Here is a 508806-nt window from a genome sequence, read left to right on the forward strand (position 1 = left end):
GTGTGGCCTTTAGCTACCTGATTTTAACCTCTGTGGGACTCTGAGCCCCTCTGCAGAAAGATGAGGGTGAGTTGCGAAGACCACAATGACTGTAAAGTGGATTTACCTCTAGGAACTCAGTCAGTCTGGGATGGCTAATGAATTTAAAAGAAAAATAAGATGTCAGGAGTAGTGCATCGAACACTTTTAGAGAGTGTGCTTCCTTTGCAGTTCTTCATGTTTTCTGCTGGTATGGGACTCACACAGCCTAAGTATTAGAGAGAACTTGCCATTTGTGCAAAAATTATTCCAAACTGGGTTATGCCCTGTTGTCCCCTGGGGGGGGCGGTAATGGGTCTGATCTCACATATCCAGTCCCCCCCCACACCTACTCTGACCTGATTTGATGTTTTGTTTCATGGGTCACTCCCCCAGGTACTAAAGGATGACTCCATGCTCCGCTCTCAGGGGTCACTCCTGGTGGGCTCGGGGGATCCATATGGGATGGCAGGGATCCAACCTGGTTGGGCCATGTGCAAGACAAGCTTCTTACCTGCTGTTCATCCCTGCCCACCTCCACGCCCAACTGACTTGAAAAGACAGCACTGGCTTTCCAATCCTCCTTCCCCCAACCATACACCCAGTTCTAACTTCTTGTCTCCCCCACAATCCCTCCAAAACTGATTTTAGAATCAGTTGTACTTCATCCTTCATTGTAATGTCTCTGCGGATTGTTACCGTCGTCTCAATTTCCACTTTTTTTTTCAAACCACGACCCTCTGCTGGCCTGTCTTTGAACCTGATGCCAAATGAATTACTGAATTCAGGGTATCATTAACATTGCTCATCTGCCGTTTTCAAGAGCCCGGGATCGTTCTTTTGGAGTGTCAGGGGCGTTCTAATCCTAGGGTTGTAATTAGGCTTTATTTGGGACAATCCCTTCCCCTCTAGTCTCAGCTGGGGCTGGTGGTGTCTTGCACCCACGCCCAGAACTGGCCCTTTTCCAGCCTCCTGACGAAACTCCGTGCCTCGGGAAGACCGGGTTTGATCTCCACAGTGCATATGATGTTCTCGGCCCCTTTTCCAGCGCTAATGCTCTTTAGTGTCACCTTGCCTAACTGTTCCTCTCTCGTGACTTAGTTTGGGAAGGCCGGTCCCTCCTTCTGGTGGAACCTCCGCATTACTGCACAGTTGAAAGTTGAAAGGACGGTGCCCTGTTCGTTTCCAACGCCCACCCTCCCCCCTTCACACCAGAGCTAGGACCAGGGGGTCTGCCCTGCGGCTGGTCTCCAGCAGCACCGGGAATGGGCTGTGACTCTGCAGCCCTCTCCCACCGCTCAGCCCTCGGACCGACCGGGTGCAGACCCGGCGCTTCCAACCCCCGGAGCGGCCACTCAGTGGGAACCCGGTAGGTTTCGGAAACTGGCCACCAGCGCCAGGCAGGGTGGGGTAAAGGGGGGGTGGGGACCATGGCAAAGCTTCCAGGGCAGCGGGGGGATTCGTCGTCGCCCCTCGCCCGCCCCTTCTCGGCTATTGGGCCGCCTCCCCGGCGCGCCCAGTCGACGGGGCGGGGCCCACCCCCATCTCCCCTCTGCTCTCCTCCCCTATTTCCCGGGGTAGGTTCGTTTAGAGGCTGGAGGCTTGGAGGGGCTGCGGAGGGGCGTCCGATTACATCTCCGCCTTCTTCAGCCTCGGGCCGCGGAGCCGCTGGGTGTGCGGGACTGGCGATCCGGTACTCGTCGGCCGCGATGCGCCAGAGCGGGGCTGCGTGGACGCGGGCGCTGCTGCTGCAGCTGCTGCTGGCAGGACCCGGGGGCTGCCTGAGCCGTCTGGAACTCTTTCCCTTCGGCCCGGGACAAGGGGACCTGGAGCTGGAGGCTGGGGACGACCTGGTCTCCCCCGCCCTGGAGCTGAACGAGGCGCTCAACTTCTACGACAGATCCGACATCTACTCCATCTACGTGAGTGCGACTCGGGGCCGAGCTGGGGAGCGCGTGGGGGGCTGCGCCGGCTTCGGAAGGAAGGCGGGGGCGGGTGGGGGGCGCCGGCCGAGCCGGACGGACGTGGGTGTCGTGGGCGGGGACCGGCACCCGCAGCCGCGGGCGCGGACGGTCGCTCTGGGGGTCCCAGCCCGAGAGGATTCCCTCCCGGTCTCCTCTCGCCGGGCTCAGTTTACCTGCGCAGCGCACGCGGCTGGGGAGACCGTCCCGTCTGCAAACCCCGTGCGCGCCCCGCGGGTCTCGGCTTCCCAGAGCCCCGGGACCTGGGGACCCCCTGGCGGAGTTTCCTCCCCGGCCGCTGTGGGTCGCATCACCTCGGGGAGGTCGAGTCGCGTCTCGCCTTTGTCCTGAGCCTGCGGGGACCGGTCCTGGCCCGAGTAGGTCCAGGTGCGGATGCGACTTGGCTCTGGGTCCTGGAACCCAGTTGGGTGTCGTGCAGGAAGGACTGGCCAGCGCCGCGCTCGCCTGTACCCCCTGGTGTGTGTGTGTGTATGTGTGTGTGTGTGTGTGTATGTGTGTGTGTATGTGTGTGTGTGTGTTCGTGCGCGCGCGTTTGTGTGTGTGTTCGCGCGCGCGCGTTTGTGTGTGTGTTCGCGCGCGCGCGTGTGCATGTGCGTGCGTGTGTGTGTGTGTGTGTGTGTGTGTGTGTGTGTGTGTCTGCGCGCGCCCTGGGATGTGTTTTGGCAAACGAGTCTATTCTGTAGCGTAGCTAGTTTCAGTCCAGAGTTCAGGGCTGGGAAGGCAGACCGCCCCGCGATCCAATTTCCTGTCGCCGAACATTGTCACGGGGGGCGGGGGTGTGTGAGGGGGGAGAAGGGGGGCAGCGGGGCACGAGGCCAGGTGACCTTTCGCTCTCTGGAGCCTTCTCCGGAGAGAAGCCGGGCCGGACGCTGTCACTTGGAGCGGCGGAGCCGCCTTCCCGGCCGCGCACCATGTGGATTTCATATAAAGCCGGTGCATTCCAGAAGTGGGGGGACGACACAAACAGCGGCTGGAGCCTGTCGTCCCCGGGAAATGGCTGTGCTGGGCGTCTGGCCCGTGTACGTTGACTTTGGACAACTCTCACGCGGAGCCTGTCCGCTCTGCCCTGAAGACCCGGTCCTTAAGGCCTGGACCCAGGAGGGAGCGCCGTGTCGCCTGCCCTGCCCCGTTGGGCACTCTGGGGAAGCCTGTAACATCCCTTCTTAAAAAAAAAAAAAAAAAAAACCCAAAAAACTGCAGCACTGTCCTCCCGTTGTTCAGCGATATGCTCAAGCGGGCACCAGTAATGTCTCCATTGTGAGACTTGTTACTGTTTTTGGCATATGGAATACGACCGGGGGAGCTTGCCAGGCTCTGCCTTGCAGGAGGGATACTCTCGGTAGCTTGCCGGGCTCTCCAAGAGGGAGGGAGGACTCAAACTCCGATTGGCCTGGTGCAAGGCAAACGCTCTACCCTCTGTGCTATGGATTCAGCCAAACTACCTTAAAAAAAAAAAGCACCCTCCCTCTCCCATTGAAGTAGCATAGCGTTTTGACGCTCTGTTGGGTCCAGGTACACATCATTAGAAATTTATATAGACCACCTTTAGTCTCACCCTGAAATGCCCAGTTCTGTCCTTTACCAAACAGTTGACCCCATTTGTCCCAGTGACCCAAATGCTTCCCTTTTGGTGACCATTTGTTTCGCTTTACCGTCTCTGAAACATGTTTCTTTTACATGCATAAAAGAAAATCTACAGGACTGCCAAGAAAATCAACTTTGTTGAAATAGAGAACAATCTAGAGAAATAAAAATTGTAGTGTATGTGTTTCTTTTCTAGTTCTGAATTATGTTTTTGGTTTTGGAGGGCCACACCCTGGTACTCAGCAGCTTACTCCTGGCTGTATACTCGGGGATCACACCTGGCAGGGTTCAAGGAGACCATAACGGGTGCTGGGGATTGAGCCATCAGCTGTGTGCAGGGCAAGTTCTCTACTGTACTATCTCTCTGGCTCCAGAATTAATTTTTAATAGGGGGCTACACTAAGCAGTGCTGGGCTTGGGAGGGGAGTTAACTGCCAACAATTCTCCTCCCCCCATGGTCTAGCAATGCCTTGTGGGGTATGTGGTGTTGGAGGATGGAGGTGGGAAATCAACTGAGAGCTTCACACTGTGTTAATAATCTCACTAACCCCACCATGTTACTTCTAACCATATGAATAGCAAGGAGTAGCAGGGGATCCATTGGTGAATCTAGTCAGTGAACTTTCAGGATCCTGCGGACTGCAAGCAGCAGCATTTGAAGATGGCTCCTATAACTATATGAGATTGTCAGTGACTTACATTGCAACTTCATTCAGTGCTCCCTCCACCGGAAGGAAATGTTGAAAAGACAGAGGTCATGAAAAAAAATTAAAAAAAAAATTAAATCTTAGTTAACAGACCCACTGATTTCTATTTCTTTAATCCTTATGGGAATATCATTGGACCCCAAGTTAAGAACCCACATGTCAAATCTGACCTCCTCTAAGGTTATCAGCCTTGATCTCCTGGTAGCATCCACTCAGTGGTGACATCTGCCCTGATCTCCTGGTAGCACCCACTCAGTGGTGGGTCATTTCCCAGGGACCCTATTTCCTTGACCAATGAAACCAAGTCCTTGGACAGAAGTCCGCCCCCAAAACACAGTCAGGATGTCTAGAATGCACAAATATTGGCTTCCTTTGACTGGGATTTATATCGTCCCAGTTTACTAATGGAAATCCCATGGTAATTGGAAGCTCTGATAACATGGACATGTAAGTTAGTTATATTTAATATGTTAGATTTGTTTTAGAACTCAAATCTTTCAGACTATGGAAAAATAGTAAAAGGATATGATGCTTCAAAGCAGAGTGGTACCCCACCGCTTCCTGCTTTAACCCCCTCCACCCCAAGGTAGATAGCCTGTGCTTTGTTATAAATTTATAAATTTGGGAATCGTAGGTGACATTTAAATTAAATTAAGTGAAATTAACTGTACTGAGGGGCTGGAACGATAGCACAGTGGGTAAGGTGTTTGACCCGGGTTCAATTCCTCTGCTCATTTCAGAGAGCCTGGCAAGCTACCGAGAGTATCTCGCCCACATGGCAGAGCCTGGCAAGCTAACTGTGGCATATCCGATATGCCAAACACAGTAACAACAAGCCTCACAATGGAGACATTACGGTGCCTGCTTGAGCAAATCGATGAGCAAAGGGATGACAGTGATACAGTGAACTGTACCGAGAGGGTCTGTATCCCTAGAAAAGAGCTCTAAGAGAGTGATCAGCAGTCAAGGAGAAGATGAGAAGCCAGTAGCAGAGATGGGAGATGGAAGCCTATAAGGCGAGAGGAAACCAAGAGGGTAAAGAGCAAGAAGCAAAGAGTGAATAACATGTTCAGTGCTACAGGGGGCCCTAAAGGATGAGGACTCAGAATTAGCCAGGGGATTGACCACCAGTAACACAGTGGCCACCTTGGCTTTTCTCCATTTCACCTTCATAGTAAGCGCTGGCAACCGCATCTTTCTTGTCACCGAAATGGACACTTTATAGCTGTGTTCCATTCTAGTGGCCTTCTCTGCAATCCTGACATAAGAGGAAGGTAGATACCCTGACCAGGATTCAGGATCTCACCCAGTCTTTCCAGCTTTATTTATTTATTTATTTACTTACTTATTTATTTATTTATTTATTTATTTATTTATTTATTTATTTATTTTGCTTTTTGGGTCACACCCAGCGATGCCCAGGGGTTACTCCTGGCTTTGCACTCAGGAATTACTCCTGGCGATGCTTGGGGAACCATATGGGATGCCGGGGATCGAACCCGGGTCGGCCGCGTGCAAGGCAAACGCCCTACCCTCTGTGCTATCGCTCCGGCCCCTTTCCAGCTTTATTTTTATCATCACTAAACATTCACAGAAAAATAAAATACCTTACGTTAGCCCCCCTGTGCATGCTTTCACTCTAGAAGCACTTTATCTCGCTTACTTCCCAGATTCTTCCCTATTCTCCCAGAGTCAGCACTTCCTATCTGGCAAGTGTCCAGGTTCTATTGCTCTCTCAGCTCTTGTGGCTCTGTAACTCTGATGCTGCTTGATAGCAGACTCTGATAGATGCATGTCTTTTTTTATCTCTTTGCTCCTTGGGAAGCATGGAAAGAGGGAGGTCTCTTCTGTGTATTTGCATTTCTCTAGGGCTACTTCCCTTGGACATTTTCCAACTACTATAAGCCTTGGTTTGTGCGTTTGTAAAACAGAGACATTACTGCCTCTCTCTCATAGAGCTGTGAACATTGATTAAATGTAAACAGTCTTACATGTGGTATCGTGCTCCCAACTGTGCTTTCTCTTCATTGAGGACATAGATTGTGTCTTTTAAAAACAAAACAAAACAAAAACCTTTGTCCCATACTTTATTCTGGAGTCCCTTGGTACCTGTTCATGGGGGGGTGTTGGGGGGAGGGGGATCCCTAGCAGGGCTGGGAACGGGCGGGATGGGTGGGGAGGGTGTAGCTGAAGCCACTCCCAGCGATTCTCTGCCAACCAGATTGAACCAGGCTCAAAGTGAGAGTCTGAGGATGCAGAGTTGCTTGACCCCTGTGGTGCGAGGAGCACTAGGATCAATCCTGTGCTGCCGGGGGACCTCCAGGGCTACACCCAGTGATGCTTGGGGGCGAGGGAGGTAGAATAAAAGGATCCTGCTTATGTAGAACACATACCCCTAACCCACATGCTCTCTCCTCGGCCTATTGCTAGATCTTATGTAACTTTTGATAGATATTTCTGATATCAAAAACATTTACTAAAATATGCCCCTCCAGATGAACAGAGACTTTCCCCAAAGAGCTAGTAGGCACATAAAAAAAGTTCATCACCACTTGTTATGTGGGAAATGAAAATCAAAAGGACCTTGAGATGTCATCTCACACCAGGGAGCAGGGGAAACATCAAAAAAGACTGAAAACAACCCGTATTGGCAGGGAGGTTATGAAAAAGGAACCCCACTTTCACCGTTGGTGTTACTTTTCACAGTTTCCTCTGTTTTCACTGTTGCTGTTATCTGGTTCAGCCTCTGTGGAAAACAGCATGAAGAATTCTTTAAAAACCCACAATAAAACTTATTTGTGACCCTATGACCTCACTTCATGGTATCAACCCCAAATATGCAAAAACATTAATTAAAAAAGATATTTACACACCTGTCTTCATTTTAGTACTAAGTATAATAGTTAAGATATGGAAACGACCAGTAGGGAGGGAATTTTCCTTACATATAGCCGACTTGGGTTTGATTCCCTCATACCCATAATGGTCTGCCAAGCACCACCAAGAATGGTCCCTGAGCTTAGAGACAGGACTAAGACCTGAGCATCACTGGGTTTGTTCCCCCGAAGTTGTGCCACGATGGAATGCTATACAGCTGTAAAAAGGATGAAGTCCTGTAGTTTGCTGCAACTTGGATGGAAATGAAGGACAACTGGAGAATATGTAAAGTGAGATAAGTCAGGAGGAAACAAATGATCTCACTCATCTGTGAGCTTATACAGAAACAAAATAAGGGAATGCACATTTTCTAATGAATACAGACTGTTGGTCTTTGCAAAGCTCAGATTATCCAGCAGTGAGGTGGGGGGGCATGGATGAGATGAACTAGGGTGATATAAGAACAATAATGGAGATTCTTGGGCACTTTTGAATAACTTTGTTCATTAAAAGCTTGAAAGTTAACATTACTGTAACCATTTTACTTAGATGACAGAAACAAAACAAACAAAACAACCCCTCCCCCCAACCCAACCTTCTTGAGATAATGGGAGAGAGAAGTGGACACTATGGTGTGATATTGTGACATTGTGTGCATGTAATCCAGTAATTAATGGTATTGTAATCATAGTACTTAAAATGGACTGAAGCAATAGCACAGCAATAGCACATTTGCCTTGCATGTGGCCGACCCAGGTTTGATTCCTCTGTCCCTCTCGGAGTGTCCAGCAAGCTACCCAGAGTATCTTGCCCGCACGGCAGAGCCTGGCAAGCTACCCGTGGCATATTCGATATGCCAAAAACAGTAACAATAAGTCTTACAATGGAGACATTACTGGTGTCCGCTTGAGCAAATCAATGAACAACGGGACAGCAGTGCTACAGTGCAGTGCTGCAGTGCCTAAAATAAAAATTTAAAAATTCCTCTCAGGGACCAGAGAGATACTACAGTGGGTAAGGTGCTTGCCTTGCACGCAGCTGTCTTAGGTTTGATCCTTGGCATCCCATATGGTACCCCAAGCACTGCCAGGAGTGATTCCTGAGCACAGAGCAAGGAGTAACTGCTGAGTATGAGCCCCAAATGAGTAAATAAATACATAAATAAAATAAAAGGATCAGAGAATGCTGAAGTCAAGAAAAGCAACAATTCTTGAAATTATCCTTGAACATAGACTTGTGACATTCTCTGCCATAGTTAGTTCCTCCTGTTCCATTCGAGCAACACTTGTGCCCTGAGAACCCGTCCACAGCAGTCCTTCCACAGTGAGATAGGCCAGCCTCAGCTGTCTGTTCTTGTCCAGCACATTTATCTGGTTTCGTTGAATTGTGAGCATGGGAGTATAGTTTATTCTGCCTTTCGTTTGCTGTGATTGACGGGCTGGAGCGATAGCACAGCAGGTAGGGCGTTTGCCTTGCATGTGGCCGACCTGGGTTTGATTCCTAGTGTCCCATATTCGATTCCTAGTGTCCCTGAGCACCTCCAGGAGTAATTTCTGAGTGCATAATCCAGGAGTAACCCCTGTGCAATGCCAGGTGTGTCCCAAAAAGCATTTGCTGTGATTGAGAATTTAGCACTTCACATTAGGACCCGCATTTATCTATCAGTGTAGAATATTTTTTCTATCCCTCCTGGTAGCTTCATTGCTGTCGTCTCCTGGTCATAAACTTTCCCCCTTGCCTTGCCTGTGGTTTGAACTCTTGCTGCCAGAGCATCAACCCTAGCATTCATGCACAGGGCATTCCTTGGTTCTGATGAATTACATTTTCAGCAGCAGTTCTTGGAGCCTCTCAGTGGCTTTTCAGCCTTGGCCTTTTCGGCTTTTTCTTTATTGTATTTCTTGGCATTTCCATTAGATTCTTTCATTGTAAGCTTCAAGCGATAGAGGCATTTCTTCCGATTTGATATCAGACCATATCTTAACAGAAGACAGTCTTGTGCGCTGAGAGGGCCCTGGAAGTCCCATCCTTGTCCTGAGCCAGCCTGGCTGCCAGAGATTGTGCCTCACTCCTCTTGACATCACTCTCCAAGCTGCTCACTCAGTGTCTTGGCTGATCAGATGTTTCTGAAGCTCCTGACTAAACCCAGAGTCACTTCCCTGCTCATTTGAACGAACAAGTGGGAACTTAAGCCCAGTGCAACTTAAGTAAGGGGCTGGCATCACTCAGAGAGCACACTGGCTGCTCGTTTGTCCAAACACATTTTGTGGTCAAGCAGTGACCCTGGCTAAATCACAGAATACTTACTGCAGTATTAGTGCCCAATGAAGATTAAAATGAAATCAATGAATCATGTTGATTAGCTTTTAATTAAGATCAGATTTTGCCTTATTTCTCAACCTCTTGTTATTCCGGGTCCTTGGATATTTTAGTATTCTTGATTGAGTGACCAGGAGTTAAATAGCTCCACTGACTATATCAGGTCACTGGATATAATTTCTTGTTTTGGGACAGGAGTCTCCCAGCAGTGCTAAGGAGGTCCAGAGGCCCGGTCTAGCAATTCTTAACCAACTGGGCAGGAGGTTCAGTGTGAGGGCCTGACGAGGCGGTGCTGCTCAGGCTTTGCTCTGCCAGAGACCACTTAGACCACTCTGCCCTAATGGTATTCTGGGACTTCTCAGCCATATCCATCACCAGTGCTCAAGGAGCCACGTAGTACCAGATATTGAGCTGGGGTCAGCTGCATGCAAGGCAGGCACCTTAAGTTTCTACTATCCAGTGCCAGGATATTATTTCTTATAAAAATGCAACTGACCATGATTCATCCCCTGGCATCCCATATTCTCCCCCAAGCCTGCCAGGAGTAAGCCCTAGGCACCCCTGGGTGTGCCTCTCCCCCCCCACTAGACAAAACAAATAAAAGATGATAATGCAAATTACTTTTATTTAGGAACTGTGAGAAAGAACTGTGAAGTAAAAGAAAGGAGTCCAGACCCCATGTTTAGATGCTGGCAGCACCCCCACCCCAAGTGGTGTGCACCCTATGAAGTCAGGGGGAAAGTCTTATGCAGACTAAAGCTTGGGTGTCTAGGGTTAGAACGCAATGTGACTGACTTCGGAAAGATTCCCATTTTCTTCAACAAACAGAATGGGAGAGGAAGAAGGATAGAGAGTTGGTCAAGTACTGCATTAACTGGTGAAGAGCCATACTGGAACCAGATGGCATGTCCCATTTTGCTGCACTAGCCCTGCCAGGAGTAATCCCTGAGCGCTGCCAGGTGTGTCACCTCAAAAATAAAATAAAAATTTTGCTGCTTCCTGGGTTAGGACATTTAGAAGGCACACTTGGCTCTTAAAAAAGACGTTTAGAGGGGACAGTACAGAGGGGACTCATTGGGTGTTGGGGATGGGATCCAATCCAGGAATCTGTCATTGATTCTGATAAAGGACATTTGGGGTGCAGAGTAGATGAGAAAGAGAATTCCGAGGCTGGACAGTTGCTGGTAGGGTCCAGTTGAGAGACACAGGTGGTGGACAAGGGCTGTGTGATCCAAACATCTTTGGTAGGTGGCAAATGGAGGTTTGCACGTGTGGGAGGAAGCCCAGACAGGAGACAGGTTGGGGCCCATGTTAGAGAGAGAAAGAAACCGACGGATGGAGCTAAGGAACTTGTTGAAGTTCATTCGGCCATGTCAGAGTCGGGCCTTGACCAGGGGATTGCCCCATAGCTGGAAGCCTGCTTCATGAGCGGAGGGGAGAAGGCAGATGGAATAGAGAAGGGATCACTAAGAAATTGATGGCTGGAGGAACCAGTTGGGATGGAAGATGCATGCCGAAAGTAGATAATGGACCAAACATGATGATCTCTCAGTGTCTGTGTTGCAAGCTACAAGACCCAAAAGTAGAGAGAGAGTATGGGGAATATTGTCTGCCATAGAGGCAGGGGGAGGGTGGGAAGGGGGGGTATACCCGGGATATTGGTGGTGGGGAATGTGCAGTGGTGGAGGGATGGGTATTTGATCATTGTGAGATTATAACCCAAACATGAAAGCTTGTAACTATCTCATGGTGATTCAATAAAATTTAAAAAAAATTTAAAAAAGAGTTGGGCCTTGAAATTGGGTTGTCTGACTCCTGATTCTGTAGTCTTAGGTCATGCACTTTCTGCCCTCCATTCATTTATTCATCTGACAGTACCTCATTGGCTCCTGTGTAGATTTTGGGTTGGGTGTGCAGGACACCGTAATGATGAATGACATCACACATGGGATCCCTGCTCTCTGGAGCTCTCCGCTACATCACACTGCCCCATTATAGCATACCAGTCACTCTTCCTGTCACCACACATGCTGTGTGTCATCACTCCCACAGTGTATCACCACTCACCACTGTATGCCAGCACTCATACTTCATGATACCACACACCCTGCATGGCACCTCTGGCCCTGTGTTACACCGCTCACCATTGCATAGCACTATTCACCACTGTATGATACTACTCACACAATTCAACACCAATCACACTTTGTGTCACCAATCACCACCGCGTGTCGTATTTAGCATGGCATCCTTTGTGGGGAAAGTTTGTTTTTAATCCCTAGAGAGCAGATTTTTGAACTTTGTCCTTTTCTTTTTTTTTTTTTTTTTTTTTTTGCTTTTTGGGTCACACCCAGTGATGCTCAGGGGTTACTCCTGGCTTTGCACTCAGGAATTACTCCTGGCAGTGCTTGGGGGACCATATGGGATGCCGGGGATCGAACCCAGGTCGGCCACGTGCAAGGCAAACGCCCTACCCGCTGTGCTATCGCTCCGGCCCCTGAACTTTGTCCTTAAGTGATTGAAAAAAAATTTTTTTTAACCATCAGTGTTTTCAAATGCACACAAAAAGGGGGAGAAAAGTAGTTTCAGGAATACCCAGAGACATATTAACTAAATGTAATAGCACTTTCCATATTTGTTTCAACAACCTTACAAGTCTTTGTGACATGACCTCGCTTAGATTAACTGTTTATTATACATTTCTAAAACCAAAGAGTGTTTCTGTACATAATCAGCATAGTATGAAAGCATGTACAAAATCAGTAGTAATTTGCTATGATCAGTGTATGTCTGGCTCATATTAAAATTCCCGTATAGTTAAGCTACTCAGACTGGGATCCAAAGGATCCGCCATTACTTAGAGCATGTCTTTTTCACTGTGTCACTGTATCACTGTCATCCCGTTGTTCATCGATTTGCTCGAGCAGGCACCAGCAGCATCCCCATTGTGAGACTTGTTATTGTTTTTGGCATATCGAATATGCCACAGGTAGCTTTCCAGGCTCTGCCATGCGGGCGAGATACTCTTGGTAGCTTGCTGGGCTCTCCGAGAGGGGCTGAGGAATCAAACCCGGGTCAGCCATGTGCAAGGTGAACGCCCTACCCACTGTACTATTAGTTTATTTTAATTCTGAGTGCTTCTCCCCTCCCCCCTTTTTGATTCAGGGACTTATTTCAAAGTCCTGGCCTGTTTCTTTGTAATGTAGGTTAACTCGTTACTCCAGCTCAATTTTCCTGGAAGCTAGCAATTTAGAAAAAATTCTGGTTAAAGACAATTTCTTTACAGGGACATGTGAATTTTTTTAAGTTAATTTTGGGACCAGTTATACAAAGTCAATGGTTAATAAACTCTTATAAAACAGCAAAGGGGAAATTTCCTTTCTCCTGACCTCCAGCCTTTTAGTTTTCTCCCCAGAACAATCAGGGATCTGGATTCCTTTGCTTCTTGCTGAGAGAGTCTCTGATACACACACACACACACACACATACACAGACACAGACACACACATATGTATAATTGTCTGATTCCCCTTTCTTTTATACATGTTCTTGACTTTTCAAATAACAGCTTTATTGAGATAAAGTTCACATGCCACGAAACACATCCCTTTAAAGAGTGCCATCAGTGCTTTTTAGTGTTTACACAAGCTGTGTAACCATCTCCACTATCTAAAGCTGGAATATTTTGAAATCCCTTTAAACAAAACCCCATTTCCGTTCACAGTCACTCTCCTCCCCCCTCAGCTCTGTTCCTGTGAATCCCACCCTGGCGATCACTTACCTATTCACTTCTTCTCAGATTTGCCTGTTCTGGACTTTTCTCATAAATGTCAGACAAAATGTGATCTTTTGTGCCCACCTCTTTCGCTTAGAATACCATTTTCACACGCCCTCCATGCTGCAGTGAGTCTCGGCACTTCATTCTTTCATAGCTGAAGAATATTCCTTTGTTTTGTCTATTCATAAGTTAATGGCCATGCAGGTTATTTCTGTGTTTTGGCTGTTGTGAGTAGTGCATCTGTGAAAGTGCACATGCATTTGTTTTGCGGTGACATCTGCTTTCAATTTTCATAAAAACTCATACCTAGGAGTGGAATTTCTGCATGTGGTACCACTGTGTTAAACATTTTGAAAAACTATCCAACTGCCTACTCAACATTTTATATTTCTACCAGCAATATTTGAGGGTTCTGATTTCTCTGCATTCTGTTGACACATCTTATTGACCACACTATTTCACCTTGGCCAACCTGGTATGTGTGTGAAGTGATATCTAATTGGTGTTTATCATTTGTATTTTCCTGATGACCAATGATGCTAAATGTCTTTTATGAGTCTATTAGCTCTTTGTTGGTCTTCTTTGGAGAAATCCTTGTTCTCATGCTCTGCTCAATTTTAAATGTATTGTTCATATTTTTATTGTTGAGCAGGTATACCAGTACTAAACAAAGATACTTCATGGATGAAGCTGTCCATGCCACGTTATATAATATTTGGACACAGGGTTGTTGGATATTACTCTGCTAGTAATTGCCCTTGTCTTAAGAAAATGATAACTAGCTGTGTCTGTCAAATCATATTTCCCCCCACATAGCAGCAAGCAAGCTATGAGGCACCTGTCCCCTCTCCCACCAACCTTTCACCTAATTTTAGCATCCACTGGTGACCTTTGCCTGAATCAATTGGTGGTATAAGGGTTGCCAAGTGGTATTTAATTTTGTTTCGCTGTTTGACTGTTTCTCTGGTTCTTTCTACAGTGATTAGCTGGCATCTTCTGTAGAAAACAGCTTTCTTTCATCATCTGGGGCCTTGGGGTTGCATTGACATGGTTTATTAGTAAATGAATGCTTAATTCCTGATGTTATTATTATCTTATAATTTCAAATGAAGGAATTGGTGTTCGGATTCAGGGCTTGTGATACCCAGAATGAAGGGAGGACTGCTGTGCCAGCTAGTACAGGTAAACTGACGTCCATATCCAAGGTATTGACAAGAGCATGCTTCTCCCCAGAGGGTTTGGACAAAGCACTTCTCCCTTTTCTTCCCTGATCTTAATCTTCTCACCTGGAATGCTTTTTTTCCAGTAGATACACCCTAAGTTAAAATTTAAAGACCTCCTTTCTCCTAACCGTTTTTAATTGTTGGGAGATAATCTCAGGTAGAACTTTACTGAAGCACCATTTGCGTAAGGGATCCAATGCCCTTTGTTAGACGTTAACTGCAGTCCTTGGGGATGCTGATTCCACCTCTTTTCTATCAGCTCTTGCTTGTCCCTTGCTTTTATCAGCTAATCCTTTTGTTTCTAAATCAGGGTAGACCCCTATCTCTGGCTCTGTGGGGTTAAGGGGAAAATTAACCCCTTAATTTTTAGTTTGGACTTTAAAAAGTTCTGTTCTGCTAGAGGATATCATGCTGAGTCAAGTAAGTGAGAATGAAAGGGACAGATACAAGATGATCTCTCTTATTTTGGGGACTTAAAGATACACAGCAAAGCAGCAACCAAGATCTAAAGGCAACAAAAGGGGGAACTGGCACACGCAATTGAGTTGGCGCGCAGCAGAGAGGAAGGGTAGATGAGAGGGAGGGGAGGGATGTGGGTATACTGATCATGAGTGTGGTGTCGGAATAATGTCCATGAGAAACCATTATTTATAGTATTGTAAACCAAAAATAAATAAGTAGATGGAACTTTAAAAAGAAAAATAGTTTTGTTCTGATCCTTCTGGTGCATCATCTTAGGCAATTCATACAAATGAAAACACATTTTATTCTCTTAGATGAGATCATAGTGTTGTCTACTTAACAGAATTTAATGAGATAATTGGAGTTAAAAGACGCTCTGTAAACTGTGAAGTACTGAAACCAGCAAAAAAAAAAAAAAAAAGGATTAATGAGAGCTGGACTCAAAATTAAAACCAGCAGGGCAGGGTCTGTTGAGAATGGAAAGAATGATCTTTTCCCCCTTATCTTGCCCTTCCTTAAAAGGCGATGCAAGGAAAGCAGTAGGTAGGCAGAACCCTTAGCCTGGGACACTAGGTTTACAGAACAGATAGCACTGGAAAATCCAGGCATCGAAGATTACAAGACCAAGACCCCACCTTAGTACCCACCCTCTACAATGGGTCCTTTCTGAACACAGGTGCCCCTTCTCTTTCCCCATGCAATCTGCTACCTGAAATGATGGTTTTCTGGGATGTGAGTCCGAATTCCTCCAATAGCCTATTGGCTTGTTGCTGAGAAAACAGTTGCTTTACCATCCACCTTCTCTCTTGATGAATGGACCCAGGGGAGCGGCAGTTGAACTGGACCTTTGCAATTAGAGTTTTGTGCAAGTGTGCAAAGCTCCAGGTCTCATTGCCTAGTCCAGGCTGAAATCACTCTTCTCCCCCTTTTTTTCTTTTTTTTGCTTTTTGGGTCACCTGGCAATGCACAGGGGTTATTCCTGGCTTTGCACTCAGAAATTACTCCTGGTGGTGCTCATGGGACCACATGGGATGCTGGGAATCGAACCCGGATCGGCCCCGTGCAAGGCAAACGCCCTACCCGCTGTGCTATTGCTCCAGCCCCCACTCTTCACCTTAATTGGATCCTGGATTCAGTAACTTCCCGTACATCTTTATCAGGTTTCTTTCAGGCACTTCAGTTTTAACTTTTTTTCTAGCTGCCCAGCCTCTATCTACATGAAGCATTGCCCTTTGTCTGAACTTCTTTAAACCAGGCAGCCAGATAAAGAGAGAGCACAGGTGTGGCCTCCAGGGGCTGCCCATCTTGTTCCATCATTTGCTACGCTGTGATATGAAGCTAAGTGAAATCTCCTGCCATTTCTCTCATTTCCCATGTATAAAAAGAGGGATGGTTGTATTAATTTTCTTTTTGGTGCAGTGTTAATAAAGAGCCTCAAAGGATTCTGTGTTGCCTTTTCACTTTTTTCCCTTCTTTCTTTCTTTCTTTCTTTCTTTCTTTCTTTCTTTCTTTCTTTCTTTCTTTCTTTCTTTCTTTCTTTCTTTCTTTCTTTCTTTCTTTCTTTTTTTTTTTTTTTTGCTTTTTTTGGGTCACACCAAGCGATGCACAGGGGCTACTCCTGGCTGTGCACTCAGGAATTACTCCTGGCGGTGCTCAGGGGACCATATGGGATGCTGGGAATCGAACCTCCATGGGCCGCATGTAAAGCCTACCCGCTCCAGCCCCGCCTTTCCATTCTTAATATTTAATTGTTTCTTCCCACCCACGGAGATTTGCTTTTGCCATTCCCTACCATTTTATTGTTTTCTCACAACAGCTATTTGCATTATTTAAATGGCCCGGTTTGTTTCTCATTTGGGTCTACCTCAAGTATTCTTTCCCACATCTGTTTTAAGAAATATTTCCCTCACCCCGGCTAGCCCTGTACCCCACGTAGGCTGCCATGGGGACTGTTGGGCTCTTTGACGTTTGAAAAGATGGTTCTGGTTGCCTCTCTTCAGCTGCCTTTGGAGAAGAGGGATCCAACATGCAATTTTAATTTGCTGCAATTCTGCTTTTAGACTCTTCCTTGTGAATCAACTGTCTGTGACTTTCCTGGAAGAAAGACTTTTAAAGATGGGGAGAGCTTTCTCATCCCGGCTTGGAGTTCTCTCCCTCCTCTCCTCAGAAGTTAACTGGGTTGAAACGATCCTGCTAAGTGGCTCCAGCTGTTAGTCACGTGGTCCTTGGCATTTTTCACCCTGGGGTGTTTTATAATATAACGGACATGTTTGGCTCTTTCAACAAAAGGCTGTGTTGGGGGTGGGGGAGGTGTGAGGGGATAGCCTTATTCTGTGAAGTGGCCTTAAGTTGTGCTTGCAACACACTTGAGTGAATTTAACTTTGCTAACGGGACTTCTTATGCTCCTGTGGGAAACTGTATCAGTGTATCAGTGTAATGCTTCCTTAGATCAATGTGCTGAAAGAAGTTATATTTGAAATAACGAAGTGATGCATCGCTTATTCTCTTAAGAACTTCAGCTAAGCGATATTTGGTTGGTTAGTTACCTTAAAAACAGTGAAATGAAGTTCCTGCTTTTTTTTCCCCCAAGCTCTCCATAGTTCAGACAGGATTTCTCAGGCGTCTGTTCAGTTCACAAGGGTTTTGTGCTGTGATGTGGAGCTAAGAATGTACTGGTACTTAGGGCAGGGACATGAGGCTGTCAGGTGCTAATTGCAGAGAGTGAGGGGACAGACAGCGGGAAGCCCTTCTTGGGAGCTAGGAGAGTTTCACAAGGAGCAGAGGAACTTTGCCAGTGACAAGCCATGTAAGGGTATGGGACCACAGATTCAGTGTCAGCACTGAGTGGGGCTAGGTAAAATGTAAGCAAGTAAAAGTTGTTTCCTCCACTCTTGTATTTCTAGCCCAGCCTTCTGTTCACCAATGCTTTATACCTAAGCTAAAATGCGGTCCCCAAATCCATATATATATATATATATATATATATATATGTATGTATATATATAATTTCTAAATTAGCAGAGAAGTGATGAACAGAAAATAATACTGGTGACAGCTATTTAATACTTAAGTTTAATAATGGTTTCTTTCTAACTCGTACCATGCTGAGTGTGCCCAAACTCTGGAGCTTTAGATTAACGTTAATGACTGAATCTGCTTTGCCAGCACCTTCTCTGTTCAAAAACACAGTCTAGAGCCATCCCCCGCCCCCACCCCCACCCCCCCCTGCCATAAACGCTCTGGAGCTGCTCACTCAATTTGGGGCGGTGGGGGTGGGGCTGGGGGCGATTCAAGGGCTGAGGGAGTTGACTTGGGGAAGGGAGGAATATGTTCCTCCATGGTTTGCTGGTACTGAGACTATCTAGAACTTTTGGGGGCAGCACGGGATGATGGAAGGCATGTGATTCAGATCTCTGAGCTAGGGCCCTGGCTCAGATGGGTTTGTTTTCTTAAGCAAATTCCAGACATTTTATTTCATTTTAAGTATTTCAGAATGGCTCTCTAAAAACACGATTATTTTCTGTTCCCCCCTTCCTTTTGTTGCTGTTGTTGCTATGACAGCATACCTTTGGTTGTGATGTGTAGGAGATTTCACACTCTGGTGCTACCAGGGATCCCCTATAGTGCTGGGATCACACTCAGTCTCATGCCTCAAGGCAGATGTTGGACCACTGAGTTATCCTAGACCCCTGATCTTCTTGCCTTCTCTTCCTTCGTTCGTTCATTCATTTGTTTGTTCCTTCCTTTTTTCTTTCCTTCCTTTTTTCTTTCCTTCCTTCCTTCCTTCCTTCCTTCCTTCCTTCCTTCCTTCCTTCCTTCCTTCCTTCCTTCCTTCCTTCTTTCCTTCTTTCCTTCCTTCCTCCCTTCTCACCCAGCGATGATCAGGAGTTACTCCTGGCTCTGTGCTCAGAGATCATTCTTGGTGGGGTTTGGGGGACCGTATATGGTACTGATGATAGAACCTAGGGTTGACTGCATGTAAAGCAAAACCTTACTTACTCTACTTTCTCTGTGGCTCTGGCTGTTTCTTTACTTAAAAAAGCAACATCACCATACCTAAATATTACTAACAGTTTCCTTAATGTCATCCAAATATCTAAATATATTAAGTCCTCAGTGCTATGGATAGGTTCTAGAAAACTGCAGCTTTAAGCTGCAGCTTTTGGGGTGTGGTTTGGGGCTAGGGGATGCGCCTAGTGGTGTTCAGGTATTATCTCTGGTTCTGTGCCCAAACTTACTCCTGGTGGGTCTTAAAAACTATCTGTGGTTCTAGTCATCAAACCTGGGTGAGTTTGATGCAAGGTAGCTGCCTTACCAGCTAGACTATCTCTTTGGCCCCAGGACTTCTTAAATGTCCTCTCATCTCTTTTTTCCCTTTCTCCCAGTACTTGTTAAAATACTGGTTTTGTCCTTCTGATTGTCCCATATTCTAGATTGTTTTGGTCATGCCCCTTATGGTGTCATTTAGCAGAATCCTTTGCCCCTTTGTTTTCTGAAAATTGGTAGTTATAGAGATTTGCTTGACTTCAAGTTATCAACTCGTTTATGAAGCTCTTTTACTAACTAGTGTCATACTTAAGTAAGCAAAAGCCACAGTAACACATAAAATTAAGATTTCTTGTGCACTCACCTATACGAGCTCTCTCCTCTGCTCCCCTGTCCAACCCCTGCCCCATTTCAGAGGAAGTTTGGAAGCGGAAGTGAAGTGGGTCAGGCAGCACATAAGCTTGCACATACAGCTATAGCTACAGGGCACTTGTGGTCCCTGCCCTGGATGGACTTTGTGGGGACAGCAGTCAGAAGAAGCAGACAAACAGACAAGATTATCACAGAGTATGATCCATGCAGAGAAATTATCCACTAACAGCCAGATGATTGGATCAAGAAGTTGTGGCATATGTACACAAGGGAATATTACGCAGCTCTAAGAACAATTTGCCATGACATGAATGGAACCAGAGGATATCATGCACAGTGAAGTCAGAAGGAAAGGGATAGACACAGAATGATCTCCCTTATATGTGGGAGCTAAAGATACACAGCAAGGTAGCAACAAAGGGCCAAAAACAACAATGAGAGAATTGTTGGGGTCCTTGAAAGAAAGAGCAAGTACACCGATGGTGGATGTGTTCTTGGAATTATGTTCACTAGGAACCATATTTAATAGTATTATAAACCGCAGGATTTTAGGCAATAGAAATTATTTTTTAAAACATTGGAGTTCAGGGGCTGGAGTGATAGTACAGTGAGTAGGGCGTTTGCCTTGCACATGGCAGACCTGGGTTTGAACCCCAGCATCCCATATGGTCCTCCTGAGCACCACAGGATTGATCCCTGAGTGCAGAGCCACAAGTCACCTCTGAACATTGCTGGGCATAGCTGCCCTCCTCCTAAAATCAATAAAGAAATAAACAAATAAACAAACAAATAAATACATATCAGAATTCAGGGGGTGAGGCGGGGTAAGCAGCAGGAGCCAACCTAGGAAACTTGGTATAGTGGTGCAGAGTGACATCACCGAAGGCGTCACTTCTGCTGAGTCCTGGAGAAAGGGCAGGAGCCAGTCTTGCAGATGCATGAGAAGGGCAGCGGGCGCTGGAGGTGATGGAGTTGGGAGTGTGACCTCTGTGCGAGGGGTCAGACACACAGGACATGGTAGGGAGAAAGAAAGAAATGAGCCAACTTCCAAGTTTCCTGATTTGTACACCTGGGTGAATGGTGGTGGTGGTGACACTGCTGGTGTTGGAGTGAGTCCCTCACGGGGCCCAGTTTGGCTGGCCCGGAGCCACTCTGTGTGTGCACCTTGCTTCCCACGTGATTTTTGGGTCTCTTCCCTTTACACTCCCTGCCCTTTTACTGAATTTCTCAGTAACACTTTTAAGAAACTGAGGAAAGGAACAGGCCTGTGGGAGCATCACACACTGAACAGATCTGTGAGACGGGACCCGAGATGGAAGCACGTCTTGTCTGTCAAGTCAGAAGTACTGAGCGGGGTGTCTAGGAAGAGGCAGGTTTACTGGGGAGGAGTTTTAAGTTGTTTCAGATGAAGATTCTAGACCTTCTATATCTGCCCTTTATCATCTTAGTCCATAAACATAGATACTGGGAACTGAGTGTGCAGTAAAGTTGGCCCAAAATTAAGTCCCCGAGTGAACAGGGAAATAGTACAGTGGGTAAAGCACTTCCTTTATGTGCCAACCATCCTAGTTCAAATCCTGGCATCATATACGGTCCCTTGAGCACTGCCAGGAATTTTCCAGGAATATGCAGAGAGCCAGGAGCAAGCTTTGAGCACCACAGGGCATGATCCAATATTCCTTCCCCGAAGTATATTCCTGATACTAGTACTAATACTTGGTAGCTTGCCGGGCTCTCTGAAAGGGATTAAAGAGTATCCTGCCCGCACGGCAGAGCCTGGCAAGCTACCGTGGCATATTTGATATGCCAAAAACAGTAATAACAAGTCTCACAATGGAGACATTACTGGTGCCCGCTCGGGCAAATCGATGAACAACGGGACGGCAGTCCTACTAGTATTAAGGATGGCTTTCTGGTCTTCATCCAAAGCATGTGCTTCATGATATTTGTCTAAAAACTCAATTTCTAAAACATCCGTTGTAAAAAGAGAAACATTCCTGTGCCCAGACTCAAAATAAAAGAACACTCCAGGAGTGTTTTCAGAATCAACAGACTGACTGAAATTTCACTAGCAAACTCCCTTTTCAAACGCAGTTGTCCGTATGTCATCTCCGTGTGGACCGCGTCCCACTCACAGCTGGTAATTGCCAACTCTTGTGGCTTTGAGAAAGTGAGCTGTCTCCCACGCTCCCACACACAGGTCTGTGGGGCTGTCTGCTGGGCCCTGCTGGAGGCGGGTGGGCAGCTGGGCAGAGACCCTCCCCTGCCTCCCTTCTCTCAGGACCTCTCTGCGCCTCTGTGTGCTCCAGGAAGCTGGCTCACGTGGGCTGGTGATAGGAACTCTGCTACCTAAACAGTTAACAGCCCAAGCAGTTTGGCAGAAAGGGAAAGTTCTGTTCATTTCATGCTGAACTCCCCCAAAACGTTCATTCCTTTCCCATCCCGCACCCAAATGGGTTTCACCATGTCGAACTTATCACCCAAGTTCCTGAGATGTTTTTGCAAGGGTTTATGTCTTTGGTGCCTCACTGTATTTCCTTCCCCACCCGCCCCCTCCTCTGGGAATGACATGACGTGACCAAAGGGCACAGCTGTGGGAGGAGGAGGGAGGGCAGTGAGTGAGCTGGAAACCCGCAGGCCTTCTCGTCAACTCCTGAGCAACGGGGGCCCCTCACTCTGTCGTGGTTCTCCACCCAGCAGCCCCTTACAGTGCAAACTCTGTTGTCATGTGAACATTGGATCAGGGATATTTTAAAGGTGTACATTCATGGGGGTGGAGCGACAGCACAGCATTAGGGCGTTTGCCTTGCACGCGGCTGACTCGGGTTCGATTGCTCCTCCCCTCTCGGAGAGCCCGGCAAGCTACCGAGAGTATCTCGCCCGCATGGCAGAGCCTGGCAAGGTCTCCGTGGTGATTTAGATATGCCAAAAACAGTAACAACAAGTCTCTGATGGAGACATTACTGGTGCCCGCTTGAGCAAATCGATGAGCAACAGGATAACAGTGACAGTGATGATGATGATGATTATTATTATTACTGTTATTGTATAGTTATGATACTGTCAAAGTTTATGGTACCACTATACAAAATTGCTATACCCCCCCCCCCCCCCAACCACCACCACCACACCAAAGTGTCCGTGACCCTCTACCGTTGTCCTTAGTCCCTTCAAGTCTGGTTTTCTTCCCTCCTTCCCCCTGCCCTGTTTGGTCATTGTATTTTGTGTTCCAAAGCCAAAGGTTTGTCATTGTTCAGTTAAGTGCAGAGACTTGAAGTGGAGACACTCTGGGGTGGGTTTGTGTCCTCACAGCGTGGTGCACCAACAACAAAGAGACTGAGTGGGTCCATGTGTCAGGCTTAGGTTGGCTTTGCAGAAGGCCCACGGGCACCTGTCCATCAAGGAGCTCTTTGTCCCTTTCTCTCTTTCCAAGGAGTATGGATTTCAGCTGGGGAGAAAAGCCATAGTTTAAAAGAACATGAGGTATATAGTTTTCTCTCACTATGTGTTTTAGGAATATGGATTCACACTTATTCAGCTGTAAGATGCCATTGCATGTCTGCCACCAAACTACCTAGGACCTTCCTCTCCAGTGTAGTGGACGTTCTCTGTCTTTTGCTCTCCTACCCCATTCCTTCTCTGGGGATTGATTTTATTTGAGTTTTTTCATGTGTGTGTGTGGGGGGGGGGGGTGAAGGGAGGTTGAGGCCACACTTGGCAGTACTTAGGGCTAACTCCTGACCCTGTGCTCAGGAATCATAGCTGGAGGGCTCGGGGGACCATATGGGGTTCCTGGATCAAACTCAGGTTGACTGCATGCAAGACAAGTGCCCTATCCACTGTACTATTCCTCCAGTCCTAGTGATATAATTTTATACACAGTTAAAACTGCTTTTAAGGGGCTGGAGCTGATAGCACAGCAGGTAGGGCATTTGCTTTGCACGCGGCCAACCCGAGTTCAAAGCCCACCATTCCATATTGTCCCCCAAGCACTGCCAGGAGTAATTCCTGAGTGTATGAGCCAGGAGTAACCCCTGTGCATTGGTGGGTGTGACTTAAAAAAAAAATTAAAAAATAAAACTGCTTTCAAGAAGGCTGTCCACTGATTTCAGAGAGCTAACTTTGGAGTTGGGTAGACTCTGGGTAGACATCCCAATGTTATTACTGATTGGCATTTTTCTCAGCAGAAAAATGTGATAATAGTGATTATCACATTATATGGGGTTCTTCAGAGACCTAGCTATTCATGAGATACCTGGTACATGGCAAATGTTCAATATGTGCTGATATTATTTGGTGATATCCCTTTATTGAAAATAATGATAACTTAGTGCACAATTCACATTTACATCTTGACCCATGTTTACTGTTTCCTTATTGTATTATCTGTTGGAGTTCCTCCCCTTGACCTTCTGGACTGTGAGTGCCTTGAAAGCAGATATTGCAAATGATGTCTCTTTTGTTCTTGTAGCACAATCTTGGTAGGTTGTGGTCAGTTATCTTCTGAGTAAATCAATAATTACTTAGGTCTGAGGAATGCTTTGTAAGCTACAAACCATGGAACACCCTGAGACTCAAAGTTGAAGACTCTTACCCAGGGCTTAGTACCTGATATATATCAGAGTCAAGGTTTGGATTCTCCCCCTTTCTCCTGCCTTTGAAAAGAATGCTGGGGCTTTTGCTTTAAAAATCACAGCATCTGTAGGTGGCAGGGACAACATTCTTGAGTAAAGGCTATGTCCCCCTGAGGGAAAAGTGGTTTTTTTTTTGTTTGTTTGTTTTTTTGCTTTTTGGGTCACACCCGGTGATGCTCAGGTGTTACTCCTAGCTCAGCACTCAGGAATTACTCCTGGTGGTGCTCAGGGTACCATATGGGATGCTGGGAATCAAACCTGGGTCGGCCGCGTGCAAGGCAAACGCCCTATCTGCTGTGCTATCTCTCTAGCTCCCGGGAGAAGTTATTTTTGCACTCCTTTTAACTACACTGATTTTTCTGTAGGTCACTACAAATGGAATCATTGCTATGAGTGAACCTCCAATGGAAGAAACCCATCCTGGACTCTTCCCCCCAACATTTGGTATAGTGGCACCATTTCTGGCCGACTTGGACACGACTGATGGAATCGGGAAGGTTTATTATCGAGAAGACTCATCTGCCCCTGCCCTTGAGCTGGCAGCTGACTGCATCCAGAGAGGGTTCCCAGATGTCTCCTTCATTCCCAACAGTGTGGTGGTTGTCACTTGGGACTCTGTGGCCCCCTACCAAGGGTCAAGCAAGAACCCTGCCCAAGAGGATAAGGTAAGCTCCAACAAGGATCAGTATAAGTCGTTTAAGTGGCTGGTATTATGGTTTGGGATACCCTGCAGTACATCAGGTATATAGATTTGATAAAGACCCCCCCATATATAAAAGATATCCAAATCAAAGGTCACTACAAATGGCATCATTGCTATGAGTGAACCTCCAATGGAAGAAACCCATCGTGGACTAGGTCTTGAAAATCAGAACCTTTCAAAGATAGTGAGAATTTATACATCTTTGTGTAGTGAGGTTTGGGTATAAAGAAAATCAGTTGCTGAGAATTGCTATAGGGTGAGCAGAAGATTGACGAATCATAATTTCAAGCTGTCCTTACTTGAGGAGGGAGTAGAAGGAGGTAGTTTCTAGGTATAGCGACAAGTTCTTAACATGATAAGATAGAACAACAGTCCTATGGGATCTGAAGCAGTGCAGATGAGGCTCCCGGGCCTGCTAGGGAGATGAGAATCACTTGCTTATGTGAGTGGTTCAGAACGTAAGTGTACCCCTAATTAATGGCTGGGTATCTGTGGACTCGGGTCAAGAAAGATTGCAAAGATATGGAGATATCTAAAAAAATAGGTATGGAACTCTATGTGATGCTCATAGTTCACATATGGAACTATTTGATGCAGCGATGCCACGTCTTGGCATCTGTCCCCCAAATACAAAAATATTCATTTGAAAGGATAATATGCACACCTGTGCTCATTGCATCACTTAACACAGTAGCCAAGAACCCAAATTCCCAAGTATGGGCCAAGAAGTTGTGGTACATACGCACAATGGAATACTATGCAGCTATAAGAAAGGGAAGAACTATGCAATTTCTTGAGAATTGACATGGACGGAACTAGAGAATATTATGCTCAGTGAAGTTAGCCGGAAGGAAAGGGATTGATACACAATAATCTCTCTCATATGTGGTACTTAAATACACATAGCAAAGTAACAAAACAGGGTCCAAAGTAACACAATGAGAGAACTGATCCGCACAGTTGAGTTTGGGGAGTGGAGAGGGGTGTCAAAAGGGAGGCCATTGGGATTCTTGGGGACAGAGGTGAGTGCACTGGTGATAAGTGTGGCATTGGGATGATGTATCACTTGTATCACTTGTCATCCCATTGATCTTCGATTTGCTCGAGCGGGCGCCAGTAAAGTCTCCATTTGTCCCTGTCACGTGCTAGTGTAGCCCAATGATATCTGCCCAATGATATTCCAGGAACAGGAATTGTTTTACAATTTACAATTAAAAATTTATAATTTAAAATTTAAAAAAATCACTGACAATATTGTAAATCACAGAACCTCAATTTATTTTTTTTTAAAGTTAGAAAGAAAATAAAAGGCTACAAAGGTGTAAACCTACCCTTGAAGGAAAGGAAAGGAAAGAAACTTTCTAACACTGATGTGACTGTTTAGAAAAGGCTTCTGTAGAAAAATAATTTTATTCATTGACTGTAGAGCTAGTACAGTAGGTCAGGTGTTTGCCTTGCACCTGGCCAACGTGGGCTCGATCCCCAGAATCCCATATGGTTTCCCCAAGCACAGCCATCTGTAATTCCAGATGCAGAGCCAGGAACAATCTCTGAGCATCACCAGGTGTAGCCTCAAACAACAACAACAAAAAGATAATAATTTCCTTAATTCATTCTCCCCATTATTTATTTTATAGAGGCCACTCCCAGTGCTCAGGGGAACTGGGGGACACTCCTGGTGATTCTTGGTCTGGCTATGCTATGCAGGTCCAGTTAAGTGTTTGATCTGGCAATGCTCAGGTATCACTAGGGCGTGGGGGGAGAGGTATGCTCAGGAGGATGTGCGGTGCTTGGAGTAGAAGTCAGGGCTCCAGGTACTAGAGAGATAGTATAGCGAGTAGAACACTTGTCTTGCATGTGACTGATTTAGGTTCAATCCCCTGCACTGCTTGTATTCCTTTGAGCACTGCCAGGAGTGATCCCTGAGCAAGAAACCAGGGTAAGCGCCCAGAAAAACCAAAATGAAAATTAAAAGAAGAAATCGGGGCCTTGGGCATGCTCAGCCTATGCTGTCCCACCGAGGTTGGCCCCTATTGAATTTTTATACAATTATGGGATAGAACAGATTGAACTTGAAAGCTCCACAACCGCTGTTGTGGTAGTTTCTAAAGTGAATTACCAGAGAGTAACAGTCCTTAAAAAAAGTCCTAGAGTTCTGGAAGCTCCAGAAGTCAAGTCCATATCCCGAAGCTGCCATCCAGTTAAAAAAGGCTACTCCAGCTGTACCTTCCCGATAAAAATACTGAACTCCCTAAACTAACACAATGACCACCTAGTACTGTATTGCAAACCATAATGCATAAAAGGAGAGCGAGAGTGAAAGAAGAAAAGTGCCTGTCATAGAGGCAGGCTCAGGGGAGAGTGGGTGGTGGTGGGAGGAAAGCTGGAGACGTTGGTGGTGGGAAATGTGCACTGGTGGAGGGATAGATATTGGAACATTGGATGACTGAAACCCAATCATGAACAGTTTTGTAATGTTCTATCTCATGGTGATTAAATTAGAAAAAAAAAAAGAAAAAAAGAAAGTAAGTCCTGGAGAAAAAGGCCTTTCTGGCCTGATTAGTTTGGGAAATTCTGAAACTAGACATTTCTCTTGAGAACTCAAGTTGCAAAGTCCTGCAATAAAGAAAACTTAATTTGAATTAATTTAGTAGACTCCAAATCATAGCCTGTCATCCTCCCCACAGAAAACACATTCTAACACATTGGTTAACTGGAAAAGTCCATGTTGACACCACCCTAGAGATGTTTAACTGGAGCAGGCCTGGAATATTTGACTCTTGTTACCAAGGTACTTCTTTTAAAGTTAGGTGACAATATTGTCATCTCTAGACTTCTTAGATGTAATCTGGTGAATAACATGTTTTGAGATCTGTCGCCATGTTCTGGAGTAACTGAATTTTAACCCACCTTTTACAGAGAAACACATTCCAGGCTGTTCTGGCCTCCTCGGATTCCAGATCCTATGCCATTTTCCTTTACCCTGAAGACGGTCTGCAGTTCTCTACAACATTCTCCAAGAAGGACAAGAGCCAAGTTCCTGCTGTGGTTGCCTTCAGCCAGGGCTTAGTGGGATTCCTATGGAAGAGCAATGGCGTTCACAATATCTTTGCTAATGACCGAGAGTCAATCAGAAATTTGGCCAAGTATGTTTCATTTTTTTCTTCAGTAATTTCTCCCTTTAATAGAAACATCATTTTATTATTTTATGAAGGTATAACAGTAGGGGCATTGTAGAATATTATCTAAAAATGTTCCTTTGGATTTAAATGCTGTACCGTTTTTATATTATTAATTACTTTACTTTTATTTTTTTATTTTTTTTCATAAACATTTTATTTTATTTTTTTTCTCCCCACCCCTCAAAAGTCATAAACATTTTAAATCGAATGTTTTAACTCCTAGGCATGGACTGAAAGCTATTCATGATACCAACTATTAAAAATACATTAAGTTGACGTTTTAGTATATGTGCTGCCAAAGCAAGCACATACTGGAGCGATAATTACTTTACTTTTAGAATGAAGTTATCTTATTTCTGAAATAATTATCCCACCTCTAGCAGTTTCTGCTTTCTATGAGAATACGGTTAGAGGGGTCAGAGCATTAGTACAGGGATTAAGGAGCTAGTGGTGCACACCATAGGCAACCCAGGTTCCATCCCCGACACCGCATACAGTTCCCAGATCACCGCCAGGGGTGACTTCTGAGCAGGAGCCAGGAGTAAGCCCTTAGTATGGCCAGGTGTGGTCTAAAGACCCAAATTAAGTAAATGAATAAATGACATCATATATTAAATAAAAATGAACTTAGAAATAAAAGTTACTCAAGGTCTGGGATGGAATGCAGTGATAGGATGCATGTTTGCATTTATAAGGCTCTGGGATTGCTCTCCACTACTACTACTACTACTGCTACTACTACTACTACTACTACTACTACACACACACACACACACACACAAGTGATTCAAGCATCTATTCGTCTGTGAACCCAAGGCTGAAAATACATTTTCCCTGCCACCAACTCCTAATAATAAAATCAGAGCTGTCCTGGATTGTTATTCAGAATTTGGCAAAAAAAGGGCAAACTCAGACTGGGTTTCTTAAAACTAAAATTTTTTCTCTCCCATTACTCTTCAAAAAATAAATAAAAGAGAGTCCAGAGCAATAATACAGTGGCTAGGGCACTTACTTGCATGTGGCCAGCCCTGCTTTGGTCCCTGTCACCCTATATGGCTCCCTGAGCACCACCAGGAATAATTCCTGATGGCAGAGCCAGGAGTAACCCCAGAGCATTGCCAGGTGTGGAAGCCTTCCCCCTCAAATGTAAACAAATGAATACCAGCTCGTAATTTTATTGCCATATGTACTGATCAGAGTGGAAAAAACCCTCACGTATAAAATTCCATGTTTCCATATTATAAATACCCGTTTATAGCCAGTTTCCATTCACTCACATCATGTCACTCATCTGGAGTGAAAAGAAATGAATCATTATGTAGCAATCTCCTTATACAGATGCAGTTGATTTTAAAAAAATTTTTTTGGGTACATACATAGTGCCAGGAGTCAAACCCTGGGCCTCACATGTGCAAAGCAAGTGCTCTAATGCTGTGTTCCATCACCAGCCCTAATAAATTATAACCTCAAATATAATAAATTAATAACCTCACACTTAACCGAAAGAACATGAATAATAGCCAAAAAAAATCTGGATGTGATAAAACTTTTAGTATTATTGCCTTTGCTCTTAACATAATTTATTTCATTAAAAATTTATATCATTTCATTTTGTACAGAGGTTGGGTTGAACAATTGACTTGCAAAATTCCTAAAACGTGTGTGTGTGTGTCTGTGTCTGTGTATTGGGGAGAACCATATCCAGCAGCCGTCAGTCAGTACTTAATACTGGCTCAGTGCTAAGGGTCATTTCTGGTCATCTTCAGGGGACCATATGCAGTGCTTTGAATCAAACAGGGTTAGATGCATGCAAGGCATTTGCTTTACCATTGTATTATCTATTCAGCACTGCTTTCCCCTTCCCAATTCTTGAAATTAACTACCAGCTCCATAAATTAATGCAAACTCCCACGCCTCTGCCTTTACATGAATTCTAGATGTGCAGATTGATTCAGCAGCCTTTTTTTGCAGGACCTAAATTCTTTCGTCACCCTTTCATTCACCATTTTGTTACTGGTTTTGTTCCGTGTTTTAGCTTTCCTGATATTTTGACCCTTTGACCCTTTGACACATAAAGATGAAACCCAGACCTGTTCTGTAGCTATCAGAATTGGAATTTCTAATAAATTAAGTCTGAAACATTTTCCTTCTTCACTCTTCTGACTAGTATATGGACTTTCCCCCACCTGCCCCCATACTCACCAATTCTCACAGTCTCCTAATGTCAACTCGGTGTCCTACTGTAGCACTGTAACACTGTCATCCCGTTTTTCATCGATTTGCTCGAGCGGGCGCCAATAACGTCTCCATTGTGAGACTTGTTGTTACTGTTTTTGGCATATTGAATATGCCACAGATAGCTTGCCAGGCTCTGCTGTGCGAGTGGGATACTCTTGGTACCTGGGCTTTCTGAGAGGGATGGAGGAATCAAACCCAGGTTGGCCGCGAGCAAGGCAAACGCTCTACTTTCTATGCTATCGCTCCAGTCCCTACAGCTCAGTGAAATTCTGACATAAGTGCCAGGAGTCAGCCTAGATACTACAGATAGGAAAGGGTGCAGTTCCACAAGATGCCCCACTGCTGATGCACTTTGCAAGTACCTGGTTGCCACCTGTACTTCTGATCAAGTGGCTATAAACTGGGGTTTATTCCCTGTTGATGTTTGATTAACTTGCTGGAGTGGCTCCAGAAAGCACTTTACTTACCAGCTTACTATGAAGGCTACCACACAGGAATAGTCAAATAAAAGAAATGGATACATAGACAAGGTATGGGATGGAGAGAGGGTGGGGAGTTTCCACATTCTCCCGGCTTACACTTCCCCTCCTACCACCAACTCAATAACTCTACCAAGTCTCCTATTGATCTCTTTATTTATTATTATAATACAAGCATGACTGAATAAATCATGGCCATAGATGATTAACATAGTCTCTTACCCCTTTCTTCTCCCCAGCGATTGGGGATTTGGGGTGGGGAGAACTGCAAATTCTAACCCTGAAAATGCCCTTCTAGTGGCCATCCCTTATCTTAAAGCTGCTTAGGGTCCCCCCGGTATCATTCATCTCATTCAGCTACAAAAACAAATAAACAAAACTCCTACCACTTAAGAGAGAAGGATTTTAGGAGCATGTGTCAGGAGCCAGGGACAATGACCACATATAAAGGATGCTTGAACTGCAAAAGGTTTAACTGCTTACATCCACGTGGATGCAGATATTGTCTAACCTGGGGCTTCCTTCACAAGTTCAGCTAACAGCTAACAGAGGTTGATCAAATCAGAGGCCAGAAATGAGGACTGACTCTAAGGAACTTGTAGTCTGTGGAGTTTCAGTATTTATTGGCCGTCGTCCTGAAGCCACACCCCTCACTGGCAGCAGAGGGATGACTGGAGTTAAGTTTTGGGGTAGGCAGAAATTTCAAGCAGATTTTTTAACTATGTGGAGAGGTAGCCATGCCCCTAACCCTCATTGCTATGCAAGGGTCAGTTGTGTACATTTCTTGCTGTATCATACCATGCAAAGAGAGAAATACTGGAGAAAGAGTCTAACAGAAAACAAGCGACTGTTTCCAGTAGAGAGCTCAGGGCATGAGACCAACAAGGAGTAAGAGAAGTTGCTTTTTAAGACATGGCAGTTTCCCTAGAGAGCTCCTCAAATAAACCTCTGCTGGTTTTGTGCCCACTTGGATGCAGCCTCGCCATTTGGAATTAGTTGCCCTGAATGATCTCAGAGCTCTGATGCCCAGACACAAAGCCATGCTCTCCCTCACCCTCCAGTCCTGGCTGCAGGCAGCATGGGGTGGCAGAGTTCAGATCGTCACAGGTCTGCAAGGACCCTTCTGCTTGGGGCTGTTCATGGCTTGTTGGCCTAGTTCCGAGATATCTGTCCTTTCCTTTAGGAGCAGCAACTCTGGGAAGCAAGGCATTTGGGTGTTTGAGATTGGGAGCCCCAACACAGCCAGCGGCGTGGTGCCTGCAGACTTGAACCTGGGTCTGTACGATGGAGAAGAGTATGAAGATGATGATTATGACCTTGTGACACGCCAGGATGTGGAAGATCTAGGGACTACGGCCTTCCCCTATGCATCTGCCGGAAGGGGAGACGGTGGTCCATACAAGTCAACTAGAGTCCTCTCCCCGCACCACCTGGCTACTGTGAGACCCCCAGGACACCGCACAGAGAGGAATGCATCTGTCGAGTTGCCAGTGGAGAGCTTCCCCCAGCAGCATCCACAGGTCATTGATGTGGATGAAGTGGAGGAGACAGGAGTCGGTAAGGCTGTTTAACTAGCAAGGCTCTATTCCACAGGTTCTTGGGTTTCTCTCCAGGCAAACTATTGAGGACATGGTCTGGGGGTTAATGGTGGTTGGTGAGGATGAAAATTTGGGAGTCAGAGGTGGAACTGCACCGCCTTCAAGCATGGGTGGTGGATAGAGCTGATGGCTTCAAAGGCTCCATGTGATCTTGGGGATCAGGACTGTGTTTATGGAATCTCTGGAGGGATTATTGTCTTTCAAGTTTTCTCTTACTCCTTTTGTCTACTTTACAGAGAAAAAGCAGTTTCAAATGATTTTGAAAGTCAGATTTTCTTATTTGTGACTTCTGGGACCAGAAATAATATTCGCCCACCTGAAAAAACATTTTAGAAGTTCCTTTGGCTATTTACGCAGCTTATCTTTGACATTTATTTCCTCTTGGTTTTGGAAAGAGAATGGTTGATTCTTTTCGCTCCAAGGGCTCGTCAGTCTCAGAGTTAGTTTGTGAAGACTTAAAAACTATGAAATAAGTAGACCCTTTTTTAAAAGTTAGTTTTTAAAATGTAATATCTTCTATTTTTTTGCTACGTTCTGAGGGAAAACAATTGAAACTCAGCATGCTTTGCTTTTGTCTTGGATGAGATGTTCAAACTGTGGTGTTTATTTTTGGCTCTGCAGGGTGACATTAAGTTTTATAGAAATGAGCTGGTCTAAACTTTTTTTTTCCCGCCTTTTGGGTCACACCTGGTGTTACACAGAGGTTACTCTTGGCTTTGCACTCAGGAATTACTTCTGGCGGTTCTCGGGGAACCATATGGGATGTTGGGAATTGAACCCAGGTCAGCCGCATGCAAGGCAGATGCCCTACCCACTGTGCTATCAGCTCCAGTCCCTGGCCTAAACCTTTAAGTGATATTTTCTATGCCTCTTTACTCTTTGTGCTATGAAGTTATAGGACACTAAGGAAAAAATTCTTCTCCATTTACAGTATTTGCTCATTTCTACTTGTCTTATAGCAATAGTCGTTTTGTTCTTATTGTTTCCAGACATGGAGAAGATGTGGGGAATGTGGGAATGTGCTGCTTATTTTCTGAGGCACTGAAATGGGTGTGTTATCCTTCAGTGGTATGATGAAGACATGGGTTTGTGTCTTGGAGCACCCTCTATAATTCTGCACCCTGAATTTTTCTGGGGTGATGGAAAAAGCACTCTGTTTTCATTACTAGATTTCAGTGTGGCCTTCCTCAGATCTTTGGTTGCTGAGGTGAGTTTTGAGGCCCATTCTAGATTCCTCCTATCTAGAAATGTCCATTTGTGAAGACATCACTATGAAATGAGATCCAATAGCACTGTAGCACTGTCATTCCATTGTTCATTGATTTCTCGAGTGGGCACCAGTAACATCTCCATGGTGAGACTTGTTACTGTTTGGGTTATATATTCTTGACTATTAACTGTCTTGAGATGAGTCCTAAATGTGACCGAAGGCTTATTTCCTATCCCTGTGTCTCAGTCACTTCTCCGTTTTTGTTAGGAAGGGCAGCCTTGATAGCCATTTGAATATTGCTGTTTGAATGGTAACCCACAGACACATAGGCTCTCTTGGACCCTGGGAGCCAAATCCTACAGCTGGAATGGAGGGCCAACAGGATGCTAGGTCTTCAGAGCCCAAGTTCTTTCTTTCTTTCTTTCTTTCTTTCTTTCTTTCTTTCTTTCTTTCTTTCTTTCTTTCTTTCTTTCTTTCTTTCTTTCTTTCTTTCTTTCTTTCTTTCTTTCTTTCTTTCTTTCTCTCTCTCTCTCTCTCCCTCCCTCCCTTCTTTCTTTCTTCATTTCTTCCTTCCTTTCTTTCTTTTATAATGTAGGAGCACTGCTATATATTCAGTCATTGATTAAGGTGATTGAATTGGGCATGAACTCCATAAGCCCAAGTGCTTTCTGCTTAAACACTATTTATACATATTATAAATTCCCTTCAGAGCTCTATAAGACAGTAAATCTAGCACTATAGAATAAACCAATTGACCTGAAGTTTCACTTTACTTGTATCTTTACTTGTAATGATCAACTGTAAATTGGATCATTGTCTTCCCTAAAACTTTGTTCCCTTTTAGCATTTGAACTTCATTCCAAATTAATGTGTTTCAGATTTGTTTGTTTGGGGGCCACATCAGGTGATGCTCAGGGATTACTCCTGGCTCTGTGCTCAGGGATTACTTCTGGTGGTGCTCAAGGCACCATATGGGTTGCTGGGATCGAATCCTGGTTGACAGTGTGCAGGCAAATGCCCTACCTACTATATTATCTCTCTGGGCCCCTGTTTAGGATTTTAAGAGTAATGAGCCAATGAGGATAAATTTTAAAATAGGGAGAAATTCTTTTTGTGTCTGGGCAAAGGCTTTTAGATCAGGAATGACTGAGGAGCTATTTCTAATCATATTTTTTAAATACAAGTGCTTTGTGTTACCCTTGAAGTGAAAAGATTGGGGAGAAAAGACTTTAAAAAAATTTTAAGATGACTAAAGCAGCAAGTTTTATTTGATATCTGACCACAGTAAAAAAATAGTTTAAAAATGTGTTTATATTTTATGGTTCTCCCTCCTCCTTGATGTAAAACTGATCCTTCTGTATGACACTAGATGAACACCCCGATTAAGATTGATATTAAGGGTCCTAAAGAGATAGTACAATGGGTAATGTGCTTGTGTTGCACAGAGCCAATCCAGGTTTGATCCCCAAGCACCACCAGGAGTTTGCCTGAGTGCAGAGGCAGGAGTAAGTCCTCAGTACTGCCAGGTGTGGCCACCCCTCACCTCAAAAAGAGTGATACTAAGGTTGATTGATGATAGTGTCCTAACATTGGTGCAGTGAGATGGAGTGTGTGGGATTGGTGTGTTTTTATTTGCATGATCAGGGGTGGTTTAGGGGCATGTTAATCAGTGCTCAGGTATCACTCCTGGCACGGCTTTGGGAAATATATGTGGTGATGGAATCAAACCTGGGTCTGCCGCATGCAAGGTGCATTGTTCAGACCCACCCTTGTTTTTTAATGACACTCGTGATTTCTCAAACTGCACTTACACCTTCTGCCTTGGAGGTTTGAATCATGAAGCCACCATAGGGCGGAAACCATAGCTACAGCCATGAGTCCTATCCCTGAGTTGCTGGAGCAGATGCATAGGCATGGGAGTGTACACTGTTCCCTTGTCCTGGCCAAGGCTTACTTGTATGTTGTGTTTTCTTTGCACAGTTTTCAGCTACAACACGGATTCCCGCCAGACATGCGCCAACAATCGACACCAATGCTCGGTGCATTCGGAATGCAGGGACTTCAGCACAGGCTTCTGTTGCAGCTGCGTGTCTGGCTACATTGGCAATGGCCGGCAGTGTGTCGCAGAAGGTACTTGGTTTTCCTGGATTCCGTGGGTGGTGGGAGAAACGGAAACAGTGTGGGTTTGGGAGCTTGTTTCGAAAGGGTTGTAGCTAGATTGCTTTGTGGCCTAGCTCTGCAAAGCTCTGTGGCAGGGGAGTGCCGTTTGCCGTCTCAGCAGCCCTTCTTTCTCCTGTGGCACGAAGGGATGTTGCCCTTTACTCTGAAAAGGGGGCGATCTCTTTCTTTCCCGCGCCGTTTCTCCATCTCTGAAATGACTGTCATCAGGAACTCGTCTTCACAACAGCCACGAGCAGGGAAGCACTGCAGCGGGGGCCGAGAACGAGGAATGCCAGTGAACTGTATGTGGTGATGGAATCAAATCACTCAGTTTCTCTCCAACCTGGTGTTTGGCTTTGCTCACAGACAAAACTTGCCCTTCTCTTTGCTGTACCCCATCAGGGTCTCATTGGACTGGTCTAGATGAAAACCTGCAGGAGCAAAGCCTGTTCCATTCACTCTTACCCTGGGGGTTTCCTTTCCTTAAGTCCTGGTTAATCACAGCCTGTTGATGGCTGAGCATCAGGGGGGCGCCAAAGTTCATTTTGACTGAGAGTCTTTTATGGGGCTGACTTCAGGATGAATTCAGAACTGTGTGTAGCCTGTAAAAGACCAGTCAGTCCCCTTGCACTCAGATAGAAGGATTTCAGCAGGGGGGTTAGGTAACAATGGGTTCTGAGTGAGGCTCCGGGGCCTCGGGCCATCCACGACAATGAGAACAAGTATACTCTTCCACACTGGACATTTGTCCCTTCAGATGTCAAGTCACCTCTCTTGCCACGGGTCACCGGTCCCCTGATGTGCTTAATGAGGAACTCCGGTTGCTTTTCAAAATTTGAGCAAATAAAACCCAGCTCGGGTGCCGTTTGTTTTTGATTCCCTGCCATTGCCCCATTTAAATCACTTATTTAAATTTTCTATTAAAAACATATTTTTTTTTTCTGGGTCACAGTTAGATCAAGTGAATTCTGTGAATGTTACCTTCTGCGGTGAAAGAAAGTTTGAGTACTGTTCATATTACTTGGGGAGGATGTTTTTAACTTCTAAAATGTGTGTTCGATTTCCTTCCAAACCCTTCCACCCCAGGGGCGGTGTGCCTCTGCTGCTTTGTTTTAGACTTGGCTTCTCGTACTTTTCCCACCCCGGGAGAGGGTCCAAATCTACAGGGAAAGCTTATTCTTACCCAGCAACCTCCTTTGCTCTCTCCAGACCTAATAGCAGAGCTGGCTGTGCTGAGTAGTTCGCAGCTGGCGGCAGGTTCGGATAAGACAAACTACTGGGTCACATATTTTGATATTGTATCCACTCCGGGTAATTGTTTTGTGGGTTAAATATTTGCTGGATTCTTGCAACTTTTGAGACATTTGTCTAGCTCCAGCTTTGGTGAGAAACCATTGGTTCGGTTTCCTTCGCTTGGCTGGCTTGCTTGTCTCTGTACTCGTTCTTGGGATCATTTTTTTTCCTCCTTCGTCTTCTAGCCTGACAGCAGACCCCAGAGGGATGGATGACATGGTTGGTGTGTAGAAATACTTGGGATGTTGAGTATGTCTTGGCTTCTTAGTGATCCTGTTTAGCAGCTTGCGTCTTGGGAACATAACCAGAGTGTCTAAGAGAGATCACCAGACTTTACGGAGAACTTAGCACATATAGAAACCCAAGCAGGGAGAGAGTGAGAGTTCTGACGTTATTAGCTAGAGTCTAGAAAGAGAGATAAACTATATACAATCAATACCTGGGAGAATTTATTTATTTAATTTGCTTTTTGGGTCACACCCGGCGATGCACAGGGGTTACTCCTGGCTCATGCACTCAGGAATTACTCCTGGCAGTGCTTGGAGGGCCATATGGAATGCTGGGAATTGAACCCAGGTCGGCTACATGCAAGGCAAAACCCCTACCCACTTTGCTATTGCCCAGACCCATCTGGGAGAATTTTTAATTTGTCTTTTTCACAGCCTATTATTTATATCTTTCTTCTTTTTTTTTAAAAAAAAAGACTATAACACTTTTTTTTTTTTTGCTTTTTTGGGTCACACCTGGTGATGCACGGGGTTACTCCTGGCTTTGCACTCAGGAATCACCCCTGGCGTTGCTCAGGGGACCATATGGGACCCCTCACAACACATTCTTTTAAAGTTTATCATTTGGTGGTTTGCAGTATATTCACTGTTAACCTGTGGGTTTTAGAAGGCTCTAAGTTTAGAAGGTTTATAGAATTTTCTCTAAGTTTAGAATGTTCTTAGAGGTTTAGAAGGAAACCTGTGTCTGCTTAAAGTCTGTCTCAATCCCGCTTCTGTCCTATTATCCACAAATCTACTTTCTATCACTATGGGTTTTGAATTCTGCTCTTTATACTGCAAGAAATCATACAATATGTGACTTGATGTGTTTGATTTCTTTCACTTAGACAATGTTTTTTAAGATTCATCCATATTTTCCACATATTGGGAAATTTCATTCTTTTCTTTAAGTTAATTAATATTTAGCTGCATGGATATCCTGTATTCTGTTTATGTTTCACTTTATGGTCATTTGGGTTACTGTCCTGTAGCACTGTTACACTGCTGACCTGTTGTTCATCGATTTGCTCAAGCGGGCACCAGTAACGTCTCCATTGTGAGACTTGTTTTCACTGTTTTTGCCATATCAAATATGCCAGGGGTAGCTTGCTAGCTCTGCCATGTGGGCTACATACTCTTGGTATCTTGCCGGGCTCTCTCAGAGGGACAGAGGAATCAGACCCAGGGCAGCCATGTGCAAAGCAAACGCCCTACCCGCTGTGCTATCACTCCAGCACATTTTATAAATAATACTCTTAGGGATATTTGTGTATAAGGTTTCGTGTACACACATGCTTTTTGTTCCCTTGGTTATATATCTTAAGGTTGGAATTGTTGGGTCATAGAGAAACCTTCAGTTTTCTTTATATGAATATAAGAACAACTTCATTTCTTTAGGTCCCATTTTTCCTGATTAAACATATGTGAGTTCAAATATTTACATGTTATAGAACTATCCAGTATAGAAAATGAAATTTCACTATGTTATGCTGAGTCAGCTACACATTTAGATAGCATAGATTAGCATAGTTCACATTTATTAATAATGAAAACTTTGGAACAAAAATTATATTATGCCAAAGATAGACTTAAGATAGATCTAGAATTTCCTCTTTCCCTGTCTTTTTTTTTTCCGCTTTTTTTGGGGGGGAATCACACCCAGCGATGCACAGGGGTTACTCCTGGCTCATGCCGTCAGGAATTACTCCTGGCGGTGCTAGGGGACCATATGGGATGCTGGAAATTGAACCCAGGTAGGCTGCGTGCAAGGCAAATGCCCTACCTGCTGTGCTATGGCTCCAGCCCCTTACCCTGTCTTAATTGGAACAATCCACAGCAGACACTGTCCACAATTTGGTTTTGTCTTGGAGGGCTTGTTTTGTGGTCTCTCAAGTCTGTTTTCTGCCTTGCTCACATCTGTTCTTAGTTGGGCAGAATAAAGCTCTGGGGTACAGACGGGCAGTTTTAATCCTGGTAATAAGACTACATTTGAGTCAGAGGTGCTTATTAAGTTGTGTTACTAGACTAGACAAATAAATAACCCAGATTCCCAGAGCATCCAATTTAGCCCTGGATGTTCCATTGAAAAGATTCATTCTGTCCATTATACTCTCAGGAGAGATCTGTTTTATATGGCCGCTGAGTTCTAGACCACTCACGAAGGAGCTCCTCTGAGATGATTTTATTTAGCCCTGGATTCCTCCATCACAAGGGGCTTCCTTTGAAGCCACTTCCATGACACCCTTTGACAACCAGCATGGAAGAGAGGCAGGCCACTGGGACTTGTAAAACTCACAGTCATGGGTACCGTCTTCTTGGTAACATTTACTTCTGCTTATCCCAAAGGAGTTTGCCATCTCTGTGCTGTAGCTACAGGTCCTACATACATTACTCTTTTGTTTTTTGGCTTTTTTGTGTCACACCTGGCGATGCACAGGGGTTACTCCTGGCTCTGCACTCAGGAATTACCCCTGGCGGTGCTCAGGGGGACCATATGGGATGCTGGGAATCAAACCCTGGTCGGCCGCGTGCAAGGCAAACACCCTACCCGCTGTGCTATCGCTCCAGCCCCTACATTACTCTCTTTTTAAAGGCTGACTTTGTCCTTTGTTTCTCACTTAGGTTCCCCCCAGCGAGTTAACGGCAAGGTGAAAGGACGGATCTTTGTGGGGAACAACCAGGTGCCCGTGTTCTTTGAGAATACTGACCTGCATTCCTACGTAGTGATGAACCAGGGACGTTCCTACACAGCCATCAGTACTATTCCCGAGACCGTGGGGTATTCTCTGCTTCCTCTGGCCCCTGTTGGCGGCATCATTGGGTGGATGTTTGCAGTGGAGCAGGAGGGATTCAAGAACGGGTTCAGCATCACAGGTAACTTATATATAAAACAGTGAAACTAATGTGAGATATTCCTTTGGTGGTGGTGGTGATGTTGGTGGCGGTGGTGGGGTGTTGTAGGCAAAAATCTGCTACCCTTTTTTTCCCAGCCCAACCCCTGAGCCCACCCATCATAGATTCTGGTTGGGGGCCAAGAGCAGCGTCTCTTCCTGTGCACGGCTCTGTTGGGCCCCATGGGTACCAATCCTATTTCCACCAACCAAACACTGTGTCTGCAGCCGTGGTGGAAGCCCTCTCATCCCCGCCCCCCAGCCCACATTCAAACATGGCTCTGTGAGCCTAGGTGGCCACCAGGGCAGTTCCCTTGACAGCCAAAGTGACGGCCGACCTTGCTTTCCAGGGGGTGAGTTCACCCGCCAGGCTGAGGTGACCTTCGTGGGGCACCCAGGCAAGCTGGTCATCAAGCAGCGGTTCAGCGGCATTGACGAGCATGGACACCTGACCATCGACACGGAGCTGGAGGGCCGAGTGCCTCAGATTCCCTTCGGCTCCTCTGTGCACATTGAGCCCTACACGGAACTCTACCACTACTCCCGCGGGGGTAAGCAGCAGCTGCCTCAGGGCAGCCTGACTCTGGCTATGGCCTTGGGCTGGTGCAGTACCTTGAACTTCGCAAAAGGAAATGCACATGGTGTTACGTTACTTATAATGTAACATTATTACAGAATCGGACTGGAGTGGTAGCACAGTGGGTAGGGCATTTGCCTTGCACGAGGCTGACCTGGGTTCGATTCTGCTGACCTTCTTAGAGAGCCCGGCAAGCTACTGAGAGTATCCCACCCATACAGCAGAGCCTGGCAAGCTCCCCGTGGCATATTCAATATGCCAAAAACAGTAACAAGAAGTCTCACAATGGAAACGTTACTGGTGCCCGCTCGAGCAAATTAATGAACAACGGGATGACAGTGCTACAGTTCTATTACAAAATAACTTTTCCCCCTTAATCATAGGTATGACATATTCAGTGTAGAGACTTTAGTTCCAAATGGACAACAAGAATCGCTTAGCTGTCGTGAAACTGGGACATCATTATTGTTAAATTCAAAATGTATGTCCTTTCAGCCTTTTCCCCCATGTGTGTATATGAATGTTCCAACCTACATATGCTACCCCAACAAAAGCATCTCAACATGTTGACGTTTTAAAATAAAGGGCTACAATTTTATCTTAAGTTCTGGAATGTAATGCACAGTATGGAATTTAAATTTGTATATCATTTAAAAACCCTTCAGTTTAATTTCAGACTTACAGATAAGTTTAAAATAGTACAACTTCTATATGTCATTTAGCCAACTTCACCAGTTGCTAACATTTTCCCCTTTCACTCTAGCATTCACTCGCTTTCTCTCACCTGTTTCAACTTACTTTGAGAGTAAGTTGTAATCATCATGATACTTCACCTCCTAAGTACTCGATGTGTTTTTCCAAAAAGAACATTCTCTTTCATGGTGGTGGTACAATGATCAACATTAGTTCATTTAACATAAATGCCACACTATTAATTTTCCAGATGTTATTTTTATCTAAACAGAATTATAATCTTATCGCAGGATTATATCTTCACCTTTCTAATTAACATTAAATCATGAATTTATTTTGGGGCCACGTCCAAGTCACTCCGGTGGTTCACAAGGAACTGTGTAGTACTGGGACCCGAACCCAGGGCTCCTGCATTCGAAGAGCATGTGAATCAAGTGCTCCAGCCCTCTGAGCCATCTCCCCAGCCTAAATCAGGAATCGTTTATAGTTTCATTAGCTAGGCTTTAGAAACACTGAAATTAATCAGTATTCTTCTCTTAGATGACTCTTAAACCATTGTGTTTACTAAAGCTAAGGTGATTTCAGATTTTCCCTTCTCATGAGTTGCAAGACCATCCTCCTTGTAAATCAGAAAGACCCAATTCCTAGAAATTAGAAGGCTAGAGGCGAACAATAGGAGCTTTCTCAAAAGCTCGTTTGAAATTGCCATCCAGAGAGATCGTACCAATTACAAGGCTTTGTGCCTTGATTGGCTCTCCTGGCAACGACAAGAGTGTATTAAGCAGGAGGTGGGACTCGCAGCGAGGTCCCAGCCCACAGCAGCCTGCGACCAGATGGCGTTTCTGGCAGCCCAGCACGTGGGAGCAGGACAAGAGGCAGCTTACACTAATCTTTTATTTATCCTCTGGCTTTTATTATGAGTCACAGCAAAGCGCACACATACAAAAAGTCTTTTATACTTTGTTTTTTTCATATAGGAAGTTGAGAATTTCATCGGGAAGGGGAAAAAGCAGGGCTCTCTTCTGAGTGGGGGGGGGGCTCTGTCTTGTCTCTCTCTTGGGGTTTACCCAGCACTTCAGTAATTTTTCAGAAACTGACCACTGAAAGCCATTTAATGTTTCATTCCTTAATATCATCGGGTTATACCTAGGAACTGGTGTTTACTAAATCTTAGGTGAGACCAACTATACATAGCAGTTGGTATTCTGCTTGTCTTGCTGGCAAATGCTCCATCAGTGATAGATTATTATGATTATTATTATTAGTTTTGCTTTTTGGGTCACACCCGGTGATGCACAGGGGTGACTCCTAGCTCTGCACTCAGGAATTACTCCTGCTGGAGCTCAGGGGACCATATGGGATGCTGGGAATCAAACCTGGGTCGGTCACATACAAGGCAAACGCCCCATCCATTGTGCTATCTCTTCAGCCCCAGAGGTAGATTTTTTTATATTGTTTTTTTGTTTGTTTTTTGGGCCCAGTAGTCTTCAGGGCTTACTCCTGGCTCTGCACTCAGGGATCATTCCTAGCAGACTCAGAGGACCATGTGGGATGCTAGGGATTGACCCTCCTGGGTCAGCCATGTGCAAGGCAAGCACAACCCATGCAAGTCAAGCAGTACCCACTGTAGGCCATTCTCTCTGGCCCCATGAATGACAGTTTTTTAATAACCATAGTATGAGCCTACTACACAACAGAAACTTTATGTATAGCTCATTCTCACACCAACCCATGTAGTAAAAGAAACTGAGGCTAAGGACTTAGAAACTGGCCTGCGATCACACATCTAATGAGGGATAGTGTGAGGAGTGAATTCAAGTGTATCTCCTTCCAAGCAAATGCTCTTTTCTTGAACCTTAATCTCTGCACTGGTGTTTGCAAGATAGGAATGTGTAGAGAAGCACTTGGTAAGAATAGGCAATAAATACCACTAATGCTAATAAAAGTGTGGGAAGTCTAACAGAAGTCAATGACCTTTGTCACATACTCCACCTGATCTTGCCTCTGGCAGAATTTCGGGATTTGGGGGTGGTCACTGTTGATAAACCCATGAGCAAATCATCTGCATCCTAAAGAGCTCTTCTGTCTCCCTTCTTTCCTCCTGCATCAAAGTGATCACATCTTCCTCCACCCGGGAGTATACAGTGACAGAGCCCGAGAGGGGTGGAGCTACCTCTTCAAATATCTACACGTACCAGTGGCGCCAGACCATCACCTTCCAGGAGTGTCCCCACGATGTCTCCCGGCCAGCCCTGCCCAGCACGCAACAGCTCTCAGTGGACAGCGTCTTCGTCCTGTATAACCAGGAGGAGAAGATCTTGCGCTATGCTCTGAGCAACTCCATTGGTTCTGTGAGGGGTAAGAGAGGCGGCTTGGGGTCGGCATCACGTGTGCCTCTCTCTGAGCCTTTTGCCATGTATTCTCTTCCGTTTCTTCAGTATTGTGGAGGAAGGAGCCAGAGGATTGAAAATTCCTCTTAGTCCCTTATGCTGTGTGATTGGTTGGATGGCAAACCTTCACCTGAGGGCAAGCAATCTGGGGGCAAAGGTGGATGGAAAACCTTTTTTCTTTGGGGGGGGATGTTGTCTAAACTCCAGGAGCTTTTTCCTGCTGAGCTTTTTGCTTGGAGTTGGGACTTCTTCCTGTGGGAAGAGAGAGGGCGGAGATGTGGAGGGATGGGTTGGGGGTGGGGGATGTGGTACGAGGGAGCAGGAGAGGAGACAGAGAGTGTGAACCACTACGTTGCTGCCATCTACCTCTGTAGCTGCTGCTTTAAGCTACTTCCGAGGCCTCTTCAGTTTGAGCCACTTTGAGTGTTTACCTGGTGGGATTCAACACTTTGTTTTCTCAGCAACCATTGCCCTTACTTTGGCCTTTCTTCCATTGGCTTCTGTTATTTCCTCTATTGAGGCCTGGAAGTAGGGTTTTCCGGTGGTGTGAGGTGAATATGTGAGTTTCTTTAAAATAAAGAATGGCACAGCCAGTAGGGTGTTTGCCTTGCAAGCGGCCAACCTGGGGTTGATTCCCAGAATCCCAAATGGTCCCCCGAGCACCACCAGGATTAATTTCTGAGTGCAAAGCCAGGAGTAACCCTTGTGCATGGTCGAGTGTGACCCCAAAAGCAAAATAATAATAATAATAATAATAATAATATCTCAGGGAAAGGACAAAGTGAGACGTTACTGAGCCCACCTGAGAAATCAGTGATTAACGGGATATTGTGTGAATAATAATAATAATAATAATAATAATAAAATCAAGAACGGTGACAATGATGATTTGGGCCATTTGGAGTTCTGTGTGGAAACTCCGTTCAAAAGGCCGACCTCAGTTAGTGAGTGATATACAGCTTCGACATACCTGTGATACCCAATAGCTCTACAGCTCTGGTGTGTGGTAAAAATGCTAAAATGTCTCCTGTTTTCTGTTCCAAAAAGCCATATCATCTATTGAGATAAACTATTAAAATAACCTGTTGAGCTTAGAACAGATGCATCAACTAGCCTGGGCAGAGCATTTAAAATACCCCAACACTCACAGGGAAAGAAGCGTGAGTTGGAAGCCTGAGGAAATCTGATGTACTGGGCAGAGTCAGATAGGGTACTCACCACAGTCTCTCTCGCCCTAGGCGTCGTCCCTCCTGTGTGGTAGGATGTGGCCTGTGGGGAGCAGGGCACGACATAGCCCGGAGCCAGGTATCACATCCCCACATCACGAAGCTTTGGGGTTCTCTCAGTGTGTTGTTTTTTCACCTGTGCTTGGTTTCCCTTCTAGACCTAGAGAAAAAGGCCACTTTTGCAGGTGCTCAAACTTGTCCTTGCTTATCTCCAAAAAGTAGGAACATGAGGTTTTTGTCCTTTAGCAGCTGTAGATCCAAACCATAGAGTTTAGCTCATATTTTAACTCGAAAGGCCAGAGAGTTCTTTACCGATTATCTCTTTTTTTTTACGTTTTGTGTCACACCCGGTAATGCTCAGGGGTCTACTGGGGATCGAACCCGGGTCACCCACATGCAAGGCAAACGCCCTACCTCCTGCACTATCTTTCCGCCCCCCTTTTTTTTCTTTTTTGCGTCAGACCCTTTTTCTTTTTTTGCGTCAGACCCCGCTATGCACCGGGGTTACTCCTGCCTCTGCACTCAGGAATTACTCCTGGTGGTGCTCAGCAGACCATATGGGATGCTGAGAATCAAACCCTGGTCGACTGCATGCAAGGCAAAAGCCCTACCCACTGTACTATCGCTCCAGCCCCTCTTTTCCTGAATCTTACCTGCCTTGACATCAAGCCAGGATCCATACCCGGCACACAGATCTGTGCTCTGTTGACCTCCTGGGTGTTTCCAAGCCCTGATGGAAATGTTGGATGTGGAAAACCTGTGAGTTTTGGTGTCATTAGCTGCAGAATAACTGAAAGAGAGGAGTTGCTTAGAAGCGCTTTGCAGAGGAGCAACTGGGTCATGGGGTCTCCATGAACTCTCCTTCCTGTCTTCTCTGTCTTTTATGTTTTTTTTTCTTTTTGGGTCACAGCAAGTGATGCACAGGGGTCACTCCTGGCTCTGCACCCAGGAATCACCCCTGGCAGTGCTCGGGGGCCATATGGGATGCTGGGAATCGAACCCGGGTCGGCCCCGCATGCAAGGCAAACGCCCTACCCGCTGTGCTATCGCTCCAGCCCCACCTTTCTGTCTTCTCTAGCCCTGACTCCACATGCCTCACACACAGTCTCCCCAATTCTGTCTTCTCTCACCATCCTCCCGATCTGCCTCGTCCCTGTCCTCTCTTCTCTTTCCCTTCTCTCACCTCCTTTTCCCTGTTCTCCCTTCCCTCTTTCTCCCTCCTTCTTCCAGAGATGGTCATTGAAATGTCAGTGAGCAAGACCAAGGGTTGTTTCCAGGAAAGCAGTGAAAGCTAAACAATGCAAAACTGTGAGAGTTATATCATTAAATTTCTACACACTTCTAGTAACACCCAATCCTTTTTCATGTACATAAAAGGAATCGCAGTTGGATTTTACATGATCATTTAAATGACTTTGAAGATTTGGTGAACCGACACATTTTCATTTCATTGTTCATCGTTTTTCTCAAGATGAAGGTGAAATCTGTTCTTTTTCAGGGTGGAGTTTTCCAACTCGAGACTCCTGAAATCCATCCACATGAATAACATTAGTTCATTCACTGACCTTGGCTGTTTGCATTTCTTACAGACACAATTTGAGCAGATTCAAAAGTCATATTCTTCATGTATAGATGTTTAGGGAGGAAATTCTCTTATACTAATCCTCTAATACTAAATATTAGTACATGATAGCATTTAAAAAAAATAAAAATAAAAAGAAAGAAAGTCATTCTTCAGGTGCTCTTCCAACCAACCTGGACATTATCAACAATGTGTCGGTAGAATATGGAAGGGAGTTAGAATTGAGAAATTGTAACAAGAGCCTTGAAAGGAGAGTTGGAAAGTGAAAATACCTGTTTCTGGAGTCTCTTAGGGGTAGAGATGGAGAAAGAAGAAAGGGGACCAGCTTTTTGGCCGAGGACTACAGGTTGCTGGTTTTCCCCGTGTCCTTGGTGGTAGAAATTGTGATGGTGGGCAGAGGGATGCTTGGGAAAAGGAGGGATCCAGAATCTGCGGACTGAGGTAAGAGCAGTGCCAGGAACATTAGCTTCAGCTAGAGCTTCCTGAACATTCCTTTGCTCATGTTTTTTGTCAGAGGGGTGCACCATGTCCCAAATCATTCAGAAACAAAACTTGACCCCCAGGTTCTAGTTGACAGGAGAAACAGCAAATGCACTGTGTCAGGGGGGTGGGGTGTGTACGTGTGTAGGGGGGGGCGAGGGGCTTATATGTCCTAGGAATCAGCCTCTGGTGCTCCATGCTGTGCTGTGCCTCACCAACCACTCTCCCCACTTTTTTCTTTCTTTTTGGGTCACACCTGGCGATGCACAGGGGTGACTCCTGGCTCTGCACTCAGGAATTACTCCTGGCGGTGCTCGGGGAATCATATGGGATGCTGGGAATCTAACCCGGATCGGTCGCATGCATGGCAAATGCCCTACCTGCTGTGCTATCGCTCTAGCCGCGCTCTCCCCACTTAAGCTCTGCCTTGTGTCCTCTGGCCACAATCCCACCTTCTTGCTCAAGAGCTTGTTTTGGAAACAAATCATCTCTACTTTCTTGAGAAAGCCTGGACACCATTCTTTGGAAGCATTAGGTTCCCACTGTCTTTCCTCCCAGGGGCATATTTTTTCATTTCTCTGATCCTTGAGAGTGCCTTTGTGGTGGTGGGGGGGGGGGAGAGAGAGAGAGACAGACAGAGACAGAGACAGAGACAGAGACAGAGAGACAGAGAGAGAGAGAGAGAGAGAGAGAGAAGAGAGAGAGAGAGAACAGAGGGTAAGGCTTGCTTGCGGCATGACCCTGATGGGAATCCCAGCACCGAAGACGGGTCTAGGAAAATCACTCTTGATACTGGGTGTGCATTCATAGAGCACACTTCTTTGACACAATAAAGGTTTTGTGCTTTGATGACTCCCCTTTTTTTAACTTTGTGAATAACGGTGTTTTATTTATTAATTTTTAAAAAAATTTTATTGAATCACCGTGAGATAGTTACAAGCTTTCATGTTTGGGTTACAATCTCACAATGATCAAACACCCATCCCTCCACCAGTGCATATTCCCCACCACCAATATCCCGGGTATACACCCCCCTTCCCACCCTCCCCCTGCCTCTATGGCAGACAATATTCCCCATACTCTCTCTCTACTTTTGGGCCTTTATGGCTTGCAACACAGACTCTGAAAGGTCATCAGGTTTGGTCCATTATCTGCTTTCAGCCTGCATCTCCCATCCCAACTGGTTCCTCCAGCCATCATTTTCTTAGTGATCCCTTCTTTATTCCATCTGCCTTCTCCTCTCCGCTCATGAAGCAGTCTTCCAGCTATGGGACAATCCCCCTGGCCCTTGTATCTACTGTACTTGGGTGTCAGCTTCATGTGATGTTATTTTATACTCCACAAATAAGTGCAGTGATGACCCTTTCTTATGAGCATGTTCCTGTCATTAAAATGTTTCCAAAATAAATGAGGCACAGTGGTGGTGAAAGCCAGTAGTAAACACCTTAGGCTTTTCTGACAGCCCAGCTCTGGTCATAAGATCTCAGTTCTGCCATTACCATGCAAGGTACCCCCAGAGCTTCTGCCAGGGAAAATGCTTTCCAGAGAAACTGTTGACAGGAGCAGACATGGGTCAGCAGGCATGCCCTGAGTGCAGTAGGAATGGACTGATATCCTATTGCAGACCACCCGCCATTCTCCTGGTTGTCAGCAGCTTTTCCTTCCTACAGATGTTGGAATACTCATCAGCTTCCATTGTTTCTCCTTCCAGATGGCTCCCCGGATGCCCTTCAGAATCCTTGCTACATCGGCACTCACAGATGCGACACCAATGCAGCCTGTCGGCCGGGCCCCGGGACACAGTTCAACTGTGAATGTTCCATCGGCTTTCGGGGAGATGGCCAGACTTGTTACGGTACAGCCTCCAATTCTGACTGCAGTCGGGGTAGGAGAGGGGGTTCTCGGGCTCAGAGGAAGCAGATCTGCCGCGTGAGTGCTCAGGGAGGAAAGGAAGCACTGGAGAGATCTGTCCTGTTGGGTTAGGCATGCCCTCCTGATTGCGGAACCCCCTGGTGTTCCCTAAAAACACTGAGGTACTTCTCCTTTCTTTCAGCCCATCCAATGCACCGACTCAAGGTGATAGAGTCAACTGTCTAAGGCCGAATTACTCTGTACTTTAAGAACACACAGGTTTACTGGCGCATTAGTATCAGGGTTGCTTATAATTCTCACGATATGTCTGTAAACTGTGAATGGGAGGAAACCCAGGCACTGTTTGTTTTGGGGGCATCACAAATACCAGCTCACTGAGTTCAACACCTTTTAATGAGATATTCTCTTAATTCTGTCTTCTACAAATTATTTCCAAGGGCAGGGGTGTGGTTCAAGTGGTAGAGCCTCTTGCCTTGCATATGTCAGGTGCTATGTTCAATGCCATGGCACCACATGGCCACCGCAACATGAAGAATGGACAGTGGTTGCTGAGCACTACCAGGCATGGCCCTTATAAAAAATTATTTTAGAGGCCGAAGAGAGCTCAGTGGGCTGGAGCCCAGCCTTTGCATGCAGGAGACTCCGTTTCAATCTCTAGCACTGTGTGGTCTCCCATGAATTGCTGGAAGTGAGTCCTGAGCACTCCCGAGTATGGCCCCAAATCAGTATAGATAGATACATACATACATACATATACACACATACATAAATATAATAAAATTAATATGTGTTTAATGGTAGTAAAATACTTTTAAGGACTGGAGCGATAGCACAGAGGCTAGGGCGTTTGCCTTGCACGTGGCTGACCTGGGCTTGATTCCTCTGTCCCTCTTGGAGAGCCCAGCAAGCTACTGAGAGCATCTTGCCCGCACAGCAGAGGTTGGTAAGCTTCCCATGGCATATTTGATATGCCAAAAACAGTAACAAGTCTCATAATGGAGACGTTACTGGTGCCCACTTGAGCAAATATCGATGAGCAAAATACTTTTAATAGAAAATACAGCATCCTCCCATTTTAAGCGTCTAAGTACTTTAGTATATCATACTGTTAATCATCACCAGCATCTATCTCCAGAAGTCTTTTCATTGTGCAAAACTGAAACTCCACACCCAATAAACACAACTTTGTCTTCTTGCTGACTCGACAGCCACCATTCTACATGCTGTCTCTGAATTTGACTTCTGGCACCTCATGTAGGCGGGATCATATAGCATTTGTTCTTTTATGCCTGGGTTATTTTAGTTAGTATCATGTCCTCTAGGTTTATTCATGCTGTAATGTGTACCACAATTTCTTTCCTTATAATACCTAGTGATGTTCTGTACATAGATTTTTTTTCTGTCTGGACTGTGTAAGTGTAAATAATTCTGCTGTGAATATGGGTGTACAGGAACCTGCTTACAGGCTTGTGTTCAGCTCTTTGGGGTGTATTCTGGTAGCATAATGACTAGGTCATGGGCTAATTTTAGGATTGAATTTATGAGGAGCTACTCTACCATTTTCCAAAGCAGCTGCAACCAGTATGTACCTACCTACAATGTACAAGGTCTGCAATTTCTCTACAACCTCACCAATATTTGTTATTTTGGTTCTGGGTCATTTTGTTTGTTTTATTTTTTTTTTGTAGTGGAGAGTGGGGGTAGACAATGAATTAGCCTCCTGGTGGGTAGGAGATTCATTCCCATATTTGTAGATGAGAAAATTGAGATTCAGTAAAGTGAGCCTATGATACAATATAGGAGCTCAATTTCAGTCCGCTTCCAAGTATCCAGCTGACTCCTGGATCAATGAAGAGTGCACAGAATGTCAGGTATTTCAACCAGTGGTTGTTTAAGTAGCAGCTGTAACCTAAGTGTGCAGCAGTGAGCTCACTAACAAGCACAACAAGTGCTGGAAGTAGCCCCCCAGTGAAAGGCCTGATATGCACATATGGATTTGACCCAAAGGGTGAGCGGTACTACCCTTGTATGACTGAGATAATAGGAATGTGGTGAGTGAGTCCAGCAGCTTCGGAATTTGGGAACAGTGCCTCCAACCTGGAATCCCATGCCTCCTGCTAATAACTGATTTAGTGTGCTGATTTTTAACAGGAAGATTAACCAATACAACTGCTGGGTATTGCTCTCTTTGCTTCAGAGTAAAGCTCTACTTGGTACTTCTGAACTAACAGGGTAGGAACTTGAGCTTGCAAAAACAGGTTGTGATTGTTTAGCCAACTTGCTGATAATGTTGGCTACGTGGTAGGTTCCGATCTGAAATTCCCTATCCTTGTAATGTTCCACTGGGAAGGGGACATAGTTTCTGTTCACCTCTGATCACATTACCAGTGGGGGCGGGGAGAGGCACACCTAGTGGGACTCAGGGACTATTCTCAGTGTGGCTTTCAGGGTTTAGCGGACCATGTGCTATGGACCAGACCTAGGGATCCGCATTGGACTGCATGCACTCCAGTGCTTTGAGCCATCTTCCTGACCCCTGTATTTCCCAACAGTCTTAAGTGGCTTGATTTGGCTCCTGCCGGTTTGAAGCAGCATGATACTGTGTGTGTCTGAGCCCTCCCAGGACCCTGAAGAGGGTGATGAGACATCTTTGTTTCTTCAGTGAAAAAAAGACTTGCTGACTTGCTGTAGTCCTGTTACAAATTCATAAGCCAACTCAATATTAGTCAAGCATGGAGCTATCCCAGCCACTTGCTTCTGAGCCTGAGATCTCTGGCTAATTTCACTCTTGGGTTCTCTCTTCACTTCACAAGGCATGACAAGCCATGCTGTCTGTCTTTTATTATCAAAGTAAATTGTTTTATTATCTGATCTCAGCTAGAAGATGGGTGACCGTGCACAGACTTGTTTTTGTCCTGAGTGAGTCCTCATTCAGGCAGATTGGAGCCCCATGGGATGTGGGTATGTTCCCAGGCAGGCTAGTTTTTTGTTTCTGGGTCATGAGGATGATCTTCAGAGGATATGCATCAAGACATTTGGCTGTGAATAGAAAATTGCAATAAGCAGATCACTGAATGTATGTCTGGGTTTGACCTGGAAAGAGAGAACGAGAATGCATCTGTGATAATCTGGTATTAGTAGCACCGATATAATAGATGATATCCAGAATAAAGCTGGGGTTGGAGAGAGATAGCACAATGATTCACCAAATTGACTTGGAGGTTTCTAGTTGAATCACAGGGCTGTTTGCCTGGTAGGATGGTTTCTACATATTTCTCAATGGGAGTCTATAAAGATAGCTTTGCCTAATGGCTCCTCGAGTACTTTGAGCACATGCACGTCATTGAACAAATCAGTCATGAAACTCTTCTCAGAAAACCTGACCTTTACAGGGGGGCAAATTGGAGAAACTTAAGAGTTGTTGAAAATAATAAAAAGTAGCCACTCTTCAAAAAGAAGTCAGCAAGGACGCAGTGATAACAGAACTCATGCAGCATTTTCCCATTGGATTAGAAATTGGCTTAAGTGAAGAATCTCTTCACAGACAAGAGGTTGACCAGATATTGAGTAAGAATAAACATCTTTAAGCAGATATTGTGATATTTACAAGATGTATCGTTTCGTTTGTTCTTTATTTCCACTAAAGAAAGGATTAAAGAATTAAAGTACTCGTCTCCACTTATAAAAGAGAGGATTGAAATTCAATGTTTTTTTTTTTTTTTAAAAAAAGAATCTCTAAACTGGAGTGAAGCATTCATGGAGAAGTTGCTAGTCTTGCTCTAAAGCTAAAAACCATACATCTTGGGTGAAATGTTTAAACCTGCAGGGAGGAGAAAGTTGTTCTCAGGACCTCTTCCTTCCCTGGGGCCCCAGATCCTGTTTGCCAATATCCTTGTTTTCCAGACAGGACCTGAGGGGCACAAAGCCTTCTAATAACCCTAAGAAAAATTTCAAAACACATAGCTTCCGAGTCTGTAGATCCTCCAATTGAAAATGGAGCTTGGTAAAGTTCCTCTGATGACTTTGTTCTGTCCCTTTGATTGAAAATGTTGTTCTGGGCACTTTGGCACTAAGCTGTGGAGCTTGCAGTCTGAAAAGTGTGTTCACACGTCGCTGATGAGAGTATCCTCTCAGGATTGTCTTGCAGAGACAAGAAAAGGCCTTTTTCTTCAAGGCTGTTGGAGCAGCAGCTGGTAGATGAAAGTCCACTACTTGCTGGATGTCCCTCTACCCCTATTCTGTCTTCAGTTCACAGGAGAAGCTGCTTAGGGAGGGGTTTATTCTGTAATGTTTCAGCTAGGCTGGAGCAGTTCCCCAGATAACATCTTCTGCCTTATACATTTTATAGAAATATGGGTTGCAGTATTTTTCATAGAAATATGGGCTGCAGTATATATTTTTAAAAGCTGAATAACTTCTGGCTCAAGTTTTTGCCAGGATAATATGTCAAACTATACCCCAAAATGCATTTCTGGTGCAGTGTCGTAAATAAACCAGCAACACAACACATTCGTCTCACCAATGATGAGATTGCAAGTGGACATATGAGGCTTGTCTCTCAAGTGTGAAAGAATCAATGTGTGTGTGTGTGTGTTGTGTGTGTGTGTGTGTGTCTGGGAGATGGGGGTGAATATTAAGAGTGAGAGGGGAGTTGGGTGATCTTAGCAATAATGAAATCTTCTTTGCATACATCTCGGACTCAGTGGACACCAATCCCAGGTTATTTTGGTTTTTCCTTTGAGTCAGTCAGCCTTCCTGCCACATATTGGTCCCTGGTGCCTGGTGGCCACCTGAGGCTCATGTTCTAGAATGTGTCTCCATAGTAAGATGATTATAATAATTATAATAATAATAACTATCTCTTTCGAACATGGTAGTGCTTCTCAGGACTATATCTATTTTTTGTAATCCACGGCAATAAAACCCTTTAAGATGAATATTAGCTTATTTATCAGCAGGAAACTAAAACTAAGACTGAGAGAAAAGAAACTGATTCAACCTAAGACCACACACGCTGCTGCTAACTAAAAATAGGATTTATTTAAACCTAACTGTTGTCCGCTCTGAAGCACGTGTTTTCATTGCCCATCACCCTAGGGATTGGCTATAGTAATGCAATATGAAAGGGCACCACCCTATGGGTACTTTTACAATATGAATATATAATTAGGGCTTCCTTTTCAGTTCGTTAAGCTCTTAACAATTCAAGAAATTAAATTAAAATGCTTCAGCTTTTGTTTGTAGCTACAACTGGAGAAAGACAGGATTTTTAAGAATTAGTATATGTTTATTTATTTGGGGGCCTCACCTCCAAGGCCTTCCTCCAGGGTCTGTGCTCAGGGATCACTCCTAGTGGGACTCAGGGGACTTTATGTGGCGCCAGGGATCAAACCAGGGTTGACTTAGTGCAAGGTAAACACATTACCCCCTGCACTACCCCCTGACCCCCCCCAAGCAATAGTATATTTAAATTTGCTCTGTTTTTCCGAATCAGAACACTTGTCTGCAAAGCTTTAACATGTTTTTGCTAATCGATGTTAATGGGACTCAGCAGCTAGCTCCAGGAGAGGTGGAAACATACTCTTCCTTTTTTTTTTTTTTTTTGCTTTTTGGGTCACACCTGGCGATGCACAGGGGTTGCTCCTGGCTCTGCACTCAGGAATTACCCCTGGCAGTGCTCAGGGGACCATATGGGATGCTGGGAATCGAACCCGGGTCAGCCGCATGCAAGGCAAACAAACGCCCTACCCGCTGTGCTATTGCTCCAGCCCCATACTCTTCCTTTAAAGTTATGTACAGAATGTACCCCCTTCTACACCCTTCCCCCCTAAAAAATATGACTTAACAGTACTTGGGAATATAGAAAAATTGCTCTAAGATTGTTCTGGTCAAAGGCAAATGCCTTCCCTTTTATGCTCTTTAGCAATGTTGGAGACGTTCTTGAAGCTTTGCCTTTTATTTTTTTTAACCCTCCTGTAGATATCGACGAATGCTCTGAGCAGCCCTCGGTGTGTGGGAATCATGCAGTCTGCAATAACTTCCCTGGAACCTTCCGTTGCGAGTGTGTTGAGGGCTATCAGCTGTCAGACACGGGAACGTGCACAGGTAAGTTTTGTAGTAGTGCTTCATTTGGTTATTCCTATGGATTATGGGAGTGAGCCTGCAGGACAGATCTTATGGCCCTGGCTGTTCAGTGAGATGGAAGGTGGCAGTTTCTGGAGTTGGGAAGGGCAGTTTCCAAAGATAAATCAGACTTTATTTCTTCCCAGCAACTACCTGAAGCATCACATATAAAGGAATAAGCAGGATGCTTGTCTCTACTAGCAATAGTTTCACCTCACCTACTATAACCTTTTGCCTTTAGTTCCCTACTTTTAAAAACTCCTTAACTATTTTATTACCCCTTGAATAGTCATTAAAACAATTAGACTTGTTTCTCCTTCTAATTAGTGGCGTTGGCCTTGATCTTGAAGGATCTCATCCTTCAGTTGAATTCTTCCTGATTTACATCTCAAGTTCCCTTTGGCACTGCTCTGTTCAGGAGTTTCGATTTTATGAGCCACAGGTAGTAACTTATGTCTTTGCTTTATCAAAGTAAGAGATGAAGCTGTGAATTAGGCTCATTATACTTAAGGTAATGAAGATTTGGCTAATGATATTCCTGGGCCAACCATAAAGAGCCAGATTATTTCCATTCTTTTTTCCTTTTGTTGTTGTTTATTTATTTATTTATTTTTGAGAGGGGCAGGGTTGTACCATACCCAGTTGCTCACAGGGGCTTTTTCTGGCTTTATGCTCAGGAGTGACCCCTGGTGGTGTTCAAGAGTCTATATGTGGTGCCAGGGACTTGAACCAGGATTATGTCCAAAGCAAGTGCCTTATTTCCTCCATTTTTCTACTATTCCCAACTGTTTCTAAACCTGTTGGTTCTAAGAATTTTAAATTCAATTTTAAGTTTCCTGATTTGGGGGGCCTTTGGAACTTGACACTTCTTCCCAGTTTGAAGCAGATTCCTATTTGACTGCTTTGCTGAACTCACTTTTTGCCCCCGCCTTGCTACTATTTACTAAACCCTAGGTTGTTTTCTGTTTGTTGTCTTGCAGCTCAGATGAGGCTGCCGTGGTCCCAGGGTGAGGGCGGGAAGGAACAGGCAGTTCTCATATTTTGAGTGTGACCCAAACATCTGTGAATTCAGAGAGGCCCATCCCTTCTGCAGAGTTGAAACTTAAGCTCTCCTAAAGTTAATCATTTTTCTTCTTACTAGTAGAAAACAACAATTTCTGTGTAATTAGCCTGCCTTTCTTTGCTTTTCGAGCGGATTCAAAAGGTTGTTTTTATTGGCCACACCAATAAAAAATATTTGCATTCTGCATTTGGACTCAAATTGGGGTCAGTGCATTTGCATCTGACACAAACTGGGGTAGTGGAACTTTTAAGCCTTGGGTGGGACAGCTGTATTGCAGTAAGGATGTCCTGGCTCTCTGGATGCCGCCATTTCTGACAGCCACACTCAGCCAAGGGGCCAGGAGAGGGTGCAAAACTGCTGGTGTGCAAAGACCTACTCCCGGACAGTTATACTCTTTGGAAGGCGCTCAGCGTCTCTGGCTCTGAGTTCCTTGTCTGTAACATGCAATTAGATAGGGTCCTGGGTTCGTGATGTTCCTTGGGGGGTCCTTGGAACTGCCTATGTTTCAAGGAAGTCGTGGGTAGACTGGTATCTTCTGACCCCAAACTCCACTCTCTCCTCCTCCTCCTCCTCCTCCTCCTCCTCCTCCTCCTCCTCCTCCTCCTCCTCCTCCTCCTCCTCCTCCTCCTCCTCCTCCTCCTCCTCCTCCTCCTCCTCCTCCTCCTCCTCCTCCTCCTCCTCCACTCTCTCCTCCTCCTCCTCCTCCTCCTCCTCCTCCTCCTCCTCCTCCTCCTCCTCCTCCTCCTCCTCCTCCTCCTCCTCCTCCTCCTCCTCCTCCTCCTCCTCCTCCTCCTCCTCCTCCTCCTCCTCCTCCTCCTCCTCCTCCTCCTCCTCCTCCTCCTCCTCCTCCACCCCCACTAACCTCACTGGTGTTGACTATGTTGACTGTGTTGCAGATCAATCCCAGGACTGCATGTACTGTATTAACTGAACCCCATCCCTGGCCTTTTTTATTTGTTATCTACCAAATTCTGAGTAAAGTTTTGTTTGCATAGAGGATCCTGTTGTTCAGAAGTGAGTGTGAAGCTCACCCACAAATCATCATGTGCCACTGAGGCCTGGCAGCATGAGGTTTCCAGGTGCTGCTGCCCAAAGACCTTTTGTTCTTCCATCTTGCTTGGTTCTTCAACCCTTTTGTTTTTTGTGGGGAGGGGGCTGCACCCTGACAGCTGACTCAGTGCCCAGGGATCGCTCCTGACAGCGCTGAAGATTGAAATGGGGTTAGTGGCGTGCAAGGCAAGCGCCTTAACCCTTGTCCTATCTCTCCAGTTTTCCTTCTGCCCTTTTTTCTCACTTCCCTTGGCTTGTCCTGGCCTCAAGCAACTCCTTCTTGCTCCCTCATGACATCCAGCCCCATCACTGTGCTCAGCTCATTGTGGGTCAGGGTCCTACTCCAGGGTTCTTCTCTCAGAGGTGCAGGAACAAGAATAGTGAAACCTCAACTTACTATTCAATTCTACTTATTTTTTCCATTCCCAGTTTGAACCCAGTTATCTCTCCTTTCTAAAATGTTCCCCCAGGCTGGGGAAATAGATAGCTCAGGGGCATGTATGTGACGCTGAACTCTGGTACCCCATATTCTAACCCTCCCCAGCATCACTGAAGGTGACCAGGCAGCACCGCACCGCTGAACCCAGGTACTGCACCATTCTGCCCAGTTCGTGGAGTACTGCCTGGGCAACCCTGGGGACCCCTGAGCACTGCTTGGGAAGCCCCCAGTTAAAGCACTGTAGCACTGTAGCGCTATCGTCCCGTTGTTCATCGATTTGCTCGAGCGAGCACCAGTAACGTCTCCATTGTGAGACTTATTTGTTACTGTTTTTGGCATATCGAATACACCACGGATAACTTGCCAGGCTCTGCCATGAGGGCGGGATACTCTCGGTAGCTTGCCGGGCTCTCCAGGAGGGACAGAGGAATCGAACCCGGGTAGGCCATGCGCAAGGCAAATGCCCTACCTGCTGTGCTATCGCTCCAGCCCCCCCCCAAATAAACAAAATTAAATTTAAAAACAGAGAAAATGATCACTCCATTCCATCCCACAGTTTACCACTATATGAGCTTGCAGGTTGGAGTCACGGGGACTTACCCTGTGCACACAGGGGCCTGGGAGGGAATCGCAGCTGCTCACCGGCCCTCTCTGAGTCTCCCCCGGAGGTGTGTAAGGGCAGTGGTTTCTCTCTCATAGGGATGGAGTCAGTGTCTGTCCTGGTTTTAAACTTGCTCTTTGAAAAGGGCCCGATGAGATAGTACGGTGGGTAGGCCACTTGCTTTGCATGCTCAGTCCCTGCCACCCCATATGTTTCCCTGTGCATTGTCAGGAGTGATCCCTGAGCACAAGCCAGGAGTAAGAGCTGAAAATCACAGCCAGAAATGGCCCAAACTCCCCCCACACCCCCCCATCCCAAAATCACAAGGCCATTGGATGAGAATTGGAGAAAGTCTGCTGCAGTGGCTAGGTGGAACTTGAAGAAATTTTCCCTGCATTGAAGGGAGATGGACGTCCGCTAAGCAATGTTATGTGTGCTGAAAAAATGAAACTGGTTTCTTTAACCAGTCATTTGTTTTGGGGCACTCCTTTGGTACATTTACACAATGGAATACTATGCAGCTGTTATAAAAGATGAAGTCATGAAATTTGCATATAAGTGGATCAACATGAAAAGTATCATGTTAAGCGAAATGAGTCAGAAAGAGAGAGACAGACATAGAAAGATCGCACTCATCTGTGGAATATAAAATAACAGAGTGGGAGACTAACACCCAAGAGTAGTAGAGATAAGGACCAGGAGGTCTGCCCCACATCTTGGAAGCTGGCCTCACATGCTGGGGGAAAAAACATCTCAGATAGCCTCTACCAAATAGAGGATGTTGGGAGGACCCATTCGGGTTGGAAGATTCGAGCTGAAAGTAGACTATAGACCGAACATGATGGCCACTCAATACCTCTATTGCAAACTACAATACCCAAAAGGAGAGAGAACAAAAGGGATTGTCCTGCCACAGAGGCAGGGTGGGGTGGTGGGGGATGGGGTGGGGGTGGTGAGAGGGATACTGGGATCATTGGTGGAGGTGAATGGGCACTGGTGGAGGGATGGGTAAACAATCACTGTATGAGTGAAATGCAAACACAAAATTTCATAAGTTTGTAACTGTACATCACAGTGATTCTCTAATAAAAAATTTTAAAAATTAAAAAATTAAAAAAATTTAAAAAGAAGCAGAAAAAAAAAAAGTGAAACTGGCTGAACTAAATTGTCCAGAATTGCAAGCGAAGATTTAGAGTCTGTAAGAAGAAAGCCACTTTGGCATGATAAATGGTCTTACTTTAATGGAAAATATGATTTAGAAAAATTAAATGACAAGCTGCCTTTTTCTCTCAGTGCTTGAGCTATCACAGAGAGTAGGGCATCTGCCTTGAGCAGCCAACCTGGATTTGGTCCCCTGCACCCCATATTGTTGCCTGAACCTTGCCAGGAGTAAACCCTGATCATGGCCAGGTGTTGCTCCCCCAAAACCAAAAGAACCCCAAACTAACAAAAAATGCACTGAGCACTGCGGGATCACATTTGTTTGTGGACTGGGCAGGAGACTTTGAGGCTCTGTTTATAGAAGGAGTGAAAGGAGACTGGAGCAGACCGTTTGCACATGGATTCCTTTTCTTTTTTAATTGTTTAAACATTTCTTTAACTGAATCCCCATGAGCAACACTTAGAAAGCTTTCATATTTGAGTTTCAGTCATACAATGATCGAACACCCATCCCTCCACCAGTGCACATTTTCCACCACCAGTGTCCCCGCCTCTATGGCAGACAATTTCCTTCTTTCTCTCTAATTTTTGGGCATTATGATTTGCAATACAGATATTCAGAGGCCATCATGTTTGGTTCCTTATCCACTTTCGTCACATATCTCCCATCCCGATTGATCCCTCCAACCACCATTGATTTAGTGATCCCTTCTTTATTCCAGCTGCCTTCTCCCCCAACTCATGAGGAAGGCTTCCAACTATGGAGCAGTATTCCTGCCTCTTGTCTCTACTGTCCTTGGGTGTTAGTTTTATAATTTGTTATTTTATATGCCACAAATGAGTGCAGTCCTTCTGTGTCTGTCTCTCTCTTTCTGACTCATTTCACCTAGCATGATATTCTTCATGACCATCTGCTTATAAGCAAATTTCACGACTTCATCTTTCCTAATAGCTGCATAGTATTCCATTGTACACATGGATTCCTTAATGGCTATAAAGGACCCAGACATTTCATATAAGAGCTGGAGAATGAAAAGTGAAGGAAATTTCATTGCCTGCTTGTTGTGTCTGAATATATTTTCATTCCCATTTTGCTTTCTTTTTTGTCCCAATTCTTTAAGCATATCCCATTCACGTTTTGGAAGCAGAAGGAGCTGGCAGGAAGAAGGACCCTAGAGAAAAAAAGAATGTTGGGAATAACAGGGAGTTAGAAGAGAGGAGTGGACCACAGAAATACAAGTGTGTGTTTGGACTGAGCAGGCATCATTGTGGTGACTGTTTTCTAGATAGAACTTTGCCCCACTGTAGCCATTGAAACATAGCTGCCCTTTGACTCACAAGATCTGATCTATCTAACAGGTCCAGGAGGACCCCAGATTTCGTAATATTAATTCATATTCATTTTATTTAGAGTTGGGACTTCCCCAACTATGCTCAGAGGGCCCCAGTACCACTCTTGGACCTGAGGATGCCTCATTGCTTGCACCCAGCTGTACTGGGGGCCACCAGGTCCACTGTAGCAGTACTCACAGCCACTCCAGGGCTACACCCAGCTGTGGTCAGAGGTCTGTATGGTGCCAGAAATCAAACTCCAGTCCTTGCCAGGAGAAAGAGTACAGGGTTTTAGGCATTTGTCTTGCGTTTGGCCACTATGATTTAACCCCATTGCTTTGCATAGGGTCCCCAGAGCACTGCCAGGAATGACCCCTGAGCCAGAGCCAGGAGTAATCCCAGAGAATTGCTGGGTATGGCCCCAACCCCGCCGCCTTTCCCCTCCATGAAAAACCCAAGCTCCAATCCCTGCATATGTATATACCCCGATCCCTGGATTATCTCCCTAGACCTTAATGGTTTTACCCTTACCCTTGATCTAAGCCAATGAAAGTTTGACTTCCATTCTCCAGTAGTTTTCTCTCTTTTAGCAGAGACCTGTTTTTTTTTTTCAAATTTTATTTTGTTTTGTTTTTTCTTTTTGAGCTACACACAGCAGTGCTCAGGAGTAACTCCTGGCTTTGTGTTCAGGGATCCCACCTGGTGGGCTCAGGGAATGATACGGGGATTGAACCTGGGTCAACTTCGTGAAAAACTCACTGTACTACTTCCCTTGCCCTATGGCAGAGACCTTTATATCTTCCTCATTCCTTGTCCCCCTGATAGTGTTGAGAGCTGGAGCTTTCTCCCTCTCCCTCTCAATCGTTGAGACAGATAAACTGGAATTAGTGTTGGGAAGACTCACTAAGGAAAAAGATTGAGAATCTTAGCCTCTGGAATCATCTAAACACTATCTTGGCCCCACTGCGAGACAGCAAGGACTGGGCTCTGTCCTGAGTCTCAGAGCTTTACCATCAGAAGCCAAATGATGCCAAAGAAACCAGAAAGTACCCGATCCAGCTGTTGAAGTGACCCCTAAACTCTGACCTTGGTTTCTATCTTGAGGCCGCAACACTATTGACTGATCCTTGTGTCACTCACCTACTTCCCAATCCCTTCTCCTATGAGATTTAACAGCAGATCTCTTTAGAAAGTGAGTCTCCTCTGTTGAACCTTCTTGTGCTTGGGATACTGACTTACTCCGGCTCTGCTTAGGAAGAGTCTGTGTCTCTGAGAAGTTACATGAATGACCAGAACCTTCGTGGGTGACACCTGTATATCAGGTTCAAACCCAGAAGTTCCTGCTCCAAAGACCCCCGAGTCTTTCTTCCATGCCTAACTCACTGCCTGGGAAAAATCTATTCCTCCTACCATGGTAGAAAATGGCTTTGACCTTGGCCTTTGAAGTGAACATTGTACCTACCCAGCAGTCACGCTTAAAGACAGGAAGCAGAAGTATCAGTTCCTTAGCTCTTAGCACACCACAACAGAGTTGCCATAGGAAGTGTCTTACACCTCCAAGGGGGTCCAAACTAATGGGAAATTGGGTGATGGACACCTGGTGTGAGACGGAGACCTGGAGTAGGACTGAGCTTGAGAGCCAAGTTATAGGACCAACCACAGTGTCAATCTGTGACAACTCCTCAGAGGCAGAATTCTGTGGGAGATACAGAAGAAGCTACCAGCCCAGGAGAGAGCAGGGGAGAGGCCTGAGAGGTCTGGCCACAGTGGTCCAGGTATAGTCCCCTCCCTGCCCACTAAACTCGCCTGCTATGTAGAGGAGGTTGGAAGGGCATGGGGGCCACTCGGGTACTTCCTTTCAAACACTGTGTGTCATTCTTTTGTTTGAAGCTATTGAGCACCAACGCCCCATCGACTACTGCACGGCTGGCCTCCACGACTGTGACATTCCGCAGCGGGCCCAGTGTATCTACACGCAAGGCTCCTCCTACTCCTGCGCCTGTCTGCCGGGCTTCACTGGGGATGGCCGAGCCTGCCAAGGTGCGTGATGAAGCTTCCGTTCGTCTCTCTGTTACCTATAAACGTTCCCTTGGTGGCTCTTATCATCGGTCAGCTACCAGCTCACCAGAATTGACTCAGTTCTGTTGGGCAAGGGGGCTGCTTTCTCTATCTCCGATGGTTTGAACGTAGATTTCCTTTGCGAGGCTGCCTCATTGGATGGAGGAGGGTACTTGGCTTTCTCCTCCTGAGCTTATTCTGAGTGGCTTGTGCCTTCAGACAATGTACACCTGCGCTTTTTCTAGGAAGTAGATTTGCCTTTGATGAAATGATAGTCTGCACACAGGGAGCCTAAAATACAGCCTTTTATTTAATAAGTAGTGTATAGTTATTCACCTGGCCTGCTCTAACACTCTGCTCCCCCCAAAAGTCAATAAATTAAATATATTCATTAGTGAATGTATGATTATTCATTGTTATCAATTTATTATAAATGTACAACTATTGAATAATAATTATTCAATAAATGGAATAAATGATGTACTTAGAATAAGTCATTTCATAGACCCCCTTCAGATCTGAGATGAGCCAGAGTACTCTTAAGATAATTTTAGATAAGATAACTGGGAATCCATTGCTCTGGTTCTCCAAATTACAAAATTACTCACCATTATAGCAGAGTATTTTTGAAAAGTTAGAGCTCTCCAAAGATGGATAATAAGTTCTAAGTTATGTCCCCTTCAAGCTTACATGTAAATTTTCTCTTGTCTCTGAGGTTTTTCTGTCAAGCTGCTAATCTGTCTCCAAACTCAATTTTTGAAGTCCTTAATTTACGATGGGAAGGATCATTTTATAATGCAAAACAGATTCTCTCTTCTTTTTTCCTTTTGCAAGCCTGATTTTTCTGTTAAGTCCGCGCCAGATATCTTTAGTAAATGCCCTTGATAATGATCGGGGTGTCAGTGTTTGATGTTTTGTGAGTTCCAGATCTCAGGGTCCACCACAGAAAGTCAATCCCACAAAGTTGCACAAGAGGCTTAGGTGGTTGCGTAACTCTGAGGTCCGGAAGAAGTCTCATTGTCCTGGGACCCGGTGGCTGTTTTGCAGATGTGGATGAATGCCAGTTGAGCCGGTGTCACCCGGATGCCTTCTGCTACAACACTCCGGGCTCCTTCATGTGCCAGTGCAAACCTGGCTACCAGGGAGATGGCTTCCGCTGCGTGCCTGGAGGTAAGGCATGGGGCCATGGGCCTTGCTCTCTCTGTGGCTACAGAGTGAGTATGTGTTTTGGGATCAGAGATAAGGTGGGGGTGTGGAAGGCTTCACAGAGAGTCCTGAGGACCATGGAGATAAGAGAGTAGAGCACCAGTAGCGGCACAGAGCCAGATAGATTGTGCAGACAACTCCACAGGGACCATGATGACACTGGGACACTGGTCTGTCCGGGGGTCTCCAAGGAAACAGAACCCACAGACCATAGATAAAGAGAGTTATTATTTGGACTTGGCTCACATCATTATAATGGCAGGCAAGTCTGCAGGTGGCAAGCTGGAGGCCAGGAGAATGAGTACTTTTGTTTTGAGTCTGAAGGTCAGGAAAAAGCAAATGTTCCTGTTCATAGGTTTTCCGGAAAGAAGAATTCTCTTACTTGAAAAAGAATCACCTCTTAGCTCTAAGCCAAGATTGGATAATGTTCCGTTTAAGTCAAGCAATCGGCTTTATTCCGTCTGTGGAGTTAAAAGTCAGTCTCATCGGTATCATGCACTTGCCGCTCTGTGAATGGAGCTAGAGGGCGTCACACCGGCGAAGGCTGAGGAGAGGGACAGAGTCAGAAAGATCGCTCTCAAATGTGGGCTAGAAAGATAAATAGTAGGGGAATGGCATGAGAGCTGGTCCACAGAACTGCGCTTACCTGGGCATGGCTGAAGGGAAGTGGGTGGAGTCTCTGGTGGAGATTGTGCTGTTGGGATATGGTATGCACGAAACTATCATTAACGGTATTATATATCACAATGCCTCAATAAAAATGGGGAGGAAATCCAATTAAAAAGCTTATCTCATTTAAAAATAAACTCGTTGAAATGTTCAGAATATTATTTGACCAAATATTTGGCTACCCAGTGGCTCAATTTGATGCATAAACTCAATTATCACAGGATTCTGTGTCCCAGGGAGGTAAAGCTTGGGTAGGGGTGAATGGGCAGGGCTGGAGGGGGTGGTACGAGTGGGACTCTACAGAGTTGTCTGAATTACCTGCTGTCCGTGGACTTTTCCTGAGTTGCCCCTGACCTGAGACTTGGAAATCTTGTAGATCGTGAGGATTATCATTATTAAAGTTCTGCTTCGGGCTGGAGCGATAGCTCAGCAGTAGGGTGTTCGCCTTTCACGCGGTCGACCCGGGTTCGATTCCTCCATCCCTCTCGGAGAGCCCGGCAAGCTACCAAGAATATCGTGCCTGCACAGCAGAGCCTGGCAGGCTACTCGGTGGTGTATTGGATATGCCAAAAACAGTAACAAGTCTCGCAATGGGGACATTACTGGTGCCCGCTCGAGCAAATCGATGAGCAATGGGATCACAGTGACAGTGACAGTGAAAGTTCTGCCTCAGACCCTGAAGTGGAGTCTCTCAACACATGCTCTGGAATGGGCGGCAGGGACTGGCGGCCACTGATGTAGAACCGAATATGAACTGAAACCCTTCCGTGTCCCAGTTGCAATTATTGGGCACGAGGGGGCACTCCTGGCGACCCACTCCTGTCAGTTGTCAGTGCTCAGGATTTATTTCTGTTCGTGTGCTCAAGGATCATCCTGGCACATCCCGAATCATCAGAGATCATCCCCTGCTCAGGGTGGGGGGATCATACCTGGGTCAGAGGCATGCAAGGCCAAGAGCCTTAACCCCGTCCTGTTGTTGCCAACTTTCCTTTTTGAAAGTTTTTTTTAGGGTCTGGAATGATAATACTTGGGGGTAGGGTGTTTGCCTTGCATGCAACTGTCCTGGGTTCGATCCCCGGCATCTCATAGGGGCACCTGAGCACTGTCAGGAATAATTCCTGAGTACAGAAACAGGAGTAACCCCTGAGCATTGCTGAGTGTGGCCCAAAATGCCAAAAATAAATAATTTTCTTTTAAAAAATGGCTTTTTTAAATAAAGAAACTTTTTTTCTAGACACTGAGATTTACAGAGTTATTAGCAATAGGATTTCAGGGATACAGGGCTGCCAAGTACTAATTTACCTCCCTTTATACAACGGGTGCTGAAACTTAAAATATAAAGGCATAACCCATAGGAAGTAAAATTGAGAGGTAAAACTGAGAACCTGCCAGGTGGTTTTCCAGATTCAACCCTCTAAACCACGTAGTTTTCTGTTCTGAGATCAAGAAGATCTGTGTTTACTGGCTGCTACTGCTGCAAACCACATATATCTGGGCCACCAGAAACATCTTCATGAAAGTGGAAATTGCTGTTTCACCACTTTGTTTTGTTTTTGTTTTTTGGAGAGGTGCTCCCAAGCAGTGCTCAAGAGGCCGGGCCCCACAGGTGATTTATAGTGAACTGAGCTGGCAGTTCTGTGCCGGAGCCTGAAGACGTGATGCTGCTTGGGCCCTGCTGTGTTGGAAATACACAGGTAGCCTGGTGGTGCTGGGCACCCCAGAGCTGTGCCTGTCCTTGTGGTGCTGGAACTGTAACCTGGGTTGGCCACAGGCATGTACCCAAATTGCTATGTTAGCTTCTCCTCCTCTCCCTCCTTCCTCCTCCTCCTCCTCTTCTTTCTTCTTTTCCTTCCTCCTCCTTCTCCTCTTCCTTCTTCTTCTTTTTCTCATTCTCCTCCTCCTTCTCCTTATTACCTTCCTCTCCACCTACTCGTTCTTTCCTCTTCTCCTCCTTCCTCTCCTCCTCTTTCTTCTTCCTCTTCTCCTCCTCTTACTCTTCTTTTCGTCATTCTCCTCCTCCTCCTTCTTCTCCTTCTCCTTCCTTCCTATCCCTTCTCTCCTCTTCTTTCCTGTCCTTCCTCTCTTCCTCTCTTTCTTCTTCTATTTTCCTTCTCCTTTTCCTCCTCCTCCTCCTCTTCTTCCTTCTTCCTCCTCTTCCCCCTTTTGCTATCTATGATATCTTGAGGGTATCTATGCATCCCATCCCCCTTTGAATTCTGTGGAATATAAGACTTGTGGCATAGATGGCCAGTGTTAGAGTTGTGGAAGAGATAAATGAATGTGCCAATTTCCACACTTGCCAATAATACAAACAACCAAAAAAGAATTTGATTATCTGCACTCTCAGAGCTGGTTGTGACTGCTTTTTAAATAGCACCCAGGGGTTGGAGTGAGAGCACAGCGGGTAGGGAATTTGCCTTGCACGTGGCTGACTTGGATTCAATTCCCAGCATCCTATATGGTCCCCTGGGCACTGCAGGAGTATTTACTGAGTGCAGAGCCAGGAGTAATCCCTGAGCATTGCCAGTTGTGACCCAAAAAGAAAAAAAAAAGGGCCCAATTAGCAGGAGGGAAAATCTGAGATTTAAGTCATCATTTTGATATAATAGTCTAGATTGTTTTCTTCTCCTTAGACTGTGGGTCAAAAACTATGGTTTGGAGGCCAAAAATGGGCCCCCATCATTTTTGTAAATAAAGTTTTATTGGAACATAGCCATGTTTGTTAGATTGTGATTTTTAAGTTCATGTCTTATAGTCTATGACTGCTTTCATTTCAAGAGCAGAGGCTAGTAGTTTCACCGAGACTGGAAAATGTACCTGATGTAAGATGCTGGCTACCTGAGCCTTGACCAAGAAGTTTGATGACTCCACTTTAGCTGAATCCAGTCAGGGTCACCTAGTTTATGTATTAGTCCTATTTATTTTTTAAGTCAACATCTAAGGGCTGGAGAGACAGTACAGGAGTCTTAAGGCACTTACTTGCCTTGCATGCCAACAACCCTGCTTGTATCCCCATTCCCAGTGCCACATTTGGTCCCTGATCACTTCCAGGTGTGGCCCAAAAGCACACAGCAAATGACCCCCTCCCCCCAAAAAATCAACATCTAATTCTCTACTCAAAAGAAAGTGTACATTAGAAATATATGAGAATGTTCATTGAGCATTTAGAACAAAATCTAAATCAGACTATCAGGAAGAGTGGACAAATGACTTTTGGTATAATTCACATCATGAAATAATATACAGTAGTAACATGAATAAACTGAGTTTATAAATAAACCTCAAATATATGCTGTCACTATATCACTGTCATTCTGTTGCTCATTGATTTGCTCGAGTGAGTGCCAGTAATATCTTCATTCGTCTTTGTCACATTCAGGGTCAGGGGAATGAAGCCCATTATTGTTACTGTTTTGTGCGTATCAAATACGCCACAGGTAGCTTGCAAGCCTCTACCATGCGAGATTTTGCATTACTCTCTTCTGGGAGCTTTTTTTTATAGTCTCTGGATCTTGGCCGTTGATGAGATTACATGGCGCTGGGGGGAAGTTTGTGTGTGTGTGGCTGCCAAGCTACTGGAAAACTGGGGATCTGGGTGGAGGAGGCCCAGTCCCAATCCGAGCAGGCTTGGAAATCTCAGCCACGGGTCCCACATACCTGGATTCCTCTGCCAGTTTCTTCTTGGGTGAGGCTCGTCCAAGCGTGTGGAGAGTGGCCTTGAGCATGGCTATGACTGAGTTCTGGAGGTTTTTGGCTGCTGGGGCTCTGCTTGGGGCAGGGAGGGAAACTCAACCCGCCCCACTCAGGGGGCCCAGGTGAAGCAGCCTGGTGCGGAGGCAGGAGATTCTGTGAGATATATACTAAGTAAAATAAAGTTTAGAAGTATATATGCTGTTTGATATATGGAAAATGTAACCCTGTATGAGAATAAACCTATGTATATTATAAAATGCATGCATGGGAGTGAGCAACAAACATCAGGATACAGATGACTACTGGCAGGGCCCAGCGACGCTCAGGGCTAGAGCTCGTGCCTGGCACCCAAGGCCGTTCCACACACTGCGATCCCCAGCAGTGTGGCCCCAGTGTGGCACTACCACCACAAAAGGGAATTTGGCAATGAGGGGCTTAAGGCATGCAGATGTTTACTTCTGTGATAGGGGAGAGGGAATGAGGTTTAGAGAGAGCTACGTGAGGTATTTCTAACTCTACCCCCCACCCCCAGTTGGAATAGAAATACAGAGGTTTTTCATCATTTGTGAAAAATTCTAAGGTTTTTGGAACGAAAATATTGGATGAAATACTAACAAGAAAAAGAAATACGTAGTGTCTTTCCTTCTGGACTCCTATTGCTAGAATCAGCACCGATTTTGTATCTACCCTTTACAGAGGGAACTAATTTGAAAATTAAATTGACTTCAAGGGTGAGTGAGTGAAGGCCACAGTTACTGCAGTATCTACTGATAACATGCGAACAGTTGAAATTATAAGTTGGCCTCCACCCTCCTTCATTCTCTTCCATGTGTATGTGTGGATTGTGAAATCAGTTCTGTGAATTGCTCTGAGCGTTTATTCACAAATGTGATAGACCAGTTGTTTTCAATAGCCAGTTCTCACTCTGTTGCTGATTTGCAGGGCTGAAAAGGTTGAAAGCCACTGGGAAAACAAAAGCAAGAATCAAAACAAAGTTAGAGCATGCAAGGTGTATGGAGTAACTATTGTTCCATGAAACAGTGCTGTATATGCTCGGAAAGGAGTTTGGATGAGTATGAGTGCTTTATACTTTGATTTATTGAGTGAAATAAGTATCTCAGCCTGCAAAGAAGCTGTGATATTGCTTATCTCTCACACACACACAAAACCCGAACCTATTAAAGATGGTACAAGGGAAAGGTGCTTTATTTGCACAAGGGAGACCCAGGTGTGATCCCTAACACCGGGCTTGTTGGTTTTTTTCATGTTAATATTTTTAGTTATATGATGCACTTTTTCAATTTGTTATTTCAGAGGGCTTTTTTATTTCAAGAAAAATTAATTTCGTTCTATTTTTGGTATGTATTCACTTTTTGTGCTTTGGAAAAGATTTCTGTTTTATGCAATGAATCTTTGATTCCAGTATTATTTCACCTGTCCTCTAAAATTTGTTTTCTTTCCTTTAGCTTTTTTTTTAAATGAAAGTAGACTTTATTTTTTATTTTTCAAAATATTTTGGTCACATGAAAGCTCACAAGTTTGTAACTGTAACTCATGGTGATTCACTAATAAAAAAAAAAGAAGCAAAAAAAAATATTTTGGTCACATCCAACAATGCTCATGGGTTACTCCTGGCTCTGTGCTCAGGAATTACCTCTGACCATATAGGATGCTGGGATTTGAACCCAGTGCATATGCTTGCAAGGCAAATGCCTTACCCACTGTACTATCACTCTAATCCCCTTCTTTTCTTTGGCTCTTGTCTTTCAATATTTTCTCTCCTATACCCTCTGTTTCTATTAAAACCTAATCTGTTCTATTTATTGACTTTCGTGTTCTTCCTGGCTTAGTCTTCATCTCTGAAATATTTTTTCTTTTACTTTGTCTCAGTTCCTGAGTTCTGTCTTCTGATTTGTAGACAATCTGCTCTTTCATGGTTTGTATTTCTTTTTCTTACTGTTGTTCTTACTTTTGATAAACATTGAGAAATGATTAGCATGTTCTCATTGCAATTTTTCACTAAAATTTCTTTATTGGAGTATAGGTCACATGTTTAAAATAGTATTAACATTTGTAAAATTAGCTGAGAGAGCCCAATAGTTTGAGCACACATGTAACATGGGGAAGGCCTGGGTTCAGTCTCTGGTGTCATATGGTCCCCTAAGCACTACCGAAGGTAACCCCACTAAACGAAGAATAAAATAACAAGAAATATTCTATCCCTGGGTTCTTGGGTGGTTTTCATATTTTAGCCACTGTAAATAATGCTGTTTATTTGCACCAGGATGTATATAACTTCTTGTGTTGATGTTTTCAAATTATTTGGATAGACACCCACCCAAAAAGTGGGATTGCTGGGTCATATAGCAGCTCTCCCTTATCTTGTAAGCTCCAAAGCATTTGTCAGTGTGATTACAACAATTTCCATTAACACCAACAGTATAGAAGTATGCCTTTTTCTTCACACACTCTCCAACTATAACGGATACAGTTTCTTATGATATAGCCAGTCTCATGAATGTGAGCAGACACTTCTTGAGTATACAAATACACTCAATTTGTATTTCCTTGATAATCAGTGATATGGATTTTTTGTTTTTGGAACCCTCTTTATGTCCTCATGGAGTTGTGTCTATTCAAATTGTTTGCTCCTTAAAAATGGAATTGCTTATATATAGGGGCAGGAGCCTCCCAAGCAGTGCTCAAGAAGTCTGGGGCCCCCCACTAGCAATTATTATCCATACAGACCACAAATTCAGTACAAAAGCCTGAGGATAATGAGGTGCCAAGAGTATTCGGACCATCCTGGCTGTCGTGGGAGCCTCCAGAACTGTATGTAGTGCTCCAGCCTGTATGTAGTGCTGAGGATTAAAACCAGGTTGGGTGCATGCTAAGGGGTGCATGTTAAACCCCTAAACTGGATGTGAATTGCTAACCACAGGTAAACATCACCAGGTTAATAAAACCTAAGTTGGTTATTATTAATTGCTTATCAGCTATGATGTGCAAATATCTTCCTATCTTGTAGGTTGTCTTTTGTTCCGTCTTTGTTGTATTCTTGTTATCTTCTGCTTTGCAAAAACTTTTTAGGTTGATGTAGCCCCAGTTGTTGAGGTTTACTTCCATTTCCCTTGTTGCTGGGGTCAGGTCTGGTGTCATGGAATGATTCACTAATATGATCTTCTATGTTTTGGATGGTTTGGGATCTTACAACGGAAACAAAATGATTTAAAAAGCTTACACTCATAAGGAGAGAGTAGATGCCAGGAGATGTCCCCAAGGATATGTGGGTGAGTAAAAGTCCAAGATGCTGTTTCACAGGATGAGATATGAGACAGCGCTTCATCTGGAGATTCATTTCTTTTTCCTGCTGTCTTCGCATTATTCTGCCTTCTCCTCCCCTTTTCTGCTTTTCAAACTCATATTCCTTCAAGAAGCTTTCTCCTTCTGTAAGGGTGCTGTAAAATACTGGACACAACTAGAGGAGAGTTCCTAAGTAGCTAAATTTTCTCATCATCATTGTTATTGGTGGTGGCATTCTGAGTTAATCCCTGAGAGCATAAGGATAAAGAATGTATGAGATTGACATTGTCTGCTTGTGAATTCCCATTCTTGCAAATGTGGCAGTTCTTGGACTTCCAAGAGTCCACTTGGCAACTACTGCAATAAATCTTCAAGTCAGCAAGTTGAAGCTGGAGAAAACCAGGCATGACTCACTGTGCCCCTGTTGGCTCTTCCTAGAGTGTATGTGCATGGAAGTTTCTCTTGGAGCACACCACAGGAACAGAGTCCCTCAGACTGATTCCTTCACCCTCAGGGCCACAATGGTGATTTATTCGAATTAACTGAGAAGGCCAGTTAAGTAAGAGACTGGAATGCAAATCAGAAGCCAAACACCAAAAATGCGTTTCTGTCTTTCTTCTCTCTCTGCTTCATTTTTCTTTCATTCTCTTTATCCCCAGCCTCGAGAAAAGTCAACCCAGGTCTCCCATTTCCCAGAGAGGTATTGAGTTTTGACTACTTCCTGCTCCGAGCAGATCAAACTGGAGGCCATTTTGCTTGAGTTATCTAATTATCCATAAATAAGATCAAAATCTGTTTCTCCATCTTATTCCCACCCCAATGACGAGACTTGAGGGGAAAATTCTTCTTGCAGGCCTGCTGACAGACTGAGAAGCCATCCCAGAAAGCCCCCGATACCAGGACTTTCATGAGCAAGCTCTGAGTCCTGCTTCCTGAGGCACAAATGATGGCCCCCTCTTTTATCTTTGAGTTCAAGATAGTACGTCTAAGTTCCATGTCAATTATATATATATATGCATAGATATGTATATTTGTATATGTCACTTGAGATTTTGTATGTTGGCTATATAGCCCATCAACACAAAACTCTATGAGCCACATACATTGGAGCAATTCCTATTCATTTAGAAGTTTGGTTTGGTAGGTTGTCCATAGAACATCATCCTTATTTTCTAGGTGGAAGGCAGCACCACGAATAGACACTGTTATAAGGAAAATAATTCAGTGGGTACAGATACTTTCCTTCTGTGTTAAGTTAGTGTGGGTCCATCATTGCTGTCATAGCCTCTTTATTGTGTATGGGTCATTCTGAGCTCCAGGCATATAGGGCTGAAGGATGTGGGGCTGGGCTGAAATCCAAAGATCCAACTTCTAGCATAATCTAAGCCACTGGCTTAGTGGCCTAGGGGAGCCTTTGAAACAAACAGCTTCTGGCTCGTTCGCTGTAAAAAGCATAGTTACGTATTGTATAAGATTCTAATGGGCATTAAAAGTAATGTGTGTGTGAATGGGACAGCTTATATGGAAACCCTGTGAGAGAGTAAAGAAATAAATTCCACATGGAGAAGGAAGAAAAACAGCTTCGGGGGTTGGAGAGATGGTAGAGAGATTAAGGCATTTGTCTTTTCCATGTGGTCCACTCAGCCCCACGGGAGTAACCCTTAGCCCAGAATAAGAATTAAGCACTGAGTGCTGTGGAGGTGGCCCCAAACTACTACCACCCCAAACAGAAAACAAACCCAACAGCTTTGGTATTCTCAACGTGATGGCATGTTAGTGTCTTTCTTCGGCTCTTCTACATCAAGTATGTTTTGTTTTGTTTTATATTAGCCTCTGGGACAGAAGAAAATAATAGTTGCCCTTGCCAGATTCAACAAACACTTTTCTGGCATGCTAATTGCTTATAGTCAAGGGAGAAGCCATGCTAAGCAGGCTAACATGAGAACTGGCAACACAGATAAAAGTACTTTAAACATTTATTGGCAACACATGTTACTGAGATAGCTTTTATTTAGTCACAAATGAATATCTGAATATGAAACTTAAAGTTCTTTCTCTACACCTTGCCTTAACATATTCCACTTATTTCTGTAGCACAGTGGGTAAGGCGTTTGCCTGGCATGAGGCCGACCTGGGTTTCCATCCCTCTCGAAAAGCCTGGCAAGCTACCTGTGGCATATTGGATATGCCAAAAACAATAACACCAAGTCTCACAATAGAGACATTACTGGTGCCCACTCGAGCAAATCGATGAACAATGGGACAACAGTGCTACAGTGCTACAACACTGAGATTAGTTCTTCTTTTTTTTTGAAAGGGGGTGGGGGTGGTGGTCACACCCAGCAGTGTGATCACCTAGGTTTACTCCTAGATCTGCACTCAGGAATTTCTCCAGCGTTGCTCAGGGTGCTAGAGATCGAACCTGCATGGGCCGGGTGCGGGGCAAGCACCCTACCCACTGCACTACTGCTCTGGCTCCAACTAAGATTACTTCTTGCTGTGTACCCCTTTTCTATAGTCAAGGGAGTTACAACTTTTTTTTCTTTTTGGGTCACACCTGGCGATGCAAAGGGGTTACTCCTGGTTCTGTACTCAGGAATTACTCCTGGCGGTGCTTAGGGGACCATATGGGATGCTGGGAATCGAACCCGGGTTGGCCGAGTGCAAGGCAAATGCCCTACCAACTGTGCTATCGCTCCAGCTCCAAGGGAGTTACAACTTAATCAGCTTTGTTGATGTGCCCGAGATAACCAAAAATGATGGAGCCAATAATCAAGACCACTTTGAGACACAAAATTCTATAAAATCATTATTGTATATTCTGTTTTGAATATAGTAGTATTATTAGACATCAGTATGTTGAGTAGCACATGTTCATATTCATATTCTCACTGACCTAACTAGTAATGCCCTACAACTGGGGTTGGCTACGGTTCCCACAGGCCAAATCTGGCCCATTAGGCTGTTTTAGTAAATGAGGTTTTACTGGAACACTCATTCATTTCTGTATTAAACTTGGCTTCTTTCATGCCACATCTGCAGAGTGGAATAGTTGTGACAGAGACCATATGGCCCAACACAGCCAAACATACATGTTCCCTGCCTGACAGGAAGAGTAGTTGAAACAGGTGTAGGGAAGATACAGTCTAATAGCTAAGATACAGTCTTTCTAATTGCTAAGATACAGTCTAATTCCTAATTGCTAAGATACAGTCTTTCAGTGAAGGTCAGGTGGAACCCTGAGCCTGTACAGAGACTCTCTGCTCTGTATCTGTTGTGTCTTGGGATCTTCTGTCAAGACACTCAAGGAATTGTAACTGTGTTCCCTTCTCTTGTTGTCTCCTCTCCACACCAGAAGGTCCTTGCAGGGCAGACCCTGTGGGTTATTCGCATAATCACCTAAGCACATGCACTCTACCCCAGTAGGTGCTTACTGAGTCAGGATTGAGGCGATGTAGCCACTTACTAGCCTCAGTGCCCAAGGTTGGGGAGACAGACGAGGACACATGGCTGGCAAGCAATGCAGAGCAAATCCTGAGTTTCCCAGAAGCTCGTGGATGGGCACTGCGCCTATCCCTGGAAAGGCTTCCTGAAGAAACTCAATCCTGAACAGGGCTTAGAAGAATTAACTGGACTTGGCATCAGTACAGCAAATGCCAGTTTGACTGAAATACTGTTCGCCACACCCAGAGTTGTTCTGCCAGTGGATGGGCATTGCTCGGTGTGGCACATACAGCAGAGATGATGCCTCCACTAGCCTGCCCCTGTGGTGGGTAGCTGCCACTCTGCACATTGGGAGCTGGCCTCAGCTTTTTACAGGCATTCCTGGAGAGAGCAGCATCTCTCGGCCTGAGGCTCTGAGTTGCTCAGAGAAGAGGGAAACGTGGAGTGCTGGCAAATGGTCCCTGTACTCTTTGATTCACAAAGCTTTGAACTTGACTCTGTGTAGGTTATCAAGAAGTTGAGATCACAGATTTTTTTTCTTTTTGGGTCACACCTGGCAATGCACAGGGGTTACTCCTGGCTCATGGACTCAGGAATTAACTCCTGGCGGTGCTCAGGGGACCAGATGGGATGCTGGGAATCAACCCGGGAAGGTCATGTGCAAGGCAAACGCCCTACTGTGCTATCGCTCCAGGCCCGAGATCACAGATTCAAAAAATAAATAAATAACTTTCTAGGGCCAGGATATGACTCAAGCAGTAGAACACACAGTTCTTTGAGTGCGACCCTGATAGCATCCCTGATACCTCTTCCCCTCACCCAAATGCACCGGCAGATGTGGCCTGCAAAACAAATTTTTTTTATTTTTAAATTTTTATTTTGTCACCATGTGGAAAGTTACAAAGTTCTCAGGTTTATGTCTCAGTTATACAATATTCAAACACCATCCCTTGACCAGTGCCCATATTCCACCACCAAAATCCCCAGTATACCCCCCACCCCCACCCCCACCCCCAACTATATAACTGATGAATTTCACTTCATTTTCTCTTTACCTTGATTACGTTCCATATTTCAACACAAAACTCACTGCTGTTGTTGGAATTTCCCCCCAAGAAAGACAGCCCTACTAAGGAAGCATTTGATAATTAGTTGTCCATTAAAAGATTGTATGTTTTCAGTTTTTAGAAAAGGTCTAAAAATGTCTTTAAAAAATTATTTTCGGATGTGTCCCAGTCCCGCATCCCGGAGCCATGTTAGTTGCTGCTCAGTGTCGCCAGGGCTCCATCTGGAGAAGGTGTGGTGGCTGCACCTCCTCCGTCTGGATCCCCGGTGTTGCTGGCCCAGTTTCGGGTCCAGAGCATTCTCCGGCCGCGTTGCTCACCAGAACGCCTGGCTTCTTCCCAAAACAAATTTTTAAAGACATTTTTTAGAAAAGTTTCAGTGGTGTACACCAGTGGATGAATGGGTAATGGGTGAACAAAACATGAAGCCAAATGGTAGAATATTATTCAACCATACAAAAAGGATGAAGTATGACTGCCCATTACAGCAGGACTTTGAGGACATTCTCTGAGCGGAGAGCTAGTACAAGGATTAAGGCACTTGGCTTGCATACGGCTGACCCCCGTTTGATGTCTGGCACCAAATATGGTCTCTGAGCGCTGCTGGGCGTGGCCCCAATTCCCTCCTCAGCCATACACACACATACAAAATAAGAAAGAAAATATTCTTCTGATTTAAAAAAAACAGAAAGAGAAGGTCGCATAGTCTGCAAGTCTATTTATATGAAATGCCCATAAGAGGTATGTCCTTGGAGACAGAACACAGATCAGTGGTTACCAGGGCTGGGAGGAAGGGAGGAAACAGAGAGCTGAGTGCTTCCTTCTGAGGTGGGAAAATGCATGGGAAATGACAGAGGTGGTGGTTAGACAGCGTTGCAGAGACAATACAACAGGCTGCTAAACTTCATTTTGAAATGGTGAATGTTCTGTTGGATGTATCTCTCTGCTTTTTGCAGGGCTTATGGGGGAGGGTTTGGGGCCACACACAAGAGGTACGCCAGGGCTGTTTCTGGCTCTGAGCTCAGGAGTGACCCTGGAAGTGCTTTGGGGTCTCCTTTGCAGTGCCAGGTATCTGCCAGGGTCTGCTGCATGCAAAGCAAGTGCTGTATCTCCTGTACTTGCTTTCTAGCCCTCTATTAAAAAACAAATATCCCTAAAAACAGTTGCTTAGGAGAAAACAGGAAATATAAACCATCTTGGCAATGAACTAAGAATAATAAAAATAAGAAATCAAAACCATGATGATGACCAGGTGACTTGATGCCTTTGAATTGAGTGCAGGGGTTGGTAAGCCACAACCATGAAGAAGGACATTGGTCAACTGACTGTCTCCTTTTCTTGTCTCCCTGTAGAAGCAGAGAAGACCCGCTGCCAGCAGGAGCGAGAGCACATCCTGGGCGCGGCTGGACGGGGTGACTCCCAGCGGCCCCTGCCACCTGGCCTGTTTGTCCCCGAGTGCGATGAGCATGGACAATATGTGCCCACCCAGTGCCACGGCAGCACTGGCTACTGCTGGTGTGTTGATCGAGACGGCCGGGAGGTGGAGGGCACCAGGACCAGGCCCGGGACCAGGCCTCCCTGTAAGTCTGAGCAAGCCCTTTGGGGGTTTAAGATTCAATAGGGCTGTCTCTGCACCCACCCGCGTAGTGGGAAGTCGCTATGCTGGGAGTTGAGTGCGCTGTCTGAGCCCCCCCCTGTGCTTAGTGGCTCTGGACAGAGATATGTGCCTCAGCGTCAGCTTCAGCAGCCTTAGCTCGAGGGCTGAGCAGAATAGTAAGCTCTAGGATGACATTGCCAGAAAGTACCGCGATCGAGTCCAGTCAGTCAATGACCTTGATCAATAGAGAATCCAGTGACTCTTAACGCTCAGTTTAACAATCCTAAATGATCCTGCCGGCCATTATCCCAAATCAGCTCACAGGCGGGTGACTGCTCACGGCTCCGTTTACTCATCCAGTCAGCATTAGTTGAGGGGCTGCAGCTCCAGGCAGTGCGGGGCATTTCCAGAGAAGTCACACAGCTGGTCCCCGGGGGCCTCCAAAGCCAGGTAAACAGGTGCTTTGCAGGGGGCGGGGCTGCGCTGACAGAGGATGGTGGGAGCCACAGAGGAGGCTCCGCCAGGAACATTTTCAGAGCAGCAGCATGTGAGGCCAGCTTGGAGCAGGGTCTGAGATGGTAGCCCCAGGGAAGAGTTGCTGGTGCACGCCATCATCGTGGGCAGGAGGAAAGAATCTGAGGGGTGCCCAGGGAAGGGTTCCCCACGGAGGACCCTGGATGCAGTGGGCTTCATGCAAGGAAAGGGTTTCATGCAAGCACTGCTTGGACCGGGTTTTAGTTTTAGGAATATCACTGACTGAACAGAGGAGGCTGAGATAGAGCAGTGAGAGGCGCTGATTGGGGCGGCGGGGGGTATGTGGGGGGATTCGGGGTGTGTCACAGAGGCTCAAGCTGATCCAAGTGGAAAAGGCCAGTCCAGGTTGCCTAGTGGTGAGTTTGGGGGGGGGAGGGTGCTAGAGGCCATCAACTCAGCTTGCTTGATTCTGACTGATAGATCGCTGCCAGGGTCTAATGGACAGGCAGACCTGAGAAAGATCTGGAAATGACCCTTCGGGGACTCAGTTCGGCTCTCACTTGAGAGGGCGGCCCAGGACGGTCCCCAAGTCATCCATACAGCCAGCTGAGGGGGTAGGGGGTGGTCCCTCACACACAGCGCTGGACACCTGCTCTCCCTCCCAGAACCTTCTGTTATCGAGTGGGCCTGTCAGGAGTTGCAGGGCAAGGCTGGACGGGAGAGAGGATCAACCCCTGATTCCTGTTTGCCTCTTGGGAGCCCAGAGTGGGGCGGTTCTGGCAGGCGGGGCCTGATGCCTGTGAGCTGGGCCTCCGACAGTGTTTCCAATGCTGCTGGCCCGGCCCAAAGCAAAGGCCCCCAAAGCAGTGATTTCTTTTAAGGAGAAAGTTCAGCCTCCCCCCACCCCAGGACCTGACCTCTGATGTTCAGCTCAGGGCCTGTATTCTCTCCGGCACAATGGACCCATGATCAGGAGCCTTCTGCTCTCTGCGCTTTCACATATAAAACAGTTATGTGATTGTGCATTTGATGGTGCCCGGAGGGTGATGTGACCAGTGTGGTTGTGTGTGTGTGTGTGAGGTGTGTGTGTGTGTCTGTGGTGTGTGTGTCTGTGTGTCTGTGTGCTTATGTGTATGGGTTCTTCCTTCTTGTGCTTTGTTCATTCCTGCTGCACACAGGCATTGCTCATTGACATCTCCTGCCCCACAGGTCTGAGTACAGTAGCTCCCCCGATTCACCCCGGACCCCCGGTTCCTACTGCTGTGATCCCCCTGCCACCCGGAACCCACTTGCTCTTCGCCCAGACGGGGAAGATAGAGCACCTGCCCCTGGAGGGAAACACTATGAAGAAGACGGAAGCCAGGACGCTGCTCCACGCCCCGGTGCGTGCTGCTTACCGTGCTGGGGACCTGCTGTGACCTGCTGGGGGTGGGGACCGGGACCTGACCCCTGACCCAGAGACACCTTCCTTCTCTGGGCTCATATCACAGGGATGGATTCCTACTCTGCCTCTGTGATTCAAGAGGTCGGAACAGAACTGGGGGAGCTTTTCAGAGACCAGACATGGGCTCCCACAGCAGCTGGCTTTGACTTTTGCCTTCTCGCTCAGAGAATGCCACTCTAGAATTCTTGCACTTCTTGGTTGTTTTCATTTTGGGGCTGCATCTGGAGGTTTATCTTGGTGCTGTGCTTGGTGGTCACTCCCAGAGACCGTGTAGTTTAGGGATCGACCTGGACTTCCCATGTGCAAAGCACACGCCAGCCCATTGACCTACCTTCTCAACTCTGACTTCCTTGCATTTAAAAAATTTATTTATTTATTTATTTATTTATTTATTTATTTATTTTTGCTTTTTGGTTCATACTTAGCAATGCACAGGGGTTACTCTGGGCTCATGCACCCAGGAATTACTCCTGGCAGTGCTCAGAAACCATAAGGGATGCTGGGAATCGAACCCAGGTCGGCCACGTGCAAGGCAAACGCCCTATCCACTGTACTATCGCTCCAGCCCGATGTACAATATTTTTAATGTATTTATGCTTACAAGAGTGTGCCCTTCTTCAGCCCACCTCACACCAAGTCCCCTGCCATGGTTTGCTCAGTTCTGTAGGTTTAAAATGCCATTTAAAAATACAAAAGGTGGGGCTGGAGCAATAGCACAGCGGGTAGGGCGTTTGCCTTGCACGCGGCTGACCCGGGTTCGATTCCCAGCATCCCATATGGTCCCCTGAGCACCGCCAGGAGTAATTCCTGAGTGCATGAGCCAGGAGTAACCACTGTGCATCGCCGGGTGTGACCCAAAAAGCAAAAAAAAAAAAAAATACAAAAGGTGAGGGGCTGGAGTAATAGCACAGCGGGTAGGGCGTTTGCGTTGCACACGGCAAGGGATGATGATTGGAGGAATCGTTCAGGATGGGAGATGTGTGCTGAAAGTAGATAAAGGACCAAACGTGATAACCTCTCAGCATCTGTATTGCAAACCATAATGCCCAAAAGTAGAGAGAGTATGGGGGAAATTGTTTGCCATGGATTCAGGGGGAGGGTTAGAGAGGGGGGCGTATACTGGGGATATTGGTGGTGGAGAATGTGCACTGGTGGAGGGATGGGTGTTTGATCATTGTAAGATTGAAACTGAAACATGAAAGCTTGTAACTATCTAATGGTGATTCAATAAAAAGGAAAGGAAGGAAGGAAGAAAGAAAGAAAGAAAGAAAGAAAGAAAGAAAGAAAGAAAGAAAGAAAGAAAGAAAGAAAGAAAGAAAGAAAGAAAGAAAGAAAGAAAGAAAGAAAGAGAAAGAGAGAAAGAAAGAAAGAGAGAAAGAAAGAAAGAAAGAAAGAAAGAAAGAAAGAAAGAAAGAAAGAAAGAAAGAAAGAAAGAAAGAAAGAAAGAAAGAGAGAAAGAAAAAGAAAGAAAGAGAGAGAGAAAGAAAGAAAGAAAGAAAGAAAGAAAGAAAGAAAGAAAGAAAGAAAGAAAGAAAGAAAGAAAGAAAGAAAGAAAGAAAGAGAGAAAGAAAAAGAAAGAAAGAAAGAGAGAAAAGGTGGAGCTGGAGTAGTCCAGAAGTTAAGGTGCTTGCCTTGCGTGCAGCTGAATCCAGCACCACATATGGTTCCCTGAGCCGCGCCAGGAGTGATTCCTGAGTGCAGAGCCAGTAGTAAGTCCTGAACACAGCTGCTTTGTTTTTGTTTTGGGGTCACATGTTTTGTTTCAGGTTTACTCCTGGCTCTGCACTCAGGGATCATTCCTAGCAGTGCTAGGGGACCACATAGGGTGCCAGGCTTACCCACGGTGCCATCTCTCTGGACCCCTTTAAAATATGTGAGTCTTGCCGACGTTTTTCATTTGTATTTGGGCTCGACTGGAACTTTTCCTATTTCAAGTTTAGCATTTCCTAAGATTTAATACTCCCGAAGGACTTGTGATTGTAGACCAACCCTGGGGCCCTTCTTCTGAACCTAGCTGGGTGAGACCCCAAAATCCAAAAACAAACAAAAATGAAAATTCAAGATACATACTGATAGAATATATACATAGAACTCAAAACACATATACATATATAAAAAATATTTTTTACCTGAAATACATATCATAACTCAATAGATAGATAACATTTTTAAGGGACAAAAACATGAAAATACTGTTTAAAAAATGAAATATAAACACCTATAAGCTAGACAAGGTCTCCACCGTATTAGTCACTCTAATGCTGGTGGCTGGCCACCTCTCACCACTGCTCTGCATTTCTAGGATAAAGTCATCATTGCTCTGGCCTTTGACTGTGTAGACAAGATGGTTTACTGGACCGACATCAGTGAGCCTTCCATTGGGAGAGCCAGTCTGCATGGTGGAGAGCCAACCACGATCATTCGACAAGGTAGGCAGCAAGTATTGACCTCCCTTTGATGTTTGCGAATTGCAGCGCAGAGGCCCGTGGGAGAGAGTGGAAGTGGAATGTGTACGGTCTCTTACAGGGTAAGGCAGTGAGAGAATCTGGCCCATGACCTCAAACTAGCCTTCTAGTTCTTCAAGTTTCAAGTACTCCTCGTCAAATCGGGAGCACCCCCAGCTGGGACTTATTGCTTGCCTAAGCAGAATAAAATTAAAACAGGGTCCATGCCCTTTCTCCGAAAGCTTATATAGCCAGTCATAACAAACAGCAAAGGGCAAAAAAAAAAAAAATCCAGTGTGGCTATATATCTCCTGCCAAGCCTAGAGCCTATTCTCAGCGTGTCTGCCCAATGGAGGCACCGTTAAGATTTTCCCCAAAGCTGTTGAGTCATAAAGTTGGGGTGGGGGGGTCACAAAGATGGTCTCAAATACAATTTCTTTTTTTTTTCTTTTTGGGTCACACCCGGCAATGCTCAGGGGTTACTCCTGGCTTTGCACTCAGGAATTACTCCTGGCGGTGCTCGGGAAACCATATGGGATGCTGGGAATCGAACCCGGGTCAGCCGCGTGCAAGGCAAACGCCCTACCCACTGTGCTATCTCTCCAGCCCCTCAAATACAATTTCTTAATAGTTGGATCTATTCCCAAAATGGTTATCACATTAATGGGTTATTACTTCAGCCTGTAACATTGGGGGTGAAGGATGGGGATGTTTTCTCTGCCTCACCACCATCCCGCCCACACTCGCTCACATTGTTTCGCCAGAGGAATTGCCACACCACATCTGTGACGGGCATTCCTGTATTTTGTTCTTGCATTTCTCTCGGTAAAGTACATTGGAGTTGGCACAATCTACCCCTCAATATTTAACCTCAATTCTTTAACTTCAGTTGCCAAATTCAATCAGAGTTTCCATGTGGTATTTTTCATTGTCTGCATTCTATGCATCTTCAGCATTTAATGTGGTCATGATTCACCCAGGTTAAAGAGCATTTGTGAGAACGCAAGGACTATGAGAATCCCCCTGTACTGAAAAGGTCAATTATTACTAACTTGTTGCTAAATCAATGACTCATCCACTGACTTGGGAATAATTTTTCCCAGAAGACATCGTCATGCCAGCGATATCTGCTCTGTACAATCATTCTTACTTCTTCTGCGTAACATTTAAATCAGATGGACCCCTTTAAAATATGTGAGCCTCGCCGACATTTTTCATTCGTATTTGGGCTTGACTGGAACTTTTCCTATTTCAAGTTTAGCATTTCCTAAGATTTAATACTCCCGAAGGACTTGTGATTGTAGACCAACCCTGGGGCCCTTTCCCCCTTCTTCTGTGTCTGGAGAGATAGTAAAGCATGTGAGGTGCTTGCTGTGCAGATGACTGACTGAGGTCCAGTATCTGGCACCCCATATGGTCCCCCAAACCCAGCAGGAGTGAGTTCTGAGTGCAGAGTCAGGAGAAAACCATGAGCACAGCTGGGTGTGTGCCCCACCCTGTCCCCCTCACCAAAACAAAAACAAAACAAAACAGTTGATGCATTAGGGATCGCTGTGAGATTGAGTTGAAGATATTAGACTTTGGGGCCAGAGATCCCTGGCATAGCACAGCTCCCAGTATTGGCAGAAGAGGCTTGAGTCCCTGGGTGTGACCTTTATAAAACATTTTTTTTTAAATAAAGACATTTGGCTTTGGATGTAAACCCCGAACTTTTCTGGAAGCAGACACATTAAAATAGAGTTGGCTCCTTTTTATGCTTTGATATGTAATGATTAGAAGTTTCAAATGCCTTTTGCATCTCATCTATTTAAAATTGTATTATAATATCTCTGAGTTGACCTTAAAAAACCCAGTGCCAGAGGATCTCATTATTTGTTATTTCCTGCTGTTTCTGAAGCTGATAGTCATGCAAGAAAGCTTCAAGTGCAGTAAGAAACAGTTGAAGCAAAAGCCCGCTGTATAAAACAGAATTAAAAGACAAGTCACTGGAAATTCTTTATTTTATTTAATTTTATTTTAAAAGGGGTGGGCGGAATTTAAAAGAAAAGAGCCATGCATGGCACATGATGCAATATCCCCAAGGGTGAAAGGGGCATAGGATGGGGCTGATGGGGGGAGTTCTCTTCTACTTTGTCCTTTTTTTCATAGTTTATCTCTTGAATCCTGCATCTGAATCCTTCGCTTTCTTTTCTAAAAGTCTTCCAGACCTTGCATTGGACTCTGGAGCTCATTCAGAAGTATTTCCGGGGGCTGGAGAGGTAGCTCAGTGGGACAACAAATGCCTGGTTCAATGGGGCCCTTCCAGGGACCCTCGAGAGTCCTGTAAGGACTCCCAGAACAGCCTTTCCACGGTTTCTGGGTGTGTCTCGGCAGCTCTGTCTCTCACACAGGATGTGCTCATTCCAAATAGATCCCAGAAGAATTTATTCTGGCTTTGTCTGAAAGTCTGAGAATATCTTTGGTGTCAGCCTTGCTACCTTTTTTACCTAGAGGTGGGGGATATTTGGAAACTCTATAAATCCTACTTTTGGTTTGAACCATAAAGACTTTGTCAAGGGCTATTTTTAATTTTTAATTAGCTTAGGGAGGGGAGGAGAAGAGTAGCCTGCCCAAGGATTTTAATGCTTCTGGCATCTGCAATCACCCCTACCCCTCTCCCCGCCCACCCCATCATGTTAGGAGAGTGAAGGCAGAGACTAAGGGACTAAGGGTCTATGTATGGTGGCTGTGCAGAGTGGGCATGATTTTCTCACTCCCCAGATCCCTCGGGGAGGGGGAGGGGTGGCTCTATCTTTGGTCTTTCTCCCTTTTTGCCTGTATTTCCACCCAAATGAAATGACCTTCTGTCCTCTAGGGTCGTTTTGGGGATTTTTTGTTTGATTTTTCTTTTGGTTTGGGGGGCCACACCCAGCTGTGCTCAGGGAGCACTCCTGGTGGTGCTCAGGTGACCAATGCCAGGGATTAATCCAGCATTACCACGTGTGAAGCAGATGACTTACCCCTGCATTATCTCTCCAGCCCAAAGGGTTACTTTTCTTTTGATTATATAGGCAGGAAGTCACTGCAATTTTGAACACTGATTCAGTTAAGTGGCACTTAGACGTTCGCATTGTAGTCAGCTCACCCTGTTTCAACCCTTTGTTTGAATCAGTAAAGGGCTGAAGAGCTATTTCAGTGGGCTAGAGTCCATGCTTTGCATGTAAGAACCCCAGGTTCAATCCTGGCATCACCTGACCCCTCAACACCACAGGGACCTCTCCTCAAGCACCAAACCAATCATCACCACCCCATCACCCCAAACAAAGACAATAATAGAGACTCCTGGGAGTGTTAATTTTTTTTTTTTTTTTTTTTTTTTTGCTTTTTGGGTCACACCCAGCGATGCACAGGGGTTACTCCTGGCTCTGCACTCAGGAATTACCCTTGGCGGTGCTCAGGGGACCATATAGGATGCTGGGATTGGCCGAGTGCAAGGCAAATGCCCTACCCACTGTGCTATCGCTCCAACCCCTGGGAGTGTCAATTTGAAATCATTAAACACTCTTCTAATGCATCCCTGTTACTTATAGAAAAGCAAAGAATGCTGTTATTCTTTTTACTATATTATTTCTCTGAAATAACCATTTCACAAGTATTTAACAAATAGTGGTAGATCTTGTTTTCATTCCCTGTCTTAAAAATCTTCATGTGCTCTCCTTTGTGGGATAAGCTCTGAGTTTGTTAACCTAGAAATCTTGACATCATTGCTGGCCATTCCTCCAGAGTGTCCACCCATACAAACTATACACAGTTCACCTCAAGCCATTGCTGCTCTTCCTTTATGCAATGTGCTGATTCTCGTCCGTGGAAATCATGTGGATTGTGATTGGCTGTCGGCTCCCCAAGAAGCAGGATACCATAGTTTGAGCATCATTATGGTCCTGGTTCCCAAAGGAACCTGAGATGTCCGAAAGGACATCTCAAGGTAGATGTCCACCAAGGGAATGGATGAATGAGTGGCACTTTTAAACATGTTTAACATTTTTAACATTTCTCACTTTGAGGATTACTTATAATCCTCACTTTGAGGATTACTTATAAAAAGCATTTCATATTAATTTTCTATGGTGACTTTGAAATAGATTGATCGTTTGTAAGGGCTACTTATAAACAATAATCATTTCACATTAATTTCAGAAAAAACATCTTTGCCGGCTTTAAAAAGATCTAACGTGCTCTTCGTTTACTTCTAGATCTTGGAAGCCCTGAAGGTATTGCCATAGACCATCTCGGCCGCAACATCTTCTGGACAGACTCTAACCTGGACCGAATAGAAGTGGCAAAGCTGGATGGTTCCCAGCGCCGGATCCTCTTTGAGACTGGCCTGGTGAATCCCAGGGGCATTGTGACGGACTCTGTAGGAGGGTAATTTTGTGTGACTGTGATATGTGCATCTATTCTACTTGCTTCTTCGAACAAAATACTCTGTTCGACTTCACCTCCAGCACTGCTCTCCTGAAAGGCCTGAGTATAGGACCATGAGTTGATCTTGGTTTATAGATACCCTGGTGAAATGCCAAGGCATTCATTACGGCCTTTGGTGGTCATGGACTTCATACTGTATTTTGCTTTCAGATCTTTTACCCAGAAACTGGTAAGTTAATAGGTCTGTACTTGAGTCTTACCAGGTGGGTTGATGATAGATCATCACTCATTGTCTTATTAACCCCAAAGAATATCTAGGTAACATAAAACGGCCCAGAGGGTGTCCAAAATGACACAAATATGTGCCTGAAGGATCAGGGCCAACCCAGCATGACCATCATGGAGTCATCTTCCTGTGGAATTTGTCAGCCAGTCATGCATCGCTCTCTTCCTGCAGCCTTATATACCAGGCTCTTGACTCCTTGACACTTTGATTCCTTCCTTTTGAGAACACATTTCTTCTGGCAATGGGGGTGGGCAGGTCGTCCACCCACCCAAGGGCAATGCTCAGAGAGCTCAGAGGCCACTCTGAGTGATAAACAGCCCACTGAGCCAGATGGTTAAGTGCTCAAGGATTACAAAGCCCACACCAGCAGTGCTGGGGTGAGGGAAAGGGATGGGAAGTGGTGCCAGGGTCAAACTCTGGACTTTGCAAAGAGCTTTAAGCTCTTTTCCTGGCCTCTGAAGGCCATTTCTCTTATGGCCACTTGATCCACTCCTCACACACGGTCTAGCCATGGCCTCTTCGACACCTCTGTGCCTTGCCCCTGCAGGCTAACAGCATGTGGGGATTCCTCTGGTTTGTGTTAGTCATGGTCTGTGAGTTATGATGTCTTACTATATTAAGCTTCTTTGAGATATGTGACTTCCATTTAAGGAAAGTAAATTCATTAGTAATAGCAGAACGAAATTCAAGTGAAGAACCACATCCCAGTGTCTTTGCAAAGGAAGATGTAGTTTATCACCTCCTTCTTAATCATTTGTTATTACCTCATTTGTTAGTGTCTTCCTCCTTAATTCTCCTCCAGTGTTTGTTGTAGTTTTGGTGCATACCCATGTGCTCATTGTTGACTCTTGACTCTGTGCTTAGCGATCACTCCTGGTGACGGTACTTGGGGACCATAAGAAGTACCTGGGATGGAACCGGGTGTTTTTTATCTCCCCCCATCCCCACACACACTTCATTTAAACACCATGATTTACAAAGTTGTTCATAATAATTTCTTACAGGCATTCAATAATAACCAATCCTACCACCACTGTCACCTTTCCTTCACCATTGTCTCTATTTTCCCAACCACCCCTCAAACCTGCCCCTGTAGCACACCCACAGTAATTTATTCTGTATTGCTTGTTACCCCTAAATGTCTAACAGAATTGGTGGTGGAGAATGGGCACTGGTGGAGGGAAGGATACTCGATCATTGTATGACTGAAACATAATCATGAAAGTTTGTAAGTGTGCAACTGTATCTCATGGTGATTGAATTTTAAAAAAAATTCCCATAGAAGAAAATTTGTGAAAATTATTGTTTCTCACCATGGGGACATTAAGTCTTTTATTTCTTTTTAAATTATTATTTAAAAAATTATTAACTTGGGGACAGGGAGTTAGTACAGGGGTTAGGGCACATACCTTGCATATTGCTGGCACCAGTTGAACCTGTTCACCCCATGGACCCTTAAGCATCAGTGGAGAACCTCAAGCACTTGTAGGGTGGCCCAGGTAACCCCAGACCCCTCACTACCTTTGCAGCATTACATCCTCAGGCCCTCGAATTTAACTGCTGTCTTGATTGGCTAAGTATTGCTAGGAGTTGCTGAGGCCCCTCTGAGCACCACCTGCAAGCCCTTCCTCCCCCACCCCTTCCGCCCCAATAGCATTTCCTTATGCATATTGATTATTTCTCCTTTACTGTCTCTTCCTGTAGGAACCTTTATTGGACAGATTGGAACAGAGATAGCCCCAAAATCGAAACTTCCTATATGGACGGTACGAACCGGAGGATTCTTGTGCAAGATGACCTGGGCTTGCCCAACGGACTGACCTTTGATGCCTTTTCATCTCAGCTCTGCTGGGTGGATGCAGGTGAGCTGCTCCAGGCTTGGAACTCTGGGTTGTTTTCATTTTTACCCAGCCACTGTGGCTCCCCACTGTCATCCTGCCCAGAGGATCAGTTCTGGAGAAGAAGGCCTAAGATTACTATGTTTTGTTTTATCTCTTACCATCACAAGAATAGCTGCACATGGCCTAACCACGGCACTTTGCTTTCTGTGTGGCCAACTGAGGTTCGATTCCTGGCACCGCCCTGCCAGGAGTGGTCCCTGACCACAACCCCAAAGTAGCTCTACGTCTTTGCTGTGAAATGAATTCCTCCTCTAGACTTGATGCTCTCTGGGGAGAGTTCCCAACTTCTTAATCTTCTCAGTCTTTTCTCTAGGTTAGCAAACCCCAGGACTTGGGCCAAACCCAGTCCCCATTTTTTTGGTATAACCTGAGTGCTCAAAATATTTTTGATGTCTTAAATTTTGTTTCAGTGCTGTGGGGGCCATTCTCAGAGTAGCTGGGCTCAGGGGCCAACACGCGCACATGTGTCAGTCAATGTCTGAGACTGAACCCAGGGCCTCACCCACGGTAGGCATAGACTATATCACTTGAGCCAAATCTCCAGCCTTGGTTTTCACACTTTTGAAATATTGTATCACTGTCATACTATTGTTCAACTTGAGCGGGCACCAGTAACATCTCTATTACAGCCCTGAGAATTTAGCAGCCTCCTTTACTCATCTTTACCAATGATTGGAGGCTTTTTCAGGGTCAGGGGAATGAGACCTATCGTTACTGTTTTGGGCATATCAAATTCACCACAGGTAGCTTGCCAGGCTCTGCCATGTGGGCGAGATACTCTTGGTAGATTGACGGGCTCTTTGAGAGGTATGTATATATCTTTTACTGTATTGGGGATATGAATATGCCACGGGGAGCATGCCAGGCTCTCCCATACTGGCAATAGACTCTCGGTAGCTTGTCAGGTTCTCCAAGAGGAAGAACTAGGCTATTAGATGTCGCACAGCCACATTGCGGCCGCACACTTTAGGGAGCTTGGTTGTATGGTCTCTGGATGTTGGCTGTTGATGGGATTATACGGCAACAGGGACAATTTCTTGGTTGACTGCCCAGCTACTGGAAAATGGGGGATCTGGGTAGAGGAGGCCCAGTTCCAATCTGAGCAGCCTCGGAGATCACTTTGACATATAACAGTATAAAATTATGACGTACTAGTACCTATGTATTGGACTTAGTTTTTTGGCCCACAAAGCCTAAAATAATTACCACCTGACCCTTAAAGAAAAAAAAAATCTTATGACCCTCTTTATGTCTGTCTATATCCTGGTATCTGTTAAGCTTTTTACATTGCTGTAGCTTTTGCTTGACTCCAAGGCCTTAGACAGAACTTAAAGTCAAGGAAGATAAAGTAATATAGTCCAGATAGTGTCCCTCTGTATCAGCAGACTTGGGGTATCTTTTGACAAGGAGTGCACAGGGTGCTCAATCAGGGAGGAGCATCAACCATCTGTAACTGATTCAGTTACAGACTCTTACATGTGAGGTGCTATGGGGGAGTCAGGGACTGCATCATGCAGTGAGGAGCACAAGAGAAGTGTGCAGTTACATGACAACACAGACATTAATCCTCAGAATACAAGCATACACATGTGACTGTGCACAGCTGCTCAGGCTGGGGCACAGTTATGCAGTCCTTAAGAGCTCTGACTTCAGGGAGAGGTACTGGGTGGAGGGATTGGAATAGTTGCTGGCTGGTGGCACAGTTCCTTGAAGTCCCCAGCTTCTCCAGGAATATGGGCTTGGGGACAACAGGTATGTTGTCTCAGCTCCAGCTTACAACTCTTTATTAGAACGAGCTGTGGGTGCCCGAGGCGAGAAGGGTGTGGCCAGTGAGAAGCAAGAGAGAATGGAGAGACAGCTTTTCTGTATTCAAGAGCAGTCTTGTGGGCTCTCTGGGATTGGCCATTGTGACACTGAATTTCTCTCACCCTTGCCCTCATTACTTTCCTTTTTTTCTTTTCACACAAAGGGTCCATTTCTTGTATGAACAATGAACGACTTGTTTTTGCTCCATGTAGGCACCAACCGGGCTGAATGCCTGAAGCCCGGTCAGCACAGCAGACGCAGGGTTCTTGAAGGGCTCCAGTATCCTTTCGCCGTGACGGGCTTCGGGAAGAATCTCTATTACACAGACTGGAAGACGTACGTCAGCTGCTGCGTGCAAGGCTGGGGGTCGCCTCCTCTGTTTCTGGGAAGCCAAGCTCTTCCTAGCTGGCCTATGGCTTGACCAGCCAGCCGGCAGAAACCCTCCCTTCGCTTCTCTCTTCTGGTTGTCAGGGGAGAGATGTGGAGGGTGGAGAAGAGGAGCCAAGGCTCTTTGTGTCCCAGCAAGTCTTGTTTGTCACCGCGATACTCTGAAATTTGGCAGGTTTCTTGAACTCCCTGGGCATGTCTGTCCCTTCTCCAGGAGCTGGCGCAGAGTCACCTGGTGACTGGGCTCCAAGACCCTATTTCATTACTGTTCTTCAGTTGTGACAGTCCCACAACTCCTTCCTGCAAAAAGGAGGGGTTCAATCAAAAACGCTACTGAGAGCATCTGTGCAACAAGCTGATTTCTCAGTTTGAAATGTAGAATGGGAGGGGAGTTACTTACTCCTTGTTCTTTTCTAAGACACCAAAGAACTGATTAATCTAAGATACCGAGCCCAAAAGGAGAAAGGAAGGTCTAAAAATAAGACCAGACTTTTCATTTATGTCCTCAGTTTCCCCCAGACTTTTACAGGAACTGCGCTGTAGAGACATCAAATGTATTTTGACCTTCTAACCTTTGGTGTTCTGCAGGAATTCTGTGGTTGCTGTAGATCTTGCTATTTCTAAAGAGATGGATACCTTCCACCCCCACAAGCAGACCCGGCTATATGGCATCACGACTGCCCTGTCTCAGTGTCCCCAAGGTAACTCACTACACTTTGTTAGTTTAAGAATCAGGACATCCTGGACCCAAAGCGATAGGACAGTGGTTACAGCATTTCCATTGTAATGTGACTGATCCGGGTTTGGTCCCTGGCACCCCATATGGCCCCAGATCCCAGGCGGGAGTGGCCTCTGATACTAGTATTGGGGTTGATTTGGGAGAATTGTACAATGAAATTTGATCATGGCTGATTGTAAAGCTGGGCTATGAATAACTTTGTAAATTACAATACCTCAATTTAAAAATTTTTTTTAAAAAAAGAATTGGCACATCCTGAGGTTCAGGGCTCATGCTCAGGATGCCTTATTACAGCCTCTGGTGGTCCTGATTGCATGGCAGGTGAGACATAGGCGCTTCATGATTTTTGTGGGTGAGCTAGATAAATCCATAGAAAATAATAGAGAATGAAGGGAAAGGTGGACAAAAATGAAAAAAAAGATTGACTTGTGCACTGATCTAGATGTACAGAGATCCATGTTAGGATCTCTGCCGTCCTGTCTTTATGCTTGGCTTAACAGAAATAACAATAAAAATTATAGTAAACACTTAGGTGGCACTTACCTTATGCTAAGGGTTACATAATGAACTTGCTTAGCCTTCTGAATGCTTAGTATTTATTAGGTCACATAGTCTTCTTAGAAACTTTGTAAGATTTTAGAAATAAGAACACATTAGGGGCTGGAAAGAGTACAGCAGGTAGGGCACTTGCCTTGCAGGCGGCTGACTTGAGTTCAATCTCTGGCACACATATGGTCCCCAGAGCCCTACCAGGAGTGGTCCCTGAATGCAGAGCCGGGAGTAAGCCCTGAGTACATCTGGGTATGACACAAAAACCAAACTAAATAAAGACACTGAAGCTTCTGGCTCCTGTCCTGTAGCCGAAGGGGCAGCACCAGTAGGACGCCTAGCAGCCTGCCTCTGGGGTCTGTGCTATTTCCTCCTCCATCATGGCCCCAGCCATGCTTTTCGTCTTAGCTTCCAAGCTGTCCTTCGGTCAAATATCAAGTTAAGTGGCAAGTTAGATGGAGACTACTTCGTATTCTGAAGTTCCAACTCCATATTATATTGAGTTGATATTTGTGTAGCCCCCCCAAGCCAAGAATCAGTGTTTTTGCCCATCTGGTAAGTCCTCATACAAGTATGAAAAAACGGCCAATAGTCAGATGAGCTGAGTACTTTCCTGTTTTCCTTAGAAACTCCATGGAGCTTGGTGTCATGGAAAGCTGAAAGTGAGCTCGTCAGAGGGGTCACTCAATTTGTTGGCTATTGCATGGCTCTGGGTGGTTGTTGATTGTGGGTGAGCAGTCTGTGGAGCTGATTTCTCCTTTTTTCAGGTCACAACTACTGCTCTGTGAACAATGGCGGCTGCACCCATCTCTGCTTGGCCACCCCAGGAAGCAGGACATGCCGCTGCCCTGACAACACGCTGGGAGTCGACTGTATTGAGCGGAAGTGAAGACAAGTGCCTGGTTCCCTCTCCATGTATTTTCACTGCAGTGCCCTACTTGAAAGGGTTCTGACTAAAAGCAGTCTGTTCCGGTGGCTGAGTGGCCACCAGGTTCAGGTTCAACCCAGTTTGAACACCAACAATGTTCCCCTCACTGTTCCCCAAAGCATATTTTATGAACTTCTGAAATGGGAAAGCCTCTATCCCTACAAAAGACAAAAACTCCCTAATGCAGCCTTCAGACAATCTTATACCACCTAGAGTAAGGATTATATGCCCTATGTGAGTACTCTGGCACCTTTGTTCAACCTTAGCAACCCAGTGGTGAGCAGAACCTCCCCTAAGCCTGAGCCGCCCCCTTCCTCGTGGCCTCATGAGCTCAGCTTCACTCTGAATCACCCTGCGAGCTCCTCAGCTACCAACCAGGGACACCAACGCGAGCCTGTGAATAAAGGAGGGATTAACCCTCCCATAATTTTTCTCTTGGTGCTCTGATTTCTTCCTATATATTTCTAGCTTTAGCCCCCAGCTTCTATACCACCTGTATCCTGCCCAAGGCTTTCATAAAATGAGTGTGCTTTGCTTTTTTGACCAGAACCATCCTAATCTAGAAATACATGAGAATTTGATGGATGAAAATGAGCCGTCTTTCCCAGAGAAGTTGTTGACATTCCATTAGTCGCATCGGTTAAATCAAAGGACTGTCTAGTGTTTGGAATTTGATGATGTAGAATCAGATGTTTGAAGACCCGGATTCTTTGATGTGCCTTAAACTATCCAAAGATTACTGAATTATTCCTCTCTTTTCAAAGCAACTAAATCCCAGCTTCTGATCTCTTGGGCCCCACTTCTGGCACTGATGTGTAGCCTCCTCACAGAAATGCATTAAAGGCATAGCTGGGGGTGGTACCAGTGATAAGAGCCCTCCCCCACAACCCCTCGTCAGGCCTTCACTCAGAAGGGCCAGTCTACAATCCACCATGAGCTCACCTCTCCTTTGTTTCCTCCTCTATCCATGGCCCTTGCTCTCTGTATTCTCATCCAAAGATATAGTTCACAAGGGCCAAATTGAATGTTTATACTAGTGTGCCAGACCCTTCATGGTTCGTTGGTATAATTAAAGTACCCATTGCCACACTTCATGTTTATGTTTCTATGTTTGTCTAGAAAACATCTCAGGACTGTATGAGTAGTTAGTGTTACCACTTTTTATTAGTTGCTTCCCGGAGCCCTAAGGCAATAGAAACCATTGGTTTGGAAGCTGAGCACAAGGTGTTTGGTTTTGTAAAATTTTGGGTAAGGAAGTAGAAAATATTCAGTAAAAGGTATTTTTAGCAACAAAGAAATTGCTAAAAAGCAAATATGTAAGCCCAAGAGGAAAGGGAAGAGGAGGATTTCATAAGACCAATATGGAAAACCCTTAGATAAGTCCAAAGATAGAATGGAACATTTTGCCAAAAAACAGTTATGTTTAAGGATGTAAGCACATGAAAGAATTTGGCTGTTTCTCTTTAGGGAAAAGATCTTTCTCCTTATCTCTTTTACACCACACACACACACACACACACACACACACACACACACACAAACACCCTTGAATAATTAGAGGCTATTTAAGAGGTGGATATATATATATCCCCAGGAATCACAGAATTGGGGGAACACATCATTTTTATATAGACAAATCTCATAAATAAGTTTCACTTTTCTTTTTTCTATTTACCAACCTGTATCAATCCCTCTATATCAAATGTTCATCATAATTTTGTTTAATTTTTAACTATTCATTTTATTACATTAATTCTAAAGTGTTCTAATGGTAAACTCTTAAGCTGTGGAAACCATTAAAGGTGCTTATTAACTGTTCCCCCAGATTTATATACATTTTGGATGAATATTGAGTTTACAGCTATATAAATAATAATGCACAAAATAAAAAAAATACCTTCTTTTGTTGAAAATCTTTGTATGAATGAAGAGATTTGATGTCAGGAGACAGATCCATCCTGGAAAGTATGGATCAATAGTATGCAAAACCTCGAATATCCTTAGTATTATAAGGGATGATTTGTTTCTATTTATTCTAGGAGCCTAAGAGATAGTACAGAAAGTGAGGCACTTTCCTGACTTGGGTTAGGTTTAATCCCCAACACCACATATGCTTCTTCATGCCCTGCAAGGAGTGAGCCTAGAGCACAAAGTCACAAGTAAGCTTAACTTCAAGAGACTGGAGTGATAGCACAGCCGGTAGGGCATTTGCCTTGCACGCAGCTGACCTGGGTTCAATTCCCAGCATCCTATATGCTCCCCCGAGCACCATCAGGGGTAATTCCTGAGTGCAGAGCCAGGAGTAACCCCTGAGCATCGCTGGGTGTGACCCAAAAAAATTTAAAAAAGGAAGTAAGCTTAACTACAGCCTAATGGTATATTGCTGGTTTTGATCCCCCAAAACAAAACCAAACAAACAAAATAATTATCATTACAAGGGTGAAGGCCTGCATGTGGCTGACTCCAGCTTGATCCTGGCACCACGTGGTACTCTAGAGATTCCCTGGGCACTGACAGGATGACCCAGCTAATCCCTGGCGCTATAGGTACCACATCCTCTGACCCTCATATTGAACCACCAGCCCAGCTGACTGAGTATCTCAGAGAGAGGCCCCAGGACCTCCAAATCCCACTAAAATTAATTTTATTGTTGCTCCCATACCTTTGAGACCATTTTTTTTCTTTTTTTAAAAAAATTTATTTATTTTTAATTAGTGAATCACCGTGAGGGTACTACAGTTACAGATTTATACACTTTTGTGCTTATGCTTCCCTCATACAAAGTTCGGGAACCCATCCCTTCACCAGTGCCCATTCTCCACCACCAGTAAACCCAGCATCCCTCCCACCCTCCCCAATCCCATCTCCCCCCACCCCACCCTGCCACTGTGGCAGGAGACCATTTTTTTGTTGTTGTTCAAAAGAAAATTGTGTTTCAGCTGCAGAAAATGCTCTACTGATTCTGTCCCGAAGATGAACAGAACAAACTCAATACTGGCTATGGGGTGAGTCCCAGGGTTTGTCCTAAACGGCAGTGAGCGGTGCAGTGCTGCTGGCCCCTGGGGAGGATAATAATGGATTGTTCAAGGGAGTTCGGAAGGAACTCAGAAGTTGCAGGAATGAGAGACTCCTGCTGTGGTTATAGAAAAGTTACAGTTGTTGCCTAACTGAAATGATGCCACCAGTGGCACAGCCGGTTGAAATCAATTAAGCCTGTGAATTGTGAGTTCTTTGAAGGGGACTGAAATAGCTTTTGAATAAGTGCAGCTTCCAGTGTTTCATTTTGGTCTTTTTTTTTTCTTTTTGGGTCATACTCCGTGCTGCTCAGCGATTATTTCTGGCTCTGCACTCAGGAATTACTCCTGGCAGTGCTCAGGGGACCATATGGGATGCTGGGGATCGAACTTGGGTGGGCTGCCTGCAAGGCAAACACCCTTCGCATTATACTATCACCCTGGTCCCTTATTCTAGTCTTAAAATCCAGTTACCTTAAGGGGAGTTCAGGGAAGATGGTAGAATTGGAAACCCTAGGAAATCACCTGCCAGAAGAATTGCTGAAGACATCGAAGAGATGGTACAGCTGCTTGGGCACTTGCCTTGCACACGACTGACCCAGGTTTGATCCCTGGGACCCCATATTGTGCCTAGAACCCTGCTAGGAGTGGTCCTTGAGAATAGAGCCAATAGTAAACCCTGAGCATTGCCAGTGTGGCCCCCCAAAACCTATTGCAGTAACTTTTTTTTAATGAATCATCGTAATCATCGTGAGGTACAGTTACAGACTTACAAACTTTCATGCTTACATTTCAGTCATTCAGTGATCAAGTACCCATCCCTCCACCAGTGCCCATTCTCACCACCAATGTTCCGAGTATCCCTCCCACCACCCCCACCTCTCCCACCCCCTGCCTCTGTGGCAGGTGCATTTCCTTTTACTCTCTCTCCCTTTGGTGTTACGGTTTGCAATACAGGCATTAAGTGGCCATCATGTTCAGTCTATAGTCTACCTTCAGCACACTTGCTCCCCTCCAAGCATCCTTTACTTGGTGGTTGGTGGTTCCTTCTCTATCTGAGCTGCCTTTTCCCCCAGCATGTGAGGCCAGCCTCCAAGCTGTGGAGCAATCCTCCTGGTCCTTATCTCTACTATCCTTGGGTGTTAGTCTCCCATTCTGTTACTTTATATTCCACAAATAAGTATTGCAGTAATTTAATAAATACAAAAGAAACTTGAAGCTTCTTGGGTGAACTACTTGGAACTCTGGGTTAGTGCAGAGGTTCCCCAACTTTTTCAGAAAAAAAATTACTCAGTGCCTCTCCAGAAATCTATTTAGCCAACAAACAGGTTGATCTTACACCCTCTTGGTTGTTCCAGCACCCCCTGAAAGTAACTACCATTCAATTTGGAAAACACTAGTCCCTTAAAACAGCTGCAGCACCTAGCAAAGAGGACAGGAGAGAGAGGGTAGTAGGTTTTGGTGCATTTCAGCTTGTACTTAGTAACTATCAGCATCCAGCCCTGCACCATGCAGGGGCGTCTGTCTGAACTCCTATGCTTGCTAGAACCACCATAGGTAATAAGAACCTTCTTCTCCAAAATTTGGGGTTGTCAAGATGATGTCACTCATCTGTTGTAAGAATAGAGGAATAGATAGTATTGATGTTGACAAACCCTTGGTCTTGGATCACAGACAGATTACTAACTGAGGGTGAGGAAGGTGGAAGAGGATGATACACTAAGAGTAACATAAAGACACTGTGGAGGGTCCTGGGCATTTGGGTGGTGGTGAGATTAGGTAGAGACCATCGAAACCATACACGTTAACACTATTGTAAACATGTGGACTAAACTATAATAATTTTATTTACTTAAAGAAAAAACAAGTTTATAAATTCTTATTACTAGTTGCCAATCTCTAGGGGGTCTAGCACATGGCGGAAATCTTTTAATATTGGATTTGGTAAATGATTTTTTTTTTCTTTCTGGGTCAGACCCAGCGATGCACAGGGCTTACTCCTGGCTCTGCACTCAGGAATTACTCCTCGAGGTGCTCAGGGGACCATATGGGATGCTGGGCATCAAACCTGGGTCGGCTGCGTACAAGGCAAATGCCCTACCCGCTGTGCTATAGCTCCAGTCCCGGTAAATGATTTCTTGGGGATGACATTAAAAACATAAAAAATAGAAAAATTAGTCTTCATCAAAATTCAAAACGTTTGGGTGCTGGGGAAGTAGCTCACGGGGTTGGAACAGAAGTTCTGTCCGCAGGCAGGAGCCCTGGGTGCAACTCTGCACACTGCAAGTTCTGCTGAGCACTGCTGGGTGAGTCCAAAACCAAACAGAATGATGAACCTTTGTACACCAAAGGTCACTCGCAGGAGAGTGAAAAGACCAAGGGCTCCTGGGAGGGGAGAAAAATATCTAAGAGAAAACATGAATTTTGCAAAAATATATATCTTTAGGGCTTACTGGAGCAAGCTTGTTTGAAGAAGGTAAGTCCAGGGGGGAGGAGGTGGGGGAGGAGGAGAGAGCTGGAGCCCCTGGGCCAGGATTTCCAGCTGAGCTGCTCCCTGAGGCACTGGTAGCGAGCGCCCCTTTCTTCTGCAGCCAAGAGTGGGGCGTGGCTTAAAGCTGCAGTCCAAAAGAACAGGGTCTTTTCTACAGATAATTTCATCCACATGGTGCCTCTGTTAAAACTAAGAGATGGAAGACTCGAAGACTGTCTTCCTAGTTGCTTGAAGCGTACGTGGGAATCTGTGAACCCACATGACAGCCAACAGTTTCCCAGATGATAAGTTCTAGTGTGGGATGACTCTGAGCAAAGGCAGTTCCAAAGGAAACCACTAGAGGGCAGAAAAAGCCTCTCAATATCTGCTTGGGGGGACTGAGAAGAGATCAAAACGCCCCTATATTTTTCCCCAAAAGCAAACTGGGTTTTCCCATCTTGCAAATTATTACACGTGGATGGAACTGGAGGATATGTTAAGCGAAGTAAGTCAGAGAAAGACAAATCCTGGATGATTTTTAATATATAGGAAGAACAAGGATAGACAGTATCAAATGCTGACAGACCCTTGGCTTTTGATTGCAAAATAGATGGCCAAACACTGAGGGGAGAGGGCAAGGCAGAGGCAGACTAGGAGTGGCAGAGGACAGTGGCAGGCGATCTTGTGCGCTTTGGTGATGGCGAAAGTGCAATAATTTTATACATCAAAGACAAAATTAACACTATGATAGCCGTGCGATCTAAACATTAAAATGAAAAGTTGAAAATCAACTTTCTAAATAATGAAAAATTTTCTAAATTTAAAATCTAGAGCTTCCCAGAAGTATTCAAGCCTGTTCATGCTCATGCAGGTTTTCCTCCAAATAACCCATCACTTTTTCTCTCAAAGTCATCACTCTCTCAATGAGTAGTTAGGGACACGATGGTGCTGCATTCAGAGCATTGTGGTTTGCATTATGAGGAACCAGACTCCTCGTGTATTTAGAGGAGGGCAGCGGATTCCAGAAAGCACAGGCTTTCTACTAGAGGGCTGAGCCTTCAGTAAGTGTGGATCTGGTTGCTTGGTAGATGCTAACCCCCTGTGATGCTAAATGATTGGTTCAGATCGGAAGGACTTCAGGAGATGAGAGAAGGGAGATGGCTAAGTAGACATCTTGGGGTTGAGAAGCTTTCATTTGCCAAACTTCAGTGGGAAATGAGATTCCTTTTCAAGAATCTTGTTCCCCTTATGCAAGTCAGAAAAGAGACTTGGCTGAGTCCCAGAGACTGTACATCTGTAAACCCTAGAGTACAAATCCAGGTCTGGTTTACTCCATAGTCCATTTAGATGCATCCTCCCAATTCCCTTTTCATAAAATGTTTTGTGAAGAAATGTATGTTCATATCCAACTATATAAAATATTTTATATTAAGATGTTCCACACATTCAGCACTCACAAAATTAGAAAGCAAAGATGCAAAATATCACCAGAAACCTTGTCAACAGCTGTCCTCTCATTTATCCCACGACTCTGACCCAAGAAATGTCAACATCCACATGCAGCATCATGTTTACATATATCATAGAGAATAGGAAAAAACCTGCTAAATGTAATTTCAGGATTTTGTTTTCCATTTAAATAAACGTGCATCTGAATAGCACCTTCAATAACTGCATTGTGCTGTAGGCTATGAATAAATAATAAAATCACTAACTTTCTTATTGAAAACACTTAAAATATTCTGCTGTGGCAAATCATGCCTCATAAGCACCTATGCACTTATACTAAAGTAATCTCATTCATTCCTCCAGGACAAATTCCAATTCACCGTTATTCAATGCGCCAAGGCTTTTGATAGATTCAGCTCAACCACTCTCCTAAAAGGCTGTAGCGATTTATATGCCCATCAGCTTCTGAGAGCCCGAGTGCCCATTCGCTGTAATAATAACTTTGGGAGAGCTCATCCTTTTTTTCTTTTCCATTTTTGCCTATCAGAGAGACAAACATGGAGTGGTGATTATTCAGATTTACATTTTTGAGGCTGGAGAGACAGTGCAGTGGGTTAGGCGCTTGCTGTGTATCCACAGACCTGAGTTCAATCTCGGGCACCATCAGGTTAGGAGTGATCCCTAACAGAACCAGGCACAGAACCAGGAGTAATCCAGGCACAGAACCAGGAGTAATCACCGAGCACAGTCAGGTATGCCCCCCCCCAAACTTCCCCCAATACTGCATTATTCTAACTCAATCAAACTTTTAAAATATCTACTCACCATTTTAATTTACTTTTATAACTTTTTATGGGCTGGAGCGATAGTGCAGCGGGTAGGGCTTACATGCGGCTGACCCCGGTTCGATTCCTACACCCCTCTTGGAGAGCCCGGCAAGCTATCCAGAGTATTCCGCCTGCACGGCAGAGCCTGGCAAGCTACCAGTGGCATATTCAATATGCCAAAAACAGTAACAACAAGTCTCACAATGGAGACATTACTGGTGCCCGCTCAAGCAAATCGATGAACAATGGGACGACAGTGCTATAGTGACAGTGATCACTTTTTAAATCATTTTAAAATCATACACCCAGGGTGAGGCTGGCAGGGAGGGGTGGAGGGCATGTAGTTCTGGGGATAAAATGCAGGTCAAATTGCACACCCCAACCCCTAATATTGCCTCCCAGGCTCTAGATGCCATAACGTTGTAAAGTTAGTAGTCTTTTGTCATAGAGACTGCAAAGAACATAAACCAGGGTCTTGGGGGCGTCTGTTTTTGGTTCTTTCACAAAAACAACTTCTTGTGGTTTTTGTTTTTGAGCCACAATCAGTGATGCTCTGGGATCACTCCTGGTTCTGCACTCAGGGGTCACTCCTAGTGGTGCTCAGGGGACAATACAGGGTGCCAGGGATGCAACCTGGGTCATCTGTGTGCAAAGTGACCACCCTGCCCATCCGGCCCTTCATGTTCTATGGGACCCGTCCCTGTTTATCCAGCTACACTCCAGGTTTCCGCAGAGAAGCCGAGAATTAGAGGCAACCCAGGCTTTCCATGGCAGACAATCTTTCCCCTGATGACCCCAACACCAGTGACTTCCATCCCACATATTTCTCCAACAGTGCTGCTGACATCCCCTCGATTGAGAACTAAGACCTACGTTCCCTCCTTTGTTTCTAGGGGGCTGGGTCAGGGTGCTGCCACCACAGAGGGACCCCCCAGTGTAATTTCTGAAGTAAAGCTGTGCAAGATGAGAGCGTTTCTGGGCTGGAGTGATAGTCCAGTGGGTAGGGCACTTGCCTTGCTTACCACCTCCCTGGGATCAATCTCTGACATTCCTGTGGTTTCCTGAGCACCACCAGGAGTGAACCCTGAGCACAAAATGGGTGTGGCACCCAGAACAAGGCAAGAAAAAGAAAAAACAAGACAGTTTCTACAGGTTTCTCTTGGGATTCTCTCTCAAGAAACCCAGTCGCCAAGATGTGATGTTTAGGTCATATGCAAACGCCACATGGATGTGTCTGGTCTCAGCCCCTCAGCAGACATCAACCACCTCCCTGGGGGTAAGGAGACCATTCAGATGACTCCAGCCAAGAGCAGCCTGACAGCAAACCCGATTTGCACAGCTGGAGTGATCCTTGTCAACTCCCAGGACTGGGACACAATAAGAGAATGAGGTTGTAGCTTCCAGTCCTGTAGCCAGACACACTCATTACACAGCCATGGGAACTGGCATTGGCTGGGGACAATGGCCGTCGGAAGCCAGGAAGCCATGCACCTATCTGGCTCTCCTTGGCTTTGACTTTACAGCTGTGAACAGATAATGCAGGCAGGACCCCCTTTGCAGAGCAGTACATCCCACCTGGGAAACACAGAGTCGCTATTCTAGAACCATCTATAGACCACACTCGGTCACTCACCTGTGGAGAAACCACTTTTTTAAAAATTAAGTTTTATTAAAAGCACCTGTGATTTATAAAGTCGTTCATCATACAGCTGTTTTAAGCATTTAGTGTTCCAAATCCACAAGTGTGACTTTCCCTCCACCAATATCCCCAGTTTCCCTCCCAATCCCAAACTTCCCCTTTTTGGCACATTACAAATTTATTTTATATTGCCTATTCCAACAGAACTTTAAGAATTGTCAAATAGAATGATCTGAAAATAAATCAGTAAGGGCCAATTAGTGATTCCTATATGATTTTGACCTACGTCACTGTCACTGTCATCCCGTTGCTCATCGATTTGCTCGAGTGGGCACTCGTAATGTCTCCATTGTGAGACTTGTTGTTACTGTGTTTGGCATAGTGAATACGCCACGGGTAACTTGCCAGGCTCTGCCATGCAGGCGGGATACTCTCGGTAGCTTGCTGAGCTCTCTGAGAGGGCGGAGGAATCGAACCCAGGTCGGCTGCATGCAAGGCAAACGCCCTACCCACTATCACTCCAGTCACCCCCCTTGCACTTTATATAAACACTGTGGTTTTCAGAGTTGTTCATGACAGAGAAACCACTTTGATTCCATTCACTCAATGGAAAAAAAAACTGGAGGAGAAAAAAATGATTGTGTGGTTTGTCCCCAGTCAGTGAAATATTTTAGCCAATGACCAAATTTGCAAGTGCCATGTATCTTGGATGGGGCTGAGTCCTGCTGGGAAAGAACCTGATTTGAGCAGAAAGCACCTTGGCAGCCATGAGATATGACAAGGATCCTTTCAGAGAGAAATTTCAGAAGCCATTTGTGAAGCTTGCCGTAGCATCAATTGGCATGGTTAGCGCTCAGTGGGATTCAGACTTGAGTAAAAGCAGGTGAGCATTGGTTGGCCAATCCTTCCTTTGGCCAGCCCAAGAGTAGGCTTCTGTGGGTCCTCAAGCTCCTTGCTCCCCGAGAGTCTCCAAGCATTTGTTTTGTGTCACTAGAAGTGGGAAGGACGAGTCTATAAATCCTGGGTCTGTGCACTGCAGGCAAGTTCCTTCCCCTTTTTGAATCACCCTTTATTGTTTTCCGAATTTTTGCCAGGTTTCTGGCTGGCCAAGTGTCACAGGGAGTGGTACCCCAATATTAGCTGCAAATGTGGAGAGTCCCAGGCCAGGAATCTCCACATTCTAGAGCTTACTCTGGGCTCAGCTTCTCCCTGAGAATGAAGCAGTTCCTGCCGTTTTCAGTCAGACTCTTGGCAGATCCCCACAATGGCCCTCCACAATGCCATTCCTTGTTGGTGCCCCAACTGTGAGTACAGTAAGGTGACAATGTACAGTAAGGGGACAATCCATTTATATTTGAGGAGGGGAGGGACATCTACATCTGATGGAATTTGAATAGGGATTGAGATGGATCTGACAATCAGTTTGAAGAGAATGACCCTCTTTTTTTTGTTTGTTTGGCTTTTTGGTTGACAGTGATGCTCAGGGGTTACACCCAGCTTGGCACTCAGGAAGTACTCCTGGCAGTGTTTGGGGGTCTATATGGAATGCCAGGGATCGAGCCAGGCTTGGCCACGTGCAAGGCAAATGCCCTACCTCCAGCAGGTAGGGCATTTGCCCTACCTAAGAATGATCCCTAAGAATGACCCTCTTATTAACAGTGAAGCTTCTGATCTATCAGTATGGAAATCTCTCTATTTACTTAAGGAGAGATACAATTCCCAAGCATCAATTATACTGTGGTCTTTGGCCTAAATCTGTAAAATTTGCATTAGACTGAGCCTGGAGGGAAAGAAATCTACCAAACCAAGAGGGCTAGCATGCTGAAATTCCAAGCTTGATGTCTAAAGCTGTTTCCACTTCACACAGTTGATTAAAGTGAATTATGGACTCCTAACACAACATAGTCTTACATGTTTCATTTCAATAGTCAACTTAAAAGTGATAGGGGAGGGGCTGGAGCGATAGCACAGCGGGTAGGGCGTTTGCCTTGCACACGGCCGACCTGGGTTCGATTCCCAGCATCCCATATGGTCCCCCAGCACTGTCAGGAATAATTCCTGAGTGCAGAGCCAGGAGTAACCCCTGTGCACTTTTGGGTGTGAGCTAAAAAGCAAAAGAACAAGTGATAGGGGAGGGGATGGAGCTGGAGAAGATAGTACATCAGGTGGGGTGCTTACCTTGCACACAGTCAACCCAGGATGGATCCCCAGCAACCCATATGGTCCCTGAGCACATCAGAAGTGATCACTGAGTGCAGAGCCAGGAGTAATCCCTGAGCATCACCAGGTGTGGCACAAACAAGCAAAGCAGAAAGAGAGAGAGAGTGAGAGAGAGAGAGAGAGAGAATAGGGCAAGAAAGATTATTCACAGCAGGTAAGGTATTTGTCTTGTACACAACACATTTGGGTTTGATTACTGATCCTGAATACGGTCCCCTTGTTATCTTCCAAATTTGTTTCCACTATTATACTGAAGTTCTTTGTTACAATCTCACAGGCTCACAAGCATGCCCATCTATGCACAGAAACTGTAGCACTGCACTGTAGCACTGTCGTCCTGTTGGTCATCGATTTGTTTGAGTGGGCACCAGTAACGTCTCCATTATGAGACTTGTTACTGTTTTTGGCATATCAAATATGCCATGGGTAGCTTGCCAGGCTCTGCCATGCAGGCAGGATACTCTTGGTAACTTCCCAGGCTCTCCGAGAGGGATGGAAGAATCGAACCTGGGTCGGCCGCATGCAAGGCAAATGTCCTACCCACTGTGCTATCGCTCCAGCCCTCTCAGAGAACCTGGCAAGCTACCGAGAGTTTCCTGCCTACATGGGAGAGCCTCGCCAACTCTCCATCTCATTTTCATATGCCAAAACCAGTAACAATGATGTCTCATTCTCCTGATCCTGAAAGAGCCTCCAATGTGGCACCGTTGGGAAGGACATGTAAAGAGAGGCTTAGGGCTAGGACGAATGGAGACATTACTGAGACCGCTCGAGAAATTCGACAATCAATGAGAGGACGACGATGATGATGATGATGATGATGTTACAATCTGCTATAAAATTATAAAATTTAAGAAAGCATCACCCACATACTGTTGGACCAAGGGAGGGTTAAAAAAGTTTGTAAATGTCAGACTTCAAAAATTTCAGAGCAATCATCTGTGCTGAGTGTGTAAATTCCTCAGATACCTTGCAGTGACTCCCTAACCGAACCTGGGATTCACAGCCATCTGTGCTAATGAGGGTGACAAAGAGCATGCCCTGGCCCTGAGCTATGTAAAGAGATGACTTGCTCCTATGTGAGGTATGGCTGTAACTGAAGTTAAGCCTTATTAATGCATGTCTGTAAACTATATCGGGCTTTAAACATAAAGGTAAAACCAGTAGTTAATCTTGCATGATTTTCTTTTCTTTTTTTTTTTCATTTTGGGTCACACCCAGCTATGCTCAGGGGTTACTCCTGGCTCTACATTCAGGAATTACTCCTGGCAGTGCTTGGGGGACCATATGGGATGCCAGGGATTGAATTCGGGTTGGCCTCATCTAGGGCAAATGTCCTACCTGCTGTACTATCGCTCCGGCCCCAATCTTGCATGGTTTTAAGTGACACTTCGGAATGTAGTTTCAGGGTGCAAATGCAACCTCAGTTTTTGAATAATTTGTTAGATGGGTTAGAGTCCCACAACCCATCACAATCCTCGGCCCCATTGGGATAAAATAAGCTTTTGTCCTTTCCCCCTTCTGTGCCTCAGCCCTCTCACTGAGTAATGAGAACTCGGGCATAACACCCTGAGCACCTCAGTGAAGGATCCCTGAACACAGAGTCAGAAGTAAGCCCTGAGCACCAATCAGTGGTGAACCCCCCAAAGAATATAACCCCCTTCCAAAGAAAAAGAGGCTAGAAAGATGAAGAATTGGTAGAAACAAAAGGGAGACAGGGTGATCTATTGTCACTGTCACTGTCACTGTCATCCGTTGCTCATCGATTGGCTCGAGCGAGTACCAGTAGCGTTTCCATTGTGAGACTTGTTGTTACTGTTTTTGGCATATAGACTACGCCACGGGTAGCTTGCCAGGCTCTGTCGTGTGGGCGGGATACTCTCGGTAGCTTGCCAGGCTCTCTGAGAGGGGCGGAAGAATCGAACCCGGGTCAGCTGCGTGTAAGGCAAACGCCCTAGTCGCTGTGCTATCGCTCCAGCCTCTATTATACTATGAAAAAATGTCTAAAGTGCAGAGATAAGAATACAGAAATCATGGACCTTTGCATCCTGTAACTTAGGGCTTTGTAGAGCCAAAGACACATGAGTATTTGCACTTCTTCTTTTTTTTTTTTTGAGTATTTACAGTAGGAAGAAAAGATATTCTTCATAGTGGTCCTTGCTGGGGAGAGAGACCATGGTGGGTTATTCTTTTGTTCTCCCCCATCCTCTACAGCCGAGAGAAGGTTTCCACTGTAAGCACTGTTACCTTTATGATGGGAAGAATTTCTAGTTGAGAGTGAGGTGATGGGGAAAGAGTTCCCCATACTGCCCATTGCAGAACCTTGAAAGCGGGAAGTTTGCACAGGTCACTGACCACCCTTCAGAGCCGCTTTCGCCCAGGGCTGCTGTGGGCCTTGCAGCAATTCCTGTTGCGGAGTGAAGGCACCCAGTGAAAATGACAAAGAGGAAACTGTGGCCGTGACCGAGAGAGCAGAGCAGGGCAGAGGGGTGGGGTGGGGGGCAGTTTCACATGACCTTTGCCCTCTGATCCTGAAAAGCTTCTGGGCACCCCTGCCAAAGGCCCAGAAGCATAAGGGGTGCTCCCTGGCACTGCGTGAGGGACCCCTGGAGACCATGGAATTGCTGAGACCTTCATTCTAATTCCCCTGCTCCGCTCTGTCATTGTCCTCCCCCCTGCACTCTTCTTCACCCCTGCTGCACCCATTCTTGCCCCATTGGAGTGCTTCTCACATTGCTCGGAAATGACATACTTCTCTGTTAGCTCCCCAAAATAGTCTGTGGGTATTTTGAAGGCAATCCTTGCTGCCTAGACATATGCGGGGTACAGGATAGAGCACTGCACTGTAGCACTGTCGTCCCATTGTTCATCAGTTCGCTTGAGCGGGCAACAGTAACGTCTCCATGGTGAGACTTGTTACTGTTTCTGGCATATCGAATGCGCCACGGGTAGCTTGCCAGGCTCTGCCATGCAGGTGGGATATTCTCGGGAGCTTGCTGGGCTCTCCGAGAGGAGGAATCGAACCCGGGTCGACTGGGTAAGGCAAACGCCCTACCCGCTGTGCTATCGCTGCAGCCCACATGATAGAGCTTCCTGAAATACTGGTTATTCGGAGGAATGAACAGATAGAGTGAATACAATGTTTCACTTCCAAATGTGGTGTTCCTACAACTCTACATCTCATTGCCTGGATAGGGTCCTGGATATCAATGCTAGATACACCATTTTCTGTGTTTATTTGACTTCCCCTGAAGACAAATGAGAACCAAAGATCAAGCCATGTCGCGCGCCGCTTCGACCAGTGAAGAAACACGCAACTCGGAGATCCTTCTGGCTGCAATTTATTCAGGAACTTTCTCATGCATTAGGGAAGAAACGGGAACGAGGGGGAACGAGGAGGAGGAAAGAGGGACGCATGAGGGGGAACCGACTAGCTAGGTGACTTCCCCCCTTATCTACCTCTCCCTGCTTGTTTGCCCTCAAGTGTCTGCAGCTGATAAACTAGCCATAACTTGTGAGCGTGACAAGACATCCTGATTCCCCATCAGGTGTTGTTCACAAAGCATGGTGCAACCAACAAGAAACAGGTGTTCACGAAGCACGGTCCCATGGAGGCTCTCCACAAAGCCACAGATGGAAAATTAAAAAAAAAAACAAAACTGCTGACAAATATACAATACACAAAGAAATCTTAAAACTCAATAGTAAGAAAACAATTGGTCAAGTTTTTTGTTTTCTTAAAGGTAGAGTCCAGAGAGATAGTATAATGTGTAAAATAGTTGCCTTGCTTGTAGCTGCCCCAGGTTCAATCCCAGGGATGCCCTGAGTTTCACCAGGAGTGATCCCTGAGCACCAAGCCAGGACTAAGCCCTAAGAATCACTTGGTGTGACCCCAAAACAAAACAAATATATTTTCTTTTTAAAAAAAGTAAAAAATCTGAGAAAGAACGAACAAAGACATGCAAATGGCCAGTAGGATATGGAAAGGTGCTCAACATGGAATATAATCAGGGAATTATAACTCAAATGGCAAGACACCATTGCATTTCTTTTGGAATGCTCCAAACCCAGAACCCTGATAACACCAAAGGCTGCCCAAAGTGGGCCCAATCAAAGCTTATCTTCTTCGCTATTGTGAGAATGCACATGGTACAAACACTTTGGAAGACAGTTTGGTGGTTTTTTTTTTTTTTACAAAATGAAACATACTTTTGTCTTATGTATAAGGCAGAAGTTATTCTCCTTGCTTTGGGAACTGGAAACTTATGTCCACCTAAAAACCTACATACAGGTTCATAAACAATTTATTGATTGATAATTGCTAGATCTCGGAGGTAACTCAGAGACTCTTAAGTAAGCAACAGAGGAATAAATCATGACTCAGGCACACAAAGAAATATTTATTCAGTGCTAAAATAAAAAGATGAACTATCCTCTCATGAAAAAAGACAGGGAGGAATCTTAAATGCATGTGACTAAGGAAAGACTCTAGTGTTTAATTTCCACCATGACATACTGGATATTGTATGATGTTATGGAAAGGAAAACAATGGAAACAATAAAAATATCCATGGTTTTTGGAGGGAGAAGGGAGATGAATGGGTGGAGCATGAAGGGTCTTTAGAGTTGTGTAAAGCTCTGTCATCATAGGTGTGTCTCGCTGCATCTGGACAAAACTTATTAAATGGACCAACAATGAACTCTAATGAAAAATATTGACTTTAGCTTTTGGTTTCGTTTTTTCAATATTGCCTCATCCTTGTAAAAATATATCAGACAAATGGAAGATGTTAGTAATTGGGGAAATGGGTATGGCTGTGGGTGTGAGTGGGAATTGGGAGACCAGATCTTTTCTGCTCGTGTTTTTCTATAAACTTAAAAAAAAAGTACACTGAAAAAAGAGCCCCAGAGAGAGCACAGCCCTTACGATTCATGATGAGCTGTGGTAGCCCCAGTCATGAACATTAACCTGTACCAATATAGGGTCTCAGAGCACTGGGGTTTCCACTCTAGGAGAGGCACAGAAGTGCAGGGAACAATCTGCAAGGATGGAACTGCTGCCTACCATGTCCAGTCTGTCTGTTCAGGTCGGCTCTGAGTTCAGCTTGCTCCAAGGCAAGCAACAGGAATGGCATGGACTGAGCAATCCCACTTGAAGTGCAGGTTACAGCTATGTCACTGTCACTGTCACTGTCACTGTCATCCCGTTGTTCATCGTTTGCTCGAGTGAGCACCAGTAACATTTCCATTTTGAGACATGTTGTTACTGTTTTTGGCATATTGAATACGCCACGGGTAGCTTGCCAGGCTCTGGATGCAGGCAAGATACTCTCAGTAGCTTGCCAGGCTCTCCAAGAGGGATGGAGGAATCAAACCCAGGTTGGCCGTGTGCAAGGCAAACACCCTTACCACTGTGATATTGCTCCAGCCCAGGTTATAGCTATAAACAGCATAAACTGTTTATAGCACTCTCAATTTCCCAAGGGGACAGAGGTCACCTTTGTTTTTCTCTGGGGACTTCCTGTCACACTCTCAGCGAGATACCCCCTGGAACAAGGAAGGAGCCAGTACCTGCTCATTACACTCAGTTGTGTCCTGCAGAGCTAAATGCAGGGACAATTTACTTTGGGCAGTGGGACAGAGCTGGGGAAGCAGGAATTGTTGTCTTTTGAAAATAACCATTGGTATTTAAAACTGTACACAGGAGAAGTGGTTTGGTGGTGTTACCGGGCTTACCTTGTATGTGGGCAGTCCTGGGTTCAATCCCTGCTACACCCAAACACAGACAACAGGAAATAAAAGAAACTAAACAAGCAAAAAAGTAAAACGTGGCTTCTAGTCTCAATGCAACAAAGAACAAACTATGTGACACAACAAATGTTTATTGTTTTAGGGTGAATAAATTTTAAAATATTAATGAAATTTGGGGGAATTAACAAAATTTCCACGATTCTTCTGAAATGTTAAAAAACAACTAAAATAAAATACAAAACTTAAAGGTTTTAAGGACTGGATGTTAAGGTGCTGTATGCTAATAAGACATGGGCCTTTGTGGGTCCAGAGGGGCCCGAGGCCAGATATGCCACAGCAGCCCTGACAAATCCTCACAGACTTTGAGCAGCATAAATGATAGACATGTGTCTCTCTCACTTCGGTCTGAAGTCTGAGTTTAAGGTGATGCAGATGTTCCTTCTGAGGGTGGTGCAGGAAGACACTTCGCCCCCTCTCTTCCTGAGTGGGTCTGACCTGCTCTCTGTGTGTGTGGGCTCGTGTCCAAGTGTCCCCCTTTTATAGATACAGACGCCTATCATCTGGGGTTAGGACCCACCTGATTATCTCACGTCAACTTGATCACTTCTGTACAAACCTTATTTCACTCACCTGGAAAATGTGCTAACTGATGCTGCGTGTGGAGGGTCAGTGTAGAGCTCTGTTTGGAAAGAGCCAGGTGTGCTGAAGGCATTTCATCAGAGATACCCACCCTGAAGTTCAGACTTCCTGCTCAGTGCCTGTTTAGGAGCTTTAAACCCCAGAGATCTTCCAGCTCAGGGACTCCCAAACTTTAGCATGTACCAGAGCTCCCTAAAGAGTGTATTCAAACACAGGTGTCTGGGTGCCTCCCCCACAGCCTCTGATTTAGTGCGTCCGGGTAGGGCTTGAAATGTGTTTCTAACAAGTCGCAGGTCCTGCTGTGTTGGCCCGAGGTCCTCACTTTGAGAACCACTAAGCTGACTCCAACTTCGGGAATATAGAGATGGGAACCCTGAAGGCTCGAGGTTTGCCTCTTGTTCATAGTCCCAGAGTCTAGACTCCCAGCTCCCGGCCATGACCAAGAGTAAGAAGCAGCAGACAAGGCCAGGCCCCCAGGGAGTGGGAGAATGCAGGGGGCAGACTCCAGGCAGAGGGTCTCACATGGGACCAGGGATCTGGAGAAAGGAATGACTGTGAGTGAGCAAAGCTCCACCACTGTTTGGGAAAGAGAACTACCTCCCCGCGGGTCTAGCCCCAACTGCCCCAGTGTCTGGCCTCAGAAAGTGTGTGAGAAAGTCTAAAGGCAATAAGTATGCGTGTATGTGTATGTATGTGCGTGCGTGCATGCATGTGTTTGTGTATGTGCGTGAGTGTGTGCATGTGTGTGTGTGTGAGAGAGAGAGACAGACAGAGAGAGAGAGAGAGAGAATTTGTATGAGTGGTTGTATTTGTCTGCTCAGACTACCATAACAAAGTACTAAAGTAGGCGGTAGACAAGAAAGGGTCCCCATGGCAATAGAATTCCTAGAAAGTAATAAAACCAATAGCCTGTGGCTGCCAAGATCCCACCTGTGAGCTCAGGCTTGATGATAAGACTCCTAGCACCAACAGACTCAGAGGAGGTGGGATTCCCCCACCCCCACCCCCACCCCCACCTTCCTCTTCCCTCTGAGAGAAGCTCCAACAGCAACAAAGGCCAGGAAAGGAATTTCAAAGACCTCTCCCAACTCTAACCCCTTGGCAACCACCCTAGCAACAGACTCTTATCTCAGTGGAAGCCCCATGTGGGGCAGCTTGGGAAAAACCCTGCAAAAGCCATTTTGAGCAAAGGAACGATGCACATATTCTGCCCAAGCCCATGTGCTGCTTGTGCCCATGTGGCCAAGCACATGTGGTGTCCGATCACATGTGTTGCCCCCATCTCTTCTTCTGAGGTGTGTACGGGGGCTCTCTCTGTCTTTGGAGAAGCCCACATTCTCTCTTGAAGGGATTACTCATTCTCCCTTTGCTCTCCCTCCTTCACGTTCCTAAAAGCCTGCAAATAAACTCTGTTTTTACTTCACGGCTTGTCTGCTCCTGAAATTTTCCTCTGTGAGATAGGGCAAAGACCTGGAAACCCTGGGTAAGGCCTAGGACTGGCTCTCCTTTCCTGCAAAGAGCAATTCCTAGCTCCATCCTGAGTTTGCGGCTCCTGGAGAAATCGGTGGTAGGGATTAACTGAGCAGATCAGGTGTGTCTTGATGGCACCCCATGAGGCTGGCGGAACACTGGCCTTGCAGGGGTTCATCTGAAGATTTTATTAGTCCTAGCCTTCCCAGCTGGTCCAGGGGTGGCAGAGGCGGATTGGGAGAAAGTGACCATCTCTCTCCGATCCTCCCATAAATCACCTGTGGGGTCCATTGACTTTAGTACCTTGATTAACTTCAAAACACAAACTGATTTTCTCACAGATGGGAGGCTGGAAATCTGAGATGATATTGTTGCAGACACCTCTGAGATTGCAGTGACCACCTCTGGCTGTTTTGTTTCAGCCTCTTTCTGTGTGTTTGTGTCTGAATCCATTCAAAGTGGAAAAGAGCCCCCTCTTAGCCTCAATGTTCCTAAGGACCTCTTTTAAAGCCGAATTGCCACATATAATCACATCCTGAGGTGCGGAGGGTTTAGAAATTCAATCTGTCAATACTAAAGGGATGCAATTCAGTCTCTGATAGTGTGTTTGTGTGAGCTTGTGCCTAGCAAAATCTGGCAGTCCAGAGGATGTGCAGGCCAGCCTCTGCCCTGCAAGAGTCCTGGCACAACATGTCAGTGGTGGGAACAGACCATCCCTTCCTGTCTCCCCGCCCTTTGGGGTCCTGGCTATCACGTCCACAAACTGCCTCTGGGTGCCATTTAAGCAGGTCGACAGCCTTGATCCCAAGACTCACAACTGAATATCAGACTGGATTAGCTCACTACGGAGATGTCTCTGGACCCCAATCATTTACAATTTTAGAATTCCAGGAGCACGTGGCCACTTTTAAAGCTGTACGACATCTCATGATATTCATAATATGCAACACAAAATAAATTATCTGACATCTGCCTGTGGTAGGGAGGCTTGAGTGGTGGTGGGAAAATTCAAAATAATGGTGGTGGGAAGGGGTAATGGTGGAGGCATTGGTGCTGAAATATTGAATGTAATGAATTAATCTAAAAAAATCTTATAAACATCAAATTTTATAAACATTTTGTGAACAATCTTATAAAAATAAAATTTGAAAAAAAAAAAAGAGTCCTGGCATATAAAACAAGCTGACTTTCATATGTTCACCAGCACCACACAGCTGAACAGAGAGGGGAAGAACTTTCTTTTTCAGAGTTTAAGATGTGGGTTGCCCAGAGGAAGAAGCCAACACCAGAGTTGACACCAGGTGCTTTCTCCACTCCCCACAGCCTTCGGGGAATACCAGCTTACAGACTGTGCAACAGGCAGGCAATTCTCAACAGAGGGGAAGCAGTTGCCTTTGAAAGGCATGTAGCAATCTTTGACAACCTGGTTGAGCAAGGAAAGGCATGCTGTGAACCAGAAATCATTATCACTGGAGCAGGGACTTTTTTATGTGTGAAGAAATGTAAATCAAAAGAGAAAAACATGAGATGTTTGATTGGCTTTGTCTGCAGCGCTACCTGGGGCCCGGGTATCCTCATGTCGTGGAGTAGGGGGCTAGAATGCAGAGGGGCTGATGACTCACACACATAGAGAAAAGGGTTTTTGCTCCTCCATCACACACACACACACACACACACACTCTCTCTCTCTCTCTCTCTCTCTCTCTCTCTCTCACTCTCTCACTTTCTCTCTCTCTCTCTCTCTCTCTCTCTCTCTCTCACACACACACACACACACACACACACACATCATCCCACCCCCAAAATCTCGAAAAATTGGGGCTGGAGCGATAGCACAGCAGGTAGGGCATTTGCCCTGCATGTGGCTGGCCCAGGTTCATTTCCCAGTATCCCATATGGTCCCCCAAGCACTGCCAGTAATAATTCCTGAGTGCAGAGCTAGGAGTAGCCCCTGAGCATTGCTGGGTGTGACCCAAAAAAGAAAACAAAAACCAAACAAACAAACAAACAAACAAAAACCTCTGCAAATTTACCTTCTCTGTACTCTGTTTTAATGCCCACTGTCCTGTTTCAGCCTGAGAAAAGCCTGAAGAACTTTGACTAAAGAATCATGTCACAGGTTAACATGACTCTTGCTTTTAAAAATTTTTTATTAGAGAATCACTGTGATGTACAGTTACAAACTTATGAACTTTTGAGCTTTCGAGCATTTCACTCATACAGTGGTCATTTACCCATCCCTCCACCAGTGCCAGTTCACCTCCACCAATGATCCCAGTATCTCTCTCACCACCCCCACCCCATCCCCCACCACCCCACCCTGCCTCTGCGGCAGGGCATTCCCTTTTGTTCTCTCTCCTTTAGGGTGTTGTAGTTTGCAATAGAGGTATTGAGTGGCCTTCATGTTCGATCTATAGTCTACTTTCAGCTAGCATCTTCCAACCCGAATGGGTCCTCCCAAAATCCTCTACTTAGTATTCCCTTCTCTATCTGAGCTGCCTTTTCCCCCAGCATGTGAGGCCAGTTTCCAAGATGTGGGGCAAACCTCCTGGTCCTTATTTCTACTACTCTTGGGTGTTAGTCTCCCACTCTGTTATTTTATATTCCACAGATGAGTGCAATCTTTCTATGTCTGTCTCTCTCTTTCTGACTCATTTCACTTAACATGACACATGACTTATTAGTTCTCAGGATTCAAAACAAAATCCCCAAAGTCATGCAATGCTCAGCCCCTCTTCAAGCAATGCCCTTCTCCAGAGCATGTGATACCCATCCTCCCAGCCCGTCTCCCTGGCGTCAGGCACCCAGGCAAAGTTGGAGAAACTTGGCTGTCAGCCAGCGACCTCAGTGCCTGTCTTGCTGTCAGCCTCCTCGCTGGACTCTGCTCAGCCCTCCCTCTAGCACTCACATCCTCCAGAGGGCTTTGAGGTCCCATTTTCTTTGCATTTTTAAAACAAGGAAAAAAATTCCTTAAGGAAAAAGATTCCCATAAAATAACAGAATAGGAGTCTAACACCCATGAATAGTAGAAATAAGGACCAGGAGGTTTGCTCCATGGCCTGGAAGCTGGCCTCACATGCTGGGGGAAAAGGCAGCTCAGATAGAGAAGGGATCACCAAGTAAAGTGTAGTGGGAGAACCCGCTCGGGATGGGAGATGCGTGCTGAAAGTAGAGTATAGATTGAACACGATGGCCACTCAGTATCTCTATTGCAAACCACAACACCCAAAAGGAGAGAGAGAACAAAAGGGAATGCCCTGCCACAGAGGCGGGGTGGAGTGGGAAGGGATGGGACTGGGGAGTGGGAGGGATACTGGGGTCATCGGTGGTGAGAATGGGCACTGGTGGAGGGATGGGTTCTCGAGCATTGTGTGACCGAAACACAAGCACGAAAATATGTAAGTCTGTAACTGTACCCTCATAGTGATTCGCTAATAAAAAAAAAAGAAAAAGAAAAAGATTCCCTCTACTTATTGCAGCTTGTTCAAACAGTTCAGTTTGTGGGCTTCGAGTCGGATGCGGCAATAGCTAAGTCTGGGCCTTACAAAAGGGGTATTTTCCATTAGGAATGGATGATTACCCAATAGACAGTGCTTCATAGTAACCGAACAAAGATTCACTGACACAACCTCAACTGTTGGCTCTTTGGGGGCAGCAAGACAATGACTTTGCTCTTGGGTGCCAGGGGCACAAAAGACAGAGCCCAGGGACACAGGCTCTTTTTGATTCCTCTTTCCTTCCCTTTCTGTTGCTGCTGCTGTGGTGAGCGGGATTGCACAGTGTGTATCAGAGACCACACACTTTATTGTGGACTGGGACCCTAGTGGCCATGCTCCTGAATTGAGTTTGTCACATCTGGGGTGCTGCTGGGGACCAAATGTCCAGCCTTGGGCTGGAGATACAGTTCAAAGAGCCCTAGATTGGGTCCTCAGTATCACATGGCCCTCATAGCACTCCTGGGAATGACTCCCAAGCACTGGGCTGGGAGTAGCCCTTAAGCATTGCTGGATGTGTCCCCCAAACAAACAAAAAAATTAAAAATCCTCTTCAGGAGGGTGGAAAGATAATACAGGGGTTGGGGTGCTTAACTTGCATGAGATGACCTGGACCTAATCCCCGGCACCCCAGTTCCTGTGTCCTCTAGGAGTAATCTTTAACCTTGGAGGGTTAAATAAACAAACAAATAAACAAACAAAAACTCTTGACCTCAAATTTGCTCTGCATGGAGCTATTCCTACCTCTCTACCCAGGGACTTTCTCTAGACTGGGTTCAGGGGGCCATTCTTGATGTTACTTGACTTGGCTGTGTGGCTCTCACAGTACTTAGGCTAGGGATCCTGGGGCTACCAGGGATACCCCAACAGTGCTCATGGCTACCAAGACTACACCTAGTAGTAATGTAGTAGCAGGAGATTGAACGTGGGGCCCTCATATATGCAAGGCATGTGTGAGTTCAAAAACTGTGGGTGTGCGATGTGCGTGTTCAGTGGCCCAGAACCGCCTCCCCAGGCTGGTCAGTAGTGACAGACGAATGAAGGAATGGGGAATAGAGGAACAGGGCCCTAGGTTTATTTCCTCCTTACATCTCTCTTACAGCATAGTTATACGGAAATTGTGAAAGGTGTAGGTACACATAGATGGACTTGAACTTTATCATAACAATAATCAGATGTAAAGTCCCTCCTGCAGGGGAAGTTATTCTAGGAGATTAATTCAGCGACATCTGGAGCTTCAGCACTCTAGATTACTAGGAGATCCACTCAAGGGCAGGATTCCATCTAAGGGTGTATTCCTTTTTCCTTTCCTTAGCTAGTAATCCATTTAAACAATCATATTAAATGTACTTCTTGCTAATATTTATGGGCTGGAGTGATAGCGCAGCGGGTAGGGCATTTGCCTTGCACACGGCTGACCTGGGTTTGATTCATCCGTCCATCTCAGAGAGCCCGGCAAGCTACCAAGAGTATCCCGCCCTCATGGCAGAGCCTGGCAAGCTACCCATGGCATATTCAATATGCCAAAAAAACAGTAACAACAAGTCTCACAATGGAGACGTTATTTGTGCCCACTCGAGCAAATCGATGAGCAACAGGATGACAGTGCTACTAATATTTCTAGTCATTTTCTATGTACACAGTAAGAAATATATTGAACTTAAAGATTGACTCTTCCTGGGGATATCTTGCTATATATTCCGGACTACAATCCTCAGGCCAGGTTAGTCTTTCCTAACCCCAGCATGGTCCTTATTCAATTACTTCTTTTTGGGTCATGATAGAGTTTGTTCCATGACCATGCTCTTAAATTGATATACTTCTTATGGAGCTTAGCCTGTCCCTTTTATGATTCCAGGGTAGCTTATGGCTTGCCCTTGCTCCATCCAAGACCCCTGACAGGACCCTCTTTTTGGAAGTAAGGGCAACCGAGGCTTAAATCAAGTAAATATGATGGATACCCAGGAGTAAATATTATTTGAAGTCAATTAACTTCCATGTTACAAAAACATAGAATTAACTGTTTTTCTGTATCTATATGAAAAGCAGATCGCTCTAAAGTAAACCATGCAAAGGACATAAAAGAAAGAGAAAAGCAATATCAGATTATTAGTGCCTGATGGAATTGGGTATGCCTGAGGAGCATTGTGGTGGGAGTAACTCAATAAATCTATGGTCCCTGCAGGAGCAGTAAGGACAAACCAACATTATGCAATAGCATGTAAAACTCTTTGAGACATCTCCTACACAGGGATTTTAAATTTGAATTGGAAAGTAAGTACTGAAATTGGCCACTAATAAAGGGTTTCGGGAAGTTCTGGCTTGCAGGAATGTCAGAGGGTGAACACAAGGCCATAGACTGAAATGCAGCTGGGCAGTAAGTACAGGGCCCAGCGCTCATCAAACACTTCTTGACTGAAGTTCAAAAGGAATGAAAGGAAAGATCCACAGGGAGGAAACTGTTTTCCAGGCAGGAAAGGGAGTGCTGGAAAGATGCTTAAGTGCAGAAGTGCTGGAGAGATGCTAATCCTGGCTGCCTTCTGGAGAGAGTTGTGGAATGTCTACTAGGGCCTTTGAGAATAGCTTTTAGTCAGGATATAATCATTCTGATTAACGTTACTTATTAAGCACTTACTGTATGCCAGGCACTGAGAGGCAGGTAAGTCATTTCAAGAGTTTTGCTTTTCCACCTCTATGTTATATTCCAAAAGCCATAATTGCAATTCTAGATATAAATAGAATCAAAAGGATATTTTGAGATAGATGTGTAGAACGTGATTTTGCTCCTAACTTCATTGACAGATCCTTGACATACAAATTGTGAAAGTTTAAGGTGCACAGCACATTGATTTTGAGGAATTTTTTAATTAATAGTAATAATATTGTTTTCATATTTTATATGCAATCATAGCATCTTACAAGACCCCCAATCTGTCATCTGCAGCCCAGAGGCTCCCGGGAAGTTGGCGGGGTAGTTCTAATCAAAATTTGAAGTAGCCAAGAGGCAGAGTTTCTGAGGTCCCAGACCAGAAGATGAAGAAAGAGACAGCTGGAGAAGAAAGAATTCATTGTTCCTCCACCATTTTTGTTCTACTCAGACCCTCAAAGGATCTGCCCCTTACTGTGGCCAGGTGGATCTTTCTAAATGTGGTCTATACAGACTTCAGAATGGCTCACCTACTCCAGTGTCTATCCAGCCCTTAGTCCTGTCAAATTAACACATAAAATGAATCACAGTAAGACATCAGGAAAATAAGTAGAAAGGAAATGGAAAATTATAAGTCATTGATTGCATTGAGGTGATAATAGTTTGGCTAAATTGGTGCTTATCTTCCGGTCTATGTTACTTTATTTTGGCTTTTAACACCAAAATCATTTTCTAAGGATAGTTTGTGGTATGTATTTCCCTTTCTCCTCCTTTGTTGTAATGTTGCAATATTCAGGGCTTGACACTTGGCTGCCAAGTTCACATGCTTGGCTGCTGTGCTGGCTAGGGCTTCACGAATTGGTTGCTGTGCTCCTTGGGGGTCGCACGATTGGTTTCAGTGTTCATACTCACTTGGTTTTGTTGTGCCAGAGAATACACACTTACAGTGCAGAGGATCCCAAAATGCAACGCTGCTGGGAAGGTACTGGACATTGTTTTGGTTTTTTGGTGGGGTGTTGTTGGTGCGTGTCAGGAGGTTATGTACAGTCACCTACCGTCCTCCGTGATATTGGGTGGTTTACCTTTTTAGACACTGGAACTCATTTCAAAGGTGGCCTTGTTTATGTGTAAAGAAGAAAGTGAAGCCACTCTGTTGCAGAAATTCCCACCAAAAGCCAGTGAAAAACCAAGCAGCATACCTTGAGGATGGAAAAACACTGTTATATTGTGCTCACTGACCCAGCCGAGCTTGTGTTCCAGAACGAGGCTCAGAACAAAGGCGAGAGCCCCATTTTACAGAATATCTAATGGGGGTTGGGGCATTTGCAGGCAGCTGGCAGAAGAGGACAGAAGCAGGAATTCCAGAGCATATTCCTTTGCAAAGCGAGGTCAGTACCACCTCAAGAACATAAGCACATTTGACCTACATTCCCAGGCTCCCAAGGTTACAAAACAAACCAAGGACCGCCTCAAGGACATCCTGAATGTACTCAACAGTTATCTTACGTGTCCCAGTCTCAGCTGCCACTTGGTATCTCCTGCTCTCTGGTGTTAGCCCGCTTGAAGTGAGCCTGTTTGAAATGTGGGCAGAGGGCTCTTTTCCTCATCACTGTGAACCAACATGCCTACTCCTCCTTCTCTTCTTTCCACAGTAAATTTAAAGGAAAGGGAAAACTCCCAGATGGTTTCTTGCAATACAAACTTCCAATACTTAAGTACCTCCTTGGCTTCAGGATTTTTGACCGGTTGAATGACTCTAGGTCTGTGAACCTCTTTCTTAGGTCTAGACAGACCATGTCTGTGACTGTTTGGCCTCCTGGTTAAAACCTAGGCTCACTAAATAGTCTCTAGAAGCGGTTTCCGCAAAATTTCTCAAGGAAACTAAAGTCAGGGTTTGGTTTCCACTTTGATTGAGTAACTTCCTTCCTGGGAACTCACCCTCTTCACAAAACTTCTCTTTTGACACAGGCAGTCCAATCGCATACAAGGTTGTGACTGCACTTTTGGCATAAATATGTAAATGTCTCGGCAGAAGGAAGCCTGGCCCATGGTTACTCACTCTGGTGGGAATGCTTTTGTGAATGTGATTGTCCACCTTAAATGAGAATCAAGGGTCAGGACTGGGTTGAGGGCACAGCTTAAGCAACAAGAAACAAATCTAACAAACAAGTATCTGTTAGATTTAAACTAAATTTTGCACATCAAGTCCCAGAGGACTTCTCACGTGGAGTCACCTAAAGTCCGTTACCTGAAACCTCCCTTCCACATTTTTGTCTTCTCTGCAGAACACGGAACTCTCCTTTCCCCAACTTCCCACCGCTCCATGCAACTCAGTTCCCTAGATAAGAACCCTCTGTCTAGCTGAGCTCTGAGAAGCAGCAATTCCAATTTGCTAAGTTGCTTGCCTCAAAGTCACTGGCATTCCCAGGTTCACGTTCCTCTGACCTGTTCTTAGTTGTGTCTGGACTAGTTTTGATTGACTGATGGGCTATAGGCACAGTTTTCAGATTTTCCAACACTTCTCTCTTTTTTTGTGGACACCTTGACTTAAACTTTCTCACTACTATGTGATGATCTTCCCTTCCACCACATTTTGACTTCTAGATTACTCTATGTGTAAATATGCATATATTTAGATAATACATATTGTATAAATCCAGAAATAGCTTCCAACTTCAGTCTTTTCTCTCCTTAAAAGGAACTCTGTGGTAATAGTCCGTTGAGCCTGTCTGTTTGTAAGCTGTGGAGTTCCTGTTCTCTCCAGAGGGGCGGCTCCCACAGGGTTTCTGGATCTGCCAAGCCCTTGCAAGAATAGAGGTGGGTACTGTGGCCAGGTGGATGTTGTGCTGTTACACATATCTATGAGGCATTCAGACCCAGAGAGATGGGACCCGATCATGAATGAGAACCTGGTTATTTATGAGCCACTTACCTTCTTCCATGGAAGAGGCTGTTCAGGCTATAAATCTTTCTTACACAACCCAGAAGCAGTTAGAGCTCTAAATTCTCATGATTTCCTCTTCCCAGGGAATGCCCCTCCTATTCTATGAGGGTTTTGCATAGATGATTTTCCTCTATCAAATAAGCTTTCACTTGGCCAGCATCTCAGCTTTCGGCCCCAGGTAACAGCAGTAAAGAGTGTAGCTCTTGGCAACAGCCTTCCTAGGCCTAAACCCCAGCTCTTCAACATATAGACCCTGAGATCTTATATGACTTAAGACTCTTAATCTCCCCGGACCTGCATGTCATATGTGAAATGGGAATGATGATACTTACCGGATAGGATGCTGAAAGGATCAAATGAGTTAGGAGGAATAAAATCTCCACAGGTGTAAGCATCACTTTCCTTACCCTAGGTCTCCTTACCCCAACATTAATTAGAACAGAGTAGGATGTGGTAGGGACTCTCAAGCAGTGCTCATGGGATTCGGAGGACACTTCCAATGATACTCAACCAACCAGGTGAATGCTAAGATATGTAAATGTGATGCTGTCTGGGCCCAGATATGCTGGGGCTAGAGGGCAACCCCAACGGTGTTGCGAGGTCTGCTATGTTCCCTCCAGCAGCTCTTAGAGGCTTCCAGCTGGGTTCTATACAGCCATACTAGGGGAGCATGTGGTACTGGGATGAAACTCAAGTCCCAGTTTCTCACAACTTAGTTATCTTCCCAACCACTAGACAGATTTTAATTTATTTTAATTTGGGGGGTTCACACTGGCACTGCTCAGGGCTTACTCCTGACTCTGCACTCAGGATTACTCCTTATAGGGCTCAGGGACCATATGGGGTGCTGAGATCAAACCCAGGTCAGCTTCATGCAAGGCAATGCCCTACCAACTGTACTATCTCTCTGACCCTAGAGCAGATTTTTTTTAAATTTATTTATTTATTTATTTTATTAGTGAATCACCATGAGATAAAGTTACAGACTTACAAGTTTTCATGCTTACGTTTCAGTCATACAATGATCGAATACCCATCCCTCCACCAGTGCCCATTTTTCACCACCAATGGTCCCAGCATCCCTCCCACCACCCCCACCCTGTCCTCTTCACCCAGCCCCACCTCTGTGGTAGGGCATTCCCTTTTGTAGTGCAGATTTTAAAATTTCTAATTTGGAAAAATTTTGAGCTTTACAGAAAAGTAGGAAGGACAATGAACTCCATATATCTTTCAAATCCAGGGGTTATTCATATTTCCCCACATTTGCTTTGTCTTTTTTCTCTTTATCATGAATAGGAGTTTTGCTTTGTTTTGTTTCTGGGACACGCTTTAGCTCAGAGCTCAGGGCTTACTCCAGGCTCTGTGCTCAGAGATCACTCCTAGAGGTGTTGGAAGAACTATAGCAATGCCAGGGATCAAATCAAAGGAGACCACTTGTAAGCAAGTGATTTACTCCTGTACGATCTCTCCAACCTCTATTACTGTTAATTTTGCTAAATCATTTGAGGATCTTGTTGTTGTGTTTTGCCCTTTGCATCCAAGAACAAGGACATTCTCTTACAGAATCACAATACGATGATCAGAATCAGTAGGCTTATCATTAATACAAAATATGATCTACTATGAAATATATATTCAAATTTTTCCAACAGACCCAATAAATGTCTTTTATTGGAAGACATCTGTTGGAAGAAATTATATTTCCCTGTTCCCGAATCCAACCCCAGCATCCCGCATTGCGTTCAGGTGCCAATTCACATCCGTCTCCCCTTCTGGCCTTGTCTTACACGTCAGCACACAGCATTTGTAGAATGCTCTTCCTTGGAGGTTGTCTAATTTATTTCTTGTAGTTAGGTTCACTTTATGCATTTTGGCAGAAATACTACATAAGTGAGATCTTCATAGTCATTATGCCAAAGAAATATAAAGCCAGTTTTAATCAGTGAGAGAGACCATGCGACTATAAATATCCTGTTTCTTTCTTATTTTCACCAGAGAGATTTCTAGAACAGACAAGAAGGCCATGTATTCCATGACATAAGTTCGCACCTGACCGGACTCTTTCTCTTGTTGCATGCCCCTCTCTGCATGTCCTTCTGCCTGGCTTAGAGAACAGGGTCTGCCCTCCCTTCCCACCCATACCTGTTACCAGAGATTTTGCACAGAGCCAGCTTTCCACACTTGCTGATCAGAAATGAAGAAAACTATAGGATCTCAGGTTTTGGTCCTTTTCTTAGGAATAAGCACCTCTACCATGAGCCTCTTCACAATGATTCTGCTTATCAATTGAGGGGAGACTTCAAAGAACACAGATTGTTCTTTGAAGTCTATGGGGGATTCAGTTTTAAAAACTGAATTGTACTATGTGTGTAAATGAAATGAAAGAAGAGAGGGCCTGGGAAGGGTAAGGCACTTGCTTGGCATACAGCCTACCAAGGTTTGATCTCTGGCACCCCATATGATGATCCAAGCTCCATCAGGAGTGATTCCTGAACACAGAACCGGGAGTAATTCCTGAGCACAGCTGAGTGTGGCCAAAAACAAAAGAGAGAGGGAGAGAGAAACAGAGAGAGACAAAGACATAGATAGAGACAGAAAGAGAAAGGGGGAAAGAAGAATAATGAAGACAGTAATCAAGAGACAAGGAGAGGGAAAGGGACAAAAAGAAGAATGAAGGAGAGAAGGAAGGAAAAGAGTAGGATAAACGGGAGGAGGATAGATGGAAGACAAGGAAATAAAAGTGAAAGAGGGAGGAAAAGGAAGAGAATGTAAATATGAATACACTTCCCATCTGAGCAACTCGGCTCCCTATGGTGTTTATGGTAATAGGATAGCAGTTCATGTAGGTGTTTCTCTCACCAGAGAAAGAGATAAGAAAATGTGGTGCATGCACATTCATTAATTTTTTCCCAACAAATATAAATTAAGAACCTATTGTTTGCACTTTCTAATTGTTAAGAAAACAGCTCTGACTAACTCAGTCCCTCCCTAGTGAAGCTTACATTTAAGCAATGCTAACACGTCATGAACAAATATCACCTGCCTGCTTACCCACGCACATAAACATATTTACACACATGTACCTGCATGCATCATGGGTGTAGTTTGAGGGCATGGATGGACCACTACATGAACTTCCAGTAGTAATAAACTCAATTTACTTTCATATCACTAGACCCTCAAAACATAATCCATTGAAAGAAGGTGTAGAAGAAAACCAATGACACAGTTCCATTTTAAAACTGTAAGACACATGCACAAATGATGCTATATGCGTACAAGAACGAATGTGTATACATGCAGAGATAAAGATATGTAGGTAGCTGTGTGCACATCCAGGTATACACCTATCTCTAAGAACATATAAGTAAATGTGTTACTGCTTAAACAGAATGGAAGCTTGTAAAATAAAACACAGGATGAGCTTTGTCTGGGTAGAAAATAAAGTGTCAGAAACTGAGTAGTAAGATTATTTCAATGGAATGCACCAAGAACCAAGAAGGATGAAGAAGCCACATTCTTCATCCTGATGGTATGAAATGAATGCACTGTTCTCTGCACAGCATTTGCTGGCACTAGATGTCCAGGAGCCTCTGTGCTTCTGAATGAGTACAACCTGCAGCCCAGCCATTTCAGAGAAGCAAGTAATGGGGTTGAGTGTGGTACAGGAGGAGGTGGGCCAGCATGAAGACAGCCCCTCCCAGCCTGCAGCCACCTTCCCTTAATCACACAGATCTGGTTTACATTTGAGCTCTTCCATCTATAATGAACACAGGACATTTGCACAAGTTCCTTACCCTCCTTCTCTCCCTGAATCTCTCTTCTTTAATCTCCTGGAGCTCAATTTCTCTCTCTGTGAAGTGAGAATGGTAACAGCCATCACTTCCAAGCGTGGTTGTAAGTAGCCTATGCTCATACAGCCTTGTAAGTAGCCAGTGCTCATACAACCTTCTTGCAGGACCTGGAGCACAGTGCATTCTTATGAATACTTTGTTGTTAGCTCCCCTAAAAAATACTACCAGACTAACCTAGTCCAAGGACACCTCCCTGCATGTATGGAACAATTGTTTTTCTATGGGCAAGGTACTGATAACCTCTACCAAATGATGTTTCTTCCACCTTTAGGACACAGCAAATCTGACCCTTCCTGGTCAAATCCCAGCCTCAGAGGCTAGAGGTCACTCAAGAACAGACTCCACTGGGCATGTTCCCAGGAGAAGAAAAACCCACATTGCTCTATTGATCGTCTCTCCGGGAAACTACTGAATTGATTGCTCATGTTTATTTTCCAATGCACTATGCTCTCAGGACAATTTAATTTGTCTAGAAACTTGGGACTTAATCACTTAGTGACTGAGCCAAAGCAACAGGAAAAGGGGTATATGTGAGTGTATGTGTGTGTATACATGTATGCATACAGTTAAAATAAGCACCTATTTATTCTAGTGTCTGCCGATTTTCCATCTACAGTTTCTATTTTATGGCACCTGCACTCAACTTTTAGCCCATGCTGAGCAGGTTGGCTGAGTTTATATATGACATTATAGGATATTTTTGACAGGAATTATAAGCACCATTTTGAAATCTATAGTTATCAGATAGCACCAGGCTGTGGCATGGCAATAATTATAGGACAATCCTGAGTTTCAGGAGGACACAGGGTGGAGCAGTAACTTGTGGCTGAGATTACAGAGTTGTCAAGGCTCCACCTCCTGCGTGGTGGGGTGCAGAGGAGAGAATGATGGTGGAGAGGGCAGGAATGGAGCTTGCAGTGGGAGTCAGCCTGCCCCCGCCCCCCTCTGCAGTGTAAACAAGTGTTACACTTGTGCTTGACGGCTCAAAGGTCTGCAGAAGATGCTAGACATTCTGCATTCCTCCTGGTCAGGGTCTGTGCCTAATTCATCTTTTTTCTCCCAGAAGTTGGCACTCAAATTAGCTCTTCAGTAAATGTTTGCAAAATAGTACCTAGGATTGAGGGAGTAAAGCTTAAAACAAAAGTGTTTCTGACATCTTTGGTGGATAAAATAGCAGATCTTTGGAAAAGAAATAGTGTCTTACTGCCATCTTGCTGCTTTTGATACTTCCCCTCACTTCCCCCTCCCCCCAGTTTCTAGACCCTACGTAGCTCTGTTCAGAGTTTACTCTTGATTCAGGGATCACTTCTGGCTCAAGAGGCCATAAGGGATGCTGGGGATTGAATCCAGTCAGCCTCGTTTAAACCAAACACCCCACCCGCTATATTATTGCTCCAGTCCTACTTTTTTTTCCCCATTTGGAAGGCAAACACAGAGGATCTTATTCACAGGACCGTTTAAGCCAGATCAGCAATTTCTGGGTGCAAACAGTGTAGACTTTTTCATCTGCAAAATGCTTCTGCCTGCCAAAGAAGTTACCTGCAATCTGGACCGCGGGCTTCACATGAGAACAAGGAGAGGGAGAGGAATCAGCTGGTCAGGGAGCCCACAGAGTCTGCTCACTTTCTCTCTTTCTTTTTTTTTAACTTTTTTTTTACTGTTTTTGTTATTTGGGGTTCACCCCTGGAGGTGCTAAGGGCTTCCTCCTGGCTCTGTGCTCAGAGATCATTGCCAGCAGGGAGCAGGATGGAATGCTGTCCCCATAAGCAGATGGTTTGGTCACTGTCACTGTCATCCCGTTGCTCATCAATTTGCTCTAGCGGGTGCCAGCCACGTCTCCATGGTGAGACTTGTTGCGACTGGGTTTGGCATATCGAATACGCCACTGGGAGCTTGCCAGTCTCTCCGAGAGGGGTGGAGGAATCGAACCCAGGTCGGCCGCATGCAAGGCCAACGCCCTGCCTGCTGTGCTATGGCTCCAGCCCTCACTTTCTCTCTTTCCACCAGGGTTCCCGTCTTTCCTTCCTAGACTCACTGAGCTTCAAGAAACATAAGACACTTTTTTTTCTCTCTGGCATTTTGCATCTGATTTTCCAAATCATTTCTTAGCTTTTTGAACATCCAAGTAGCTGTAGATAAACAACAATCCAGTTTAAGCTGATGGGAATCTTTTGAAGCTAGAGGGTTAAGCTTCTGGTAAACTTTTCAAACTCAGTTTGATGTTGACTCCCTTATGCAGTTGACTGTGAATCTCTGTCTCTCTGTCTCCGTCTCTCTCTCTCTCTTTTAGAATGAGAGCTTGTCTTGACAATCATATATGACTACAAATACATTGTTCTGTTGTTCTGGAGTTTGCTTAAGCACGTTGAGTCTTTAAGGTGAAAGAGCAAGGTGATTTGATTTACAACAGCAGATCAGGCGGGGTTAGGCAATCGCCTGAAGTTACTGGTGGAGGGCACAGATACAGGAGCACCTTTATTTTAGGTAGATTTCTGGTGGCTCAGAAAAAGGGTGGAACAGAAAGAGAATGGAGTTTCCCAGTCAATTGCATCACAACAATACTGCAAGGTGGGAGTCTGCATCCTGAGGATCATGGGACTTCAAGTCCCTATTGCTAGGAATCTTTGTGGTTAATTCATTGTGTTTTAGTTCCATATAGATATTTACTAAGTGTTGGATATTAACCCTAAGTGTTTTAGGCTTCATCAGTGAATTGCCCTTTTTTCTCCTCCCAGAGAATCTTACCGTGCTTTTGTGAACATCCTTAATCTCCTGAGTTTATCTTTAACCTTTCATTTGTGTTACACCTCATTGCCATGGTTCCCCAAATTAGGGCTGATTATGTATAAATCAAACTTTCTGGTAACTCTGGTCTTCGTATTTATAGTGAACTACTTGCTTTTCTATTTACCCCAGCCGTTTCATACCACATACAATCATTTACCATAGAGCAATGTTCTTCGCTTAAATGCAGAAAGACCATTAATATTATGCTACTAATATTTGGGAGTTTATTGACCCTGAAATACATATACTCCTGGGCATCCATCACTCGTCTCTCCACCAATGTACATTTCCCACCACTAATTTTCCCAGTTACCCTCACATGCCCCTAACCCCTGCAAGCCAGCCTGTATGGCAGGCAATTCCGCCCTCTCTCTCTATCTCCTTTTGGGCATTATGGTTTGCAATACAGGTATGGAGAGGTTGTCATGTTTGTTCCTTCACCTACGTTCGGCACACAGTTCTTATCCAGAGTGGTCATTTCTAACTATCATTGTCCTAGTGGTCCCATCTCTATCCCAACTGCCTTCTCCCCTGGCACTTAAGGACCAATAAATTGCTGTATATAATCATGGAGACATTAAGTTCCTATATGAGAGTTTACTAACATGTTGTTACAAGTTAAGCCTCTGTGCTTATGTTTTGTTAATCAAGATTGGTTGCCTTCTCCAATTTGGTGTGCTACTTACTGGTTTATCAGTGTTGTAGAGTTTGAAATGTCAAGGAGTTCAGTATTTTTACCAGGAAGGTACAACTGGAGTTGATTTTTTAACTTAACTGTAGCTTTGGGGTGTAGATGTGACTGCCAGGCATCTGGAAGTACAGGAAAGTTGAGGGAGGTAGCCCATTCCATCTCTGAGAAAGTCTGGAGATTTCAGTTACAAATCCCTCATATCTGAATTTTCAGCAGGCTGGTTTCCTGGCAAGGTCCCTCTCGAGATAATGGAGTCTCTTGCTGGGCAATTCTGGATTGTGGGAGCAAGCAGCTGCCAGAGGCTCTGTTTGGGCAGACACTAGTCTAATCTGACTCTTCCAGGGTGCTCAGATGTGTCAGTGTTGTAATCTTCTGACCTTGTTTCTTTCCTCTGATATCCCTGTCCCTAGATGAACCCCTAGTCTTGTTCTTCGAACCACCTCTGCCCACCATTTACATTATTTTCACTAGAGCTCCCTTGAAGTATCTGGGGACTCACAAAGATCCATATGGCCCCTGGTTGATAAACTATGATCTATCTGAACAGTTAAGACCCTGGTCTCGTCCCAAGGCACCTAGGTTCAAATACTGGCTTTATGCTGTCCTTTTCAGTAACTTTGGACAAATTACTTAATGCACCTAAGCCTCAAGTACCTCAGTTATAAGATGAGAATGTGGCCCACTTATAGTTCTAAGGATTAATCAAGTTAATGTATGTGACTCTCTTAGGATAATGCCACAACAATCACTCTGAAAAGCAAATGAATAAAAAAAACCTTTGTAATATTATTTACAAAATGGAGATAATAATGCCTCCTTTGCGGGAAAGTTATGCAGGAGATAAGAAGAGCTAATATTAATAACCCACCACCCTGAAGCACTCAGCCATGCTCACATCCTGCCCTCCTGAGGCTGGTGCACATGGAACACTGACAGGAGCTTGTCCAGAGTGGAGGAAAACAGGAAGCAGAAATTGTGGGGAGAACATGTGGAGCACATGGAGCGGCAGTACCCATTGTGACCTCCATCTGAGGAGGCATCCACTTGTTCTTTCTAGCTGGGCATCTCAGTGGAATTCTGGTGCCAAATTGGATTCTCTCTCAGATCAATCTTTGAAGGGTGGTGAAAAGGGAGCCCATGGAGACCTCAGGTCTGTGCTTCTGACCATCTCCTGGCTGAAATCAGAAGTTCCCAAGATCAGTCCCCCATGTTTGATGAGTTTGCTAGAGTATCTTGCAGAATTCAGAGGTCTGATTTACTTGCTAGATCGCTGATGAATTACTGAAATTCAGGAATAGCCCATTGGAAGAGATGCATAAAGTGAGGTACAGGCAAAGGAGCAGAGTCTCTGTGCCCTCTCCTGGGGCACCAATCTCCCAGCACCTACAAGGGTTCACCATTGCAGAATGTGTGCACAGTTTCCACATTCTTTTTTTTCTAGACATTTTTGAGGTACTGTTAACATAAAATAACAAATGGACTGAATAATTACTGATAAGGTGGGAGGTAGCGGAAAGATGGAGTGTCGGGTGAACTTGTTCATTTAGTTAGTCCCTCTAAATCTCACACACAAAAAAGGAATTTGGTCTAAATAGATAATGGGATGGCTGGGGGTAGGAGGCAAAAGCAGGTCAAAAGAAGCCCCCAATCAGACTCTCTCTCTTTACACACTAACTTATGCAAGACAGACGGCAGAATCAGGCAGGGCTTGCACATCGAGATAGAAGGCAAAGTGAGGTAAGGTTCAGGGACCCAGAGAGTCAGCAAGAACAGGCAGGAGTCTTATGCTCAGATAGATGGCAGGATAGCAGGGATCTCACCCAGACACATGTGGCCATTTGTGGAGACTTATGGAAAGCCAAAACAATGGGGAACTGCTAATGTCCAGTCTGAGAGAGGCAGTGCACAGGGCACAGGGATCTCATCCATGTACACGTGGCCATGACTGGAGACTTAAGCGAAGCCAAGATGTTGGGGGATTGCAGGAATACAGTTGTAAAGAGGCCAAGATTTCAGAGTAGGAAAGTGTACACTGAATAGATAATGGTATAGGGACAAAATGTATGATGTGGTAAACTGGATTGGGCATCAAGGGATGGGACAGGGTGAGTGACATCGTACATGAAAAAAAAGAGAGAGACCTTGAAATTGGGACAAGACCTGAACCAGTCTACTTAAATTGTACAAATCGAACTCTAACTTCTAAACCTTCTGAATTTTGTACGCAAATATTTCATACAATTTTCAAGAACCCATTAGCACACACACAAAAAGACTTTAACATTGCTGATGCTATATCCATATGAGTTATTAACCCTACTCCGTGGGAAAGAACCCTTTATTTAATTCATGCAAAGACCTAACAGATGCTGTATGCTCTTGTTACAATATGTGATTTCTCTAATCCAGGCATGTTAGCCTAGTGCAGAAGGTGGACTGTGAAAATACCTTGATCGTTATTTTAGTGACACAATCCTCCTGAAGTGTATGTAAAACTGAGTTATAGTTCTGTCAGTGGAGAGCTTTAAGATTACATGGAATTCAAAAATCCTTTTGGTGGTTTTTCAATGATACTTTCAGCTGCCAATTAAGTCTTGTCTGAGAGAAGGGACTAGAAGGTCATGTCCCTGACAGGCCCAGTTGGCAGTTGTCTAACTGCTCAGTTTCTGTTTCTTTACTGAGATAAAAACAAAATTTCTGAACCATGTGACTTGACAAATCTAGGAGGAGGAACCTGAGATCTGTACTCAAGCAATTTCAATCCTTGGTCACTGGTGGACATGGGTGAGCCCATGTTTTCCCATCCAAGTAAACTGGAAACTGGATGGAGAAAAATTAATTTATTACATCTTGAGTATATCATCTACCCCTCAAATAAAGTTACTGACTAAAGTTGTCTTCAAGCTATCATAAATGTTGTCAGTCTTTTACAAAAGTAAAAGATATGTATATAAACACTTGTTAATAACATACCTACATATCTATATATGCACACACATACACAACACATATGGAGAGAAGGAAAGAAAGCAAGACAGAAAAGAAGAGCAAAGGAAGAAAGAGAGAAAGAAAGAACGAAAAAAAAGAAAAAAGAAAGAAAGAAAGAAAGAAAGAAAGAAGGAAGGAAGGAAGGAAGGAAGGAAGGAAGGAAGGAAGGAAGGAAGGAAGGAGGAAGGAAGGAAAGAAAGGAAGGAAGAAATAAAGAAGGAAGGAAGGAAGGAAGGAAAGAAAGAAAGGAAAAAAGAAAGAAAGAAAGAAAGAAAGAAAGAAAGAAAGAAAGAAAGAAAGAAAGAAAGAAAGAAAGAAAGAAAGAAAGAAGGAAGGAGGAAGGAAGGAAAGAAAGGAAGGAAGAAAGAAGGAAGGAAGGAAGGAAAGAAAGAAAGAAAGGAAAAAAGAAAGAAAGAAAGAAAGAAGAAAGAAAGAAAGGAAGGAAGGAAGAAAGAAAGAAAGAAAGAAAGAAAGAAAGAAAGAAAGAAAGAAAGAAAGAAAGAAAGAAAGAAAGAAAGGAATAAAGAAAGAGAAGAAAGAAAGAAAGGAAGGAAGGAAGAAAGAAAGAAAGAAAGAAAGAAAGAAAGAAAGAAAGAAAGAAAGAAAGAAAGAAAGAAAGAAAGAAAGAAAGAAAGGAAGAAAGGAAGGAAGGAAAGAAAGAAAGGAAAAAAGAAAGAAAGAAAGAAAGAAAGAAAGAAAGAAAGAAAGAAAGAAAGAAAGAAAGAAAGAAAGAAAGAAAGAAAGGAAGAAAGAAAGAAAAAGAAGGAAGGAAGAAAGAAAGACAAGAAAGAAAGAAAGAAAGAAAGAAAGAAAGAAAGAAAGAAAGAAAGAAAGAAAGAAAGAAAGAAAGAAAGAAAGAAAGAAAGAAAGAAAGAAAGGAATAAAGAAAGAGAAGAAAGAAAGAAAGAAAGAAAGAAAGAAAGAAAGAAAGAAAGGAAGGAAGGAAGGAAGGAAGGAAGGAAGGAAGGAAGGAAGGAAGGAAGGAAGGAAGGAAGGAAGAAAAATGAACAAGAAAAAAAGAGTGATAAAAAAGACCAAAGTGCAATTCTGAACTATAGCCTAACTTTAGGCGAACTTCAAGACTTCTGATTATCTTTAATTTTTTGCCTCCAGATGGGGGAGAGAACAGAACTGTTTACTTGGCTTCTGAAATTTAACTGTAAAATGTATTTCTGCTTGAAATCTAGTCTCAAGAGAAAGTGCTAACGACAATGTTCTTGTCAAGGGAGCAGACTAAGGGGTCGGGAGGAACCTGGGGACATAGGTGGAGGGAAGTCAATGCTGGCAGTGGGATTGGTATTAGAACATTGTATGCCTGAAAACCAACTATAGTTACATAAACCGTGGTGCCTCAATGAAAAAAATCTTAAAAATAGGGGGGAAAAAGAGTTACAACATTACAGCATGAATCCAATTACCGAGTTGCCATTCTTCTTACCTGCCAGCAATTCTGTACATGACAGAAAGGAAATAGACCTATCAAAACAGACAGAGGAGAGCTGATCTCTGGCACACAGTGATTTGGAAGCCCTAGAAAAGTCCTGACAGAGGTGAGCTGCGCCCCTCCTGCCAGGAACTATTTGTACTGTGGCTGCAGTGTTTGCTCCCCTGTATAAGTGATTTGCTCCCCTTTAAATGATAGCCAAACTGTGATCTTTGTCTGGGAGTTGATAAAAGAACTCCTCTAATTGAATTGTTAGACATGGGCTTTGGGGATGTTTGCTTGTCTTTTGGTCTGATTTATCTGGATCATTTTCTCCATAATCCCAGGGTGTTTTTAGCAGTGAGAATGAAAGACTTGACTTTGACCCGCCTCTCATGGATCTTGTCTGGGCTGTTTCACCCAGGACAGGCTTCACGTATTCCAACACCAATCCCACCACCATTACAACTTCCCTCCACCATTGTCTCAAATTTTCCCAATCAACCCTCAAGCCTGCCACCATGACAGGCCCTCAATAATTTATTTTATATTGCTTGTTATCAATAATTTTCTAAGAGAATGACGAAAAAAATGTTTCCTTAGAAGAAAGTTAGTGAAAATTATTGTCTCTCACCATGGAGCCATTAAGTCCTTCTATAAGAGGTTTACTAAGATGTTGTTACAAGTTAAGCCTTCTGTGTTTGTGTTTTGTTAACTGAGATTGATTACCTTCTCAGTTACTTACATCCCATCCAATCTGGTATGCTACTACTAATTTATCAGTGTTATAGAGTTTGAGAAATACAGGGAGATGGAGGGGGCAGGGGGATAGCCCTTCCCCAACTCCTTGAAAGCCTGGAGATTTCAGTCTCAAAACCTGCACACCTGAATTTTTTTCAGAGGATTAATTTCTGGGTGAGGCAGTGGAGTTCAGCTTTGAACATGGCAGCTATTTGTGGAGTGCTGGAGTTTTAGGCTGCTGGGGTTCTGTTTGAGCAAGCACCGGGCTGACCTGCACCTCCAGTGTGCCCTGGACAACTCAGCCATGCATGAGGTGTCAGAAAGAATCCTCTGCAACTTGTTGATCTCTTTCAAATTGACTTATGAGCTTCTAGATCATAGCTGGTAAAAACTTACATGGCTCCAGAGATGGTTTGCGGGCATGACTGCTGAGGTCCCAGAAGTACAGGGAGATGGAAGGAGGTAACCCATCACAGACACCATAAAAACATGAAGATTTCAGTCACAAAATCTGCATACCTGAATTTTTCAGTGGAGGAAAATCCACTTTCATGTTAACAGTCTTGCTTTACTTCTGGCTTTAATCAGCTTACCATCCCTTGGTTCCAGAGAACCTTTCACATGATCTGCCCTGACTTGACCTGGCTTTCATTTGACCTGGGCCTGAAGTTGGAGCCTGGCTTCCCTCATTTGATGTCTAAATGTTAATTCAGAGATCACAGACTTCCCTTAGCCTCTTGTTTTTTTCCCACTGTGCTGACTTTTGTGTAAATTCTCTGCCACTCCAGCCTGGACTGCCAGAGGCAAACCTTAGCAGTCCCAGCCCTCAGGGATCTGTGAGGGAATTTTATTCATACATAGAGAGGATTTTGTACCTTTTTTAAAAAAGTTTTTTACATTGAGTCAAAAATATATTTCCTTCTAAAGCCTACACTTTCTCTGTTGCATGTACTAGATTTCTAATTATTGAGTCAACAAGTTGGTTAATTAAAAAAAATAAGTTTCCCAAAATTAAGCATGTCTATGATAGGAGAGGATATTAAATACTACTTTCTCTGAGTAAAACATCAATTTATATGTTTAGTTTTTGCTCAGGCATCCCTAACCAACCAGCTCCCCTCAGACTTCCTTGTGAATCCTCTTCACCAGACCATCTCCAAACTCCCAATCTCTCAGTTTTCTTACATGCATCATTGTCAGATGCATCTGCGTAGGGTTCTCAGTGAGATTTCTCTAATCCTATGATCCCTCCCAGGTATCCTTGAGGACTGACAGTCATTTTGTGGTGACAAAAGTATTCCTTAAAATCTTTGTTCTCTGGGTTCTGCTTTCCTACCCCTCATATTACACGTCATGCTCTACACTTTCCTCAGCTCAGGTTATATTTGTCTTGAGTATGTTCTGGGTAAATATGCTGCAATTAGTCTCCTGAACAGAAATGCTGCCACCTACAGTGATGCTTTCCTTTCTGGGACCATTGCTCCTAGTATCTGTGGAGTTCTCCATGTTCTCTCCTGGTCTCTATCTCTCATGATATTCCTAGAACTTTGCTTACAGCGATACCAGAGGGTATTTGGGGAGTATTGCCATTCTGATGTTACTCCTCCTGATCCATGAGCAGGGGATGTGTCTCCCTAGTGTCCTCTCTTATTTCATAGTGTCCTCTCTTATTTCTTGAAGTAGTGTTTTGTAATTTTCTTTGTATGGGTTCTTTACCTCTTTAGTTAAGCTGATTCTGAGGTACTTAATTTTCTGAGGCACTATTGTGAACGGGATTTTTAAAAAATATCTCTTTCTTCTCTTTTATTATTAATATATAGGAAAGCCATGAACTTTTGGCTGTTGATTTTTTTAGCCTGCCACTTTCCTATACAAACCTATTGTTTCTAGGAGATTTTTTTGTAGTCTTTAGGATTTTCTAAGTATAGTATCATATTTCCCATGGAACCCAGGTAATGCGGAATTTTGTGCCCTTAGACTCTGGGCTCGACAGGTCACGGCTCAACCAGAGATTCTCTGACTGCTTCCCCCAGTCTCTGGCGACCAGGGCCCCCTCCTGCTGGTGCCAGGTAATCTCCTCATCGGCTACCGTCCAGAACTCACGGCTGCTTCTCCCAGAAGGAAGCATAAAATGAGGCCCCCATAACCATGCCACCAGATTCTGTGCCAGGCTTTTTTCACTCGGGGTTCCCCAGAGAGGGGTAAGTGAGAGCTCTCCCCACCCCAAGGGACCCAGCCCTGGCAGCTGACCTCCAAAACCCAACTGCCGCCACACTCCGGGCCACTTTCCACATGCTCTGGTCGAGCCTCACATATGAGTGAACTTATTCCTGGAGGGTGCGGCCACAAAAGCGGCCATGCAACACTCCCTACTCATTTTCCATAATTACCACACCATATTTGATGGGATTCAGACAGTAGGCAACAAATCACAGAGGAATATATATATATATGTATATATGTGTATATACACATATAAACACACACACACACACACACACACACACACACACATATATATGTGCCTGATTGGGAATACTTGTAAAGGTGATTACAGGCCACCCCAAAAGCCTCCATCCCTCTCGGAGAGCCTGGAAAGCTACCGAGAGTATCCCGCCCGCACAGCAGAGCCTGGCAAGCTACCCATGGCATACTCGATATGCCAAAAATAGTAACAATGAGGGTCCACATTACCCTGACCCTGAAAGAGCCCCAGTGTCCCATCAGGCTACACTAGCATGTGACAGGGACTAATGAAGATGTTACTAGCACCCGCTTAAGCAAATCCATGAACAACAGGATGACAGTGATATAGTGATACAGTATCATATTGTCCTCAAATAGTGTCCTTGGAATCTTTTTCTTGCCTAACTGCTATGGCAAGCTGGACTGGAGCAATAGCACAGTGGGTAGGGCATTTGCCTTGCATGCAGCCGACCCAAATTCGATTCCTCTGTCCCTCCCAGAGAGCCCGGCAAGCTACTGAGAGTCTCCCGTCTGCATGGCAGAGCCTGGCAAGCTACCCATGGCGTATTCGATATGCCAAAAACAGTAACAAGTCTCACAATGGAGACGTTACTGGTGCCTGCTCAAGCAAATCAATGAACAATGGGACTACAGTGCTATGGCAAGAACTTCCACTCTTTCACCACTCTTGAATAGGAGTGGTGAAAGTGGGCAACCTTGTCTTGTCCCCGATCTTAGAGCTTTTAGTTGCTCCTTATTGAGAATAATGCTTTCCATGTTTGAAAGTGTTTCTGATTCTTCAATTTCCTGGAAAAGCTTGAAAATAATTGGGAGGATATCCTCTTTAAAGATTTGGAAGAATTCACTAGTGGGCCAGAATTTTTTTTGGGGGGGAAGACTTTTATTATTATTTTAATTTCCTCAATAGTGATAATTCTGTTCAGGTACTCCAGGTCCTCTTGGTTCAGCCTCAGGAGGCTATAGGAATCCAGGAATTTATCCATTCCCTCAAGATTTTCTTGTTTCATGGCATAAAGATTCTCAAAGTAAACTCTGATGATCCTTTGGATTTCTGTAGTTTCTGTTGTGATGTTCCCCTTTTCACTTCTGATTCTGTTTATCTGAGTTTTTTCTCTCCCTTTCTTTGTGAGTCTTGCTAGAGGCTTATCGATCTTGTTTATTTTCTCAAAGAACCAGATCTTGGTTTCATTAATCTTTTGGCTTTTTTTTTTGGGGGGGGGACTTCCATCTCATTAATTTCTGCTCTAAGTTTTATTATTTTCTTCCTCCTTTCTGGGTTGAGCTCCTTTTGTTGATAATTCTCCAAGATCTTAAGCTGTGATGTTATGTTACATATGTGGGCTCGCTCTTCCTTTCTGAGGAATGCTTAAAGAGCAATAAACATTTCTCTAAACAGTTTTTGCTGTTATTCCATAAGTTCTGGTAACTTGTGTCTTCATCCTCATTTGTTTCCAAGAATCTTTTGATTTCCTCTTTGATTTACTTTCTAAGCCACTCGTTGTTCAGTAGTAAGCTGTTTAATTTCCAGGTGTTTGATTTGATTTTCTGTTTGTGTATGTGTGATTCACTTCTATTTTCAGTTCACCATGGTCTGAGGAGATCGTTGATACAATCTCTATTTTCTTACTTTTATAGAGGTATGTTTTGTGGCCCAGAATGTGGTCCATGTTGGAGAATGTCCCATGCACACTTGAGAAAAACGTGTATTCAGCTTTTTGGAGATGAAATGTGCTGAATATATCTACTAAGCCCCTCTCTTCCATTTCTTCCCTCAGATGAAGTATGTTCTTGCTAAACTTGATTCACTGATTGAGCAGTGAGAAAGCGGTGTTGAACTCTCCAACTAGTATTGTGTTGCTATTGATGTTTTTCTTCAAGTCTATGAATAGTTGTTTTAAGTATTTTGCTGGTCCCTCATTAGTTGCATATACATTTGGTTATTTTCTGATGTACAGATCCTTTGATCAATAAGAAATGACCTTCACTGTCTCTTGTGACCATCTGCAGTCTGAAATCAATGTGGTCTGATACCAGAATGGCCACACCCACTTTTTTTAGGGAGTTGTTTGCCTGTAGAATTGTTTTTCAGCTTTCACTTTGAGTCTGTATTTGCTCTGACCATTCAGATGTGTTTCTTGCAGGCAGCAGAATGTTGGGTTCAATTTTCTGATCAATCTTGCCACTGCATGTCTTTTAATTGATTCAGTTAGCCCATTGATCTTGAGCGAGGTTGCCCTTATAGGGTTTTGTCCCATTTTTGTCCCAAAGTTTGGTGTATGTGAGGGGTTTGTTGTCTTAAAGTAGCCCATTTAGTTGTTCTTGTAACCATGGTTTTGAGTCTATGAAGTTTCTGGGTTGTTATTTGTCTGTGAAGATGTGTATTATTCCTTCTGATATGAATGAGAGTCTAGCTGGTCAAGTATTCCTGGTGAAGAATTTATTTCATTTAGTCTTATCACTACATCCCATCACTTCTTTGGGTCCTAAGAATTTCTTCAGATAAGTCGGCTGTAAATCTTAAGGATGCTTCTTTGTAGCAGTTTCTTCCTTTGATTTTGCTGCTTTCAGTATTTTATTTTTCTATGTTTTTTTAATTTATTTTATTGAATCACCAAGTGGAAAGTTACAAAGTTCTCAGGCTTATATCTCAGTTATACAATGCTCAAACACCCATCCCTTCACCAGTGCTCATATTCCACCACCAATAAAAACAAAAACAAAACAAAAACAAAAAAAAAGTATACATCCCACCCCTCACCCCCCAAACCCCGCCCCCATGCGTGAGTGATAATTTCACTTCCTTTTCTCTTTACCTTGATTACATTCCAAATTTCAACACCCAACTCACTATTGTTGTTGGAGTTTCAAAACCGACTCACTATTTTTGTTGGAATTTATCCCCCAAGAATACAGCTCTATTAACAAGGAAATATTTGATAATAAGTTTTCCACTGATGAGAATGAAGAGATAATATGTCCGCGGCCACGAGGTTTACAATTTCTGCATTATAGTAATTAAGTCCGCGGAGATTTAAGTTGGAAAATGAATCATTTCCCTTCCCGGAATAGCATGTAGCAAAAGCTTAGTTCACAGTCTTCATACATGGGTGCAAGCACTTGCTGGAACCCCAAATCCTAAAGCTGTCTCTGGTTCCTGCTCGTTCCACATCCACCGGCTAGGCAGAGGCATGGGCACTCAGGTCGAAACTCGGCCGGAGCCGAGCACCGGCCCCGGCTGGGACTGCCCCGGTATCCCGCGGCTGTTTCAAGTTCAAAGCACTTTTTTTTTTCCACGCCAAAAGTTCATACCTGCTCAAAGGACCCACAGAATGTCGGACACCACGCCTTCTCCCGGAGGGGAGAGAGACCAAGAAGGAAGGATATTTCTTCCGTTAGCCAGCGTGGGGCAAAAGCTTAGTTCACAGTCTCCATACATGGGTGCAAGCACTTGCTGGAACCCCAAATCCTAAAGCTGTCTCTGGTTCCTGCTCGTTCCACATCCAGCGGCTAGGCAGAGACATGGGCACTTGGATAGAAACTCGGCCGGAGCCGAGCACCGGCCCCGGCTGGGCCTATGTTTTTTGTCAGTGTGATTAGGATGTGTCTTGGAGTGTTTTTATTTGGATTTCTTTTAGCTGCTTCCCTTTGGGACTCCTGAATCTGGATGCATGTGCTTTTCAGCTCTGGGAATGTCTCAGCAATTATGTCTTTGACAGTTTCTTCATCAGGGTATCCTTCCTGTCTCCTTGGGACTCCAATGATTCTTATGTTATTTCTCTTGGCTTTATCACCATTTTCTCTGACATCTGTTGGTTTATTTTGAGGCTCTTTTCCATTTTCTGCTGTTGTCTGGAGACTCTCTGCTCCTCATCTTGGAGGTCACTGATTCTGTCCTCAGTAGCTGTTACTCTGCTGTTGAGGCCTTCAAATGAGTTTTTCAAATCACTTACTAGGGTTTTCAGATCTGTCATTTCTGTTTGTAATTTTGTTTGCACTTTCCTCATTTCTGCCCTCGAATCCTCTTCTATTTAATTGGCAGTGTGTTCCATTGTTTCTTTTAGCTCCCAACAGCTCCCTTCTAAGTTCCTTGTCAGAGAGGTTGAGGGGTACAGGCACCCAGATCCAAGAGACGTGAAGGGTTACAAGCAAATAGAAAAACTCCAAGGCACATTGTAATTATAATGACAAAAGTCAAAATAGAGGCAGAATATTGAAAGCAGCAAAATCAAAAAAGAAATTTGCATACAGAGAATTGCCCATAAAAAATCACAGCAGGTATATATATATTTTTTGCTTTTTGGGTCACACCTGGCGATGCACAGGGGTTACTCCTGGCTCTGCACTCAGGAATTACCTCTGGCTGTGCTCAAGGGACCATATGGGATGCTGGGATTTGAACCCGGGTCAGCCGCGTGCAAGGCAAACGCCCTACCCGCTGTGCTATCTCTCCAGCCCCACAGCAGGTATATTAAATGTGAGTCTACAAGCTAGAAGAGAATGATGGGATATAATAAAAACAAACAAAATCTTCAGTGAAATAAACACCTCATGGACCTTCAACAAGGACACTTTATCCAGCTAGGTTACCATTCAGATTTGAAGGAATGATGCAAGGCTTCATGGACAAGCAAGAGTTTAGGCAATTCATAGTCTTGAAACCAGTTTTGCAAGAAACATCAAAGGGACTTCTTTAAAAGACAAGACAAACTTCTCAACGCTCCATTAAGTATGGCAGTTGCTCATGGCTCTTAAGGTTGCCCTCTACTAGATTAAAGAAGATCTATTTATGAGGTCAATATAGTATAATATAGGCAGAAGAAAGTGGGCACTCTGATGATGGGTATAGTATTGAAATTAAGTATGCATGAAAAGTGTAATTAACAGGGGCTGTAGCAATAGTACAATGAGTAGGGCATATACTTTGCACATGACTGACCTTGGTTTGATTACAGAACCCGCAAGCATCACCAGGAGTAACACTTGAGTACAGAGCTAAAAATAAGGCCTAAGCATGGCCAGGCATGACCCCCAAGCAAAACATAATAAAAAAGTATAATGAACAGCACTGTAGGTCTCAGTATGTCAATAATAATGGTAAAAGAAAAATAAAGCTTACATTAGGGGTGAAGAAGATAGCACATGAAGCTAACTCTAGTTCAAATCCTGGCGTCCTATGTGGTTCCAGGAACACCACAAATAGTGGTCTCTTTAGAGGAGTCAGGAGTGAGCTCTGGATTTGGATTTGGAGTCATGAGTAAGCTGGATTTGGCCCCAAAATAAAACAAAAATTTCCTAAAATAAAATGCAGGTAAAAGGTGACTAGGGATGTGGCTCAGCGATAGAGCATGCCTTGTGTGTGTGAGACCCTGGATTTGAACCGTAACGCAGCATGGCCTTTCACAATCTCGCTGGGTGTGGCTCAATACAACAGGAAACTGGGGAGCAGCTGACCAGGGAGACAGCACAAGAGCAGAACAATGTCAGTCCAGTCTTTTCTCTAAAGCTAGGGAGAGATTATTGTACTCCAGCTGGTGGACCAGCTGCAGATGTTTGCTTTAAGCTCACCTTTTAAGAGGCCACTATAAATGAAGTTATTTAAATGCCCTTGGCCAACTCAGTGTTCTATAATGAACGAATTATTTTGTTGATCTTGTTTTGTTTCCTTAGATGAAAGAGAGAACTTAAGTCTCATTCATCACTGATGGGGATGTAAAATGGTGCAGATGCTTTGGAAACAAGATCTTCAGTTACTTAAACTATCAACTATATAGCCCTATAATCCCACATTTACCATAAAGTCTCACAGTTTCTCTTGGTATGTACCCTTGGTATAAGACCTAGAGAAAAGACATATGTCTAAGGAATGGTTTTGCATTCATTAACTCTAGATTTGATCCCTGGTAATTCATGTTCTTCTGAGCATTGTTGGGAATGACCCCATAAAAGCCATATGACTATATAGAAATTTGTGTATGGATGTTTATAGCAGCACTACTCATAATTGCCCAAAGGTGGAAGCCACCAATTTGTTCCTGAAACAAATACAATACAATTTTTAAAAAGTTAATTCAATTATAAAAAGGTGGGATAAAACAAAATATTAAGTGAAAGATACTAGACATATGACATTACACAGTGTCTGATTCCTTTATAGAAATGTTTAAAATGAGCAACTCTATAGGAACAGAAAGCAGATTAGGGTTGCTGTCAGAGTTTGTCAGGGTTGTTGAGGGAGAAAGAAGGGATGATAACCAAATTCCTACAGGGGATTTTTCAGGGGTGAGAAAAAACTTTTGAAGCTAGAGAGAGGTAAGGGTTGCCCAACACTGTGAAGACATTAAATGCCAGAATCACGACCTTTAAAGTGGTTAATTGTGTATTATATGAATTTCGCATCAATAAAAAAAAGATCAAATGTGTGGGAGGAGGAAGGGGAAAGAGAGAGAGGCACACACAATATTTTGATGTTGATGTGAGTTGCCTAGTTTAAAGGGTAACGTGACCTTTCTATCACTGAACTCTAACAGTATCCGCTAGCTACGGCACTCACAGATCTCCTCTGTGGGCTGCAAGCACCATCATTTCCTTTCCAGCAGCAGCAGTCTTTGACATCGAAAGTCACAAGATGTAGTAAGCAGCTGGCATTCGGTCTTGGGTTGACTGGCTAAAACCCCTTTAGCATTTTCTCAATGCAGCGTCTCCAGCTTGGAAGCTGAGCCATGCATGTTTCTTTCAGCTCAGGGGCATGCAGCCGACCACAAGAAATGTGAGCCTTTCTGAGTTATAGTCACCAGTCCACACAGAGAGCTCCGTGTACATGTAGTGGTGGGGGGGAAGGATGGATAAAGACAGGTTTAAAGAAACCTGGAGAGTGGGCTGGAGAGATCGTACAGAGGCTAAGACATTTGTCTTGCACGTGGCGGACTCAGGTTTAATTCCCAGCATCCCATATGGTTCCCTAACCACTGTCAGGAGCAATTCCTGAGAGCAGAGCTAGGTGTAACCCGTGAACATCACTGGTGTGGCCCCAAAATCAAAAAGTAATTAAAAGGTTCACTGTATCACTGTATCACTGTCATCCCGTTGTTCATCGTTTTGCTTGAGAGGGAGCCAGTAATGTCTCCATTGATCCTAGCCCTGAGATTTTAGAGGCCTCTCTTTACTCGTCCTTCCCAATGGTGCTGCATTTGAGGCTCTTTCAGGGTCAGGGGAATGAGACCCATCATTGTTACTGTTTTTTGGCATATTGAATACATTACAGGTAGCTCGCCAGGCTCTGCCGTTTGGGCAGGATACTCTTGGTAGCTTGCCAGGTTCTCTGAGAGGGAGAACTAGACAATAAGAGGTCACGTGGCTGTGAATTTAAAGGTTAAAATAAAAAATTATATAGAACGCCCTTGGCCCAGATAAATCTGGAGCTGCTGAGAGCAAAACGGACCTTCTGCTCCTAAAGACTTTGATTCCAGAGGTCTTCTAACCCATTTTGGCATCCAGAGCAGCTTCCTACAGCAATGCACTGGGACTATGAGCTGGGCTATGCAATTTCTGGCAGAATTTTCCCTGGACTTTATACAGAAATCCAAAACCGCGGTGCCGTGCGACTTAACATATCTTAATTGTCAGCAATGTGAAACGGTTCCTTTTTAGCAGGTTTGACTTTGGGGAAAAACTCCAAATAATAACAGTAAGTTTTTTGGTTGAAATATTGAAGGTAATCAAAGTAGCAGCCATTTCTCTAGACTGTGAACTAAGCCATAGCCTCACACCACCTGAGAAAAGGAAATTTCCCTCTTTCCCCGTTGTTTCCCATTTTCGGGGAGAAACGTGGTGTGGCGTCCACCATATTATGAGGCGCAGGAAAGGGGATGAGAAAAAAAAAGGAAAAGGAAAAAAAAAGAGTTATGTACTTGGAGCAGTGGGACTACATATCTCTTCATTCTAAGCAATGGAAAACTAATTATCAAATGCTTCCTTGGTAGTAGGGCTGTCTTTCTTGGGGGGAAACTCCAACAACAATAGTGAGTTTTGTGTTGAAATATGGAATGTAATCAAGGTAAAGAAAAAATGAAATGAAATTCATCAGTTACGCAGTTGGGGGTGGGGGAGCGGGGGCGGGAGGTATACTGGGGTTTTTGGTGGTGGAATATGGGCACTGGTGAAAGGATGGGTATTTAAATATTGTATAACTGAGACATAAGCCTGAGAACTTTGTGACTTTCCACATGGTGATTCACTGTCACTGTCATCCCGTTGCTCATCGATTTGTTTGAGCGGGCACCAGTAACATCTCTCAATGAGAGGCTTATTGTTACTATTTTTGGCATATCCAATATGCACGGGTAGCTTGCCAGGCTCTGCTGCTCGGGCTCGATACTCTCGGTAGCTTGCCGGGCTCTCCGAGAGGGGTGGAGGAATTGAACACGGGTCAGCCGCGTGAAAGGTGAATGCCCAACCGCTGTGCTATCGCTAGAGACCCAGTGATTAAAGCTGTCCAGAGAAGACATACTGGTTGATCATAAAGCAGCGTTTTTCAATTGGAGGCCACATAGATATTACAAGGAGTCCACAAGTGAAAATCACCAAAATAGAGGAACACGGTAAGAAAGTAGAGGACAACCAGTAGAAGATGGGCTACAGAGGAAGAAACAAGGTCAGAAGGAGGCATGGTGGGGAAAAGGCTGCAATACTGGTCTAGAGAAAGCAATGGGAGCGATTCAACATAGGACCTTATTGCTGCGCTCTGCAGCCTTCAGCTACTGGGGTACCCTTCAGACAGGTCTGGAAAAAGGGCTCTGGAAAGACTGACCAGGTCATAAGCCAGTTCAGGAGAGAACAGAGTTTAAAAGTCTTAGTTCACAGGTCAGATGTTCATGGGCTTCCTACAACGGCTGATCTTGGCTGCCCATCTGGATTCACCCCTCCGGGACCACTCTGCTGGGGGTTGGTTCTATGGATGGACTTTCCCCACTAATACCCGACATTGCCTTTAACTAAGGACTATCTGACTATCTGTACAGACCGGGGCTGCTGCTGCTGAATTCCAGCAAGGAATTATTTGAAAGAAACCATTGGAACTTTGAGCATAGCTTTGCCATTATCAAAGTGAGGATTTTGCGGTGAGTTTCCTGTCAAATGAGGAAGTTTCTGCAGCTGAGCAGTTGAATGCACTTGGTTGACCACCACCACCAGGCTCTGCCATCATCTCCATTACAGTCAGTCAGCTACCTCCAGCAGGCTAGGAAACTTGCTCTCGAGCCAGTCTACTGATCCCTGTTGTAGTATCTTCTTTAATGAAAGAGCAGGGAATGATTCTTAAAGGGACAATAGCTATAGGGCCCTCTAGAAGTCCTTACTGCATAGAAACTGCTCTAATGTAAAACTCTTAGTTCCCCTTGACCCTAATTATTCTTGCTATCTATTTTTTCTTCCCTTTTTCTTTTCTTCTTCTTCCGGTTGTTATTTTGGTTTGGGGACCACAAACCAGTGGTGCTCAGGGCTTATTCCTCACTGTATACTCAGGGTTCACTCCTGAGTATACAGTGAGGAATTGTGTTGGAGCTTGGGGGACCACATGGAGTGCCAGGGGTGGTGGCGGTGGGGGATCAAACCCAAACTGGCTGCATGCAAAACAAACACCTTTATCCATTGTACTATCTCTCTGGTATTCATTTCTTATTTAGATATTTTGAAAAGTAATTTTGCTATTTTCAAGTCAAGCCTTTCAAAAAAGCATCATATTTTATTAAATTTAAATTAAGCATGTTTAGGGACAAAATACAAGGACTGAAGTACTTTCCTTACATGCGGCAGACAACCTGGTTTGATCTGGGTCCAGTCAGGGGCAAGCATCTAGCAGGCCCAGAGTACTGCCAGTTGTGGCTAACCATTACCCATCTTCACAAAATTACATTTTTCATTTATTTGCATTTAAAAATAAATTAAAACAAGTCAGTATTTTTTCAAATGTTGCACGAGTGCTGTGAGGCTAGAGTCCTGACCCACTTTTGTCCCCCTGATGGTCATCTTGCCTGAAATATCCTCGGCCCCACCAGTGACAGAATCTGTGCCAGGCCGTGTCTCCAGGGCAGCCGGTTTCCGCCTCCTGATCACATGGCAGGGCAACTCATGCCTCTTAATCAGAGCATCAGATGATTCTGTTGCTGTGGCTGTGCTTTTTATTTTTACAAAGCGTCTCCCCAGGGAGGCCCCGCTCTGTACTTCTGGGCCTTTCCTTGGCTCTGCTCCAACAACTTGACTAACTTCCTCTGCCATAGGCACTTTATGTCCAGACTTCTCACGAGAGCCTCCTTATCAGAGCCAGGACCTCTTTCAGAGCGCTCTATGGATGGAGAACTGGTGCATTTGGGTGTTGTGAACCAAGAACTCTTAAATAAAAGAGCCAAGGTTGACAGGAATTCCATCTCTTCCCCATCTGAGTGGCTGTGTGACTTTCTGCAAGTTGTCTGGCTTGTCGAACTTCTCTGACTTTTCTTCTAGATTTTATGAAACAGGAATTATGAACAGGATGCGCAGAAGTAACTGAATTCAGGACCGAAGTAGGAAAGAGGAAATCAGCTTCCAACCCTGAAGCATGATTGTTTGGGGTTCTCAACAGCTCCTAGGTGACCAGGGTCCCAGCTGTCAGTCATCTGAGACTCTATCTGCCTCTTGGGGTTCTGGAGAGACTAAAATGGAAAATGTAGGAACAGTGCCTGACACATGGTAGGCACTAAAAAATAATTTACTGACTCTAACTTAAATTAAAACACTATCTGCCTCAGGCTCTTGAAAAGGTCAAATTAACAATATGCATGAAAATACACTCCAAATGTCATAATTTATGTTTTTTCATACATAGATATATGATTTATGAAAAATTTTACCAATTTTTCTTTTCTCAGACCTCTTATTTTTATTATTTAAATTAAAAAAATCTTATAAAGTAGTTCACAATACTTGATTACATTTAATATTCAAACACCAATCCCACCACCATTACACCTTCCCACCACCATATTTCAGGTGTTTCCATCCCAAACTCCAATCCATGCGCAGAGCAGAACCAAAATAATATAATTAGTGTTGTTTGTTATGCAAAACTGCTGAAAATGCTACAAAAAAAAGTATCCTTAGAGGAAAGAGTGTGAAGATTGTTGTATTAAATCCTGGGGCCATTAAACCCTTCTATAAGAGATCACTAACATGTTATTAAAGATTGAGTCTTGGGGCTAGAGCGATAGCATAGTGAGGAGGGCATTTACCTTTCATGCGACCGACCTGAGTTCAATCCCCGGCATCCCATACAGTCCCCCAAGCACTGCTGGTAGTAATTCCTGAGTGCAGAGCCAGGAGTAACCCCTGAGCATTGCAGGGTGTGACCGAAGTAGCAAAAACAACAACAACAAAAATTGAGCCTTGTGTGCTTTTTATATATGTATCTGTAAAGAAAAAAAAAAGAACATATGTTTTCCTCTAAGATTGGTTGTCTCTTACTTTGAGCCCTATTAAATGTGGTGTGATAATCATGGAGTGTGGGTAGGGTGTGTGGCTTTGAAATATTGTACGGCCGTATTTGCAGCCGCGCAATCCGGGAATAGATTCACTCGTGGGTGAGGCTTGACCCAAGTGTGGAGAGCAGCCATGAGCATGGCGGGGGCTGAGTTCTGGAGGTTTTTGGCTGCTGGGACTGGGTCTCCTGGGGTAGAGAGGGGTCTCACCTGCCTCCCTCTGGGACACCCCAAGTGAAACAGCCTGGCATGGGGTCCGGCGGCACGGTTATAGCAAGTGTCAGGTTATGCTCCCTTCCAGGAGAGCAGGACATGCGATCTAGACAGTGGCCAATGACAAGATTATCCGGCACCAGCCAGAGGTGGCCTGTGGTCTCAGACCTTTCAAATTTTACACAGAAAACAGGGCAAGAAAACAATGAAACAAGGCAAAACTTGCCAGGCTAAAGCTTTTTTTTTTTTATTGATTCACCGTGAGGTACAGTAACAAAACTTTCATCTTTGAGCTTTGATCATACAGTCATCAAACACCCATCCCTTCACCAGTGCACGTTTTCCAACACCAAAATCCCCATTATTCCCCCCACCCCCAATTGCACACCTCCCCCTGCCTGTGTGGCAGACAATTTGCATAATACTCCCTTTCTCTACTTCAGTTACCTTCGATATTTCGAGACCAGTCCCACCACCCCTCATACCTACCAAAAATGCAATGCTAGACAATGTGTTTTGTATTGCTTGTTATGGATACAATATAATGTTGTGCAGCTGCGAGAGAATTCTAGGAATTCCAAAATTTTAATAATTGGGGTCTGAAGAAATCGCTGCGGCAAGTTGCTCAGGTCCGAGATTTGTTTGTGTGTCTCTGGATTGTGGCCATATGGGAGCTTAAATAGACAGTGGCGGGATGTGGCATTATCTCGGAGTCCCATCAGAGCAGGGGGAAGGAGAAGGACCCACTCCTCCCCTGTCCCGAGGTGCTTGAGATTCTGTCACTCGTACCTGGAGCTTCTCTCTGACTTCTAGAAAATAGCGGCCACCAGAGCTCCTAGAGGGCAGGTGGAGGGACAGCCACCCCGTCTGGAGCGGCCCAGAGGAAAAGAATGCTAGAGTCTTAGCCCCCTAACCCCCCCTAACCATCTCTCAGTCCCTGTTGAAGCATTTGAAAGTAAGATACAGAAATCACACTTTACACCAAAGTATTTTAACATGTTCTTATATCTCACAAGAATAAAGTTGTTGGGGGCTGGAGTGATAGTACAGTGGGTAGGATGATTGCCTTGCACGTGGCTGACCCGGGTTCGATTCCCAGCATCCCATATGGTCCCCCGAGCACCGCCAGGGGTAATTCCTGAGTGCAGTGACCCCTGTGCATCGCCGGGTATGACCCAAAAAGAAAAAGAAAAAGCATAAAGTTATTCTCCTATGTAGGTATTATTATTAAGGTGTCAGCATATATATGTGTGTGTATATTATAATATCATCTAGCTTATAGTCAAAATGTAATTTTCCCAATTATTTCCTCATTCTCCCTTACAGCTATATTTTATATTTTTAATTATTTTTTTTCTTTTTGGGTCAGACCTGGCGTTGCACAGGGGTTACTCCTGGTTCATGCACTCAGGAATTACCCCTGGCGGTGCTCGGGGGACCATATGGGATGCTGGGAATCGAACCCAGGTAGGCTGCGTGCAAGGCAAACGCCCTACCTGCTATGCTATCGCTCCAGCCCCACAGCTATTTTTTATGCCAGTACACAATTCCAGATTTTGTTTTGGTTTTTTGTTTGTTTTTTTGTTTTTGCTTTGTTTTTGGATCACACCCAGCAGTGCTCAGGAATTGCTCCTGGCTCTGTACTCAGGGATCATCCCTGGCAGGATCTGGGAACCATATGGGATGCCAGGGATCAAATCTGGAACTGCTGCATGCAAGGCAAGTGTCCTACCCTCTGTACAACCACTCTGGCCCGAAGATACAAGATTTTACTTGTTTGCTATGTGTCTTTAGTTCGCTTTAATGTAGAACCACGGGGACAGTGTTGAAGTCCTCAGTTGTAGATAGTTATGAACCACTTGATGTGTGGCTAGTTCAAACTGATTTATTACAGATTTAGAGGTATGCAAGCATACACATATTCACACACACATAGACACACACACCTACCTTGCTAGTAATTATTTAACTTGATTGTATATTGAAGTGATTGTGCATTAAATGTATTGGGCTAAAATACATTTTTCAAACTAATTTCCATGTCCCTTTATATTTTAATCTGACTACTTAAATTTTTTAATTGTATGCATGGTATGCTTATATTTTTAATAAACAGTACAGCTCTAGAACATTATCTACTGACTTTTTTTTTCACAATATGGAAAACTTTAAAAAAACCTAACGTTGGGGCTGGAGCGATAGCACAGCAGAAGGAGTGTTTACCTTGCACGTGGCCAACCTGGGTTCAATTCCCAGTATCCCATATGGTCCCCTGAGCACCGACAGGGGTAATTCCTGAGTGTCGAACCAGGAGTAACCCCTGTGCATCGCCAGGTGTGACCCCCCCCAAAAAATCCCCAACACAATTATATTTTTAAATGTCTTATAATTGAAAAAATTTTTTAAATTTTGGATCACACTTGGTGATGCTTAGGGTTACTCCTGGCTCTGCACTCAGGAATCACTCCTGGTGGTGCTCAGTGGACCATATGGAATGCTGGAAATTCAACCCCAGATCAGGCTCATGCAAGGCAAGAACCTTACCTACTATACTATAGTCCTGAATTTGTCTATTTATTTTTTAGTGGACTCTAGTTAAATCTATGTGACAACAATACAACTTGGATGATGTTAGTGTTTCACCAAGTTACTACATCAGAGGCTCCCAGTATCAGTTTGTTGCACAGTGTGTGTGTGGTGGTGGAGAGCGCGCAGAGGGGAAGGGGATTCAAAGTCTGATTGTTTTGTTGAAGTGGCATCTGCCAGTTACCACCAAGTTAAAGGTCACTCTTGCCTATTGGAGTCTATAAATAACCTCAGAGATGTTGCTTTGAGATCATGTGAATATCCTGCTCCTATAAGCTTTGAGCCAATCGTTTTAGCACCTAGTGATGCACTTAGCCTCTAAACATCAGAGGTGTCTCAACTTTTCACTTTAACTCATTGACTTGACTAATTTCCTTTCTGTTTCCATTATGTGATGCAATGTGAACAATTTATCACTTTCTAAATCTCACTGTATTACTTGGTGCATAGCGTTCCATTACATCAAATCTATAATATGTGTTTCTTATTGATGATTATTTAAGTTAACTTCTCTCTTTTTCTATTAAAATATAAATTCCATGAGTATAACCTTGCACTCTATATATTCATTCTCTTCTTTGAGATCTACTAAAGTGATATTGCTGTATATATTTAGTTAATTTTTGACACATGTAATCAGATTTATCTCTAGAGATATTGTGCAGTTTGCCATTTCAGTGAGTCAATTCTCATTCTTTCAACTGAAAAGAAGTAATACCAATAGAATTTGACAAATAAAAATATTTTTATTTTCTTATACATACAGAACTCCAGATTAAAGGTGCAGTGCATTCTCTTTTCTAGTCAATCTCACTTTTCACTTTTTAAGAGTGATGCTGGTTGTAGCCAATAAAATGGACCTGGTGTTCAAAATTTGAAAAACCCTCACTTAAAAACTTTTATTCCATTCTGAAGTTGGAACTTGGTGATTACCTGATCCCATGCTGACTTCTTTTAGGGAAGGAGAATTGCTGACTGCCAACTCACCTTTACAGGGTAGCAGAATAAACCTTCCCACACATTCTCACTTTGAGCATCATGCAGCTTCCATGTCTCTAACACCCCAGTGACAACTACCTCTTTTTCTTCTTCTTTATCTAAGTGGCAGTGAGATTTTAACAGAGATTTCAGCAATATTGTGTAGTGTAGGCTCTGCTAAGTGACCTGCCTATCTATGGTCTTGCAGGCCGGGGGCAGTGAGTTTGATGCCTTTCACCACCCCACATGCAGTTAGCAGGATCCCCATGACACTGCCATTTGGGATCTCAGCACCACAAAAAATCTCTGGTGTACCTGCAAGCAGGTGTCTGCAGGATCACCGCTAATGTGTTTAGCCCCCAGCAAGCACCACAACAGAAGTCCATAAGCACTGCATAAAAATGTGTGCAACCTCTGGCCATGAGGTTATAACATGGGAAGGGAATTAAATGTACTATTTAAAAAATAAAAAACCAAGGATTCTCTCCTCTAAGATCTTTCATGAACAAAGGAAAACAAACAAACATGAAGAGAGAGAGTCTTGTTTTCCGTATATATTTTTTTGACTTCTTTTTTTTAAAATATATATTGAATTTTTATTTTTATTTTTATTATGTTTTTTTTAAACTTTTTATTAAATCGCCATGTGGAAAGTTACAAAGTTCGCAGGTTTATATGTCAGTTATACAATATTCAAACACCCATCCCTTCACCAGTGCCCATATTCCACCACCAGAAACCCCAGTATACCCCCCGCCCCCACCCCCTACCCCCTACTGTATAACTAATGAATTTCACTTCATTTTTTCGTTACCTTGATTACATTCCATAATTCAACACAAAACTCACTATAGTTGTTAGAGTTTCCAAGCAAGAGAGACGGACCTACTACATTTGATAATTAGTTTGCTTAGTTCACAGTCCAGAGAGCTGGCTGCTACATTAAAAACCTTCAATATTTCAACAAAAACTTACTGTTATTATTTGGAGTTCCCCCCCCCCCCAAGTCAGACCTGTTCAAAAGGAATCGTTTCACATTGCTGACAATTATAAATGTTAAGTAGCGCGGACGCAGCTGCGTCCGCGCGGTTTTGGATTTCTGTATAAAGTCCAGGGAAAAATTATTTCCTCCATTAGCCGGCGTGGGGCAAAAGCTTAGTTCACAGTCTCCATACATGGGTGCAAGCATTTGCTGGAACCCCAATTCCAAAAGCTGTCTCTGGTTCCCGCTCATTCCACATCCACCGGCTCTGCAGAGACATGGGCACCCGGGCCGAAAACCTGGCCGGCCGGAGCCGAGCCCCTGTTTTCCGTATATTAAACACAGCTCCTTGTCCTTGATTCCTTAAATCCTGTTCAGAGACTCATGGCATCCTCATCACCAAGTCTAGTATCTTGAGTTCCTGTAGGATCCATTTTGGTCTGAACACTTCGAACCTTGTTTTCCTATCTTTGGAAAGGTGCCAGCATCTTGTTGGATACATAGCAGACATTCCATTAATGAAACAGAAACAGCTAAATAAATAAAATGTGTAATTATTTCCTGGGCAACACTAATGTAAACTGGAGGATAGTTTTTCCTTGGATCATCAATTTTCCTTCTGGGATGCATGAGAGCTTATGTACAAAATCTCCTGGTGAGAACTGGGGAGATGGCTCAGAGGATTGGAACATGTGCTTCACATGTAGAAACTCCAGGTTTGATCCCTAGTACTACACACCCCTGAGCAGAGCAGGAGTGACTTCTGAACACCAAGCAGGTAGTGTCCCCTCAGCATTGACAGGGTGGCCCAAAAACAAACAAAAAGAAAGGGGAGATTACAATAAAACAAAACAAAATCTCGAGGCTGGAGGTATAGGACAGCAGATAAGGTATTTGTTTTGCACATGACAGACCCAAATTTGATCAGGGGACCTCATTTAGTCCCCTGAGCCCACCAGGAGAGATTCCTGAGCACAGAACCAGGAATACGCTATGAACACTGCTGGGTGTGACCCAAAGCAAACAAAAACCAAAATAAATTAGAACCAACATCTCATGGTCAATGTGTCTTTAGTGAGGGCAGGCGTCCAGTTATAGTGGACTCCCTCTTTCTTATCCATGGGCTCTGCATCTTTGATGCAAAGAATTTCAGTTTGATATACAGAGTTTATAGTTAGATCTATGACAATTATATCTTTGTCAGCAGGAAGGGCACAGTGGTTGGGCCACACTCGACATCGGTTCTGATCTCAGAGATCATTCCTGGCAGAGCTCGGGAAACCCTAGGCAGGTGGTGCTGGGGATCAAACACTGGTCAGCCACATGCAAAGTAAAGGCATTAACCCACTGTACTCTCTCCAGTTATGTTTTTAAGTTGTCTAGAAGTATTATAAGCAATCTCAAAATGACAAGTATAGATAAAGATGTGTATAGGTTGTATGAAAATACTGTTCCATTTAATTAATTAATTTATTTTGGTTTGGGGCCACACTTGGCAGTGCTTATGGTTTGTACTTCTGGCTTAGCACTCAAGAATTACTCCTGGTGGTGCTCAGGGAACCATATGTGATGCTGGAGATCAAACCCAGGTCGGCCTCATGCAAGGGAAACACCCTACTCACTGAACTATCAGTCTGGTCCCTACTGTGCCGTTTTAATAGGGGACACAGGAAGACATGAACTCTGGAAGCTGGAACCAATCCCCTGTGAATGCTAAAGGATGGCCCTATTTAGGGAAAACAGGAAGTCGCTAAAATATTGAGAGGAAGAAAAAGAAGAGTTGAGTGTTTGTGTGAAGAACTGATACAAAGAGCAAAAGTCTGTGAAACTTTGATAAGCAAATGTAAAGGGACCTTTAAAGTCCAGGGGTCGGAACAAAGCAGTGACAGGCCTCCCTCACATTGTCTGAGAAACTTGAGCTGTTGCTGTTGTATGACTGTGTGCAGGGAGATTTCAATGGACATTTGTAAGATATGACACTGGAAAGTGAACCAATGGCAAGAACAGATAAAGAAAAGAAGAAATGCAAACCAACCCGGAAGAAGTACAACTTTTAGCTTCTGGCTGATTCTAGTCACCAAGGCCATGTTAATAAAGGATGCCATCATTAAGTTGATCAGTGAACAATCTGGTTCTAAGGGTAGATTTTCTGGAAGCAATTTCCCATGGTCCATTTTGCCACATGGGCTGAAAAGCAATTTTGCCATTAGAGAGAATGTTAAGAACAAAACATTAAAGACAGGCATTCTGAAAGACACAAAGAAAACCATGAAAACAATAATAAACTTAAAAAGATAAAAGTCAAAATATTCAAGTGTGAATATATTGCAAAAATTCTCCCAAATATGTAATATATTCACACAAATATATATGAGTATCTTAGAGGTAATTTTCTCTTTATGGGTTGTACCTATTTAATTTATTCATTCTATCATATATTTTTCAGGGATTTCACAAGCAGAGCTCAAGGGTTTAGAGGCCACTCTTGGCAACACATGTTCAACTAATCTGGATAGTTCAACCTGCAGGCCCAGTGATGAAATACAGTTTGGATCCAGAGGTTCTCAGGAGCAACCAGGACAATACCCAGTAGTGTTGGGGCGTAGGGATTCAAGTAGTGCCAGAATGCACCCCTGATCCCTGAGCTATTGCTACAATTCTATATTATACATTTAAAAAATGTTTTCAGTTATCAAACTTACTGGAAGTGTGAAACCAATGTGTAAAGCCAGCTGGTGTGCGAGAACACTTGAAGATGGAATCAGCAGTGGTATGCAAAGAGTTGATTTCTTATTTAATCAATGAAGACACCAAACCATACTGTCAACCAGTTCTTTTCTCTTTCACGGGAAAATTGCCAAACATTCTCTATGGAAATGCTTGCCTATGGGAGGATTGTGGCAACACCACTGAACACAATGTTGTCTCCATGGCTTCTTTTCTCTGTGTGATTTGATCACAGCAACAGGCCAGGAATCCACAAATGAAAAAAAAAAAAAAGAATAACTTTCCTAAGTGCTCTTCCTGTGAGAAGCGGTTTTTTCTTAAGTGTCTCATCTAAGGTTTACAGCAAATCTACAAGGTAAATATTGCTATCTCTATCATAAACAGAAAGAGCCTAATATGTCCATCATGCAGCTAACTTGCTCAAAGTCACACAGCAGATACACACTGGTTCTGCAAAGTGCACTCAGTCAGGCCTCTCACTGTGCCTGCACTGTGGCACACTGAGAATCTCACTGCTTCGTAGATGGATTAAAGAACCTTCGCTTTCTGAACCCAAAACGCACCCTAGCCAGGCCTCCTAAACTTTTTCCATTCATCACCCTTTTTGTCAGAGAAATGCAATATGAGCTAGAGCTGCCGCATCCATTACACGGTGCATTTCGAGTTAGTATTTGGCCGCGGGATGGTTAAAGAATCTTTATCAATGTCAACGTTTTCACAATTTTCTCCTCTTTACTGTTCAGTTACACAACCACATAGAGAGTTGTGATCCACACACAAGATGACAGACTCTTTTGCAGTAACTCATCTAGAAATGCTCCCTGGCCCCCACCCGGCACAACCCCCCACCCTTCCTGCCCCCACCTCCCGCTACCCAGATTGGTGATGTGAAGTTTCCAGTGACCTAAAAAAATAGTTGGGTGTTGAAGAGCCACATATTCAAAGTTGTGGGTAGTAGTCAACCTAAGACATCTCCTCCAAGGTGACTAATATGTTTCTTGAGGGCTGCTCCATTAAGCTACGGAGCCCCTGCAGTGACTAAGCCATCAGGATCTCAAGTTCCTTTCTAATGGCAGTGCTGCATCCCACCAAATTCTATTAAATCAGCACTTGAGTGTGCAGCTGAGGAGAAATTGTCTCTGGTTTTGAAAACTAGGCTAAGAGAGACAGCTACCGCTAAAATAATTAACAGGATGTGGCTTCTAAATAAAAATACAAATGAAGAAAAAGTAAAAGATAAATTCTGCCAAGTAATGCAAATTAGAATAAAACTAAGGCATTGATGAATTGCCTTGGTTCATCAATGTCTCCTTGGGTCCTGAACCTGCCTCCCCCAATTCCTTCTCATCTATTCGTGAACCTTTCAGGCTCACTTTAAGGGGTTCCTCACAACCTCAGCTGGGAAGTGGGGGTGTGGGGACAGATCAAGCCCAGCCTCTACTTCTAGTTAGTTTGCGTTGCTAAAAGTACCAAGGAAACAGGCAGAGTCAAATTAAGGTAGCAAGTCAGGAAAAAGGGGGAAAGATATTGTCATTTAGTCCATACTTGCACTGGCTTTACTTTGATTTGTAATAATACTGTAGCACTGAACTGTTGTCCTGATGTTCATCGATTTGCTTGAGCGGGCACCAGTAACGTCTCCATTGATACTTGTTGTTACTGTTTTTAGCATATTGAATATGCCACAGGTAGCTTGCCAGGCTCTGCCATGCGGGCGGGATACTCTTGGTAGCTTGCTGGGCTCTTTGACAGGGACGGAGAAATTGAACCTGGGTCGGCCACATGGATACTTGAACAAATTTTCTTTTTTCTTTTTCTTCATTTGTACTCCTGCTCCATGCTCAGAAGTCACTCCTGACAGTGCTCAGGGAACTGTGTGGTGGCAAAGATAGAACCCATGCCTCCTGCAGGCACATTAAGCCATTGGACTATCTCCCAGAACCTCGTTGAGAATGTCATTTCATTCTCAGTCGAAATGACATTGCATAGAAATAACATGATAGAAATTTTCTGTGCATTAATGAAAATATTAAGCTTTTCACGAAAAGACCAATTCACTTCACCATACAAGAGTTTTCTGTGCCTCTATTTCCCCACTTTTAGAACCAACCCCATCTGAAATCTTGCCTGATTTTGACATCTTATAACTATGATCCAAAAAAGTACTTATCTAGATAGCAGTACCTAAATCACTTAATAACTTACTTTCACTTATAAATGGCAGGTGTCAGAGGTGTGTGGCAAGTGCTATTATTAAGAATCTTGAAGTTGGGACTGGAGAGATAGCTCAATGGTTCGAGTACGTGTTTTGCACGCAAGGGACCTGGGTTCTGTGGTTTCATGGTCTGCTGAACACTATCAGAAGTGACCCCAGAGCACAAAGCCCGGAAAGCCCTAGAACACTACAGATTGCACCCCCCCAAAAAAGAACAAACAGTAAAAGATCTTGACATCAAAACTGCTTTAACTGTTGAAATGAAAGTACAAAAGTTATTTGTATTCTAATTATTATCTATGTAATCTTTTCCAATCAAAATATTGGCTTTTCTCTTAATATCTGAGCATTTAAAGATTCCAGGATAAACTAAAGCTCTTTATCATGATTGAGTTCTTCAAAATCTGTCCCTCTTCCCTGTTTACTTTATTTCTCAACCTCTCAGCCACCCCCTTCTCTGACTCAACTCTCTACACATCAAGGTGTCTGTCACTTGATGGGCCTAGGGGATCCCTTTTTTAGTTCAATCGCAGGAAAGGTTTGCATACAAAACTCAAAATGCTTTTTATGTTGTTGTTTGTTTGGGGGCCACTCCTGGCTGTGCTCAGGGCTTACTCGTGGCTCTGTGCTCAGGGATCACTCCTGAAGGGTGAGGGGACCAGGGTTGGTACCAGGGATCTAACCCAGGTCAGCTGAGTTGCAAAGCAAGCATTCTACTCATTGTACTATCCTTCTCTGGCCCCAAACTTATTTGCTAAAGAAGTTAGAGTTTATTGTACAGTTCTAGTAGATGGGCCCAGGTACCTCCCCAATGTCCAGGTCTCTCCTTTACCCTGTGTACGACGCCACTAATCCTGTCCCTCAATGCCCAGACAGAATATGACACCCTGAGTCCTGTCCCTCACCATCTGCTTGCCTCCAGTGTATGGTGGCAGGGTCTTATCCCTGCTCTATTCTCTGCCCAGTTCCTAGTTTAGGAACTAGTTCCTAAACTAGTTCCTAGGTTCCTAGTCCAAAATCTGCAGCTGGAGTCCTGTCACCTGTGTCCGCTTGCTGGGGCTTGCTGCTCTGTAACCTGTCATGGGTATCTCTAAGATTGTACCCAGCAACTCCATGTCACCCTGGTTTTCCTTTGTGTGAAGTCAAGCCTGCCTGACTCGTGGCTTCCATTTATCTGCTGCTATCTCTTATCCCCAGCTGTTTCATTATCTGTTCTGATTCCACACCTTTCAGTGGGAAAGATTTATAATGAACAATTAACAGATTCACCTGGCACTCCACCTTCCCACTCAACTGTATTATCTTTGTCCTGAAAGCCCCCTCCCCATCTTACCTCCTTTTCCCCTCATCTGACTGAATGGCTCATGTTTCTATCTCAGTTAACCTATCATTTCCTCCTGGAATCTTGTCCCTCATAATCCCCCCCCACACACACAATTTGGGTGCCCCTCTGGAGTGTTCCCACAGAAAATCAGTGTGGTTTTCATGTTGTTACTATAGTCAAGAGCTTTCTCTGTCTTTTACTGTAAATCCTTGAGAACCAAGACCAAAGACCATTTTACCCTCAATGCTCTTTTCCAACATGTGGCCCTGGTGTCTGGGACTTTAGGAGATGCTTGATACATATTCATGATTGAATGCTCTCATATCCATATGATTTTTTTAATTTAGTGACTGTGTAGAACGTATTTATCTATTATCTCTGTGTATTCTCTGCCACTTGCCTAGAACAACCAAAGTGAGTCATCATTTCTCCCACCCCATTTCACGCCTACTCTGCATCTGGAAGGCAGTTTTCTCCCTACCTCTCACACACTCTGAGCCAAGCCTCACTCCTACCATGTGGGAATTTGCATGTTACATCGAGGAATTGACCTTTATTCCACAAAAAGGATGAGTCAGTGGAAACTTGTTTTAGGACCAGAGGAGGGTGCAGCTTCAGTTCTAAACCAAGACGGATTAACTGGATTAGCAAAGTGGACTACCGCAAGAAAACTGTGAGAGCATCAAGGAGATTGAGGAGGGAACCAGGACAACTCAGCTACTGGGGAAAGGGATGTAGAGGAAAATCCAGTTGTAACTGAGAGGGAGAACTTAGCAATTCCTTAGACACGGAGACGTAGAGACAGAGGCACAAGGTGATTTTGGGTCCAGAAAGTGAGAATGTAGATGGTATCTATGAAGATGAGAATTGACAGAAGGGAATGTATGAGGCATTTTATTTAGTAATTTTAGGGAGTCAGTCCAGTACAGTCCTGAACTGGAGTGATAGCACAGTGGGTAAGGCATTTGCCTTGCATGCGGCTGACTCGGGTTTGATTCCTCCATCCGTCTCGGAGAGCCCGGCAAGCTACCGAGAGTATCCTGCCCGCACAGCAGAGCCTGGCAAGCTACCCGTGGCATATTCGATATGCCAAAAACAGTAACAACAAGTCTCACAGTGGAAACGTTACTGGTGCCCGCTTGAGCAAATCGATGAACAATGGGACGATAGTGCTACAGTGCAGTGCAATTTTAGGGAGAAGAAAGTGTGTATGGATCTGCTAACAAAATACACACACTGGAAAGTTCAATTATTCAATTAAGAATTACAGATTACATGTATTAAGTTATGTGACAGTTGCCTTACAAAATTAATGCTTACTGCAACACTAAGAGGTATCACTGTATCACTGTCATCCCATTGTTCATCGATTTACTCGAGCAGGTGCCAGCAATGTCTGCATTTGTTCCAGCCCTGAGATTTTATCAGCCTCTCCTTACTCATCTTTCCCAACAATTGAAAACGATTGAAGGCTCTTTCAGGGTCAGGGTAATGAGACCTGCTACTGCTGGTTTTTGTGTGGTGTGTGTGTGTGTGTGTATGTGTGTGTGTGTGTATTATCCTCTAAGATGATGTGGCTGTGCAGTCCAGGAATATGTTCATTCATGCGTGAGGCTTGGCCTGAGCATGTGGAAAGCGGCCTAGAGCATGGTGTCTGTTGGGTAGTGGAGGTCAGCTGCCAGGGCTGGGTCCCTTGGGGCGGGGAGGGCTCTCACCTGTCCCCCTCTGGGGCGCCCTGAGTGAAAACAGCCAGGAGTGGAGTCCGGAGGCATGATTATGGGGGCCTCATTTTATGCTCCCTTCTGGGAGAAGCAGCCATGAGGTCTGGAGGGTGGCCAATGAGGAGATTATCTGGCACCAGCAGGAGGTGGCTTAGGGGTGTGACCCCGGGTCACTGGAGACTGGAGGAAGCAGGCAGAGGATCTCTGCTCCCGGTTCCTGTTGAGCCCATAGTCCAAGATCACAAAGTTCCGCATTACCTGGGTTCCATGGGACTTCGCTCATGCATGAGGCTCGGCCTGACAGGATGAGGTATATTTGATTATTCTCCACTATTTTATCAAAAGAAGACTTGGTTTTGTTTTGGAATTGCATCTGAGATATTCAGGGAATATTCCTAACACATTGCTCAGGGATCACATCTGGGAACCACATGATGCTATGGATTGAACCTAGGCTTCCGGTGTACAACATATGTGCTCAAGCCCTTTGAGCCATCTTTCTGATCCTGAGGAAACTGAGTCTTAAAACACTGCTGCACCTTCACACAGCAGATCTTTTTTTTTTCTTTTAATAATTTTTTTTGTTAATGGGCCATATCAAGCGATAGGGTTCCTCAGGGGTTACTCTTGGCTCAGTACACAGGAATTACTCCTGATGGTGCTCAGGGGACCATATGGAAGGCTGGGGATTGAATCCAGGTTGACTGCATGCAAGGCAAGCACCTTACTTGCTGTACTATCTTTCTGCCCCTCTTTTAATGACTATTGTTTGGTTTGGAGAACCTCACTCAGCAGTGCTTAGGACTCACTCCTGAATCTGTGCTCAGGACGGGGTTCCTGGGCCCATATGTGATACTGGGGATGGAACTTAAGTTGTCGGCGTGCAAGGCAAATGCCTATCTGCTGTTCTATCTCTCTGGCCCCCACACAGCTCTTCTAGGGGAAATGATAGCACACACACTGGACTCAAGGACCCCCACACTTTCACTGTGGAAATTGACACCTGAAGTCTCTACAGAGACTCAGCACTGTCTGTAAACTTCAGGACAGGTGGCATAATGATGATAATCAAGGGAGTTAACATGTAGAGGCAAGAGCAGGGAACCAACAATGCAAATGAGAACTAAGAGTGAGCAGAAAAGGGGGAAAAGCATAGAGAGGCTGCAATGAAGGAGCAATAGCTTGAGGGTAAAGCATTACAGAGTAAGGTTCTAAAAATTTGGTCAAGAAAAGAGTAATGTGCTTTAAGAAAAGAATCAAGTGCTTTATAGAGAGGTCAAGAAAGAAAGATACTTTAATATGATGGGCTTGTTTATTACTTGTTTATTATTCAACATTAATAATCAGTATCGGTTCCTGAGCATTCCCAGACATCTCCAAGATAGAAAACAGAAGTCAAGGAAGCAATTAGGGTGACATCAGCATCATTTATAGAGTTGTATCTGGAGCAGCACAGAAAGACAGAGGAATATTCATGATAAGCTTCCAGGATGCAAAGATGCAACACTGAGAAACATCAAGCATTGCTAGTGCTTGAAACCAGGACATTTTCCCCTCAAAGCTAAAGCCCTAAGAATTGCTCTAGGTGAACACACTGGTATCTAGTCTGAATACATAATCTGAGACAGCCTTGAGCCTACTGTTCTGGGGCCCCAAGGATCATTTTGCTAAAGATCGGAATCTTGTTTCCAGCTCTCCTTTCTGTACCCAGTACGGGATAGCAGGCTAGTATCACTGTTTCCACAATTAGCTAGAACTATTTTATTCAGAACTATTCAAATGACACTTTATGTGACAGAATTCACAAACTCAGCCCTCTCCCCCTTTAGATTTTACTAATAGGGAAGCAATTGCTCTGCTTGATGAGCAGAAGTTTCAAAAACTCAGGGGAATTTAAGATGTGTTCTGCTTACACTGGCCCCTTTAGAAGAGGCCCCTTCCTCTCCTGTGACTAAATAATAAATGAACTGTCATTCAAGCTGCTAAGCCTGAATTTCCAGCAGGGGGTTAATGGCTTCAGAGAGTGTGTGCTGGAGAAGAGGGCTAGGACCTATTGGTCGTTTGAGAAACATGAGGGTGGTCAGACTAAAGAAATATCAAGAACATCAACATTGGGGTCAAAGAGGTAGTATAGCAAGTAAGGCATGTGGCCAACCAGGTAAGGCATGTCTTGCATGTGGCTAACCAGGCTCTCTCCCCAGCATCCCATATGATCCCTGGAGCTCTGCCAGGAGTGATTCCTGAGCACAGAGCCAGGAACAATCTCTGAGCAGTGCCAGTTGTGGACCAAAAACATTTTAAAAAAATCAACCTCACGCCTTTTTTTTTGCAACTAAATAAATCCTGATGTAATCCTAATGTGTGGCACTGGACACGTTGTAACTGAAAAAAACTGTATTACTTTCCAGTGCTGATATAACAACATATCACAAATCTAGTGACTTAAGGAAACACTAATTTACTCTAATGCAATTCTAGATCTAGTTCAAAATAGCCTAGGCTTAGAATCCCAAACTAAATGGTGATTTCCTTTGGGAGACTCACTGGAGGAAACTTTTTTTCCCTTGCCTTTTGCAAAATCTAAAGGCTCCCTGTTCTACTTGGCTTGTGGCTCATGGCTCGTGGCTTCCTCTCAATGACCCCTTCTCTTATTACCTTATCATATCCCCACCACTATCGTTACCCTTCTTGGTTCCCACCTTTCAAGAGATTATGTGTAATTACGTAGGACTCATGCAGTTATCCAAAGAGAATCTCCCATTGCAAAATGCCTAATTTAAAAACAGTAGCAAAGTGCCTTTTGACAATATATGATATCATATGATCGCATATTTACAAGTTCTTAAGATTAGAGTGTGGTTATCTTGTCATCATGCCATCCAAAAACCTTGTGATACTCATTAATATTTCTGGAGGTAATAATTTCCATCAAATAGAGCTTAGATATAGTTGCCTAAAAGAAAATATTCTTGGCCCCTCAAAACTAGGTTGGGTGCCCTCCCATCTGGATTCACCTCTCTGTCCTAATAGCACTCTTTTATAATTTTTGATCACGATTTAGCTGGCACATTAGTATATCAACTCTGAGAAGTAGGGACTATGCCCAGTTCCTTTTTTTTTTGATCTCCTCTCTTCAACACAGCGTAGCAATATGGTAGCATGTAGCACTGTAGCACTGTCTTCCTGTTGTTCATCATGCAGGCACCAATAATGTCTCCACTGTGAGACTTGTTGTTACTGTTTTTGGCATATTGAATACGCCACCGGTAGCTTGCCTGGCTCTGCCATGCGGACGGGATACTCTCAGTAGCTTGCCGGGCTCTCTGAAAGGGACCAAAGAATCAAACCCGGGTCAGCTGCATGCAAGGTAAACACCCTAACTGCCGTGCTATTGCTCCAGTCCAGCAATATGGTAGTTGCAAATAAATATTGTCATGAGAATCAAGTGTGACCAAACAGTACTCCCAGTGGTTCCTAGCTCAAATAAGCATTCCATAGAGGGTGGGTGTTTTTGCTAATATACATTATACCTAAGCTAATGGGAGATTTTCTGTGGATGACTAGTAAAATGTCTCTGTTACTAACAGGGTTGTTCCTTTTAAGTTAGGGACAAAGAACTTTTGGGAGGAAATAGAGCCAATATCAATATTCATTTTTTTCTAAGTTTATTTTAATGCTGTTCTCACACATTTGCTAAAGAAGGTGCTAGTTGACTTCCAAGAGGTCAAGTGGAACAGGGACAGATGAGAAGGAAAATACTCACTAACTCTGTTTTTTGACACCAACAGCGCAGACTAGAAATGAAACCTGTGTCGCTCTTTACCCTTTAGATACTGTGAGTTGCTGGCCTCTGTCTCTTCTCCCCACAGGCCATACTTGTTTTTTTCCTCTAGTCTGTACACCTAGTGTGGTGGTGGATGAGAAGAATAGCAGGTCTAATAAAAAGCTTTAGGCGGGTGGTGGTGCTAAATTCTCAGCTTCTTGGACTTGCTGTCTGACCTGATACAAGTCTTCTATAAGACACTATTCTTCCAATTCTTGCCTCTCTAAAATCCATGACTCACCTCACAGATGCCAAGAAATTCAAAGACTTCATGTTCCCATCATTAGAAAAAAGTGAAAGAAAAAAACTCCTGATGTTAGCATATCTATTGAACTATTATTAGACCAAAGCTAAAGTCAAAGTAAGAGCAAACTTTGAATTTATTTCAAAGCGCAGAGCAGGGGATCTAGTCCAGAAATTTAAAGGTGGACGCTGTTTAGAGAGAGCCTGTCTGTCCAACTTGGATTCCGATTTTCAAACATCTCCAGCTGTAGGGAGCCTGGTTCCCCTACAGATATACACAATAGTACTGGATCCATCAGTATTCATTGCAAAACACCCAGAATCTGATTAGAATGCCAACCACATTAAATCAAACACTAATCCTGTAGTCTATTTCAGGGCTTTAAGGGGGAACAAGAGGGACTAGAGCCATAGTATAGTAGGTAGGGCATTTGTCTTACTGGTGGCCGACTTGGGTTCAATCCCCAGTGTCCCATATGGTCCCCTGAGCATCACCAGGACTAACCCCTGAGCATCACTGGCTGGCCCAAAAAGTAAATAAATATAGATACAGATATACAAAGAGGGACAAGAAAACTCACTTTGCCATCCATAGTAGGCATTATTAGTGTGGACCTGGTAATCCAATGCTCAGTCTGGGTGATGCAATGCAGTCTCAAGACCAGCAGTGCTGGTAGGCATGTGCTCCAGCCCTTTGAATGTCTCTCTGGGTATACACTGATGATACACAGCTTTAACAAGTTCCCAGGTGCTCCTGACTATACTTTCAGAAAAAAATGGTCCAGTATTCTACAGAGAGCACCTGAGAGGACCACGCTGGAGAGAGGTATATGGGAACATTGGCAAGTAACCAGCCTTTCGTCATAGAATGATTTAATATCACTCAAGAGGGAGAGAAGCCCCTGACAGTGGGGTTAAAAGGTGAATTGTGTCTCTGTCCTCTACATGTGTGGAGAAGTCAAGCCAAGGGAAGACAGACAACGCTTGTATATGTTTTATGGGACAGCATATGATCCCTGACGACTTGAATGAGCAGTTTCAAGAGAGAGGAAGATGACAGAGCCAAGTGGAGTAGGCTGAAGGCAGACAGCTAGGTAAGGATGCATACAGTTTCTGGGAGGGGTAGAGAAGCAACAGCGGGTACCAGAGCCAAAGGACCATGTAGCTCAAAGATGGAGCCCAGACAATAATGTCCATGCTCAGAAACTGGAGAAAGGGAAAACTGAGGGAAAGTCTGTGAAAAAACTGGAAGCTTCTCAGGGCCTATGATTCAGGGTAGCAAGAAGGAAGACTGAGAGTAATAGGTCAAGAGGTTATTGGATTTCTATTCATTTATTGTATTCTCAATAACTGAACAGAATTTAAACAAAAAAAAGATGTTAAAACAAATAAACAGAAAAACAACAGCTTGCAACTGAATAATTGCAGGTAAACTCTAGAGTGGAAAATGTGTGCTTGCTGCAGAGAAGAACAGCAGTGGAGACATGTAGATTGTGTTGTTTGCAATTGTGAAATGGCCATGCAAGAGCAGAGATGCTAAGAGCTTGGTTTGCCAAACTCCATGGATAGCAGGCACAGAGGCAGGCACCGCCCCGCCCCCGCCCCCGCCCATCCCCTGCCAGCTATGATTCCAGATGACTCAGGGAGCTGTCCCTGCTGTTTTCTCTCGTCCAGCTCAGCTGATGGGGAAAAGCCAGACCATGAGGCATTTTGAAGATAACTCAAAACCTCTCCTGCTTAATTTGCTGGAGTAAATAGAGACCCTGTGTCCTTTGTTCTCCCTCATACCTAAGGTTGAGGAGTCAATTCTGGGAGCTCAGTGGTAGCAAGGGATGCACTTTCTTTACAGCCTCACCAAATCTATTTCTTGTCTTCTTGGTAATAGCCATTCGGACTGATATCTGACTGTATTTTCGGATTTCACTTCCCTGATGATTTGTAGTGTTCCAAGCACCTTCCCGCCACCATTATTTTGAATTTTCTCACCACCACCCAAGCCTGCCCCAATAGCAGGCCCTAAATAATTTATTTTGTATTGCTTGTCATGAATAATTCACTAAAAATGATTGAAAAAAAAGTTTCCTTAGAATAAAGTGTGTGAAAATAGTTGCATCTCACCCTGGAGCCATTAAGCTCTTGTCTAAGAGATTACTAACATGTTGTTACGGGTTGAGACTTGTGTGCTAATGCTTTTTTTTTTATGAGATCAGTTGCATTCTACTTTACACCCATCCAATGTGGTGTGCTACTCCTGAAACATCGGTGGAGTATAATATGAAATTTTGTGGCCAGACACTCCAGAAATTCTACAATATTAAATAGAGGGATACAGTTGGAGGTAAATTTTTTAACTGGATGGTGACTTTGGGGTCTGGAGGCATCTCTGCTGCTTGTTGATCTCTTCCAAGATGTATTTGTAAGTCTCTGGATCATGATGGTATCAGAGGTAGTTCATGGGTGTGAGTGCCAGGCTCTCAGAAGAACAGGGGAAATTTGATGAAGACTGCATTTGGGCGGTATGGATATTTTAATAAAATTAATTCTTACAATTCTTGAGCATGGAATATCTTTCCATTCATATGGACTCTCTTCAACTTATTCCACCAGTGTTTTATAGTTTTCAGTGCATAGTTCTTTGACCACCTTGGTTAAATTTATTCCTAGGTATTTTACATTATTTTTATGCAATTGTTAGTTAATTTTTCCTTTCCTTATCCTCTTTCTCCTTCTTCTACTTCTCCTTCTTTCTTCTTCCATCTCCTTCTTCTTGTCTCCCAATCAGTGTTCACAGAGACTTGGTGGGTCACTCTTAGTGATACATCCAGAATTTTCTGTTCAGTACTAGTTCCCAATAATGCCATGCTGGTCAGGTCCAGTGATGCTTAAGGCCCTCTAGCCTGCACCAATTGGTACTGTAGGATTGGGGATTAAACTGGAAGGCTCTGGGCCAGAGAGTTAATTCAGCTGGTAGGGTGCTTGCTTTGCATACATCCAACCACATTGGATCCCCAGCAGCCCATATAGTCCCCCAAGCCTGCCAGGTGTGATCCCTAAACACAGAGCCAGGGGTAAGCCCTGACACCACTGGGTGTGTCCCCAAACCCAAAAATAAGTAAATTAATTAATAAACCGGAAGAATCTGTGCATGCAAGGGAAATACCCCTGACTACTAAGTTAACTCCCCAGCCAAATAGGTTATTTTAAAAACACTCTAGTAGTTTATTTTTTTTTAATCAGTGTATAGAAAGGCTGCAAATTTTATACATTTATTTTGTATCTTACAATATTGCTGAATTTATTTATGAATGCTAACAACATATTGATAAAGTTTTAAGGTTATTATGTATAAAATCATATGCAAATAGAGGTAGCTTTATTTCTTCTTTTCCAATCTGGATTTCTTTTAATTTTTTATCTTTAATCCTTAATCGCCAAAAGTACGGCTTTAACTTCAAAACTGTGTTAAATAAAACTAACAAGAGTGTGGTTCCTTATCACATGAAAAGCTTCACAGTGAATAATATTTTAGTGCACTTTTTTAAAAGTCAAATTGAAGAAGGATGGCCTTTGGGTAGCGCATACTTTTGTAAAGAGCATTTTAATTTGTAATTTAAAACAGAACTCTGATTTCTGTTTAGTTCCAGGCACCACTTATAGTCTCTTGAGGCAGCCAGAGGTGACCCCTGAGCACCGAGCCAGGAGTAAGTCTCAAGCACTTTGTGACACAAAATCCCCCAAATAAACCATGATACCCAAAATAAACATTGTAAAATTTTTGCACAATTCCACTGATAAAGTTTGTGTTCCCAGTGTTCTGTATTTTTTCCATTGAATGCTATTAGATTATTACCCATATCTGCATCTAACTTTAGAAAATACACAAAACATTTGTACAGAAAATTCCACTGAAGTAGCTTCTGATCAAGTGAGTCTCAAATTTATTTGCACAAAAAGGCAGCACAATTGAGCTACCAAACAACAAATTTTACACATAAGTATTTTATAATAGTATTCAACCTTAGGAGTCAGGAAGGTAGAATGAATCTCTCAGCTTTGCTTTGTTTCTAGGTATAAAATAGCTATTAAACATGTGAGAGATTTATTTGTGTGTTTCCTAATATGCTTTTACTTAAACAAGGAATATTTATAGGAATCATGTGCATTAGAGCTACAGCACCCTGCTATATTCAGCAACATTAGTTCAGTTTGAACACTAGTTCTTAAAAGGAGAAAACTGAAGTTGGGTCCATGGAGAAGGCTCAAACGACTAATGTGTATGCTTTTCATGTCGGGAACCCAGGTTAGATTCCAGCACTACCTGGTCCCTCAGGAACCTCTGGGTATTACTCCTGAACAGCAACCCAGAAATAGTCCCCATTCTGCCTTTTTGGATGTGGCACTAAAACAAAAACAAACAAACAAAAGAAACAAAATTAAGTTATGATAAAGCTGACTGGAATTGGAATCTAGACATCACTAAAAAGCTATTTCTCTCTTTAGTGAGCATTCAGGTATACCAAAAATAATAACAAACAAAACTGTGACTATCCTTTTATTGGTCTCTAAATCAAAGATGGGAGAAATCAAAGGAAGAGTATTCATCTGATTTAGGAAGATCAATCCATTCTGGCAGCTTCCTTCACACCCCTTTATACGCACACAAGGAATTGTCCCCCACTTAGGATGGCACTCTCTATCGCCTGACCTTGGCCACGTCACTTTCATGTGCATGAATTTGGTCATCTCAGAAAATGGGGGAGGATTGCGTAAATGGGCTCGTGAGGAATGACAAAAATCAATACAGCACATAGTAAGTACTTACAAAATGAGAGCTGTCATCAGCTGTTAGAGATTAGTTAGCCAGACCAAGGGGAGATCTAATGGAAATGGAAACAAGATTGACAAACAGAGAAAACTGTAACTGCATCTACCTTTCTCTCCCTCGAGCTGAGAACTAATGTTGGAATTTCGCTGGACCTCATTCTGGGTCCAGTGCTCATGGAGGATGGTGGGGTGTATGTGTGCCTCCTGTCGCTAAAGTTCCGTCCCTGATTTCTGAACTTCATTCTCATATGTTCCTCAGAGCATCTCAGATTACAAACCTGATAGATTTTTTTTCTCTATCCCCACCCCTTTCCAGAACACCAAATTTTGTTTCAAAGTATTCTTTCTGTTAGTTGAATTCTATCATAACAGCATCATCCGAGCAGTTGAATTTTTCCTCTCAGCAACCTTTCAGACAACGTGTCTCACACTTAATCACTAACCAAGTCCCACTAACTTTACATCTTAAAAATTCTTGAACCTGTTTCTGATCTCTGTCTCTATTACTGTTGCTCATATTTCATCAGTTTTCTTGTTTCCAAATATCTCCCCTCAGGGACCAGCGTGTAGTACAAAGTTTAAGGCACTTCCCTTGATATGGTCAACCCTGTTTGATCCCTGGTATCACATATTGGCTGACTGCATGAGCACTGAGGCAAGGGTCACTCCTGAGCACAGAGCCAGGAGTAGCCCCTGAGCACCATGACTATGTCCCAAACCACCTCCCAACCTTTTCCCTAAATATATATCCTCCTCCTACTTTCCCATTAAAATTTTCAATGATCTCTTCCTACTCTATTGTCCAAGCTCCTAGCCATGACTTCCAGGTCTCTGTCTAACTGGGCTCAAGTCCTTTCCTGGCATATTATTCAGCATTTTCTGACCTGCACCTTATCATCTAACAATGCTAAACTTTTGACAACATTCCCATTCACAGAAATTTTTTTTTAGTTCCTTGTCTGGGCTCATATAGTTTCTAATGCTGTGACACCTCCCTTCCCTTTACTTGGCTTGGATTTGGTGGCATGTTCTCTGGGAAGCCCGTGGACATCCTCTCTCTTAAACTGGGCTTAGATATCCTGACCCTGTGAAACTTTTATGTAACAAGTGCAATTATGAATTTATCATAATTTTATACTTCCTGCCCTGGCCTCTGAGCTCCTTGCAGTTAGAAAATGCTGGATCTTACTCATCTTTGTATTCTGAATGCTCAGTATAGTCCTGGGCATTTAATAAAGCTATCTCAAACAATGGCTATCTCTTGACTCAGTGTTTATTGAACCCATACTTGAGACCAAGTAACATTTGCAGAAACAGTATTAAGCTGAGAATAGAATTCCTTAAGGTATGAGAAAGAGTGTAGGGACATGAGGGTTGTGGTCACATGAAACCCTGAACAAAAAGCAAAAAGTAGCAGAAAATTCATTTCAGAGTTGCAGAATGTGAGGCAGAAAACAGGAAGTATGGGGTGGGGGAGGGGAGAGGTGAAAATGTTTTTGAGAGTCAGGTTTTGGTCAGAGAGAACTGCCACATGGGCAGATCACAGAGATTTGATAGTTCACTTGCATGTGGCAGTGCTGTGGTTTATAAGGCAAAACTAGGGGGAAATTATTATCAAGATAGCTTGTGTTTTATGAGCAATGCTTATAAGGTAAACATGGGGATATAGCAATGAACCAAAAGAAGGTCTTGTCTCATTGAGTTTATATCTTTGGTGATGGGAAATGTACACCAGTGAAGGAAGGGACTGGTGTTGGAACACTGTATGTCTGTAACCCAATCATGAACAGTTTTGTGACTGTATCTCACAGTGATTCGATTTAAAAAAGAATGTCTTGTCTCATTGAGTTTTCCAAGTGGTGGAGAGAGAAAATACCCAAGTAAGCTGAAAGTATGTATAATTACATAGGATAATAAGAACTGTGATGGGACTAAACAGGATGCTGTGAGAGAAAATAGCAGGGAGGATAGGGAAGGGCTCTTTGAGGATGTGGTTTTCAAGCTATAGTGGGTGAAGATAGGGAGCAGAGGAGAGCAGTTCAGGAAACAGGTCTGGGGTTTTGGTTTTTCATAAGGAACTAAAAGAGGCCAGTGTAGCTGTGAAAAGATAGCTGAGGAAAAGCAAGCTCTGACCTCATTTGCTAAGGAGAAAGCAACAGAACTTCCTTAACTACCTAGAAGAATGAAAATTGGTGGGGAAAGAGGGAAAGTGGGCAAATGTTCAATTGCCCCCAAAGATAATTTTAGTAAAAGGTTAATTTCATGGGAGAGATGGGAAGGCAGGAAGGCAGAATGAACATTATCTTTGAAGTCATGTGTATATATAAACTCTTGAGAAAACTAACCTATGGAGAAAGCAGAATTGGTTTACTGAGCTTTGTAACAGTTTTCTTAAACTTCCCTTTCTCTTTCCCAAAGTATTCTGCATTCACTAAGCTACTGAAAGATGATTTTTTTGTTTGTTTGTTTTTTATTATTTTTTAAAATTTTTTATTGAATCGCCATGTGGAAAGTTTCAAAGCTTTCAGGCTTAAGTCTCAGTTACACAATGCTCAAACAACCATCCCTTAACCAGTGCACATATTCCACGACCAAGAACCACAGTAAACCTCCCCCCACCCCCCACCTCCTCAGCCCCCCACCCTGCCTGTGTAGCTGATCAATTTCACTTTATTTTCTCTTTACTTTGATTACATTCAATATTTAGTGAGTTTTTTGTTGAAAGATGATTTTTAAAGACCTTGTGGTCTTACTCATAGTCAGCTTTACTAGGTCTGTCCCATGTATACAAGTATGCATGCTATTGATGACCTTATATTGATTCTCTTATCAAACTACCTCTTGCTTGTTTGAGATTTATCCAGTTCCTACAAAACCTAGAGACATAAAAGCTGATTTCTTTAGTGTCCCCGCAGCAGAATTATCCAGAATTAGGATTTTTATCAGAAATAAACTTTCCGTCAGAGAAACCTTCCTATACGGTAGGTGCATATTGATTATAGAGCATCTGGTCTACCTTTATGATTTACTTTTACCTTGTCATATGATCCCTTCCACTAGCCTTGAATCACCCAGGACCCTGTCCTATTTTTTAGCTCAGGATATACACCCTTATTTTCCTCACTGGAATTGGAATCCACATCTGCGTTATTTCATATTTATATGCATATATACACATATATGTATACACATATATAATTACATTTTCCACCTACTGTTTCTCTTATGTTAATCTGATTGCTCTTCCTGGGCCAGAAGAACTGAAGGAGTAGAGGAAAATTTCTTCTTCACACCAATAGAACTCTCAATCTGACTGCCTCTTCAGTCCTGCTTGAAATGGCATATCAAACTTCTAAACACCTGGTAAAGATAAAAGAGAATAATAGCATTCATTTGGGGCAAGGGAAAGGGGGTTTCATCTTCCACTGTGGGAATGTGCACTGCTTAAGTCTTTCTAGAATAAAATACAGAATCTTGGAGGCAGAGAAATAGTACAATGGGGAGGGTGCTTGCCTTGCATTTTGATGCCTTGCATCAACCAAGTTTGATATAATCCCCTGAGCCCACCAGGTGTAATTCCTGAGTGCGTAGTTGGAGTAAGCCCTGTGCATTGCCAATTGTGATCCCCAAAACAAACAAAACAGAATCTAGAATGTCAGAACCTGTCCTTCTAGAATCAGTGTTTCCCAACTGGGTAATACCTGGAATGATTTAGGGTGGATGGTAGTATCCTTGGGCCCAATTGGGGAACACTTTCTGTTCATTCACTTGTCGTACATGTGTGGGGTACTGGATTTGATTCCTAGTTACCACACGATCTGTCAAGCCATCAGGAGCAACTTCTGAACACAGAGCCTAAAGTTGCTCATGAAAATCACTGGATATGACCCCAAACTTTTCCAAAATGTGTGTGTGTAAAAGTTCTGTATTCAAATATTGAATTTTTGTGTCTGAAGTCGGGATTTTTGTTCTTTTACTATAATTTTAGAATCCAATTTTTCTAAACTAAAAATACTAATCTGGGGTCAGAATGATAGGACAGCAAGTAGGATTTTTTTTTATCCATTGAGGTTTATATTTATTTATTTATTTTTGGTAGGTTATTTATATATTTATTTATTTTTATTAATGAATCACCGTGGGGGTACAGATACAGATTTACATATTCTCGTGCTTGTGTTTCAGTCATACACAGCTTGAGCATCCATACCTTCACCAGTGCCCATCCTCCACTGATGACCCCATAGCAAGTAGGATTTTTACTTTCTGTGAGGCCAGCTCATTTTGGTCCCTGGCACTTGATATGGTCCCCCAAGGACTGCCAGTAGTAATTCTTGAGTGCAGAGCCAAGAGTAACCCTTGAGTATTTCCAGGTGAAGTCCACAAAATAAACAAAAACATTAGCTTTTCTATTTACTCTTTTAGTTTGGAGCTATACTTGGAAGTGCTCACGAAACCAACATCAAATCCAGGTCTCCAGCATATAAAGTGTGTCCTCAACCCATTAAACAATCTCTCTGGCCCAAAATGTTAATATTTCTCAAAGAACAGCAGACTTACTGAAAAAGCCATGCATGCTCTGCTCCCATTTTGATGAGTGATCACACACTAAATTCACCCATGCAAACAACAAATAGATCAAGAAAGAATATTCCTAGCCTCCTAGAAGCCTCCTTTGTCAAATCATATAAAACCTATTATATTGCACATGAGATTTTCATTCCACATTATTTTATGTCAATCTTCCATGTGGTTTCATTAGAGTAAATTAATCATTTAAAAACCTTAGAATTCTTTAAAGAAACTTTGGTACATCTACACAATTGAATACTATGCAGCTGTTAGGAAAGATAAAGTCATGAAATTTGCTTATAAGTGGATGATCATGGAGGGTATCATGCTAAGTGAAAAAGAGGGACAGACATAGAATGACTGTACTTATTTGTGTAATATAAAATGACATAATATGAGACTGACACTCAATAACAGTAGAGACAAGGGCCAGGAATATTGCTTCATGGTTGGAAGCCTGTCTCATGAGCCGGGGGAGAAGGCAGCTGGAATAGGTAAGGGATCACGAAGTCAATGATGGTTGGAGGAATCTTTTGGGATGGGAGATGTGTGCTGAGAGTAGACAAAGGACCAAACATGATAGCCTCTTGGTATCTATATTGCAAACCAATATAGATAAACCAATGCTCAGAAGTAGAGAGCGAATATGGAGGAAATTGTCTGCCATAGAAGCAGGGGGAGGGTTAGGATGAGGGTAGGGGGATATTGGGGACATTGATGGTGGAAATGTGCACTGGTGGAGGGATGGGTGATCGATCATTGTATGATTGAAACTCAAACATGAAAGCTTTGTAGCTGTATCTCATGGTGATTCAATTTAAAATACCCTTAAAATTCTAATAATATCTTGTCTGTTATAAGTTTGAGACACTAGAATTTATAATCATGAACAGTTTTGTGACTTAATAAAGCCTGGGTATATATTTTGAACATTATAATTATCTTCATTTACTTGACAAAGTGCTCACTGGGTAATTTTTTTCCCTGTTCCACTTTGCACACATCTAGTAGATGACAAATTCAGAACAGGCTCATATTTAAATCCATCATCTTCTTTGCATAGCTTTATAGGGTTAAAAGTAAAGGTAATAATAATAGCCAAAAGTAGAGAGAGAGTAAGAGGGAAATTGTCTTCCATATAGGCAGGGGTGGGGTGGGGGCCCAGGGAGAGGGATACTGGGGACATTGGTGGTGGAAAAATGTACACTGGTGGGGGATGGGTGTCCAATCATTGTATGACTGAAACTCAATCATGAAAGCTTTGTAACTGTAGCTCATGGTGATTAATTAAAATAAAAAAAGAAAATAAAAGTAAAGGTAGCAAAGACTTAAATGAAATTAATTTCTCACTTCAGTTCTTTAGGCATTGAGACAATTGGGAAAGTTGTTTAAGTTTCTTCTTAAAAAGTACTTCATAGTAGAACACACAGATTCTCATGATTTGGAAGGTGAATAGTCCACCTATTTCAACCCCAACAGTCAACCTATTTCAATATTAAACACAGCAAAATTTCTCAAGTAACAATCATAGTGCTTGCATTATGTATGTAACATAGTATATGTATGTTTGCCATATGAATTTTGTTTTTCTTCCATTTTGCAAAATTTTTTACAAAATTCAATTTTCTTCACCATTTTTATGAGTCATATTAATCCACATCAGTATAGACATCTCGGCTAATACTTAGATGATAAAATTGAGTTCCCCCTATCAGATAGCCACAGTAGGTCTGGGGTAGGACTCGAGTCTAGGGTTCATAGTCCAGGGCTCCTTAGGCCAGATGCCATTGCACAGGGTGAGAACCTTTCCTCTTTTTACTTGGAAACATAAACAATATAATGGTCCTGAATGCTGATCAAACCTAGTCTCATTTTTAAAATGTGAAACTCAATAGTCAGAATCTGTAAACAAGTGAGAGTGCCCAAGAATAGATTATGCCCAAGAAAATAAATTATGATATATCTACACAATGGAATACTATGCAGCCATTAGGAAGAATGAAATAATGAAATTTGCTATAAATGGATAGACGTGGAGACTATCATTCTGAGTAAAATGAGTCAGAAGGAGAGGGACAAATATAGGTTGACTGAATTCATTTGTGGAAGATATATATATGTGTATATATGTGTGTGTATATATAAACATATACATATTTATACAAATCATAGAAGTAAATATATGTGTATGCCCCTCGGAGAGCCCGGTAAGCTACCAAGAGTATCTGGACTGCACGCAGAACCTGGAAAGCTTCCCGTGGCATATTTAATATGCCAAGAACAGCAACAATAACAGGTCTCATTTCCCTGACCCTCAGAGAGCCTCCAATCGCTGGGAAAGTAAGGAGAGCTGCTAAAATCTCAGAGCTTTGGGCTGGAATGATAGCACAGCGGGTAGGGCGTTTGCCTTGCACGCGGCTGACCCGGGTTCGATTCCCAGCATCCCATATGGTCCCCTGAGCACCACCAGGAGTAATTTCTGAGTGCAAAGCCAGGAGTAACCCCTGTGCATTGCCAGCTGTGACCCCAAAAGCAAAAGAAAAAAAGAAAATCTCAGGGCTGGGACAAATGGAGACACCCGCTCAAGAAAATTGATGAACAACGGGATGACATTGATACAGTGATATATATATGTACATGTATATATATATATATGTGTGTGTATATGTATATATATATATATCGTATGAGCCTAATATCCAAGATCCAAAGCCAGGGTAAACAAGGACCAGATGGAGGACTGGTCAATGGTTAGAAGCTTGTCACAAGAGTGTGGTGGGGGGTTGAAGGGCAGTTAGGATAGAGAAGGAACCAACATGACAATAATAAATGGAATTGATCATTTTGGAGAGGAACTGTGTGTTGAAAGTGGGTAAAGAGATATACCTAATAAAACTTTCATTATTTGTTTTGTAAACCAGAAGGTCCAGAGAGAGAAAGAGAGAGACAGAGAGAGAGAGAGAGAGAGAGAGAGAGAGAGAGAGAGAGAGAGAGAGAGAGAGAGAAGTAAAGGGGGAGGGGTCAGGAGGAAAACTGGGACCACTGGTGGTGAGAAATGTGCACTGGTGAAGGACAGGTATTGAAATATTATATGACTGAGACCAAATCATGAACAACTTTTTAACTGTGTATCTCACTGTGAGTCAATAAAAAAGAATTTTTTAATTAGAAAAGGATGAAACTATCCCAAATGAAACTGAGTAAATTCAAAATCAAAACCCAGTAAGCTCAGGGGCTGGGGCCACTCAGGGATTGGAGGTGCATGCTTTGCACACAGGTGAACCTTAGTTTGAGCCCTGGAACCATCTGGCTCTGAAGCACAATGGTGTGGCCTGTGGCTCCAGTACTTTTGGCCCAGGTAGCACCCAAGTAGCCCTTCCTAGTAGCCAGTGGGAATGGCTTCCTCCAGCCCCTGAACACAACTTAGGAGGCCATCCTCAAATCCTTACCAAAAGAAAACAAAAAGGGCAGGTTCTAGAGAGATAGTACAGCAAGTAGGGTGCTTGCCTTGCACACGGCCAACCTGGCCACCCCATTTAATCCCCTAAACCCTCCAGAAGTGATCCCTGAGCACAGAGCCAAGAGTAAGCTCTGAGCACTGCCCAGTTCGGCCCAAACAACAGAAAAGCAGTCTCTTTGGAGCAAAGCGGTTATCCTTATCATGTCCTTCTCCCCAACTCCTAAGATATGAATAGGTTGAAACCTTATCCTGAAACCTTTGTTTAGATTTTCAGATCAAGAGAACATGCCTCAGAAACAGTCTAAGACCCCTTGCCTTGCACAAAGCCAACCTGGGATCCCTGGGATCCCATATGGTCCCCATAAACCACCAGGAACGATTTCTTAACACAAAGTCAGGAAATACCTCTGAGCATTGTTGGGTGTCCCCCTGCCAAAAAGAAAAAAAACCCAAAAACATAAAACAACCCAGGAGAAAACTGATTGAGTGTTCTGATACCCACCAGCGTGCAAAACAATCCTTCTAAAAAGGTGCTTCCCTGTTCTTTTTCTTTTTTTTTGCATTTTTTTCTTTTGGGGTCACACCCAGCAATGCACAGGGGTTACTCCTGGCTCTTGCACTCAGGAATTACTCCTGGCAGTGCTTGAAGGACCATATGGGATGCTGGGAATCGAACTCGGGTTGGCCTAGTGCAAGACAAACGCCCTACCCGCTGTGCTATCGCTCCAGCCACCCACCCCCCCTGTTCTTTTTCTTAATCCTTGTCACTGAAAACTTTGAGGACAGGGGTCTACCAACTTCCAAGCATTGGCTTGTTACCAATAAGGCTCTTCCTCCTCCCCACCACTGTCTCTCCATTGAGCAACAGAGCAATGAAACCTAGGAAGTTATGAAAGGAGAATTGCACGACAATTTAATGAACGAAAAGATCACATTGTGTTATAAACCCCATGATGAGGAGCCAGAGAGATAGGTAGCACAGGGGTTAAAGCACATGCCATGTGTATGGCCAACCCCATTTCATTCCCAGGCATCCCATTGTCCTCAGGCATTACTGTGAGTGGCCCTTCAAGGCTGAGCACTTCTGAGGTGGCCCTGATAATCCAGACACTGCAGGACTAATTGGTACCATATCCTCAGGCTCCTTGTGTGGCCTCCAGTCTGGTTGTCTAAGAATCACACAGGGAGGCACCCCAACCTCCCCAACCTCCCCAACCTTCCAACACCTCTTTAATCCTTTGAACTAGAATATTTTTTTTTTGCTTTTTGGGTCACACCCAGCAATGCTCAGGGGTTACTCCTGGCTCTGCACTCAGGAACCACTCCTGGTGTTGCTCAGGGGACCATATGGGATGCTGGGAATTGAACCTGGGTTGGCTGTGTGCAAGGCAAATGCCCTACCTGCTGTGCTATCGCTCCAGCCCCCTTTGAACTAGAAATTAAAAAAAATATATCCATCATGATCCCCTTTAAAAACATTGTCATTCTAGGGTATAAAACAAAAATATAAAACAAATTTATCCATGAAGTACACATCTTAGTAATTCAAAAGAAAATTAGGTGAGCCTGTAAAGAAGACAAGAATATATCACCTCGACTATTTACTGAAGCACTAAAACAAGTTTCCTTGTCTCACTGAAATGAGGTGACAATAGAGGTTAGTCCGAACTTCTCTCCTTTCACAATCGTACTTCCCGTCCTGAAGTTGCTCACTTTTTCATGTTAATATTAGAAAGCCCCCACAAGCATGTGATTCACATGTGCTGTCATTCTATCTCTGAATCCAGCACTGGATACCCTGTGCATGAGAGAACTAAGAGATCATTTTCCTGAAAAAAAATGAGTTCTGCATTCCCCTATTTATTTTTGAGTTATCAAAAAACAGGGAGTTTCTTTTTTTTCCTAACAAGTGAATAATATCTGAATGGCGAAGGACCACAGATAAGCCTCTTTATTTAACTGGAGACTTTACACAGGCATTTCTCTCTGTCTCTGTCTCTTCTCTCTCTCTCTCTCTCTCTCTCTCTCTCTCTCTCTCTCTCTTTTTCTCTGGTTGTAACTTCCACATCCTTAACCAGGTCACTGATGTCCTGAAGTTGGGAGAGAAGGTGGGAGGGAAGGAATGAGAAATGGAGGGAGGGAGGGAGAAAGGAAGGAAGGGAGGAAGGGAGAGAGAGAGGGAGGGAGGCAGGCATGCAGGCAGGTAGGCCAAAATGGAGTTATTCATATCAGGTTGCACCAAGACTAGTCTCACCTGCTGTCTGACTATAAAAGACTTCCATTTTGTATGACCTCATACAATACCTTTCTATTTGCTAGGTAAGTCATTTCAGTCATAAAACTATTTAATAAAACCAGATAGATTTTTACCCATTAACTTGGTTGTAATTTTGGCTGTGCTTCGTTTGGAACCATACCCAGCAGAGCTCAGGGCCTTCCTCCTGACAATGCTGAGGGACCAAAAGCCATGCCAGGGATCAAACCTGAGTCAGTTGCATGCAGGTGCTTGACCCCCTCTACTACTTCTAGGCCCTGACTTCATTGACTTTTTGTTACCTAAGAACCGTTACCTTTTTATAACTAGATCTTGCAGAGTAAAAGTCTTTAAATAGAATCAGGTCTCTGAGATGTTCTAATGACTTTTAGATACAAGATAATCCTTTATTTTAGGATTAATATAAGAAATACTTGAGAGCTTGGCCACCCCCTACCACCTTATTCCTGTGCAGTTTTGTAGGATTAACTGTGGTCTTGGTACACAGATTGAGTTTTGAATAAATGGAGGGCCTTCTGGGTACTCAGAAGTCTCTCCCTTACCACAGCTGGTCTGAGTATTCTTTCCTACCAAAAAATGGCTAAGCCTTGAAACTTTGATGACATGAACTATAACAGAGATTGACGACAGAGGGCTTCACTTGTTTCCAGGTATGGACAAATTCAATATCCAGTGTCCAGGAAAGGTTGAGGGTGTAGGGGAGTATGTGATTCCCTCCCCCTCCTGCCTCTTGGAATTCTACTGGAGAGGATCAAGTAACTAAATTAACAGCAGACAGATTAGTAGGAGAAAATTATTTTACATATATGAGGAATCTACATGGGTTTGGATTCTCAAACGGGTAGGATAAAATAGAGCCTACATCCTGAACTTTAAAAAATGGGGGTGAGGGAAGGACCAGTCCTGGTGATGTGAGGTGAGAGGAGGATGACTCACTTGAGGAGAGAGTGACTCAGAGAACAAAGACCAGATTATCTGTAATTAGATTTTGGCCCTGTCATATAGATAGGCTTTTCTGATAAAATGGGTTATTTCGGGTAAAAATCCTAATTTTGAGTAACACCCAAGTTTTTGTTTTTCTAGATAGGTAATGGAGTGGTGAAACTTAATCTCTAACACTTAATAATAGAGAAAGTGCAGCTTAATTTTGTTTATCAATCTTCCCCTGGTTTTTGCTCCTTTCCTGGAATCTCTCAGTACTAACCATCCCCTCTCCCTAGCTGGTCCCCAACATCTGGGTTTTCAGCACAAGTTATTATGGACGTTTGGGTGAGTTATCAGCCATGCAAGTAACTTTTCTGAGTCAGGTTTTTTTTTTTTTTATGAGTCTTTCTCATGGTCACAGGAGGTAGATGTGCTAGTATTAAAGTTCTTTGTGGATTTTCTCTTTCGGCAATCTGTCTGAGGATTATTTGATTACTTGCCAGTCACTAAGAACTAAGATATGAAAGGGAAGTGTCTCCGTTTTCCCCACAAAAGCAACAGAAACTGTGCTTAATAGGTAGTTGTTCTTATTAATTAATCTATATATACCTGGACGGCTCCTGGATGAACAGGCCTGAAGCAGGAACACTATAAGGATTAAGAAAAGAAACAGGAGCTGAAGAGAGAAGGTAGAGTGGGTAGAGAGCTCTTGACTTGCACGCGGTTGACCCAGATTCAGTTCCCGGCATCCCATATGGTCTCCCTGAGCCCCAGTAAAAGTAATTTCTGAGCGTGGCGATGGTTGGGTTCTGGAAGTTTTTGGCTGTCGGGGCTGGGTCCCTTGAGGGAGGGCTCTCACCTGCCCCCCTCTGAGGCGTCCAGATTGAAACAGCCTGGCACAAAGTCTGGTGGCATGGCTATGGCGGGCATCATGTTATGTTCTCTTCCAGGAGAAAAAGCCCTGTGATCTGGATGGTGGCTGAAGACGAGATTATCTGGTGCTGGCAGGAGGTGGCTTATGGCTGTAACCCCCTGGTCGCCGGAGACTGGGGGAAGTGGGCAGAGAATGGGACTCCGCTGCTGGGTCCCATTGAGCCCAGGGTCCAAGGTCACACAGTTCTGCATTACCTGGGTTTTGACCCCAACAGGCTCTGGCCGAGCCTCATGCATGAGTGAACATATTCCCGGACCACCAGGTGCATTCGAGGCCATGAAACACATCATGAGACATTCCCTACCCATGCTGCATAAGTACCACACCATATTTGATGGGGTTCAGATAGTAGGCAAAAAATCATAGAGGGGAAATATGTATATATATGCATATATACATATTTTTATATATACATATATACGAAAGTTCACACACTCAACCTTTAAGAACATGTTAGTGATATCCTAAAGTATGTTTTAATGTCCCCTGCCAAAATAGAACAATCTTCATACTGCTTCCTATATGAATATTTTTTGTAAGGATTTTCAGAGGTTCTTCATAACAGACAATACAAAATATATTATTTCGGTTGTGCTTTGAGACAGGGCTTGGGGCTTGGGATAGAAACATCCAAAATTTGGTGGTGGGAAGGTGCAATGGTGATGGGACTGGTATTTGAATATTAAACGTAATCAAATATTATGAACTACCTTATAAACTAAAAAAATAAATTAAGATTTATTTTTAAATTAAAAAAATCAGTAATTCCTGAGTGCGGAGCCATGCACCGGTCTGATCCTCTGCACACTATCCATCCTAGCACTGCTGGAATGGGTCCTTGTGGCCCCCAAAAGCATGGGGCCTGAGCACTGGACCATCCAGCCTAGTTGGCTGAATATCGCCAGGAGTATCCTCTACGTTCTGAGTAATGCCTGGGAGCCCCAAGAATAAAGATTAGCCAGAATCAGGAGCATCTTCAGAAATAGCCTTTTAATGGAGAAACTCTTACTCTTAGAGCAGGGCAAACATCTAGGGCCTCGCTCTCTTCATCTTGTGAGACCTCCACCGCTCTTCTCTGTGCCCCAGACTCTGATCCTACTTACTGCCTATGGATATAGACCTTCAGTCTGCCCTGTTTACACTAGAATTTTCAGGCATGTACATTTGCAATAGTATATAATTAAATTTATTCATTTTCTTTTATAATTCTGGCAAAATTTGTCTCCTTGTCTAATCTCAGAAGAGCTCAGAAAGATAAGGGAATTTTCCATCTCAGCTCCTGCAACTCAGAATCACATTTACTGGAAATAATCTTCCTATGGGAGAAACCTGCCTATAGGTAGAGTAAACATCTAATTACAGAACATCTGGTCTCTATCAAATGAATGACCTATTTCCTCATTAGGTGATTCACTGGGCCGTCACCTTGAGAGCCTAGACCCTGGGCTCCTATCCAATCCTTTATTCCAATTTTTCCCCACTGTCTGAAATTCACATTGATGTGAATTCTCCGTAGACATAGAACTAATTTCCCCCTACTAATCTATTTGGGGAAGTGAGGCAAAATCAGCAATGCTCAGGGGTTCATCCTGGCTCTGCATTTAGGAATCACTCCTGGTGGTGCTCAGGGAACCACCTAGGATGCTGAGGATTGAACCCAGGTGAGCTATTGTGCAAGGCAAGCATGCTACCTGTTGTACTGTCTCTCTGGCCCCTCACTCCTACTAATCTTAATATTAATTTGATTGCTTAACCAGTCTGAGAGGAACCCTGAGGAATAGGTGGAAATGGCCCCTCATCCTCTATTACATAACTATTTGTTACTAGTTTGTAAAACATACCACTGGTTTTGTCATTATTTATTTCTATTATATCTGCAATAATGGAGTCCTCTGAACTCAACCACACACAAGCAGGATTAAAATGTGCAAATGTGTTTAATATGAAAGGAAGAAATAATGGGCAGGAAAGCAAGCTGACTGGCTAGGCAACCCAGCAGCTTCTGTCCTGGGGCCAGTGGAGGAGAAGCATGGTTCAGAATTGAGGAGCTACACTTTTCAGTGCAAAGGTTTAGAAGGGTTGAGATTATGAAATAATAACATGGGAGTTTCTGCTGGGTGCCAAAGACAGATTGCCCCAGCATATATATACCCGAGTGGCAGGCTAATTATTTTGAATTGAAAACAAAAAATCAAGATAGAAAATTCAAGAATGATGGGAATAATAGGAAGCTTATCATGGTAGGGGGATGGCAATTAGGGCAAGGAAGAAACAACTACAACAATGGACAAGGGAAAGCTGGGAGGTAGTAGGGAAACTGGGGACACTTGTGCAGGAAAGTGGACACTGGTGAAGGAATTGGTGTTGTAACATTGTAACCTGCAAATTAATCAAGAATAACTTTGTAGTTCACAGCGATTCAATAAAAATTAGAAAAGAAAAAAAAAGAAAATTCCAAGAACGATTGCTTTTGCCTGAGTTCTAGAAATAGAAATACATCTTCGTTGGCTGGGAGATGAGAGCGTGTTAGAGGTTTATCACACCAGACAAGGCTTTATGAAATCTGCTTTTGATGCATATATATATACAGATAAATGCTTCAAAATGTCTTTTTCTTTGAATTGCAAAGTTCTTTCTTTTGTTTTTCCCTTCCAAATGCATTGTCCCCATTCTAGATCTTATACAACTAACTGGAATGAGTTATTTTGTAGACTTCCTGATGGGTAAATAATTTAAGTGTCTTCGCTTGCAAATCTCAATGCCTGTTAAATTGTGTTTTTTTAAACTGTAAGACCATAGAAGATTAAAGGAAAATTATTTTATTTCCCCAAAACTCTTAGCACAGAGCTGAGTGGCCTGGATATTTGGGGAAAGATGTGAAAAAAGAACTCTCTGTACAATTCTTTCTGAACGCATGTATAGTGTAGAGGCCTGGAAGAACTTTTCATATCCAGGGTTGAAACTGGAAATTCCACTGTACTTACTAACTGGAGCACAGTAGGGACAATGCCCACAGTCTCTGAACTGTGACATTTGGTATATTTACAATGTTATGCAACCATAATGACTATCCATTTCTCTGACGTTTTCATCTTCTCAAACAGAAACTGTGTTGGCCATTTATATGTCTTCTATGGAAAAAGGTCTATTCAGCTTAGATAGATTAGAATAGATTAGATCTGGGGGAGCCAGATCTGTTTTTTCTTCATGGTTTTTTTTGTTTATTTATTTAATTTAATGAACAATTTTAATTCACATTTATTAAAAAACATGCTTTACAAAGTTATTCATAATACAAATGCTTCTGGCATATAATGTTCCAACACTAATCCTGCCACTAGTGTGACCATCCCTCCAGCAGTATCCCTCTCACCCCCAGTCTGCCCCCCCACCCCTTAGCAGGCACATATAATACATTTATTTCATATTGCTTAATCCAATAAAACTTACTGGAATGGAAAATGCAATTATCAGAAGAAAATCAATAAAAGTCAACAAATGATGATTGATTGTGATATGATTTTAACTTATGTAAGTAAATAAATGAAAATCATTTAACACAATATAATATAATAATGCCTACTCTCATGTACATAGATAGGTTTTCAAGTCTGGGACTTAAATATATATTTCATTAACTTTTCTTTTGTGCTTCAGTCTCATTATGGCAACAATCCTATCTTTCCTATCATTAATAAAACTATTTTTAAAAATTCTTAGTATGTTCCAGAGTTAACATAAAATAGTTAAAGACCGCAACTGTAAAATATAGTAAGAGTAAAGAGAAATAAGATTTAGGGGAAATATGAAAGGGCCTATGAAACTATAAAGTGTTTTATCCTAAGAAAGGGAATATTAAAAGACTAATATGACAGAATATTTAATGTAAGTGACACATTCACTCATTACTGAAAATGTATAAAATTTCTTAGTAAGCTAGGAATAAACATATCTTCCTTAATCTAGAGGCAAGGAACCATAAGCACCATGAGTGAGTGCCGTACTTATTGCCATGTGTGGAAAAGTTTCTTTTGTCCTTTAAAGAAGCTTCACTAACACTTCTTATAAAACTGGTTTCAAAGTATGATCTTCTAAGTTTTGTCTGTTCTTGAAATTTGTTTTATCATTCATTCAAATCTAAATGATAATATAGCTGGACAGAGTGCTCCTGGTGAGGTGTTCATTTCATTAAGTATTTGTACCTTTAAAAATTTATTTTGTTTTGTATTTATTTGTGGGACTTGGGGGAGCCAGATCTGGTGGTGCTCAGGAGTTACTTCTGACTCATGCTTGGAAGTCACCCGTGGTGATATCCAGGGGACCGTGTTTAGGGGGATAGAACCCAAACCTCTGGCACACAAAGCACATACTTCAGTCCTCTAACGTACCCCTTTGCCTCCACCTCTTCTCTTTTCATTTTAATGACATTTTTATCCTGCACCGCAGAAGTCTTTTAGTTTAATGAATGCCACTTATTTTTGTTTCAGTTTTCTTTGACATTGGAGCCAAATCACATGTTACCTCTGAGTTCAGTATCATGGAGTGTTTTGCCTATGTTTTTAATAGATTTTCAATAGATTGAAGACTTTGCCTATAAGTCTTCAATGTATTTTGAGCTAACTGTTGTGCAAGATGTGAGAAAGTGGTCAAATACCATTTACTTTTAGAAGAGGAAATGCTAAAAACAATTAGGGGGTTAGGGATGCAGAGATATAGTACAGAGAATAAGGTGCTTGCTTTGCACGTGGTCAACCCCAATTCAATCTCTAGTGCTGCTTATGTTCCACTGAGCATCACCATTGGTCTGACTTATAGCATCCATCCCCTACTTCTTTTTATGTTGGTTTTCTGGGATGAAGACCAAAATCAGAGTTCAGTTATAATAACAGCTCATTTAGACAACTTGACAGAGATCCTGTTTACTTAGACTTTATTAATTTTCAATCTTAAGTTACTCGATTTTATATTATATCTGCATTAGAGTTCCATTTCATGCCCATTTAGAAATAGGCAGTGTATACATTCTAAATAAGTGAAAGTAATTCCACACATTTAGGAAATTAACTCCTCCATGCTAGGAGTCCCACTAGGTGCATTATAGTCATAGGATCATAAAAATTCACAGACCTTTTGAGTTGAAACTGTCTTAAAGAGAATATAGCTGACTATTTGTGTTGCCCTACATTTCTTGTTTATCTAGCAAAGAAAGCAAAGGCTATATAAGAGCGCTATGAGGGGATAATCCAGAATGTAAATTGGGTGTCTTGGACTCTGCATCAATTTTTTAATTAAATTGCCATCACTCTGTACACTAGAGGAATGTTTAACATAATGGCATCAACCCATAAAAAGCTTTCAAATGAGTCATTTGTATCCTATTCATTAGTAAGAGTCTCTATTTCATTATCAGGCCAATATATATTTTACACCCAAAAACTTTCAAGAAAAAAAAGTAGTGCAATACATCAGTATGTAGGGGGTAACCAGGCAATGGTAAGATTAAATGAAGCAGGAAAAGTTGAGATGAATGTAAGTAATAATTAGAAAGGCAAATTTTCACGGGTAATCAAAATACTTTAGGGCATTATGTGTGTGTGTATTATAAAGTGAACTAGACCCTAAAAATATTCCAAGGCAAAAGGACCTTTTTCCACTAAAAGTATGTACATTGACTTCATTTTCTTTTTCTTTTTTTTTTTAACTTTTTGGGTCACACCCGGTGATGCACAGGGGTTACTCCTGGCTCTGCACTCAGGAATCACCCCTGGCAGTGCTCAGGGGACCATATGGGATGCTGGGATTCGAACCTGGGTCGGCCGCGTGCAAGGCAAACGCCTTACCCACTGTTCTATATCTCCAGCCCCTGACTTCATTTTCTATAGTGTTCAGTCCTTTTACTTGTAAAGATAAAGAAATTTTATTTCCTTTGACCCTTACAAATCTGTTGAGTTTATGTCACTGGGTTAAGCTTTAGCTGACACAAGGACAGTAAAGGCTGAAACTCACTAGTATCTTTTCACTAGTATGCCTGAGGATGTTACAGATATGATCTGAAGAGTAACAGTCATTATAGGAAAGGATTACAGTTGTGGTTTATTGCTACAATATTTGTTGAAGACCTAACACAGACATGGTGTATCATATCTAAGAATACATTTATAATTATTTGTTTTTTAACTAATTAGACTATACAAGCACTTTAGTGTTCAGCCAGGTGTGAGAATTGTGAACCATAATGTAGCCATGATATTTACTATAAGCACCTCGTTTAAAAGTCATTGGGCCAGACCCACAAAGATGTTATAATATAAATTTCTTTAGTTACAGTATGTGCTCATCATATAATATGATTAGTATTAATTTCTAGGTATAGCAATAACCCTGAGAATTCAGAGTAAATGCTTGTATATTAATTATTTAACAAAATTTATTTAACATCTAAAATGGTGCATACAAATTGCACACATGCACAACAGTTTCTCAAGAATATGGAATTAGAAATAAAACAGGAATGGTGCCATCATTTATAAGCAGTATAGCACTGGCTAAGTCTCATTCCTTACTTGTAAAGTAAGAATAAGATAGCAACGTGGTGGAATTGTTGTGCAAGTTAAATATAATAATGTTTATAAAACATAAACTCGGGATTTCGCTGAAATGCTCAATGAAAGATGCTACTTTTATACAAATGTGTTTGTGCACATGGTTAGTTAATAAAAATGAATATTAATTCATAAATCCATAACCAGCATAGAATTAAAAGAGATGAGTTTATTTTTAAAAATTAAAAAGGAAATAGCAGCTGATCAGAAAAGGAAAGAGGTAGATCTAAGCACAAAAGCACTACAACAATGAATTGATTGAAATTTACAAGTAGACAGTGGTAGTCTACTGTCTACTCAGGGCTCATCTGGTGTTCAGTTCTATGTTCTCCAAGGACAGCAGAATTCTCAAATCAAGAATTATCCTCAGAGACAAACTTGGCTCCTCCCCCTCTGCTGGAGAATCTGGAAGCTATGACTCATAGGAGCCACCACAAAATCATTAACTGGAAATGCTTGCTGCAGACACACTGCAAAGGAATTGAAATTGATTTGCCAAATTCTCCATGTGACCCAAATTTGGCCCCCTTCCAAAGAGTAAGAGGGAGAAAAGGCTGCTCACCTTCTTGGCAACACGATAATTCCTCACTCTATCACTGAATTGAAAATGCAGCAAAGTGCTTACTAGACACCACTTCCAGTGATGATTTGGCTTTGATGAGAGTTGCAGAGTGCCAAAGCATTTGGTGCATTGCCTCTTTCAGTTGTTTGTCCGTTCTTCTGGGGGGGAAATGGTATTCTGAGGCTCTTGTGGTGTCTGAAGTTATTACCTTCACCATCTGCCTCTGCATTTTCCTCTGGTGGTGTCAGAGATAGAATGCAGTAGGATTTGCCTTTTGGACTGAAGGGAATTTCAGGCTGCTATACTCAACTGGGTATGTTCCTGTGACACCAGGAGAATGATTCTGCTCTAAGTTGATTGAACAGAAGCCAGAAGCCAACTACAAACAAGCAACCCAGCTTGCTTAACAGCATGGAGGAGACAAACTTGACTGCGGCTAACACAGAGTAGATGGTTGCTAATTAGCCTTCAGTGATGCTGCCTGCAGCCTGACTACCAACAGTCCTGTTTCACTGGAAGAAGGCCATCACTATGCAGGTATGTTAAAGTGATTTTTGAAACTATCCAGTTCCAACAAACTGTGGGTAGCTTTGGTGGGCGGGTAGAATACAAGCTGAAAGCTATAAAACGATTGAGAAAGATTCCTTAGGAGGGGATTCTACAGAGTACTTTCTTGGAGACTGGCCAAATACTGATCGGAGAAGCAGCAGGAAGGTATTCTTCTGGAATGGGCTGAGCCAAAACCGTCCCTGAAGAGATTTCAGGTCTTAGTTTTTGGGTACAATGAGATATGGGGTATGAACAAACTGAAACACGGCAAAGTTATGAGTTCATTGTTATTGGGTGCATTGAGGCTGATACGAGAGGATTATTAGAAAAGTGGATGTATCTCAGCATATCCCAGATGGAGTCATTCTTACTCTCCCACCTTACAGTACTTAGCCTTCTCTAAGTCTTTGGCATCTATTATATCATGGAATTATGTAATCTCAATTGCCTTCTTATACTTGGAGACTAGAGATTGGTTGGGATGAAAAGGAAGATAGCACATACCTAAAGCCTGGAGTGAGGGATTATAAAGGAATGAATAAGAAACTCCATGACTAGGGGCTGGAGAGATAGCACAGCGGGTAGGGCGTTTGCCTTGCACACGGCCGACCCGGGTTCAAACCCCAGCATCCCATATGGTCCCCTGAGCACAGCCAGGGGTAATTCCTGAGTGCAGAGCCAAGAGTAACCCCTGTGCATCGCCAGGTGTGACCCAAAAAGCAAAAAAAAAAAAAAGACTTTGGAAGAGATCCAAAGGAATGCTAGGAGGAATGCCAGAGTACTGATGAAACTGGAAAAAAGTTGAGGATCATATGGAAATCATGAATTCAGAAATCAGAGGTAAGAACAAGCTCATGTAGGATTGAAACTGGGAGAGGTTTTGCATAATTGTTGAGACTTAGAGACCATGTTGATGGGTCAGTCCTGGCTGAGAGGATCAGGAATAGATGAAAATTCATCTGCTCAGAAGCCAAGGCAGTAGTCTGGGAGCTAGGCTCCATTACCTGAACATTTTCACACCCCAGGTCCTATATGCTCCTAAGTAGCCCTATGCAAGTCCATATCCTCTCAGCCGTGGGCTTTTATTATTTCTCCTGAACTGCTGTGAGAATTTCTTTACCAGAATCCTGGCTCTAGCCTCTTTCCCTCCAATCCTTTTCTCATATTCCCGGTATTATCTTTCTAAAATGTCAACTTGGTCGTGTTTCCGAGTTTTGAGAGATCCAGTGTGTCCCTTATTGCAGAATAAAGAAAACCCAAGAGCTTGTCTGGCATGCCACAGACTTCAAGGTTAGTTTCCACTGCCATTTTGGCTTTTTCTCTCTAACTTACCTGGAAGTACTCAGTCATCTGCATCTATGGTCAACCTGTATTATTGAATGTTTTTTTTAAATATGATCTTACTTCTTGGCATATTTGCCCCAGCAAAAAATAGTTTTTTCTTTTATTCTGACCAACAAACTTTTTGTTATCTATGACAAAGTTTTCTTGTCTGAGACACCTTTTCCATTTCCTATTTTGTCTATTCATTAGTCATTGGAGAGTTGGATTGCTTCTACCATTCTGATTGTTGTGAATAAAACATTACAAATATTTGTTTGAATCCATGTTTTTAGTTTGGGGTAGAAGTGCATATTTAGAAGCAGAATTGCTGGATTATATGGCAATTACAACTCCTGTTCTTTTCCCTCAAAGGTATTGTGCAAGTTAAGTGTGAATCTTCAGTATAGTAATGCAGTGACATGTAAATTTACTTTGGATGATGTTAACAGTTAAAGAATATAAAAGCTCTGCAAAGAATATTTGAATTTACTACAGTAAAAGTAGATTTACTATAAAGAAGTCACACACCATTTGAAATATGATAGTGGTAATAACATCTGAACTCTAAGATTAGACCGGAAAAAATATTCTATTGAAATTATTTCAAGGAGTCCAGTGTGTAAAATTTATAATTATTTATTATTTTATTATATTTTGTGAGAATCTAAAGTCAGGAAATGCAATTTTTCCACACCTGCCCATTGCTAACAGTAAGTCACTAATTCTCCAGGCCCATCAGTAAATTTTACCATCAGTAAAGCAGAAACTGTCTCCATACATTAATGAGAAAAGAGCAATCTAGATGAAAGCATTCTTGCAATTAAATTGTTCTGAATTATCATGACTAACAGCCCATGCAAAACAGAGACATTTTCAACATATTTGGGAGGCAATGCATGGACATCTATTTTAAAGGGTCTCTCTCTCAAAAGAAGCTAAATGAAGTTCTTTAAATAATAAAGTACAGGGGCTGGAGCAATAGCACAGCTATTGGTGACCCAAATTCTTGATTGATACTTTTAATGCCTAGGACAGATACCAGTACTATTGAGCAGCAATAGCAGAAGTTGGACTAAAATCATTGTCTTTATTTCAGGTTGTTGGCATCTGGTTCATAGGTATCTGTTTCTTGAGGTAATGGGGAGGGAAGGTGCCCTGGCAAGTCTTTTCTAGAAATGACAGCATTCAGGAGAAGCTGAGCCTAGTGATGACTTGTACATTGGCTACAAAGATACTTGCTGCAAAGCTACTTTCTCATTGCCCAGGGAGGCAAAGCAATTTGGATTGTCTCCTGACCTGAATTGCTCATTCCATAAGGAGACTTTGCTCACCAGCTCCCTGGGTACTGCCTGGGGCTCTGTTGAGTGAGTCCCATTCTCACTTTATCACACTGATGCATAAGAGATGGCAGGAACCCATATCTGACTTGCATAGGACCCTGAGTTCAATCCATAGCCTCTGCCCCGTCTCTCGAGTGCAGCTGGGTGTGGTGCTGGTGAGCACTAAGGAGTTCCACATTTCCCTCCAAAGAAATGACAGAAAGGTTTTCAAAAAAGATGTGCATGGGACCAGAGAGATAGTACTGGGGTTATGGAGTTTGCCTTGCATGCACCAGAATTTGGTTGGCTCCAGGGTGCGGCCTGGAGTGGTCCCTGAGCATGCAACTTGGAGGAAGCCCTGAGCACTGCTGGGTCTAGCCCAATCCCTCTCCCTAAGACAAAAATAGGGATAGGGATAGAAATCAAGAGGTTTACATTTTTAAATATGTCCATTCTATTTTTAAATAACTTGATTATTTAAATTCATTTACATTTTAACAAAGAATTGCTTTAAAATGTCTTTTCTGGTAAAATTATTTCCTCAGCTATGTTCCAGGATATCGAAGGCTCCCCACCCTTCATCTTCACTGACAGCTCAGTGATTCATGTTCCAACATAATGTCTGCATTTGTCCCAACACGACTGTGTGTTTCAGGCTTCTTTTCCGTGTCAACTGTTTTTGAATTTTAAAGCAGTTACACATTTTGTCTTCAACAAGATGGCACATCTGGGTTGCATCTGTTCCACTGTCTAGCCCTTCGTGTGCAGAATAGCTTCCTTGAAAAGACAAAACTTGTCCCCAAGTCAGCGGTTTACCAAATTAATTTTGTGTTCCTAAGGATTCTCAGTAGCAATCTAATGTAAGAATAAGCTGGAGAGGGAAAAGGATTTTTGATTGAGTTCAAGGCTCCAGATCCCATATATCTGATGAAGTGAGTGACCTCCCTCATCCGTGGCTGGTGTAAACTCTAGGTCCCTCCGTGTGGCACAGTGGCTCCACTTGCTTCCTTGCTTCTCTTGTGGGACCACAGGGCTATATGGATACTGGGACTATGCTGTCTTATGGGTCCTGGAGACATTTTAATAAAAATGAAGCTCTTTATTTTATGTTTTCCCCTTACCTTCCTTTTATATTTTTTTTTGGGGGGGAAGTTGCCATTAAGATAATCAGGGGTGCGCACCAGGCTGTTTCACTTGGACAGCCCCAGAGTGGGGCAGGTGAGAGCCCTCCCTGGCCTGGTAGCCGAAAACCTCCACAACCTAACCACTGCCATGCTCAAGGCCACTCTCCACATGCTCAAGTGAACCTATTCCTGGCTGGACCGCACGGCCACAAATGCAGCCGTGCAACACATCATAAGTCACTCCCTACCCAAGCAAAAGGGACTACCCTGCCACAGAGGTTGGTCAGGGTGGAGGGGACGGAGTGGGGGTGGTGAGAGGGATGCTGGGACCATTGGTGGTGGAAAATGGGCACTGGTGGAGGGATGGGTACTTAATCATTGTATGACTAAAACACAAACACAAAAGGTTGTAAGCCTGTAACTGTACCTCATGGTGATTCACTAATTAAAAAATGACACTCTCTACCCAATCTCCAAGAGTACCACACCACATTTGATGGGGCTCAGATAGTAGGCAACAATCATAGAGGGAGATGTATAGATGCATATATATATATATATATATATGAAAGTTCACATCATTCAACCTTTAACAACATGTTAGTGGTATCCTAAAGAAGGTCTTAATGGCCCCTGCCAAAATAGGACAATCTTCACACTGTTTCCTCTATGGATACTTTTTTGTAGGATTTTCAGCAGTTTTTCATAACAAGCAATACAGAATATATTATTTAGGTTGTGCTTAGGGACAGGGATTGTGGCTTGGGATGGAAAAATCCCAAATTTGGTAGTTGTAATGGTGGTGGGATAGGTGTTTGAATATTAAATGTAATCAAATACTGTGAACTACTTTATAAAATAAAAATTAAAAAAGAATATGATCAGGGGTTGCACATAAGCACGACCGTGGGATCAGGGGTTCACGCCTGTGTTTGAGTGTTTCCATACTCTGCCCTTGTGCTCTGTAGCCATGGTGCTCAAGTCCTTTGTGGTTGTAGCATTCCCAGAGGTCACTCTGCAGTTCACACACATGCTTTCTGGCATACTCCAGTCTGAGGTTCTCTCACACCTTTTAGTCGTGGTATTTGTCAGGAATTGCATACACCTGCTTAGGCACAAAAAGTGGCACATAGTCAGAGCATTTGGGAGTTATAGACAGAAGTTCTAGGCATTTATAGCTACATTTTAGACATCAGAGCTGCAGAAACTGCACTTGGCCTGTGCAAGTGGCACCACGGGTCAAATTCATGGTCTAATGCTTGCAAGGTAGATGCTATTTGTCACAGAACCATCTCTGTCTCCTGATCCAGGCCTTTTGGGTTTTAATCTCAAATTCCTTTGAAATATTATAGCTTAGAAATAACTAGGATACTGCTAGAGAGCACATACGGGTGCCAGATACCTTACTCTAGGTACAGTCACCCACTTTCTGCCACCCAAAGGTCATCATTAGATAAACTAGAATATCAGAGAATCTGAGTCATCCTTAAAAATCCCCCCACCTGAATTCAGGGGTAAACATAGTTTAGGCAGGGCCAAGAGATAGCTCAATGGGTTGAGTACATGCTTTGATTATAGGAAACTCAGGCTTCATCTGCAGCTCTGCATGATTCCCCTGAACATTGTGGGTAGTCAGCCCAAAATACTAACAGATATGCCTTCACCCCATCATCAAAAAAAAAACCCTTCACTATACTTAAGGCAGAGACTATACAGAGAGTCTCTTGCCCGAATGCCTGGCTGTCTTCCCTGGGGCCCCTCGGAGGGGATGGGCTCCAGCTTCCCTCCCCACACTGAGCAGAGATACTGGCAGCCTAAGACCTCCGGAACCTAGCCACAGCCATGCTCAAGGCCCCTCTCCACACGTTCGGACAAGCCTCACACATGAAGGTACCGGCAGAGGTGTGTGTAATCCCATCAATGGCCAACATCCAGAGACTTAAAAGCAAGCTCCCAGAAGATATCTCATAACCTACTTCTCCCTCTGGGAGAAACTAGCAAGCTACTGAGAGTTTCCTGCCCACATGGGACAGCCTAGCAAGCTTCCCATGGTGTATTCATATGCTAAAACCAGTAACAAGCTGGATCTCATTCCCCTGACACTGAAAGAGCCTCCAATGCAGCATTGTTGGGAAGACCAAGTGGAGAGAGGCTTCGAAAAATCTCAGGGATAGGACGAATGGAGAGGTTACTGAGCCCACTCGAGAAATCGATGATCAACCAGAATTTGTGATTCGTGATTCGTGATACTTAAGGCAGAATATGGGACTATACCACATTAATATCTGACTTCAAATATATGACACTTTTGTCCTTTGAAATTAGTTTACACACTGAAGACTGAAGTAGGGAAGCTTTTACAAATGCTTTTACAAATTTCTCTTTGCACAGAACAACACTTGACTAGCAAGTAGGATGGTGCCACATCATAGTGCATATATCAGAGATAAAATACTCAGCCTTAGTTTTAAATCAGAATTGAGAACACATAACTTTGAACAATGGTGATCATGTGACTAAAGGTCATAAGGAATTTTTTCAACTATTTGTAATGTTTTGTATCATTGTCTTCATAATTTATTCAGTTAATTTTGGCTAGGGGGCCACACTTGACTGTGCTCTAGAATTATTTCTGGTTCCATACTCAGGGATTACTCCTGCAGGGCACAAGGGACCATATGTGGTGCTGGGAATGGGGTCAGTCACATGCAAGACAAGTGCCCTACCAGCTGTACATCACTCTGCCCCCAAAGTATTTTATTGTTGTTTTGTTTTGCTTTTTGGGTCACACCCGGCAATGCCCAGGGGTTACTTCTGGATCTGTGCTCAGGAATTACTCCTGGTGGTGTTCGAGGGGCCTTATGGGATGCTGGGAATCAAACCCGGGTAGGCCGTGTGCAAGGCAAACGCCCTACCCACTGTGCTATTGCTCTAGCCCCTATTTTTGTTGTTTTTGGCTTCTGCAACAGACCTGTGGTGCTCAGGGCTTACTTCTGGCTCTGTGCTCAGGGATCACTTTGGCAGAGCTTGAGGGACCATATGGAGTGCTGGGAATTGAAACTGGGTCAGCCACGTGGAAGGCAAAGGCTATACTATATCTTCATAATTTATTTTTAAAAACTTATAGGACCACCAGTATTTCTGAGTGTGACATTGATACTCCCTCTCTTCCTCCCCTACCCCTGCCACTACAACTTAAAAGATCATTACACTGGCTTGGAATATTTTGTCTCTTCTAGCAGATAAAAAAATTGAAAAATTTAAGTACTAACTTATAAATACCAAAAAGTCAAGGCAGTGCTCTCTGTCCATTCAATGCAGCCATATGCTGGTGTACAACAAAAGTTAATGGAGACATTAAAGGAATAGGTTGGGATGCATCTGCAGTGATGTAGCAGCACAGCAGCTTAGAGTAATCTTTATCTTTTAGTATCTGGTTCATATTTAAAAACTACCCACTAACAGCTTTTGAGAGTCAGCATAATCAATGATTACAGTTGTGGTCACTGCCACTGTCACACCTTTGCTCATCAATTTGCTTGAGCAGGCACCAGTAATGTCTCCATAGTGAGACTTGTTGTTACTGGTTTTGGCATATTGGATACTCCACAGGTAGCTTGCCAGGCTCTGCCATGCAGGCAAGATACTATCGGTAGCTTGCCGGGCTCTCTGAGAGGGGCAGAGGAACCAAACCCAGGTCAGCCTTATGCAAAGACTCTGAGGTACAGAAAGCCCTAAAGTCCCACTGTAGATTCTCTGCCAACTGGGTGGGCAGTTGAGTGAAAGGGACTGACAGTGCTGTGCTGCTTCATCCCTGCAATGCTGGGATTACCTGGGCCACCCCTGCAGGATGTGGGGGACCATGTGGTGCCAGGGAACAAACCAGGTCAGGAGTAAGAACCCTAACTTCTATACTATCTTCCACCTTATAGTTATGATACATTTATTTGACATATAATTGGCTCAAAAGAAGATATTTATTTGCCCCACAAGAGTTTCACCTAATGTCTTCAGGTTTTTCACTAAGATACTGGACATTTTAAGCAATGGGGAAAGTGGCAGATCTGACTTTGGGGGGAAACTCCGAATAATAACAGTGAGTTTTTGTTGAAATATTGAAGGTAGTCAAAGTAGCAGCCATTTCTCTAGACTGAACTAAGCAATAGCCCCATGCCAGCCGAGAAGAGGAAATATCCCTCTTTCCCGGTTGTTTCCCATTTTTGGGGAGAAACGCGGTGTGGCGTCCACCATACTATGAGGCGCAGGAAGGGGGATGGGGGGAAAGGAAAAGGAAAAAGAAAAAAAGATTTATGTACTTGGAGCAGTGGCGCTACATAGCTCTACATTCTAAGCAATGGAAAACTAACTATTAAATGCTTCCTTGATAGTAGGGCTGTCCCTTGGGGGGAAACTCCAACAACAATAGTGAGTTTTGTGTTGAAATATGGAATGTAACCAAGGTAAAGAGAAAATGAAGTGAAATTCATCAGTTATGCAGTTGGGGGTGGGGGGAGCAGGGGCGGGAGATATACTGGGGTTTTTGGTGGTGGAATATGGGCACTGATGAAGGGATGGGTATTTGAATGTTGTATAACTGAGACATAAGCCTGAGTACTTTGTAACTGTCCACATGGTGATTCAATAAAAAAAAGTAGAGAGTGAGTATGGGGAATATTGTCTGCCATGGAGGCAGTGGGAGGGTGGGAAAGGGGGGGCATACTGGGGATATTGTTGGTGGGGAATGTGCACTGGTGGAGGGATGGGTGTTTGATCATTGTGTGACTGCAACTCAAACATGAAAGCTTGTAACTATATCTCATGCTGATTCAATTAAAAAATAGAACACAAATAAACCTTTCTAGGGATCAATCACCCCATCAACTCTTTATTGCAGTAAATTTGTCAAGCACATTAGCTGTAGTGTCATTATGATCAATAAATGTTTTACTTTCAATTACTAAAGAATAGGAAGGGCAGTTTCAGAGTTGAAGATTGTTTTTTGAATAACATTAATTGTGAAAAACTCACACATTGATCACATTTTAAAAAAATGTCCTAATCTAGAGGCACTAAAAACATTAAAGAAAGTTTGGCTCTCTGAAGCTAACTATGCGTAAAAGTCTCCTAACTAGAATCTGCCAAATCTCCTTTGTTCCCATATGTGGACTGAAATGTTCCTCCTTAGTGTGTGACCGTAGATCTCTGCAAGATATTATCCTAAGTTTCATCGTTGGCCACTTATTAGTCTGTCTGATGTCCCCAACAGTTTCAGAATGTCTGCCTCTGTATTCACAAGCCTCAAATATTGCAAGTAAATAGAAAATTCTCCAACACTGAATGAAGGCTGAAAATAATGAATCAATGTACCAATCTTATTTAGATCCTGTGTGTGTAGTATTGGATAGAATTACATTTTTTAAGAAGTCCCAAACTGGGGTGTGTATAGAAAAAGTGTGTCTATTAAGAATCATATTATATAGTGCAGTTCTTTTGTTTCTTGTTTTGAATAGGTTATGAAAAACATATATATCTTTACATAGTCTTTATCTTGAACCTTTTTGGCCTTTTCAACTCTGGCCTTGTACAAATCAAGCAATCTATTCTGTGAAACTACTATAACTTAAACTCTTTGTTTTCTAGTTTTCTGAATAAGTTGCCATGAAATATAGAGGCTTCTTGTGATTTTTAATCTTCTCTGATCCCCTAGTAAATAGGAATGACTAGGAAGTAAGCAGTTCAATTGATAACAGTTCTTAACTTCCATCCACTTCTTAGCCTTTTGTGAAGGACAGACAGTTCATTCTTCCAAAATAAATAGTACATGCAGGTTATAACTTAAACTTGTTAATCACGGGAATATACGGAAGATTAGGACAGACAAATATCAACTATTAAAATTAGAAATAACAAGTAAATCCCTTAGTTAAGAACCATGCTTCTTATAATAAATACAAAGGTCCACTTTTTTTTCAGTGGTGCTGACAATTTAATATACATCTATGTGCATCTGCCTATATCCATATATTTATATGTAACTTATATATCTATGTTTTGGGATTGGAGCCATAGCACAGTGGGTATGGCATTTTCCTTGCATGTGGCTGACCCGGGTTCGATTCCTCCGTCCCTCTCAGAGAGCCTGGCAAGCTACTGAGAGTATCCCGCCCACATGGCAGAGCCTGGCAAGCTACCTGTGGAATATTTGATATGCCAAAAATAGTAACAAGTCTCACAATGGAGACGTTACTGGTGCCCGCTCGAGCAATCGATGAACAAAAGGACGACAATGCTACGGTGCTATATCTATGTTTATATATACTTATCCCTATGTGATGTATAGTATGTATATATTAAAAATCTGTGAGCTTATGCATGAGTTGCTATCTTTATTTTTGGGATAAGTTTGCAGAAGACTTCTGTTTACAATATTCTCTTTTTTTCTTAACATTTGAAATTACTAACACAGCCTAATTTTCTGTTCTAAGCAGAAAAACAATTCAGTATTTAAAAAGATAAAGATCAGGGATGTGGCTCAGGTAGAGTGCACACCTCACATGTGTGAGGTCCTGGGTTCATCTCAGCATTTCAAACAAAACAAAACAACTAGAATTTAAAAGAAAAAACTTTGATGAGAATTAAGGACCCTGTTCCCTATTGCGTATGTAAGAAACAACAATGGAGGAACTTTTGGTTTAACACTTTAGTTTGTTGTAGAGATGATCTCATAAAATTAATTTTTTACTATTTAATATTTTAATGCAATGGTGTAATAAAAAGGTTTTGGTTTTGGTTTGGGGGTTACACCTGACTCATGGTTTATTCCTCTCTATACTCAGGAATCACTCAACATATGCAGTGCCAGATCTAATTGGGGGTTGCCTCATGCAAGATAAGCACCTTAACCTCAATATTATCTCTTCAGCCCCTTGAGTTTTAAGTATAGGTATAAATATTTAAGAAAATTTAAATCATTATCAAGGGCCAGAGATGAAGAATAGTGGGTAAGGTGCTTTGCCTTGCTTGGAGTCTACCCCAGTTCTGTCCCCAGCACCAAATATGGTCCTCCAACAAATCCCCCGACCAATGCTTAGAGTAAGCTCTAAGAACTGATGGATGTGGTCCATTCCTCCACTTTCCTTCCAACCCCAAGCATTCTATCTCCAAACAGAGTTAAATAATGTCTTAGAGCTCCAACATATGAAATTGGGGCAGGGTGATCAGTTCTATTCATAACATAGTATTGGTGATATGAGAGACACACTTAAGTGACTGGGATAGGGCAGGCAGATCCCTTCTTGAGCAGTTTTAGGAGCAGTGTCAAGGTAGACTTCATCAAAAAGGTCAAATCTAAGTAAGGACATAAAGAAGATAGAGAAGTCACCTATGTGGCTATCTGGAGAAAAAGCATTTCAGGCAGAGAAAGCAGCTTGTACCAAGGCTTAAAGGAAAAAACATTTTTGAAATATTTGGTGAATAATAAAGAAGCCAGTATGCTTGCAGAGATGGAAACGAAGATGTAACAGAATTTAAATGTCTGCATAGTCATGCAATTATTGTTCTTTTGGGGAATAAATAATGTGAAATTACACATCTGTGCATTTAAAACATTGATTTTTATCATTTTAAACTGGAATGTAATTTTTAGGGTCAAATTTATCTGGAGAGCTTCCCATTTACAAAGTTTTCAAGTATATGATATAAACATAAATAAGAGCTTAGTTTTATGTGTTTGTTACTTTTTATTCTTCTACTGCATGCACTTAATCACCATTTTTGTTTTCAATTGAAGTCTTTAAAACTAAATTTTATTTCCTATGTATATTACTATCTCTGTTCTAAGATGCTCTTGAACAAAATCAATGATTTAGTTACTCAGTTAAAAACACTTAGTGACTCAGATATATAGAGAGAATAATAATCCAAATTACATTACTTTGTCTTTTTTACAAATAAATTAAATTCTTGAGGACCATTTGAATGCCATTGTCATATAAAAACTATTTAATTCTCTTCGGTTTTGAACTAATTATGATAATCTTATCTTCTATTTAGGAGAAAGAGAAACTAGCTTGTTACTTAACATTAATGTCATGTGGTCAAAAAAGTCATTTTTAAAATTAGTGGGGAAAAGTAGATGTGTTAATAGTAGTTCTGAATACTAGGTAAAGTCATTCAAAAACCAAGTTTGGTTTCCTTTTCCTCTGTGAGTACAGGGAAATTCTCAGAATATCTTTATCATCTAGCACAGTTTATAACACGTAATAGGTTTTAATTTATAGATTTGTTCAATGAACAATGATTTATTTTCTTAGGGTATCCCTTTCCAACTTTTTAAGACTTTAGCATATTTTAACTTGTAGTTGTCCATTAATGGAGTATTTAGACTTTTAAAAGTAACACAAATTGGGCGACCTCTGCCCAAAGGTCTAAACTGTAAAAGACTGAACATCAGACAACAGTGGGGACATATTTTTAAGTGAGGCATTTCTCCTAAAAACTGCTCACCAGACAATTATTTGCTTCGCTTGTTATTGCATCAGAATGGAGTTTGAAGTATTAAAGTTGCATTTGGTGTACAGTCTTAGGAGATAGTGTCCTAAATGAATTCCTGTACAAAAATGTCTAGTGGATTGTTGTTGATTACAACTTTATTGTTTTAACAATTTCAGGTATGGAACTCAGAGCCACACTTGTGCAATGCCCATTTTCACTCCCCAGTCCCCTGGAGTTGTTTACACTATAGCAATTTCTTTCAATTGATAGATTTGCTTATCTTTTTTTTTTTTGGTAATACTTGAATCCTAGATCCACAAACCTCATAGTTCAGTTTTCTTTTCAACACCTCTAACATTCCCTGGATAGGTCTTTCAGGGACTGGGTGGTGAAGAGCAGGTTTCTCAAAATTATAAGCAGCCATCTGCAATCTATCAGCCACCTGAGGGACCTAGTGGTCAATGATGTAGCTTGCTTAAAAACAAAATTCACTTGTGTAAAAATGAATGGTTTTAGTAGCTTTGTACAAGGATGCATGAATCAGATAATATCCGATCAATCAGAAAATAGCATCCAGGAGATACACAAAGGGAGGCAGAAAGGTGGAGGAATAATGAAATTACAACACCAACAACTGAATTGGGAGACCAGAGAGATAGTACAATGGGTAGGACATTTGCCTTGCATGAAGCTGACCTTGGCTCAATTTCTGACATTTCATGTGGTACTACAAGAATCATCAGGAGTAATTCCTGAGCATTGTTGGGTGTGGCCCCTAAACAAAATCAAAATCAACCCCTGAAATGGTTGAAGTCACCTTTAGAGGATGGCAGAGTCTATTAGGCAGGTTACCCCCCTAGGGCTGGCCAAATGACTTTCGATAAACTGACTTAAGATTGCATTTCTGAGATAGGCCAAAGTGTCTCAGTAACAAGTCATTTGTAATGGGACTTCTAAGACATTTTGGTTCTCTTTGATTGATTGCCTCCTGAACAGGACTTAAGGGAGTTCCGGACTCCCAGAAAATCTCAGCAAAATGAATGGTACAGTGCAATGCTAGTACTTGTTGGGGATCCCCTAGGCCCAATACCCACCCACTCACCCCCTACACACATGCACACATACACACACTGTGTTAAGCATACTCATGGATGCTCACTGGGCCTCCCTCCAGAGCCACATTCTGCAATGCTAGGGAGGTGGTGATATAGAAGTTATGACCACAAGTCTCTGCGTTTATCCACAGTTCCCTGGTTCTTCAGTGTTTTAAAGAATTAAAATAATGAATACTGAAGATGCTCAGATGCAGAGTTGGAAAAAGGGAAAAATTGAAAAGTAGAAGAGACAGAAACTCCAGCCCTGGAGGAACTTAGTATAGACTAAGTGTGGCTCATTTTATTTTTCGCTTACAACACTATCATTAATGGTTTCTCACAGCCTAATTCCTACTGTCTTTATGTTACTTATCAAATAATAATATTTTTATAAATAATGGGAGGGTTTTATAAACCTGGCTAGTTTAGCCTTTTAGATGATATACTTGGCCATTTACCTAGGTGTTGGCAATTATCTCTTAGTTTCCTGTGAGTTTAAGGTCCTGGGCAGAATCTATGATTTTGGGAAATCGCTAAACTTCCCTTTCCAGAAAGTACCCAGGACTTTGCAGGAATGTTTCAAATGTAGGATGGGGGCAACTAAAATGGAGCTGCACAGCAGCTGGTAAAGGGAAACTGAGGCGTCCTCTTGTTTAGTGTCAAGAAGTGGGGAAGTAAGCAGAAGACAGGTTGTTCTTGCGCCTTATCCCCAGTACTATCTCTCCAACCCACTTTGTCTTATTTTTAACAAACCAAAACATAACTATTTTAGACCTGTTGTTTTATTTGTAACAAACGGAAATATCTTTCTACTTAACTCCTGGCGCCCATCCCGCGGAGGTGCTACTATTTTAAGGCCGATAACAGCCTGGGCTAAATAAACAGGTGAATTAACTCGAATACACACATTGAATTAACTCCACAACGGCTTCCTAAATTTTTGTACGTTTTCTGAATGAAGCTACAACAACCTTTGCAAAAATGGTTTTTCCAATCCTCAGGGAAAAGCTCGCGGGCTTCTCATGGGCTAATCCCCTTCCCTTCTCCAATCCCTTCCCAATATATTGCTTTTATCTTCATCTTCTGGATCCACATGTGGGAGGGGGTTAGGAGGAGAGTCTCTGCTGAATGGTGGAGGAGGATGCTGAGCACGTGTTACACGCCTTTCAGTGCTCCCTCCGCCGAAGGGGAGCAGATCGCATCTTGGCACCTGGCTTAATGGCAAGGATGCCCGGGTGCCCAGCGTACCGTGCTCAACCACCAACCCCACGGTCCTAGAGCCCCACGGTTCGGCCCGCCTCCCTCCCTCGCCGATTGGCTCGGCCGCAGCACGCGTCACGCCTGCGACGCCCGCGCTGGCTTCCCGGCGGCGGGCGGGGCTTCGGCCGGCCGCGACTGGGCGCGCGCGCATGCGCAGGGAGCGGGTCCGGCTCCGGACGCTGGGAGGGAGGAGGCGGTGATCCCGGTTTCCTGGGTTACCTGAGGGGGCGGGGGGTGGGGAGTTCTGGGCGACAACGGCGGAGCCTACGACTCGGGATTCTCCCGGTGTGGCGGCAGTGCGCGGCGGCCACCGACCAGGTAAAGGCGGCTGGTGGGGACTGACGCTTTCAAAGACGGCTTGGGCTCGGGGATCCTGTCAGTGGTCTCGGGAAAGAGGAGGGTCAGGGGTGGTGGCAGCGAGCCGCGGCGGGGGGCCGCGGGGCGCCGGGGGACTGAGCCCCGCGCGCCGGCCCGGGGCTTCCTCTCCCGCGCTCCCGGGCGCGGGCCAGTGTCCGCGCGGCGCTGGGGCCGTCGGTGACAGCCCGCGGAGGCACGGGCGGGAGCTCCGCCCGGCCCCTCCGGACCTTCGCGGCCGCCTCGCGGCCACCCGCCACCAACTTTATTTCCCGGCGCGCCAGGGGCGGAGGTCGAGCCGGCTGGCGGCGATTTGCCGCTCTTGGGTGGTCGTGACTGCCGGGCGCCGTAGCTCCCCCTCCACGTCGCCGGGCCCAGACGGCCGGTGGACGGCGGGAGTGACGGTGGCACCGCCACCTCCCTCCCCAACACCCCCCCCTCCCGCCCCGAAGGTCGCTTTTTGTGTTTTTTTTTTTTTTTTTGCGGGGAGGGACAGGGGGGGCGGTTTGCCCACCTACCGTCCCCGTGAGCCTTGGAGGTCCTAAATGTGTCTTTGGCTGTGACACCGTCCCCACCCCAGGGGGAGACACTCTACGGGCTGGGGCTTCCGAGCCATCTGCTGTCAGTCCCAGGCATCCTCGGCCGAGATGCCCTTTCGCTTCTGTTGGGATTAAGGCCGGTGGGAAACGACCCAGGAAATGACCCGGGCGCCACAGTCGGGAGGCCAGCGGGCTGTTGAGCAGCGGAGGGATTAGCTCAGGGACGCCTTAGCAGACGCTTCCCAGCCCCAGATTCTTATCGGGTTCTGCAAAACAAAACATTCTCTCTCCGCTCAGCCTACTGTACATGTCCAGGGGCTGCACTTGGTAATTGATGAGGGTTTTTTTTTTTTTTTTGGGGGGGGGGGGGTTTGGTTGTTGTTGTTTAAGCGGAATTTTTTTTTTTTTTCCAGGGAGTTGATTTCTGTGTCGGCTATGTCCAAGTTCTATTCCTTCAGACCCATGTGTCCTTACGTAATGAGTTTAGGTTGCATTTTCCAGGGGTTTGTTTGCTCGCTTGATCCGGACACCCTGAATGGGACTGCCCTCCCACCCCTATCACTATTCGTAGCTGTTCTGCTGTGTTCCTTTAAATTTCCACACCCAGAAACCTTATGCTAATAAAGATGTTGACTCTGGGTTCTTGGCTTCTAGGTGTAGTTAATGAACATGGGGTTATCTGTTTTAAAAAGTTTTGCAAGTAGCCTGTAATTTTTTTTTTCCTGTTCGCTCTTTGCAGTCATCTGAATTGTTAGGGCAGTGATTGGAGAAGAGGGAGTAATAAGGAGAAAGTTAATTATTACAGAGTTAAAATTACATGATAGCAATTTGTAAACTATTTTACAAACTATTTGTAAACTATAGATATAGATATATTTAATTAACAGCACCTGCTATATGTTAGCGAATTTTCCAAGCAGATAAATACACCCTCCATTGAGCTTCGTTCTAGTGGGGGATGGAGGGTAAAGGTCCTCAGGTAATAAAATATGTGCCGTGTCAGATACTATTAGGGGCTCTAGAGAAAAAAAGCAGTGATGAGGCAGATCGGAAATGGGGAAGAGAGGGTTGTTACTTTAACTAAAGGCTAGGGAATTCCTTCCTTAGAAGATGTCATCTGAGATCCCAAACCAGAAGGATGTAAGAGGGTAATGTGCAATCCGCTGAGGAAAGGGGGTGGAGCAAAGGGAGCAGCACTTGCAAAGCTTGAAGGCACGAGTGTATTGGGCATGTCTGTGGACAGCTGAGAGACTGACTTGCCTGTGATGATGCAAACAAAGAATAGACGAGAATTCAGGAAAGTAGGAATGGGAAATCAGATTGAATTAGGCCCTGTAAGGATTTGCTTCCGTTTTGAAAGGGGGACACATTCCTTGGGAAAAAAAGGGAATTATAATCAGATTTGCCTTTTAAAAGCGCCGCTCTGGTGACTGTCTACTCTAGAAAATAGATTTAGTGGGAAAGTCTGGGCAGGTAAGGAGCAGAAGCAGGAATACCAGCTCAACTACTCTTGCCATAATCCAGGCCAGAGATGATATAGTTTTGATCAGAACGGAAGTGAAGTGTTTGAGTTCTGAATAAATTGGAGTAGCGTCAACAAGAGACTTAAAGTATGCCAGAATTTTTGTCTTGAGCAAGTAGAGAAATGGATAGAGAAGTACAGAGATTAGGATTATGATATATTTGCTTTGTTTTGGGGTCACATTGGTTGTATACAAAGCTTAGTCCTGGCTGTGTGCTCAAACATTATTCCTGAGAGGTGTAGGGGGACCACATGGGGTGCAGGTGATCGAACTGCTGTGTGCATGGCAAACACACTAAATATGATACTATTTATCTGGCCCCAAGAGAGATTTAGTTTATGAGACAGTTTGAAGGGAGGCTAGGTACTGGCTAGGAGAAAAAATTAAACATCCTAGAGAATAGTAGCAGTACACTTTTGTGACTTTATAGTGAGCACTCTTTTTACATGGTCTTACAATTATAGGAATTTAATATTTTCTTCTATAAACTTCTCATTTTTTTAGAAGTTAAACCAAACTAGTCATTATTCTTTATTCTTTTTACCAGATGTAGTTCTTTTTATTTGCTTGCACACGGAGCATCTGTTTCAGTTGTAGATAAGGCTATGTAACCCAGAATTTCTAAGTACCTTTTTAGTTTGTTGTTCTGTTTAGCTTAAATACCTTCATTTGACTAATCTCTTTTTGAATAATACTTAGGTGCCCGGTTTAAATTCAAGTTTAAGACAATTTTTTTTTTGTAGGGGCAATATTCAGGGATATTCAGTCCTGGTGTTACTTTGAGGGGCATGTGGCATTAGGGATTACATTCATGGCTTTGCACCTGCTAGGCACGTGCTGCTACTTAGTGTATTCCCAGCTCTCAGATCAAGAGTTCTTTTAAGCCCCAGAAACCTTGTTGCTAAAGGTGGGTTCACTTTTCCATTTGTGAAATCATTATGTAAATGACTTATATGTTTATTTCATTACTAATAATGCTGGGATTAGCCTAATTCTTCTGTTTTATGAATGAAGACTTGGAATACATAGGTTTATAAGGGCCAAAAAATGTTTCCTTCTGCCCCTTGAGCTTGTTTGGCTGACTGGCCTAATAAACAAATTGACATTAATCAGATTAATAGGAGAAAAATAAACTTAATTTTGTAGTGATGAAAGCCCAAAGATGGGCGATTCAGTGGTAATTCTGGTAGTTGTGTACTTTGTTGAGCTAAGGAATAGGATAGGGGCCTGCCATTTCAAAAATGAGGGTAATGTATGTGAGGTTAAGAAGAACAGAGATTGGGTAATTAGATGTTTGCCATGTCATGTGATAGCTATTTTTAAAATACCTCTTATAGGTTTGCTTTTCAAGCCCACAGTTATCATTTGAACATGTATCTCATGCTTGTCTCTGTGTTTCTTTGCTTGCCTATTTCCACTCTGGCGAAGCCCATTTTCTCTCTTGAACATACACTTTTCCTTTTTTCCTCCCCTCACATCTTTCTAAATAAGTTTCAATAAAAGCTATCTTGCTTTGTCAAAAAAAAAAGTAAGTTATCTCTTAATAGCGTTTTAATGTATATATATATATATATATGTAAATTCAAGGAGAAGGAAAAGTTTTCCTTTAGACTATTTGAGTTCCAAATAATCCACATATGAAAGTGGTCCATGTTCTGCTTCTCCTCTGTGTTAATGGAGGTCTTTTAAATTAGATTAAGCATTATTTAGAACAGTAGAACTATTTGACCTGTAGGATGTATCAAAAATACCTCAGGCTCATAGAATTTAAATTATTTCCCTTACAATAAGAGCCCAGTAGTAAGTTAATTTTTAATCCATTTTATTTTATTTAATTTTTTATGTTTTATTAGTGAATCACCATGAGGTACAGTCACAAACATATGAACTTTCATGTTTGCATTTCAGTCATACAGTGATCATTTCCCTATCCCTCCACCAGTGCTCCTTCTCCTCCACCAGTGTTCCCAGTATCCCTCCCACTACCCCACCCCATTCCCCACCACCCCACCCTGTCTCTGAGGCAGAGCATTCCCTTTTGTTCTCTCTCCTTTTGGGTGTTATAGTTTGCAATGAGTGGCCATCATGTTCGGTCTATAGTCTACTTTCAAGCCGAATCTTTCAACCCGAATGGGTCCTCCCAACTTCTTCCACTTGGTGTTCCTTTCTCTATCTCATCTGCTTTTCCCTGAGCATGTGAGGCCAGTTTCCAAGCTGTGGGGCAGACCTTCTGGCTCTTATCTTTACTACACTTGGGTGTTAGTCTCCCATTCTGTTACTTTATATTCCACAGATGAGTGTGATCTTTCTGTCTGTCTCTCTCTTTCTGACTTATTTCACTTAACATGATACTTTTCATGTCTATCCACTTATATGCAAATTTCATGACTTCATCTTTTCTAACAGCTGCATAGTTTTCTGTTGTGTAGATGTACCAAAGTTTCTTTAACCAGTGATCAGTTTGTGGGCACTCCGGTTTTTTTCCAGATTTTGGCTATTGTAAACTGTGCTGCAATGAACATACAAATGCAGATGTCATTTCTACTATACCTTTTTGCCTCTCCGGGATATATTCCCAGGAGTGGTATTACTGGGTCAAATGGGAACTCAATTTCTAATTTTTTGAGAGTAGTTCATATGGTTTTCCAAAAGGGCTAAGGCAGTAGGCATTCCCATCAGCAGTGAAGGAGAGTCCCTTTCTCCCCACACCCGTGCCAACAGTAAGTTAATTTTTAAAATAGACTTTAAAAAATGAACATATATCCTGAAAATATTTAAAACTGTTAGATTAGAGGCTGTGCTCTGAGCTCTGTGATCAGGGGTGAACCCTGATAGTGCTTAGGGAACCAAATGTGATGTTGGGGACCAAATAGGTGTCTGTTATGTGCAAAGCAAGAGCCTGATCTCCTGTGCTGTCTCTCTGACCCCAGGAATAATTATGGATTTCAAATTTAGAATATGTATATATGACTTTTTAAAATTGCAATTTAAAATCTTTAAAAAATTATTTTAATAAATAACAAAAGTGTTATTGATAATGATTTTATACATAAAAATTCCAGCACTCTCCCAGAGTGTTCATCTCCCTCTACCATCATCCCAGTGTCTACCACTCTTCATCTCTCTTTTCTTTCCTATGGTGAGCTGCCTACTGGAAACCAGTTCTCAGTTTTGGTTTCCTTTGTGCATCTGTTGTATCTCTGCCCTATTTATTTATATCCCACATAGAAGTGAGATCATCCTATGTCTCTCCTCTCCTAACTTCACCCAGTATGATACTCTACAGATTAACCCAAGTACTGCAAATGTCATGATTTCGACTTTTCTTATAGCTGAGTAGTGTACCATTATCTATATGAACCATAGCTTTTTTTATTCAGTCATTTGCTCCTGGATGCTGTGGCTATTGTGAATAATGCTTCAATGAACAGAGAAGAATTATTCACAATATGTCTTTTCTGCATAGAGTTTTGGGATCCTTGAAATAGATGCCAAGAAGTGAGATTGCTGGGTCACATGGAAGTTCAATTCCTATATTTTTGAGAAGTGTTCATGTTATTTTCTCTAAAGGGCTGGATCTTATGCTGGACTTTATTTTCTCCCATTGGCTCATACGTGACAGTGCTCAGGGCTTACTCCTGGCTCTGTGCTTAGGAATCACCACTGGCTGGTTCAGGGGTTTGATCGGTGTTGGGGATTGAACCTGAGTTGGCTGCATGCAAAGGCAAGTGTCCTACCCACTATACTATTGCTTTGGGCCCATACTTTTTAAAGTGAAGTTCCCCAATTTACATTTATATAGATGTTCAGCTATATACATTGAATATCTAGATGCTTGATTCCTAGAATAATAATAGACCAGATTGCCAGACAGATGAATCATTATTTGTGATTAGAAAAGAAAGCACCAATTACTAAACCCCAGAACTGATTGTTTTTTTATTTCTTTTTTTTTTTAAATTTATTTATTTTTAACTAGAGAGTCACCGTGAGGGTACAGTTACAGATTTATACACTTTTGTGCTTATACTTCCCTCATACAAAGTTCGGGAACCCATCCCTTCACCAGTGCCCATTCTCCACCACCCGTAAACCCAGCGTCCCTCCCACCCTCCCCAATCCCAAAATTTCTTTTTTTTTGAGCCACATCTGGCATGCTCAGAGCTCGCCCTGGATCTCCACTCAGGGAGGTGGGGGAAGTCATGTGGTGTTGAACTGGGGTCTGCTGCATGCATGTTACCCTTATGCAAGGCAAGCTCCTTCCTCTCTGTACTATCCAATCCTGAAGAACTGTTTTCCTGAGAACAAATCATATTTCACTAATCTTCATGACCACTCTCCCAAAGAAAAAATATTAATCTATGTAAGTGTACACATTTTATAATATGCATTCCCACTTATGCACTTCACTGTCACTGTATCACTGTCATCCCGTTGCTCATTGATTTGCTTGAGTGGGCACCAGTATAACGTCTCCATTGTAAGACTTGTTGTTACTATTTTTGGCATATCGAATATGCCACGGGTAGCTTGCCAGGCTCTGCCATGTGGGGGAGATACTTTCGGTAGCTTGCTGGGCCTTCCAAGAGGGGCAGAGGAATTGAACCCGGGTCAGCCATGTGCAAGGCAAATGCCCTAAAAGGGAAAAAGGAAATTGTAGTATTGTAATTGGAAAAGGGACTCACCAGGGACAAGGGATCAAGTTACTAAATAGCGATAAATATTTAAGAAACCAATTTAGCACTTTAAATCTTGACATTACAAATGTAGAAAGAGGTGAGTCAGGTGCAGCTTCTGCAGCAGTTGTTATCTCCCCATAACAGTGCAGATAGCAAATTGTTAAGATTGAACCTGGATATTGAAAGAGAAAAATATGATGGAGAACTTACCTGGAGGGGTTTGGGGACAGGGATAATGAGAAGTCAAGGAATTGAGAATGGTAATAAGGTTTCTAATTATAGGACTGAATCCTAACTATACACTGTAACAAAAATGGCCAACCAAGATATGACCAATTAACTGTGGAGTATGAAGGGATGAAGACTTACCAAGACTATCAGTAACCTGTATGATTCATGAAAGTAAAAACTACTATAGGTGGAAAATAGGCATATGTGTTATGAAAGTCCTAAGTTTAAGAGCTTCAAGTTGGAATAGTTGTAGGTGATGATAAGAACTCCTTATATCCTTATAACTAATGGATGATAGTTGGTAACCAAGTTTAACAGTGCTAATTATAATTGCAACAATAGTGATATTATTAAAAGATACAAATTATTTAACACTGAGTGCTAGTTGCTTTTGCTTTTCGTATAAAATGAGTTTCATTGGTTATTCATACTTATATTTCAATGATACTGTGAGGTGTATAGAGATGAGGAACTAAGATTCAATGAGATTGAATAATTTTCCCAGGCATTCAGCTAGGAAATACGTGAGTCTTTTCTTAAAGCTTTTATGTCAAACTACTAAGACATGCTAGCTTTTTATAAAATAGGGACCATTAACAAAGAAAGAAGCAAAAAGGGCTCTAAGTGAGTATGTTGGGATTAGTTGTTCTTTATAAATAATGAAACCCCCAGAATGAAAAACTTGTATGGAGGAAGGACAGGAGTTATCTGACAGAGTTCTCCTGTCATTAACTACTCTAGGACAGCATACATAAACAGGAGTTGTCTGACAGAGTTTTCCTGTCATTAACAACTACTCTAGGACAGCATACATAACCCAGGATAGTTCTGGACAAATTGAGATGTTTAGTCTTACTAGTGATTAGTGATAGGCAACTGGAGGAGCTATTTCCTTGAAGAGGGGTTGTGGATATTGACAATGGATTGAGCCTTAAATTCTATTTAGCTGAGATGATTCTTTCTAGACCCATGATACTGCCTTGAAATGTTTTGGATACACCTTATTACATAAAGGTTTGGAAATTTGAAGTTCCAGGTTCATCTCTAGAAGGATATTTAGAAGCCATTAACAGAGAGGTGTTATTTGAAACCTTAGAAATGGATGCGATCACCTAAAGAGAATCCAAAGGAAGAAGTGAGGAGAGAATCTTTTGGCACACTAAGGAGCTAACAAAGAGACTTGAGACTGAGACCTTGATCAGGGCCAGAGAGATACAGCTCAGAAGGAGAGCGTCTGCTTTGCTGGCATGAAGTCATGACTTCAGTCTCTGGCACCACCCCACATGCTGAATGCAATTCTTGACAGTTTGATGGCACTGCTGTTTGTTCTGGCTGCACACCCAAGTGTGTGATCTCCAGCGCAACACAACTAAATGTGCTCAAAGCTAAATTGTGTGACCCCAGGTGAGTTCTGCCACACCAAGCATGTGAGCATTGCACTCAAATGTGTGTGACCTCTAGTCATTGCAACAAAGGGAAAGAAGGTGGTAGTAGTGGTGGCGGTGGGGAGGGGGGTAGGATATGAATGCTTTATATTTCCATATGCTTCATATTCTTAAGAGAGGTCAAATAAGATAAGAACTGGAACACATCCACTAGGTTGGATTTTGCATTTACAAAATTATTGTTGCTCTTGGCCCCAGCAGTTTCAGCAATTCGGGCAAAGGCCAGATTGCTGTGCAGAAAGAGGCGAGGTGAGAAGACGACTTCTACCTCTTTCATAGTTCAAAGAAGAGGTGTCAATAGGAATTTAAAAACATTCTTTTGAACAGTGAAGATGCAAATGGAGAAGAGGTTAAAAATTAAAAGTAAGCCAGAAGTCATACCAATTTCTCATTATAATGTCTTAATTTTGTTGTCATTGAAAGGGAGAAAGTGAGAGGAAGATTTTAAATTTAGTAAAATAAACTATTCTCTTTCCGAAGCTGGAAAGGGGGTAGGATGTATTTATTGAAAATATATACTTAATTTGGATGAAATATTACAAAGACATATCTACAATGTAAACCAATTCTAGGATTCTACTTTTTTTTCTCTACTTTTAAGCTCATGTTTTGGAATATTTTTCCCATCTTTTACCCCCCCCCCCAAGATTGTGATGTGTTTGATATTTTGTGATAATTTGTCCTTAACTGATTTTTTTAAAATTAAGGCACCTTAATTTACAAAGTTATTTATAGCTGAGTTTTAGGTGTACATTATTTAGTGTCAACTTCCCTCTGCCATTGTCTCCAGGTGCTCTCCCATTCCAAGGCACTTTGTTTATTTGGGAGGGTGCCTTTCTAGGTGGTGCTCAGGGCTTTCTCCTGGCTCTCTCTGTGCTCAAGGATCAAAACTTATGATGGGCTCGGAGGATTACCCAGATTAGCTGCATGCTCTCTCTCTCTCTCTCTCTCTCTCTCTCTCTCTCTCTCTCTCTCTCTCTCTCTCTCTCTCTCTCTCTCTCTCTCCCCTCCCTCCCTCCCTCTCCCTTTCTCTCTCTCTCTCTCTCCCTCTCTCTCTCTCTCTCTCTCTCTCTCTCTCTCTCCCTCCCCCTCCCTTTCTCTCTCTCTCTCTCTCTCTTTTGTCTTTTTGGGTCACACCCAGCAATGCACTGGGGTTACTCCTGGCTCTTCTTCACTCAGGAATTACTCCTGGTGGTGCTCTGGGGACCATAGGGGATGCTGGGAATTGAACTCAGGTTGGCTGCATGCAAGGCAAATGCTCTACCCACTGTACTATCACTCCAGTCCTATCTTTTTAAAAAGTTAATTGTGTATGTTAGAAATATTTTCTGATTAAATATAATTAAATTTTGTAGTGGTGATGTTTGATTCTTGGCTGAATTTACCTTTTTTTTTTCTTAGTAATTTATATTAGTTTACAGTAAGTAAAACTACACTACATACATGTTTTAGCATAATTTTAAATGGCAATGATAATATTTTCCTTTTTCTCTTTTCTTTAAAGTTTCCCTGATCAGGGGTCAAGGTCAGGGCTCAATCACAGAGTCTGCTTAGCATGCAAGAGTCCCTGGGTTTGATCACTCCCATCTAAATGGATATGGTCACATGATTCACTACAGTAGAATTAATTTTAGTTCTGTAGCATCACTTGTCTTTGTTCCTTTGATGTGAGATTAATAATCATAATTGCATATGTATTATTTCAGCAGTGTAATTGTATGGAGTTTGGATGAGTATGAAAACAATGGTAAAGAAGATTTCCTCTCTAATTGTAATTCTGCTGCATATTTGAAAGGACAACAAAACACATTTATCAGTTCATAAAATGCATTCATTGTTATTACTTCTGGGTACTCATTCATTGAAGTGCAAAATTCGGTGTGTGTTGGCCAATAGTTAAAGGAGGTTCTACTGGAATAACTTGTAGAACAGCTGCTTTTATCCATCAGCTTATTCTTACATAACTTTTTAAATATTTGCTTGTGTTAATTTTACCGGATCGTCAATGCATTATGGCTTAGAGTTTATTAAAGATTAAAATCATTTGCCATTTTCTGGATTTCCTCTTAGTGATGTTTCTAAAGATACTGGTGCTGATAGCTGTTCTAAATTTTTTTTTCTGTTAGCCTTCTTAAATATTTTGGAGAATAGTTCAAAAATTATAATTTTGCACTATTAAAATGTTATTTTTAATGACTTATTTGTAAAAGATCAGATTCTAATAATTTTCACAAAAGCTGATTATGCACAATTTAGAGAAACATTTATAATATGTAGTTTTAATCTTTTTTTTTTTTTGCTTATAATTTTGCACTATTAAAATGTTATTTTTAATGACTTATTTGTAAAAGATCAGATTCTAATAATTTTCACAAAAGCTGATTATGCACAATTTAGAGAAACATTTATAATATGTAGTTTTAATCTTTTTTTTTTTTTTTGCTTTTTGGGTCACACCCGACGATGTACAGGGGTCACTCCTGGCTCATGCACTCAGGAATTACCCCTGGCGGTGGATATGGGATGCTGGGATTCGAACCTGGGTCGGCTATGTGCAAGGCAAACGCCCTACCCACTGTGCTATCACTCCAGCCCATGTGTAGTTTAACTTGATCCTGATGTTTACTATATTTCTTAATGTTTATAGTCCTAAGATATTTATTTTTTAATACGTATGTATTTAAAACTGATACAACCTTCAAAAGTAGAAATCATCTAATTTTGTTTTGCTTTTTAAATTTATGTAAGGATGGGATAAAAAAAGTTAAGGTCTTTACTTAAAGACTTAAGAGAGTAGCACTGTAGGACTGTAGCACTGACATCCTGTTGTTCATCGATTTGCTCGAGCAGGCACCAGTAATATCTCCATTGTAAGACTTGTTGTTACTGTTTTTGGCATATCGAATATGTATGAGGTAAAACAAAACCGTAGTCTCTTGACTTTTATTTAGGGCTGGAGTGATAGTAAGTAGGTAGAGTGCTTGCCTTGTTTGTAGTTGACCCAGGTTGAATTCCCAGCACCCCAAATTGGTACCCCAAACCCCACCAGGATTGCAGTGAGTGCAAAGCCAAGAATAAACAGTGAGCACTGCTGGATGTAAGTCTCCCACCCTCCAAAAAAAGTCTCTTAACTTTCCATCTGTTGTTCCTCCTGCTATATCAGTAACTTCTTGAACATTTTAATGCATTTTTGATCAAGTAAACCTGTAGCCCAAAGATGCCTTATACATAGAGGAAACTAGTGTTTGGTTTTGTAATGGAAAAAAAAAACAAACCCAAACCAAAAAAAAAAAAGCACGTCTACATTTAGATCACAGTGATATATGATATCCATTGCGCTATGCGGAAAAAAAAATTGTAGGTTGAATTTGAAATGTGTTTACTCAGAGTAAATATATATTGCCTTTGTTGTTTTTGTTCTCTATTCCTCCAGTCCCTATGAATGCTGGGTATTCATCTTTATGAATGGTTAGAGAGCTGCAGGTTAAGCAGCTGAATCTCAATTTGATTTCACTATTATCTTTCTTAATGTGAAGTATTTATATTAATAAACACTTTTGTCTATGATTTACTGCCTCAACTAGTGTATTTCTTCGAAGGGAAGCAAGTTTTCATTGTAAGAATTTTGAATAAGAGGAAACTTGATTTGTCTATACTTTAGAACTTGTAAATATCTATTCAGTATTTCTAAAAGATGTTATTCAGTTCTTTACCACGTGAAAAATATGTTAAAGACTACTGACCATTATGGTGTTACAGATATTATTTTGATTTTTTTTGTTCTTAAAATAAGACTAAGCTGTGCTTTTGGTTCCTAGAAGATATAAAAACCCATCATGATGACAACACACCTTGAAGAACTCTGAAATGATACTCAGAATTATATTTAATGTCAGAAGAATAAACACTCAAGATTTAAAGCTTATTCTTTTGTCTTTAAGAAAAAAAAATTGCTAAGATATTTTGGTGTCACTTAGTTCCCCTCACTCCATGTCACCGTTTTGTATTTGTTGTGGAAAGGAGGAAAGACTCCTATAGCTGTGAAAAGAATTCCTAAAGAATTTTTTTTTTTTTTTGCTTTTTGGGTCACACTTGGCGATGCCCAGGGTTACTCCTGGCTCTACACTCAGGAATCACCTCTGGTGGTGCTCAGGGGACCATATGGGATGCTGGGAATCAAACCCGGGTGGGCCGCGTGCAAGGCAAGTGCCCTACCTGCTGTGCTATTGCTCCAGACCCAAGAATTTGAATATTAAGTGTTTAAAATTTTTTTCATAAGTTTTTTTAATGTTTTTACTTTTTTATTGAATCACTGTGAGATAGACCCTTACAAAGCTGTTCATGATTAGATTTCAGTCATACAATATCGCAACACCCATCCCTCCACCAGTGCACATTTCCCAGCATACCAGTTTCCCCAAGTTCCTTCCCATCACCCCTCATCTCCTGCCTGCCTCTATGGCAGACGCTTTTCTTTTTCTCTCCCTCTCTCCTTCTCTTTCCCTCCATCTCTCCCTCTCCCTCTCTGTTCCTCTCTCTCTCTGTCTCTGTGTGTGTGTGTCCCTCTCCTTTTGGGTATTGTGTATCAATTTGCAATATTGATACTGAAAAGTTATCAGGAATATACCTTTACCTACTTTTTAACACTCGGATCTGTCCAGCGTGATAGTTCCCTGCTGTTATTGTCATATTAGTCTCTTCTCTATCTTACCTACCCTCAGCCCCACACAGACTTCTTGTATATATATATTTTTATGTATACCATAAGTGAATACTGTCATTCTATATCTGTCTCTCTTTTTTTGACTCATTTCACTCAGCATGTCTATCCACTTATAGGCAGATTTCATTACTTCATTTTTTCTAACAGCTGCACAGTATTCCATTGTATAGATGTCCCATAGTTTCCTTATTCATTCATTTGTTATTGGGCACTCAGGTTGTTTCCAGATTCTGGATATGGTGAATAGTGCTGTAATGAACAAAGGAATGCAGATGGTGTTTGTGCTGTGTGTTTTTGGGCTCCCAAGGTGTATTCCCAGGAATGATATTGCTGGTCCAAATGAGATCTTAATTTCTAGTTTTTTAAGAAACGTCCATATTGTTTTCCAAAAAGGCTGGACCAGTTGGCATTCCCACCAACAGTGAAGGAGAGTCCCTTTCTCCTCACATCCACACTAGCACTGGTTGCTCTTGTTCTTTTAGATGTGTGCCATCTCTGTGGTGTGAGATGATATCTCATTGTTTTGATCTGCATCTCCCTAATGATTAGTGATGAAGAGCATTTTTTTTTCTTTTTGGGTCACTCTTGGCATGATCAGGGGTTACTCCTGGCTCATCTCATGTACTCAGGAATTACTCCTGGCGGTGCTTGGGGGACCATATGGGATGCTGGGAATTAAACTGGGTTGGCCAAGTGCAAGGCAAATGCCCTACCCATTATGCTATAGCTCCAGCCCCTGAAGAGCATTTTTTCATGTGTCTTTTGGCCATTCGAATTTCTTCTTTGAGAAAGTTTCTGTTCATTTCATTGCCCCATTTTCTGAGGGGATTGGATGTTTTTTTTCTTGTTCAGCCAGTGCCTTGTACATCTTATCAGAAGGATAAGGATGAATATCCTTTCCCATTCTGTAGACTGTCTTTGTATCCTGTTCACTTTTTTTTTTTGAGGTGTAAAAGCTTTTACAATTTTTTTTTTAAATCAAAATTTGCTTTCTTTCTTTTTTAAAATCTCCCGCTTTATTTTCTTTTTATTGTTGTGATACTGCGATTGCACATGCTAGGTGTTGTGGTGGCTGCCACGGGTCATCGTGCTCATGGGATAGAGAGCGGGGGTGCACTTCTGGCCATAGTTTTCACACAGTTGTGGTACTTGCCGGGAGTCACACGCTCTAGTATTACACACACTGCAGTGCTTGTGCACACTCTGCTGGGCATAATCGGAGTATAATATAGTGTAATCGGAGAGTGCAAGGGAATGTGTCTGCCCCAGAGGCAGGGGTGGGGGGCAGGGGAAATGGGAGGGGTATGGGAGGGATACTGGGAACATCGGTGGTGGAGAACAGGCACTGGTGGAGGGATAGGTACTTGATCCTTGTATGACTGAAACATAAGCATGAAAGTTTGTAAGTCTGTAACTGTAGCTCAGGTGATTCATTAAAAAATAAAAAATTAATTAAAAAATATATAATTGGACTTGAAAAGAAACAGTGTAATGTTTACAATGTGGTGAGTCCTAAATTAGAGGCATATAGAAAAGTAATTGGTGGTGATTTCTGTGCTAGCTACAACATGCTCTTAAAAATGTGAAATACATTGAAAAAGGGAAAAATGAAGGAATAAAGGGGTAGCATGAGAGATGTACTGAGAGATTAGAAAGGATAGATGGTAGAGGGAATTACACAATAATAATGAACAATTCCTTGTTCCCTAGGAACTGCAATATCATTTCTAATTTTAAGGACTATAAATGACATTTTTAGCATTTGTAGAATTGGAATTGGATGGAAGATAGACAGAATGACTAAGAGGTTAATATTGCAAATGAGAGAAAAATGGACCGAGAAAGCATTTGGGTAAGGGAGAAAGATGATACTCAATTATAATAGTAATAGCTAGTAATTATCTTTCTGCAATCTTCAGTGCTCTGTACTATGCATCTTATTTTATTTAATTTTTAATGTTTATAACAACTTTAGATGCCATTTAGAATTACATTGTGTAGATAAGAAACTAGGACAAAGGAATTCAAGTACCTAAGGTCGTAGCATTAGTGAGTAGTAGATGCAGTGATGAACCAGCAAGCTATCAGGAGGAAGAATTAACTAAGCTTCATATTATGTGCTGTTTTGTTTTCTCTTCTCAGTGAAATAACCTTTCTGCTCATGGCAGTTGCTTCTTATGGATAGAAGACATTCCCTGAAATAGGAATAAGGAAGAGCTAGCTAGTTTCTTAGAGAGAAGAGCCAATGTTTGGAGAAAATAAATTTGAATACAAAATACAGAGAAATTTCTTGTATCTAAATTCTGCCTCTAACATCTAAAAACTCTGTGATTTTGAGCAACTGTGTAACCTCACTATAGTTTCCAGAATATGACAAAGAGGGATAATGATTATATTTGGGAGATTATTATGATGATTATTACTGATTGCTGACAATAGTGCCTGGTGTGTAGTAGTCATCATTGTAGTTGTTAGCTGCATCATTATCATTATTCCATAAGAATATAGACATCTATTTGGAAATAGATGTCTATATAAAAAATTTCAGCACACTTCTGCCAGCTGGGATGTAAAGACATGAGATTATTTACCTCAGTGATCAAGTTCCTTTCAAATACAGCCTCACAGGGCTGGAACAATGGTACTGTGAGTAGGGCACTTGCCTTGTACACGGCAGACCTGGGTTCAGTCCCTCTCTCTCCATGTGGTCCCTGGGTCCCCCAGGAGTGATGATTGAGCACAGAGCCAGGAGTAGGCCCTGTGCACCACTGTGTGTGACCACTCCCTCCACAGCCTAAATGATAGTGGTCAAGTGCAGCCCCACTATTCACTACTGTCTCAGAATTTTCATTTTTTATGTTCAAGATCAAACAGGTTGCCCTATTTGTTTTAGGAAATGAACTGCTTGCTGAAGGAATTTTACATTTGAAGCATTTTGGTGTGGCTTTCTCTGAATTTCCTTTGAAGTTCTACCTTGTTGCAATCTCCTTATTTTCTATTTTTGTCATAGTAAGGATGACAGGATGATCTCTCCTTTGGGCCCGCAGTCTCCTTTTTTCCTATTTTTGTCATAGGAAGAACCAGGATGAGCTCTCCTTTGGGACAGTTACAGGTTCCAAAGGAACAGCTACAGAGTGACATCCTGAGCCTAGGAAAGTGGAGGGAAGTATGCAGTGTTGTTTATCCATTCCCTGAAATATAAAATAGTATTGTACACTTTCTGGTTTTCCTACCCCTCCCCCCAACCAGCTGTTCTTTTTCAATTTGAGTTTTCCTTATTTGAACAGCTTATATGATTGCAAACAAATTGAAAATGCTTCATTGAACCTTTGTATGTTGACTCAGCCTAAATGATTAAGAATAAAAGTAGGAATGGTACAACCAGGTTTCCCTCCCCACTGCCCCCGCTGCATTTTCTAGTTAAGAATTACTGACTTTTTCCACTCTATGAAGTCTTAATTCTCTCTTGAGCATGTATTTCTCTATCTCTCACATCTTTAAGTTAATTTCATTCAATAAAAAGTCTTGATTTCATTGAAAAAAATTATAATGTTACATTTTTAATGTGGAACATCTAGTTCAGAGCTTGGCAGCTTTATGTTCCAATTCTAGTAGAGCTGAAGGTGTTACTTATTACTGAAATAAAAGTCCTTCTAGAAGGAATAGCATTTTTTTTCAGGTGGGTTACTTTCATTGTATAAATGGAAAATGTGGAACATATGAAAAACAGATTATAGAACTTGATGTGGTGGATGTTTAGATTACATGTGGTAGTGCTTAGGGCCTACTCCTGACTCTGCTCAGGCACAATACTTGGTACCAGGGCTGGAACTAGTGTCGGCTGCATACAGGGCAAGTACTTTAAACTCTGTGATTCGCATTTCACTCTCCAGCCCTCTGACATTTCAGATTCCAAGAAGTATGTATAAAAACAAAGCCCATTTAAAAATATTTTTTAAAAGTTTTAGGGGTGAGGTGCATATGCTGCCTGAGCCCCTGTGCTGCTTGTGTCCACGTGGCCAAGTACATGTGGTCCCCAAGCACATGTATCACCCGCATCTCCTCTCTCGAGATGTGTACCTTCATGCTTTCATGTCTAATGCTGGGGTGTTTGTAGGGCTCTCTCCACCCTTGGAGAAGCCCATGTTCTCTTTTGAGCACGTTACTCTCTCTCTCTACTATCTTGTGCACCAAAAGCATAAGGTAGTAGATTAATTATTAATAATTAATAATAATTAAACACTAATAATACAGTTGTAAGCACACTGCCCAACAATAAACAACAATCAAAATATGTTAAATAATACTACACAGTTGCCTAAAAACCTCCTAATTACAACAGTTTTCTTAAAATAACCACTGGAAAGAAACAACTCTTTCAGAGTATTATATGCCAAAAAAGAGAAGGGTAGGAATCATAGGATTACTGTGAGGACTAAACAAAATTAGAGAATAATAAATATTTTACAAATTCTGTTGAATCGGACTCAGCTATGATCAGAAGCATTCTTCTTGAAAATATAGATTTGTAAAAGACAAGAAAACAAAACCAAAAAAAAAGACTTTAGAAAATCCTACTTTCATTTTCATTTTCATTCTTCCTTGAAAATTAATCATTATTAAGCAGAACATCAACAGTTCTTCAGTTTTGTGAGGAAAGGCTGCAGAGAGCTTTTTCTCCACCTGATGGCACTCTCTGTTGTAACATTTTCAGCTAGTGCTGAACAGTAAATGAACTGTAACTTTTATCAAGAATGTTTGCTGACATTTTATTTAGCACTGTCACTGTCATCATCCCATTGTTCATCAATTTGCTCGAGTGGGCATCAGTAACGTGTCCATTGTGAGACTTGTTACTGTTTTTGGCATATCAAATACGCCACGGGTAGCTTGCCAGGCTCTGCTGTTTGGGGGTGATACTCTCGGTAGCTTGCCGGGCTCTCCGAGAGGGGTGGAGGAATCAAACCCGGATCGGCGGCATACAAGGCAAACGTCCTATTTATTTTTTTAGATTAATTTAAATTAAAATCTCTAATTTACAAAGTTGTTAATTGTACAGTTGCTTCAAGCATTTGTTGTTTCAACACCACCAGTATGACCTTTTCTCCACGAATATCGCCAGTTTCACTCTCAGTCCCAAATGCCCCCTTTGGCACATAACAAATTTAGTTTATATACTTCTTCCAGTAAAACTTTAGAAATGGCAAATAGAATGGTCATAAAGTAAATCATTAAGAACCAATTTGTGATTACTATATAATTTTGACCTTTGTAAATAAGAAAGTTAAAACCATTTAATAGAATATAAGAAAATGCCTATTTTCATTTATATATATGTTTTCAATTCTGGAATCTAAAGTATATTGCATTAAATTTTATTTTATACTTGGGTGTCATTATGGTAATGTCTCACCTGTTATTAGTGTTAATATATTTTGGAGTTTACATGAATATGTAAGGCCTACATATGTAAATTTTCTCCCTGCCCTTTTATAAACACTGTGGTTTACAAAGTTGTTTTGATGATTTGTTACAAGCATTTAATATTTGAACTCCAATACCACCACCTTTATACCTTTCCTCCAACACTGACTCCCAATTTCCCCAACCACCCCTTAAGCCTGCTCCTATAGCAGCCCCTCAGTAATTTATTCCATATTGTTATCAATAACTTGCTAACAGAATTATTTAAAAAATGCTTAAGAATGTTATTGAAAATTGTTTTATCTTACCATGGAGTCATTAAGTCTTTATATGAGAGATTACTAAAATATTGTTACAGATTAAGTCTTCTGTGTTTTTGTTTTCTTAATTGAGACTAGTTTACCTTCTACCTTACATCTCATCCAATCTGGTGTGCTACTACTTACTGGTTTATCAGTGTTGTTAGAGATTGAAATGTCATGGCTGTATGTTCCAGAAAGTCCAGAATTTCTAAGGGAGTGGTATAACTGGAGTTAAATTTTTAACTGAGCAGCAGCTTTCGTATGTGGACATAACTGCCTTATGTGGACATAACATGGCTTCAGGAAGTACAGGAAGGTGGGGGAAGGTAGCCCCTCCATACTCCCTACTCGAGAAAACTTGGAGACTTCAATCACAAAACCTGCATACAAGAATTTTTAAGCAGATTAACTTCTGGGTGAGGCTGGGTCCTGAGTGTAGTTACCAAGGTGAGGGCAGCGATTTGGAGTGTGGAAGCACGCAGCTGTCAGAGCACTGTGTTGACATTTTATGATCTCAGACAATACCCATTGCAGGGACTGGAGTCATAGTACAGAAAGTGTTTGCCTTGCAGATGACCAACCTGGCTTTGATCCTGGCACCCCATATGTTTACCTGCACCTCACCAGGAGTGATCGTTGAACACTGTTGGGTTTTGCCAAAAAAAAAAAATGCCCATAGTAGCTCCAACAAATAGACATTTTATGAGAAAGAAACCGAACTTAATAGCACTCTGTAGTTAGATTCTCCTGTAACTGTTAGATTCCTCAGTCTACTACCATTGTTTTCACCACTGCTTTGGTACTATTTGACTCTTTAGAATAGATTCTGAATTAGTGAAAATAGAAGGAGTAAGTACATTAGTAAAATTAAAAAATTGAAAATGTAATAAATGGTGATTGAATAAATGAATGCATTAATTAATTAGTGAAAAAGGAACTGGATCACAGTGGTCTTGTTCTTTTTCATACTCTGCATATCTGGAGGAAAATTACTAACCTAGGGAGCTCTTCTTGCACATTTTTGAGCTTGAGATTTCATCTTTAATGGTAAATATGGTGTCAGTGATAAAAGTGACTAAAAGTCATGGTTTTCATTCTCTACTGAGTTCTCAGTGCACTAGAAAATTATTTATCTTTAGTCACTATTTTCTCTAGCTTATTTTCTTCTCATTTTGCATTTTGATATGAAACTTACTTTTATTTTCTCAGGCACTTGGACTTTCTTTCTGACCTCATTTATTGTCTCCCAAGTACCGCCGTGGGGTCACTCCTGAGCACAGGACCAGAAATAGACCCCTGAACACCACCAGGTATATGACTCAAAATTCCAAACAAAACAAATGAACCGAATAGAACGAATAAATGAAATTTCACAGCATCTGTTTTCTTTCTTCTCTGGTATTAGGGATGATTTCCAGAGACTGACAAAAATGAAATTAAGCATAATAGATGAAGAGAAATTAAGCTCAAGATTAGAGAGGAGATTGTACTAGGCTTTCTGGCTGTCTAGGTGAATTCACATCTCAGATTCAGATTCTGAGAAAATGTGTTAGTCATTGCTGAACTCTGGAAGTCATTGCGGAAATAATGATGGACTTGAAAATTTTTATATTATTGCAGACTAGTTCCTAAAGTTACTATTTTGGGGAAAATAGGGTTTTTGTCACACTTGGCTCTGCTCAAGGCTCTGTTGTTATCAGGGAGCATGACTCTTTGTCATGCTCAGGGACCATATGTGTGTGTGTGAGGGGGAATCAAACCAAGGACAGGCTGCGTGAAAGGCAAGCACCTTATCCTCAGTACTATTTCTTTAGCCTCCTGAATTTCTAAAATTATAAAAGGAATACAGACTCCATAGGCTTTAGGGAGCTTTACACAAAGGGCTCTAGCAATAATTAAAATTTAAAAAATATTTATAGAAGAAAAGATAAGAGCAATATAGTTCACAGAGGTTCTCTAAGAACAATTTATTCCATATAATTCAGGTTCCCATTTTGACTGCAATACTATTTGGAGAATGCTGAAGTTATCATATGTCTAGATTTTCATAAGTTTTTTGATGTCTATGTCATCCTTATGTTCTTGAGGACATGTTAGAGAATTAGACTATATTATAGGCAGAGTAACTGAACACCAGAACTCATTTATTATTACTTCTTGGCAGCCTGCTGGGAAATCTCTTATAAACGAGCAGTTTGTTGTTGTTTCAATTTTATATCACTTACCAGGTTTTTTAAAATCTAATCTTATTGATCATTGGTTTATAATGCTATATTATTTCAGGAGTATAGCTCTTAGACCTCTCTCTGTGTATCTTAACCATGCTTATTACCAAAGTTTCGACTTCATCACGTAATTAAAATGACCGTTTCTCCCCATTCCTTGCACCTCCCTTTCCTTCTGGTAATCACAGTGTTTCCCACAGTATAAGATTTGTTTTCCTTGTGTTTGGCGGTTTGTTGGCTTTGCTTATTTAAATTTCACATGTGAAAGAAACTGTCTGCTAATTGCCTTTGACTTCGTGATTTATTTTCCTTAGCATAGGCTCCTCAACTTCCATTCACATTCTCATAAAAGACATAACTTCATCTCTTTTATTAGTTGAGTAGTAGTCCATTGAATATATACACCATAACTTCTTTATTGTGGTGTATAATCATTTTTTTATTTTTGGGTAAAGGAACAGTTCCAACATAGCATTTTCTCTGTTCACTATTTTAAATATTTAATTCCAACCTTTTACTGTGAATTGGTCTCAGTAATCTGAGTTTTTTAATATTCACAGATAACCAGATCCTGCTTTTTAAATATAGTTTATCTTTGGATTGGTGAATTACAACCACTCATACATAGAGTGATTACTTTTCCTCAAGTTCTGATTTTGCCTGGTCTTTCTGGATAATTTTATCAGTTTCTTCACCTTTTCTTCTAAGTATCTCTGCTCCAGAATTTTTTTTTTTATGATTACCATGAGGTTTGAAACTATCTTTATATGATAGTCTTGGGGGGAGAGGGGGTGCCACTGATAGTAACTCATTATTGTTTTGGGTTTGATTCTTTTTGCTTTGTTTAAAAGTTTCTTTTGTTATAACATCTTGATTTACCAAATTGTTCATAATCAATCATAAAATGTTCCAGCCCTCATCTCACAACAATGTGACCTTCCTTCCACCAGTGTACCCGGTTTCCCACCTACTACCCAGCCTGCCCTCTTAGCAGGCACAAAAACATTTACTTCATATTGTTTGTTACAACACAAAGGCAAATAGAATTATTAAAAATTAGATCAATAAAAGTCAATTTATGATAATTCTTATATCTCACAGTGGTGTTACTGAAGTCATTGAGATTTTATTGGGCTGATTGGTGCTGGTTGAGCCTCCTGTGTTATTGTTTAGTCTCATTGAGCTTGGTGATCTTCAATGCAAATTTCCAGTCAAATTTGCTGTGTTGTGATTTTGTGCATCGTGTGAGAAAGAGATCTGAGTTCATTAATTTACAGATTATCAGCACTGTTTTTTAAATAGGTTACCCTTGATTCACTTCATACTCTACTTCCTTGTCAATGATTAGCTGTTCATATAGTTTAATTTGTCTCTGGGATTTCAATTCTGTTTTATTGTTCAGAGAGTCTTTAGCCCAGTAATGCACTGTCTTGATTACTGTGCTTTATAGTATAATTTAAAATTGGGGAAAGAGAAGCCCCTTATTTCCTTTTTCCTAAGATTGATTTAGCTATTCAAGAATTAAACTTCATATGAAGTTTTATTACTTCATAGGTATTTTTATAGGAACTGCATTGAACCTGTATAATGCTTTGGGTAAGGCTGTCATTTTGACAATGGTGATCCCTTTGATCCTTGAACACACAGAACATGTTTTTATTTCCTTGTGTTTTCATTTATTTCTCTTCATAGAGATTTACATTTTCATTGTATGGCTTTTGTTGAGCTGATTCTCAGGTACTAGATATTTTTGAGGTTTAATTGTGAATTCGTTTTTTTTTTTAAGTTTTTGTCTCTTCTATTTCATTGTTTGCATATAGAAATGCCATGGATTTCTGCATGTTAATTTTGTAGCATGCCACTTAATTGTATGAGTTAATTGTTTCTAGGAATAAATTTTTTTGTTTCTGCTTTTGTTTGTATAGTCATTGGAATTTTCTTAGTATTATGTCATCTTCAAATAGTGATCAATTGACATATTTGCTAATCTGGATGCCTCATTTATATGGCAAGAACTTCTAATATTATATTGAATAATATTGGTAAGAGTGGGCAGCCTTATCTAGTGCCTGATCTTAGAGGGAAGGCTTTCAGTTATTCACTATCAAGTAGTGAACACTATCATTTTTGTGGATTTATGGTAAATAATTTTAACTATTTTGACTATTGTGAAGAAGGATCCTCTATTTTTCATATTACTGAATTTTTCTTTTAATCATGAGTGGGTGCTGGATCTTGTCAAATGCTGTCTCTGTGTCTGTTTATATGATTAAATGGTTTTTATTTTTCTACTTATAAGATATAGTGCATTGATTGAGTTATGTATATTAAAGCACCCTTGCATCCAAAAATACATATAATCTTTTTGATTTACTACTGGATTCAGTCTGATGATATTTTGTTGAGAATCTTTGTGTCTAATTAGGGATATATGTCTGTAGTTTTCTAGTGATGTCTCTATTTGCTTTTGATAACAGGGTAATATTTGCCTCAAAGAAACTGGGAGGATTCCTGTTTCTTCGACTTTCTCGAGGAGCCTGAAAAGGTTTGAAGAACTTGCTAGTAAACCCATTTGATAGTGGGCTTTTGCTTTGGTGGAATCTTTTGATTTGAGAAAGAGTTTTACAATTTCCTTGGTAGTAATTGGTCTACTCATGATCTATATTTCCTCTTGATTCAGACTTGGAAGATTGTAGGAACTAAAAGATTTTACATTTCCCCTAAGTTCTCTAGTTTCCTTGCATAAAGATTTTCATAGTTATATCTGATGATCCTTTGTATTTCTTTTATATCTGTTGTGATATATCTCCCCTTCATTTTTTTTAAAGGTGGGGGTGGCACATTGGGGAAAAGAGCAAAGGGTGATAAGCCAGAAGGAAACTTTTATTCATAGGAAACAAACGTTTTAAGGGATTACTTCTATTTACTTTCACTTTTTACTATTTACTTTATAAATTTTAATGTTTCTTCTTCTCTGACAATCATTAGCCACTGAATCAAATCTTCCTGGAGTTAACATCTTAGTATATCTTCTAACAGATATCCACATGGCCACATGTGGTCTTCTTTGTTCATTTACTTTACATTTTGTTTTGTATAAAACCCTCTTTGAGATTCCTTGTCTACCCTATCTAAAGTAGCACTCCTGTGTACTTTGTTTTACTATTTTTTTCTCTTTTTAATTTAAAATTTTTATTTTCATAAAGTAGTACATTGTTTACATTCAACATTTCAAAACCAATCCCACCACCATTAATTTGAATTTTCCCATAGGCAGATGCTAAATAATTTATTTTGTTTTGCTTGTTATGAATAGTATGAGATGTTATGCACCACAAAAGTGGCCTAATGCTCCTGGGATTCTTTTTTTTTTTTTTGTAGTAGTATTTGGGGTCCGTAAGCATCTCTGTGGCATGCTGCTCTCTTCCGGGATTCATTTGTGAGTCTCTGAATCATGGCTGTTAATACACTGAAATGATGCTCAGAGGCAGTTTTTGGCAAGACTGCCAGGAAACCAGAAGGGCGTTGAGATGAGGGGAGGTTACCCATCTGTGACTCCATGAAACTGGAGTTTTTTGTCACTGGTCCCTCATACCTGGGTTTTTCAGCAGGTTCATTCCCATGCATGGGGCTCAGGATGAGCCTATGAACGTGGCTGTGATTGGGTCTAGAGGTTTGAGGCTTCTGGGGTTCATTTGGGGCAGGTGGAGGGACACACCTACCCCCTTCCACAGTATGCGTTAATGAAATCAGCCTAGTGTGGGGAAACATCTCTGCAGAATGCTGCTCTGTTCTGAGATCCATTTGTGAATCTCTGAATCATGGCCATTAATGCACTTAAATGGCCTGATTTTTATCTCTTTTGAGATTTATTTATGGGTCTCTGAAGCAAGGCTGATAAATGAGCTTGTGTAGCTAAGTCGGAGGTGGTTTGTGAGTGTGACTCTGACATGCGTAACTTTTGGCATTTAATTCCTGAGGAAACTTGGTCCCAAGTTGTTGGGGTCTGGCCAGAGGCACAGCAGCAGTTTTGGGATATCAGGAAGTCTGAAGACACCATCAGGCTGCTGATGCCTGACCCCACAGGAACAGGTTGACTTGCTGGGCAGCACTGTACCCCCGTTTTACTTTTTTTAAAAGGCACTTACTTTTGTGTTTCTTAGTTCTATGTTGCAGTGTTTGATTTTTGTCTTCTCCATCCTACTAGAATCTATAAGGATAGGCTGTTTGTTTTTCCTTTATACTATGTGACAAAAATAGTAGCTCCTGTATAGCAAATCTTCAATAAACATTTCTTGAATTGAATGATAGTAATGAAGTTTCTGATAATATAAATTCAGGAACTACAGTATTTTTCTGAGGGTCCAAATACCTTTAATCATAATTACCACAATTTTCATTTTAGTATTAAGAGTAGATTTCAAGAATATAAAAATTTCAGTAACATTCTTGGGAATAAATTTTATTTAGTACATTATGATGTTTAGTATGGCATTTTCATTAAAAGTTAAAAATTATAGTAATTCAGATTAAATTTTGTTCTTGTAGCCATAAAGTGCAGAAAGTAATATGACATTAATTCTTGTGAATTTATGCCCCAAAATTAAGACTAACAAATTATTAACTGTTGGTGTTTATGTTTTGGAAATAGGCAATTATATATACTGCTTTAAAGACATCTTTGATTTATTAAAAACACCCACAACTATTTCCAGACTTTTTTGATATCCAAAATAATAGAGAGTGATAGAAATTAGAACAGAGTCATAAAGCACTTGCCTTGCGTGTGTGTGACTCTGGGTTTGATCCCCAACACCACAAAACAATACCAGTAATAATATGACACAGACTTAAAGAGGGCAAGGATCATTGTACTCTCAGAATTATGATCTCAGACACAGTCAGACTATGGATACACAAGGAGGAGTTTGGAAATACAGTGATAATGAAGCCATGACAGTTAAAGGATATAGTAATGCTTCAGCTTGACCTATAAATGTCCATCAATAAGAAACATGGTTCCAGTTGTCTATCAGCTTCTATTTTTAATTACTATGCTGAGTTAACTGAAATCATTTTCACATTACAAGAGAACTGTTTCCACCTTGTAAGTTGGAGAGTGCTAGTAATTACAACTTTAATGCAGTACCATCTTTATGCTCAAAATTTTGTTGGTTAATTTCTCTTTCCATGATTTTACAATTGAAAGTTTATATGGAGGCTTTCGACTAACTCACAAGGCAGCAGAAGCAAGAATTGAGACTCCTTTCCAGGGCTGATAAGTAATTAGGTGAGCCGTATAAAGGTGTTTGTGCTCAGCCTTTGAGTAGATGACAGAGGTTGAGATGCAGCTTAGCTTTGTACCTGATATTGGGCTGCATTGGCCAGAAAGAAGTGCTTTCTCCCCACCCCCACCCCCCAAATTCACATAAAGCCCCTGTGGAGTCTAATAGTTTTATTCCATTTTCTGCCTGCTTCAAGTATACCTAGAATAGTGTATAGTACAAGGATTGTTTGCCAAACTGAAAGAAATTAAAGACTGTTCTCTTGGTATAAGCATTTTTTTTTCTTTTTGGGTCACACTCAGCGGTGCACAGGGGTTACTCCTAGCTCTGCACTCAGGAATTACTTCTGGCGGTGCTCAGGGGACCATATGGGATGCTGGGAATTGAACCCGGGTTGGCCGCATGCAAGGCAAACGCCCTACCCACTGTGCTATCACTCCAGCCCCCTGGTATAAGCATTTTGAAACAATTAAAGATTATCCCAATTAAAAAAATCTTGTGGTTCAAATTAAATCTTCATATTTGTCTTATAATTGTAAACAGCTATTATTTTTATGCTGCTTCCTGGTAAAAACTATAAAGAATGGGGAAACAGGTTACTAAGAGAAATATTGTATTGCCGCAAAATGAAATTTATTCTGAAGTATATAGAAATGCTTTCATTGCTTATACACAAAAGATTAAACACTTTTTTAAAATTCAAGGATTTGAAGTTTGGTGGTAATTTATTGTTTGGTTTGTTTGTTTTTAGTATTAGTTTATGATCTTAGTGTAGTTAGTATAGTTTGTTGTTATTTATTTACTGTTTGTATTTTCTGAATTCTTATGTCCTTTTGTTTGTTTCATGGGCCACACCTGGCTGGGCTCAGGGATCATATAGGGTACTGGGAATCAAATGTGGGTCAATAGCTTGCAATACAAGCATCCTATGTGCTATGTGATCTCTTTGACACCTATTTGACCTTTCACACTTGCAAAAGAAAAATAACTTGGCTGACCATTTGTAGATCCTAGATTCTCATGTTAAGACTAATACATATCAGGTCTGATTCTCCTTTCTTTATAATTGGTTATTTACCTGGAAGTTGGGAGAGGAGAGGTAATGAGTTATAAACAAGTTGTTTATTCAGATTAAATATATTACATGACTCCTCTCAAGATCCTATTGTTGAAGCTATTTTTAAAGTTTTAGTTGTACGGCTCACAATATGCGGTGTTCTGGGGGCCAGATAGTGCTAGGAAATCAACCTAGCATCTTGACTTTGCATATGTTCTCTTAGACCAATTCTCAGACCTCTTAGAATTATTTTTGAAATATTTTTGAGGGGATGGCGCACCCAACAATGCTCAGGGATTACTCCTGACTCTGGACTCAGGAATTACTCTTGGTGTGCTCAGGGGACCATATGGAGTGCTGGGTTTCAAACCCAGGTCAGCCTTGGCAAGGCTAGCGCCCTACCTGCTATACTATCACTCTGGCCCCTACTTTTGAGACATTTTTAAATGTTCTGTTGAGATTCAAAAAGTTATGGACCATAGTCTACTTTCAGCAGGACATCTCCCATCCCAAGTGAGCCCTCCAACCATCATTTGCTTAGTTGATAACCTCTTAATACCTGTATTGCAAACCATAACACCCAAGAGGAGAGAGTAAGAGGGAATGTGCCTGCCACAGAGGCAAGGTGTCGGAAGGGGTGGCAGTGGCGGGAGGGATACTGGGAACATTGGTGGTGGAGAATGGTTATTGGTGGAGAGATGGGTACTCGATCATTGTGTGACTGAAACATAAACACGAAAGTTTTTAAGTCTGTATCTGTATCTCGCGGTGATTCATTTAAAAAAAAGAAAAGAAAAAAATACTCAAGAAACTAAATACATAATTTCTAATCCAAAAAATAATTACAGGTTATAGTCAGTAACAATTTCTTCTGTTTATGCTCTGTTACACTACATTTGAATTTTGAGTAATGGATATAAATATATAGAACATACCATGGAGGCAAGAAAAAATTCTGCATTAAAAACAATTGTCAGCTGAAAAAGGTCACCATTTTGATTTTTTAAAAATATTAATAAAATTATAATTTTACATGAAAAAAAGTTTGCGGACTATTTCATATACGAAATATGAAGAATTGGCTATGGTATTGTATTTTTATATCAGAATACATTTGTTTAAATCATTTGTTTTTTACTATTACTATTAATATGTTTATTTTGTTTTTGTAGGTGAAGCTTTCTTTTAATGTTTGTTTCACCCCATTGATGAGTTCAAACCAAGATTCTAAATGTTACTGAAGAACTGAAAGATTGGTAAGTATTTAGTGTGATAAATACTGTAAGAATACTTATACATATAAGATTCAGTCCAAGGCTTTGTAGTTGTGTGACATTAATTTTCCCCTAAAGTAAAAACAATTAAACTTTCTATAATAGTGATGGATGTATAAGTAGTAGTTACCCATTGAATGGCACATTTCACAGTAATTGAAAGGAATGAATATGTTGAAAAGGGAAAACAAAGCTGTAAAAGGTTGTTTAATATTTTAAATATGTAAAATAGTGCTAAATGGTTTATGGTTACAAATACGAAATAATAACACATGGAAATGATAAATACCAGTTAGGGAAGGAAAGGAGGTATGGAAGGTATGGTTAAGATACAATTCTATATAGTTTACACATAAACTGACATAGAGTAATGTTAATACTTGTTATATCTTAGTATTAGCTGTAACTTCATGTTAGATAGTCTTTTCTGGATATTTGAAATATTTTTAAAATATTTAAAAAATACTACACAATTGTCTTTAAATCTTTTTTCAGAATCACTAAAAAGGGTGATATTCAGAATGACTAAATGACACTCAATTAAATTCAAAATTATCCTTAGATAAATAGGGAGAAATGGATATTCCTTACTGCACAATGCCAGTGTACCTCTGTCACCCTTATAAATATTGTTAGTGTTGACTAGTGCAGGTAGACAAAATAGTGAAAACTGTATGAATAATAAAAAGGATAGCTAGCATTAGTTATTTGTTGATAATAGGCTCTTATAACAGGATATTCTAAGAAAATATGAGTTCAGTAAGAGTGTGGATCATGACTACTGTATCAGAGAAATATTTTCTATATTCCAGTATTCTATTCTAGATAGAATATACAATGAAAACAAAATTCCATTCAGAATAGTGGCAGAAACTGAAAAACACCCTGGAAAAAAACCTGAAAAGAAATACATAAAACCTATCATTAGAGTTATTATATAATAACAACTTCCAACTTTAAAGAAATAGTAGGATAAATGTGCATGCAGCTCTGTTTGTTATTTTTAAAAACTAGAAATAGAGCCAGAGAGATAGTTCAGGATGAGGCTGATTCCAGGATATCCAGGAGTAATCCCTGAGCACAGAGCTAGGAGTAAGCCCTGATTATTGTTAGGTGTGACCGAACCCTCCCCACTCCCTACACCAAGGAATAGCATAAATAATTTGACCATGAGAGATTAGCTGCACATCAAAGCCATGAAATATATGCAATAGGTAGCATTATAGCTTTATCTATAAAATACCATGTAGCTATTAGAAAAAGGAACTGAAACAATGTCCAAAATGTCTAAATGACTATCTAAATGACTCACAGCAAGAATAGGTTATTATTAGTACCCTGTTTGTATAACTATTAAAATATACAGCCCCATAATGATGCCATCGGACTCCGCACCAGCCTGTTTTCACTCGGGGTCCCACAGAGGGGGGAGCCTGAGAGCCCTCCCTGCCCCAAGGGACCCAGCCCTGGCAGCCGACCTCCACAACCCAACTGCCACCACACTCCAGGTCACTTTCCACACGCTTGGGCTGAGCCTCATGCATGAGTGAAGTCCCATGGAATCTAGGTAATGTGGAACTTTGTCATTGTGGAATCTGGGCTCAATGAGACCCGAGAGCAGAGATCCTCTGCCTGCTCTCCCCAGTCTCTGGTAGCCCAGGGGTCACGCCCATAAGCCACCTCCTGCTGGTGCCAGATAATCTCATCGGCCACCCTCCAGAACTCATGGCTGCTTCTCCCAGAAGGGAGCATAAAATGAGGCCCCCATAACCATGCCTCTGGACTCCGCGCCAGTTGTTTTCACTCAGGGCGCCCCAGAGGGGGGTTGGGTGAGAGCCCCTGTTCCCACCCCAAGGGACCCAGCCCCAGCAGCTGACCTCCACAACCCAACCACTGCCACACTTCAGGCCGCTTTTCACACGCTCGGGCCAAGCTTCACATATGAGTGAACATATTCCTAAACCACACGGCCGCAGACACATCATAAGACACTCCCTATTCATTTTCCATAATTACCACACTATATTTGATTGGAGGCAAGATGGCACCAACACTGTCCGAACCCCTCACACTCTCCTGAACCCGGCTCACCATCTTGCCTTAGACAACGTGGCTCAGCACGCCAGGCATGGAACTCTACGTGTGATCCCTGCTGGAACTCTGTGTGTGATTCCTGATGGACATCACCAGCTGTTTTGCAAGATTCGGACAGAATGGCATCGGCAGGGCACAGAGAAACGGCAGCGGCGGCTGCAGCATCGCCACCTGCCCTGGCTGGCCCAAGTTGCAGCGCTGTTGGACGTAGAGCCGTGGCAGCAGTGCATGCAGTGGCTCATCCACTGTGGGGTGCTGTCAACCAACCACTGGGTGACCTGGAACTCAGCGCAGGTTTTCAACCTGGCACAGACCCTCCGCAATAGGGTCCTGCTCTGCCCGCTGCTCAACAACCTCTGGATGCACTCCATCAACCTCAAGAAGCTCAACCTGAGGCCGCAGATGTCCCAGGTGCTGCCCAGAGGTTGCAAGCAGGTGTATGTTTGTCAGTGTGCAGATAGCTACAACATGCCAGTCAACCAAAAACTTACATTTGATAGACTGGGAACACCTGTAAAGGCGATTAGAGGCCAACCCAAAAGCCTCCGTCCCTCTTGGAGAGCCCGGCAAGTTACCAAGTGTATCCCGCCTGCACTGCAGAGCCTGACAAGCTGCCAAAAACAGTAACAATGATGGTTCTCATTCCCCTGATCCTGTATACGCCATCAGGCTACATTAGCACCCAACAGGGACGAATGGAGACATTACTGCCGCCCGCTCAAGCAAATTTATGAACAATGGGATGACAGTGATTTAGTGACATTGATTAAAATGTACTTTTTAAATTAGTATAAACATGTATTTCTGCATGTATAGTAATGCTTTTATTAAAACTTTTCTTATAAATAAAACTAAAAGAAATAAGGAGAAAATTCTTTTTATAGTGAGAACTTTTAAGATTTACTCTTTTAATAACTTTTTTATATAACATACAGTAATGAGTAGTATTGGTTAGAATCATCATGTTGGATGTGATATCCCTACTGTTTTTTTATCTTACAATTAGAAATTGTACTTTTAGTTTTTTGTTTTTTGTTTTTTTACTTTTTGGGTCACACCTGATGATGCACAGGGGTTACTCCTGGCTCTGCACTCAGGAACCACTTCTGGTGGTGCTCAGGGGACCATATGGGATGCTGGGAATCTGACCCCGGGTTGGCGCATGCAAGGCAAATGCCCTACCCGCTCTGCTATCGCTCCAGCCCCGAAATTGTACTTTTAGATTCTTCTCCCCAGTTTTTTGTTCCTTTACTCACCCTGGCAATATCAAGTCTAATTTCTCTCTCTTTCTCTCTCTTTCTCTCTCTCTCTCTCTCTCTCTCTCTCTCTCTCTCTCTTCCCCCCCTCTCTCTCTCTGTTCCACATATAAATGAGATTTGTATTTCTTTTTCTCTGATATATTTCACTTAGAATAATGCCTTCAAAGTTCATCCATATTGCTATAAGTGGTAGAATTTCCTTGTTTTCATGGCTAAATAATATTCCATTGTGTCTCCTTTTTTTCAGTGTAGAGGACCTTTGCTTCTTAGTTAACTTAGAACTAAATATTTTTGGTTTTTTATACTATTATAAAATAAATTTATTTTTCAGAAATTTTGTGTTTAGTGTATGAAAATACTACTAATTTTTTCATATTAAATTCATTGTTCACAACTTTACTGAATTCATTGTTTAGATCAAACATTCATTGTTTTGATCTAAACACTGATTGAATCTTTAGGATTTTCCAATTCTGGTTCCTTTTATTTCTTACCTTATTGCTCTAGGTAGAACCCTCAGTACTGAGTTGAATAAGATAGGTCAAAGTGGACATCCTTAACTTGTTCCCGATTTTAGAGGAAAGGTTTTCAATCTTTTACCACTGAATAGGATATTAGCTATGAGCTTGTTACTTACATCCTTTATTATGTTGAGGTATGTTCCTAATATATACCTAATTTGCTAAGAGTTTTTACTGTGAATGGTTGTTGAATTTTGTCATTTTTTTCTATTTTTGAGATTATATGTTTCTTTTCTGCATTATGTCAGTGTGATACATCACTTTGATTCATTTGTGTTTATTGAGACATCCTGGCATTCCAAGGTTAAATCCAACTTCACTATGGTGAAGTGCTGTTGAATTTGGTGTCCTTGTGTTAAGAATTTTTGCATCCGTATTTTCTTTGGGGATATTGGCCTTTAGCTTTCCTAGCAGTGTATGTTTTTATTTGGTACCAGAATTATGCTGATATTTTACATAAAAATTGGAAGTATTCCTCTCTTTTTCCATTTTTTAAAAAGACCTTGGGAACAATGTTAGTTCTTTAAATGTTTGTTAAAAATCACGTGTAAGAGATTTGGTTTTGATCCCCAGCAGCTTAAGGACAAGAAAATTTCATAGTGAAGCTAAGGTTTGCTCATTGGGAGACTTCGGATCTGTTTTCTGAGGACTTATAATAGTCGGACTAATAATTTTTCCTCTGTTTTGTCTAGATAATCCCATATGTTGTAAATAAAGTCTTATAATTCTTTGAATTACTGTGGTGTCCATTGTAATGGTGTCCATTGTAATGTCTCCTCTTTGTTTATAATTTTTTTCATTTGAATTCTTTCTCATTTTTCATTTCTTAGTTTAGCTAAAGTTTACTTAATTTTTTCACTTCTTTTCTATTCTTTTTTACTTATTTTTGTCCTAATCTTTATTATTTTCTTTCTTCCTGAAATAACTTTGAGGTCAATTTATTATTACACTTCGGGTCACAATTGTGTTTTGTGGGAATTGCATTTGGCAATGTGAAGTGGTGTTCAAGAGCAAACACAAGACCTCATGCATGCCAAGAAGGTGCTCTGCCTCCGGCATCCCTGGGCCTCTCCTCTGGGTAATTTTATATGTCCTCATGATCATCTTTCTGCATTAGGTTTTCATTTTAAATTCTCCATTGAATCATTCAGTTCAGTTATTGTATTTTTCATCTTTAAGATTTCTGCTAATTTTTTTTAATGGTTGTTCTTAATATCTTTAGTCCAGTTTCATTTCAGTTGTGTTACATATTTGTTGGTACTATGTCTAATGTGTTTATATTTGTACCTGGTTGTTTTCTGAAAGTTTGGGCTGTTCAAGAAAGAACCAAGATCAAAACTTATAGAATAATGTCGGCGGCATCTTTGGAAGAAGATGCTAAGAACAGTAGTATTGTATTCTTAAGAAACATTTTGTAGAGGGCTGGGAAGATTGTTTAAAAACCTGGAGCACAATATCCATCTGATAAGGGATTAATATCCAGGATATACAAGACACTAGTAGAATTGTATAAGTAAAAAACCTCTAACCCTATCAAAAAATGGGGAGAAGAAGTGAGCAGAAGTTTCCTCAAAAAAAGAAATACAAATGGCAAAAAGGCACATGAAAAAATGCTCCACATTGCTACTCATCAGGGAGATGCAAATCAAAACAACAATGAGATATCATCTCACACCACAGAGACTGGCACACATTCAACCAGTGCTGGTGTGGATGTGGGGAAAAAGGGACGCTCCTTCACTGTTGGTGGGAATGCCGACTGGTCCAGCCTTTCTGGGAAACAATATGGACAGTCCTTCAAAAACTAGAAATTGAGTTTCCATATGACCCTGCAATACCACTTCTGGGAATATATCCCAAGGATGCAAAAAAGCACAGTAGAAATGACATCTGTACCTATATGTTCATTGCAGCACTGTTCACAATAGTCAAAATCTGGAAACAACCCAACTGCCCTAAAACAGATGACTGGTTAAAGAAACTTTGGTACATCTACACAATGGAATACTATGTAGCTATTAGGAGAGATGAAGTCACGAAATTTGCTTATAAATGGATAAATATGGAGAGTATCATGCTAAGTGAAATGAGTCAGAAAGAGAGGGACAGACATAGAGGGACTGCACTCATTTGTGGAGTGTAAAATAACATCACATGAGGCTGACACCCAAGGACAGTAGATACAAGGGCCAGGGGGATTGCCCCATAGCTAGAAGACTGCTTCATAAGTGGAAGGGAGAAGGCAGATGGAATAGAGAAGGGTTCACTAAGAAAATGATGGCTGGAGGAACCAGTTGGGATGGGAGGTGCATGCCAAAAGTAGATAATGGACCAAACATGATGACCTCTCAGTGTCTGTGTTGCAAGCTATAATGCCCAAAAGTAGAGAGACAGTATGGGGAATATTGTCTGCCATGGAGGCAGGGGGAGGGTGGGAAAGGGGGGGTATACCCGGGATATTGGTGGTGGGAAATGTGCACCAGTGGAGGAATGGGTGTTTGATCATTGTGAGATTGTAACCCAAACATGAAAGCTTGTTACTATCTCACGGTGATTCAATAAAATTTATATATATATATATGCATATATATATAGGGTTAAGAACCAGTAATTTAAAGTCAGTGTTTAATTAAAAACAAAAGACCAAACCATAAAGTTTTTAATGCAGGCTTTTCTAATTTTTTTTAATTTTTTGTTTTATAGCTCGGTCATGAGCACTGACAGTAACTCACTGGCACGTGAATTCCTGACTGATGTCAACCGGCTTTGCAATGCAGTGGTTCAGAGGGTGGAGGCCAGGGAGGACGAGGAGGAGGAGACACACATGGCAACCCTTGGACAATACCTGGTTCATGGCCGAGGATTTCTGTTACTTACCAAGCTAAATTCTATCATTAATCAGGTAACATTTTCTTGTCAAATATTTTATTGGTACCTAATTATAGCTATGTATATAGAAATTCTCAGTTTCAGATTTTGAGAGGCTCTGCATTACCCAACAGGGAAAATTAGTTCCATTTATGAAAAACTGCTTACTTAAAAAGTTTTCAAATGTAGAAATACCTTAGAACTATAAAAGGCCTAAACTGGTTCTTCTAAAATGGTTTTCCTTTATGCTATACTTTTTAGCCTAACATCAGTGATTGTTAGAAGAGATAAAAGATTGCAGTTGAGCAGTATTATATACTGTAATATCAAATATGTTTTTAAAAATTCAGTGTCAGTTATGTTAGGGAGCTTGCTAATTCAGGAGTAGAAGAGAACCCTTTGTGTAAACTAATAATTGCTATCCTTTAGCTTACATCATCTACTTTTTAAATATATCTGTTTTCTTGAAGTATGCTATAGCCATATGTATTTTGATTTATTGTTTATTGTTATCATATTTCCCCATGATTATTTGTACTCTTGATTATAGTTATCTGACCTGGATATTAGCATAAAAACATAGTACATACAAAACTATATGATATTGTAGAAGACATTATAGAATTTTAAGACTAACCTTAATCTCACAGATAAAAAACTGAAATCCAAAATACATTTAATAACTTAGCCAAGGTTAACTTGAAGCCTAAATGTAAATTCTATCTTTATTTCATTTTAGTTGAAAGCAAACATAAATTTATTTGGGAGGTACACAGAGGGCCCCAGGATCACTGGTGTTCCTTAGCCACTTGAGTCAGACAGACAGATTGATGCTTGCTCTGACAGTGCTGTGCTTCCTAGGCCCAAAAGTCCACACCCAGTGGTGCTCAGGAAGCCAGTAAGCCTGGGGTTTGAACTTGGGTCCCAGTGCATGCTATAATCTCCCTTATCCTGTCTTCCTGGCCCCACAAATATCTATTTGATGAAAGAAAATGTCTGCCATCTACTTTCAGGAGAATAAGTAATGTGGTCAGATAATGTTTTGGTTAACCTGAATTGAAAAGACAATATGAGTTATAAATGACACCTATTGGACATGTAAAGTATCATGCTTAGTGAAATGAATCAGAAGGAAAGGGATAGATAGATACAGAATGACTGCATTCATTTGTGGTATATTATATATATAGTAGAAGATTGATATATAGATATATATATACAGGGGTTAGGAGGACAGGGGGGCTGAGGGTAGGTAAGATAGAGAAAAAACCTCTGGGAATGATCTCGCTGGACAAGATCTGAGTGATAAGAATAGGTAAGGGATATTCTTGATAGCCGTTCAGTATCAATATTGCAAACCACGGTGCCCAAATGGAGGGAAGGGGAGAGAATGGGAGAGGGAGTGGGGGGAGAGGCAGGAGAGGAGAGAGAGAGAGAGAGAGAGAGAGAGAGAGGAAACGTGCTTGCTACAGAGGAGGGGTGGGGGATGATGGAAGAGAACCTGGTGATACTGGTGCTGGGAAACATACACTGGTGGAGAGATGGGTGTTGGAATACTGTATGACTGAAATCCAATCATGAACAACTTTGTAATGCTCTAAAAAAATTAATTGAAAAATAACAAAAATTTTAAAATAACCAAAAAAATTTGTAGACATAAAATTCTTTCCTTCTTAGTGTTATTAAGTTATTTTTGCTCTAATTTCTATCAAATATTTACATGCTTTGGAAAATAATCTTGATACATGGTTTGCAAATTTAAAAAAATAAATAAGTGACCTCTGTTTTCTCAAGCTCTATAAATCCTGATTAATTGCAATCAAAATTTCAGTATCTTTTTGTTCTAGTCTGTTTAATGAATTATACTTCAATTTTCATAGAATTTGATTTTATATACATATAGTTTATTGGTTTTAAGTGTAGTCACATTTATGTGCAACTATGACCAGTCAATTTTAGAACATTTTCATCATCTCAGATTTCTGTTTGAGGCTTTCTAGCTGCCATTCTTTATTGCACCCTTACCCCTCAGCCCTAGGCAAACTCTAATCTAATTTTAATCATTTTAATAATAGAATTTGTCAATTAATATTAATTGGGCTTATTTAATTGTTTAACCAGGAAATGAAAGTGGTCATTGAGGGGATCATTAAGAAACTCATAACAATGAATCAGAGCTGTTTAGGAGTGATGTGGAAGTGGGTGCCTTCCCAATGTGTGTGCCAAAGGACGCCTGGGGAGCCCCACTGGCAATTCTTGGCCAAGTAGGCTGGTGGTTCAGTGCAAGGGCCAAAGGATAGGGTGCTTCTTGGTTCGACCCATTATTGCCATGGATTACTCAGGCCATCCCGGCAGTACAGGGGTTCTATAAGGCTATACTGGGTGAAGCTCCGGGCCATCCACGGCTGTACATAAGACACTTGGCATATGTCCTAACTGCCATACTATCTCCTGCCCCATTTAAATTTAATTAAAAAATTAATTAAAAATTTTAATTATGGTTCTCAGTACTGTTAATGATGGTTTCTCATGCATAGTTCATACACTACACCCATCCACCAGTGTACTCACCTCCTTCTCCCAAGGACCCCATGTCTTTCAAACCCCATCAGTTCTTCAATTGTGTTGCCTTTGGCCCTATCTTGCTACCTTGCTGTGTATCATTAAATCCCACACATGAGAGAGATCATTTTGTATGAATCCCATTTCTTTTCTGACTTTACTCACCTATTTTTTAGTTCAATCCATGTTGTTGCAAGTTGCATGATTTTTTTCTTTCTTAAAGCTTCAAAGTATTCTATTGTATATATATATTCTACAACTTCTTTATCCATTCTTCTGTATTTGAGCATTTGTGTTGTTTCCATATCTTAACTGTTGTACTAAGTGTGGTGAAGAACAGGTATGCATAGATCATTTTGAATGAATTTTTGTGGGGTTTTTTTTGATAGATGCCAGAAAAGAAGTGGTATTTCTGGGTCATATGGTAGTTCTATTCCTTTTTTAAAAAAATAAATCTCCATATTACTTTCCATAGAGACTGAATCATATGACATTCCCACCAATAGTAGATGGGGGATTCCTTTCTTATTGCTGCCTTACCAGCACTGTTTCCAGACTTTTTGATATGTACCATTCTCATTGGCATGAGTTACTACCTCATTATTGTTTTGATTTTTTCCCCTAAATATGAATGATGATGAGCACTTACAAATTTAATTATCAGTCTGTGTTTCTGATGAGCAGAACACTTCTCGGGTATTCTAGGGAAGATACAACTTAAGTCCTTGTCTCCCTAATGTCTATTTGTTTCTTAATAGATATTAATTATAAAGAAATAAATACTTTTTATTGATGTATAATCTACATGTAGTAAGTGCCGAAATGTTAAGAATATAATTGGAAGTATTTTTGTATATGTATAAATCTATGTATCTACCACCCAAATTAATATATAAAACTTGCACCCTGTTAGGTCTCTCTTCAATCATTTCCTCCCTTTCTCTGCTGCAATATAACCAATATTCTTTATATATGTATGTAGATATATTTTATGCACACACGTATGTCAATATTTTTTAACTTAAAGCTATAAAAGAAATCTGTATTCTTGTCTCTTAAAGCTTCAGCTTAAATCTCTAGTACTACCTATGGCCTGTACCTGAGCTTTGGGAAGACCTCCTCAAAAAAGAAAGTGAAAGAATTATTCTCACTTTGAATTTTGATACCTGTATCAACTAGATGAGTGACTTTATTTAGTGATGTAATTGTTCTAGATCTCAATTACCTTATCATTAACTTAAATATATCTATTTGGATGACTGAAAAGATCTCTTACAACATAAAGTTTATTTCTATATAACATTTGATTATGATTTGATTCATATATCCTGATTTTTGATTCATATCTCCTTCTATATCCTAATTATGAATTAGCCCTAATTCTGATATGAGTAGAAAATTATAATGATTTATTCCCTGAACAACATACAAAAATTTAATAAGTATATACAGCATACTTGAAAAATCTTAGTATATGTAATTTCTGTGCCAGCTCACATTCTTTGACGGTGCATAAGGCTGTTGCTTATTGGTGAATAAAAAGTTCTACCAAAGGTTATATACATTTATTTTAAAAAGCTTAGTTTTTAATTCTAGTAGTTTTCTTTACATCTGTTTTTCTGTGAAAAATACTATGAATTCTTTCTGCATCTTTGTAGTATTAATACTTTTGGGGGAGAAATACTAAAGACTTTTTTTTTTTAACCAGCGATCTTACCTTCTGAGATAAATAGATTGAAAAATATGACAGAGACTAGGGAGCTCAGTGAATTGCTACTCAGGTGCACAAGGCCTTGGTTTTTGATCCTTAGCACTGCATGGCCTCGTGAGCATTGCTAGGTGTAGCCCTGGAGGTCCCTAGCACCCCTGGGAAGCCCCTCCACCAAAATAACAAAGCAACTTTCTATGATGACAAAACAATATGAAGGTCTTGGGAGTGTAAAGAAGAGGCTAATCAAGAAATGCTTTACTAGAGGGAAGTATCTCTAAATAGGGATAACCTTTGGAAGGAGGGCAAGTTTGGGCTGGCCATATGGCCCAGAGGACTTCGGTCTGCAGCCCTGACTACCCCACCTTCAGCATTCCTGGCAATAGCTTTGGTGAACCCCTCTAGCACCACGTGGCCTCCATTTAATTTTTTTTTTAAAGGAAGCATTGGACTGAGAAAACAGCAAGTGCTGTTTTCTAGAAGCTAGAGTAAGAACAAGAAAAAATAACTTTCTGTGACTACCCTGTGAATGTTTCATTCTGTCTGATCTGTTTAATAACCTAACTTTAACAAAATTGGAGTTAATCTTATGCACTGTTTTTTAAAAATACTAGATCAACTTCTATTAAACCTTTATATTTATAATATATACATATATTTTAAAGGTATATTTATTGACTAAATGATGATCCAGTACTTACATATATAAGGATTTATTTTGCAAAAATTTCCTTTTTTTTAATTGAGTCACCATGAGGTAGAATTTCCCTTTTTTGAGATGTATGCATTTAACAAAATTTTACTATTATAGATAATTAACAAAAATGCAACACATTTTTCTTTCAGTATTCTAATCTAATCTACTGGTAGAGTAGGGAGTTAGAGCAAAGGTTTTATGTGGAGTTACTGGTGAGGAGACTGGAAAACTGAAGCCATATGATGGCGAACTTTGTTAAGGAGTCTAACTGATTCTGAAAACACTGGAAAGATTTCTAAACCAGATGAAAACAATGTAATAGTGATTGGATTTGGCAAGTCATTGGTAATTGTTTCCTCAGGAAGATAACACAGACTTTAAAATTTAGTAAAAGTAACACATGATCTTCAATTATTGCATGTAGGTCTACAGATTCTGCTTATTGACATTCTAAGATTTATTTTTGCATGATTGGTCTGGCAGTAATGTTGGAGTACACATGGGATTCTGGAATTCCTGCTGCACAGAGTAGTGAGAATATGATTGCAATAGAAATTTGCAGCACAGTGGTGCTATCTGCAAAGAGCCGATAATCCAGTATTACCTTTTTACTTAGCTTATAGATAGAATAAATGATTGTGTCAGTTGATTGCTGTGATTGTAACAGACTACATTTCAAAAACATACTAGTATAAAACAGTGATTTATTTGCTCTTGATTCTGAGAGTTGGCTCTTTGGGCAGACTCCACTGGGTGGCCAACTCTGTTGCGTGTGTGCTCAGCTGGTCTCGAAATTGAATTTTCAGTCAATTGGTGGAAAACTGTTGACTGGATCTGTGGCAGGCTGACTCAGTTCTCATCCATATGTTCCCTCCTCTCCCAGTAGATTAGTTCCTGCTTCATTACATAATGATGGAAGAATTCTAAGAATATGGGAGAGAAAAGTGCAAATCACATGTGGCTTCTGCTGCATTCTATTGGTCAGAGCACAAATTTAAGGTGTGGGAACATAGATGTCATCCCACTAAAGAATGAAATTATCTGTGGCCATGTTTCTCTCCCATAGTCTCCTTTTAGTCACATTTATTAGTATTCCTCATGCCTCCCTCCCAGGAGTTTTGAACTATCAGTCCTTCATGGATCAGGTGCAAAGTACATAATACAGTCAATTAGGGATGAGTATGAGATTCAAAGAACTTGGACTGAAGCTCTTTTTGATTGAGAGACAAAGTCATCTATTCCTTCCCCCTCCCCATACATTTGCTGTGATAAGAGAGAAACAAGTTAGTTAACTTGTACTTAACAAGGAGAACAGGAGACACATACCTCCACTGATCCACTGAAAGTCAGTCAGGTATGTGCTGTGTTGTTCTCAGTTCTAAGGGCAGGGCATATGTTTTTCTTCTGGAAGAGTAATTTGTAGTTTACAGGATTCTGTGCTCTACCTCTCAGTGTTTCTTCTGTTCTGTAACAGCTCAGAACTTGCTGCTTTATCACCCTGCTTTTTTCCTAGTAAGAAGTAAGATTTGGGGGACTAGAGAGGTGGTACAGCAGTTAGTGAGCTTGCCTTGCACCTGACCAACCCATGTTTGATCCTCAACACTGCTATGGTCTCCCAAGTACCGCCTAGAGTGATCCCTGAGCAAAGAGCCAGGAGTCAGTCCTGAACACTTCCAGGTGTAGCCCAATCCTCTCGACCCCCCACATCCCCAGTATAAATATTGAATGGGCAGTGATGTGATTTCTGTAGATAGGATAGGAGAGCACTAGCCTGGAATGGATCTATTAAGAACTTTTCACTTAGAAATGAAATAACATCCTATTCCTCTGAATACTGCAATTGGAGTGTGTTTGTAGAATCTTAGATAAAACTTGCATCAAAACAAGTCTGCACACATCCTAAAAAACAAAAGCAACCAGTGTTGGCGTGGATATGGGAAGAAAGGGATTCTCCTTCACTGCTGCTGGGAACGCCGACTGGTACAGCCCTTTTGGAAAACAATATGGTCGATTCTCAAAAAATTAGAAATTGAGCTCCCATTTGACCCAGCAATACCACTCCTGGGAATATATCCCAGAGAGGCAAAAAGGTATAGTAGAAATGACATCTGCCTTTCTATGTTCATTGCAGCACTGTTTACAATAGCCACAATCTAGAAAAAACCAGAGTGCCCAAAAACAGATGATTGTTAAAGAAACTTTGGTACATCTACACAATAGAATACTACGCAGCTGTCAGAAAAGATGAAATCATGAAATTTGCATATAAGTGGATCAACATGGAAAGTATCATGTTAAGTGAAATGAGTCAGAAAGAAAGAGACAGACAGAGAAAGATTGCACTCATATGTGGAATATAAAGTAGCAGAGAGGTACAAGCTTGCAATGATGCAATTTCTGGCAGAAATTTCTCTGGACTTAGTTACTAAAATACTAAAATACAGAAATTCAAAACCATGCAGCTTCTATTGCAGCCGCTCGACCTCATATCTCTTCATTTTCAGCAATGGAAAACAAATGATCAAATGCTTCCTTTTCAGCAGGTCCGACTTTGGGGGGAGAAACTCCAAACAATAATAATGAGTTTTTTGTTGAAATATTGAATGTAATCAAAGTAAAGTGAAAGTAAAGTGAAATTTATCAGTTACACTGGGGAGGTGGAGGGTGGGGGGAGGTATAATGTAATTCTTGGTGGTGGAATATGTGCACTGGTGAAGGGATGGGTATTCGAGCATTGTATAACTGAGACTTAAACCTGAAAGCTTTGTAACTTTCCACATAGTGATTCAATAAAAGAATAAATTAAAAAAAGATAAAATCATCTAACAGAAAAAAAAACAAGTATTTCATCAGACAACGCTTAGTTGGCAAATAACAGTGAATTAAACTTCAATGGAAGAAGTGGAAAAACAAGTCTATATAAATTGAACCAAAGAATATGTATAATGGGCAAAAGGCACATGAAAAAGTCCTCTACATCTCTAATCATCAGGGATATGCAAATCAAAAACAATTATGAGATATCAAAAAAAAATTTTTTTTTTTGGTTTTTGGGTCACACCCGGCGATGCACAGGGGTTACTCCTGGCTCTTCACTCAGGAATTACCCCTGGAGGTGCTCAGGGGACCATATGGGATGCTGGGAATCGAACCCGGGTCGGCCGCGTGCAAGGCAAACGCCCTACCCGCTGTGCTATCGCTCCAGCCCCTCAAAAATTTTTTTTAAAAAATTCAAAAAAAAACAGGGCTGCAAGTGCTGATTTTCCAGGTTACCTGTTAATAGAAAAAGATTGTATGACTTATCAAAGGACAGATATGTAATGGAACTATATGATTCCTTAAAAAAGGGGTAAAGACATCCATATTACTATGTTCATTGCAGCACTATATACAATAGCCAAAATATGGAAACAATCCAAATGCGCAGTAAAAGATGACTGGATTAAGAAACTATGGGACATATGCATAATGGAATACTATTCAGCCTTAAGAAATGATAAAGTCATACAATTTGCTTCAGTGTGCATGTATCTAGAGAGTATCATATTAAGTGAACCAGTGGGAGAGGACAGACTCAGAATGATCTCTCTCTCTGGTGGGATATAAAGAAACCTCGTAGGGGAATATCACCTGGCCAGTGGTGAGGGGGAGAAGTTAGGGAAGGGAACACTAGGACCATGGGGGCGAGTGGGTAGAGAGTGCCTGCCACAGAGTCAGGCTGTGGGGTGGGAGGTAAGTTGGAGATATTGGTGCAGGGTAGTGGACACAGGTGAAAGATTTGTTGTTGGAACTATATACGCCTAAAAGTCAGTTGTAAATATCTTTTTAACTTTCCTAATTCACAATGATTTAAGAAAAAAAGAATAACGTAAAATGGGGTGTGCTGGAGAGATAATATAGGAGGCAGGATGCTTGTTTGGCCCCTGGCCAACCCCAGTTCAATAAACCTGGTGCTTTACATGATCTCCTGAACACCTTCAGGCGTCAGTCCTGAGCAGAGTCTTAAATGGCTCTTGAGCACTGCCAGATTAAAGAGAGCTGCTCCAATGATGAGTTGTGTTAGAAATTTTTATGACTGGGTATAAAATAATAATAGTTCCCCTCCTCTGTTGTATTTTTGAGCAGTGTGAACTAAGGGGTATCCTCCTCTTGGATGAAAAAAAAAAAACCTGCACTGGTTTCAGTCTCATTTTTTGAAAACTCATTCTTTCCTAAAGCTAATCCCCTTTGGGGGCAACAGGCATGAAGCTCTGAGTGGAAAAGAACACTAGTCTTGAGATGATGTGTGAAGAAAAGCCTCACAAAATTGCTAATGCAGGGGGTTCCACCTTGGCGGTAGGGAGGGAGCCATGAGCTCACTGGGAGTGAGAGAAATTGGGCCCCTGTGTCAGGCCTGGAGGTAGGATCTTGTCACATAGCAGTGATAATTTGCCAGTGTACTGTTGTAGTGAAGGGCGGTATTATAAGGACAGCATGTCTGAGGCACTTCACACACCCTGCAGTTTCTGCCAGGCTCATCAGAATGTTCTTAATTCCAGAAGGTAAAGATAAGGCAGATTAGGAGAACTTGGTAGGAATGACATACCAAAAATTAGCTTACATTTTTTAAAGGCCGATGCACATTTTGCTGTCCCCTTAAAAATCCGTTGAACTACATGCTGAATAGAACTTAGGTGTAAAAATCTAATGCACACCTAGGGGCGTGTGCATTCTCGGGCTCTCTGGGCGGCTGTCTCACCGCCCGTGTTCAGTGCCCTGGAACCACTGTGTGTGCTGTCGGTCAAGGGCAGGCGACGGAAGGAAGAAGGCCAAACTGGTTGCTCCATCAGTTTATTTCATTCTGTCTCTCTGCTTCTCTCCCGGCTCTGGATCTCTCTCAGGATCTCTGGATCTGGCCCCCAACCCACTCTTACAGCCTAGTTAAATCACCCCAGCATGAGGGGGTTGCGGTGTACACATAGGTGTGGTCACAATCGATAGGGTAAGGTTCCTTTCCCTCAGGGGATGCTTCTCCCAGGACTGATTCTCTTTCACCAGGAGGATCCACCCAAGGGCGGAGTCCCATGAGTGTGTTTCTCCTCTCCTCATCCAGCAAACATATAAGAATTCATAATATTAATCATTTTGTATGGACACAATAAGAAATGCATTAAAGCTTATAGAATTGCTCTCCTGGGGCCATCTCGATCTCAGACTACAGTGATCAGGCCAGATCAGTCTTTCCTGTCCCTAGCAGGGTCCTAGTCTCATCATTACTTTTGGATCATGACAGTTTTTGTCTATGATTAAGCTCTTAACTTATAGTTAAGAATTAGGCACTCTGGGGACTGGAGTGATAGCACAGCGGGTAGGGCGTTTGCCTTGCACACGGCTGACCCGGGTTCTAATCCCAGCATCCCATATGGTCCCCTGAGCACCACCAGGGGTAATTCCTGAGTGAAGAGCCAGGAATAACCCCTGTGCATCGTCGGGTGTGACCCAAAAACCAAAAAAAAAAAAAAAAGAAAAGAATTAGGCACTTTGGCCAGGCCCATCTCGATGCCAGGGTAGCACATAACTCACCACTTGCCCTGGGTCCGTCCTGTCCCTTGTCGGGGCCCTGCTTTTGGGGTGCTAGGAACTGAGGGCAACTGAGGCTTAAGTGGAGAAAGCAGATGCCTGGGAGGGAATAATATTCGAGGCCAATTAAGTCCCAAATTACAGAAGCATAATATTGTCTTCTCGTGTCTATACAAAAAGAACATTGCTTTAAAGTAAATTATTCAAAAGGCATAAGGGGAGGAGAAAGGCAATATTAACTTATAAGTTCAGTATCCTAGGAAGGTCTGACCTTATAAATTATCAGAGTCAGATTAAGGGAAAGCGGATTAACTGTTTTTGGGGAAGAGAGCATAGAGAAGTGATTACAGCTGAACAAAGGGATGGGGGTGACTGGGATACCTTGATGGGTGTGATTGGGGTAAGCCTAAACTCCGAGAAAAACCAGGATGAGCTCCAAGCTTGAGGCAAGGGGGGTGGGAAAGGACAAAGTAATGTCATCCTACACTTAGGCATGGGGAATGTTGTTAATTTTTAAGTAAAGCACATAGAAATGAGCCCTTTGATATAACACTCGCTTTGTTTCAAGAATTTTAAGTTATTGCTACAGATCATGTTTCTTAGAACATTTAAGTATGTTTGGGGCAGAAGGTGGCAGAAAAAAGACATGATGGTGAAGGACTAGAGTCCATCTATTGATAGAAGACTGGGAACCATATTTGGAAGTTTCCTGTCATGTTTAGAAATGAATTTGAAATCCTCCGAATGCCCTTGAAGATCACATTAGATTTCTTACTGTCTACCTCACTAACCTAAACCCTTGGGCTATAGTTCGTAACACTCCTCTCACTGGCTGTGCTCCAGCCACACTGTCTTGTGTGCTGTTCTACGAGAAAACCAAATCTATTACCACTCTAAATATACTTCTATGAGCCCTGGCCCTCTAAATCTTACTTGGATGCTTTCTTCTCATCAATATCGGCCCTGCTGGCCTGTTTTGAGTATTCTCTTTAAATTCCTTCCCTTTTATCAATCTGCAGCCCCTTCCCTGTTTAATTTACTTCCTAGCTTAGTGTTCTGATATTTTCTTATTTTCTCCATATTATTTTCAGTCTCCCTTCTTAGAAAACTTAGCTTTGTGAAGGTGTAAATATTGTTTTTCTTGTTCACTAATGAACCCAAAATACCTGGCACAAAGTAGGGGCTTCCTAAATATTGTTTGAATGGATGGAAAAAGAAGATGGGCACTTAGACATAAACTGTTAAGTTGTTTGCTGCACTGGAAGCAAATCTTAATGAAACTTAATTTCACTGAAGATTTAGAGACATCTCCCTACCTAAAAACAAAGACTAAAGTTAGTGTGTGACAGATAGAAGGAAGATGATAGGGGAATTGCAAGAACAGTGTGTGTGGTTATGGTTCTGCTTATTTCATTTTTTCTATAGGGGCTATGTCAGCAGTGCTTGAGGCCAGAGCTCTACTCAGCAGTGTGTGGCATGTAGGGATGGGGATTAAATTCAGGGCCTTGCATGTGCCAGACTTGTACTCTGCCACTTGAGCTGCTTCCCCAGTCTGCAAGGGTCTTCTGGAAAAGCACTAGTGTTCCACTTTTGAAGAGTTTTGATCCTTTTCTGTGCCCAGGGCACTAGTAGGAATAGTGTAAATGTTCCTGCTTTCTCATTCTCTCTGGCTCTTCAGGCTATAGTCATCTGACTTGCACCTTAATCACTCCATTAAAACTATTGAGGTTCCTAGTAACTCGCTACCCAATGGTGACTGCCCCCCCTCACCCCAACAATTACCCCAGCTTCCCTCCCATCCCCAAACTGAATACTTAGCAGGTGTGTTTTTAAACTTAATTCCAGTAGTAATCTGGTTGCTCCTGTTTTTCTTCCTTTTGGGGAAGCTTTTCAGTTTTCTTTGCAGACTTTTCTTCAGCGTTTGCCATCCTTCAGTCTTAAATGCTATTGCTCTCAGTGCTCTACCTTTAATATTCTGCTCTCATTATTCTGCATATTCCCTTAAGAAATTTCACAGGTCCTTGACTTCTGTCCTAGTGTATCCCAGTTCTTTTTATTTACTTCACTTCTTTTTCTTTAGCTTCTGATATCCTGCTAGTAGATCAAACTCAGTATGTTTAAAAAGTGAGTTGATCATTTTTAACTCCACTTAATACCACTCCTAAAATTTTTTGTCTTCCTGGATACATTACCAGTCACCTACTTGCCTAAAATCAGAAATCTTCAAGTTCTTTATGATATTTTCTCCTCTCTGATAAGCAGTTAGCTGCAGATCATTTTATATCTCTCTCAGATTTTTGCATATATTTCTCCTTTCCAGTTTTACTGTCAGAGTCCTCATATCATCATCATCATCATCATCATCATCATCATCATCATCATCGTCTCTCATCTGGATCATTGCTTCATTGCTTCTTTGTCTGTAACAGAGACCAAATCATTTTCTTTATACCCACTTTTGTCTGTAGAGGGATTTTTGGTCTTTCTAACAGTAATTGTAATGGTATCACCCAGGCCTCCTTCTCATGGATTTAAATAATTTGATTAGTTGTAAATTCCTTGACTATGGATGTTCCAAGTTTCTCCTCCATTCTCACTTCTACAATTCTGATAATGATTACTCCTTTTCTGAATTCCTAAGCAGAATATTTATAATGCATCTGGTACTTATTCCTACTACATACCTTTTATTGTTCTTTAATTGTTTGTATGTTTGTATTTGATGGACCAAAATGAGAGATCCGCTCCAGGGCTTATTGGACCATATCCTTCAGAAGGGTAAGACAGGGAGTGCTGTGGAAAATAGTGTGCAGTCAATAAATGTTTATGGGATTACCATAACTAATAAGCCTTACACTTTCATATTATGTAATAATAATGTCAGTTTCTCTGTTGAAAGTTATGTTCTCAGTGTTATATTTGCATGGAGACTACATATTTCTGGTAATTTTATGTTACTGGTTTGCTTATTAAATAGGGCTTAACTTTTCATTTTCATTTAGTTTGCTTTTTCATAGGTGAGGAATTCTTGCAATGTGCATGGTACAACTGCTTTTTTTTTTAATTATCAAGTATGTGCCAAATACCATCAAGTACTCTTACATTCTACTGTCACTGGAAACGTTTATAAACTGAATTTTAACTGGATTTAAAATAGATTCATTTGATTGTTAGCTTCTCAAATGCAGCCTTTTAGGATAAGGGGGGGTTAATTTAAGATACAGTATTAGGAATTAATGTTCCATCACTTCAGAAAATTAAGGCTTCTTTTGTCTCTTTATATAGACATTAACGTGTAGAGAAGAACTCCTGACTCTTCTCCTGACACTCCTTCCACTGGTATGGAAGATACCTGTTCAGGAGGGAAAGGCAGCAGGTACGTTTTGTTTCTTTGTCGTATCTCTTATGTTATCAACTTCCCACTGGGGAAAATCATATTTAAAAGTTACTTCTGCATTAATAGTTTATTCAGTTCAATTTATAACAGTACATGTAACAGTCATATTTAGATGAAAATTCTTTAGGCAAGCATGTTTTTATTCTAATAATACAAAAACTTGTATTATTCTTCACAGGGGATTAACTAAGTTCTTCATTAGATTGCTTGATGTAATGATAACTTAAAAATACCAGAATCAAAAAGAAAAAAAATACCAGAATCTAGGTGTGCAATTTTAAAATCTAGGCATAATTCTGTGTATGCAACTTAACATCTGAGAAGTGAGTAGTGAAAAGGTTTTTTGGTTCATTTGTTTTTGTTTTAAAATCACACCTGGTAGTGCCCATGGGCTGTGTCCCCACTAAGTGGTGGGGTTATTCCTAATAGTACTTGGGAGCCTATGTGGCTGCAGGAATTGAACCTGGGACTCCTGCTTTGGATAGCATGTGTTCTAACTCTGAGCTGTCTCCCGAACGCGAAGAGTGAGAAAAGCTTGAAGAAGTTGAGGTTCCTTTACCAGTACTCTAGTGTTTGCTTCAGTTTAATTTGTCTAACTTGGCTTTTTATTTTTTATTTTTTATTTTGGAAGTAAGATAGGTTTGGGAATTTTGTTTGTATTTGGGAATTTTGTTTGTGGTGTGTGTGTGTGTGTGTGTGTGTGTGTGTGTGTGTGTGTGTGTGTGTGTGTGTGTGTGTGACATCCAGTAATGCTCAGGGTTTACTCCTGGCTCTGCACTCAGAAATTGCCCCTATTGGTACTCCAGAGATCATATGTTGGTACTGGGAATCAAACTCAGGTAGTTTGCGTGCAAGACAAGTGCTGTACCCTCTGTACTATCACCCTAGCCCCTGAAGCAAGATAATTTTTATTGAACAGAAATTAGTAAAAAGATGTGAGGAGAGAGAAACAGAGGAAAGAGATCTTTAAGAGTGTGGAGAAAGCAAACAAAGCAACATAGAGACAAGAAAGTGAAATTCGTGTGCAAGGGAGAGAACAGGCTTGAGCAAGCCTAATGTGGCTTTTAAAGGACAGACTTGAAGTAATACTTTCTTTCAACTCTGGATAGAATTATTATACTTAAGTTCAATGCTGTACATATTTAAAATATTTATTTAAGATATGTTATAATATTAAGCATATGAAACAGTTTAAATATTTCAGTGGGGGGATTAAAAATCCCCCCCTTGACAATTTATGGGATATATAAGCTGCCAGATATTTAATAATTCCTTAAGATAAAATTTTCTTTTGTGGGTGGTAGTGGTTAGAGAGGTAGTAAAAAGGATAAGGCATTTATTTGCTTGCATTTAGTTGCAGTTGACCTTGGTTTTATCCCTGGTCCCCTGAGCACTACCAAGTGTTACTTAGGATTACATCAGTTCAAATCATGATCAGAGCAAGGAAGAGCCCACTGAGAACCACTGGGTATGGCCCAGCCCACCCCAAAATTCTTTTTTTTTATAATTGTACTTTAATATCATATGCATTTAAAATGTATTTCGGGGGGGGGTGCACACCCAGTGGTGCTCAGAAGCTACTCCCAGCTGTGCTCAGAGGTTATGGGGGGCGTATGCCAAGGATAAAACTTGGAGCTTCTACGTGCAAACCCAGAGCTCCAGCCCTTTGTGCTACCTCTCTGGCACAGAGTTCTCTTTTTCAGGGAGTGAGTGAAGCTCCTGTCATGTTCTCTAGGGTTTTTTTTTTTTTTTTGGTTGTTGTTGTTGGTTTCCCAATTCTCTGCTCTTATTTTCTTCTAAATTTGTAGAATTCACAAATTATTAGTCATTTCAGAAATCTAATTGGGGATTTGGAGAGATAACTGAAGAGACCGAACCTGAGCTTGGCATATATGAGGCTCTGAGTTCAATCTCTGGCCCTATATTGTCCCCTGACCACTGCCTCATGAAACCTGGTGGCCTCAAAGCACCAGCAGGGTTGGTCCCAGGTGGGGGAGGTGAGGGAGGGGGACAAAATTCTTATTATTTTTCTTTGGGGAAAGTTGTCTTTGTTGCTGGTTCTTTTGCATAGACAGACTTGTATCTTTAAAAACTTTAATTCTAAATTACAACAGTATTTTATATTTTGACTTATATTATTACAAAGTAAAACTCAATTTCATTATGTTTTTAATTATTGAGAGGATTTATTCATTCCTTACAGGAAATTATCATTGAGTGTTGACCATGTACCAGGTACCAGATTCTAGGCACCAAGAATGAAACAGTACTAGAAACTAGATTTGTATCTAGTTAGGTGCATGGCACACTCACTAAGTATTTTGAATGAGGAACTCTTTAAACCTTTGTCTTGGAGAATATATGTATCTGTTGAATGGTTTTAAGTAATTTCAGAAAGTATTCAAGCTACTAGTATATTAAGACATTAAACTAAAATAATTCTTTTTTATTTAAACTTTTTTATTGAATCACTGATAAAAACCCTTACAAAACTGTTCATGATTGGATTTCATATACTCCTCTATTTTAATTGTTAACCCTACTGGATATTTGTAAGATGGGATAAAATATAAATTCAGAACAATTTTCAGACTCCTATGTTGATGTTTGAATGCGCTATATGATTTTAAGTCATATTTACTTTCCTAACAGTGCTTTTCTTTATTGTTTTCGCAATCACTTTGTATCCTATGAACTAATACTAAATGAGAAGGGTCAGTGTAGGCAAAATCAACCCAAAGACAAAAAATTTTTAAAGAAAATCAGCCCCACCGTGTAAATATACTGAACATAGTCTCCTAAAATGAATGATGAATAAGAGTTTAAAAACCTGTTTTAAATGTTCTTTTTTTGTTTCATTAGATTTTCATCTGCCATTCTCAATTGATATAATCCTGACCAAAGAAAAGAACTCAAGTTCACAAAGATCTACTCAGGAAAAACTATATGTAGAAGGAAGTACCCAATCTGGTCAGGTTTCTACCAAAGTCCACATTTTTCGGAAAAGCAGACGGCAGCGTAAAATTACTCATCGCTATTCTATAAGAGAAGCAAGAAAGACTCAGCTTTCCACTTCAGATTCAGAAGCCAATTCAGATGAGAAAAGTATAGCAACAAATAAACATAGAAGGTCCCATGTGATACAGCATTTTGTTACACAGTCTCCTAAAGAAGACCACCTTACAACTAAACTTGACCCCTTAGCAACCAAAGAACAGACTCCTCCTGATACCATGGCTTTGGAAAATTCCAGAGAGATTCTTTCAAGACAGGAGTCAAACACAGACATTTTAAGTGAGCCAGCTGCCTTGTCTATTATCAGTCAGATGAACAACACACCTTTTGATCTATGTCACGTTTTGTTATCTTTATTAGAGAAGGTTTGTAAGTTTGACATTGCATTAAATCATAATTCTGCTCTAACCGCCAGTGTAGTGCCCACATTGACTGAATTCCTAGCAGGCTTTGGAGACTGTTGTAATCAGAGCAACAGTTTAGAGAGTCCAATAGTCCCAGGTTGGACTGAAGAGCCAGTGGCTTTGATTCAACGGATGCTTTTTCGAACAGTGTTGCATCTTATGTCAGTAGATATTAGTGCTGCAGAGATGATGCCAGAAAGTCTTAGAAAAAATTTAACGGAATTGCTTAGGGCAGCTTTAAAAATTAGAACTTGCCTAGAAAGACAGCCTGACCCTTTTGCACCACGACAAAAGAAAACACTACAGGAAGTTCAGGAAGGTTTTGTGTTTTCCAAATATCGTCATCGAGCCCTTCTTTTACCTGAGCTTCTGGAAGGAGTTTTACAGATCCTCATTTGTTGTCTGCAGAGTGCAGCTTCAAATCCCTTCTTCTTTAGTCAAGCCATGGATTTGGTTCAAGAATTCATTCAGCATCATGGTTTTAATTTATTTGAAACAGCAGTTCTTCAAATGGAATGGCTGGTGTTAAGAGATGGGGTTCCTGCTGAGGCTTCAGAACACTTGAAAGCCCTAATAAATAGTGTGATGAAAATAATGAGCACTGTCAAAAAGGTGAAATCAGAGCAGCTTCATCATTCAGTGTGTACAAGGAAAAGGCATAAACGATGTGAATATTCTCACTTTATGCATCACCACAGAGATCTCTCAGGTCTTCTGGTTTCTGCGTTTAAAAATCAGGTTTCCAAAAACCCCTTTGAAGAGACTGCAGATGGAGACGTTTATTATCCTGAGAGGTGCTGCTGTATTGCAGTGTGTGCTCACCAGTGCTTGCGCTTACTGCAGCAGGCTTCCTTGAGTAGCACTTGTGTCCAGATTCTGTCAGGTGTTAATAACATTGGCATATGCTGTTGTATGGATCCCAAATCTGTAATCATTCCTTTGCTCCATGCTTTTAAATTGCCGGCATTGAGGAATTTTCAGCAGCATATACTGAATATCCTTAACAAACTTCTTTTGGATCAATTAGGAGGAGCCGAGATACCACCAAAAGTTAAACAAGCATCTTGCAATATTTGTACTGTTGATTCTGATCAACTCACCAAATTAGAAGAGACACTGCAGGGAAACTCATGTGATGCTGAACCCTCCTCAAGTTTACCCAGCCCTTCTTACAGGTTTCAAGGGATCCTTCCCAGCAGTGTATCTGAAGACTTGCTGTGGAAGTGGAATGCCCTGGAGGCTTATCAAAACTTTGTTTTTGAAGAAGACAGATTACATAGCCTTCAAATTGCAAATCACATTTGCAATTTAATCCAGAAAGGGAATGTAGTTGTTCAATGGAAATTGTATAATTACATTTTTAATCCTGTGCTCCAAAGAGGAGTTGAGTTAGCACATCATTGTCAACATCTTAGTATCACTTCAGCTCGAACTCATGTATGTAGCCATCATAACCAGTGTTTGCCTCAGGAAGTGCTTCAGATTTATTTAAAAACTCTGCCTACCCTGCTTAAATCAAGGTTTGTATATGTGCATCATGTAGTTTTTTTTTTTATTGTATGTTTTGGAATGTATGATAAAATGTACGATTTGAACTTGCAACCCTTGTTATTCTAAGGCCTTGTCAGTAGTGTAATCATTTTACCCCGCCTTTTTTATTGTGGGGGAGGGTGTTTCAGGCCACAACTGTCAGTGTTCAGGGGCTACAAGGATTGATCCTGGGCCCCCTTCCATACCCCCCCCACACACATGGAACACACATACACATACAAAGCATGCACTTTGAGCTATCTCCCAGTCCCTACTCATTGTTTTATGTTAGAAATTAATTTTAGTTTTATGATCCAAAATGTCATTGTTCTAAAGCAGCCTTAAAAACAAACCAAAAAACCCACTGGGCAGAAAGATAGTACATCTGCTAGGTGTTTGTCTAGCACATTGCTAATCTGGGTTCTATCCCCAGCACTCTGGGTGATCCCCAACCCCTGCCAGGAGTGATCCCTGAACACTGAGCCAGGAGTAAGCCCTGAGCACACCCAGGTGTGGCCCAAAAATGTAAAGGAAAAAAGAAAACCAAAACCCACATTTATTTATTTATTTATTCTTGGGTGTTTGTAATAGAGAGTAAAGCCATTGATTTTAATTTCTGTTAAAAAAGTTTCAAATAGGGGCTGGAGCAATAGCACAGCAGGTAGGGCATTTGCCTTGCACTCGACTGACCCGGGTTGGATTCCCAGCATCCCATATGGTCCCCTGAGCACTGCCAGGAGTGATTCCTGAGTGCAGAGCCAGGAGTGACCCCTGTGCATTGCCGGGTGTGACCCAAAAAGCAAAAAAGTTTTAAATATATTTCTGAGACAAAAATGAACACAGTACATAGATATATAACATCAGGAGCAGGGTTAATTATATTAATGGACCATTATTAACCATTGAAAATAGTTTTTGCAAAGAAAAACTGTTGTCTCATTGGAACATGAAAAAATATAAGATTTTATTAATAAGATGGACAAGATTTAAAATAGCTATTTATTTATAACTATACATAAAATAATTACTGGTTGAGGCCATACAATAAAAGAATTACAAGAATCATTAAACATAAGATATTCACATGGATTACCTAAGCAGTATATATGTTATATTATACATAATATAAATATAGGTAAACAAAAAGAAAAAAATTAAAATTACTTAGAATTCCACCAATACATTTTCTAGATTTTGTGACCTACAAGTCCCCTTTATTTTCCTTTTTCAATTTTTGGCTGACACTCTGCAGTGTTCATGAGTGTGTGTTCTGTTTGGGTATTGCTCTTGCTGTAACTTGGTAGATCATGTGATAAATCCCAAACTTATACTTACAAAGCTTATACTTGGGCTCAGCCCATTGTACTTGCAAGTCTGGTTCTTCAGAATAATTTTATAAATGATATTTGCTCTAAAGATAGTCTGGTCTTTCAAGTAAATCCATGTGCCATTTAAAACACTTGCTATAAGGTCACAGATGTGGTAGAACACATACCTCACATGTATTTGACCCTGCGTTTGATCCCCAGCACTATAAAACAGCAGCAACAAAAACTTGTAATTAAGTATAACACATTATAATTTTTATAGTATTTTAAAAACCTGGATATCCTGACAGTATTCAAACAGAGCTAACTTCGATTGGAAAGTTCTATAAAACCTAGGCATATTTGTGGACCTCATTGATTTTTGCTGCACTGGTTTATATTTAAATTACTACTAAGATTCCTGATCCAGACCCTTGATTCTCGCCTGAGACTGAGCTGAAAAATCTTGATTTCCATTTTGGTTTTTTTCCTTCAGAGAATGCACATTTAACAAACAAAAATCCTGCATGCACTGTTAGGCAGATAAACGAATGTCCTTGCCTGCATCTCGGGTGTGTAACTTAAATGTAGTAGAAATAGGGGTATTTAAAATTTATATAGATTTTTTCCAATTTCAAAAAAAGAATACTCTTCCCTCAATTACTTTATTAACATTAGGATATATAAGTTTTTTTTAAATGCTATTGGAGCCAGGTATGCAGTGTTTGAAGAAGGATGTTAGCTTGATTAAAAAGTAGTTTGAGATCCTGGTCATACCTATGAACTTCAACCAGAATCACTGATAAGTTCAGTTAGGTAATATTAAATATATAGTACATGTGCCTACAAAATATTATTATGTATTAAATATTATAGGTATCTTGTGCTCGCTTCGGCAGCACATATACTAAAATTGGAACGATACAGAGAAGATTAGCATGGCCCCTGCGCAAGGATGACACGCAAATTCGTGAAGCGTTCCATATTTTTCAGATTGAGTTTTATAATCAGAAAGACCTGGATGATTTGAATTCTGACTCTGAAATGTTGACTGTCTTGAAAACTTGTACAACTTGAACAAGTTGGTTGAGCTTTCTCAGCCTTTTTTTTCCTGTGTGTTTGAAATAAGGGATAATGACACTCCCTTTCTGTGTGTTTTCTAGTATTAAACATTTTCTCCTACAAAAAAAAAATATTATAGGTATCTTTTCTAATGATGTTATATTTCTATACGTAAAATCACTCTTTTTTCTCTTTCACAGGGTGATAAGAGATTTGTTTTTAAGTTGTAATGGAGTAAATCAGATAATTGAATTAAATTACTTAGATGGTGTTCGAAGTCATTCCCTAAAAGCCTTTGAAACTCTAATAATCTGCTTAGGGGAACAACAGAAAGATTCTTCAGTTCCAGGAATTGAAGGGATAGACATTGAACAAAAGGAGTCATCATCTCTAAATGTGGGTACTTCTTTTCCTAGCCAGCAGTCTTACTCAGATTCTTCTCAGAGTCTTAGCAAATTTTATGCTGGCCTCAAGGAAGGTTATCCAAAGAAATGGAAGACCTTTAACCAGGATGTTCATATCAACATGATAAACCTATTTCTCTGTGTGGCATTCTTATGCATAAGTAAAGAAGGAGAGTGTGACAGAGAGTCAGCAAATGATTCAGAAGATACATCTGGCTATGATAGTACAGCCAGTGAGCCTTTGCATCATATACTGCCGTGTTTATCTCTTGAGAGCCTTGTCCTGCCCTCTCCCAAACACATGCACCAAGCAGCAGACATTTGGTCCATGTGTCATTGGCTCTACATGTTAAGTCCAGTTTTCCAGGAACAGTTTTATAAGCTTGGTGGTTTCCAAGTATGCCATAAATTAATATTTATGATAATACAAACATTATTCAGAAGTTATAAAGTGGAGCAGGGTACAATGGATGGAGATACAAATGTAAATGAAAATCAAGATTTAAACACAACTTTTCAATCTGAGATCACAAGAGAGAAAGATCTGTCTTTGGCCGTAAAAAGTGACTCCTTGCCAGTAGAACCAGATGGGTCTGAAAGAAGTGAGTCACTATGTATTTCTTCTGTGAATGTGGAACAAATTTCAGCTATTGAGGCGACTCCTGAGGAAGTGAAGTTATTTACAAGTCAAGAAAGTGAAACCTCATTTCAGAGCATAAGACTCTTTGAAGCTCTTCTGGCCATTTGTCTTCATAGCACCCGAACTAGTCAGCAAAAGATGGATTTGGAGATACCTAATCAGGTAATAATTTGCCCTTTACTCAGCTGCTATTTATATATTAATCTAGCAAAATGTGTGTAATATATATGCATATATTAAAGTTCTATGTAATACTATTGTTTGTTAATTATATAGGAGCGTCTCCAAATTTAGAAAAGCAAGCAACAATAGTTTACTATTAACTTTTAAAGCTCTTTGCTATTTTAAAACAACAAAAGCAAACAAAAATAGTTGTTTTGCTTTTAGGAAAGCAAATAACAGAAGTACTAGGGATGATAAAGAACAAAGAACTACGTGTTTAATGTGAGTTCAGTTCTCACCCTAAATAAATTTAACTTGGGCTGGAGAGATAGTATAATTGGGTTTAGTCTCCGGCACCACATATAGTCCCCCCGAGCCTGCCAAGAGTGAGCCCTGAGCACAGAGTAAAGTACTGAGCACATCCTGGATGTGGCCCCAAACCCCTCCATCTACCCTCCCCAAAAGCCTAATAATGATAATGAAATTGAGTTCTATTCGGAATGCAAAAGCCACATGTGGTAAAATTACTGTCTTTGAAATACGTATTTGTAGTACATGGCTGATGAATGGTAATAATCAGAGTTTAAATGTGTAGTCTTTTTGTGAGCCCTTCCCACATCCCTTTAGTGGTCTCATACTTCTGCAGGTTTAGCTGCTCAGGACTCATGTCTGCAACCATCTCTAAAGGAAGTAGCCTATTTAGAGATGGATGGGGAAGGTGCTCATAGCCGTGAATGGTGATTGTGACTCTGGAGGGTGGAACAATCTCTGTTGCTGTTTAGTCTCTAGAGCTTCCATGTAATTAGGCTAGAGTTAGACATGTATTCTGAAAGTGCATTTTTATCTGGATTTTCCTCTGACATATTCTGCTTCCTTCACACTTATACAAATTTCTCCTGAGATCACTCAATAAAAAGATTCGCCAGTTCCAGCCCTTCTAAGGAATCCTAGAAAGTGACAGATCTCTTCTGTCTTTACCAACTCACCCTTACCTGTTTTGCCAGTTAACAGGCTCTTCATACTGCAGTTCCATTCTCCATATTGCTTCCTGTCCAAAAATATATTTTTGTTTGTTTTGATTTTGTGCCACAACTGGCAATGCTCAGAAGTACTAGTCTTGGCTCTGTGCACCAGGGATCTAACCTGGTCTCCTCTGGATAAGGCACAAATTCAGTCTTTGAGCTATCTCTTTGGCTCCCAAAACACCTGATGATTCCACATTATGAGATTAAAATCTGTGCTCAATCAGACAAAACCCCATACCATCTTGCTCTCGCTTCCTTGTTTAGCCCCATTCCTGCCATCCCTTACATCCTGAGCTGATGGTTTAAGTGACGAACATTTCTTTGTTATCCCTTCTATTATACTTGTTTTCTTTTAAGTCTATTCTTAGACTTATTTTCTCCTTCCTTTTTTAGACCTGCTGTTTCCTACCTGTTATTTGTCTCATATAACTCTTCCTATGAAGCACATTTAACAGATCTCATGCACCTTCTTCCTTTTCTATTCCTAGTACTTTGTTTAAAGCACGTGTATCATCTTCATATCTTGTCTGATGTGTCTCTGTCTTACATTGTACTGGGAGAGTTCCTTATAGGAGAAATTGGTTTAATTTTATCATGTGGGCCTTTAACCATGGCAGGGTGGGAGGCAGTGGTAATAAGCATGCACTCTATCACTTAGCCATATCCCAGGTCGGTTTTATCCTTTGGGGGTGCTGGGGACTGAACCCAGAGCCTCACATGTGCAAGACAAGTACTCTACCATTGAGCCACATCCCTGGCCTAAGAAGTAAGTTTCTTATCTCCTGTTCTGGTCTTATCATCTGTCAGAGGAATATTAGGAAATAGCAGCTGTCCAATCAGGGGTGGACAGAAAGGAATAAAGGAAGAAAAAGAAAGAATTGCAACATAAGTGCTTTTCAGAGTTTCAAGGAATCTCTAGCTAGGAGTTTATAGACTCAATGGTTAATCAGAATGGAAGTTTCAGTTAATTTTTGTTCACTGCAATGCATCAAAACCAAAGATGAATAAAGCATTTCATAATTTTAAATGTTACTAATTTTGACAACAGGATATTTGTACAAGAACTGGAAACTTGCTATCACTTTATTTTATATAAAGCAAATAAATTGACTTTATATTTTATATAAAGCAAATCCTACTTCTAGAGTATTAGTAGTAGAATATTGGCTAACATTCTGCATGTATCTTAAATACATGTTAATATAAATACCATGAATTTTGTCACTGTTCCTTTTACTATTAGAGAATGTTATAACATTTTTCATCTCTCTCCTTTTTAACCATAGAATGTATCTGTGGAAAGTATATTGCTTGAAATTAGGGACCATCTATGCCAAGCAAAAGTGATTGAAACAGAATTAGCAAAGCCTCTCTTTGATGCCCTGCTTCGAGTTGCACTGGGGAATCACTCAGCAGTTTTTGAACATAGTGATGCTGTGACTGAAAAGGTATGAATAACATAGTGATGCTGTGACTGAAAAGTTATGAATAACATGCAATTGCGGTGTTTGGGTATGACTAGCAGATGCACAAGTGTGGGAAGTGGACTTAGAACACTGATGAATGTGGTTTGATTAGGTCACGATTTGGTTAGGTGAAGTTAATGGGTCATATCTTCTAAGATATGCTCATCTCAAATACAGGAAAGCATTATGACATGCTTTACACCATCTGGAAATTTACTGAGAATACTCTCAGTAATTCATAAAGACTGATTTGATATAGTATGTATAAATGATTGTCAAATAATAATTCAGAGATGATGTTGATGCAGCTATCTTACCTTGTGCAGCTAGTATTTGCAGAGCCCTTTTCACCCACTGGGATTTTAAATCACTCAATATGAAAATAACCCGTATTCATAATATAGTTATTTATGATTACATTTTATTCTCAAAGAATTTTTCAATTTTTTTCTAGACTGTGATGCTTTTTCCTTCTTTTATTTGTCCCCTGTTCTTTTCCTTTATGTAATATCTCTTTCAATTCCTTAGTCTAGCCATATGGATGACATTCTCTAATCTGCCATAATATTTCATATTAATTTTGTCATAATTTTAAGAGTTCCTGGACCAATGATTCATATTGCTGAATAAGTTGGTTAGCTGGAATATAGACCGGAGCAATAGCACAGCGGGTAGGGTGTTTGCCTTGCACGCATTCAACTCGGGTTTGGATTCCTCTGTCCCTCTCGGAGAGCCTGGCAAACTACTGAGATTATCCCGCCCACACGGCAGAGCCTAGCAAGCTACCCGTGGCATATTCAATATGCCAAAAACAATAACAAGTCTCAAAATTGAGACATTACTGGTGCCCGCTCAAGCAATTCGATGAACAACGGGACGACAGTGCTACAGTGCTACAGTTGGAATATATTTAAATTCCTACTTTATTCTACCTTTTATTGGTGTTGCTGAACTTCTTTACATGACAGTATTTTTAAGTTTTATTTTCATAAGGTTGTTCACATTAATTGATTACATTCAATATTTGAACACCAATCCCACCACCATTACACCTTCCTACCACCATTATTTTGAATTTTCTCCCCACCATTCAAGCCTCCCTGCCATGGGCAGATTCTAGATAATTTATTTTCTCTTACTTATTATGAATATCATGAGAGGTTGTGCAGCTGCAAAAGTGGCCATGCGCTCCTGGATTTCTAAATATGTAAATGATTGGGGTCCAGAGACATCTCTGTAGAGAGCTAATCCATTTGAGATTCTTTTGTGAGTCTCTGGATCAAGGCCAGTGGTTTGCTTAAATATAGCCCGCAGGCAGTTTGTGGGCATGACAGCCAGGGCCCTGAAGGGGCAGGGAGATGGGAATGGATGAACCGACTCTGCTGCCATGTGGCCTAGCATCTTCAGACCCTGTTCCCTAGTACCTGGGTTTTTCTTCTGAAAGTTTATGGCCATCTGGGGTTCATCTGGAGTGGCCTGAGAGGGGATGCCCACTCCATCTGAGGAGCCCCGGTGAAACTGGCTCGGCACAGGGTCCAGAGAAATCTCTGGCGAGCTGCTGTCTCCAGGATTCACTACTGCATCTCTGATGTGACAGTATTATTTAAAGTGAAGATAGGATAGTAGCATTTTATCAAAATAGGAAATTTTATGCATTGTTATTGCTGGTGTATAAACAATTTCACTCTGAAGTCTTAATATTAGTTCCTTTGAAAGATTTCATGCCTTCTCTGATTAATCTATGAAGCATTTTATTTATAAAATCCTATGACAAAGTTTTTCTGTGAACAGATATGTTAATATTTTTACTAGCATTATTTTATTTTTGTTTTGAATCACACTCGGCGATGAACAGGAGTTACTTCTTGCTCTGCACTCAGGAATTACTCCTGGCATGCTTGAGGGACCATGTGGGATGCTGAGAATCGAACCTGGGTCGGCCGTGTGCAAGGCAAACACCCTACCCGCTGTGCTATCACTCCAGCCCCCACATTATATTTTTGACTTTTTTTTTAATTGAATGACCATGAAATAGACAATCACAAAGCTATTCATGATTGGGTTTCAGGCATACAGTGTTCCAACACCCGTTCCTCCACCAGTGTATGTTTCCCACCACCAAATGTCCATTTTCTTTCCCATCCCCACCCCACCCCCATCTGCCTCTGTGGAAGGCATCTTTCTTCTTCCTCTCGATCACCTTTCTCTCTCTCTTTCTCTCCCCTCTCCTTCCCACCTTCCCTCCCCCCTCACCCTCCCTCCATCCATCCCTCCTTCCTCCCCTCTCTCTCTTTCTCCCTCCCTCCCTCCCTTCCCTTCCTCCCTTCCTCCCTTCCTCCCTTCCTCTCCTTTTGTGCATTATAATTTACAGCTGGGTGGCAGCTTTAGGTTGTGGATGTGACTTCCAGGACTTTTGAAGGTGCAGGAAGGTGGGGGGAGATAGCCCATCCTAACCCCGAGAGAGCCTGGAAATTTCAGTCATAAAACCCCCATACCCAAATTTTGAGCAGATTAATATCTTGGTGAGGTCTGTCCTGACACAGTGGAGTCTGGCGGGGATATGGCAGCGATTTTGAATTGTGGGAGCAAGCAGTGCCAGGGGGCTCTGCTTGGGAGGCACCAGGCTGACCTGCCACCCCCCAGTGTACCCCTTGTTCAGCCTTGCACAGGTCCGAGATTAATTGAGGCTTATGATCTTTTTCAAAATGTATTTGTGGATCTGTAAAGCAAGGCCAATGGAAGAGCTTCTATGCTGGCGCTGGAGTTGGTTCATGGGGATGACTGCCTATGCTTTCAAGAGTGTAGAGAAGTAGGGGGAGGCAGCCCATCCTGACCTCAAGAAAGCCTGGAGATTTCAGTCACATAACACATACTCGAATTTTCAGCAGGATAATATCTTGGTGAGGTTCATCTTAGGGACAGTGAAGTGGTGCCCAGGGGCATGGCAGCAATTTTGGGTTGTAGGAGCAAACTGCTCTCCGGGGGCACTGCTTGGGCTGGCACCAGGCTGACGTGCCCCCCTCCAATGTACCCTGCTTGTACAGCCTTTTGTGGGTCTGAGATTAATTGGGGCTTCTGATTTTGAGATTTTTTTTTTATGGGACTCTGATGTGTGGCTGGTATGGCTTGTATGGCTGAGCCAGAGATAGATTGTGGGTGTGGCTCCCACACACCTAATTTATGGCAGTTTAATTTCTTGGGAAACTTGTTTCTTATTTGTTGGAGTCTGACCAGAGGCACAGCAGCGATTTTGAGGTATCAGTAAACCTGAGGGCACTATCAGGCTGCTGATACACTTGCCTGGCGAGTCCAGATTGACCTGCTAACAGGGCTACGTCCCCTAGACCCCAGCAGGGACAGCAAGAGTGGACCAGGCAGGGACCAGAGCTGGGTCCAGGGCTGCAGCAGTATGTGTCTTGGGCATTCTGGGTGGGCTGCAGCCACCAGTCCAGCAGAATCTGCCCAGGGAGCGCACGCCCCTATCTTCTGTCTCCAGACAGTTGGTGTTCAGGGAGGATTTCCTCCATAATATGATGTGGGCAGCACAGACTGCCTGGGAGGAAATAGCAGCGGGGCTGCCCCACTGGAGGTGAGCAGGACCAAAGCGCTTCCTCACCTCCAGGACCTCAGCACTTGCATCCACAGTGGTGCCAAGCTGGACTGAAGAGCCCTGCTCAGACCCCTGAAAAAGCTGCCACGCCCTGAGTGCCGACGTCTGGGCCCTGCCAGCCTCACGGGCCCCACTCCAGGCTGGTACTCCGTGGTGCACATCAGCCGTGTTCCAAGGGTCACCCATGTTCACTCACAGAAATTTTGTGGCCCCACGGGCTGTTGAGCGTGCTGATTGTTACCGTCCCTCTGGTGCTCGCTGCTGCTCCTCTGCCATCATGTCTCCTGCAGCCTTAACTCTTAATATGGAAGATTCCCCTCATAGTGGTTTGCTGTTATTTCCTCATATAACTGACAGGAAATTTCTTATATTTTTCGGTAAACCTGAAAACACCTATAGCTGATTTATGAGATTCCTCTAATTTTGAGGTGTTAAATTGTCTAAGAGATTCTAGAAAATTTTGCTGTGTGAAATTCACAATTTGTGATGGTTACATTGATATTTTTTTCTTAAAGGGAACACTGAAATTTTCCTTTAAGTGATTTTTAAGAAATAAAGATTTTACTACTAAAGTAGGCAAATGTTATAACTTCTGTCTTTGAATTAAACTGACCTTATAGAATCATCAATCTGAAGAAGAATTATCATCCCAACCTGGTGATTTTTCAGAAGAGGCTGAGGATTCTCAGTGTTGTGGTTTTAAACTTTTAATTGAAGAAGAAGGTTATGAAGCAGATAGTGAAAGTGATCCTGAGGATAGTGAAACCTGGGAAGATGGTAAACTATTGCTAAAGACTTGTTGTTGGATTTGCATTTTAGATTATTAACTAGCAAAATGGTTCTTTGTATCAGTTTACAATTTTGTGTTGCCTTACAATTTTGTGCATTGCATTATCTTTATATTTGATTTCCACATAAATGTTGACTTCGTATATGCAGTTTAAAACAATCAGGTATATTTTGTCAACACAAACATTGAATGCCTAAGTATACAAGGTGGAGAAAGTGCTTATATTTATAAATCTAATGGAGAAGACAAGTATTTCAAATAAACAGTATGAAGAAAATAAAACATTTTGATGTGATAATGATTGGTTGGTCAGGTAAGACTTGTCTGAAAAGTTTATTTGTACCTGAAGCCTAAGAATAAAAGAAAAATAATTTACCCAAATATTGGCAGGAAGAGAATTTGTTGCAAGGGTAATATGTTACATAGTTTAAGTAATCTAAGAAATACAGACATCTTAGGCTAGTGAGATAGTACAAGGGTTAAGGTGCATGCCTTACATGTAGCCAACCCTGACTCAATCCCAAGTACCATATGGTCCCCTAACCATTGCCAGGTAGAGCTTTGGAGACCATTTGCCACCACTGGAGTGGCCTGGGTAATCATCTGAAACTCAAGGCCCAAATTGCACCACATGTTCTGGTCCTTGAGGCCCCAGTTACTCAAAAATTACCAGGAAGGGCTCAAGTTACTGCTTGAGAAGCAGTTCTTTCTGTCCCCCCACCCCCTTCGCCCCAAGTAAAAAGAAATAAAAATGCAGAGTGCTGTAGATTCTTAGATTACTGTAATCTAACATGTGCATATTCGTAGGGTGGAACTACATTGCATATGATGGATTCTTTGTCTCTGGCTTTAAAACTTGGGTAAAGGGCTCAGGGATAGCTCAATGGAAGAGAACAGGCATGAGGCCTCAAGTTTTGATCCTGGCACTCTTCACATGTCTAGCACAGTCCCTGAGGCTTAGAAAATATGCAATACACAGTCATGGCAACAAAAATCAAAGGTGAGGGAATACGAAAATACTCAGAATGGAAAAGATAGATGATGTGAAGCTCGGAGATTTTTAGAAAGACCAGCCCCGTCTTTTTCTCTCCTTTTTTCCCATACATAGGGGCTCCATCCAGCAGTGCGACAGTGCTGGAGGGCCATACCATATCTGGGACTGAACTCATGGCCTCACACATGCTAAGCAAGTACTTTGCCACTTTAGATACTTCCTCAGCCCCAAGGCTCCATCTTTTTGGCCTTATGACTACCCCAGTCCTGCTACTAAAGTCTGAAATTACAATATTTTGTCTTTCTCAATCTATTTTCTATTCCCTATTAAGTGAATGGGGAATCATCACCTGTAATCTGGCTTAGTTTGTTGGACACACTATAGGTGATCTTCGGGAAAAAAAAATTTTATTTAATAATGTTGGTTTTGTCATAGTACAAGCATGATTGTATAATGACAGTATCCTTCTTTCTAGCTAACTAGATCTTAAAGGATTTTGGTGTGGATAGGATGAATGTTTTTAAAAGTACACAGAAATCTTTCAAGAGCTTATAAAATTTTCCAAGATGTAGTAATCAGTGGCACTGTTTTTGCTTTTCATTTTGAAGAAGACAAAGTATAGAAATTATTCAGCTAGTAACCATCAGTAGCCATGCCTACTATTTTCACTGGGATAAGGGCAGGCAAATTAACTTTAGGTATTTTGGTATCAAAAAACTTTTTGACATTGTATTTTTTCCAGTTTTATTAAAGGAGTGTATTAGATCTATATCACATGTTTGTAAAAAATTATTTTTAATATCATTTGTAGTTTTATTAATACCAAATTGCTATGGCAGAGGTGGGGGAGTGTTGGGGTTTTAGATAATACCCAGCTGTGCTTAGTGCTTTGTGCTAGGTGATCACTGTAGAAGGTGCTCCAGGGACTTTTCTTATGGTGGTGCTCAGGGCACATTTTCTGCATTTGTTGGATGTGTGGTGCTGGGGGTTGAATTCAGGTTAGCTGTATGCAAGGCAAGCACCTTGTATCCCTGTACTATTTCTTCGGCCCATCAACATTCACTTTTAAAACTATTTTTTAAAATGTCCATAAGATTAGATGATTCAAGATCTATAGAATCAAAAGTTTTGTATCATCTTATAAATAAGATGTCACTAGATGTCCTTAATCAAGAAATAAGAATTGAAACCTTTGTATCTGAGGAATAAAAATATTCTTTTCTTTTCCCCTTTCAGGGATAGACTTAAAGCCTGAAGCAGAAGGTTTCCATTCACCAAACAGTTCAAATGACTTACTTGAAAACCTAACTCAAGGGGAAATAATATATCCTGAGATTTGTATGCTGGAATTAAATTTGCTTTCCATCAGTAAAGCTAAACTTGAGGTACTTGCCCATGTATTTGAGAGTTTTTTGAAAATCATCAAGCAGAAAGAAAAGAATATTTTTCTGCTCATGCAACAGGTAAAAAAAAAATTAGTATTTTTCCAATTATCAGACTTATGCCCCAATTTCTCATCTCCTAATTTATAACCCAACTTCCCTTAATATTATTTGACAATAGTTTTTTGTATTTTAGATATTTTACCTATAAATAGCATTATAAAAAATAATACAATGTATAAAATAGTATAAATGTTAATGTTGTCATTGCCTAATAATCAATTCTATATTTCTGAGAATGGGTAATTTTTTTAAATTGCATATAGTTATAATATATGGCTGTTATTGTTAAAAATCAGAAAATAACTTATATGAAAAATGAAAACTGTAATCTGCTTATAGTGTTCTTTCAGTGCCTTAAAATATTTTATGTGTGTACATATGTATATGTATATATATGCATATGCATATATGTATATACACATATGTGTGTGTATACACACATATGTGTATATCTTAAACTGGAATTATTGATAGAGTTTCTCTATTCTTTCTTTTATGAGCCAGGAAATTTATTATGTTTGCTTTTTGATCTTCAGGGAATTGTGAAAGGTCTTTTGAGCGGATTCTTCAGTATTTTAACACAGACTGATTCTGATTTTCAAGGTGAGTTGGAACTATTAACAAGTTGAAATTGTTTTGTTATTATGTTATAGTTAAGTGTTGATAATAATGACTGACTTTGATATAGTGTTCTTTGAGTTCAGAACTAGCTTTATGAGTCACCTCTCTTGTTCCTAAGAAAGGATTCATCCAGTATAATAAGATAGTACAGATATTTTGATTTTTATTTTATAAGTAATTTACAATATTTGATTACATTTAATATTCAAACACCAGTCCCACCACCATTATACTTTCTACCACTATATTTTGGGTGTTTCCATCCCAAATCCCAATCCCTGCCCCAAAGCAGAATTGAAATAATATTTCCCTCTAAGATTGGTTGCCTCCTACTTTGAATCCTATCATATGTGGTGCAGTACTCTTGGAGTGTGGGTAGGGTTTGTCCTATGAAGTGTCACACAGCCACAAATGCAGCTGCACAGTCCAGGAAAGGTTCACTTGTGGGTGAGGCTCAGCCGGAGCTTGTGGAGAGCTGCTGTGAGCATGGCGGAAGTTGTGTTCTGAAGGTTTTCGGCTGCTGGGACTGGGTCCCTTTGGGCAGGGAGAAGTCTCACCCCCCCGCCCCCGCGGTGCTCCAAGTAAAACAGCCTGGCGTGGGTGCAGGTGGTATGGTTATGGCGAGTGTCATGTTAAGCTCCCTCTGGGAGAGAAGGATATTCGATCTGATATCTTGATTTTTTTTTGATATCTTGATTTTTATAAAAGAGAAAATATGGGTTCCACAGGACTGAGAGTTGTTTAGGAAAAAGTGATATTGGGGAGGGGCTGGAGCAATAACACAGCGGGTAGGGCGTTTGCCTTGCACGCAGCCAACCCAGGTTTGATTCCCATCATCCCATATGGTCTCTCTGAGCACCACCAGGAGTAATTCCTGAGTGCAGAGCCAGGAATAACCCCTGTGCATCACCAGGTGTGACCCAAAAAAGCAAAAAAAAAAAGTGGCATTGGGGAATGTATAACTTAATCTAAATACTATATTATACTATATTGCTATATTGCTTTTTTAGTTATCAATGTGTGCTTTTATAGACAATTGAAAAATTTATAGTGAACATGTTATATGATTATGTTCCCTATACTAGAAACCTAATTTTTCCTATTAAGTTTGTTGATGGATTAGGGGTACATACACAAAACATTAATTGGAATTTATCTAATGTTCCTTCAAAAATCCAGGTTACATACTTTTAGCACACATAACTTAGAAGTAATGTTTTTTCTTTCTTACTGAGGCATAGATACTTATGTGTATGTATATTTATATATGTATGTCTATCTTATTACTAGTAATGTTGACTGTATTGCTTAACAAAGATGCTTTCTACCATGTTTCTTCATTGTAATACACTATTTTCTCTTTATAATTATTATAGGGAAATTCTTATAGGGAAATAAGTTGAGACTGTAAATATTCTTTTTTAATCATACTTTAACCCATTAATTTTCACATTCATTAATGGTTCTTGACTTAAGTAGTTGATAACGTGGTATTCACCAGATAGTGATTTTTCTTAAAATTTTTTTTCTTTTTAAATAACTGTTTTCTATTTTTGTCATCCCTTCTACATTTATTAATTGGGATTGTACTGTAAAAGTGCTTTCTCTTTCATTTACTTAATGTATTCTTACATTTTTACTTACTGTGCTCAGCACTTAGACCATTTTAATGTGAAGATATTTCCAGCTAAATTCAGGGAAATTTGAGTCATTATATTTTAATAAAATATTTATGGAGGTACATACTGTACTCTATAGTGCACATAATGTAAAACATACAGTTTAAAGTTTTTAAGTCATTTACCTACAGTTTTATTTTGTATAGATTGCTTTGACATTCTTAGTATAGATTTCTTTTTAGAAAGGACAGTTTGAGCTGTACAAAGAAATTGAGCAGACTACAGAGTTATCTATATCATGTCTTTATCCCAGCCAGTTACCGCTGTTGTTAACATTTAGCATTATTGTATTTGTTATAATGAACCTATATTCATATTATAAACTAAAATTCATGTTTATATTGCCTTTTTCTGTTTAAAGATTTTTGGGGCTGGAGTCATAGCACAGCAGGGCGTTTGCCTTGCATGCGGCCAACCCGGGTTTGATTCCCAGCATCCCATGTGGTTCCCTGAGCACCACCAGGGGTAATTCCTGAGTGTAGAGCCAGGAGTAACCCCTGTGCATCGCCGGGTGTGACCCAAAAAGCAAAAAAAAGATTTTGTCCAGGAAATCCCGTCACATTTATTTGTTAGATGTCCTGACACTTCTCTTGGTTGTGACAATTGTTTAAGCTTTTCTTGTTTGATGCCTTCAAAATTTTGAGGAATCTTGTTTAATTATATTTTATATGCCCCTCTGCTGAAAATTGCCAGATGTTTTTCTCACTATGACTTTGATTTTCATTTCCAAAAAAATGGTGATATTTTTTGTTGTTTGTGGTGGTTGGTTTACATTTAATTATATTGTTATTAAGCAAATATTTGGATTATTAGGGTTGTTTATGATTCATTTAAGATACCTCTTGACATCTTGATATATAAAATTTGTGAAATTACTTATCCAGTTCCTTAGTTATAAATTGGTTTCAATTTATCTTTCTTGTTTTAATTTAGGGTGCCAGAGGGTTTTGGTCGATCTTTTGGTATCTTTGATGAGTTCAAGAACATGTTCAGAAGAGCTAACCCTTCTTTTGAGAATATTTCTGGAGAAGTCTCCTTGTACAGTAAATATTCTACAATTTATTCTACAAATACTCTACAATTTATTGTTTTTTCACTGATAAAATATTTTTTAAATTATTTGGAAAATCACTGAACTGTCCTAGTTTGCCATCAGCGTACGTTATGTGTGAAATTCTCAGTAACCATTTCACTTTTGTTTTGGCCCACTAGATATATCACTGGAATTCTATTTCCTTTACCCTCTTCCACCTCCAATCATTGTGCTTTGGAAACACAAAAAAATTTGAATTACTAAAAAGAGACTAATTTTAATCATATCTATTTTGATGGTTAAATTTTTTTTAGAAAGTTATTTTCAGAAAATTATCACTTTGTTGTTGGTGTAACTTAGGGACTTTTAATTTGTTCTCTGCTGAGAAACCCATTGTTATAATGAAATCTTGACTAGAAGCATAATCAAACCAAACAGAAAACCTCAGAGTTATTTTCTTTGCAGCAAGATTGTTCCTCTGAGGTCTGGCCATTTTATTACCCCATGCCAGTACTGTGGACCCTGGGAGAGCTCTGGGGTGCACTGGCTTTAAAACATTTGAGAACTGCCTGCGTACTTATGGAATTTCTCTATTTTTTTTAGTACATTTTTCAGAGCTGTAATCAACATTAGGTGTTATTTTACATATAAGTAGGACATTGTATTCAGTAATCTCTTCTAATTTTCATTTGTTTCCTTAGTCATTGTTCTTTCCTTTACTTAAAGGCTCGTTTCCTCTCATCTTTCCATGCATTCTACATTCCAGTTGAACCAGAAACTAAAATTACAAATGAAACTTAAAAGTATATTTTTAGTGTACCAAACAGATGAAAGAAAATTTATTTTAGAGGAAAAAGAATGCAAAATAAATTAAAATGTGATTGAGCATTCAGTTTTATGATGTCTTATGAAAATATTCAGAAATTTGGAGGATTTGTAAGTGTCTGATTTTGTTCCTCACTTTTAAGTAGTTATGAAATGTAGTAGTCTTGGCAGTAAACATGTTTCTTAGGTAGATATTATTCCTGATATAGTTGTACTTAATTTTTAATACTTGAATTGACTCATAACTTCTAGGTTTGTTCAGAAATTCTAGGTTTGCACAATAAAAGCCTCCAAATCTATTAGAAATTAGAGATTATACATTTTAAGAATGAAACTATATTTATTTCATAACTGCAAACAAAAAAGGAACATTTTCATGATCTGGTAGCTAGGGAAATATTTAAATAGGAATGCTGATATCTATATGGATGTCTTTGGGTTTTTTATTTGAAACCTGAATTCAAGATTGCTGTTGATTGTAATTCTGTCTTTGGTTTTCTTTTTCTCTAGGAAATTCTTCTTCTGGGTATTCTGAAAATTGTTGAAAGTGATATTTCTGTGAGTCCTTCACAGTATCTCACCTTCCCTTTACTACATACCTCAAACTTAAGTAATGGTGTTTCATCACAAAAGTGTCCAGGGATTCTGAATAGTAAAACTCTGGGACTATTGAGAAAAGTGCGAATTTCAAGAAGCAAGAAAGAGGCTGAGATGGAAAGTTTCCCTGAGCAGCTACTTTCCTCATGGCATATAGCCCCAATCCACCTGCCTTTGCTGGGACAAAACTGCTGGCCACACCTGTCAGAAGGCTTCAGTGTTTCACTGTGGTTTAATGTGGAGTGTGCCTATGAAGCTGAGAATACTAAGGAGAAAGGAAAGAAGATGAAGAAAAGAAACAGATCATTGATTTTACGGGATAGTTTTGATGGAACAGGTAAGATGATGGCAGTAACTGACTGAATTGTATAGTACAATTTCAGACTCTCTTGGTAGAATATAATGAACTTCTAACTTAGTCTTAAATTCCCATTTGCATCTGTGGGGTTTTTTTATCGGGGAGGTATGGGTGTGGTATAGGGTGTGTGTGTGTGTGTGTGTGTGTGTGTGTGTGTGAAGCTAAGACCAGCTCACTATTTGCCATTTTTTTTCCCTGAATCCATTACTGGTTTAGGGTGGTTCTTAGTGATTGAAAAGAAAAAGATAACATAATGACATGTTTATTTTTTTGTTTTCTAAGCAGAGTCAAGCCCATATGAGTCCATCCCCATTCATTTTTTTTAATCTCTTATTTCAGGATCTCCTTCTCATGCTGTATCCAAACACAGTGCCCCTCTCAGTCTTCTCATAGTTCGTACACAGGGTATTCAAATGCATTAGCCATTTCCAATGTTACATTTCATGCTAGACCTTTCTGTAATTGAAGAATTGCTATTATTCTGCTATGAAACTACATCTTGTTTCTCCTCTGATTAGGGTAGAAACATGCTTTATGAAAAGCAGTTCATGACTATGGGAGTTAAAGCAAATAGGCTTGGGCCGGAGAGAATAGTACAGGTTTAAGGCATTTCCCTTGCATGCGACCAATCCTACTTTCATCCCAGCACCACATTTGTTCCTCCAAGTACCATCAGGAACCACCAGGAGTAAACCCTGAGCACAGATAGTTGTGACACCAAAAAAATAAAAAACCTAAGTATATAAAGCAGTCTCATTCTTCACATTCATAGATGAATAAAATGAGTTGATGAAACAAGTTTAGAGGTGATTGCTGGCCTCAAAAGCTTTCCATCCTGTAAAACTTAGCCTGCTAGAGCCTCTTGCCTCAGGACACTAGGCCTTCACTCATGTCTGCTTTCTAGGGAGGTTTTCTGTTTCTAAAAAGGAAAATTCTAAAAGATACTGTCCAGATTGCTTGGTGGGAAATACAGCCTGCTCTCTGTAGCTGGAATTCTGAATTCACTTTCCATAGATACATTTTCATAGCATACTTAATAGTTTTATGAGTTAGCTTGGGAAGCTAAACTTCCAAAATAATCTTACCAAAATGATCATAGTATTTTAGATAGCTATAGCATTTTTGTGCATTGAATTTTATAAGCAAAAAATTGGTAACTGAAACATTGATGATAATGCTACATCAAGTGCTTCTGTCATTTTTTTTCTCTTTTTGGGTCCCATGCAGCAATGCACAAGGGTTACTCCTAGCTCTGAACTCAAAATTACTCCTGTCTGTGCTCAGGGATCATATGGGGTGCCGGGGTTCAAACCCAGGCCTGCCACATGCAAGGCAAAAATGCCCCCCCTCCCCACTGTACTATTGCTCCAGCCCCTCAAGTGCTTCTGTATGTGTGTCATTTTGTTCAGCTTTTTTCCAATTTTAATGTCCAGTGTTTATTTTTAAAAATTAAAAACTTTGGGGCTGGAGCAATAGTACAGAGGGTAGGGCATTTGTCTTGCATACAGCCAACCCAGGTTTGATCCCTAGCATCCCATATGGTCCCCTGAGCACTGCTAGGAGTAATTCCTGAGTGCAGAGCCAGGAGTTACTCCTGAGCACTGCCTGTGTGACCCCAAAAGCAAAAAAATAAAAATTTAAAACTTTAAGATAAATACTGTCCTGTTTACAATTGAAGATAAGGAGCATAACCAATTTGTATAGAGATGAAAGGGACTTAATCCCATTCTGTATTTAATTCCAAAGTTTAGAGGTCACTGATAAACTATTAAATTGTTAAAAATATACTCATATTTACATCGGACATTTCCCATGAAAAAAATCTCATAAAATAATTAATATACGCAATGACCTAATTAAAGATTTTTAATTATAAAATAGATTTGCTAATTTATTAATGCTTACTAACATGGACTTTAGGGTGGTGATTTTGTATAAACAGTTAAAAAGATAATTTAAATATACATAAAGTTTTAAAGAGAGGTGCAGAAAATATTAGACATCCTTTGCCACTAAATTTCCTGTGTGTCAGTGAGTAACTTACTCAACCTCTTGCACCTCCAGTCACACTCAAAATAGGGATAGCAATATTCACTTCATAAGATTGTTATGAAAGTTAAGAACAGAAACTGAGAGAGCCATGGTGATAGTCAGTGAGTAGATCCCTTTGTATGCAGGTTGTATGCAACCAATCTGCATTTGATCTCCAGTATCCCATATGGTCCCATTGAACCCAGCCAGCAGTGAACTCTGAGCACCCCAGATGTGGCCCTAAAAGAAAAGCAAACAAACAAACAAAAACCCGAGCAAATAAGAACAGAAACAGAACTGTTCTTTGGTAGGTTCCCCATATCACTATGGGGAAGAGGGGGTGGATAAGATGGAGTGGGGGAATGATACTGGGACATTGTAGAGGGAAGCTGGTGGAAGATGCAATGTTAGAATGTTTTATACATGAAGCCCTGCTGTTACCAATATTGTAAATCATGGTGTATAAAATTTTAAAATTAAGTGAAGAAATATTTAAATATATTACTCTATAGTCCCTATATACACTCACACTTAATTTTAATAGTTTAAATTGTACAAGTTCAGATTTAATTTAACATTTTTTGACTATCAGATATTTTTATATCAGATATAAATTCTTATATAGAGAGATATATTTTTATATCAGATATAAATTCTCAACATGTGTTAGTTCTTATAACATGTTACTTCAAAACAATCAGTGGTGGGGGCTGGAGCGATAGCACAGCGGGTAGGGCGTTTGCATTTACCTTGCACTTGGTGACCTGCGTTCGATCCCCGGCATCCCATATGGTCCCCCAAACACTGCCAGGAGTAATTCCTGAGTGCAAAGCCAGGAGTAACCCTTGAGCATCGCTGGGTGTGACCCAAAAAGCAAAAAAAAACAACAACAAAAAAAAACAATCAGTAAATTTGACTTTTTTAAAGAAACTGTTGTCATTTGCTAGGGGCATTATTCTTCAAAACTGCCAATGCACATGCAATATTGCAACTAATTGTATGCATCTTCTCTAAAAGTCTGAGCTTTTGGGCATTTATTTTGATGTATTTTCATTAGCATAACTTTACATAAAGTCGTATATCATAGTAATAAGTAGCCTAATGAGACTTGTGTGTGCCTGTCGTACATGCTTAGGTTTTATGTGGTGAAAAGGGGAAGTAAGAAAGAATAATCAAGGAGGAATCCCAAAATATTTGGCAGTAACATCAGCTTGCCTTAGAGAAACATTTTAGAGTTTCGGAATCACCTAGCAGTAATATTCAAAATTCTCTCAGTAGAATTTAACAAAGATGTACATCCAACACTACAATTTTTTATTAATCTTTTTTTTATAAAACATGCTATCAATAATAAGAATAGAATGATTTTGCTAGTGTCAGGCCTATGACGATGGTAATTTTCTTTGGCCACATCCGTGATGCCAGTAACCTAATCCAATAAACAAGGATTATTATAATAGGCACAGATTTTAATAAATCACTGCAGTGATATCACCATGGTTCAAGCCAATTAGCCCATTTAGCAAATATTTTTAGACATTCAATAACTTTTAAAGAACTGTCTTTGCTGTTTTTGCTTTTTTCCACTTACCATCTAAACTTGATGTTATTTGAATTCTGTTATTTGAAATAAATCAGATTCAGACACTTCAATAAATCACTGTAAATAATTTATTGCAAGTGAATTATACTTCATATTATTTTAAATTCACTTTCCAGTCGGTTTATAGAGTTTTTTACTGATCATTCTAAAATCTTTTTGTAACAGAGAGCTGCAGACCCAGAAGTGCAGAGTGCAGAGATCCTGGGGAAAGACTTATCGATGAAGGCTGTGTTCATATGATTTCATTGGGATCCAAAGCTCTGATGATCCAAGTGTGGGCTGACCCTCCAAATGGCACTTTTATCTTTCGGTATTGATTACCCTCAACTCCTCATGAATAGATCCTGTATTTAAATAATTTCTGTAAGAGTCATTTAATGTGAAGTCTGCTTAATACAGTTATTATAACAGAAAAAGCCTATTAAAGATATATTCTGATGACAGTTATTTGGAGCACATGAGTTCTCCATCTTCCAACTTGCAATTTGTTGCCCATAAAACTCTTTTTAACCTGTGTAAGAAAAAAAGGGGGGGCAGAGTGATAGTATAGTGTATAGGGCACTTTACTTGCAGATTCCAGACCCGAGTTTGATCCCTGAAACCCCATATGGTACCCCAAGTCAGCCAATCACGAGCCCTGAGCACAGCCAGGTATGGCCTAAATCCCCCACCACTGATAAAATAAAAAGATTTTCTTAGTACTAACCTTGCATGCAGCCGACCCGGGTTTGTTTCCTCCATCCCACAGTAACAACAAGTCTCACAATGGAGACATTACTGGTGCCCACTCAAGCAAATTGATGAACAACGGGACAACAGTGTTATAGTGCTACTAACTTTGTAACACTACCTAAAAATTTATAATTAAACTCTTAAAAGTATATTAATTCCTAGTTAGAAATGTCACAACTTGGGTTAGAGAAATAGTAAAGGGTGTAAATAGTAAAGGTGCTTGCCTTGCTTAAGAGCCCATGATCTGCATGTAAGGCATTTGCCTTGCACACAGCCGAATCAGGTTCAATCCCCAGAACCTATATGGTTCGCTGAACACCACCAGGAGTTATCCCTGAATACAGAGCCAGGAATAAACCCTGAGCACAGCTGAGTGTAGCCCCAAAACAACAACAACAACAACAGAGTGCAGTGATCTTAGATGTTGCTATTATCAGACAAGTATTTTCATGCAGTTTATATACACACTAGCCATTATTCAGATTACATGCATAATAGCCATTATTTTGTAAGCTTAGGTTCTCTTGCCATCATGTCCTTTCCCCATTCTTTATTAGCTGGTACAGATACTAGTCTTCTATTTGTATTTTGTGAGTGTAGATACATGATACAGTTTTGACAAAACTGAACAATATGTTATTGGAATATAAAACTTTGTAAAGATTATAAAGACTACAGAGTACTTTATAATCACTGTTTCTCAGTCTCAGTAATCTCCAAAGACTTCTAATAAAACTGACATATATATAATGTATTAAAGTTTATATGAACCAGATATTTCTTTATAATTTCCAAAAGAGCAATGATATTTCTTTGCAAATTGAACTCTGAAAATGATTCCTCAGTTTAACTCCAATAAATGAGACTAATCTTTTTTAGTGCATGAACTGAATTGATAATATAAAATAACTAAACAGACTATAGTAGATGACAAATAACTATTGACTTTTCTAATGGTTTTTAAAGTAGAACTGATTTGGAGGTAGGGAGACAGCACAGGGATCATGAGTGCATTTTGCATATCTAGCTCCGCAGTTTCACTCCAGGACCAGAGTACCTTCAGGCCTAATATTGAACTGCCCGATCCAGTTCTGGTGGGGAGTGCCCCCCTGAATACTGCTTGGGTGTCCCATCAAAACAAATTGAACTTAAATATTTAGAATTATAATTTTATATGTATTAAATGCTAAGATCAGAATATCATGTTTTCACCCTATGCCTTTTCTCTTGTGTAGTGTGTGTATGGATTCAAATGATGATACGAAAGCTGTTTTACTAGAACAGGTTGAATCACAGGAGAATATTTTCCTTCCAAGCAAATGGCAACACTTAGTATTCACCTACTTACAGCAGCCTCAAGGAAAAAAAAATATCCAGGGGAAAATCTCCATATGGATTTCTGGACAGAGGTATAAATTGTTTTTCATAAATACTAACCTGAGTTAAAATTCCAAGTTTAAGTAGCCTGCTGTAGTGTCTTAAACAGATTATAGAAAATTGCATATATAATTTATTCTATATTAAAGTAGAAATTTATGTCAGTTGAATGTTTTTTCCTATGTATTTAACACAAATAAATTTCTCATAGAAATAATTGTTGAAGGTTAATGTATTGGTTTGAGAAAGCATGTAGAAATTGGCCATTTATATAGAATATGATTAGATTATGGGATAGAATTTATAATTTGGTACTTCAAGTCTATGTGCTATATGCAGTGAATACACGAGGAATTATTGTTATTATTATTATCATTTTTTTAATTGAATCACCATGAGATAGACCATTACAAAGCTACTCATGATTGGGTTTCAGCAGTATAATGTTCCAAAAACTATTTCTCCAGCAGTGTACAGTTACCACCACCAACGTCCCCAGTTTCCTTCCTACCACCTCCCTCCCCAGCCTGCCTCTATGGTAGGCACCATCACCATTTCTCTCCTCTTTCTCTCTCCTCTCTCTCTCTCTGTCTCTCTCTCTCTCCCTCCCTCCCCCTCTCTCTTCTTCCCCCTCCCTCTCTCCACCCTCCCTCTCTCCCTCTCTCTCTCCTTTTGTGCATTATGGCTTGCAATCAAGTACTAAGAGGTCATCATGTTTGCTCGGGGCGTTCAGTATTTTTATCAGGAATGCACAGCTGGAGTAGCTTAAAAAGAAAAACTGAGTGGCAGAATCTCACTTTGGCAGCACATATACTCAAATTGGAATGATACAGAAGAGATTAGCGTGGCCTCTGTGCAAGGATGACACACAAATTCATGAAGTGTTCCATATTTAAAAAAAGAAAAGAGAAGAGAAAACAAAACGAAACAAAACTAGGTGTGTGGATGTGACTGCCAGGGTACAGGGAGGGTAGCCCATCCAAACCCCCGAGAAAGCCTGGAAATTCCAGTCACAAAACCCATATATCCAAATTTTCAGCAGATTAATATCTTGTTGATGTCTGTCTGAAGACAGTGTAGTCCTGCTAGAGGTATGGTAGCAATTTTGGATAGTGGGAGTGAGCAGCTACCTGAGGCTCTGGGCAGGCACCAGGCAAACCTGCCCGGCTCAGATCTACCCCAGTCTGTTCAGCCTTGCGGATGGGGTGGGGGGCGGGGGGTGTTCCTGAGATTAAATACAGCTTTTGATCTCTTTTGAGATTTATTTAGCAGTCTCTGAAGAAAAGCCGATGATTGAGCTTGTGTGGCTGAGCCCGTGGTGGTTTGTGGGTGTGACTCCTACATAACGAACTTTTGGCAATTTAATACTATTCTCGGGAAACTTGGCCCTGAGTTGTTGGGGTCTGGCCAGAGGTAGAGCAGTGAATTTGCTGTCTCAAGAAGTCTGAAGGCACCATCAGGCTATTGATGCACTTGCCTCACAGGTCCAGGACTAGTGGCACTGCATCCCCTGGGCTCCAGCGGGGAACAGAGCCAGAGCTATACCATTGGCCGTCTGGACACTCTGGGTGGGCTGTCGCCACCAGTCCAGCAGAACCTTAACTGAGAAGCACACTGGGTCTACAGGCGGTTGGTGCTCAGGGAGGTTTTTCTTCATAATACTTTGCGGGCACCAAGGGCCAGTCCAGGGAAGAAATAGTGACATGGCTGCCCTGCCAGTGGCTGAGCCATGGGAGCAACGGCAGTTTTTATTCTTGGTGTGACTTCCAGGCCCAGCATGGGTGCCTGGCTGGCCACAAGTTTCTAGGGTGCCTCAGCCACCCAAGTAAGCCACACATGGCAGGCACTTTGGGTCCTGCCACAGGTCCGCGGTCTGTGCCCTGAGCCATAGCAGTGGGCACCATAGCAGTTTCACACACCAGGCTGGCCTTTTAAAGTGCCTTTTTAAAGAATTAACACATTCATTCCCACGAAATTATGGGGAGTTTCTGTGCCATCACACTCTGTAGTTCCGAGAGCTGCCACCATCCACTCATCCTGGCATCTGCCTCTGCGCCACTGCAATTCCATAAGGAATTACTTAAATGAGGTGGTTAATAAGGCCAATGTCTAATTAAATCAGGGTTTCAAATGAAATTGGATTGAGTAGAGAAAAATATAAGTCAAAATACTGGGTTATAGATAAAGATTGGGTCCTAGAAATGGTGGTGATATTAAGTGATAAGGCTATAGATTCTTATAGTATTAATTTATGATTTGTTTTGATTAGCAGAATTGTGGGTCAAGTTAATAAGGAATACTTTTTGTGCTTGCTTAATTTAACATTTAGCCCTAAGAGAGCTAGAAGGTACCTTGGATTTTTTTTTAAAAAGTTGGAAACTGGGGCTGGAGCGATAGCACAGCGGGTAGGGCGTTTGCCTTGCAGGCGGCCAATCCAGGTTCGATTCCCCAGCATCCCATATGGTTCCCCGAGCACCGCCCAGAGTAATTTCTGAGTAATTCCTGAGCCAGGAGTAACCTCTGTGCATCACCGGTGTGACACGTGCCCAAAAAACGCAAAAAAAAAAGTTAGAAAGTACTTTATTGAATAAAGAGCATGAAAAGGTGGATATTATAGAATTGGAAGCTAATGTAGGGTGAAAAGAATCAAACTTTCTTTGATTTACTTTGAATAATTAAAAAAAATGAATGGGCATAATGAAGCTGTCTACATGGAGACTTTGAAAATCATAACTAGTCTAGATTTAATTAAATGGAACATGAAGTATTACATCCTTTCTATGCTGCAAACCTTTTGCTAAGTACTTTGTAGGCCTTATGCCTGAGTCTCCTCAAAGATATCTAAGTAGATTTGGCCATAGAAATAGCATTTTAAAAATAGCATATATATGTATACATATATATCCCTAGCAGAAATTAACCTATTTTTCTTGTGTATTCATTTATCATATTTATTAAGGTATTATTATGTATTGGGCCATGCTGTATTAGATTTTGGGGGCAGCGGTAAATAAGCTGATAGTCTCTCCTTTGAACTTGCATTCTAAGTGGAAGCCAACAGCAAATAAGCATATAATTAAATGAATACATACAAATCATGATGACTAATGTGAAGGTAGCACACAAGTCTCAAGAAAAAATGTCAGGTCTATTTAGGAAAGGAATGTTGAAGCTGAGACCTGAAAAAACATTAAATTTGCCATGAGCAGGACAGAAAAGACTATGACAGGTAAAGAAAAGTGCCTGTAGGAATTCTGGGAAAACTGTGCCAGATCACTGCTCAAAGGGAGGAGAGAGGAAATAAATGCTTACAGTTTCCCATACTAGAGAAGGAAAAGGAGTTTTCGAATTAAGGATAGCTATTCTATGGTGCCTGCCACAGGAAAGAACAGGCTTTGGCAATAAATTTTTGGTTTGGTATCTTTTTGTAACTCCATGAGAATATATTAATAAAGTATTATTTCCATATTTTATCATTTCTCAGTCTAAATCTGAATAGAAGCAGTATGAACTCCATAAATTCAAGAACTTTGAGTTTTGTCATTGGAGCTGGGAGTGAGGTTGTCAGCAGAGAACCTCTTTCTCCTCCTGAACTCTGTACTCATTTCTTGAGCCCTTGACATGTACCAGACACTGTATTAAGAACTTTGCACTGATTTTCTCATTTAGTTCTCCCAGCAACAATGTGAAGTAGATATATTATTATGTCTGTCTCACTTCTGAGCAAACGATACTCAGTGATGTAAGGTAGCTTATTCAAAATCATGCCACAAGTAAGGAATAGAGCTGAAACTTGAACTAGAAAACTGAACCTAGACAAATTGGCTTTATTTTTTTTTTCTAAGTTCCCTGTGACAAGGCTAAAAGGCCAAACCTAATGTTATCCTATATCAAGGTATTAACCAATAAAAATAAGAGGAAGCCAAATCACAACAAAAATAATTTTTATAAGTTGCATTTTCATGGTATTCAAGTTTATCATTACTCATAAGTATAACCCATTCAATAGCTCCTACTGCATCTTATAAATATAAATATAAATATAAATATAATAATTGTTTTTAAAAATTATTCCTCAAACAACAAATAAAACTGACCACTCTCTTTTTCTGTCTCCTTCTTCTCAAGTAACTTTAGTTCTGTTGTCAATGTTCACTGATTTATTTTAACATGCCTTTTCATCAATTTTATTTTCTATTACACACATGGGAAAAATCAACCAGTATTTTTTTTAATTTATTTATTTTTAATTAGTGAATCACCGTGAGGGTACAGTTACAGATTTATACACTTTTGTGCTTATGCTTCCCTCATACAAAGTTCGGGAACCCATCCCTTCACCAGTGCCCATTCTCCACCACCAGTAAACCCAGCAGACAAATTGGCTTTAAAATCCTATGTTTGGGGCCGGAGCAATAGTACAACAGATAGGGCTGTCTGCCTTCCATGTGGCTAACCTAGGTTCAATCGCCGCCATCCCATATGGTCCCCTGCGCACTGCCAGGAGTAATTCCTGAGTACAGAGCTAAGGGTAACTCCTGAGCATTGCCAGGTGTGACCCAAAAAGAAAAAAAAAATCTTCTATTTTACTGCTTATATGTAGCCTTTTTCTGAATCAGACCAAGTTGGTGTCAGGTATAGAAATCATAATTATTAGACATGTTTAGAATGAGAGTTTAGGTATTTATTGTAGATGATTATAAAGTTAATAAACATAGTCATTAACACAGTCATGTTCACATACAGCTTTTTTACCCATTTTTTTAAAAAAAATTAATTTCATAAAGTTTTTCACAGTAATTGATTACACTCAATATTTCAACAGCAGTCCTACCACCATTATACCTTCCTACCACCGTTATTTCTAAATTTCTCATGACTATACAAGGCAGATGCTAAATATTTCATTTTGTATTGCTTTTTATGAATAATTGACTAAAAATGATCCAAAAAGGTTTCCTTAGAGGAAAGTGTGTTAAAATTGTATCTCATACTGGAGCCATTAAACCCCAGTATAAGAGATCAGTAACATGTTGTTAGAGTTTGAGCCTTGTGTGTTAATATATATCATGTGTGTATATATATATGTATGTATATACATATTAATAAAGATCAGTTGTCTTCTGCTTTACACTCCATCAACTGTGGTGTGCTACTCTTGGTATATCAGTGGCATAAGGTATGAGATGTCATGGCTGTGCACTCCTGGAATTCTAAAATTTTAAATAGGGTGCTAGAACTAGAGTTAAATTTTTTAACTGGATTATACCCACTTTTTTTATGTACTTTGTGTTCATTTATTGATATAAATACAGATATATCTTTTGTTGCTATTTAGTAAAGTTAATGGTTGAGACTGTTAATAGAGCAGTGAGTAAGTATCCAACTTTGCCTCTTTCTAAACTATTGGGATAACTCCTACAGATAATATATATTTCAAAGGGTCATTTTAATAATATATAATAGCACTTAAAAACAACTTAATATTATTTTGTATTGTTATTTGATAAACAGCATGTAAGCCAAGTAGGAGTCTCTGGCATATAATAATACTGATTGAATTCTTCTTCATTGATTTTACAATAGATTTTTATTTAACCTTAAGAAACTAAAAGATAATTGCCAGGTTGTTGTACTCATATGTGGTGTAGAAATAACTAAAACAAACAAACTAACAAAAAGAAAGAAAGAAAGAAAGAAAGACAGAAAGAAAGAAAGAAAGAAAGAAATTAACTCCTTATTTAAGTGAAAACGTTGGTGGTTACTAGGTGTAAGGGGATTATAGGTTGGAAGGAATAGTAAAGCATTTAGGGATATGGTCTGACAAGTGGAGCTTTGGTTTGTGTGTATTATGCATCCTGTGCACATTTATATTGGTAAAGCTGTCCTCCTGAGACTCTATAATATTTCAAACCTATGATAGATAAATTAAAATTAGGAAAGTAAACTGTAGTAAGCCATTCTGCCACTAGGTGGGAGGAGTGTTTCAGCCATTTATTTGCTCCAAGAAAGATGTACATATCTTTTCATTTAAGAAATAGTCCTATTTTTTTAAAAAAGAAAAGTCCTATTTAAATAATTACATGTAAAAATTAAATGTATCATTAAATGTGATGCTGACCAAAGTAAGAATTTCTCTCTAAGAGCTAACTTTGTTAACATATCCTGTCTTTATCTTCCTCACAAACTGTATTTAGACTTTGCAATATTTTAAATGTAGTTTAAAACATTTTAAAATAGCATGAAAGCTTAGAGAACTTCAGTTTCAACTAAATGATGAAGTCCTTTCATCATATTTGTCATGACAATGCATTTGTTAACCGTTTCTTTTTCTGTTTTATAAGGATTTCTGTATCCTTTATCCATAAGTAAATCACTGTCACTGTCATCCCATTGCTCATCGATTTGTTCGAGCGGGCACCAGTAACGTGTCTCATTGAGAGACTTATTGTTACTGCTTTTGGCATATCCAATATGCATGGGTAGCTTGCCAGGCTCTGCCGAGAGGGCTCTATACTCTCGGTAGCTTGCCAGGTAGCTCGGAGAGGGGCGGAGGACTCGAACTCGGGTCAACCGCGTGAAAGGCGAATGCCCAACCGCTGTGCTATCGCTCCAGCCCCCATAAGTAAATACAAATGCTAATTTTTTAAAAAAATAAACCTCTGTAATGACTTAACCCTGAGAAGACAAAATGCGAAAATTAGACATCCTAGTGGTTTGCCAAAACAAAACCTAAAGATGGCCATTGTTTTTCTGATTAGTCTGACATCCTCATAAAAGACATGAAATTTTTTTAATTGTTTACTAAGAAGGGATAAAATTAAAGGAAGGTAGTTGGTTTAGAGAGAGAGAGAGAGAGAAAGAGAGAGAGAGAGAGAGAGAGAGAACCCCCTGTCTTAGAGACAGGCTGTGGAAGGGGTTGTCAGGAGGAAAACTGGGACATAGGTGGTGGGAAATGTTCACTGGTGGAGGAACAAGTGTTGAAACATTTATATAACTGAAACCAAATCATGAACAACTTTTCTGTGTATCTCATTGTGATTCAATAAAATAAAACCTTTAAAAAATAAAATTTTACTTTTTTAAAAATAAAAAAGGCAAATTGTGAACAGGATTGTTTTTAAATATTACTTTCATCTCTTTCATTACTTGTGTATAGGAAAGTCATGGACTTTTGTGTATTGATTTTGTAACCTGTCTCTCTACTATACAAATCTGTTATTTCTAGGAGCGTATCGCTAGAGGCTTTAGGACTCTCTAAGTATAGTATTCATTTATCGTACAGAAAATATGTATACATATATATTAAAGACATATCCTTGGCGAGGGAAAGCAGAGGTTTAGGAGGACTTGTCAGTGGTTGGAATCAACCATAAGTGTGGGGGGGGGGCACAGGGTAGGTAAGATAGAGAAGGGACCAGGATGACAATAATAGCTGGACATGATGACACTAGATAAGTACTGAGTGTTAAAAGTAGGTAAAGGGATATACCAGATAACCTTTCAGTATCTGTTGTACTGCAAACCACAATGCCCCCCCCAAAAAAATGGGGGAAGGGGGGAGAGAGAGATAAAGAGAGAGAAAGAGAGAATGCCTGTCATAGAGGTAGGCTGGTCAGGGAGAGGTGATGGGAAGAAGCTGGGGACACTGGTTCTGGGAAATGTACACTCGTGGAGGAATGAGTGTTGGAATGGGTAGGACTAAAACCAGATTATGAACAGCTTTGTAAAGATCTATCGAACAATGATTCAGTAATAAAATCTTAAAATAAATGAGGAAAACTTAAGTGAATATGTAGGTATCTTTCCTATAGCCTAGTGTATTTCTGTTTTGCTTCTTTCTTTCTTGGCTTATTGGTCACTAGCATTTTGGATCAGGAGACAATACAGTCTGTCCTCTCCCCAATACCTGACAGTGGGTGAATCGGGAAAATTGCTCAGGCAGTTACCATTATTGTGTCTGGGAGTTAGTTCAAAGATCTAGAGCAGCTTTGCATACAGCAGGCCTGGCTTTGATCTCTGGCACTGCATGGTCCCCTAAACACCAGTAGGGGAGATTCTTATATAATATACCAGGAGTAACACCGGAGCACCACCATGGCTCAAAACAATAAAAGAAGGGGGGGAAAGCTACTATTCTTAAACATTCATGGTAATTGAAGTAATTGATTTTTTTTTAACCATAGGAAATCTGATGTTACTTTGGATTTTATGCTTCCAAGAAAAACAAGTTTGTCATCTGACAGTAATAAAACGTTTTGCATGCTTGGTCATTGTTTATCATCTCAAGAAGAAGTCTTGCAGTTGGCTGGAAAATGGAACCTGGGAAATCTGCTTCTCTTCAATGGTAAAATTTTCTTTCTTAAAGTATTTCCAGTTTTTTTTAGTTAAGTATTAAATGAAGTAAATTATTCTGGATAAAATATCAATCTATTCCTTAACTTATACTTTAGTAAGCACTATATAGTTTTGATTCCAAAACATACTTTAAAAAATGATAAGGAGCTGGGAGTCAGGTGTGGCCCCAGAGGATCACCAGATATTGCCCAAAATCTCACACACATACATAATACTTGTTAGTAATTTTATAATCTAGATTTTTTTCCAATTGAATATATTCTTAATTTAGTGTATACAGTCTATCACCAACTGTCCAAATAAAAGGAACATATATTAAATCAACTTTATTATCACTGTCACTGTCATTCCATTTCTCATCGATTTGCTCAAGTGGGCACCAGTAACATCTCCATTGTGAGACTTGTTGTTACTGTTTTTGGCATATCTAATACGCCACGGGTAGCTTGCCAGGCTCTGCTGTGGAGGTGAGGTACTCTCAGTAGCTTGATGGGTTCCGACCCAGGTCGGATGTGTGCAAGGCAAATGCCCTACCCAGTGTGCTATCGCTCCAGCCTCATCATATTATACATTGTTGTATACTATAAATATTTATGTAATACATAACTTATTATATTATATTATAAACACATAATTACGTATTATTTTATATATTTTATGTAGTGTACATATTTATGTACTTCTGTAATCCTGAAAATGCAGTATTATCACAGGCAAACTTAACATAGCTATCAATTTTATTTATAGTTTTAGTACTTTCTCTGGGCTGGAGCGATAGCACAGCAGTTGGGCTTTCGCTTTTCACTCGGCCAACCCGTGTTCGATTCCTCTGCCCCTCTCGGAGAGTCCGGCAAGCTACTAAGAGTATGGAGCCCGCACGGCAGAGCCTGGCAAGCTACCTGTGCGTATTAGATATGCCAAAAACAGTAACAATAAGTCTCTCAATGAGAGACATTACTGGTGCCCGCTCGAACAAATCGATGAGCAACGGGATGACAGTGACAGTACTTTCTCTGAAAGTACTAAATTTTAGATTAACTTGATACATAATAGCATTGGGCTGGAGCGATAGCACAGCGGGTGGAGCCTTTGCCTTGCACGCGGCCGATCCAGGTTCGATTCCTCCGTCCCTCTCGGAGAGCCCGGCAAGCTACCGAGAGTATTCGATATGCCAAAAACAGTAACAAGTCTCACAATGGAGATGTTACTGGTGCTCACTGGAGGAAATTAATGAACAATGGAGGACAGTGCTACAGTGCTACATAATAGCATTATGTACTAAATTTTAGTTAAACCTAGTACATAATAGCATTCAAGCAGTGATTATTGAATAGATGAATCAATGCATGAGTGGGCTAAACACATCATTCATTTTCCACTTAAAATTGGAATTTGTAGTGGGGCCAAAGAGATAGTACTGGGGTTGAGGCACTTTCCTTACATGTGGGTGACCCTTGTTTGATCACCAGGAGTGATCCCAACTGAAGTGACAGGAGTAAATCCTAAGCACACTGGATGTGGCAATAAAAAAATACATACATACATACATACATACATACATACATACATACATACATACATACGTACATATGTACATACATACATATATACACATATCCATACATACATACATACATACATAAATACATAAACAAACAGACAACAGAACAAAATGGAAATTGGAGGCCAGAGAGCTAATCAGCTGAATGTATCTTTTGCAAACAGAAGCCTGGGTTCTATTCCCAGCACCACATGGTTCCCTGAGAACCACAGGCACAGAGCCAGACTCCTATGCATGGAGCCAGAACAGACACTGCTGGTGTGGACCAACAAACCAACCAACAGACAAATGAAAACAAATGAAATAAAATGGAATTTGCTGATGTGGAGGTTTTTTATTAATTATTAATTTAAAAAGAATATTTCTTAAGGATAAAATTGCCCAGATTTAAAAAATATTTCAGTTATCTTTGGGGCCAGAGAAACAGTATAGCAGGCACCATATATGGTCCCCTGAGCACTGCCAGGAGTGTTCACTGAGCAGTGTAAACCCTGAGCATGACTAGGGGTCGCTCAAAACAAAAAATAAATTTTTTAGTTACCTTTATAGGCACATTAATTCATCTCCTACCTCTAATTGACAGATTACTTGCTTTTTAAACCAATTTGGAAATAAGGAGTATTAAATTTATAAGATGATGAACAGCTATAAAAAATCTGACAAAAAATGACTTGCTTTTTATGAAAAATTCTGGTTGGTATAAGTACATAACTCATTTGTTATTTGCTATTTAGGAGCTAAGATTGGAGCACAAGAAGCCTTCTATCTATATGCTTGTGGACCCAACCATACATCTATAATGCCATGCAAATATGGCAAGCCTGTGAATTACTACTCAAAATATATTAATAAAGAAATTTTGCAGTGTGAACAAATCAGAGAACTTTTTATGACCAAAAAAGATGTGGACATTGGTCTCTTAATTGTAAGTTTTCACTTTTTGTTTTATCTTTATAGTATTAGTACATAGTATATTGTTGAAAATACGATCAGCTATGAGTTAGACTTTTTAATTTCGCTTTTATATCTTCTTTCTTTAACATTTTCTTTCCTGAGATCCTTTTGGGATTTTTCCCTGGGAAAATAATTGAAAAACGCTTTGACCTCAGAATTTGTTTTCAGGGACCGGGTGTGACCCAAAAAGCAAAAAAACAAACACAAAGAAATCATATGAATATATTAAAATACATGTAATATAGAAGTACATAAATATGTAAGCTATATAAACTATATAAAATAATATAATACATAATTATGTGTTTGTAATATTATATAATAAGTTACGTATAACAAATATTTAGAGTATATACAATGTATAATATGATGGGGCTGGAGCAATAGCACAGAGGATAGGGTGTTTACCTTGCACGAGGCCGACCTGGGTTAGATTCCTCTGCCCCTCTCGGAGAGCCCAGCAAGGTACCCAGAGTATCTCGCCCCCACGGCAGAGCCTTGCAAGCTACTCAATACTGGTGTATTCGATATGCCAAAAACAGTAACAACAAGTCTCACAATGGAGACGTTACTGTTGCCTGTCGAGCAAATTGATGAGAAACGAGATGACAATGACAGTGATGCTACATGTTATTTATGAAACATGCTTCTTTTCAAGCTTATACTGAGATAATTTTCTAGTTGCAGTTACATAATGTTCACTTTTTAGTATATCAGTTATTACTAAAAATTTCATATTCAAAATAATACTAACTGCTTCAATTAGAGTCACAGATTGCTCTTTATAATTTTATTTTTACTAGAGTATGTATAATGCACCAGTAAGCTGATAAGAGTATTAAGTCTAAATTCATGGTTATTCTAAAATGATACAAGTTGGAATCATTTTCAGCTTTGATTTGGTTTGTATCATTGCCACTGCTACATGAAATGAATCTTCACCTGGTTTCTCATATTTATGTTTATTGTAGTTTCAGTCTTTTTTTAAACAAAGAAAGCTTTGTTATTATCTTTTCACTTTGAAATAACTCTTTGATTGTTGATAGCTTGCTTTATAAACTTTCAGTAACTGATGGGATTTGTGTTTCAGGAAAGTCTTTCAATTGTATATACAACTTACTGTCCTGCACAGTATACCATCTATGAACCAGTTATTAGACTTAAAGGTCTAGTGAAAACCCAGCTCTCTCAGAGACCATTCAGCTCAAAAGAAGTTCAGAGCATCATACTAGAACATCATCAGCTGAAGAATCTCCAGCCTACTGAAAGTCAAACTATCCAAGGCATTCTGCATGAGATTGGTGGAACTGGTATATTTGTTTTTCTCTTTGCTAGGGTAAGAATAATGATTATAGTGTTTATCTAAAGAGAAACTATTGTTGATGAATTTCAGTGATTCTGATTTATAAATAAATACATCAACTATATTAGACCTCTAAGGTTAAAAATCTTATTGTTTTCGATGTCATCAGGATTAAGGCACTTACTTTGCACATAGATACCCAGCACCACTGGGTGTAGCCTAACCACCCCCACTTCCCCATCCATACGTACCAGGGAAAAAGAGTCAGCCAAAACTTCTGCCTTAGATGGCTAAACTGTTTTAAGTTACAAGATTTTAGAAGTTTTATGTTACCCAGAAATGTAGTTAGAGTATCTCTGGCCTCATGTTTGAAGATTTCATAAGCAGAAGGAGAAATGTAAAAAGCTTGGCCCATTTTATAAGTACTCTATTAAAATAAGTTGTTTTAATTATCCTGTTTTATCATCTGAGGCAAGGACAATATCTTTCCTTACATAGACAAGTCAGTTAGTAAGTATATGGTGACTATTCAGGAATTGCTGGAATTCAGGATAAGGGCTGTAAATGGTCTCATTGCAATTGGAATCATCTCTGTTTCCTTGTCCATATCCTTATAATTATAATTGCTAATATTAAGTTATCAGAATTTTATCCGTAAGTGTTACTCCTGTAATATTATCCGATTTTCATTCAGTTGTTAACTGGTCTTTCTTTCATAGGAACCACTTTTGATTAATTTTACAGGAAGGAAAATAGTGCTTGTTATTACTGTTACTGTTTTTAGGCATATTTGACCAACTATTCCTTACCACAGTAAGCCCTGTTTTTGCTTTCTTCTTTCATTTATTTCTGGCATCAAATACTCAGTTGAATAGATTCCCCTCCCCCAGTGTTTTAAAGTTACAAACTCTTTGTGTAACTCCTTGTCAATATTTTGTGATTAACTTTTATAATTTTAATTTCAAATATAAGTCCATAATCTTTCCTTTGATATAGTTTTAAATATAATTTATTATTATTGTTACTATTACACAGGAATCAGGTACTAAAGAAAAAGATATTTTTCATTTTGCATACATTTCAAATCTTGCCAATAAGACTTTTTAAAGTATATTTTCACACTTAAACCTTACAAAATCTCTTAAGTATCTTCCCCTTTTTTTGGACAAAAAATAAAACTCAGTTTTCTTACAAGTTTTATAAGCATAGAATGCCTTTTTTGAGGCTAATTGCTAGGTACCATTGAACCAAATAGGCAGTCTGTAGCCTCGTAATGTACAGTGAACATCCAATTTTAAATGGTCACCCTTCTCTTGTTTCTCCTCTTCAGCCACCTATTGATACCTGTTTCCTAGGATTTTGCTCTTTTCAGACCACCATCTCTTCGTATAGGTTTCCCTAAACCAAGTAGAGAAGAGTCAGAAGTACAAGGCTCTCGTGGTGTTTATGTAGGCTCTTTCTTCTTTGGCTTTTATCATGCTAATAATATTCTTATATGGTAGTTGTCATAAAGCATTGGTGGAATTTAAATATAAGGCATAATTCATGTTTTTGTTTAAATATGTATACAATGTTACCTGCCCCCTCCTTCCCTTCTCTTGTTATAAATGAAGGGGTGATTGAGTGGGGTATGATGAAATTGGGAGTGTATACACTTGGTTGTGTTGCTCACACATTTGATTGTGTATGTGTGTGGGGGGGTGTTCCCACTTATCCTAGAGCCAAGAATAACATTGGAAGAGGGGGGGAAATCATACTTGGCAATGTGGGGTAGTGTCTGTGATCCAACTTTGGATATCAAGCATGATAAATGCTTTTTTGCCCTTGTATTCTTATCACAGAGTCAGACTTCTGGACCTGTGTATCTTGTCTTTGGACTGAACCAGAAGTTCCCAAACATACTTGGCTTGCTTCCCCCCTTTCAGGAAAAAAAAATCACACCCACTCTCCTCCCCCATGCCTACCTCCTTTAAGTAAACAGAAACCATCCCTCAGTTACACTTGAGGTTATTGCCACCCCTGATCATCCCTGCACCCCCTGGTGAGACAGTATTTCCCCACTTTGGGAAACATGGGACTTGATAATGGGCCCCTTGGAAAGCAAGAATTAGGCTTTATGCTACTTTTCTTCTCCCATAAGATGTAACATGGAGCCTATTTGTTGATTGACCAGTTACCAAAATGTTGAGGCATTCTGCTGACATTTTAAATGACTAATGAAAATAATAGTGGCTTCTGAAATTGCCAATGTTTTTGCACTTCACTGATTGCATACTTAAGACTAAAGAGCATGGAATTTCTGTCTTGTTCCATTTATAATTCTTAAATAATTGCAAAGTATGCACAATAACAAAATTTCAAATGAAATGTGTGGATTATTATTATGTAATAGTAGAAAATTCACATGCCTAATTTTTCACTCTGAAATTAGTAAAAGAATCCACTTACTTTTAGGTTGTAGAACTCAGTAACTGTGAAGAAACTCAAGCATTAGCACTACAAGTTATACTCTCGCTGATTAAATACAACCAACAGAGAATACATGAATTAGGAAATTGTAATGGACTCTCCATGATTCATCAGGTGTTGATCAAACAAAAATGCATTGTTGGTTTTCACATTTTGAAGGTATGTCCTCATAACATTTTTTTTCAGAATTTTACATGCAATAATACCTGAGTCTTCCTATATAGTTTATGTTTCAGTTATTTCTGAAGAAAATGCAAGTAAATCAGTATGTATATTTTATCAAACAAGGTATTCTTCTGTTTTTCATCATTGAAATATTTTAAATTTTTTAAGGTTCTCAAAAATTAAGAAAAAAATTAACTTTTAGATTCTTATATTTGGATAATCTTATATTTTGATGTCTCTTATTTTGTAGCTTGATGAAACATAGACACTACTGTTTATTTCAGCTCCCACAGTTATGAAGAGTCCAGTTCTTCAGACATCTGCTATGCCATTTCCATTAGACAATGCCACTATAGTTTTTAAAGCCGTATTAGCTACCATTAAGAGCCAACTTCATATATTTTAATACTTTTTCTAGCTAAAGCATTGGTACAAAGGCAAAAGTATTTTATTTTTATATAACAACCACCATGAATAACAAAGATATTTATGATTGAGTTTTCAGGTGTATACTGTTCGAACACCAATCCTTTCACCAGTGCTCACTACCCTTCACCAGTATCCTCATTTTCCCTCCCGCCCTGCAGCCTGCCTCTGTGGCAAGCACTTTTCCCCTTCCCCCTTATCTTAGTGTTCCCTTCCCTAACTTATCCTTCCCACCCCTACACCAGTGCCAAGCTTCCTACTGAAGACCAGTTCTGCTCTTCATTTCTATTGCCAGTGGGCATGATATTCCCCTATAATGTTTCTATATATCCCACAGAAGAGACAGAGATCATCCTGAGTTTGTTCCTCTCCCTCTAATTTTGACTTAACATTATACTCTCCAGATCTATCTGCATTGCAGCAAGTTGCATGAAAGTATTTTTAAGGTTGCTTGTATTAAAACAAAATGCCATGCACTATGTCCCCTTAACTCTTAGAATCAGCAAGATACTTTTATGGCTTAAATTCATGCTGTCTTTTGGAAAGTGTTTGTTTCTGATTGCAGTAACATTGATTTACAGTACCTGTAAGCTTGGGGAGTACAGCTTTACTACTTTTATTGTGTGATGCCCTATCACATGCACCACCAAAGTTCTGCTTCCAATCCACTACCATCCATCCAGTCACCATCCTATTCTTGTACAGCCTTCTTTCTTTTCTGGAAACCATGATACTTGGTTAGACTGTCTTAGGGTTTGCTATTTTCCTTTCTATTCTATATGAGTGAAATTGTACACTTTGTTTCTTTCTGGTATATTGAATTTAACATAACCCTCTCAAGATCTATCCACACTTTTACAAATGGCAAAATTTCATCATGGTCGGGGGTGGGGGCCAGCAGTGAGTATTGCGTTTTTTATATATACTATCTCTTTTTTAAAAAATCCATGTAGTCATCTTGACTATTGTGAATAGTAGTGCATTAGGAATGCATGTATCTTTTTCAAATTAGTGTTTTTACATTCTTTGGTTACATATATATAGAATTTGAATTGCTGGATTGTCTCATAGCTCTATCTTTAATTTTTAAGAATCCTCCACCTTGCTTTTTGTAGTAACTGGTTCAATTTATATTGTTCAATTTATAATTCCACCAGCTCACCAACACTTTTCTTTCCTTTTAAATGTAAACCATTAAAGCTTTAAGAGGATTCAATGAATTTAAAAATTGAAATATAGTTTATTGTACCCTATATTTCAAACTAATAATTCATTTACAAATATTTGAACATTTACCATTTTCTAGTTATTGAATTGCTTTGCAAAACAGATAATTTGTGAGATATTGAATTATTCACTAATTTGCCTTTGAATTTAATGTTCCATCTACTAAGATTAAAAGCTTAATGTTTCTGTTGGATTTTTGGACTGCTGGATTATTTATGTATTTTGTATTAATGTTAATTTTCTACAGACTCTTCTTGAAGGTTGCTGTGGTGAAGATATTATTCATATCAATCAAAATGGAGACTTCAAGTTGGATTTAGACTCTAATGCTATAATCCAAGATGTTAACCTGCTAGAGGAGCTATTGCTTGACTGGAAGATATGGAATAAAGCAGAGGCATGTACTTAATTTTTTATGGTTAAAGAACATATGACAAGTATATCCTAATAACAGTTTCTAATTGTACAGTACTAGCTATATACCCTCTATTGTACAGCATATCTCTAAAACTTTTTATCTTGCTTAACCAAAACCATACCCATTAAATCCAAAATTCCTCTTTTTCTCCTACCTCCCAGTCTCTGAAATGGCCATTCTACTTTCTTTTTACATGAATTACTTCAGATATTTTAATATAAGTTGTTCAGTATTTGTCTTTTTGTGATTGCCTTTTTTCACTAAATATTACATATTCAAAGCCTTATATTGTAGCATAAAAAAACTTTCTTAAGACTGAAAATTATCCCACTGTGTTTTTATATAACAAATTTCTTTTATCCATTTATCTGTCAGTCAATGGATAGTTAGATGTCTTCCACATTTTGGCTGTTGTGAATAATGCTACAGTGAACATGAGTGTCCAAATACACCTTTGAGATCTGGTTTTCAGTTCTTTTGAATATCTACTCAGAAGTGGGATTGCTGAACCATATCGTCCTCCCTCCCTCCCTCCCTCCCTCCCTCCCTCCCTCCCTCCCTCCCTTCCTTCCTTCCTTCCTTCCTTCCTTCTTTCCTTCCTTCCTTCCTTCCTTCCTTCCTTCTTTCCTTCCTTCCTTCCTTCCTTCCTTCCTTCCTTCCTTCCTTCCTTCCTTCCAGATCTGGTTTTGTTCTTTTGAATATCTACTCAGTTCTTTTGAATATCTACTCAGAAGTGGGATTGCTGAACCATATCGTCCTTCCTTTCTTCCTTCCTTCCTTCCAGATCTGGTTTTCAGTTCTTTTGAATATCTACTCAGAAGTGGGATTGCTGAACCATATCGTCCTTCCTTCCTTCCTTCCTTCCTTCCTTCCTTCCTTCCTTCCTTCCTTCCTTCCTTCCTTCCTTCCTTCCTTCCTTCCTTCCTTCCTTCCTTCCAGATCTGGTTTTCAGTTCTTTTGAATATCTACTCAGAAGTGGGATTGTTGAACCATATTGTCCTTCCTTCCTTCCTTCCTTCCTTCCTTCCTTCCTTCCTTCCTTCCTTCCTTCCTTCCTTCCTTCCTTCCTTCCTTCCTTCCTTCCTTCATTCCCTCCTTCCCTCACTCCCTCCTTGCTCCTTCCCTCCTTCCCTCCTTCCCTCCTCCCCTCCCTACTTCCCTACACCTGCCATGCTCAGGAATTAGTCCTGGCTTTGCATGCATCACTCCTGGAGATCTCGGTAGACTATATGGATGCCGGGGATTGATGCAAGGCAAGCACCCTACCTAATGTGCTATCACACTCCGGCCCCATCTTTTAAATTTTTTAAAGAAACTTTCATACTGTTTTCCATAAGAGCTGCAGTGATTTATATCCCATGAACAATGTCCAAGAGTTCGAATTTTTCCATATTTTCTCTAACAATTGTTGTTTTCTGGGTTTTTGACCAGTAGACTTTCTATTATATATAAGGTAATAAATCATTTTTATTTGCATTCAGTTGATGATTATTGATGATAAACATTTTTCATCTACTTGTTGTCCATTTATGTATCTTTTTGGAGAGATGTCTATTTGAGCATTTTGCCCATTTTTGTATTGAGCTATTTCACTTTTTTTGTTACTGAGTTGTTGGAATCTTTATATATTCTGTATATCTATATTTGGGTAAATTAATAGACATTCTGGACCTGGACTATATCTTTATTTGATGCACAGTTTGCAGTATTTTCTCCCTTTATAGGTTGTCCTTTTATTTTGTTGATTATTGCCTATGCTGCAGATAGACATGTACTTTTTTTTAAACTTTTTTATTGAATCACTGTGAGACTGTTACAAAAGCTGTTCATGACTGGATTTCAAGCATACAGTATTCCAACACCCATCCCTCCATCAGTGCACATTTCCCAGCACCAGTTTCCCCATATTTCCTCCCATTACCCCCCACCCTCACCCCCTGCCTGCCTCCATGCTTTTCTTCTCTCCCTCCCCCACCCCTCCTCTCTCTTACTTTCTCCTCTTTCTTTCCCCCCTCCCCTCTTTCCCTCTCTCCCTCTCCCCTCCCTTTTGGGCATTGTGATTTTTAATATTGATACTGAAAGGCTACTCATAATATCCCTTATCTACTTTTAACCCTCAGATCTTGTTCAGCGTGATCATTCCCAGCTATTATTGTCATAGCATAGACATGTACTTTTAAATATACTGCACTGCACTGTCGTCCTGTTGTTCATCAATTTGCTCAAACAGGCACCAGTAACATCTCCAACGAGAGACTTCTTGTTACTGTTACTGTTTTTGGCATATCGAATACGCCACGGGGAGCTTCCCAGGCTCTGCCGTGCAGGCAGGATATTCTCGGTAGCTTGCCAGGCTCTCCGAGAGGGACAGAGGAATTGAACCCAGGTCAGCCGCGTGCAAGGCAAACACCCTACTTGCTATGCTATCACCCCGGTCCTTTAAATATACATCTCATCATTTTTCTAGAGAGTAGAATAAACTCACTAGTTCAATGTAATGTTGATTGTAACTGGAAATTTGGAGGTTAATTTCTGTGCAAAGTGTAGAGTAACCATATCCATAACCATATCCATTCTGAGACTACAGTAGCATGACTTATGACATGACCTGATTGAGAATAACTAGAGTAGTCTCAGCCTGGAGAACAAAGGTTTCATTTGAATGGTTTGGGGTTTTGCATTTGGCATCAACTTAGAAAGGAGCCTGCTAAAAGTGTGGAGAGTTTGGTGATGAAGAAGAAAATGTTTACACTAAAGAGTTAGGGGGCCAGAGTGTCCAAGAGTCATAGAGCTATATCACAGGTATGTAGGACAAGGCTATGAAATCTTTACTTTGTCATAGTAAATGTATAAGCTAAGGAATTGTTTGATCTTTGTCTAGGTGCAATATCTTAATACATAGATGTATTGAGGTGATCTTGACAAGGACCCAGCCATGGGATGAATAAAGGACTTTTTCCTTTCTATCCTAGTTTTGAACAATCTTGGTATAGACTCAGAGAGGTATTTTAGTTCTAGATTTAGGTAGAATATAGATTTTCTATAGTGTAACAACTTTATCATCAAACTTAAACACCAATTTAAAATATGTACACTTAGAATTCTTCCAAAATTTGTTATGCCCAAATTTGGCAACAATTCCACATATTTTTTTATTGTCAGTAATGAATTGTGAAGCTTTTCTAGTCTATTATTGATAAAAAATGAAATTTTCATGAAACATACTAGAGGAAAGACCATTATTTTTCTGTTCCTTATATAGTAATTATCTTGCAAAGTATTGGTAATTTGAAGAAACAATGAAAGAATGTGCAATTATAAAACCTGGGAGATATTACAGAGTTGTATCCACTAGCTAAGTAAACTATCACTTTTTTCTAGGCTTTAAAGTATTTGTCTGTTTTTAAACTTTGTGACTTTGTATGATTTCTCATTCTGAATACTCACATTCAATATTTAAAAACCCAGATATGTGCTGGAGAGATAGTACAGCAAATAGGGCACTTGTCTTATACCTGACCAACCCAGGTTGGTTCCCTAGCATCCCATATGGTCCTCAGGATGATCACTGAACACAGAACCAAGAGTAAACTTTGAGTATTGCCGGGTGTAGCCCAAAAATCAGAATTAAAATTTAAAAAAATATAGATATATGTTGATATAAAGTGTGTTTCATGCCACAGTGAGAGAAAACAAATGAGAAACCATGTGTAAACAGGATCAGACTTGGTCAGCTCAGTTGTAGACTTAAAGACACCTACCACAAAATGACAGGTTTTTTTGGTGATATTTCAGAAAGAATGCAGATTTGGGATTGTTTTATTTAAAAACAAAATTTTGGGCTGGGAATGTAACTCATTGGTAGAGATCATGCTTCATGTGCTTAACCCTGAGTTTTATTGCCAGTGCGCGCACACGCGCGCACACACACACACACACACACACACACACACACACACACAACCACTCATTCACACATATAAAACGTTACCTTTAAATTCAAAACTGAGGGGCTGGAGCGATAGCACAGTGGGTAGGGCATTTGCCTTGCACGCGGCTGACCCAGGGTTCAATTCCCAGCATCCCATATGGTCCCCGGAGCACTGCCAGGGGTGGTTCCTGAGTGCAGAGCCAGGAGTAACCCCTGTGTATTGCCGGGTGTGACCCAAAAAGCAAAAAAAAAAAAAAATTCAAAACTGATACTCAAAATTGTTGCAAATAGTTGTGTGGGATTAAAGTGAGATTTGGAAGATGCGAACTGAAAGTAGACTATAGACCAAACATGAAGGCCACTCAATGCCTCTATTACAAACTGCAACACCCAAAAGGAGAGAGAACAAAAGGGAATGCCCTGCCACAGAGACAGGGTGGGGTGGGGGTGGTGAGAGGGATACTGGGATACTTGGTGGAGGTGAATGGGCACTGTTATGAGTGAAATGCAAACACAAAAGTTCATAAGTTTATAACTGTACATCACAGTGATTCTCTAATAAAAATTTTTTTAAAAAATTAGAAAGGATTTTCTAATTTTCTTTCTAAGTTTAGAAAAATTTATTATTTGAGTTTGGCTTTTGTTGGTGGTGGGTCACTGTTTAATGGGCATAAAAATAGCAAGACCTGATATTTTGTATATCTTTTAAAAAGCAAGTAGAGTGTTTTTCAGTAACTGTGTGCTAATTAGTGTTTCTTTTTTCAGCCTGGTGTTTGGGAAACTCTGCTAGCAGCTCTCGAAGTCCTCATCAGAGCAGATCACCAGCTGCAGATGTATAATATTAAGCAGTTATTGAAAGCTCGTGTGGTTCATCACTTTCTGCTGACTTGTCAGGTTTTACAGGTATTTTTTAAGTCACTCTTAAAGATACTTCTATTTAATAACCGAATACTATCGATTCACAGTTTTTGTAAGATTTTTCTCTTTTCCACCTTCCCTACTCTCCAGAAGACTTTCAACAAATACAAAAGGCATTTTTAAACTTCTATCTCTGTTAGCTTGATCTTCACAGTCAGTATTCCTAACTCATCTACAAAATTTGGATTGCTAAATTTCTGAGATGCTTTTCTATGTTAGGATACGTAAATAATTTTATTAATAATAATGTCTCTTCTTCAGCATCAGTAGTTATGAAATTTTAATCTTTCTGTATTCATTAACACAAATATGTATTTGCTAACATTATGTGTACTAGAATTGACATTGAAAATATATCAGAGGGGTTGGAGTATTAGCACAGCAGGTAGGGTGTTCGCTTTACATGTGGCAGACCTGGGTTCGATTCCCAGCATACTATATGGTCTCCTGAGCACTGCCAGGAGTAATTCTTGAGTGCAGAGCCAGGAGTAGCCCCTGTGCATCGCTGGTTGTGACCCAAAAGGTAAAAAAAGAAAAGAAAATATATCAGAAAGGTTATATTAAAAAGTCTCACTAATGCCACCAGTTTTATTAAAGTGCTTGTGTTGTGACATGTCTTCTAAATTTTTTTTATCTGCCTTGACAGATGTCCTTTTATCAGTTTCAGTGGCTATTGGATTATTTCTCAACTTTGTTTTCTCAGTATCTGAGTCATCTAGGTCATTTGGTCAGGAATATTTTCTTTGATTTTAATGCTGTTGTTCAGTGGTACTAATGACTTCTCATTGAACTTGTCATGTAAGAAGAGTGTGAGATTGGGCTACAACACCAGCCTCATACTCTATCACTGTGGCCTTCCTGACTTTTATTGTTTTTCTTAATCAAGTGAATATTTGTCTTATCTCAGAACACATAGTATTCTTTCTGACTGAGAGGTTACTGATCCTGTTCTTTTCATCTGGTCAACTCCTTTTTATTCTACTTTCCTGGTCTTTTTATGTGAGTGGGCTATTTTCTCTCATAATCTCTTTTACCCTTGCTGTCACTTTTCACAAACATAATTTTGTTAATTTTATGTTGTTCTGAGGTTATGGTTCATTTTCCTTTGTAAAACCTTCTGAAATCAGGGATAAGGTTCTTTTGATCACAAGGTAGCCCCAATATGCGTTTGCACCCAGAAAACCATTGTTTGAATAACTGAGTTCTAAACAAACAAAAACATGCTTCCTTTCTTAGCCCCGGTGATAAATATAAAATGTGATATCTCAGATCACTTCAAAACAAAATTTTTTATGCATCATTAATGGGCGGGTGATAGCACAGCGGGTAGGGCATTTGCCTTGCACATGGCCGACCCGGATTCGATTCCTCCATCCCTCTGGGAGAGCCCGGCAAGCTACCAAGAGTATCCCACCTGCACGGCAGAGCCTGGCAAGCTACCCGTGGTGTATTCAATATGCCAAAAACAGTAACAACAAGTCTCACAATGCAGACGTTACTGGTGCCCACTCGAGCAAATCGAGGAGCAATGGGATGACAGTGATACAGTGAATGGGCAGGTTTTCCTCTAAGTCAATTTCTTTTTATATTTTGAAACTGGTTGACTACTTTTTAGTGAGTACATAAGACATTTTGAATGTGTTCTTCACTTTTTACGTCTCAGAAAAATAACACTGTAAATTGGGCATTTCAGTATATAATCACATCTATATAATTTACTTAAATGCTGGAATGATCGAAGCAGAATTTCTTTTTCCTAAAGAAGTATATTTCTTTACCTTCTTCATTAAAATAACCCGTTTAGGGCTATAAATATAAATAGTACAGGGACTAAAGCATTTGCCTTGCGTGTCGCCAACCACTGTTCAATCCCGGGCTCTGTAAGGGTCTCAAAGCACCACACAGAGCAGCTCCTGAGCAGTACCAACAACTCACCCCCCAAGAAGACCCCACATAGTTTCTATTTATCAAATTAACAGTTTAGAAATAGCTTATGTTAGGAAGTGTAAGAAATATATAGAAAAACCCACTTAGTGATTTTTTCCACTTACCTATTTCCATGTTTAAGAAAAATTAATAAATTGGCAGTATATTGAATGTGAGGCAGTTTTATTATTCATTAGTGCAATGATAGAAACATAAAATAAAATATTAAAAATAGCTTAAAAGTAGAAAGTATTAAGAAGAGACTTAAAAAAGGGTTAAAGAATTAAAAATTAAAGAATTATAAAAGAATTAAAGAATTAAATGAAAGAATTAAAGAACTTAAAAAGAATAGGGTTTAAAAAATATTGTTGTCCTTGTTGCTTTTAAGCCACATGCAGCAATGCTTAGCAGTTTTTCCTGCCTCTGTGCCCAGGAATTACTCTTGTATGTGCTCAGGGACCATCTGGGATACTGGGCATTGAACCCAGGTTGGCTGCATGTGGGACAAGTGCACTATGCACTATACTATATCACCAGCCCCTAAAGAGAATTGTGAAATCTTTGCAAACGGAATTTGTGCTTTCTTTCATAATCTTACAAACTTGATGTTAAACTCAGTGTTCTGAGGTTATCAGACTAAACTGGTGTGAAGTTATCTTCTAGATTTCAGTTTTCTGATTTAACAGTGCCCAAGAGTAAATGAAGGGCATGGAGATATATCTATGTCTAGGCACGCTGAAGGGACATGAGAAAATTTTATTTAGGATGCAGCTGCTACCATTGGGGAGGAAGAATTGAAGAATATAAATTATCTAAGTTTGTCTTCATAATAATTTCTTGACATTCTGCCAAATCTCATTAATCCAGGCAGTTGAAAGCAGCATGCAATGAGCTCAAGGTCTGAGAAAACTTAGTTTTTTCTATGTGGATTTAGTGGACCATGTAACCACCTCAAGTGTAACTTCTAATGAGTAATAAAAACTTTGTACAGGAGCTACGAGAAAAAGAACTTTGGAAAAACACCATACTAATGTTACCAGTTTTATTTTTAGAAATTTCCCTCTGATATAGTAGTAACTATAGTAGTAGTAGAGAAGGACATGTAATAATTGTATTAATAGCTAACATTTATACGGAGTTATTATATGTGAGGCACTCTTTGAAGTATTGTCATTTCATCCTTATAATAACTGTATGGTATAACTTTTGTCCCCTATTATAGATAAAAGAAGCCAAATCATGAAGATGTTAAGTAACTTGTCTAAGTTCATGCAGTTGATGAGTGGAAGAACCAGAATGCAAACCTAGACTTCAGAACCGATGCTTATGAATACTATAGTAGAGTTTTACCTCAACTCATTAAGATAATGGGCTAGAATTGTCACCATCTGTTTGAATTTTTAATACCAGAATCGATTCAATTGAGAATAGCAACTTAATTTAATGTTACGTGTGGTCAGACTAGAGTAGTAAGCCAGTTCAATTTTATCTTTAGAGAAGAATCTCTTAAATAAAAAAATGCTATCTTTAAAATATAAAGTGAGTGATTTTTTTAAAAATTGTTTTTCAGGAACACAAAGAGGGGCAGCTTACATCCATGCCCCGAGAAGTTTGTAGGTCATTTGTGAAAATTATTGCAGAAGTCCTTGGATCTCCTCCAGATTTGGAGTTACTGACAATTATCTTCAATTTCCTTTTAGCAGTTCACCCTCCTACTAATACTTACGTTTGTCACAACCCCACAAACTTCTACTTTTCTTTGCATATAGGTAGGTATAATCATTTTTGGTGATATCTTGACTATTTGTTTTTTTTTCCTTCCCATTTGCTCCACATATGAACAGCAACTATGTGTTCAAAAATACCTTCAATATATGTTAGGGATGGGACAGGACTGGCAAGGAAAGAGGAAACCTATACTCTCAATTACTGTAGGAAATAGTTGGTAAGTATTAATAGATACCAAGAACTTTCAAAGGAGTGAGGGTTTCATTAGACAGTTATAGAGTAAGATTCACTAGATTAGTGATACCTGACTTGGATATTGAATAATTTAAGTAGAATTTGATAGGTAGATTAAAAAATAAGCATTTCTGCTAAAGAAAATAACTTATGGGCTGGAGCGATAGCACAGCGGGTTGCATGCAGCCAGCCCGGGTTCAATTCCCAGCATCCCATATGGCCCCCCGAGCACCGCCAGGAGTAATTCCTGAGTGCAAAGCCAGGAGTAACCCCTGAGCATTGCCGGGTGTGACCAAAAAAAGCAAAAAAAAAAAAAGAGAGAGAAGAAAGAAAGAAAGAAAGAAAGAAAGGAAGGAAGGAAGGAAGGAAGGAAGGAAGGAAGGAAGGAAGGAAGGAAGAAAGAAAGAAAGGAGCAGGAAAATGGAGGAAATTTTTAAAAAATAGTTATTTAAGTATAGGGCATTGATCTATAAGGAATAACAAACAGTACCCTAAATATATTTAGTTGTTTTCAGTCCTAAGGTCATATTAAATGAATCCTTGAATGTGAAGATTTGAACTTGTATGCTGGTTAGAGATCATCAAAGAATTTTATTTTGTTTTATTTGTATGGGGAAATAGTACATAATGTAAGTAAATTATTGCACTAGACTTCAGGGACTAGAAATCTCCTATCTTGATATAATTTCTAAGATCTAAGAATAGATGAGAAAGTATTAAGAAGGAAAAGGAAGCCAAGAATGAAACCACCAGTAATACTATGCTAGAGTATAAGATGGAAAGATGAATAAATAAAGGAGAAAGATAAAGTAACCAGAATTTTTTTAAAAACTAGGAAAAAATACTGTAGTGAAGAAACTAAGCAAGAGTGTACCTAAGAGAAATCTACATAGTACGTTTAGAAAGAAAAGCTGGTTTAAAACAATCATTTTAAGGAATATAGTAAATGAGTAAGGTGATTCAACAGCAGTAGAAACCTAAAAGAAATTGGACAGCATTACTTTATGTTAGGTTTATCACACATTTATGAACAAAGTACCAAGCAGAGGGACTGAAGAGAGAGTACTGGGATTAAAGTGCCTTGAGTGTATCAACCCAATTCAGTATCATATATAGGTTCCTGAGCATTGCTGAAATTGACCCCTCAGCATTGACAGGAATAGCCCCTGTGCACTGCCAGATATGGACAAAACCTTACCCTGGCCTTCTTGGGGCCCCGAACCCCCTAAACAGAACCAACAAAAAAGTACAAGCAAGATTCTGGGACCCAGGATGGTAACAGAAATGAACAAAATGCCTCCCTCCCTTAAGGAACTTAGTAGAGAGAGACAGACAGAACAGATACTTAGACTGTTGGAAAGGATAGTGATACAGAAGTATTTCAATTTCTGATAGTATTGAACATGATATTGGGGTAAAATATGATATTGGGGTGAGATATCACCTAGAGAAAGTGATGCCTGCTTTTGAGTCTTAGAGATTGAGTAGCAGTTGAAGGGAAAGATATTCCGATCAAAACAGTTCTATAGATGTTATGAGAAGGTGGTGTTACTGAGCAAAATGTAACAAACAGGAATCTGAAGATAAATTGTGGAGAGTCTTATGGACAAGGAGCTTGGGCTTTATCCTTAATGGTAAGGAGATGATAGAAAACTACTGGAAGTTCTAAGCAGGTTTTGACATTTGATAGAAGAATTCAGGTCACTATGAGGATTTGAGGATGTCCAGATATCTTTCACAGATACTGTTTAGAAGTCTGTGACAATCCAAGTGAGAGATGTTAAGAAGCAGAATTATAATATTGTGCTGGGAGCAAGAAGAGTTAAAGAAATTGGAAATAAATTCAGTAGAACTTAAAGACAGTTTGAATAAGGGAAGATAATTTTTAAGTGTGACTACAAATTTCTACATAAAATGAATGCATCTGCTAAATGAGCTAGATATCAAGACTGAATTTAGGGCAGAAAGAGGATTCATATTAATATTTGCTGCATTTGTGGTGCATTTAAGAAGACAGTTGAATTTTCAAATAATAAACTAAAAAGGTTAAGCTGGAAGAGTCCATTTCAGAATTATTAGCATTAAAAACAATGTATAAAATTATAAGATATTGTCATATCCTCAAGTAAGGAGTGCACTTGGAACTGAAAGAAAATTTGAATAAGAAGATGTACCCAGTAAATAGATTTACTATACGAAATTGCAGTGTGTACTCTAATCAAGTGTACATTAATTGAGTGTGCCATATTTCTTCCTCTTTGAAGTTATTTTCATAAGATACTGCATCTAATGATTTGCTTTTCAAAATTGCTATTTAAAATTTATTTTCCTATGAAACTTTTCTCTATGATTCTAGATGGCAACCTCTTTCAGGAGAAAGTACAGTCAATCATGCACCTGAGACACTCCAGCAGTGGAGGAAAGTCTGTGGCTAGCCCTGGATTTATGGTAATAAGCCCATCTGGCTTTACTGCTTCACCACCTGAAGGTAAAGATAGCAGTGGAGTCATAACCCTTCCAAAAATAGTTTTGTATTGTAATACATTCTTTACCAATATGCATCACTATCTTGAACTCTTATCATTGTCAAAAACATCTCTCACTTCTCAAACTTAAGTATCCCATTTTCAAGTAACCTCCTTGCTGATTGCTCTGTCACTATCCCAAGTTCTCCTTTGTATGTTTTTACAGCCTATTCTAGATTGTATTAGCCACTGATTTTCTTCACAGTATCTTCCATTTTCTTGTTCCATTGCCTTTTTGACATGCGTGATCTAAAAAAAAAAAGCTATAACTTTCTCAGTTTACCTAGTCTCATACTCTGAAAGCGGGTAGAGAAAGTCATTCCTGATGGGAGATGTATGCTGACAGTAGCTAAAGGACCAAACGTGATAATCTCTCAGTATCTTTATTCCAAACCATAGTGCCCAAAAGTAGAGGGAGAGTATGGGGAAAATTGTCTGCCATGGAGATAGGGGGAAGGACTGAAAGGGGGGGTATGTATACTAGGGATATTGGTGGTGGAGAATGTGCACTGGTGGAGGGATGGGTGTTTGATCATTGTATGATTGAAACTCAAACATGAAAGCTTATAACTATACCTTACGGTGACTCAATATAAAAAAGAAAAGGAATTCCTCTACTGTGATAGCATCATACACTATAATGAGCTAAATAAAAATAATAGCAAAAATTTTTTTTAAAAAGTCATTCTTGAGAATTCCTGCCATTAGCCTTTGAATTCTGCCTTATAAAACTCTTCTTTGATGTTCAAAATCAGTTTTATCTTTCCATAGCAAGTATATTCAGTTCTTTAAACTAACCATATATTCCTACTTTTAAAATTTACTTTCTTGGGGGCTGGAGCGATAGCACAGCAGGTAGGGCGTTTGCCTTGTTCACAGCTGACCCGGGTTCAATTCCCAGCATCCCATATGGTACCCTGAGCACTGCCAGGAGTAATCCTGTGCATCGTCAGGTGTGACCCAAAAAGCAAAAAAAAAAAAAAAAAAATTTTTTTTACTTATTTACTTTCTTGGGGGAGGGGGAGATGGTCAGATGGTCACTATTATTGTAGGGGCATACCCGGCTGAACCAAGAAAGGGAGCGTCGATGCTGAGGATCAAATCCAGGGCCCACACCTGCAAGGCATATGCTTCACCACTAGAGCCATCACTGCAGTTACCTAATTTGTGAGTTTCAATGGAAAAGCGCTGGCACACACATGGACTCGTGCATTCCGTGGCCAAAAACCATTCCCCTGGCCAGCCTACAGTAATGTATGAAGGACCAGGAGAACAGAGAAACAGGGCCCCAGGCTGGTCGGTAGTCAGGTTTTCTCTCTCTCTCCCCAGCATAGTCCGATATCTCCCCTTATAGCACAATCATAGTCATAGCTTTGGTTGTAGTCCCAGTCATCGTAGTTCCCTCATCCTAGTCTCCTTACTAGTCCTCAACTTTCTAGTCTTCGTCTTCTAGTTCCTATGTTCATAATAGTCCCTTCTCTCTCCTTACAGCATAGTTATATACAAATCATGAAGGGTGGGATTGAACATTGTCATTGTCATTGAACACTGTCATAACAAACAGAGGTAAAGCCACTCCCTCAGGGGAAGTTCTAGGAGATCAACTCAAGGACAAAATCTCATCTGAGGGTTCAGCACTCCAGATTACTAGGAAATCTGCTCAAGGGCGGGCTTTCATCTAAGGTGTATCTCCTTTCCTCAGCTAGTAATCCATTTAAACAATCATAGTAAATTTACTTATAATATTTCTAGTTATTTTGTATGAAAACAGTAAGAGATATATTAAGCTGAAAGATTGGTTCTTGCTAGGGACATTTCCCTATAAATCCCAGACCATAGTCTGGTTAGTATTTCCTAACTCCAGCAGGACCCTTATTCAGTTACTTCTTTTTCGGTCATGACAAAGGTTGTCCATGACTGTGCTCTTAACTTATAGTTAAGTATTATGGCGTTTGGCCTGACCCATTTCAATGCCAGGGTAGCTCACTTCTTAGGTCCATCCAGTCCCTCATTGGGACCCTGCTCTTGGGGTGCTAGGAGCTAAGGGCAACTGAGGCTTAAGTCAAGTAAATATGGATGCCCAGGAGTAAATATTATTTTGGAGTTAATTAACTCCCATGTTACATAGCTAGTATCAACTATCTTCCTGTGTCTATACAAAAAGGACATTGCTAAATCACTATCACTGTCACTGTCATCCCATTGCTCATCAATTTGCAGGAGCGGACACCAGTAATGTCTCCATTGTGAGACTTGTTGTTATTGTTTTTGGCATATCGAATACACTACGGGTAGCTTGCCAGGCTCTGCCGTGCAGGCAAGATATTCTTGGTAGCTTGCCGGGCTTTCCAAGAGGGATGGAGAAATCAAACCCGGGTCAGCCGCGTGCAAGGCGAATGCCCTACCCACTGCACATCGCTCCAGCCCAGCATTGCTACATAAACCATGCAAATGAAATAAAGGAAAGAGAAAAGCAATATAGGATTTTTAGTGCTTGATTGAGTTGGCTGAGCCTCAGGGGCATTGTTTGGGAGTAACTCAATAAACCTAAGCTTTATGTCTGTGCAGGAGGAACAAGGACAACCCAATTAGTTATCCAACACATTCACTTTTTTTTTTTTTTTGGCTGTTTGGGTCCTACCCAGCGATGCTTAGGGGTTACTCCTGGCTCTGCACTCGGATATTACTCCTGGTGGTACTCCAGGGACCATGTGGGATTCTGGGGACTGAACCGGGTCAGCCGTATGCAAGGCAAACGCCCTCCTACTGTGCTATTGCTCCAGCCTCAGATTTACTCTTTTCTAATCTCTCTTGCCCTGTTTCCCTTTGTAACTGGTTTATTTTGTTTTGTTTGGGGGCCACACCTGATGGTGTTCAGGGTTTACTCCCGACTGTACTCAGGGATCACACCGGGCAGGGTTTAAGGGATCACATTGGGTGTAGGGGACCAAACCCAGGCCAGGCAGGACCAAATCTGGGCTGGGCACTTGTGAGGGAAGGTCCCTACCCACTGCCCTGTCATTCCAGTACCCTTTGTGGTTGTTGATGTTGCGAAGACACTGACTGGCTACTGCAGTGCTTCCCCGATATTTTATCAGTGGTGCTTACAGTTGGGTACTGTGCTTGCACACTTGGCCACGTAGCTCACATGAGGATTCCCCCAAAATCACATTTCTTCCCCATGGAGCTTATACTGCTTTTCAGTTACTGTGTTCACTGGGGATCATAGCTCTTTGTTGTACTTAGACACACTTGGCCATGGTGTACCCAGGAATTGTGGTGCTAGGGAACACAGACAGTATAGCTCCAATGATAGGACACATGTATGTATTCAGTACATGTGAGACACAAGGGGGCTGAGCTTATGACCATATGTTTTCAAGACTAACTCACTAAGTTCGTGTGCTATTTCTCAGGTCCTCTATCTTTTAACAGATGCTCTCATTTCTACTACCGCAGAGGAAACACAGGTCCCTGTCTCTTGTTTGTGAACTGTTTATATATGGTGGTTTTTGTTTTTTTTTTTTTTTTGCTAACTGGCCTCTTCCATATTGAAACATAGCTTTTATTACTGATCCATCCTAGTCTTATTCTAGCTCTAGTAAAGATTACTAACCTTACTAACTTTAATAAAAATTATTATAATAGGATAGTTTAGAGAATTAGGGCTAGAGAGAACAAGATATACAGGTATTCATTTCTAGTTTTGTTTCCCAAAATGTTTAGATTATTCTCAAGCATATTTTATGGCCTCTTGTTATAAAACTTTAAGACTATGTTTTAATTAGTTTTAGTTGTATTTTTGTAATGTCTGTTTTTTAAAAAAAAGAAATCATGATACCACTATGAAACATTTTCAAATAAAATCATCCCAGCATATTTTCCAGTATTTTTGAACAGAATCTTTTGGTAGCCTTATACCTATAGCCAAAATCCAGAAATAATATGAAAATTTCCAAGTACTACAAAGCCTGTGCTCTAGAAAAGTTCTTTTAGTCCCTGTTTATACCATTCTAATGTATCTCAAATTTTAGCATTCAAAAAAATCACCTGGAAATCTTGTTAAAAAAAATCCTTGTATATTCTGATTCAGTAGATCTAGGGTAGAAGGTGAGTATGAACATTTCTTAAAATTGCTAACAGGTGCTAAATGTCTTTTCTCCTGGTCAACAAAATTATACCTTGAGCTTATGTACTATGCACTTACACTGAGGATCACTTTTCTGCTTTCATTCTATATAGATTGTCAAAAGCAGCACCTTGCAGAACTATATTTTAAAAATGTTTCTTATAACAGCAACAAGAAGTTACAGAAGTAGAAAACTGAGAAAGTGGTTTAGGTCATCTAACCTAATACTAATAGCAACAGGTATGATTGTTGTTGCTATTTATTGAGCTGACACTGTACTGTGTATCTCTCAGGTAATATCTCATTTAGTCCTTAATTAAAGCAACCTTGCATAGTAGATGCTTTAAATGCGTATTTGCAGAAACTAACATCATATAAACAGATTTACTCAAGGCCATATGATAGAACTATTACTTGAATCTAGTTTAACGTATAGTTGCAAAGTCAACATTCCGTTACATTCCTCTCTATCCTAAGCACTTGTTTCCCTGAGGTAAATTGTTTTACTTAATTTTACTACAGTATAACCAGTTTTCAGAACTCTAAATCATTGTCATCAATATTGTGTTTTGTTAAGGATATGGGAAAAGATTTACAATCCTGGAGAGGTTTTAAATAAAAATCTTTTTTTTTTTTTTTTTTTTTTTTTGCTTTTTGGGTCACACCCAGCAATGCACAGGGGTTACTCCTGGCTCTGCACTCAGAAATTACCCCTGGCTGTGCTCAGGGAACCATATGGGATGCTGGAATTCGAACCCGGGTCGGCCGCGTGCAAGGCAAACGCCCTACCCGCTGTGCTATCACTCCAGCCCCCAAAAATCATTTTTTTAAATATAGGGGGCTGGAGTGATAGTATAGCAGCCGACCTGGATTCGATTCCCAGCATTCCATATGGTCCCCTGAGCACTGCCAGTGGTAATTCCTGAGTGCATGAGCCAGGAGTAACCCCTGTGCATCATCAGGTGTGACCCAAAAAGCCAGTATATATATATACACATACATACATATACATATATATATGCACATACATATATATATATATGTATGTATAGTTGTCACATAAGAATTTTAACCATTAGTAACTAGGGACATTAACCAATTGAAGTCTTCAGTGTTACCTAATAAATGTTTAATTAGTGTATGGTAAGAACTAATAATACAGAAATGTTCCCACTTACTGGATTTTTAAGTAGTATTTTTTGGTCTGTTCCCTTTAGGAAATGATTCCTCCAGTATTATTCCACAACGGATAACTGCCAACATGCATCGTTCTAGGAGCCTACCAGCGTTTCCTACTTTACCTCTAATGCATCCACAAAAACGGACTAGAAGTTTGGGTTGTGGTGTCAACAAGTTACAAAACATTGAAGATAATTATGTTACTTCACAGACAGAGAAATGGAATCTTCTGGAAAGTTCTGAGACTCTGAAAAAAGGCAAAGATGATGCACTCATCAGTAGCTGTGAGTCTGCAAAAACTGTTTGTGAAATGGAATCTCCCTTATCAACCCACACTCCTGACAATGGTGTTCCAAAAGGAACTTTGGGATTTAAGGAGTTGGGAGCAGAACCCAGATCAGATGATGACAGTCCTGGAGATGAGCCCTGCCCACACCGACCTGATTACCTAAAAGGACTGGCCACAGTCCAGCAAAGCCATACCACTCTAGCAAGCTTAGGGCTAGCTTTTCCTTCACAGAATGGAGCGGCAGCTGTTGGCCTTTGGCCAAGTCTTGTTGATAGAAACACTGATGACTGGGAGAACTTGGCCTTTCCTCTCGGTTATGAGCCAAACTACAACCAAACTGATGCTCACAGGTATTCGTGCATTTTTTTTCTTGACACCCCTTCATCCCTCACCTTTTTCTTTTTAATACTTTTATTTGCAGTTTCTATGCATCTACAATTATCTTCATTATGTTGCTTCCTCCAATGCAAAATATATATATAATAAACATAAGGGACCTTTTATCTTAATACTAGATAATACTGAATTCCATTATATTTTATCTTATTTTGAATTACATTTTAATCAAAGGCTAAGTCATAAATTGCTCTCAGAGAAAAAACATTTTTTAAATTTCTTATGATTATTAGGGAAAACTTTTTAGTCCAGCGAAATGGTAAAATGTTTTATTTCCAAAAGAATCCAATTAAATTCTTTGTAATGAAATGTATCTTTCTGAGATGAAAAATGTTTTATCAGTCTGTTGATATAATAGATTCTCATCATATAAACCTGTTAAGCACGCAGAATGTTTGTAGTACAAGAAAATTAATTTGTTACTTAATTTTAAATAGTTCTGATAGTACAAGTGACCAATGACTACCATATTGGTCATCACAGAAATAGGTTTTTTTATGTATTGTCAAAAATAAAAATCAATGATAAAAAATGAGGAAAAAATTATAAATCACAGTTAAGAAACATTCCTCATTCTTTAAACCTTATTAACATATTGAATTTATTATTGTACTGGAGTTTGGTGGGGAGTAGGGGGACACCCAGTTGTGCTCAGGGCTTACTCCCAGCTCTGTGTTCAGTGATCATCCTGGTGGTGCTCAGAGAACGACATATGGTGCTGGGGATCGAACCCAGGTCAGTGTGTGCAGGGCAAACACCTTAAACCCTGTACAACTTCTCCAACCCACTCATCACAATTCTTAAAGAGATTATCATGTACTTTTTACTTTGAGATTATGTTCTAAGACTTACCGGTCTTTGTTTTAGTGTAATTGAAGATTGTTTAATTCCTATATGCTGTGGATTATATGAACTGTTGAGTGGAGTTATTCTCATCCTGCCTGATATTATGCTTGAAGATGTTATGGACAAGCTTATTCAAGCAGATGTACTTTTAGTCCTTGTTAATCACCCATCATCTGCTATACAACAAGGAGTTATTAAGGTAAATACAAATACTAGATGTGATGTGTAGATTCAAAAACTAAATATATGGGTAATTTAAGTTTTGAAGATAGGTTAAAGTAGACCTAGAGTTTTATTTTGTTAATTTTTTTAAAACAAAGCTAATATCCCAACCTGTATATTTTCCTAAAAAATTTTTTAAAAAATTGTGCTAGGGGTAGTGTGGTTACAATAGTATTCATGTTTATGTTTTTGATGTGCAAAGTTAGTGCATCTCCATCACCACCAAAGTGCCAGAGACCCTTTAGCACTGTCCTGATGTCACTTTTATTTCATTTCTTCTCTCCTCCCACCACTTAGTTAACCTAGTTCTGTAGTTAAAGTCTAAAGATTGTTATCACCAGATATTCTCTATTCCCTTGCTTTATTTCTTTATATACCACATATGGGTGAGAATATCCAGTATATGTACTCCCTCTAACTTCTTTTAACATGCAACCTGCTAGTTCCATAGCTGCATCCATGTTTCAGCAAAATGGTATTATTTCAGTATCTCAGCTACTGTATACAGAGCACTGTTGTAAACATAAATGTGCATATATTTCTCACATTAATGTCTTTGTGTTTTATGGTAACATGCCAGTAAATGGAATTGCTGTGTCATGTGATAGTGATATTTAATTGCTTGAGAAATTTCTATACTGTTTTAGACACTGAACCAGTTTACATTCCCAGCAGCAGTGAATGGGCATTCCTTTTACTATATCTCCACTAGCACTGTTTGTTTCTAGACTTTTTTATATAAGCCATTCTCCTTAGTGTGATACTTATTGTCATTTTGATTTGCATTTCCCTGATAGTAAGTAATGATTAGCTTTTCCCTATGCAAATTGTCCACCTCTGTCTTCTTCAATTCGTCTCCTCTCTTCATTTTGTGATGCCTTTATATGATTATTTGTTGTGGAGTTAGTGCTTTATATATCTTAGTTATTAGCCTTTGTGTTGTACAGGTATTTTTCTCCTCTACAGTTGGTGTCTTTTAGCCCAGGTTTTTTTCACTGTGCCAAAACTTCTTAGTTTGATGTAGTTCCATTTGTTTGTTTGATTTTCCTTTGCAAGTGGAATAGAATCATTGAAAAGACCTCTGAGGTCAATAATATGAAGAGTCTATCTACTTTTCTCAATGTATCGTGTGCATATACCTGAGTAGACATATATTTCAGAAAGAAAAATAGTGTCCACTGATTTGTACCTTCATAATTAGGCACAAATATTTTGTTAGTACTTTCAGACAGCTAGATTGATATGCTCAGTAAAACACTAGTTTCCCCATCACAAAGTTTTAAGATGTCCAAGAGAGAGTCCACAGTAATCAGAGATATATTTTTTCTATGAAGAGACCATTTTAAAATTCTGTTTTTATACATATGAAATTAAATAAGCACAATGCACCGATTTTTTATATATTACATGAAATTTTTATACATTTTCTAAATTGTCAATTTTTTTCTTAGCTATTAGATGCATATTTTAATAGAGCATCTAAGGAACAAAAAGATAAATTTCTGAAGAATCGTGGCTTTTCTCTGCTAGCCAACCAGTTGTATCTTCATCGGGGAACCCAGGAATTATTAGAATGCTTCATTGAAATGTTCTTTGGTCGGCGTATTGGCCTTGATGAAGAGTAAGTGGGTTCTTCTATATCATAATTAGAGATCTTTTGTCTTAAGTGTAAATTTTATTCAGTTTACTTGTAAGAAAATTATCTGGTCATTTATAGAAAAAAATCTGCTACCAATGATTTTCCAGGTGAATCGATTCTTATTTTCCATGTAGTATTCTCTCTGGTGTAAATTTTCCCTTTATATTTAATTAATTATAAACAAGTAACTGCTGCATCTAATATGTAGAAGTCATAGCTAAAATTTGGCATGTAATATTAACACAAGAAGATTAACATAGTTTTCAGCAACAAATTACCTGGGTCTTCTTTAGAGAAGCTTTTCACTTCCCTCAGTACCTCAGATTATCTGAAAGAAGAGCAGATCCCTTACCTGTTGTTGGTGGCACACTGATAATGAGATTTGGTACACTGATAATGAGATTTGACCTAGTGTGATGCTAACAAATTAGCAAAAAACTCAGAACTGATTACTCTCTTTAAGCCAAAAAATTAAAATTAAGCCATAAAATTAAACTGACTTTGATAAAGTACAGACACGTTTGTGTCTCCTTTTAGGAAATGTCTCCTATTTATTATTTTATTTAGGTCTTGGAAAATTTAATTTCAGTAATGGCAGTAATACTTTCTATTTGCATGTGTCTGTCAAGGTGGTAGGCTAGATGGGGCAAGAGGGAACTTGGGAACACTAGAGGGAAGTTGATTCTGGTGTAATTGATGCTGGAACATTGTTTATCTAAAACTCAGCTATCAATAACTTTATAATCGTGGGTCTTTAATATTTTTAACGTAATGAAATAATTGCTAATTAAAAAAATAATAATTACTAATTTCCAGTCATCTCAGAGACAGAGTTTGATCAAAAATACTGAATTTATTGCTTTGATAACCTTTTTTTACTAGCTAAATATTTCTCAGATATGTAAAAAATAATTGTTAATAGTATTGATGTTATTATTGTTTCATAATCATTTTTTATAAACTTGATGTGTAGCCCCTAAATAGAGTTGCCAGTGGACAACAAATGGGCCCATGGCCAAATTAAATTAGTTCATTAAAACCATGAAATTGGAAGCCCAATTGGCTCAGTGTTTTAAAGCACTAGCTTAGGAAGTATGATGTCAATAAGTTCAAACCCCCATCGAAAGATGGTCCAGTGATTTAAAGTGCTGACCTGGTAAGCATGAAGCCAAAAGATCAATACCTGGTGCCCATATGTGTTTCTGAGGTGATCCTGACAATTCTGCTGTTTGGAATGGTCAGTGAGAAAGGTCCTGGAAGATGGCTTAGTGGCTTATAAAGTGCCCAAGACTTGTGTGCAGCCTTAAGCTAAATTCCGAGTGCTGCTTCATTCTCCCAGGTAATCCCAACAGCACTATTGTCCAAGATTCTGGTGAGGGGCAAACGAAGACTTCAACTTGTTTCATCATATTTACGGGCAGATTTCTGATCTTAGAAATGGGGCTGAGAATGTGTGCCATATTTTTGTCTAGCTTCAAAATCAGATAAACAAAATGGTGCATGTTGCAGCAAACTCTTTTATTTCATGATTAATTTTTCTAAAGCACTTTTAACTATTATTTTATTACAGACTTGATTTGGAAGATGTGAAAAGCATGGGACTTTTCCAGAAGTGGTCTGTCATTCCTATTCTGGGACTAATAGAGACCTCTCTATACGACAACATGCTCCTGCATAATGCTCTTTTACTTCTTCTTCAAATATTAAATTCTTGTTCCAAGGTAGCAGATATGTTGTTGGATAATGGGCTACTCTGCGTGTTATGTAATACTATAGCTGCCCTGAATGGATTAGAAAAGAAGTAAGTTTAAATCATTGTTTAAAATATATCTTATAAGTACTTTGGAAAGAGAAAGCTTTATTAATAGTTTACATTAAAGCATGTGGGGTTTTTTAATGCTTTTAAAGAACTTATTTCCTATAAAATTGGTTAAATTAAATTGAATTTGTGGGTGGGGACATGTTCTCCATTACTTTCAATAAATTTTGGTTTAAAAAGACACATTTATATTACAGATACTGCTTAAGTGTCTGCATTAAGTAAAAAATAGCAATAAAAATTTAAAATACCTGATCGAAGAAAATTCAGCATAAAGGGAATGCTAATTCACTATTGAAACTGTATAAAATCCCTAAGCAGGGGGGCTGGAGTGATAGCATAGCGGGTAGGGTGTTTGCCTTGCACGCGGCCGATCCGGGTTCAAATCCCAGCATCCCATATGGTCCCCTGAGCACCGCCAGGGGTAATTTCCTGAGTGCAGAGCCAGGAGTAACCCCTGTGCATCGCCAGGTGTGACCCAAAAACCAAAAAAAAAAAAAAAAAAAAAAAAAAATCCCTAAGCAGGGAGAGACTCTCCAAACAATAATAGTGAGTTTTGTTGAAATATTGAATGCAATCAAAGTGAAAGTAAAGTGAAATTTATTAGTTACACAGGCAGGGGGGCCAAGGGTTGGGGGACTAGGGGCATGGGGGGGGCTAGGGGTGTGGGGGTGCGGGGTGGAGCTATACTGGGATTCTTGGTGGTGGAATATGTGCACTGGTGAAGGGATGGGTGTTCGAGTATTGTATAACTGAGACTTAAACCTGAAAACTTTGTAACTTCCCACATAGTGACTCAATAAAAAAAATAAAATAAAATAAAATAAAATCCCTAAGCAAGCTAGGAATAAGCATACCTTTCTTAGTCTAGTTGACAGCAATCATAAGAGCCATGAGTGAATGCCATATTCGATGCCAAGTGCTGGGAAGTTTATCTTATCTTTTAAAGAAGCTTCTTTCTTGCAAAACTTGCAAGGCTATGATCTCAGTAAGTTGTTGCCTGTTCATGAAGTTCTGTATATTCTTGCAGATATGAACAGTAATCTAGCTGGATTGAGTATTCTTGGTAACATTTTCATTTCATTGAGTTTTTGTACTATATCCTTCCATTGTCTATTAGCTTGGAGAGTCTCATTTGATAGATCTTCTATAATTCTTACAGGCTTTCCTTTGAATGTAAGTTCCTTTTCTTGATCTTGATGCTTTCAGTATTCTGTCTCTAGCTTTTGGTGGTGGTGGTGTTTTTTCCACTCTGAGCACAGTGTGCCTGGGAGTTTTCCTATCTCAGTGTATTTTTACTGGTACCCTTGAGGTCTTTTGTATTTGGTTGCCTGTATTCCTCAACTCTGAGAAATTCTTATCTATAATTTATTAACTATTGGTTCTTTTTCAAATTCCTGTTCCACTGGGAACTTATATTGTTCCTTTTGAGCTCTTCCCTTAGTTTTCGATGTACTGTTCTTTTCTTTTCATATTTTTTCCCATTTTCTGTTATTTTCTACAGGTTTCTTCCATCTTATCTTAGAACTCCTAAGTCTTTTCCTCAGCTGCTGTTATTCGACTGTTCAGACCTTACATTGAGTTTTTTTTATCACATACCATATTCTTCATTTCTATCATTTCTGCTTGTAGTATTTTCATTTCCATGCTCATACTTCCTTGTGCTTTGCTGACTACCTGTACCAGCGTTTCTTTGAGCTCATTAAACATCCTCACCACAAATAACTTTGTCTGAGAATGAAGTTATTCTTGGAGGATTTACGGAGCTGGTTGACATTGATTGAGACTTTCATGTTATTGTTCTAAGTCACTGAATTTGATGAATTTCTACACATCTACCCCACTGGGTTTGTAGTGTTTCTGCTGTGCTGCTGATGAATGTTTATACTTAGCCCCTCTGGGAAACTATGATTGATCAGGCTGGGAGTTGCTCTTTTCATTCTCTACCTGTCTTCACCCAGTGACAGGAAGTCTAAGTGTCAGCAGTATGAAATTAGATGAGTAGGGCTATTTAGAAGATGTGGAACTGGGCCTGTTGATATGGTGGATGTTGGACATGGAGACTGCCTCCGGTTCCTAAAAGGCCCAGAGATGTCAGCCAGGAGAGTAATCTCACTTGGATGGTGGGGAAACAAACAGGATCAGGAGATGTAGTGCTGAACTCATAAATATGGTGGAGTTAGACATGGTCTAATAAAGACAGTGTTCTCTTTTCTAATATAAAGAAATTAGAATTTCTAACTCAATATTCCCTTCCTTATTTGGGGGGTTTAGGAGGGGTGTCATGCCCAGTGGTACTCAGAACTTAACTCCTAGCTCTGTACTGAGGGAATCACTCCTGGGGTGCTGGTGATGGAACCCAGGTTAGCCATGTGCAAGGCCAGCAAGTCCTTTGCCAGCTAGACTATCACTCTGGCCACTAAAACACACTTTTATACTTTTATAGGCCTATTCAGATTTTCCACTTAAAATTTTCTAAATTATCTTCACATTTACTAACTTTTACATTTGTTGGATTTACCTAGTTCGTGTACATTTTAAAATGTATTAGCACAGAATTACAATATTTTTTAATTTTATGTACCTCTCTAAAAAGATGTAGCATTTGAAAGTAATTTTGCTTTATCAACATCATTGATTTACAATTTTGTGGAATTTCAGATTAGCTCCACTTCTGTGTGCAGGTGTTACCATCATCTCCACAATAAAAAATTTTAAAAAGAGATCTAAAAAATAAAATATGTAAAGTAAAGCAAATAAAAAGTGAGATCTCTCCAAAGTGGAATAGAAAAGAAATATAGTAAGAGAACAACAAATTTTCAAAGTCATCGGAACTGGAAATTTTATCTTTAGAACTGAATTTCTGTGGGATAGGGGGCTGGAACCGTTCCTGGGAACAATGTTTTAGGGAAGTGGAATCTCTGGTTTTTTCGTGCATACATCATAACATCCATGATGTGTATACAAAAAGTATGATTTAACAGTATTATAAATCCTGGTACCTCAATAAAAATAGTCAAAAATAATTTATAGATATAGCTATATGTTTATATGATACATCTAATTTTAAGTATTTAAAATGTGAAAACCAACTGAATAAATTTAACTGTCCCCAATATGTTTTCCCACAAGCATCTAGTATGATCATATAAAATCATTATTACCATAAAGAATATATAGAGAGATGTATTGTAATATCTTGTTGAAGATTGCACAGCTGGTTTGTAGAGAACTTAAGACAGAATCTGTCTCACTTCAGAAATGTATTTTGAGCTTATCGTGTTCTTTTAACATTTTGTATCTCTACCACAAATCAAAGTCTAATAAGCAAAATTATGTTGACAAATGCCTGCCCATATAATGGGTTAACAGATTTTTTAAATGTTATTTTTTTATTTGGATCCTATTATATAATTATAATATCTGAACTTTGTACCTTTGGTGCCCGTGTGTATGATGATCAATACAATATTTATTAGTATAATGTTATATGGCTAAGTACAATTTTATTGCATGTTAAAGTATTAAATATTACATATATTTTGCAGAAGAAGACAGAGTATATCTTTGGTAATCTACATCAAGAAAGCTCTCTTGGTACAAGAGATTCCTTGTACTCAACTTTGTTCCATTTTTATTGTACATATGATATTTATGATCTGTGTGCTAGACATAAAGGAACAAAAAAAAGCCATTTGAGGAAAATAATTTTAAGGAAATGTTATTTTCTCAAAACAGTTACGATTATAGGCCAGAGAGATAGTGCAGCAGGTAGGGAGATTACATTGCATGTGGCAGATCCGAGTTCAATCCTTAGCTTGTCACAAAGTCCCCAAAGACCCCCAGGATCCCTGAGCATAGAATCAGGAGTAAGCCCTGAGCACATCTCATAAAGTTGTGATCACTCCACAGTGCTTGAAATTAGTAAACAAAGTTTAAAATGAGGGACAGAAGAAACTAGTTCATATTGAATATTTTAAATGACTAATATATATTTTCATTGAATATATTTAAATATTTTTTAAGCTGTAGAATAATTTTTACAAGTAAACTTTGGGGAAGTTCCTTTATTCAAGTTCACCTTTGAGAAGACTTCTTATACTGTTCTCACTCACCCCCACAAAATTCTTCACTTTTATTGTGGGCTTGCAACCTGTGTTCCTGTAGTATTTTGTGCTAATCTCTAAAGTGTTACCCTTTACTATCACTTTCTGTGTATGTTTAATTTTTTACTGATCTGGTCCTCTGAAAGACTGAACTTCTTTGTTTTTGGATCACATCCAGCAGTGCTCAGGGCTTACTTGTGGCTGTAGGCTCCTGGAGGAGCTTGGGCTCAGGGGACCATATGGATTCCACCTGGGCGAGCCTCATGCAAGGCAAGTGCTCTACCCGCTGTACTCTCTTGAGCCCTAAGACTAAACTTTTTGACAGGAGTCAGAGCAAATCTTTTTCTTTTTCTTTTCTTCTGTCTTTTGATTGAGTTTTGTTTGGGGGCCAATACCTGGCGATTCTCAGGAGTTACTCCTGGTTTTGTACTCAGGAATCACTCTGAAGGTGCTTGGGGGACTTCATGGCATGCCAGGGATCAAATCAGACCTGCCATATGAGATACTGGGGATCAAGTCAGGGTTGACTGCATGCAAGGCAAATGCCCTATCCCCTACCCTACTATCACTCTATCCCCAAAGCAGGTCTTCTTTTAATTCTTCATATCAATTTGTATTATGTGCTGTAGATTAAATATAAATAAATACTGAATCAATGTACTAATGAAAATGTGTTAAATTTTCATTAGTACATTGGTACAACAGGAATTTAAGCTAGTTCTCTTTGACTCAAATCATTTACTTATTCTTTTTCCTTAGCATTCCTTTGAATGAATACAAATTGCTGGCTTGTGATATACAGCAGCTTTTCATAGCAGTGACAATTCATGCTTGCAGTTCCTCAGGCTCACAATATTTCAGAGTTATTGAAGACCTTGTTGTGCTGCTGGGGTATCTTCAAAATAGCAAAACCAAGAGGACACAAGGTAAAATTTAGTATTTATGAGTTTGATGGGAGTTGTATAATAGTCAAAAATATTATTTGAACTTAATCTCTTTTTTCTTAAGGACTGTTTCCAAAAGATTTATTCTTAATTTTTTAATATCTGTTGGCCTTGGAAAGATGACATTTTATTTTTTATTAGTTCTTTTAGTGAAGCAAAATACTTTTTATTTAAAAGAAATTTAGAGAAATTTGGGGCTGGAGCAATAGCATAGCGGTAGGGCATTTGCCTTTCATGCAACTGACCTGTGTTCGATTCCTCCGCCCCTCTTGGAGAGCCCGGCAAGCTACCAAGAGTATCTCGCCCCCACGGCAGAGCCTGGCAAACTACCCATGGCATATTCGATATGCCAAAAACAGTAACAATAAGTCTCACAATGAGAGACGTTATACTGGTGCCCGCTTGAACAAATCGATGTGCAGTGGGGTGACAGTGACAGTGACAGAGAAATTTGAAGAGGGAGAGAATACACACTTAAGAGAGAACACAGGCTTTTCCAAATGGGAGTAAAAACTAGGGATTGACTTTTTAAAAGAAGAAAGTTATGTGTAATTTCTCCAACCTGTCTTGATCTAGAGTTCTTTGCACACATAAAGGTTATTCTGGGCATTGTCACAAGAAAAGCCTCAGAGTCCTAATGACATTTTAAAAGGAAAAAAAAATTAGATGATGTCTAATGTCTGGTGACATATCTTTAACAGAAATTGGGGGCTAGGAAAATAGTTGAAGTGGCAGAGTACCTCCTAGCATGCATGAGGCCCTATGGGCTGGACCCTGGCACTGCATGATCCCCAAACACATTAGCTTGTGACCTTCATGGGCTCACACACTGCCAGGTTGGCCCGTGAGTTCCACCAGGCTCAAGCACTGAACTGTCAGCCTTTCCTGGCAAAGCAAAACCCAGGGTGACTTCTGGACCACCAAACATTGCTGAGGGTGTTTAAAACAATTCTATTGAAAAAGAAGAAACTTGTGATTTGAGACAGATTAAGAGATTTATATTTAAAGATAATTCCCTGGGGCTGGAGCAACAGTATAGCCAGGAAGGCATTTGCCTTGCAAAAGGCCAATCCGGGTTCTACCCTGTGTCCCATCTGGTCCCTCCAGCACCACCAAAGAGTAGTTCCTGAGTGCAGAACCAGGAGTAACCCCCAAAGCAATGCCAGGTATGACCCAAAAAATACAAATAAATAAAAAATAATTCCCTTTAGTTTATTAGTTTTCCTTAATAAAAAGTATGAAATAAGGAAGTATGGGGATTTCTAGTTAAACGTTTTACTTTAATTGATAAAAATCATGTTCTTTAAAAAGTTAAATTTGGAACAAACTTTGTAAGGACATATTGATGCTGAGTTTATTTTTTGTACCTTTCACGTTTTTAATTGGTAAATTATAAACTAATATTTGTGAAGAGGTATTTTTATTTGTACACTAATACGTGGTTCCCTTTGTGTTTATATAATGGGTAACAGAAACATTTTATAGGTCTTATGCTATCCAACAAGGTAAGCAAATTAGAAATATTTAAGAAATTTCCATCAACGTTTTTCTCCTTAAAAGTTTTATTGAGACAAAATCAGAGAATTTTCTATACTTTTGAATTAAGAATTTATTTTCAATCCAAACTCCTTACCATTTGACAGATAGGTTTAATTTGATAAATAATTGTGAACTATTACAAAGCAGCCTTTAACTTTATGTATTATAAAAACATATTAAAATTTATCCACATTTGAGTTAGCAAAGTATCTTCTTGATCTTTACCCTAAAGAAAACATAACCAGTCAAATGTGATTTCCGTTCATAATTTTGCTCCAAATTCAGCTGTTCTTCATCAGTATATGTAACTGCCAGATCCTATAGTAAACTTCCAGATAGTAATAATAATTAACAACAAAAAATAAAAAAATTGGTCCTTTTTTGTCTTTAAAAAAAGATGATCTCAGACTTTATTGCAAAACTGATGCTCTTTCATAAAGTTTCTTATACACTTCTCCAAATGTGAATTTCTGAAATTGTGTAAGAACTTACTTGAGCATCAAGTCAATAGCAATAATGTATGAGTTATCTTTATTTCAGATAGCATGTTCTAATAAACAAAGTCAGCTTATATTCATATAGTATAAGAACTATGACATATTTGGGGCATGCAAACTTTCGAGAGACTTGTCTGCTAATGTTTCAGACATAAGGCCAGAAGATTCTCTATATTAAATATTATCTATATTAAAGATATATTAAATATTCTTTATATTAAAACTTTGCTTCCTACCTAAAAAAAAAAATTAAATTTGGGCCAGAGCAATAGTACAGCAGATAAGGCACTTGCCTGGAATGCGGCTAATCCAGGGGTGATCCTCAGTACTACATACGGTCTCCCAAGCCCATCAGGATTAACCGCTGAGTGCACAGCCAGGAGTATGTCCTGAGCACAGCCTGGTGTGCCTTTCCCCCAAAATTAATCTGTCAGCTAATATTTTTCCTTTGTTTATAGTGACCATTTGGGAATTTGCTTTAAAATTGTTTATGGGGGCCAGAGAGAGAGAGAGAGAGAGATCAACGGGCTGAGTTTTGCTTTGTGTAAAGACCTGAATTTAATCCTAAGCACCACATGGTCCCCCTAGTATTGCAGGAGCAACCCCTGAGCATAGAACCAAGAGTAGCCTTGAAATACAGCTAAAAAAAAATTAGGCTGGAGATGAGACTTAAATGGTAGAGTACCAAAGCAAAGATAAACAAACTTAGAAGTTTCTGCACCTCAAAAGAAACAATGACCAGGATACATAGACATATACATACATATGAAAGGGGAAAGGATATTTGACCAATACCCTTCTAATAAGAGGTTAATATCAAGGATATACAAGGCAATGCTTGAACTCTAGAAGAAAAAAAATCCAATCCCATCAGAAAATGGGGTGATGAAATGAATAGAAACTTTCTCAAAGAAGAAATTCAAATGGCCAAAAGGCACATGAAAAAATGCTCTTCATCACTAATCATCAGGGAGGTGCAAATCAAAACAACATTGAGATATCACCTCATACCACAGAGACTGGCACACATCTAAAAGAATAAAAGCAACCAGTGTTGGTATGGATGTGGGGAGAGAGGGACTCTACTTCACTGGTGGGAATGCCGACTGGTCCAGCCTTTTTGGATATGATATGAACGGTTCTCAAAAAACTAAGAATTGAGCTCCCATTTGACCCAACTGTATGTCTTCTGGAAATACCCCCTGGGAGCCCAAAAACACACAGCAGAAATGCCATCTGCACTCCTGTTCATTGTAGCACTATTCACCATAACTAGAACCTGATGACAACCTGAGTGCCCAAGAACAGATGAATGAATAAAGAAACTATGGCACTTCTACACAATGGAATACTATGGAGCTGTCAGGAAAAATCAAGTCATGTAATTTGCCTATAAATGGATGGAGATGAAGAGTATCATGCTGAATGAAATGAGTCAAAAGGAGAGGGACAGATATAGAATGACTGCACTCATTTGTGGTTATAAAGATATATAGTAGAAGACTAACATCCCTGGCCGGGGAAAACAGGGGTTAGGAGGTCAGTGGTTGCAATCAACCACAAGTGTGTGTGGGGTGGAGGGCAGGTAAGATAGAGAAGAGACCAGTACGATAATAATAGCTAGGAATGATCACGCTGGACAAGATCTGAGTGTTATAAGTAGTAAAGGGATATTCTTGATAACCTTTCAGTGTCCATATTGCAAACCACAATGCTCAGATGGGGGTGGGGAGGGAGGGAGGGGGAGAGTGAGAGAGAGAGAGAGAGACAGAGGCAGGGGGAGAGAGAGAGAGAGACAGAGGCAGGGGGAGAGAGACAGAGAGAGAGACAGAGGCAGGGGGAGAGAGAGACAGAGAGAGAGAGACAGAGGCAGGTGGGGAGTGGGGGAAGGGGAGGGATGGGAGGGAACCTGGGGACACTGGTGCTGGGAAATGTACACTGGTAGAGGATGGGTGTTGGAATACTGTATGACTGGTTTCCAATCATGAACAGCTTTGTAAGGATCTATCTCATAATTATTCAATTAAAAAATTTTTTTAAAAAGTGGTGGAGTACCATGTGCAAGACACCAGAATTACATGACACCACCTCAGCAGCAGAGGATTTGGGCCCCCACAGTTAAAATAAAAATAGTTATAAAGAAATAATATAAAGAACCCACATTACCAAAAAATTTTAACTTGACTGATTCAATATTATTAGGGTTTATATGACATGTGACTATAAAGGTCAGTTCAGTTTTAGTTATTGATAGGGATTGCTCTAGGGCCACTTCCAGTTGTATTCAGGAGCTACTTCTGGCTCTGTCCTTAGGATTGAACCCTATCGATGCTCACAGGACCATATAAATGCCAGAAATTGAAGTAGGGTTCACTGCATTCGAGGCTCGCAGGACCATATAATTGCCAGAAATTGAAGCAGGGTTCACTGCATTCAAGGCAAGCTCTTTCATCCTGTACTATCTTCCAGCCTTTAAAAGTCAATTCAGTTAATTAATTAAAAATTTAATAACCACATAACTTGAAAACATTCTTCTGCTCTTAGATATGGCCATTGCACTACAGTTTAGAGTACTCCAGACTGCTATGGAATTTATAAGGACCACAGCAAATCATGACTCTGAAAGCTCTTCAGATTCATTCCAGTTACCTTCTGCTTCCCATCAAGCGTTAGTTCAGAAACGGAAGAGTATTGCTGGTAAGTATTGAAACAATAGTTTAATGATTGCATATTGAAGTAACTTGACTTTCCTGTATTCTGATGTCATCCCACTTGAAAAAATATTTTTTAATTTAAAAAGTTAAGCTATATTGTTTCCTTCCTATCAGAGGAAATATTCTATTGCTTTCTTTATTGCCATTCTCAAACAGATGTCTTTCTGTTATCTACCATATGCCAAGCACTGTTAATTGTTTAAAGATTCAGGAATAAGAAAAAAACCGAGATTCTCCTATACAGAGATTATATATCAGATAATAGAATAATGAAGAGTGTAGGAACAGAGACCATCAAAGTGAAATCTGATTTACATCAGGATTCAGGGTAGTCTGTAAAGAAGTGAGATTTCAATATAGATACAAAAGAAGAGAAAGGAGTTATCAAAGTAGAAAGCTAGAGGAAGAATATTACAGAATAAACAGCTTATATGAAAGTTAAAAAGAAAAGAACTAAATTTACCAGAGAATGGAAAGAAAGCCATTAAGCAGGAGTTGGAGTGATAATACAGTGGGTAGGACTTTTGCTTTGCACACGGCTGACCTGGGTTTGATCCCCAGCACCCCATATGTCCCCTGACCATACCAGGAGTGATTCCCTAAGCACAGAGCCAGGAATAAACCCTGACACCACCAGATATGCCCCACAAATTAAAAAGAAAAAAGAAAGCCATTTAGCTAGAGGCTGTAAAGGATGGCAGGACCCAGAAGTTTAGAGTTTATACTAAAGGGATGTTATTAAAGACTCTTTAAGTTTATAGTGTAACATAATCATATTTTTTAAAAATATGTTGCTAACTTTTGGGTAGAGTGGAAGAACAAGAGGTAGTGAGAAGTATAGGTGGGAAACTAATAGGCATGGCAAGAAATAATGATGGACTCGGATGTGGTTAGAATGCAGATGACATCAAAACTGACTATAACATAGTACAGATCAATAATCAGGATCAGTATTATTAGCTTTTTGTCTTTTTCTATAAAATATGCTATAACCTTTATATATATATATACACATATATATGTATAGATTGATAGATAGATTCCAGATAGAGTACTTGGTTATTGAAGCTTAGTCCCCTTTTGGTCTTCTTTCCCCTCTCCCTCCCTGTGGTGCTAGGGATAAAACTGAGTGTCTTAAGAACTTTTTTTTTAATAAGGTAGTTCACAGTTTTTTTATTATTTTTTTATTTTATAAGGTAGTTAAGAATTTTTAAACCCAGATCTTTTCTTCTACCTGTGTTTAAGTGTTTCATTTTATTTGACATTATACCCAATATCAAAAAAAAAACATGAAAAATTTGTCTATAGGGAAAAGTTATTCACTCCATAATGTTTTGCTATAGCACGTTTAGATCATGTTTAATAAAAGCTTAAATAAATGTAATGCCTAAGATACCCGCATGACTAAACTTCTTGCCCATGCATATTCTTTTATCTCCAAATGCAGTTTCCCCTCTTGAACTGCCGTCTCAGCTACACTGCTTTGGTCAGGGTAGAATATTCTATCTTTTACCGAATCTGTGATATGGCTTCCTATGGGACAAAAAATTACTTTGGAAGTCCCATTTCCTTTGCAAGAATCCCTATCTAGTTATTGCTTGCTTAGATGAAATTCACCACTTTCTTGTAGGAAAGTATACCTTACTACTTCCACAAATTCCTAGTATTTCTTGTTGACATTTCTTATTTTTGTTCCGATTTCTTTTTTGCTTCTAGATAGCTGGCTTCATTCACATCTCAGTTAATAATTTTTATTTTCTTCATTTTTTTTTTTTGGTTTTTGGGTCACACCCGGCGATGCACAGGGGTTACTCCTGGCTCTTCACTCAGGAATTACCCCTGGCGGTGCTCAGGGGACCATATGGGATGCTGGGATTAGAACCCGGGTCGGCCGCATGAAGGCAAACGCCCTACCCGCTGTGCTATCGCTCCAGCCCCTATTTTCTTCATTTTTGTCTCAAAAGTGACTCCACAAATTTTATTAACTGATTAAAATTGCTGCTCTTACCTAAAATACTATAGACTCTAAAATGCTATAAAAATGCTATCTTATAGGGTTTAAATATAAGATTTATGAAAACCTATCACAATTTTTATAAATAAATATTTATAGAGGCTATTTAAGAAAATTGATGTATGTTTTAATAATTTAAAACAAGGTTCAATTCCAATGAAGCCTTCCGTTATTCCTCACCTCCCAAGACGTCATTTCGGTTCCTATGGTCAACTTCCGATGCCTCTCTCCTTCAGTCCACTAAATCAAGACTCATTTTCCCTGTTTTCTCCTGGATCCACTACCTGTGTGGCGCCTCTTGGAGCAGGTGCAGTAATAATGCAGGAATGCCACACCTGCCTGTTCAATCTGAGGAAACATTTCTCAGGAAATACTTTTGTAGGATTGAATTCCAAATTATCCATATGCACCAATCATCTTAATTACAAATCACTGGAATTATATTCACTTTTTTGATTCCTTCACTTTTGTTTGACTGATTTCTACTATGTCACTATAAATACTTTTTTATAATTACTTTATAAAATTTAACAATGGCAATTATTCAAAAGTAGTAATGTTAGTAAAACAATGTGATTTTTAAAATATGTTGATTATTTTAAAAAAGAAGTGAAGCAATATTTGAAAACATTTTGTCAAAACATTTTTAATGACCTTTATACTTTGCTGGGTTTTGCAGAAAACTCAAATTTTGCCAAATAATCACCGTCCTATTAAGCTATGTCATTAGCTTTAACATTTTAAGTGGACTTCAGGATATTAAGTACTGTTTCACTTCTTTAATGGGAGAAATGACTAAGATTTCTTCTTAATCACTTTCTTTTTATAAATTAACTTTTATTAAAAAGTCATTAAGTTAATTTTTTGTGGTCTGATAATCAGAAAGCTTCAGTAAAAAGTTTCCTTGATTCTTGTTATTACTGGCATTTGATGTTTTAATTTATATACTTGAAGGATCTCGAAAATTTCCCCTTCCTCAAACTGACTCTCTTCTGATGAAAATGCGTTCAGTAGCAAGTGATGAACTTCATATGATGATGCAACGAAGAATGAGCCAGGAGAATCCAGTCCAGGCCACAGAAACAGAGCTTGCACAGAGATTGCAGAAGCTAACTGTATTAGCAGTTAATAGAATCATTTATCAAGGTAGGACTAGAAGATATGTATGTTTTCTCTCATATATTAAAAGAGAAATAACTGGAGGAGATTGAAGAGGGAAACTCATGAAGGGAGTGGTGTTGAAATATTTCATTTATGAAACCTATCATTAACAGTACTGTAAATGTCTCAAATAAAAACAAAATGAAGGGAAAATAACTTGAAAGAGAACTTAGTAGATTTCAAACTTGTGAAAACATTATTTAGAATAGTCTTGAATAAAAGGCGATATTTTAATGCCAAATGCTAAATATTATAATCAATATTTTGAAATAGTATAATGCAGCCAGTGTTTAATAAACTTTTCTTTGAATAATTATAGAATCATATGCAGTTGTTAGAAAACTGTTAGATATAGGCTAAGGGATAGTACAGTGGTTAGGTATATGTCTTGCATGTGGCCAACCTAGGATTTGATTCAATACCCCATATGGTCCCCCAAGCTTGCCAGGAGTGTTCTTGAGTACTGAGCCCGGAGTAGGCCCTATGCACAACTGGGTGTGGCCCAAGAAACCAAAGAAGAAAAAAAAATTTTTTTTTGGATAGCCCATGTACCAAATTAGCTTTTACACAATTTCCTCCAGTGGATTGTGCCAAATTAGAGTCCAGTATCCCTATCAGGATTTTGACATTGATATAGTCAAGTAATCTATGGGCATAAGGATTTCTTATGTTGCCTTTTTACAGCCTTGCCCACTTTTTTTCTTGGCAACCTCTAATGTTTTCATTTCTATGTTTTCATCACTTTAAGAATGTTTATATAAGTGAAATTATATAGACTTTTAGGATTGGCTTTTCTCACAGTCATTTATGATGATTAATACTGGTTGTTCCAATTCAATCAGCTTAATCAGTGGCTGAATAAATAGCAGTACTTCTGTATTAAAAAATAATAATACTAGTTGTTGCCTGTATCAATTTTTTTTTAACTACTCACCTGTTGAAAGGCTATCTGGTTGTTTTAGGGTCTTGTGGGTTTGAAGTTAATTGCTAGAAGCATTTATGTGCAAGTTTTTGTGTGAGCTTATCTTTGTTTTTCTGGGATCAAAGCCCTGTCATGATTTTTGGATTGTATGATAATCATATGTCTAGTTTTTATTAGGAAATTGCTAAAATCAAGGGAGATGTGTCGCAGAGTAGAACACATATCTTGCACATATGAGGCTCTGACTAATGCACAGACACTGCAACAAAAAAGAAGGAATGAATTTGGCAAAATTTTTGAGAGAGGCAATACAGTTTTTCATTCCCACCAGGAATGTGTAAGCAATCCAGTTTTCTACAGTACTTATATTTTTTTAACCACTGTGATAAGTGTACAATGATCTATCTAAAACTACCTTTCAGTTTCAGTTAGCTTTTCTGTTAATAAATGTAGATAAATAGGCATTTCTACTTGGAGGAACGACTAAAAACCTATGCAAAGAAATATTATCAGAAGTACCACAGAATAGGCAAAATGAAATTCTGAATGTGTTCAAATAACCTCAAAAAGAGACCACAAATATAAAATAACACAATATGAGACTGACACCCAAGGACAGTAGACACAAGAACCAGGAATATTGCTCCATAGTTGGAAGCCTGCCTCATGAGCTGAGGGAGAAAGCAGCTGGAATAGAAAAGGGATCACAGGGTTGGAGTGATAGCACAGTGGGTAGGGCGTTTGCCTTGAACACAGCCGACCTGGGTTTGAATCCCAGCATCCCATATGGTCTCTTGAGCACCACCAGGAGTAATTCCTGAGTGCAGAACCAGGAGTAATCCCTGTGCATCGCCAGGTGTATAATTATATTATTATATTATATTCGAGCAGACACCAGTAACGTCTCTCATTGTGAGACTTATTGTTACTGTGTTTGGCATATCAAATACATCACGGGTAGCTTGCCAGGCTCTGCTGTGCGGGCGCGATACTCTCGGTAGCTTGCCGGGCTCTCCGAGAGGGGCGGAGGAATTGAACCAGGTCGGCCGCGTGAAAGGCGAACGCCCTACCACTGCGCTATATTATTATTATTATATTATAATTATTATAATATTATATAATAAATTATAATAAATAATATATTATTGTAAAATTATTGTTAAAATTATTGTTATGATTAAATATTAAAATATTTGTGGTGATTATTATAAAATTTATTAGATGTGATTTATTATAATAAATATATAAATTATTATGAGATTATTATGTGTTATAATAATACAACGATTGTTCTAATTACTATATTATACTATTATATTATTATTAAGTATTCTCTCCGAACGTGTGGAGAGGGGCCTCCAGCATGGCTGTAGCTAGGTTCCGGTGGTCTTCGGCCGCTGGGAGCTCTGCTCAGGGTGGGGAGGGAAGCTGGAGCTCATCCCCTCCCAGGGGCCCCAGGGAAGACAGCCAGGCATTCGGGCTCCAGCTTCCTTCCCCACCTCGAGCAGAGCTCCCAGCGTTCGAAGACCACCGGAACCTAGCTACAGCCATGCTGGAGGTCCCTCTCCACACGTTTGGACAGGCCTCACGTTCGGACAGGCCTCATGCATGAAGGTACCGGCAGAAAACCCAGGTGTGTGTAATCCCATCAACGGCCAACATCCAGAGAGAGACTTAAAAGCAAGCTCTCAGAAGAGAGTGATGCAGAGAGTCTCTTGCCCGCACACCTGACTGGGGATATTGGTGGTAGAAAATGTGCATTAGTGGAGGGATGGGTGTTCGATCATTGTATGGCTGACACTCAAACATGAAAGCTTTATAACTGTATCTCATCGTGATTCAATAAAAAAAGAGAGAGAGACCACAGTGATTTTTATTTTTTTATTGCCCTCCCTCAAAACCACAGTGACTTAGACATACTAAAAACACATCATACTTAAGTGTTTGGTTGTTTTTGTTGATATAAACTTGTTTAATTTATATTTGGGACATCCAGTGCCTTGGCTAAACTGAAATATTGATCATTGTATGGGTTTGGGTTTTTTGTTTATTTGATTGATTTTTGGAGCACACTAGTGATGCTCAGGGCTTATTCCTGGCTCTCCATTCAAGGATCATTCTTGGAGGGGCTCAGAGGACCATATGGGGTACCAGGGATCAACTCCGGGTCAGCTGCATGCAAGACAAAGCATCTTGCTTGATGTACTACCTCTCTGGCCCCTATATATGCAGTAATGGGGTAATACATGTTATGAAATAGGACTGCGCATTCATCTAATCTAAATACTGTGGTTTTTTATGTTTGATTTGTATATGAGCCTCATGACTTTAGCAATTTTGTGGTTTAATTTCTCATTATTAGTAAATTAAATCCTAAAATTTCATGGCTTACATATGTTTAAATACCTATGCTGCTTTATTTTATTTTAGCTTGAAAGTATGAATTTACTTGAGAAAGGTAAAGGAGCAACCACTTGTTACAGTTGAAGTGAGGTGTTTATATAAGGAAAAGAAAAAGTAGCAAAAACATATCACAAGTATGGGAATTGAGGGCCCAAAGCAGAACATTGCCTATAATCCTTTAAATGAATTCAGTTCTCTAGTGTCTTGTGCTAAGACACAAATTATAGATTTATACTGTAACTGTCGTAAAAATTAAATATAATATTTTGCCAACTCAATAGAATAATATTGCCTCCTACTAGCTAGGAGTATCAGTGACTGACTAATTTTGTACTTTTTAAATCCAAAGAATTTAATCCAGATATTATTGACATTTTGACTACTCCTGAAAATGCAACTCAAAACCAGACTTCAGTTTCCCTGAATGAAGTTTCTGAAGAAAGTATGCAGCATGAGCAACCTTTGATTGTCAATCCATTTCAGAAAGAAATATTTACATATCTGGTAGAAGGATTCAAAGCTTCTATTGTAAGTAGATTGATTGCATGGAAAATGTGTATCACACTAAAGGGATGGAAGCTTTTCTCCCCTTCCCTTCATTTCCCTTTTGTTGTTACTGTAATGATTAAGGATAGCACACTTGGTTATGGTGCTCACTTGGGGGGTGTTGTTTTTTGATTTGGGGTTTTGGTTTTTTGGGTCATACCTGGCGATGTTCAGGAGTTACTCCTGGCTCTGCACTCAGGAATTACCTCTGGCAGTGCTTGGGGGAACCATTGGGATTCTGGGGATCAAAACTGGGCTGGTCGCATGCAAGGCAAATGCCCTACCCACTGCACTATTGCTCCAGCCCCTTTAGCCATTTTTTAGAGTACAATCCAGTGCTGTTAAGTACATTCCCACTATTGTATAACCATTACTATTATTCTTTTCCAGGACTTTGTCATTTTCCAAAGCTAAAACTCCGTACTATTCCCCTTTCGCAACCCCTAATTATTACTATTTTATTTTGTCTCTATGAATTTGAGTTTTTAGATACATTTGTTCATCATGCAATATTTTTCCTTTTATGTGTGTTTTATCTGATTTTTTCATGGTTTTGAACTTCATTCCTCTATCTGTTAAATCTGAAGCAGGTATTAGAATTTTGTCCCTTATTAAAGTGAAGTAGTACTACTTTATATGGGTATATGCTCCATTTGTCTGTTCATCCTTTTTAAATTTTATTTTATTGAATCACCGTGAGATAGTTACAAGCTTTCATGTTTGGGTTACAATCACACAATGATCAAACACCCATCCCTCCACCAGTGCACATTCCCCACCACCGATATCCTGGGTATACCCCTCCTTCCCCACCCTCCCCCTGCCTCCATGTCAGACAATATTCCCCATACTCTCTCTCTGCTTTTGGGCATTATGGCTTGCAACACAGACACTGAGAGGTCATCATGTTTGGTCCATTATCTACTTTCGGCATGCATCTGCCATCCCAACTGGTTCCTCCAGCCATCATTTTCTTACTGATCCCTTCTCTATTCCATTTGCCTTCTCCCCTCCACTCATGAAGAAAAAATATGGAACGCTTCACAAATTTGCATGTCATCCTTGCACAGGGGCCATGCTAATCTTCTCTGTATCATTCCAGTTTTAGTATATGTGCTGCCGAAGCAAGCACTCTGTTCATCCTTTTATAATAGTCTGGCTGTACTACTTTAGTATCCATTCATCTGTTTAAAATACCCATTTATTTCAGTGTGTGTGTCTTTTTTATTTTGATTTATGCTTTTTAAAATGATAAAATATATTCCATGAGCTTTAGGGCTATATCAAGGTTATTTTTATTGTTTAAAAGCTTGATCATAATTCATTCCTGTTTTGATTTAAGGGTTCAAGTAAGACCAGTGGGTCTAAACAGCAGTGGATCAAAATCTTGTTGCATTGTAAGGAAACTTTCCGAATGCAGCTGGGGAGACTACTAGTGCATATTTTGTCACCAGCTCACCCTTCACAAGAGAGAAAGCAAATTTTTGAAATAGTTCTTGAACCAAATCATCAGGAAATTCTACGAGATTGTCTTAGCCCTTCCCTGCCAGTAAGTATTTTGTCATTTAATAAGATTGTAAAAGCCTTTGGTAAAATACAAAAATTCTACAAATAACTAAATTGAACTGTATTTTCTGCCCAAAGTTATAAATATAATCTTCTTGACAGATCTCACGTCTGGTCTTTCATTAGATGCTCCATATCCCTCCATTTGACATATTTTTTTACTTCCCACTTCTTTTTTGTTTGCTTTTGTTTTTGTCTTGGGCCACACCCTATGGTGCACAGTGCTTACTCCTGGCTCTGTGCTCAAGAATCACTCCTGGCAGGGTTTAAGGAACCATATGGGGTTCCAGCAATTGAACCCAGGTCAGCCATGTGCAAGTCAAGTGTCTATCCACTATACTATTTCTATTCACTATCCCATATCTTTGTCTGTTTCCTTATTACTAAGTTCTTCCTAACACCTTTGAATTTTTTGTTATCTTCTAAGGATTTGTGTCCAAGGATTTAAATCTTTATCAGTTTTCAGAGGTGAATACAATAATATTTTTTACCTTTTATCTTCAGTAATATCTTTTCTTATCCAGGAAAGTATAATCAAAAGGTTGATCAGAGGATGTTAAAAAGAGATGTTAAAACAACTTTAGTGTTTAAGAACGTCATATGTTTATTTGGGTATTCAGAATAGCTATTTCTGAAAGTTTTTCAAGATGATTTTAGAATGTCACTGAATACTAAACTGAAATATTTTTAGAGACTTCAAGAACATTACCTTTAAGATACACATATGAAAATATTCTAGCCATTTACGATTTCTGTTTATTTGCCAACTCCTTGGGCTTTTTACTCGTAAAACATCTGTTCATTTTGCACTTTTGGTCAGATAGCAGCTGTCTCCTAACTAATTTAAAATGTAGAATTAAGATGAGCTTTTCTATTTTCATCATTGCATATGTTCAGCTTATGCTTGGGGAAATGGCATGATGTGATTCAGCATGTTAATTTAAATATCACCCAAAATGTAATAGTTTCCAAATCTACTTGTTGACATTTAATACTTTTCTCAGTTTAAAATGTTACCAAGCCAAGTACAGTGGCATTTGCATCAATGTAAATTGATAAAATTATTCATATTTAACTTGTCTAAATAACTTATAGTATGCAATAGAACTCATCTACAAAATAAGACTACTGATCTAATTTAATTATTTTAAATAAGTGTGAAAAGTTTTTTACTTTTTACTAAATGTATTTTTTTTATTTAAAAAAAATTTTTTTAAGCATGGAGCCAAGTTAGTTTTGTATTTGTCAGAGTTGGTACACAATCACCAGGATGAACTGACTGAAAAGGAACTAGACACAGCAGAACTGCTTATGAGTGCTCTAAAACTCTGTGGCCAAAAGTGTATACCTCCCAGAGCATCAACAAAATCAGACCTTATTAAAATGATCAAAGAGGTGAGTCAGTGAAACCATAATTGTTTCTGTGGAGATACCATTGAATACAGCTAAAGAACAAGCAAAACTTTTAAGTTACATAGTATCATTGATGATAAGTTTGAAATGCTTTTTACTCTTTTACTTCAAGAAAACAAATAGGCCTTTTTTTAAGGAATATGTTCTTTATGCTCATCTTTCTTTGTTATCAGTGGGCCAGTGAAGGAAAGAGTTTTAGTGACAAGCAAGTTGTAATATCACCTTAAGTTATGAGTTCTGTGATTAAAAAGCAAAATAGAGAAGCAGGCAGCTATGCAAACTGACTAGGGTTGGCAACTTTGGTTTCTCCACCATAATTTCTTGAACCCAAGTTGTGTAAGAACAAAAGGAATTATAATATTGAAGTTGTTTGTGTTTTATATTCTTCTTTGGGTTGGGACATTTTTCCATCTGTAGTGTTTAACTCTATGACAATGTTACATGAAAAATAATGTTTTTAATGTATATTATCTTAAATTTTTTAGGAACAAAAAAAATATGAAACAGAGGAAGGTGTGAATAAAGCCACCTGGCAGAAAACGGTTAATAATAATCAACAAAGGTAGGATTTTTGTTTGGGGGACACTTGTCGCAGTGCTCAGAGGCTATTCTCAGTGTACTGCTCGTGCTTCAGCTCCCAAGGGGGCTTATGCCAGGTACTAAACCAGGCCTCCTTCATGCAAAGCCTGCACACAGCCCTTTGAACAACCTTCCCAGCCCAACAAAAGTTGGATTTTGTGTGTATGTACTGAAAATCTTATCTTTTAGAAATCCACTAGGTTACACATGTACTTTGTTTTAAATTATAATTTTTAATGTGGATTCACTATTCCATATGAGTAACTTATGAACTGTCTTGTGTATATAGTCTCTTTCAGCGTATTGATTCAAAATCAAAGGATATATCTAAAATTGCTGCAGATATCACCCAGGCAGTGTCTCTCTCCCAAGGAATTGAGAGAAAAAAGGTGATCCAGCATATCAGAGGAATGTATAAAATAGATTTGAGTGCCAGCAGACATTGGCAGGAACTTATTCAACAACTGACACATGACAGGTAAGTGAGGTGGTAGAACATTACATGTTCGTAGACATGCTTGAATATTTCATATTTGATCTAGTACTATTTTTATTATAGAATATATAGCATCAATTTGTTTAAATATTTTATCTGATAATTTGTGATTTATCTCCAAGAATAATTCTATATAAATGATTATTTTAAATTTGGGGGTGATTTGGGAAGCAGGGAGGTAATAAGAAGTATCTCTCTTCCAATAGTAAAATTTGTATTGTAACTGAGCATTTAGCCAGGAGTAAGCCTTGAGCACTGCTAAGAGTGGCCCAGAAAACAAGAACAAAAAGATAATAGGTTATTAAAATGCACCAAAAATTATACACTAGCTGGAGCAATAGCACAGCGGGTAGGGTGTTTACCTTGCACACGGCTGACCCAGGTTCGATTTCTCTGTCCCTCTCAGAAAACCCGGCAAACTACCGAGAGTATCCTGCCCACATGGCAGAGCTCGGCAGGCTACCAGTGGTGTATTGGATATGCCAAAAACAGTAACAACAAGTCTCACAATGGAGACATTACTGGTGCCCGCTCGAGCAAATCGATGAACAACGGGATGACAGTGCTGAATTCAAATTCTAAATTAATAAAAGAATTAAACTCTAAAAGCTTCTGAAGTAAAGAAAAATTAGGTACTATCTTTTTGGTGGACCATACAGGGTGCCAGGGATCGAACCTGGGTCAGCCATATGCAGGACTAATGTCGTACCCACTGTACTATTACTTTGTGCTCAGGTTACTGCAGGCTCCGCACTCAAGAATTGCTTCTGGTGGTGCTTGGGGGGGACCATAGGGGATGCTGAGGGTTGAACCCGGGTCTGCTCCATGCAAGGCAAATGCCCTACCCACTTTACTATCACCCTGGCCCCAGATAATTTTCTAAAATCAAATGCAATAGAGAGCCTGAGAGATAGCTAAAATGACTGAGCCCCTGCAAAGCAAGATTTGCATGCAGAAGTCCTGGGTTCAGTACTTGGCCCCTGAGCACTACCATCTATCACCCCAAAAGAAAAGAAAAATAAGAAATTACAAGGAAGAAATGGATGTACTTGAATTTTAATTTCATCCAAAATATTTAATTATACAAAATTTTTTCAACAAATATATGTAAATATTTGTATTGTTTTAAAAAGTCTTACAGGATTTAAAGGTAAATATTAAGTTCCCAAAGCTTGATTGAGCAAGATATGAAATACTCCACATAAGTCAAGTAGAATCAATAAACACATTAAAAAATATTACTTACTCCTAAGGCTAATTTGTTTCTTTAAAATCTTCCATACAGGGGCTGGAGCGATAGCACAGCGAGTAGGGCATTTGCCTTGCACGCAGCTGACCAGGGTTCAATTCCCAGTATCCCATATGGTCTCCTGAGCACCACCAGGAGTAACTCCTGAGTGCATGAGCCAGAAGTAAACCCTGTACAATGCCAGATGTGACCCAAAAAGCAAAAACTAAGTAAATAAATAAGTAATAAAATAAAAATAAAATCTTCCATACAATATTTTATATCCCCCCCAAAAAAAATTTTTTTTGTTACACATTTTGTAGGTGTTAATATCCACCATTCAAGAAGTAATCCATCCTAATTCCTGGTTAGTGGTTTGATGATATTGTATATTTGACAATATATATCACAATCCTGCAGACATTTCATATCTAGCTTCAGTTTTCCCCTATTTTAGAAATTCTATTCTAAGGAGAATATTTAAAATATGGGAAGGCAATAAACATAAAGGTTTTCACTCTGTATTATTTATCAACTGAATTAATTAGCAACACTTTAATATCTAATAATAGCAGTAGGGTTAAATATATTAGTATGCATCCACTCAGTGTTGTATTAGCCAGCCATTTGAAATGATGATCGTTATGTGTTCAGTGAAAGAAGGCAAGATATAGAAATGTGGATATATAATAATTATAACTACACTTGTTAAAAACTGAAATAGTTACCAGTCTCTTGGTATGTTTAAGGTTAGGTCTTTTCTTCCCCCATCCCTTACTCTATTTCTAAATGTATTTTACATTATGGCTTGTTTATTTTTCTCACTTAAAATAATTGTTTTAAAACTTTTCAAGAAATTTGATTTATGGCTGGAGTTTCTATAGTGCCCTGGTTCAGTCCCCGTACCCACTTAGCACCTTGGGCATTGCCAGGCCTGGCTCTTCAAACTCCCTAATACTACCATTTGTGACCCCGATGACCCCACCCCTGCCCAAATAGTTTATACTATAAAACTGACCTAATTATGTTTCATTAGATAAATGACAGAAATGGGGAAAATGTTGCCTTTCTCTGCCTAATCACAAGTCTGCTAAAGCATACATCATGCTACAGCATTCATGATAGTCATGATATATGTTTTTAAAATGTAATAGAAAAAAAACTGTGACAGTTTGCCTCCATAATTGTTTTTATTTGAATAGAGAAATTTTATTTGTTGTGTATGTGATGATTTTTTTTAAACTGCAAGTACCAAAAATAATTTTTTTAAAAAAACTACAAGTGCTTAAAATTACTACTTAAAGCATTTTTTATTTTCATTTGCAGAGCAGTCTGGTATGACCCCATCTACTACCCAACGTCTTGGCAGTTAGATCCAACAGAAGGTCCAAATCGGGAAAGAAGACGTTTACAGAGATGTTACTTAACTATTCCAAATAAGTATCTCCTTAGGGATAGACAAAAGTCAGAAGGTAGTAGTGTCTTCACCATTCAACATATAGACACAGCACATGACTCTGGTCCCTAAAGAAAGATAATGTATATGCTTCTTTGCTCCCACAGATGTGGTCAAACCACCACTCTCTTATCTATTTGAAGACAAAACTCATTCTTCTTTCTCTTCCACTGTAAAAGACAAAGCAGCAAGTGAGTCAATAAGGTAAATTTTAATCCTTAAGATGTTCTTTTTTGTTGAAAGAGTTGAAGATTTTAATAGTTAATTGTAGTGCTCATGCAATAATTATTTTAGCTAATACTATAGTTTTAGGAAAGATACCAAAAAGTAGATGACGAAAGTATTAGGTTATGGGGCTGGAGACATAGTACAGCAGGTAAGGTATTTGCCTTGCACACTGCCAGCCAAAGCTCTATCCACAGATATGTGTGTGGTCCTTCCAGGGTGGTGCTTCCAAGGGTGGGCCCTGAGTGCAGAGCCAGGAGTGACCGAAAAGAAAACAAAAGAGTACTAGGTTAAATCTCTAAAATGCAAAAAAGAAAGGATGTTTCTTAAGGCTAATATTCACTGGACTTCAGTCATTATACTTCAGCCCTTGTTTGTATACAGATATTTTTGTAGTTGACTTTCCCAGGGGATTGGAGAGGGAGGATATAGAAAGTAGGCGTCATCATCAAAAGGAATATAATACAGTGATTAAAGTTTCAAACTTTGGCTCCTCTTACTACCTGATATTACCATATGATTTGGTCTATCTCAGATATACCCAAGGAACCACAGCACTGTTGAATATTGAATAGATTGGTATATCTTAACTATTGATAGCATTATAACTGTGACAGTATCGTGTCCATTTTTATAAAGAACTGATGCTCAAGAAAGATAAATTACTTGACTAAAGTATAGAGGAACTTGGATCAGAGAGATAGTACAATGGGTAAAGCACTTGCCTTGCATACAGCAGGCCCCGATTTAATCCTTGCCTATGCACATGATCCCCTAAGCATTGTTGGGATGATCCCTGAGCACAGAGCCAGGAGTAAGTCTTGAGTAGTGCCAGGTGTGCCCTTTACCCCACCCCACCAACAAAGGGAGGGAACAGTAACAAGGGGGAAAAAAAAGAAACAAAATTAGAAAAACTTCTATAACTCAATATTACATTTATTTTCCTAGAATACTAGGCTTCTTTTATGTGTTTGTACTATCAGAGGGATGAAACGATCTTTACCTTTTTCTAGAAAATATAAAAGTTGAAGTTTCTTGAAGTAATTGAATCCCTGTGTTCTACATAGAAGGGGTAGGGATTATTAGTCTTGTCTATAAAGTATCAATTTTTCTGTTCTCTACTTGAATGTTACAAAATGAGATAAAATAGATATGGTGAGATAACTGAAAGGGGTGGGCACATACTGGGTATGTGCGAGGCCCCAGGTTTGATCCCCAGTTCTGTGTGGTCCTGTATGCTTAGAGGTAGGAATAGCCTCCTAGATTTATGTGCGTAGAAACTGGTCCTGGTCCCTAAACACCACTGCCCCATGATGTTTCTAAAACGGAGTAACTCTGGTAACACTGCAAAAATATTTTATTCGATAAAATAAGTTTTGGTCAGAATATTGGGGTGGGGACAGGCATTGCACTCAGGGCTTCCCACTCCTTTGAATTACCTTCCAGACTCCTGGTCAAAACATTTAAGCACTGTAACTTTATCAATGTTTTGGCAGAGTGAATCGGAGATGTATCAGTGTTGCACCTTCTCGAGAGACAGCTGGTGAACTGTTATTAGGTAAGTTGCATTGTTAAATTACTTGACTAAAGTATAGAGGATAGTTCGTATTTGTCCTTTATTAGATAATGCTTTGATACATATTTGTCCTTTCTTAGATACAATGTGCTTTGCCTTAACATTATATATAGCGGATATGACTCAAATTAAAGAAATGACCATTTCATTTTCTAAAAAGCACATGAGTAGCTTTTTAATTTTTGTAAAAAACTTCATGAGTTTACATTTTAAGCACTTTTATGATAATTTCAATTTTTTAATGTGAAGAATAGGGATGTATTTATATGCCTACTGTTTTTGCTGGTAAGAAATCTAGTTTGAGTTTGTATTTTTCTCTAGTGTGCCTATGAGAGAAAGGCCAAGATTATTAATTCAGCCATGCTTATATACTCAACTAGGTTAAATTTGAGAGAATTTTTATTCCTCAAGAGTCAGGTATACCATCTGTCTCCAGTAGAGGACCAGTTTGTATGCTGTAGGTCAGTTGTTCTGAAACATGATCCCAGAATCAGCACCAGCACCACATGGGAGCTTCTTAGAAATGCAGATTTTCCAACACAAGCCCAGACACACAGAATGGGAAACTGTGGGTGGATCCAGCAGTCTGCATTTTGAAGCATCCTCCTGTGAGTTTGATGTAGCTGCTATTTATAGAGTCACTGCTGTGGACTAAAACTATTACTCCCAAGGTCCGAAATGCAAAGCTTCAAGCTTGCCAGGATGAGTCCCAATGACATAGAAATGACAATCCAGCCATACCAGTGCTCAAGAATGAAGAGCTCACTTAGTTGATGGAATCATGGGACAGTTCCCATTATTTGGATGTATGACACAGGAACAAATAGCATTCTGTGTAGCAGGAAGTTTGGGGAAGTACCTTTTAAAGACTATTCTGCTCTTCTGAATGGTTAAGTCAGCACAAAAATTAAGATTTTCTTTTGGGGGCTGGAGAAATAGCTAAGCCAACTGAGGGTATGCATCATATGCGAAAGGCCTGGGTTCCATCCCGCAGGCACTACTGGGAGCAAGCCCTGAGCACAAAGCCAGAAGTAGCCCTGAGCATCACCAAATGTGAACCAAACACAAATTATCTTACGCATTATTTTTATGAATTTTTATTTAAAAAATATTTTTAGATATATTTGGATTTGGGTTCACATCAGGTTGTACTCAGGGCTTACTTCTGGCAGACTTGGGAGTGCCAGGGATTGAACCCAGGTTAGTACCTTGTAAGATAAGGGCCCTACCTATCTTATAAGGGACCTATATTACAAGGGAGCCAGTTTTCTACCTTCCCTCCCAAACACAAATTTTTTTTAAATCTCTTTTTGCTACTGGAACAGTAGCACAGCAGGTAGGGTGTTTGCCTTGCATGTGGCTGACCCGGATTTGATTCCTCCGTCCCTCTCGGAGAGTCCAGCAAGCTATGGAGAGTATCCTGCCCACACGGCAGAGCCTGTAAAGCTCCCTGTGTCGTATTTGATATGCCAAAAACAGTAACAAGTCTCACAATGGAGACATTACTGGTGCCTGATTGAGCAAATTGATGAACAATGGGACAACAGTGCTACAGTGCTCTTTTTGCTACAAAAGTTACTTTATACCAGTGACTTCAGTTAATGACAAAATAAAGCAAATAAATATGCTGGTTATATAAGAATACTGGTAATAATAAATAACCAGTATTTGTTTAGAGCTGAGTTTCAGACAGTATTTTACGTATATTCTAATTCCTACAGTAGGGAGTATATGAAGGCCCCTTGGGGAAATGGTGAGGCGAAGTCGGCACTCTGGTTGCTATCAAGAATATCCTTTTACCTACTTGTAACACTCAGATCTTGTCCAGCGTGATCATTCCCAGTTATTATTATCATACTGGTCTCTTCTCTATCTTATCTGCGCTCCATCCCAAACACTTGTGGTTGATTCCAGTCATTGACCAGTCCTCCTAACCCCTGTTTTCCCGGACATGGATGTTAGTCTTCTACTATATATCTTTATATACCACAAATGAATGCAGTCATTCTATATTTGTCCCTATCCTTTTGACTCATTTCACTCAGCATGATACTCTCTATGTCCATCCATTTATAGACAAATTTCATGACTTTATTTTTCCTGACAGCTCCATAGTATTCCATTGTGTAGAAGTGCCATAGTTTCTTTACCCATTCATCTGTTCTTGGGCACTCAAGTTCACTACAGTGAACATAGGAGTGCAAATGGTGTTTCTGCTGTGATTTTTGGGCCCCCGGGGTATATTCCCAGAAGAGGTATAGCTGGGTCAAATGGAAGCTCAGTTCCTAGTTTTTTGAGAAATGTCCATATTGTTTCCAAAAAAGGCTGGACCAGTCAGCATCCCCACCAACAGTGAAGGAGAGTCCCTTTCTCCCAATATCCAAACCAGCACTTGTTGCCTTTTTCTTTTGGATATGTGCCAATCTCTGTGCACACTCTCTTTTTTTATATACAATCTTTTTATAAAGTAATTCATAATATTTCATTGCATTTAATATTCAAACACCAGTCCCACCACCATTACACCTTCCCACCACGATATTTCAGGTGTTTCCATCCCGAATTCCAATCCCAGCCCCAAAGCAGAACCGATATAATATATTCTGTATTGTTTGTTATGAAGATACAAAAAGGTATCCTTAGAGGAAAGAGGGTGAAGTTCGTGTATTTCAACCAGGGGCCACTAAACCCTTCTAGAAGAGATCACTGACATGTTGTTAGAGGTTGTGTACTTTTACATATATATATCTGTAAAAAAAATTTTTTTCCTCTAGGACTGGTTGCCTCCTACTTTAAACTCCATCAAATGTGGTGCAGTACTCTCAGAGTATGGGTAGGGTGTGTGGTATGAAGTGTCTAATTTGTATATCTGTAATTCTTTGCGGCCACGCAGTCCAGGAATAGGTTCACTTATGGGTGAGGCTTGGCCTGAGCATGTGGAGAGCAGCCATGAGCATGGCAGCGGTTGAGTTCTGGAGGTTTTCAGCTGCCGGGGCTGGGTCCCTTGGGACGGGGAGGGATTTCACCCACCCCGCTCCAAGGCGCCCCAAGTGAAACAACCTGGCATGGGGTCCATCGGTATGGTTATGGTGAGTGTCGTGTTACACTCCCTTCCAGGAAAGGAGGACATGCCATCTGGTTGGTGGCGGATGACGATGATGAGATTATCTGGCACCAGCCAGAGGTGGCTTATGGGCTTGGCCACTCTGAATTGTCAGACACAGGAGGATACAGGCAGGAGGTCTCCGTTCCCATCCCGTTGAACTCAGAGTTCTCAATCACAAAGTCCTGCATACCTGGGTTTTCCGGGGATTCACTCATGGATGAGGCTCGACTCAAGCATGTGGAGAGCGGCCGTGAGCGGACACCCTCTTTTTTATAAGGAAGTTGTGAAACAAAGAGATTAAGCAACTTGACTAAAAATTGGGACTGTTCAGGGCTGGAGCAATAGTACAGCCGGTAGGGCGTTTGCCTTGCACGAGCCGACCCGGGTTTGATTCCCAGTATCCCATATGGTTCCCTGAGCACCGCCAGGAGTGATTTCTGAGTGTAGAGCCAGGAGTCAGCCCTGAGCATCGTCGGGTGTGACCCAAAAAGCCAAAAAAAAAAAAAAATTGGGACTGTTCAAAAACATTTCATCGAATATCAGGAAGTGTTTCTGGTTTCAGAGATTTAAATTCTGACTGACACCAACAGCCCCTACTTTTAAACATATATGGTAATGGTGTACGTTTATTTTTAAAAAAACTCATACAATTATCTTATGCAGGTAAATGTGGAATGTATTTTGTAGAAGATAATGCTTCTGATGCAGTTGAAAGTTCGGTAAGTAGAGACTAAAATTTGTGTTTGTGTCATATATTGTCACTGTATATAGATTTGTCTGAATGCTAAATAATATTTGAAGGTAATTTTTAAAAGAAGTTGACTTTCTCTAATTTAGAGTCTGAGTCTCAGAGAACTATTTTGAGTCAAATTCTACAGTACTTCTGTTATTTCAGTTTATTCCAATCCTGAGTCTCAATAAATAAATACTCCTTACAGTTCCTAACTTACTAAAATTGACCAAGTACAGTTTCCTTCAAAAACAGGAAAGACCTTAAGGACTGGGCGCACAGAGAGTCTCCCCAAAACTGAAAGTCTTTCTTTTCTTTTTAGTGAAGCAAAACAGTTTTCATTGAAAGAAGCTTACATAGAAAGTTGTGAGGGGAGAAAATGATCAAGCAAGAACACAGGTTTGGAAGAGCCAGACAGTTATAATTCTTAGAGATATTTGTCCTAATTAGTCTAAACTCGACCAAAAGAGAAACGTTTCCCAGTTATTCTTCTCAATTGATGGGTACATTTGTTCACTTACTTTCAGGGGGTTAGTGGGTATATATGTCCCATCTAGGATTTAGGCTATCTGAATAAATCTTAGCTCCACATTTTGATTTACAGAACCCAAGGCCTTATCTTTGGTTCTCAAGTGAATGGTGACTTAAGTTACTTCATTTCTGAAACTGTATTTATATGCATGTGTGTGTACATAATAGATGACTGGATTGTTACAGTGTCACTTTCCCCAAAGTGCTGTTTGGTTTTGGGGGTTTTTTTGTTTGTTTTGCTAATTTCTGTATTTTCTAATTCTGTCCTGGAAGTTCTATTTTTCTTCATTGCAAACTCAGTTCTCTTAAAAAGCTATTTGCTTAGTAACAAAAATTAGTCTTAAAAGTCCATCTATTATTTGATATTCTGGAAAATGGAAAATAAGGAGATAGTTAAAACCAGTAGATTTAGAGGGGGAGGGGTCAGAGAGATAGTACAGCAGGGAAGGAATTTGCCTTGCATGTGGTCAGCCTGAATTCTATGCCCATCACAATCTATGGTCCCCTGCACCCTGCCAGGAGTGATCCCTGAGTACTGCCGCTGTTACTCCCAAGAAAACAGAGAATTAAAATACCTAGTATTAGTTCATCAGTACTAAAACGAGTGAAAATGAGTCACACTAATAATATAAGATGTTAATAAAAAGACTGAAGGCAGAAAGGCTATGCACATGGGAATTCTATACATCTGTTTAATTTTCTGCAAATCTAAAACTGCACTTAAAAAAAAATAGTCTAGCACCCAGAGAGATAGCCTTGACCTGAGCATGTGCAAAGCATGATTTGTATATTAAAGACCCAAGCTCAGTTTCCAGCATCACATGATCTCCCAGTCACTGCTGGGATTGATATCCCACCCCAAGCCCCCAGTGGGTCGTAGCTCTGTAGCAACAAAATAAAAGTCTAGGACCAGAGATGTGATTCAGCAGTCGGGTGTGTATGAAGCCCTGGGTTCAAGCCTCAGCATTGTTAATAACAATAGTAGCAGCAACTGTAGTAAATAAAAATAATCTTTTGGAGCTAAAGAGCAAGTACAGAAATAAGCCTTGCTTGTGGCTGCAGCTGTGACAATGGTTCAGATCCCATCACCGTACGTGGTCCCCCGAGCACCTTGATGTGTGGCTCCCAGGCACTTCTGGATATGGCCCAAATACCCACAAGATAATAAAATGAATAAACTTTCATTGAGATTTTTTTTCTTCCATTTATTCAGCATTTTGAAGTGTTTTCTAGTAGCAAAATTAGAGAATTTTAACTGCCATTTTCCACAAAAGGATTATTTCCAATTTCATTTTGATATCTCTTTTGATTTTTGGTTTTTGCCACACCTGGTGGTGCTTGAGAGACCAGGCGGTGTGAGGAATCGAGCCTCCCCCATGCAGAGCATACACTCCTGCCCTTTGAGCCATCGCCCCGGCCCCATGGCCCTCATTTGGACATCTTATTTGGGGAGGTCTGCCAACCTGTGCTCAAGAGCCTGGGGACTCCTCCCAGTGACTCTTGGTCAGCTGAGCCAGCTGGTCAATGCAAAGGCCCCAGGATGTGGTGTGAGGTATTACCTGGCCCACCCGGCAATGCTTGTGATGCTTGGGGCACATTGTGGTACTGAGGATCAGCCTCAAGTAAGACATGTACTCTAAGCACCAGGCTATTCTCTCTTTCAATCTAAAAATAAAATGATTGTTTATATAACTTATGTAAAGCAAATATTTATATCTGTTTTCTTTGTCTTAGAGTCCTCAGGGAGACTTGGAACCAGCATCCTTTTCCTGGACATATGAAGAAATTAAAGAAGTTCACAAGCGATGGTGGCAATTGAGAGATAATGCTGTAGAAATCTTTTTAACAAATGGTAGAACGCTCCTCCTAGCATTTGATAACACTAAGGTAGATTCAGCTTTATTAATGGAATCTTTTTTAAATGATCATAGGCCCAGTGTAAGTGTACTCATGCTGACTATATGAAAATTTAAACTTCAGTTCACTATTTCCAAAATCAAGTAAATACTGCCTTGAATCCTAAAGTAAACCATTGGTTATGTAAGGATTATTTATTGGGGCCAGAGAGGTAGTACAGCAAGCATGTCACCTGCCTTTCACAGACTGAGGGAACAGGTCCCTGGCACATACATATGGTCCATGAGCACCATCAGGGGCTGGAGCAATAGCACAGCGGGTAGGGCGTTTGTCTTGCACTCGGCTGACCTGGGTTTCATTCCCAGCATCCCATATGGTCCCCTGAGCACTGCCAGGAGTAATTCCTGAGTGCAAAGCCAGGAGTAACCCCTGTGCACTGCCGGGTGTGACCCAAAAAGCAAAAAAACAAAACAAAAAAAAAAACATGAGCACCATCAGGAGTGATTCCTGAGCACAACCAGGAGTGGCCCCAAAAAATACTTTCTAAGGGATTATTTCTGTCCTCCAAAACCATATAAAACTCATTTAATACAAAATAACTATATCTGTAAAAAATAAGCTTTTTTAAAAGTAAGCTAACTTACTTCTTCTAGTTTAAATTTAGGAGTAGATTCTAGTTTTTTTGTTTTTATTGTTTTTTGTTTGTTTGTTTTGGGTTTTTTTTTTGTTTTTTCACAAACTGTTATTGACATCCACATGCCTTCAGCATTTGTCTACTCTCCTTCATTGAAGAAACAATATCCTGGGAAAAATTGGGTACCCTTGTGACCTTCCCTCCAGTTCTCTTTTGAAATGTTGAGCTTCATAATTCATATTCTCTTTACTCTCCTTTTGTCTAACAGTCATTCCTTCCCAGTGTTGTTTGCAGAAGCTTCCTTGAAGTGTCTCAGGGTTTGTTCTTCAGATATCTTTCCTTCTCAGCCTTTCTTGTTACATTATAAGTTACCTATAGGGTCTGGAGAGATAATGCAGTGGGTATGGCTCTTGCCTTTCACACAGCCAACTCAGGTTCTACCCCCAGCACTCTACATGGTCCCCCAAACCCCACCAGGAGTGGTCCCTGAGTGCAGAGCCAGGAGTAAGCTCAGCTCCTCTGGGTCACCAAAAACCAAACCTTGAATGGTTTGGACTGGTGTTCAGCCAAAAACCAAAACTAAATAAAATAAAAGCTACCTGGCAGTAATCTGGCAGTCTGCAAATTTATAACACAGCCCAAACATCTCTCATGAGCATCACACTCAAATATATCTCTACTTAGCATCTCCAATTAGATCCTAATTGGCAACTTAAATCTAACATGTACAAACTACACTTCTAAATCTTCCCCCAGTATCTCATTTCGGTTTCTGCAGCTTAGTGAATGGCAACTCCAGCTTGTTTTTGTTTCCTAAGGCAGAACATTAGGATTATTTTAGAATCCTCTTATTTTCTCATCCCTCACTTCCCAGTAAGTTCCAGTGACTCTCGCTGATATTTATCATTCAGAAACTGGCCATTCCCACTACTGCACTCCTTGTCTACAGCACCACAATCTCTTCCTAAATCATAAAAATAGTCTCATTGGTTTCACTGTTTCCATATTTCATGCCTTTCCTCTGCTCAAAATCTCAATTAAAGCCAAAGAGTCCTCAGGATAATCTAATGCATTGAATAATCTGGTACCTTGATACTTCACTGGCCACATCTATATTTTATCCCATTGTCTCTGTTTTCCTTATTAAGTGCCTCTGGCTCTTAGCACTTCCTATCTTCTGGAGTACACTACTCAGCCCCTCCTTTTTTTTTTTTTTTCACATTCCCTGACCAAAAGTTCTCTGAGACGTTCCCTTAGGTATTTTGTTTTCGGGGTTTTTTGGTGTTTTTTTTCTTTTTGGGTCATACCCAGTGATACTCAGGGGTTACTCCTGGCTCTGCACTCAGGAATTACTCATGGCAGTACTCGGGAGACCATATGGGATGCCGGGGATCAAACCCAGGTCAGCCACGTGCAAGGCAAATGCCCTACCTGCTGTGCTATCACTCTGGCCCCACTCCCTAGGTATTTTGAATGAGAGCAGGCCTCCTCTCATACTTTCTCAAATCCCTTATCTTTTTTATTTGTTTCTGTCTTCTCTATGACTTAATAACATCCAACATTGCCTCCCTAGCAAAATGCAGTGATTTTCCTGCTTTGGTTTGGTGTTTGATTTTGGGCCATACCTAGCAATGTTCAGGGGTTACTCCTGGCTCTGCACTCAGAAATCACTCCTGAGTGATCACATCCTCTGGCACTGCTCAGGGGATCATATGGAATGCTGGGGATTGAGTTTGGATAGGGTGTATGAAAGGCAAGTGCCTTACCTGCTGTACTATCACTGCAGCCTCCTGCAGTGATTCTGTGCAGTGCTGTGGCTTTTGCTACATTGAATACTATTGAACTGTTCAATGGTACTTGAACTTCAATATTTTAGTACAGACTTACCAGTATGTATATTTATGGGGCTGAAATATTTGAGCAGATATTTGATGATTGGATGAATGGTTACTTTTTCTTGTAGAGTTTAGTGCGCAATCATATCATTTCTGTCCCAACAACCTTTACTTCAGCAATTGGCAATCTTTAGACAGGTTGAGTTACTTGGTGTGTTTTTTTAGTGTTCCAGAGCTCAGGGGTTGCTTCCTGTGGTGCTCAGAGCACCAGGTAGTACCAAGGATTGAACCCAGGCATCCAGTTTTCTGATTCCCTGGCCAAAATATAGCTTCTTAAACACTCAGTGCTTTCTTGTTTCATAACTATAGCTTTATTTTTTCATTCTTCTCATTTGCCTTTTCTTTGTTTGGGGGCCATATCCAGCAGTGTTTGGGCTTCTCTTGTCTCTGCACTCAGGAATCATTCCTGATGAGCTTGGGGATTATTTATTTTCCCAATTATAACTAATTAGTAGTGAAAATCAAATATCCTGTATTACATGGGATAAACATTACCCCAGAATTGCCAATGTAGCTATAGCACAAAGGGTGTAAAGCAGGTCTGTCTAATTCAGAAAACCATGATATATACATATATATATATATAAAACATATATATATGACAGATTGTATTTATTTAGATGGAAGCTCTTTTTTTTCCTTCATTCAAAAAATAAGTCTTAGAATCTATATATAAACAATTTGTTTATGCAAACTTCCTTAGTTTTTCATTAGTAGATTTCTCAAATGACAGAATGTACTGATTCCAACATTTGCAAAAAGTCCTGGATTTGAATCATTAATTTGAATCATTAATATTAATCATCAAACTATTAATATTATTTGAAAAGAAGGTTGTTTTTTTTAATTGATATTAGTTTGGGTCAGAGATATAGTTCAGGGATTAAAGTTCTTTCCTTGCATGCTGCTGACCCCAATTGAATCCCAAGCACCACAGATGGTGCCCCATGCACCGACAATAGGGTGCATAAAGCCCCTGAGCTTTGCAGGTGTGGCGCCCCCCTTGCCCCCCCCCACACACACAAAAGGGAAAGAAATTGATAGCAATGCCAAGATAGTATAGATTTGGGGGAGAAAATTGTCAATAATACAGTGTCAATATTACTAAAAGTAATATCTGGGTTGTTTTCTCTTTTTCTCTTCCTCTTCTAGGTTCGTGATGATGTGTATCACAATATATTAACAAATAACCTTCCTAATCTTTTGGAGTATGGCAATATTACTGCTTTGACAAATTTATGGTATACTGGCCAGATCACTAATTTTGAATATTTGACTCACTTAAACAAACATGCTGGCCGATCCTTCAATGATCTCATGCAGTATCCAGTGTTCCCCTTTATACTTGCTGACTACGTTAATGTAAGCCTTGACCTCAGTGATCCATCAGTCTACAGGTAACTAAAAATATTATCTCCTTTTGGCTTTGTATATATGTGTATTCATTTCATTAAAGTTCTCAGAATTTTTAAGAATGTATTAAAATAGAATGAATAAATATTGAGCTATTATGTCTTACTACTTCAGCTTAAAAATGGAAAGTATTTGCCAAACTCACAACTTCTTTTTTTTTCTTTTATTTAAAATAAATAACAAACATTTTTTATGCCACTCCTATGTTTTTCATTTCACATCTCTTAAGGGAAAAAGGGAGTTTGTTTTTAGGGGTTGGTGCTCGCCGTTGGTGCTTGGATTCAGGCCACTCCCGATGGTATTTGTTCTGGCAGTGCAATTTATAGTTTATAGCCATTACAGTTTTTGTGCCCTACCCCAAATCATTCCATGCATTTCACTTGGTATTTTAGTTTTTTAACAATATACAAAGTAGTTTTTGTTTGTTTCTCATATTGTTATCAATGAAAACTGAAGTTTTGTTCGATAAACTTGTATTCATGTGCTAAACTAAAAAGCAAGCCGATTTCAGTTTTTGGGAAATCAGATTCAATATATTTGTCAATTAATGAAACAACCGTGGTCACCTGAGAGATAGTACAGGAGGTAAAGCACTTGTCTTGCCTCCCTGGTTTAATCCTTGGCACCATATATTGTTCCCCTGAACACAGCTTACAATCACTCCTGAGGACAGAGCCAGGAGTATCCCCTAAGCAACCCCGTGTGTGGCTCAAATCCCCCACCCAAGAAAAATAGCAGTGATACTAGAGACACTTTTGTAAGAATTAAACATTTTATTTACTACTGGTATAAAGGATTGGAGCGATAGCACAGCAGGTAGGGCATTTGCCTTGCACTCGGCCAATCCGGGTTCGATTCCTCCATCCCTGTCGGAGAGCCCAGCAAGCTACCGAGAGTATCGCGCCCGCATGGCAGAGCCTGGCAAGCTACCCGTGACGTACTTGATATGCCAAAAACAGTAACAACAAGTCTCACAATGGAGACATTACTGGTGCCCGCTTGAACAAATCGATGAGCAACAGGATGACAGTGGTATAAATATATAACAACAATTTTTCAGAAAGGCAATTTGACATTAAAGAACCAAAGTGAAAGATAAAGCAGAACAACTATGGAAATATACAGTAAAATGTTTTGCTGTTAGTGGGTTTGCAGCCGATTTTTAGTTTATCTGTTTAACAGTAATTTCTGATTTATCAGTAAAAATATTTGTTTTTAAAAACATTCAATATTATTAAAAAATTATTTTTATATTGTCTATGAAACTTTTCACCTTGTTTATGAAGTAGGGTGCATGCTCCTTGGTGATCAGGGGCACCAGAATGGTCCCTAGCAGGCATGTAGTTCTGGGAATTGAACTCAAGAGTCTCACACCTACAATGCAGGTTCTCTATCCGATATCTGAACTACATCCACAGCCCACCTTGACTCTTTTAGCAAAAGTTTCTAGGACAAAAAACTTAAAAAAAAAAAGTCAGGGGCTGGAGCGATAGCATAGCAGGTAGGGCATTTGCCTTGCACACAACTGACCCAGGTTCGATTCCCAGCATACCGTATGGTTCCCTGAGCACCGCCAGGAGTAATTCCTGAGTGCAGAGCCAGGAGTAACTACTGTGCATTGCCAACTGTGAACCCCCCTCCCAAAAAAGATCAGTTTATTATCATTCATTTTGCGATCACTAGGCAATAAATTATATATTAACATTATAACCTTTCAGTATCTGTATTGCAAAACTAGTGCCCAAAAGGAAAGAAAGAAGGAAAGTACCTGCCATAAAGGCAGGTAGGGCGGTGAGTGAGTGGCGGGGGGTAGAGGGGGGTGGAGTGAGGAAACTGGAAATATTGGTGGTGGGAAATGTACACTGGTGAAGGGACAGGTGTTGGAACATTATATGACTGAAACCAAACCATGAAAATTTTTGTAACTATGTATCTCACTGTGATCCAATTAAAAAACTAAATCATATATTAACATTAAGTATACTTTTAAGTTAAATGCATAATTGTTGTAGCACGTACTCAGAATCTCACATTGGTTATTTTGTGCATGTTTTGTTTTGACAATTTTATCTAACTCTAATAATTACATAATGTTGCCCAGGGTAATCAAATTTCCTGTTCCAAATTTCCTGCCCTTCTCTGCCTGAGTATAGAATCTGGGAAATGATGGCAGAAGCTTCAGGAGCTTTGTAGGAATCACCTGCTAGAGAAAGCCTTTGTGTGTTTCATTTCTGAAGGAACTAGAGGAGAGGAAGGAGAGCAGCTTCTCTGCTTGTAGTCACAATTTAGGAATATGAGATGCCAGTGTGAATCTGTCCAGAAAATGTTATGCTGCACCAGTTAATGAAGTCATGAGTTTAGGTAAACTGCCCCGAGATGCCAGGTCTTACATCAATCATGTACTGTATTATGAGATGCAGTTATCTTGGCCTAACAAAAATTTCATATATTTTCTGCACCATCTCTCACAGAAACCTCTCTAAGCCTATAGCTGTCCAGTATAAAGAAAAAGAAGATCGTTATGTGGACACATACAAGGTAGCTTTGTTTTTCTTCATATTTAAAAAAAAAAACCTAGAGTTCTGATATATAAATATGAGTTTTACCTAATTTAAAATGTAAAGTATTGATTTTTCTGGTTACTACTTGTGCCTTGGTTATCAGCTGATTAGGGATCATTTTATAAATATGATTCTGTGTCAATGCCCTGTGAACACTTTGTCCAGGAAAAGAAACATATCAAGGCATAAATTAAAAGCCAGTATACTGGGGCTGGAGCAATAGCACAGCGCTGTAGGGCGTTTGCCTTGCACGCGGCCGACCCGGGTTCGATTCCCAGCATCCCATATGGTCCCCTGAGCACCGCCAGGAGTAATTCCTGAGTGCAGAGCCAGTAGTAACCCCTGTGCATCGCCAGGTGTAACCCAAAAAGCAAAAAAAAAAAAAAAAAAAGCTAATATACTTTATATTATAATACATCATCATATGTCTTATAAAAAATTACAAATGATTTCCAGGGACCTGTTACTTGTATTCCCAACTTAATTTATATGACTGTATCAGTGTATTTTTATGTGCCATAATCTGGTTTTATTCATATTTAATAAAATTTACATTTATGTATTGATAGTAATTTTTAAGGCTTTAAATTTTGAAGTAAATCCTATTTTTGTGAATTAATAGAAATTTGAAAAATCCTTTAAAAAATTCTTTAACCTCTTGTATTCTTTGTAACAATATCTTCAGTACAGCTAAAGCAGTTTTCTTATATTTCATCATCTTATTTTATGCCACTTTCTACTAGGATCTAGACCTGGGTGTAAGTCCTACAAAGAGCCCCTCACCCCAAACATCTTATAAACATCACTGTTTGATTTTTATGTAGCTGAAAATGGAGCATGCTGTGAGGATCAAGAAGTGACTCTAGAAAATATACTGTCCCCTGACTTTGTTATCAGAGCCAAAAACAGCTATGGGAGATAAGAGTAGGACAGATGGGAAATATTTGACTGTGCTTCCCACTTTATGCTGGAAGATAGGAGTGGTGGGGGAAAAAACTCTATATATTATATATGTGTTGTTTTTGGTTTGTTTGGGGGGGGCGGAATAAGGGTGGGCGTTCTTCTTGGTGATTCTCAACCAGCTGGACCAGCAGTTCAACACAAGGACCCAAGACACAAGGATGTCATACTGTTTGGGCCCTGCAGTGCCAGGATTACCCCAGCTAATCCTGGCAGTGCCCAGGGGTCTTCAGGGCTGCACCTGGTGATGTTCAGGGGATCTTGTACTAACAGTAATTGAAGAAGGTTCTGCTGTATGCTAGGCATGTGCCTTAACCCCTGTACTATCTTTCCAACCCTGTATTTCTTTTTTTCAATCTTTACACTCAGGGAGCACTCCTGGCAGAGATAAGAGAACCATATGTGGTTCCGGGGATTGATCCATCAATCCCTTACCATCATACTTGTATTCTTTTTTATCTTTATTTACCTATACTGCAAAACACTCGTAAAATATTGCATAAAAATCTGACTTTCCAATAATGTGATAGTTTTTCATTACCACATTTATACTTAGAGCATAGAACTTCTCTAAAGGATCGAGTTGCATCTTGAAACTTTTTTTGTCTTATGCTACATATTTTTGGTTGTTTTCAGCATGAGTTTGTCTTTTACATGAAAGATATGAAAGAGTTGTATAAGGGCTGGAGAGATAATACAGGAAATAAGGTGATTACCTTATATGGGGTTGACCCTGATTCAATTCTGGCACCATATATGGTTCCCTGAGCTCCATCAGGAGTGACCCCTGAGCACAAAGTCAGGAATATCCCCTGAGCACCACAGAACGGAAACCTAAGGGGATTGTCATACCCAGCAATGTTCAAGTATAACTCCTGGCTCTGCACTCAAGGATAACTCCTGGCAGGGCTTGGGGGACCATTGGGATACCAGAAATCAAACCTTGGTCAGCTCAATGCAAGGCAAATGCCCTACCCACTGTATCTCTCCAGCCCCAAAAAACTTTTTTTTTTTGCTTTTTGGGTCACACCTGGCGATGCACAGGGGCCACTCCTGGCTCTGCACTCAGGAACCACTCCTGGCGGTGCTCAGGGGACCATATGGGATGCTGGGATTCGAACCCGGGTTGGCCAAGTGCAAGACAAATGCCCTACCCGCTATGCTATCGCTCCAGCCCGAAACTCTTTTTTTTTGGCGGGGGGGTCACATCCGCAATGCACAGGGGTCACTCCTGGGTCTGCACTCAGGAATTACCTCTGGTGGTACTCAGGGGACCATAAGGGATGCTGGGAATAGAACCCAGTTCGGCCGCATGCAAGGCAAACGCCCTGCTTGCTGTGCTATCGCTCTAGCCCCCAGCCCCAAGACTAAGTTGTAGACATTTCTAGTGATTGTAGCCACTCTAGTCTGAGTATTTGATCACCTGGACATCATGAGCTGTTAGTCAAAATTATGCAAAGTAGGATGTTCCACACATGAGTTTTCTATGTGAAATGAGAGAATAAAGGGGCCCACTGTGAACTGCTCCTTGAATGATTAGACCTTAGCAGAGCATCATGGCACAGACTTTCTCAAGGTGGCTAAGGTTCAAACACAGGCAGATGGGCAAGCCATGAACAATGAACTCAAGGTGGATAAGTAAAGGCAGATTAATAAAGATAACTGGGGGGCTGGAGCGATAGTACAGCAGATAGGGCATTTGCCTTACACACAGCCGATCTAGGTTCAATTCTTGGCATCCCATATGGTCCTTCAAGCACTGCCAGGAGTAATTCCTGAGCACAGAGCCAGGAGTAACCCTGAATATTGCTGGATGTGACCCAAAAAGCCAAAATAAAATAAATAACTGGGGAGGCTCTTCCAGCTTTGCCTAAAGCACATTATCATGACTTCTCTTGATTCTGTTCCCTGCAGTACTTGGAGGAAGAGTATCGAAAAGGAGCACGGGAAGACGACCCCATGCCACCGGTACAGCCTTACCACTATGGTTCCCACTATTCAAACAGTGGCACTGTGCTTCACTTCCTGGTCAGGATGCCTCCTTTCACAAAAATGTTTCTAGCCTATCAAGGTAAGGGTTATTTCATACTATGCAAAACATCATATTGGGTCATCAGAAACTTAAACCTAACTTCGTGATTCTCACATGTGGAAAAGAATTCTATTTATGGGGCAGAGAGATAGGATAGCAGATACAGTACTTCCCTTGTACACAGCCAGCCTGGGTGTGATCTCCAGCGCCTCTTATGGTCCCCCGTGGCCACCAGGAGTGATCCCTGAGCACTGCCAGTTGTGCCTCCAGGGAGAGGGGGAAAAGGAAACAGAAATTAATTAAAACAAATTTTTTTAAATTCATCTCTTCCATAAAATTCTTTTTTGGGGGGTGCGGTTGATGCTCCCAAGCAGTGTTCAGGGGCCCAGGAGCCACTTTCTGTTGCTGTTTGGCTGACAAGGCCTGTAAGTTCAGTCTAGAGCCTGCAGATGTATTGCTGCTCAGGCTCTCTAGTCCTGGGGTCCCTAGGGCTAGGCTCGCAGGGCCTGGGAGCCTCCAGTGCCACACCAGTGATGATCAGGGGACCATGTGGGGCCCGGATTGCACCATAATTTCTGTACTAAATTTTCAACCCTCTCCCACATTATTCTCTTTAAAAACCTGTCCTTATCTAAATCATCTTGCCAATGTCAAATTTTACCTTCACATTAACGTGCCTAAACTTAAGCAAAATCATTTACTTTTTAAATATGGCACGTGGGTGGGAGAAGCAGTAGTGGCTACACAGCTTCCAGAAAACTCCGTGCTCTGAGGTGCCTTGGACAGCAGGCACCTGGCACTCTCCTGTCCTGACATCATTGTGCCCAAGAGGAAAGTCCACTGGGCCAAGGGATCAGCCATGAAGAATCCAACAGGAGATTTGTGGGGTTGTCCCCCAAAACCCTTGGTCCAAAGTAGAAATAAAGCCCCAAAAGGTGACAGGAAGAGATAAGTTTTCAGGTTAAGAAGTGCAAGGAAAGGTGGAGTCAGAGGAAAGCAGGATGTTCTGGCTATCCAAGAGACTAAGAGAGACTCACCTGCAGAGAACAGGGACACTGAAGGCCAAGACATTCAGCAGGGGAGAAGGCAGCAAAGTCTGGTTAGGAGGAATATTTTTATCAACCATTTTGTTAAATACAATGAATTTTTTTTCTTTTTGGGTCACACCCAGCGATGCACAGGGGTTACTCCTGGCTCATGCACTCAGGAATTACTCCTGGCGGTGCTCAGGGGACCATATGGGATGCTGGGAATCGAACCCAGGTGGCCACATGCAAGGCAAACATCTATCTGCTGTGCTCCAGCCCCTACAATGGTTTTTCTGTTTGTCTGTTTTCTCTTTCGAGATTTATTTATGGGTCTCTGAAACAAGGCTGGTAGAAGAGCTTACATGGTAGCACTGAACTTGGTTCATAGGAGTGACTGTAGGTGCCTCTAAGAGTATTGGGAAGTTGAGGGAGGTAGCCCAGCCCAAACCAAGAAAGACTGGAGATTTCAGTCACAGAACCCACATACCCAAATTTTCAGTAGATTCTCTCATTGAGATCTGTCTGAAGATAGTAGAGTCTAGCAGTTTGGGATTGTGGAAGCAAACTGCTGCTGGGGGCTCTGCTTGGGCAGGCAACTGTGAGTTTCCAAAGAAAAGCATGAGCAAATGAGACTTGAGTATTCAGTGGCCAAGAGCCACCTCCCCAGGCTGGTTAACAGTGATGAATGCTGAAGGGCTGGGGGAACGGAGAAACAGGACCCCAAGCTGGAAGGTAGTCAGTTTATTTCTCTCTCCTCCCAGCATAGTCTGATCTCTCCCCTACAGCACAATCATAGTTGTAGTTTTGGTTATAGTCCCAGTCACCATAGTTCCATCATCCTAGTCTCCTCCAGGGCTGGAGCGATAACACAGAGGGTAGGGCATTTGTTTTGCACACGGTCAACCTGGGTTCGATTCCTCCACGCCTCTTGGAAAGCCCGGCAAGCTACTGAGAGTATCTCGCCTGCATGGCAGAGCCTGGCAAGCTACCCGTGGCATATTCGATATGCCAAAAACAGTAACAAGAAATCTCACAATGGAGACATTACTGGTGACCGCTTGAGCAAATCGATGAGCAACGGGATGATAGTGACAGTGACAATTCACATGATAAAAAGGTTTTTATACTTTTTTAAAGTATAGGCAGTTGACTCTGTAAATATGTTCAGTTTCATAATTAGCAGGCTGCAGAGTACAAGGGTTAAGGTGCTAAGCTGCTGATCTGGTGTAATCCTTGGCACTGCATATTGTCCCCCAAGCACCACTGGGCTCGCTCCTAAGTACAGAGCCAGGAATTACCCCTAGCAACTGGAGTATGGCCCAAACACACTCCAAAAATTATTGTTGTTGTTGTTGTTGTTGTTTTAAATTACTCATCTTTGGACCCTAAAGAGGAATAAAATTTTATCATAATTTGCTCTATAATCAACAGGCACACTGCTCCCTTCACCATAGTAACTTTCTAGTTAAATAATCTTCTGTCTCAATATTAGAGTTAATAGCTTACTGTGGATAAATAAAGGTGAAATTATTTATTTGCAAATAGGAACATTCTCATCTCTCAGTTTCTAATGAGAACCATGATTTTAGCTCTGTAGTTAATCATCATGATGTCCAGAATCCTTTGTGGAATCATTATTCATTTACTCAACCCTTTTGGAACTTCTTTATATGTTTTGACTCATGTGAGCCTAAGTGGAATTAACTCTGTATATTCTTAAGTTTGTTCCTCTGTAAGTACACAAAACAAATGTTCCACATGACAGCTATTCAAATATTTGAAGATTGTTGCACTGTACCTTTTCTCCCTCTCAGTCTTATTTTTCCCAGGCTAATTGTCCTTGGTTAATTTGAGGGCTTCCTAGATGCAATGTCTTATTCCAGCTACTTAGAGGAATATTTTTTTTAAAAAAATGCTTCTGGTATGAGTATGAGCCTTTAAAACTAAAAACTAAGATTTAGACCACCTTTGTATATTCAAATTTCCAAACCCATCACTGTTTCAATTATCCCTCTGGATTTATTCTGATTTGTGAATGTGCATTCTTAAAATGGTAGTCAGAATAGAAAAGAGTATTTTAGATGTTATTTGGAGCCATTCAAGAATTGTGGCTTGACCTCCTCTTACATCAGTGCAAGAATCTATTAATGTAAGATTCCCTGTCAAATAAAAGTTCTTAAACTCAACATATAATGCTGTTACACTAGGTTGTGTTCACTGTATTTGTGATTTAAAAATAAGAACAAGGTGTCCGGAGAGATGGTACAGCACCAACCTGAGTTTGATCTTCAGCACCGGATATGATTTCCTAAGCCCCGCAAGCTGTGGCCCAAAAACAAGCTAACAAACAGACAAAAGAGCTACCTTACTTCCATTCACTTTTAACTGAGTAGTTTTAAATGATTCATGTTTATGTTTGAATTTATTTCTAGACTTCTGATCTAACTCAGGGTTTCTTAGCCTTGCTTGGTACGGTAGCCATTGTGAGCCATGTAATTCGTTGCTGTGGAGGTAGTGTCTGCTTTATAAGACATTTAGCAGCAGACCTCATGTCAATTCACTGGACAGCGGGTATGACTCAAGAAGAAAAAAAATATTCTTTATTAATACTGAGAAAGCTTAATGAAGGAGTGACTATGCAAAGTCTTATATTTATGCATAGGACATTTTGCTTAATTCCATAGAACATTTAAAAAACAGTATACTCTCTTCTGTTCCCCAGAAGAAGAAGAGTAGAAGAAAAATTTGTTTTAGCAAGAAATAACTTTTCTCCCTGATGAAGGAAAAAGTATTTCACCTATTTCAATTTTAATTTCTTATCCTTATTCATTCAAAAATCAATTATTATTAATTACCTAGGTATTAGGCAGATGATAGCCTGGAGTTTGTGCTTTGGTACAGTTTTCTGCTTGGGAGATGTCAGCTAAATGATATAAATTTACCAAATTATATACAATTAAAACAATAAAAAATTTTAATTATTTTTTCAAGAACATAAACCTTTTAATCTGTGAACAAAAGGAACATTTTTTATCTTTTTCAAGTAGTTGCGAGTACATAAATTATGAATCTTTAAAGAAAATTAGTTCTTTGTGGCTTAATTATATTATTTCTATTTCTTTATAGATCAGAGTTTTGACATTCCAGACAGAACTTTTCATTCTACAAATACGACTTGGCGCCTCTCATCCTTTGAATCCATGACTGATGTGAAGGAACTTATCCCAGAATTTTTCTATCTTCCAGAGTTCTTAGTTAACCGCGAAGGTATAGCTACTAAACCATTTCTAATTTTAATTTCTAAGGGTTTGTAGTTACTTATAATTTTTAAAAAATAAAAATAACTTTTGTAAGTCCTAACAATCTCATAAAAAAGAAAAGTGCCCTTATTAAGTATATCATTACTTCCTTGTGCCTTGAAGATTTTAAATATGTCATAGGGCTAAGTATAATTAGGAAATTATAACTTTCAACTATTAAAACTCTGTGTAAGACCCAGGGAGAGAGTACAGCAGGTAAGGTGCTTGCCTGACATGTGACTGACCCAAGTTTCATCCCATTTGTCCCATGTGGCCACTAAACCCACCATAAGGCATGATCCCAGAGTTCAGAGCCACCAGGGGTAAGCCCTGAGCACTGCTGGTTATGACCAAAAATATAGTTTTTGTAAAGATGTATTTTAATTTTATTTGAGAAATTATTCCTTTTTATCAGAGGACAGACTGTAATATGCTCATTGTGTGAAAATAAGTCAGGAATTTATTGAAAACACAATACAAACTAATCAAAAACCTTGATGATTTTATGAGACATTCCTGGTAGAAATAAAATATTTTGACCAGAATTATCTAACAACAAAAAGGGATATTAGAGAATAAAATCTAATTTTCTGTGGTACTGATGACCAACAATCTTGGACAGCTTTACCTATTTAGGGAAAGATTATTTAGCACTTTCAGAGTATTGTTGAGTGATTCTTTTGTCATTATTTCATTTCGTGGTTTTATGTAACCTATAGGAACATGTGAAATTAGGAATTGCCTCTTTACAAAAGTTGGGCAAATTACTTTAGGATTTTAGACCTCCCTAAAATTGATTGGAGAATCACTAATTCATTGTTTTGCTCAAGTGATAAATATGTCTGTGAGATATCATCACTTGCAGTTTGTGGTACCTGCATTCCAGCTTTTGACTATGAATTTAATTTAATCACAATGTAATCCACTGCTTGTTTTCTGTGTCCATAGTTCTTTATATGTAAGTTCTAATTGTCTGTATATAGCAAATAACTCCAACTTTGTGGTTCACAACAAAATTGATAGATTACTTATAACACATTTTACAGGTCAGAAATTCAGGAGCAGTCATCCAGTTTTGTGGTTTCAGCCAGGTCTCTCATGAGTTGCATTCCTGTTTCCTACTGCTGGTACCTCCAAGTTAAATGGATGTGTTGGGGACTGGCAGGCACCTTGCTCTTCTGTAGTGTTTGTCCTTTTCCAAGTGTCTTAATTTGGGCTTCCTCACAACATGGCAGTCTTCAACATCATACTTGGCATCTCACAGTTGCAAAAGCAAGTGTTCCAAGAGAGACATAAGCAGAAACTGTGCCACCTTTTCCAGTCTCACCTTGGAAGTCATTTCCATTGCTTTCCGGTGTTGAAGCAGTCAGTCACGAGTGCCTGTCTACATTCTAAAATGAGCACAGATTTTGCCACTAAATGGGGGAGTCACAACAGTCTGGAAAAGCATGCAAAATCAGCGAGGTTGCTACATAAGCATATTTGAAAAATACAGTCATTGGTCTGGGAAATGTCATCAGACTATTTCATCATTTGAGTTTATAGGTGGCACCACCACACTCCACCCTATACTCCCTGTTGCTTAGCCCTCCCCACACTCAGCTCTTAGATGCCCCCTTGTCTTTGTGAAATCTGTACCAATGTATTTCTCCTAAGGATGCCCACAGAGTTCTCTGTGCTCAGCTTGTTCACACTGCAGCTTTGGGGTGGACCCACCACGTTACTTTATATACATCTTTGATTTATGGTTCACAAATTTCAAAATACTTTCAGTATTAGTTAATTTTCGTTAAACTATTTTACAAGACCAAGAAGTAGGTAGACATCAAACTTAATTTAATATGGGGTTTCATCAGCATTAAGTAACACTTTTATTATAATTTTCAAATTTTCTGTTCATGAAAAATAGCACCCAGAAAGTTAATTTTGTTCAAAAGAAGCATTTCTCTAGGACTTTTAAACCTCCTAAAATAAACACTTCTTAATTTTTTTCATACTAGATGAATAATGAAACAAATTCTCTTTTAGGTTTTGATTTTGGTATACGTCAGAATGGTGAACGGGTTAATCATGTCAACCTACCTCCTTGGGCACGGAACGATCCTCGTCTTTTTATCCTTATTCATCGACAGGCTCTTGAGTCTGATTATGTATCCCAGAACATCTGTCAGTGGATTGACTTAGTGTTTGGATATAAGCAAAAAGGGAAAGCTTCCGTTCTAGCCATCAATGTCTTTCATCCCGCTGTGAGTGATTTGTTTTAAAATAATTTGCATTTATATAAGGTAGAACTTGAACATTTAAAAGTCAACTATTAGGTTCTTTCTTTTAAGTTTCCACATTATTGTTAAGATTTGTCAGTGACACTAAACCATTAACTAAGCATTGACATTACCTGTTTATTTTGTTTACTGAAGGAAGGTTTGGTCCAAACCTGGTTGGGACGTTCAGGGGCTGCTCAGCAGTACCCAGGAGCTTATGCAATGCCAGTGATGGAACCTGTATGCTGACATATGAAGCATGCATGCCAGTCATTTTATCTCTTTAGAAATAGCTAAAATATGGACCTGAGAGATAGTACAGTGAGTAGGGTGCTTGCTTTGCACACAGCCAACCCAGGTCCAATTCTAGCATGCCATATGGCCCTCTGAGCACCACCAAGATTGATTTCTGGAGTAATCCCTGAGCATTGCCAGGTGTGACCCAAAAATCCAAAAAATATATATATAAAAAATAACTGAAATAATATCTACTAGAGATTTCCTAAGACTAGCCTTCAGATTGGATAAGAACTTAAGGACTCAGCATACAGTAACTACTTCTTAGTTTTGTTACACTGAGGGGTAGGAAGCAAAAGGAAAAGATGCTTGTGGCAAGCTGAGGAAAACAGACGTGAACTTCCAAGGATCTCCCAGTGAATGACAGACAACACATTTATTTCCTCCAGCAACAGACATTGTCATGTATGATATTGTCCACCAAGAAAGCTCTTTAGAGACTTTATTTATGCCCAAGGTTCTTTTGGGAACTGATGATGTGGGCACCCAGTCTCACGAGACATTCTGAAATTCTAGACTCCCAGAAAGAAGCAGGTGTCAGTATAAACAATACTGTGCAAACTGTTTAGGCCCAGTGAGCCGTGCCTAGCAGGTAAGGAAACAGTGCCAGATCTCCATGTCCCAGACAGCTAGCCCGGGGCTGATACTGTGAGCAGACCTTTGCAAAGAGAGCAGCTCAGACCTGCTGTGTTAGTACTTCTCTGCATACTTTCCTCTGTACCTAGCTACTTTGAAATGACATCTTTCTCCCTTGAGATTTTTTTCTTTTTTTTTTCTTTTACTTTAGGGACCATAATTTACAGTGCCATTTAAGTGTAGGGTAGGGTTTCATGCATAAAACATTCCAGCAACATACCCCCCATCATTGAACCATTGTCAGTCCTCCCCCATCAGTTTTTCTTAGTATAAAAATAGTAGTTGTGCCTTGGTTTAAAAAATTATAAAATATAGGATCTATTATAGACAAAAGGAAGGAATTTTAAAAACTTTGAAATCACCTTTAACAGATAAAATCAAAACCTTTTTTAAAATTTTATTTACATATTTTTGCTTGGGGACCACACCCAACAGTGTTAAGGGCTCATTCCTGACCCTGTGCTCAGGGATTACTCCTAGTGACTCTCAGGAATCGACCATGGTGTTGCTCAGGGATAGAACCAGGACCGTCTGCCCCTATGGAAAGCACCTTAACCCTATACTGTCTTTCCGCTTCCACCCCATCTCTTATCCTATTTTATAATATTAATGTTACCCATTCTAAAGTTTCTCTGTATAATAAATAACCAATCCTGGTTGTTGGATGTTTAATTTAAATATGTATTAAAATTAGTTTTTCTGAAGTAAATTGCTTTATATACATTTTTATTTACTTCAGATGAAGTTCTAAAAGTAGAATTCTTTTTTTGTTTTCACTTTTATTTGGAGAGTGAGGGGCAGTGGCCACACCCAGCAGACCTGATGCTACTCCTACCTTTGTGCTCCCTGTGGTATTTAAGGGACCACGTGGTGCTGGGAAGCAAACGTGCACTTCTTACTGTGCACACATGTGCTCAAGCCTTGTAAGTTGTTTCTCTGATCCTAGAGGTAGAATTGTTGTACCACCATATATACTTCTAGATGTTTTGTTAGATCTATTGCCTTTTGGAAAACTACCTATTCAGCAAATATTTATTTTGCTAGACTCTGAGGTTGTGAGGTGAATAAGAGTCAAATAGGGAAAGTTAGTTTAGCGGGGAAGGCAATCTGCTTGGATGTTGTAGTAGAATTCAAATGAGACCCTTGAAAGGAAATTCCTTAAAGAATAAATGATGGGCTGGAGTGATAGTACAGTGGGTAGGGCATTTGCCTTGCACACGGCCACCCCAGGTTCAATTTCCAGCATCCTATATGGTTCCCTGAGCACCCCCAAGAGTAATTCCTGAGTGCATGAGCCAGGAGTAACCCCTGTGCAACACCAGGTGTGACCCAAAAAGAAAAGAAAAAAAAAGAATGAATGATATTAGTAAGTTATAAGGAGCAAGTTGTTTCATGGTATTACCTAGTGGCTACTCAAAGACAAATACAGCAGATTTATCTTTAGTTAACAATTAATCAGTGCATAAAGCACTTAGCTTTTGTGTTTTCCTAACTAAATTTAGAAGGTTGGAAGAGATGGAGAGATAGTTTAGGGATTAAGCTCATGCCTTGCATGCTTTCAACCCCAGTTCAATTACTAGCATTACTTGGTCCTCAAGTATGGCCCCATATAGCCCTGAAGTTCCCACACACATACCACAATACAGCTGGGTTGACAATCCCCAACAGCATTGCATTGTCAGGCTCTCACACTGAACTGTAGCCCTAGTTGGTTGAGAATCGTAGAATGGACCCCTGAGGCCCCAAGAGCACCACTTGGAGGTCTTCCCCTGAAAAAATTAGGTTTCAGTGTAGAGAGATAGCTTCTAGGAATGGCACATCTGCTTGATATTATGAGGCCCCGAGTTCTATCTCTGATGCCTCTTGGTCATGAATGAGGGCTGAGCATGCCATGGAAGGACCTCTGCTAAAACAAGGAATAGAGGAATGCCTTTGACTTTCATTTACTAGTAACCAGATTCAGTTAGAAAATGATATTGCAGAATATATAGAAGCACTATATTTTTCAAGTGTGTTAAATGTGTTTTTATATAAAAAGTTTTGGTTAGAGCTCAGTTTTATTTGAATTTTAGAATATATTAAGTCAGCAGCCATTTTCTCTTTATATAAGCATTATAACATGTTTTTGATATGTTGTAGAATTAGTAGTGAAGGGATTAGCATTAAAGATTATTTAGTTTATGGAGAACCATTGAAATTCTATTCAGGCACTTATAGAATGTTATATCTAGATATATTAATGAGATTTGCTATAACTTACTAAATGCTAAAACCTAAATTATAGGTGTGGGTAAGCACAAAATAATGTACGATATGTACCCAACCACTGACTGCTAGTTTTAGAAGTGAAAGTGTAAATGCATTTGATTCTCTATTTGATTCCAAGGATAACAACACCAAGAAGAAAAGTGTAATAGCATCCTTTACATTAAAGAGCTTGGAATTTCACTGTTGCTCTTTCAGATTCATTTACAATTCAACATGAACCTAAATAATACTCTCTCTTTAGTTACTACTTAGCAACAATATATCTCAATTTTATTTTGCCATTTCTTGTATCACTTTTGACAGATTATTTTTTCAATGACTCAGTGTTTTATTTATGAAGTCTTAAATGGTATTCTGTTCTTAAAATAAATTTCATAAATACACCTAAGTAGCATTAATTGTCCATGATGCGATAGCACAGCAGGTAGGGCATTTGCCTTTCATGCAGCCAACCCGGGTTTGATTCCTCCGTCCTTCTCAGAGAGCCCAGCAAGCTACCGAGAGTATCCCGCCTGCATGGCAGAGCCTGACAAGCTCCCCATGGCGTATCCAATATGCCAAAAACAGTAACAACAAGTCTAATAATGGAGATGTTACTGGTGCCCGTTCGAGCAAATCGATGAACAAAGCTACAGTGCTACAGATAATGTATTCTTATGTTTAATCCACCTATTCAGAAACACTAATTTCTCCTTTTCTGTGAGATCATTAATGATTATTAACCTTACCAAAAAAGGTTGTTAAATTGTTTCCAATTGAAATAGAGAAGTTAAACTGTTGTCCTGAAAATGAAACAAGCCGGGGGCTGGAGCAATAGCACAGCAGGTAGGGCGTTTGCCTTGCACACGGCCGACCCGGGTTCGAATCCCAGCATCCCATTTGGTCCCCTGAGCACCGCCAGGAGTAATTCCTGAATATAGAACCAGGAGTAACCCCTGTGCATCGCCAGGTGTGACCCAAAAAGCAAAAAGAAAATGAAACAAGCTTTGTTTTTCCCCTTTGATATTATTGCCAATTTTTCTTTTTCTATACCTCTCTTCCTTTTTACTCTTCAGACCTATTTTGGAATGGATGTCTCTGCGGTTGAAGACCCAGTTCAGAGGCGAGCACTGGAAACCATGATCAAAACCTACGGCCAGACCCCTCGGCAGCTGTTCCAGTCAGCACACGCAGGCCGACCTGGATCTAAGCTCAACATTGAAGGGGAGCTCCCTGCTGCTGTGGGCTTGTTAGTGCAGTTTGCTTTCAGGGAAACCCGAGAGCCAGTCAAAGAGATTACGTATCCGGTATGTCATTTGAATTTCAGTAGAGTTCAGCAAATACTGATTCAACCAAAACTAATGTCAGAGTGTCAGAGTCCCAGATAGGGACCAAGGTGTGTAACTGCCAGTGAACCCAGTTACAAGGGACAGTCTGATATATATATACTATATACTATATATATATATATATATAGTATATAGTACCTCAGGGAACTCTGTTCAGACTCTAACTTCCCCGAGGCTATTACTAAGGCCAGGACCTTTTATAAATCAGAAGTTAGCATCTGCCCAGAAATAGAGAAGTTTGGACATAGTTACACCAAGGCGCTGGCTATCCTCTTGCACCAATGGTATTGACTAGAGGTGTGAAAGTTTCAATTTACACTTAAAGGGTAAACTTACCTATTTCCTTGCCATCCCCAAATTTAAATGATAAAATGTAATGACTCATAAAATAGCAAGTAGATATCATTTGTAAATTGAAATGGAAAAATAGAGCGAGCAAGCCTTAAGAATGGAATGGATTCTAACCCTTAATTAAATTATTATATGAGACAAGAAAGATGGTACAGCAAGTGAAGCACTTGCCTTGCACATAGGTGACTCAGGGTCAGTCCCCGGGGTCCCCTGAGCTCTGCCAGGGATAATCCCAAAGCACAAAGCCAGGAGTAACCTCTGAACACAGCCAGGTGTTGCCCTAAAACAACACCCTCCCAAAAAATGTTCATCATAAAATCGACACAAGATGAGAGACCATGAGTTGTAAAATGTTAAAAAAGGGGGGAGTGGGAGGAGTTTGCAGAAGGGATGAGTCTGGGTTGGCCCCATGCAAGTCAAACACCCTGCCCACTGTACTATCTCTCCGGCCCCAGAATCCATCATTTTAACATGTCAAAAGTGCTTCTCTGAAAAGTAGCTATGTTTATATATAGCTGGCTTTTATCAAAGGTCTGAGCAGACTGTGTGCTTGCAGTAGGACTGTGGTAGCAACCTCCTCATTCCCACTTGAGCAACTTCACACTGATGGTTTCCTCAGCCAAGAATGGCCTGTCCCCAAATATAGCCCAGGTTTCACTAGGTCTCTGCTCAGAGTCTTCCCTGACCTTCACAGACCCGTCCCCATGTAGAAAATAGCAGCTCCATCATTCTCAGCTCCTCCCCTTGTTTGTTTTTCTTCATAGCACTCACCACCTGGCATACTGTCTATGTGTTTATTAGGTTCTCTGCCTCCCCTCTCATCTAGAACTCAGCACCATAGAGCTGGGACTTTCCTGTCATGCCCATCACTATCTCAGCTCCTGGAGTGATGCCTGGCATATAGTGAGCATTCACTCTTTCAAAACTTAATAGATAACTTCTCAAGTTCAACTTTGGCTTTCCTGAGTCTGTCTGTGTGACATGTGATGATTTATTTTTCTTTATATGAACCATGAAACCTTTTATATCCTACTACACTTGAACTCCTTGCCCTCCTCATTTTGTATCTTCATAAATTGCATGATCTGGATATAACTATGTGTACTTCCACTAAAATTCAAAATAATAAGAGGCCAGAGAGATACCTCAACAGGCTAAAAGTGCATGCTTTGCATGTGAGAGGTTTTGATTCGGTCCTTGGCACCCTGTGGTTCCCCAAATGGCCCTGTACTTCAGCACTGAGTCAGGAGTAGTCCCAGAGCACTGTCAGGTGTGGCCTAAAAACTAATCATTATGATTGGAACTGCATCAAAAGCATTTAAACAAGGTACTGTTCCTGTATATCCTATGATGTGGGTTAGTTGCCACTGATTTTTTTTTTGTATACTTGGAAAAACTGAAAGTTTAAACTCTACAATCCTTAGAACAAAAACTTTATTGCAAGAAATTATGATGATAAATCATAGCTGTAGTTCAGCACATATTTTCTCTCAAACATGTCTCCCAGAGTCTTATATAATTATTGGAGTCCCTAAAGTGCCATGGATTTGTTTGAAAAGTGATGTACAGGTCAGTGACACCTGTTTTATCATTAACTTGCAAAACGACATGGACATATTTTACTGAAAATAAATTGCTTAGTGTTTTCTTTTGTCAGACTTGTGTAGGACTGGAGCAATAGCACAGGAGGTAGGGTGTTTGCCTTGCATGAGGCCAACCTAGGATCGATTCCTCCGTCTCTATAAGAACCCAGCAAGCTACTAAGAGTATTCCACCTGCACGGCAGAGCCTGGCAAGCTACCCATGGCGTTTTTGATATGCCAAAAACAGTAACAAGTCCCACAATGGAGACGTTATTGGTGCCCACTCGAGCAAATCAATGAGCAACGAGATGACAGTGACAGATTTGTGTAGAATTTTTTTTTCTGAAAAGCTGAAACTAAATAGTTAAACATTTAAATGTCTAAAAAGAAGAAAGTCTACAAATGAGAGATTGGTAGAGAATAAAATAATGAAAGGGAGAATAAAAGTAGAACTCTGAGGAAAAACTCTTTGAAAAAGCATAATTTCTTTTCTTTATTTTCTTCTCTTTTGGAGGATGCTGAAGATTGAATTCTTGCCTCCCTAAGTGAAAGGAATGTGTTCTACCACTGAGCTACCTCCCCAGCCCTTGATTTTCTTCTAGATACTTATTTTTACTTGGAAAGGAGGAAACCTCCTAATCACTCTTCATGGGCAGGTGTATATGTATCATCATTGGCTTTAGAATCCTTACTTACCTTTCTGATTCTTAATGCTGTTCTTCATGCCTTTTCTGCCTTTGTTCTTTCCTGACAATTCCTTTTCTTCTCCAGTTCTTACTATGTGGGAGTCATGCTTCTCAGATCTGTTTCTTTCAGTGTGCTCCAAAGATAAACACTTTCACTTATCAAACATCTATTAAGAACCCCCTCTGTGCCGGGCATTGTGATTGACGTTAGGAATACAAAGATGAGAGTTATTCCAGTCTTCTCAGAGCTTATTATATTCTAATAATGACAGCTGTTCTACATGGAGGGACATGATTTTTAGATGCTGGATGACTTGAGATGATACCAGTCACAATCCTGTAAAAGTCAACTTTAGGTATTTCATCTCCTCTAAAAGAAATAAATGTACAGGGCCAGAAAGAGAGAGTGCAGCATGTAGGGCTCTTCCCTTGCATGCACCTGACCCAGATTTGATCTACAGCATCACATGTGGTCTCTGAGCCTACCAGGAGTGATCCCTGAGCGCAGAACCAGGAGTAAGGTCTGAGCATCACTGAGTATGGCCCAAAACCCAAAAAAATAAAAATAAATGTATATAGTAATTTTTTTCTCTGTTCAGATTTCAAGGAATTTGTAATAATGAATATACATTTTCCTGTAAGTTGATCAAGACACAAGGATAAAATTAAACAAGAAACACGCATGCCAGAGACTAAATATCAGAGAAGTAAAAAAGTATAAAAGGGTTCTTCCCATTGCATTTTTTTACTTTATTTAAAATTTAAATTAGGAGTAATTCTGTATCTGTTACCTTTTCTAAAAAAGCCTCCTTTTGACTTTTCTTGGTTTTAGAGCCCTCTGTCATGGATTAAAGGCTTGAAATGGGGAGAGTATGTTGGCTCCCCAAGTGCTCCGGTGCCTGTGGTCTGCTTCAGCCAACCCCACGGAGAAAGATTTGGTTCTCTCCAGGCTCTGCCCACCAGAGCAATCTGTGGTTTGTCCCGGAATTTCTGTCTTCTGATGACATACAGCAAAGAACAAGGTAAAGTTGAACAATGAAAATCATTTCGGGTATATCTTTCCTGAGATTTGAATATCTGAAACTTATGCATGCTATTGTACTCTATTTTTCAAGCTTCCTGAGTTCTTGGTAAAAATTCTAGTACAATTTGTGTTTTGCTTAATGAAAAGTAGAAATTAAAACAGATCATATGGAGAAGATGGGAATTAGCTACAATGCTATTTGAAATAAGAGAAGTTTGAAGAGGCTAAGAATAAATGGTTACGAGACCAGGGATGTGGCTCCAAGTCTATGAAGATATATACTTTGATACTCTTGAGTCCCTATATAGACAGATTTATTTGGCAAACAAATCTAATACCAGAAGATAGTTTTAGAATTGCAACAAACAAAAGAAGGCAGTATGATATCCATGAAAATAGATTTAAGGGACCAGAGAGATGGGATAGTAATAGAGTGCTCACCCGGCATTGGAGCTATGGGGCTCCACACCTGGCACCCCGTATGGACCCTCCCACCCCACCAGGAGTGCTTCTGAGTCAGAGCCTCAATATCACTGGGTGTGGCCCCAAAACAAAATGAAAACAGTTTTTTAAATAAATAGGAACATTATGCCTGGAAAGCAGTTGTTTTCTCTCTATGCACTCACTCACTAAAATCATTACATGGAAAAGTATTATACTGTGGAAGTCGTCTTCATATTTCTAATTGTTATCTGGATACTGAAAACCTAGAAATGTTTTCCAACCAAGGATTCCCTTACCCCTTCCAATTTAATCATTTCACTAAAAGAACTCTTCCTACTAGGCATGAACTTGGGCACACAAACATTTACCTGTTCACCTGTTCATATTGGGGGTGTGCAGATTTGCCTGAAAGCCATTATGTGGACAAGATGTACCTTGGCCTAATACCTCATCTAGCTTCACAGTATAAGAATGCTAGTGCCCGTGCCAAACATTTGTCACTTAGAGAAGTCCTTTGCTAGTGGGGCCATGCAACTTTTGTAGACTTCGAAAAGTTAATTCTGTCATGAAATAAGTTACCATCATTATGGTTAATAATTATGAGAAACTGCTTACCGTTTTTCTTAGTTTAGTGAATTCGTAAGATAAAGTAAATTTTTTGACAGTAGTCTATTCTCATTATTATGTTACAGTTGTGAGATATGTCACTAATTTGCTATTAGTGATACATAAAGTACTTTAAAATGTATTAATATTTTATCTGTAAAAGTTTAATTAGAGCTTAGGCAGCCTAAATAGTGTTCATTTGATTCTGGTACACATAGAAATTTTAATTTAAAACTTTGTATGATAATGGACAAGAGCAGTAGTACAGTAGGTACTATCAGCATGTACAGAGCTTGCCTTACACATAGCGGATCCATATTTGATCCCTGGCACCCAGTATGGTCCCCTGAACCCCACCAGAAGTGATCCCTGAACACAGAGGCAGTATACTACTGAGCACCACCAGGTGTGGTTCAAAACCAAAACCAAACAAAACTGTTTGTGTTATAGGATCTAGATGTCCATTGTCTAATGTCAACCCATTATATTGGCGCTACTCATCACATGCTTGGGATTTGTTAGAAGCTAGGGAAATGATACAATAACGGTTAACAGCTATGCTGTTAGTGGTTAGGGTACCAGATTTTGCTTCCCAGCACTAGTACTTAATAGCTATGTAACCTTGAAAAAAAATTACTCCTTAAAATCCTGGCTTTCCATGTATACAGTGGAAATAGCAATCCTCTATCTCATTAATTTATTATAAAAACCCAGGGCAAGGGACTCTGATAGTGTATCCTACCATGCTCAGCATATAATTGTTCATAGAGACCTTGAATAAATGAAATTGTGACTTATTGATGGAAGTTAAACCCTGTTTAGATCTTTGCAAAGAGCTAAGAATTGTTATATCAAATAACAGTTGGTTTTCCTTAGTTATATGTGCAAAATACAAAGTAAAAATGGTTTGAATTACTTAAGTCCAGTATAAGCCAATTACTTGAGAACTGGCTTCCTCATGATTGCCCAAGTTGCCTTTCTTGAGTATACTTGCTTGGGCTCTAATCCCTGCACCTGCATCAAAAATTCTTAGGATTGTTAATGTTAAAAAAAAGTTTCCTTGCAAACTCCATTGTAAGGTCCACTGTTCTAACAAGTAAAGTTTTTTTATTTTTTTTTCCAAAAACAGTATGGTGCTGGGCCAAAGAGATTGCACAGCGGGTAGGGTACCTTGCACACAGCTGACCCAGGTTCATTCCCAGCATCCCAAATGGCCCCCTGTGCACTGCCAAGAGTAATTCCTGAGTGCAGAGCCAGGAGTAACCTCTGAACATTGCAGGTGTCACCCAAACCAAACTTTTTTAAATTAACTCCCATACTATGAGTGAAAAAGAGTACAGTACTACCTTACCCTGTTAACAGCGAAAGAGTTAAATGAACATAAATTCGTCTATCTTATGAATAAAAATGATTTGCAATGGAGTAATACTGTTCTGCTAGATAAATTTTGGCTTTTAGCATGGTATTTCTTGATGCCTGACCAAAAAAAAAAAAAAACAGTTGAGCAGTGGCCATCTGATATTTTAATTTCTCCTTCTCTTGGAGGTGTGAGAAGCATGAATAGCACTGACATTCAGTGGTCTGCCATCCTGAGCTGGGGATATGCTGATAACATTTTAAGATTGAAAAGTAAACAGAGTGAGCCTCCAATAAACTTTATCCAAAGTTCACAACAGTATCAGGTAAACATTTTTATTAACTGTTTTCTAATAATAGCTAGGAATCATGCTCTAAGAATCTGACTTCTGCTGTTAATAATCCACTCGAACAGCTGATGGTGCTGGATGTATGCCTCCTTTGCAGTGCTAACTCCTCACTGTTGCTACCTGTATCTCCAATTTGTTTTCTACCCACTGTATTGAGAGCTTACTGCAATATACTTAGCATTAGCTACTGGCACAGTGTTTAAATAAATACTATTTTCTCCTCAGTCATTTTTGTCACAGTCATTTTCTATCACTATCGTGCCATCTTCTATGCCAAGTTTTTTCTTAAATGGGCCACATATTTAAACATTTTCGTATGATAAGGGGAGAATTGTACCTAATCAGAGTCCTTTGATTTGGTATTGACTGACAATAACAATTAAGCTTACTTTTCCAAAGTTGAGGGTTTTTTTTCCTCTTTAAAACTGGGAGAGGGGCAAGAGCGACGGTGCAGCAGGCAGGGTGTACTTGCCTTGCACACGGCTAACCTGGGTGTGATCTCCGGTATCCCATATGGTCTCCTGAGTTCTGTCAGGAATCACCCCCAAGCACAGAGTCAGAAGTAAGCCCTGAGCACCTGCCAGGTATGGCCCAAAACCCTAAGTGAATTAATTAAAATTAGAATAATAGAAAGATAATTACAGTGGGTAAGGCACTTGCTTTGCAGGTTGCCAACCCTGCTTTGATCTTCAGCACCACATATGGTCCCCTGAGCCCCACCAGGAGTAATCCTTGAGCACAGCCAGGTGTGCCCAAAAATCAAAAACACTAACAAACTAGAATAATAGTACTCAACTTCTCTTTCATAAAGCTTACTTTTTTGTAAAAAAAGTTTGAGTGTTTGTGAAAACCACTTTGTTAACTCTCTCTCTCTCTCACTCACACACACAAACACATACACACACACCAAAACTAATATGCTACCACAACTTTTTCCATAAGTAATTTTATATAAACCTTTCTTTTACTGTTTCCATGGAAGTTCTTTTCTCATTTTCTTACTTCCATTACTTGCGTAACACCTACCTCTATTCATGTGTTCTAACATTTATACCCTTTTCCTGAACACTTTAGAAATGAAATAAGCTACATTGGGAGAAAGGGGGTTGGGGGGTTTCAAAGAGAAGAAAGGGAAAAATGACTCTTTGCTTAATCTTCAATATGTCTAGAAAAAAGGTCAGTGTTTTTTAAAATCTGATTTACTGGTAAACTAACCAAATAAAGACAGTGTGGCAGAGAGTGTGCTTGGCAGAGGAGTGTGTATCTCACCTGTGTTAATACTTGGGTTCCACCTCTGTCATTGCAAAAAAAAAAAGAAAACTTTATTTTGTATATATGGATTAATTTCTTGGGACTGGAGAGCTAGTACAGGAGTAAGGATCTTGCCTTGTATGAAACTGACCCAAGCTCGATCCTTACTATTACATTTTATTCCCCAAGCACACCAAGAATAATCCCAGAGCACAGAGCCAGGAGTAAGCCCTAAGTACTGCCAGGCATGGCCCTATCCCCTCTTAAAAAATTAAGAGCTGTGATCCCCCAGATAGGTCATAGGGAACATGCCAGCAAAAGGCCATTTGACACCAAGAAAGGACAAGGATTCAGAAATCCTGATGCTAGGGTAGTCTGGCCTTGAAACAGGAGCCTGGACTAGAGGGATAAGACATCAGGTAGGGCACTTGCCTTGCATGTGACTTGTCCAGGTTCTATCCCCAGCACTGTTCATGGTCCCCTAAGGACTGGCAGGAGTCATTCCTGACCACAGATCCAGGAGTAAACCCTGAGCATCTCCAGGTATGGCAGAAACAAAAATCAAAAACAGAAAACAGGGGCCTGCTGGCCACATGAGAAGATATAATTGAGGAGCTATAGAGATAGTACAGTGGGACAGTGCTTGCCTTGCACACAGCCAACCTGGGTTCAATCTTAGGCACCCTATATAGTCCCCTGGGCCTGCCAGGAGTGATTCCTGGTTGCAGAGCCAGGAGTAACCCCTGAGCACCATTGGGTGTGGCCCCAAAACAAAACAAAAAAAGAAGATAAAATTGAGACATTTTGAGGCAGAGTGGAGAGATGACCAAGTCTGAGACCACTGACTTGTGTCTTCTTGTGAAGTGAAATGTGTCAGCTCTAGCAGAAATAGAGTTGGCAAAGGGCCACAAGAGGAGCAGAGCAGTGAACATAGGGTAGGGAGGAAGTGGTGCCGAGACAAAGACAAAGACCTATCTATCAACTGATCTGGAAGTGTGTGGGCCTTCATAGTCAGAGGCAAGGGTTTATTACCACAAGGGAATAATTCCAGATTTGCCCTCTCAAGGTTTATCTTTCCTTCTCTTAATAATTGTTAGAACTATTAAAAGCAATGCTTCTATTTATATGTACCCTAGCACCCAACCAAAACCAGAAAAATATAAAAAAATAAATATTAGGTAAATGGATAAAATACACAAAAATGTATAAAACACACTCAACCTTGGATTTAGTCTATCGTGGCTCATTTTGTGTCATAGTGGTAGAGCCCATGCCTCACATGTGTGAGACCCTAGGTCCAGTCCCCTACATAACAAAAGAGGTTTTTAAAAAAGCCTAATAATTCATTTTCTGAGGATTAAATAGCTGCATGGTAGAAATGGATTTACAGAAATACCAGTATCGGGGCTGGAGCGATAGCACAGCGGGTAGAGCATTTGCCTTGCACGTGGCTGACCCGGGTTTGATTCCCAGCATCCGATATGATCCCCCAAGCACTGCCAGGAGTAATTCCTCACTACAGAGCCAGGAGTAACCCCTGTGCATCACCAGGTGTGACCCAAAAATCAAAAAACGGAGAAAGAAAGAAATACTAGCATCATAGACAGTGCACTAACATATACTTAAATGTGGTAATAGCTTTTCCATTCTGAGAGTTATAACGTATTATATATCTTATATCATTTGTATTTTTAAATAGTTGTCAGAAAAGTCGAGTGACTCTCATCCTAATTAATAATCTATGATTTGTCCATTTTCAAAGGTAACTAGCTGTGCTTGGGTACCTGACAGTTGCCAACTGTTTACCGGGAGCAGGTGTGGCGTCATCACAGCCTACACCAACAGATTTACAAGCGGCACGGTAGGTCCTGCTTTATAATCTTTTTTTTTTTCCTGTTTTATAATCTTTAATCCACATAAACTCTTAAAATGTCAGAGAGCACAAATCAAACTCTTTAGTTTCAGGCTTATTAACATGGGGAGGGAAGCCTTTTTAAATAATTTAGAGGTCATATTTTTTTGGCATAAAGACAGGTAATATTTTATTTCTTTTTTTTTTTAATTGGACTGGAGCTATAGCACAGTGGGTAGGGTGTTGCCTTGCACGTGGCCAACCCAGGTTTGATTCCCAGCATCCCATATGATCCCCCAAGCACCGCCAGGAATAATTCCTGAGTGCAGAGCCAGGAGTAACCCCTGTGCATCGCCGGGTGTGACTCAAGAAACAACAACAAAAAAAAAAGAAATAAGGTTCTTATATATGTTAATGAAAGATTGCTGAGGAATCTGAACTTAACAGCACTGGCATAAATTGTGAAATGATATCTGGATGGCATAATATCTGGATTATCTGCCATTTTTTTCACCTTTTTACTCCCCAAAATCTAAAATATATATTAATTTTATGTCTGAATTTGTTGTAATTACTTTTTAACTTTTTATTTTGTTTTGGGGCCACACCTGACTGTCAGTATTCAAGGACTTACTCCTGGCTCTGCGCTCAATTCCTGGTGATCAGAGTCCCATATGGAGTATTGGGGAATGAAACTTCATATGCCACATGCAAGGCAAAGACAAGCACCCTACCTGCTGTACTACTTCTCCGATCCCCATCTCTTATCTTTTAAGCTCACCTTCTATTTCCTTTCTTCCTACAAATATATTTTTATGGGTTTTAATGCAGTTGCTGCTTGATACTCACACTGCCACAGACCCATATTTAAAAACTAACCATTTGGAGACTGATAGGTAGTAGAGTTAGCAGGGATACTGGCCTTATACGCGATCAACCACAGGTTAAATTCCTGGCACCTATGGTCCCTGAGCCCTGCCAGGAATGATCACTTAGCACAGAGCCAGGAGTAAGCCCTGAACACCACCAGGTGTAGCCAAATAAAAAAAAGGACAAGAAAAACCAAAAAGCTAACAATTTTTTCTTGGTTTTACCAACACTTTGAACAACCTTGTTTTGTTTTGTTTTTTTAATCACTGTGAGATACAGTTACAAAGCTTTCATGTTTGAGTTTCAGTCATACAATGGTCAAAAATCCACCCCCTCCATCGGTGTACATTTTCCACCACCAATGTCCCCAGTATCCCCCCATCCCACCCCTCCCCCTGCCTCTATGGCAGACAGTTTCTCTCTTACTTTCTCTCTACTTATGGGCATTATGGTTTGCAATACAGATAATGAGAAACAATGATGTTTGGTCCTTTATCTACCTCAGCACACATCTCCCATCCCAAGCAATCTCCCCAACCATCATTGACTTAGTGATCCCTTCTCTATTCCAGCTAGCTGCCTTCTCCCCCAGCTCATGAGGCAAGCTTCCAACTATGGAGCAGTATTCCTGGCCCTTGTCTCTACTGTCCTTGAGTCTCAGTGTCAATTTCATATTATATTATTTTATATTCCACAAATGAGTGCATTCTATGTCTGTCCCTCTCTTTCTGACTCATTTCACATAGCATGATACTCTCCATGACCATCCACTTATATGCAAATTTCATGACTGCATCTTTCCCAACAGCTGCATAGTATTCCGTTGTGTGGATGTACCAAAGTTTCTTTAACCAGTCATCTGTTCTCAGGAATTTGGGTTGTTTCCAGATTCTGGCTATAGTAAACAGTGCTGCAATGAACATACAGGAGGCGCAGATGTCATTTTTACTGTGCTTTCTTGCACCCTCTGGATATATTCCCAGAGGAGGTATGGCTGAGTCATATGGAAACTCAATTTCTTGATTTCTAAGGAATGCCCATATTGTTTTCCAAAAAGGCTAGACCAGTCGGCATTCCCACTAACAATGAAAGAGCGGTCCTTTTCCCCCACATTTGCAAGAGCACTGGCTGTTCTTGTTCTTTTTGATGTGTGCTAGTCTCTGTGGTGTGAGATGATATCTCATTGTTGTTTTGATTTGCATCTTCCCGATGATTAACAATGTGAGCATTTTTTCATGTGCCTTTTGGCCACTTATATTTCTTTTTTTTTTTTATTTTACTAACATGGTAATATATATTTTCTCTTTGATTAGGAAGGCAAAGGAACTTGAAAATGTGGCCTAAATTGTGTTTATCCAAGCATAGGCAAGATGAGTTACTGTTTCATGGGTTTAAACATGGTAGTTAATAAGCAGGATTATTTAAGCAATTTTTTTCATTCTTAATCTTAGACTTAGGCACAGAAATCCAGACCTCAATACTTGGACTTGCTTGAAATTAGGGATAGGAGGAAGACTTTTTTTTTGGTCTGTTTTTGTGTTTTTTTTTTTTTATTATTATTATTAGTTTATTTTTAATTAGAGAGTCATCGTGAGGGTACAGTTACAGATCCATACATCTTTGTGCTCATGCTTCCCCCATACAAAGTTCAATAACCCATCCCTTCACCAGTGCCCATTCTCCACCACCCGTAAACCCAACATCCCTCCCCCCCTCCCCAGACCCGTCTTCCCCCCACCCCACCCTGCCACTGTGGCAGGGAATTCCCTCTTGTTCTCTCTCTCTGATTAGGTGTTGTGGTTTGCATTTGGCCACTTATATTTCTGTTTGAGTGAACAGCCTTGTTCTTTGCTTTCCTTAGTTCCATACTCCATGTCATTTTAAATTTTAAGTAAATACAATATAGCACTGTCATCCCATTGCTCATCGATTTTCTCGAGCAGGCACCAGTAATGTCTCCATTGTGAGACTTGTTGTTACTGTTTTTGGCATATCGAATATGCCGTGGGTAGCTTGCCAGGCTCTGCCGTGTGGGCAGGATACTCTCAGTAGCTTGCCGGGCTCTCCAAGAGGGACAGAAGAATCAAATACCAATATAGTATATACATTAGGTTTCAAAAAAGGATTAATTTGTCAGAATAGGAATAATTCGGACAAAAAAAGCTTTTAAGGTAGCAAACGGTGTCATTGTAATTTGAACACATTTGCTTCTGATTTTGAAGTTATGGTAGACTTGTAAAATTTTATTACTTACCTTTCTCTACATGTCTACTTGCCTAATAGAAAGATTTTCTGCTTATTTATAAGAATCTCATTTGGAGGGGGTGCTGGAGCGATAGTACAGAGGGTACGGCATTTGCCTTGCATGCGGCCAACTGGGTTCAATTCCTAGCATCCCATATGGTCCCCTGAGCATCGCCAGGAGTAATTTCTGAGTGCAAAGCTGGGAGTAACCCCTGTGCATGGCCAGGTGTGACCCAAAAAGGAAAAAAAAAAAGATTTTCGCAAACAAATCATGAAATGAACAGTTACTACTTAAACCATCTCTAAAATTTTATTTTATTTTTTTATTTTGGGCACTGTGTTTCACAAACTAACAACTAATAGGATCTAATAACTGAACTATTCCAGTACCACACCCTTCACCCAGATGTCCACTTTCCTGCACCATTCTCCCAAGGTCCCTCCCCACCTACCCTTACTCATGCCCATGATAAGCTTCCTACTGGAGACAAGATCTCCGTTTCTGTTGCCTTTGGGCATTTGTTATTCCCCTGTTCTGTTTCTTCATATCCCACATACGAGAAAGATCATTCTGTATCTGTCCCTCTCCCTCTGACTTACTTTATTCAGCTTAACACTCTCCAGCTCCATTCATGTGGCAGCAAGTTTCATGATTTCATTTTTTCTTACAGTTTAGATACTTGGTTTTAGCATTTTTGATTCCTTGGGGTTTTATAGATATTGTTATTGCTGCTTTTTGTCAGGAGACAGCCCACCATTTGGCATCCCTTGAGACCCTACAATTGTGTGTGTGAGGTCAGCAGTACACTGTTACATTAGTTTATGTTCACTAGTTTCTGTTCTGATCTGCTGAATGTTGTGGTTCTAAAAGTATCCATGTCTTCTTCCTATGACACAACACACACACACAAACCACCACCACCACTAAGTGCTATGTGGGGTGTGACCAAATAATTATTTGAAAAAAAATTTTTTTTTCTTTTTGGATCACACCCAGCAATGCACAGGGGTTCACTCCTGGGTCGTCCCTAGTTACCCAGGATTCTCATGCTGCAATTTGCACACACTTTCCTAGATCAGCATGATAGGCCTATCTGGCCAAAAGTAAGAAGATACCTGCATTTTTTTTCTATAATTACAACAGTTCCTAAAAATATTTTCAATTATCATGACAAAGACACATGTCATAGGAGACCCACATATTTACAGATGAAAGAACACACAGGGAAAAGTTACACTTGTTTGTAATAAGGGAAATGCAACTGAAAGCAACCTTAATCACCATTTAAAACTTGGAAACTTTTCAGTTTCCAAATAAAAGGTGGATCTCAAATACTTCAGAGCTCAAGAGAGAAAAAAGGGGCACAAGCCCTTTGGGGGCAGGGAATCCCTGAGCACTGTCAGGTGTTTCTGTGTCCCACACAAATGTGGTTTCTCTGCAACAGAAAGGGCTCTATGGACATTCCTTGGCCCTGCAGGGAAGAGTACCACTCAGTGGAGCCAGAGGGGGCCCAGGACTCTAACACTCCATGGAACTCCAATGAGTGGATTGTAGTAACATATATCTGGTTACTGTTTGTTTTGGGCTTCTGTACCCTGGCTAAGCAAAAGCTATTGCTACCCAACTCAAACCAGTTACTCCAAAGAAGAACAAAATCTTGTATTGCTTGCTTGTTTGATTCTTTAAGTTATCCATTCTTATATGAATAGAACACTGGACTATAAAATAGATAATCTACAGCTAATATATTAGCATGTCTTAAAAGCGTGGTGAACAGAAAGGAAAAGTGCGGAACAACGAAAGAATAACACCACATATATATTATTTATCAACATCAGGGACACTGTGCTATTTTTATGGTCATAATAATATGTATGAGAAACAAATTCAAAATTCAGGATAGTGATTTCTCACAAGGGAGAGGAAATAGGATGTAGAACAATTCACACACTAACATTTTCTTTTTTAAAAATTAAATGAGCAAAAACATATTTTTAATGGACTGGTATTAGGATTAATTTAACTGACTGATCAGCATGTAGCAGTTTGTTATTCTTGCTACTTTTCTGTACTCTTTGAAGGAGTATCGAAACACTTCAGGACAATAAGCAGCTTAATGAAAATAGGAGTCAGACTTTGTTTGGACATCTGGCATTTGTGAGCCAACATGGACTTCGGAACATTAGCTTGTAACTTCAGATAATCAGTTCATAGCTATTGATAAGCAGTAGTGACACTAAATATTGGTGTCAGGCCTTAGAAAAGTACACTGTTAAGAACTATAAAATGCCAGAGAGATGGTTCAGGGATTGCTTGCATGCAGCCAAGTCCTGAGCCTGGTTTGGTCCCTGGCACCACGTATCCTCCAAGCACTGTCAGGAGCCAAACCCCCAAACACAAAACCAGGAGTATCCCCCAAAACAGCTGTGACCTATACTCACCTCCTTTAAAAAAATTTTTTTTTAAGTTATAAAATTAACCATATTCACTAACCCACTGCTAGTTCAAAGGAGGGGCCAGAGAGCTAATTCAAGGGCTGAACGCACTTTGCATACAGGGGGCGAATCTTAGCACTACATGGTTCCCTGAAAACAGAGTGAGTTGTAACCACTGAGCACTTCTGGGTGTGCCCACCTCCCACCCCCACTCCAAAATAAATCAGGAGCAATAAAACTTTTATGTGAAGTATTTAATTATGGCACATGATAATTTTGAAAAAAGATCAGAAACTTTTATTTACTTGGGGGTCTGGGGGCCATAACTGCTGTGCACAGGACTTATTCCTGGCCTGGTTCTGCCACAGTGCAAGGCAAGGCTTATCTTTTGTACTGTCTCTGCAGCCCCAGAAACTGTTTTAAATGTCTGGTAGTAAAGGAGGCTCAAGTAAATAATTTTTCTCATTGCAGCCCGAAGTAAGCACTTTATGCCTAAAGACTTTATGCCCTTTTATTCTAGAATTATGGCATACAAACTGCACAAAATACTGTAATATCACTAGAGATCATTTTGAGGACTTATAGAGAATGCATGTGAGAGAATGTACAAAATGGAAAATTATTTTGTGGCAATAATTTACCACTATAGAATTACCTATTTGTTGGGACAGTCTATGAGAAGCATGTAGTTAATGAAATTGGTTTTCATAACTTTTAGTTTTGCTCTTCAGAAAAAAAGTTGAACTGAATTGGATTAAAACTCGTTTGAGAAAAAATGTTTTGAGTCACTTCAGTTGATTTTATTTCTGATAAATATACAAGGATACTTCTATTTTGTTTGTGGTGTTTCTTCTTTTTTTTAGCCATCAGAGATAGAAATGGAGTCTCAGATACATCTCTATGGGCACACAGAAGAGATAACAAGCTTATTTGTTTGCAAACCCTACAGTATAATGATAAGTGTGAGCAAAGATGGAACCTGCATCATATGGGATTTAAACAGGTAAGGAAAAAGGTTTCTAACTCAAGCATAGCAGTTAGGATCTTTGCATTGTGTTCATCTCAAGGATAAAAAACAAACCTTATCTTTGTAATCTTACTGAAATCAAAATATCAGTTAGGAATATTGTTAGAAATGCCTATGGGGGAAAAAAAGAAATGCCTATGGTAGTAGATATATATCTGAAGTTTTTTAAAAAGCACAGGTAAAAGAATATAGTTATATTTAACTGTCACATGCAAATTCATGTCTTTGGATTTTCAGGTTGTGCTACGTACAGAGTCTGGCTGGTCACAAAAGCCCAGTCACAGCTGTCTCCGCCAGTGAAACTACAGGGGACATTGCCACGGTGTGTGACTCAGGTGAGCTAGCAATGAAACCAGAGAGCTGCATCAATGCATTAACTTCAGCTTTGGCTGAAGTCTCTGTGGCATAGACCAAGCTGTGATTAAATGTCTCTCAAGTACATCGTTGAATTGTTTTAGTCACCAACTTGTGCAAAAGCTAATATTTTCATAACTATTCTGATACCTAAAAGATTGCATTTTGAGCACGTGTAAGTTAAGCAGTTAGTGTTTCCTAATTACCTGCATTTCCTTAGGCTTTATTTTCCTACCATTTGCTTTTGCTTTTTGGGTGGGGGAGCACCGCACCCCCAGCTGTGCTCAGGACTTACTCCTCGTTCTGTGCTTATGAATCGTTGGCAGGATTCAGGGGACCATATGGGTGCCAGGGGTAGAAACCAGGTCAGCCACATGCAGGGCAAACATCCTACCCACTGCACTATCTCTACAGTCTCTGTGTTTGTTTTTTTTTTAACTGTTAATTTGCTACCTTCCTCATGATTAAATGAAAACCATCAGTAGATGATCGACTCTGAATATAAATCTTCTAGTTCCTGAGAGAGAACAATATAGAGTAACAATTTTTCTTAAACTTATAATTTAAGGAGTCACAATTTTTCATAAAATTTACATGACAAATTACATCTCCTACTCAGAGGTCTTGTTTTGGATTTGGTTTGATCCCCAGCACGAGGCGCCTTACTCCCCCTCCTGGGTATGGCCCTGGTATGCCGCAAGCTTTGCAGTGCCTGAGTGGCACTACATTGCAGGACCCAAATATGAACCATCTGGTCCGAGTGTCACTAAGAGTAACTCTTGGGCTTAGCAGGCCACCTTCCAAAACAATTTCATGTGTAATGTTTTTGCCATTATAATACAAAGTCATGAAAAGAATTTTTTTCTAATCATAACTAAGGGGAAATATCTTAAACACCTTTTGTAATAAATCGTGGGCAGATGACTTATGACTTTGCTAATTGTTCTTCCTTGATTTGCACATTAGCAACTTTTGGTTTTTCAAATCAAGAGGGAATCTGAGTGAATAAGATAATGGTTATTTATGTAGAGAGTTCTCTACTTTCTTGTTTTAGTAGTGTTTGTAAGTTAGAACTGATCCTAAGGGAGCTAGATCTTGTAAAGTTAATTACTTTCCTACTGCCAGTAGTGATTTATATCTTTGATATTATATCAGCTAGTCATGTGGGAACAAGAACCAAAATTACTTTTGCTGCAATTATCAGCTCACTACTAGGGCATTCAGGTGTCCCTAGGCAATGTGCCATATAGTAGAGTAATAGGTAGAACTGTTTTCCAAACAGGAACAAATAGGCTTTCTTAACTTTTTTAAGGCCCCTTGATACAAGTAGGAATTCACAAAAGGACATTTGGTCTACAGAGAACAAACTTTTTTTAAAAAATTTATTCTTTAAAAGAGTGCCAGTTTTTTTGTTTGCCCAGACTAGAGTTTATCTTTCTTTGCTTATAGGCCAGGAAGGGAAGCAAGTTACTGAATTTGGGGCCACAGAGAAATACAGCAGATAGGGTGCTTGCTTTCCATGTGACCAACCTGGGTTCAGCCTCCAGCACCACATATGATTTCTGAACATACCAGGAGTGATCTCTGAGCACAGAGCCTGGAGTAGTAAGTTCTGAGCACAGGAAAGAAAAAAGGGAGGGATGAGGAGAGAGAGAGACAGAGAGAGAGAGACAGAGAGAGAGAGAGAGAGAAGAGAGACAGAGAAACAGAGAGAGGAGGAGAGACCAGATTGATCCTACAAAAAACCTTGACCCTTGGGAAATTCCATCCAAGTAATATTAAAGTAAGTGAATGAATATACAATGGACATGTGTCGTCTTCTCAGAAAAATCTTATATTAAGACTGAAATTACACAGTTAAGCTCAATCTGCTGGATCATAGTTCCCCAGTTTTTATTATATGAAATGTGATTTTATAGTGATAATATATGAAATTGCTATAAACATTAAACTATGTAAATGTTATAATGGATTTTATATTTTTAAGTTGCTCTATTTCTGGATCAAAATACATACCACTGAACTTAGTTTCCTAACTGAAGTCATGTGTGACGTTATAAAGTTAATGTAATATTCTGAGATTCATGGTAGAGGGTGGTTCTCTTATTTAGTGTCAATGAAGAAAATTAAATGAATAGGAGAAGTAGAAGTTTTTCAGTAATACCCAACTTTCTGACTTTTACTTAATATACTAAATTATGTATTAAATCATTCTGATACTAGGTAAGGTCTAAATTTGTTGTTTTTGGTTTTGGAGCCACACCCAGCAGTGCTCAGGGCTTGCTCCTGGCTCTGTGCTCAGGGATCACTCCCATAGTGCTCAGGGGACCATAAGGAGCGCCAGGAATTGAACCTAGGTTGGCTTTGTGCAAGACAAGAAGTAAACTCCAGCCCAGGGGTCTACATTTTTGGCAGTCTTAGACAAATGAATAGTCGCTTTGTGTTAAAATAGCCCACGTTGCTGGATGATCAGCCAGCATTATTCTTTGTTTAGGTTCACACCCTACTTCAGTAAATACAGGGCCATTTTAGATTTTCATTTTTAAGCGGTACAGGGTTTGATTCATACTGAATAGTGCTTGGGAGCTACTCCAGGCTAGTGGGGATTGCTCCTGGCAGTAATGGTGGGCCCTGTAGTGCCCAGGATCCAACAGAGGTCAGCCACATGCAAGGCAAGTGCCTTAGCTTACTCCATACTGTCTGTCTGGGCCAAGATTCTTTTGTTTTTAAAAAACTAAGCAATGCAGTGTCTATTGTTAGACATTGTTGACCAACCTCTAGGTCAGTATCTTTTATAGATATGGATCCAATAATTTTATTAAGTCTTTACCCTTCATCTGATTAATTTATTTTACAGTATTTTTTCAAATATTAAGAGTAAAAAGTTATCATCTCATGTAAAAGATGAGTTCATTATTATTTGTAATTATACTTTTTTTGGTATATTGAGTGTCCCACATCGTAATACTTCTTTCTTTAGATAATCTCTCCTGATCAGTATTATACACAAGAACATTTAGATGAACACTGGACATTTAAAGAAATCTTTTGTATGTGTATAAGTGTGTAATAAAATCTGTTTAACATAAGTCTTTATGTAAACCATTTTAAAATAGATAATTCATTCTCCATGTAGTACTTTCATTACCTCTGTTTCAAAGTTTTTTTTATTATCCCAAACAACTATTACCACAACACGAAATTCCACTCTCTTCTTACAATTTCTGGTAACTTCTGTTCTGCTTTCTCTTTCTATGAGTTTGTCTGTCCTAGATATTTCATGTAAGAAGAGTGATGCAGTATTTGCCCTTTTGCATATGTGTCAGAACTCCTTGACTTTTTAAATAACTGAATAATATTCCACTATTTAGATATAACACATTTTGTTTATTCATTCTTTTGTTAATGGATATTTTGATTTTTTTCTGCCTCTTGGCTGCTGTGAATAATGCTGGAACATACTAGGTATTTTAAGATATGGTATTTGAAGGTCTTTAGTAGATGTATTTCCAGTATTTGTTTCTGTGCTATAATATGTAAATTCTTTTTGTTGCTTTGATATAGGACAGAAATTATCTACTTTTATATTTCTTCTGATAGATAATATGAAATTGAAGACTTTTTTTTAAGAGGAGAACTAATTATTAGTATAACTTTTTTCTCTTTGTAAGTTACATAAAGTACTTTATCTTGTTGCTGGGGCCACACCTGTGGTGCTTGGATGCTCAGTCTGAAGTGCTTGGGGATGCTGAGAGTAGAACCTAGAGCCTCACACATACAAAGCAAGTGTTTTATCACTCTGAGCCACATCCTTGGCCCATAAGTCTCTTCTTATAGATGGTTTCACAGTGTAGTTTCTCTTTTTGGAGATTGTTTGCCTTTCTAATCACTTTCAAATTCACATTTGGCAATTCATATGCTGAAAATTACAATTCCCAAGGACTTGTGATAAATTTATCTCATTGTTCCCAAATAAATATGCATAGTTCTCTACAATTTATAATGTAGTGGCTTCATTTATACAGTCTTCAGTCATGAGTTGCCTATTAATTTCATCATTGATTAAGTTACAGGGCAAATGTTTTCTTTTCAGAAGTAAAAATTATTTGGTTATATGAATTTTTAGATTATAGGTTTGCTTAGGTATATTATGTTTGAACACTTACAGAAATTATGAAAAATATTTAGAAAATATAATAAATATTCTTAAATTTTAAAAGAAAAACTTTATCTCTGAAACAAGCTTGGTCCTCTGGGACCTAGTGTTGAGGACGCTGAGGTACACAGACCCACACTCTAGTGACCTGCAGGGTGATTTTGGTGTTTCAGCTGGCGGAGGTAGCGACCTCAGGCTCTGGACAGTGAATGGAGACCTGGTTGGACATGTCCACTGCAGAGAGATCATTTGTTCTGTTGCTTTCTCTAACCAACCTGAGGGAATATCCATCAATGTCATTGCTGGAGGATTAGAAAATGGCATTGTAAGGTAAGAGGAGTTTTTGATTCAAGGTAACCTTTGGATATGGGTTCTTAGTTGTTCCTGCTTTATTTCTAAATTATAGGTTTAATATCATTTTAAATTTTTACACTGTTAATTTATAAAAGATTAACAATATAAAATTACAAGCTGCAGATTTGTGCCATACCTATAGCAAATCTGTCAGGACTGTCATTCCGACAGCTCAGATCATTGTTAGCATGTTTTAGCAACTAAATATTTTCAACTAAGGTATATGCGCTTTTCTAGAAATATTGTTATGTATCTAGTATGGAGATCTAGTGGAACAGCTTCTCTATGCACTGGGAAACAGAAAGTTCCTATAACTCCTGGAACTCTCTGTTGGCTCTTACTGCCGTGCCCAGGAAGCTTCCTGCAAGCTCTCCCAGACGCACCACTGGGCAAAGCACATCCTACAAGCTGTCCCAAAGTAACTGTCAGTGTGTCGTCGTGTTTCCTTCCAGGTGATTTTTAACAAAAAGACAAAATAGGTTTTTCAGTGAAGGAAATTTTAATTTGCACACTTATATTTTATAATTATATTTCCCCCCTCTAGATTATGGAGTACCTGGGACCTAAAGCCTGTGCGTGAAATTACCTTTCCTAAGTCAAATAAGCCTATTGTAAGGTAAGCTCTTTCCTCTTCCTACTCTTCAGGATTTATTTTGTGATGTACTTTTGTTAGAGGTTCAAGCACATAAGCCTGTTTGCATAAACAAACAGTTGTCAGATGTATTTGATACGTAAGTTCTCACTTTCTCTTGAAGATTATACAAACTCAGAAGCTGAGTTTGATGTATGAGGAAAACCAGGCTCTCATCTTACTTGGTTCAGCATTGGCCATGATTATTTGCTAGTGTTGCATTTTTTTCACTTTTATTTTTCAGGGAAATAAAATATGTCCAAAACATAATCAATTATTTCTATAAAGAGAACATGTTTATAAAAATTTCCTATTTCCAAATATTTAAATAATAAAATTTAAACCAGTAGAAAAAAGAAAATATGCAAACTGCGAATAAGATAGGATGTACTTATTGTTTTGATTCTGATTTTATCCTGTAGCACCTAGTTAAAATGAGTTTCACAAACTTGTCTGCTGTGTGATTAACTGTGTTTGAATTGCAATCAAAATCAGTGAATTGTAGGTGTTTTACTTGCTTCTGCTCCAGTAAAGATTTCTTTACACTAATTTCTATATGACCATCAATAAAATGTTCACAGCTAAATTATATAAAAAACTTTTTTTGAACAGCCTTACGTTTTCCTGTGATGGACACCATTTGTACACAGCCAACAGCGACGGGACTGTAATTGCCTGGTGTCGGAAAGATCAGCAGCGTCTGAAACAGCCAATGTTCTATTCCTTCCTTAGCAGCTATGCAGCAGGATGAACTAGTGAACTTCACATTCTCCAAAGCACTTTAATTCCGAAACAGATAAATTGATGTCACTAGTTTTAGGAGACTGAACCTGAAGAAATGGATGACCAAGCAGATTATTTAAATTATGCTGAGTCTATTCATCTACATATAACTTATAACTCTGCAGCATCACTATGTTCAACAGACAAGTTTTGTTCCAATTCAGGGGTAATCTGGAGGCTTGATTCAGTAAGCACTGACCAGCAAATTTGAAGCCTTGGATGGTAAATTAAAATCATATTCATAAAGTTTTTTCCCATAAGAGTATTCTAAACAAAAGACTGGAATCTCACGCCCCCGACCTTTGTTCCAAAAGGCCAGTAGAATTTAAATCAGTTAACAACTTTGTTTGTAGAAAATACTTTATAAAACTACATTTAAATTTTATACCAAGATTCTCCCCCAACACCCCAAAAAAATAATGAGGAAAGAGAATAATAAAGAATTCAGGACTTAGTAATTGCTTTCTTTGAGAAGTAAATTATTCAGTAGGTGTCTCTGCACCACACATTTTAATGGAATATCTGAATACTAAAAACAAACTGCCTTCTTAGCTCAAAGTAAAAACAGAATCCTTTAATAACCCTCAATAAAAACAAGGTATCTTTGATTTCAGATACATTTTTTCTTCACAAAAATTGCTATTGAAAATACATAACACTAGATATTAAATATCTTTTGTTGAGTCCCTAAGATTTAAAGCACAGTGATCACCTCTTTTAAAATCTGCTAAGTACAGAGTGCTGAGTACTGAACAAAATGGCAAGCCTTCCACTAAGCAAAAAATTTGGAAAAAATATTACTAATACAGTACTAATACAGTCTAGACAAGGCATAAGATTTTACAGGAAGAATTTTCTTCCTCAAAACAGAATTACAAAAACAACAAACAATGAGATACATTATGTTGTCTTAAATAGGAGATAGAATAATTTCTGAGTAGAAACGGTCTCCAACTCTTTTCTACTAGCTTACACCTGAAATGCTAGGAGCAACAGAAAAATCCAATTCTACGCCACAGCAAATTCACATGCCATAAAGACAAAATTCTTGAAAATCATGGCATAGTCCATCTCTACCATGATTTATGGCTATATTTTTACTTAGGGTGCTGCTTTATTAGCTTTGAAAACACTGTAAAAAACACTTTGAAAAGTTCAGTTATATGTTACTATGGGGTTAAAGTATGTATTCTTGCCTAAGAATAACTTGTGCAGTTGTTATGAAAACTCAATTCATATGGTGTTTACACAACTTTTGTAACCTCCAGACTTTCTAAAACATTTTGCTTAAAAATTATTTAAAACAATTCCAAAGTCTCTGCTGTCAAGATAGATACAAGAGAAAGCAAGTGGCCACATATGCTTATAACGTAAGTTGCATACACAAGTCCAGCAACACTCGGACTGCCTTGAGCTCATGGTGTGCACAAGCCAGGTTTGATTCTGAGGTTCAAGTTGCAGAGATGAGATTATTTCTATTCACGTTAAAGTGATTTGCTTTGTTTAAAAAAAAAAAAAGCAGCTATTGTCTAGCTTTCATTTTTCTACCAAGAACTTTAAATAGTCCCCTAATAGAATAGGGTTGCTACTCTGTCTTTTTTTTTTGAGGCCGAATTTCATCATCTAAGGAGAAAATATGCAAAAAATAACTAGTCTTGTTAAGAGTGCAATATTATATTTTTATGTAAAAATTAATTGGGGGATTATTTATTCAGCATGAAACGTAATATGTATATGTTTGGAACACTTCTTAATGTGCATGTAAAAAACATTTCTGTAAATTATCACAAGCTCTGTTATCTTTGTATACACTGCCACTTCAAATTGGGAATAAATTTCATAAAAATAAATGTAAAGACCTGTTCTTCATAGAGCCTAAATGTTGATGCAGGTGACTTGTGAGGAGGGGAGGTAAGGGATAGTAGCCTCCAGAATGGTCGCCCAGGAACGCGGAGGGAAGGTCAGGACTGTAAAATCTGCCGTGGCACCTGTGCCACATGGACGCCAGTCCCATGAGTCAGCTGCCAGACTGCCTGAGTTCCACTTCACCTCTACAATGCAAGACATTGTTCCCAAAACACAATTTAAGGTTTTCCCTAAGTTCCCCCAACGTCTGTGGCTGGGGTGTTGTTGAAGGGGAGAGGGAACTTCTCTAACATTCTTTTCCCTGCCTTTCTCCCTACCTTGGAGCCTCTCCTCTGAGTGGCTCTAGCCTCGATCTCAGTCTGGCACTTTTGCATCTCAAAGAGTGTTGGCCTTCTCAGTGGGTCTTTTGTTTGGTTTGAAGACAGTGACTTTTTTCTTTCCTTTATGTTTTGTTTTGTTTGGGGCCTTACACAGCACTCCAGGGATTACCTCTTATTATGTGCTCAGGGATCACTCTGGCAGTGTTCAGAGGATCATATGTGATGCCAGGGAGGAAACCCTGGTCAGCTGCATGCAAGGAAAGCACCTTCCTATGTACTGTCTCTCCAGCCCCACACAGCAACTTTTCCTAATTCACATCTCCAGAGCCTCACCTGTCTGCCTGCAACATTATGACTAGAACTCAAATTGGTGATTTTTTTAAATAATCTATATAACTCTAGCCCCTAAATAAACTTCTGTCACTAGAAAAGGAACTCTCTCGTTGTGGCTTTTGTGAGAAATTCTTTATTTTAACTTTTACTCAGCTTAAATAAGTATTAGATCTCAAAGATAAGGTAAAACCCTTCATTTCAAAGAACATCACTGGGGCGGGGTGGTAGTTCAGTGGGTAAGGCACTTGCCTTGCATGTGGCCAACCCAGATCCTATCCCTGGCATCCTGTACAGTCTCAGGAGCCCACCATGACTGATCCCTGATCACAGAGCCAGGAGTAAGCCCTGAGCCCAGGTAGTTCAAAAGCAAGGAGCACACAAACACCCCCAAAAGAGCAGGTCTATATTGAGCTTCTACTGTGCGCAAGACACTACCCTAAATGTTGATTCAGTTATCCCCTATACTCCTGGGGGCTGAGAATTGATGAGAAAGCATAACCATATCATAATACATCATGTGTAGTTTAAAATGTGAAAATGGCTATAAAAAGAATGGAAGTGTTATGAAACTGGAATGTAGAATTCACTGAGAGAATATAATAGGAAAAATTCCATTTAGACCACGGGGATCTGGAGACCTCCAGAGAAAGTTAGATTTTTGTTGAAACCTAATGGATGAAGAGAAATTTGGCAGGTGAATGTTAGTGCAAATGTGTTCCAGACAACACATTGCAAAGCCTTAAATGGAAGGTCAGTGAACAAAGACCCAATGAGGGAAACAGCTCCCACATACACCTCGAGTTCTCTGGTCTATTTGGGTATTCCAAAATGGCAGATAAATTCAAGAAGCAGCAGTCAAAGCGGCATTTTAAAGGTTCTGACGACAAAATTTTCTAAGTCTCTGTCCCAAAAAGAACCCAGGAGTGATATTTATCAGTATAAATCTGCCAGTCTAAATCTGTCCCCTGCAAGTCTCAGATTTAGTCCCCCTTTCACTGCATCCGTTAAATGCCAATTATGTGCAAACCCAGTGCTTGGGGTAGGGAGAAGAAAGGTAAGGAAGTTCTTTCCAACCCTTCAAGGTTCTGTTTCTCACTGAAGCAGCCAGGCAGATAGATAGGAAAGGGCCTCCTGTGGCATTGAATTCCTGAAGAGTAATAAAACCAATACCATGGCTGCAAAAAAGCTCAATGCAGACATAGGAACTAAGGCCTGGGAAGACCTTTTCCAGCACCAGCGCAGACCCAGGGAAGGCTGGACTCCCCCCTCCACGAGAAGCCCCAGCAGGAACAAGGCCAGAACAGGGATATCAAAGACCATTAACTGCTCTTACCTGGGTAGAAAGCCCCACCTTGGGCAGGCTGGGATAGACCCTCCACAAGCCAATTTGAACAAAGGAAGCGCACACATATACTGCCTGTGCCCGTGTGTTGCAGCCAAGGGCGTGTGGTGCCCAAGCACATGTGTCACCCACATCTCCCCTCGTGAGATGTGGACATTTGTGAGTTCACGAAGTAAATCGCGGGGGTTGCTGCTGTGACATGCATGTGCATTCAGTGGCCTAGAGCTGCCTCCCCACCTCCCCACCTCCCCCAGCCTCCCCAACAGAGAGACAGAGAGATGGGGAGACGGGACCACAGCCTGATGGTGAAAATGGCCCATTTAATGCAGAGCTGCTAGCACACTTATAGAATATCTGAGGGGGATTGAGGTAAGGACATGGGTATGATTGATCATTTACAAAAATATTTGGCAGAGGAAATTATCTTTTTTTTTTAATTTTTTATTAGTGAATCACTGTGAGATAAAGTTACAAACTTACAAATTTTCATGCTTGCATTTCAGTCATACAATGATCGAGTACCCATCCCTCCACCAGTGCCCATTTTCTACCAATGGTCCCAGCACACCTCCCACCACCCCCACCCTGTCCCCTCCACCCCACCCCACCTCTGTGGCAGGGCATTCCCTTTTGCTTTCTCTCTCTCCTTTTGAGTGTTGAACCACAACATGTTTCGTCTATAGTTTATTTTCATGTTCTGTCTATAGTCTTAGTTTCAGCCCGCATCTCCCATCCCTAGCGGGCCCTCCTAGCACCCTTTGCTTGGTGGTCCCTTTTCTATCTGAGCTGCTTTTTCCTTCAGCATGTGAGGCTGGCTGCCAAGCTGTGGAGTAATCCTCCTGGTACTTATCTCTACTATTCTTGGGTGTTCGTCTCCCATTCTGTTACTTTATATTCCATAAATGAGTGCAATCTTTCTTTTTTTTAATAGTTTATTTTTAATTAGTGAAACAACGTGAGGGTACAGTTACAGATTTATACATTTTTGTGCTCATGTTTCCCCCATACAAAGTTCGATAACCCATCCCTTCACCAGTGCCCATTCTCCACCACCAATAAACCCAGCATCCCTCCCACGCTCCCCAGCCCTGTCTCCCCCCCACCGCATATTGCCACTATGGCAGGGTATTCCCTTTTGTTCTCTCTCTCTGATTAGGTGTTGTGGTTTGCAATAAAGGTGTTGAGTGGCCATTGTGTTCAGTATCTACTCTATATTCGGCCCGCATCACCCTTCCCCCACATGACCTCTGACCACATTTTACTTGGTGTTCCCTTCTCTGAGTTGCCCAGAATGAGAGACCAGCCTCCAAGCCATGGAGACAACCTCCTGGTACTTATTTCTACTATTCTTGGGTGTTAGTCTTATAGTCTATTATTCTATATTCCACAGATGAGAGAGTGCAATCTTTGTATGTCCCTCTTTTCCTGACTTACTTCACTTAATATGATACTTTCCATGTTGATCCACCTAGATGCAAATTTCATGACTTCATGTTTTCTAATAGCTGCATAGTATTCCATTGTGTAGATGTACCAAGTGTCTTTAACCAGTCATCTGTTCTTGGGCACTCGGTTTTTTCCAGATTCTGGCTATTGTAAACAATGCTGCAATGAATATATAGGTGCATATGTCACTTTTACTATACTTTTTTGCATCTCTAGGGTATATTCCCAGAACTGGTATTGCTGGGTCAAATAGGAGCTCAATTTCTAATTTTTTGAGAAGCGTTCATACTGTTTTCCAAAAGGGCTAGAACCAGTCAGCATTCCCACAGCAATGAAGGAGAGTTTCTTTCTCCCCACATCTGTGCCAACACCAGTTACTTTTGTTCTTTTGGTTGTGGGCCAGTCTCTGTGGTATGAGATAATATCTCATTGTTGTTTTGATCGGCATCTCCCAAATGATTAGTGATGAGGAGCATTTTTTCATGTGTCTTTTAACCATTTGGATTTCTTCCTTGAGAAAGTTTCTGTTCATTTCATCACCCCATGTTCTGATCGGGTTGGCAGTTTTCTTCTTGTGGAGTTCAACCAGTGCCTTGTAAATCCTTGATATCAACCCCTTGTCAGATGGGTATTGGGTGAATATCCTTTCCTATTCTGTAGACTATCTTTATATTCTGGTCACTGTATCCTTTGAGGTGCAGAAGCTTCTCATTTTAAGGCAGTCCCATTTGTTTATCTCTGTTTCCACTTGCCTGGTCAGTGGCGAGTCATCTTTGAAGATACTGGTAGCTTCAATGTCGTGGAGGGTTTTGCTGAACTTGTCTTCAATGTACCTTACAGATTCTGGTCTGATGTTGAGGTCTTTAATCCATTTTGGTCTGACTTGTGCATGGTGTTAGGTAGAGGTCTGAGCCCATTTTTTTTGCATGTAGAAGTCCAGTGTTGCCAGCATCATTTGTTAAAGAGGCCTTCCTTGCTCCACTTCACATTTCTTGCTTCCTTATCAAAACTTAGATGATCATATGTTTGAGGGTGTGTGTAAGGATATTCAACCCTGTTCCATTGGTCTACTGCTCTGGTAGAGGAAATTGTCTTGAGGGGATCAACTCAAGAAGACACTGAGTCTCCCAGGGACATCTACATTGCTTTTGTCTTTTCCTCTATTTGTATAAGGACATCCTTGCAGTTGTTTAGAGAAACATAGTAAGAGACAAAGATCCCAACACTCAGTTCTCTGGGCTGAAAGCAAGCAAGGCTTTTACTGTAAATCCCAGACTAAGTCCTCAGGCCAGTTCAGCTTGTCCTTCCCCGTGGGGGTCCTGTCTCGTAAGTCATAACAGCTTGCATCAAGACCATGCATTTATGCTTTCTAGAATGTCCCATTTCAGTGCCAGGTAGCTTTGACACTCGCCCTGGGTCCATCCCAGTCCCACAGCAAGACCTCCCTTTTGGAGTGTTAGAAACTATGGCAACTAAAGCCTGAGTCAAATAATTATGACCAAGTATTTATGCCCTGGAGCAGATATTTTTCAGAGTCAATCAAGTCCCAAATATTAGGATCATAGCATTAATGTGTTTAACCAAAGAACACTGCTCTACAGTAAAATATAAAAAAGCTATAGGGGAAATAGAAAAGCAGGTACAATAGACAGCACTTCAAATACAAAGCAGTACAAATACAAAGTTCGGAATTACCAGAAAGTTTTGGTTTGTAAGTAATCAAGACAGTTGGGGAACTGTGACAATGAGAGGTAAAATACAAAGGAAAGGAAGGTTAAAGATTAACTAAATTAAAGAAGCTAGCAAGAGCATGTTAAGCTTCTCTGGGAGGAAGAAAGGGGCAATTCACTGGTGAAGCCTAAAACACATAGGATTGATATTCAACAGACGTTCATAGTTTCATTCCTAATGCTAATAATGCCAGTAGGATCCCCAGGTCGAGGAAAGAGGCAATAGCCTCATGAGGGGACATACCTCTTTCTGTCCACCTCTGCCACCCGGGATCGGCTAGGAATCTAGGACTGACAAGAGTCTGCTGTGAGCCTTGCTCCTTGCAGAAATGGAAAGCCAGTCCTAGTCCTTACCCAGGCCTTTGGGGCCTTTTGCCTTTCCCTCACAGAAAAGAATTTCTGGGGAAGATGAGCAATGAAGTATAAGAGGTTTTATTTGGAAGTTTTGAGGAAGGAGAGGGAGGGAAAGAAAAAATAAGAGAGAAAACACTGAAGAGAACATGGGTTTCACCAGAGTGGAGAGGGAGCCCCCGTCCACATGCCACATCCCAGTACACAACAACCTGGGGAAGGAAACACGTGCAGATCAAGGAAACCCAGAATGTGCAAAAAAAAAATTAAAAGAGTCCAAAGACACCCCCACCAAGACACATTATAATTATTACATGATAAAACAAATTGAAGGAGAACTGCAAAGTTCATGTTCAGAAAATTAGTAAGAGTATAGAGATTAAGTTGTTTGACATACTAGATTGGAACTATCGGAGTCCTGAATTATCCCTAAGACAGTCCCCTTTTACCTGTTACCCTACAGCTGTTCCCAGTTATTCAAGGTTGGGGGCAAAAGGTTTGTATGTTGTTCCCATTATCTCCCAGTTACTGTATAGCTGTATATATTTTTCAATACACTCCTCAGGATAACATTCCTTCAGATATACTGAAGCCAAAGCACTCCAAAGTTTCACAGACTTCAAGCTGTGAGCCACAAAGATGAATATAAAAAGTGTCAGCAGTTTAGGTGAAAAAAACCACAGAATAGCCACTTGGAATTGCTCAAGACTGAGGTCAGAGAGAAGCAAAAGAGGTTTTTCAGTTCAAAACAAACAGATATTTTGGTGTGTCACACAAAGGGTAACAAACACAATATTCATCAGATATTTCCCCTATTTTTGTCTAATTTCCATATGAAAAACGACATTTTCTAAGGCAAAATATTCAGGGAAATGTACATTCACTCGGGGACTTATTTTTATCCTGTATTATATGTCCTTAACAGAAAATACATCTGTTCAGAAAATATGCCTGTCACTCTGGGGACACTCAGTTGCAACTCAGCTATTGGAGAGAAATAACACAATGTGTCCTTTGAGGCCAAAATGACTGAAAGATCATTTGTGACCAGGCTACAGTATTCTTGCTCAAGTGCTGAGATTGGCTTTTTCTCTTGTGAACAAAATTAATGAGAGATGAGCTTAGGAAACAATCAGAGATAGAATCTTAAAAAAGATTGTTTTGTGGTAGTTTGGCACATCTCCAGTGTGAATTAAACTGGCCTTACCAGAATTCTGCAGACTATTAAGAAGTTATTCTCAGATTTTAATTTTGTTAAAGAGCTTTAAAATCCTATCAAATCCCTGAAGTGTTGTGCCTTGCGTGCTTGAGAGGTGAGTTTCATCCCAGCAGCACATGGACCCCTGAGCCCCCCTGGGTATGGAGGTCGTGTATAACCAGAGGCCAGCTGTCATGTCAGGTGACAGTAGCAGGTAGGAGTGACTGCAAGGGAGCTCACCCCCAAATCCTTGGATTCTAGTTTAAAGCATCAAGAAAAAAAAGAATTTTTTTCTGAGGTTTTAGAAATAATTTGTCTTATTTTTTAAGTTTTTTAATTGAATCACCATGAGGTATACAGTTAACAAAGTTGTTTGTGATTAGGTTTCAGTCCTACAGTGTCCCAACACCTTTCCCTTCACCTGTGTACATTTCCCACCACCAAAGTCCCCAGTTTCCCTCCCATCACACCCCAAGTCTGCTCTTGGCAGAAACCTCTCTCTCTCTCTTTCTCTCTCTCTCCCCTCTTTCCCTCCCTCCTTTCCTCTTTCACTTTTTCTCTTCTTTCTCTCTCCTTCTCTTCTGTCTCCCTCTCTTCATTCCTCTTTCTCTTTCTCTTCCTCTGTTTCCTGTTATGAATCATAGTTTTCAATACTGTTACAGAAAGGTTATCGTGTATATCCCTTTGCCTCCTTTCAGCACTCAGTTCTTGTCCAGAGTGATCATTCCCAACTATCATTGTCATAGTGGTTCCTTCTCTGTCCTAACTGCACTGCCTACAACTTGAGGCAAGCTGCCTACCGTGGACCAGTCTTGGGCCTCATTTCTACTGTCTTTGGGTACTATTCACATACTATCAGGGGGCTGTTTGTTTGGGGGTCACACCCAGCAATTCTCAAGGGTTACCCCTGGCTTGCTCTCAGAAATTATTCCTGAAGGTGCTCAGGGAATCATTTGGGATGTCAAGGATTGAATCTGGGTCAGCCACATTCAAGGCGAGTACCCTACCTGCTGTACTATCTCCCCAACCCCCTCATACTGTGGTGTTTTTATATCTCACAAATGAATGCAATCATTCTATGTCTGTTCCTCTCCCTCTGACTCACTTCACTCAGCATGATACTCTCCATGTAAATCCACGTACAAGCAAATTTAATATTCCATTGTGTAGATGTACCACAGTTTCTATACTCATCTGTCCTAGGGTACTTGGGTTGTTTCCAGATTCTGGCTATTGTGCATATTTTATTTTTGAATTTCTAGAATTGAACCCAGTGCCTAACTCTCCAAGGTCAATGCTGTACCACTAAGAGCTGTGTTCCTGGCTTGTATATAAACAACTATATATATATATGCTTGTTTTGTTTGGGGGCCAACCAGCAATGCTCAGGGGTTACTCCTGACTCTGCACTCAGGAATTACTCCTACTGCTTCTCAGGATACCATGTGGGATGCCAGGGATTGAACCTGAGTCACATACAAGCAAACGTCCTACTGCTGTATTATCACTTCAGACTCTAAACAATCATTTTTATACTTGTGGATAAGTATAAATAAGGGTGTTTATATAAGTATAAATAAGGGTGATTAATTTCATGTACTTTCTATAGATAATATTGTACCTTCTCAGGATACCATGTGGGATGCCAGGGATTGAACCTGGGTCACATACAAGGCAAACGTCCTACTGCTGTATTATCACTTCAGACCCTAAACAATCATTTTCATACTTGTGGATAAGTATAAATAAGGGTGTTTATATAAGTATAAATAAGGGTGATTAATTTCATGTACTTTCTATAGATAATATTGTACCTAGGAGTTTATGACAAGTAAAATCTACACGTGTGTGCTACTGAGATAGGAACTGTTTACTATAATGGTCTGGAGAACACAGCCGTGAGGGATGGTGCTGCACAGCCTACAGTCCCAAGTGAGCAAACAGGTGCCCGGCACAGCCTTCCTACCACATGCGTGTTTGCACACAGCATTCTTCAGCCCTCAGCACCGACATCTGTCCGAAGAGCCTGTTTCTACTCTGCCTCACAGATGATGTGTTTGATGCTACGCTCCTGAGTGGACCGTGCTCTTCCACTGCTTTATATTTAACTGCGGGATCCTGACTGCTATGTTCTCTTGCTTTTTAAAATTCTGATCATTGTTTTTCAAGCTATTCATTGTTGGAAAAATCTATCTCCTATGAAAAAGAATCTTGAAAACAAAAATAAAAAGTCAGAGCTGAATCTGGTAAAATATTTATTTGGTGGCTGGAGAGACAGAACAAGCTTGCCTTGCATGCAGGTAACCTGGCTTTGATCCATCCCCAGCACCGAATATGACCCCCGGCCCCCAGGGTGATCCCTGAGTGTAGTGCCAGGAGTAAGCCCTGAGCACCACGGGGTGTACCCCACCCCCAACCAGTGACTTTCAGGCAAAAACTACAACTCTAAAGGATTTTTAAATGTGTAATTTTTATTAGCAATCTGTGCAGGTAATTAGTGATTAACATTTTCAGGATTTATAGTATTATTTGGCACTAGGTAGATTAAGTGAGAGCAATAGCACAGTGGGTAGGGCGTTCACCTTGCACGCGGCCGACCTGGGTTCGATTTCTCTGCCCTTCTCCGAGAGCCCAGCAAGCTACCAAGAGTATCATGCCCACACGGCAGAGCGTAGAAAGCTACCCGTGGTGTACCCGATATGCCAAAAACAGTAACAAGTCTCACATGGAGGCATTACTGGTGCCCGCTCGAGCAAACTGATGAGCAATGGGATGACAGTGATACAGTGATGCAGATAGATGAAGTGAAACTTAGGGAAAGAAGCGAAGGCTGGCTGGCTGGGAAGGTGGAGAGGAGGCGGCACCGGTGAACAGGTGTAGACAGGATGTTTCATTTGTTTCGGTTGTTTTTGTTCTTTTGATTTGGTTTTAGAAAGAGGTGTTTGAGCCACAACCAGCAATTCTCAGGGCTTACCCCTGGCTCTATGCTCAAGGATCACGCCAGAAGGTGCTTAAGGGGACCATATGTAGTGCTGGGGATCAAACCTGGATCAGCCTTGTGCAGGGCAAGCTGTCTGCAAGGCAAGCTGCTGTGCTCCATGCTTGCTTTTAAGAACGCCATCTCTAAGTAAGCTCCACACTCCTGAATTACCTTTGCCTTTGTCTCACATCTGGGTGAGTCTCACACCCTTTCCTCAAGTGTCTTCTTTGCTCCAAAACTACCACCTTGAACTAAATTTATTTGTTGTCTCAGAAAGTCTCTTGCCTCTTTTCTTGTCCTTTTCAGCAGCTCATGGTCCTTGCATGTTTCCTCAGGAAAAATTCTTTTAAAAAACAAATTAAGACTGCCGAGATGTGATCCCGGGGGTCGCACGCATGTGCGGCCTCTCTGCAGCTGCACAAGCGTGAATCTAGACCCAGCAAAACCTCTTTCGGCGTGGGCAACTCCTCGCAGAATGTCTCCAGCCTGAGAACTAAGCCTCGGCCCCGTGCCCGCCCAGGAGGGGAAAGGTATTTCTCTCTCGCGCCTCTTTCTCTCTGGGGATGAAGGGCGCGGTGGCCGCCATATTAAGACGACCACAGATTGGGTTTTCAAGCCTGCAATCATCTAATATCTGGAAGAAATCTCCCTGGACTTCTTGTTAAAGTACAGAAATTCAAAACCGCGCGGCCGCAGGTCTGAATCTAGTGGGGTACTCCTAACAACAATAGTGAGGTTTGTGTTGAAATATTGAATGTAACCAAAGTAAACAGAATGTAAAATGAAACTTATCAGTTACAAGGTGGGGGGGGGGCAGGATGGGAGGTGTACTATGTGGGTTTTTTTTTTTTTGGTGGTGGTATATGGGCACTGGTCAAGGGATGGTTGTTTCAGCATTGTATAACTGAGACCTAAGCCCGAAAGCATTGTAATCTTCCACACGGTGATTTAATAAAATAAAATTTAAAAAAAAAAGAAAAAAGAAAAATGTAAGGGAAAAATTTGAATAGACCTATTCACAGTATGTTTTATCCTAAGAAAGAAAATATTTTTATATTGGAAAATATTATATTATAGATAATGTTTAAGTATCTGTGTTAATAAATCAAAGCTTGTAATACAAAAAAAAAACAAATTAAGGGGCTGGAGAGATAGCACAGTGGGTAGGGCGTTTGCCTTGCATGCGGCCAACCCAGGTTCAAATCCCAGCATCCCATATGGTCCCCTGAGCACCGCCAGGGGTAATTCCTTAGTGTATGAGCCAGGAGTGACCCCTGTGCATTGCCGGGTGTGACCTAAAAAGCAAAAAAAAAAAAAACTAAATTAAAACAAAATCAGGTTAATAATAATAGACGTGTGTTAAAAAAAATAGCAGGATTAAGGTGCTTGCCTCGCACTGTGGTTCATCCCAAGAATCACATATGGTCCTCCAAGCATCTCCAAGAGTGACCCCTGAGCACAGATCCAGGAGTGATCCCAGAGGACCATATGTGATCCCCCCCAAAAAAAAAACCAAGCATACAAACAATTACAGGGTTGTGTACACATGTACAATTCAGGACTTATGATAGCTCCTTAAAGATCCACTGAGAAAGACTTAATTCAGCCCCAATTTAATTCTGCAAATTCAGTTCTCACTCACAGGTGACCTGTGCCAGTAGATATCAGTCTCTCTTTCAAATTGGTCTTCCTGGTATTTTCTCTAGTACTTCTCTTAGTAAATCTTTCCCTATCAATGTTTCACCCTACGATTGATCCTGAAAAACATTCAAGAATCATGTTTAAAAGCTGAAGTATTTTGTAATTTTCCTCCTATGTGGATTGGTCATATACCTTAGCCAAATATTTAAAATTAAACAAAATAGGGGCTGGAGAAATAGTACAGTGGGTAGGGTACTTGCCTTGCATGCAGCTGACTTGGCTTTTACCCCTGACACCCCAGGTCCATCAGTGGTGACCCTTGAGTGCAAAGCTATGAGGAAGCCCTGAGAACAACCCTATGTGACTCTAAAACAAAAAAGAAAAATTCAAGAAAATAATACTTTTTTCTTGATGTCCCATCAATCTTGGGGGGTCCTTTTAAATATATAACGGAAGACTTCGATATACTAGACCCAAAGATTGATTTTTTTAAAAAGTCCTATTCTAAAGCACTCCAAATGGGCTGGCAAGGAGGTACAGGGATAAACAAAGGTGCTTTGCATGTGGCTGACCCCAGTTCAAACCCTGGCAATCCATGGTCCTCTGGGTTTCACAGGATGTAGCCTGGATACCCCAAAGCACCCCTGCTATGACTTCAGTAATCCCCAGCACCCCAGTACGGAAGCAGTATTGCATCCCCCAGCGAGCACTGAACAGTTGGCCTGGCTTGGGCCAGGCACCACTTGGGAGACACCCCACCCCACGCCAAATAAAACCCTCCATGATAGAGAAAAACTATTTTTAAAAAATGAATTATGATAGTTTATTACAGAGGTTCCTACATATCAGGATAAAGTAGAAGCTGGGGAACAGTCAATCTGAAGGTCCCAAGGACATCAATGGTTTAGCCAAACACTGAATGTAATTGGAAATCCATTGGATTTGGGCCAGGGTAGGAAGAAACCCAGACTCCAAGGGGTAAGGGAAAGGGGAGTGGGGGTTTGGGTGGGGGGACAGGCCCTGTATCAGGTTCAGGAGACAGAGTGGGGGTTTGGGTGGACATGAACCTTAGAGTCAGACCCAGGGCTCCTGTCCCATCAGCTAGGAATACTGGGGTCATATTCACACCAGAAGTAACTGGAAACTAGTATGATGACTTGCAGAAGCCCCTTGGAGAGATGGGAGCCAGTGCAGGAACACACCCCCTGACAGGAACTCTGGACCATATGTGAATCATAGCAGCAGGTCAGCCTCTCCTGGGCCATGGAAAAGCCACAGTATGAGAGGATTTCAGGGGAGCCCAGGGCTTGTAAAGATGAGGAGTGAGCTATCAGAGTTGGAGGAACTGAGAAACTGGAACATGAGAGAAAAAGTTGTTCTTCACATCAGGAGCCCCTCTGGGGTGGGGGTGAGAAACCTGATGACGCTGCCTTTCGGGAACTTAATCCCATATGTGCAAAACTCCACAGGACCATACAAAGATTTCTTAGAAAGCTGAAGAATTTCAGTCAGATGGGGCTGGAGCGATAGCACAGCAGGTAGGGTGTTTGCCTTGCACGTGGCCAACCCAGGTTTGATTCCCAGCATCCCATATGGTCCCCTGAGCACTGCCAGGAGTAATTTCTGAGTGCAGAGCCAGGAATAATTCCTGTGCATCGCCTGGTGTGACCCAAAAAGAAAAAAATTTCAACCAGAAATTCTAGAATTTCAACCTGAACACAGGTATTTTCAGTTGAATCCCAAAACAGTCCCCTTCCAATAGTTTCCTCACAGAAAATGTAGACTGATCAACGAACAAAGACTGAAAACCTTTAGCATAACTACCGAGGACAGGGAGACAGAATGGTGGTTAGGATGTGTGCTAGGTATGCACCTGACTTGGGTTCGATTCCTGGCACCACAGGGTCCCCCAGGTATTCCCAGGTACAGCCCTGGAAACCCACCAAGCACCCCTGAGTATGACCCAAGCAACATCTCATCCTCAGGCCCTTGCATTGATCTCCTGCTGGTTGGCTGAGAATCACTAGCAGAACCATGCCAGATCTCCTGAACGCAGCTTGGAGTGCTCCCTCAAAGCAAAACTAAATTTAAAACTTTTAAATGAAAAGAATTAACAAAAGCCTGGGAGCTCAAAGGGCTAGAGAGCATGCTTTGCATGCCAGCACTGCATAACCCTTAGGGCACCACCAGCTATGGTCCCCAAACAAAAAACTCATAAATTCTCAAAAAAAAAAAAAAAGACTCAAAAAAGGGATCAGACTGGCTCATCAGTAATTTAATTGACCGACTAAACAAAGTCTCCACTCCTTAGAAAACAAAGCCTGGACAAGGGCTGGAGAGAAAGTAAAGCAGGTAAGGTATTTGCTTTGGACACAACTGACCTGGACTCAGTCCTTGGCATTACATATGATCCCCCAAGCTGTGCCAGGAGTGATCCCTGGGTACAAAGCCAAGAGTAAGGCCTGAGCACCACCAAGTGTACCTCCCAAATCTGGGCCTTTCAATATGCTATTTACAATGTATTCAATTTGAACATTTCTGATTGTCAAAAGATAGGAAAATGAGACTCAAAGTGGAGAAATCTCATCTGACAGATACAGTCCAAGAAAGGAAGAAAATAATGGGACTCATGAAAAACCATATTAAAATAGCTATTCAGGTCAGTTCAATATGTTCAATGTGCTCAAGAATTTAAATAAAGTTGAAGGAGAAAGTTGGAAGATTAAAAATCTAAATAGGAATTCTATAAAGACAATAGCTAAAATGAATATTTGTCTTCACACTTAAGAAATAAAGAGTGAACTTGTTGACATAATAGCAGAAATTGTCCAAAATTAAACAGAATTAGTTTAAATGAACAGCTCTCCAAGGATTTGTGACCAAATAGCAAATGGTCTGTCATATATGTGACTGAAATCCTGGAAGAAGGTCAAGAAGGGATTCAGGAAAAGGCTTACATCAATAACAAGTGATTTTTTTTATTTGTTTAAAAATTATAAATGTATACCAATAATATCCAATAACCATCATGCATAAGGCCCAAAAAGATAATGAAAAAGACTAGAAAAATTAGGCTGCGTTTGAACCCCAGCAACCACAGGACTCTGAGAGCTGCCAAGTGTGGCCCCCAAACAAACAAAAGCTCATAATAAATGAGAGATAGGTATTAATTACATGTAGACTGTGATAAATTAAAGATTCTTATTACAAACTCTAGAACAATGAAGGGAAGAAGGATAAAAGCCAAGAGCTGAGATGAAAATGAATACTAAAGATATGCTTATTGAATCCAAAAAGAGGCAAGAAAAAAGAAATGATAAATAGGACAAACAAAAAGCAAACAAATGGTGACTAGAGTGATTGTACAGTGGGCCGATCACTTGCCTTGCACACAGCTAACCCGGGTTCCATCCCTAGCAACCGATATGTTCCCCTGAGTCCAGCCAGGAGTCATCCCTATGCACAGAGCCAGTAGTAAACCCTGAGCACTACCTGGTGTGGCCCAAAATGCAAATTTTTAAAAAATAAATGCAAGACTATAGATTTACACCTCGTTACATGATCGCTACATAAGAAAAGACCTACACACTTCGATTATTATTTTTTTAGCCTAATTTTAGTTTTTTGTTTGGGGCCACACTCAGCAGTGTTCAGGGGTTACCCCTGGCTTTGTGCTCAGGAATCACTCCTAGTAAAACTCGGGAGGGATCTTATGGGATACCAGGGAATCGAACCCAGGTCAGCTGCTTGCAAGGCAAGTGCCCTTCCCGCTGTGTTATCACTTTGCCCTACAAACTCCAATTAAAAGGCACAGTCAGGCTGACTTTGAAAAGGCAAGAAATCAACTCTACGCTATCTATCTAATCTCATGTTGAGAACAAAGATCCTGGGGTAGGCGGAGGCCAGAATGTGGCTCACAGGCAGAACGCTGCCTTCTAGGTATTAAGCCAACAGTTCAACCCCTGTGTTCAGTTCTGGATGGCCCCACATTTCTGAGCATAACTCCAGTCTTCTTTTCCCTACTCTGTTTAAACCCCATAGCTTACAACATTGTCCGTGATGATTTATTATAGGCATTCAATACTCCAACACCAATCCCACCATCACCGATGCGACTCCAGTCTTGTTCTGAGACACATTCTAGAAACAAGAGCATACCATGGCCCTCTTCTTTCTCTTTCAAATGTTCATCATCCTACCTAAGTAATCTAAATTTTAAAAGTATCGACTTCTTCTGCAATTAAGTAGGACTGATTGAGAGGGGAATAGAAAACTGTAAATTCCACCTTAACCAACCAATGAGAAGTGGGGAGGGGGATACTGAGGTAGAATTCAGAAGAAATGGAACTGGGGATGGAAGTAATGAGACCAACTTGAGGTTGTTGAATCTTTTTTTTTAATTCATTTGTTTTTATTTGTAGATATCATGAAATTTATTGATGGTTGTGCCAAGCACCATACAGTGAAAAACGTTTCTCCAAGACTTCTGGAAGTAACAAAAACAATCAGGGTTGAAAACTTGCCATCTGGTGTGGATGACCAGAAATTAAAATAATTATTTTAAATTTCCCAGAATGGAGGGGGAAGAGTTTTAAGGATTGAATGTTTTCCTGAAAAAAGTACAGCTGAGGCTGTCAAATTTTAAGTGCAGTACCTGTAAATCTTTCCCACTTTAAAAAAATAGGTCATCGAGTGAATATTTGCCATATTTGATACGGTTAAATCACTTAACCATAGTTTAATGGTAAACTTAAGTTTCTGTGACTTAAAAGGGCATTTGTAACCTGTAGGGAAAACATTTATGTGAGATGTTTGCTGGCCCCAGGTTAACCTTTCCGGAACCCTGCATATTCAAATACTTGCTTGGGCAAAGGTGCTCAATTGTCTGGGAAAACATGAATCCATGGGCATCAGCGATCTGAAAAAACAGTGGTCCTCGGATGTTTAGGCCAGAAATAGTTGCTGGTGGTGGATAAAGGCCCAGAATGTCTGTTTGGGGGGAATTTGTACTTTTGTGAGTCGGAATGGACCCCAGACCTTTACCCACGCCAGTCATGTGCCACTGCGCCACATCTCACGCTGTGGCAGATTTTAAAGAAACATTTCCTGCCAGCCAGGACTTTATGCTTTATTTTATTTGGGGGCCTCCAAAAGTGCGCAGATGGCCCGGGTGACCTTCTTGGTGTTTCTCCACCAACTGGGCCAGCGATTCGAAGCACCGAGTTTGCGGTGCTGCTCAGAAACCTCAGTGCCCGAATTGCCAGAGCACCCCTGCAGTGCTTGGAGGCCTCAAGGTCTGCACCCAGTGATGCTGGGATGGATCCGTGTTATTACCGGTCTTCTTTCCCTACCAATCTTGCTAGTATCACTTGCAGTATGTTGCTTCCCTCTTCCAAGGTTTGGTGTTGCTTTTACCAGGCGTTAGAAATGAACAGCTTTTATGCTGTTATCTCAGACCGTAGAAATCACAGCGCAGGGATTTGAAATCTCGCCAACGATTTCCCTAGAGAAACGGTTTTCCTCCGGAACACGGGGAAATTTTTGCTGCCTTCCTGATCGCTGCCTGCGGTAGAGAGAGCGGGCGCCTCGCTCCGGCCCCCCAAAAGTTGGGCTCCTCGCTGGTCCTCCCTTTCCCGTTACTTAGCAACGTCAGCGGTCACCAGGCCCTGTAAGTGGGGGCAACGCCCCGGGGATTTTTGACACGTTTTAGGCAATATTAGGCATCTCCCTCCTCACTGCCCGCTTTGGGGCGAGGAAATCTTATATATTCTCAGAAGATGGAATAGGTAGGTGGTTGGAAATTGGTCGCGCCCGGCCTGCCTCGCCCCTGCAACTAGAACGTTCTGGTCCCCAGAAGGACCAGGATGCGGGAGACTCAAGTCCCAGTGGCCGCAGGACCCTCCCCCCTCGCCCTTCCCCGCAGCGCCCTGGAGACGCGCGCTCCAGACCAACCAAGTGCGCGGCCCGGCGCGGGGCGCGGAGCCGGCGGGTGACGGAGGGGGGCCGGGGGTGCGGGAAGCCAGCGGAGCCCCGTGCGGGAGCCCCGGTGACGCACCAGTGACGTCGGCGGCGGCGGGCGGGATTTCCCGGCCCCTCCCGGGCGCCAGACGAGACCCCGCCGCGGAGTGGGCGCGACCAACCTGGAGCAAAGGAGGCGGGGGTCCCGGGGGTCCCGCGCTCTGCCTCCCGCCGGACCCCGGCCCGCCCCGGGAGCTCAGCCCCGGGGTCCCGCCCAGCCGCGAGCGAGCTGAGGACTTGGCGTCGCGCGTTACTTCACTCTTCGGGGTGTCCCCGGCGCGGCCCCTGCGCCTCCGCCCACCCCCCGCCTGGCGTTGTCTTTCCCGGGACGGGGAGGGGAGGCGCGGGCCGGGGCGGGGCCGGTGACGCGGCCCTGAGACCCCGGGGGCAGCGCCGGACACCGGGCGCGAGCCGCCACCTCCTGCCCGCCCCGAGCCGGACCCCGAGCCCGACGCAACACGACCGCCCCCCCGCCCCCACCACCTCCCCGCCTCGGCCCCGCGTCCCGTGTGCGGGGCGATGCCGCGCGCTCTGGCTGTCCCCCGCGCGGGCGGCGCCGGAGACAAAGCCCGCGCGTGAGCGGCGCCCTCTGCCCGTGCGCCCCCTCCGGGTAAGTGGGAGCCCCGCCCGGCGCCCCGGGAGGGGGGTGTGTGTGCGTGTTGGGGGGCGGAGGGAGCGACGGCACCGCTCAGGCTCCCGGAACTCGGGGCGAGCCCGAATCCAAAGGGAAAAACTCGGCCGGGAAAGTCTCTGCAGCTGGAGAGACGGATCCGGTGCGGGTACCGGTCCTGCCGCCGGGAGTGGAGACACGCGTCGCCGAGACCCGCGATTTTCGGGGTCGCTCGCCGCGAGCCCCGCCTTCCTCTGCCTGCACAGGTGGGTGTCGACAGCCTCGTCGAACCCGATCCCCCTGCCCCGGCTGTGGAGGAGACCCGCGCGCAGCTTTGGGCACAGCGCTCGGAGAGCTCGGGGTCCGAGCCCCCCACCCCACCCTGGGCTCTCCCGGGGGGCCCCGTTTCCATTTGTGCTCTTCCCCGGGCAGAGACGCCCCCCGCGGGAGAGGGCCGCGTTGGAAGGGGCAGAGTTGGGCATTTCGGGGAGGGGGATGCTGCTGGGGACAGAGGGGATTCCCTGCACCCCGGCTGCCCCGCTTGGGCGCGTTTCGGCGGTGGCGGTCGCCGACGTGGCGACGGTGGCTTATGGCGTCTGTTGGAGACGCGGGTGCTGAAACGGACAGCGCTGCGCTCGCGCCCCGCTGCGCCTGGAGCTTGGCTTTAAATTGCCGAGGATCAGTGGTCGGAGAGGGATTCTTCATTAGTAAGGGTTCGCCCCTTTCCCCCCACCCCCTGGACTTTTGGGCTTGGGTGTTAAGAAATCTCAAAATGCCGAAGTTCGATCAAGTGATAAAGTGGCCGACCGGGGCCTGCCCAGTCCCCCCTCTCCGCTGCCGCAGGTTCATTTCTATTGCTTCCTGAGACTGTAAAAGGCTGGCACGGGGCCGCGGTTTCGCTGAAAGCAAAAGGCCTCCTGGGCCGCGGCGTGGCCCCCGTTGGAACGTGTCAGCTCCGTCAACTATTCTTGAACCCAAATTGTGGATGATTCCTTTCCGAAAAGGGAGGCAGGAAAAAAATTCAGTGGCAGATGCCAAGCGAGGGACCTGGGCACGGTTGGTGGTCTCTTGATTCGGTGGAGAGATCTTTTCCTGTTGCATGCCAGGGGGCGTGGGGAATGCCACCCCACAGTGCCGTCTGGGAGGTAGGTGGGGGCCGCTGCTCTCTCCCAGCAGCTTCTGTGGGATAGCTGAGGCGGGACGTGGAAAGGGCCGGAGTCATGTTCCTCAGGCAGGCCTGGGAAACGAGACCCTGTCCATGTCAGCGATGGGGTACATTGGAGTGTGTTGTTGGCCCAGTGACCGGACCTGGTAAAAGATGGACGTGGCACTTAATTAGTACTGGGTGTACATGTAAGTACAAGGTTTATTATGATGGTTCTCGAGTTAATGAGTAGCTGCCCTGCAAGGTTTATTAGGCTGAGATGACTATTTAGGACAATAGACTTCCTGTTTGCCTCTCCACCCACACATGGCTCCAGTCTTCAGCCTCTTTAAAATACAACTGGGCAAAGGGGGCAGGTGGAAGATGGCTGGTCAGCTGAGAAATAGCCTCGCCAAGGAGCCGTTCCCAGGAGGCTCCTGACTGACTAGGCAAACGCCTTTAACATTTCTCATTGAGGGGGGTAAGCCAGAAGAAAGCTTTCCCCACACTCATTTTGCAGTTTTCAAAGCCAAATGACAGCCCCTGCAGCGCTGCCACACACACACACACACACACACACACACACACACACACACACACACACACACACCGTCAGTATATTCTTTGAGATGTCGGAGGAAAGGTGGGATCAGCTGGTCCCTAGGGAACAAGTACCCTGTGGCTCTTTCAGCAGAATTGGGTGGGGCTCTCAGTGATCGCTTGTAATGGTGCCTTCCACCAGGCCAAAGAGCAGCCAGCTCCCCCACACCAATACTGCTTCCTGAGGAAGGAAGCCAAATGGCAGGGAAAGACTGGAGTCCACAAAGCAGATCCTTTCATTGACTTAAAGCCCCGTCTCACTATGGCATCTTTCTTCGCTTGTTTCATTTTTTTGTTCCACTGAAGGGGGAAATATCTAAGAATCTAAGAATATCTAAGTGCGTTTCAGTTGATGGCCCCTTATCTGTGGAATTTTGAAGCCATGTCTTAAGATATTACTTTGTTGATCTTGTATATTATTGGCTTAAGAGTGTATATTATTATTTAATCTTTCTGATATTCTTTTTATTTTATTTTTATTTGCTCTGGACATTCTCAGACATAAAGAGACTAACTATTCAGGTAGGTAAATTATTTGGTCAGTGTTCTTAAACCAGAAATTAAAATGTGAATTTTCTCAAAATACACCAAAAACACCAACAGAAATAAGCTATTGCGATTAGACATATATCTAATAAGTAAGCCACCTTGCAGACAGCCAACCTGGTTTTGGTGCCCCGCACCCCAAATGCTTTCAACTGTTGCCATCAAGGAATTTTAACTGAAAATCATAGAAACTAATGATTGTTAGAAAATATAAACAAGGAAATCAATTAAAACCTAAAATTAGCATACTACTACTGAAAGGTTTTAACTGACTTGTTAAAACCACATCAGAATAAATCATCAAAAGTGAAAACAAATGCAAATGGAATTTCCATTTATGGAAAGAAGCAGAGGCAAGAAGGACGGCTAAGTGAAAAAGAAAATACTGCAGAGAAAACAAGGAATGCTTTAAAAAGAGATCAATTCAATAAACTAGCTGGAGCGTTCCCAAGCATTTTGTTGTTGGATAACTTTTGTTAGGTCAAATGGTAGCTCGTATGAAATTACTGCCGAGTGGAACAGGCAAAATGGCAGGTCTTGCAAAATGGGGAGCTCAGTGCAGGTGTGTTGAGGATGGAATGCTGGCGGTGGAATGGCTGTGGGTATCCTAGGGAGAAGTTGGGGGGTGGCTGTGGAGAATTGCTCATTCTGTGATCCTGAGGTTCCTCAGTGTCTGCAGGCAAGTTGCCAATGACCCCAACCTTAGTAGGTCCAGAGAAGAAGAGAAGCCCAGGCCAGCCCAGGCTCAGGCTGGTTGTACCATGCCTGTGATCGCTTCCAATTCTTACTCCATATCTACGAGAATTCTGAGTAGAAAAAGAAAAAAAAATCTTGATCTCCCGCATTTGTGCTATCCAGGAATATTGTCAGGATTTTGGGGGGCGGGGGAGGGTGGTGACACGTTGGGGGTTATTTGTTATTGTTGTTTTTGGTTTTTGGGGGTCACACCTGGCATCATGGCTTATTCCTGGCTTTGTGCTCAGGGATCACTTCTGGCAGGAATGGGGTGGGGGGTGGTAAATGTGGTATGGGTGGTAAAGGGGGTGCTGGGGACCAAACCCAGGTTCACTGCTCCTGTCCTGATGGTGACTTTTTTAGCTGACCAAAGTAAAGCACATACAAACGATGCCAGTGAGGGATGGAGAGATAGTCCAGCTGGTGGGGTACTCGCCTTGCGTGCAGCCCACTGGGGTTTGATTCTTAGCATCCCATAGGATCCTCCTGAGCACCGTTGGGAGTAATTCCTGAGTGCAGAGCTAAGAGTAACCCCTGAATATCACCGAGTATGGCCCCCAAACAAACAAACAAACAAAAAAAACACCAAAAAATCCAAATTGCGACTGTGAGATGGGCAGCAGAGCTGAACGCCCAGGCACTGCCCACACTCCTTGCCCAGGGACTGGTCTCTCTTCAGTGCCTCACACCATCTAGCCCGGGGCCACGCTCGCTTCTCTCGTGTGATCCGTGCTGTGAGGCTGAGGAAGATGATTGAGATAGGAAGGAGCACTTTCCTCGGCCCTCCGGGGCTTGAGTGACCGCTGTGTCCACGAGGAGCAAATGCCCAGCCCCGAGCAGCAGCCCGGTCTCCTCCAGCTCCACCTCTCGGCTCCGTTGCTCATCTCTGCGCCTCTGGCACTCATGTCAGTTTCGCAGCTGCAGACTCTTTCCCCTTCCCTGGCCCCTCACTAAAGGCAGAGCAGCAGAGCCAGTCGCAGTAGGAAGAAGGGAAACATTGACTCATTTTCCAAAAATTGAATGTTTCATTTTTTTCCCTTTTTTACTGGGAGAGGTGGGTGGGCCACATCTGGAGATCATTCCTAGTGGTGCTTCAGGGGGCCCTGTGCAATGCTGGGGGTCAAACCCAGGTCCATCACATGCAAGGCAACTGCCTTACCCACTGTACTATCTCCCCGGCCCTGTTTTTATTCTATTTCTGTAGGGCCCAACCCGAGGGGAGATGGTGTTGCAGTGCTGGTGACTGCATGTATTCCCTTCCCCAAGCATGCGTACAGGGCTGGGGGGGTGGGGGGCGGGCAATTGAGACAGCCCCTCCCCCTTTTAAATTGTTTCCATATTTTAACTTTTACAAACTTTCACAATTACAGAAAAAGGAGTTAACATGAAAAATACACTCACTGCTCTACTGTATCACCACCCCCCATCAGCTGTGCTCACTTCCTGCCTTGTTTCACCACCTAAATGCAGACAGTGGGGAGATGGTGGGCAAGCATGAAGACCCCAGCAGTGGTGTGTAGGCCCTTTGCATTTCTTATCACCGGGCAGGTACTGCAGAGAAGGCAGGGAATCCACAGGGTGGCCTGGCTGGTTGGTCTTTCTGGCCATCTGCCTCAGGTATTGTTCATTACCGTGGTCTTGGGACTCCTAGTTCTAGGAGAGAACAAAAATACAGTCCTGGGGAAAGCACAGTAATATGGTCCTGGGGAACTCCAGGAATGTTAAAGATGGGGCCTTGGGGACGAGGTGTGGTAGGGCCATGGGGAGAAATGGAACTGCTGGTGAGGGGAAACTGGGATCCCTCTTGCTGGCGAGGGGAAACAGAGGCTTCCTCTTTCATCGGGAAAGGTGGGGCTTAAGAATGGAGGAAAGTTCCTCACACCGCCCACACTCCAAGAGAACCACACCACATTTGATGGGGTTTAAAGTAGGAGGCAACCAATCTTAGAGGGAAATATATATATATTTTTGCTTTTTGGGTCACACCCAGCGATGCTCAAGGGTTACTCCTGGCTTTGCACTCAGGAATTACTCCTGGCGGTGCTTGGGGGACCATATAGGGTGCCGGGGATTGAACCCGGGTCTGCCTCGTGCAAGGCGAATGCCCTACCCACTGTGCTATCGCTCCAGCCCCGGGAAATATTTTTTTATAGATATATATGAACTGGAGTGATAGCACAGCGGATAGGGCATTTGCCTTGCACATGGCCGACCCGGGTTTGATTCCTCTGTCCCTCTCGAAGAGCCCGGCAAGCTACCGAGATTATCCCGCCCACACGGCAGAGCCTGGCAAGCTACCCGTGGTATGTTTGATATGCCAAAAACAGTAACAACAAGTCTCGCAATGGAGACAACTGAACAACAGAGCTACAGTATATATGTATACATATATACATATGTATATATGTGTGTGTATATATATATGCACATAAGGCTCAACCTTTACCAACATGTTAGCGATCTCTTGTAGAAGGGTGTAATGGCTCCTGGATGAAATACAACAATCTTCACACTCTTTCCTCTAAGTAAACTTTTTTGTAGCATTTTCAGCAGTTTTTTAATAACAAACAATACAAAATAAATTATTTTGGTTCTACTTTGCGGCAGGGGTTGGGGTTCAGGATGAAGACAGCCGAAATATGGTGGTGGGAAGGTGCAATGATGGTGGGATTGGTTTTCAGATATTAAATGTAATCAGATATTGTGGACTACTTTATAAAATTTTAAATTTTTTTAAAAAAGAATAGAGAAAAGGTGGCCACAGCCCTAGTACAGTGGATAAGGTGCTTGCCCTGCATGCAGCTGACCCAGGTTTGATCCTTGGCATCCCTGAGCCCCACCAGGAATAATCCCTGAGCAAACCCTGAGCATCACTGGGTGTGACCCAAAAAACGAAACAAAAAGGGAGGCAAGAAAAGGGGATGCTTATGGTGAAGGGGGGATGCAGAGTGATCCAGGGAGGTGCCTGGAGACCTCCAGCCACTCAAGTTCTAGACACTATTGGGGTGCAAAGGCAGCCAGCGGCTGATGTTGCCTCATGCAAGGACTCTGTCTTCCCCGGGGTCAGGCTCTGGAGCCAGGGTCCGAGGCCTCAAGCAGTGCAGGCCGGACCCCTGCAGGTACCCACTATCATCTTCACATGCCCCATCCAGGACGTCTGTTTTGCAGCTCAGCACGGAGCGTGCAATTCCCTGTGCTCAGAGTCAGACCCCGAATGTGCCTTGGGAAGAGTGTTTTCCCTCTTGGCAGCCCAGGACTCTCCCAGACCGAGTCACTGGAGACCTCCTGACCCGTGACCCCTCTATCTCATGGACTCGTCTTCCTGTCTTGACACGGCTGAGGTCCCATGCGTGGCAAGATGCACTCCCCTCTCTGGGGCTGTTTTACTGGCCTGGCTCTTCCCTCTTGCCCTGTCCTGCCCTGTCCCGTGCAGCCCCCCAATAACAACTGCAGGGAGTTAGGGCTGGGGGAAAAGCTTCTCTTTTGCATTCAGGTGTTTGGTGATTAGGAACTATGAATTTTATAACGGATTAGAAGGGAAGCAAAAGAGCCAGATTACCAGGAGAAAGAGTTTCTTATGCAAGCACACATCCCCAAGGATATGGGTTGAGAGTCTTACCTACCACTCGTCACATAGGGAGATGAGTTGTGGGAAAGTGGTAAAACACAAAGGTGTTGCTTCTAGGGACAGTGAAGTGTAGGAAGGTGAATGCAAGGGAAAGCTGATGAAAGATACTGCATATTGTCAGTGGTTTGTACAGGCGCATTTCTGTGCTGAATTTCTCAGCCCAGTGGAAGTAGTTGTTTTCCTCCTCCTGGCATGGAGCGGGGAGGAGGCAGCCTTTCATGAGAAAATTTTGGTGGGGAGCCACACGCAGCAGTGTTCAGGGATTACTTCTGGCTCTGTGCTCAGGGGTCACTCACAGAGGGACTTGGAGGATTCTGTGCCGCGCTGGGGATCAAACCAGAGTCAGCCTTATGCAAAGCCAGTGCCCTACCTGCGGAACTAGAGCTCCGCCCCGTGCAGGGAATTTTATGGCCTGCATCTGGTTAGAAATAGGGGGGCCAGAGCATTCCTTTGGCGTCTTCTGTCTCTTCATTGCCTTGAGCTCAAAATAATCCGGATGCGAAGGTGGAGTATTTGGTGGGTAGTGGATTAGATTCTGCCTCAAAGTTCCCAGTGAAGCCTGGAGCCTGTGTGTGCTGAGCTGTGAATGATCCTTATTTTTATTTTATTTTTTTTGTTTCTGGTCATCAGTCTTGGGGCAGGTGTTTTGTTGTTGTTGTTGTTGTGACCCATCATCACATGTAACATGACTCAGACCCAGGAAGCTCCAGGAATCTATAGTAATGTTCTCCAAGCACAGGTCCTCAGGTGAGGCTGGTCCACAGGTGGAGAAAGGTTGAAGATGCTGGTCTATAGATGCTTCTTCACCCCTCAACGCCTGCAGTCCCACATGAATAGGAAGTGGTTCAGCCCGGGAACAGGGAGCAGATTACTTAAGTGAACAAGTATCTGTTCGGTGACAGTCATATGGGGGAGAGCAAATATTAGAGCCCGGTGCAGACACAGTCAGGCGTCTAGACTCTTTAAGTGTCGGGGTGGGTGGAGGGGGCGAGGATGGAACCTGAGTGGAGAATCTAGCACTGACGCACAAGGGCAGGCACCGGAACCAGTTGAGGACTAGGTACCTAAGTTGATCTTCATCAGCCTCAACAAACCTTCCATTCTCCGGCCGAATTGTTCCTAACAGGGCCACGTGAACTACAGGCCTCTGCTCACCTAAGAGCTTCGGGTACCCGGAACCCCGAGCCGACTGACTAAGCGCCTCTCCCCTCCTCCCCGCTACAGCTTGCTCTTCAGCATCGTGCCCCTTCACGGCGTTGATCTTGTCAAGTTGTTGACTTCCTTGGTGAACCTGTCCGCACAGGACTGTCTGCGTGGAGGCAGGGGTGCCCAGAGGCACCATCCTGCCACATCTCTGCCCTTTTCGAGCTGTCTCAGGAGGTGAGCGGGGGCATGGAAATGGGGCTTCGTGGTGCAGTGGCACTGGTGTCCTCCAGACCCGCCCGTGTGCCCTCATATTCACTCCCACTCGCTGCTCACTAAGGGGTCAGACCGCCCTGAGTGCCCCAGCGTCTCCCCCGGCCCTCTCCTCGGGATGGGGTGTGTGATTGTCAGTCGTGTCCAAGCCAAGTTGACCCTGCTCCTGGACTCAGTCATATTCTGATTAAATTCATTTTCGGCATTGGCGGTCGCACCCTTCCTGGGAAGGTCACCCTTTCTCTGCCTTTTCTGAGCAGTAGTACCACAAATCATGTTCCCCTTAACTGCTGGACATGGTGGCAGGACCCAGCCTGGGCTCAATCCCCACATCCCATATGGTCCCCCGAGCACCTCCAGGAATAGTTCCTGAGTGCAGAGCCAGGAGTAGCCCTGAGCGTTGTCGGGTGTAACCCAAAAAGAAAAAAAAAGAGAGTGAGTTTGGCGCGTGGAGAGACTGGGAGTGCCACTGAGGGGGTGCCACGCAAGGTGCAGAAGTCTGGCAGGACAAGGTGGGGAGCCCTGTATGCATTTGGTGGGAAGATCAATGAAGGGGGTGGGGGCTGGGCTGGTGAGAGAGAGAGAGAAAGAAGGCTGCAGGTAGGGCACTTGCCTGGCACACAGCTGACCAGTTTGATCCCTGTATGGTCCCCCAAGCCCCACCAGGAGTAATCCCTGAGTGCAGAGCTAAGAATAAGCCCTGAACATAACTGGGTGTGGCCCAAACGCCAAAACAAACATAAAAACAACAACAACAAAAAAAAAAAACTGCACAGTAAACCAAAAAAAAAAAAAACCCAGTGGGCAGGCTTTGGAGGCCGAGTCCGAATCCTCCTGTCAGCTGCACACTCTGGAATGCAGCTCTCCCAAGTGCTGAAGTCCCTTCAAAGGGACCCTGTTGAGTCCTGCAGGCGACAGCAAGCGGCACCCCCCCCCCCCGCGCTGCCCCAGATGACTCATTCTGGGTCTGAGGACTTGCAGCTCTGCCTCCTGTTTATGATTCCTTTGTCCCCTGAGCACTCGGGGGGTTGTTCTGATGCTGCGCACCGTCTCCTGCTGCGCCCGCGTGTGGTCACGGTTGAGCCTTGGTGTGTGGTCTCGACCCCAAGGCAGTTTTGCTTTCTGTGTTTTCCATCCCAAACCTCAGCTCACCCTCGACCCACGCCTAGCTCTGGAGGCCCGAGGCAGAAGACTTGCCTGACCCCTGCATCTTGGTGGGAGGTTGCAAGGGGGTGGGTAGAGGGGTCTTGTCCCGGTTTCCTTTTTCCTGCCTGTTTCCAGAAACGCTTTTGTCAGGGCTCTCTCTCTCTCTCTCTCTCTCTCTTGCTCTCTCTGTCACACACTGTTTTCTTTCTTTTCCTCCACTCCTTTCTCTCTCTGCTCTCTCAGTTTCCCTCACTTCCCGTCTGTATTTGAAGGACACTGAGCAAAAAGCCAGCACCGGAGGCCAAATCAGTGTCCTCACAGAACATGCATTTCAGGAGCAGGTTCAGACCAAGAGGCCAGAAACTCACAAGTAATTTCAGTAAGCAAATGAATCAACAGGCACCTTAAAATCATCTCAGAGCTGGGGTGAAGGATCAGCCGGGGCATAGAAATGGTGTGTCTGTGGGGGCTGGGGGTACTGGGAAGAGGTATCAGCCACGGGCTGGACTCGGTGTTGCTCCCAGAGGCACTTCCCATACTGAACCGAGAGGAAGGTAGCTGAAAACAAAACTCTTGAGCGAACACAGAAGGTGGCGTGGAGGGAGGGCCTCTCAGTCATTCTGGACAGCACAGGGTTTGCGTTCTCCCCAGCTGCTCCTGCCACACCCCGACGTGCAGGGGAGCTGCATTTGACAGGAGTGCTCAGCAGTTGGGACTCAGACTGCTGTCCCTCCTGCGCCTGGCGGGACACAGGTCAAATGCAGAGAAGGGGCAAATGAGCGGAGGCAGAGAGCCAGAGTGGTGAGGTACTTGGGTTCCCAGCAAGTTGGCTGAGTGATAACAGCGAGCGGCACTGCTCCTCCTGTTTGGGAACACACGGCTTGGTGGCACAGTCCGGCAGAAAGATGCCCTTGGCTTCTTTAGGGGTCCCATGGTGGTTTCCAGAAACACCCGCCGTGTTTTGCCTCTTCCCTGGCCACTCTGCTAAGGAGGGTCTGGGCGAGAGCCTGGGAATTGAGCTTTTCCAAACCACTGACACGGTGATGTCCGTGGGTTCCTTCTTCCTTGGATCTGGTAACTCCCCAGCTCTGCTCCTGTGCGGAGGGCACGCCAGACTGAGTAGCCGCCTGTGAGACAGGTCTGCTCTCTAGTCCCCATAACCAGGCTTGCCTGGCGTCGGGTATGCATTGTGCTGTTTGCTGGTGCCAACGAGATTTCTGGATAGCCGAGTGAGGGCTGGCTTGGAGCCCACTCACGCCTCTGTCAAGTCTCAGGCAGGCCCGTGGAGGGGGGGATGTCTGCCAGTGGGGTGTCGGTCTGCCAGTGGGGTGCGGGTCTGCTGGTGGGGAACCGGCCATCTGTGGGATGTGTGTGTGCAGGTGGGGGCAGGCTTCTGTTGTGGGACATAGTTCTTCTGTGGGGTGCTGGACTGCCGTGGGGTGTGGTGGGTACTCTGCTTCCCAGATGCCTCAGACAGAAAGGGTGCAGGCTTGTGGGTGCCACCTGCTCTCCTTCTCCCTGGGACTGGCACGTCCTGGTCCCAGGCCTCACGCTCGACCCCTGGTGGGGCCCCTCCCTTTCCTAGAGTCCGCTGTCAATCCAAAGCTCTGGTCTCCAGAAGTTGCGCCTGATGAGGCTTTTAGAACCTATTTTGGAAATAAAAGAGCAAAATTTCCAAATTTGGTCCTGTCTTTCTGTTCCGGCTTCAGTAAGCCCAGCTCCCCTGCAGGCAAGCCGGATGCCTCTGGCTGGCTGGGGCAGTGTTAGGGCCCAACCAGACCAGAGAGAAAGCGCTGACCCCCATGCCCGGGTCCTTCTGTCTGCTCAGAGTCGTGCCCTACCCACTGTTGGTGAGGCATGCTTGTTCGCAAAGAGGAAGACCCTAGGGGCCTCCAGGGTGGGGTGAAGTGAGGTCCATAAAGAGCCCGTGGCGGGGGGGGGGGGGGGTTCTGTGTCTGCCAGTGGGGTATGGTGGGCACTCTGCTTCCCAGATGCCTCAGACAGAGAGGGTGTAGGCTTATTGGTGCCACCTATTCCCTGCTGTCCCCTGTGTGCTCCCCAGCAGGGCGGTGATAGCAGATTCCACACTGCTAGCTGCCTGGCCGTTGGGGCGGTGATGTGACCACCCCTTTTCCAACCTTCAGCTTCCTCAAGGTGGTGCCAGAGTTACCGCAAGGGTCCCTGACTCCAGAGCTGCACCAGGGCGGTGCACAGACTGAACCAGAGCATTGGGGCCTGGCGTGCTGCTAAGCTGTGAGCGTGCAGAGTCTTTGGGGTTAGTAAGACAAAAATGAACCAAAGTCTTTAGATGATGTCGAATCAATAGATATTTAAAGTACTGCCATAGGAATGGCTGCTTTTAGTTATTTATTTTGATCTCAAGAATATCTCGCCCGCACAGCAGAGCCTGGCAAGCTACCCGTGGCGTGTTTGGTATGCCAAAACCAGTAATAAGAAGTCTCATGATGGAGACGTCATTGTTGCCCGCTCGAGCAAATCGATGAGCAACGGGATGACAGTGACAGTGATACAGTGATTTTGACCTCAGACGCAGTTTTTATGCTTTAAAACCATTGGGTTCACTCCTACACTGCTGGTGGGAATGTCGACTGGTTCAGCCTTCTGGAAAACAATATGGTCGATTCTCAAAAAATTAGAAATTGAGCTTCCATTTGACCCAGCAATACCACTCCTGGGAATATACCCTGGAGAAGCAAAAAAATATAGTCAAAATGACATCTGCACCTGTATGTTTATTGCAGCACAGTTTACAATAGCCAGAATCTGGAAAAAAACCGAATGCCCGAGAACAGATGACTGGCTAAAAAAACTTTGGTACATCTACACAATGGAATACTATGCAGAGGTTGGAAAGCATGAAGTCATGAAATTTGCATGTAAGTGGATCAACATGGAATGTATCATGTTGAGTGAAATGAGTCAGAAAGAAAGAGACAGATACAGAAAGATTGCACTCATATGTGGAATATAAAGTAGCAGAGAGGTACGAGCTAGCAAAGATGCAACCTCTGGCAGAAAGTCCTCTGGACTTAGTCACTAAAATACTCAGATACAGAAATCTAGAAACTCACAGCCGCTACTATGGCCACACGACCTCATATCTCCTCATTCGCAGCAGTGGGAAACAAATTATCAAATGCTTCCTTTCCAGCAGGTCGGACTCTGGGGGGGGAAACTCCAAACAATAATAGTGAGGGTTTTTTTGTTTGTATGTAATCAAGGTAAAGAGAAAGTAAAGTGTAATTTACCAACTACACAGGTGGGGTGGGGGACCGAGGGGCAGGGTGGGGTGGGGTGGGAGGTTTACTGTGGTTCTTGGTGGTGGAATACATGCACTGGTGGAGGGATGGGTGTTTGAGCATTATGTAACTGAGACTTAAGCCTTAAAGCTTTGTAACGTTCAACATGGTGATTCAATAAAAAAATAAATTTTTAAAAAAGCAATAAATAAATAAAACCATTGGGTTCAGTAGAGGGGAGTCCGGCAAGCTACCCGTGGCGTATTGGATATGCCACACACAGTAACAATAAGTCTCACATTGAGAGACGTTACTGTGCCCACTCGAACAAATCGATGAGCAATGGGATGACAGTGACAGTCAGAACCATTGGGATCACGAGATGCTATCCGTTCCCAGGATCGGCTTCACTGACAGGGTGACGTAGCTTCCCAAAGAGCCCACACATCTGTCTGCTTTCTCGCATCACCTTCCACTGTGGCCGCTGCTCTCAGAGCAACAAGAGCCTCAGAAGCCTTGACCCCACCCAGCCTGCCTCCAGCTCCCTCCCCCAGCACAGTTCAAGGGACGGGGCTTCCCTGTGCCAGAGCAAGAGACCCTTGTGAGAACTGGCTCTTGCCCCTCAGGCGCCACGGTCCTGTGAGGACTGGTTGGTGGCCACAAAGAACTTCTGCCTCAGTGCTGCGTGGATTTGAATCTCTACAACCTCCATGGAACCCTTTCCTCGAACCAACCCTTGGCTTATTTGCTTCTCAGATTTTGTTACTGGTCTTTGCTTCCCACTTTGCTTCCAGACACCATGTTCGTGAGCTGGGCCATGGGTAGGTTGTTCCTGCTTTTTCTCGCCTTCTCTTGTTGGACTTTTCCCAGCTCTGGTGCCTCTTCACAACAACGAGTTGACTTCTGGTTAAAAGGCAAACTGCGGGCAGGAGAGATGACTCAGTGGGCTGGGGTCTATGCTTTGCATGCAGGAGACCCGGATAGAACCCCTGACACCTGATGGACTCCTCAGAACCATCGGGAGTAACCCCTGAGGGGTGGGAGCTATAGCACAGTGGGTAGGGTGTTTGCCTTGCACGTGGTCGACCGAGGTTCGATTCCCAGCATCCTATTTGGTCGCCTGCATACTGCCAGGAGTAATTCCTGAGTGCAGAGGCAGGAGTAATCCCTATGCATCGCTGGGTGTGACCCTAAAAGGAAAAAAAAAGGAGGAACCCCTGAGAAAAAAGTCAGGAGGATTCCCTAATAACACCAGGTATGGCCCTACAACAAAATTTTAAAACATAAAGGAGAAAAAGAGCCAGCCTCCCTCGCCTGCTGCCTTGCTCAGGGAGTTCCTGCTACAATCAGCAATATACTGGGGAGTTTTTATCAACTCACTCAGCGGTGCATAGGTCACGTCATCTAGCTCCATAATGGGTGGTAACATGTCTAGAGGGACAGGAAGACTCAGCAGTAGCCTGGGGTGCAATTAGGGGGTACTTTGTTTAAAGAAGATAGACTTTCAGGGGGGCACTGAGTGGTGAGGGGATTTTTTTCTTTTTTGGTCACCCCCGGTGATGCACAGGGGTTACTCCTGGCTCTGCACTCAGGAACCACTCCTGGCAGTGCTCGGGGACCATGTGGGATGCTGGGAATCGAACCCGGGTCGTCTGCATGTAAGGCAAACGCCCTACCCGCTGCGCCATCGCTCCAGCCCCTGAGTGGTGAATTTTTGCGTGTTCATTTGTTTTTGTTTTCCTGAAAGGGGGCTTTAGGTCAAATAAGTTTGGGAATCTTTGATCTAAATATTCTGTGGTCTGCAGCATTTTGAGTTCTGGGAAGACGCGGGCTGTATACCTCTGCCTCCAGCCCTGCCACTCAGCACCGCCTCTCAGCTACTGTTCACTGCAGCAGCTCCTTTGAACAGGCTGTTTATACATGAAAGAAAACCTCAAGTCAGACTGTGTTTTTTTTCCCCCCTGGAAAGCCTCCAGATTATTTTCTGGCTTATTTAATGCATCTTTTTTTCCCCCAGTGCTGCTAAAATATTCTCCTCCAGGCACAGCTCACTTGAGCAACACAAATCAGTTTTTCTGCAGAGTCGTAATAACTCCCTTGGAGAATCCCCCTTATGTCTGTGGCAAATGATCAATTGTTAATGGGAGACAGCAGCTTTTCCTCTTTTCAAGATAACTGCCTTTGAGTAGTCATTTGATTTTTAAAAAATCAAAACTGAAAGCTCCGATTGTATTTTGGGGGTGGGGGGTGGGGAATCAGACCCAGGCCACGGCTGGATCCCCAGTACCACATATGGCTCCCCTCCCAGCACTGCAGGAGCACCGAGCACCCACAGGTGTGACTTCAAAACAACGTGAAACAAAATGATCAACCCATCATGCTGTTACCTAACCTCAAAAAGTCAAGTGGCAATGTCTGATATTCTATGAATTTACTAGTCTGTTCCCCCTTAAGGTGTTTCGCTTGAATTCAGATCTTTTTTCAGGGGGTAAGAAGATGACAGATGACCCCCTGACTTTAGATGCCAAAGGGAAGACTGAACTGCTGAGGGACAGACTTTTGTTCAAGTCACAGAAGTGATGGAAATGGACATAGCATTAGAGAGAAAGCTTCGTTTCCCCCCCCCACACACTTTGTCATTCACCCTTCTTATCTGAGAAATACTTTTTCCTGGTAGTTTTTTTCTGACTTTATTTTAACTTCATGGTTTATAGAATTGTTCATTTACAGTTGTTTTGGGCATTCAGTATTCCAACCTCGATCACACCACCATTTTGGCTTTCTTCCACAATTTTCCCCAGTCCCCCCCTCAATCTCTCACCCCGCCAACCCTGTCCCCTTAGCAGGCACAAAATTATTTATTTTACATTGCTTGTTACAACAAAGGGGTAGGTGGAATTATGGAAAAAAAATAGCTCAGTAAAAGAAAATTTGTGAAACTTGTTCTCACAATGGTGTTGTTAGGGTCATTGAGGACTTACTGAGCTGTTTTGCACTAGCTGAGCCTTCTGTGCTATTGTTTTTGCTTACTGAGCTTAGTGGGCTTCTGTGCTACCTTCCCACCTGATTTGCTCCGCTCCTGACTGGGCTGTCCTGTGGAATTTGGAGGTGCTGCATGACTACGTATGTGGCAGCGTGCTCCAGGAGCTTCAGGAACTATAGAACTGGGGTGATTCTTGGTTCTCCTCCCTTACCAGGGGGCCCCAGGGTTTTCAGCCCGGAGACCTGTGTTCCTGTGACTTTCATCCACTTGGCATCTCTTTCTAGATTAGTCCTGAGGCTGTGAAGCTGGGCTGTTTACATAGTGGAGGCTGTTTTCCTGGTACTTTTTAAGTTTCTACTCAAGAACTGACCTCTAGAGCACTGTAACTATTGCTCGTCCCTGTATGTAGACCACTCTCCCTCCCACATGGTGGTCTTTTCGTTTGGGTCACCTGACTCCGAAGGGAAAAGGAGAAGTGGAGCCGAACCTGTCCCACCTGTAACTCCCCACAGAGCCCGCCCCTCACTTCCAGGGGCACTACCCCACTCTCCCCCTCACACTGCACCACCTTGGCCCAAATGGTCAGCTCTTTGGTGAAGTGACCTTTTCTGCACATTTTCTTGGTTTTTGTTTTGTGCTTGGGGGCCAGACACAGAGGTTGTCAGGGGGTAGCTCTGGGCTCTTCACTCAGGAATCACTCCTGAGGGTCTCAGGGGATCGCATGGGATGGTGGGGATTGAACCCAGGTCAGCTGCGTGCAAGGCAAGCTCCTTACCTGCTGTACTGTCTCTCCGATCCCAGCACAACTTTTCTTGTCATTAAAGGGCCTTGTTGTATTAAGCTGAGAATTGGTTACATGCAAGCCCACACCCAGGAAAGAATCAAGGACGTAAGGTGCCCACAAGACTGAAATCAGAGAGCAGCTTCCAATCTACCAGGCCTTTTCCCTTAAGCTCTAGCATCAGTCCACAGAAGGATTCGCCCCAGGAGTGTTGGTAATCAAAGAGTCTGGGCTGTGCAGTGTTACTTACTTCTTGCTGAAACTGTGTCCCTCTAGTGCACAGATTCGGGCCACACTCCCCTTGTTTGTGGCACAGCACACCAGGCCCCAGAAGTGCTGTCAGGGTTGCATAGACCAGCCTGTACCCTTCAAACACAACACCCAGGTTGGACAGCTCTGCTGCATGGTTTTTGCTGCAGAATCGTTCTGTTGGATTTCACCCTCTCTGTGTGCATGTGTGTGTGTGTGTGTGTGTGTGTGTGTGTGTGTATTTCCTGGTACTTCCCAAGCAGTCAATATCCAGAGGGTCCACCAGGTCCATTCCAAGAAAGGGGGTTAGGGGTGGGTGGGGTTGCTCCAGGATTATACCCAGCATGAAGGGCCATGCAGTGCCAAGAATCGAACTCGAGTCTCAAACTTGCAAAGTTTGTTTCATGCTGTAGGTCTTAACTGAGCATGGCTGTGGTCACCAAGAGCAGAGCTCGGGTTTTTACAGTGCTTAGGGGGTGAATCTTGACCATTGAAGATTTGAGCCTCTTCCTCCTGAAACTTCCTTGCAAGAGCAGTTTTAAATTTCTTAGATAGCATTTTGGCCATTTTCTTGAATGTCCTTGGTGTCTGTGAAGTTATGGCTAGTGGAGGCTTCAACGGCTCCTGTCTGTTTCCGAGAGTGTGAGGATGCACCGGTCTTTCCCAGTCTACTCGTACACGTCTGCTTCTGTAGCATTGGCCCTGGAGAAATTCTCGGCCATGGAATGGTTTTTTGTTTCGTTTTGTTAGGCAGCCAGGCTGCTTCAGGGACGTAGAAACATGGTCCCACACAGAGCTCTGGGCGCACTCCAGCTTTCCTTGAGTCCATGGATTTGTGCAGATGGGTCGCCCCTACCTGGAAAAAGTTGAACAGATGTGCCCTCTCACCTGTTCTCCAGTCTTCAAAAGTCTAAAATCCATCTGCTCAATACCTTTTTCATTGCTTTTGGTCGGGGAGTCCATCCAGTGGTGCTGAGGGCTTCTCCTGGCTCTGTGCTCAGGAGCACTCCTGGCAGAGTCCACATGCGGTCATGGAGTGTACCATCAGCAGTGTGCAAGGCGAGCACCCTGCCCGCTTTATCATCACACTGGCTCCTCAATACTGATTTTCAGAGAAGACAATAATGCCGTTTCTTTTCATTTTTTTAATGGAGTCAATTGAATATAAACCAATCTTAATCCTTAACCATCTTACTGAAATAATAAATTTAAATGGTCTAATTGGAAAAAAAAAAGTAGGTTATGAAAAAAACCAAGATTTAGGCACTGTTTAAAAAAAGAAATTAAATTATAGATGATTTTAGTTTTACAGTTTCTGATGGAGTTTGGCGATTTTTATTAGGAGCACGTAATTAGAGTGGAGGGAAGAACTCACACTGCTTCCATTTGGAAACCACCCCTTCAGAACAATCCACATTTTGCAGCCGGTATTTGCAGCTCTGAAGAGGCGCCCCATGGCATGGGCTCCGAGGGAGGAAGGAGGCGAAGCTGGGCTCTTGTTAGTGCTTTTGTATTCAATTCAATTAATTAAATATCTACCGAGTGGAAAACCCTTTTCTGGGTTCTTTGAGAAATGAACCTGGCTGATTCCTGCCTTCCAAAGAGTGGTCTAGAAAAGAAGGAAAGACCTGACACCCCGTGTGGTTCCACACCCCCAACCCCCTACCACAGCCCACCAGGACTGATCCCAGAGCACTGCAGGGTGTGGCCCAAAACCAAAAAAATAGAATTAAAAAAAATAAAAGGTACACTCGGTTATTTGAACACAAGATGACAAGGTCTGATGGTGTGAGGACAATGAGGAGCCTCAAGTCTCCTGAAGCAGAGAAGAAAGGGCCATCCTGGTGGCCCCCAAAGCTTTGATTGTGAGGGTGGAGGCCGCTGAGTGGGACCTTGAAGAGGAGAAGAGGCGTAGATGGAGAGGAGAACAAGGCGGAAGCAAAAGTTTCACAGTTCTCAGGCCTCAGTGCAGATGGCGCAGACTGTAGGGCTACAGGGAAATGATTTCATCTGTATTATTACGTGGGGGAAGTTTGGTATCATTTCCCCCAAGTCTCATCAAGTGAACTCAGCCATTATGATGTTTTTGTTGGGTTTATCTGGGTGGTGGCCGTGGAGGGGAAAGGGGCTGGTTTCCAGCCACACCAGGAGGCTCAGGGGCTTCTCCCAGTGATTAATCTCGGCCATCCCGCCAGTGCTTCACTGTGGAAGTGCTGCTGCCGCTCAGGGCCCTGTGGTGCCAGGGGTTACCTGGGCCACCTCAGTGGCACTTGGGGACTTTCAGGACCATACACGGAGAGACCATGTGGAACCGGGGCTCAGACTGGGGTCAGCCTCATGCACGGCTTGTGCCTTGACTTTGGAGAGTGCTGGTGTTGGGGTTGCCCCTGGCGTTGCACAGGGGACCATGAAGGGCAGGGGTCGAACCCGCAGCGCCGAGCTTTCACATGCAATGTGTGCGCTCCAGCCCTTTGAGTTATCTCCCACACCCCGTTATATTTTTGTTTGCAGGCTACACCCAGTAGAACTGAGGGCTGGAGTTGGGGCATGCGGTGCCTAGGAGGGAACTCGGGGACTCACACATGCCGGACATGTGCTCTACCACTGGAGCTATCTCCTCAAGCCCTCAGCCTTTACATTTTAAGTGCTGGTGAGGTTTGTTTGTTTCGTTTTCTTTTGGGGTCACATGCAATGATGCTCAGGAGTTACTCCTGGCTCTGCACTCAAGAATTACTCCTGGGAGACCATATGGGATGCCAGGGACCCAACATGGGTCGGCTGTATGCAAGAAAAGTCCCCTACCTGCTGCACTATCTCTCTAGCCCCCTGATATTTGTTTTTGTTTTAAATAATCTTAATGGCTTTGTCTGGGCACCTGCTTTTCTTACTTTATGTAAATGTCATCCTCTCCTGTTTACTAATGAACTTCCTGCCTGAAAAATCGAGCAGGTGTTTCACTTAGTCACTTCCAAGAAGAGCCAGAGCCTGTTTTGTTCAGAGCAGAATTGCATGGTCCACCGTGTTGGGCGCTGCTCAGTGATCAAGGCCAGCGCTCTGCCCCGAGGATCACTCAGGGGACCTGTGCCAGTTGACCAGGAGTGGCAGAGAGCGGGGTGCTGGGTGCCACTGCCCTTGGCCAGGACTTGTAAGAAAACTAGGGCACCAGGTTGGGGGGGAGAGGGGGGTCTGAGGTCCCCGAAGTGAAGGGAAGCAGAAACAGCTCCCAGGGTGGGAGGGAGCCCACAGTCAGCAGGGGTCCCCTGCAGGCAGGAGGGTCAGAGCAACTGGGGCTGGGGTGAATCCCAGTCCGCACACAAGGAAAAACTCTGGTCCCTTTCCTATAACTCAGCTTCAGTGGAATCATGCCTCCCATTGACTGACAAAGGACAAAGGACATTAGTCTTGGTCTCTGCAGGGTGTCCCCTACCTCCCTGGGATTATGCCAGCACCCGCATCCTGAGCTCATGCAGGGCGGGGGGCCTGGGAAAGGTGGGGCTCCACAGGCCGGGGGATAACTGAGGAATCCCACCCTCTGGGTCGGGCCCTCCGGGGTGAAGGTGCTTGATTGTCCATCTGGGAGCACAGCACGCTCTCCCGGGCTGCCGGGGGGCCTTGGTGCCAGGGCAGCCAGCCAGCAGCCGCTGGGCTTCAGGGACTTGCCAAGCCCTCCCCGTCTGCCAGCGCAGTGGCGAGCGTCTTGCTCTTCGGGGAGCAGCAATGCCACTGGCCCTCCTGATGCTGACCAAGGCAAGTCCCCTCTACCCTGAATCCTTTCCCATCTCTGTGCTCAGACCTTTGGGAACAGGAGCCAGAGATGCATTGACTGATGTTTTTTGGCACCAAACACATGTCTCTCAGTGAGTGGGGAGGTTTAGCTTAATGAAATGCCATTTATTCACGTGTGTGTGTGTGTGTGTTGTGCACGTGCGTGCACGTGCATATGCCACGCACAGTTTTGAGCCATCCCTGGCTATGCTCAGGGCTTACTCCAGGCTCTCTTTGTTCAGGGGTCGCTCCTGGAAGTGCTCGGGGACTATCTGCATCTATGGTCCCCCATGTTCTGCCAGGAGTGATTCCTGAGTCCAGAGGCAGGAGTAACCCCTGAGCATTGCTGGGTGTCGCCCAAAAGCAGAGAGAGAGAGAGAGAAAGAGAGAGAGTGAGTGAGTGAGTGTGTGTGTGTATGTGTGTATGTGTGTGTGTGTGTGTGTGTGTGTGTGTGTGTGTCAGGGAAAGGTCTCTTCAGGAATAAGCCTTGTCAGCCACGGACTCTGGCTACATTGGGGTGACCATGGGCAGTAAAACCATCCAAAGGTTACTTGCCCCAAGGAGGGAGAAGGAGTGGGTAAGTCTCAACACGCATGCACACAGGTCTGGGCACTGTGGCAGGCCCAGGATCCAGAGGGTATTTGAGACTCCGTATCTCTGGGTCAGGTGAGTGGCATGTGTGCTTGGTGCTGACTTGGACTTGGAGGGTCTTCCTGCAATTCATGCCCCAGGGACTTGGCTGGTCTCCCACAAGTCAAGAGACTGAGAAGACAAACCACAGATTGGGAACATATTTGCAAAGCAGAGCCGGGGAGATGGTTCAGTGGCCTGGGACACCTGCATGCATGCAGGAGCCCAGGTTCAGAGGCACCGTCCCGTGGTCCCCACCCCTGCCCACCTCCAGTAGTGACTCGTTGAGCACAGCTAGGTGTAGCGCAAAATTCTAAAAAATATTTTTTGCACAGCATTCTGGATAAAAGCTGTTATCCTAAAAGTATAAAGAAGCTAAACAGTAATAAGAGTAAAGATATGAGGGACTTAGGGACCAAATGGGTGGTAATAGTTCCACTATGAAGTCACTGTCATCCTGTTGCTCATCGATTTGTTCGAGCGGGCACCAGTAACGTCTCTCATTATGAGACTTATTGTTACTGTTCTTGGCATATCCAATACACCACGAGTAGCTTGCCAGGCTCTGCCGTGCGGGCAAGATACTCTCAGTAGCTTGCCGGGCTCTCCGAGAGAGGCGGAGGAATCGAACACGGGTCGGCCGCATGTTCAATTTAGGGACTCGATTTGGACTTAGGGACTAAATGGGCGGTAATAGTTCCGCTATGATAACATAAATTTGGACTCTCCTTGGCAAACGTAGATCATTCTACTTAAAACCACCTGATGTTCTCAAAACTTGGACAGAAATTCTTTGGAATACCATGTTTCCAAAAATGAAGACAGTTCAAATGTATATCAGCTGATTAATAAATACACAAGAAAGTGTATCTAGACACTAGGATATTAATCATTAAATTACTACAGTGGTGATATATATTGCAGTATAAATAAATCTAAAAATATATTGCTGAGCAAAAGAAACCAAACACAAAATATATAGTATATGATTTTATTTATATGATATATATTGTCACTGGCATCCCGTTGCTCATCAATTTGTTCAAGCGGGCACCAGTAACATCTCTCATTGAGGGGCTTATGGTTACTGTTTTTGGAATATACAATATGCCACGGGTAGCTTGCCAGGCTCTGCCAGTGCGGGCTCAATACTCTCGGTAGCTTGCCAGGCTCTCTGAAAGGGGTTGAGGAATCGAACTCGAGAACGCCCAGCCACTATGCTATCTCTCCAGCCCTATAATATATTATTGTATTTATACTAAACATCCACTGTAAATAAATTCATGAAGACAGAAATTACACTAGTTGTTTCCCCAGGACTCATTGTAGGGAAGAATGGGGAGTTAATGGGTATAAGTTTTACTTTATTTTTGGGTGGCAACTCTGGAATTTGGTAGCGATTATGAAATAAAACTTTATAAATATAGTAATACCTAGTAAATTATGTACTGTAAAATAATTTTTATATGTGCATTATATTTCCATTACAAAAACAGATACTAACAAATTACAAATAAACATTTCTGCCTTTTTTTTTCTTTTTGGGTCACACGGGGCGATGCACAAGGGTTACTCCTGGCTCTGCACTCAGGAATTACCCCTGGCAGTGCTCAGTGGACCATATGGGATTCTGGGAATCGAACCCAGGTTGGCCTCGTGCAAGGCAAATGCCCTACCCGCTGTGCTTTCGCTCCAGCCCCAACATTTCTGCCTTGATTCCAAAATAAGTTGAACAGTAAGAAAACTATCACCCCTGTTTTATTTATTTACTTATTCATTGGATCGCCATGAGATACACAGTTACAAAGTTGTTCTTCATTGGGTTTCAGTCATGCAATGTTCCAACACCCATGTACATTTCCCATTACAGTTGTCCCCATCTTCCCTCCCACACCCCTGCTCCAGCCTGCCTCTGTGGCAGAAACTTTTCTTCTCCCTCCTTTCGTCTCTCCCTCTCCTCGCCCCCCACTCCTTTTGGGCATTATGGTTTGCATTAGAGGTACTTAGAGGTTATCATGTTTGTCACTTCCTAACTGCCTTCCCCACCACCACTGTGATGACCTCATTTTAAAATGAAGATAAGTTGGGCTGGAGAGACAGAAGTGAGGCTGAAGGGATAGGAGTCAGGTAGGGCATTTGCCTTGCAGGTGGCGGACTCAGGTTTGATCACCAGCATTTCATGGCCCCCCGAGCTCTGTCAGGAGTGATTCCTGAGCGTAGAGCCAGGAGTAACCCTTGAGAATCGCTGGGTGTGTCCAAAACACAACAAAATACTTTTTAATAAAACAAATGAACAGAAGTTCTGAACTTATGTCCAGAGTTTGGGTGTTTCACTGAACATCCAAATGGTGTCTAAGCACATTACAAGATCTCCGTATAGAATGTCATCAGAAAAAAAATGCCACAGCAAGATACTTCTTCGAATATCCAAAAACACACAGAAAAATCAAAAATTCTGGCTTGAGAAAGTCATCTCTGAGTTACAGACTTTCTCAAGAATTGCACTTGTCAAACTAATTCTCTTGTGGTTTTGAGAAGCCTATTTGCAACTTGACCAAGACACAGAATAAACAGTTGCTCAAGGTGAGAGGAAACAGAGAGGCACCAGAGAAACCAAGAAACCTTATTTGATCTTTCTTACACCTAGAACTTTCATCAGTAGCAAATGATAAGATAATTTCTCCCTCCCCCTCCTCCGTCCCTCCCTCCCTCCCCCTCCCTCCCCCTCCCTCCCCCTCTACCTCCCTCTTTCTCTCTTCTCTCTCTCTCACATACACACAAACCTCTGATATCATAAACACACACATATACACGATGTAGAGTAAAATCTTGATATTTTGGAACAACTTAATATCCTTTTAGAGAATTAATTCTCCAGGAATGTGAAAATTAATGTTTTCCCTGAGTTTAAAATTGAAAATTCCCTCTCTTCAAATAATGCTAGGAACTCAAATTATAGTGTTTGTCCTTTTTTCAATTAAAAGACATGGAAAACTTAAGTATCTCTTTGAGGGACATGGGGCGTCTCAGCAATTGAGTGTCTGGCTTGCAGGCCTGAGGCTGAGAGTTCAGTCCTCAGAACCTCTGAATGTAATCTGGGTGGTCCTGACAGTTGTCGTCCCGGGCTCTTTGAACCAAATGTGTGACCCTCTAGCCCTTGTAGCTACAACAAAAGGGGAAGGAGAGGGGAAATAATAATACAATTCTTGCTAAAGAGTAATTTTCTTCTTGAAAAGTCATTTTCCACTTGGTTAAAAGCTTTCTAGGGGCTGGAGTGATAATACAGTGAATAAGGTGCTTGCCTTGCATGTGGTTGTCCCTAGTTTGATTCCCAGCACCCTTCAAATGCGCCCCAAACCCTGTCTTGAGTGACCCACTAGTGCAGAGCCAGGAATAAGCCCTGAGCACTTCCAGGTGTGTCCCTCCCTCCTACAAAAGAGTAGTTTTCTGTTGAAATACTGTTACATCAAAACAAGATTTGATATCATCTAAAGCAGTGGTCCCTGAACTTAGATGGCCTACCATCCTCTTTTCAGAACAAAAAACACCCCAACAGTCAGTACCCCCTATAAATGAACAAATGAACAAAGAGTGCCCCCAAGTTGCTTCTGAAGCTATCATTACCCCGCCCTAGAGGGTTCCAGCGTCCCCGGGGAGCAGAATCCCCCGCCTCTGCCCCCATGGAAACACTGGTCTAAAGTGTCATCACACTCTTTCAGGGGACTTGCGTGGGATCTCTGAATCGCCTTTTCTTTCTGATTTCTCCCTTGGAGTGGGGGTGCATGCCCTTCTCCCCTTTGTGTTCAGAAGCAGATGACTTGCCTGGTTTCACAGGTTCACAGCTGGAGAGGAATTTTTGCATTGGGATGAATCATACTCCAAGTCTCACCCACACTTGATGTAGATGATATTTAGATGGGATTTGGAATTTCGATTTGATGCTGGCATAGATGAAGGCTTTGGGGCTGTCCGCAGGGGGGCAGCGTTTATTTTTCATGAAGGAGGATGTAGATTTTTGAGAGTCCAGGGGTGGAGAATTATAGGCTAAGTTGGGGGGCTTCCCCACCAACAAATCCATAATGGTATAGAATTGAACAGTTTGGAGGTGGGGGGTTAAAGATAGAATGGGGTCATGCAGATCTTCCCTCATGAGAATGAGACACACCTACCTTCCCCCACTTTTCTATGTTCCTGGAAGCACGGGCAGTCACCCCCATGAACCAATTCTGGTGCCACCATGGAAACTTTTCTTCTGGCCTTGCTTTAGAGTCCCATAAATAAATCTCGAAAGAGATCAAAAGCTGCAGTTAATCTCCAACCAGTGCAAGGATGAACAAACTGGGGTAAATCAGAGGGAGGCAGGTTAGCTCAGAGCCCCTGCAGCCACTTGCTCCCACAATACAAAATTGCTACCATGTCCCCAGGTCAGACTCTACTGTCTTCAAACATACCTCAAGGAGATAAAAGCTGCTGAAAATGCCGGTATGCAGGTTTTGTGACTGAAATCTCCAGGCTTTCTCGTTACAGAATGGGCTACCTCCCCCCACCTCCCTTTACTTACGGAAGCCCTGGAAGTCACATCTGCATCCCAGCTAAAAAAACCACTCCCCAGTCTTACCTTCCCGGTAAAAATACTAAATATCCTAAACAAACATAATGATCTCTTACTACCTGTATTGCTAACCATAATGCACAAAAGAAGAGAGAGAAAGAAGAAAAGTGCCTCTCACAGAGGCAGGCCAGAGGCTGTCGGGTGGTTGGGGGATGGTGGGAGGGAAACAAGAGACATTGGTGGTAGGAAATGTACATGGTGGAGGAATGGGTGTTGGATCATTGTATGACTGAAACCCAATCATAAACAGCTTTGTAGTGGTCTGTCTCGTGGAAATACATTTAAAAATAGCACTGTAGCACTGTCATCCCATTGTTCATCCATTTGCTCGAGTTGGCACTAGTAACGTTTCCATTGTGAGACTTGTTATTACTGTTTTGGCATATCAAATGCACCACGGGTAGCTCTGACATGTGGGCGGGATACTCTCGGTAGCTTGCCGGGCTCTCCAAGAGGGGCAGAGGAATCGAACCCAGGTTGGCCATGTGCAAGGCAAACACCCTTACCCGCTGTGTTATCTCTCCAGTCCAAATAAAAGAGAATCAGACACACACAATGACCACCAGGGACACAGGAAGAAGTTGCAAAGCCCAGGAGAAACCAAGATTGCTGAGCCCTTCAGCTTGGGTTTCTGGCCTCCAGAACTGAGGGAAAATGTGTGTGGTTGAAGCCCCTCCAATTGCAGTGCTGTGCTATGCCACTGCAAACAAACTCCATTATTTATTCACTCATTCGCTGTATTATTTAATTGGCTGAGAACCACCAGTAGGGCTCATGGACCTCCTGAGCACTGTGTGGGAAGTTCCCCCCAAAAAGACAAAACCCCATTGTATGAGGGCTCTATTTTCGTGACTTCAATTTTATCTTAAGTACTAATAGTGCTTGTCCATGGTTCCCAGTTTCTTTAATAGTTTCAAGAATGAAAATACTGAATAATAAAAGATATTCAAGCTCAGAGTTTAAAAATAGAAAAGTTTATTGGAGAATAAATAGAAGAGAAAGAAATGCCCCAGTAGGGGAGAAACTTAGTGTAGGACTAATTTAAGTAGGACTTGTTTTATAGGGGTTTTATAGGAAAACTGGGTCTTTGTGTTGTTTATCAAACAGAGTATGAGAGGATTCCCATCTGTTTCCCAGAGACGTCTTATTGATTTAGGGCCCATCTGTGTTGTTAAAATAAGACTAACACACTTTATGTATTTAGGGTCTTTTATGTAATTTATTCAACCATCTTCCCTGGGTATTGTTGATTCATATTTTGCTCTTCTGTGAGACCAAAACCTGGGGAAAATTTTATGGTCTTGGGAAAGCATAAACTATCCAGTCACAAGGAATCCAAAAACATGCAAGAATGTCCAAAATGTGTTTTAAGTCAACTAAAATGGAAACACAAGCAGCAGTGGGCAAGGGGGAAACTGAGGCTTCCTCTGTCACCACCCCTTCTTAGTGCTGAGGAACTAGCTCAAGAACCTCATGTGTGAGGTCCTGTGTTTGATCTACAAAAAATATATATAATACAGAGTGCTGGTCTTTAGGGACATAGTACAGAGGTTGCCCTGCATGCAGCTGACCTCTGTTCTAAATGGTCCCTGAGGGCCATAGCAATGGTAGAGTGGGTAGGGATTTTGCCTTGCACCCAGGCTTGATCCCTAGCATCCCATATGGTTCCCCAAACACCTCCAGAAGTAACCCCTGAGCATTGCAGGTGTGGCCCCAAAGCAAAAGCAAAAAAAGAAAAAATAAGAAAAACAAATGGTCTCCTGAGCCCCGCCAGGAGTGATCCCTAAGCACTACCAGGTATGACCGCAACTCAGTAATATATAGATAAAGCTAATCTTAATTATCCCCGGAGAGAATTAACATTATCAAAATGACAATACTGTCCAAAGCACTAATCAAATTTAATGCAGTCCCTATCAGGATACCCATGACATTTTTCAAAGAAATAGACAAAACACTCCTGAAATTCATATGGAACAATAAACCACCACAAATAGCTAAAGCAATCCTTGGGGGAAAGGATATGGGTGACATCATCTTCCCCAACTTCAAACTCAAGTACAAAGCAGTAGTAATTAAAACATCATGCTATTGGGCTAAAAAACAGACCTGCATACCAATGGAACAGAGTTGAATATCCTGTCACAGACCCCCCACATATATGGCCACTTAATCTTTGACAGAGGATCAAGAAATGTGAAGTGGAACAAGGAAAGCCCCTTCAACAAATGGTGCTAGGAAAACTGGATAGCTACCTTCAAAATAATGAACTCTGAGCTCTATCTAATGCCAGGCACAAAAGTCAGATCAAAGTGGATTAAAGACCTCAATATCAGACATGAATCTATAAGGTACATAGAGGAAAATGTAGGCAGAACCCTCCATGACATTGAAGCTAAAAGCATCTTTAAGGACGAGATGCACTGACCATGCAAGTGGAAGCAAACATAAACAAATGGGACTACATCAAACTAAGAAGCTTCTGCACTTCAAAAGAAACAGTGACCAAAATACAGAAAGAGCCCACAGAATTGGAAAGAATATTTACCCAATACCCATCTGATAAGGGATTAATATCCAGGATATACAAGACACTAGTAGAATTGTACAAGAAAAAAACCTCCAACCCCATCAAAAAATGGGGAGAAGAAATGAACAGAAGTTTCCTCAAAAAGGAAATACAAATGGCCAAAAGGCACATGAAAAAATGCTCCACATCGCTATCCATCAGGGAGAATCAAATCAAAACAATGAGATATCATCTCACACCACAGAGACTGGCACACATTCAAAAGAACAGAAGCAACAAGTGCTGGCGTGGATGTAAGGAAAAGGGATGCTCCTTCACTGTTGGTGGGAATGCCAGCTGGTCTAGACTTTCTGGAAAACAATATGGACACTTCTTCAAAAACTAGAAATTGAGCTTCCATATGACTCCACAATACCACTTCTGGGAATATATCCTGAGGATGCAAAAAAGCACAGTAGAAATGACATCTGTACCTATATGTTCATTGCAGCACTGTTCACAATAGCCAAAATCTGGAAACAACTCAAGTGCCCTAGAACAGATGACTGGTTAAAGAAACTTTGGTACATCTACACAATGGAATACTATGCAGCTGTTAAGAGAGATGAAGTCATGAAATTTGCTTATAAATTGATAGATATGGAGAGTATCATGCTAAGTGAAATGAGTCAGAAAGAGAGGGACAGACATAGAAGGACTGCACTCATTTGTAGAGTATAGAATAACATCACATGAGGCTGATACCCAAAGACAGTAGATACAAGGGCCAGGAGGATTGCCCCATAGCTGGAAGCCTGCTTCATGAGTGGAGGGGAGAAGGCAGCTGGAATAGAGAAGGGATCACTAAGAAAATGATGGCTGGAGGAACCAGTCGGGATGGGAGATGTGTGCCAAAAGTAGATAACGGACCAAACATGATGACCTCTCAGTGTCTGTGTTGCAAGCCATAAAGCCCAAAAGTAGAGAGAGAGTATGGAGAAAGCTTGTAACTATCTCATGGTGATTCAATAAAATTTAAATAAATTAGTTAACTAAATAATAATAATAATAATAATAATAATAATAATAATAATAATAATAATAATATAAAATTATCCCCGAAAACTCCTTTCTCCAAGTATGGTCATGTTGTGGGTTAGAATTAGAGTCACTTCAAGCTTAAGGATTTGAGGGAACATGAGTCCTTGTACAACGGGCACCGCCCCCCTTCCGTTTGTGAGTACTTCACAGTCGCTGCCTCCTCGCCTGTGCTGCCAGCGCTCAGTTAACATGTGCAGCTGAGACTGTGGGTGGTGAGGTAATTTGCCAGAGATTGTCTGGGAAGCTCGTAGTAAATCAAGGCTCTTTCCCCCTTCTCAAATGTGCTTTACACATTCCCTATGCTTGGCAGCCTCTATCTGACATGTATTTGAGCGTGGTCCTCAGAGCTTCTTTGGAGAGGCTAAACCGTAGACATTCAAGCTTACTTCTGCGTGTGGTTCCTGAGCCTGCTACAGAGTAGGTGCCACATATTTTGGAAGATCTACCTTGTGCCTTTCTATGCCATTTTGGGAGTTGGTGGGGAAGGTGTGGGCCACACGCGGCAGTGCTCAGGATTTACTCAAGGCTCTGTGTTTGGGGATCACTTCTGGTGTATGTGGCGCCAGGGATCAAACCTGGGTTGGCTGCGTGCAAGGCAGGTGCCTTAGCCTCTGTACCATCTCTCTGGCCCCACTATGCTCTTTTATCTCTTACAGTGCTTACTTCGACAGAGACTTGTGTCAGGGAGAAAGATTTGGTAGGAATTTAAATCAGGAGTTTGGGACCGAAGTGGTAGTACAATGGGTAAGGCATTTGCCTTGCTTGCAGATAACCAGGGTTAGATCCTGTATGGTCTCCTGAGCATTACCAGGAATAAGTACAGAGACAGGAGTAACCTCTGAGCATTGCTGGGTATGACTGCCCTCACAAAAAAAGAAAAGCCCATAGAACAGGATTGTTATCCTAGCACCTTGAAAAGATCTTAGTCACGAAGCAGGGAAGAAATCAAAGAATGATGCAGATGTGCAAGAAAAAGTGTGCAATAAGGGACCAGCTTGAAGGGATACAACTAATCAAATCTGGGACAGATTATGAATCAAAAATTAATACTAATAAGAAGCATATGTTTATATTTTTCATAGCCCATTGAATAAATAGAAAACCCAAAGTTCTCTAACCAAAAAATGAACATATTGAAAGTTTTATGAGAAACAGGGTTTTTCCCCCAATTTTTATCTTATTTTAGTATTATTTTAATTTGGGCAAAGGGGGTGGTTCTTGCCCTGTCTTACTATAGGATATTCCTGGCTCCATGCTTAGGAGTAACCCTTAGCCGTGCTAGAGAACCATATATGATGCCAGGGGTCTAAATGGGATCAGCCATGAGGAAGGCAGGTACCTTACCTCTTGTACTGTCTCTCCAGACCCTGCATACCATCCTAAATGCCTTTTTTTCAGAGGTTTATTTTTTTCCTCCCTTAGGCTGGTACCTGAGTGACTTTTCTTCTTTTTTTTTCCTTTTGGGTCACACCTGACGATACACAGGGGTTACTCCTGTCTCTGCACTCAGGAATTACTCCTGGCGGTGCTCAGGGGACCATATGGGATGCTGGGAATCAAACCCGGGTCGGCTGCGTGCAAGGCAAACGCCCTACCCGCTGTGCTATTGCTCCAGCCCCTTTCCTTCTTATTTTTAAGTTTCATTTTAGCCTCCATGGTTTACAGAACTGTTCTTGATAGGGTTTGGTAAGTGAAACATCCCGTCATTACACCCTCCTTCTCCCACTATCATCCCAGTGCTATTTTCACCTGTCATCCCCGCTGAAGCTTCCTACTGAAGACCAGTTCTTGGTTTCTATTGCCTTTGGACATTTGTGATTTCCCTACTATGTTTCTTTATATCCGGCATAGGAGAGAGATCATTCTGTCTGTCCCTCTCCTAACGTTACTCCACATGATACTCTCCAAATCTTTCCAGGCCTGATTTTACCTTACAACTGAGTAGTAGTCCAGGGTGTAGATGTACCATAGTTTCTCTATCCAGTCATTCAGTCATCTGTTGTTAGACATTTGAGCTGTTTTCCAGATTTTGGCTATCGTGAAAAGCATTGCAATGACCATAGGAGTGCAGATGTCTATTCTGAATAGAGTTTTGGAAGAAAAGCACATTAACATAGTTTCAAAGTGTTTTCCCACAAGTACAATAAAATATAACAAAGTATAGAGGATAATTTTAGAGTAGAAAATCTTAGCAGATGGCACCTTAACCCAGTGATGAAAATTAAGTATGAATAATGGGTCCCACTGAAATATTTTTTTGTATTTCAGTTTTAAAAAGAATTTATTGATTTTTTTAAAAAATTTTATTTTTAGGGGCTGGAGAGATAGCACAGCGGGTAGGGCGTTTGCCTTGCACGCGGCCGACCCGGGTTCAAATCCCAGCATCCCATATGGTCCCCTGAGCACCGCCAGGGGTAATTCCTGAGTGCAGAGCCAGGAGTGACCCCTGTGCATAGCCAGGTGTGACCCAAAAAGAAAAAAAAAAAAAAAAAAAAAAAAAAATTTATTTTTAACGAATCACCGTGAGGTACAGTTACAGCCTTACAAACTTTCCTGATTACATTTCAGTCATATAATGATGGAGTACCCATCCCTCCACCAATTCTCATTCTCTACTACCAGTGTTCCCAGTATCCCTCCCGCCCCCTTAACCCCCTCCCCCTGCCTCTGTGGCAGGCACATTCCCTTTTACTCGCTCTCTCCTTTTGGGTGTGATGGTTTGCAATATGGGTACAAAGTGGTCATCATGTTTGTTCCATTGTCTACTTTCAGCACACATCTCCCATTTTGAGCGAGCCTTCCAAGCATCCTTTACTTGGTGGTCCCTTCTCTCTCTCTCAGCTGCCTTTTCCCCCAGCATGTGAGGCTGGCTTGCAAGTGATGGAACGATCCTCCTGGCCATTATCTCTATCCTTGGATGTTAGTCTTCCATTATGTTACTTTATATTCCACAAATGAGTGCAGTCATTCTGTGTCTGTCCCTGTCTCTCTGATCCACCTGGTGAAAAACAGTGACATGAACACAGCATGGGTTCTGTAATATCCCTCCGAGGAAAGCGAACAGCAGAACATCATGTGTGCCCTTACAGTGGAACATAATTCAGCCACGGAAAGAAGTGAAGTGCAGATGCATGTACAACAGAGATTAACCTCAAAAAAAAAAAACCCAAGCATAAAAGATCTTTTATATTGTTTGCTTCCACATATATGAAGAGTCCAAATTGGCAAATCCATAGAGGCAGAAAGTAGGCTGGTGGTTTCCAGGGGCTGTGAGGAGGGAGGAGGGAAAAGTAAGAACAACTTAATAGATACAGAGTTACTTTTTTGTTGTGGGGAACATCACTCTGAATTGCAGAGCGATGGAGTTTTGAGCCACACCCAGAAGTGCTCAGGAGAGACCCCTAGTGGTGCTCAGGGGTCGATATGCAGTGGGGGGTTGCATATATGCAAGGCAGGTGCCTTACCCACTGTACTATTCTCCAGTCCCCAGAGATTTCAAAGGGGGGATAGCAATGTGTTGCAATCATGTAACCATAGTGGTTGCCCAAACTGCTATGAAATGGTTAGTTTCAGGGGCGGAGAAATAGAACTCAACCAACCATTAATCCATGGCACCCCACATGGTCCCTCGAACATCATCAGGAGGGATTCCTGCAGGAGTAATCTCTGAGTATCACTGGGTGTGGCCCCAAAACCTAAATCAAATTAATTTGCTAAAATGGTTAGTTTGGGGCCAGAAGGGTAGTTCAGTGGGTAGGGTACTTGTCGTGCATGCCACAAATCCAGGTTTAATTCCCCAGCTCCACATATGGTCCCCAAAGCACCACCAGGAATAATTCCTCAGCATAACTGGTTGTGCCCGCCGCACCCCCCTCCCCCCCAAAAAATAAGAGCGTGTTTCAGGGGACCAACCTTTGAAAGGATTTTTAGAAAATGAATAAAATGGTTGATTTTATTATATTAATTTTTACCTCCTTTTATTTAATCCAAGCATTTAAATGTATGTTATGTATTTTAAGAAGCGAACAAGTGATAAGAGCTAAAACGCCATTTCCAGCAACTAGTCTTTGGAAACAGAATTTCCCGTAGCTGGTCCCAGAGAGTGGAACCACCTTATCTTAATTGGACAGCTTGGCCTGTCTGCCAGGACTGCTGTTTCCCGACAGAGCCCCGCTGAGCCAGACTGGAAACCCGCATCAGGGACCGGGAAGGGGGCTGGTCCCCGAGGGCAGAAGAGACCCCGGGAGGAGGCAGCGCACTGAGACTCGCTGGCCACTGGTTTGGTCCGCACTCAAGCCCTAGCAAGTTCACTTTCCTTGGTGACTGAAAAACAGCTGCTGGGCTGAAAATGTGCTCAGCTGGACAGGGAGGCTGGATGACCTGCTGTGACCTCATTCTCACCAGCCAAGTGCACAACCCACTAGACCTACTGGTGTTTCTGGTGCCACAGTGTGTGGTGGGCTGTCATGTGTCTTGCTCTCATGGGTGGGGCTGTCAGCATGCTTAGCTGCAGTCTTCCTCCCTCCCTCTCCTCCCCTCCCTCCCTCCCTACCTTCCTCCCTCCCTTCCTCCCTCCCTCTCTCCCTTCCTTCCTTCCTTCCTTCCTTCCTTCCTTCCTTCCTCCCTCCCTCCCTTCCTTCCTCCCTCCCTCCCTTCCTCTTTCCCTCCCTTCCTCCCTCCCTCCCTTCCTCTCTCCCTCCCTCCCTCCCCCCTTTCATCCCCCTCCCTCCCTCCCTCCCTCCTTTCATCCCCCTCCCTCCTTTCATCCCCCTCCCTCCCTCCCTCCTTTCCTCCCTTCCTCCCTTTCTCCCTTCCTTTTTCTTCTTCTTTTTCTTTCATCTCTCTTTTTTCCCTTCCTTTCTTCTTTTTTTCCTTCTCTTTTTCTGGGACACCCCAGCGGTGCTCAAGACTTACTCCTGCTCTGCACTCAGAGATCACTCCTGGCAAGGCTCTCTGATTGAGGGGATCGTACGTGGTATCAGGGATTGAACCCAGGTCCGCTGTTGTACAAGGCAAGTGCCCTACCCACTGTACTATGTTCCAGTGCTGCAGACAGTGTTACCCGAGTACAAGCGCCACATTTTCTCCAGTGTCAGGGGTACCCCCAGGTGCATGTAAGACCCTGCTCCTCAGACACCGCCTGAGAGTACGGAGACTGTTGTCACTCCCCTGTTCCGTGACACTCCACCTTGAGAAGCTGCGGGAGCAACCCTGGCAACTTTGTGCCATTTGCTCTGTAAAGAATAGATGGTTTTACGGTCCCTGGAGTCCTTCACCTCTCCCGATCCGTAAGGGCCACAGAAGAGCAAACTGTCCAACTAGAGGTGAGCATAGCATGCCCTTCCTCTGCGTGGCCAGCTCCACCACACTGGTCTGGACATGGCTCTGAGCTCAGCCCCCTCCCGCCTTCCTCCCAGTTCTGAGGCCTCTCATGACCCAGACTCCTGCTCCGTCCTGCGGGTGCTGAGTTGTCAAGCCTTCACCTTCCTCTCAGTCTCCCTGCTGAGCTGCATCCCCCTTTACACCATCCTGAAACGCCCGAAACTCAACTTCCCTCCCTCCCCCAGGAACTCATTGCACACCTCTGCAAACCCGATTCTCTCCCTCAGCCCAGTGCTTGCAACGTGTCCACCTTCCACAGGGCCCCCAACACCCAGGTCCAATCGCACCCTCTTCCTTCACTCCATCTCAAGGCTTCTCCCTCGCCACCAGAGCTCTGCTTTTTCACAGTGAATGTCTTGTCAGGCCTTGGTGCTTCCTAACGTGTCTGCTTGCTTATCTGGCTCACCTCTGATCCATTCTCCTCACTAGGTAGAAACAGATTCTCTTTTCCTGCAAATCTTCTTGATGTAATTCTCAGTTAAAAATAAAACAAGGGGCCGGTAAGGCACTTGCCTTGCACACCGCTGACCCAGGTTGGATCCCCAGCATCCCATATGGTTCCCTGAGCCCCGCCAGGAGTGATCCCTAAATGTAGAGCCAGGAGTAAGCCCTGAGCACTGCTGGGACTAGCCCCCAAACAAACCATCTCAGAAATGGGGCTGGATAGTGCAAGGGTTAAGGCACTTGCCTTGTACACAGTCAACACTGCATATGATCCTGAGCACAGCCAGGGGTGATCGCTGAGCACAGAGGCAGGAGTAAGTCCTGAGCACCAGAGAGTGTGGCCCAACCCTCCCCAAAGCCCCTCTCCCCACACACCCCACAAAAGTGCGGATTGTTTCTCTTACCTCTGAGACCAGGAGGCTCGGTTGTGGTGGATTTTCGCAACGCCTGTTCTTTACTGTTGGTTTCTCTTCTTCCCTAGTCCTTGGTCTCTCCTGAGTATTAAAATCCCTCTGCCCTCTAGATCTTGTTAAACCCCACCTTCCACTCCTCCTCTTGGGCTTATATCCCTGTTTAAGGTGATACCAGGCTTTTGGCCCAGCCTCAGGCTTCTCCCACTCCAGTGGTCACATGAATCACTCAGGGAAATTGCAGATGCTCTGAGGTGTCTCCAGGGCAGTTGCTACTGGTCCCCGCTGTGGGCTCTGTCAGGATCAGTTGAATAAAAATGCCAGATCTGGGCAAGACACACACGAAACCTAGTTTGGGACACACCAGCCGAGACAGACTCACTGGTGGTTGGCAATCACCTGGGAAGATGAAGCACCGTGGACAGACATGTGAGCCTTAAGTGACCTGGGTGGGGGGGGGGGGCGCAGGGAGCCACCTAGGTCTCTTGTCTTTAATCCACCTGTCCTTGTGACTCGGATGCTCAGCCAAGTCTGAGAAGCACTGAACTTGAGCAATACTGGGAACAGCTCTGATGTCAGAATCCCCTGGAACTAAGAGCGAGCACTGAGACCCAGGCCCACTGAAGCTGGTATTGATGGTACTGGTTTTGGTTGATGTCAGCATCGCCTCCGTGTTTTTCTGGCTCTCTCCTAGTCAGCCTCATCTCAGCATTGATTGCAAGATGTTGGCTGGGTGTCCACTTGCTGTTTCCTTCACACAGCGGAAGTCAGCCTTTCTGCTGGGAACGGAGAAGCTGTTGTGGGGGTGTAGGAGGGGGGGTGTTGTTCAGTGGTCAGACGCTTGTTTCCCTCTCTGAGGGTCTGGTTTCTGTGGCTGCAGAAATAACCACAATAAAGAATAAAGATGGTGGGGGTAGAGAACAGAGACTAGATAGCCACAGTGAGGTTGGCAGTTTGGGTGCAGGGTGGCGTCTAGGGTGAGGGGGCTTACTGGAGCTGCTCTGGGTGTCCCCTCCCTCCTGCCCAGAGTTCCTGTCCACTGAAGGGCAGGTTTCAAGGCACTTTCTTGAGGGGGTCAGGGTTTAGGCTCTGCCATGTGCGCCCAGCTTCCAGCCCAGTAAACCTGTTCTCCAGATCTTGTCTCTTAGAGGCAGGGAAAATATGAGCCAAGGTGGAGAACCTGTTATGGCTCCCAGGGCCCACCGTCAGCCCCCACAGGTGCCCCTCCAGCAGCCTGAGACTGTCCAGACCATGTATGTCACGCCAGTGAGTGGAGAACAGAACTCGGGGCTTTTCAGCACTATTGGCTTTTCAAGTAGAAAGAAATGAGTTTTCTAATAGGAAATCTAAAAGGATTTTTCTAATAGAAGACGGATTGAAAAAAAAAAACTTTGGAAGGAGATTAGGATAAGGCTGTAATGAAGCCTAACTGCTTTGGGGGCGGGGGGGGGGATGGTGGAGGGAGGGAAGTACCCAGATGCACTGACAGGAAGAAGGCCCCGTGCCTTGGAAGCAGCTGCCATGTGGTGGTGCAGAAATATGCAGCTTCCAACCTTCCCCAACAAAGATAGACAGTACAGCAGCTAGGGCGCTTGCCTGCACGAAGTTGACGTGGTTTGATACCCCAGCACCCTCTAGGGTCTCCGAGTCCTGCTCAGTAGATAGTCCTGAGCATAGAGCCAGGAGTAAGTAAGCCCTGAGCATGGCCGGATATGGCCCCAAAACAAACAAAAAAAAGGCCTCTGATCTACCTTCTGCCATGACATTCAAACCACCCCAGTCTGGGACACTTACGGGATGTCAGCCCAATCTTGTTGGTTTTCATTTTCACACAAATTCCTTGGGATCCCCGGGAGAGAGGGGCTGCAGGGCAGATCTTGGTGAGGTCTCTGCAGATAGAACCCAAGCTTCCAGCCCCGCACCCCACTCCCGAAGCCTCTCTGCACCAGGAAGGTACCTGTGCATTTGCCTCTCATCGGAGAAACCAGCATTCAAAGAGGCTATTAAAGGCATTGGCTTAAGTCATCTCTTCCGTGACAAAATGTTCTTTGGTTAAAATGAGATTATTTCTAAAAGATATGACTAGTTTGTACCAACACCATTATATCTGGGATGTTTTAATTGCTCTTTTTTTAATTGTTTTTCTTAAGTTTCTTGAACGCTTTCCTTCAATGGACATACATTTGAATACATTTTTAAAGCCAGAGAGATAGTACAGTCAGCAGGGCGCTTGCCTTGCACATACCTGACCCAGGTTTGATCCCCCGCACCATGTATGGCACCATGTATGGTCTCCTGAGCCCTACCAGAAGTGAGCCCTGAACACAGAGACAGCAGTAAGCCCTGGAGAACCTCCAAGTGTGACTGGAGGGGGAGGAACAGAAAGAGGGGGGGAGGAGAAAGAAGGAAAGGGAGGGGAGGGGAGAGGGCAGAAGAAGGAAGGAAGGAAGGAAGGAAGGAAGGAAGGAAGGAAGGAAGGAAGGAAGGAAGGAAGGAAGGAAGGAAGGAAGGAAGGAAGGGTGGGAGGGAGGAAGGAAGGAAGGGAGGGAGGGAGGGAGGGAGGGAGGAAGGGTGGGAGGGAGGGAGGGAGGGAGGGAGGGAGGGAGGGAGGGAGGGAGGGAGGGAGGGAGGGAGGGTGGGAATAGTTTGACTTTCTGCTTGGCAGAAATGTGGGGATGGGGCGTGCAGGTTGGGGCAAGCCCAGGATGATCTAGAGATAGTTCCACATTGCAGATCCTTTTTCAGCCTTTGCTTCTCATCTCCCCTGGGGTCTGACACATGAGTCCCCAAGCTTATGAATATCGTCTCTGAGCCAAGGAGGGACACTGGGGGACACCCAGCCTCTCCGGTACCGTATGACCGTGCTCTGGTATTGTTTGCAGGTGAACCTCAAGGCAGGAAGCCTGAATCAGCGTCTCATCTGACAACTGTCAGCTGCTGCTGCTAGCCTACCCTCACTTGGCCCTGTCACTGCACCACCTCTCAGAAGGTAAGGAAGGCGGGAACAGTCCCCCGGGCTCTGTCAGGACAGCAACAGGAGTGGGACGTGGGGCATCAGGACCTTCCATGTGTGGTCAGGTCCCTGACAGTCAGTTTCTCCCTGTTGTAGCAGTCTTTGCCCACCCTGCATGGCAGAGCAAGGCCTTCATGATGTCTGGGTTACAGACCCAACACACACACACACACACACACACACACACACACACACACACACACACCATGTCCATGTGCTCCCTCTTAAGAAAAGCGTTAAGCAATATGGACCAGGGTAATAACAGCTCAGTGGCTTCACATACTTGCCTTGCAAATCTGAGGTCATGAGTTCGACTCCCAGGGTTGCTTCATGCCCCAGCTCGGTCCTGGTAGCTCTGCTCTCTGTGATCCCGACATCACAATTCCAGCCTCACATCAGCCAGGTATATGTGAACATGAGTAAAGAATGAAGGAGGGTGACCCCAATGAATCCCACAACTGAAAGATGTACGAGTACCATGACCACGAAGTCCAGCCCCTGGAGAGTGCCTATGTCGGTACCACGGTGACCCCTGCAAGCACTAAATCAGAGTGGGTGTATGTACCACAGCTAAAGGAGTATTCAGCATGGCCCACACCAAGCTTGTGTGTGTGTGTGTGTGTGAGTATGCACACATATGTGAGAGAGTGTTGTGTGAGAGAGAGAGAGAGATGGAGAGAGAGTGTGTGTGTGAGAGAGAGAGAGAGAAAGAGTGTGTGTGAGAGAGAGAGAGGGAGGGAAGAATGGAGAGAGAGATCCTCGTCATCACAACAAAGGGACAACTATTACACGGAGAAAAACCATAGCATCCAGTTAATCACTGTTTCTTCGCTAGTCAGTGTGAGAAAGGGGAGCTTTCACCAGCACCTGAGCGGCCCCTCAGGCCAGCCCAGCCTCAGAGCCCATCTATCCCTGTGGACTGAGGGGCCGCATTCACCCTGTCGCTGCCTTTGTGGCATTCTCCGGGGAGACGCTGCAGCGCTCGGCCAGCAAACTTCTGGGAGCTCAGTCATTAAGGGGAGGCTGCGTAAAGAGCCTGTGGGATCCACAGAGCCAGAAACCCTCAGCACTGTCCGCATTCAGCACTGCTGAGAGATGAACGGGCTTGTGTCCAGCCTGACCCCCAACACTGCACTTCCAGTCTTCCACGCCCCCGAAAGCTGCCCATCATATTCACCCGGGAGAATAAGCAAAGGCCCAGGGAAGGCAGGCTGGCCCCTGACAGGTCCTCACTCTCCCTTGGACCTTGTCTCCTGCAACATTGCTCCCAACTCGCAGACCCGCATGACGAAGCCCTGTCTAGCCATTTCTCGGAGGCCGCGTCACTGCAGTATCCACCGTGTGGGGGTAACTGTGGAGGAGTTAGGTCAAAGCCGTCTCTTCCCAGCCCGCTGCCATCTTATACACCAGGGGAAGGAGAAGTTCTTTTCTAGAAAAAGTAAATGCACAGTTGGGAGATGTGTGTATTGCTGCTTTTTAAAAGCAAACTTCCAGAGTCAAGTCTGTCCACTTTTTGGCATGACATCAAATAAAAATTGATGATAAAAGCAGCTTTCTTCATGGGAAACACGAGTTTTGAAACTGCAGCTTGCTGGGGGAATGCCAGACGAGACGGGAGGAGGAACCCTTAGTGAAACTTCCAAGCTTCAAGTTTCAGTTCTGGATTCACACCTTTTGGCTGTGGGACCTTTGGCTCTTGGCGTGATTCTCTGAGCTTATACTTTCTTTTCTTACAGAACTAAAATCAAGATTATTTTGCCACTAGGGCAAGTAATGAACAAATGTATCTGATAGGATTTAATGGCAAGCCATAATGGCCAAAAGGAGAGAGAGAGAGAGAGAGAGAGAGAGAGAGAGAGAGAGAGAGAGAGAGCGTATGGGGAATATTGTCTGCCATGGAGGCAGGGGGAGGGTGGGAAAGGGGGGTATACCTGGATATTGGTGGTGGGGAATGTGCACTGGTGGAGGGATGGGTGTTTGATCATTGTGAGATTGTAACCCAAACAGGAAAGCTTGTAACTATCTCACGGTGATTCAATAAAATTAAAAAAATAAAAAGCCTTCACTGAGGAAGCCTTCCTTTCTCTTCTCCCAGCACTTTATCTTTCTTCCAGTGCACTCAGGTTCGGACAGAGGGGTGATGGGCGAGGAGAGAAAGTTGGGAAACACTCTGCCTTCCCTTCCCTTGCCAACCCCCTGATGGATGCTGAAAAGGCAACCGTTCCAACCTCTCGCTCTGGTGTTTCAGGGGCAGCAGGATGAAGGAGGGTATGTCCAACAACAGCACCACAAGCATCTCCCAAGCCAGGAAGGCTGTGGAGCAGCTGAAGATGGAAGCATGTATGGACAGGGTGAAGGTAAGCCGCACAGTCCGCCTCCCCCAGCTCAGGCCACTCCCCCACCTCCCGACAGCTTTCCTAGCCCAACAGCCTTCCTGTAAGAGTGCGTGGGCTGCCTGGGCAGCTGCACAATGCCAGTGTTGCCTTCAGAGTTGTGCTTGTGCTAGAAGATACTTTGTATCCAGAGGATACACAAAGCACCATGCAGGCATTCCATGAGGAGTCGCCAAAAATAGGCTCATATTCCTCTTGGCTCCGTTGAGCTCCGCTGTCAGGCCAATATGTCAGAAAAAAGAGTTTGAGGATGAGCTTGATCAGTTGTCCTGCCCCGGCCAGTAAGGCAGCACTGGCCGCTTTGACAGGGGCGCTGTCGGAGAGAAGCGCTGAGCTGTGCCCCCATGTTTGTCAAATGCCCCTCGGGGAAGAGGGAAGACGGTGCCAGCCGCCACCCACTGGGTCCACTTTGCAGGTGAGCACGGATCCCTTCAGGCTGGGAGAGCTGAACAAATCGAAGCCACGTGGTCTGCAGCACCTGGGAAGCTCGCAGACCAGGCAGGACAGGTGGCCGTGAAAGGCGATTCTGGGTCACGGGCTCTATAATAGAGGAGGAACCCCATCAGAACTTAGTATCAAGGCTCTCCAGTCTAACAGCTCTGCTCTTGACTGTTTTTAAGGGTTTGTCCCCTGAAGTGGGGTTGCTGGATTCTGTAGTAATTCAGTGTTTGACTCTTTGAGCAAGCGCCACACTCCTCCCCAACAGTACACGTTTCATCATCTCGCCCCGAAGCCAGCAATGCACAGGGCTCCAGTACTGATGTTTCCTGTCCTCATGTTTGTTTGATCGGAGCCACGTTCGTGGTCTGATACTCAGACAATATTGTTTCAGAGAATGGTGTGACTTTAGGGAGCAAATCTACCTGATATAATTCACAGTTGAAAAAAAAAGGGGGCCTGGCGCAGTAGCACAGTCTTTATTTGCCTTGCATGTGGCCAACCCTGTTTTGATCCCCAATATCCGTGTTGTCACCCAAGAACCACCCAGAGTAATTTTTGAACGCAGAACCAGGATTAACCTCAGAGCATCATCAGGTGTGGCCCAAAAGCAAACAAACAAAAAAAGAAAGTATTCACCATCATTTAAAAATAATAATTGGGGCTGGAGCGATAGCACAGCGAGTAGGGCATTTGCCTTGCACGCAGCCGACCCAGGTTCGAATCCCAGCATCCCGTATGGTCCCCTGAGCACCGCCAGGGGTAATTCCTGAGAGCAGAGCCAGAAGTGACCCCTGTGTATCACAGGGTTCCCCCCCAAAAAAAAAGAAAAAACAAACAACAACAACAATAACAAAATGCAGAGCCTTCCCCAAGTGAGGAGATGAAGGACTGGAGGAAAACTGCTGCTGGCCGCTCCAGGGAAGAAATCATTGCAATGACTAGTTCCCTAGAGCTTGCTCCCAGGTGGAGAGAGACAGATGGGACCCAGAGGACACCTTGGGCAGGTGCAGGGCTTGGGCATGAACTAAGAACAGGCATGAAATATTTAGCTCACAGCAAGTGTGGAGCCTCCTCAAGCTCCGGTTCCCCAGGTTTGATTGAGTGTTTTGAAGCAAGGCAGGGGCAAAAGGAAGTATTTGCAACTCGAGAGAGCAGAGGGAAATCTGTAAGGGGGTGAGCAGAGGCAAAACCCCTGCAGTGAGCATGTGTTTGGGCTGCCAAAAAAAATAATAGTGTGGATGCGGAGAGGTTCAGCATTTCAGGGAGGGGAAGTGGACACCTGTACACTCTTTTTTTTTCCTTTTTGGGTCACACCTGACAGATGCACAGGGGTTACTCCTGGCTCTGCACTCAGGAATTACTCCTGGCGGTGCTCGGAGGACCACATGGGATGCTGGGAATTGAGCCTGGGTCGGTCCCATGCAAGGCAAATGCTCTACCCACTGTGCTATTGCTCCAGCCCACCTGTCCACTCTTGTCTCCAGAACTTGTTCGTCTCCCCCGAACACCAGTTGTACCAAAGCTCCAATGCCTTCCTGCACAAACTTCTTTCCAGGGGACACTAAATGCAGGTCTGTACCACGTGGTTGACAGCCAGCACTCAGACCCGCATTTGTTTGGCCCAGAGACACCCCAACAGCCTCAGTGCCGGCCCTACGGCTTCCCTTCACTCATTTAGAGTCTACTGAGTATTTCTCCGCACGCACCCCCCCCCAAATTACAGCCCACCCGCACCCCACTGTCCATGGGCTCTTCTCCATCCTACTTGGACACACAGGGAACAAAGATTTTACAACAAAGGTTAGGTGCTCCTCGTTGACAAGCTGTATTAACTGCTTTTGATAAAGGTAAATGTTTTTTCCCTAGCACCAGGAAATTTCCACATAGAATTGAATCTCTGATCTCCCCCAGAGCAACAAGCCTAAAAATAATGCTCCAATTCTTTTTTTAAAGATTAAGAGTGTTTGAAAGATGACTATTTTTGGTAACTATTTTGGTTCTCAGAGAGTGGGGTGGGGACAGGACAATGCCACCCTAACCCTGCTCTTTCTCTTGACATTCCAGGCTCACATGGGTGTGTGCGTTGGGGCGGGGCGGGATTCTATTGGATAAGATGTTGGTGGGCCGCTAGGGAAGACTCATGGAGCAATGTGCCAGAGACAAGCTGAGCAGAGTCTCGGGAGAGTCCTTGGCCGAGGGCCAGCTGCGGAGATGGTCTGTGCAGGCCAGGACACAACTCCCAGGCTTTGGGGACCAGTTCTTCCTTGGATGCTCTGTGGTATGCCCAGAGTCTGACCCAGAGGAAAGGGGTATTGGGCCAGTCCCGGGGGGAAGACTGGACAGGATGGAGTCCCTGTCCACCAGGGAGCGGAAACTCTTGCTGAGGAAAATTGGCCACATTGTGTCTGGTCTCTTCCTCCTTTGCCCCCCAGCCTGTGACACTCAGCTTCAGCATTTAATTGATGTGACAAGAGCCCCTGAAAGGACTGCCACAGGGCTGATATGAGTGTTGCACAATCCCGATTTGTTGGTTATCAGCACATCCACTCGTGCTCCATCCACCTGCATTCTGTGGACTATTGAAAAGAGGAAGGCAGAAAAGAATGTCAGCAGCACATACGCTGCCCGAGCCCAGGTGCTGCTTGCGCCCACGTGGCTGAGCACCTGTGGTGCCTGAGCACATGTGTCACCTGCATCTCCCTTCTTGAGATGTGTAGGTTCATGCTTTAATGTCTGATGCTGGGATGTGTGTAGGGGCTCTCTCTGCCCTTGGGGAAGCCCAGGTTCTCTTTTGAGCACGTTACTCTCCACTCTCTCCCACTTTCTCTTCCTCCTTCCCTTCAAAAATCTCCAAATAAAGTTTGCTTTACCTTTTTTTTTCTTTTTGGATCACGCACAGGGGTTGCTCCTGGCAGTGCTCGGGGCCATATGGGATGCTGGGAATCGAACCCTGGTCGGCCAAGTGCAAAGCAAATGCTTTAACTGCTGCGCTATCACTCCAGTCCCCCAAAGTCTGTTTTACTTTTTTAAAAAAAAAGAATGTCAGCAGAGGAAGGTGCTAAAAGTCAAAGTTTAGGGGCTGGAGAGATAGCACAGTGGATAAGGTGCTAGCCTTACATGCAGTTAATCTGGGTTCTATCCCTAGTACTGCATATGTCGCCAGAAGAATCACCAATAAATGATCCCTGAGCATAGAGCTAGATATAAACCCTGAGTACCACTGCGTTCACACACACACACACACACACATACACAACCCCCCGCAAAAGTCCAGAATATTAGCTTTAAAAGAAGAAATAAAGTAGCAGAAAATGAGCATTTAGAAGCAAGACTAGTGCAGAAAAGTGTTTCATAAGACAAGAAATTAAGTTGTTCACAATCTTTCTATGCCAAAGTGAAGCAGATCTTGAGAAAACCTTGAAAAATGGAAAGTGCTTTAAGGGGGGAAATAAATTATTCACAGTCTTTGCTATTGAGCTTTATAATTTGATATTAAAAGAGAATAGGTGAACAAAGAAGTATTTTGGTTCAGAAATGTCAGGGCAAAAAATGAACTTACAAGTGTTGTTCAAAATATGGTTTTATATATACTCCTTTTACATTTTTTTCAGGCCATCAATACAGCATTAAATAAAGCCCTAAGCTGCAGTACGCTTAAAGCTATGTAGAGAAATGTGGAATATTTTGCAGCTTTTAGCAGAAATGTGAGAAAATAGGTATCCTTATTTGGGAGCTTCAATTCTTGTTATGAAAAATAACATTACTCATTTATTTTAAAAATTTTGGGAAAGTATAGAAAAGCACAGACAAGAAAACTAAAATCATCTATCACCACTATGATGTGGGGCAAAATTGGCCGTGCTCAGGGCTCTGCTATCAGGAATCACTCCTGGCGTGCTCAGGGGGCCATGTGGAGTGTTAGGGATTGACCCCGAGTCAGCCACATGAAAGGCAAGTTCCCTACCCACTGTACTATCACTCAGGTCCTGTAACCACTATGTATTTTTTTTTATCTCTTAGCATTTACTTTTATGAAAGTGTGGTTATAATATATATTTTGTTTTACAGCCTGATTTGTCCAGGTTAGTAGTGTTCTCCTGAAATGTCACTTTTCCTATTTGATTTCCCATCCTCTGGTCTATTGTATCACTGTATCACTGCCATCCCGTTGCTCATCGATTTGCTCGGGCGGGTACCAGTAACGTCTCCATTGTGAGACTTGTTGTTACTGTTTTTGGCATATCGAATACGCCACGGGTAGCTTGCCAGGCTCTGCCGTGCAGTCGGGGTACTCTTGGCAGCTTGCTGAACTCTCTGTGAGGGACGGAGGAATGAAACCTGGGTCAGCCGCTTGTAAGGCAAATGCCCTACCCACTGTGCTGTCAGTCTACAGTAATGTTATTTAAATGGTATTCCATCCTTGAACGTTCCCATAATTTTCAATTACCTTCAATATTATTTCTTTTAAAACACTATAGTCAGTGTGAGTTTCCAAAGAAAATAGGCGTGGGCATGCAGGGGACTCAAGCGTTTGGTGGCCGAGATCCACCTCCCCAGTCCGGATGACAGCGACTGACGGATGGATAAAGGACCTGGGGAACGGAGAAACAGGAACCAGGCCCCAGGCTGGTCAGCAGTCGGTTTATTTCTCTCTCTCTCCTCCCCAGCATAGTCCAATCTCTCCCTTACAGCACAAGTGTCATCATAGTTTTGGTTTAGTCCAGGTCATCAGAGTTCCATCATCCTAGTCTCCTCGTAGACATCAAAGTCCTCTCCTTCCTGTCATCATCGTCATCTAGTCCTCCTCATCCTCAAAGACCTCAAAGTCCCAAAGTCTCAGTTCTCATCCTCTTAGTTGTTTTCTAGTCCCCTCTTGCCCCTTACAGCATAGTTATATAGAAATCATGAAGGGTGGGGATACACAAAGGTGGAGTTGAACATTATCATAACAACAAGCAGATGTAAAGCCCCTCCTTCAAGAGATTAACTCAAGGACAGAATCTGTAGGGTTCAACACTCCAGATTACTAGGAGATCCACTAAAGGGCGGGATTCCATCTAAGGTGTATTGCGTTCTCCTTTCTTCAGCTAGTCATCCATTTAAACAATCATAATAAACTTACTTCTTACAATATTTCTGGACTGGAGCGATAGCACGGCGAGTAGGGCGTTTGCCTTGCACGCGGCTCTGTTGGGGCGGGTGAGTCCCTCTACCCGCCCCCCTCTGAGCCTCCCCACATGTGAGGTTCGTCCTGGGCGGGGTCCGGACGCATCTCTACAGCTTGTTGCTCTCTTCTGAGGTTTATTCGTGAGTCTCAGAAGAGATTTTCTTAAATGAGGTGGAAAGAGGGTAGAAATACGAAGAAAAGAATTTGAGACTGGAGAATTGTGCAGTGGGTAGGGCACTTGCTTTGCGTGCAGCTGACATGGTACTCCGTGCACTCTAGCCCTGCCAAGAGGAAGCCCTGAGCACTGCTGGGTGTGGCCCAGAGACCAAATCAACAATAATCATAACAATGATCTGAGGGGTGCTCAGAAACAAAATATTAATGGCAGGCTTTAAATCACCCAGAAAGCAAAAAGGAAAAGGTGAAGCGTCAACGCAAATCAGAGAGAAGGCAGTAGAAGTAAGACTAATGATATTCGCACATTTGAATACTGATGTTTCTGGCAGAGAGAATAAATGGGAAAAAAAAGATGTTCTTAAGGCTCTAATATGAAAGGTTTCATTAAATAAAAGAAGATTTAGATCCAAATAACTCCTCACAATCCCAGGAATAATGTAATGGATTATTGAGATACCCGTGCTGCTGGGGTTACTTACACACAAAAAAACAGAGAAAGGTTCCATCAAATATACACCGAGGAAGCAGTCACTTAGCACATGTACACTGGATTCAGTATATGTCTGATATTTAAACGTTCACACTAGCCCTAAGGTGTTGGTGCCACAAGTACCACACTCACGGACAAGAAACCCTAGTCCCAGAGTTATGTGATGTCGTGGTGATACTGACCTAGACCACAGGCTATGCTATAAAATTATGCAGGGTTGAGATACCATCTGGACAACACTGCATCTCAATTCAGGGGATGCCAGCCTAAAATACTCTGAAAATTATAAAATAACAAAGAATTCTCTACCCATCCAAGTGGTCATTTATACCCCAGGCAACACAAATATATTCCAAAAATGCAAAACGTTCAATGTAGTACAGCTAGAGAGATGGTATAGGGGCTAAGGCGCTTGCCTTGCACACAGTTGACCTGGTTTGATTCCTGGCACCACATAAGATCTCCCCAAGCATTTCCAGGACTGATCCCTGAGCTAAGAGTAAGGCCTGGGCCTTACACCAGTGTGGCACAAACCCCTCTTCCAAAATAATAAATCAGTAAATAAATAAAATTATTTTTAAAATGTTAAATAAAGTGGTCAAAGCGATAGTACAGAGGGTAGGGCCTTTGCCCAGAGATTTAGTGAATCAGATAACTTCACCCCCACCCTCGTGAATCAGATAACTTTTTATAATCAAATTTAGAAATAGAATCAAAGAAAGGCGAATTGCAATGAGTAATTCTAGAGCCGATAAAAGAAGATCTTTGCATTAAATCCCAGAGTAGAACACGATGGTAGAAGATAAAAGGTGCATTTGAAAAAGAAAAAGGGGGACACCAGACAGATAGTACAGCAGGTAGGACATTTGCCTTGCACGTGGCCGACCTGGGTTCAATCCCTGGCATCCCATATGGTCACTTGAGTCTGCCAGAAGTGATCCCTGAGCACAGAGCCAGGAGTAACCCCTAAGCATCGCCGGGTGTGGCCCAAAAGCTAAAAGAAAAAAAAAACAGAAAAAAGGGGGGTGAGGGGGACACTTGGGCTTCCAGGTGCTGCTGTGGTTAGGGGGCACTCAGGGAATGTAATGGCCCTGAGCATTTCCGAGAACTTGCTTCGAGTATGTTTCTCAGACGTGCTTTCTGCCCCACCAGAGAGTAGCCCACTGAATAATGAAAGAGTGTGCCTTGTGGCCCACAGCCTGCATTACAGTACTTAACCACAAGCCAGTGCTGCTCTTCCTTTCCAGGAAGGGACCCGAGGTGCTGGGGTGTTGGTTGGGCCTGGCAGGACACAGCTCAGGAGCGGAGTGGGGCTCAGTCGGGGGACAGAGTCTGGGATGTGCTAAGAGAGGCCAGGGGCCCCCCAGGCCGCTTCTGGAGTAGAACCTGCTCGTCATGTTCATCTTTCCCTTCTAAGTCCCAGAAACCTCTTGAGAGACTCATTGGTTTCGATCACCAAATACTGCTCGTAAACTTTTTATAATCAAATTTAGAAATAGGGTCAAAGAAAGATGGCAATGAATAATTATAGAGCTGATTAAAAAAACATTTTTTATTAAACCTTCAAAGTAGAATATGATGGTAGAGCAAGAAGATAAGAGGTACACTGAGGAAGAAAAGGTGGAGAGAAAAGGCTGGAGCCATAGTATAGCGGGGAGGACATTTGCCTTGCATACGGCCGACCCAGGTTCGATTCCCAGCATCCCATATGGTCCCCAGAGCACCGCCAAGGGTAATTCCTGAGTGCAGAGCCAGGAGTGACCCCTGTGCATTGCCGGGTATGACCGAAAAAAGAAAGAAAGAGAGAAAGAGAGAGAGAAAGAAAGAAAGAAAGAGAGAAAGAGAGAAAGAAAGAGAGAAAGAGAGAAAGAAAGGAAAGAAAGAGAAAGAAAGAAAGAAAGAAAGAAAGAAAGAAAGAAAGAAAGAAAGAAAGAAAAGAAAGAAAGAAAGAAAGAAAGAAAGAAAGAAAGAAAGAAAGAAAGAAAGAAAGAAAGAAAGAAAGAAAGAAAGAAAGAAAGAAAGAGTGGGTCGGCTGAGAGATAGTACAGTGGGTGGGGTGTTTGTCTTGCACATAGCCAACCTGGGTTTTATCCTGGACATCCTGAATGTTATCCCATAAGCCTATCATATTCAGATTGCGTTCAATTCAGTGTTTTCCTTTATCACCTCAGATTTATCTAACACTTAGTTCTAAGAGTTCTTATTTCCTTTACCAGCTCTTATCTTCTAGAATTTAATTCAAAAGTCTACTCTTAATGACTCTAGCATGTACTCATTGCTATCTGGCAAAGTAATACTTGTATCACACCTAAAACTAGCATTAGGCCCCAGTCGTTCTGGACGAGTTACAAACCCCACCACCTTTCTGCTACCCGCGGAGAGTCTACTACTGTGGATTGTTGATGTCAGAACGCTCAGCAGGGGTCTTGTTATAATGCCCATTTAGTCAAACATACCTTCCATCACCCCTGGATCCCCCACATGTCACCTTGCCCTCTCTCAGCTAGATACCATCTGTGGCCTAAGACTCACCCGGTGGGGTCAGAGAGAAGGTACAAAAGTTAAGGCTTGCCTTGAATTCAGTTGACCCTGGTTCTGTTCCCCCAAGCACTTCCAAGATTCATCACTCAGCAGAGCCAGGAATAAGCCCTGACCACCATCAGTGTGGCACCAGAAATTTGGGAGGAAAAAAAAAAAAAGAGACTCATCAGGGTGTCCAAAAGATAGGGACCGTTAGTCAGTAACAGAATTGCCTGCGTTGATCTGTATGGCTGGGTTTACTGGAAGGCATATGTCTTGGAAGTGCATGCTGCTATGACAGAATGAGTTTCTGTTGTTTATTCTAAACATAAAATAAGTGGCTTAAACAGCAGCAGCTTGTTATTTTTTTAACAGATCTGGGGACCAGAAAACCACAGGTCATGCTACCAGTATGTCAGATTCTGAAGAGAGCTCCCACAGGTTGACAGAGGACCCCTCCTTGGCACAGCGGCACAGCAGGGAGAGATCCCCACCCCCTTCCTCATAGCTCTTTGATAAGGACATTAATCCCATTCTTGTTCTGATTTCCTCCCAAAGACCCACTTCCAGATACAGTTAACTGGGTATTTCAACTTATGCATAAGAATTTGTGGGGGATCCCTTCAGCACATGGCAGCATCCTGTGGAATTATTTAGGGATTGCCCCGAGGAACTGTGTTAACACTTCCCAATGTGAAAAGAAAACAATCACAAGGATGCACCCTTCACATTAGAGCAGTGTCTAGAGTGAGGCAGAGATCCCGATGCTAAAGCTCCAGGAGTTACGCCAACCACTGACTGGATGCTTTCTCTATTGGAGTGTGGACCAGATCGGACCTGGTAAAGGAGACCATCACATCGAATGCAACCTGGCCATTCTCTCCACTAGGCTCCTACTGTGTTTATTCGTCATGGAGGGAAAACCAACAGAGCCATCAGAAATGCTCGTATGGTGCCAGAGAGATAATACAGTGAGTAGGGCCCTTACCTTGCATGCAGCAGACCCAGGTTCAATCCTCGGCATCCTATGTGTTCCCCCGAGCACCTCCTGGAGTAATTCCTGAGTGCAGAGCTAGGAGTAAGCCCTGAATGTTGCGGGTGTGCCCCCCCACCAAAAAGTGCTTGTAACTGATTCCATGTTGTATTGTTAAATAGACAGACAGGGTTGCTGAGAAATAGGTGTGAGTCTCTCTCCTTTAGTTGCAAAGGATAAAGGCAGTGGGTGTCTCAGCCAGAATAGTAATTATGTCATCTTGTCTTAAAATGTGACTGGAGTAATTGCAACATTCCCCCCCACCCCACCCCATTGAAGCTTGTAATTATAGTGCAACTAACGGGATTATGTGCTAACTTGGGCTGTTTTAATCACCTCTTTTACTCTGAAATGTAATGGTAAAATTCCAGAGTTGTTCCCAGGCTGCCGATTCTTTTCAACATCTGTTCTCTTTGGAACTCAGCAACTCAATACTGAGGAGAGGAGGCAGACCTGCTTGCTTCTGAGCATTTCCAAACCCAGGCCTTTAGGTAATGCTGACTTACACGTGAGGCGAAAACAAAGAGAAAGGGAGTTTTCCATCTCCAGTCAGAATAAAATGTCAACTTTCAAAGCAAACCGTCTGCCCTAGGTTCCAAAGATGGCAGGTGTTGTATGAGACCGGGAAGTGTCTGCAGCTCCTGTTTTATATGCGTATAAAACAACCATAAAAATTGAAGTAGGGCTGATTAGGAAAACTCCCTCACTCAGCCTGAAGAGCAGATTTAGTTTAATTACTGTCTTTAGACTACAGTGTGTGTCAGGATCTCACTTTTCATGAAGAACGATCATTCACATGTTTATTTCAGAACACACTGCAAACTTCAGGAGTTTGTCAAAAAATACTTTTGACTATTCAGAAACAAAGGGACTTTTGGCTACCTTGGATACAAGCAGGGACTGTATGGCATGCCAGGATTGAACCTGGGTCAGCTGCATGCAAAGCAACTTCCCTACTCGCTCTTACCCCTCCACCCCTTTTTCTTTCTCTGCCACTGAGCCATGTCTCTGCCCCGCCCTTGGTTCTTTGGTTGTAAGATGATTTACAGTTTCCTAGTTCATCTTTTACAGTGCTTAGTGTTTCCACCCCCCCCAATAATTTGACTGCACCTGGGAAATTAATGGTGCATGGAACCACCCAGGACAGCATGTTTGAAATGGGGTGCTGATGATTTCACCTGACTACCAGCTTCATTGCCTGTGTGGCCAAGAGAGGACTCTGCAATCCACAGGAGTCTTATTCTGTCCAAGCAAAAGCATCTGTGATCGTAAAGCAACACCAATAACTACAGAGGCCATCTAAGAACAGCTGACTTTTCTTTCTTTTTTTTTAATTTTTAAATTTTTTATTAGTGAATCACTGTGAGGTACAGTTACGGACTTACAAACTTTTGTGTTTGTGTTTCAGTCATACATACAATGATCAAGTACCCATCCCTCCACCAGTGCCCATTTTCCACCACCAATGGTCCCAGCATCCCTTCACCACCCCCACCCCATCCTCCCACCACCCCACCCTGCCTCTGTGGCAGGGCATTCCCTTTTGCTCTCTTTCTCCTTTTGGGTGTTGTGGTTTGCAGTGGCCATCATGTTCAGTCTATAGTCTACTTTCAGCCTGCATCGCCCATCCTGAACGGGCCCTCCTGGCACCCTTAACTTGGTGGTCCCTTCTCTATCTGAGCTACCTTTCCCCCAGCATGCAAGGCTGACTTCTAAGCTGTGGAGTAATCCTCCTGGTACTCATCTCTACTGTAAGAACAGCTGACTTTTCTTGAAAGAAAAATTGTGGCATTGATTGCGTTATCACCTTGGAGGTGCTATCAAAGTCCGAAGATAATACCTGCTTGGAACAGTAAGACCAGACGTAGATGTTAGGATGATGTAGACGTGGCTGTGAGAGAAGCAGACCAACCCAGTCGCCCCCTCCTACAGGTGGTCTCCCCAAGCCCTACTTTCTGCACCTCCTCCCAAGTCTTGGCTTGATATGCAGGTTGACAGCCACAGCCCTCAGAGAAAAACCCTCTTGGTCTGCTTCCATAAAATTACGTTCCTTGAAGTTCCCTCCACAAATGTAGACAAATAGGTGATGAGAAGACAGCCGTCTGACTAACAGCTGCAGAGCATTGGCCCTGCTGGTGTGAGGCTCTGGGTTTGATCCCTAGCACCACAGAAGAAAAAAAATAAAAGAAAAGTAAGCAGTCATAATTTAGCAAGACAGCTTTGGGGTTTTTGTTTTGTTTTGTTTAATAATCACAGTTACAAAATTGTTCATGGTTGGGCTTCAGTCATACAATGTTCCAGTACTTGTCCCAGTTTACATTTCCCACCACCAGTGTCCCCAGTTTCCCTCCCACTTACCACCCACCCAGGGCTACCTCTATAACACGCTTTTTTCCTTCTCTTTCTCCCTCCCTCCCTCCCTCCCTCCCTTCCTCTCCCTCTCCTCTCCTCTCCTCTCCTCTCCTCTCCTCTCCTCTCCTCTCTCACTCTCTCTCCTTCTCTCTCTCTGTCTCTCTTTCCTCTTGGGCATTATGGTTTGCAATACAGATACTAAAAGGTATGTATATCCCTTTACCTCCTTTCAACATTTTAGCATTCAGTTCCTGTCCAGAGTGATCATTTCCAACTATTATTGTCATACTGGTTCCTTCTCTATCCTAACTGACTTCTGTACCCCCCTCCCCTACCAACACACACACACACACACACACTCATACACACACTTGACCCAGGCAAGACAACCTGGGTCAGAAGGATTATATTGTTGAAAGGTAAACTGAGGGGGGAGGGGTGGCATAGTACCACAGGTAGGGCATTTATGTTGCACGTGGCCAATCCTTGCACACAGCTAACCTGAGCTTGATCTCTAACACCTCACATGGAAACTCAAGCAGCACTAAGAGTGGGCCCTGAGAACCACCAGGTGTATCCCCCAGAAACTAAATAAATAAAATTAGAACTATTTAAAAGCATATAATAAAAACAAATACAGGCTACAGTGCTATAGAAGGTAGATTTATAGACTGTCCATAAAAGGACCTTAGAGATTATCTGATTCTTTCAGTTATTACAAATGAGAAAAATTGAATTACTTGATTGCACAGCAGAGGGGCTGAAAGGAAACTGGACCTTGATGTTCACTAGCACCCCTTTCTCCACCCGTCCCATGTTCCCAACAACTGTAGAGTTTGTCATAATTCAAATTAATTCATTGACTCAAATACTAGTTCATTTGAGGCTAAAATTTATGTATATATATGTCCCTATACTGAAATTGGACTGGAGCAATAGCACAGCAGGTAGGGCGTTTGCCTTGCACGCAGCCGACCCAGGTACGATTCCTCTGTCCCTCTTGGAGGACCCGGCAAGCTACTGAGAGTATCCCACCCGCACGGCAGAGCCTGGCAAGCTACCCATGGTATATTCGATATGCCAAAAACAGTAACAACAAGTCTCACAATGAAGACATTTCTGGTGCCCGCTCAAGCAAATCAATGAACAATGGGACAACAGTGCTACAGTGCACTGCCTACTGAAATTATTTATTGGATTCAGCCAAGTGATTCTGGACTGGAAATCAGAATTGCTGTAAAATTTTGGAAGCTGGGCCAATTAGAAAAACCTAGAGAAGAAAGCAGGGGAGCTTTCTGAAGCTCAGAGTATCATGTGAGACACCCTGAATTCAGTCCCTCCGCTGCTTTTCTTCTTTCTTCCACCTCCAGCTCTGCAACATCACCTCAGTGTCTCTGCGCACTGCTGGCTCGAGCGCTGAACCATTAGACCCGCACCACATTAGACCCACACCAACACACTTGGGGGTGGGGGGTGGGGGAGCTCATATTTAAAAAAAATCCTAGATAGATATATATGACATATAGGCACTGGAAGATTTAAACATTCCTTTTCCCCCCATTCATTTGTGGGATGATTTTATCATTCTAGAGAAGATTTAGGCATTGAAAATACTAAGAGGATTTCATTTGATTGATATATACTTAGCCCTGCTTATAGCCGCTAATAAGCACTTGCAGGCGGAACAGCCTAATTGGCAGGATGAGCTAATGCCGAGGCCTTGCATTTGCCAAGCACATGACCCAGACCGAGAGTGGAGTGAACTGCAAACTTCATCTCCCTTTGAGCGAATGCTTCTCTGCACCCTGCCCTCTCTCACCCAGCTCCACCTCCTCAGGACCTGCGGCCTTGGCTAGGCAGACAGTTCCATGCACAATTGCCATGTGTTGCAGTCTTCAGATAGGCCTGAGGGGAAGTAGGGAAGAAGGAGCTTTCTAACCAGGAGTTAACTCTGCTCTTATAGGAGTAATTGTTTCAAGGTAGAATGTGCATACTGTAACATGTAGTTTATAGAGATTGGGTTGGTAGGGGAGCCAGTGGAGGAACTCAGGTGTGCGGGACCTGAGGCCGAGATCTCCAGGGCTGCTCAGATCGGGGCTGGGCCTCTTCCACCCAGATCCCTCATTTTCCAGTAGCTAGGCAGTCACACCCAGAGATTGCCCCCGGTGCCGTGTAATCCCATCAACGGCCAACATCCAGAGACTATAAAACCAAGCTCAATGCAAAATGCAGCTACATGACTTCTAATAGCCTAGTTCGCCTTCTTGGAGAACCTCACAAGCTACTAAGAGTCTATTGCCCACGTGGGAGAGCCTGGCAAGCTCCCCGTGGTGTATTCATATCCAAAACATAGTAACAGATATATACATACCTCTTGGAGAGCCTGGCAAGCTATCGACAATATCCCGCCTGCACGGCAGAGCCTGGCAAGCCCCCCGTTGCGTATTCAATATGCCAAAAACAGTAACAATAGGTCTCATTCCCCTGACCCTGAAAGACCCTCCAATTATTGGGAAAGATGAGTAAGGAGAGGCTGCTAACATCTCAGGGCTGAGTGTAATAGAGATGTTACTGGTGCCCGCTCGAGTAAATCCATGAACAGTGGAATGACAGTGGTACGGTGATACAGTGGGTTGGTAGGACAGAAGGTAGGGTGCTTGCTTGCACAAAGCCAACCCAGGTTTGATCCTTGGCATCCCATATGGTTCTTCTGGAGCCCTCCCAGGAGTGATCCCTGAGCATGGACCCAAGAGTGAGCTCTGAGCACAGCTGGATCTGGCCTAAAAACAAAATTTAAAAAAATGCCGTTTGAGGCTGGGAAGATAGTACAGGGGAAGGCACTTGCCTTGCTTGTAGCTGACATGGGTTCTATCCTCAACATCACATGTGGTCTCCGAAGTTCTGCCAGGAGTGATCCCTGATCACAGAGTGAGGAGTAATTCCTGAGCACAGCCAGGTGTGGCCCAAGAAACCAACAAACTGTAGTTTATATCTGTGTTGTATATGATGTGTTTATGTGTTCTCTCAGGAAGGATAAAGTGTACGTTTTGGTCATGAGGGTGGATTACAGTAAAATGGTTAATAACAGTAATAAGGCCAGGAAAATGGCTCAAGGGGTAAGAGTGCGTGCTTTGTGTGATGGGACCCTGACTTTGATCCTTTGTATCCTATGGACCCCCCAGCACCTCAGAGTGTGGCCCCAAACCAAAAACAAAATTGAACTAATAATGGAAACTACTATGATGATGGTGAATACAAACGCTAGTTGTATTAGGATGAATGCAATGCAGTTGGCCAGCTTTATTCATCTGGAAATGTTTGAGCAGAGTAACTGTGAGGAGACTGGCCTGAAACACCCACTCATCACAGGATTGAGAGTGGAGCGAGGCTGTCTGGGCCTTTTATTCCTCTTTAGACACTGATCTAGCACCTGCGAGCTGCGCTGTCTCCCTCCCACCCCTGCACCCTTTGACCTGGCACCACCCCCCATGCTGTGTCCCTACAGGTCTCCCAGGCAGCCGCGGACCTCCTGGCGTACTGCGAAGCGCATATGCGGGAAGACCCTCTCATCATACCAGTGCCTGCGTCAGAAAACCCCTTCCGCGAGAAGAAGTTCTTCTGTACCATCCTCTGACACCCTCATCCACCGGAACGCCTCCTCTTCTGTCGGTAGAATCCCTGGTAGCGACTGCGCATGCTCCCTGCTCCCAGCAGCAGCCCTGGTCCCCTCCCTCCCGGCCCCATCCCCAAGACTGCTGGTGCTGGGCTCCCCCCCTTCCCCGTCTTCTGAGTTTTCCTCATGGCGTTTGATTTCACTTTATCTTCTTTCGTGTTATTTTCATTCGTAGAAGAAAAAAAATAAACATCTTTGTAGTCGGATAACAAATGTGCCAAGTAACCCTACGTATGGATTTAAGGGCTTGTAAGGTTTAAATATCAACCCCCACCTCCACAGGGAGATTTCAAAGCATCTGAGTTACGTTTCAATGGAGAAGTCATCAAAAATATAACTCGCACCTAGGAATTCCCCTGTTCACAATAATTCCATGTCAGTTGAGAAAATTCCAAGCGATTGAAATGTTGGTGTCAAGTTTTCAGGGCTCTTTTTGGAGAAAGTTCTGGAAGTCCGCTGATTTCCTGCTTTTCCAGCATCCTTTTTTTTAGAAAGGAAAGTACAAACAAAATCCAAGCCTGGTGTGCTTGCTGTCGGAATTCCTGGGAGTCGGGGGTCCCATGGTTCAGACCTTGATGGAGCACCCAGACCCATTTTCCATGGGTTGCCAGTGACCCCTTTGGAGGCTTGGACCATGCGGGTGCGGGTGGATAGTGTAAAAGACTGGTCCTCAGTCACGGTGACAGCTGCTCTCCTGCACCCTCGCTGCTCCCAGACCCCCCTGTGCCTGCTCCCTCCTGCTGGCTCTTCAGCCTTGGCAGTTCCCTGAGTTGCCGGCTACTGGGTGGGGGGGAGGGAGAGGCAGGAAGAGGGGGCTTGTGGGGTGTTGCTGCTGCTCCAGAGGAGTAAGTCAGAAGAGTCCTCTCACTTTGTGCCATCACAGCTCTGAACATTAATCTGTGTTTGCTTAACCCTCCAAAGTTAAATTAGTGCCAGTGTATGGCCTAAAGAGAGGGAAACTGAGGCCTGGCCTCTTCTGTGAGTGTGTTACCCAAAGACTGGAATGAGTAAGTAGGAAAGCTGGGACGTGAGTACAGGCAAGCTGACCCCCCCAGCCCTCTCTGAACCCCAAGATTACCTGTTTATAGTTAACAGGTACAGTGAGCCCGTGTGCCCAGTCATCAGGGCTGGGGCCCTGTGAGCACATTTCCCTTCTGCACCAGCACAGGGCATGATGGGCCCATATTGTTTCAGCTTCTGGTAGAAGGTGCTAGAAAGATGTCTCCTCAGAAGGCTAGCTAGCTCTAGCTTTTCTAAACACATGTGCAGGCCCCATCTAAAACCAACACATACCACCCAGGCTGGAAGAAGCAGAATAAATCATGGGGGGGGGGGGGGACCCTTTGTCTAAGTTTCTTCTGTTTATTTGGAGACAGCCCCTCCCCAGGCCTCTGCCAGGAGCTTGCTGGGTAATATAGGGCAAGCCTTTGTGTGCTTGAAATGCTCAAACCTGCAAATTGGGGGTGATGGTAATTACTCCTGCCTTTCTGTCTAGGAGGACAGAGCGAGGCCCTGCCATGATGAAAGCTCTGATTACCATTAAAACAAATAAATGCACTAAATGCCACAGGAGACTATAGGGAGGAATTCTGACTTCAAAGATAACATGGTTCATTTGGAGGGATAATGTAAAATGGCTTCGAAGGAGGCAAACAGAACTTTCAGGTCAATTAATGACTTGCTTCCCTTGTGAGTGCTTTTAGTGCATTTTTTATTCTTTGCTCCTTTTGTTGGGACACAACCTTGGTTTCATTAATGCACCGACAATAGCAGGGTTGTTAGGAAGCTGTGCACTTGAGCTACAGCAGAATCTGTGCTGTGTGCGATCATCACACTTCAGAACTTTCTCCCTTTGGTTTGATGACCAGGTTCTCTTTATTCTGCTGTCTGTGTCAACACCATTAGCCTGGCAGAGTACAATCCATGAAAGTACAGAACGGGAGCTGAGAAAGTGGGGCAGCCCAGAGAACAGCAAAATCAGGGCAAGAAAAATATATTCCTTGGGGCCGGAGCAATAGTACAGCGAGTAGGGCATTTGCCTTGCACTCAGACGACCCGGGTTCAATTCCTGGCATCCCCGATGGTCCCCCAAGCATCACCAGGAGTAATTCCTGAGAGCAGAGCCAGGAGTAACCCCTGAACATTGCCAAGAGTGACCCAAAAAGAAAAAATATATATCCCTCCTGCCTTCTGTCAAACTTTGCCCCCTCGGGTTTAGCTTTCCCTACTCCTCCCTATTCAGCCTGGCCTTTTTCCCTCCTTTGTCTCGTCCGTCACCTCTCCCATTCCTTACAGCCCTCCATGACATGCGTTTTGGTCCATTCCTGCACCTCTTCGTCCCCAACCTAGGGCGTGTGGTGAGTTCTCCCTTCTGATGGTAGTTGGGATTGGTAATCCCACTGCCCTCTGTTGCAAGGCCAAGCCTGCACACATGCGCTGAGGTGTGCTGACATGTGACCGAGGCCCCACCCCCTCCTTGCTGTCACCCAAGCTGCATGGAATGGAGTGTCCAGTTGTCATTTTGTGTTTCCAGTACCTGACCCTCTCCCCTAAGGTGGCTCTCACCCCTTCCATATCCATCCAATGGGATGTAGTGCCCCTCCCTTCATGGATGCTGACATGGGGAAGCCTTCCCTGTTTTCCTGGGCACGTCCCTCTCCTGGGCGGTTAATGGGGGTGCAGAGGAGCAGTGTGCAAGGGAAGCGTGTAGGACTGGCAGGGATGGTGTGTCCACCTTAAGGTCCCTGGATGGCAAATCATGAGCAGACGTTTCTTCTCTGCTCCTCTTCTTGGCCACTCTGAACTGTATTGCCCCCCACCCAGCCCCCCATCCAGCTCCCTAAACCTTCATTCTCTCCACTCTCCTGCCTCCAGAGTCTCTCCCTATAAATCCCTTGTTTTTCCATGAAATAATTGACCTACTAACTCCATTCACGGGTACTTGCCCAACAGAAGCATCATGCACCTCTTCACCAAAAGGAATGTCCCCGAATGTCTATAGAAACTGGAACTCCAAAGCCAAAAGCACCAAACAGCTATGCTGAGTGGCAAAACAAATGATGGTGTGTGCCACTGGTGCCATGGCCGGCTGTCTAGCGGTGACGATGACAGCCCACAGCTACATGCTACAGCTCAGAAGGGACCTCGCCAGCCAGTGTCACATGTCTGCTATGGGACTGTTCTGTGGGTGTGACGGGTCCGGGTGTCAGCACCTGAGGAAGGGGCGGGGGCGAGAGGGGCAGGAAGGGAGCTTCGGGGGCTCCCAGTTCTTCAGGTGGCTGGTTCCCTGGGTGTGTCCAGTCTGTGGAAACTTCAATTGACAAGCTGCACCTTTCTGTGTATGTTATTCTTCAATAAAACGTTGGATTTTGTGACTACCAAATTTTATTTTTTTTTGCATTTTGCATAACTTTTTACTTCTCTTTAGGTATAATGTCATTTGTGGATATCGTGGGATATCCTTGTGCAATAGTGGCAACATTTTGAAGTAAGAAACACTTAGAAAGCACTGCCATCTGGACATAATATGGGCTCTCAGCAGCAGGCAGACGAGGCACCCCAGGCTGTAGAGTTTGTATTCTGGGGGGGAAGGGAAGGGCCTCCCAGGATTTCCCACTTGGCTCAGCTGCTCTGTAAAGGAGGTGGGTGGTATGCTCAGCAGTGAATGGACGAGAACACCACCTCCAGGCAGGGCACCCAGAATACCTTCAGGCGGGGTAGTAAGATACCACCTTTGGGCAAGGCTAGGTCTGGGATGTCACGTCTGAATGCAAACATGAATGCAAACTCTCCTGAATGCAAACCTCCCCCTCCCAAGCTGCCCAGCAGGAGGGGCCACTGAGGCTGACATGGTTGCTTCAAAGGCTCTGAGACTCCTTCCAAACCGCTGATGGTTTCCGCAGGTCCCCCGCTGTCCCTGTGCTCACAGCCCCCCCCCCCCCCCCCGTGGCCATTCTTCTCACAGTCTGACATGGCAGCCCACGGAGATCACAGAGCCGCGTCCTGCTGGGCTCCTGCTCAGGAGTGCCAAGGTCTTAGCGCTGGTTCTGAGCTCCAGGCCCCCACTCACCTCACCTCCTGTAGTGAACAGCGAGTCTCAGTTGCCAACAGCCTTCCTCTGAGGGAGCCACAGGGGGAAGCAGACCCAAGGTTACAAGGAAATGTTTCAGGTGTCTGTTCGGATTCAAGGTGAAAATAATAAGGCCGATAACAGTGAACATTTGGGCCCAAGACCAGAGTCTGTGGTAATAGACTTTATTTACACTTCTGTTATTTGCGAGGGAAGGGTCTTTGGTATGAAAAGAAAAAGCACCAGATCCCTGACATGTTTTGTGGTTAACTCAGCCTTATGAGTTACAACTGTATCAATATTAATGTTTTAGGCAGACAGTGTTACTGTACCACACCCACCACTAGACAGGCAGTGTTTGTGAAGAACACGAATGATGCATCCTGTAGCACCCCAGATTTTGGCTAGTGCTCCTGGAAAGGTGAGCACACCCCCAGGAACATAAACTGCTATTGTTCCCATTGCTGTGTTCCTGGAGGTGTAGATGAGCCCCTGTCAAAACCCCACATCCCATCCCATTTCCAACCAAAAGCTTCTACTTGATTTGTAGCGAAAAAATCATCTATAGAGCCAAAGCGATTGTAGAGCGGAGAGGGCATTCGCCTTGCATGCTGCTGACCTGGATTCTATCCCCGGCATCCCATATGGTCCTGTGCACCACCAGGAGTAATTCCTGAGATCAGAGCCAGGAGTGAACTCTGAGCATTGCTGGGTGTGACCCAAAAAGCCAAGAAAAGAAAAAAGAATCTACAAACTTAGAAAACATTCAGGCTCATGCATGGTTATTAACCAAATTCTGGGGTTTTGTGAACCACCCACCTTCAAAGATTTCCCAGTGACAGAGTGGTCACCCAGACCCCGTCCACCTTAGAGTCTGGGTCTGTGCTCAGGGGACAAGCTCAGGGGAGCGTTCGTATTACTAGAGATGGAATAAAGGTCAGCTGTATGCAAGGCAAGTGCCTTACCCACTGAACTCTCTCTCCAGCCCCCTGAGGGGCTCTTTGAAAGCTGGGGTGAATGAACTTTCAGAAGACCCCACACAAGAGTAACTGGTAAATAGAAAATTCCAACCAAGTTTATTTTAAAGATGTAATTGAGTTGGTGCGGGAATCAGCCAGGCAGCCTCTCATTTAGTATCCCGTCCCTTTGTCCAAAGAGGCTCTGAAAAGTTGTACAAAAGGAGAGATTTCTGGGCATGATAGCTTGCAACACAGACACTGAGAGGTCATCATGTTTGGTCCATTATCTACTTTCGGCATGATGGGTGTTTGATCATTGTGAGATTGTAACCCAAACATGAAAGCTTGTAACTATCTCACGGTGATTCAATAAAATTTAAAAAATAAAAAAAAAATTTTTTAAAAGGAGAGATTTCTGTAAGCAGAAAGAGAACAAGGTGAGGGAAGAGGGAATCTACCTTTGGAGAATGGAACGAGGTCTTAGATAACCTCTTCTCTTTAGAGGAATTTGGAAAAGATGATGGACATTGTTAGTGCTGACTAGAAAATTCCACAGTGATCAGTTAGGACTACATTCCTGGGCGGGTAGGCGTATATAGTTGAAACCACAGGTTAGGTACATCTTGGTGGGCTTAGCACAAATGCCTCTGTTTTAGTACATTCATTTATTACATTCATTTTCATTTTTTGGGGGGGGGGGGCGGGAGGATTGGCACACACAGCTGTGCTTGGAGCTCACTCTGGCTCTGCACTCAGGAATCACTCCTTGTCTGAAATCAAGTCCAGGTCAGCTGCGTCAAGGCAAAAGCCTGGTCCACTGTACTATGGCTCCAACCCCTCATTCTCTCTTTAACATAAACATGGAAAGGGGAGGGGTGGGAGAAACCACATGGTTCAGGTACCAAGCAAAAGCACCCACTCCCTGCCCCCCACTGGTCTTCCCTCTACTATTGCTGCTCTTGCTTTTTCCCTCGGTCACACACATTTGCTTGCAGTACTTGCACATTTGGATACACGCCTCGTTATGGCTCAAATTGAGGTTATGGGAGGGACATCTCGTGGCTGTGTAAAGAAGTAAGTTCAAACTAAGTAACTTGTCCAAGTTGGGAGAAGGGCGAAGCGTCTGGATTTGAATCCCAATCATCCTCAGTTAGCACCACCCCCCTGCCAGGTCTTCAGAGCAAGAAATTTAGGAGCCAAATGGCTCTCATTCACTCCACCCCATGTTAGGGTGTGGGGGAGAAGGGGGAGCAACGGGGGTCCACAGGGGAGCTACTAGGAACTCCTGAAGCACATTCTTGATTTACTCTTTCCAACAGTTTAAAAACCAGAGAGCACCTGTGTGCTATAAACGCACCTTCAGTGTACAGCTGTCCACACATTTAACTGTGATCATTAAGGCCAGGGGCGGGCCACTTCCAGGGAGAAGGAAAGAGCAGCTTGAAAAGGAAAGAAGCGTTGTCTCTGGAAGCAGGAAGTCAACAACAGTTTAGTTCACTCCTAAAACCCAATGCCTGGAGAAGGCGGCAGCATTTCTGGGAGACAGCAGCCTGCAACACCCGCAGCCAGGTGTGAGGATTGGTACTCTGGTTTCTCTCTCCGGTTTGTTTGGGGAAACTGTCATCATTAACTTGGAGCTTTTACATGTTTGTTATATTGGATTGTTTTGCTTGTGCTAAATAGACTTCCACAAATTTTAGCCAAATTTTAGCCAATCCTTGGGGCAGCAGAAAGGAAACCACCTTCGTGGATGAAGTGGGTGCTTTGTAGCAAATGTCCCTCTGAAACTAACCATTTCCTGATCATCATTGATAGATCATGTTAACTTACCTCGCCGCTCTAACACTGGAAGCACATATCCACACTGGCATGTCTACTTTTGGTTTTTTTATTTGTTGTTGTTGAGGACAAGAAAATGCAAGTGGAAAGGAACATCCCCCTTGGTAAACAGATTGACACAAGAGGAATTTAGGAGGCAAACACACACACACACACACACACACATACATGCACACGCATGCACACGCAGATGCACACACAATAGCATAAAACCTGGGCTTTGGTGTCAGCAGGACTCAGATTGTACAGTGGGTAGAGAACTTGCCTTGCTTGCAACTGACCAGGTTCAGTCTCTGGCACCCCATATGGTTCCCCCTGAGACCCTCCAGGAGTAATCCCTGATTGCACAGCCAGGAGTGAGCCCTGAACACAAAGCAAAGAGAAACTCAGGTTCAAATTCTAGTTTGCCACTTAGAAGTGTCACCACTCCAAGTTTCCACTTCCTCATCCAGCAAAATAAAGGTAGCCACACCTATGCCATAGAGCACTCCTGAGAGTTCGATGAAATCAGCTCTATTTTCAGCACCGCATGGGATTGGATGCATGCTCAATAAGAAGAGAAGAACTATATTTCCTTATTAACAATTACCAGGGAGGCCCCAGCCTGGAGCACAGCGGGAGTTCAGCAGTCTCAGCCCCGACTCTGCCTCCTCCGCTACTTCCTAGGCAGATTTCAGCTTTCTCCCGTCACTGGAGGGTGGCGGCAGGGCAGGGCGGAAACAGGAGCGGGAAGGCACCCAGCCAGTCGAGGTTTCCAAGAGCCAGGGTGCAAGTGGCCCAAGACCCCGTTCTACTTATACTTACATTCACTCACTCACCAGTGCACCCTGCTCCCCAGGTTCAAAGCCAAGCAACCACAAGACGGAGGGGAGAAGGTGGCTGGCTGGGCTGCGGGTGGTGTTGGGAAGGCCCAGAGTGACTCAGCGCAGCGGCAGGAGGAGGACAGGGGCGCTTGGCCAACTGTCACAGTGCCAAAGTCCCTGGGCTCTCGCAGCTCCCCAAGGCTGGAGTCTGCAGCCGGCCGGCAGCCCGGCTCGGCGCCCTTCCGGCGGGAAGCGCAGGGATCAAGCGGATCGGAGCATCTCTCCGGGCAGGCCGGGCACCCCTTTAACCTGTGCACCTGGCGGCGGCCCTCCCAGGAACGACTTGCAATAGGTGCTGGGAGGGCGGGGGAGGGGGGCAAAAGGACAGGAAAAAAAGAGAAAAGAGGAAAAAAAATTTCTAGGAAAACAAGACCAGGCAAAGCCTTTGTTTGACTTTAGATTTTGAGGGGCCCAATACTGCTCAGTTGCAAAAGTGCCAGTTTGGGGGCTAGAGTAGTAATAGAGGGTAGGGCATTTACCGTGCCTGCAGCCAACCCAGGTTTGGTCCTCTGGATCCCATATGGTCCTCGGAGCCCCCCGGAGTGAGCCCTGCGTGCAGAACCAGGAGTAAACCCTGAGCACCACCGCGTATGGTACAAAACCCAGAAGAAGAAAAAGAAATGCCAGTCTTGCTGCAATCCTGAGACTGATGAAGCCAAAAGTTCAATCCTCAGCCGCCCTATTAGCCTGCGTGTGATCCCAGCGGCGCTGCTGTCTGGGAGCCCAGCACCACAGCCAAGTGCCCTCTTTAATGCACAGCAGCCAGCGTCTCTGAGCGTGACTAAAGTGCGCCCCCCAGCGGGCACCACAACTGAAAGTAAGATTGCAAATAAGTGCACCATTCTCCAGTCGTTACAACAAAGGGAAGGATGGGGAATAAAATATAAAGAAATAAAATAATTGTTATTTTAAAAGTAAAATAAGAAGGAACTGGTGGGGCTGGAGCGAAAGCACAGTGGGTAGGGCATTTGCCTTGAACACAGCCAACCCGGCTTCGATTCCCAGCATCCCATATGGTCCCCTGAGCATTGCCAGGAGTAATTCCTGTGCATCACCGGGTGTAACCCAAAAAGAAAAAAAACTATATGGTCTATATTTCATATGGTTTCATGAGCCCCTCCAGGAGTTATCCCTGATTGGAGAGCCAGGAAAAAGCCCTGAGCACTACCAGTGTGGTTCAAATTTTTTATTTATTTATTTATTTATTTATTTTGCTTTTTGGGTCACACCCGGCAATGCACAGGGTTACTCCTGGCTCATGCACCCAGGAATTACTACTGGCAGTGCTCAGGGACTATATGGGATGCTGAGAATTGAACCCGGGTCGGCCAACGTGCAAGGCAAATGCCCTACCCGCTGTGCTAGCATTCCAGCTCGTGGCCAAAATTTTTTAAATATTAAATTAAAAATATAATAACTCCAGGCCTCCTGGGGTCGGGACTGGGCCATCCCTCCCATATCCCCACCTTTCCAATCTCCTGGCTGTCATGCCCAGTAACTGCCTCCAGGTGCCATTTAAGTGCGTTAATGGCCATGATCCAGAGACTCACAAATGAATCTTGGAACCGAGCAGCTCACTGCAGAGATGGCTCTGGACCCCAATTATTTAAATTTGTACAATCTCAGGAGCGTGAAGGATTGCTCTTTTGTAGAATCACTGTGAGATAGACCCTTACAGATATCTTATGCTATTCATAACAAGCAATACAAAATTAATTATTTAGCATCTGCCTGCGGGGCTAGAGTGGTGGTGGGAAACTTTGAAATAATAGTGATGGGAAGGTGTAATGGTGGTGGGATTGGTGTTGAAATATAAAATGTAATCCATTATTGTGAACAATTTTATAAAAATAAAATTGTAATTTTTTTAAATTAATACATATATATGGGGCTGGAGTGATAGCACAGCAGGTAGGGTGTTTGCCTTGCACGAAGCTGACCCAGGTTCGATTCCCAGCATCCCATATGGTCCCCTGAGCACCACCAGGGGTAGTTCCTGAGTGCAGAGCCAGGAGTAACCCTTATGCATTGCCGGGTGTGACCCAAAAAGCAAAATTAAATAAAATAGAATAAAAATATAATTAATAAATAAAAGTAAACTTTGACATTAACCTAAAATACACTGAAGGAAGGAAAGAAGATAAAGTTTATCAACCAGGATAAAGATGCTGCAACCCTATGTACTCAGTGAGAACTGCTCAGCAGTCAGCTCTACCTCTGCTTGCCCCTCCAACCCCCCAAGTGAGGGAAACAGATTCCCTTTACTTCCAGCTGGGACATGGCGGGCTCTGCGCCTGATGCTCTGCTGTCTTCTCAGCCTGCCTCCAAATCTCCTGAATTGCAGTAGAATATTTTAGGGGTTTTGTGTTTGCGGTTTTTTTTGGGAGGGAGCCACACTCAGCAATGCTCAGGGCTTACACCTTGCTCTGCACTCAGGAATCACTCCTGGCAGTGCTCAGAGGACCATATGGGATAGCAGGGATGGAACCCAGGTCAGCCAGATGCAAGACAAACACCGTACTCACTGTCCTATCACTCTAGTCCCTGCCAATAGAATATTTTCTATCATAAGAATAACAGAGTGGGAGACTAACACCCAAGAATCGTAGAAATAAGTACCAGGAGGTTGACTCCATGGCTTGGAGACTGACCTCACATTCTGGGGAAAGGGCAACTCAGAGAAGGGATCACCAACTATAATGTAGTTGAAGGAAGGGAGGAAGGGAGTTTCGGGCTGAATGAGGGCTAAAGACTGAGCACAGTGGCCACTCAACACCTTTATTGCAAACCTCAACAGCTAATTAGAGAGAGAGAACAGAAGGGGATGCCCTGCCACAGTGGCAGGGTGGGGTGGGGGGAGATGGGATTGGGGAGGGTGGGAGGGATGCTGGGTTTACTGGTGGTGGAGTATGGGCACTGGTGTAGGGATGGGGTCCCGAACTTTGTATGAGGGAAGCATAAGCACAAAAGTGTATAAATCTGTAACTGTACCCTCACAGTGATTCACTAATCAAAAATAAATAAATTTTAAAAAAAGAATATTTTCTATCATAAATTGTTTTAGGATCACTTGTATCACTTGTCATCCTGTTGATCTTTGATTTGCTTGAGTGGGCGCCAGTAATGTCTCTACTTGCCCCTGTCGAGTGCTAGTGTAGCCCTGTTCCTGTTCCTTTTTTTAGGATAAAACACATTTATACTTTTATCAGTCTATTGAGATTTCCCATAAAATTTCTTTAATTCTCCTCTCTTCACTCTTACTGAATTGTATTATTTGTAAAATTTTTGTGTTAATTTTAAAGTGTATTAGCACAGAGTTACTTACTCACACTGTTGATGTTTTAAGTTGATATGGCATACAAGAGTGATACAGAAAGAGGAAGATGCAGCATTAAAAAAGTGTTTTCCAACTTACCTAATTTACAATTTTGTGAAATCTCAGTTTAGCTTTAATCATCTGTATATGTACAGGTGTCACTACCGCCACAAGAAATTTTAAAAAGATTTTCTCATATGTAGAATATAAAGAAACATAATAAGGGAACAAGTGTCAATAGAACTGAAGTTATAGGACTTGTCTATAGGACTGAAGTTACATGGACAGGTGTGTACTGATAGACAGAAGCAGGCACTCTGGTGATGCATGTGGAGTTGGAATGGTGAATGCATAAGAAGTACAACTAACAGTACTTAAATTCTGGCTCTTCTGGGGCTGGAGCAATAGTACAGTGGGAAGGGCGTTTGTCTTGCACACAGCCAACCCAGATTTGATTCCCAGCACTCCATCTGGTTCCCCAGACTTCAGGAGTGATCCCTGAGCACAGAGCCAAGAGTAACCCCTGAACAGCACTGATTATGACACAAAAACAAAGAAAATTTAAAAATCCCAGAACTTCATTAGAAATGGTTTTTTACCCAGTGAGAAAAAAGAGAGATAGAATTTTTTAATGGAGTACTGTTTTGTAATGAAAAATATGACACTATGCAATTTGGGACTAAACAGGTGGAACTTGCAGTGAGTGTGCTAAGGGAAATAAGTATCACTGTATCACTGTCATTGTCATCCCATTGCTCAACGATTTGCTCAAGCGGGCACCAGTAACGTCTCCATTGTGAGACTTGTTGTTATTGTTTTTGGCATATCGAATATGGTAGCTTGCCAGGCTCTGCTGTGCGGGCGAGATACTCTTGGTATTTCGCTGGGCTTTCCAAGGGGGCAGAGGAATCAAACCTGGGTTAGCTGCATGCAAGGCAAATGCCCTACCCGCTGCGCTATCGCTCCAGCAAAATAAGTAAGGAAATAAAAGATGTTACCAAATGGTTTCAGTCACCTGTAAAAAATAACTAAAGCAAATGAATTGACAAAAATAAACAACAAAACTGACTTCTAAGCTTCTTGAGAATGATGGTGTTTCTGGAAGAAAAGCACAGGTGGGAAGAATGATGTTCCTGGTTACAGTGCTCAGGAATGGAGTACTAGGTGCAGCGAGTTCTGGAGTCAGAAAGGGGCTAAGGTCTACCCTGAAATTCTATAATGTTGGAAACAAATGATCTTTTTCTAAAAAAAGACAGGGATGTGACTCAGTAACAAAGTTCATATTTTAATGCATGAGACCCTGGATTCAATCCCAGGCGCAGCAAAACAACACAAAACTCCTTAAGACAAAAAGCCAAAAGCAACAGCAAAATTACCAGCCAATAGCTGGGCATCCATCCCGTATGCTCTAATCTCTTACTACAAACTTACAGGCTTTGAAACTCATGAGTACAACCAAGGACCCTCAAGCTCCTGCAACTGTCGTACAGAGAAGGGAACCTGTGGTGTGCCAGGAGTATACACCGTCACAATCACCAGCCATGAAGCAGGAGGTCAAGCCTATAACAAATGAAAAAGTTGTTCCTCAAAGTGGTGATGATAATATTCATTTGAAAGAGGTTAAATATTAATCCATGAGCATCTGGCATCTCTAGAGAGATTACCACACCCACCCATCCACCCCCAAGCATATTAGCCAGTCAGGGTCTAAGTGACTGGAACTTCATTTGGCGGGTCAGGGGGAGTCATATCCAGTGATGCTCCGGGGTCACTCCAGGCTCTGCACTCAGAAATTATTCCTCGTGGTGCTCAGGAGACCACATGTGGTGTCGGAGAATGAAACCGAGTTGGTCGCCTGCAAGGCTAACACCCTACCCTCTTGCTCCGGCCCCTGGACCTTCATTTCTCATGACTTCGAAGCAGCGTGGTCGTCTTATGGGGAGCTGATTTCCTCATTACCTTCTTTGAGTTCATTGTGAATAAACAGGGATGCTAAAGGCTGGACCACTGCTCTGGGATGTTGGGCCATGCAGGGAACTGAGGAGCAACTGTCATGTCTCTGGCTGGGAAGAATGTCCATGTGCTTCCCCAACCTGGTGCCTGGATCAGGTGCCTCTAGGGACCTTTGAGGTTGTGCCAGAGAGAGACAAATAGCATGGCAGCTAAGTCTTGTTCAAGAATAAATTATTCTATTATGCTGTAAGCAATGGGCTGGAGCGGTAGCACAGTGGGTAGAGCGTTTGCCTGGCATCCGCCCCTTTCAGTGAGCCCTACAAGCTACCAAGAGTATCCTGCCCACGCGGCAGAGCCTGGCAAGCTACCTGTGGCATATTCGATAAGCCAAAAACAGTAACAAATCTCACAATGGAGACATTACTGATGCTTGCTCAAGCAAATGGATGAGCAACAGGATGACAGTGATACAGTGATACTGTGTCCATATAAAAATGCTGTAAGCAATAATGTGTCCCCCTGTGCTTCATATGTTGCCATCCGAGCCAGGAGTACCTCTGGATGGGACTGTGGTTGAAAATGGGGTCTTTCACTAGTAGAATTGTACAAGAAAAATAAAACCTGCAACCCCATCAAAAAAAATTGGGGAGAAGAAATTAACAGAAGCTTCCTCAAGAAAAAAATACAAATGGCCAAAAGGCACATAAAAAATGCTCAACATCGCTAATCATCAGGGAGATACAAATCAAAACAACAATGAGATATCATCTCACACCACAGAGACTGGCAAACATCAACAAGAACAAGAACAACCAGTGCCAGCACAGATGTGGGGAGAAAGGGATTCTCTTTCATTGTTGGTGGGAATGCTGACTGCTTCCAGTCTCTTTGGAAAACAATATGGGCATTCCTTAAAAAAAACTAGAAAGTGAGTTTCCATATGATCCTGCAATACCACTCCTGGAAATATAACCCAAGTGTTCAAAAAAGCACAGTAGAAATGACATCTGGGGGCTGGAATGATAGCAAAGCGGGTAGGGCGTTTGCCTTGCACTCGGCCCACCCGGGTTTGAATCCCAGCATCCCATATGGTCCCCTGAGCACCGCCAGGGGTGGTTCCTGAGTGTGCAGCCAGGAGTACTCCCTGTGCATCGCCGGGTGTGACCCAAAAAGCAAAAAAAATAATAATAATAACATCTGTACCTGTATCTTCATTGAAGCACTATTCACAGTAATCAAAATCTGGAAATAACCTGAGTGCCTGAGAACAGACGACTGGTTAAAGAAACTTTGGTATATCTACACAATGGAATACTATGCAGCTGTTAGGAAAGATGAAGTCATGAAATTTGCATATAAGTGGATTAACATGCAAAGTATCATGTTGAATGAAATGAGTCAGAAAGAAAGAGACAGACGTAGAAAGATCTCACTCATCTGTGGAATGTAAAGTAGCAGAATGGGACACTAACACCCAAGAGTAGTAGAGATAAGAAGCAGGAGGTCTGCCCCACAGCTTGGAAACTGACCTTGCATCCTAGGGGAAAAGGCAGCAGAGACATAGAAGGGAACACCTAGTAGAGAATGTTGGGAGGACCCCTCGAGTTGAAAGCTACATGCTGAAAGTAGACTATAGACTGAACATGATAGCCACTCAATACCTCTATTGCAAACTACAACATCCAACAGGAGAGAGAACAAAAAGAAGTGCCCTGCTGCAGAGGCAGGGTGGGGTGGTGGGGGTTGGGGTGGGGTAGTGGGAGGGATGCTGGGAACATTGGTGGAGGAGAATGGGCACCGGTGGAGGGATGTAAACAAAATGCAAACATGAAAGTTCAAAAGTTTGTAACTGTACCTAACGGTGATTCACTAATAAATTTTTTTTAAAAAAAATAAAGATGAAGTTATGAAATTTGCTTATAAGTGGATGGTCATGGAGAGTATCATGCTAAGTGAAATGAGTCAGAAAGAGAGGGACAGACATAGAATGACTGCACTCATTTGTGGAATATAAAATATCATGATATGAGACTAACACCCACGGACAGTAGAGACAGGGCCAGGAAGATTGTTCCACAGTTGGAAGCCTGTCTCATGAGCTGTGTAGGGAAGGCAGCTGGGATAGAGAAGGGATCACTAAATCAGTGATGGTTGGAGAGATCACTCTGGATGGGAGATGTGTGCTGAAAGTAGATAAAGGACCAAATATCATGGCCTCTCATTATCTGTATTGCAAACCATAATGCTCATAAGCAGAAAAAGAGTAAGAGGGAAACTGTCTGCCATAGTCAGGGGAAAGGATGGGATGGGGGAGGTAGGGATACTCGGGACATTGGTGGTGGAAAATGTGCACTGGAGGAGGGATGGGTGTTTAGTCATTGTATGACTGAAACTCAAACATGAAATCTTTGTAAGTGTAGCTCATGGTGATTCAATTTAAAAAAGGTAATTTAAAAAAAAGAAAAGAAGATGGGGTCTTTTTCTTTTTTTTTTAAACAAAGAGATAACAAAGTTAGAGCAAGGTCATTGGGGGAGTTCTTTCACCACAGAGTGATTGAGTTCTCATATGAAGAGGTGAGGGTGCAGAGAACACTGAGAACCAGGAGTCGCAGGAAAGAGCATCTTGGAGCCAGGAGTCTTCCCCACAACACATCAATTGTTCACATTACGTGTGTTACAGGCCTGATGGCTCACAATCAATCACATCAACACAACACTTCCATTCTGCAAAGCTGTGAGGAAAAGAAAATCTTTCTTCTGCTTAAGCCCTCCGGTTGAAGGAACTTAGTGATGCTACTTAGAAAAATGAGTACAGAGGATAGAGGTACAGCAGGTAAGGCGCAGCTGAAGCAGGTACCCTTGCACACATACGGTACCCCAAGTGCAGAGCCAGGAGGAAGCCCTGAGTCACTGGATGTGGCCCCAAAGAAAAACCCAGAGGAAAAGGCAAATAATTTTCAGACCCTGACCAGGTGACAGTTGTCCTTCTAAGCATTTTGCAAATACAATTGTAACTGCTTCTCTTAACAATCCTGTGATTAAACCCACCAAAAGAGAGAGGAAAAAACAGACACAGAGAGATTAAGTGGCTTTCCAAAGGCACCCAAGTAGGAACTGGCAATGCTGGACCCCAGCCATCTGGTGCCAGAATGAATGCTTTTAGCTGCTTCACCTCTGGGAGAAGGTGAGAAATAGTCGATACCCAAAAGAGCAAATGAAAATAGCAGGTATTTTGGCAGGAAGCTACTAGAAGAGTGCTGGCCAATGATAGTGAAAAATCCCAACTGGTAATGCATCATCTTGGGAACCAGGAGAAACGAGGAGGTAAGACCCTTCAGACACCTGGGACAAAAACCACAGGGCAAGTTCATGGGCCAAACCCCAGTTGTGATGATTGTGGGTAGAGCAAGATCCAGATCCATGTTATGTTAGGAGAACTAGAATGTTTCAGAGAAGACCTTGGAGTAGATAAATTTGGTATAGCCCTGATAAGCCTTGCACCACTGGAACCTAAGTAGCATGACATTGCTGAGCCCGATACCTGAGCCGTCAGGCCTGTAACTGCACCCCTCAGCCCCCCAATAAGTAAAAAAAATGGAACATGGTGTTGAGACCATAGAAGGATTGATTCTCTAATATTACCAACTGGTAGAGCTGGAGCAATATCACAGCGGGTAGGGTGTTTGCTTTGCACGTGGCTGAGCCGGGTTTAATTCCTCCGGCCCTCTCAGAGAGCCTGGCAAGCTACCGAGTGTATCTCGCTCACATGGCAGAGCCTGGAATGCTACCCATGGCATATTAGATATGCCAAAAACAGTAATAACAAGCCTCACAATGGAGACATTACTGATGCCTGCTCAAGCAAATCAATGAGCAACGGAATGACAGTGATACAGTGATTACCAACTGGACATGTAATGGGCAGGAGAATCAGGCCTCGAAACCCCAAATCAGAAGCAGAACAGGTGGTAAACAGTGGTAAGAAGCACACTAAGAATGTGTTTGCTCAGAACTAGAGTTATAAATAGTACAGCAGGTAGAGCAGTTGCCTTGCACACATCCAACCCGGGCTTGACCCTCTGCATCCTATATGGTCCCCTGAGCACTTCCAGGAATGATTCCTGAGTACAGAGCCAGGAGTAGCCCCTGGGCGTGGCCAGGTGTGCCCCCTCAAAAAAAAACAAACAAACAAGAGTTTATTTACTCACCAAATCACTATTAACTTGAGTTTACATAATATGAAATATTTAGCACATGCTTTATTTCAGTTCAGCTCTTTAACTTTTCTAGAACATGTTTGTTTATGAACTGCCAGATGTTGCAATGAAATGCCTTTACTCTCAAATCTTTGACTTGAGAGAAGGAAAATAGAAATTCTAAAGAAATTCTTCCAACAGCTAACCAAATGAAATGGATATAGCCAAAGTAATCAATTCTAATTTTAGTTTGTATGTACTATCGGTGTCCGCCTTGTAAACAACATTAAGCCACACTGTTTCCTACCAATTATGAGTTAGTCTTAGACTCCAAGTATCTAAGCCATTTTTATTAATTTTTATTTAGAATTTTGGACTTCTCAAGAGGTGCTGAGGAAGTCCAGGAGCCCCACTAGTAATTACCCACCACCAGGATCTTGGTACAGCACAAGGGCCCAAGGATGCGATTCTGATCAGATCCTTCAGTGCCAGGGATACCCAGGTCACCCCTGGTGGTGCTGGGGCCTCAAGGGCTGTATGAAGAGGGCTTGGGAGATTCCAGGAATAAAACCTGGGTCAGTCATATGTCAGGCATGCACCCTGACTGCTGTTCTATCTTCGAGGAAAAAAAATTAAATGTTATTACCAAGGTATGTGTTGGAGTTACAGCAGAAAGTGTTACATAAAGCTAAAAGGCTTTGATCTCTATAGAAAATTAGAGAAATACAAAAAGCAGTTCAGCACAGTAGGTAAAGGGATGGGTCTGGTCATCTTTCCTTATCTGTATTGTAAACCATAAGGCCCAAAAGGAGGGGGAGAGAGAGAGAGAATTGCCTGCCGCAAAGGCAGGCAGTGGGAGTCGGGGAGGGAAGACATTGGGGGTGGGAAAAGCACACTGGTGAAGAGACAAGTGTTGGAACATTGTATGATTGAATCCCAATCATGAACAACTTTGTAACCGAGTATCTCACTGTGATTCCATTTCTTTTTCAGATATTTGAGATACAACTTTATTCTGATTCAACTTTATTCTGATTCTAAATGAAAAGGAAAGGAGTGACAGTAACAAACAAGATTTCACCACTGAATATTGTGACGTGATTGCAGCAGTCTTAGATCTAAAACTTAAAAGAGACCACTGCAGTTCCAAACAGCTAAGTAGGCAGTCCAAAAAGAAAAGTTTGGGGACTGAAGTGATAGCACAGCGGGTAGGGCCTTGCACACGGCCGACCCTGGTTCGAATCCAGCATCCCATATGGTCCCCTGAGCACCACCAGGAGTAATTCCTGAGTGCACAGCCAGGAGTAACCCCTGTGCATCGCTAGATGTGATCCAAAATGCGAAAAAAAAAGTTTTTTTAATACTGCCACAGTCACTAGAAGCCCATTCATCTTCTTCAGCATCCCAAAGATGAAGCACATGTTCTGTTTAGCTATATAATAAAGTGGCAAATGCACTGCACCACTATCACAGGACAGTTGCCTATAAAACTGGACTTCTAATGTTGTGTTCCGCTTCATCTTCTCACAGCTCATTGTCTTTATCCAGAGAGTAGTTGTGTAAGCAATCTCTAAATCATACTCATACTACGCTGCCAGACTGGAGCAATAGCACAGCAGATAGGGCGTTTGCCTTGCATGCGGCCGACCCAGGTTCGATTCCTCCACCCTTCTCAGAGAGCCCAGCAAGCTACCGAGAGTATCCCACCCACATGGCAGAGCCTGGCAAGCTACCCATGGCGTATTCGATATGCTAAAATCAGTAACAAGGCTCACAATGGGGACGTTACCGGTGCCCGCTCGAGCAAATCAATAAGCAACGGGATGACAGTGACAGTGACTGTGCTGCCAAGGCCAAGTCCATCACCACCTTAGGGTGTGGAGGGGGAGCAGGCATTGCAACAGACTCCAAGTTTGGATCTCTGATTAATTTTATTTTTTGGGTTTTGTTTTGGCATTTGGCGGGGCGAGGGCGGGGACAGTGCACACCTAGTGATGCTGAGGGGTTACTCTTGGCTCTGCACTGAGGAATTACTCCTATCAGTGTTCAGGGGACCATATGGGATGCTGGGAATTTAACCCTGGCTGACTGCGTGCAAGGCAAATGCCCTACCCACTGTACTATCACTCCAGCCCCAATTTTCTAGGGTGACAACATACCTCTCAAACTCGCCTGTCAGGTGGCATTTCATAAAGATGGTCTTGCCTTTGCTGCCATTGCACACCAGCACTTGTTTGAAGTGCACTTGGGGTTCTCCTTGGGTGCTATGCCTACCTGCTGTGTGAGAGATGTGCCAGGCCTGCCAGCCTCTGACACATGTGGCCATGACTAAATTTTTTTTAATTTATATATTAAAAACCATATATAGACCTTATATAAACCTCTTATTGTCTAGTTCTCCCTCTCGGAGAACCCGGCAAGTTACCAAGAGTATCCTGCCCTCACAGCAGAGCCTGGCAAGCTCCCCATGGCATATTCAATATGCCAAAAACAGTAACAATGATGGGTCTCATTCCCCTAACCCTGAAAGAGCCTCCAATGTGGCACCGTTATGAAGGAGAAGTAAAGAGAGGCTGCTAAAATCTCAGGGCTAGGACAAACAGAGATGTTACTGGTTCCCGCTCAAAGAAATCAATGAACAATGGGATGACAGTGATACAGTGATATATTAAAAAAAAATTAATGCTACTGAGTATTTATTTGCTATGCCCAAATAAGCACATTTCACTCAACTCTCAGACTTCATGAGACACGCCCTAAGGTTAGTTCTGTTTTGTAAATGTGAAAACTAAGGAGAGATGTGCTGGTACACGGTGAACCAGGGAAGAGAAAGGGCAAGTGCCAATGTGCAGCATTTACCAATTTCCAGGGTGTGAACATTTCTACCAAGGTTAATTTCAATGTTAGTGTGACAATACTGGCCTGTGAAGTTCCTGAAAATTTAACATTCAGCAATTGCTTGCTCAAGTTCACAGAATATGATGGGTAAGGCCTGTGGTTTAAACCCAGGAAGTCTGACTTCAGAACCTGTATCCTCAACCTCTGTGTCATGCAGTTTTCAGATGTCTTAGTCCATTAGGGGAGAAGAAGACAGAAAGGACACAGAGCACCCACCGCTCCTGGAGCTGAACCTGAAAGATAACGGTGTTGGGAGTAAGTAGTGCTCGGTTGTTGGAACTGCAGATGTTATTAGCAAAAAGGAAGAATAAGTAATTTGCAGGGCTCAAGAGATAGAACAGCGGAAAGGGCATATTTCTTGCGCACATATTACCTGGGTTTGATCCCCGACATCACAAATGGTCCCCTAAGCACTGTCAGGAATGATCCCTGAGCACAGAGCTGAGAGTATGCCCTGGGCACTTCCAGGTGTGGCTCAAAAATTAAAAACCAAAGAAATAAATGTAAATTGCATAATATGATGAACTCAGAGGAAGAAAAATGAAAAAATTAGGCAACTCCAAAGTTTAGAAGAGTTGTTGTCTTTTGTTTGTTCTTAATAAAAAATATCCTGTTCCAGAGATCCCTAGGCGATAAGGCAATTAGCCTGTCTCATTTGGTAGTGTGGGCTGGATCGATAGCATAGCGGTAGGGAATTCACTTTACATGTGGCTGACTCGGGTTTGATTCTTTCGCCCCTCTCAGGAGAGCCCGGCAAGCTACCCGTGGCATATTCATATATCAAAAACAGTAACAACACGTCTCAAAATGGAGATGTTACTGGTGCCCGCTCAAGCAAATCGATGAGCAATGGAATGACAGTGATAACAGTGATTTGGTAGTGTTACCACAAATTCCTTCAGCCTCTGGAAAGTGGGACATGGTCAGGAATGGCAGCACCCTATAAGCACGTGTTGAGACAGTGTTCTGGAACTGTCTTCTGGGCTAGTTCTTATTCCTTTGAAAAACATAATAAACACAGCTTTGCTTCTCCAAATCAGTTTATGAAATGCATAAACTTGCCACATTTTGATTTACCATCTACTGTGGAGTTTGTTCCTTGTTTCTCCAGACACAAACAGATTAAATTCCTTTTCTCTCCGAGTTTCACTTCTAAAACTTGTGACTTTGAGCTGCTGCAAGAGTGTGGCTGAGGGACTGGAGCGATAGTACAGCGGGTAGGGTGTTTACATTGCACGTGACCGACCCGGGTTCGATCCCTGGTATCTCATATGGTTCCCAAAGCACTGCCAGGAGTAATTCCTGAGTACTGAGCCAGGAGTAACCCCTGCTCATCGCTGGGTGTGACCCAAAACAAAGAGTGTGATTGAGTATTCCCAGGGAGAGTGCGCTCATTGGTTGCATACAGAGATTCCAATTCCCATTTGAAGGGACGGAGAGATAGGACAGTAGGTATAGGTTTGTATGGGGCAGATCCAGGTTCAATCCCCAAGATCCTATATGGCCCTAGGGGCATTACCAGGAATGATCTCCAAGCTCAAAGCCAGGAGTAAGCCTTGATTACAGCCAGGCTCCCTTCCCACCCCTCAAAAAATCTTCATTTGAAAGATCTTGGAGGGGGCTGGATCGATAGCACAGAGGGTAGGGCGTTTGCCTCACATGTGGCCAACCCAGGCTTGATTCCCAGCATCCCATATGGTCCCCCGAGCACCGCCAGGGGTAATTCCTGAGTGCAGAGCCAGAAGTAACCCTTGAGCATTGCCGGGTGTGACCCAAAAAGAAAAAAAAATCTTAGAAAATAAAATTGTTTAAATTTTTTTCTATTTAAGCTTTAGTTTAGTTTACATTACCATTAGTGATAAGGTTTGATGCTTCCCCAGAGTGTTCACTTCCCTCCACCACTGTCCCAATATCTCCCCCTCTCATTCTAATCCCCTCATCCCTGTGGTAAGCTTCCTACTGAAGAACAGTTAGAACAATTCTTGGTTTCTGTTGCCTTTGGATATTTGTTATACTCCTACTATGTTTCTTTATATCCCACATATCCGATATGAGAGAAAATCATTCACACCAGGCTTTCTTTAATATTTTCTTTTTTTTTTTTTGTCTTTCTGGGTCACACCTGGCGATGCTCAAAAGTTACTCCTGGCTCTGCACTCAGGACTGACTCCTGGTGGTGCTCAGGGGACCATATGGGATGCCAGGCTATGTGCAAGGAGGCAAACATCCTCTCCACCATGCTATCGCTCTGGCCTTCTTTAATGTTTTCTACTTTCATCTTTCAAAAAAAAAAGTTAAATCATCATGAATTACAAAGTTTCTCATGATTCAGTTACAAGAGTACAATTTCCAACACTGATCCCTTCACTGGTGTCCACTTTCCTTCACCAATGCCCTCAGTTTCCCCTTGCACCCCTGTCCCCAACCCCCACCCCAGCCTTCTAGAGCAGGCACTCTTTCTTTTTCTTATTAATAAGCACTGTGGCTTAAAATACTGTTAGTGATGGGGTACTATGCATATCATTTTACCATCTTTCAGAACCCAGACCTCCTGCAGAGTGATCCCTCTCTCATGTCATGCTTCTTTCCCTGACCTATCCCCTCTTCTCCTCCCTCTCCCTGCCCCCCAACCCCAGTGGCAATCTTCCCACTAAAGAAAGTTCTGTTTTTAATTCTATTGTCTTTGGGCATTAGTTATACTATCACTAGGTTTCTTCATATCCCCCATAAATTTTTTTGGTTTTGGGCCACACCCAGAAATGTTCAAAAGTTACTCCTGGATCTGCACTCAGGAATGACTCCTGGTGGTGCTCAGGGATGCCAAGAATTGAACCTAGGTCAGTTGTGTCTGAAGCAAGCACCTTTCCATCCCACATCATTTTTCTACTTCAACCAACTCCTTTTTCCCAAGAAATCTTTACATGATCCCAGGTATACAAGTATGTAGAATAGGCATATAAATAAAACATTTACTGATGATAAATCTTAAAGAAATTCATTTTATTTTATTTTTATTTTTAATGAATCACCGTGAGATACAGTTACAGACTTACAAAGTTTCGTGCTTACATTTCAGTCATATAATGATCGAGTACCCATCCCTCCACCAGTGCCCATTCTCCACCACCAATGTTCCCAGTATTCCTCCCACCACCCCCACCCGTCCTGTCTCTCCACACACACACACTTCTGTGGCAGGAAGACTCCCTTTTACTCTCTCTCTCCTTTAGGGTGCTGTGGTCTGCAATGCAGGTATTAAGTGCCCATCATGTTTGGTCTGTAGTCTACTTTCAGCACACATCTCCCACCCCGAGCGTGTCCTCCAAGCATCCTTTACTTGGTTGTCCTTCTCTATCTGTGCTGCCTTTTCCCCCAGCATGTGAGGCCAACGTTCAAGCCGTAGAACTATCCTCCTGGTCCTTATCTCTACTATCCTTGGGTGTTAGTCTCCCATTTTGTTATATTCCACAAATGAGTGCAGTCCTTCTATGTCTGTCCCTCTCTTTCTGACTCATTTCACTTAGCATGATACTCTCCATGTTAATCCACTTATATGCAAATTTTATGACTTCATCTCTCCTAACAGCTGCATAGTATTCCATTGTGTAGATGTACCAAAGTTTCTTTAGCCAGTCATCTGTTCTCCGGTACTCAGATTTTTTCCAGATTCTGGCTATTATAAACAGTGCTGCAATGAACATACGAGTGCAGAGTCATTTATACTATACTTTTTTGCATCTCCGGGGTATATTCCCAGAAGTGGTATTGCTGGGTCAAATGGGAGCTTAATTTCTAATTTTTTGAGAAAAGTCCATACTGTTTTCCAAAAGGGCTGAACCAGTCGGCATTCCCACCAGCAGTGAAGGAGAGTCCCTTTCTCCCCACATCCATGCCAGCATCTGTTGCTTTTGTTCTTTTGGATGTGGGCCAGTCTCTGTGGTATGAGATGATATCTCATTGTTGTTTTGATCTGAATCTCCCTGATGATTAGTGATGTAGAGCATTTTTCATGTGCCTTTTGGCCATTCAGATTTCTTCTTTGAGAAAGTTTCTGTTCATTTCATCGCCCCACTAAGAAATTCATTTCAAGGGGGTATGGTGCCACCATCAGGTCAACATGTACCTGGGGCAAGTGCATCAGCAGCCAGATGATGCCTTCAGACTTTCAGATACCCCAAAATTGCTGCTGTGCCTTTAGCCAGACCCCAAGAACTTGGGGCCAAGTTTACCAAGAAGTTAAACAAACAAAAGTTAGGTATGTGGGAGCCACACCCACAAACCACTTTCGGCTCAGCTATATAAGCTCACTTATTGGCTTTATTTCAGAGATCCATAAGTCTTGAAAAAGATCAAAATACACAGTTAGAGCATGTAGCACGGAGGTAGGTGGGAACCAGTGACTGAGATCTCCAAGCCCACTTGGATCAGGACTGGGCCTCCTCCCCCAGGTCCCAATTTTCCAGTAGCTTGGCAGTCACACTCAGACTGCCCCCGGAGCCATGCAATCTCATCAATGGCCAACACCCAGAGACTATAAACTAAAGCTCCTGGAAGAGAGCACTGCAGAATGTTCTGACCCCTCACCAGGCTGTTTTCACTGGGGCACTTCAGAGCGGGAGCGGGTTGAGTTTCCCTCCCTGTCCCAAACAGAACCCTAGCAGCTGAAAACCTCCAGAACCCAACCGCTGCCATGTTAGGGCCACTCTCCAAACACTCGCACAACCTCTCCCAAGAGGGGACGAGCCTCACTCAAGATGGGATGAACTTCACTGGAGAGTGGATCAGCCGGAAAACCCAGGTATGTGGGAACCCGTGACTGAGATCTCCAAGCCTGCTCAGATGGGGACTGGGCCTCCTCCTCCCAGGTCCCCAGTTTTCCAGTAGCTTGGCAGTCACACCCACAAACTGCCCCTGGCGCCCCAGCGCCATGTAATCTCATCAACGGCCAAGATTCAGAGACTCCTAAAACAAAGCTCCTGGAAGAGAATGACACAGAATTTCCTGGACATTATATTCTATCCATAACAAGCAATACAAAACAAGACGTCTAGCATTGCCTTTTCGGCAAGTTTGAGTGGTGGTGAGACCGGTGTCCAAATATCAAATGTAACCAAAATAGATAGTATGGGAGAAATTATCTGCCACACTGGCAGGATAAGGGTTGGAAAGGGGGTGGGGTGGGAGAATACTTGGGATTTTGGTGGTGGAAAATGTGCACTGGTGAAGGGATGGATGTTTGATGATTGTATGACCGAAGCTCAAACATGAAAGCTTTGTCAATGTAAATAAATAAAAGAGAGACATTTCCATCTATTCCATCTCATTCCTTTCCCAACTATTCTGCCTTACAGGATATAAACGAGAGGTCTATCCTTCCCAGTGTTTCTTGTTAGATGAGATGCACATATGGGCTGGAGTGATAGCACACAGGTAGGGCATTTGCCTTGCATGCAGCTGACCCGGGTTCAATTCCTACATCCCTCTCGGAGAGCCCGGCAAGCTACTGAGAGTATCCTGCCCCCACAGCAGAGCCTGGCAAGCTCCCCGTGGTGTATTCAATATGCCAAAAACAGTAGCAAGTCTCACAATGGAGACATTACTGGTGCCCACTCTAGTAAATTGATGAACAACGGGACGACAGTGCTACAGTGCTACAGATCCTAGATGTGTGCTTGACCACTTCATCTACTGCCCTACTGCTCATACACATTTTTTGTGGCTGCAGAAATCAGACTGGCAGTGTTGGAAAAAGCACTATGGGCAGCACGAGGGATGAAACTCAACCTCACACCTCTAAGGCTGATGCGCTACCATGCTCTAGACACAGTTCCATTCCCCAAGATTCAAGTTCTGTGAGATCTAAGGCTTATACAATTTGGGGGTCTCACTTTAAGTAGAGTAAAAGCAGATTGTAGAAATTTAGTATGAGGACTTGACACAGACTTTGAAAATTAAGCTTCCGGGGATGTTCCATTTCTGCTAAGACCTGACAAATAAAGTAGCAGTGGCTACACAAGCTCTTTGTGGGTGGAGAGTTGACCCAGAATGAAAACTGTGAAACACAGGAAGTCAAGGGGGACTGGGAGCCACAGAATGTTCCAGAGGCTGGGAAAAAGAGCTTGAAGTGAGAAAGTGGCAAACGGTGAGTTCAGAGAGAGTGATCATGAGGATCCTGGTAAACCCTTTTCTGGGACAATAGAGAACCACAGAGGTTGAGGTATAGATGAGATCTGGTCTAACTTGCATCTTACTTATGTGTCAAGGGGTCAGGTAATGAACCCAGGGCCTCACCCATGTGAAGTAAATACTTGACCTCTGAGCTATATTCCCAGCCCTGATTTACATTTGGATGCCTAACTGAGTGCTGACAATAGCGAGAGATCCTGACCCCCAGGGATTACTGGGAGCTGGAGGTCTGTTCATGAGGGCAGATTCTACCTCCAGGAGGAGCATTGTAAGCCAGATGAGAAAGCATCCGGTCTCCTGTCTGTCTCCCCAGTTCTCTCTGTCTAAGAAACAGTTCCTCCCGCCAAACACAGGAGGAGGTGTATTGCAGAGTCAGTGACCCGCTGTGAAACCCACATGGTCCAGTAAAGAATTCAAAAGAGCAGCCAGACTGGGCTCAGGAATACAGAGTGTGCCTTCCATATTCTGAAATCCTGGATTTGATCCCAGGCACATAAACACATGCACAACACACACACACACACACACACACACACACACACACACACTGTACTAACTGCTTCTTCCCCTGATAAGTGGAGGGTAGAGGAAGAAGAATAAAAACATCATTTATGACACTATTCCAGAGGTAAGTCAGATTTAAGTCAGATTTTGTTTTCTTTTGGTTTGGGGCCACACACCAGGTGCTCAGGGCTTATTCCTGGCTCTGCACTCAGGGATCACTGCTGGCAGGACTCAGGGAACCATATGAGTTTCTAGGGATTGAAGCCACGTCAGCCACATGCATGGCAAGGGCTCTACCCACTGTACTCTCACTACAGTCGAGGTTTTATTCAAATCAGATTTTATTTATTTAAGTCAGATTTTAAAGAATCAGAAACAAAGGCCTTCTTTAAATCGATGAACATTAGAGCGGCATCTTGAACTCTCGAGAAACTTCAATGAGCTTGGTCATTGTGTGGATATGGTTGATTGTGCTGAATCCTTTTTGGAACCCGGCTAGCTCGCATGGTTGTCCTTCGTCTAGTGTTCTGCTTATCCTATTCAGGATGACTCAAGTGAACAACTTGTAGATGACGGACAACAGGAAGATTAGGTGACAGTTGCTGATGTCATGGATGTCTCCCTTCTTGTACAACAGAACAGTCCTACTGGTTTTCCATTGGGACGGAACCTGGCATACGGACAGGTAGTGTGTGAAGAGCCGAGCCAGTGTATTGACGAGTACTGGCAGCAGATTCTTCAGGTGTCTGGACCTGGTGCTGTACACATCTTTACCGATGAAATGGCGTGTGGGATTTTGGAAGGGAGGACTTTGGGAACGGCATATCCATCCATCAGAATTTGGTATGTGGACAGGTTGACATGGCTGTCAAAGAGATCCGAGTAGAAGTTGTAAATTATCCTCTCCATTGCCCTTCTGGAAGATGTGATAGATCCATCAGGATGTCAGAGGGCAGTCATCTTGGTCTTGTAGTCGACGAAGGATAGGCGAGTGTTGCAAATACTTTTCCCGGCTTCTGCCGCATTGGCCAACACTGCTGCCCTTCTCTCTTTGAGGTCTTCCTTTATCGCTTCTCTGCACAGCTTTGCGAGGTCGGAGGTTAGCTTGTGGTTGCCTGAGGCTTGTGTCAAACCGCGTTGGCAAATGAGCTCTCGAGTTTCCGAAGACAGGCGTCTGTTTTTGGCTTTCCCACTCTTGGCATTCCTCGCACAGTCATGGAGGTGCTGAACCAGTCGATCATGTTCCTCGTCTATGTTGTCAACAATGGCATCTTCCCACGTTGCTGCAATAGTGCTAAAGAGTTCCCAGTGGGTAGTCATTCTGGGAGTTCTCTTCTTAAACTTAAACTTTGCAGTCCTTTCTCCCCGCTCTGTGAAGTAGAATTTTGCATGAAAGAGACGGTGGTCCAATCCTGTTTGGAATTTTGGGACAACAGCGACATCGCTCAGGCAAAACCTTCAATTGAATATGATGTGGTCAATTTTGTTGTGGAACTGTCCACCAGGAGACTCCCATGTCCAGCATTTAAATTCAGCCTTCTGGAACTGTGAGTTACCGTGGTGGTCTTGGTCGACATGATGAACCCAGACAATCTCTCATCCTGTTCATTCCACTCTAGGCCATGGGTCCCAATGTGGAGTTCTTCAGGCAACCTTCTCGGCATTAAAATCACTGACAATGATCTTGTAGAAGGTGTGGTCTTCTTTATAGAACTTCTCTAGCTCTATGTAGAACATCTCAATTTCTTTTTCATCGTAGTTGGATGTTAGTGGGTAGACGACAAAGATAGAAACTGCCAACAGTGAGACACATCTATTCAAGCGTAATCGTCCAATTTGGGTTTTTAGGCATTTGAATGAATCAATGTTCATGGCCAAGTTCGTGTTGACAAGGACACCGACGCCTCTGTTGTTGAATGTTCTGAGGAGTAGTTCTTCTCCAATGTCGAAAATAGCGTGATGTCATCGATGCCTTCTTGTTTCTATCAGACCAATGATGTCATACTTGATCTTCTGCACTTGCATCCTCAGGTCCTTGATGGATGCTTCAAATGCCAGCGTATGTGCACTGAAAGTACAGACAGTCATTTTAGTCCTTCTTCATTTGGGCAGTCTAGTTCATCCCTGAGATTTTATCAGCCTCTCCTTGCTCTTCCTTCTTAACACTGCCGTATTGGGGGCTCTTTCAGTGTCAGGCAAATGAGGCCCATTGTTGTTACTGTTTTTGGCATATCGAATATGCTATGGGTAGCTTACCAGGCTCTACAATGCAGGCGGGGTACTCTCAGTAGCTTGCTGGTCTCTCCTAGAGGGATGGAGGCTTTTAGGGCAGCCTCCAATTGCCCTTTGATTCTGTTGAGACTGAAGCAGTCATCAAAGCCCTAGCCAAACAGGGCACTCAAACTCAGTACATCAAAATCCTCCACAAGCTGCATTATGGATTCACCGCCAGGATCTCACCATTCTACAAGGAACTGATCATTGACGTAAAGAGATGGGTTCGGCAGAGTGATACCATTTCACTGAAACTCTTCAGTACCACCCTCAAGACCATCATGCTACGACTGGAATGGGAAGGAATAGGAGTGAAGGTAGACGGTTGACAACTACACCACCTCCACTTTGCTGATAACATTGTTCTAATAACACCAAACATTAGCCAAGCAGCACAAATGCTGGCCGACTTCAACTGCAAGTGTGGAAAGGTCGGGCTGCAGCTGAATCTCACCAAAACAATGTTCATGAAAAACTAACTAGTCCCTGAAGGTCCATTTGCTCTCAACAGAACGAACATCTCCAAATGCAGCAGCTATGCGTACCTGGTCGAGAACTCAACATGAGGAATGGCTTGGTGCCAGAACTGCGCAGGAGGAAGAGAGCAGCATGGAATGCCTTCAAGAGCGTTGAAGAAGTGGTTAAGAGGATGAAGAACCTCCTGCTCTGGGCACATCTTTTCGACTCCACCACTCTTCCTGCACTAACATATGCCTCAGAGACCTGGGCCCTATGAAAACAGGATGAGAACGCTATTTGGGTATCCCAAAGAGGAATCGAAAGAGCTATGCTTGGAGTATCATGTTTCACTCAAGTGAGAGAAAGAATCCGGAGTTCTGACCGCCATCAACAATCAAGAATCAGGGATGCTGTCTAGTTTGCCAAGGCATCAAAAATCAGATGGGCCGGACACATAATTCGATTTAGAGATGACCGCTGGATTAGAACTGTTATTGACTGTATTTCACGGTCAAAAGACCGCATCAAAAGACATCAAAAGACCGCGTGGCCACCCGCCTACGAGAAGGTCAGACTTCTTCATCAAAACCCTAAACGAGGGACCCTCTGCGACTAAAGACTTTGATTCCAGAGACCTTCTAACACATTTTGGCATCCAGCGCAGCTTTTTACAGCAATGCACTGGGACTGTGAGCTGGGCTACAACTCCGAGTTGCCCGGGGATGGATCTTCCCTCTCCACCCTGTCTTTCTGCACAGAAAATGGTGGCGGCAGCAACATTCACATGGCAGGAGCCATCTTCTAAGACTCCTAACCCAGAGGTATACGGTTTTTACACTTTGGGGCTCCTAGGTAATCATGGGAAGTGGGTGTAACCGGCACGCCCTGGGCCCAGATAAATCCGGAGCTGCTGAGAGCAAAACGGACCCTCTGTGCCTAAAGACTTTGATTCCAGAGACCTAACACATTTTGGCATCCAGCGCAGCTTCTTACAGCAATGCACTGGGACTGTGAGATGGGCTATGCAATTTCTGGCAGAATTTTCCCTGGACTTTATACAGAAATCCAGGTTCACGTCCGAGCGACTTAACATCACTTCATTGTCAGCAATGTGAAACGGTTCCTTTTCAGCAGGTCTGACTTTGGGGGGAAACTCCAAATAATAACAGTGAGTTTTTTGTTGAAATATTGAAAGTAATCAAAGTAGCAGTCAATTCTCTAGACTGTGAACTAAGCAACAGCCCCACGCCAGCCGAGAAGAGGAATTATCCCTCTTTCCTGGTTGTTTCCCATTTTCGGGGAGAAACGCGGCGTGGCGTCCACCATACTATGAGGCGCGGGAAGGGGGATGGGGGGGAAAAAGGAAAAGGAAAAAGAAAAAAAAGAGTTATGTACTTGGAGCAGTGGGGCTACATATTTCTTCATTCTCAGCAATGGAAAACTAATTATCAAATGCTACCTTGTTAGTAGGGCTGTCTTTCTTGGGGGGAAACTCCAACAACAATAGTGAGTTGTGTGTTGAAATATGGAATATAATCAAGGTAAAGAGAAAATGAAGTGAAATTCATCAGTTATGCAGTTGGGGGTGGGGGGGCAGAGGCGGGAGGTATACTGGGGTTTTTGGTGGTGGAATTTGGGCACTGGTGAAGGGAAGGGTGTTTGGATATTGTATAATGGAGACATAAGCCTGAGAACTTTGTAACTTTCCACATGGTGATTCAATAAAAAAAATTTTAATTAAAAAAAATAAACCATATACGTATATAAAAAAAACCCTGAATGAACAGTTTGAGGCTCTTCGTGTTCCTGGAGTGAGCAGAAACCACAGCCCTACACAAACATGCGAAAGGGACGAATGGAGACATTACTGGCACCCGCTCCAGCAAATGGAAGATCAATGGGATGACAAGTGATATAAGTGACAAATGAAGTCAGATTTTTTTTTTTTGCTTTTTGAGTCACCCTGGCGATGCACAGGGGTCACTCCTGGCTCATGCACTCAGGAATCATCCCTGGCGGTGCTCAGGGGACCATATGGGATGCTGGGATTCGAACCCAGGTCGGCAGCATGCAAAGCAAACGCCCAACCCGCTGTGCTATTACTCCAGCCCCTGAAGTCAGATTTTAATCAAGGGGAGTCATGGCATTGGGTGAAGAGATCACAACAGTGGAGTTTTTGAGTGGGGGAGAGAGAATACAACATTCCTTTCTATTTCACGTGGGTAGCACTAGTACTGAAAGAACACTATTTGCAGGTCAGAGAAAGAGTGCAGTAGGAAAAGTGCTTACCTTGTATGCAGCCATCCAGAATCACATCTAGCTCCCTGAGCACAGAGCCAGGAGTAAGCCCTGAGAGCATGGTTACATGTGGCCCAATGCCTCCCTCCACACACCAAAAAAACCTACAAAAGCACAATTTCTTTCCTTTTCTTAGCCTCCCTTTTCCTCTGTAGAAGTTGATGTGATGACCAGGGGTTGCACACATGCTTAGTCATTCTAGTCACTGGGCGCTGCACTCTTTCATTACTGTGCTTCTACACTGTGGCCAAGCTGCAGAGGGAACATGCTTGTGGTTCCAAGGCCTCAGACAGCTGAGCTGCCAGAATCACATATTCAGCAGCACCAGGGATCACACTCATGGTTTCTAGCTCGGTGGCACTGAAGCTGCTGAGCCATCTCCTGGCCCTAGCCCTCTTGATTTTTTTAATCAAATGCATCAATTCACTTACAGATTTGGGAGTCCTCCCTTCAGAAATGGAATATTAGGGACCTGATAGTACAGCGGGTAGAGTTCTTGCCTTGCAGGTAGATAACCCAGATTTGATCCCCAGCATCTCATATGGCCCTCGAGGCACCACTCAGTAGTGATCCCTGGAGAGCAGAGCCAGGAGTAAGCCCTTAGCACCACTGTATGTGGCCCCCAAGTAAACAAAAAGTATAAAGAGAATATCAGAGTAGCCACATGAAAGTGTATATAAAGATATGCTTTGCAACATGCTCAGAATTTAAGATTTTCAGGGGCGAGCTGTGAGCAACTGGGGAAGAAGACCTTTGGGAACTCAGCAAAGGTTAACTTGATACATAAATTTCCTAGTTAATAAATGATGAGGGTGGCATTACCCCCATGCTATAGTTTGGGAAATGATGGCTCACTCACTAAGTGACTTGGACTGTTCTATCAAGGAACAGTGAACCTGATTGAGAGCCCATCTTCAATCAGGTCCATGAAGGAAGATTTAAATCAAATCACAGTCACAAATTGGCTTTTTTTTTGTTCATGTACATACTTTATTATTTTGTCTAGGAAAAGGTTTTCACTTGACAAATTTCTCTCCAGAAAGACTGAGTCAACTTTTGTTCTTACTAGTACTTTCTTGATGTAGGCACTGATAATTCCAATCATTAAAACAGCAAATCTGTTATTCAAAAATGTATCAAATTGATTTTATTTATTTTATTTTATTTTATTTTTTAATTGAGTCACCGTGAGAACAGTTACAGGGCTTTTAGGATTGAGTCTCAGTCATACTATGCTCAAACACCCATCCCTTCACCAGTGCACATGTTTCACCACCAAGAACCCCAACATACCCCTCTCCCACTCCCCCTCTGCCTGTGTGGCAGATGATTTTCACTTTACTCTTTCCTTACTTTGATTACATTCAGTTTTCGACAGGAAACTCACTATCATTATTTGGAGTTTTTCCCCCAACAGTCAGACCTGTCGGAATGGCACCATTAGATTGTATATTTTCTATTTTTTTTATAATAACGTTACACATTTTTATTTTTATTTTTTATAAGAAATATTTTATTAAATCACCGTGAAAAAAATTACAAAGCATTCACAGTCAAATACTGATTAAACCCCCATCCCTTCACCAGTGCACATGTTCCACCACCAAGAACCCCAATACACCCCCCACCCACCCCACCTAAGTAGCTAATGATATTCCCTTTATTCTCTATATACTTTGAGTACATTCCCTATTCCCATATAGAACTCACTATTATTGTTTGGAAATTTTCCCCAACAATCAGGCCTGCTGAATAGGCATCATCTAATAATTTCTCTTCATTGCTGAGAGTGAAGACTCTGAGTCCACGTGGCCACTATTGCTATTGCGGCCGCGCGGTTTTGGGTTTCTAATATTTTAGCTCAGTTCACAATCAAAATGTATGGCTTCAAGAATCTGCTCTGGTGCCAAAATGGGTTAGGAGACCTCAGGATCACAGTCTTTAGGCGTGAAGGGTCTGCTTCTCGTGCCGCGGCTCCGGGTCATCTCTGGGCGGAAGGCGTGCCAGTAACGCCCCCCCTCCCAGGATCACCTACAGGTTACGTCACTAAAGAAAGTCCTACCTCCAGGTTGAAGGGTCTTAGAGGGTGGCTCTCACCACGTGGATTCTGCCGCTGCCGCCATTTTCACTCAGAAAAACAGGGCGGAGAGGGAAAATCCCTCCCCGGGCTGCACGAGGTTGTAGCTCAGTTCACAGTCAAAATGCATGGCTGCAAGAATCCGCTCTGGTGCCAAAATGGGTTAGGAGAAGTCAGGATCACAGTATTTAGGCGCGGAGGGTCTGCTTCTCGTGCCGCGGCTCTGGATCATCCAAGATTGTATATTTTCTATTGCTGGTAACAAAGAGCATATGATTTTGCACGGTCGAGAAAGCAGCCGCCCAGATTTGGAATTCTGGCATTAGGTCCAGAGGTATTTCTGCCCGCAGCCCCTGCATTCCGAGATTGGTTTCTGTGGCGCTGGGATCATGGCTGTTCAGAAGCGGAGGAGCTGTACATGGATGACAGCTCGGGATCTCATTTGGGCAGGAGGCAGGACCGGTTCTGCCTCCCCCATCGAAAGATTCCCCATGCATCCCGTCCCATCACTGCAAACTCCTACCTCTCTGTCCAATTGGTTCTGAACGGTGGTGGCCGCCATGCTGTCCAAGGGGGAAAAGGCCAAGGGACAGAAACCGTTCCCCTCCCAGGGCTGCATGGGGCCATATCTTAGTTCAGAGTCCAGGAGTATAGGGGGCTGGAGCAATAGCACAGCGGGTAGGGCGTTTGCCTTGCATGCGGCCGACCCAGGTTCGATTCCCAGCATCCCATATGGTCCCCCAGCACTGCCAGGAGTGATTCCTGAGTGCAGAGCCAGGAGTAACCACTGTGTACTGCTGTGTGTGACCCAAAAAGCAAAAAACAAAAACAAACAGAGTCCAGGAGTATAACTGTCAGCAGCCACTGTGTTTCTGAGATTGGTTTCTGTGCCTCTGGGATAATGGATGCTCAGGGGTGGCGGAGCCATTCCTGAGCATATATTTTGTATATTAGGAAAGGTTGCACGGCCACATAAGTGGCCACGCGGTTTGGAGATGTCCCAGTCCCGAATACCGGACCCGTGTTAGTAGAAGCTCAGTGTCGCCGTGGCTCCCTCTGGAGAGGGCATGCTGGCTGTACCTTCTCCGTCTGGCACCCCGGTGTTGTTGGCCCCAAAAATTGGGTTTTTCACATGTCCTAATAAAGAAAGAATGATATCAATACCACCCTACTATGAGTGCACACAAATTTCTATGGGGAAATGCAGAAACAAACTGTGACTTCATCCAGTGCTGTATTCCCAGACTGACCACAGCTACAGTGGACACATTAGGGCTACAGCTGTCTGATTAGGTAATGAAACTATAATGCTGAAAGAGAAGAGTAAATTGTAGATCACATACATACATAACATCATGAGTAAATTTTAAAATCAGATCAAGACTACATAGTTTATTGAATATGACATAGGAGAAAGAGACATAGTTAATGTGTGGAACCATGGGCCAGATGATAGTCCCCAAATTCACTAGGCATGTGATGACAAGGAAAGAGAAGGGGGACTTCCACTCCATCTACAGCAAAGTTAACATCCCACCAAGCAGAGGCTTTTAATCCTGTGCAGAAAAAAGTCTTGAGGTACACTGGAGGGGATCCCTAATTAGAGTGGCTCTGCCTTTATTAATTTCCCACTTTGCAAAAGTAAGTGGCCATCCTTCAACCACTGCTAAACATGGCAAGTTAGTTGGGTTGTTTTTTTGTTTTTTGTGGATTTTTTTTTTGGTGGTGGTGGTAGGGGGAGGGTTAGTTGGTTTTGAGGCTACACACAGTGATGTTTAGGGCATACTACTGGCTCTGTGTCCATCACTCCTTGAGCACTCAGGGAGACCATATGGAATGCCAGGGATAGAACCCTAGTGCAATGTGCAAGACAAGTGCTTTAGCCACTGTACTATCGCTCCAGGCCTTGTGGGAGGTGTTGTGTTTCTCTCTTTTACCACTAGATCCCTGGGCCAGCTTTAGTTTCTAGCTCTGGGTATACTTACCAATCATTTGCTAAATTTAATTTTAAATAGAAATATACCCAAATAAAATAGAAAACTACTCAATTTGATTGTCAAGATATTTATACGCTGTAATAATAGTGAAGCAGAAGTATTTGATACTCTGTACTGCTTTGTGAAAAAAGCTCTGAGTTAGTTATGTGTGCTGGGTTAGTCACTAAAGGGCTGAGGGGATTCCTAACAATGAAGCAGGTCTAAGCATAATGGATTTTCATCCATTACAGAGACGTCATATAAACAACTGAATACTGAAAGCCAATGATAATGGAGGAGTTATTAGGCTGATTCTGAACCACAAACGCACAATTCCTTCAAAGATATATGAGCAGCATGAGGCAAAGATGAACTGGTGATTTCTTTTTTTTTCTTTTTTTTTTTTAAAGAAATATTTTATTGAACCACCGT

At 42.2% G+C, this 508806-nt stretch overlaps 4 protein-coding genes and 3 non-coding genes across 15 annotated transcripts; 5 read left to right on the forward strand and 2 right to left on the reverse strand.

The window, feature by feature from the left end:
* The first annotated feature begins 1448 nt into the window (after positions 1–1448).
* On the forward strand, positions 1449–95080 carry NID1 (nidogen 1). The gene is made up of 20 exons (XM_055147664.1): positions 1449–1940; positions 24586–24885; positions 27843–28069; positions 32006–32379; positions 35611–35760; positions 39972–40223; positions 40591–40791; positions 43623–43868; positions 48900–49043; positions 55040–55165; positions 62720–62869; positions 63935–64057; positions 77619–77846; positions 79547–79719; positions 82084–82210; positions 86458–86629; positions 88620–88777; positions 90835–90958; positions 91598–91710; positions 93065–95080. Exons 1-20 carry the CDS (start codon positions 1449–1451, stop codon positions 93184–93186), a joined length of 4002 nt encoding a protein of 1333 aa, XP_055003639.1. The 3' UTR covers positions 93187–95080.
* A 109558-nt stretch (positions 95081–204638) lies between these two features.
* Positions 204639–397940, forward strand: LYST (lysosomal trafficking regulator). Of its 4 annotated transcripts, XM_055146685.1 has the most exons (54): positions 204651–204712; positions 224824–224924; positions 233354–233437; positions 240033–240231; positions 254009–254099; positions 256983–259059; positions 261639–262644; positions 264956–265117; positions 269366–269522; positions 271766–271992; positions 272511–272577; positions 275208–275317; positions 276643–277066; positions 280887–281031; positions 282689–282862; positions 291017–291177; positions 293484–293674; positions 294794–295039; positions 297461–297634; positions 299541–299690; positions 304408–304545; positions 308057–308255; positions 310805–310936; positions 316320–316920; positions 317834–318011; positions 319486–319655; positions 321244–321474; positions 326358–326524; positions 331123–331275; positions 334261–334452; positions 338142–338320; positions 339681–339887; positions 341123–341299; positions 341803–341879; positions 342186–342374; positions 344947–345092; positions 345184–345280; positions 346798–346859; positions 350647–350702; positions 352979–353131; positions 356783–357027; positions 359515–359581; positions 362479–362635; positions 366751–366891; positions 368952–369169; positions 373441–373671; positions 377166–377355; positions 379953–380089; positions 383127–383225; positions 389630–389769; positions 390031–390128; positions 394477–394633; positions 395202–395273; positions 395901–397940. In XM_055146685.1, the coding sequence occupies exons 4-54, from the start codon at positions 240040–240042 to the stop codon at positions 396037–396039; spliced, it is 11349 nt and encodes a 3782-aa protein (XP_055002660.1). In that variant the 5' UTR covers positions 204651–204712; positions 224824–224924; positions 233354–233437; positions 240033–240039; the 3' UTR covers positions 396040–397940. The 4 variants fall into 4 exon arrangements, with proteins under 4 accessions (XP_004620422.2, XP_055002662.1, XP_055002660.1 ...); XM_004620365.2 differs by lacking the exon at positions 224824–224924 and having other exon boundaries at positions 204639–204712; XM_055146687.1 differs by lacking the exon at positions 224824–224924 and having other exon boundaries at positions 204639–204712; positions 334318–334452.
* Positions 261260–261366, forward strand: LOC129398955 (U6 spliceosomal RNA). The gene has a single exon (XR_008626814.1). It is a non-coding gene; the product is annotated as a U6 spliceosomal RNA (small nuclear RNA).
* LOC129398976 (U6 spliceosomal RNA) lies at positions 283624–283726 on the forward strand. The gene has a single exon (XR_008626834.1). It is a non-coding gene; the product is annotated as a U6 spliceosomal RNA (small nuclear RNA).
* On the reverse strand, positions 339364–339470 carry LOC129398959 (U6 spliceosomal RNA). The gene has a single exon (XR_008626818.1). It is a non-coding gene; the product is annotated as a U6 spliceosomal RNA (small nuclear RNA).
* A 17070-nt stretch (positions 397941–415010) lies between the features above and the next one.
* LOC129407160 (cuticle collagen 2-like) lies at positions 415011–418174 on the reverse strand. The gene is made up of 2 exons (XM_055147665.1): positions 418138–418174; positions 415011–415904 (listed from the first exon to the last, which is right to left on the reverse strand). Exons 1-2 carry the CDS (start codon positions 418141–418143, stop codon positions 415011–415013), a joined length of 900 nt encoding a protein of 299 aa, XP_055003640.1. The 5' UTR covers positions 418144–418174.
* GNG4 (G protein subunit gamma 4) lies at positions 415768–475352 on the forward strand. Of its 6 annotated transcripts, none has more exons than XM_055146755.1 (5): positions 415768–415906; positions 418150–418172; positions 454131–454237; positions 456510–456618; positions 472340–475352. In XM_055146755.1, exons 4-5 carry the CDS (start codon positions 456520–456522, stop codon positions 472466–472468), a joined length of 228 nt encoding a protein of 75 aa, XP_055002730.1. In that variant the 5' UTR covers positions 415768–415906; positions 418150–418172; positions 454131–454237; positions 456510–456519; the 3' UTR covers positions 472469–475352. The 6 variants fall into 6 exon arrangements, with proteins under 6 accessions (XP_055002730.1, XP_055002726.1, XP_055002728.1 ...); XM_055146753.1 differs by lacking the exon at positions 415768–415906 and adding an exon at positions 415940–416172; XM_055146750.1 differs by lacking the exons at positions 415768–415906; positions 418150–418172 and adding exons at positions 415940–416172; positions 423784–423939.
* The last annotated feature ends 33454 nt before the right edge of the window (positions 475353–508806 follow it).

The sequence above is a fragment of the Sorex araneus genome, chromosome 9 (assembly GCF_027595985.1).
Source record: "Sorex araneus isolate mSorAra2 chromosome 9, mSorAra2.pri, whole genome shotgun sequence".
Taxonomy (NCBI): domain Eukaryota; kingdom Metazoa; phylum Chordata; class Mammalia; order Eulipotyphla; family Soricidae; genus Sorex; species Sorex araneus.

Bases quoted from the DNA above. Each gene is read 5' to 3' on its own strand.
- GNG4 (XM_055146755.1), top strand. From the start codon at position 456,520: ATGAAGGAGGGTATGTCCAACAACAGCACCACAAGCATCTCCCAAGCC. The intron at 456,619-472,339 runs GTAAGCCGCACA...GTGTCCCTACAG, and splicing joins CATGTATGGACAGGGTGAAG to GTCTCCCAGGCAGCCGCGGA.
- NID1 (XM_055147664.1), top strand. From the start codon at position 1,449: ATGGCAAAGCTTCCAGGGCAGCGGGGGGATTCGTCGTCGCCCCTCGCC. The intron at 1,941-24,585 runs GTGAGTGCGACT...ATTTTTCTGTAG, and splicing joins CCGACATCTACTCCATCTAC to GTCACTACAAATGGAATCAT. The intron at 40,224-40,590 runs GTAACTTATATA...CTTGCTTTCCAG, and splicing joins GAACGGGTTCAGCATCACAG to GGGGTGAGTTCACCCGCCAG.
- LYST (XM_004620365.2), top strand. From the start codon at position 240,040: ATGAGCACTGACAGTAACTCACTGGCACGTGAATTCCTGACTGATGTC. The intron at 262,645-264,955 runs GTAATAATTTGC...TTTTAACCATAG, and splicing joins ATTTGGAGATACCTAATCAG to AATGTATCTGTGGAAAGTAT. The intron at 383,226-389,629 runs GTAGGTCCTGCT...TCTTTTTTTTAG, and splicing joins ACAGATTTACAAGCGGCACG to CCATCAGAGATAGAAATGGA.